The following is a 480728-nucleotide window of genomic DNA, read 5'->3' on the forward strand; positions in this document are numbered from 1 at the left end:
GGTTTCCTTTTCTCCAGGTGGTTTATGTCTGATGACTGCTTGTGTTTATTTTTCCCTAATTTTATATGTTGCCCACTCTCTAGTTCCATCATTATTCTGGTCTCAGCTCTTTTTTGGGGGGTGGGGTTGGTTTGGTTTGGGGGAGTGGGGTATCGGCTGTGTGAAATTTCTTCTGCAAAGTGAGGGAAGAGAGAAGATTCAGCTTTATGATCCTAGGGTTTTCTTACATTCTTTTACTGTCAGAAGCAGATGTTGATGGGGCGGGGGGGCGGGGGGGCGGGGGGGGGCGGGTAGAACCAAGGGCAATGTGAGGTTTAAGGAGTTTGCTTTCATGAGGCAGATTATAGCCTGACCTGAGTATGTAGATTCTAGGCTTTCAAACTTTTTATTTCTAAGAGAAAACCTTTAGTTTATCTTTAGCTCTTCACCACACCTTTGCTTTGTATCAAACTCTAGATAGAGCTAAATGATTTGGGGGGCTTTTTAAAGGGAAAGTTCACTGGAGAATTTAAATGAATCTTTTAATCTCTCTGTCTTTAAAACTATGTTAAGGCAATAATGGAAGAAAAAGGCAAAGATGGAAAAGCTGAGAGAATCTCTGGCTCTAAAACAGCTGATTATTGTAAAAATGTGAAAACCCAACATTTCTTTTTTAAGTTTATTTATTTGGAAAGAGTGCCTGCAGAGTGTAGGGAGGGGCGGGGGGGGGGGGGGTTTGGTAGAGAGAATCCCAAACAGGCTCCATCCACACTGTCAGCACAGAGCCCAATGTGGGGCTTGAACTCACAAACTGTGAGATGACCTGAGCCTTTTGAAACCAGGAGCTGGATGCCCAACCAAGTCACCCAGGTGTCCGTATCCACCCCCCCTTTTTAAACATTTATTGAATATAGTACTAAGAAAACACTAAAGTATTTCATAGCCATCCTGCCACAGTTTATTCTTCAATTGTTAAGATGAGCTTTTTTTATGTAGCAAAATGCTACTTAGTAGCATTGCCCTTTAAACAGCTTTAATTTGATAATGAACAGTTAGCTTAATGAAGATATTATCAGTAAAATGTTTCCAGTAATAATAGGTTTACAAAGTTGTACATTAGCAAAGCCTTAGGGCCTTAAGTCAGTAGGTTAGTAGTTTATTTGGGCAAGAGATGGGGTGTATAATTTAAATTTCTTTATCATATCAGGACACAGTGTAATTGTGTATGCTTTTTAGTGGACTAATAACCAAATTGGTGAACTCAATTATGTAGGCTTTGTGTTGTATTTAAAATGAATGGATGTGCCAGGAGCCTTATGACTAAAATAATACATATGTAACCATGCCCTTTATATTTTAATTATGCCTTTTGGAAAATATTAATCTAAATATATATGTCTCCCAAGTTTAAATTTCAGTTATATGCCCAGAAATTTTTTGCACAGTTTAACAGTTACTGTTAAAGGATTGTGAATTTCCTTAAAACTCTGGGATAAAAACTATCGAGGGTGTTCTTAGTTTGTATGAGGGTTGATAGGATTAGGAATACACAGGAAATGATCAGCCCTCCCGGGAGGGGAAAGCATTAACTTCCAAGCTGACTCTTGATCAGTATGTGTTGGCTAGGTAGGTAAAGGGATGGGAAGCATACCGGCAAATAGTGCAAGTGAAAAAGGCAAATTCAGCATAATAGTTTGGAATGGATGGAGCATAGATTTCAGTAGCGTGTGGCAAGAGAAAAGCTGAAGAATTTCATTTGTAGATAAATCGTAACCAATCATTGTATGCTAAGAAAATGAGTTTTCACTTGATTCTGCAGGGAATGAGAACCACGAGAAAGCAGAGGGTTATGGTTAGATTCGAAGTTGAGAACACAATTCTGGTGTCTATGTAAATAGTTTGGGATTGGGTTGTCCAGGTGAGCAGGATGTTTGGAATTAAGGGAACAGCCATTAAGATAGTGTGGTAGATTAGGACAAAGATGTCCACATCCTAATCGCCAGAACCTCTGAAAGTTACTTTATATAGCAAAAGGGATTTTGCAGCTGTAATTAACGACCTTGAAATGGGGTGATTATCCTGGATTATCCAGGTGAGCTCAATATAATCACAAAAATAATCATAAGAGGGAGACTAGAATCAGAGTCAGTAGATGTGATGATGGAAGAGTAAAGTGATGCATCCAAAAGCCAAGAAATGCCGGCAGCTTCCAGAAGTTGGAAGAGGCGCAAGGAAAAGATTCTCTCCTGGATCCCCCAGAAGGAACCAGCCCAGGCAACACTTCGTTTTGCCCCATAAAACTCAGATTTCTGACCTCCAGAACTATAAAAGAATAAATGTGTTCTAAACCACTAAATTAGTGGTAATTTGCTACAGCAGCAATAGGAAACTAATCAGATGGAGAGAAAGGGTCAGATATACATGCTTTTAAGGAAGTAGAATGAACAGGATCTGTGTTGTCTGGTTGGATGTGAGAATTCGGGGAAATTTTTAGGATGCCTATAAGACATGTTTGGTAAGTAACCTGACAAGTCATGAGTGACTTCAGATCAGAAGTAAGTTAAAGAATGAGAAGAGGGCTAGGTATAGAACCCTGAAAAAATGTCGAAGTTGGCACGCGTGTGTGTGTATAACCCCCATGTTTTGGCAAAAATGAGCAAAAATCAGTTTTATGTACTGTTACAAGAGTATAAAATGATAAAACCATTTTGGAGAGCAACTTGGCTATATTTAGAGAAAGTGACAAGCACACCTTGCAAAATCATGATTCCACTTCTGGATTATATGCCCTGGGGGAACTACTGGACTTTATTCATGGACACTACAAGAATGTTGCAGCTTTTTAATTTTTTTCCAAACAATGAGATGCTAAAAACAATGTCCCTCAATATAATGTCCAATCAACTATAGTATGTCTTAATGATGGTATACTGTACATCATTTAAAATGAATGAACAGGAACAGCTCTTATGTGTCAAAAAAGCAAGTTAGATTGGCATATAGAGTTTGATACCTTTTTTAATAGTCTTAAGATTACTATATATTACGGGTACATCTTTTAAAAGTTATAAAAATGTACTAATATGTTTGGAAATGATACAAGCTGCAAGATGGTGCATACCTTTTAAGTAACCATCTTTGGGGAATCAGCAGGGTGTGAGAACATTAGGGATGCATGTATAGGCCTTCACATGTATCTATAATGTCTTCAAAGTTCTGAAGCAGAAATAGGTGGTGAGATGGGTAAACAGGTATAATTCTTTACACTTAAATATGTTTTCAAGGGGCACCTGGGTGGCTCAGTCGGTTAAGCATCCGGCTTCATCTCAGGTCATAATCTCATGGTTTGTGAGTTCAAGCCCCACATTGGACTCTGCACTGACAGTGCAGAGCCTGCCTGAGATTCTCTCTCTCTCTCTCTCTCTCTCTCTCTCTCTCTCTCTCTCTCTGCCCTTCCCCTACTTGCAAGCTCACTCTCTCTCTCTCTCTCCCCCGCTTCTCTCAAAATCAACTTAAAAAAACTTTTCAAATAAAAACAATTTTTAAAAATATAAAAGAGAAAAAGTAGCAGAAGGGATGTTAAAGAAATTAAAAGAGAAAATGTAGAGTGTTCAAGATAAATGCCACATAAGTGAGATGACTGAAGATTCCATTGGATGTGAAAATTGGGCAGTTACTGGTAACAATTACCAAACTGATTGAATAGACTATGAATGGAAGCCTGGATAATACAGGGTTGAAAAGAGGTTGGAAAGTAGGTAGAGGGAAGCCAGTTGCCTATTTTAAATGTCCAGTGGTGGAGCTGGATCCAACTACATAATCTTAATCTAGCCCCTATCTCTCCATCTCTCCCTTCTTCCCTCTCTTTTTTCCCCTACCCTTTTCTCCCATGCCCAGTCTACTAGCTGTGTATTGGCTTCTCAAGCGAGCTTTCTCCATGTGACAGGAAAGATTGAACAGTAGCTGTTACAGATTTATAGGGCCCTTGCAGCAACTTCCAGATAGAGAACGAATTCTCCTCTCTAGTATCCACATAGCAAATCTTTTACGCAACAGGACAGATCACCCTCAAGAGTTCTGCACTTTTATGGTCTCTTAGCTTATGATTTCCAGAAATCGAGAGACATGATACTAGCATCCATGTATCATTTAAGTATCTCTTATCTGTTACTGCTAAAATTAGATTTTCTTGATTTATGATGAGTTTTAATTTTTTCCATGTTTATTAGCCATTTATTATTATTTGTTACTTATTTTTCCATTAGGTTGTCATTTTTTGTTTACTGGCATGACTCTTTTTCATGTTCTGGATATTTCATTGTTAAATATATTGGAAATAGATTCTTACCAGTATTTTTTAAGATTTTTAACTTCTGCATTGTCTCTTGTACTTTTAATTGGTTTTGAGGCCCTACCTATCAACCGTTTCCTATATGACTTGCTTAAAAAAGCCTTCCTTATCTTGAAGTTATTAAATTTTTTTTTCTATTTTCTTCTAATACTTAATAATTTTGCTTTTTAAATTTTAGCTTTAACTTTTTAAATGTTTGTTTATTTTGAGGGAGAGAGGGAGAGAATGAGCAGTTAATGGGCAGAGAGAGAATCCCAAGCAGGCTCCATGCTCCGCATGGATGGACCCTGATGTGGGGCTCAATCTCACAACCTTGAGACTGTGACCTGAACCAAAATCAAGAGTCAGATGCTTAACTGACTGAGCCACCCAGACGCCCCTTAAATTTTAGCTTTAAATACATTCAGTTTATTTTGGTGCATTATGAAAGTGTTTAACCTGTTTTCTCTGAATAGCCTTTGGTTCAAAAACCATTTGCTGAATACATGATCTTTTTTTCCCTTATTTGAGATGCCACCTTTATCATAAAACAAATTACCAGTTATGAGTAAGTCTGTTTCTTCAGTATTTATCAAATTTCTTTTATCTCATTCCTGCATTAATAACACCCCATTTTAACTCGTATAGCCTTTCAGTATATTTTGCTGTCAAAGGGCAAACTGCTCCCATGGTTGATTTTGTTAAAATCTCTGGCTATTCTTGTGATTTTTTTCTTTAACATGAATTTTAGAGTCATCTAACAAATTTTGTTTTAAAATTCTGTTGGGGTTTCTATGGATATTATATTGCACTTACAGGAAATTTTGGGGAAAGTAACTTTTTGGTGTCGAGGCTTATAGCTTTATAGCATGCTTTGATCTCTTCAAGAACATCCTCCTTTTAAATTTTTTACTTTTAATTTTTCTTGACTTCCCTTGAGCCTTTTATCTTCTATTTAGCATTAGCTTCTCAAGTTACAATTTAGAAAATTGGAATAGGATTTTGATAAAAGTTGCACGGATTTTTAGAGATTAATTTTTGGAGTATTGATATTTTTTTTTCCATTTAGGTCTTCTTTATTTTTTGTTTGTTTATTTTAAACGTTTATTTTTGAGAGAGAGTGGGAGAGGGGCAGAGAGAGAGGGAGACAGGATCTGAAGTGGGCTCTGTGCTGAGAGCAGAGAGCCCGATGCAGGGCTCGAGCTCATGAACCTTAGAACATGACCTGAGCCGAAGTTGGACGCTTAACTGACAGAACCACCCAGGTGCCCCTACTTAGGTCTTCTTTTAGAACATTCAGTTAGTTTTTATAGTGTATATTAAGCTTGTGCATTTCTTATTAGGTTCATGCCTACTTATCTTTTGCTGTAACTGTGAATGGATTTTCTTTCAATTCACTATTGCTCTAGAACAGGAAAGTTATTTATTTTTACATGTTGACCTTAATTTTAAACTCTATGAGAGGATGGGCTTATTTCAAACACTGTATCCCTAGCACCTACACAGTGCCTAACATGTTATATTAATTCAATATGTTTGAGTGAATCAATTAATGAGTGAATGATGGTACTTCAGTCAATTCTGTTGGACTTCTAGGTAGACAATATTTCTAATTTTTCAGCTATTATAGTAATAAGACTTTTAGTAAACATTGTTCTGCATGTTCATATTTTGAAGTATTCTTTCTCATACATAGACAGCAATATTAGATAAAATTACAAAGCGATGGCCTTATGCAGAAATAAGAAATGTTTCTCTGTACTTAAAAATGTTTGGATATTGGAAATTTTTAAATATATACAAAAGTGGAAGAGTATAAACAACCTGCCTATTCTCATCACCCAACTTCTGTTATGATCTTAGCCAGTACACGTCAATATCTCTGGTGAGCATAGATGCAAAAATCCTCAATGAAACATTAGCAAACAGAACATAACACATTAAAAAATCATTCACTATGATCAAGTGGGGTTTATTCCTGGGTTACAAGGGTGGTTCAGTATTTGCAAATCAATAAATGTGATACATCACATCAATAAGAGAAAGGATAAGAACCATATGATCATCTCAATAGATGTAGAAAAGCATTTGACAAAGTACAATATCCATTCATGATAAAAACACTCAAAGTAGGTTTAGACGGAACATACCTCAATGAAATAAAGGCCATTATTGAAAAACCCTTAAGAAAGTAGGGATAGAAGGAACATACTTCAACATCATAAAGGCCATATATGAAAGACCCACAGCTTACATCATCCTCAATGGGGAAAACTCAGAGCCTTTCCCCTAAGGTCGGGAAGAAGACAAGGATGTCCGCTCTCGCCACTTTTATTCAACATCATATTGGAAATCCTAGCCTTAGCAATCAGACAACAGAAAGAAAGAAAAGGCATCCAAATCGGTAAGGAAGAAGTAAGACTCTATTTGCAGATGGCGTGATATGTGTAGAAAACCCGAAAGACTCCCCCAAAAGACTGCTAGACCTGATAAACGAATTCAATAAAGTTGCAGGATACAAAATCAATCTACAGACATCTGTTGTATTTCTATACACCCATAATAAAGCAGCAGAAAGAGAAATTAAGAAAATTCCATTTTCAATTGCACCAAAAATAATAAGGTACCTAGGAATAAACCTAACCAAAGAGGTGAAAGACCTGTACTCTGAAAACTATAAAACATTGATGAAAGAAAATTGAAGAGGACAAAACACATGGGAAGAAATTCCATGCTCATGGACTGGAAGAACAAATATTGTTAAAATGTCTATACTCTGCAAAACAATCTACACATTTAATGCAATCCCTATCAAAATGCCAACAGCATTTTCCACAGAACTAGATCAAACAATCCTCAAATTTGTGTGGAACCACAAAAGGCCTTGAATAGCCAAAGCAATCTTGGAAAAGAAAAGCAAAGGTGGGGGCATCACAATTCCGGACTTCAAGTTATATTACAAATCTATATTAATCGAAACAGTATGGCTGGCACTAAAATAGACCCATAGGTCAATGAAACAGAATAGAAAATTTAGAAATAAACCCTCAAATGGTCAATTAGTCTTAGACAAAGCATGGAAGAATATCCAATGGAGAAAGACAGTCTTTTCAACAAATGATGTTGAGAAAATTGGACACCAACATGCAAAAGAAAGAAACTGGACTGCTTTCTTACACCATCCACAAAAATGAGCTCAATATGGATTAAAGACCTAAACGTGAGACCTGAAACCATAAAAATCCCAGAAGAGAACATGGGTAGTAACTTCTTTGACCTCAGCCATAGCAACTTTTCCCAGATATGTCTCCTGAGGCAAGAGAAACAAAAGCAAAAATAAACTACTGGGACTACATCAAAAGAAAAAGCTGCTGAACAGCGAAGGAAACAATGAACAAAACTAAAAGGTGACCTACTGAATGGGAGAAGATATTTACAAATTACATGCCTGATAAAGGGTTAGTATCCAAAATATAAAGAACTAATAAAACCCAAAGCCCAAATAATCCAATTAAAAATGAGCAGTAGACATGAACAGACATTTCTCCAAAGAAGACATCCAGATGGCCAAGAGACACATGAAAAGATGTTCATCATCACTTACCATCAGGGAAATGCAAATCAAAAGTACAATGAAAAAAACAAAACAAAACACAAACCCCCACCCCCTACAATGAGATATCACCTCATACCTGTCAGAATGGCTAAAATCAACAATTCAAGAAACAACAAGTGTTGGTGACGATGTGGAGAAAAATGAACTGTGTTGCACTGTTGGTGGGAATGCAAACTGGTGCAATCACTGTGGGAAACAATATGGAGGTTCCTCAGAAAGTTAAAAATAGAACAACCCTGAGGCACCTGGGTGGCTCTTCCCGTTAAGTGTCTGACTTCGGCTCAGGTCATGATTTTGCAGTTTGTGAGTTCGAGCCCCACATTGGGCTCTCCACTGTCAGTGCTGAGCCCACTTCCAGTCCTCTGTCTTCCTCTCTCTCTGACACTCCCATGCTAATTCTGTCTCTCAAAAATTAAAAAACAAATTTTTTTTTAAGTTTAAAAAAATAAATAAAAATAAAATAGAACTACCCTATGAGCCAACAATCATACTACTGGGTATTTACCCAAAGGATACAAAAACACTAATTCAAAGGGATACATGAACTCCTATGTTTATAGAAGCATTATTTACAATAGCCAAGATATAGAAGCAGCCCAAAAGGTCCATCTATCGATGCATGGATAAGAAATTTGTGGTGTATATAAACAGTGGAATATTATTCAGCCATAAAAAATGAAATCTTGCTATTTGCAATGACATGGATGGAGCTAGAGAGTATAATAATAAGCTTAATAAGTAAAGACAAAGACTATGATTTCACTCATATGTGGAATTTAAGAAACAAATGAGCAAAGGAGGGGAAAAGAGAGAGAGACCAATTGAGAAACAGACTCTTAATTGTAGAGAACGAACTGATGTTTACAAGAGGGGAGGGGGTTAAGGCAAAGGGTTAAGTGGGTTATGGGGATTAAGCAGTGCACTAGCCATGATGAGCACTGGTGATGAAAATAAAAACTTAAAAAAGAATCTCTTATCTATAGGCTACACTTGCATCTATTTATTTTCTTGGTAATTTATTTATGGTCTGTGAACTTAAATTTTTTTTTTTGATGTTTATTTATTTTTGAGAGAGAGAGAGACTCCGAGAATGGGTAGGGGAGGGGCAGAAAGCGAGGGAGACACAGAATCTAAAGCAGGCTCCAGACTTTGAGTTTTCAGCACAGAGCCGGACTCAGGGCTTGAACCCACGAACTGCGAGATCATGACCTGAGCTGAAGTTGGACGCTTAACCGACCTAGCCACCCAGGTGCCCCTAGTCTGTGAACTTTAAATGTAACAAAAACATAAAGCAGTGAGCATAGAGCCAAAACTTTTGTCTTGTGGGACTTACGGGCGAAGAACAGACATAATAGGCAATGAGTTTGGATCCAGCAGGATAATGGGAACTAAAATTGTTTTGCATGAAGGAGGAATGAAGGACAAGTCTCATTGCTTTCGAGTGAACACTGTAGTCAGTCTCCCAGATATGAACAATTGTTTTAAAAAAAAAAAAAGCTGCTGCCACATGAGGAGAAGTCTTCATTGAAGCCGTGAGCACGAAGAATTGGAAAGAAATGCTGGCAAGGATGTGGAGAAAAGGGAGCCCTCATGCACTGTTGGTGGGAACGTAAACTGGTACAACCACTGAGGAAAACAGAATAACAGAAATATATGACCCAATAATTCAACTACTGGGTATTTACTCCCCCCCCCCAAAAAAATCTCAAACACACTAATGCAAAAGATATAGGCACCCCTGTGTTCATTGCTGCATTATTTACAATAGCCAAGGTATGGAAGTAACCCAAGTGCCCATCAATACATGAATGGATAAAGAAGATGTGGTATATATGAATATGTCTATATTCGTGAATGAGATGTTACACAGCCATATTGCCATATGAAACAATAAGGATGGACCTAAATCATTATGCCAAGTGAAATAAGTCGGACAGAGAAAGACAAACATCATACGATTTCATTTATATGTGGAATCAAAAAAAAAGTCATGGAAATAAAAGGTATAGCATAGGGAGGATAGTCAACAGTATTATAATAGTGTCGTATGGTGACAGATGGTAGAGACACTTGTGAGCATAGCATGATGTTTAAACTAGTTGAATCACTATATTGTACACCTGAAACTGTATATGTGCTGAAATGTAACATTATGTTTCAGCTATGCTCAAACAAAAAGAAAAATAATAAAAATGAAAACATAGCCGTGCATCTAGACAAATAACTACTTTAGAAGATATATCAGTAATTCAAGAAACTGAGGACATATAACAAGACAAAATGCTATGAAATTATAGTCTTGTAAACATTATATTAAAACTGTTCAATGGCAAAAAAAAAAAAATGTCACAGACTTGAGAAAAGGAATTGAATCAAGCCACTTAGGAAAGCTTAGTAACCTTGATGATTACACTGGCCATATCTTCAATATTATTATGGTGCAAGTACTTTGAATATACCTAGAATAATTTCCAGAAGAATCAGTGGAAGTAAATGGCAAAGAAACAACTTTTGGTTTGTTTTGAAAGAGAGAGAGAGAGAGCACAGTGCAAGCAGGGGAGGGGCAGAGGGAGAGGGGGAGAGAGAATCCTAAGCAGGCTCCACACTTGGCATTGAGCCTGACACAGGGCTCAATCCTATGACTGAAATCATGACCTCAAAAAATCAAGAGTCAAATGCTTAACCAAATGAGCCACCCAGCATGCCAAAGAAACAACTTTTGAGGAGAAAATAACAGTTCTCACTGAGCACTGAAGAAAACAATGAATCTTAACACATTCTGAACAGCTATGCAAGGATGAGATAAATTAGATATCTAGCCACTTTGTAGTGAAACTATAAAACATTAGGGATAAAGAGAAAATCTTAAAAGTTTACAGAGAGAAAACGGATTACCTGTTTTCTGAATAGGAAATATTCAGTGTAAAACAGGTAGGAATAGGAATACCTGAATAGGAATACCAGCCTGATAGCAGAATTCTTACCAACAACTATACCTGCCACAGGACGATGAAGTCTCAAAATGCCAATGAAAAATGATACTGAACCTAGAATTTTATACCCAAATAAGCTATCTTTGAGGAGTAAGGCAAAAAAAAAAAAAAAAAAAAAAAGATTAATTAATTAATTAAAATAAAATAAAAATGGGGCACCTGGGTGGCTCAGTTCGTTGGGCATCCGACTCCAGCAGCTCAGGTCATGATCTCACGGCTTGTGAGTTCGAGTCCCGTGTCGGGCTCTGTGCTGACAGCTCAGAGCCTGGAACCTGCTTTGGATTCTGTGTCCCTCTCTCACTCTGCCCCTCCCTCACTCATGCTCTGTCTCTCTGTCTCTCTGTCTCTCAAAAAGTAAAAAAAAATTAAATAAAAATAAATACATAAATGTTCAGACACTAAAGATCAAGGGAATTTATTTTCTATATACCTTCTCTGAAGAAAGTATTAAGGATGTACATCAGCAAGAGCAAGCCCAGAGGGGAGACATGAGATACAAGAAATAATGTTAAGCACAATGATAAAACATCAACCAAAGTTAACTTGATTATGCTTTTTATTTTTATTTTTAGTTTTAATTTTTTTAAATGTTTATTTATTTTAGAGAGAGAGAAACAGTGCAAGCGGGGGGAGGGGCAGAGAAAGAGGGAGACACAGAATCTGAAGCAGGCTCCAGGCTCTGAGCTGTCAGCACAGAGCCTGACGTGGGGCTCGAACTCACTAACCGTGAGATCATGACCTGAGAAGAAGTGGAACACTTAACTAACTGAACCACCCAGGCGCCCCTGATTATGCTTTTTAAATGTTTGCATTTAAATAAAACTAAAATTAAAATTCTAGATCAAAATAATAAGGATGGAGATTAATAGTTAAAGATAATTTGGATGCTCTGTTCAGGATAAATTTTTTTTTAAGTTTATTTGTTTATTTTGAGAGAGAGAAAGTGTGCACATGCAAGTGAGGGAGGGGCAGAGAGAAAGGAAGAGAGAATCCCAAGCAGGCTCTGCACTGTCAGTGTGGAGCTGGACGTGGGGCTCGATCCTAGGAACCACGTGATCGTGACCTGAGCTGAAATGAAGAGTTGAACGCTCAACCAACTCAGTCACCCACGCACCCCAAGAGAAAATTTTTATTGTTAGAACTTTCAAAATAGTTGCAAAAATAATAATACTATCTGTACCTCCCAAACCAGCAGAATAAAGAAGTATTCAATACTTTATTAATTCAACAATAGGAAGAAAAGACAAAGATTTATAAACAAAGCCTTCAATAAAAAGGAAGAAATAGGTCTTAATATGTCAGTAATCATATTAAATATAAATACATCTAATTTGTTAAGCAACCACACGGAGAAAGGGAGAAAGGTTGAAAAATAAAGTAATGAAAAAATATATTACAGTAAATACCTAATTTTAAAAGGGCTGGTATAATAATATTAGGACAAAAAGAAAGTGAAAAGAACATTAGAAATAAAGTATATATTATATGACAATACAAGGAATAGTCTAGTAAAAAAGTGGCATAATTTGTTGTAAGAGTCCATCAAAAAGACACATCAAGAATTCATATGCACTTAATTATAAATTTCAAAATGCTTAACTAAAAACAAAATAATAAACTAAAAACCATAACAACAAACTCAAATGGATTAAAGATCTAAATGTGAGACCCAAAACCATAAAACTCCTAAAAGAAAACATAGGCAGTCATCTCTTGGACATCACCCTTAATATATTTATGGCAAGGGAAACAAAAACAAAATTAAGCTATTTGGACTACACCAAAATAAAAAGCTTTTTCACAACAAAGAAAATCATTAACAAAACAAAAAGGCAATCTAGTAAATGGAAGAAGATATTTGCAAATGATATATCCGAAAAAGAGATTAATATCCTAAGTAGATCAAGAACTTATGAAACTCAATGCCCCCAAGCCAAACCACCCAATTAAAAAATGGGCAGAGGACCTGAATAGACAGTTTTTCAAAGACATACAGATGGCCAACTAATACATGAGAAGATACTTAACATCACTAATCATCAGAAATGTAAATCAAAACCACAATGAGATGTCACCTCACACCAGTCAGAATGGCTAGCATCAAAATGACAAGAAGTAAGAGTTGCGGGGGGTGGGGGGGGTGGCATATAGAGAAAAGGAAACCTTGTGCACTGTTGATGGGAATGCAGACTGGTGCAACCACTGTGGAAAACAGTACAGAAGTTCCTGAGAAAATGAAAAATAAAAATACCATATGAGCCAGTAATTCCACTGGTGGCTATTTACCCAAGGAAAATGAAAACATCAATTTAAAAAGATATACGCACCCCTATGTTTCTTGCTTCGTTATTCATAGTAGCTAAGAAATGGAAGCAACCCAAGCGCCCATCAATAGATGAATGGATAAGGAATATGTGACATCTATCATCTATCTATCGTCTATCTATCTATCTATACAATGACTATTATGCAACCGTAAAAAAGCATGAGATCTTACCATTTGCAACAACATGCGTGCATGTAGAGGGTATTAGGCTAAGCGAAATAAGGCAGACTGAGAAAGACAAATGCCATGTGACTTCAATCATATATGGAATCTAAATTTAAAAAATAGGAACTCTCAGGGGCATCTGGATGGCTCAGTCGGTTAAACGTCCAACTTAGCTCAGGTCGTGATCTCGTAGTTCTGGAGTTCGAGCCTCGCATCAGGCTCTGTACTGACAGTTGGAAGCCTGGAGCCTGCCTCGGATTCTGTGTCTCCCTCTCTCTCTGCCCCTCCCCTACTCATGCTCAGTCTCTCTCTCTCAAAAATAAATAAACATTAAAAAAAATGTTTTAATAGGAACTCTGATACATTTCTATGGGAGTATTAGCTGCTACAACTTTGGATAGCCATTTGACTTTCCAATAGGTAGTATAGGTCAAGGTGATCAAATGCAAAGACCAAGGTATATATAACAAATTCTCAAACATGTACTCAAAAAGATATACACAAGAATATTCTTGCAACTTTGAATGCAAAAGACAAAAACAAAACAAAACAAACTCCTAAATCATAAATGTCCAATAAGAATAAATTATAACATATTCTGACAATAGCATATCAATCAGCAGTTAAAATGAATCATCTAGAACTACATGTAGCTACAGAAAGATGTGTGCAGTATGGTACCGTGCTCATAAATATACAGAAGATAATATACATTTGTAGAGCTATATTATTTACAACATACATATGTAGCAAAAGTATAAAATCTTGCAGGAGATGAAAGGGTTCACAAGGACTCAAATTCTTCATCATGTATTTCTTGTACAAAGCAAGACTTGGTAAATGTTAATATTTCTTAAGGCAGTATTGGTAGGTAGCCACGTGTTATATTACTCTTTATACCTAACTGTATATTGGGAATATTTTATAATTTTCCTGCTGGTCCTTTATTTTAAGTGAACATTTTTATTTTTTTTTTAATTTTTTTTTTAACGTTTATTTATTTTTGAGACAGAGAGACAGAGCATGAACGGGGGAGGAGCAGAGAGAGAGGGAGACACAGAATCGGAAGCAGGCTCCAGGCACTGGGCCATCAGCCCAGAGCCCGACGCAGGGCTCGAACTCACAGACCACGAGATCGCGAGATCGTGACCTGAGCTGAAGTCGGACGCTCAACCGACTGAGCCACCCAGGCGCCCCTTAAGTGAACATTTTTAGAAGAGTTTTAAATTTACTGAAGATTGCAAGGATAGTACAGAGTTCGTAGGTCCTCCTAGGCTGGTTTCCACAATCGATAACATCTTACATTACTATGGTATATATGTTACCACTAAGGAACCAGCTTTGGTACATACTATTAATTAAACTCCACGGTTTAGTTAGATTTCATTAGTTTTTCTCTAGTGTCCTTGTTATGTTCCAGTATCCCATCCAAATGCTACATTATTTGTCATTGTCATGTCTTCTTATGCTCTTCGGGACTGTGACAGCTCCTCAGATTTTTTGTTGTGTTTTATTTTTGATAACGTTGACAGTGTTGAGGAATATTGGTCAGACACTCTATAGAATGTCATAGAATGTTGATTTGGGTTTTTCTCATTATTAGGCTAGAGTTAGGAGTCTTGGGGAAAAAGACCGCCAAAGTGAAATGTAATTTTTATCCCATCATATCAAGGGCTCATACTAACAACACGACTTATTATTGATAATGCTGATGTAGATAACCTGGCTGAGGTAGTGTTTGTCAAGTTTCTTCTTTCCACAGTCTATTTTTTTTTTAAATATTTATTTACTTATTTTTGATAGAGATGGAGAGCGCAAGCGGAGGAGGGGCACAGAGAGAGAGAGGGGGAGACACAGAATCCGAAGCAGGCTCCAGCCTCCAAGCTGTCAGCACAGAGCCCGACGCGGGGCTTGAACCCATGAACTGCGAGATCATGACCTGAGCTGAAGTCAGATGCTTAACCAAATGAGCCACCCAGATGCCCCCATACTCTACGCTTTGGAATCAAGTCACCAGCTATGGCCCACACTCAGGTGGGGAGGAATTAAGCTCTACCTTATAGAAGGGAGGAGTTAAATTATCTGGAATTAAATTAATACATTTCTACATAATTTTGTATAGGTTACTGTTTGCCTTTATATCATTTCCTACAGGGTATCTTCATCCAAATAGACTTGTTGTTGTTGTTGTTGTTTTTACCCCTTGTTAGACACACACTACATGATGGATAGCACTAGAAATAGAAAAATTTAAACAGGTTGGTCTCATCCATGACAGCATTCTAGTCCTTACTCTGGGTCTATGACTATGGTTACGACAGCTATGGCATAATGGGGATGAGTCATGCAAAGTAATTGACTATTAGAGTTTAAAAGGCTCAACTAGTTTATTCTATTGTATTCTCTGCCTGCCAGGATTTCACTTAAGATCAGAGTGAGGAAAGATGCCTTTCCTTTTGAAGCACACCTCAGCCTGCGCCAGTAACATGTCACAACACAGGAAGAGACCCTTCTTCCTGATACTTTTCTAAACCCTCCTTAGTTGAAAAGAGTTTACTGTACGTTTCTGCTGTTTTTCCAGTGGTTTCATACGGACTTGAGAACATAAAAATCTCCGGGGTGTCTGGGTGGCTCAGTCGGTTGAGTGTCTGACTTCGGCTCAGGTCCTGATCTCACAGCTCGTGAGTTTGAGCCCCACGTTGGGCTCTGTGCTGACAGCTCAGGGCCTGGAGCCTGCTTCGGATTCTGTGTCTCCCTCTCTCTCTGCCCCTAACCCACTCACATTCTGTCTCTGTCTCTCTCAAAAATAAATAAACATTAAAAAAAAAAGAACATAAAAATCTCCCAGTTGATCATGAGATGTTGGTTCATCTCCCAGAACTCGTTCCTTTGTGGAATATCTTCCAGTTTCTATAGGACTTTATTATATAGTTTCAATTATAGGTAGGTTTTATGTAACCTAAATTTTCCCAGTGTTCAGTTTAGGGGTACAAGTGAGAGCCTATTAACCTAAATGCAAAAAATGTATTGCTTCTTCCTCCAGGTGAGAGACTCCCTGACAGGATTCTTTTCCTGTTCTTTACCTGACTCAGGCACCTTTGGGTGTTCCCAACAGGTGGATCACAAGTCATTCCAGGTTGCTGCTTTCTGCCACCATCTTCAGGACTTGGTGGCTGTCCCTCTGTTCTGACCTTTTGTTTGCCAGCCTTACCACTGCCACTCTCTTCTGAGGGTATAATTATCCAAGAACCAGGAAAAGTCCTGGACTCCGAACTTCCCTGAAATGACCGCATGCTGTCACTCACCACATTTGCTAGTTTGTACCTGCTTACCATTTTTCATATGTTATTCCTGTAATTCACTTGAGCCCTGAGCTGGTGTGCTGATTTGTGTGAGATGTGACACACCCACTCTAGCCACTCTTCCTGAATGCCTGCTTGGGAAAGACCTAGCAGGTTCTCAGGATTCTCCTCAGATGTTCTCTGTTTATCAGGGTGTAATATGTTTCCCAGAATTCTGTTCCCTGACCCCTAGCTGACTTCCATCTGGGCCCCTTGACCAGGATAGGGTAATATAATAACCTAGCAGCAAGGAAGGCTGAGTATCTGGCAATTTCAGTCTCTGTGATGGTAGCTGGGCTCTCCGGACAAAGTAGAAAGGAGGGGAAATGAACTTTGGGTAGACAGCTCCCAGCCTCTGTTGCAGCCCACTCATTTGTGGCAAACTTTTATTCCATTTACACATAATTACGAATGTGTACGATTCAATCCAACAAGAGGCTATAACAATTGTAAATATCTATGCACCCAACATTGAAGCACCTAAATACATAGAGCAAATATTAATGGACGTAGAGAAATTGATGGTAATACAGTAATAGCAGGGGATATGAACACCCCACTTACGTCCATGGATATATCATCCAGGCAGAAAATCAGTCAGAAAACTGTGTTTTTGAATGACACATTAGACCAAAAATGTGTATAATTCGCTCACACAAAATTTCATTTCGTCCCTCAACGGGAGACAACCCCACCGCTACTTCTTCCAGCTCCAAGTCCAGACCTCTGGGACCACGCAATTTTCTCCTTCATATCTGGGGATGATGCCTCATGGACCAGCAACCTGGAGTTGTAAGTTAAGTGTTTCCAACACATGCCATAGACCAATGGTCTAGCAAACATGGTCCTCCCATCAGCAGTAGCAGTGTCATCGTGGGACTTGTTAAGGATGTAAATCGTTGGGCCATATCCCAAACCTATGGAATCATGACCCAGAGACTTGGGTTGGAAGTCACAATTTGTGTTTTATAAGCTTTCCATGTGGTTCTGATGTATGTTAAGGTTTGAGAACTACTGCGTAAGACAATGCCAGACAACGGATTGTAAGTACAATGATATTCCCATTCAGAAAGGGGAATATTTAGCAGACACTGTCCCTGAGTACATATCATACCTGTTTTTATTAGTTTTTGCTGTGTAACAAATGAACAAAACTTAGCAGCTTAAAATGGCAACCATTTTTTGTGCACATGCATTGGCCATCTGAGCTGGGATCTGTGATCAACTGGCAGTCTATGGCCTCACTCTTATACCTCGGCAGGGTGGGTTTTTTACCTAGCTAGAGCGGTGGGGGTAGTTGGGCCATGTCTCTCCTCATCTAGTAGTTTAGCTCCTGCTCATTCACAAGGCAATGGTCTCAAAAGCAGAAAGACAAATGCACAAGCACTTGCCAAGTCTCTGGGTCATGCTTATAATTGTCCCATTAGCCAAAGCAAGTCATATGATTAAACCCAATGAATAGGAGGGATTTACCTAAGGATAGCGAGTACAGTGAGGGGTAAAAGGGCGCCTGAGTGGCTCAGTCAGTTAAGCGGCTGACCGGCTCAGGTCATGATCTTGCAGTTCACCAGTTCGAGCCCTGCGTCAGGCTCTGTGCTGACAGCTCAGAGCCCGGAGCCTGCTCCAGATTCTGTGTTTCCGTCTCTCTCTGCCCCTCCCCTGCTCATGCTCTGTCTCTCTCTCTCTGTCAAAAATAAATTAAAGAAAAATTTTTTTTTAAAAAACAGGGGGTAGATTGCAAACAGTCTACCATGTTGCCTGACAGGACTAGTGAGGATGCCCAACCCTGGTAAATGGAGTGAATGTGTTAGCTAGTCTGGCAGCCTCTGGTTCTGATCTCTGGAAGTGTCTTAGTTATCCACTGTCCTTCATGGGCATACCTAATATGGGCATTGGGTATATGTCCTTAGGGGCAGAACTCTGGCAGCCATTTTTCTGTTAGCAGGAGATGGAAGTTTCGAGATTGCTTATAGTGTTGAATAATTAGTGGCAGCTAAAGCCAAGTTTGGAATATCTTTGGCAATACGTATGGTACAAAAACTTAGTGGGGTTCTGGACTGTTTAATCTAGTCAATTCCATGTGCTAATAAAGCAGGTAAATATCTAAACCTGCCCTGTCCAACCGGGTAGCCACTAGCCATAGAACACTTGAAATGTAGCTAGTCTGGATTGAGATATGCTGTTTCTTTTTACTTTTTAATGTAGTAAAATTTAACATTATACATGTGGCTCACATTGTGTGTCTATTGGACAGCACTGATCGTTCCATAAACCTGATAATTTCAGCCCCATAGCTCTTGTCTCTATACTCAGCAAATATCCTCTTCTCCTTTACTTTAAAGGACCTTGAGACAATTTGAAATTAATGACCTCAGAAGGAGGAATATCACCTTTAAAAAAATTTATTTTAGTTTATTTATTTAAACATTTATTTATTTTTGAGAGAGGAAAAGCTTGAGCAGGGGAGGGGCAGTGAGAGAGGGGGACAGAGGATCCGAAGCAGGCTCTGTGACAGCAGATGTGGGGCTCGAACTCATGAACTGTGAGATCATGACCTGAGCCAAATCATCAGCTGACTGCCCCAGGACCCGTTATATTGAGAGCTGAGAGAGATACGAGAGAGAGGATCAAGAGGAGATTCAGCAGAGCCTACGTGGGATGACCCAACCTCAGATCAGACTGAGCCAAATCAAGTGATGCCACTGGCCCCTGCAGCCCCAGGAATCCCATCTTTAATGTAATCTTTCCTGCTAAGCTTATTGTACTCATTACTAAATTTACCTCCATCTGACAAAGACTGTTTAATGAAAGGTCTTGAGGTTCTTCAGACATCAGCAGCCACAATCTTTTCAATTTTGTCACCTGTTAAATCTCCCATGTTCTTTCTTCTGTTTATCCTAGCCTTAACTTGAGAGATCTTGGCTTCCCCAAGCCAGCAAAGCTCCACCCTGTCATCCATGTCAATTTCGGTTGCAGCCAGAAAATCTTCTTAGCAAAGACAAACTTACCCACCTGTCCTCCACTGGGACGTCTTCAGACGATTTTTCTTTTGTATGAATTTACTGAAAGCCACACCAACTTACTCCCCAAATCTTGAATTTTCCAGTTATTTCCGCTGCAAAACAGCCCCAATCTACATGTGGTGGCATAATAGTTTACTGGATGTTTTGCAACCGCACTCAATCATTTCACATTTTGCTCACTTGTAATACTCCATTTTTTGTTTTATTTTTATTTTTATTTTATTTTATTTTGGAAAGAGACAGAGTGAGTGTGAGTGGGGCGGTGGGGGAGCAAGGGAGAAAGAGAAACGTAAGCAGACTCCACACCCAGCATGGAGCCTGATGAGGGGCTTGATCTCACCACCCTGTGATCACAATCTGCACAGAAACCAAGAGTCAGATGCTTAACCTACTGAACCACCCAGGCATCCCATAATACTCCATTTTTAGGTAGTAAATTGAGCATCACATGGGAAGCTTTTGGCTGTAAACAGCAGACTATGAAACTAAAACAGGCTTAAACCTATTTTCTCATGTAAGGAGAAGCCTAATATAGGCCGTTCCAGAATTCGTTATTTTAGCAGACCAATTCTGTCAAGTTCTAGGTGATGTCTCTGTGCTCCTCTTAGCTTTCCTCTTATGGTTGCAGGATGACTGCTGGCACCCTATAGTGGACAACACCCAAAGACAGGAATGAAGTGAAGGGGCATTTTCTCCTTGTGCATGTATCTGTCTCATCAAGAAGGGAGATCATCCACAGATGTTCCCCCTCCACTAGTTCCCCCAGGGGATCACACACACGCCAAGGAGGGCAGAAAAGTGTGTGTGTAGCATATTCAGCCTCAATAGGGTTGGTGTGGTCTAGTGACAAGGAAAGAGGGGGGTAAGGGCTATTGGGAGGGTAAACAAGAACACCTGCTAAGATCTTTCTTGTGGTGGTCTATTGTATAACAAACCACCCCGAGCTTAGAGGCGTAATAGGATAACCATTTTATTATGTTCGCAGGAAATTTGGACAGGGCGTGACAGGCATGAGCTGTCTTTGCTCCACATTGTTTGGGACCTCAGCTGGGAAGACTCAAATGTCTAGGGGCTGGAGTCATCTGCAGGCTTCTTCATGTTGGGCTAGGACGATGATAAGGCTGGGCTGAGCTGGGGAGGTTGGGCAGAGCACCTCATGTGGTTTTCCATGTGGACAGCTGCCTGCATGGCTACTGAGTTCTCAGAGCACCCTGGGAGGGAGGATCTTCAGAGGGGTTCTCTGGAGAGGGAGAATTCTAAGAGAACCAGGGGAAGCTGCATGGCCTTCTAGAACCTAACTTCAGAATTTACATAGTATCACTTGTGCCATATTCTATTGGTCAAAGCTGTCAGAAGCCCTTTCAGATTCAGGGGAGAGAACCTGGACCTCACTTTTTGATGGGAGGAATCTTAACCAATTTGTAGACCTAAAAAAATTCTCAACAGTCCTACCTAAACCAGAGGACACACATATATATTCCTAAGATTCTCCTTACATTGTTGCAGTTAAAAGGAAATTTTCGTCTACTCCTCAATCAACCATGGTGTCACATTTCTTTTTTCAAGCTGAAATTCTTTTCTCAACTAAAAAATAATTTTCCTTTCAGCCCATAAATGGTACAATACTGTCTAGAAACTCCTACTGAATAGATGTTGTGGCCTTTCCTCTCAAAAGACCAATGCTGGATCAGTACAAAAGTTCAAATTGTGAAGGGGAACTTTGGCATAAAAAATATATGTGTAATACTATGATAGAACATGAATGAATGACTATTTAATCTGCTCCAGTATTTCCTGGTAAAAATACACAAATGTTTGGATCCTCCTTACACTGAATTAAATATTAATATTTTTGGAATATCTATTAAGTCAAACATTGAAGAGTATAAAAAGATAAGATTAAGTTCCCCAATTACAAGTAGTTAGAATTTCTAGGTAGAAGGAAGGAGATTCTCCATCCATTGCCTTAAATGCTAGAACTGAAATAGAAACAGAGAGCTCCCGGGAAGTGGGACTGGGAAGTCCCAGTAAAAGAAAAGGCCGGTGATACAATTAAAAAAAAAAAAAAAAAAAAAAATCATTTATCGGTAAAAAAAAAAAAAAAAAAAAGCGGCCTGAGTTCTGGTCCTCAAAAATGGGTAGATGTCAATCAGGGGGAAATGGAGGAGAGGACAAGACAAAGGCATACACTACTAAGAGAAGTGGAAAAGGTGAGGCTTGGGTCCTCTGAAAACTTGCTTATGAGCTCGTAAAAGGTAAACGCTATGCGCGTCCACGCTGACATCAACACCTCGAGCTCCTTTCGCCTAGGAGAGCTCCGGGTGGCGGGCTTGGACTCGTCGTTCTAGGAGATTCCCAGTAGAGGGCGCCGTAAGCCCGCGAGTCCTCAGCGAAGCCTGGCTGCGGAGGCGGTGCGTCCTCGGCCCGGGGGCGGGGCCACCGCGCTCACGTGACTTTTGCTCATGGCGGCGGCGGCGGCGGCGGCGGCGGCAGCGGCGGAGCTCGGCGGCCGGAGCCGGATCCTGTAGCCCGGGTGTGGGCCCGCGTCAGTCCGTCCCTCCTTCGGCCCCCTCTCTTGTCTTCCGGAGTGTGGCTGGCGGAGCCCGGATGGCGGAGCGAGGCCTGGAGCCCGCGCCGGCCGCGGTGGCGGCGCTGCCGCCCGAAGTGCGGGCGCAACTGGCGGAGCTGGAGCTGGAGCTCTCGGAGGGTAGGAGCCGGGCGGGAGGAGCGAGCGCCCGGGCGCCGTTGCGGATCGCGGCGACAGGGAGAGCAGGTCCCCGCCGCGCGCCCTGCTGGCCGTGCGGGCGAGATGGGAGGAGGGTGCCGGAAATCTGGCCCGTGCTCCGAAGGGTCGTCTTCCCTGCTCTCGCACCCCATGAAGTGGGTTTCCTGAGGCGTTCATTGTGTTCTCTGGGTAGGGGTTAAGCAGGGGCTTCGGGGAGAAGTCCTCCCCGGGCCCGGGCTGTTTCTGCACTCCCTGCCCCTCAAAACCCGAGACAAAGCTGCGCCCTCCCGCTTCTGCCCGGGCGTCTGGGCACGGTGGGGGTGGGGGTGAGGCTGAGGCTTGGGTGGCTGACAGCTTTCGCCTGTCCTCTACCCTTTTCGAGGGGAGGGCCCCATGCCTGTTTCAGCTCCCCTCCCCCTTCCAGAAAAAAAGAAAGATACATGGGAAATCCGCAGCATTTCTTCTTCCTCCTTCTTTAACAATGCGAGATGCCTCCCCAGTGACAGGAGTGAGCTAGGAGCAGGGTGGGCCACTGAGGGTCCTAGGGAGATTGGAAGCAGTGGCATTAACCCAGAGAGAGACCCACTGTGCTGTTTTCACACCACCTTTGTCATAAGGTTTTTTTTTTTTCCTGGTGCCTGTATTCGGGGTGAATTTTCCGCATCTGATCACCTTTTGGAGTCTTCGAAGAGAGAAGGAGGGTGACTACCGGTTACATGCAAATCCTGGCCGGCACCCTCTCTGTTCTGACAATGGGTCGGTGCAAGGAGGGTTGGATTTATTTTGAGAATTAAAAGAATGGAGTAAATCGAGCCACTGTTATTAGAGAAGTCCCTTGGACAACAATGAGAGAAACGTTGCTCTGTTGCGGGCATGTGATCAGGCTTCTTGTGCAGTTGTGATCAGTTCTCCATAAAGTTCCTGTTTTTATCAGGGGCTGACTCTGAGACAAAAGCAGCATTTTCTACAAGCTTGATGTCAGTACTGTGGTGGTGTTCTCAGAGTTGCATATTCTTACTGAGTTCCTTGCCAAAGGCCCTCTTTGCTGGCGTTTTTCAAGTGGATTAAATACTGTGGATTTGGAAGAGAAGAATGTGACACGTTCCCAGGAGAGTTCGGACTTTTTGTTTACTTATCAAGACATTCTCTCCCCCAGCCCCCTCCCCCCCCAATCCTTTACAATGAAAACCCAGAAGTGGATTTTGAACGTTGCAAATCCTGTTGGGCATACAAGGAAATAATTAATTTTTAATAACCCTGTTACGTTTTCCCAATATATAGGGAGGTGCTGTTTTCATTTGCACTTAATTGCCAACATATTATTTTTCAATTAATCAGATAGGAAGGTGTTTTTTGCCCCTCCCCAGAATCAGTGGTGGTGGATGAGTTGGTTTCTGTGACGTATTTAGAGCCTTACCATCGGTTCTGCCTCTCAAGATAACCTCATTCTTCTCCTATACTAAAATATTGTCATTAAATCTGTAATGATTTCCATTCAAATCTGACTTTTAAAACAGTTAACTTCATAGTAACAGATCAGCTATATTTGATTAGCCAGAAAAGGGAGCGCTTTGGCTGGTTGTTTGTGTCAGAATGAGATTAAAAATAGGAGTTGATTGCTTTTACACAGAGGGAAATCCTGGAAGCTCCTTATTCTTGGTATATCGGCTTCCAGCTGATTATTGTTTACTTCTCTGAATGTTTCTAGAAATGATTCCGAGGAACTGTTTCTAGGACTAACACTGATTAGCTCACCTTTCTCTGGTTTAGAAAGGTGTCAGACTCCTATAAACTGAATGTCAGGACAAGTTCCTGGTTTACTTTCTGATGCGGGATTGCTTTGGTTGACATATACTTAGTTTGAGTTAGTTTCGTGTAGATTTGTACTACGTTGTCCTATATCTCTTTTAGCAATGGACAACTGGGAAAAATACAGTTGAAAAATCTTGGGCCTACAGTATCAGCATCTTGGCCATCTGTCTTTTTCTCTTGCTTAAAAATACAGTACAGAGGACGCTTGACTAGAGAAATAGGTAGACATTTTTAGGGCTTCAAGTGAAGTGAAAACAACCCACTATCCCCCAGATCTATAGCACGGGATGTATTTGTGATGTCTGTAGTATATTTTGAATGAATCCTGCCTGTTTGTTTATTGTACATTTTCTCTACAGCTGCTGCTCTGACAAAAGTTTTTTTTTTTTTTTTCTTTTTTCCTTTCGAAAAAAATGTGCTTTTAACTGTGTGTTTGTCATGTGTTGCTGGTTTGGGGGAACTTATTCCGTGATTTTATTCTTTTTTTTAAACGTTCGGGCCATAGTTGGTCCTAATTATAGTGATAGCCTGAGCTGTATACTGTGAAAGAAATTTCTTTGTGCTTGTCTGTATTTTCGGCTGCAGGCTTTGGTCATAGCTCCGCCAACTCTGGGCCGAAATGCAGGTTTGTGCCTCTGTGGGCTGTTTGCCGCAGAGCGCGTTGCAGAGCCCAGGGCTGTGTCTGGTGCTTCAGGCAGGTCACCGTGGACTTAGCGGAGAAAGCTCCTCGAGAATCACTTAAAGTTGAAGTTACAAATAATCATGAGCTTCTCTGGAGATGAATTGAATAGGTAGGAGGTTTCTACAGGTATTCCCATGCTGGGTATTTTCTTCATGATCCACATATATTCTTGTTCCTGCCATATCTATTACGTGTTTGACAATGAACTCTGTTGTCTGAACTTTATTCACATGTTTTACTCGAGTGTATGCATCTAAAGTAACACTAATGACGGGATTTATTTGTTGAAACCTGTCATACAAAACACACTGTATAATGATCCTGTGCATTATGTCATCTGGGCTTTGCTGCAACTTGGTGATTAGGTAGAATAGATAGATGTTATTACCACCTCTCGTACCTTTTCTTTTCCTTCCTTCTTTCTTTTCTGTTTTCACAGAAGGGAAAACTTCGAAAGGTTAAGAGGTTAAGTGTTTTGGCTAAAGCTGCTCACGTAATAAGCGCCATTATCCTAAGCTGCCATGTAATTATGGCATCTGTTACCATCGGATTTAAATATCTTTACTGTTAGGGCACACGCTGTTACCTCTCATTTTTACTCTAAGGAAATGCTATGTAACAGTTGTGTGCCACAGTTGTAAGTAGTCCCCTTGATTCTCTTTCTGAAATCTCTTCCTAGTCTGTCATTCACTTATTTGCTTCAGCAGACATTTATTTTGTGCCTACCATGTGCTACGGATACAGAGGTGAGCAGGGCTCTGTGTCAGCTTTTAAAGAGCCCTGAATCTGGTAGGGATGTCACTTAAATACCAACCAAACAGTATATGAGACCACGATAGAGTTTTGTACAGAGGCTGCCTTCTAAGAAAAGAGGAAGCTATCTGCTTTGTCGTTGTGAAAAAGAAACAGCAGAGAACTATAAATATAAGATGGGATTGTGTGTCGAGACGGGTGTGATCTTGCCCGTGCAGTTCAGTCGTAAGTATGAAGGGAAGAGGGACATAAATCCCATACTTGTGTGGCTTGTCAGAAGGAGCTGAAGTCTTTCAGTGTCCAAAGATGACAGTTGGGAAAGTATTCAAGACAAAATAACACAGGAAGGACTCCTGCCTTTTGTGACTTGAACACTTCTCTGAGCACAAACACAACAAATTCAGTCACATCCTCCCTTCTCCTATTCCATCACTTATCTCTGGAGTCCTTAAAGCATGGTATAGGGCCCACCTTGAAGGTGGAGGGATAAGAGAGGGCCCCTTGCTAGGAGTTGAAGGGAATCCTCTTTAGGAGTGGGGAAGCAGTGGGGGAGTGGAAGAGGGAAAGGGGACGATGCTGGCTAGAGATCATATTTCACAAGTGGGCAAGTAAAATTAAGGGACCAGGAAACTGGGGAGTCCCTCCTGCTTTATCTACAATTGGGAAAGTGGTCCACTTTCCCCAAAATACGTAGCACAGTTGTGAATTCATAGGATGTCCGTTTATCAGAAAATTACATCTAAGCAGTTGTCCTACCTAATGCTCAGAGTATTAAGGAAAACAGGGGTGTGGATTTTTAAATAACACAAACTGGGCATTAGCTAAGTGGTTTCCCCAAAACTTGCATGTGTATGTTTTTGGTGGGCTACATTCGTCTTACGCTGGAACTCATCTTTAGGAATTGCAGTCAGAGCCTGTGGCACATTCCTTTGAAAATCCTCACGGTGACACATTTTCTTTGAGGGTGGAGCTTCATTTTATAGGTTACTTGGAATTAAGTAGAGAAAAACTGGTGATGTTCTTTTGGAGTCCATTTTGGATCTTTTTTTTTTTTTTAAACGTTTATTTCAGAGAGAGAGAGAGCGCGCGCGCGCACGCAAATGGGGGAGGAGCAGAGAGAGAGGGAGACACAAAATCTGAAGCAGGCTCCAGGCTCAGAGCTGTCAGCAAAGAGCCTGACATGGGGCTCGAACCCACGAACCACGAGATCATGACCTGAGCCAAAGTCACGTGCTTAGCTGACTGAGACACCCAGGCGGCCCTATTCTTTTGGAGTCCAAACTAGGTGTGATCGAAAAAATCAGAGTGATTGTAAACTGACTTGAGTTGTGACTGTCAAAAACGTAGAATGATGTAAACTGGTTTTGAGGGCAGTTCCAGAAGACAAGTGACAAATTGGTTGGTAGAATGAGTCACCTAGTATAAAGGAGAGTGCTTGTTTGGACACCCTCGTTCTGATGTATTTTTTGAAAAATTATTCTTGTTTGACAGCCCCATAGCATCGGGCTGGAGTTTTGAATGAGAGAAATCGTCAACCCTTCACTTTCAGCCCAACCCCTGGTGGCTTAGCACCTGTGTAAGGATTAGCACCTCAGGGGTGAAAGTTCGGATGATCAGCTAGAACGGGCCCTCACACTATATTTGTATCATAATTAGTACACTTCTCCATGGTCCTCTCTCAGGAATGCTCTTTGAAGAGCTCCTTCCTGCTTGCTTGCCCAATATATTTTCTAATATATTTCGATTGTTTTTCATTTTACCCCACTGTAAGCTCCTCCAGAGGTAATTCATATCTTAAACTTCTTTAAACAGCTTCCCAACTATTTCTTTCTTGTACTGTTTCTTGTAAATTTTGGCTCACTTCAATTTGATTTGAAGTGAGACAAAGTCCCTGTCTTGGGGGTTTGACTTTGGTCTGAGGCAGGGTTGCGTAATCATTTGAGAAGCACAGATTTTGGCATCTGTTGGGCCTGGGTCCAATTCCTGGCCTTCACTTACTAGCTCTGTGACCTTGGACAGACTTTGTCCCCTCCCTCATTTTAGTGTTTCCAGTTCTTAAAGGAATGACAATCTCATTGGAGTTGTAAGGTTTAAAATGAGCTGACTATAGTGTGTGGCATTCAGTGGTCACTTGGTATGTGTAATCTTTATTGTTTCTGATAGTGAATGGATGCATAGTGAGTGGCTGTTTTTAATATCTTGTGTTACTTAGCAGAATATGGTTCTGTAGGAAGTGATGACTGGAATCAATTTGTACACGTATTTTTTTAAAGTAAGACCTCACTCCACCATCAGTTGCTCCTGTCGGCACCCTCTACCCTTAGTTCAACACATGTTGGGTCACTGCAGACAGTTGACTGGGGCAAAAAAGAGTAGCTGGTTTGTTTCATACAGACATCTGGCGTGTGTACATTTCCAAGCCTGTAGGTTCTGGCAAATGGCTTTGAAATTTAAGCGTGGTTGCTGAGACTCAAGCATCTAACAGCTATGAAAAGGCACATGTGGGTCTCAGAGCCCGCAAATAGTTTTTGTCTCTTCTTTTTCTTAGTCCTCCGTTTGTCTTTAGTGAACAAAATCTTTCAGTTCCTCCTTCAAAAGTTTTCTTGGTCCAATTTTTTTTTGAGTTGTGCTTATCACCAACCTTGTCTGGTCATCTCTATCTTTAGAGTCTGATTTTTGTCTCCCTTCAGCTCTAGATTGATCCTTTGTTTTTTAAAGATACTGCTTTTATCTAAAGTCATTGCTAAATCCAAGGCTTTTGCCTCTCATTTCTTTAAATTCTAAGTTTCCTAAAAGCAAGGATGGTCTCCTATATCCCCTATTCCTAGAGTCTCATGTAGTGCTATTGTATACATCAAGTAGCGCCCTCTCTTTTCGTGATTGATCATAGCCTAGAGGCGTAAGTGAGAGTTTTTCATGTTTTTGTGTTTTTTAAAAAAATGTTTAATGTTTCTTTATTTTTGAGACACACACACACACACACACACACACACAGTGGGGGAGGGGAAGAGAGAGAGGCGGGAGACACAGAATCTGAAAGCAGGCTCCAGGCTCTGAGCTGTCAGCACAGAGCTCAACGCAGGGCTTGAACTCATGAGCTGCAAGATCATGACCTGAGCCAAAAGTCAGATGCTTAACCAACTGAGCCATACAGGCACCCCATATATTTGTGTTTATAATGAGCAGTTTGCTTTCCCGTGTGGATGCTTGTCCATGAACAAGATCACTTCTGAAGGCCATTTCTTTGGAATTCCATTGCCAATCTCTTTGGATTCATGAGTTGGCTTCAGTGGACCTGGAAATGCTGAAATCATGTGTAGAATTTTGAACATGAGTCCTTATGCGTATCTTTTTGGGGAGCAGAGTTTATAGTTTTCATCAGTATCTTAAAGAGGGCTATGAAGCGGAGCTAAGAACTGTTCTTATTGGGGCATCTGGGTGGCCCAGTCAGTTAAGCATCTGACTCTTGATTTCAGCTCAGGTCATGATCTTGTGGTTCATGAGGTTGAGCCCAGGGCAGGCTCCAGAGCATGCTTGGGATTCTCTCTCCCTCTCTCTCTGCCCCTCCCCACTCTCAAAATGAATAAATAAACTTAAAAAAAAAAAAAAAAAGAACCATTCTTATTAGCTTGTGAGGAAAGCCAGACTCCCTCCACTTTCCTCCTCAATACTCAAAGCCTTATCTATATCAGTTCCCACCCTTATCCCCTTTCCTTCTTTTCTCAGAGGAAGAGGAAGAAATATCCCCTTTCCTGTTCTACGGTGTATCCCTCTGACTGTATTCTCAGTCCCATCGCTTCTCTGTGATCTTGGCATCTTACTCCATTGATTGATCTGTTCATTCATAGTCTTCATTCATAGTCTTTTTTGTCTTTGTCTCTCTCTCATCTTCAGCCTCTCACTTAACACTTGGTTCTCAGTTCCTTCCCTTCAGCCTATAAATATGCTGAAATTTCTCCCAGTTTAAAAAAAGCAGCTTCCCACAGTCGTGTATTGGAACTGTTTACTCTTATGTGCATGCATTCTCTCCCTCTCATAGCTCCTAGAAGGTGTGGCTTACATTTCCTCTCCTTTCTTTGTTTCCTTTGCTCGTTCCTTCATCCATTGCTTCTGCTTATCAAGCCTCTGAAACAACAGTCTCCAAGGGCACCGATGACTTCTAATTTCAGACTGAAAAGTACCCACTGGACACACTATCTTTCCCTGCAGCATTCAATATGGTGAACAGTTATTTTTATAAAACTCTCTCCTTCCTTACCTTTTACGGCATCATTTCCTTCCGGCTCCCTAACTGTTCCTTCTTATGCTGTCTCTTGAGCTTCTGTTTCTCTTATCCGTCTGATATGGGTGTTCCTGCTATCAGTCATTAGCCTTCATCGCACTTCACATAAACTTGCTGAGTAATCTCATCCATGCCCAGGCCTTCAGCTCTCTTGGCTGTGAGATGGCTCTCTGGTCTGTATCTCTAGGCCTGACTTCAAGCACTCTGCTCCAACATCCCACTGGTTCCCCCAGACAGCTGTAACTTAGTGAGTCCACAACTGTTCTCCTTATTTCAGCCTACTTCACAAAACCCTGCTTCAGAATGTCCGTTTACTTGGGTCAAAAATTTGAGGGTCATCCTTAACTTCTAATGGATCACTAAATCCTGTCAGTTCTTGTTCCTCCCCTCCATTGACCTCGTTTTGGTCTTGGTTCGGTCTCTTATCACCTCTTGCTGAGACTGTTATAGTAGTCTCGTAAGTCATCCACCTGCCTCCAGACCCTTCTCCCTCCAGTCTGTCTTTCTCTATTCTGTGATGGAATGATCATTCTGAAACACCGATCTAATCATGTCCTTGTCCCTGTTTAAGATTTTTCATTGGTTTGGCCCATGACCCACCCACGGGATAAAATCCAAGCATCCTTTGTGTACCAAGATCTGCTTGCCTTTGTAGCCTCATTTCCTGTGCCTTTCGTGATTTTCTCCCCTCTCTAGCCATGCATGCCTAGCTACTTGAGCTACCCTGAATGCACTGGGTTTTTTCATTTCCATGCCTTTGTACACGTTCACTTTCTCTGAGAAATGCCCACTCTGGCATGTTCTTCCCCCTTTTATGCCTGGTTTACTTCTTTTCCACTCAATTTCTTATAAGAAGCCAGCTTTTCTTAAGCTCTCTTAAGAAGTTAAGATCTCTGTGTAAGTAGCCATCAATTATCGAGTGCTTATTATGTAACAGGCCCTGTGCTTAGCTCTTTATATACCCTAGCTGGCCGGTAAGTAGCTGCTGAATAAATAGCTCTTCTTACCATAATGAGAGAACCGAGCTAGCTTTTAAAAAGCACCTGAAATGGAGAGGAATACAGTGTGTACCAGACCTGGTCCCATAACCTGATCTTTCCCTTTCTCACTACCAGTGACAGTATCATTCTGAAACAAATGGCAAAGAGATCAGAACAGTGGATTTAACGGGGCATCTGGGTGGCTCAGTCGATTGAGTGTCCGACTTCGGCTAGGTCATGATCTCACAGTTTGTGAGTTCGAGCTCCATGTTGGGCTCTGTGCTGACAGCTCAGAGCCTGGAGCCTGCATTGGATTCTGTCTCCCTCTCTCTCTGCCCCTCCCCTGCTCATGCTCAGTCTCTCTCACTCTCAAAAATAAATAAACATTTTAAAAAACCAAACAGGGGCGCCTGGGTGGCTCAGTCGGTTAAGCGGCCGGCTTCGGCTCAGGTCATGAACTCACGGTCCGTGGGTTCGAGCCCCGCGTCGGGCTCTGTGCTGACAGCTCAGAGCCTGGAGCCTGTTTCAGGTTCTGTGTCCCCCTCTCTCTGACCCTCCCCCGTTCATGCTCTATCTCTCTCTGTCTCAAAAATAAACGTTAAAAAAAATTTTTTTTTAAAAACCAAACAGTGGACTTAATGGTCATTTAGAATTGGGTTAGGTCTTGTGTTTGCCATTTATTGTGTGATCTCAGGCAGGTCTTAGAAATGTGCTTCTAATCTAAAACTGCTGAAGATAGGTGTGTGATTTCCGTTTTGTAGAGACTTGTTAAAGAACGTGAAGCCTGGGAGTACAGTGTGCTGGGATGGGAACCCAAGTCTGCTTGGCTCCAAACTCCATGGGTTTCCACACTGCCATCTGCCTCTGTCTCCCTGAATCATGTTTCAAATCATTTCAGCAAAATTCTTTTCCATCCTAACTATTGGGCTCTAGTTTTCTTAGGATGCAGCTTCTGTCTGTGGAGTTTTGGAGGTGGGGCTGCCTGGAGGGGAAAGAATGGGAATGTTCTGTCCTATTTTCTTTTTCTTTTTCTTTTTTTTTAATGTTTATTTATTTATTTTGAGAGAGAGAAAGAGAGAGAATCCCAAGCAGGCTCCATGCTGCCAGCACAGAGCCTGACACGGGGCTCGATCTCATGAACCGTGAGATCATGACCTGAGCCGAAATCAAGGGTCAGACGCTCAACCGACTGAGCCATCCAGGTGCCCCTGTTCTGTCCTATTTTCAGAGAAGAGATGTGAAATTAATTTTTCTTCCTTGAATTGAGATGATGATGATGAGAAGCTGAAAGGGGGAAATGCAAGAGGAAAATATTTTGGATGCTACACAGGACAGTCCTAAATGAAGATCCACGGGTCTGTTGTCTTTGAAAGGTCCTTGGTTTGCACTGATCTTGAGTTTCTAGACTGTAGAGAGGATTGTGGTTTACATTCTTGTTCAGAAAGTGTTTTTAGTGTTTTGTTTTTTTCTTAGGGTATTTAATGTTCAAATTTAAAGTCAACGTAGAAGTTAATGCAGGTACTTCTGTGACATGTACTTTATTTATTTATTTATTTATTTATTTATTTATTTATTTTGAGAGAGAGCATGTGCATGCGCAGTGGAGGGGCAGAGAGAGAGGGAGAGAGAATCTTAGGCAGGCCCCATGCCCAGTGCAGAGTGCAACTCGGGGCTTGATCCCGTGACCTTGAGATCATGACCTGAGCCGAAATCGAGAGTTGGACGCTTAATGGACTGAGCCACCCAGGCGCCCCTGTAAATGACATGTACTTCAATTGATTATTTTCTTGGAATTATTTCTTGTTTTGTGAAGGAATAGTGCTCTAATATCTCTTTATTTTTAGAGCATTATTGCTTTCATGGATGAATTAAAGCTTCTTAGGGTTTTTCTTTCTTCTCTCTGTCTCCTTTTTTTTCTGAAGAACCTTGGATCCTGTTGTTTCAAGTTACTCATAGCCTGGAACTTGTGGGTTTTAACTCAGGTCAGGCATGCTTGCATTACAGTGCTGACCAGTTTTGTCACTGAATCTCCTTTTAAAAAATCAACCCCGCAGGAAATACTAGGTAGAAACTTGTGGTAGTTTTTTGTTTAGTAAATCTGTGACTGAGGCAAACAGGCTGTCTTACACTTTTTTTAATTGAGGTAAGGTTTCACATACAACATTATATTAGTTTCAGGTGTACAACATAACACTTGGATATTTGTGTATATTGTAAAATGATCATAATAACTATAATAATTTTCATCACCATATGTAGTTACAAAATTTTTTTTCTGTCTGAAAATTTTAAAGAGTTGCCATTCTTTATTGGATTTTTCTCTGGTCTGGAGAAACTTTCATTTTTAAATTAAACATGTAGAAAAAGCATTGGTATGAATTTTTCTCCCATAGTTCTTTGCTTGTTTTTTTTTCAAGGACCAAGGGAAGTACTGGAAGATGAACTTCCTGTTCAAAAAACCACCTTCCTCATTTGTTGGTTCTCTAAGCTCTGATTGCTAACATTACCCCTGTATTATAGCTATTTTTCAGATGATCTCAAACATAGAAGTTATTTGCATACATATTCTCACCTCCCTTTGTAAGCTGTTTGAGGACAGCATGTGACATCCTTCAGCGTAAGTGCTTTTCAATACTTATTCAACCAGTGAATGAGTCTAGACCCTGTCATCAGCCTCCCTGTCTATTCTTATTTTTTACTAGTCTCCACCAGACTCTTCTAGTATAGTCAGACTGGTTTCCTCACCCTTTTTCCTGACAGGCTCATTCTTTTCTTTCTGCCTTTGCAGTGACTCCTTTCTTTGTCAGGACCGCCTTCTTTCCTATTAAAATTTCCCCATATTCTAAGGTCTGGCTAATGTTCCCTTGGTCATGAAGCCAGCTGACTGCTTTAGTTCATATTAATCTCTTCTATTTTTAGACCATCGTATGCGGTAACAGAGTTTAACACCTAACTGACCACTATTATTTGTTTCAATTATTTTGCCCCCTCATTTGGACTTTTGTGAGTGTAATGGCAAGGTCTTCTACCTTTTGGAACTCATATAAAGTGCTCAGCATATCAATATATCAGTAAAGGTGTGCTGAACACATTTATTTATAAGACCTATTGAAAGGATGAGAGATGCAAGGAAGGCAAATTGCCTTCTTTCAGGGAGCTTTCAATCTAGTAACTTCCCAACAAATAGCTGTTTGGGCTTAAACAATATTAATATGTTAATTTAAGTAATTGTTTTTTAAGCACGTAGAAGCATTTTTGTTTTCTGCTTGAATGATGACATAGCATTTAAAAGGGTCCCATTTGAAATGATTCTGGGAAGATGGCAGCTTTAGCACATCTCTACTGCCCTCTTTTTATAAACCCAGTTTAAATTTGAGAGCTTAGAACAAGAACGCCAAGAGTTAGAGTGGGAACTTACGAAGGCAGAGGACTCAGAGACTAGATCCAGGAAACCTAAGATGCATACAATAAAATTTTAGAAGGAGAAATAAGTAATAGAAGAAAAATGCCCTGAGCTGAGAAAAGATTGCAAATTGAAAAAGACTGCAGATTTGAATGAGTGTGCTGTGTTCCAGGCAAGACTGATGAGGAATGGCATAAACCTAGGCATCTCCTGATAGAATTCCTGAATTCACTGATAAAGAAAAAGACATCCTATGAGCTCCTAGATAGAAAGATGAAGTTAAAACAGCAACAACAAGAAAACAGACTGTTCTCATTTGCAATACTGCAACTTTGATGATGGTGTGAGAAACATCCACAAACTATTGAGAAAAGAGGTCTCTACTCCAAGAATCCTGTATGCAGAATAGATATGTACCCTTTGGGGAAAAGAAAGCTCTGTGAGCGTGCAAAGATTCAGAGATTGTATTACCCACAGGCTCCAATCTAAGCAGTGTACCCTAATGAAACAGGTAATGTGAAACAGAGACCCCAAGATTGGAGGAAGAAAGGGAACAGTGATGGATAATGGACTTTGACATAAGGGTATATATGTTATATTTATATAATCACATTCATAGCAAGTGACAAAGAATGTGTAATATAAATGCTAAGTAAGAATTTTTGAAACAGAAGAGACCTATTACAGCAGAAAACCTGGTTGTCTGAATGAAATAGACTAGGGGTGCCTGGATGGCTCCGTCAGTTAAGCATCTGAGGTCATGGTCTCATGGTCGTGGGATGGAGCCCTGCATCGAGCTCTGTGCTGAGTGTGGAGCCTGCTTGGGATTCTCTCTCACCCTCTCTCTCTGCTCCTTTCCTGCTCATGCTACATGTCCACGCTGCATGCAGTGCTCTCTCTGTCTTTCAAAATAAATAAATAAACATTAAAAAAAATAGTCTAAATGATTTCAGCAAAACTCAGACGTTGTGGATCAGGGTAGTATGGGGATGGGTGGGGTGTAATAGCATTCTTTGCTATCATTGGGATGTTGGCAGGGGTAAGTATGGGAATGAACTGCCTTGGTGAGGAGAAAAAGGCTTTGTAATAGTATTAAAATTTTTTTCAAATACTTCAGGGTAAATATCACAAAAAAAGGCACAGGATCCATGTGAAGAAAATTATAAACTCTCAAGGATGTGAAAGCAAGATCTGAAAAAATGTAAATATATAACATATTCCCAGATGGGAGGACTAAATATATATAAAATTAACAGCAATTCATTACAGCTTCAGTGGAGAGTTCTTTGGGTAGTGGGGAATTAGATAATGATCTCAGTGTGCATATAGTAGAATAAATGTTTTGGAATAGCCAAGCAAATTTAGAAACAAAATAGTGAGGTGGTCCTTGCTTTACCATGTATTAAAGCAGAGTCTAAAATCACTATGCTCTAAGCAGGATGGTATTAGCATTTGAATAAAGACGAATGAACAGAATAAAGTGCCCAAGTCCTTGTATATGTAGGAAAAATAATTCTAAAAACATGAAAGTTTCATAAGCTTAGACCACTTGTCTTCTCAAATTCTCAGATTAGCAAAGATCTTAAAATAAGCTGGCTGGGACTCCATAGGACATCAGAAATACTGAACTTCTTTAAAAAAATGATTTTTAAATGTTTATTTATCTTAGAGAGAGAGGCATGAGCAGGAGAGAGGCAGAGAGAGAGGGAGGCACAGAACTCAAGGCAGGCTCCAGGCTCCATGGTGTCAGCACAGAGCCTGACATGGGGCTCAAACTCAGGAACTGTGAGATCATAACCTGAGCCGAAGTCAGATTCTCTACTGACTGAGCCACCCAGGAGCCCCAGAAATACTGAACTTCCTGATGTTCTATTTATGCTGCCAAGAGGAGCACACTGGAACCAGAAACAAAAGACCTTTCCTCTTGCAGTGTCTGTAGACCAGCTACAGACTAGCTTAACATTCAGGCATCAGGCAAAAGAAAATTATTTAAAGGGTCCATCTTAATTTTCTCAGAACAGGCAATGAAGGGTAGATTGGGAGCTGAGAAGCAATAAATTGAAAGCTGACATACCCTTGATTCTTCTTTTTCTTTCAGTCCAACTCTCCATATGTAGTTCCTCTGTAGTTTTTTTCATTTTTTATTTTTTTCATTTTTCATTTTTGAGAGAGAGGGAGAGACAGAGTGTGAGTGGGGAGGGGCAGATAGAGAGTGAGACACAGAATCCAAAGCAGGCTCCAGGCTCTGAGCTGTCAGCACAGAGTCTGACATGGGGCTGGAACCCACGAACTGTAAGACCATGACCTGAGCTGAAGTTGGACACTTGATTGACTGAGCCACCCAGGCGCCTTAGTTTTTTTGGTACCACCTTGAAAAGTATCCTTAGTCTGTTTCTCTCTAACACTGTTCACTGCTAATCATTGCCTGGCCTGTTCATCTCTGGCTTGGCTAGCTCCTTCCTAGTATCCTTGCTGTCTTCTCTGTCTCTGATTTCCACATAGCAGCTACAGAGAGCTTTTTGTTTATTTAGTTTTTTTTTTAAGTTTATTTATTTATTTTGAGAGACACAAAGAGAGAGAGTGCGCATACAAGTTGGGGAGGGGCAGAGAAGAGAGGGAGACAGAGAATCCCAAGAGGCTCCGTGCTGTCAGCACAGAGCCCCATGCGGGGCTCCATCCCACGAACCGTGAGATCATGACCCAAGCCGAAATCGAGTTGGCTGCTCAAGCGACCTCGCCACCCAGGCGCCCCTACAGTGAGCTTTTTAAACCACAGATTTGATCATGTTGCTTTTCTGCCATAAGACCCTTCAATGGCTTCTTTTTGCATTAAAATAAAATTCAGACTCCATTCTATGGTCTCTAAGGCCTACACAGTCCCAAGCCCTCATCTGTTGATCTCATCCACTGTGCTTCAGCCACATTGGCTGACTTCTCTCCTTTTCTCTTCCTTCTCTCTGTTCTGGTTTTTACTCTTTCCTCCCTCCCCCTGTTCTCTTTCCCTTTCCCTTTTATTTATTTAGCTGCTATTTATTGTGGCCTACTATGTGCCACACAAGTACAGGCAACAGAGCAGTGGTTACAATAACAAAAATCCCTGCCCTTAGGGGGCTTACATTCTGTAGGAATAGACAAAAATTAGTAAGTAATCTATTTTGCTTGTCAGATGGTAAAAATTTCAAAGGAGATCAACCATGAAGAGGGATACAGAATACGGGGGCTGAGTCCGTGGGTACAATTTAAAATAGGGTGGTCAGGGATCCTAAGATGGCATTTGAGCAAAAACCCAAGGGCAGTGAGTCTCTTTTCCTCTTCCTTGAACTCACCATGCTTGTCCCCACTTCAAAGCCTTGTTTTTTGCTTTGCTTCTGCTTGGAACGCTCCTCTCCAAGATCTGTGCTTGGCCAACAACTCTGCCTCCTTTCTGTCTCAGCTCAAAAGTTACCTTCTCAGAGATGCCTTCCCTGACTGCCAGGTTCAAATAAGTAACTCCTCCCATTTCTCTCCATCACATCTCTCTTGTTACTTTCGTTTTCTGTTTTAAATTTTCTGATTAATGCATACCGTCATTTGAAATGATCTTGTTCCTGTATTTATTTATTATCTGATGCTCCCCTAGTAAAATGTTAGTTCTGTAGGGGACCTTGCTGTCTTGTTTCCCTGCTGGATGTCCACGGTCTAGAATAGAAGACTCTCAGTAGACACTTGTTCAGTGAACAGATGGATTTTGCAGGCAGAAGATTCCAATGGGATTCCTTAGATGGTGTAGCTTTACAGAGTAAAGAAGTGTGGGCTCTGGCCCCAAGGCCTCTGGCAGGAAAGAAAGGAAGCCCCTGTGGGAACTGGTCAGGACTGGAACTCAGGGGCTCATGGTGTTCCTGGCATTTTCTGGTTAGTTTCTGAAGTGAATTTGTTTTTCCTTTGTTTCCTCACCTGTTTGTGCCCTCTGATTTTCCATATGACTTTTATAGCGGATGATGTGTCACAACTTTCCATTTCATCAGCCTACCTGGCTACTTTGCGCATTCAGTTCAGCTGGTGTTTATTACAGAAGATCCAGTCCCACACCTGGTACAGTGCTTCACGACCGCTGGAGCCACACCACTGAGCACCTCGCTCCCTGCATGCAGGGGACGCACACCCCTTCTGTTTCACTGTATTTTGCCTATGCAAAGTTGATTCTCTTTTTGTTTTACTTTAACCAAATGTATTACCCACATGATCTGATCTGAGGTGTAAGCTAATTGGGTGGGTTTTTCTGTAGACCAGATATTGTCAGCAACCTTCATTTTGGTTTAACTGGTTGGTCCTGGTTGAGAAAAGCTAAAATTTCACATGCCTGTTTTTCGTACATCTTTTCTTGGCCACATTATATCTTTTGCAAAATGTTGGAAAACCAGGGGAGTGAAATATTTAGCCGTGTGGTAAATATTAGGTTTGTTGGACTACATCAGGCCTTTGGTCAGTTTAACCTAGCATGTGCCAGTTAGACTCAGGACACTCATGAGCCACCCATAGTATGTCCAGCTGTACACACATAACACTTTTATCCTAGGTCCTACCAGTTTTTTCTCAGGTGCCTATTTGAATGTCTGTGTCCAAGATATTGTTCAAACACTAACGTAAGTTGGCACATTGCATAAATACAGTAAAATCTCACAATATTCCATTTATTTATTATTCTGTCATGAGCTTCTAGTTTATCTTTGCGGTTGAGAAATAGAGCTTGTGAAACATCTTAATAATTAAGATTATCTTATTTCAGTAAAGACTGAAAGAAACGTGATTAAAATGATTACCGTGTTGAAAAAACATGACTAAGGTGATTGTTGTTAATTAGCAGAAGATCACCATTGTCAGAAGAAGTAAATTCTTCAGAATCCTGAATTTGATTTGATCACCTTCTAGGTTTTCCTTATAATTGTTCAAAGAAAGAGTTATTCATTAGTGGTGGGGCTTCTTTCTTTTTCATTTTCTTGTACTTGGTTTCAGTTGTCTCAGTTTTCTTACCTGTAAAACGTGGATAATAATAGTGTTTACTTTATAGGATTTATGTGGGAACAAAATCAGTTAATACATAAAAAATATTTACCTGTTACTAGAACAGTGCCTGGCACCTGGTTAGCACTGTCTTTTATGCCACTATGCTGCGGTTAACTTTATATATTCCAAAACTGCTATCCTTGCAGAAGTGGTGATCAGTGAAGACTATCGGAATCGGGTGTATGAACCCAAATTTGGTTTCTAGCTTTATCTAAAACAGGATGATACTTAAAGCCATGAGAATAGATGAGTTCACTCAGGAAAGAGTGTGTGTCATGAACAGAGAGGAGTATTTCAGACAGACCCCTAAGAAATGCTGACATGGGGAGAGGAAATGAAAACCTGTAAAGTCAAGTAGGAGGAAGTGGCTGGGGGTTTAGCAAGAAAGCTGGAGAAGGAAAATCAGGAGAGTTTGAGGTCAGAAAGACAAAAGAGGAAATGGTTAAATGTTGCAAACACAAGAATGATAAGGATATGATGGATTTGTTGGATTTAGCCACCAGGTGGTTTATGAATTTGGTGAGAGTGATTTTAATGCAGTGATGTGGGAATCTGAAGCCCAATTATAATGGGCTAATCAATGAATGAGAGGAAATAGAAGAATTTCAAAAACAAAACAACTTTCAGTAAATTTGACTGTTATCAGGAGGATGGGACATGACAGTTTTTTGGTAGTTATTTGTAGAGATAAGATGTTGTGAACAGCATCTTTATTGCCTCATAAACCACCTAAAGAATGCACGTATAAGCACTGAAGGTGCTTATGCAAGGGGCATTAGTGTACCTGGAGCATTTTGGGAAGGAGCGCCTGTAGTAGTATTGCACGGCCTCAGAGTTGACAGTTGAATAGGAGTTCGGTGGGCACACAGACAAGGGAGAAGGATACTTTAGGTTTGGAGAAAAGCATGGATTTGTGCATCATTGTAGCATGTTTGAGGAATTCTGATGATTTAGTAACTGCTAGAGCATAAAGGTAAGCTCAGTAGTCCAGTGGGCCTGGACAGGTGAGCAGGGTTGAGAGCATGGCAGGGGTGGGCCTTAGAGTCTTAAATTTTATCGTGTGGGTCCTTGCTTCTCAGCGGAGTTTGTGTGGATGTGCCAGGAGGTATGCAAAGCTATAGGATACGCACGATACGTCTTCTTGGAGTAGACATTTAATTGGATTTGGGGGAAATTATGGTTGTATTAAAACATGAATATATTATACAGAATCAAAAATTAAAGACAAAATATAATTTTATATTTAAAAATTTTTAAATAACATATTTTCCTGGCTGGCTTCTTCAGGCTGTACCTTGTGCCTCTTCTAGCCCTCCATTCCCCATCACTTTTCTTCAGGTGAAAGAGTTGATCCATCCATATAGGTGATGTGCAATCATTGCAGAATTGTAAGTAGGAGTGGTTGACCTCTGTATTTGGTAAAGATTGCCCCAGAGGAGGGTGATTTCAGCCTTCCGGGTCATACAACCAAGGGGCACCACTCCCATTGAATATAATGAAGAATAGCCCTGAATAGATAAGAACAGAGCAGGAGGACAAGACAGGACAGGGGAACTTCTTTTTTTCTTTTTTTTTTTTTAATATATGAAATTTATCGTCAAATTGGTTTCCATACAACACCCAGTGCTCATCCCAAAAGATGCCCTCTTAGGACAGGGGAACTTCTAATGAGGCCACTGAAATGAGCTAGTGGTCTCTGCAGTAGGATTAGGGAAGAGGGAACAAAAAGAGGTATTTGAGGAAGCAGAATTGATGCAACTAGTGTAGAAGAGGAGGGCCTATGATATGATAGCAGAACCGGGGCTGACTCCAAGTTTTCTGGCTTAGCATCTTGAGAGGATGATGGCACAATTTCCTAGTACAGGGAATAGAGGAAGAACAGTTTTGCCTACAGGAAGAGATAAATTCAGTGTTATGGAGAGGTCTTTGGGCCATGCAGGTGGAGAAGCAGGTGGTTGGCGGTGTGTGTGTAACTCTTTAGAAAAGCCTGTCCTGAAGATACACATTCAGTATTCCTGAGTGGTCATCACTGACCATGGAAGCCATGGGCATGACCGAGGTGGTCCAAGGGGAGCACACTGAATGAGAAGAGATTAAATGTAGAGCTCTGGAAGTACCACCGTTTAAAGAAGAAGCTGAAGAAAAGGAATCTGAGAAAGAGTGGCCAGGGAGGTATGCATGACCAAAGTGGGAGAAGAACAGAGTAACAGGGAATTGCAAGAAGTGCCTGTTGCTGCTGAGAATTTAACCAAGAGCGACTGAGAAATGCCCTTGAAATTTACAAGTGGAGGAAGTCATTGGTGATGACTTTTCCCTGAGCTGTTTTAATTGTGTTGTGGCAGGGGACTGCACACCTGTTGGGAGTAGTGCAATAAGGAATCCAAGGTGGAAGAGGAAGTGGAAGTAGAGGCAGGCAGTGTATACTGCTCTTTCAAGCTGGGCTGCGTGAGGTGAAGGAGAGAAAGAATAGTAACTACAATGCTTATACGTTTATCTCTCTGCATACGAGAAAGCAAAGTTGCGTGAGGAGAGGAATTTCCTTTTATTCACCCCTTTAGCTTGAGGTAGAAAAGAGCTCCTGGCACCCAGTTGGCGCTCAATAAATATGTGGTGGCTGTATTAATGAATTATGTTAAGAAGGGAGAGACTTGAGCATGCTCCTTTGTGGGGGCAAGGGTAGAGGTTTTGGAGAGGAGAGGTTGAAGGTGTAGAGTAGAAAGGACATGATGGAACGTGGTCTCCGTGAGTCAGGAAAGTGAGATCCCAAGTACTGCTGGAGTGGTTATCCAGGATACAGGAGTGTCTCCTGAAGTCACAGAAGGAAAGGAAGAAAGGACGGGAACAGGGGCGGATATTTATAGGTGGTGGAGGAGGAAGTTGGGGGAGTTCTCTCCTGATGGTGTTATGAGTATTCTCTGAGTTAAAAATAAGAATGAGTATCATGTATATATCCTTGGAAAACGCTTTGTGAGGTCATACAAAAAAGCCACTCCCACTCAAGCAGCTATGCTTATGTGGAAAGTCCTGGATACATAATTGTAGGCACACACGAGGTTGTGGTCAGTGACATAAAGGGTAGGTGAGGTAAGGCTGCGCCAGGGAGCATGAGTAAGAGTAGGTGAGACAAGAGGTCTCCAGTCTCCGACATAAATGTAGGGAGTGGCTGAGAGCTGAGAGAAGGGAATATACATACCAGTGAGAACCCCAGTTTGTTGAGACCCACAAACAGCACGAGATTGTCCTTGGACTCCCTAAGGAAGTCAAAGGAAAGGCAGTGCATGAGGCTCACTTTTCCCACTTTGAGATACAGTGAAGAGAAACTTGAGCCTTGAGTCAGGTAGAGTAACTCTTTGTTAACAAGTCCTCTGGTTCTAACCAGGCTGGTTTTCCAGTGATTTATTTCTGATTCATTTCACAGGAAACTGCTTTCCCAACTTTTGACAACCTGTTATCTAAAATGATTGGTCTGTTTAGAAGCAGAGGTAGTAGAAAGAGGATGTGACAGTATCTCGGTGAGTCATAAGGAACAAGACATGACCATATTTGTTCACCTCATCAGGTTTTATCTAGAATTAAAGAATATTAAAGTGTCCGTTTTGTTTCAATTAACAGTTTAGTAATAAATTCTCACTTGTTGAGAAGTCTCTCTTTTTGATCTCATCAAGTTCAAGACTACATATTTCTCAGGAATTTCTGACAGGGAAAATACAGCAGTCAGGATGGGTCTTCTAGATTTCTGTTGAATTTAAATAACCCAAACAAGCTGATTTTTTTTTTCTTTTGCTATTAACCTTATGAGCCATTATTACAAATTGACCTCTGACAGTGAAGCTGTACAAGGCAGGCTAGAGTTGGCCTTGAGTCTGGCTGCTTCTGTTTTTGCATTTCTCACATGTTAAAACATGTTCCCTGTAAAGTGAACACAGGATCTTTCAGAAGGGGATCAGATTCTAAGAGTAAAAGGTGTTTTGCTTAGAGCAAGTTGCAAATTGTAATCACTTACTTAACTGCCCTATCAGGGAAAACAAGTTCATAATGTGAAGAGCACCTGTCACTTTTTGGAGGTGGAGAGAAGTAGCTTTTTTTCTTTTCTTTGACATAAGGTGAAATCAGAGGCTGACTAAGCTGTGCTAATTATGACTTGGTATCACAGTTAGCTCAATACTTAGAATTCATTTTTTTGAAGCCATCCAAGATTTGATGGGTGGTGGGGGAAAACCCTCTGTGTCCCCACCTCACTCCCCCACGTTCTAAGCTTTTTAGCCATTAGTTGAAGTTAGAACTCCAGGTAGGCCTTTATTTGGAGGAAGAAAATTAACTTTATTGGCATTCTTGATGAGAACTAAGGGAAGGAGAGTTATCTAGTCAGTTTGGCATCAACAAGCTGAGAACCCATTTCTCATTTTCATGGACAACTAAGTTGTAGCCAGATCCCTATTTTCCTGAGTTTAGTGTGTGTGTGTGTGTGTGTGTCTCAGAGACAACACTCAAGAATTCTGAAAGAGACCAGACGTCTGGACCCTTTTACCAGATTCTCATTTCTGTTGGCTTTTCTGGGAATCAACTGGGAAAGCATTCTGAGGTGAGAGACACATCAGAGGCAGTGAGTGAGGTAACTTGGAAAAGATCACTGAGTTCAGGTCCCATTTCTGCTATTTACAAGCTGTGACCTCTCTTAGCCTCTGGGAGATGAAGTGGCTAGATGAGAGAACCTAGGTCTTTGCAGCTTTTCATTCCTGTGATGACCTGTATGTTTATGAAAATATATGAAAAGGAAATCCTATTTTAAATTCATCAGGATAGTTATTATTTAAAGAAACCCGTATATAGTGGGAATCATCACTGCCTAATATGTAGTCAGTCAAAACTTATGTTGAGTTTTCTCAAAGTAAGGCACACACTTAACTATTCAGGATGTGTGCTGTTGTTGTTTTGGTCTGTTGAGGATTAAGGGACAGGACGTTAGTTCTGAGTCTTATAATTTACAGTTGTTGAATTCCCCCTTTAATGCATCTCCTCTCCCCTTTGCCCTCCCCTCTGCCCTCCCCTCCTCTCCAACCTCAGCATCCTGTGCATTTTTCATCTGTACTGCTTATCAGATTACTTTATAGTTGTTTGCTTACATTTCTCTCTGTCCTTCCCAGAGGCTGGAAACCACGTCCTATTCATCTTTACTTTTATAAAACATTGAGGAGAAGAAAGATGGTGAGATGTCAGGAAATAGGCAGCAGTAGAGTCAAAGATGGCCCAGGGAAGCCCGGGTGGCTCCGTCGGTTGAGCTCCTGACTGTTGATTTTGGTTCAGGTTGTGATCTCAGGGTTGTGGGATCAAGCCCTGTGTTCGGCTCTGCACTGAGCATGGAGTCTGCTTGGGATATTCTCTCTCTCTCTGTCTCTCTCTGTCTCTCTCTGTGTCTCTCTGTCCCTCCCTCTCTCTGCCCCTCTCCCTAGCTGGTGCTCGCTCGCTCTCTCAAAAAAAAAAAAAAAAAAAAAAAAGCCCAGATTTTGGTTTGGGTGACCAGGGGAATGATGGTGTTACATATAGAGACAGCTGAGGTGCCGGTTTGGAAAGAAGGTGGTGTAATCTTGGACAAGATTGAATCTGTGGTACTGTCAGAACATTCAGGCAGACTACTCAGTAGGCAGTTAGCAGTGATGACTTATGTCCTGGGGCAGTTGAAGGATTTGGGCATCATCTACAGGAGGCTCATCAGGGTGAATCAGATCTTTGAAAGGGAAAGTAAAAAATGAAGGGAATGGGGAATGCTGCCCATATTTAGGAAACTCCAGGATAAAGAAGAGTCCTCCAGAGTGCCAGGAATGGTGACAGAAGTAGGAGATGGACTGGGGTGTGCGGTACCATGCTTTTATGGAGGTAAAGACTTAACAGTGTTAAAGCTGTAGAGAGGTTAGGAGAATTAGATGAGGGAACGCAGATGGTTGGATTAGTCAGTTCTGGTCCTGTGGCTGAATCAGAGGCTAGATTAAAAAGTGATGAGGACATAGAAACTATGAGTGTAGGCTTCTCATTTTGAAATTGGGAAAAAGGGTTGAAAGAACAAGGGCAGATTCAAAGGAAGACTTATCTTACTTTGTTATTATTTTTTAATAATAGAGGTTACTGAGGAATCTTTATAGGCCTGGGGAGGCTAAGAAAGGAGGCTAAGAAAAGATTGAGTTGGCTAGGGGGGTTTGGACACAGACTAGATCCCTGAGGGTGGAAGGTGAGCTTGAGATCAGCAGGATTGTGGGGTTGCCGTCCTGCTGCAGTGGTGGGAGGGGCACCTCTCCCAAGACTGTAGGAGGGTTTGGTTGTAAAAACTGATTGGGGCTGGGAAATTGGTGTGGGATTAATGGGAAAAGATTCTTCAGAAAGACGGAAGCATGGAGTTTTGAGAAATGTGAAAAGAATTAGAGCTGTGGGAAAGTTTGAGAACAATTAATGAAACAATGAAAGCAGAGCCAGAACCCGTGAGGCCAGAGCCAGAACCCGTGGTCAGCATGGATTTGGAGTGGACACGGTTGCGTGATGTTTGTGTGGAACTATGATATCAGGATGTCATACAAGTCATTAGTGTGAGTGTCAGTGGCCCCCTGGTCCAGAGAAAAGCAGAAGGCAGGTTGTAAAGATGGGAACGTGCTCTGAGGAGGGGTGGGCTTCAACACCGTGCCATCGTCCTTGACTTCACAGTTCAGACTGTCCCATGTTGTTGATCACTGAGCATTCCTGTGTTACTGTTTTTGCATGTATGTGTTTGAAGCAGGAAAAAAGATTATCTTATTTAAGGGTTATTGAGGGGAAAAAAGGTATGAGAATACTTGTAAGAATGCTGTGCTCCCCCCCCCCCCTTTTAATTTAAAAAAGGATGGCATGGGAATTGTTAAAACTCTGTGAAATGGAAAAATAGTTTCCTCCCTCCCCCAGTCCTGCTTCCCAAATGAAATCACTTTTTATCAGTTCTGGTGGGTAACAGTATAATTTTCAATAATATGTTAAGTCAACTTACAATGAGAAATTTATCCATTCCTGTATTCTTTTCCTCCTGAATTTTTTCAGTTATACTATTGTTCTTACATTGTCAAGGTAAATAATGTTTATATTGTTTTGTGTAACAAGAAGTAGTCTTTGTGCTATGTATACACATTAAGCCTAAGGGTTTATACCCCACAAATACCACTTTTGCAATATTATTATTAAATAAATATTACTTTAGAACCTAGAAGTGCTGTTGGGCATGTGGAGAAGGAAATAGGATGCTTTATCATCAAACCCCTGCCTCAAAGAGAATGGTGCAAACAACAAGATCTACTGAATCCTCTTTTAATTTCTTTTTAGCTTTCTATGCTCTGTCTAGGTCTTACTCAGCCTATTGTTTCTCATACTTTAAGTTGTCATTTTCCTTATTTTTAAAAGAATTTTGGAATAGTTATTTTTAGTACGGGGTGCATGAGTGTTAAACTTTAAGTCCTTGCCTAATGTCGTTACCTCCCGTTGATTGTCATTTCTCTGAATGTAACCTATTTTTATATCATGGAGGCTTTTCGGATTTGCCTTTTGTCCTTGGAGCTGTGAAATTCATTAGGATGTGTCTAGGTGCGTGTCTTCTTCATCCTGTTTGGCACTTGGTAGACTTCTTTCAATCTGTTTTTATTGGCTGTCTTTCTACAGCTCAGAGGGACTTTGTTTTATTACTTCTTTCCTTCCATGTGTCTTGTTTTTAAAGTATTTTGTGTTTTCTCTTTCTTTTTTAAATTTCCTCTCTTTTAACAGCGGTTTATTCTTTTTTTTTTTTTTTTTTTGCACATGATAGCCTCTTGAATCTTTGTAGGTTAAAAAAAATTTTTTTTAATGTTTATTTATTTTTGAGAGAGACAGAGTGCAAACAGGGGAGGGGCAAAGAGAGAGGGAGATACAGGATCCAAAGCAGGCTCCAGGCCCTTAGCTGTCATCACAGAGCCTGGTGTGGGCTAGAAACCATGAACCACAAGATCATGACCTGAGCCGAAGTTGGACACTCAACCGACTGAGCCACCCAGGTGCCCCACTCTGTGTAGAACTTTTTAAAAGTTCTCTTCTTTTTTTAAAAAAATTTTTTTTTAATCTTTATTTATTTTTGAGAGAGAGACAGAGTGTGAGGAGGGGAGGGGCAGAGAGAGAGGGAGACACAGAATTCAAAGCAGGCTCCAGGCCCTGAGCTGTCAGCACAGAACATGACGTGGGGCTCCAACCCGCGAACCGTGAGATCATGACCTGAGCTGAAGTCGGACACTCAACCGACTGAGCCCCTTTAAAAGTTCTCTCCTAATTCCAGAAATATTTCATATTTCTTTTGGGGGCACGTTCTCCCAGTGGTCCATCTTGGCCCATTTTTTCCATTTCGTAGGGAAACATTTCCTCAAATGTCATCATTGTTCATGATTAATGTGAATGGCTAGGTTGATTAATTAGTATAGGTAGTTGGCATGGTTTTCTTCTGGAGTTAAATTGGTCTTATTATTTGAATTTTTCTTGTGGAATATCACATACAAAAGAGTATATATTATGTGAAACACTGTTTAAGTAAGAGTAGTAAATTATCCATGATCTAGTTTAGCAACTAAAATCTTAATAGACCCTTGAGGGCCCTGTGGACTGATTATTCTCCCTCGCCCTCAAATGTAACCATCATTCTGAATTTGGTTACTCGTTACCTAATTTTCCTTTATAGTTTGTATATATCCCAACAAAATATTTAGTTTTGTAAGTTTCTGAACTCTTCTAGTGGAATCATGCTTTTTTTTTTTTTGCTTAGCATTGTTTATGAGATTGATTCCTGCTGATGCAAGTTATTGTACTTCTTTTTGTTTTCCTGCTGCTCTAGCATTCCATTGCATGAATTCATCTCAACTTGTTAGTCTATTCACCACTTGGCAGATATTTTAGTTGTTTCCACTATTTTGCTATTGCAAACATCATTGCTATGAATATGCTTATATATGTCTTCTATATTTAAACATATGTGTATATGACTCTAGAATGAAATAGAACACAATCTTTGGATAGGAAATTGTGAGGGATTAAAAATTCTTTAATAAACTTCTTTGTATTTTCCGTAGTTCCTTAAATGCCCTTGGTTTTATGTTCTGGAATTAAAAAAAAAAAATTAACATCTACACTCTTTTCCTTTGGAAAATACAGAAAAGGGTATGGCTTAATAAGAGAAATTTGCATTAGTAAATGTGGAAAGAATCAGTGCAACTTTCATGTGTTAAGTATGATTTTTGCAAGCTTACTGATTTTGTAGAATCTTTGGCAGTGCTTTTGTATCAAATAAGTCTATTTGTAACTACCTCCAGGCTTGAATTATAAGTGTTTCTGTCAAGTTTGTAACTTTTAAAACTTGTTTTCTGTTATTTTCTTATTCATCTGCTGTCAGTCACTCAAATTGCCTTTGCCAGCATTATTCCCAGTAAAGGAGATCCATCAAAAACTTTTGCTATCTTAGCCATCAAAAAGAATGAAATCTTGCCATTTGCAAAGACATGAATGGAACTAGAATGTATTATGTTTAGCCAAATAAGTCAATTGGAGAAAGACAAATACCATATGATTTCACTCATATGTGAAATCATAGGAGTTTCATGTTTCATCAAAACAGATGAACATATGGGAAGGCAGGGGAGAGAAGAGGGAAACAAGAGACTCTTAAGGATAGATACTCTTAAGGATAGAGAACACACTGAGGGTTGATGGAAGGAGGTGGGTGGGGATGGGGGATGGGCTAGATGGGCTATGGGTACTAAGGAGGGCACTTGTGATGAGCACTGGGTGTTGTGTGTAAGTGATGAATCACTGAATTCTACTCCTGAAACCAATATTACACCGTATGTTAACTAACTAAAGTGTAATAAAAAAAAAAAACAAAAAAACCTTTTGCTATCTAAGCAAATAGAATAATTTTAAAAGTGTTGAAAAGATTTAAGAGTTTTATTATAGGTCAATTGGCTTATGGATTATAAAGTTTTGGGGTTTTGTTTTTAGAGCCTCAGTTTCTTCAGACTAAGGCATACCTATGCTTTTGATAATAAGCTTTGATACTCTGCCTCAATTACATAGGCTTGCGTGGGGTAACAATTTTTCTATACCTCACTGACTCGGCTGAAGGTGATTGAGCAAATAGAGGCATTCAAAGCAACTGATCACAGAGCTCAGGAAGTTTTGATTGATCGATAATAGATCTAATAAACTTGGCCTCAGACATAGAGGAAATCCATTTTAAATGCCTCTAAACTTTGTGGAACCATTTTGTGTGGGCCTTCATTTAAAGACGCACCCCCTCGGATAAGCAGTCATGGGCCTCTGGAGTTCTCTCTCTAAGGCAGGCATCCTTGAAATATTACGGGAGTTGGTTGGAACTTTTCTGGTGATCACCATTGTAAGTAGATTTGGATAATGGAACTGGTTTGAATACAAGAAAGCGCAAGCAGTTTTCCTCAGTTGGGTTTATGAATGAATGTATACCTTGGATTTTGGAGGGATTCCATAAGTTTCTTGCACCATCTCTTTGCAGCAACATGTACTGAACAGACTCAGGAAAAATTTGGCTATGATGCCAGTCTCGGTTCAGGAAAGTCAAGTTTCAGAGTTGGGGTGGATGAAGAAAGTTTCTTGATAATAGCTCAGACTTAGTGTATGGCTCAAGAGATCAGAAAGTAAAAATTGGAGTTGATGCAACAACCCAGTTAATGTCCATATTGACTAAAATGTGAATACTTAATTTTTGTAGTCTCTTTTTTATATGTCACCAAACAAAATACTTGTGATCTTTCTGTGCCCTACTGTGGAAAAGCCTTATTAGAAGGTGTATTGTGGTCCTGGCTGACTTAAAAATATTTGTGAATGTATTGTAGAGCAATGTTAGTTTTTCCCATACAGTATGTGATGTTCTTTTTTTTTTCAATTTTTTTGATCTTTATTTATTTATTTATTTTTCTTTGAGAGAGAGCGAGTGTGCAAGCAGGACACAACAGAGAGAGAGGGGGACACAGGATCTGAAGCAGGCTCCAGGCTCTGAGCTGTCAGCACAGAGCCCAATGCGGGGCTCGAACTCACGATCCACAAGTTCATGACCTGAGCCGAAGTCAGACGCTTAACCGACTGAGCCACCCAGGGGCCCCGATGTTATTTTTTGATTAGCCCCATCCCAAACAAAATTTAGAGAGTCTGGTGGAGAAAATGACTCAAAATGTTGTATTCAGCGTTTTTGTTACTACTTTTAAGACATGTTAGTAAGTGAAAGGGATCCACAGGACTTGGTTTGAATGATACTCAAAACCTCTGAGAGTGCTTAATGTGTTAGTAATAGTTGTAATTCTGGTTTGAAATTTGCATCACAGCAGTATGAGAACTGAACTGCTGTACTTAACAGTTGGAAGGGGAATTGTTTTTAATCCATGGTCACAAACAACTTCTGTTTAGAGAACAGAGGGAAGCAGACTAGGAGAAATACAAATGGAAAGTGTTACTCTTCTGTTGTGGTTTACTGTAATATTTCATATTCCCTTAGGTTTTGGACTAGATTTCTGCCAGAATTCCATAAACTTGAGGGGTATGTGTGGTTGTAGGCTATCTGACCTTTCTAGGTTGGAACTTTCTGGAATCTAATGTCTTCTACTTTCTAACTTGTTTGGTGAGAAAGTACACACACATGTGCGTGCATGCACACATACAAATAAGGCAAGCAAGAAAATCTCATAAGTAGAATGGTGAAAGGCTGCAGCTGTCTTAGAATTCATAAATGTGTTCTAAAACTTAAGTTTTTTTCATCGCTGTAGATGTATGTTGCAGTATAGTTTTTCCTCTCTTCGTTTTCCCTTATGAAAGGAAAAGATTTGATATTTCTGAGTTACCACTTTCCTAAAATCTACTCATTTTGCTCAGATCTGTGCTATGTATAGGGTGTTGTATTCCTGCCCACGTCTGATGTGGAAGAAGAGACACAGACAGGAGAGTGGGTGACTGACTCAGAAAGATGTAAATGATCTTATTATACTTGAGCTGCGACCACACCTAGAAACCTTGACAATAACAAGGCCTGTGTTTGATATACCTCACTTGTTAAATCCTGTCTGGATTTTAGCGTGTCACATGTGTGTTGTTCATCAGCAAAGTTAAACAGGTGCTAGAATAATTACAAAGCTTTAATCAGACTGATGATTACACTGTTTCCCACTTTGACCATACAAAGAAAATGAAACATAACCAAAACAAATTTCTAGTTGTTTCTTGTATTGTTGGTTCTAGTTCAGTGGTTTCAGTGCCCTAGGTCCTCCACCAAGATAGATTTTCATAGGCACATTCATTAAGGTTAAAGTAATTGCAGTATTTGTGGCAAGTTGTTAATGTTTTTAAAATAGCTTTCACCTCATTATAAAAACAACTCATGTTGTTAAAAAAAAATAAAAAGGAAACTGAAGAAGAAAGTGAGTATTTCCTTATACCTAACACCCAAGTATAAATACTAACGCTACTTAAGTAAACTTTTTTCTGTCACTTTTCTATCTAGATCTTTTTAAAAACGGAGGTAATACAAACACTGTACATTAATTATTATAGTGGAATTTTTAAAAATAAAAATAAGAAAATTGAGGTAATACAGTAAATTCAGTTATATCAACTTAAAAAAATTTTTTTTAATGTTTATTTATTTTTGAAGGAAAGAGAGACAGAGTGTGAACAGGGGAGGGGCCGAGAGAGTGGGAAACACAGAATCCGAAATGGGCTCCAGGCTCTCAGCTGTCAGCACAGAGCCTGACGTGGGGCTCAAACTCAGGAGCTGTGAGATCATGACCTGAGCTGAAGTCAGATGCTGAACCAACTGAGGCACCCAGGTGCCCTAAAGTAAATTTTTTAATAGACGTGTAACTTACATGTAAAACAGTCCAAATAATAAGCATATAGCTTAGGAAATTTGTAGTGACTTTTTACAAAATGAACACACCCCTGAAACTACCACCTAGATCAAGAAAGAGAGCATTTTTTAAAAGTTTATTTATTTATTTTGAGAGAGAGAGAGAGCGCATCAGCAGGGGACAAGCAGAGAGAGAGAATCCAAAGCAGGCTCCATTCTGTCAGCATGTGCTGTCAGTGCAGAGACCAATGTGGGGCTAGAACCCATGAACCGTGAGATTATGACCTGAGCCAAGATCAAGAGTCAATGCTTGGGTGCCTGGGTGGCTCAGTCGGTTGAGCATCCAACTTGAGCTCAGGTCATGATCTCATGGTTTGTGAGTTCAAGCCCCACATCAGGCTCTGTGCTGACAGCTTGGAGCCTAGAGCCTGCTTTGGATTCTGTGTCTCCCTCTCTCTCTGCCCCTCCATGCTTGTGTTCTGTCTGTCTGTCTGTCTCTCAAAAGTAAGTAAACATTAAAAAAAAAAAAGTTGATACTTAACCCACTGAGCCACCTAGGTGCCCCAAGAAAGAGAGCATTAATTACCAGCATCCAGGAAGTCATGCCCCTTCCCAGTTATTAGATTCCCGAAGTTAATCACTACTGTGACTTCTGTCATCACTGATTCGTTTTGCCAATTCACAGTTTGCCAATTGAATTTGATTGGTTTTTGAATTTCACATAAATAGACTCCTACGTATGTTCTATGTCTGACTTCTATTCAACATTGTATCAGTGAATTTCATCCATGTTGTTACTTATTAGAAGTTAATTCTTTTTCATTTTGTACAATATTTAATTATATGACTGTACCACAACTTATTATTCATTCTGTTGTTCATGGGCATTTAATTTGTTTCCAGTTTGGGCCCTTATGAATTTTTTATATATATGTCATTTATATGTATATGTGGATATATGTCCAGTAGAGGAATTGCTTGACTGTAGGAATGTGTATGTAACGTTTTAACAGATTTTTTATCATACAGTTTTCCAAAGTGTTTATACCAACTTGCATTCCCATCAACAATATCAGAGTTCAGTTTGCTCCTATAGTCATCGACACTTAGTATTGTTATTTCTTACTTTTAGCCATCTAGTAAATATGTAGTAGTAGAATTTCCTAGTGATTTTAATTTGCATTTCCTTGATGTCTAATGATATTGAACACCTCTTCATATGCTCATTTACCTTTTGGATGTCCTTTTTTGTAAAGTCGTTTGTTGAAGTGTTTTGGCAATTTTTAAATTGTGTTTGCCTATTTCTTATTGTTTTGTAGGCATTCTTTATCTGTCCTGAATATGAGTTCTTTGGTTGTATGCATTGCAAATATATTTTTTCTGTGGCTTGACTTTTTACTTTCTTACTGGTATCTCTTTCTCACATAGTGCCCTTTAAGAAATTGACAATGTTATTTTGGTAAAAACGTACACACTTACATATCCAGGGCACTCCCTTGGAGGGTAGTGCATAAAAGGAGAATAAAATCAGAAGTTGAGGTGTAGTTAGCTCTGCCCAGCATCATGGCGATGGTTAGCGTCTCCGGAGGTGCTCGCTGTCTTACAAGTAAATATGGGCCCCTGGCTGCAAGAGGAACCAGTGGAGCACATGGATGGATCAGTAAAAAATTTTCTGTAACCCTGATAGACTACTAAAAGCTCAATCCCTGATAATACTGCCTTAGTAGAGTAATTGTGTTTTAAGATTTTATTTTTAAAAAATATGTGGAGCTCAAACTCACAACCCCTGAGGTCAAGAGTTGCCAACTGAGCCAGCCAGGTGCTCCGGTAATTTTATATGAAGTATTGCACAGATAACTTAATGCTTAAGTTGCACACAGTAGTTTAGGATCTCAATACATTTTAATCTGCCCATTTGAAAAATAGGGATTATATAAACAAGTAAAAGTTGGCTTTATTTTTCTACCGAGTTAGAATAAAATGAGAGCTGCAAGCCAAAAGTTAAAAATGTAGGTACCAAAGGCAAAAAAAATAGAAAGGTAGTATGATTTAGTGGCTAGGAACTCAGGTTCTGTGTTAAATTGGAATTCTAGCTCTTGAACTTACTGATTTGGCAACTTAGGTATGTTATTTAGCCTCCTTAATTAAGCTTTGATTTCCTTATCTTTGGAATGGGGATAATAGGGAACGTGTCTCATGAGGGTTTTGTGAGGATTAAATGTGGTAATTAATGGTAAGTATCTGGCCCATAGTGAGATCTCAGTAAATATTTACTATTATTAGGAAGTAAAGGTTAAAAATAAAGATTAAAAACATTTATTCATTTGTAAGGATAAACTGAATTTACACATGCTTTCAGGAAACAGGGTTTTTAAGGAAATGAGAATAAAATAGATATTGGTGATTTCAGAGAGTTAAAATTTTATATATTCAAAAATTGTTTTATCCCACATTTCTTCTTTTGGGTTCAAAGTCATATCTGGGTTTCAAGTTGCCTCTCCTGTTGTCTGAGTTTTTGTTCTTTGTAGGCTCTTCCCATCAGCATTTGGCCGTGGACACCAGGAGTTCATCCTATACAGCCCAACCATGTGCACTTAAAAAAAAAAAATTACTTGCACAGTGTTTTAAAAGAACTTTCTTTGCTAAGAAATTTATCTCCCTCAAGAACACTGCCATAATTTTTTGTGGCAAATCATCCTTTGATTCCTTTGGAGAACAGTGTGGGGATCCCAGAATTAATTATCTTCTTTAAGGGTAGAGAAGTAACACATAGGCACTGCCTCCTGGTTAAGAATTCATCTCTATCCTTGCCATGATTTGAGGTTCCAAAAAGAAAATAAGATGTATTTTTAATATCTCGTAAGAAGGGAACTGAGGACTAGTTAAGTTTTTAAATACTTCTTCTTCCATAGATCTTTAAATGAACGAAAGGAAGAAACTTCGTGAGTATCATTCTCTTCTCTACTGTTATAGATTGTCTAGTGCTTTTTTTTTTAAAGCACTTTTTATTATGGAATATCTCACACATTAACAAGCGTGGAGAGATTAGTATGACGAATCCCTGTGTACCCATCACCCAGCTTAACAATTATGAGCTTATGACCAGTCTTATTTCATACATTCCTGCCATCTTCTCCCCCACCCCCTTACTATTTTAAAGCAAATTGCAGGTATATCATTTCATCTGTAAATGCTTCAGTATGTAGCTCTAAAAAATAAAAACAAAAAAATCTTGGAAATAAAAACAAAAGAATCTTTAAAATACAAACAAAAACCTTAATACCATTATCACCTAAAAAACACCTTCATTTCCTCAAATACTGGGGCATGTGTTCAGAATTCCTCCAATTGGCTCATTGATTTCTCTCTTTAAATTTTTTTTTTTTTTTTTTTTTAATTTTAGAGAGTGTGAGTGGGGAAGAGGGACGGAGGGGGAGGAGAGAGAGAGAGAGAGAGTGAGAGAATATTCCAAGCAGGCTCCACGTTCAGCACAGAGCCCAAAGGCAGGGCTTGATCCCATGACCCTGGGATCATGACTTGAGGTGAAATCAAGAGTCAGCCGCTTAACCCACTGGCCACCCAGGCACCCCTTTTCTCTCTTTTTTTTTAATGGTTTGTTTGAATTGGGAGATTACTATTTTGGCTGTTGGGCCTGACTTCTGTTCCCTGGGCGTACTGTTTGGACATTGTATTTCATGTGTGGATAGTTTATAGCCTTGGGATTTGGGGGAGGGTGAGGTAGGGGACTAGTAGGGAACATAAGAACCTTTAATGAGCATAGGCCGGTTTGTGGTTCTGATGATTTGAACAGGAGGAAGTGCGCATTGGCCTATTCCTTCAATTTCACAGCACGACTCTCCTATGCTCACTGTTGCCACTCTCCTACTTTCCATACTCCCTACGTTCTGCCTCCTGCCTCCTTCACTTCCCTGGATGCGTTTAATCTGTATCTCAAGTATTTTATGTTCTTCTGTTTTAAACCTTTGTTCTTACCCCTCCTTGGTTCCTTGCCTCATTATCTTTTTTTTTTTTTCTTCCTTATCTGCATGTAAACCTTTGGAGGACAGGCACTTCTTGTTTCTACCTAAGAATTCTGGTACCTAGCACAACTTAGATTGAATTAGTGCTCAGTAAACATTGTGGAATTACAAGCTAGGGTTTTTTTTATTTTTATTTTTTTAACATTTATTTATTATTGCGAGACAGAGACAGACCGTGAGCAGGGGAGGGCAGAGAGAGAGGGAGATTCAGAATCCTAAGCAGGCTCCAGGCTCTGAGCTGTCAGCACAGAGCCAGATGTGGGGCTCAAACTCACAAACTGCAAGATCATGACCTGAGGCAATGTCGGATGCTTAACAGATGGAGCCACCCAGGTGCCCCTAAACCAGGTTTTTAAAATTAATATTGTTATACTTGATTACAAGATTTCAGATCCATTATAACACATCCCTTTGTATTGAAGTAAGTCATGATGACTGAAAATCTATGTTAGGCATTGCCCTTGGCCCTTTACATGAATTTTCTCTAATCCTTGTGATCTAATAAGATGGAATCCCCCTTTTCTATTGGTGGAAACAGAAGCTCAAGAGGGTAAATAGTCTTCTTAAGGCCGTACTTGTCTATGCTTCTCTGGCTCTTAAGCCAGCGATCTTTCCATTACACCACAGCCCCTAAAGGGTTGGTATTGTCTGTGGGGGAGAGACTGATAGGAAACCTAGCGTACTGTCTTTGCCTCCTGAGATAGTATTCAAGAAGAGTGGGCAGAACCAAATCAAAACACAGTTATCAAGAAGGCTGTATAAAAACAGTTTCCATGAAAGGACTAGGGAGATAGGAAATAGACCAGGAAATAAATTGGGAGGGGCAAAGCAGGAAAAGCTATGTAGACATCAGACTGGAAGGACTGGGGCAGATAGGAGGCTGGAGAGGCAAAGATAGAGAACAGAAAAGAGTCAAGGTACAGACGTGTGAGGTTTGAATCAAATCTCACAGACATGGAGTTCTTCTAACAACAAGTCCCCTCATAGCACAGTTTAATGTTTCTTGCTTGGCTGGGGGTGGGTCCTCAAAGTGAAGCACTAAACTGAACAGAGCATGAGAGCCAGGAATGCCTAATTAATATTCTTAGCTGCTTGCATGGTGCCTGACACATAGTAGATACTTCATATAGGTTTTTGAGTCAGTGATGATCTTATTTCTAATCTTTAGCGTTGCTGACGTGGAAGAGATGCTGAGAACACTATAATTTTGTAAAAGTACATTTATGTTCAACTAACAGTGTTCAAAAAGGAAGAAAGAAGTGGCTTGAGATTTGGGCCTGACATTTGGGAGAAATACTGAGAGATGTGTTCAGAAAAGGAATTCCTTTCATATTTGGACTTTGAAAAGAAAAAAAAAAGGGGCAAGATAGCTGAGGTTAATAACTTGGTACTTGGTCACCGATGTAATTAAAGTCAGTAAATGCCTTTTGAACACCTATTAATGTGCCAAGACAGTATGCCAGATACTGTGCTCAGCTGGCAATATTGCATAAATTTGTAGCACCCTCTTTGGGAACTCACAGTCTAGACTAGAGGGAGACAGCAAACAAAAACAAAAAACCAGCGGCAGTGCTTATCATTGGTGCCTTTGTGAGAGTTTCCCAAAGGAGTCAAGGGAACACAGGGAAGAAATTCTGTAATAGAGTTAGCTTCAGCTGAGATAGAAAACCCAAATTAACAGTGGTTTAAGTGAGATAGAAGTCTGTTCCCTCTTCTCTAAATGTTTGGTTGTGTGGATTAGGGCTGGTGTGCTATTTCATGACGTTAGAGTATCCGTGTTGTCGCTCCGCCGTGTGTGTGGTCCCAGACTCATGGTCTGAGGTCGCAGCTTCTTCCCTCAGGTTGCAGGATGGTCAAAGCAGTGAAGAAGACGAGGCGTACAGCTACCTTTTAAGGAAGGTCCGTGGGAACTTGTGCTTACATTACATTGGTTAGAACTTAGATATATGACTCCATACCTACCCATGTGCTTAGTTAAAATGGGGTGGAGTCTCTAACTTAGGATAAGGGGAGGATGAATTTTGCAGATCAACTAAGTCTTCCGCCACTAGTATCAGATTTTACCTTTCATAGAAGGTGATGCTGAAACCAAGAACCTGAAGGTGATCAGGGCTAGCCAGAAGGACAAGAGAAGGAGGGCCAAGGAGGCACAGAGACCGAAGAGAGGCTGGCAGTTCATAGAACTGCAGGTCTTAGATTTGGCTTCAGCATTGGGGAAGTAGAAGGGAATGGCCTCAGATGAATCTAAAGAACTATTTTAATGAATTCGTATTTCATTCTGTAGTCAGTGAGAGCCCCTGAAAAATTTTAAGCCGAGGAGTGACTTGATAAATTTTGAAAGACAAAGTTTTGTGCGTGGTAAGTCTAATTCAGCTCAAAGGCCACTGAGAGAATTGTAGTGTTCTGGGGGAGAAATGATGAGGTGAATTTCAAAGTGATCATAACAAACTACTTTTAGTTCCCCAAGCCTGCTAAATGTTTTTTGTTTTGTTTTGGTCCCTCACTTTTTATTTTTATTTATTTATTTATTTATTTATTTATTTATTTATTTATTTTTGTTTCTCAATTTTTAAAAATCAAACTCACATACCATAAAATGCACTCTTTTATAGTGTACAAATCACAGGTGCCTGGCTGGCTCAGTTAGCAGGGCATGTGACCGTTGATCTTGGGGTTATGAATTCAAGCCCCATCTAGGGTGTAGAGATTACTTAAAATAATAAAAATCTTTTTTAAAAAGTGTACAAATCAGTGGTCTTTAATAGATTACAAAGTCATGCAACCATCACCACTTTCGAATTCCAGAACATTTTTATCACTCTAAAAAGAAACCCTAACCTATTAGCGGTCATTCCCCATTTCATCCCATCATCCAGCCCCTGGAAACTACTAATTATATTCTGTCTGTGAATTTGTGTATTCTGGATGTTTCATATAAATGAAATCATACAATATGTGGCCTTTTGCGTCTGACTTCTTTCACTTAATATAATATTTTTTTCAGTATTTATCTTCATTGTAGCATGTATGATACTTCATTCCTTTTTTGGCTGAATAATACTCCATTATATGGATATAACATATTCTGTTTATCCATTCATCCGTTGATGAATGTTTGGGTTGTTTCTCCTTTTTGGCTGTTATGAACAGTGCTGCTGTGAACATTCACCTACAACTTTATGTATAAACATATATTTTCAGTTCTCTTGGGAATATACCTAGGAGTGAAATTGCTAGATCATATAGTAACTCTAAGTAGCTGTACCATTTTATCTATCTGTCTATCTATCTATCTATCTATAAATATTCAAAAAAAAATAAAGCTATTTGGCTTTAGTGAACATCACTTTCTAAACAGTGAATTTCACTCTTTTTTTAGGGGGGAGGAGGGTATCCTTTTTATAAAAGTGACAAACTTACATGTTTAACTTTATTGATTCAACTGGTAGTTAAAGTTTGGCTGAAAAGAATGAAAGATTTCTGAGAGGTAATAGTTTTCCTTGTGTAATTGAATGATGACTGTACAGAACTAGCCAAGAGTAATTTAAAAATACTTAGTGTCAGTATTAATTGGTACCATCTTTTTTAGATCATTTGGCAGTAACAGCAGGGTTAATTTTGTGTAACCTGGGATACCACAGTTGCACATCTAGGAATCTCTCACAATAACAGTAGCATGAACAGTAAAAATATATGCAGTGAGATGTTAATCGAAGCATTATTTGTAAGAGGAAAAGTGGGACATATCCTAAGCTCTTGTCAGCAGAACAACAGTGACATTATCTTTACTGTTCATCCATTTTTAAAAATGAGCTAGAAGGGCACGTGGGTGGCTCAATTAGTTAAGTGTCCAACTTGAGCTCAGGTCATGATCTCACTGAGTTCGATCTTCCTGAATTTGATCTTCCTGAGTTTGATCTTCCTGAGTTCGAGCCCCACATCAGGGTCTCTGCTGTCAGTGCAGAGCCCACTTGGAGTTCTCTGTCTCCCTCTCTCTGCCCCTCCCCTGCTTGTGCTCTCTCAAAAATAAATAAACGTTAAAAAATAAAGTAAAAAATGAGTTAGAGCTGTATACGTGTTGAGCTAAAAAATGTTTATGAAATACTGTTAAGTGAAACTAATCAGGCTGTGACACTGTGTATAGCATGATTTCATTTTTGTTTAAAACGAGTATGTATATATTAAATTTTATATAAGCATAGGAGAAAACACATGAATTTTAGTCGTGGTTTCCTCTGGAATTGGGTTTAGAGAGGCAGAGTAAGGAACTTTCATTTACTGGATGTACTTTGAAAAAAAGTGAGAATTATAGGTGACTTTTACAGTTTTTGTGTGTGCTTTTCTCTCATTTTTCAAATAAAACCATCTTAAGAAAAAACAATAACAGAAGGTATAGATCCAAGTAAGCTACTTGAATTTTTTTTAAGTTTATTTATTTTTGAGAGAGCAAGCGCACTTGTGCATTTGCACGCGTGCTAGAGCAAGGGAAGGGCGGAGAGAGAGAATCCCAGGCAGGCTCCACGCTGTCATGGCAAAGTCCAGCATGGGGCTCGCTCGGCCTCACGAACCGAACCGTGAGATCCTGACCTGAGCTGAAATCAAGAATTGGATGCTCAACTGACTGAGCCGCCCAGGTGCCTCTACGTTAATTTTTAATTTAACAAAGATGTCCTTTAAAATTGTGTGTGCATACCCATGTATATATTTACATATACATACACATGCACAAACACACTTACAGATTGAGTATAGTTGGATATTCAATTAAACACAAATGCTTCGTATTGGCATTTATTTAAAGTGCAAAACACAAAGAAGTATTTTTTGCATATCACAGTATACAGTAATAGTTAAGTTCTTCAAGAAGTGACAGGATTTGTTCTGGAAATGTACAGAGAGATTTCTACCTTTGCAGTGGTATGCGTTAGAGTTTCTTCAGTGCAGGTTACAGCTTGTTCATGTCTTTGAGTTAAAGTTTAAATTTTATGGTAATTAGCCAACTGCATGACCTTTGAAACTGAACAAAGAAAATACTCCAGAGCAGTGAAACTCTCATTACAACTGCTCCAGGTTTGGACAATGAATTGGAATTCCCTTACAGTGGCCAAGTCAGGGATAAGAGTCGGGGCTGTTAGCTGTTAAAACACATGTGTGGTTAGTTGTTATGATTTCTAAATATTATATTTCAGAGGACATTGGTAGCCTATTTAAATTTGTCTTATAATGATCTTCTTGACACATGGAAGTGTGTAGTTTATGTCTGTGAGTTCCTAATTTTATTTTATCTGAATGATTTTTAAAGAATTTAATGGGGCGCCTGGGTGGCTCAGTCAGTTAAGCTGCCAACTCTTGATCTTGATAGAGGTCATGATCTCATGGTCAGTCGTGAGATCAAGCCCTGCATGGGGCTCCAGTCCCAACATGGAGTCTGCTTAAAATTCTCTCTTCCTCTCCTTCTGTTCCTATCCCACTCTCTAGCGTGCTAGCGTGTGCTCTCTTTCTCTTAAAAAAAAAAAAAAAAAAGAAAGAAAAAAGAAAACTTAATGACTTGTTCTTTTTCAGGTATAGAAATTTAAACTCTTTACATAATGAAGGAAAAGTCCTGCTCCAAATTTAAGAATCAATGTATCCGGTTTTACCAGGTTTGGAAATTTTCTTGAACTTCCCTTCAGTGTCATTGGCAATTTAGATTCTGTGGACTATTCAGTTTGCAAGTTAGCTAGGCTTCTGTTTTCCCTCTTCAGTCCCCTGCCTGCAGAATAGTGGCCATTTTCTTTGCGCTAGTGAAGGAAAATAAGATGCCTGGAAACTATGAATTTTAGTTTTTTAGGCCTGATTAGTTTTGTATGTTAATGGATAACATTAAGTTCTTAAAATTTCTATGAGAACTCATGGATTTTAAATTTAGAGTTAATAACAACAAACTCATGGGATCAGCTTACTTTTTGAGACTTGAAACTTCTTGCAGATTTGGACAAGTTTCTTCTTTTTTTTTTGTTTTGTTTTGTTTTCATTCTTTTTCATGAGACCATGGCGTTCGCAACTGAATTGAGAAATTGAACTACTCAGAATCTTGACTATGAATGTTTAATGAGAGACACCCAGTTTAAAAGAACAATTAGCCTCTAAGATATTATTTATAACCATTGGTATATTAATAGCTCTATAAAAGTTTCCCATATTCCCGAGTTCCTGAGGGGAATGGGTAAGCTACCAGGCTTTTCCATCCATCATGATTCATTTTTACCTTATTGAAAAATTATCTTGAACAGAAGGAAATGAATAGGCCTGGTAGAACCAGATTTTAAACAGTGCTGTTTCAGCTGGAAGGGAGTGATTTGTCAATCAGTGCTTGTGGTAGCTGTTAATCTGCAGGCAGCATATTGGCCAGCTTCTGTGCAGTTAGTAATGTAGGCCAGCAACAAGTGCTGCCTACAGCCGTCTCAAAGCAAGTGACAAATTGTTATTTTTCTAGGGATTACGTTTAGCTACAAATTTAAGTTTTATCAATGGTGTTTTTAAGACATGAAGCATTTTGAGGACTAGACTGTCATTTACTTCTTTTGAAGTCTGTAGTCAAAAGCAGTTTACATAGTGTGTATATTTGATTATCTGCTTTATGCCAAGCGCTGTGCTAAGTGCTTTACATATATTCTGCAAAAACCCTGCAAAGTAGGTAATGTTATTTTCATTTACACATGAGGATTAAACACTGACCTTTTATCAAATTTCTTTTGAGGTCAACTTTTGCATTTTCCTTTCCTTTACCTCTTTTTTGTTTTTTTTTTAAATAACATCTGCATTGAGATATAATTCACATGCCATAAAATTCACACTTTTAAACTAAGTGTACAATTTAGTGATATTTACTATATTTTCAGAGTTATGGAACGATCACCACTAATTTTAGAATATTTTCATCGTCCCATAAAGAAACCCCAAACCCATTAAAAATCACTCCCCATTTCCCTCTCCCACAACTGTAGGCAGCCACTAAATTACTTTCTGTCTCTGTGGATTTGCTTATTCTCGATTTTTCATATAAATGAAATCATATAATAATATGTGGTCTTTTGTGACTTTCTTTTACTGACTTTTACTTTAGCCTTTTTCTTTTAAAGTGTCAGTCACATGTTAAATCAGTCAGAGTAGTTGACTCAGTTGACTCAAAAGAATTTCCTACGTGACCGATGCCATAGTGCATTTTAAGAGCAAAAGCCATTTAAATTTGAGTCATGGTTGATGGAAGTCAACCAAAACTGTATGGCATATTTCTCTAATTTCTTAAACAGAGCATAATTCAACTCTTTATTAATAACATTGTGTTCGTTATTTTGAGTGTTTAGGGCCCTGTGTGCTATGTTGTCCTTGGGCATTAGAGGTACACAAGACTGTTCATCTCTGTACTGACTGGCCTCTGATTGCTGTGCTTTAGCAGTTTCTGATACTTCTGACATCAATTAATTTACTTTGAATTTGAATAAAATTTTTTCTTAATTTTCCCCACATTGTGCAATGCGTACACAGTATAGAAAAAGTAAAAAGATCGTAGGTAAGCAGAAGCAATATGAAAAATTACACATGTACCACAGAGATAACCATTTTTAATTTTTTGGTAATATTCCTAAAGAGAATGTGTGTGTGTGTGTGTGTGTGTGTGTGTGTGTGTGTGTGTGTTCCTAAAAAAATAAATAAATGAACACAGGGGTGCTTGGGTGGCTCAGTTGGTTAAGTGTCCGACTCTTGATTTCAGCTCAGGTTATGATCTCGCAGTTTGTGAGTTTGAGCCCGCGTCGGGCTCTGTGCTGACAGTGCAGAGCCTGCTTTGGATCCTCTCTCTCTCTCTCTCTCTCTCTCTGAAAATAAATGAATATTTAAAAAAAAAATAAATGAACACATGTCAAAGAATTTTTATAGCCTATTCAAAAGAGAATCCAAACAGCAGATACGTGTATAGGCAGTCAGGAATGCTGAAATGAACCTAGTAGTAGATGTAAAGCTGGTGTTCTTTTAAGGGTGGGGGAGAGCCAGGTAAGTAGTAGTGATAACATTTCCTCTGGACAAAATTCATTTGCATCATTATGAATTTTCATTTAAAAAAAGCTCAGGCAGTGATGGTGATAGGCCCAGACTTCTGCAGAATCAGATAATCCTGAAAGAGTGTGTCTATATTCTATTAAAAGGACATCAGTAATTTTTCTTACAAAATAACTTTTAATAATTGCGTGCTATTTCATAGTATGTTTGTAACATTGCATATTTAACCTTTTCCTCATTCTTGGACATTTAGGCTATTTCTCTTTTTTACCTTTATTCATTTATTTATTTTTAAATTTTTATTTATTTTTGAGAGAAAGAGAGCCAGAGAGCTGGAGTGCGAGTAGGGGAGGGGCAGAGAGAGAGGGAGACAGAGAATCCAAAGCAGGCTCCAGGCCCTGAGCTGTCAAGCCCAGAGCCCAGTTCAGGGCTTGAACCCACAAATTGCGAGATCATGACCTAAGCCAACGTCGGACGCTTAACTGACTGAGCCACCCAGGTGCCCCTGTTTTTCAACTTTATAATAAACAAAGCGTGTTGCAGTTTTAAGCGCTGTATCTTTTCTTAATTGTTTCTTTGGAATTGATTTCCCGTGTCCTGCCTGTCTTCTTTAGCCCTACAGCTACACTGGAATAAGCCGTGTGTTTTTACATCTCTGTTCTTTTACGTAATATACTCCTTTTGCCATTGTCATTTTTTACGTCAAAATTTAAGTGGCTCCTTTTCTTATCTTTCACTCCTCAGGCTGGCTTCTAGGTGCCTTTCAGATGCCACATGTTAGTTCCTTTTCTCAGTTCTCTGGAAGCACTTCCCACACTTTTTTTCTGTTACCTTTCTGCTTCTTCCATTAGACTTTGAGCTCTGGACTGTGAGCTCATTGTGGGCAGCAGTGGCATCTTCTCTGTCTCCAGCATTGAAACATTGCCTGGCATGTGATAGACCTCTTCCTGTTTTTATACAGGTGTTTTTTCTATCCTCACTTTGGGAATTAAAATCTGCCTTCTCAATTCTTGTACAGCCCTTACGTCTATACTACTTGGGACCCTATACTACTTGGTATTGTAGTTCACTGCTGAGTAAATCTTCTTCATAGACTGTCATTTCATAAGGCAGGGCTGCAAATCTCATTCTTTGTAACCCCCAGAGAACATAGGGCAGTGCCTTGTGAGCAGCCATAAATGTTTGCATTGAATTGATTCATATGCCCCAGAGGGCCTGCGTTATTCATTATGCCTCTCTTCCCACTCATCTGCCTCTTGTTTGCTTGTTTCTTCACCTACGCTTTTTCCTTCTTACAATTTTGTGTGTACGTCTGGTAGAAAACACATAGCATAACATTTACTGTCTTAACCGTTAAAAAAATTTTTTTTAAGTTTATTCGTTTTTCAGAGACCGAGAGAGACAGAGTGGGGGGTGGGAAGGGCAGAGAGAGAGGGAGACGCAGAATCTGAAGCAGGCTCCAGGCTCTGAGCTGTCAGCACAGAGCCCGACGCAGGGCCCGAACTCACAGACTGTGAGATCATGACCTGAGCTGAAGTTGGACGCTCAACCGACTGAGCCACCCAGGCGCCCTGTGTCTTAACCATTTTTAAGTGAACAGTTCAGTGGTGGTCAGTATATTCACATTGTTGTGAAGCATATCCCTAGAACTTTTTTATCTTGGCAAATCTGAAACTCTGTGCCCATCTAGCAGTTGCCCTTTTCTCCCTCCCCCTGGTAGGGAGTTACCAGCTCCTCGTAACCACTATTCTACTTTCTGTCTCTATGAATGTGACTCCTACAGATAGGTCATGTAAGTGCAATCCTATAGTATTTGTCTTTTTGTAATTAATTGGCTTATTTCACTTAGTATAATGTCCTCAAAGTTCACCCATGTTGTAGCATGTGACAGGATTTCTTTTCCTTCTAAGGCTGAATAATATTCCATTTATGCATATACCAAATCTTATTTATCCATCCATGCCTTAGTAGATACTTAGGTTGTTTCTACCTTTTGGTTATTGTGAATAATGCTGCTGTGAACATGGTGTGCGAACATTTCTTCCAGACTCTGCTTTCAGTTCTTTAAAATATGTACCCAGAAGTGGGATTGCTGTATTAGACTCCACATCCTTGCCAGCACTTGTTATTTTCTGTTTGTTTGTTTGTTTGATAGTAGCCATTCTAATGCGTGTGAGGTGATATCTCATTGTTTTTTATTTGCATTTCCCTGATGACTGGTGATGTTGAGTATCTTTTCATATGCTTGCTGGCTATGTATATATCATTTTTAGAGAAATGTCTATTCAAGTCCTCTGTCCATTTTTTGATTTATAGATTTTTTTGTGTGTGAATTGTAGGGGTTGTTTATATATTCTGGATATTAACTCCTTATCAGATACATGGTTTGTAAATATTTTTCAAATATCATCTTTATTGATATAATTAACATCAAATTATAGGATATTTAAAGTGTACATCATGGTGATTTGATATATGTATACATTGTGACACGATTCACCTTATCTAGTTAATTAACACATCACGTCACATATTTTTATTCACATATGTGGGAACATTTAAGTTCCATACTCTTAGCTAATTTCAAGTCGACGATGCAGTGTTATCAACTGTAGTCACCATATGGTACATTAGATACTCAGACCTTATTCATCTTAGAGCTGAAAGTTTGTACCTTTTCACTAACCTTTCCTTGTTTCCCCCACCCATCAGCCCTGGCAACCACTGTCTTACTCTCTGTTTCTAGAAGTTGTTTTGTCTCTAAGTCTGTAAGACTTGTTTTGTTTTGTAAGTGATGTTTTTCAGTATTTGTCTTTCTCTGTCTGGCTTACTTCATTAAACATAATGCCCTCGAGGTCTATCCATGTTGTCTCAAATGGAGATTTGTAAATATTTTCTCCTATTCTGTAGGTTGCCTTTTTACTCTTGTGTCCTTTGATGCACAGTTTTTAAGTTTAATGTAGTTCCCTTTATCTATTTTTGCTTTTGTTTCTTGTGCTTTTGGTGTCAGAGGCAAGAAATTATTGCCCATTCTGATGTCATAAAACTTTTCCCACGTTTTCTTCTAAGAGTTTTATAGTTTCAGATCTTATGTTTAGGACTTTAATCTATTTTAAATTAAATTTTGCATGTGGTTTAAGATAAGGGTCCAACTTAGTTTTTTCTCATGCAGATATCCAGTTTTTCTGGCACCATTTGTTGAAGATTCTGTCCTTTCTCCATTGAGTGGTCTTGACTCCCTCTCACCAGAGCTGTTTTGCAAATTGTCATTTTATTTGTGTGATCACTTGATTAAATCTCTTTCTCCCACTGTACTGCAGTATCATGAAGGCAAAGATTTAACTGTTTTGCTGACCACTGACCGCCTAGCACAGTGCCTGGCACTTACTATAAATACTCAGTACTCATTGATTGAATACATGTTCTAAGCAGTCCCGAAGGGACAATCTGTGACTTGCAGATCAGTTTGAGAATCATTGCCAGGGTGTGGTAATGTAGGACTAAATTATATACCTAATGGCGTTATTTGTTTCCTATAAATGAGAATGTTATTCTGACAGCCAATACTAAGTACTTTTAAGATTTTCCTTAAAAGAGGACTTTGGCCATTTTTGTTTTCCTTTATTCTTAATTTTTTTTACTGAAATTTTGTATTCAAGTTTTACACGCACATATTTTTTTTAAGTTTATTTGTTTTGAGAGAGCACACGTGCACTAGCACCAGTGGGGTAGGGGCAGAGAGAGGGAGAGATCTCGAGAATATCAAGCAGGCTCTGCTCTGGCAGTGCAGAGCCTCATGCAGGACTCGAACTCACACACTGTGAGATCATGACCTGAGCCTAAGTCAAGAGTCAGACACTTAATGGACTAAGCTGTCTAGGCACCCCCACATGCACATATTTTATTTATTTGTTTGTTTGTTTGTTTATTTATTTTTAATGTTTATTTTTTGAGAGAGACAGAGCATGAGAGGAGGACAGGCAGAGAGAGAGGGAGACACAGAATCCAAAGCAGGCTCCAGGCTCTGAGCTGTCAGCACAGAGCCTAATGTGGGCTTGAACCCAGGAGCTGTGAGATCATGACCTGAGTGGAAGTTGGACGCTTAACCAACTGAGCCACCCAGGAGCCCCACAAAGAGTTAAATAATTTTACAAGATTTCACCACCCTTTCCACCCAATTTCTTTCTGCAGAGAGAACCTCTTTTAATGAATTGTTTTAGGTTTTACCTTTATGTCTTTAAATAACGTGCATACATTACTTCTTGATTTTTATTTTGTATTGGCTTCCCATCTTTGCCATCCACCTATACTTTCCATACCACTTTTCTCTCCATATAGTCATGGCATAATTTTGATTAAATGTTAGACCAATATTCATTGTTTACACTATTATGATAATGTAGATGCTATTCACAGCTAAATTATGTAGTATACCATGTTTATTTCTTTCCTGCTTAAATTTTGGGGGTTTTTTTGGAGTTGTTAGGTTTTTAATTTACTAATTTTCTGTATATTTATCATTGGTATGTCTTCATACTGCCTCAGTTGCATGAGTCTCCCTCTGTGTGGTCATTCACATTAAGTGTTCTGTCAGTCTTGCTTTCTTGAACAAAGTCCATCCTCGAGTCTTCTGACCCACTTGGGTTCATTTAATTTTTTAAAATATATTTTTAAGTAAACTCTACGCTCATCATGGGGCTCGAACTCACAACCCTGAGATGAAGAGTCACATGCTCTACTGACTGAGCCAGCCAGGTGCCCCAGACCCTCTCTGGTTTAGATGGTTTGATCTCTGGGTCTGTGGCACAACAGTAGATTGCTTTTGTGTCATCAGTTGCATTTTCTGTTTTCTGGGTCCTGTATCTTTACCTTTTTGGGTTTACTCCCTCACTTTGGCTGAGTGCATGTCTGAAAGACATCTCTACATGTCTCTTATTTTTTTCAGTATAGAGTTTTACCCTCAGCTGTGCCTGGTATTAACCCATTCTAGAGATGCTCTATTTTACTCTCTCTCTCTCTCTTTTTCTATTTTACTCTCTTTAGAGAATAAATCTGTAGTCTCTAGTAGGGTGAGGAAAGGGCATTCTCTTGACTACATGGAGGAAGGGAGAAAGGATCTGGGAGTCTAACTTTTCTTAAACAGACATTCAACAAATCTTCCTGTTTGTAACTGACTTTCCCCCCATTTCCAGGGAGGAACTGATCCATTCCCGAACCTTTTGGATTTTCATAGTGTAAATCACCCAGCTCCCCCATTGCCACCTAGATTCAGCTTTCTTGGGTCTGCCAAGTCATCCACCCGCTTTCCAAATATCAGAATTTTGTTGCTGCTGTCTTTTAGTAATTTTTTGTCTTTGTGGGTTAATACTTATTCCCCCCCCCCCCCTTCCTGCTCTTTAATGAGGAAAGAGAAAGCAGAAGCTGTGTGTACATTCTACCGTCTCTGACTGGAAGCTCCTGGAACTACCCTTCAGCTCTTCTCTTCCTCGTGAGCTCGTCTTCTACTCTACTTTTATCTACTTTGCTTCTGACTTCTAACTTTTACCTCATCTTATTCCAACCCCAGTCATCTGTAAAACTTATTTTTTTTTCCAGCTCATTGGACCTTTTACGTCTTGTTTCCTTTTACCCCACACTTCTGTGGTATCTCATGTTCTTTATTTCTGGGTTCCTCTACTAAGCAGAGTAATAAGGCTTCTCTGCCTTTGCTTCTTGTCAGTTTCCCTGCTTTCCAATATATCCACTGATCAAAGGGTAGGTTCTAGCCTGTTTCATTAGTTACTCAAGAAACTATTCTGAACAACAGCAAAAACCACACACACATCTTTAGAAATTAAATCTTTGTTGACTTAACACATGTCCTAACTTTGCTTCTCTTTCATTCTTGCTATCCTTTATGCTGTGTAATGTCTCTTTGACTTCTCATCTTTTACAAATTACTCATCTACGAATATGTCTTCTTCCCTACTGGGAAGACAGGTATTGCCTTTTTAAGTAGACTAAACATTGTGAGCGAGAGAGGAAACATTATGTCAGGAGGACTGAGTTTATTGCCGTAGATGACATTAGATATTTTGAGACTTTCTGAATGGCTAAATCTTGATCTTTTGCCTATAAAATGGGGGTGCTGATTTCTTCCTACTTTATAGGACTCTGAGAAGGAAATGAGATAGATTGAGCAGAGTGACATGTAAGTTGTGTGCCCTGCCCCGTCTTGCTTTCTGCAGATGGTCCAGGCTGAGGTTTCGGAGCTGATTTCCTGTGTGTGGTGTGTGGCCACCAGTGGGACTGCGTAGATCCCCAGGGGACATGGCCGTGGCTTGGGTGATCTCTCTCCTTTTGGGTGGAAGCCATCCTTGCTCTGTCTCCGTAGTCTGGCAGATCGGAAGTGTCGGCTGTAGCATTTTTATAGGGACACTGGTGTTCTCAGAACAGTGGCAAGGCCCTCCCAGGCAGAAGCATCTGCAAGGAGTGCGTGATGGTGGCTGACACCTGCTGAACTATGGGTAATGGCCTGCTCTGGAGGAATATTCTCCCTGAGGGATCTGCTGGAGCTCATGGTGGGTAAGAGACAGCAAAAATCTTGTTACCATTAATGTGACCGCTTTTGTGCGCACAGGCTGCTTAGCCCTGGAGGAATTTAGGTTATATAAGCTTTGTGATTCTTTGTATGTGGATTCTAGCATTCTTGTTTTTTTCTCGTAAGGGTGAGCTTGCCCCTCTGCCATGTAATTGGTACTACTGATTTGTTTAGCTAACCATTTCTTCAAGAACGAGGAAAGCCGAATATATAAATGGTAGTGGTGTAGCTAGTAAAAGGTTAACATCAACACAATCCAGTGTAAATTGTCACAAATTTGAAGGCTTATGGAGTTCTATTCTATAAATGAACTCAGTCTCGCTCAAAGACTTTTTAGATATTGCATTGTTTTGATCAGTGTCCTTAGGGGTAATACAAATAATACAAAGAAGTGAATAGTTCTGGATGGAGCAGTGCTGACTGAAGACATCAAGGTGATTTAAGTTTCTGTGCTCCTGCCGAGGGTAATGATTGAGAATCATACACTACTAGAATTAAAAAGAACCTTAGGAATTCTCTGTTCTAACATTTTTTATAGATATGGAAATTGAGTTCCTGAGAGGTGAAGTGTTTTGCTTGAGGTCGTGCTTAGTAGCAGCACTGTATTTCTGAATGTGTTTTCTGTCTTCTGTCTCTTTCTCTCTCTCTTACACAAATAAAAGTAAACATTAAAAGAAAGAAAGAAAAAAGGAAAGAAAGAAAAATGAAGAAAGAAAAGAAAAGGAAAAGAAAAGAGAAGAAAAGAAAAAAGAAAAGAAAAAATCTCTGAATGTGTTTTCTGCCAGTGAGGAGTATCTCAAGAACAGTTTAGGAACTTGCAGTCAGAGGCCCGACAGCCTTTGTTCTTTCCTATCCCTCACTAAATGACAGTAAAGAAAAAAAACAGTAAGCGTTAACTCACAAGGACAAAACAAAACCCTAGAAAAGGCGACAGCAACAAAATTTTGGAAACTGGAGAACAGGTGGATGGTAACTGACTCAGCAGACCCAAGAAAGCTGAACCTAAGTGGCAGTGAGGGAACAGAACGATTTACACAGTATGAAAATCCAACAGGCTTAGGAATGGGCTGGACCAGTTCCCCCTGGAAGTGGGGGGAAAGTAGGTTACACGTAGGAAGATTTGTTGAAAGTCTGTTTAAGAAAAGTTAGACTCCCAGACCCTTTCTCCCTTCCTCCATGTAGCCAAGAGAATGCCCTTTCCTCACCCTATCAGAGACTACAGATCTCTTTCTTTCTTTCTCTTTCTTCCTTCCTTCTTTTCTTTTCTTTTCTTTTCTTTTCTTTTCTTTTCTTTTCTTTTCTTTTCTTTCTCTCCTTCCCTTTCTTCCTTCCTTCCTTTTTTCTTTCCTTTCCTTCTAGAGAGGGTGCAAGTGAGCAAGGACAGAGAGAGAGAGTCCCACGACGGTCAGGGTGCGGAGAGAAGCAGGGCTCACCTGAAGCAGGGCTCGTGTTCACTAGAATTGGGGCTTGAGCTCACCCAACGTGAGGCTCGAGCTCACCTGAGGTGGGGCTCGAACTCATGAACTATGAGATCATGACCTGAGCCAAAGTCAGATGCTCAGCCGACTGAGCCACCCAGGTGCCCCAGATTTATTTTCTAAAAGGAGTAAAATAGAGCCTCTCTAGAATGGATAACACCAGGCACAGCTGAGGGCAAGGAGAGCATACTGTCAAGGCAGATCGAACTTCTGTGTGATTTTATCCATACTCAGTATCATATACTCAGGTTGATTTAGTTCCAAACACAGAACATGGGTGATTAGGTGATCGCCTCCTCTCCCCCCACGTTCCCACCTTCCCACCTTCCCACAGGACAGACTTCTTATTAACTGTTCTTTCACTGAAGGAATCATTTAGGTTTTTGGATAACATTTCATTTTTCCTTTTCTTTCCTCTCCTTAATCTTAACATAGAAGAGGAAGGTGGTGTAATGCAGTTTACAAGGTTGATGGTAAATGTTTTCTTGGATGTTATTTCAGCTTTATTCCAACAATTGTACTAATCGATAATGGTGCTTTAAAATAATTGTTAGATTTACTGGTCCCTAGATCTTTATCACTTACAGAGTATCTTAGATGTTTTGTCCATGGGTGTGGGGATGCAGTACAAAGAAATCTAAAATGTATTCTTTGGCCTTGTAGAAAGGAAAAGGTATAGCACACCAAGTTAACTGTCATTCTTTGTGTACAAGCACAAAGACCGGGTGAAGAGTAAAAAAGAAAAACCTTGTTCTCTACCCTCAGAGAGTTTGCAGTCTGAAATGGTCTTTCTCAGATTAAGTTCTAATGACTATTAATTTTAGTTGGGTATTACATCTCTAAAAGATTCAGTGGTTTAGTTTCTTCTTTTTGAGATTCACATTAAACAGTAGCACATTAAATGCTTAGGCAGTTGTCTCGCAAATAAACTGTTTTAACATTTTTATGGCTCAGTATTTCCAAACTATTCCATAGGATAAAAAACAGAAACTAGCAACCTGTGTAAGAGCACCTTCCTCTAACTCCCATGTGAATTAGATTGACAGTAAATTATATTTAAAACATCAGCCTTTCCTGCCCTATTTACTCAACATAGATTGTTTAAGAAAAGTTAGACCCCCCACATCCTTTTCTTTTCTCTTCTCAGCCAAGGTGATTAATAATGGTGAATATTTGAGATTTTATTTTTGTTGTTATCCTTCATTTACTATGCTTAGGAGCCATCATTTTATTTTTTCTTTTTTAAATATTTATTTATTTTGAGAGAGAAAGGGAGAGAAAGCATGAGCAGGGGAGGGGCAGAGGGAGAAGGAGAGAGAGAGAAAGCCAATCAGCCTCTGTGCTGCCAGCGCAGAGACTGATGCGGGACTCGAACCGCAAAACCATGAGATCATGACCTGAGAGCAAGAGTCGGATGCTCTACTGGCTGAGCCGCCCAGGTGCCCTTCAGAGCCATTATTTTAAATCAGAGACGTTTCAGGTTTTTAATGAAAGCTGACAAAGTTGTTTTTATGTTTCTGCAGTTTGTCATAGTATTTCTAGACATGTTAAAAGGCGGAAGACTTCTGTGGACATTTTCTAGTGCTTTTATACAAAGACCTTTATTTATTATTGCTGTCTCAGGTTGTAACTTTGACGTAGTTAAATTGTTTTTTTGTTAAGGAGAGCTACAAATTCTTTCTAAAGATAGTGTCTGTGGAACTCCTCAGAGTAGAGTGAATTAAATTAGTGCAGCTGTAAAACATTGCCTCTAAGATGATGGAATACCTTGATTTATGGAAATTACATTCCCAAGAAGTTGTCTATAAAGTAATTTTTATATGTAAAAATTTGTTTTATCACATGAATAGGGAAATTAATTGACTTAACATAATATTCTTCGATCTCTTTTGTCTGTTTTTCTTTGAGTTCTTAATCTAGTAGTAAGGGAACATGTTTTTTTAATCTCTGTATTGCTAGGACCATCAAGCGCTACTTGATTGAATTAAAGAGAATAAATAATATAGTATCATAATTCAAATATTTGGAATCACTTTCCCAAGTGATACGTGAATTGTTTCAGTTATCTCACTGACCTTGACTGCCAGGAACAAGCTTTCAAATAAAGGGTGGGTGGAGGAGGGGAAAGTGTTACAAGCTGTTCTTCCAGATTTCAAAGCAAGTCTTAAATAATGGTTATACCTCATTACAGAATACAAAAGATTATGGGGCATCATGAGGGAGTGTTTATGGTGATAAGGTTAGGAAGGAAGTTATCATTTAGGTCTCTTCTGCACACAGGGTTGGAGCAAGTGCTTAAAAGCACAGAGCAGGGCTTCCCCATCCCTGATTTTCAGCAATGCTATTTATATATTTGAAAGTTATGAAGGGGGCGCCTGGGTGGCTCAGTCAGTTAAGCATCCGACTTCAGCTCAGGTCATGATCTCACAGTTCGTGAGGGCTGGTTCGTGAGTTCCAGCCCCGTGTGCGTCTCTGTGTTGACAGCTCGGAGCCTCTAGCCTGCTTTGGATTCTGTGTCTCCCTCTCTCTCTGCCCTTCCCCTGCTCGCAGTCTGTATCTCTCAGAAATAAATGAACGTTAAAAAAAAGAGAGAGAAAGTTATGAAGTTAATTTTCTTTTAAAACATCCTCAGATTTTTTTTATGGTCAGATTAATTTGTCACTTAAATATGATTCATTAGTACAACTTTATGGTTATTGTGGGGTGGGGAGAACTAACTGATTATAAATCAATATTGAAATGTAAGCGAAATACTTAGTCATGTTGGTGCCAAGGGAATAATTTTAATTCTTATGGACCACCAGATCCATTTTAACTACCTTGTAAGATCAGCATTTCAGTTGACTTAGTTGCCACAAAGAATGTTTGTCAAACAATTTAAGATTAAAAACCACAGCTCGATTTACTTGTGGAACCAGCAGAAGACCAGTGCATCAATTTTCATTCAGTTCATTTGTTTGGGAGCTGCTGGTTGTTTGGTTTCAACACATGCTTATGTTTTGTTGAGATGTAATTTCTCCCACTTCTTTTCCACTTCTTTTATTTTTTTAAAAGCTGTTTTGTGTACCTTATTAACTTCTTTGATTCTGAACTCTTGAAATATTGACATGACATGGGGTGAGTTTATTTTTCACTCCTTAGGTGACACAGATTGAATTAATCATCTATCGCAATTCATGGTCCACCATCAGCAAGTCTGTGCGAGTCCTCTCCCCTCACTTTTAAAATTAATTAATTAGGGGGGCCTGGGTGGCTCAGTCGGCTAAGCATCCGACTTCAGCTCAGGTCGTGAACTCGCGGTTTGTGGGTTTGAGCCCCGTGTCGGGCTCTGTGCTGACGGCTTGGAGCCTGGAACCTGCTTCGGATTCTATGTCTCCCCTACTCTCCCTCCCCCTCCCCCACTCACACTCTGTGTCTCTCTCTCTCTCAAAACTAAACATTAAAACTTTTTAAAAATTAATTTCTCTTTTACCTCCGCTTTCTACTTTTGTTCCCCGTTTCCCATAGTTAACCGTTCCAATGGGGTTGGTTTATATACTCTATATATGTATTTTTGTAAATATGTAGTAGGTTTTTTAATTTTTATTTTATTACTAATTAATTAATTAAATTTGTTTTTTTGGTGTGTGTTGTTAAATCTACCTAAATGGTACTGTGCTATATAGGCTTTGTTCTGGTTCTTATCCCCATCCACTTCCCCTGCCCCCACTGTTTAAGGCCTATTTAAGGACTGTCTTTATTTCTGTGTATATATGTAGTTCTTTGTTTTTAACTGCCATTTACTCTTTTGTGAAATGATTTGTTCTCTCAGTGTTGGACACTCGGGTTACCACAGATAGTGGGATACACAGCCTTGCACTCATTCTCTTACGGTTCTGTGGGAGAATTTCTGTGGACATATGCACAAGAGTAGATTGCAGCTCTTTGTTAGATGAAGTGCTGCCAGATTTGGGCTGTTCCTCAGTGTGTGCAAAAGGATCCTGTTTCTCTTACCTTCCTGCCAGCACTTAGCTTTAGCCATCTTAATAATTTTTGCCTATCTGATAGAGCTAAAATGGTATCTTAATGTTTTAATTTGCATTTTCCAATTACTAACAAATTGCAGGATCTCTTTGTATACCACGAGGGCCATTTACAATGCCTCTTCAGTGAATTACCTGTTCATATCTTTTGCCTGTTTCTTTAATTAGGGTTCCTGTCTTTTCCTGGTTGATTTACAGAAGTCTTTTGTCTAGTTTAGAACATTAGCCTGGTATTTGTCTTTTCCTGGTCTGTCATACATTAATTTTTCCAGTGGTGTTTCTTGTTGAATGGAAGCTAAGTGTGATGTAATAGGTCTATAATATTTTACATTATGGCTTTCTAGGTCTTATTAAATATAATGATATTCTGCATTTTTAATTACGTGTTTTATAATTCAGTGTTTCACATTGGGTCTTTAATTTATGAGTCCATTGTTCTATATGGCTTAGAATAGTAACCCAGTTTTGTTTTTCTCCACATAGTGAGACTCTTTACCGAACCTCATGAACTAATTTGTGGTACCGCTGTTCTTATATTTTATATATCATGTTTCTATATTTCCAAGGCTACGCATTTTAGTTTGTTTTATTATTGGGTGCATTTACTTATTCTCACATCAGTACCACCTGTTTTTATTACTCTGCTTTGGGCTGTCTTAAAAAGTCATAGCGTACATAAATTGAAAAGATGTATTCTTCCTCAAATTAATCTTATAGAGTCAGTGTTGTCTCAGTTAGATTCCATGTTTTTTTTTTTAACTTGAGAGATTTGGCAAACATTTTATAATTTGAATGGAAAAATAAAGGTGTTTTTCAAAATTGATTTACCTCTTTCAGATCCTTTTAATGCTTAGTAATTTAAGTTCACAGCTTTTCTTGTGCCATCTTTGGCATTTTATATTTTCCAGAAATTTATTCATTTCATCTCTTTTTTTAAGAATATAATTTTTATTTTAGAATAAGTTTAGATTTATAGAAAAATTGTGAAAATGGTACAGAAAGTTCCACCTGCTGTTGACAAATTCTTTTGGCCTTCCCTCATATTTGTTTCATCTTCACTCCTGAAGAATATCTTCAGTGAATTTAGAATTCTGGATTGACAGTACTTTCAGCACTTTCAAAATCCAGTTCCAATGTCTTCTGGCTTCCATAGTTTCCGATGAGAAATCTGCATTCATTTTAACTATTGTTCCCCTATGTGTAATGAGACATTTTTTCCTGGCTACTTTTGAGATTTTAAAAATAATTGTTGGTTTTTAGCATTTTGATTACAACGTGTCTGGCTGTGGTTTTCTTAAGTTTATCCTGTTTGTAGTTCTCTTCAATCTATAAATTTGTATCTTTCAAGTTTGAGGAGTTTATAGCCATTATTGTTTCAACTACTTTTTCTTCTTCATCCAGTTTTTTTCTTCTCTCCTTCTGTGGTTTTAATGACATGGATATTAGGCCTTTTCATAGTGTTTCATAGGTCTTCTGAGGCTGTTAAATTTTTTCTTTTTTTTCCTCTTTTTCAGATTGAATCATTCTGTTGATCTGTTTTTTATCTTCACTGGATTTCTCTTCTGTTGTCTCAGTTCTGCTATTCAGCCTATTCTGTGACCTTTTTATTTGACATAGTTTACTTTTCTATTGTAAAATTTCCATGTGGTTCTTTTAAAAACACTATAGGGGCACCTGGGTGGCTCAGTCAGTTAAGTGTCCGACTCTTGGTTTCAGTTCACATAATGATCTCATGATTTCTTGGGTTTGAGCCCTTTGGATTCTTTCTCTCCCTCTCTCTCTGCCCCTTCCCCACTTGTGCTGTCTTTGTCTTTCTCAAAATAAATAAAGGAACTTAAAAAAAATAAAAACACTATATATTTTGAAATAATTATGGACTTACAGGAAGTTACAAAGAAATGTACAGAAAAGTCCCAGGCACTTTTCCCTCAACTTGTCCTTATGTTAGAATCTTGTATAACTATAGTATGTTATCAATACCAAGAAATTGACATTGGTACAATCCACAGAGCTTATTCAGATTTTTCCACTTACACTTTCACATGTGTGTGTGTGCATTCACACACACACGCGTGCCTGTGCAAGCATATGTGTGTGTGGTTTTGTATAATTTTATCACAGGTGTAGTGTCATGTAACTACCACCACAGTCAAACTACAGAATAATATCATGATCTATTTGTTCTTTTTTATAGTTTCTATTTCTCTGGACACCATCTACCTTTCTAGAGTGCTTACTTCATGGAGCATATTATAATAACTGCTTTCCGTTTTTTAATACTTTGAGTATCTGTTTAATTTTAGTTTTAGTATCTATTGATTGTTTTTTCTCCCAATAATTGGTTATATTTTCTTGGTTATTTGTATGTTGAGTGATTTTGGATTGTGTCCTGGACATATTGAATATTATGTTATGAGACTTTGGGTCCTGCTAAAAACCCTCTGAGAATGTTGAGATTTTTTTTGTTTTAACAGGTAGTCAGCTTGATTAGTTTCAGATCTCAGGAGGTTTGGTTTTACCTTCTGTGGGTGGTAAAACCACCCAGTGTCATTTCAGTTCTTTGCATTTGCTGTGCTGTTTGGAACTACTCTGCCTGTGTACCAGTTAGACTTGGGCAGTGCCTTATGTTGTAATTCAGGCTCAGAGCCTTTGCTTTCCTTCTTTGATTTGTTTCACACTTACAAACTTGGGACTTAGCCTGAGACTTGGATCTGTTCATATATAGAATTGGGATCCTCTTTCAAGTTTTCTCTTGCTTGATATATCTCCCACATTCTTACACTCCCAGGGGTCTCTGTATGTATGTAATTTTGTGACTGGACCTGACCTCATGCAGGGCCAGGAGAAGGAAAAAGGAGAGAGAGAAAAAAAAAAAAAAAGGGGAAACTTATTTTGTACTCTGGCTTGCTTTGACTGTTTTTTCCAGCCCTCTGGGCAGAATAAGGAAGTTTCTCTCAGTTTCAGGAAGTTTCTTCCACATATTTTTAATGTGTGGATCTGCAGTGACATTTTGTGGATTGGGCCACCTGGACCAAGCCATTCTTGGGTCAAATCTGAGCTATGAAGGAGTTAAAAAAAGAAGGGGGGGGGGCAGGAAACTCACCAGTACTATATAATTCAAGTTTTGACTTCCTTCACTTATTTGTCTGCTATTTCTTTACTTTTCACAGTCCTCAGGTGAGTTTCTGTTTATATTTATTTCAGATCTTTTAGTTGTACTCAGTGAGAGCCATAGGCTGTAGTGGGCTTATTCCAACTTGGCATCTTTGGTAGAGTATAATTTGTTAATTTTAGTGCCGAGGAGCATTAAATAACAGAACAACTAGTTAAGGACTTGGATTTGTGGAAGCAGAGAAATTAGCCAGTCCTCAATAGAAATTTTCCATGTAATTGCCTCTTGGTCTGGGTAGATACTGAGCTGTTAGCATCCATGAATGTGTTAAACCTTGTGGGGGTCTTTGAGTAGGGAGCTTTGGATGCGGTTAGTACCTGATCCACCTTTCTGCAGATTAAACATATTAGGTTGAATCATATGAAATTGGTAATGTTTGACTTAGAAAAATGGCAGTTTTACATGAATCAATCTACAGTTAACTCTGTTGTGAAATTTGAAGAAAGTAAAATCTCAAGTTTAAATACTATCCGTATTAAAATAAGATCATGCTTGCTGCTTTCACAGGCATATTTAAAATCTCAGATGTATAATAAAGTCAAGAATGGACATTCTTGTTGTTGGACAGGCAATGTAGGAAACTGTTCAGGGGAGTCTTCCAGAGACCCAGAATAATGAAGGCTTTTCCATTGTTCATACATGACTTTCAGGTGTCCTACAGGAAACTGGGAAAGGGAGATGGTGACATAATGAGAAAGAATGACACAAGCATACCAAATTTTTTTGTTAAGAGATATTTTATTTCATTTTTATTTTATTTTAAATAGGCTCCATACCCATTGTGGGGCTTGAACTCCCAACCTTGAGATCAAGAGTTGCTTGAGCAACTGAGCCAGTCAGCTGAGCCAGCCAGGCACCCCAAGCATAGCCACTGTCGTAATCTCATCCCAGAGTGGTCGTATTGAGTTGGTGAGAATGAATCTAGGTACGAAAGAGGCAGAAAATGTAGTCTGCATTTGTCACCCGCTTTCCAGCATCAGTTGTGAAGGAAAACATGAATCTCTGCGGGGCAGCTAGCCATCTTTGCCATACCACCTCTGGATCACGTGGAAGGTATCTTTTTTACCGTGTGTATTAGTGTGCCAGGCTGCCATAACAAATACTACAGCCTGGGTGGCTTAAACAACAGAAATTTATTTTCCCACGGTTCTGGAGGCTAGAAGTCCAAAGTCAAAGTGTCAGCAAGTGTGGTTTCTTCTAAGGTCTCTCTCCTTGGCTTCTTGCATAGTGTGCCTTCTCATTGCATCTTTACACGGTCTTTTCTCTGTGTAGGGGTATTCCTGGTGTCTCTTGTGTGTCCATACTTTCTCTTCTAATAAGAAAACGAGTTTGATTGGCTTAGGGCCCACCCTAAGAGCCTCATTTTCATTTACATACCTCTTTGAAGGCCCTGTATTTCAAATACAGGCACATTCTGTGAGGTTTTAAGGGTTAGGGCTTCAATATGTGAATTTTGTGGGAGGACACAATTCAGCCCATAACACACATGGTATGCTATAAATGTATGTGTTTTCACTAAAAGTAGTCATACTTCATTAACAAAAGGAATAAAAGAATGTTAGATCTGTAATTATACTTTCACTGGATCTTTAATAAATCTTGAATTATATAGATAAATGAAGATTGCCAGTGTCTCATAAGGCATTTTCCCTTATTTATTAGTCAAGGGGAAAAGTCTAGTGATGTAGACAGTTTGGTTTTCAGTGAATGTGATCATGTGTTTTTCTGTCTCCCAGAGTCTGCTAAATGTTGAGTCCTTATTGTAGTTTTATCTAAGGAGTATGTTAACTACTGTGATAGTAAGGAGAGTTACTAAACATGTCACCTAGAGGAAATTCTGCATCATGGGCTATTCCCTTCTCCCCACACTCTATAATGTAGAAGTATATCTTTAGTGTATATTGGACTTTTGGAGGAGAATTTTGTTTCATTGTGACTTGTTAAATGGCATTCTGTTACTAAAAACTAAGGCCGTGTTATCTGGTTGGTAACATCCTATTAACCTACCAGACATTTGAAGGTGGAATAGAATGTGCATATGTATTCCACCATCTGAACAGTTGGACCCCTTCTCTTGGCCTGCTGTTCTGTCACACCAATTTCTAGTGGGTAGAAGGTGAGACTTTTAAGGGAAGAACGAAGCTCTTAAACCCTTTATACATGGTAATTAAAGATTGCTTAGCCTCACTGTTGACTGTCAGACTTTCTTTTTTTTTTTTGAGTTCTCAGTACATACTATCTTTCACCAAATAGTGGCTTGAGATTCATCTTTTTTATACAACTATACTCCACCTTTACGTGAACTATTATTTTTAAAAGTTACATAAATATCAGATAAATACTGATCTTTTAAAAGATTTTGTTTTGCCATGTTTTTGTATTTATTATGAAACTAATACGTTTAAAAATTATCTAACATCCAAGGAGTAACAGTTGAGCTTCTCTGTTGATACCTGCTGCTAGTTTTTAAATTTAGAAATCTTTTGCAATTTGTTATACAAAGTGTTCATTTCTTTCTTTCTTTCTTTCTTTTTTTTTTTTTTTTAAACGTTTATTTATTTTTGAGGCAGAGAGAGACAGAGCATGAACGGGGGGAGGGTCAGAGAGAGGGAGACACAGAATCCGAAACAGGCCCCAGGCTCCGAGCTGTCAGCACAGAGCCTGATGTGGGGCTTGCACTCACGGACCGCGAGATCATGACCTGAGCCGAAGTCGGCCGCTCAACCGACTGAGCCACCCAGGCCCCCCCAAAGTGTTCATTTCTATGAATGAAGTTATCTGACTCCTTTGTGAGAAATTCAGTAGTTTGACTGGATTTTTGCTGTCATGATTCCTTTACGGCTCCTGAAAATGAACTCTACAACATTTTCTAAGTCCTGACTGAAAATGAGAATGTTCTCTAATTTTCCTTTAGATGTGATTTAACATCTTCAGATCTTGGAAACAGATCTAGGAAATTTGTCTTTACATTCTGTAGTATATAGTATATACTCATTCTGTCTCTCTGTGTGTATGTATGTATATTTGAACACCCAGAGTGTTCTAGATGTATTAATTAATTAATTAATTATTAATTACCTTCTCAGTGCAGACACTGTGGTGCACAAGGCTGTTGCTGGCATTCTAAGGTGTAAAGATATAGGCAGACAATGTGTGGATATATGATGCATAAACAAATACTTTCTTGAGCAGTTTTAAATTTGTAAAACAATATTCTCAGAAGTTTTGGCTTCATTCCCTCAACAAAACTTTTACTGACTGCTTACTGTTTAGCAGACACCGGGGATAGCAAAATGACTATGACCCAGTTCCTGTCCACAAAGTGCTCCTCGTCTAATCAGGAACTGATTTCTAATAAAAAGGAAATTAAAATTATATGCTAAGGTAAGTGATAATGGAGATATGAAAAGAAAATGCCACGGCGACGTAGGGGAGGAGTTGGTAAAGGATAGGATTGCCAGGAAAAGCCCCACACAGAGAATGCATTATTGTTGGCCACCTCTTGAAGAATGACTTGGCTGTAGGTAGATGGGAGTCAAATTCTCTGTGACCCTTGGCTTTTTAATGATTAATAAGATTTTAACACACATCTAGGACTGGGAGTTTATTTAAAAGATGCATCTGGGGGCGCCTGGGTGGCGCAGTCGGTTAAGCGTCCGACTTCAGTCAGGTCACGATCTCGCGGTCCGTGGGTTCGAGCCCCACGTCGGGCTCTGGGCTGATGGCTCGGAGCCTGGAGCCTGTTTCCGATTCTGTGTCTCCCTCTCTCTCTGCCCCTCCCCCATTCATGCTCTGTCTCTCTCTGTCCCAAAAATAAATAAAAAACGTTGAAAAAAAATTAAAAAAAAAAAAGATGCATCTGTCTTTCCAGTTTAACCTTTAGTGTAACTAGTCCTTTAGGAAAAGACATTTATGGGTGCAGCTGTATGACAGCGCTTCAGATGTTTGTTCTTTTGAGTCCCTTACAACAGAGCTCGTTATATTGCTTTGCTTAGGTTGCCCTTTCCTTTTTAACACAACATATTTCTCATTTGTCTTCGTCCAGTCTGTACCAGCAAAGCAAAACTTAAAACACACACACGCACACACACACACACACACACACACACACACACACAAACTTGGATCTATTATTCTACCTTCTCATCCTTATTTATCTTCCTTTTCTCTTCAAAGCAAGGATGTCCATCACATGCTGATATACAAATATTATTCCCAGAATAAGAACATAGTTACCTCAAACTTTGCTGAGTAGTATATGACTCCTTTAAAAAAACACACAAAGGAGATTTTGGGGTTTTTTTCTTCATTTATGTATTTATATATTTCTTCATTTATGTATGACGGAGTTAAGATATGTTTTCTAGAAGAATATTTTTGCCGTTAAGTAGAACTGAAAGCATTTGCTAAGGAGGGAGTTAAGGGTTGCTAAATTTGTGGCCAGCTGGATTGGTGGTGTGCTGAGAATGCTTTTGCAGCAGTTTGATTCGGCAAACATTTACTGAACACTGTGGTCAGAGCCCTACTCCTAGACCCTGTGATGGATAGGAAAATGAACAAAACACAGGCTCTGTTTTGAAGGACCTTCCAATTCACTACCCTGTTTCTGAATCTCCTCTTTTCCATTATCCAGCTTTGCCATTTCCCAGATAGTGAAAAGCAGAGCTCTAATCTATCAATTCTGTAAGCTGAAAAGTCTGTAAAATTAGTTTGCTTAAAATGTTGGTGGCTTTTTCTCCTTCATGCTGCCAGTATTAAATAAAACAACAGGAAACATTTTGTGCCTCCTTCTGTAAATTAACATTTATAGAAGTGGCTGCTTTTCATAAAGCATCTTGATCCAGTCCCTCTCGTGCTGTGACTCTTCATTGATAGTATTAAATCAGATCTGAGCAGCTCTAGGAGACAGTTGAGAGTTTGAGAATATGCCCAGTGTCAGCAGCTTGGCTAGAGTGTGCTGTTGAAACAAAGAACACTCTTGGCACCCCAAAACTGATTAGACATGAGCCATTCTGCATGTGAACTCTAATAAATAAAGCCACATAGGGTGTTCCCTGCTTTCATTTGGGCAGAACTAAACATTTAAGTATCTTTTTAGGTTTCCCCCCTAAATCTAACCCTCACTGTTAGCACATAATCCAGAAAATTTCACAGAATTTTTTGTGAATTTGTAAATTTCACAAAAAATCTTCAAATACAGCTATTTATCCAGAAGCCAGAATTCTGGCTTTATCGGCCACAACACCCAGTTCCATTCTGCTTGAACGTTTACTATGTAAAGCTCTGTGCTGGGGTGCTTCGGGGTGTAAAGAGACAAGTAAGATTGAATACCTTTCAAGTAACTTACTGATTTAGTAGAACACTCTCCTCTAGTCAGTCCACCTGCCATCCTGCTGTAAGTCCATTTCTTCCTGGCCTTCCCTGCTCTGCAGCTACCTACCGTGTGGTGTTGACTCAGACTCATTCCATATGGTGATTATAGCACAATCTGTGTAACCTTTTCCTTAATGTACAGTAGGTGTTGGAAACAGTAGAGATGTGTCTTGAGCTCTGGACAGCATCTACATTGATTGGCGGAAAAACCCGTTGTCGCTCTCATCACTTGAGGTACTATTTCAGGGCAATTTTGTTTTTCTAATGGAGCCCCATGATTTTCATGGTTCAGACGAACAGGACCCAGGTGGGAGGCAGTCTTTAAAAATGGTTAGTCTGATTTTGATTACATTTCCTTGTTCTTCAGAATGTGTATTTTCCCTTCTTCAGACCAAAAACTGCACGGTGCACTGAATGACAGTGTGGGCGGTATTTTGCGTGAAGTCACTAAATTCACTTATTCAAATGATTTGTCTTCTCAAGTATTTTTAAAGTGACCAGAGATAAATATTTATGAATTATATGTAAGTACTTTGAAGGGCATTTTGGAGATGTGTTTTTCTTAGCATGAGAGCTAAATTGGCTTGCTAACTGAATTCCAAAATTAGGCAGTCCTACTCCCTGGTCACAGTGGTGATTAATTGAAGGCATGTGTGGTATACAGCCCTCCACCCACCCCATCTCCCACAAGTGGCTTACTGATGTGAGGAAGAAGGGCACAACTGGACTGTTTCTTTTCCCCAGATTTACCAGCCAGATCAATGGCTTCCCTCCCCAGGGTAGAATCATCTAAGTGGCAAAGAAATGCCAGAGCTGTTACAGCTGAGGGGCTTGCATTCATGGAAGACTTCGGATGTGAGGAATAAATGTCCCCTCTAGCACTTGGTTCCTTCTCCCATGTGTGGTTTACACAAAGAATCTCCTGGTACTAGGGTAGGAAATGGGAGCCTAAGTAGGCCGGAGAGTAAACCTTTGTTTTGGGAAACAGACCCTGAAAGCAGTTGGCCTCTTGGACGTTATAGCAAATGTTTGTTTACCAGAATCATGAGAATTGTGTGTCCATAGGCACTTCTTGATGCCTTTCTGAAACATCTGTGATTTAGCATTCTTTCCTGGGCAGTAAGGTCCACAACTTGGTTTTGCGTTGTCCTTTAGCATTTTAAAATACACCTGCCTCCCTGTCTCTTCTCTGTTAATTTTCTTCACAGACCCTTTTAATCACTGCCCCCCCCCCCCCGCCCCAGTGTTTCCCACAATTATAGACAATTTTCTTTTCACTTTGCCATCAGCCACTTACATGGTTTTAACTGTTTTGTATCTTGATGATTTCCAAATCTCTCTGCTGCCCAGATCTAACTCCATACCCTGCTCTGAACTCCATATTAGTCTATCTGACACTTTGTTTCACAGTTTCATCTAAGAATAAACTTATCTCTTCCACCCACTCTCTAAACAGCAGCTCGGAAACTCTTGCCCTTTTTTGTGTGTTCACGGTTTTTGTGAGCGGCACCTCAGCCTGTCCGCTAGGTTAGGCTAGAAACCTGCATGTCACCTCCAGCTCTTCCTCCCTCTTTATTGCTTATCTCTCAGGTCAGGGGTCAGCAAACTGTGGCTGCTGGGTCAAATCCAGGCAGAGACTTGTGAGCCACGTATGTTTTTAAGCAGTTATTTTAAACAATCAAAGAGCCCCTATGTGACCTGCAAAGCCTAAGTGTTTACAGAAAAAGTTTGGCCAACCCTGTCCTATCATTTCTCCCTCCAAAACATCACTTTTAATTGTTTCCTTCTCTCTATCCCCACTGTCCCCCTCAATCTTGCCTGTGCTGTTTTTCACTTGGACTAACTTGGTAGCCTGCTCACTTGTCTCTTCCTCCCGTACTGTTGTCAGATTTCTTTATACAAAGCTAATCATGTCCCCTCTTGTTTAAAACCCTGCATTGTATTTTGCCCTTTTCTCCCCTCTTTTCTGCCTGGCACAGCCTCTTCACCCTTTAGAATTCTGCTCAGTTGTCACCGTTTCCATTAAGGCCACCTGTCTCCTATGCAGTTATGCCCCATTCAGCCTTGTTTGTACCTCTGCAGATTGCATTCTGAGAACTCATTTGCCATTCAATCATCCGTACTCCACTATGCACACCTTGCAGGAAGGTTCTGTGTCCTATTCAATTTTATATTCTCTTTTCCTAGCAGTGCCTGTCCTGTTGTAGGAACTGTAATGAATTAATACTTATGATGAGTGCTTTGAAGAATAATTTTTATTCCTAAGATACGAAAAATATTAGTAGTCTAAAGGTATCATTAATCAGTTTGACTTTAGTAGGCAGGATTAATAGCTTCTAGGTATGGGGACACCTGGGTGGCTCAGTTGGTTGAGCATCTGACTCTTGATTTCAGCTCAGGTCATGATCCCAGGGATTGTGGGATTGAGTCCCTTGTTGGACTCTGCTCTGAGTGTGGAGCCTGCTTGGGATTCTTCCTTCCTTCCTCCCTCCCTCCCCCCCTTTCTCTCTCTCTCTCTCTCACTCTCACTCTCTTTCTCTCTTTCTCCTTTTGCCCCCTCTGTAACTAGCACCCTCTCTCTCTCTCCAAAAAAAAATTATATATATGTATATAGTCTATACATGTATATATGTATATTCTAGATTTTTGGTACAATCATGCTACATGCTATTGATTTCTCTGTTTCTTAACTTTGAATACTAAATTTAAATTTTTTGAGATTATTATAGATTCACATGTGATTATGAAGAAATAATACAGGAAGATCCCAGCTATCTTTTATTTAGTTTTTCTAATAGTAACGTATTTCAGAACCATAATACAATATCACAGCTGGGATATTCACATTGATAGACATGATATACAACATTTCTATCACCACAAGGATTCTTCCTATTGTCCTTTTATAGCCACACCTGCTTCTCCACCCAGATTAGCTTCACCCTCCCCTACAGCAACCACTTACCTATTTTACATTTCTGTAGTTTTGTCATTTCAAGAATATATAAGTTGAATTAGAGTATGTGAACTTTTAAGATTGGATTTTTTGTTCATTCAGCATAATTCTCTAGAGATTCATCTAGGTTGTTCTGAGTATCAGTAGTTCTTTTTGTTGCTGAATTTTCATAACTTAAAAGATGAAGCAGTCTCCTATTTGTATATCACTTCAGTTTCTTTAAAAACTACTTAAAATTTTTACCTCTTGTTCTTTTTGTGCAAGAATGTTTTTCAAACTTCGTGCTCTTAAATTATTTAGGCTCAAAGAGCTTTTATGTGTATTGTATCTATCATTATCATATTAGAAATTGAAACAAATATTTTTTAAATATTTAATTTATTTAAAACATCAATAATAAGGGACACTTGGGTGCCTCAGTCAGTTAAACCATGATCTCGTGGTTTGTTTGAGCCCCGAGTCAGGCTCTGTGCTGACAGTGCAAAGCCTGCTTAGGATTCTCTCTCCTCTGCCCCTCCCCGGCGTGTGCGCCCCCCCTCCCCCACCTCTCTCTCTCTCTCAAAATAAATAAACTTAAAAATACCCAATAATACATCTATTTTATGTTATCACAAGTAATATATTTTTATGAGAAATTATATTTCCCAAAACAAAAAAATTTTAATGAGAAGAAAAGCACTGTTTTACATTCTTGTGACCCTAATGTCTAGATTCCCATTTCTGCTTCTTCATTTAGTCTATTATGATAAATTGTTTTGTGGAAGTACATGAAGAAAATTTGGCCTCAGTTGGAAAATTCAGGAATATTTTAATAGACTTCTTATATAACTGTGGATGTTCTTCTTTGATACTATACCCAAACTCAAGTGGTAGTTTATTTACTTTTTAAAGTTTATTCATTTATTTTTGAGAGAGAGTAAGCAAGCAGGGGAGGGGTAGTGATAGAGGGAGATAGAGAGAATCCCAGGTGGGTTCCACACTGTGTGGAGCCCCATGCAGTGCTCGAACCCATGAACCACGAGATTATGACCTGAGCCGAAATCACGAGTTGGATGCTCAACTGAGCCACCCCGGCACCCGTCAAGTGGTAGCATATTAAAGGTTAGTTTTAATACGGAATATGAAACCATGTAGATTAATATTTCATAGTAATGTTATGCTAAAATCCTTCTACCTGTCTTGTACTTTGAATGGAACTCTTTAAAAAATCATGTATGATTTTTTTTTTTAACATCATGCATCGGTCATTTGGAAAATATTGAATCACTGAGTTGTGTACATCTTCTAAATTATTACACATTTCAGTATACAAATACCAAAATTTATATTTGTTAATATCGCTTCCAATGTCATAAGGAAAAAATGCTAAGTATTGAGAAGCTGTCAAGGTCAAGTTTTCCAAAATTTTGAGTTTTGCTTGAAATCACTAAAATTTATCATTGTCATCAGTGCTGCCAGTAACGGGCTCACTTCCTTCATTTTAAAGAAAATATCTGCCAGATATTCAAATCTGAATACCTACAGTTTGTCCATCATTTATTCCTTCAAATAGAAATGGTGTTAAATAAAAAGGCAACCGGTTCAGCTCATAACTCATTTATGCAAGTGCTTTTCCTTGAGACAACACAGAATATTAAAAAGATGTGGCCTTAGGCGTCAAGATGTAATGAAATCAATAACTTCCACTGTGAGTACGTAGCCTAGGTTGCTACCATCTTGATTTATGCTAAGGTTCCAGCAGTTTTACTCACATTACTGTTACACCATCAGTGCAAATAATTTAAGAGTGTGAAGTTTGAAATCCATTGTTATGGATAAAGAATGAGAGGTAAAATTCCAAATAGCCTTTTCCACAATAAAAAAGGCAAATAATGTCCTCTATCATTATTCAAATATTTTTTCTTTGTGGACCTCCGTAAGTTCTCGTGGGACCTCCAGAAACCCATAGACATGTTGGGGAATTGCTGATTTACAGTAAAGTACTTTCTTACTCGACTTCGTTCTTTCTCCTTTCTCTAATTATTATTATTTCTCCTCGTCCTCCTTTTTCTCTTCTCTTCTCTTCTCTTCTCTTCTCTTCTCTTCTCTTCTCTTCTCTTGTCTTTTCTTTTCTTTCTGCTATACCTTGTAGGTCACTAATCTGGGTTGAATATCATTACTGGTCAAATCTCTACTCCCAGCCGGCAGCCTCTGACAGGTACTAGGCAAATGCTGGGAATGACCTTGGGAACCTAGGAGAAGACCACTTCACAGCCTCCCTCACCTTGGCCTTGAGGGACAAAAGCAACAGGGAAGGGCCACAAACCTGCTAGCCTTGTTGGCTTGCTGTGTGTGCATTCAGGAATTGGTCACATCACATGGACCTGAGTCCACAGGGAGATATTAACTATGAGTCAATGCTTTCCTTCTGAAGGAGTTTTTCAGGCTCTAGGGCAGGAGAGATTCTCAGGCTCCTCCATTGGTCTCTCAGACCCACACACTCTAGCCCCACACCTTTTGAGTCATACCATAGTCTTCTCGTTCTAATTATCTCCAGGAAAGGGCCTCCAATTTCTTGGCTGTAATAAACCTTAGGAGTTAAGAAGTTTTCCTTTTGAGTACTCTAGATGCTCCCTTTTGTAATTTAAGTCCATTTCCTTTAGTTTTGTTTTTAACGAAAATAAATTGCTATGAACAGTGCTCCTCTTGCTATTGCTTTACATTTTGAAGACAGTTTTATTTTTTGTACCTTCGCCCCCAATCTACTTGAACCTTTCTTCTCCTTCCAACCAAGTTTTAGTCCAGTAGTTCTGGACTGGGGTGATTTTGTCCCCCATGGGACATTTGGCCATGCCTAGAGACATTTTTGGTTGTCACAACTTGGGGGGATGTGATCAGCATCTAGTGGAGAAAAAATCAGGGCTTGCCTTAATTTCAACAAAATCACTCATTATGCTGTTACATTGAAATTTTCATAGGATTTATGTTTAGATGATAGAAGCATCCTACAATGTGTAGCATCGCCTCTATTAACATAGAAGTGTCTAGTCCAAAGTGTTGATACTGGTCGTAAAAGATTCAGCTTTGTAATTTGTTACCTCTTTATTAATGTGTTTTGCTGAGTGAACAGTTTGGTTTTACTTTATATGTGATCTAGAATTGTGGTTATATTTTGGAGAAAATACTTTGATTATGTTCAGAATAATTAAGGATTTTAGAGGTAAGTTACTCTTTTGACTGTGACTTACTTTTTTACCTTAGGTCATAACGCATCATCAGTTTCTAAACCTGAGTGAGTAAACTGCCTGATGACTTTTAAAAATACAGATTTTGGGGCCTCAGCTGAGTCTTAGGGAAAGGCCTCTAGAAATTCCTCTAATTAGCCAGATTTGGGAATCACTGAAATAGATATGTATTTATAAGCTAAAAAACTTCTAAGACTGCCACTGCAAAGAAAATGTTCTTTGTGGCTCTCAGTGATAATGCACACCCTCCTGGGCAACCAGTTCTATCAGTAAAACCAGTCAGGTAACCCTCAGATTGGCAAGGCTGAACTAGAGCAGTGGTGTCCAATAGGATTTTGGTTCTTTCCAGCCTTATGGTATCCAGTTCATCTTATTTGCCACAAGTTTGGTTTTAGAAGAGGGTGGGGTGAAAGGAGATGTGGGAGGGATGGAGGAGAATGCCAGTAGAATAAAAGAAATATGCTTTACCTGCTGATTTCTCTTCCATAACCTCCATTTGCTACCCACATTCACTACAGTGATAATTGTCCATAAAAGCTATTTCTGGTATAAATAACCCCGACCAAAGCAGTGGGGACTGCCCAGTGGAGAAGCACGGGACTATTCACTCCATTCCTGCTGTTAAGCATGCTCTGGACCCAGTCCTTACTTTACTTGTGGTTGGCTAAAAGGGAAATCAGTGAAGATAAGGTTGTCTGTTACAGTGAGTCTGTGCACTGTGGAGATTAGAACATTGTTGAGGCAGAAAAGAAAAGACAATGACCGTTATTTTACTTTTTTCTTTTCTTATGACTAAAATGCCATCTTAAAAAAAATTTTTTTTAATGTTTATTTATTTTTGAGAAAAAGAGAGACAGAATGTGAGTAGGGGAGGGACAGAGACACAGATTTCAAAGCAGGCTCCAGGCTCTGAGCTATCACCACAAAGCCTGAAACGGGGCCTGAATCCATGAGCTGTGAGATCATGGCCTGAGCCAGTTAGACGCTTAACCAACTGAGCCACCCGGGTGCCCCTAAAATGCCACCTTTAATAGTGATCAAGGCAGAGCCTAGTGTGAGAGCCTGCAGCTGAGTTTTCGAGTCAGGTCATGGTTACCCTCCTCATCTCAGGCTGCATTGGCCCCGGGCAGGCTTCATACACTAAGGTACGTGGCACAGTGGGGTCGGCTTGATCCCCAAAAAAGACAAACGAAAAGGGTAGGAACTTTGGAAATGAAGCACATTTTGTTTGCAAGGCTCATTAGCTTCTTTTCCTGATTAGTTGTTAAGGAAGCAAACTAGAAATTTATGAAACTGTGGAATATTTATATTCGAAGCATAATTACATTATTATTGTTTTTACCTTTTTTTAATGGAGATTTTCTAACATATACCAGAGTAAGTAGACTAGTGTAAGGAATCTCTGTGTACCCATCACCCAATATCAATAATTACCAACACATGACTAATTTCATAATACTCTTCACTCACTTTCACTATCTCCTCCATGCCACCCTTTATTGTAAAGCATATCTTAGGCATCAGTCTATAATGTCATCCAGAAATATATAATATATTCAGTCTGTGGTCACATTTCCTTGATCATATAATTTTTTTTTTCTATTTGGTTTGTTGTCTGGTTTCTTTTTAAAGGTGCTGATAATCAGATGACTGAATCAAATTCTGGGAACGTGTAGAGAGCCCATGTTATTCTATTGTGTGTATGTGTGTGGAGGGAGGAACATTTACTTGTAGTAGATCAGTGATTTCCAAAGATGATACCACAAATCTAATTCTTGATATAAATTTACATAATAAAGTTGGTGGAAGGAAATATTTACTGTGTGCAGAAAGTGTTGCTAGAGTTCCACGTAGCCATAAGCCCAAGCCTCCCAACAGGCCCATCACTGCCAAAAAGCCCAGCTGATTATTTGTGTTCTCAGAACTGTTTTGTACCTTTTCCTCAGACCTCACAGACTTCTGTTCTCTCGGCTGATGGCTTTGTTTCATGCTTCTCTGAGAAAATAGATCTGTCCAGAGGGATACCCTCACCTTCCCTCCACCACATCTATAAGTTTTGGGGTAGCAGGGGCTACTCTACTCTCATGTCCCTCTGGTTGGTTATAGTGGAGCACATATTCACTTCATCTGGCCCCCAGCCACTGCTTCAGTCCCTTTGTGCTGAGCATCCCATCTCCTTCACAAGGACCATGCCACTTCTGTGACCACCCCCCCCGCCAAATCTCTTCTCCTTCAGGCTCTCTTTTTCTGCTGGAGCATTCCTGTTCATATACAGATGTGCTCTGGTGCACTCCATCTTTAAAAAAAATCGTCCCTTATGAAGTCAACTTCTCTATAGTCAGTGACACATTTTTCTCCCTTTCACAGCAGAATTTTCTTTTCTCTTCTCTTCTCTTCTCTTCTCTTCTCTTCTCTTCTCTTCTCTTCTCTTCTCTTCTCTTCTCTTTCTTTTCTTATCTTCCATTCAATCTTTTAGACCACTCAACTCTGGCTTCCCTTCCTCACGACTTCATTGAAATCATTCTTGCTTGGAGCACCAAGGTTCTCTGTGATGGAATCTCGTCATTTTCATTCTGTCTCACAGACCAGCCCTTCTTGTTCTCTTTTACTGCCTCCCCTTCCTTTGCCTGACCTCCAGATGCTGACATGCCTCCAAGCTCAGTTTTGGGGCTCGCTTCTCTTTATTTGCACACCCTCCCTGGGTGATTTCACCCATTCCCATGGCTTGGAATTTCATCTTTATGCTGATGACTCCTAAATATGTATCTGTAGCACAGAGCTGTCCTCTAAGTTCTACCTGGAGATCAGTAACCAACGATTCAGACTTTATGGGCGCACAAGAGAGTTCTGCCCCCCCCCCCCCCAGTTCTTTTTAATTTTAGTAAGTGGACCCTTATACACACACCCAGTTGCTCAACTCAGAATCTTGGGAATCATTTTTTTTTTTAAGTTTATTTCTTTATCTTAGAGAGAGAGAGAGAGAAAGCGCGAGCGAGCACGAGCAGGGGAGGGGCAGAGAGAGGGGGAGAAAAAGGATCCCGAACAGTGTGGAGCCTGACGCAGAGCCCAGTCCCACAAACTGTGACATCATGACCTGAGCCGAAATCAAGAGTAAGACGCTTAACCACCCAGGCGCCCCCTGGGAATCATTTTAAATCCTTCCCTGTCCCCATTCAGCTGTTAGCATGGCTTATCAATTCTTCCTGAATACCTGTCTCAAATATTTTCACTTCTCTCTGTCTGCACTTCCACAGCTAAATCACTATCATTTCTCAGCTGATAACTACTTGAGTTTCCTAATTGGTCTTTATGTTTCCATTTTTGTCTCCTATACACGATTCTGCTTGCAGCAGGTACAGTGCTCTATTAAAAACGTTTAACCATATCATGTAACTCCTTGCCTAGTGCTAAATGATGGCATTTCGTGTAGAATACATTACTGATTCCCATTTTATTCTATTATTATAGCAGTCAAGGTCCTGCCACCTGCTTCCAGCCTTATCTACTGCTTTTCTTTCTTCCTCATTATGCAGTGGCTACACTTGTGCCCTTTCACACCAGGATCTTCCACGCCCCAGGGCCTGGTCACTTGCTGTTCCTCCACATGGACTGGCTCTTGTCTTTATTATTCTTCGGGATGCAGGTTAAATTAAAAAAAAATTTTTTTAATGTTTATTTATTTTTGAGAGAGAGAGACAGAGCACCAGTGGGGTAGTGGCAGAGAGAGAGAGGGAGACACAGAATCTGAAACAGGCTTCAGGCTCTGAGCTGTCAGCACAGAGCTCGAGTGGGGCTTGAACTCTGGAAGGGCGAGATCATGACCCAGGCCAAAGTCAGACTCTCAACCAACTGAACCACCCAGGTGCCCCAGGATATAGTTTAAATGTTACCTCTTCTGAGAGCCCTTTTCTGATCACTCTTCCCAAAGTGTCCACTTAACCCCACCTCAGTCTGTTCTTTGTCATATCATCTGTTTTTTTTCCAGCAAATATTTAGTAAGTGCCTACTCTGTCTCTGACACTGTTCTAGGCACTGGGGAGATAGTGAACAAGGTAGACGCACTCAGGAAGCTCACATACAGCAGGGAAACAGAACGACTGCAAATATATCCTATTCTGACTGTGATCTCTGCCGTGTAGATAAAAGAAGCAGAGGGATGCTATTCTAGACAGTGGCCAGAGGAGGAGACATTTCAACAGCGATTTCAATGAAGTGAGAGAATTCTGTGAAGGCTTGGGGGAAGAGTGTTCTAGACAGAAGAAACAGCAAGTGAGTCGTAGAGGAAGAGCGAGTGGGGTGCCTTAGACTGGCTGGTAGGTATGAGGCCAGAGTGGAGTGAATGAGAAAGAGCAGAGGGAGCAAAGCCAGATCTCGGGACCTCATGGCCATGATAAGGAATTTGGTTTTTATTCTGACTGTGAGAACGTTTGAACAAAGTAGAGGCGTAATCCGATTCACATTTTAAAAAACTCACTCTTTGTGGTGTGTGGAAAATAGGGCAGACGCCAAGAGAAGACACAGAGAGACTAAACGGAAGTTGACTGCGATAATCTAGACCCACAAAAACGGTGCCTTTGTAATTACCTTGGGGATGTACTTCTTTTCCTGAAATGCATCTGGAAATATAAGCTTTATAAGGTCAGGGATCTTATCTGTCTGTTCAGTGCAGTTCCTGACACCCAGCACAGTGCCCAGCCTTCAGTCAACATTTATGAGTAAATGAATGAATGACCTTTAAGTTCTCATAATGGTGGCATTCTGTGAACCTGTGCGTTCTAGATGTGGCCCACTTACTTGTGTCTGCGGGGGCTTCTGTCTTTTCATGTGTTTAGTGAGGAGCTCCGACTCAGGAAGTGATCTCTGTCAAGGCTCTGCCGATCTCACTGTGGATGATCATGTACCCTGTTCCCCGTTTCACCAAAATGGAAAAAAAAAAAAAATTGCAAAGGAGTTGAGCATGCACATAAAAACAAGATTTGCATTTAAAAAATTATTTCAGCTATGGTCTTGAGTAAAATGGCTTGGAGAAAGCAAGAGAGTTCATTACTTGGAAGAGACAGGGGAACTGGGGCAAGTCCGGGCAGGAGCTGACAGTGGCCTGGACACGGAGATAAGGGAGAACGTCAGAGAGGTAGTGGGACTTTCCCAAACTTGCACAGAGCTGAGGCGGGAGCCCAGACTTCACATTCCATTATGGCACTTCTACTTTGCCACTTCTCTCGAGGCATTTTTAGTATCTTAAAGAAGCCAGCTTCTTAGGAAAGTTGTGATGTATGACACCAGTGAGTTTGGTTAAAAGAAAGGCTAGTGGGAAAAAATGTCACTACAAATATCTAGATCAAAATTTGCCTGCGCGAAAATGTGATTTGCTTGTATATGTGTCTTTAGACAGATTCTCGGGAAAGCACTAGACTGGAAAACAGGAGAATGATATTTTCACTGTATGTATATCTTTTTTGTATCTTTGAATTTTGAACCATGGGTGAAATAAGTAGAAAGGTGCCTGGGTGGCTCAGTCGGTTAAGCGACCGACTTCAGCTCAGGTCATGATCTCGTGGTTTGTGAGTTCAAGCCCCATGTCCGGCTCTGTGCTGATAGCTCAGAGCCTGAAACCTGTTTCAGATTCTGTGTCTCTCTCTCTCTCTCTCTCTGCCCTTCCCCCACTCACGCTCTGTCTCTCCTTCCTTCAAAAATAAATAAACACATAAAAATAAGTAGAACACATGAATTAAAACTTACACTGGCCTGCTCTTAGGTGTCTCTCTCAGGTGCAGCCACTTTGTTTTTACACCTGTGCACCTTAGGCAGATGACTTTCTGCACTCCAGCTGGAAGCATATATGAAGCTTCTAGATAAAATTGGAGCTCGATACAAAGTCAGGAGCCCCTTGTCTCTTCTCTTACCCTTTCCCTTGTCGTTTTATTCATTTTTTTTTTAGGGTATACAACTGTGATGATTTGATACGAGTATTCCCTTGTCCTCTTGGATTCTGTGTATATCTGTTATTGACTCTGCCCAGCCTTTAGACCCCCTTCACATTGCCTTTCACTTGCTATCTGGACCTTATTCAAGTATTTATGTGATGACTGATTAATGCGGTTACTTCTCTGCCACTCCCTCTTTTGGATACCTGCCCTGTTAGAGGCTGTGGAGGTGTCTGATGGAGAGAGAAGATGTTTCATGAGGCAGTTTGTTAAATTTTGCCTGAAATAAAACTAACATCATCATTATAATTCATAGAGATGCATAGAAATGACTTACAGCAGACTGTGATAGCCTAGGAATTTGCCAGGACTGTCTTACTATTTTTGTCCTTGTCTCACTATTTTTTCGTTTTTTTTTTTTCTTCCTCCCCTTAGTGTCTCCTGTGCTTTGAGATCTTACATTTTAACCTTTCACAATTCATTCTGAAAATCTGCATTATACATTGTATGTCACCCATGCTTTTCTCATCTCCTCTTCCTGGTTCTTTTCAGTTTTCCATTTACTTGTCAGATATGCAGGTGATCTGCCTCCATTTTTGTGTTGGGGCCTCAGAGAATAAAAAGACAAGCAGTGTTATACTTTAAACTCTATCCTAGTTGTGTTTGAAAACTCTATGTAGGAAAGAAATTTTAAAGAAAATTGTCTCTTGAAATCTTTTGCCGTTATATAGGGTTGGTTTTTTTTTAATCCTTTAAAAAAATGTTTATTTATTTTTGAGAGAGACAGCATGAGCAGAGGAGGGGCAGAGAGAGAGAGGGAGACACCCAGAATCTGGAGCAAGCTTCAGGCTGTCAGCTGTCAGAACAGAGCCTGACGCGGGGCTCGAACTCGTGAACTACGAGATCATGCCCTGAGCTGAAGTCGGATGCTTTAAGGGACTGAGCCATCCAGGTGCCCCTTGTTTGCTTTTATAAAAATGTAATCTATAGGCTTGGATGTGTTTTGGTAGCTGTAGAATACCTACAGATGTGAGGAAAGTTACACTTAAATGTTCAGATACTGCTCACCAAGAAAACCTGCCTTGAAGTAATGTATTGGTGAAACAGCTGTGGAGATTCTTTTGTTAGTACTGCTGCTGCACCGTATTTACACAAGATTCAGAGCTTCTCAGCACCTTTTTTAAATGCATGTACAGTAGTTATTTCCTTCATAGTCATTTCACTGACGATCAGAAGGACTTTTTTAGGGAATGCTATCTGAACAACATATCTTTCTATCCCCCAGGTTGTTTCCCTTTACTGGGTGAACAGGCACCCATGACAAGACCATGTTAACTCTAATTCTATCTTAACCCAGCTGCTGGGTTCTATGTTTATAGCCCCTACTGTCTGATCAAGTTTTGTGCCCGTTTTTATAGAACGTTACAAGTTTGGAGAGTGGCAGTGGGGTCTAGTGAGGTAAAAGCATGAGGGAAAAATCTCTTAATGTTCAGAGCTTATATTTCCTCACCTTTACTTTTATTATTATTATTGGGTTTTTTGTTTGTTTGTTTGTTTGTTTTTAATGAAGAGAGTAAGTGGGGGAGAGCAGCAGAGGGGGACAGAGAGAAAATCACACCAAGGCTAACGCGGTTAAGTTATTTTGCATTGTTAAAATAAACCAGATAATCTTATCTAAAAACCAGTCAGGGAAAATAAAAACAGCAAAACATTTAAATTTATAGAAGACCAAGACAGACAAGCAAAACATACTTTATCATACAGCAAACTATAAATATCTTTAAATATGTTACATCTGAACTAGGCTACACTTTTAAAATACATTATTAAAATATTTCTGGTGACCTTATCCTATTTGACAGTTAATGTTGAATTCCAGATTGATAATTTGATCATTAAGCCAGTTCACACTTAGCATAAAGGGTTATACTGATTAGGTATATAACTCTTAATCTATGTCACATGATGAGATAAGACATACCAAGCTACACATTAATATATATTGATTTTACTTCATAAAATTTTTTAAAACTCTGCTGAAGTTCTAAATTTGGCCTAAACATTCTTCTAGAGACCTCATCTATTAAAAATTATCCCTAAAAACTAACTCACACAAAATCCCCTGAAGTAAAACCTATCCTTATAGGTGTGGGTATCAGATCAAAGACAAAAGAGCAAAAGAAGTCATGGTTCAGAGTCAAATTCAGAATGACATTTGGTTCTGGGCTCAAATTACTGAGACAGTAGAGAAGGGTTGGTTGGGCTCTAATATCTCATACCTGACATGAAACAAAGAGGTGTGTTCCCAACAAGAACTACTGATTTTCCGATAATGCCCACACATCATCTCCATTTGTGGCCTTAGGTGATTCATTAATCTCTAATGGGCTCTTTGTCATATGCAAAATGAGTGGAATCATTAGTAAGGTTGGGACATACCTTTAATGAGCTGCTGCTGTGTGTTTAACACACAGTCAACATGTTTTATATCTCTAGAAGACTTCAGCTCTGGTCTTACACCAGGACATTAGTCTAGAGCTACACATAAATTCTACTTAGTTTTAATTTCAACAAGTGTGGGTTTTAATTTCAACAAGTGTAGAAAACAATGAGAAAGGTTAGAGGTGAAGTGCCAAATTCAAGTTTAGCTCAGACTGAAATTTAGTTGCCTACCAAAGAAAAAGAAGTAAAATAACCCTACCAGATGGATAAACAAAAAGAAAAAAATCAATATAATAAGAACTTAGAATTTCAGGCTCAACAACTGGGTATTAGATTTATGACCCAGCTTCTTGGCCTTCAAAGTACATGGAGAAGTGAGACAAATTCTTTAATTCCTACTCTTTGAAAAGATGGTATACCTAACTTGTAGAAGATTCCCATGTGGTCCATAAAAAGGCTAAAATTTTATAACATCAAAATTTGATCAATGTATATTTTTATAATAAAGTCTAAAATCCTGTTTTTTTTAAAAAAAAAATGCTTTCACTGGAAATGATGATCATAGTAATGACCCTCCAGGAGCTGGTGCTGTAACAATTACAATGATTTACTCCTTGGCCCACAACTATGAACCCTCAATCATTCTTCAGTGGGGGCCACAAGTGGCAACTTTGAAGAGAGAAGAAAACCACACTGTAAATGTTACTGAGAAGACAGAAAAGAGAAAGCAGCTTAAGGATCCTGGAAGATAATTAGCTCCAATCAGCATATATTTCCACTGTAATATTCAAGTTTCTCCTTTTGACCTCTTCGAAGTTTTTTTTTTTATTACAATTTTTTTTAAGTTTATTCTTTTTTTTTCTTTTTCTTTTCTTTTCTTTTTTTTTTTTTGAGAGAGAGAGAGAGAGAGAGAGAGAGAGAGAGAGACAGAGCACAAACAGGGGAGGAGCAGAGAGAGAGGGAGACACAGAATCTGAAGCAGACCCCAGGCTCTGAGCAGTCAGCACACAGCCCAACGCAGGGCTCAAACCCATGAATCGTGAGATCATGACCTGACGGGAAGTCCGATGCTTAACTGACTGAGCCAAGCAGGCGCCCCTAATTCTTCTTGATGATCCTAAATCACTCAATTGTTAAAAGTTCAGTAACACAAAGAATCCTCTTACTGATTGACAAGAGCCTACGGTATCTGGCCCGTTTATGCAAATCTACTGACCCCATATCCCCTCTCTCTCCTCCTGACCCACCCGCCTCACACTCCTTGCAGTGGCTCAAATGCACTAAGTTTCAGGAGCCTTGAGCCAATCATCTCCTATGCCTGAGACACACCTTCTCTAGACTTGCTCATAAACTGGCTCCTCTCATCGGTTTCAGCTCAAATGTCATCTCTTCAGTAAGGCTGTTCCTGACCACCGGAGAGAGAGCAGCACTCTCTTACCTATTTTGTTTTTCAAAACGGCAAATAACACACTGTGGCAATTACTTGCTAAGGAAAATCAGCCATCTTAAAGTAACCGGCAGGATTAATATCACAATTTTAAATTAATAAGACATTTAGCAATCACTTCATTTAATCAAGTGATTTTAAAGGTGACGAAATATGGGGGTGCCTGGGTGGCTCAGGCAGTTGAGCATCCGACTCTTGATTTTGGCTCAGGGCATGATCCCAGGTCATGGTATTGAGCCCCATGGTATTGAGCTTGGTATGTCTTATCTCATCATGTGACATAGATTAAGAGTTATATACCTAATCAGTATAACCCTTTATGCTAAGTGTGAACTGGCTTAATGATCAAATTATCAATCTGGAATTCAACATTAACTGTCAAATAGGATAAGGTCACCAGAAATATTTTAATAATGTATTTTAAAAGTGTAGCCTAGTTCAGATGTAACATATTTAAAGATATTTATAGTTTGCTGTATGATAAAGTATGTTTTGCTTGTCTGTCTTGGTCTTCTATAAATTTAAATGTTTTGCTGTTTTTATTTTCCCTGACTGGTTTTTAGATAAGATTATCTGGTTTATTTTAACAATGCAAAATAACTTAACCGCGTTAGCCTTGCTGCGTCTTGAATGACAAGTCTTAAAAGTCCTGTCTTAGGATCTGTGATCCACCTTTTAGATTTTAGCTGTAATATAATTCTCTTGGTTTGCTTTGACATTTTCTTCTCTGAATAACACGGTATGTCGAAAACATTGTTTTCATAGTACCATTAGGTTAAATTGGCCATATAAATTATCCTGGAACTCAGGTTCAAGGTCTAAAAGGAATAATACTTTGGCAGCTGTTGCCTGTAATGAGAGCAAAACTATGTCGACTCCGATAATGCGTGTTAGCAAGCTAGTGGTGCAGATAGCTGGTAAGTTTCCTGTCCCTTTGTGTATTGGTGAATATATTTAGACCCGGAGAGTAGACCAGTAAGGTTTTATTAACAGAAAGCTCTAGGTACACAAAGATTATACTTAATGTAGTCATTTAGGAGGTACTGCATCCGTGTTGCTCAAGTATGGGTTTCTCTTACTTGTGACAGTTGAATGTATTAACCAAAAGGATGCGCATTGATTGACATTATAAGTCATTTACTCACAGGAGAAAAATCTCCAGCTGAACGAAAGTAAAAATGTATGAGAAATGAGTTAAATGAGTTGTCTCGCACTTGGCCTCCTGGAAATATATTGAAGGGCACCTACCTTCTCCTCTTGTACGTTTAGCTGTCCCTCTTCTACCCTCAAAGAGTAGGATTTCTTTGTGCCTTTATAATCTCCTAACTCTATTTCAGCTTCTGGAACATAGCTTCTTTCCTGTTCTGTTTTATGTATTTACAATGTTCAGTAAAACTGAATAATTTTATAGCACTTTTCACACAGAATATTCCAGCCTGAGAGCTCCATGGGTTTAAGACTTGGGTTCACATAAGAAGGATTCCATCTTATTTATCCGTCCTTTATATAACTTTGCATTTAAAAGAGGCCTGTGGCAGAAACAGAATTGTTTTAGAAATATAAAATAATCATAAGTAAAAGTGAAAAATTACAAGAGGGTCTTACGGATAAAAGTTTTGACTGTATGAGTAGGATTGTGTCTAAAAGTTTTGCCTCCTGGTAAAATACGTTAACAAAAGCAATGTATGTGGATAGCTGGAGGATGGTCATTACTATGCATAGCTGGTCTGGGGCTATTGAATCTTAGAGCTTTTCTTGCTCATCGAGTTCTAATGACTGTGGAAGTGCCAGGCCAGCCTGTACTTCCCATTTGACACGTATCCAAGACCAGTTGACCTGGTTTGGATAATCTTAAAAAAGACAGCTTTCAGTTGGAATTAAAATAGACTGAGGATTCAGTAACTGAGGAGGTCGATAACCAAAAGGTATGTAGTTAAATCTGATTTGCGTGTTTTTAAAAATAGCTATCACTTGCTCAGTTTTATTTCTTTGAAGCTTGGTTATTTTTACTTTTTATGACAGAATAGGTAATATTTATCTGAGATGTAGTCAGATATGTGTATAAGATCAGTAAAAATTTCCACTAATTCCTTTTAAAAATTATCTATGTTAGTTTTTTGTTATATAGGTGGTTTCAAGCTCAAGTGTTTCTCTGGCCTTTTGTGAATCCTGCTAGCACAGACATGCAGAGATACACTCTTTATACAGGAGGGGCTCCACTCTGCAAACTCTCCTGCACTTTTGTTACTTGGTGTATCTTAGAGAACTTTCCATTTCAGCATATACAGATTTACTTCATTCTTTTAAGGGCTGCATAGTGCAAATTGGAATTGGGAAATCCATCATTTATTTGACCACAAAACTTAAATCACTTAAAAAATTATTATTATTGTTTTAAAGTTTATTTATTTTGAGAGAGAGAGCACAAGCAGGAAAGGAACAGAGGGAGAGGGAGAGAGCGAGAGCGAGAGAGAGAGAGAGAGAGAGAGAGAGAATCCCAAGCAGGCTCCACACTGTCAGCGCAGAGCCCAATGCAGGGCTCGATCCCACGACTCTGAGATCATGACCTGAGCCTAAATCAAGTCAGATGCTTAACCGACTGAGCCACTCAGGTGTCCCCAAAATTATTTTAATTTAAACACAGTTGTTTAAAAAGCCTCTTATTATACTCAATATTCCTTGTCAGCATTATGATGTTTCATATAAGTGATATTCTTAATTTGTCCATTGTGCTAATAATTAGGAGCTTTGATAATATTTTACCGCTTCTCTTGTATAATTCTCTTTTCAGTCTTTGTGAATATAAAGTATATGTTGTATTAAAGTGAATGCTCACATTTAAGGAAGAAGGTTGCAAACTCAACAGTAAAGTTCTTTTGATGGTTTTGCTTACTGACTTGGTTGTTTTCAGCCCTTTGGAGTTTTCTTTATCCCACTGGCACGAAGTGAGCACTCTTGCAGAATGTGGTCACACTTAATTCCGTCAGGTTAGGTCCAAAGCAGCCATGTGACTGACTGATGTAAGATTCAGAAATAACTTCAGTAATTTCTAATTATGAGTTTGACTTCTTTTCTTTTCTTTAATACCATCACGTCATCCACACCTACCTATTTCTTCATTAATGAGCAGAGGACTTTTTCTTTTTTTCTTTAAAGTAAGGGCAAACTAAGAATCCCAATTTATAAAAACTGGGTAATCTACCTAATTTAGGTAACGGTAATGACAGTGTCTTGGGAACAGTAGATCCAACCTGCATCACATGACATATTCTTCTTGTACATAATTTTGTTATGTAGTTTTAGCCCTGGACTTACACCCTTAAGGAGAATCTTAACAAGAGTCCTTTTGTTGGCCTGCCTCGGGTCCCTCACACACACTACCCTCCTCCTTTATCCATCCTCCAACCTCCCCTCCTTAGAGACTTTTGGAACATATTATTTTTCCTGGCTTTTTAACTGCTTCTCACGTGGCTCTAAAATGTATCCTTATACAGCTCCAGATTCTTCATGAATGCCACTGCTGCATCTCTCTGGTCATCTGTAAATGGGTAATTTTATAAGACAGTCTTTTCTTTTTCTCCTTTGTCTAGCAAGAATATAAAGGACCATACCTCCTTTTTCTTTTTTACTCATTCCTTCAAAAGCAGCTTTGATGGTGATGATCCTCCTTCACTAACATCTTTCAAAAGTTTTTAGACTTACTACTTTGCTTTGGTCCTCACCTTTGCTTTGGTGAGGTAGATATGTTGGCTATTCATATCCCTACTTTTCAGGTGAGGGCACTAACAGATGGCTGGAAATGACTTGCTTAAAGTCACAGAGCTAGTTAGGAATGGAACCAGATCACCAACCAGATCATTTTATATCATTTACATTATCTACCTTGTATATTCAAAAAGATCTTTTCCTAAACAAAGATAGTTTGTTTTTGCTACAGGAATTCTTAGTAAATGTCTTTTTTGCTAGATACGTAATATTCCAAAATAAACTTTAAACTGTTCCCAGTTGTTGAACTTTGGATTTTTTGTGGTTTGTCACTATCAAAAGAGCATCGAGTGGACAAATTTTTGTCTTTCTTTTGGATAGATTCCTAGAAGACCTATTGGGTCAAAACATACAAACATTTTAGACTCTTGGACATTGCACAATTGTTTTTGCCTGAGGGGATGTTCTGATTTTATTATTTCTTCATATAACCAGGTATCCATATAACATAACATAGAAAGCTTGACAGGGTGTAATTATAGCCTTTGCTGAGGGAGATTAGAGTCACTGGTTGTTATTTATTAGTTTAAGTGTTATCATCAACACCATTTCTATAAAAATTACCTGTTTTCTGTGATGGCAGTAGGAGATTTTGAGATTATGATCTTTTGTATTGTTTTGCTCTTTTCCTGGTCCTGTAATTTATGACAGCAGTTCTGTAAGGACATCCGTATTTACATTCACATTCAACTGCTTCCATTTCCTGCAGCTCAACTGAACAGGAAAAAAAATTGAAATATTGGGAAACTTTGTTTTTAATTAGTACACCACCTCAGATGGCTGTGAGATGGTGTCAGTTTATGGAACCAGAAAGAGCTATTTTCTTGGTGGTTAGTAGTTGACATTTATTCACTCCAGGTGGGAGACAAGTAAATTCCAGAAGCATATTTGTTTGAATTAAATACATTTCCACCCCTCTGCCTTGTACATATGACCAGGACAATTAATTTAGACATCTTTCGATGTTTCAAGTGATTTCCAAAACCGCCCTGTGGCCTCTACTAGCTAGCATTTGATGAAGCCAAAATATTTCTTAGAATTTACTGTTTTGATTACTAGCAGTATTAATACCAGAAGAAGTTGGTTGCTGTTCTCCACAGAAAAGCCACTGTTACAGTGTGTATAAATGTGGGTGTAAATAACACTTTACAAAAGAGGAAACAAATCTCCCTGTTAGCAGTTCTAAACTGGATGTGCTTCCTGCGTGGGGAAAGAAACATAATGATGATATCTCCTTGGTAGCCACATGGGGCAGGCCTGACGAGAAGCAGGGAGGCTGGGCCCTGGGAGCCTGGCCTAGCATTAGCTGTCCACGGGCTCACTCCACCACCCCCTCCCCGTTGGGTAGCTCAGGAGAACATTCACTTATCTGTTCAGAGAACCATTTTTTTTAACAAAAAGTTTTTTACGTTTATTTATTTTTGAGAGAGACAGAGTGTGAGTGGGGGAGGGGCAGAGAGAGAGGGGGACACACAGATTTCGAAGCAAGCTCCAGGCTCTGAGCTGACAGCACAGAGCCCGACGTGGGGCTCGGATTCATGAACCATGAGATCATGACCTGAGCTGAAGTTGGGCGCTCAACCAGCGGAGCCACCCAGGCGCCCCCAGATAACCATTTTAATTGATTAGATTTTAAATTGGAGGCTTGCTTTTAAAAATGTTTCCATAAAATCCAGGCACTCCTATTTATCTTCTTTAACTGCCTCAGACAATTATTTTCCGAAGATGAGCAAGTGTTTGGGAGAAGGCTGATATTTGCTTCTAGTATTAAAGTTTAAAACATGTTTCTATTTCTCAATTCATTGATTTGTGTAGCTGATTCATCTTCCTGGAAGGTGTCTACTGGAAAGCTCTTCCCAAGATGTCTGTGTGGCTAACTCTTTCAGCTTTTGCTCAGATCTCACATTTTCAAATGAGTTCTGTTTGCCCTATTGCATACTACAGCCTGCCTCCTCCGTCTGAATCCTCTGTATATGCTGCGCTCCTTTCTCTTAAAAAAAAATTTTTTTTTAATGTTTATTTATTTTTGAGAGAGAGAGAGAGACACACACAGAGTGTGAGCTGGGGAAGGAGCAGAGAGAGGGAGACACAGAATCTGAAGCAGGCTTCAGGCTCCAAGCTGTCAGCACAGAGTCTGACACGGGGCTCGAACTCATAAGCCTCAAGATCATGACCTGAGCTGAAGTTGGACGCCCAACCAACTGAGCCACCCAGGCACCCCACTGTGCTCCTTTTTCTAATCTCTCCTTTTTCCATAGCACTTTCCACTAACACTCAATGTCATTTGTCTACCTCTTATCTTTATGGGTTATTGTCTGTCTCTTCCTCACATGGAAGCGCCACGAGGGAATCTTTGTCTGCCCCGGCACTCCCCAGGTGCCTAGACCAGTGCCTGACTCCTAGCATGCCATCAACACTGGCTGAGTGAGAGATTAACACATGTGTATGTGCATACTTATGTATGGTTATGTGGACAGTACAACGTGTCGGGCAGGCTCATCAGAGAGAACCTTTTCATTAAAAGGATGTTTGCTTTTTTATTTTTTATGTAAAATATTCTATGATTTTATATACTTAGTTTTTACCTCTTAGCCAGTTCAATGAACACTTGCTTCTGTAGGCTGTTTTTGTTGGCCTTCTTAATGGATCTGTGCATTCTTACTACATCTTGCTCTGTATTTAACCTGTTGTTTTTATACTGGCACTTAAATCTTACCCTGTCTCGTGCCACTCGATAAAGAACACAAATCTGTTTGCATATAATTTTGATGCTAGGCACCGGCTTCACCGTGTTCTCTGCTCAGTCCTATCCTGGTTTGCCACAGTTATTGCTTCGATTATATAATTGAACATTCTGATCCTGAGATCAGAGAGCAAAAATTTTCTCAGTCTTGTTATTAGTCACAAGGGACTGGATCACAGAGGAGCTCTTGGAGTTCTGGAAATCCCCCTTGTCAGCCTTGAGCAGGTTCATATATTTCCAACTTGAAGCTTTTATATTAATTTACTGAAGTAGTTCCCGCTTTTCCCCCCTCTTAGGAATCTATGAGTTGGAAGAAAAGAGGCAGGACTAGAGCAGGACTTTGCAGACTCACATGGTAGTACCAAAGTTTATATAATTTAATACATACATATCTCAGCAGTATAATTGGTATGTAGTTAAAATCCAGTATTTAATTCAATATTTAAAATGACTTTTTTTCAAGCAAATAAACAAGTGATATAGATATAAAGGGGAAAAGACAAAGTCATGCCTTTTTTATAAATTAGCAAATCATGTAGTATCCAGAAGATATGTCCAGGTTGGAAAAGAGGCCCAGGCAGAATGCAGGAATTGGGAAGAGAGAATATCACAGCGCAGGAAATGGATGCGTAGCTTTGTCTCTGTCTGACGACTGCCTAGTCTAATAAGAAGCAAGTACAGTAGTTGGGAACTGAGTCTTTTTCAAAAGGCTCACATCGGTCAGTGACATTGAGCCTGGAAAGGAGAAGGAAGAGTTATAACTGGGTACGCCATTTTAACCATGAGGAAGGTAATTGGCGTTATTTCAGAGTTTAAAGCTAGTTGGTCCCCTTGGGTGATTAAAGCCTGGCCCCATTTTTCTGCCGGGATAGGACCCAGTGGAGGCCTTTTCTCAGGAACTGCTCAAGGATAAATCCCCAATGATGGTAAAGCCATGGACTGGTTCCAGTCCTTGGCTTGCTGAATTAGAACACTGGGGGAAATGTTGACCTTGGCACTGACCAGAGAACCGAATTCCTTTCTGTGCATTGTTTTGCATCTCATGCAAGCTCCTGATGGGTTGTACTCTCCTAGATAATGATAGTACAGTGAACACTCTGCTAAATACAGAATAAGCTTTTGAAAGAAAGAATTAGCTACGGATGAATTAGGCAATAATGATAATACAGATAGATTTACTCCATGAATCCTTCAAATGGCAAATTCTCTAATGCTTCTAAATATGATTGATTATATACATTTTTTTTTTTGAGAAACAAATGTATTAAACATAGCAAGGAAATCTGTTGGCAGTAAGCAAACATATATCCAACCTCAGCCCATTTTCTTACATGCTCATAACTTCAAGTGATAGTATACTATGAACTCAAAATGGCACAGCAAAAGTCCATTTTTTATGGCTGGGCTTAAAAAAAGTTATCTTTTACTGATTTATAACTTGGTTACATTGTTGACAGATGAAGTGGTCTGTATGATACCAGTTCTTTGAAAATTTTGTAACTTGCTTTATGTTCTCATGTGTGGTCAGTCTCAAAGTATTCAATTTGTTTGAAAAGAGTATATATCAGTATTCCACAAGAGAATTAAGCTGTACAGAAAATTGGGCGGCTCTTCTCAGTTCTCCCAAGTAAGATACAAAGCTGATACAGTTTTAGATGAAAACTAGATAAGGCATCCATGAAATGTAATGAATAGAAATAAATAACATGGCAGACTGCTAAAAGTTCCTATACGTGACTTAGAAATTTAAATACACATGCCCACAATGTATTTTCCAGATGACTAGTATATTTTGAATAGCTGTGATTTGGCTTATTAAATTTTAGATGCAGTGTAATTTGTTGTTGTTGTCGTTGTTGTTGTTGTTGTTTGTATCCAGCCTTTATTTTTGTTTGTTTGTTAAAGATTTTATTTTTTAAGTAATATCTGTGCCCAACATGGGGCTTGAACCTACAACCCTGAGATCCAGAGTTGCATGTTCCACCAACTGAGCCAGCCAGGCTCCCCTATTTAATTTTTAATTGTATAGTTGACATGCAATGTTACATTAGTTTTAGGTATACAACATAGAGATTCGACAGCTCTATACATTATGCTGCGTTCACAAGTATAGCTACTGTCTGTCACCATACAGTGCTATTATTATACAATTGACTGTATTTCCTATGCTCTACCTTTCATCCTGTGACTTATTTGTTCGATAACTGAAAGCCTGTATACCTCCCATGGCCTTTCACCCATTTTGCCCATCCTTCCCTCCCCTCTGGCAACCTCACTTTGTTCTCTATACTCCTGGGTCTGTTTCTGCTTGTGTGTTTGTTCATTTGTTTTGTTTTTTTGGATCCCACATATAAGTTAAATCATATGGCATTTGTCTTTCTCTGACTTCATTCTCTGACTTCTCTTACTTCATTGTATTTTTTAATTTTTTAATTTTTTTTTTTACACAGAGAGGGTGCAAGTGCAAGGGGCAGAGAGAGGGGGAGAGAGAGAGAGAAGCAGGGCTCACCCGATACTGGGCTTGAACTCACAAACAGTGAGATCAAGACCTGAGCCGAAGGCACATGCTTAACTGGATGCTTAACCGACTGAGCCACCCAGGTAACCCTGACTTAATTCACTTAGCATAATCTCCTCTAGGTGCATCTATGTTGTTGCAAAGGGCAAGGTCTCATTCTTTTTTATGGCTGAGTAATACTCTATTGTGTATATACACCGTATCTTCTTTATCCATTCATTTATCAGTGGATACTTAGATGGCGTCTGTGTCTTGACTATTGTAAATAATGCTGCAGTAAACATAGGGGTGCATATATCTTTTTGAATTAGCATATTCTAAGTGTTTTGGTTTTTTTAGAGCTTTATCGAGATATAGCTCCCTTACCCATTTAAGTATCAATTCAGTATTTTTTAGTAAGTTCACAGTGTTGTGCAGCCACCATTATTACAATCTAATTTTAGAACATATTCATCACCCCACCCCCCCCAAAAAAAACCCCATACCCATTAGCAGTCACTTCCCATTCTCCACCTCTTCTGGACATTTCACATAAATTGAATCATGCAAAATGTGGTCTTCTGTGAATGGCTTTGTTGACTTCGAATATTGCTTTCAAGGTTTATCCATGGTATAGCAGCAGGTAGCAGTGCTTCCTTTCTGTTTATGGTTAAAAGTGTTAACATTGTATGGATATATCACATGTTGTTTATCCACTCATCAGCTGATGAACGTTGGGCTTTTTTTCTATTTTGGGTTATAAATGATGCTGCTATAAACATGCATGTACAGATTTTTGTGTGAATGCATGTTTTTCTTCAGAGAAGTGTGTAGCCAGTCTACAACATAAATATCCCCCCTTGCAAAAAGGTATTCAACCCACACTAGAACCCTTTCATTTGTAATTCATTTTGAGACTTTGATGGTTGATGGTAAGAGCAGAGTGGGTGGAGAGGGAAACTAACAATTATTGTCTACTCTGGATTAAACATTCTGCTAGGAGCTTTGCTTACATTATCTCACTTAATCTTGTTAACAGTCCTGTGAGATAGTGTGGCTTTCCTCATTTTACAGATGGAAAAAACAGGGACCCACAACCGTAAGTAACTTGTTCAAAGAGACAAAGCTGGTAAGTGATGAGCCAGGCTTAGAATCTAGATCTGACTTCTAGAGGATCACACAGATATAGAAGATCCAGACATTTTTAAATGTAAAAAAATAATAAAATTTAAAGATAATATCACTACTTCTTTTCATCAAATCAGTTCTTTCCAGTGATCTCTCCTTTTTGTTTTTTGTTTTAAAGTAAACTCTGTGCCCATCGTGGGGCTTGAACTCACAACCCTGAGATCAAGAGTCGCATGCTCTGCTGACCTACCCAGTGAGGGTGCCCCCCAATGATCTATCTTTCTTCCTTTCCTTTACCTGACAGCATTTCTTTTCAACTACTGAAAAGAAGGCTGTTCTCTACAACTATCAGCTATATATTCAGTAGTTTTAAAATTTTTTGACCGAGGTGAAGGTCTTTGTTCAAACACAATCTTATACTAAAGCATGATTTAGGGTAATCGGTAAAAGCAGAGTTTCTCTGGTTGAAGCTTGGAGAATTTCCTGGAATAGCTCTGGTACAGCAAGCTTTTAGTTTGAAAACAGAGGAAAGGCATCATTCCTCATACAGCTTGCTTATTTCCAGGCTGTAGTTCTTCAACAATTGGCAAATTAGTAATTGGAATTGTGTTCACACAGACTTTTTTCTATTTTTAACTGATAGTTTATTTAGATAACATTTTGATGGGGAACTCTTAGCGTATCAAGTGGTTGCTGTTTTAACTTCAAGAATAAAAATAAACACAATACAATGCAGAAATGCCATTTTAATTGTGTTAAAGCCTTTCATGGAAATAATATCAGAAGAATTAACACTGGCACAATGTATGGCTGAACCCAGTTCAAGACTCTTAGTGTATGTACTTAGATAATTTTACATTAGTTTAAGGGTTGTTTTGCAGTATTCTGATTTCAAGTAAGTAAACCAGATTTACTTTGTAAGAATTCAGCTTAGATCAAAAATCTCATGATGTAAGATGGTGTGAAAAAAGATTTATCAAGGGGATTAACGTTGAAAAGTTTGTGAGAGTATATTTCATCTATATAAGTTAACTTTTAAAAGTTTTAGTAACCCTGGTTTATAGTTCTGGTGAGGACATCAAGTAGCAGCAGTTACTTGCTGCCACTGAGTGGAAATCAGCTCATTTATTAGGTATTTGTTGGATTATGGGTTTGACTGTATGTAACAGAGGTCCCGAATAACAGGTATTAAGCAAGATAGAAATTGATTTCTCTGGCATGTAATAGTCTGCACTAGCATGGCAGGCAACTCTGTTTCATGAAGTCTTGGGCTTCAGGCTCTTTCTGTCTTGTTCTTCACCATCCTTGGATTTGTCTGTCAGCGCATGGTCTGAGAGATGGCTGATTGCCAAAACCCCAGTTCGGCCATCAGGAAGAGAGAAAAGGGGAGGATGTATTCTAACACATTTTTTCTGTCTGTACCACATTGGCCAGAACTTAGTTATTTGACCACACCTAGCTGTGAGAGGACTGGGAAATGTGGTCTTTATCCAGTAGTTGTTTTGCCCAGCTAAAAATTCTATTGTGAAAGACAAAAGAAGAGATGATGGGGGCACTTGTCTTTCCTTAAATCCCTTGGCACACAGATTGCTTATGCTTGGCTTTTTTTCCTTTTATACTTGGCTTTTTATACTGATGTTTCCTCATCTTTCATGTTCTGTGAAAACATCCTAATTACATTCTGAAAAAATCGTATTACAAAAACTCATTTCAAATGGGAAAGGGAATAAGGAAATATTATTTCAAATTCATAATGACAGTATTTGTAATGCAAGAATTTTAATAAAGTGTTTAAAAAGTCTGAGTATATAGCTATACTATAATTGAACAAATCCAGCATTTGATTATTTCTAGCACTTACTGTGGAATAATGGTTTTTCTTATGACTACCCCCACTGTCATTATGAGAAGTGTTTATCCTGCTTAATATTCACATTTGATATATTGACAGCATTCAGGGCTTACTCGTTTGTAATACTATATTCAGACGTGAGGTGGTGTCTTGCTGTTTGAGGGGCAAGTGTAGCCAAAGAATGCTATACTTGGTTTTTTGTTGTCATTGGGGGTATGTGGCAGTCGTGGTGTTTTTTTCCCTTTAATTCCTAATTTTGATTGTGATTAGTACATTGAGTGAAGTACAGGAAATATCTGTTCAAACTCTGAAGTATTATTCCTCTCATTGTTGTCTTTGCTATTTTAGGAAGGAATTTGTTATTGTTTTTTTCTTTTCTTTTTTTTTTTTTTTGCTTCAAGTGAAACTACAGGAAAGAGGTGGATTTTTTGGTAATGATATTGGAGGTTTAAATATCTCTAGGGGAACAATACACACACACACACACACACACACACCATACTTTATCAGCCAAATCGAAAGTTACATCTCCTAAACATTGGTGGATAGGTGTTTATGAAATTACGAGTCATTTATAAAAATCTCTAAGCAGTTCATCATATTTCATTCTTTCACTCTACTTTTTTCCCCTGCTAAGAACATCAGCTCTTGGACTACCGAAATGCCTTGACAGCTTTCTTTTGCATATTATGTGGCTGCAAGTTCATTTTTGTTCTTTTTGCTTGTTTTCCTACCCTTGCTCAGGGAGCCTCTCTATTCCTGAGGATTATTAACATTGAGCATTTATTCTTTTCCTGAGACTGCATTGAGGGGTGTGGGTTGTTTTTGTTTAATCTTTAAAAATAGTGACCACCAGTTAGTTATTTTAAATTTTGCCATGGTAAAAGAGGAACTGGTGGCAACATCTGGCAACATCTGTCTTTTATGAATGTTTGATCCAGGGTGGACCCTGCTGGATTTAGGAACTCCCTTTTCTCCACTACTGCTTCTGATGGTTTTCTGCTTTTCCTCTCCCTCTGCCTCCCTCTGCCTCTTCCGTTAGTAATCCATCCCTTTGATCTCCCTTCCAAGAGACCTGACCCCCCCCCACCTCCACAACTTCCACCAGGTCCCCCAAAGCTGCTCCCCACAGCAATAATAATCCCTTCGCTGACTGTCTCTGCTCCTCCCCTGGACCTTTATGAGGCCTAGGAAATTTTCAGTTTTTAGTGTTTCTTCTAAAACATAAAATGATCTTCAGTCTTCTCTGTTCTTTATCACCTTTTCATGATTTTTGTCTTTAATAGTTTTTTTTGTTTTGTTTTGTTTTTAATAGGTTCAAAGTGAGAAGAGAAAAGCAGGTGTGGGAAGCAGGAAAGGAGAACTGGCCTGGCAGGGAACCTTTGTATACCCTCCAGACCTCCCTTGCCCAATTGCTTTCAGCTTTCTCCATTTGGAATCCTGTCATTTCTTCCTGAGGGTGATGTGATCAGCCAACCCAAGATGGATCCTGACTGTATTTCCCCTAGAAGCTTTAAAAAGTTACAGAAGTTAGGTTGATAGTACTGCACATCATTTATTCACCAAGCATTTATTGCTGGTTGATTGGTTATCGATGAATAAATACTTGCTAGCCTGGATCCCATCATCCTTCCTTCCTTCCTTCCATCCTCCTTTCCTAGTAAACCCCAGCTCTAAATTATTCAAAGCAGCAGCAGCCTTCCCGCAGTGAAATTTTTCCCGCTAGGGAAAATCACAAAACTGGAAATTAGTGCCGCTAGAAGTTCTGTTCTTGTCTCCCTGGACCCTCAGCGGTGCCTGGCACACTCTCCATTTCTTTCATTAATTCCCTCTGCCATTAGAGTAGCAGGTGTCCTTGAGTGCTTATTACTCTGTGCCAGGAACCAAGAACTTTGCTTATGTTATCTTTTTAATCCTTATAACATCGAGTTAGGTTCTATTATCTTTGTTTTACAGTTGACGTAATTGAAGCTTAGAGAGGTTAACTAGCTTTTTCAGACACGGCTGGCTAACAACTAACTGGCAGAGCCCAGACTGTAGTCTGTATCAGCTTCAGAGCATGTTGCCTCCCTTTCGTCTGGTGGCAACTCGGTGTCTTTACTCTCCTCCAGCTCTCCATCCCTCTCAGCAAAGTACCTTAGAGAGGCAGCTTTCAGTGGTGGTTTCCGAGCTTACACACTGGAGCCAGACTGTCAGGTTTGAAGCTAGATCTCCCAGTGTGTGTCCTCGTGCAGGGCACTTAATCTGCCTGTGCCTCGCTCTGTTACCTGAAAACTGGGACAAATCTGGGACTAATAATAATACTACCGCATGGGATTGTTTTGAAGATGAAATGAGTCAATACTCACGTTAATGCTTTAGATGAATGGTACCTGGCATGAGATAAATATTAAATGAATTCAGAGGGGGAAATGGATGAAAACTTTTACTGTGATTCCTCCCCAGAAAGAAATTTATAGATCATCAGACCAGAGCCCTGTTGCCTTCTGCCCTGTTCCCTGTACTCACTCCCCCAACAGCTGTACTTACTTATTCACCCTTATTTCCTTTCTTAGAGGAAGAGATACTAAAGTCTGACCATACTTCCAGTCTTTAATGCATCTTTTTTAAAAAATTTATTTATTTGAGAGAGAGAGAAAGGGAGAGAGAGTGCATGCGGGGGAGGGGCAGAGAGAAAGGGAAAGAATCCCAAGCAGGCTCAGGGCTGTCGGTGTGGAGCCGCACACAGGGCTCGAACTCACGAACCGTGAGGAGACCATGACCTGAGCTGAAATCAAGAGTCGGACATTTAACCAACTGAGCCTCCTAGGCACCCCCAGTCTTTCATACATCTTGACAAACACAGAAACTGATGATATTTGTTCAATACAACAGGATAAGAAGTCTGTTTGCCTATTTGAGGTGACTGCCCCAGGTTTCCAGCTCCCGTAAGCTCTGCCTGGCTGGCCCAGGGGCTGAGGATAAACATCTCCACGCCCATAAAGCGCTCACAGATGGAGGACACATACCACATTCCCAGCATAGGTTCAGAAGCCCTGGAGCTAACCCATGAGGGAACCCAGGCCCCAGCTCTGGATCTTATTCCTTCTAATCTTTTCAGGAATTTTAGTCTTTATCAGATACCTTGTTCCTTTGCTCTATTTGATCACCTTCCTCCCCTGCTTAAAAGCCTTTGATGGCTTTCTCTCTCATTTGTAGTAAAATCCCAAATTCTTGGAATGGTATTGAGGGCCCTGTAGGATCTGGGCTCCCGCGGTCTCCAGAACCTCGTATCACCCCACTTGCTGCCCTGCCCTGGCTTTCAGCTGTGCTCCTGCCCAGACCCACCCCATTCATCGTCGGCGGGGGGGGGGGGGGGGGGGGGGGGCGGGGGAGGGGTGGATATGCTTAGCATACCAGTGCAGGTCCACAGCCCTCCCGCCCCCAGCTCCTGTTTCATTTTCAAAATATTTAGACATAACTGGTTTTTTTAGGTCTCAGCTTAAATGTCACTTCCCCAGCTGCCCAGGCTAGGTTGGGTCTGGGATTGGAACCTGCCTGCAGTAGCATTGAGCAGTGTGCCTGCCACAGTCTCTTAATCAGGGGTCTCTCAGCCCCCCTGGACAACTTCTTTGTAGCCCTTATCCCACTTGTCACTAATTATATGATTGGTTTTGGATGTCTGTCTGTGCTCGAAGAGACTATGAACTTCATTACCATGGCTAAATTTGGGGACCATGTCTGTTCTCTTCTGTCTCCTACCCCTGAAGTAGTGCTTTGCAGGTAGGAAGCCCTTAGTATTTGTTGGTCGAGTCAAAGACTCACTCTCCTTGACTTTGTAGCCTCTCGTAGACTTCCCCATATCTCATTCACTTTATAACAAAACATGCTGAAAGAAAAAAATCTGTTACTCTCACTTCACCTTTTATCCATTCTTAAGTACTATGCAATATTCTGTCTTCTTTCACTGTTCTGTTAAAGCTATTCTTGTCTGGACCACTGTTGATCTAGCTGTCAAATGCAGCAGGTATTTTTCTATCCTTATTTTACATCTGTGACAGTTCATTATTTTCTCCTTCTCTCTTTCCGTCTCCCTCCTCTCTCTCTCCATTCCCTCCTGGTCTCCCTGCTGTGCCCCAGTATCATCTCGTTTTCCTCTGCTCATTCTTCAAATGTTAGTTTTCTCCCAGATTCCTTTTCTGGCTGCCTTCTCCTCTCACACTGCATTCCTTCTGATGATATCATTCACACTCAGGCCCTCACTTACCACCTCCTACGCTGATGCTGAAAATCTATATATCTATCCTGGAGCTCATCTATCATATGGCTACTGGATATCTTTCTTCGGTTTTGACTTGCCACACATGCCAGGCAAGTGGCATTCATCACACATTAGCAGCCTTAGATTTAATGCTCACTGGATCCTCCTTCCTACACATGAGGAAAGCGAGGCCCAGAGAAGTATAGTGGCTTGCCCAGGACCCAAAGAGCTGGTTTGGAGCAAGTAGGGAAGAGAACATATCTCCTGACGCCTGGAATCTGAGATCCTAAATCTATGCCAAACGCACACAGATAATCTGTTTTCTGCCTCACTGGGAAAGCCCTTTCCGCTGACCCCACACGAGCTGCTTATTTTGTGATCTGCGTACTAGCAGCGGTTCCGTACTTCTGTTTTTCCCTGTGTATCTTTGGTTTCCAGTATGAATCGGCTACCAACAAAATTCTTCATCTTTTTTTTAAATTTTCGCTTTATTTCTGCATTTGCAAGATGACATACTTAGGTTTTGAGCGGGTGTTATTTTTTTCTATACCATTGATAAGGAATGCTTGGCGCATGACCTATTTACTTCAGTTTCAGTGATTGGTGTCCATGTTATTGCTTATGCCGTTTTTAAAAATGATGCTGGTGGAGACCGGTAGAAAGGCAGAGCAACTGAATATACCTAGCTGTTCTCAAAAGAAACAGTTATCTGGTTTTTCTGAGGAAAAAATAAAGATAAAAGGAAGGTAAAGAAATGATAAAGAAAATCACTCCCCCTCACTTTTTCTAGGATTTTTTTCCTAGGCATTTGCAGTTTTAGCCCTAAGTCATCACAGCACCCATAGTTAGATGCTTATAGTCCTGTTTTGTGCACAGTGGCACTATTTTATTTACACAAATTTACATATATTCGTTTAAACTAATCTCTACTCATTTCTGGTTTAGATATTTGTACTTCCTCTTTGATGTCAGCTTTCCTTCTTTCAGACTGTTAGCACCCAAAGTAACTAATTTTGTTGGCTCTTATTGCTAAAGATCTAGTACCCTGATGTGTCTTTAGAGGGACTCTTAATTCACTCTCTCCTCCGTTGTTGTTGTTGTTGTTGTTGTTGTTGTTGTTGTTGTTGCTGTTGTTGTTGTTAAAGAGAACCTACTAAACCAGAATTTTCTAGATAACCCTTTTAAGGATAAAGCTATTGTTGGGACTTAAGGGTGGGGCTAGGGCTGGAGTGGTGTCAGCTAAAACTAGTTGAATGTGTGCTTATGTGCCAGGGACTTTTGCGTTTATTCTCATTTAAGACTCATCATAAGCACTAAAGCTAGGAGTTATTCCAGTTTTACCTATTATGAAACTGAGGCTGACTTGTTCAGTAACTTGTCATGGAGCCAGGAAATCGGAAGACTCAGGGTCCAAACCCAGACCCGCCTCATGCTAGAACCCACGCTTTTTCTACCTACTGAACCATCTCAGGGATTCCTCCTGCTCTGTTTAGACATTCAGGGCATTTGTATAGCAAATTTCTTATTTGCAGACATAGTTTTTCTAATGGACAAATGAACATACCTTTTGCATTAGATGGATTAATTGAGGCAGCTGCCTGCTGATGTAGTCAGGCTTAGAGTTCAGTTTCTCAGTGTGTTTCAAGTGCTTTACTCTGTTGCTTTTTATTTGTTTGAACTTGCTTGATGCCGTAGGTGAAATACCATCTGTAAGAAGTCATGTATATTTGACCTAGAAAACAGAACTGTGCAGCCAAAACAATTCTATGATTTGCGTTTTGGAAGAAAGCAATCTGGGCTTATTCTCAAGTTCTTGACATGGAAAATGTCTAGTTATTGTCCTAAATGAGGTGAGAGGACGTCTACTGAGAATGGAAATTTGAATGTCCTGAAGTTAATTTCCTTGAAAATCTTTTGTAAGATTAGCAAGTTTGAGTTAAAAGAAGATAAAACTATAGCTTTTGTAGGCTGCCAATGGAAGACTTTTAGAACCACTGATTTTTTTTTTCCAAAAGAAAAAATAGATTAAAATAAAAATTCTCATCTTCTTTCAACAGATTGAAGTATTTTAACAGATTTCTTTCTGGCTAAACTGGGTATATTGTAGCTTTCACCCTTCTCTCAACATAAGATTAATTCTACATATGTGTAGAAAGAAACTACAAGGAGTTTTTAAAAAATAATTCAAGGTTTTTAATTCTCTAGAATCCTGTTGGCCACTTTCAATTCAGATATAGCAAGAAAACTGGGGAAAGACAAAGGCCAAAAAACCCCATGGCTGGTTTAAGGGGTGAGGCCATTGTTCTGTGTGGCCATGAACCTCTCCCACTCCTCCTGCCGCTGAAGTGGTTAGGACTCTGTGTACATAAAAACAGTGCTTTTGGGGGGAAAAATGTATGTTTGTTGTGAGCCTTTATATATTACCTCTGGAAGTGGGGGGGGGGATATTTGGAGGATGGGTGACAGGTATATGTAATTCACTGAATAGAATTGTTTTAAGGCGAACATGATAAAAATTAATAAAAATTGTTCTTTGTCTTGTAGCCAGCGTCTCCTGGATAGCATCCAAACCCTCTGCCTTTTAAAATTTTGCTAAGATCTGCCTCCATCACATTCTCAGCTATATTTCTGGCTCTTTTCTATGTGTCTACTTCCATTCCTTATGTATAAATGGCTATAGCCCCGTCCTAGTCCCCATCTCCAGCCATAGCCAATATGTACCACCTTCCTGGCCTTAAGATTTACAGTAGAGGATAGAATAGGTTATTAGCTACAGCTGTAGATTAGAAGGTGATGACTGTCGAAGTTTTTCTTCTTAGTTTTTCATTTCTTTCCCTCCTAATTACTCCTAAACAACAAAAAAAGGCCACATTTTCTGTTAGCTGAATACTTAGTAATGATGTATAATGACTTTTTGCTGATTGTTTTTTAACTGCAGTTGGACAGGGTTTCCACAGTTGGCTGTCTCATTTACAAGATAATTAAAAGACACAATTCATGCAGGGTTCTGCTTGGGGGGTGGGAGATGGGGGATGGGGGTGGATTTTTAATGCTTTCTGGTAAGTCATCTATATTTTGGAGTGAGTCAGAAAAATTGTTTATCTCATGTTATTCATTTTATGAACAATAGATTAGTTTTATACTTTTATTGCATCTGATTTGGGGGCCACCTACGAGTAAACAATGGACAAAGAACAATAAGAAAAGGCCAGAGACCCAGATGCTTGTCTAGCTCTGTATCTTTAAGCCAGACATTTACCTTTTCACCTCTGTTTCTTGTTCTGTAGTAAAGATGTCTTTTCTGTTTATTGAAGAGGAGTTTTAGGCAACTCAGACGAATTGCTGTCAGAATATTATGAAAAGTTAGAATGCTGGTTGTATTATATAGTGGCATTTAGTTAAGAAAGAAGTAAATTGATGCCCCTTGAGATAAATGTCAGCCCATTTCAACCAGGTGTCTGAAGAGTCCCTGTGGAGGCCCGGACGGTGGAATCCCCCGAGGCAGCAGGGCCCCGAGGAGCCACTGTAGGGCCAATGTCTGTTCCTCAGAGATTGCGTTCACAGCTTTTCTGTCCTTCTGTTGTTCCAGGTATGGTACTGTCTTCCGCAGCTGTGGGTTTGAGAACAGTCCTGACAGTCCTCCTTCAGGACCCAGCCTAAGAGACTGTGAAGTCTTCCCAGTCTTTCCGAGGCTAAAGTTGGAGCTTCTCTCTGAAAAATGATGATAGGGTAGTATTTAAGAGGAGGGGCCCTGGAGGCAGGACTGCCTGGGTTCAGATCCTGAGTACAGCGCCTACTGGGTATGACTGTGACAAGTAGCTGAAACTTTTTGTGGCTCGGTAACCTCGCCTATTACGTGGGACTGATAAAAATAACACTTTATAAGGGATGTTGAGAGGCTCTCGGGACAGAGAGCCTACATAGTAGGCCCTCGATGAGTATTGTTGTTATTTACTTATTCTTAGAGTGTTATTATTGTTCCTTATCACCACTCTTTTCTGTTTCCATAGAATCTTTTACGTGATCTTAAGCGTAGCGCTTGCCACTTTTATTGTAATTATTTGTTTAAATTGGGAACTTTTTTTTAAAGTTCATATATTTTTGAGAGACAGAGAGCAACAGAAAGAGAGGGAGAGAGAGAGAATCCCAAGCAGGCTCCACGCTGTCAGTGCAGAGCCAGACATGGGGCTCAGTCTCACAAACTGTGATCATGGCCTGAGGCGAACAAACTCAAGAATCGGAGGCTCAACTGCCAGAGCCACCCAGGCGTCCCATTAGACCGGAACTTCTTAAAGACATAGATACTCTTTCTTTCCTCTTTGTTTGACACTCTGGATATCATCCATTCGGTGCTCAAAAAAGTTTTTGTGACCTCCCAAAGTCCCCCAAGCCACTGCCACCTCTGACTGAATCGGTATGAGTTTAAGGCAGGGCTGTGGTGGCACCTACCTTTTTATTTCCGTTGGAGCAGAAAGAGTTTATGGCTGAAACTGTAACCCTTGCCCTCTGTCCATCAAGATTCTACATACATACCATTTGGTGACCCTCCAGAAGTTCCCAAACCCCGTGTTTGTTTTGCTCAGGGTGCGTACAATGTCATCTCTGAAAATTACCGAGCATTGTTCTGCTTCTCTCTGGCAGGTTAAATCGTGCAGGAACCATCAAACAGGGCCATATCCATACAGAGCAGTCAGCCGCAGGGCAAACCACTAGGTGGCTGCATCATTAGGAGTTTATGTCATATTTCTGATATTAGAATGAAAGGCCACACCCCACCCAGAATGTTACCTGCTCTGTTAAAGCTTTCCTTTCCCTACCCGGGCAGAGATCATGATGCTTCCTCTGGGTTCCATACTGTGTCTGGTGTGCATCTCTCCCACAGCACTCAATTATGGACTCGTAGCACTGTTGCTTGCCTTCCTCTTCTCTCTTTGCAACATAGCTGCTGGCCCCGATCCCCACCTGGCCAGTAGTAGCTTCAGTAGGCTTTCGGTAAAAGTTTGTTATATAGCCCAGACCCCATACCAGGTAGTCTGAATCACCATAAAAACTGCAAGACAGAGATTACTGTTAACCATTTTACACACATGGACACCGAGATTTATCAAGGGGTCAAGTAAAACCCATCTAGAGCCAAAAAGCCAGGACATGGTAAGGCCGTGCTCCAGATGTAGTTCTGTCTGACACAAACTCTGAAGTGCTAACCACGGCACCAAACCACCTCACCGGTGCAAATATACATTCAAACGGCTTGACCCGTTTGTAGGACTCCTCCTCTCATTGCTGACCTTGTGTGGCTAGTGGCTCTCACACACCTCTTGCCAGCCCCCTCCTCACTCTGCTTAAAGATGATTCCTGGGCTGCCTGTGCCAAGCTGCTTTCGTTGATCCCAGCTAGGTGAGGAGGGAAATTGGGAATGTATTTCCCTTAGTTTCTGCCTCACATATGTATCTTTCCATTTGTCTGGTGTCAGCTATTCAATATCGTAGCCGTGACCGTGCCAGAGCAACTGGGAAGTCCTGAGTCATGTGGGTCCCTGCATCTTCTTACAGGCTGCATGCCTCCACGCCTGCCGGGGGGCTGTGAATCCCTGCGAGTGGCTGCTCTTCTGTGTGCCTATGTGGGTGGAGAAATAACATTACCCTGGTGGCAAGGGAAAGCTAATCCTCTCTTTATTTGCTTAGCTCTCAAAAAACTTGAACGACAGGTTTAACTTAGATCGGTGCCGTTTTAATGCAAATTTTATACAGGTATAGTTACGGCACTCCTTTTTGTTTTATATGCCAGATGGCAGAAAATCTGTCCTGAGTAAGAATGCCTGTGGTGTGACTGAGTGTCTTCGAGCTCCCGAGGTTCCTGCTCTCCCCTGAGGTTCTGTTACCACCAAGACAACATTCTTCCTCTCTTCTCCTGTCCCCTCCTCACATTAAGTCAGCAGAACCGCCCAGCACGCTCTAGACGTGATTCTTCAGTGCAGTGATTTCCAGACCTGCTTGATTTTTTAAAGACTCATCGGAAGGCACTGGTTAGAATTGCAAGTATCTGTGTCTTAATCGAGACTTAGTGAGTCAGAATCTTCATGGGAGGAGCCCAGGAATTTGTATTTTTACAAGTCCTTCAGGTGATTCTCAAAAACTGGGTGTTTGGAAAATGTTGCTTTGGCGCAGCAAACACTGGTTAACTACTGGTGGTGAGAATGGCAGGCTGAAGGTGGGCAATGACAGAAATGTAGACTAACAGACTCAGTTATGTGTGCTAACTGAATTCCTTCAGTCGGGTCTTGCCCTCCTCTGGCTAAGGGATCCATCAGTATCTGGTGGAGTTCCTTCAGTTTTTCGTGCCCAGTGATTTTATGTACTTTTTTTTTTTTAGTGCCCAGTGATTTTATGTATTCGTCTCTTCAGGCAGGCCGAGTGCTGCTTTTCTGGTCACCTTTGAAGTCTAGCTGCCAAGTTTCAAAAAACTTGGTTCACTAGATTTCTCTCCCTGGGCCTTTCAGCTCCTGCTAACGTAAAGACTGCTGTTTCTCCCATTTCCAGTTTTCCACCCAAGTACACACGTCTCTTTGATTTGTTATTCTCTCACTGCCTCCACCTTACTAATTCATTCAGTCATTCATTCAGCAAGTGTCTGTTGTGCCAGGCTGTGGGCGGGCTACAGAGATGAACACGACACAATCCCTGCCCTCAAGTGCACAGTCTAGTAGGAACACAGATGTGTAAACAATTAAAATGCCAGCGATGTGCTAAGTGCTATCAGTGAAGTGTGTGCAGAGTTGAAGGGGCACCAGGAAGAAGTGACTTAGAAGTTGCAGCAGGTGTCACAGAGGAGGTGGCTTTTGAGCAGGGTCTTGTGGTCATAGAAAAGGGGGAGGGCATTTTAAAGGCTCATCACCACAGTCCTCACATTCTCATTGCAGTTCATCTTCTGGGTCTCCTTAATGTCTTTGCTCATTTCTGGATCTAATGGAGCTGGTTGTCATGACTGAATTAGACTCCCATTGATTGACTTTTTTCAAAACTCAAGATGGTTAGTCGTTGATGAATGTCCAAGATCCCAAGTCTACTAGTCCTTCCCACAATCAGTTACTGAGAGTGAATGATTGAGACTCTAAACCCTGAAGAAAGCTTATAAAGGCCTTTTACTTTATCAGATGTGTTCTGAGCCAGCAGAAGTGGTCTTTGTGCCCTTCAGGGAGTGGGATGTGTATGTACAGTGGAGGTAGGGAAGCTTGTGAGGGGGAAATGGGGCAGGAGAATGCTCCATTGTTTCTTTTGCAATAAAAGATTGATTTCCTCTTTTTCCTTGGTAGGCTCCCACATCTCTGTTAGTTGTGTGTATTGTTGGAGATTACCTAAACCCTTCGCTTTGCTAATTGACAAGGTTTGGTTTTTATTTCCAAAAAATGCACTATGGGTTTCCCTTATTTCCCTAGAAGACCATAGATGAAGGGCCATTGTGATTAAACTTGTATAGTCTAATAAGTATTTGTGATTGTACTTTTGAATATTTATTGTTTCTTGAAATAGTGGATGTTCATTATAGAAAAGTAAGAAAATACAGATAAGCAAAAAGGACAAGAAGCTAAAATCAGTCATAACTTTGCAAGCCGTGGCTAACCACTGTTAATATTTTGGTGCATAAAACTCCAGACTTTCTTTATGTATACATTTGTATGTGTAAAATTATTATTATTCAAAAAATTGAATATACTGTGTTAACTGTTTACTATCTTGCTTTTTCCCTGTTATATATATATATGTATATATATATATATATATACACACACACATATATATATATATATGCATATATGTATGCATATATATATATATATACTGTGACCATCTTATTGTGTTTACAAATACGTATTTATAGAACCATTCGTTCTTAATGGAAAAAATAGTTTTGAGATTATGCAAATCATTCGGTCTTGTTTTTTTTAAATCAAACTTTGTTAAAGTATGTAAAACCAGTGAAACCCCTCATATTCCCATTCCCCAAAGGGTAAACATTTATTTAATGTATGTATAGCCTTCCAGACTATTTTCTATATATATGCAAACATACCTATTGCTATTTTTTACAAAATTAGATCCTATTATACTCCCTGTTCTGCAGTGAGTTTTTATCCTTTCTGTATTTTAGATATCTTCCTGTGCCAGTGCATTTGGAATACCGGCCTAATGTTATGTAGACCAGGGTTTCTTATCCTTAACACTGTTGACATTTTGGACTGGCTAATTCTTCATTGAGGGACTGTCCTGTGCGTTGCAGGACACTTGGCAGCATCCCTGGCCTCTATCCCTTAAATGCCAGTAGCATCCCTTCCCTCTGGTTGTGACAAAAATACCTCTAGACATTGTCAGTTCTCCCCTGGGGAGTAAAATCATTCCCAGTTGAAAGCCACTGGTATAGATGGTCTATGATGTAAACATCCAGATTCATTCCAGTGTTTTCATTATAAAGAATGAGTCAGGTAATATTCTTATTTGATTTTGTCACCTGTGTGCATATTGTCATTGTATAAATTCTAAAAAGGCAGGTGCTGAATCAAAATTTTAATAGAAATTGCCACATTACTCCGAAAAGATGGTAATAGTTTATTTTTCAGCTATATCCTGATCGTTCCAAAACTGTCTCCTCTTTCCTGAGTTCTAGATCCACATATCTAGTTGCTGGTTGGACATGTCCTTTTGTGTGCTTCATGGGCCTCTCCTAAGCTCAACTCTGGTTTTCTTTAGCCCGCCAAACTTGCATTTCTTGCTGTATTTCTCTGTCATGGAATAGCACTACCATCTGCCAGAAACCTTCTCACCCATATCCATCCAGTCCAGTCTTTCTCCCTAATATCTCTCTTAATTTATTCACTTCTTTTCATCCCTTATACCACTGTCTTTAAGCTACTTCTAACTTGCCCAGGTCACTGTAGGTGGTAGCATAAGGGTAACAGGTAGTCTCTCTGGCTTCTGCCCTTGATCTCACTCTCCTCAGGAAGAGTGAACTAACTTGCTGCACCGTGCAGCCTGTGCCACTCCCCTGCTTACGCCCCTCAGTGAGCCCTGCTACCTCCCCACCATCGACTCCATCAGTCCTGTGCTGAGGTGAAAGGCAGATGACATTCACCACTCGTGGTTTCGAATCTGTGTCCATCAATGTTGTAAATGTTAATGTGCAACTTACTTTGTATGCTAAATTTTCACTTTAAACTTTTTTTTTAATTAAAATATTCTTTTTAAAATTATTATTTTTTTTTTTTTTAAGAGAGAGTGCACAGGTTCATGGGTGGGGGAGAGGGAGAGAGAGAATCCCAAGCAGGTTCCACACAGAGCCCAGCGCAGGTCTCACGACCAACCGTGAGATCATGACCTGAGCCAAAATCAAAAGTCAGACGCTTAACCGACTGAGCCACACAGGCGCCCCTGAAAGTTCTTTTTTAGAAAACAATGCTCTACCGTGTCACCTCACAACATATATTTATTCCCCCAGCTTTGAATTACTCATTCTCCCTTGATTAACTTTTGTTCTCCTGTGTTTCCTGTTCCTTTTAACCCTGCTCTCTACCCATTCATCTGCTACTCTTTCTTTAATACCTAGCATATTTCTTGGCACTTGAACCACACATTTTTTCCTCTATTAATCAGTTTATCCTTACTGCATTTGTTGCATGTGTAATTTTTGTGTGCTTCAAGTATACTTTTTAATTCAACCTTGTGAAAAGGACATAACATGTACATAAATAATACAAACCAGTGAATCAAGGGGAGGGGATATGAGAATTCCAGCCCTGGTTCAAGCATGGCTACTAAGATGCAGAGAGGCCTTTCAGGTATCCCACCCCAGTGTCTGAACCTTGACTCCTCCCCTGAACTAGACTCTTGATTTTGTGTGGTTCCATAGAGTACCTCCCATGCCAGTGGCATTCATGTGGTCAGACTGAAACTTGGGAGAGATCATTTGTCTGCCAGCCTTGCAGCATTCCATTTTGGTCTATCTTAAATACCAAGGAAACGAGGGGTGCCTAGGAACTCGGGAATCTCTGACATGGTATGCAGCATATTGCTATGCTGGCTTGGTGTGGAGACAAGCCCTACAATTTTCCACAAGGAGTCGGCTCCAAGACTGTGGGAAATCACACATAGCAAAATCCTTGGCAAAGAACTATCCATTTTTTTTTCCTACTCTCTATGTGGTAATTCTATAACACTCTGTAATTAATTTTATTTTTACAGTGAACAACCGCAGAGTAAGAATAATGCATAACCTATTTCTGTTTCTTGCTATTTTAGGGGACATCACACAGAAGGGATACGAAAAGAAAAGGTCAAAACTCCTGTCTCCCTACATCCCACAGCCACAAGGTAGGCAATGAGAAGTGGTTTAAATCTCTTCAGTATTTTTACACCAAAGAATGCTATTTTACAGGAGATCTGTCTTTTGTTGGTTCCTGTTTTTTCCCTCCCTTCCTTACCAGGGGAGAGAAAAAAAAAAAACGGAAGGAAAGAAAGGAGGAAATGAATCTTAATTGAGCATCTGCTGTGTGCGAGGCACTTTTAAAATACCTAAGTCATCAAATCACTTACACAGAGCTTGGGTGATAGTGTGTATGTGCACAGCTGACATGATTCAATGGTAGAAAATTCCAGGTCATGGAAAAGCTGCATCTTATTTATGCCGGAGCACAAACTGTGGTGGAGAGGAGCAAGGGCAGCAAAGATAAGAAGGATGAACAAACAGATTGAGTACTGCAGGGCAACTCAAGGATTAGTACCTGAGGATTTGGGGGTAAGAACCCTAATAAACTTGTCTATGAATTCACTTATTCCTTCTGCAAAGACACTGGTGGGTTCTTTCTATGTCAAACAGTCCTGAGTCATTGTGTGCTTAATTCCAAAGGGCTTGCTGTAACCTTTGCCTGTAGGCAAGGCTGTCTGTCTCTAAGTCATCATATTTTTTTTCAAGTTACTCAGATTTGAGGATTTCCTTTGATATCCTGTTTCTACTTTAATCACTTTTACTATGAGGAATTTTTTCTTTATTTCTAATTCCTCTCCTGTAGTCAAAGTCCTATTTCCTCAAGCCTGTTCTTTGTGGAGCTAATTGCTTTTATTTCTGGGTTGTAAATACCTTGTGGACTTTGTATTCCCCATAGTTCTAATAGTAAGCCTTGCACAGGGTATATGGTCTGTAAGTACTGAATGACTAATAGAATAAGAAAATGAATAATGGTGATGTTCCAATATATTTCACTCTTGTTTTATTTCCTGTATTATTCTTGGAAATTTCCCCCTGCAAAAACTAGTAGGTCAGTGCAGTGACAGCAATATCTTAATGAACAGAGAGATGTCAAAAGGAATTGAGAGAGAAGAGGTAGAAGTGGGTCCAGTGACAACTAATGAAAAGCCAGCTTTTGCTGAGCAGGGCATGACAGAGGCTGCTTAAATGTGGGTCTGGCCCATGCCCCTGTAGGGCCAGAGATTTACGTTAGTCACTTTGTGAAAAAGCAGTCGGATCCTGAGAAGGTAAGTCAATAAGAAATAGGATCAATATAAAAGAGGACTATGATCTGTCTGTTATCTGTAGTCAGGCTACATAGAAACCAGATTATGTTCAAAAACCAGTTTATCGGTTTATTATGAGAAACCACTGAGACATACTCAAGCCTGTGTGGTCAGCACATTCTTGCACCTTGGGTAGGCCTACATGGGGAACCAGATCACAAATAGAAGGTGGTTCAGTGAGTACGAATCAGACATTTAATTGCGGTAGGCCAAGAGAATGGAACATAGCCGTTTCACAGTAGGAAGGGTCTTGCAGATGATCTCGTGCGGAAAATAGAAGCCATTTGATGATAGCTCCTTCGGCTTCCTGCTCTCAGACTTCAACCTTGCCACATCTGTGCCCATCATGTTTACCTCCTTCCTTCTGGTTAGAAAGGTAATCTCTTCCTCTTATCTAAGGCCAGGACTTCCGCCTGTGCCTTGGATCCCCTCCCTCTTCCTTTCTCAGAGACCTTATATTATCATCCCCTGACACCAAGGACAAGGCAGTGGGAGTGGGCTGCCCCTGGTATGGGCAATAAGGTGTGCAGTATCTGTAAAAACTTAGAAAGCAGTAGTAAAGCCAACAAAAAGTTGGTCTACTTTTTATTATCACCCTGTCCAGCAGTTCTAAAGTCTGTAAGTATAAGATGCTCCTGCTGCCTCGCCCCCTTGGTGTGCCCTAGTCATGGCCTCCAGTTCCCGGCTCGCTTGTAAACTCGCTCTCTCCCTCTCAACCAGATTCTTCCCTCAGCAGTCCATCATGCTTGCTAGTGTTCTGCTAAAAAAAAAAAAATCCTCCCTTGTCAGCCTCTTCCATTTACTCCCTCTCTGCTTCCCCTTTGTGATCAAACTGCTCCGAGCTGTCTGTACTTACTGTCTCGATTTTCTCAACTCTTCAGTTCTCAGCCTTTTCCAGTCCCTGCTAGAACTAGTTTAAGTGACATCACAGAGGAAGTTACCACTCTACCTCTCGAAACACTCCTTTTGAAGCTTCTCTTCATTTTCTTACTCTCCTCTTGCTGGTGCTCCTAGTCATCCTTGACGGCTCGTCCTCCTCTGTTAAAGGTTGGGATTTTCAAGGGAAGGGCCCAAGCCTTCTTGATGTCTCACTCGATGTCAGTGGCTCATAGACTGCAGCCTGCATCACGGTCGCTGGAGGGCTTGTCAATACACAGATTGGAGGACCCCACTCTCAGGGTTTCTGATTCAGTAAGTCCAGGATTCGGGCCGTGAATTTGCGTTTCTGTTGAATTCCCAGGTGGTGTTGAGGTTGCTGGTCCGGATACCACACTTTGAGAACCAGCGCTCTATCTCCCTCAAGTATTTCAGCCATACCTGTGGCTTTAATTACCATTTAAATACCAGTAACTCCAAAATATGTATCTTAAACTCATATCTCTCCTAAGCTTCTGACCCATAGATCCAACTACATACTTAACGTCTCCATTTATATAGCTTAAAGGAACCTCCATTTCAACATATTCGTCAAATCGATGACGTACACACACCATCCCTACCACCACAACCAACCCTTTCATACGTGTACACACACACACACACACACACACACACAGCAAAAAATAAAAACAAGAATCCAACCACAGTGACATCCAACCTGCTCTTACGCTTCTCTTCTTGTTTTCTTCTTCTGAGTAAATCCGACTCACATCTGAAAACCCAACAAGTTAGACACTTAGAAATCCTCCTCAGCATCTCCTTAATTCCTCATCTCTTGTCTGTCACCAAGTTCTATCAGTTTTCTGTTTCTTCATTTTTGGCAAGTTTAATTTTTTTCTAGGAAATCATCTATTTTGTTTATATTTTCAAATTTACTAAGTTGTCCACAATGTTCTCTTTATTTTTAAAGCCTCTGTTTGTTTACGTTATTTACTTGGATCTCTTTTTTCTTTTGATGAGTCTTCCCAGGGGTGCCCAGGTGGCTCAGTCAGTTAAGCGTCTGACTTGGGTTCAGGTCACAATCTTGCGGTTCTTGAGTTTGAGCCCTGTGTCGGGCTCTGTGCTGACAGCTCAGAGCCTAGAGCCTGCTTCAGACTCTGTGTCTCCCTCTCTCTCTGCCCTTCTCCTGTTCATGCTCTGTCTCTGTCTCTGTCTCTCTCTCTCTCAAAAATAAATAAACGTTAAAAAATATTTTTAAAAAAAGTTTGTCTTTGCAAAGAATAAGCTTTTGGTTTTGTTGAAACTTTTTAAGTATGTCTTTATTTTCTGGTTTATTATTTTTGGCTTCCTCTTTTTTTTTTTTTTTCCGGTGCTAAAAGGTGGTTTTATTAAAGCATGGGGACAGAACCCGTGGGCAGAAAGAGCTGTCTATTATTTTAGGCTTCCATATGTATTTCCTTCCTTGTACTTTTCGTTTACTCTTTTGTACTCTTTCTGCATTTCCTGAGTTGGATGCATTAGATTTTTCTGCCTTGTTTCCTAAGTTAAGTGTTTCGTAATTTCACTGTGGTCACAAAACATGCTTATACAAAATCAAATCTTCGTTATTTGTTACGACCTGGCTAGTATTTAGTAAATCTCTGTAACTCTTCCATTTGTGTTTTATTTGTTAAATGGATGGTTCTGGCCCATTAATTCAAAGAATTAATTGCATTTTTCAGATCTTTTCTATTCTTAGTAACTTTCTGACAGTTTGATCTATCATTTCTAATAGAACTGTATTGAAACATCTGTACCATGACTGTGTGTTTGTCAGTTTTCCTTGTAGTTCTGTCAAGTTTTGCTTTATATGTTTTAAAGCGACAGTACTAAGAACAAGACAACTTTTATTCAACATATTACTGGATGTCCCAGCCACAGCAATTAGGCAACATAAAGAAATAAAAGGAATCCAGATTGGTAAGGAAGAAATAAAACTCTCACTACCTACAGATGGCAGGAGACTCTCTGTAGAAACCCTGAAGACTCCACCAAAAAATTACTAGGACTGATAAATGAGTTCAGTAAACTCACAAGATACAAGATCAATGTGTAGAAATCTGTTGCATTTCTATACGCTAATAATGAAGCGACAGAAAGTGAAATTAAGAAAACAGTCCCATTTACAATTGTACCAAAACCAATAAAATATCTAGGAGTAAACTTAACCAAAGAGATAAAAGACCTGTACTCTGAAAACTGTAAAACACCGAGGAAAGAAATGCAGGATGACACAAAGAAATGAAAAGATGGAATCATGCTCATGGGTTGGAAGAATTAATATATTTTTTTATTTTTATATATTTTTTAATTTGTTTTATTTATTTTGAGAGAGGGAAAGAGAATTCAAGCGGGGGAGGGGCAGAGAGAGAGGGGGAGAGAGGGAATCCTGAGCAGGCTCCGTGCCATCAGTGCAGAGCCCAGCGCAGGGCTCAAAACCACAAAACCATGAGATCAGGACCTGAGCTGAAATCAAGAGTCAGACGCTCAACTCACTGAGCCACCCAGGTGCCCCAGAATTAATATTTTTTAAATATTTTCTAAATGGCTTAAAAAGCAATCCCTATCAAAAATGCCAACAGCAGTTTTCACACAACTAGAACAAACAGTCCTAAAATTTGTATGGAACCATAAAAAACTTCGACTAGCCAAAGCAACCTTGAGAAAGAAAAAACTGTGGAGGTATCACAATTCAGATTTCATGTTATATTACAAAGCAGTAGTAATTAAAACAGTTTGGTACTGGCATAAAAATAGATACATAGATCAGTGGAATAGAGCAAAAAAACCAGAAATAAACCCACAATTATATGGGAATTAATCTTCAATGAATGAGAACTGAATATACAATGGGAAAAGGTAGTCTCTTCAACAAATGGTGTTGAGAAAACTGGACAGCAACATGCAAAAGAATGAAATTGGACCGCCTTATACAAAAATAAACTCAGTATGGATTAAAGGCCTAAATTTGAGACCTGAAACCATAAAAATCATTGAAGAGAGCACAGGCAGTAATCTCTCTGACGTCAGCGATAGCAACATTTTTCTAGATATGTCTCCTGCAGCAAGGGAAATAAAAGCAAAAATAAACTATTAAGACTACATCAAAATAAAAAGTTTCTTCATGGTGAAGGAAATAATCAACAAAACTAAAAGGCAATGTACTGAATGGGAGAAGATACTTGAAAATGACATATCCGATAAAGGGTTAGTCTTCGAAATGTATAAAGAACTGATACAAGTCAATACCCAAAAACCAAATAATCCAATTAAAAATGGGGAGAAGAGGGGTGCTTGGGTGGCTCAGTTGGTTAAGTGTCTGACTTTGGCTCAGGTCATTATCTTGCGGTTCATGAGTTCGAGCCCTGCATCAGGCTCAGAGCCTGGAGCTGCTTCGGATTCTATGTCTCCCTCTCTCTGTCTGCCCCTCCCCCACTCAGACTCTGTCTCTCTCTCTCAAAAATAAATAATAAAACTTTTGTAAAAATTTTTAAAGAAATGGGCAGAAGACACGAACAGACATTTTTCCAAAGAAGACATCCACACTTGATCTTAGCCAAAAGGCGGAAAAGCGATCCAAAGAAGACATCCAGATGGCCAACACATGAAAAATGCTCAATATCACTGATGATTAGGGAAGTGCAAATCAAAACTACAATGAGATATCACCTCACACTTGCTAGAATGGCTAAAATCAAAACCACAAGAAACAACAAGCGTTGACGAGGATGTATACATAAAGGAACCCTCTTGCACTGTTGGTGGGAATGCAGATTGGTGCAGCCATTGTGGAAAACAGGATGGAAAATAAAAAATAGAACTACCCTATGATCTAGCAACAACACTCCTGGGTATTTACCCTGAAAATACAAAAACACTAATTCAAAGGGATATATGCACCCCTATGTTTATAGCAGCGTTTTTTACAATAGCCAAATTATGGAAGCAGTCCAAGTGTCCATTGGTAGATGTACAGATAAGGAAAATGTGATACACACATGCATGCGCACGCGCGTGCGCACACACACACACACACACACACACACACACACACACAGGAATATTATTCAGTCATAAAAAAGAATGAAATCTTGCCATTTGCAACAACATGGATGGAGCTAGAGAGTATAATGCTAAGTGAAATAAGTCAGTCAGAGAAAGACAAATACCGTATGATTTCACTCGTATGTAGAATTTAAGAGACAAATGAGCAAAGAAAAAAAGACACAGAAACCAAGACACAGACTCTTACCTATAGGGACAAACTGATGGTTTCCAAAGGGGAGGTAGGTGGAGGAATTGGGGAAATAAGGGATGTGAATTAAACAGTACACTCATCATGATGAAAAAAATAAAAAGATTAAAATATAAATAAGTTTATAAAGTAAAAAAAAAGCTATGTTACTAGGTACACATGAAGTAAGAATTACTATGTCTTCTTTGTGAATTGTTCCTTTTATTATGAGTAACTGTCATTGTCCCTGTAGTGTTTTTTATCCTAAGGTTTTTTAAACAGTCTAAGCTGTCTAGAGTTATTAGACATCTTAAGTCTCCTCCCAGACAACACAAGTACTTTAAAAATGCTTCACTACCAACTACGGTTACTCTTGATCTTATGTTTTAGTACCACCTTGTTTACAGACCTCCTCAATTATCAGTTACTGTCTTATGTAGCTAACAGTACTTTATTCTTTGCCTGCTGTTTCTTCTTACATCTCACTCCTTCCTCTCATTTTAATCTCCTTCTTCCTACAGTCCGTCTGGTAGTAGTTACATACTTTAGGGAGGGTTTCTTAGTGGGGAGTTCTCTGCATTTGTGCTTATCACTTGGCCCACCTGTGATCTTGGATCTATTCATATCTGTCCCAAAATGGGATTGTATGTAGGACTGGATAATCTATATCATACAGGTTCTGTAGCAAAAGAAGAGATTACCCCTTGGAGTATTTACCGCAGATATCTTTGTAGATTTTGCAGAAAGCTTTAGTTTGATTTCTTTTAACAGCATTGAAATGCATGTTTTAAACTTACTAAATTATATTAATGTCTCATATAGAATTAAATGAAATAAAATTTATTTTAATATTTTCTCTAAGAATTTCCTAAATCTCCTTTTGGAAGGATAACATCTTCTGAACTCTTTCTGTTACCTTGTGAGATCTCATTAATTTAATGGCAAGAAGCTTCATTGTGAAGGTAGCTACTTGAGTGTAGTGTATAAAAGTGGTATTCTTCACTAATCTCTTTTGTTAATCTAAAAATTTAGCGAATGATTTTCTGTGTGGAATTTATTTGGAGTTGAAATTATCTTGGATTCCCTTATTTATGTATATTTTAGATTTCTTTATTCAAATGTTAAATAAATCTTTGAAATAAGATTAAAAAAATTTGACAACATAGCAGGAGAATGGAAAAATGTGCAAGAGAACACAAAGTTGAGGAAAATACTTACAAATTAAATAGAGGAGGGGCGGGGGCGCCTGGGTGGCTCAGTCGGTTGAGCATCTGACTTCGGCTCAGATCATGATCTCACAGTCTGAGTTCAAGCCCCGCGTCGGGCTCTGTGCTGACAGCTCGGAGCCTGGAGCCTGCTTTGGATTCTGTGTCTCTTCCTCTCTCTGCCCCTCCCATGCTCATGCTCTGTCTCTCCCTCTCTCTCTCTTGAAAATAAATTTTTAAAAAAACGTTAAAAAATATAAACAAACAAATAAATAAATAAATAGTGGAGGGGCACCTGGGTGGCTCAGTCAGTTGAGTGTCTGACTTCAGCTCATGTCATTGTCTTGCGGTCCATGAGTTTGAGCCCCACATTGGGCTTGCTGCCATCAGCCTGTTAGTGCAGAGCCTGCTTGGAATCCTCTGTCTCCCTCTCTCTGCCTCTCCCCCACTTGCATTCTCTCAAAAATAAATAATTGTTTTAAAAAGAAAAGAAAAGAAATTAAATAGTGGAAATTTGAGTAAGGACAATATGGGTTAATAATAAGCATGGTATAGTTCAGTGGTATCATAGGGGTTAGGTTCTAAAGTCACTATATGACAAAAATCTGATGTGTCACATTACTTAAATCTCCCAACATTGGAACCGATTGTGGTTTCTGTAGTTAAGCAAAAACCAGATTTTTATCTGATAAATGAAGAGCCATGTTATCTGAAAAATAGGTATCTTGATAAAGGTTCAGATCGTACTCAGAGACTCAAGAATCTCTCACATTGAAAGTCATGGGAGAAATGAAGCTTTGGCAGGTTCACATCTACTCATTCTGAGCCATAGCCTCTCTGCAATGAATGGCCCATAGATAGCACATCTTTTAGTATGGAAACTACTGGGCCTGGATATAGAGCTTCTCCCACACCTCAGTTAGCAGATGTCCAGGGAGAAAGGGCTAGAAATTAACTCTTTTGGCATGGTCCAAAGAATTGACATTTGAAACCACAGGTGCTCTAACTCCTCTGTAAATTAGTCACTCTTGGCCACTCTTAGAATTGTAGGAAAATGGAAGATTTTATGTAGGGAGAAGCAATTTCCCTGGAATGATCCTGGGTCTCTTCTTTAAGTCAAAATACTTTGGATATAAGTAACTGATACTTCAGCTAGCTTTCATAGAAAAGCGTTTAATGATACAGAGACAGAACCTTAGGACAGCACGTATTTACTAAGCGCATCTAGGGTTCCAAGTACTATGGAGACACCAGGAGACAGCATCAGACAAGGCTGATGAGTTTGCTTGGGACCTTCCCTGTCCTGGCTTACTCCCTCCCTCTACTCGGTTTGTTCAACTAGGATTTCCACAGAGAAGCCTCCTGGACCAGCCCTATCAAAAACAGTTCCCACTTCCTTTATCTGAGCTGCTTTTTTAAAAAGTTCTCTCTGACTGTCCCATTGACTATGGTTTATTCATGTGTCTTACTCTCCTGCTAGACTCTTAAAGTCTTTAAAATCAGGAAAATTCTTTTTTCATTATTACTTTTATTCTTCATGTCCTCAGTTTCTAGTATTAGGGCCTGACATATAGTATATGTTCTAGAAATGTTTGTGGAACTGAACAGAAGAGGCATTCAGAATTTCCAGTATCTCTTTTAGTAAACATCTGTGAAGATGAAAGTTGTCAAGGAATGAAAGAAATGGTTTACTGTACTGATGAGAGTGATGATCCTGTCAGCTTGTCTCCGCCCTCAGTAAATCTTTTATTTTAATTTAGACCTGCTCCAGCTCCAGGAGACTGTGCAGAGTATTTTGATTTTCATGTGAGATTTGGCATTTTGCTTTAATTAATTTTTATTTTTAAATGAAATTAATGAATCTATTTTAAATAGTCAAATAGGACTACAAGGTTTCTAACAACAAAATGGGCAGTGTCTTCTTCCCTAGATTCTTTCAACTCGTTTAACTCTTTCTTCTGATATTTACCTCTGTGTTTCTAAGTAACATTTTTATCACTATTTCTTGACTTTTTTTTTCAATTTGAGGCATTATTTATTTCCTACTATAAAAGATCAGAATCTTCCTCTCTTACATATTAGTCTCTCAACTACATAGACACCACACACTCCCTTTCCCCCTTTACCCCTTCCTTCACATCTCCCATCTCAAACTCATTCTGAGCAGTATGCGTAATATATTACTGTTGTTGTTAAACTGGCATTCAGTGCTTACATTTTTTTTTAAGGAGTTCAGTTTTTTACTGAACAGGTTACAGAAGAGGTTTAGTCAAAAAGACCAAAACTGATGTCATCATCAGACTCCTTTGATTCTTCTTTCTTTGCTTCCGCTTTCTACTCCTCAGCTGGTACGGGGAGCGGGACCTCCTGCTGGTGCAGGTCCACCAGCCCCTACGTTGCAGATGAGGCTCTCCATGTTGACATTGGCCAGGGCCTTTGCAAACAAACCCAGCCCGAAAGGTTCGGCATTTACGCCGGCTGCTTTAATGAAGGCATTGATCTTCTTTGTGACAGTCACCTCATCATCGTGTAGGATGAGGGCCAAGCAGATGCAGGCAGGGTCCAAGACGGAGGCAATGGCGTGGGTGAGTGCTGAGTGGATAGTCGCCCGATGAAGTGAGGGCCTCACCCCAGCCTGGCCTTAGCTTCCTCGGAAGACCAAGCACCTTAGCAGCAGCTGAGGAAATTCAGTGCTCAGATTATTATCATCCCATAAATATTCACAGCTAAGCCATTTGCTTTACTAGGATTATGGGCTCTTTTTTTTTTTTTTTCTTTTTCTTAGAATTATCCATTGGTTTTATTATTACTTTTGCAGAAACAGCTCTTGGTGCTGTCTCTCTTCCTGCATGGATCTGAACTGTTATCTTGTTCTGCTGCAGGTCTTCATCATCGTTCTGGTGGCGTTTTGGGAAGGAGTAGGGATAGATAGAAGTGTTCAGTCTGCCATCTTTAATCAGAGTTCTTTTTTTATTTCTATTTTTTTTTTTTATTCTAGAGAGAGCGTACGCAAGCAGGGGAGAGGGGCAGAGGGAGGGAGAGAATCCTAAGCAGGCTCCACGCTCCGTGGAGCCTGATACGGGGCTCTATCCCATGACCCTGGGATCATGACTGGAGCCAAAATCAGGAGTCAGACGCCGGACATCCGACCAACTGAGTCCCCCATATGCCCCTCAGGATTCTTTATCCTAACATTTTTTTGTATAAGCATTATTCAAAATTTGTACAAAGGTAATTTCTATCAAACTAAAAGATCTCTCAAAGACCTTAGTACTTCGTTTTCAGTGTTCACCAGCAAGCTGATCATACGGTCTCCAAAACAGTCTGATTCACGTGTTCAAACTGGGAGGCCTCCCTCCTTCGGGTGGGTCTGCCCTCTCCACTCTTTAAAATTGCCCTTGAAGCTCAGTAGTGGCATCTTCTTTGGGGCCCGCGTTTCTTGCTTTAGGGCATCACTACAGCTTCTATTTTTGATGCCATTGATGTAAACAGTCCATTCTGTCTTCCTGTATTTCAGATTGTTTGCGACCTTTGTGTATGTGTTTTCCTTCTTCATCCTTAGCATTTGTCCCACTGTCTTTCACTTCATTTAATTGTGTTTGTCTCTTGGCTTTAGAATAGAATCTCACCTTTTCCATGTCCCCTCCTGGTCTAGGTTTGCACATCATTTTTTCCCCGGTCCCTCACCTACTGCCCTTTTGGGGATAAGACCTATCAGTTTATGAATTCGGTTATGTGTTGACTTTCTCTAGCTTGTCCTGGTAAGACGTGACCCAGAGGTTTTTCCCAAACTTGGATTTCTTTTGTGATCACTGCTTATTTTGCTAGAGGATATTTGCTTACCAGTTCTCCTGTCTGTATACCTTACTGCGTTTGCCCACGGCTCCACGCCGCTCGCATCACCGATCGCCTTCTCTGTTCAGCCCTGCCTTTGAGATTGTGTATATGAGCGAGTTAAAATGAAGCCAAAGAAAACCTGGTATTGTGCTGTTGCTCTGAAGCCTCTGATAACTCCTCTTGAGGATAGTCTGTGACCCTATTTTTCTCTCTTTAAGTTTCTTAATGACCTTGCATAAGCATGAAAATTGTGAAAGGCACTTTTTTTTTTTTTTTTTTGCATAACACTTGTATAGCTTAGAGATACACAAATAAGCAGGCTTCTCAGATTAACATTTAACCACGTGCTTTAAAAAAATTGGTATCTTTCCATTTTTGTCGGTTTTTCCCAGCCACTCGCTATCACTGGTGGAGGTGAAGAGACATATAAGATCTTAATTATTTATTTCAGCCAAAATTTGGGGTACCTACACTATGAAACCCAGAGCCAATTAACTGCAGGAGATACAAAATGAATTAAGACCAGACTGTGACCTCGAGTTATTTATGCTGTAGTAGGAGAGATAAGACAGGTATACAAATGACGCTTATAAAATATACAGTAAAATTAGCATTGTAAGGGAGTTCTAAACAACGTACTATGAAAATTCAAAAGGACGTGAACTTAAAACCACCTATTGAGGGGCGCCTGGCTGGCTTGGTCGGCTTGGTCGGTTAAGCGTCCGACTTCGGCTCAGGTCATGATCTCACGGTCCGTGAGTTCGAGCTCCACGTTGGGCTCTGTGCTGACCGCTCAGAGCCTGGAGCCTGTTTCAGATTCTGTGTCTCCCTCTCTCTCTGCCCCTCCGCTGTTCATGCTCTGTCTCTCTCTGTCTCAAAAATAAATAAACGTTAAAAAAAAAATTAAAAAAAAACCCACCTATTGAAATCAGGAAGGGCATTTTGGAATGCTACAGAACATTTCCAACTATATAAATATTAAGTAGGCAGCATGCCTCTTTGTGTATGTGGGTGTGGAGGGGCACGGGTGGGATCTATCTTACCTGTGCCATTTTGATTTAAAAGTTCCTTCCCGAATGAGGGTCACATCCTAATGGAAAGAACTTGGAATTTTTTATTCCAGTCCCAGTGCTGCTCTTTCATTTGCTAGGTTTGACAGTATTAGAGTCTGGAGTGGACACACATTGCAGTCATATCTGTTCCCCGTCCCTTATCGGAAGGAAGTCCACTGTCTTCGTCTGGGGGCTTCTCTGAATTGTTCAAGGACCCCGCGGGAGGTGGCTAGCACAGGAGAGGTAGTCAGGACTGCTTCCACCCTCCAAAGGGAAGAGCCCATACATAGTCTGCTGCTGCTTTTCAGCGCCTCATGGGGTTCTTTTAAACACTGGTCCTCACCTTGTGACCAGTGATACTGACCCACTGCTAAGCATGCTTCGGTGGAGGAGCTTGTCTCTGCTCAGCTCAGCCAAGAACCCCCAGCTGACCTCTCAGGACAGAGCTCTTGGTATTGTGCTCTTTCAGCTCCGTGCTCAACCGTTCTCTTTGTGCCAGGTGGCCCAGGAAGCTCTGGGGCAGAATCTTTTCAGACACCTGCCACTTCACAGACCCAGAACCCCTAACCCCCCTTTCTCCAAGAATCCACCCCTAGGAATCAGGCAGGTGACCCCTATTCCAGACTCCAGATGCAAACACTCATTCTTTCCTCCCTTTCCCCATGCAGTGAGGTTTATCACTCATCCTTGTAAGGCAGGCTGAGGGTACTTTTGCTCTAAAGGGAAGATTTCCCAAGTGATTCAAGGTGATTATTGGCATTCTCTCAGTATAGAAAAATGAATTTAATCTGTGATGGGTGTTCTGCTTCCTTAATGGTGTCTATCAGATAATGTTATTGTGAAGCTAAAATGAGATGGTGTTATGAAAGTTTAAAGAGCTGTAGAAACGTTATTATCATTGTTATGCTATCATCTCCCGTTTAAATCCCTTCAAAGAGTGACCTGACCCAGCTTTTCTTCCAGCCTCGTTTTGTATTGCTCCATCTCTTTCACTGTGCCTACCAGTCTTTCTTACTCTTGTCAAGGTTTTTCTCCCTTACTGGACTTCTGCAAATACCATGCTTTTGTAGAAAGTGTCTTTTTCTTCTCTCTGCGTACCGAAAGCCTACATCACTGTCTCCTCTTAACAGACCTTCCCTGAAACTGTAATACAGACTAAATTGCCCATGCTTTGGGGTTAGAAAGCCCAAAGGTTTTTTTCTTTCTCAGTACATAACACAGTGTAAAAGATATACGTGAATTGGTGATCACTTATTTAATTTCTTCTCTGAACACCAGCACCAAGAGTGAACATGCTCTGTTTACTCTAAAAAGTAGCATTATTATGTTATTTGGTTCTCAGAGCACATCGTGCTCTACTATGTTACTCTTACAGGTGAGAATATCTGTTAAATCATAGGCAGAGTTGAAAGATAAGAAGCTGAGATTGGCTTTCTTCCATCTTTCTGAATGGAAATTTTGCATGCCTTCTTTTTCAAGTTATCACTGTTAGTGACTCTGTTCAAACAATGGCGTCATGGAAGACTTTCTTTGCCAAAGAACAATAAATTATGTGTTGATCATTGAGAAGGAAGGCTTTGTGTTGTAGAAGAAATTAAAATCTGTGGTTTTTCTGAAATTTATTAAATCTAAATCATCACTGTTTAAACATAATGGCGACCCCTAGTGGATATGCTGTACAACTGACCAAAATATCAGGAACCCTCAAACTGATAGTCATTGTGTAGTAATTAGAGAGTAATCTTTTTCTTTGAATGTCAAGTATGTTTCATACTTGAATTTAGGAATTTTGACAAAGACTTGATTTGTGAGGTCCACAGCTCTTGTTCCCTCACTTATCTGTATTTACTGTTTTTTTAAATTACTTTGATTTATACCTAACTCTGTTAACAAAAGAATGAAATGGTAAAGAACTACAGAGTGCCTCATTCAAGCTACTTCTGGGATTTTATGTCCTATTTGATCCTTATAAGTGTATGTAAGTAGTTTTTACATACACACTTGTAATCACATTATGGGCATAGTATTTTGTGTTCTTTTATCACTCGACATGATTTCATTTAGACTATCTCACATGTCTGCAGTCAGCATATTTTTAATTTTTTTGTGATGTGTAATATCTTATTATGTTGATACATGTAATGCATTCTATCTTTGCTTTTAGTTTCTTACTGTGATAGTGAAACTGTGCACATCTTATTCAAAATCTAGAAATCTCTATTTTCAGGCCCCAGGTAATTCCTGAGATCTGTTGGAGTGTGAAACCCTGGCCAGGGAATGATTCACCTTTAAGCAGCATCTTGCCTGCCCCACTGACATTGGACATGTTGTCAAATAATGCCCTGCTGTGCTCCCATGTTCCCTGACCGCCACCCCCCCCCTCACTTCGAGGAGACCTGAGGTACATTGTTCCGTATCCCTTCCATGACAAATTGTTGCCCTGGCAAGTAAGCTAAGGTGGGAATAGACTTCCAAAATTATTTTAATCCAGCCAGGACATAGTGTCCTCCCTCTCCCAAATATGTATTGACTTGTCAGTTACTTTTGGGAAAGGAGACATGATTTTCCAGTTAAAAGATTGGAAAATCCTGCTGGTAGAGTCATAATTTATCTAAAAAGCTGAAAACTGAATATTAATTTTAACTTATTTTGGTCAGAATCTATTCAATGGGGTCTGATCTTTGAATTAAGAAGATCCCATATGATTTTAATTTTCTTCTTTATACTTAACTATTTTTTTGATGTTCTATAATGAACATATATTATTTTTGTATTCTGAAAAAGGTGAGTTTTCTAAATTATAGCATCCCAGTAAACCCTATAGAAAAATATATAAAACATTCAGAATCTCATCCCCTAGAGATCATTGCTGTTAACATTTTACTGTATTTGCTTCCAGTTTTTTCAATGCACATGTAAAATATATTTATAAATATTATATTTTAAAAAACAAGTTCCATTCCATGGGAATACAACTTTATAAAATTCATACAGATTGGAGGGTATTATTTACAATCAAAAGGATTATCTACAGGGGCGCCTGCCTGGCTCAGTCAGAAGAGCATGCTACTCTTAATCTCAGGGTGGTGAGTTTGAGCCCCACATTGGATGTAGAGATTACCTAAGGAAAAAAAAAAAGGACTATTTACAGTTTCATTATTAAGCTCCCCTGTTATACTTAAAGAAATTCAATTCCTAAGAATTCATTTTATTTGGGGGCGCCTGGGTGGCTCAGTCGGTTGAGCATCCGACTTCGGCTTAGGTCACGATCTCATGGTCCGTGAGTTCGAGCCTCGCTTCGAGCTCTGGGCTGATGGCTCGGAGCCTGGAGCCTGCTTCCGATTCTGTGTCTCCCTCTCTCTCTGCCCCTCCCCCGTTCATGCTCTGTCTCTCTCTGTCTCAAAAATAAATAAAAAACGTTAAAAAAATTAAAAAAAAAAAAGAATTCATTTTATTTGTTTTTTTCTTTTCTTTCTTTCTTTTTTTTAATAACTTCTCTTGAACTTGAAGCCAGGTATATTGCACATTTGAGCCAAGGTTCTGTCAGAAATCCATGTTTTTGCGGCATTGCGCTTTGTGGGCACTTGAGGAATGCTCACTGAATAAACTTGCCAGGCATTTACTGAAACTGCATATTGACCTTCTGGTTCCGTTTCTGACAAGCTACAACAAAATGATTGTCTTGCTTTTAGACCCAAAAAGGACCTGGTCTGCTTGGATGACTAAATTCCTGAAAGAACTGAGATAAACAGTGCAGAGCATCATAGTAATGTTGCTTGGTGAATAGAGTGTTGTGAGGCCTGTTTTGTGTGGGGTTTTTTGGTTTTGTTTTGTTTTATTTTTTTTTGCTTGTTTTGTTTTTTGTACCAGCTCAGTAGATCGCTTGCTAAATGTCATCTGACTGTCAGTTTCATCAGATGTCTGTATTTTTGTTACATTTCCTTGTGATTTGATCTCTGATAACGCCTAGATAATCCTGAGTAGAAATGTTCATTCTCTTTAATTTTTCCTCAAATGTATCAACTCCTTGTTCCCCTATCACTGGTCTGTCATTTTTTTTTGAAACAATTTTTATTTTTAACCTATCTTATCTTCTTTCTCCTAATTAATTACATTGAAAAATACAAAGTAAAAGCAGGGGAGGATGATAAAAAAATACATAAACCTTTGGTCCATCCTTTGTGAAATGAGAATCCATGCTCATTCTTTTCATCTTTTGGATCATTCATTAGCTGTCTAATTCAGAAGCCCTGTGTTTCAGAGCAGGGTGGTTTGGTCAGTCCTAGAAGATCTATTTATTTAATTTAAAAAATAATCCATGATGGATAATTCAAATATATATTTACTGTGACACCTTACCCCCCAAAGTAATACAAAGCTAGTGTTATAAACTTAGTACTCTATAAGTCAAACCAATTTCTCTGTGCATACTTACAGGCAAAGTAGCTCATGGGTACTAATCTGATTTCCTTTCTCTATAGATCGTGTGACAATGCAAATAAGAATAGCCCTTTTATCTTTTTTGTTCTCTGTTTAAAGTTAATTGGACTATGTTTTAAATTATTTCTCTGATGAATGGCTGAAAACTTAATTTGGAGGGACTTTTTGCAGAATCATGTACGTGAAAGCAAGTGATTTTTTTTTTAATTTGAATCCGAGTTAGTTAACATATAGTATAATAATGATTTCAGGAGTAGAATTTAGTGATTCATCACTTACATATAACACCCAGTGCTCATCCGGCAAGTGCCCTCATTAATGCCCATCATCCATTTAACCCATCCCCCCACCCAAAACCCTGCCAGCAACCCTCAGTTTGTTCTCTGTATTTAAGCATCTCTTATGGTTGGCAAGTGACTTTTTTTTTTAAAGAACTATTATCTAGCTGCTGACTATACCTCCTGAAGCATTTAGATGTTCCTAAACTACATTATTAATTCTGATTGCTTTCCTCCTAACAGTCTTGGGAGAATTTTCATAACCTTTTCTTTTCTTTCCCTTTCCTCCCTCCCTCCCTCCCTCCCTCCCTCCCTTCCTTCCTTCCTTCCTTCCTTCCTTCCTTCCTTCCTTCCTTCCTTCCCCATAATCTTTTCTGATTGAGAACCAGTGGAGTTAGACAGATCTGGGTTTGAATTCTGCCTCTTGCTATTCCCTGCCTCTGTGTGGCTGCATAAAACAATCCATGTCTCTGATTCCTTTTCTATAATAAGTTGAAAGTGTTACTGCTGACTTTGTAGGATTGTTGTGAGGAGTAAATAACATATGAAAACTTCTGTATGCACAGTGCCTAGCAAAAACAAACCTTTAAATGTTAGCTTTTATTATAGACTGGGAGTTGGTAAGCTTTTTCTATAAAGGGCCAGATAGTAGATATTTTACACTTTGAGGACGACCATCAGTCTCTATCTAATTACTCCGTGTACCTTTACAGTGTGAAAGCATCTACAAGGCAGTATGTAAACAGATGGGCATGGCTATGTTCTGATAAAACTGCTTATAAACAGACATGGGCTATAGTTTGTTGATTCTTTATATACTAAGAGATGAAGCAAGGTGTGAAAATACTAAGAACTCAGTATAGCTCTTCTGTGAAATGGATTATCAAAAGAATTTAGGTTGATTTAAAACTTCAGTTTACAATCCCAGGCATTACATTTCAAAAAAATTTTTTAACATTTATACATTTTTGAGATACAGAGAGAGACAAAGTGCAAGCAGGGGTGAGGCAGAGAGAGGGAGACACAGAATCTGAAGCAGGCTTCAGGCTCTGAGCTGTCAGCACAGAGCCCGACGCGGGGCTCGAACTCATGAACCCCACGAGATCATGACCTAAGTCAGATGCTTAACTGACTGAGCCACCCAGGTGCCCCCAGACATTATATTTCAAAATATCAGTGTTAAAATAGGTTCTGCTCTGTTAATATATTTTATATTAAAAATTTCAGCTGCCAGGAACAAAAATAAACATTTCTAGATCCATAAAAGCACTTTAGTGGAGAGCATTCTAAAATACATTCTTCTTGCCTTCTTAAAAACAGTATATGAGGTGCACCTGGGTGGCTCAGTTGGTTAAGCGTCCAACTCTTGGTTTCAGCTTGTGGTTTGTGGGACTGAACTTAAAGTGTTTCTCTTCTGATTATTTTACCTGTTTATTTCCCACTTCCCCATATTCTTGATAAGACAGTGAATGTTGATAGGACAGAGAATGGGGTTAGGCCAGGTACTAGAAAGGGGCAAGTTCAGTGGTGATTCTAGTTGAAAGAGGTTGACTCAAAAAGCTATGTTTGCATAATAAGCACTATAGTTTTGCTTAAATGACATGTTTATTTGGAGTAACTTATAGTGAAGAGGCTAAAGGTCCCCAAGCTATTCTTTGTACCATTATGCAGGATTAGGGGGTCATATACACCCCTCCATCCCCCCCACACCCTCAATTCTTAAACTCTTTGGGGGTGCCTGGGTGGCTCAGTCAGTTAACTGTCCAGTTTTGGCTCAGGTCATGATTTCACTGTTCACAAGTTCGAGCCCCACATCAGGCTCTGTGCTGACATCTCAGAGCCTGGAGCCTGCTTTGGATTCTGTGTCTCCTTTTCTCTCTGCCCCTCCCCTGCTCAAGCTCTCTCTCAGAAAATAATAAACATTAAAAAAAAATTCTTCTGGAGTGGCCTTTCACTTTCTCTCCTATTTTGCTATTTCTCTCCTATCATCTGTTGACGATTATGACTCTAAGATTATATTTTTTTAGCCTGGATGTCTTTTTAGGTATGTACAGTGAAGCTCTCTAATGGGGTAATAGTACCTGCCTCAGAGTGTTGTGAGAATGCCATAAAGTGCTCAGAAAACTTTAGCTACTATTGTTACCAGATAACCATATTCCAAATTTCCTTTTTTAGAAACTGAGTCAGCAGTACAGAAAGAACATAGAAACCAGACACCTGCTCCGTCCGCAGCTCAAACTTCTGCTCCTTCTAAGTACCACCGAACTCGATCTGGGGGAGCCAGGGATGAACGATACCGATCAGGTGAGAAAGAACTGAAATTTACCAGCAGAATAGTTTTTAGTGACTGTAGTATGAACTCTGTATCCTGAAAGCTTTTAATGTTTGTTTGTTTGTTTCCCTTGAAGGGCCAAGCAAGTCTATATTAATTCATTCATCAGTCATTATCTATTATGTGCCAGGTGTGATAGATACTGAATATTTGTTGGGGCTATAGCCCCAAATATGGCGTTTCTGCACTCAAGGTCAGAAGGGGAGCCAGACAAGTACAAAGGCAACATGAGTACATAAATAAGAAAGTAGAGGGCTAGGGTCACGTGAGGTGGTACTGAGAGAGCTCAGTGGACTCTGTTGGAAGTGGCCTCTGTGTTTGCCGGAGCTATGGATCAGTCTTTTTCCTAATGGAACTGGAACAGAAACTCACAGTGAAATTTCAAATTAGTAAACTCTTAAACTTTATTTCTTCTGACCCAAAAGGTACCCATGAGATGGGAAAAGGCAACATGCTGTGGCCGGCAGTGGGAACATGCCCCTGCAATATCATGGCCAGGACCGATGAGCAGAGAAACAAATCATAAGACACTCAGGAGGACCAGTGGCATGGCAAGCCTGTCCCATGCCCACCTACTGTCCACTGTGCTAAGACAATCTCTGCAACACATTTACTGTCTTCAGAAGTAACAGAATTGGGGTGCCTGGGTGGCTTAGTCAGTTCAGCATCCAACTTCAGCTCAGGTCATGATTCACGGCTCACGAGTTCGAGTACCACATTGGGCTCTGCACTCACAGCCTGGAGTCTGCTTCAGATTCTGTGTCTCCCTCTCTCTCTCTGCCTTTTCCCTGCTCATGCTCTGTCTCTCTCTCAAAAATAAATAGACACTTAAAAAAAATTTTTTTTAAAGAAGTAGTGGAATTAAGTCACCAAACTAATTGCAGTGTTCTTTTACTTTCTTCAGATTTTTGACTCCTGTACCAGCTAACCTTTTAACCTTTTCTTGAATTAGAAAACAGGGTGAGGGGCACCTGGGTGGCTCAGTCAGTTAAGTGTCCACCTCTTGATTTCGGCTCACGTCATGATCCCAGGGTTGGTCGTGGATCAAGCCCCTCATTGTCTTCAGTGTGGAGCCTGCCTGGGATCCTCTGTCTCTCTCCTTCTGCCCCTGTCCCCCGCTCATGAGCATGCATGCTCTCTCTCAAAAATAAATAAATTAAGAAATAAAAAAAAAAGCAGGGTGTATATCATATCCTTTCAGAAACTGATTTAGAGAAAATAAGGAAAAGGACATGGTTGCCGACCTGTGTCAGACATTTTGGGAGCTGATTTTATTAGATAGCTATTTTTGTACACTGAAAGGAAGGAATGAGAAGTGTTACATTAAAAAAAAATAAATAAAAGTAGAGGTTAGGGGCCCCTGGGTGGCTCAGTCGGTTGAGCATCCGACTCTTGATATCAGCTCAGGTCATGATCCCAGGGTTGTGGGATCAAGCCCCACGTTAGGCTACTCACTGAGCTTGGAGGCTGCTTGGAATTCTCTCCCTTCCTCTGCCCCTCTCCCCTGCTCAAGAGCACCCTCTCTCCCTCTCTCTTAAGAAAAAAAAGAGGTTACATGCCATCCCAGAATTTTCCCTTATACCTAACCTGGTCTTGATCGATCAGAGGAGGCTTTCTCAGAGAGTGAGACATCTAAACTGTGTCACGGCAGACAGACTGAGGGAAATAGCATCAGATAGTAGACCTGAAAGGAGTTCATTATGGAACGTAGAATGCAAGAACCCGGAAGTAGGTGGGAGATGAGGCTAGAAAGATGACCAGGGATGAGATCTTAAGGAATCTTGAATACCATTAGAGGGTTTCAGCGGAGCGGTTACATTTGTATTTGTTCTAGTAGTTTGCTCCATCTACAGACCAAGTGCTCTACCATTACTGTATCCCAGTGCCTGGCACAGGGCCAAACATACGTAAGAGCTAAATAGATATTTTGGAGAAAAGAAAGAATAAAAGTAGTTGTTCGTTAAAGAGTGGATTAGAGGGAGGTACAACGGGATTTAGAAAAACATCTCAGGAGCTCCTCTTTGTTGCCAGGACCCAAGCCTGATTTCCTGGGCACTTTTGACTCTGGGGCCCCGGTTCAGCAGCAGTGGGTTCTGACCAGTCCAGAAGGGTTTCGGCCTCTAAACTCTCATCTCTGGACTTCTGAGAGTTTTGTGGGGGTTCCCCCCCTTGTTTGTTTGTTTTTACAGCATATAATAAAAGAATGAGTAAGGAACCAGAAAGATGATTCTCTACATCCTGTATTCAGGCTGATCACATACAGAGAAAGGCTATAGTGACCTTTACTGTAACATTTTGACCTCAATCAACTAAAACCTAACTGTGATCTCTAGCCCCTTGCTCTCTTGTACCAATTCTTTCAGATTTACCCCAAATGTGGGAAAGCGTAGTCTGTGAACCAAATGTCGGTTAGCCGACTGTGTCTCTTAGTTTGGTGCAGAGATCTTGAAGAGGGTTTAAGAGTAAGTTTGGGATATTTGTCTCACAGGGACTTTTTTTTTTAAGGTAGTAGCAAGAAGACCAGAGAAGAGGTAAAATAGGGAAGAAAAGGCCATTTAAAACCCTGAAGATATTGAAAGATATGAGAGTACCAGAGTACTATCATGAGGGGAACATGAAAGTGGAGGCATGCAAGCATGGATTTTGGGTAAAAAACACATTTTTCAGTACATTAGGAATTAACTAAATTGCAAAGGAAAACTCAGCAAATTGCGGCTTTTTTTTTTTTTTTTAATGTTTATTTATTTTTGAGACAGGGAGAGACAGAGCATGGACGGGGGAGGGTCAGAGAGAGAGGGAGACACAGAATCTGAAACAGGCTCCAGGCTCTGAGCTGTCAGCACAGAGCCCGACGCGGGGCTTGAACCCACAGACCACGAGATCATGACCTGAGCTGAAGTCGGATGCTTAACCGACTGAGCCACCCAGGCGCCCCAGCAAATTGCGGCTTCTAATGAATAAGAAGGAATCAACAGCAGCAGCAGAAGTAGAGCAAATAAGTTGTAGAAATTGTTGGGAGTCGAACTTCACCTCTTTGTCACTCCATCTTTAGGAATGGTTACGTTTACATGTCACATGCAAAAGCGGCATAAGAATGGAGGGTGTGTTTAGTAAAATGACAAGCATCACAGTAAACTGAGAGGTACACCAAAAGGATTTAATGGTGTTATTAAGTGTAACTAGAAAATCCTTTCTTATTTGGTGGAGGCTTATTAATACCTATGACATTTCAACTAATGTTAATCAAATCTAAGTAGACTTAGTATTTCATGTTGCAGACATGGTATAAAGAGCTTATATTTATTCACAGTCAGATATGATCCGATTCCATTCTTTGTGCTTAGCCAAGAGGTTCTGACATTTCCAATACATTTGCTAGTACCTTTTTTTCCTGCACATCAAGGCATGATACAATTTCTACATGTGTGTTACGGTCACAAGTGTAGAAAATACACAGTTGATGCCTGAGATGGAAAGTGATAGTATGATAAGTAATTCTGACAACTCCTTTAAAGCTCGGTTTTTGAGTAATTAGCTACCTCAAACAAAACAACAACAAAAAAGGACTTTAGAGTATTTGTATCGCCTTTTCAGCTCAAACGTTAGTGCTGGAAAATGATACCCAGTTTTCACATGTGCTTCTGGCAGCGATATCCAAAGTCAGCTGTGTCTGGGGACTGAACTTCGGAAGTGACTTCTAATCAAAGATCAAGATGAATTGTATGGTGGTAAATGAGTCAAATCCAGTTAAAAGAGTTGCCTGTTCTTATCGATAAGAGGCTTTGCTAATGTAGTAACTGTGGACTTCTTGTTTTGACACCAATATATGGGCCAGGGCTTACCATGTTAGAAAAATAGATGGGTGGTTTGATTTGTTTTGTGTTCTGCTGACAGAAACGTTACGGCAGAGAAGAACATGCTTTGTAGTTATTAATTATCCAAATGTCATGGGCCTTGTAAAGCTTGATTGTTGTGAAGAATTCCCTAGTTTTAGCAAAATACTTTTGGAAGTGTAGTATTTAAAAAAAAATTTTTTTTAATGTTTTTTTTTATTTTGAGAGAGGAAGAAGAGACAAAGCACAAGTGGGGAAGGGGCAAAGAGAGAGGGAGACACAGAATGGGATACATGCTCCAGGCTCTGTGCTGACAGCAGAGACCCCAACGTGGGGACCGAACTCATGAACTGCGAGATCCTGTCCTGAACCGAAGTCGAATGCTTAACTGACTGAGCCGCCCAGGTGCCCTGGAAATGTAGTATTTTTAATTAATAAGTCTGAGCATTTGATTTGCTCTTGTAGAGGAAGTGCTTTTTCTCAGTATAAGCAGTTAAGCATTTGTTTTCCGGGACAGCTAAGAACCATGATTTCATCTAATATAAGAAGAACACTTTTCACATTTTAACATGTCTGAAATCAGGATATGTTTTATATAAGATGGCATCATAGATTCAATAAGATATGGCAATCTTGATTCAACTAAGTAAACCTCAGGGACACTAAAGCAGAATAATATAAGTGCAGTATAAAATTATTTCGGAGCCATTAATAAGTTGGTACTGTGGTCTTAAAGGTTTTTAAGGTCTTAAAGGTACTGTGGTCTTAAAGGTCTTAAAGCACAACAGTTTGGCAATATCTTTAAAACTTTGAATATTAATACCTTTTTTCCTGGAGATTCCACCTCTAGGAATTTATTTTACACAAACACCTACAAATCTGCACAAAGACGTATACGCAGACATTTGTTGTAATAGCGTTCATAATAATAACAGTGGTTAAATAAGTTACAGCATGTCCACACAAAGGAATTCTATGAAAGTGGATTTTTTTTTCAACGTTTATTTATTTTTGAGACAGAGAGAGACAGAGCATGAACAGGGGAGGGGCAGAGACAGAGGGAGACACAGAATCTGAAACAGGCTGCAGGCTCTGAGCGGTCAGCACAGAGCCCGATGCGGGGCTCGAACTCACGGACCGTGAGATCATGACCTGAGCCGAAGTCCCGAAGTCGGATGCTTAACCGACCAAGCCACCCAGGCGCCCCTGAAAGTGGATTTTAAAATCCTGTGAAAAAGAAGTAGATTTTTTTGTGCAGATATGGAGAGATGTACAAAATATATTTTTAATAAATGCAAGATAGTATGTAATGCATGACCTGATTTTTAGAAATATGAATAACAACATTACATATATTAAGAACACAGATACAGAAACCTGGAAGAATAGGTAGCAAACTGTTGAGGTGGGATTAGTTTTGAGACGCAGTGGATCTCAGAAAAAATTTCACTCCAGCATTACATGTGCTTACATCTTTTTCCAATATGTATACTAATTTTTTCTAATATGTATACCAAGGGTTTTTTTATTGTGGTAAAATGCAAAATACATATAATGTAAAATGTATTCATATTATTTTTTTTTAAAAAAAGTAGCAGTTTTTTTCCTTTTATTGAGGTAGTATTATATTAGGTCAGGTATACAACACAGTGATTTGATACCGTGAAATGATCACCACAGCGAGTCTAGTCAGCATCCACCACTATGCGTAGCTATACAGAATTTTTTGTTGTGGTGGTGAGGACTTTTAAGATTCATTCTCTTAGCAACTTTTCAAATGTACAATATATTATCTACAGTTACCATGCTGTACATATATTCCCATGACTTAATTATTTTATAAATGGAGGTTTGGGAAAGATAGTTTTAAAAATGATAGCCCTGGATAAATGATTTAAAGCAATAAATCAGTTATTGTTCTTAATGATTTTTACTCTAAGTATGGATTCTTCTGACTTAGTAATGGGAGCTAAATGCAACAGTAACTTGTTACCCTATGTTACCCTAATTGAGAACTTTCTTTCTCTGTCTAAATCTGATCTCTGGGGTGCCTGGGTGGCTCAGTCACGCTTCTGACTTCAGCTCAGGTCATGATCTCATGGTCTGTGAGTTCGAGCCCCTCATTGGGCTCTCTGCTGTCAGCACAGAGCCCGCTTCAGATCCTCGGTCTCTCTCTCTCTCTCTCTCTCTCTCTGTCTCTCTCTGTCTCTCTCTCTGCCCCTTCCCCACTTGCTCTCCCTCAGAAATAAACAAACATTAAAAAAATTTTATATCTGATTTCTGACATGGTGGCATTTGCTAAGGGGGCTGCCACTGGTATACCAAGACTATTTTATTTCCATATTAATACTCTTCCTTGTGCCAAGGAAAGTAAATTGAGTTTAGTTCAGTTCATCAACAATTTATTGTAGACCTGTGAGTTGAGCACAGTTTAGATTCTAGAGAAGCACAGGCAGAAACCCAAGAATCTTTTCTTAAACACAGGCATCCTTTATAAAAGGTAGAGGCAGAAAAAAAGAGGGGATGACAGGGGAAGGAGCCTGGGAACTGGCACTGTTAAGGGCAGGCTTCATGGAGGTGTTGAAGTCTGGACCAGTTTGAAGGGTGAATAGCTGTTTGCTATATAGATATTCCAGGTTAAAGAAACGTAGTCTTGGGCGCCTAGGTGGCTCAGTCGGTTAAGCATCCGACTTTGGCTCAGGTCATGATCTCGTAGTTTGTGAGTTCGAGCCCCGCGTCAGGCTCTGTGCTGCCAGCTTGGAGCCTGGAGCCTGCTTCGGATTCTGTGTCTCCCTCTGTCTCTGCCCCTCTCCCACTCATGCTCTGTCTGTGTCTCAAAAATAAATAAACATTAAAAAAAAAATTTAAAAAAAAGAAACGTAATCTGTACAAGGGAATGTGAAATGCACATGAAATTTTATTTAAATTTAAATTAAATTAAAATTGCATTTTCCCTCTCCACTAGGCACACAGTATAGTGCCAAAATTAATGTGATACCCTAATGTTCCAGAATTTAATAGTTGCTGTCTCTGTCATAATTAAAAATGTTAAAGTGGTTGCTGCCTAAGAAATTGGTGAAAACGGCATGACTACTTGATGGCTTGCAGGTAACTCTTTGAACTGTGCTTCTCTACTTAATGATTGAACCTGTCTAAGCATCTCCCTTTCAGTCTGTCCATATCTGCTAGTCTGTTCAGTCTGTCCATTATCTGCTAGTCTGTCTGGCCATCTGGTCATCCATCCATCCATCTATCTAAATAGGTAAGGGCACTTAGTGTTTGTTCTGCCCCTGATACGTAAAGCCCATCTATGCTACTTTTGCATCATGTCGTAACCACTTCATAAAAACGAGCCAAGAATAGGAATAGCTACTTTAAAACTGTAAAATAACACTTTTCAATTACCTCTTGGGAAAAGATGAAAAACATAATTCAGTGTTGTCCATAGATGTAGGGAAATGGACACTCTCATACCCTCTCATACCTTGTTGATGGAAGTGTTACAAATGAGATTGAATTTTTTTAATATGGCTTTTTTATTTTTTAGAGAGAGTGTGCGAGTGAGAGAGGGACAGAGGGAAAGAGAGAGAATCTTAAGCAAACCTTATGCTCAGCGTGAAGTCCAACATGGGGCTCCATCCCACAACCCTGAGATCATGACCTGAGCAGAAATGAAGAGTCGGACGTTCAACAAATTGAATTACCCAGGCGCCCCTTTTTGAATATGTTAATTGACCTTTTATTCTTCTTCTATAACCTACCTGTCCAGTGCCTCAACTTATTTTTTAAAATTGAGCTGTTCTTTTTTTTTTTTTAATTTATCTACAAGAGTTTTTTTTTTTTTTTTTTTTAATTCTAAGGATGCTAACATTTAAATTGCACTAGAGGTGTTAATATGAGTAGACAAGGCAAATCAACTAGAGGTGTAAGAATTAGAAAAGAAAAAGTAAAACTGTATTTGTACTTGATACGATGTTTATTTAGAAAATCCAAGAGAGTGGGGGTGTCTGGGTGGCTCAGTCAGTTAAGCTTCCGACTTTGGCTCAGGTTATGATCTTGCGGTTTGTGAGTTTGAGCCCCATGTCGGGCTCTGTGCTGACAGCTTGGAGCCTGGAGCCTGCTTCAGATTCTGCGTCTCCCTCTCTCTCTGCCCCTGCCCCGCTTGCTCTGTCTCTGTCTCTCTCTCAAAAATAAATAAACATTAAAAAAAAAAAAGAAAACCCAGGAAAGTCAATAACAAAATTAATCTAATACAATAATTCAGTCAGGTAGCCAGATATAAAACTAGTTCAGAAATCAGTAGCCTTCATATATGCAAGCAATAACCAATTAAAAGATATAGTAGAGCAAACCTCATTTACAAAAGCAATAGAAAAGATAAGACATATTTAGGAAAAACTTAAGAAATGTAGAAAGCCTTTACAAAGGAAACTTTAAGACTCTGAAGGACACAACGTAGACATGATAAATGGAAAAGCATTCCTTGTTCTTTGATAATTCAACATCACAAAGATGGCAGGACTCCCTAAATTAGTTTATAAATTCAATCCAGTCCCAACAACATTATTAAATTTATTTATGGAGCCAGAAAACATGTTTTTGAAGTTCATTTGGAAAAATAAACATGTAAGAATAGGTAGGAAAACACTGAGAAAGAAAACCTATGAAGAGTGACTATACCTACTAGATATTAAAACATATTCACTCTAAAGACTCTATAATTAAAACAGTGTGGTATGGCAGACAAAGTGGCAGGCAGACCATTGGAATAGAATAACATTGGAATAGAATAACAAGTGCAGAGGGGCACCGGGGTGGCTCAGTAGGTTAAGCGTCTGACTATGGCTCAAGTCATGATCTCATGATTTGTGAGTTTGAGCCCTGCATTGGGTTCTTTGCTGTTAGCACAGAGCCCATTTTGGATCCTCTGTCTCCGCCCTCCCCCCCCCCCCCTTTCTCTTTCTCTCTCTCTCTGTCTCTCAAAATAAATAAACTTTAGAGTAACAAGTATAGAAATAGAACAAAGTACATCTGGGATTTAGTGTATAATAAAGATAGCATTGCAAATCATTGGGACAGAAATGTACTTTTTAATAGATGGTGCTAGGACACAGGGAAAAATATAAAGTAAATCCATATCTCATACCATATGCCAGGAAAAACTTCAAATGGATCAGAGATCTAGATTTAAAAAAAAAAAAAAAAAAAAAAAGGTAAGTACTAAAAGAAAACACAAGTGAATTTTTCAGTAACGTGGGCTTAGAGAAAGTTTTACGGGAAAACAGCTGGAACTCAAAATCCAGATGTGATGAAAGACTACATACAAAATGTTTTTACTGCAGTAAAAAACACATATATATACCCTCTTAAAATTTTTTTTTAATGTTTATTTATTTGGAGAGAGAGAGAGAGAGCGAGCAAGAACAAGGAAGCGAGCAGGGGAGAGGTAGAGAGAGAGAATCCCAAGCAGGCTCCACACTGTCAGCACAAAGCCTGACTCAGGGCACCATCTCACAAACCATGAGATCATGACCTTAGCCAAAATCAAGAGTTGGATACTTAACCAACTGAGCCACCCAGGTGCCCCGCCTTCAAAATTTTTAAGTGTACATTTCCATATTAACTATATGCATATTGGTACACAACAGCTCTTTAGAACTCTTTGATCTTGCATGACTGAAACAGTGACAACTCACAACTCTCTGTTTCCCTCTCCCCCTAGTCTTACTATATCTAAGAATTTGAGTACTTTAGATATCTCTTGTAAGCAGATTTTGGTTTTTTGTGATTGTTTTAGTTCACTTAACCTAATGTCCTCAAGGTTCATCCATGTTGTAGCATGTGAGAAGATATCCTTCTTTTTTAAGGTTGAATAATAGTCCATTGTATATATCTAACACATTTTCTTTATACATTCATCCATTCATGGGCATTAAGGTTCCTTCCATGTCATGGCTGTTGTACATAATGCTGCATTGAACATTTGTGTGCAAATATCTCTTTGAGACCCTGCTTTCAGTTCTTTTGGATATATACCCAGAAGTGGGATTGCTAGATCATATGATAGTTTTATTTTCAGTTTTTTGAGAAACCTTCCATACTGTTTTCCATAACAGCTGCACCATTTCACAGTCCCACCAACAGTGTGCAAGGATCCTAATTTCTCCATGTCCTCACCAACACTTTCCTTTCTTTTTCTTCCCCCCCCCTTTTGATTTGTTTTCTTTCCAGTAACTATCCTTTTTTTTTTTTAAGTCTATTTATTTATTTTTGAAAGCGAGAAAAAGCATGAGCGGGCAAGGGGCAGAGAGAGAGGGAGAGAGAGAACCCCAAGCAGGCTCTTTGCTGTTAGCACAAAACCTGACATGGAGCTTGAGATCATGACCTGAGCCGAAATCAAGAGTCGGACACCTAACTGACTGAGCCACCCAGGCCCCCTTTCAGTGGCTATCCTGATTGGTATGAAGAGATATGCCATTGTGGCTTTGACTTGCATTTCCCTGATGATTAGTGATGTTGAGCATCTTTTCATATGATTGTTGTCCATTTGTTTATCTTGTTTGGAGAAATGTCTGTTCGAGTCCCTTGGCCATTTTAAAATTGGGTTACTTGTTGTTATTGAGTTGTAAGTATTGTTTAAATATTCTGGACATTAGTGCCTTATCCAATACATGGTTTGCAAATATTTTCTCCCATTCCATAGGTTGCCTTTTCACTCTGTTGTTTCCTTTGTTGTGCAGAAGCTTTTTAGTTTGATGGAGTCCCACCTATTTTTGCTTTTCTTGCTTGTGCTTATAGTGTCATATCCAAGAAATGATAAACCCGCTCCAGAGTTATGAAGCTTTCCTTTTATGTTTTCTTCTAAGAGTTCTACAGTTTCATGTCTTATGTTTAAGTTTTTGATTTATTTTTAGTTAATTTTTTTTTACATTTATTTATTTTTGAGAGAGAGGGAGAGACAGAGCGTGAGCAGGGGAGGGGCAGAGAGAGAGGGAGACACAAAATCAGAAGCAGGCTCCAGGCCCTGAGCTGTCAGCACAGAGCCCGACGCGGGGCTCAAACTCAAACCACGAGATCATGACCTGAGCTGAAGTCGGATGCTCAGCCGACTGAGCCACCCAGGCACCCCTTTAGTTAGTTTATATGGTATATGATGTAAGATAAATTGTCCAACTTCATTCTTTTATATGCAGATATTTCAGTTTCCTGGCAACATTTGTTGAAGAGACTGTCATTCCTAACTGAACAGTCTTGGCACCCTTGTCAAAGACCATTTAACCATATACACAAGGGTTAATTTCTGAGCTATTTTATTGCATTGGTCTATATGTCTCTCTTTATGCCAACATTATACTATCTTGGTTACTCTGGCTTTCAGGAAGTATATATATTTTGAAATGAGGAAATATGAGGCTTCCAGCTTTATTCTTCTTTCTTAAAATTGTTTTGGCTATTCTGAGTTCTTTGAGATTCCGTATACATTTTAGGATTTTTTTTCTATTTCTTCAAAAGTACCAGTGGATTGTTACAGGTATAGCATTAAATCTGTAGATCACTTATATTTTAACAATATTAAATCTTCCAGTCCATGAACATGGAATGTTTTTCCATTTGTTTCTTCTTTAATTTCCTGCAGCGGTTTTCATGGTATACAAGTCTTTTGCCTGCTTGGTTGTGTTGATTTTAAAATTTTTATTATTTTTTATGCTACTATAAATGAGATTATTTCCTTCCTTTCCTTCTCAGATAGTTAATTGTTTGTGTTGAGAAACACAACTGGTTTTTGTATCCTGATTTTCTATCCTGCAGTTGTTGAATTTGCCGATTAGTTCTAACAGTTTGTGTACATGAATAAAATCTTTAGGATTTCCTATGTATAAGATCATGTCATCTGCAAACATAAATAATTTTACTTCTTCCTCTCCCTTTGTATACCTTTTATTTCTTTTTCTTGCCTAATTACTCTGACCAGGACATCCAGTACTATGCTGAAAGAAGTGGTGAGAGCAGGCATCTTTACCTTGTTCCTGATCTTAGAAGGAAAAGCTTTCAGCGCTCGCCGTTGACTATGTTGCTGGCTGTGGGCTTTTCGTTTATGAATATTATTATTTTGAGAGAATGTCCTTCTGTTCCTAGTTCGTTGAGTGTTTTTATCAAGTGTGTTGAGTTTTGTCAAATGCTTTTTCTGCATCTATGATGGTCATATAATTTTTGTCCTTCATTGTGTTAATGTAGAGTCTTACATTTGTTGATTTTCATATGTTGAACATCCTTGCAACACAGGGATAAATCCCACTTGGTTATGGTACATAGTCCTAAATATAAATATGAATATGAATGTTTTTATTTATTTATTTTGAGAGAGACAGAGACGGCGCGAGTTGGGGAGGGGCAGAGAGAAAGGGAGAGAGAGAGAGAATCCCAAGCAGACGCCACACTGTCAGCACAGAGCCCAGCGTTGGGCTCGAACTCATGAAACCGTGAGAACATGACCTGAGCCAAACCCAAGAGTTGGACGCTTAACTGGCTGAGCCACCCAGGTGCCCCGGTACATAGTCCTTTTCATGTACTGTTGAATTCAGGTTGATAGTATTTTGTTCCATATTTTTGCATCTGTATTCATCAGGGATATTGGTGTAGGGGTTCTTTTCTTTTTTTTAATTGAAGCATAGTTGACATACAGTGTTACATTAGTTTCAGATGTACAGCATGGTGATTGAACAAATCTGTACATTATGCTATACTTACTGCAACTGCAGCTGTCATCTGTCACCATACATCGCTATGACAATACCATTGACTATATTCCCAGCACTGTACTTTTTACCTTTGTGACTTATTCCATAACTAGAAGCCTGTATCTCCCACTCCCCCTTACCGACTTTAAAAAACTTTTTTAACTTTATTTATTTTGAGAGAGAGAGGGAGGGAGGGAGAGGCAGGGAGAGGGAGACACAAATAGGCTCTGTGCTGACAGAGCCCAGAGCAGCCCTTGAACCTACAAACCCTGAGATCATGACCTGAGCTGAAATCAAGAGCCAGATGCTTAACTGACTGAGCCACCCAGGCACTCCTTTCCTTTACTCATTTTTCTTATCTCCCTACTCCCCTCCCCTCTGCCACCATCAGTTTGTTCTCTGTGTTTATGGGTCTGTTTCTGCCTTTTAAAAAAATCTGCATTTAAATTTTTTATTTATTTTAAAAATTTCAGTGTGATTATCATTCAGTGTTACATTAGTTTCAGGTGTACAAAATAGTGGTTTAATAATTTTATACATTACTCAATGGTCATTATGATGTGTCATCACCGTACATTTTTTCAATATTATTGACTTCCCCATGCTCTACTTTTCATCTCTGTGACTTCTTTATTTTAAAATTGGAGGTTTGTACCTCTTAATGCTCTTTATCTATTTTGCCCATCCCCCACCTGCCTCACCTCTAGCAACCACCAGTTTCTTAACTGCATTTAAGAGTCTCTTTGAGTTTTGTTTGTTCCTTTTTTTAGATTCCACACATAAGTGAAATCATATGGGGTCTGTCTTTCTCTGACTTATTTTACTTAGCATGATACCCTCTAGGTTCATCCATGTTGTCACAAATGGCAAGGTCCTATTATTTTTAATGGCCGAGTAATATTCTACTGTATATATATTCCGTATCTTTATCCATTCTGTCGATGGACACTTGAGCTGCTTCTATATCTTGGCTATTATACACAACATTGCAGGAAGCGTGAGGATGCATATGTCTTTTTGAATTAGTGTTTTTGTTTTCTTTGAGTAAATACCCAATAGTGGAATTACTGGACTTCTTGGTGTTTCTATTTTTAATTTTTTTACCTTGTTTTCCACAGTGGCTACACCGATTTACATTCCCACTGACAGTGTACCAGGGTTCCTTTTTCTCTACATCCTCACAAAACTTGGTACTGTCTTTTTCATCCTAGCCATTCTGATAGGTGTAAGGTGAGATCTCGAAGTGGTTTTGATTTTCATTTCCCTGTGGTTAGTGATGCTGCGTGTCTTTTTATGTCTGTTGGCCATTTGTATGCTTTCTTTGTAAAAATGTCTATTCAAGTTCTCTGCTCACTTTTTAACTGAATTATTTGTTTTTTGGTGTTGTGTAAGTCCTTTATATATTTTGGATGTTAACCCCCTTATTGGATATATCATTTGCAAATATCTTCTCCCATTCAGTGGGTTGCTTAGTTTTAGGGGGTTGTTGTTTTGTTTTATTTTGGATTTGTTTTGTTTTGTCTTGTTTTTTGCAGTATCTTTGTTTGGCTTTGGTTTTAGGGTAATGCTGGCCTCATAAAAATGAATTTGTATTTCTTCTTTTAAATGAGAAGTATTTCTTCTTTAGTTTTTTGAATGAATTTGAGAAAGGTTGCTGTTCTTTAAATGTTTTATAGATATCTACGGTGAAACCTGGGCTTTTCTTTGTTGGGAGGTTTTTATTACTGATTCAGTCTTCTTAATAGTAATTGGTCTGTTCTGATTTTCTTTCTTCATGATTCAATCTTAGTAGGTTGTATGTTTCTAGGAATTTATCCATTTTTTTAGGTTATCCAATTTGTGGTATAGTAGTGGTATAGTAGTATATAGTGGTATAGTAGTCTCATGGTAGTCTTATAATCTTTGTTATTTCTGTGGTATCAGTTGTAATATTTCCTCTTTCATTTTTTATTTTAGTTATTTTACTCTGTATTTTTCTTTTTTAATTTTTTAAAAATCTTTATTTCTGAGAGAGAGAGAGAGAGCATGAGCAGGGGAGGGCAGAGAGAGAGGGAGACACAGAATCCAAAGCAGGCTCCAGGCTCTGAGCTGTCAGCACAGAGCCCGACGCAGGGCTCGAACCTGTGAACTGGGAGATCATGACCTGAGCCCAAGTCAGACGCCCAGCCGACTGAGCCACCCAGGTGCCCCTGTATTTTTCTTTTTCTTTTTCTTTTTTTTTTAATTTTTTTTTTTAACATTTATTTATTTTTGAGACAGAGAGAGACAGAGCATGAATGGGGGAGGGTCAAAGAGAGGGAGACACAGAATCTGAAACAGGCTCCAGGCTCTGAGCTGTCAGCACAGAGCCCGACGCAGGGCTTGAACTCACGGACCACGAGATCATGACCTGAGCCAAAGTCGGCCGCTTAACCGACTGAGCCACCCAGGCACCCCAGCCCCTGTATTTTTCTTAATCTAGTTAAAGATTTGTCAGTTTTGTTCATCTTTTCAAAAAACCAACTTTTATTTTTGTTGATTGTTTTCTGTTTTTCAAATTTATTTTTTTAATTTCTGTTATAATCCTTGTTATTTCCTCTTTTTACTAACTTTGGTTTTAGTTTGTTCTTTTTTAAGTTCCTTCAGTATAACATTAGGTTATCGATTTGAGATATTCCATAAAAAATTTTTAAAAACCTTCTGTGTGGCAATAAACTACCACAGTGTCAAAAGACAAATGACAGATTGAAAGAAACTATTTCTGACATTCAGAGATAAAGGGCTAGGGGAAAAATTAAAAATTTAGGCTAAAAATTAGGGGAAAATAAATGCAGAAACCCAGTGGAAAAATGATCAAGTGACATGAATATTTACTTTTACTTACCAACAAATATTAAATGGTCCTTAAATCCAATGTTTAATCTCATTAATGATAAAAGAAGTACAGGGGTGCTTGGGTGGCTCAGCCAGTTGAGCGTCCAACTCTTCATTTCAGCTCAGGTCATGATCCCAGGGTCATGGAACTGAGCCCCACATCAGGCTCCATGCTGAGTGTGTGGAGCCTGCTTGGGAATCTCTCTCTTTCTTTCTCTCTTTCCCTCTCTCCCCCACTTCCCTTTGCCCCCTCCCCTACTTGCACGTTCTCTCTCTCTCCAAAAATATAGTAAATCTTAAAATAAAAAAATAATAATAATAAAATAAAGGAAGTCCAAATTGAAAGTATACTGAGACACCATTTCTCAGCTACCAAACTGGTAATAGTCAAAAAACCAAGATAATACATTCTGCTGGTGAGGCCATGAGGAAACAGACACATAGGCACATTGCTGATAGTAATACAGTATGATACAACTCTTTGGAGAGGAACTTGGCAAGATGCAGCAGAGTTTAAAATGTATTCACTTTTTGACTTAGGAGTCTCACTTGTTGGAATTGGCCCTGAAGATATACTCTCATCAGTATAAAAGTCTACTTGCACAAGACCCTTTGTTGTATTATTGTTTGTAATTGTAAAATATTGGAAACACTTAAATGCCCACACTTAGAATAGTTGAGTAAACTAACTTATATAATGGAGTGCTATGCAGCTTTAAAAAAAAAATGAAGAGGGGCACCTGGGTGGCTTAGTTGGTTGAGCGTCTGATACCCCAATAACACTGAGCACTCCTTCTTTTAAGGTCTTGGTTTCTAAATACCATTCTCCACTAAGTGAGGTCAGGGTTCCTTAGAGAAATGTTTAATTCTAGTGCTAGAGAAGGGAACATACCTGGAACATCTTATACCAGAGAACAAAAACTGCTCAAAATGATGGGAATATGTCAAAAGGACATAAGAGCCAGTTTGATTTGGCCTCATTGGTCAAATCTGGGGTATTAGGACCATCAAAATAAGTAATGGTAATAACAATAGCCATAGAATAAAATGAGAGTCAATAGGTCTGTATTGATATAAATAAATTGGGAGAGAAAGGGATGCTTTTTCTTATACTAGAAAAAGTAACTAATAAATACAGAAGGAATGATAGAGTTATTAAATCAATGTTTTGTAGCCATTATGGTAATAATTGATTCAGCCAAGAATCATCAATGAATGCTAAAACCAGTAGGTAAAAGTTCAATGAAGTATGTAATATTTATATCATCTGAAAAACATTCACCCATAATTTATTTGTTAATTACACTAAGGGAAGAATAATAACCTTACAATGAATTACTTTAGTAGACATCATCTTAACCAAGTAATCAGTTACTATCACCAGTAATAGGGCAGACACTTCCTGACATCATGTTTCAAGAAGACATATTACTTCTGTGGTATTCCTACCAAAATGTATAACCTGAATCTAATTATGAGGAATATCAACAAACTAAAATTAAGGGACATTCTACAATATAATTAGTCTGTACAATAATGTCAAGACAATGAGAGACAAAGGTTAAGAAATGTTCCAGATTATAGGATAATAGAGAATTGTGACAACTAAACGTAATGTATGATTCTGTGTCAGGTCCCAGATCAGGAACAAAGGAGGAAAAACTATAAAGTGCATTACTGGGGAATAGTAGGCTAAGTTGGAATATGGGTTGTGGGTGACATAATAATTTGTATCAATATTTAATTTATTGATTTTGGTAAATGTATGATAGCTATATAAGAGTAAAATCATTGGGTGTCTCGGCTCAGTTGGTTAAGTGTCCGATTCTTAATTTCGGCCCAGGTCACAGTCTCGTGGTGGTGAGATGGATCCCCATGTTGGGCTCCGAGCTGGGTGTGGAGCCTACTTGAGATTCTCTCTCTCCCTCTCCCTCTGCCCTTCCCCTGCTTGCACTAGCTGCTCCCCCTGCTCAAAAAAAAAAAAAAAAAAAAAAAAAATTTAAAATCCTTGTTCTTAGGAAATACACCTCAGCAATTGGAATTAATCCTACAAAAATAGGATTAGACGTATGTACTAAAGTGAAAATACTGAATTCTTTTGCTGTGAATCGTTGCTATGAAGAGTAGCAAAACTTTGGAAACACGTTGCTTAAATAAATCATGGCACAGACATACAGTGGAATTCTATGCAACCTTTAAAATTATGTTATAGGTCTGTATTTACACAGAAAGATGTTTCTGGTTATATTAGTGAAGGTTTTTGTTGTTGTTGTTGTTGCATGAAACAGGCCAGCTCAGGCTACCTTAAATAGCTAGAGTAGGTCATAGAAGCAAAGCAACAGTTGAGAAATCCCTAGAAAAGGAGAGACAGCTTCCAGTGTTTCAACCCTGAAGTTTAAGGACATTCCTTTTCTCTAGGGAATTATCATTAAAGTGACTCAGTTCTAGAACCTGCATTTTCTTGACTTATTTCAAATTCTTCCACACAGACCCCCATAAAAGGATCTGATAGGTCCAGCTGTTATAAGAGGTACATTTACATAGCACAGACAGGCCTCCTAGGATAGTTTGTCCCTCAACTGGGCCCATCCCTGAGAAGAGGAAATTCTTGTGAACTAGGAAGCTACTTCAGTTATCTACCTTCATAGGATTTTGTAAGAGTTTTAAAAAATCTCAAAGGAGAACACCAAAGACTATGAATAGTATGATCCTTTTTTTGCAGAAATGTAGAGCACATTTTATGGCGGGAGTGGACAATCAAGTGTTCTGTTGGGAAATGTTAATTTTGAGACCCCTATTAGACTTTTTTTTTTTTAATCTTTATTTATTTTTGAGGGAGAGAGGAGAGTGTGAGCGGAGCAGGGGCAGAGAGAGAGGGAGACAGAGGATCCAAACTGGGATCTGCTCCAACAGCTGAGAGCCCAGTGCAGGGCTCGAACTCATGAACCGTGAGATCATAACCTGAGCTGAAGTTGGACACTTAACCGACTGACGCATCCCAGTGCTCTAAGGTTCCTTCCTCTTGGACTTCAAGGGGAGAACTGAATTCTCTTGTGGCCACAGTGGCAAACAAGTACCATCAGCTCTTATATTTTTCTAGATCAGATTCAGCCCTTCTGATCCTGGGGTAGAGAACTGAGTGGTCTCAACCACTTTCAGGCAGTTAGTTAAACAAATCCTAAGCTGCTTTTCCTGAAGAACAGTGAGTGTCTTTTAGCTACCTGCACAGCACTCATTCCATTCAGAGGTAGGGTCCCTGCCTGGCACAGGGGCATGTTAGACCCCTTCCCCTTTCCCCACCCCTGCCTATCTCCACTAGCCCCTTGTTTGCTCTTAAAGCAGTCACATAATCATTCTGGGCTTCATTTTCCTTCTCTGTAAAATTATCCTTGACTTCTTTCTTTTTTTGTCTCTTTTTTTTTCATTTTTATTTTAATTGTTACAACACAAACTGTAACTAAAAATCACCTAAACATCCCTTTTCAACAGTTGAGGCAGTAATAGTTCAGCCCATAGAAGTAAACACTTTAAGAACCAAGAGCTGGGGCGCCTGGGTGGCTCAGCCGGTTAAGTGTCCGACTTCTGCTCAGGTCATGATCTCGCGGTCCGTGAGTTCAAGCCCCGCGTCGGGCTCTGTGCTGACAGCTCAGAGCCTGGAGCCTGTTTCAGATTCTGTGTCTCCCTCTCTCTGACCCTCCCCCGTTCATGCTCTGTCTCTCTCTGTCTCAAAAATAAATAAACGTTAAAAAAAAAAAAAAAAAAAGAACCAAGAGCTAATAAATGCAAATGTTTAATCTTTCAGATATCCATACAGAAGCAGTTCAAGCCGCACTGGCAAAGCATAAAGAACAGAAAATGGCTTTGCCTATGCCAACCAAAAGGCGGTCCACATTCGTCCAGTCTCCTGCAGATGCCTGCACACCTCCTGGTAGGTTTGTCAGAACCTTCCTCTCTGACAGTTACTCCTGTGATGTTCCTGACATAAGTTCTGCTTTGTCTTTTCTGAGGTAGGAGCCTGCACTTTTCCTCGTCATCCAAGGTGTCTAAGAATACACATTGAAGACACAAGTTTTGATTGTCACATTATAAATGCATACAGAAAGAAGCCTTAACAATAATGCTATTTAAAAAAAAAAAAAAAGTTTTCCTTCCGAATTTTCAGCATTTCTTTAATACAACCCCCAAACTCAAGTAGTCATAAATAAACACAGGCCAAAGCTTAGGGTCTTAGAAAATCCTTCTGTGGTTTAATAGCTATTTTCGTTGACCTCTAAAATATGACCATGGTCATAATTTCTTTAACAAATTTATACGTCTCAATCAGATGCTTTGCCTCTACAGAATAAGTGCATTTGGGATAAAATTTTGTGTGTCATTAAAGACGGAGTGAGAGCAGTCACGCAAAGGTTTAAGGGATCTGAAAAAATACATATAAGTGTGTTTGTGTGTGTGTTAATATATTTTGTATACATTTATATATTTTTTAAGAACCCACTTGTTATAATGTGTTCACAAGATCAGAGAGAACTAAGTGTCTTCATCCCTTTCTCATTCCCCAGACTTGGACTCTCTACCCGAAGAGTTATATAATTTGCTATTTGAGGAGCAACCGGAACAACTTTAAGTTGTCTTGTTTATTCAGAATCTTTCCCAAAGTTTCGAAAAGCCTTAAAATTTTTTAGATGAAATCCCAGACAAGATCTCCCTGTAGGCCGCTGAGACTAAACATAATAAATCTGTCCCGGAGCCTCAATATAGTGTCTGGGTGTCTCCTGTCCTGTTACTAGTAATGAAATCTTTGGGGGAAAATTTTTCCCTGTAGTTTGGGTCTAGAGGACTTACCATATCTTTGGGGAGAAGGTTACATCATTATGATTGACTTTGATTCACAGCTGTCAAGTTGAGCTATTTACACTGATCCTAGTCCCTGGTCTGGGTTCATATTAATAGTTTTCTGCTAGGTTTTGGCTAACTTCTCAGAGCATTTGGGTGTGCTGTGGGCTCATTAACTGTGTGTGCTTCTTTTCCTTACATCTGTGGTGTCAATATGTTTGAGAGAGAAATAGTTCTGTGGCTTCAAGTGTTTCTCAAAACGTAACACAGGATACCTCTAGCAGACCTTCACAGTGAAAGACATTTTGTGTCTGTAATGGTGCGTACTTCCAGCCTATTCATTCAAAATCTTGGCTGGTTTCCCTTCCACAGTAGTATAGCACCAGTTGGGTCCTGATAGACAAAGGGGCCTCTCAGACCCGGAGCAGTTCCTCGTGGGCAGATGCTGCCGCAGCGCGGCTGAGGGCTCAGTTGTAATAAATGGCAAAGGGTAGGGAGCACGTGACTCGTACTTCTTAGAAACAGGCCTCTCCATAGCTGTAATAAAGAAATACAGCTCTACAGTAAATAGTCTGCTCTCATGGCCTTGGGTTAAATGTGAGAGTGCAGCAAAGGATCTTGAGAATGCTCAGAAGGAATGGAAACCTTTTTTATCCCCTTACAAAAGTCACTGCCCGAGGGGACATTACCAACTCCAGCAACAAAATCGTGGCTATTCACTACTGAATGAGACCATAGTCCTTGGGAGTTCACTACAGGCCTGTTTCTGAACACTAATGTTGTACTGCAGCCTTACAGAGGTGGCATAATGTTCCTGATCACCTTATGTGTCTTCATAATTTCATGATTATGAAGGTACGATCCTCTCTCCTAAGACCTTTATTCATCAGATCAGAGTAACGAAAAGGTCTCCTATCTGTTTATCTCCAGAGCTAGGGATCTCTGAATAGTATATGAGAAACCTTAATGTACTACTAGGGACGTGCATGTTGTCATATAGAAGAGGAATTCTCTCTCATCATGAAGAAACATTGAGAGCACCCTACAGAGTGATTTCTCACATGGCCCCCACACGGAGCTAGATCCTGATGCTCTCATTCTGCAGCTGCGCACATGCCTGTGTCTAGCATGAGGAAATGTGCAAGAGCTGTATCATAAGGCATCCATCAGCACTTTTCATTTTAGGGAATGGAATTTGCTGTTCCCCAGTCAGGGGATTCAGATTCCATTCTCTCCAAGCTCCTGAGAACCACTGGTTAGATCCTTGGCTGTGTCCTCTTCCTAATGCAGTTTAATCCTGTGTCACTGTCTCCCTTTATCTTGCACTGAGAGCCCCTGAAACACTGAAGTCTAGAAGAATGCTGAGGCTGCCCTGAGGGTTGGGGAGGAGGAGGAGGACCTTAATTATTGCTGGTTATAGGCTGTTTTAAAAAAATCAGTTCTGGGCAGCTATACAAATGACCTTGCCATGGCACTCTTTCTAGAAAAGTTGTACTAACCTTGCAGGGAAAAATTAACCTCAGATTTTATGGTAATTTAGTCATGTTGCCCTTTGTGCACTGTCTGAGCAGTCAGGATGCACGTCACAAAGCAAGTTTGCAGTCAGGGCCGTCACTGTGCACGTGCTGTCCCGTGTGAACCCAGTTCCTGGGATACCTGCGAAAGCGCACTAGCCAGTGAGGCTCTTTGGGGCGCACCCAACACATAACTGTTGGCATTACTAAAGTGATGAAATTTTAGAGCTATTTTTGGAAGGATTTAATAAAAAGGATTTAAGAAGTAAAATATGTCATAAATCTTGGCTTTATTCATAGTATTACATAGGATGGAAAATATGGTATAAATAGTGGCCATGGGAAATAATTGGCTTTTGTTCACATATCATTTGGAAATAATAAAGTGTCACGCAACCTAAAATTTGTTTATTGATATGTACACTGGTTTTTCTCTTATGGATTGGAAAATTTAAATTCTCGGAGTTGGTAGCAAATTACGGTTCTTTAGTGCCTGTGGCCTTTTCAGTCTCTTAGACTGCTTGAATTACTGCCATCCAGTTCCCTTTATGTGCTGAAATCATTTACTAATGTCATGAGGCCATTACCTCAGCTCTTTCTTTGTAGGGATTCTTTGTGTAATTCTGTTTCTCATTCATACCGATAAACAAAATGCGAAAATTGCAGCATATATTGTTTTCCCCTCTAAATTTTTTCTGCATCCTTGTGGACTTACCCTGTGCTTCATTCGGAGGGTACTCGGATGACCAAATAGACCACATGATGACCCCAGAGCACAGTAAGCTATTTCAGCTGGCTTGGGTAGAATGAATTTATGTGCCTGTCCCACACAGGGCCCTGCTTGGCAGTGACCGCAGTAGTAATTCCTAGGCTCAGATAAGGAGGAATTTACAACTCAAAAAGTATAACAATATCCCAGGTCTGTTCATGGGCATCACTGTCGTCTATAGAAATGCAGGGATATTATTGCAAGCAAATTAAATAGCTGTTGCCTTCTGAGAGCTTATAGCCCAAAACATGTTTTAGTCAGTTAATTTAAATTAAAAAAGAATACCTATCTGAATTGCCAACTTGGGGAATTTTCCCCACACATTCTAATTTCATTCAGGAGTGCAAAATAAACAGAGTTGGCAAATTAGACCCCTATAAATGTGCTCTAATTAATAGACTTGGATCATGTCAATAGCATACTTTCATTATTGGTGTGGGTTATGAGCAGTGGTCTGCAGTTACTTGGGAGACCAGTAAATATTCAATATTCTTTAAGCCAAAGCACAGTAAAAACCCACTTTGATAGACTGAATTTATTTCAACAGCTAATGGTAAAATTTACAGCTTGCCAGTAAAACTGATTTCATAGTTACCGTTTATTGAGTAGCCTTGTGTACTAGTTAAAGAGCTAAGTGCTTAGCACGTATTTTTCTTTTCTTTTTTTTCCATTGCCCTCTGTCCCATTTTACAAATGAGAAAACAGGTTTAGAGAAGCTCAATAACTTGCATAAGCTTTGTTAGCTGTGTAGTCAGTTAGATAATCTGAAAATTCTCTCCTAGAACAGAGACAAGAAAACTTCCCATTAGAAATTCTAGATAGACTAGAACCAGTTTCCTTTTAAATACATACAGGAGAGAGAGAGAGAGAGAGAGAGAGAGAGAGAACAGTCACTGAACATCAGAATGCTGAGATGGTGCTCGCTTTATCTGTCCTGGGGAGCAGGGAGGCAGGAAAGAAGGGGCTTAAATAAATTCTAATTACCATAAGGATAGAAAAGACAAAACCTTGGACCTATGTAAGCTGGCTCAGTTGGTAGAGCGTGTGACTCTTGATCTTGGGGTTGTGAGCTTGAGCCCTACGTTGGGCCTAGAGCTTACTTAAAAAAAATAATAATAATAATAAGTTGGTTGTTGGAATTGAGATCCCTGGAGGGACTTACAGCTTCAGCAGACAAATGAACTAGAAAAAATTAACATGCCAGCAAAAGAAAATGTTGTTAAGAAAGCTTGAGTTGTGCCTGGCCTTGGGATAACAGAAGCTGGGACCTTCCCTAAGAATTTGGGGTCAAGTGGGTTCTAGGTTTGAATTTCACTATACTGCCTGGTAAGAACTAACATTAAAAAAATGGTCTTTGGACTGATGATAACCTTGAGACACAAATAGTTTCTGGAAGGATACAACGTCAACCCAGGGCTTTAGGATTCCAGAGATAAAGATCCACTGAATTTTGTGAGTAAACAGTCCAAAAATAGAAAACACTCACCATGAGAGAGAATAGAAAAAGAACAACAACAGCAAACAGCAGAATTAAGACCCTTAAGAACTGATTTGCCCAAGAGCTCTCAGTCGCAGAGCTAAGGTCGGAATTCAGACGAGTCTGACTTTAAAAGCCCATTCTCTAAACCACTTGGTATATCGCCTCTCCTTCTACCATAGTGTCAAGTAAATATTTTGCGGTAAATCTGGAGCTCTAGCAGTTGCCGCATGTTTGATCGGACTTTTCAAATAGGCAATAAGTTTTTAAAAATCTCTTTTTTTTACCTAAACACAGTTGACCCATGGGCAATACAATTTGAACTGCGTGGGTCTGCTTATATGTGGAATTTTTACAATGTAGTATTGTAAACATATTTTCTCTTCTTTATGATTTTCTTAATATTTTCTTTTCTCTAGATTACTTTATTGTAAGAATACAGATATAATAGGGGCACCCGGGTGGCTCAGTCAGTTAAGCATCTGACTTCAGCTCAGGTCATGATCTCACAGCTCATGAGTTCAAGCCCTGCGTCTGACTCTGTGCTAACAGCTTGGAGCCTGGATCCTGCTTTGGATTCTATGTCTCCCTCTGTCTCTGCCCCTCCCCCACTCATGCTCTGTCTCTCAAAAATAAATACACATTAAAAAAATAGAATACAGATATTTGTAAAATACAAAATATGTGTTTGTTGTTTATATTATCAGTAAGTTAAGTTTGGGGGGAGTCAAAAGTTATACACGGGCTTTCAGCCATGCATGGGGCCAGTACCTCTAACCCCTGTGGTGTTCAGGAATCAACGGTAGTTTTTAAAAAACTTTTATTTATTTACTAGGAGAGAGAGAGAGCTTGTGCGTGCACCCATATTTGTGTCTGAGCTGGGGAGGGGCAGAGAGAGAAAGAGGGAGAGAATCCCAAGCAGGCTTCATACTGTAAGCATAGAGCCCCACCAACAGTGCAATCATAACCTGAGCTGAAATCAAGAGTTGGATGCTTAACCAACTGAGCCTGCTCAGGCACCCCAAGGGTCAACAGTATTTGTAATATTAATTCATTTTGTGAACTGTTTTTTCATAGACATGGAAAAATACCTAGAAAAACAGTGTTTGGAGAGATCCCTTATAGGTAGAGTGACCCTAGAGTAATTATTAACAGTGAGTACCCCTTCTCTCAGAGGGATTCCAGTTTGGACATTAATGGTCAGGCAAGTCATGAACCTGCCAGTCAGGTTTTACATAGTTATTTTTGATCCCAGCCAAGCTTCTGTGCACCCAGACACATTACTGTGGGATGCCAAAATATCTCTTAGATAGTTCTGAAAGTCTCCCTAACCCTTGTCTGGTGAATCAGACACCCTGGTTGGGTATAGCGCTATATCAAGCTACCCAGAATTTGCAGCCCAAGGTTGGTTCAAGATTGGCCTGCTTCCAGAACTAACCTTCTAATCTTCTCTTCCATATATGCTTTTACTCCTAGGTTGCTTCCTCTTGGATCTCTAAAGATTTTTCTTTTCTTATCTGCATAGAAACTCCACTTGCCTTTCTTGAAGGTTCTGGAAGTCCTTAATTCCTCTGACCCAACAATGCAAGAGAACATGATATTTTCCTGCCTGATGTCTTTCCACTCTACTTACCCAAAATACACAAAAATTCTTTTCCATGATCTCTAGAATATCATGCACTAACCGTCCTAGTGGTTGTTTCCTTTATTTGTTCTTTGAAGCTCCTATTTCTTGGCCTGGCTTATGTGGTATATTTTGTAGTAGTTATTAGGATAAGATCTTTCTTTTGGTGAGTCTTGACTTAGCTACTGTTCTAAGCTGATGTCTGGGCCTAATTTTGGTATCAGCTGTCAGAGCCCAATGGCAGTCACTGTCTTTCCAAGAACTTGTCCAGTTTGCACAGTACCCCTCAGATTGTGTAGACTGACTGAGATGTTACCATCCTCTCACCAAGCCACCATTTTCACCCCCGTGAATCTTTTTCAATGAGTTCTTTTGACAGCTTTATTAAATTACAATTGACATACAATAAACATACTTAAAATGTGTAGTTTGCTAAGTTTTCATAGCAAAACCGTGAAGCCATTACCACAATTAAGAAAATGAGCGGTATCCATCATGCCTCCCCAAATTTCCTCATAATCCCTTTGTAATCCTACTTCTCTCCATCTCCGTGATCTGTTTTCTGTCATTAGACATTAGTTTGGATTTTCTACAGTTTTGTATAAATAGAATCATACTTTGTTGTACTTTTTTTTGAGGGAAGAGGTCTGTCATATTTCACTCCACATAATTATTTTGAGATTCAACCATGTTGTTTTGTATAGCAGAGGCTCATTCCTTTTTATTGCTGAGTAGTATTCTGTCCTATAGATGTACCTTTTGTTTCTCCTTTCAGTTCTTGATGGACATTTAGGTAGTTTCCAGTTTTTTCCTATTAAAATAAAGCTGCTATGAACATTCACAAACAAGTCCTTGTATAGATAAATGCTTTCATTTCTCTTGGGTAGATATGTAGGAGTGGAATGAATAGATTATTCCACTAGTAGGTGGAATTGGTAGGTGTTTAAACTTTTAAAATAAACATTTTTAGATACAAAAGCTGTATTTTCTGCCAAAAAGAGGGATGTCACTTGCACACATGGCTAATGACAAAAAGTGCTACAGTGCTCAAAGACAGCAAATTTGGGACCTTTCTCCCCTTAAAGTCAACAAACTAATTGTTATATATGTTTTGTAATTGGTTAGAAATGGATTTTATAGGCTTCTGCCTATCAGTATAAAATGGTGCTGTGTTAAAACCATACTAAGAACTGAAGAGCAAAGCGTGTTTTCAAAATTATTTTCTGTTTTAGAGGACCTATTGTATTCATCTTATACAAGAGTTTAAGCAAGGGACCTTAGTTATGATGGATAAGAGTTGTAAGTTCATGTTCAACTGGAGCAGAATCAGTGAGAAAATATTTCTATTATCATTAATTTAATCTTGCCAAAATTTCTACTAATCCACAGCAATTTCTTGGGTGACAGTTACTTAACAAAACAAACCAAAAAAGCTACCAAATAAACATACAAATATTTAAGGGAGCTTGGTTTTTTTTGTTTTGTTTTGTTTTTTAAGATACCGTCTTGGAGCAGTGCTTACGTTTTGCGCATTAAGATACATGATCTGCTGAAAGCTTTGCACAGCCAGTTTTGTGCCTGTGAGCTAACCTAGAATGGATGATTCAAGGAAGAGAAGGGGAACCAATACTTATTGGCCAACTGCTATGCACTGCCACTGCTGGGGGTGTATTCTGGACAATGTCTCATTTTATGGTCTCCTGTGCATTTAGCACAAAGACCCGTAAGAGCCCAGTGCTGTCTACTTGTCCAGCCTCATCTTCCATCAGAATTGGAAGTAACTGCTGTTGCGTCCTGTGCTGCAGCCAGTCCCGTTTCTTTCAGGTCCTCGGATGTGCCTTGTTTTCTGTGCCCTCCCCACTTCCTCACATGCTGTTCCCTCTGCCTGGCTCTTTGCTCCCCCTACCTCCATACGCTTTAGAGCCGATAGCTACTTACCCTTCTGGCCTAGGTTTAGGTCTCACTTCCTTGGGTGTCTGCACTGTAAGACACTAAGTCCTATTGGAGTAGGGACATGTCTTCCTTGTTCACCATTCTATTCCTACCAACTAGTGTAGTGCTTAGTAGTATTTGTCAAATGGATAAACAAGCAAACCTTCTCAGGCGGATAATGTTATTCCCCAAGTCACATAGCTTATGAGGGGTGGACCCCAGAGTTCAAATGGAAGACAGACACCAAGCCATGTTTTCTCCACTACACTGAGCCGCCCACAGTTGTAGTCACTAAACACGGAGGAGGACTGGCAGGCAAACGAGGTCATTGAATTGAAACAATGCACCTAGTGACCTAATTGATCCAGTATAGAAACACAATGAAGCCAATTTGCCGTAAACCTAATCATGAAAATACTGGTTTTGCTATCTTTTGAAAATTGGGTTATTCTGATTTTAGACTTAATGCAGTTTAAAATAAATGATGCAATAAAGACAGCCTGCAAATCCAGTGGAGTTTGTTAGGGTCCTGAGATGTATTACCCTGAGAATAGTTTGTTCTTAGGGTCAGATACACCTGTTCCACACTGCCCATCCATTGATCTTTTCTTCATCATGTTTACAAAGACAGAAATCTCTGCCTCCCAAGGTATAGTTGAAATGTTGGAATATTTTTTGAGAATTATGCAAACCTCATTCCTTAAATAAAAGGTTACAGATGGTGTTACTTTTCTTTCTCTGTATTTTCCTTAAGTCACTCTCCTTTTGTATTCTAGATCTCTTTCTCCTTTAAAGAACCTCATCAGTTTATCCCTTTGGGGTCTGGTCACTGTTTCCCTCTCCAGCCTCATATTTTGCCCCTTACTCCTCAGAGTCTTTGCTCCATTTACATAGGAATACTTGAATTCCTCCCCTGGGATTGGTGCCCCTCTTGTGAAACCCTTTCTTACCCCGTTTCTCAGCATCTCTTGAAGTCTTGTGAGATAGTCTGTAGGATTGTGTCTCCTGTACTGGACTGTAAGCCGTTTGAGGGCACTCTCTCCCAAGAACTTATACATCTCAGAATCCCCAGAACCTGGCATAGTTCCCAGCACATACTGTAGTTATGTAGTACATTGTGAAAATAATCAGTCGTGGGCCTCATACTTCCTTCAATATGAGATGATAAGTTGGAAGTGGTTCGGAGCAGGAAGCAAGAATGTGGTCATTATTTTAACTCTTACTTCCTTGCTTGCTCTGGACATGCAGAATCTGACTTCTAGATTAATTTAGTCTTTTGTGGTTCAAATTTCCATTGTCGAGCAGCATTCTAGCCCTGTTAGTTAGTTATCTCTTTGGCTCATTGAACCGAAGTCGAACGCAGACTTACAGTTTCACCTGAGTTAGAGTGCTCAGCAGGACTAACCACAGAATGTTTTATTTTTTAAAAAATTAAATGATATCCAATCTACAGGCCATTAATTATAACCACCAAAATCACGTAGAAGGGTTTGTCTCAGATCAGACCAAATGCCCCCTTAACTTCTATGCCTCTGAAGCTGAGAGCCTTGAAATAAATTCCTGACTTCTGCTTCCATTGGCTGTCCTATATTTGGTTGAACTTTTCCTTTTTTATTTTCTCAACATGCTTTTCTAATTTAGGCCTTATTTCCCTGAAGTCAGAGCTTCAGGGAAATTTGTATCAGTAAGTTTCTCACAGTTCTTGGAGAGTTAAGGAAAGCAATACAGATCGGGGCCGTCCCCTGTCACGTTTGGGAGGCTTACCTGTGCTGAGTGACCACTTGCCGCTAAAACCGTGAATGCCTCCAGACCGAGCACTGTTTCTAATTCCATCTCTAGTTCCCCCAGCACCCAGCCCACTGTTTGACACTGAAGCTGTTATTAACAAAAGTAAGTTTTTATATCACCCTATTAGGATCATTGCCTGTTGAGTAGACACTAATTAGTAAGTACTTGTCAAAATCAGTATAGCAGCCTATCACACGGTTCTCTAATTAAGAGGTCGAGGGAGCCATATAAGCACTTGAGTATTACTTGAATATAAATAGATAAGCCAGAAAAATTCAGATCCTGATTCAGTTCAGAACAGAAAAGCATGAAGTTTAAATGTTCCAAAAGGGATTTTTTAAGAACTTAAAATTACCTATAGATTTAGGCTGTTTTGTGTTTTCAGGCTTTGGTCTGTAGACCTTTCTTTGAGATTCTTGAGAACCTTTACACACTAATCTGCCTTGAGAATGTGAATATTTTGCTGGTATCAAAATTGAATGTGTTGATCAATGAGTAAGAACTGAAAGGTCTCTGTTCTAGGCAGGATCGAGAACTTCTTTTTTTCTAATTCCACACAGACACGTCTTCGGCCTCTGAGGATGAGGGCTCTCTGAGACGCCAAGCTGCGCTCTCTGCTGCCTTGCAACAGAGCTTACAGAATGCTGAGTCCTGGATCAACCGTTCAATTCAGGGATCGTCCACTTCTTCATCCGCATCTTCTACGCTGTCCCATGGAGAGGTCAAAGGAACCAGTGGGTCTCTAGCTGATGTTTTTGCCAGTACCCGAATAGGTAGGAGCTGGATCTACCCAAGCAGCCCAAGTCATGTTCCATTTGGCTCCCAGCATCCAGGAAATAGTTTCTGATTTGTATTAGTTTTTTCAGAGTGGCCTAAGAAATAAAATTAGAAAGAACATAGCAGTTAATGGGGCAAAGAAGGAAACACCAGCAGTACTTTTGGAGTGATAGGTATCATCTGCATTATTGGTGCATAGTATTGCCCACCTGAAGCCATAGCTATTTCCATAAGCAATACTCAAGCCGCAAGATATAACACCAGTCTTAGTGTGGGTTTATCCCTGTTGGAGAATATTCCACATATTAAAAGGTGTTAAAATATGTAACATCTTAGATTTTCCTAGGATTGTTACCTGTGTTTTCTCAAACAGAAAAACATGAAACCTGAGCAAATTCTGCACTAATATCAGTGAAGCTCCTTGTCTTTAGCATAAAGACTGGATTTATGGTCCTTGCTGCTGTGTTATTGCTACAACTGGAGTGTGCAGGCTGACCGTGTTGGTACCCTGTGAGCTGCTGCCTGCTACCAGTGCTCCTGTATGGAGGGTAGCTTTCGCTTGGCTCTGCTTTATGTCTGTGTGTGTGTGTGTGTGTGTGTGTGTGTGTGTGCGCGCGCGCGCGCGCGCGCATGCACGCACACTTTAAGGGTTTGTGACATCTGCAGGTAAAGATATAGCTCAGATCTCTGCTTTTGCTAAATTGGTTGGTACATACTGTGCTGAGTAATGTATTTGAACATCATGTGTCTGTGGTGTCTTAATTTTCATATCAGTGGTCTTTCTATATCAGTATATATATATAGACACTATATATATGTGTGTGTGTGTATATATATATACACACACACACATATATATATATACACATATATAGATCTTTAATCTATTAATTGATTTCTGAAAAGAAAAATTTAGAAAATTTGCAATTCAAGCCTGTAATTAGTAAAGAACATAGCTACCTTGAGGGTATTATTGCCCACATTAAAAAGCCAAGTGCCAACAGCCAGTGGCTTGTCTTGCAGCTTGGCTCTGCCCTGTAATTCACTGAACCTCTTAAAGCAGCTACAGAGGAGCATACTCCCCATCTTTTCTGTTCGGGAGGGTACACAACAGAGCCATGGTCGGGTCGGGTTTTATTTCCACATTTGTCTAAAAGAAAGCAACTTCTCTTATTAAAAATACTGTCCTAATACCCAGTTAACTCTGTCTAGGTTTTTGTTAACTAGATGATTTCATCTGACCTTATATTTTTCTATTGCTTCACTACTCTATGAAAAGTTTTTTGTTAAGGTATTCACAAAAACCATTTTATCTAACTAACATTATTGCCTTTTGGATGTTTGCTCTAACAGAAGCAATTCATGTTCCTAATAGAAAAATTTGAAGATACAGATAAAATATCTATCTATCTATCTATCTATCTATCTATCTATCTATCTATCTGTAAACCCACTTCCCACAGATAACACTCTAATGTGTATCTTCCTAGACTTTATTTGCATATGAACATGTAGGGTTTGGGTCTTGCTTTTTAAAAAATGAAATTGTACTAAACATAGTGTTCATAACCTGCTTTTCTTAGCAGTGTATCACAAATTAGTAAATCTTTTATGTCATTAATACAGAATTATACTATTATTTTTATGGTTTCAAAGTATGCTGTTATATGGCTATGTCCTGGTTTATTTAGCCATTCCCCTGGTTTGGACATTTGGGTAGTATCCAATTTTTGGCCATTATAAAAACTGCTGGAATGAACATCCTTGAACACAGAATTTGGTGCATTTGTCTGATTATTTCCTTAAGACATATCCCTATAAGTGGAATTGCTGGGGTCAAATAAAGATGAATATTTTTAATGCTTTATTACTACATTATTCTACAGAAAGGTATGCTGTAGTCTACTTGTGCTAGTATATATAAAACTTTAAAAACCATTGAACTAGGCGGGAAAAACAACAATTGAACTTAGTAACATCAGACTTTGGGGGCATAGAGACCTTACTCCCAAATTGATTTTAGAAATTGTTTATCTTATGCTTTTTGCCTTTTTTATGGTTTTGAGTAGCTTGTTATTGTTGTAACTCATATATTTTACTTCCTCTAATTTTCCTTTTCTTCCCCAGATGTTTTTCTAAGTTTTCTTATGTAACACATCCCTATTGAATGGCTCTCTTCCAACTTAGGTCATTTTAGTTTCTTGATATTAAGAATCCCTACCTGAAGCAGAACAAAAGAACATTACACAATCATGCTTAGAGCAAGGGAAGAACCTTGTCTGTCAAGTAGATCAGTTTCCTGTGGGTTATTTTATAAAAATTGGAAGTAGGCCTTATCTGGTTTTCTTCATTTGGGAACTTGAGGGATCTGACCCACTCCCAAGACACTCTTCCCCATTTCCAGTGGAAGAGGAGACATTATGGACAAACCAACATAAACATGAAGAGATGCTCGAGGCTAGAATATCAGTAGCACTATGACCACAGTCACTTTGCTTTCATTTTGAAGTCACTCACAGTTTTTATTATGATTATTAACGCTGAATTTCTACCAGACTTTCTGTGGAGAAAAGAACATTTTGGAGGAACATTGGATATGTGATTGGCTCTTAATAAGGCTGTTCTAGTTCTTGAAAATAATAATTTTGAAAAAAGGAAAAAATAATTTTGATATGCCCTGGCATACACTCTTACTCTCTCATTATATCTTACGAGTAGAATTTGATTTCAAAGTTATTTTACAAGAATTGATAGCCCATTTTTGTAGTTTTTTCCTTGTTAAGAAACAACCGCAAAAAGATGTAAAGATTCTTGTTTTTATTGCCAATGTCATATAATTCTGAATTTTGTTTTCTCCTCCCTCAGAGAATCTCTCTGCTCCCCCTGATGTCACTACAACTACCTCTTCTTCATCATCATCTTCCTCAATGCGCCCAGCAAATATTGATCTGCCCCCTTCGGGGATAGTCAAAGGCATGCACAAAGGATCCAACAGGTCCAGCCTTATGGATACAGCTGATGGTAGGGAGTTCTTTTAGGGACCTATATAGGGAATATTAGTTAAATTGGAAAAATGCACATCCTGAACAGCAGCACCTGAGCGGTAGAGCAGCTGCAGAACTCCACTGCAGCTGGCCGTCCAGCACAGGTCCTCTGGAGGGCCCTCTTTTCAACAGCCTGCACTGTGGGAGCACTGTTACTTGTTCAGACAGTCTGCATGGTCAGAGGATAGCTCTGAACAAGAAACAGTATGGAAAAAAGGAGGGCTAGATGAAATCTGGAAGCAGGGTGTTAATGATAGTGCCGTATTCGTTACGTGTTGCCATAAAACTTGTCGTGTACATATTTGTATTTCTTTGGCCCAGTTGAAATAGAATAAGACTCTGGGCAAAGGCCAAACATCATTAGAAATAAAAATTCCATAAAGAGTTGAGAAGCTGGGATAGCCCTAACATCAGTGGATTTTCACTTACTGTTTTCCCCCCCTTACAGGTGTTCCTGTCAGTAGCAGAGTATCCACAAAAATCCAGCAGCTTCTCAACACTCTCAAACGACCCAAAAGGCCTCCCTTAAAGGAATTTTTTGTGGATGACTCTGAAGAAATTGTGGAAGGTAGTAGTAATAATACCAAAAACATACATTCCTTCAACAGATATATCTTAAACAATTACTACATGGTATTTAAGGTATGGTAGGATTTAAGGATGAACAAGGCAGCATTTTTGTGGAAGAATTCATAGTTCTCTGCTCTTCTTTCCCTAGGTATTTACATGTTGCATTATCCTAGAATACACATGTCAAATTTGACCTCAAACATTTACCTGGTCCTTTTTGATATAATCTTTTTGTTAAATCAACCAGCCAACACACATGTCTGCTTTATACAGGACAGTGTGGTAGATGGTGAAAAGTTCAAAGACTTATGAAAATATAGCCATTCCTTCATACTGTTTGCACCTAGAATATTCTGGTACTAAAATGCACGCACCTGAAAATAGTTTAGCCAATAAGTATGTATCCACTAATACAGCATTTGGGAGAAGGGCAGAAAGTGGAAGTGACAGTAGTCAGTGATTTATTTAGTAATTTGACAAATATTTATGGCTGAAATCATATGATGTTTAGGATTTAATAGGAAGAATTGGGAGTCAAATGAGAAGGAGCATAGATGAAATGAAGGTGGCTGGCATTTGATGATTCTTGAAGTTGAATGGCAATAGGTTTTGTCCAAAGAACTGAGCCTGGTAGCTTTTGTAGTTCATTTTTATATCCTGAGACTAATGGTAGGCTTTGATCACTTTGGACATGTTAATGATGCTTGCACTAGGCACATTAATAGACTAGATCTGGTCTTAGTCCACTTTATTCAGCTGGAAGCAACAAGCAGCCTGGCATATGAGGTTAAGATGACTTTCTGTTCTGTAGGAGTCACCAAACTCTTTGAACTATGGACATCTTCCTACATACACTGACATTCAAGGTGCTAACACCAATAATAGCCTCTTCAGTATTTCTGGAACTGTGTATTGACCAGGCAAATGAAGGTCAGGGTTTAATAAGAATCACACTTGAACAGTTTTCATTGACAGAATAGCACTAGCAGCTTTCCACTGATTATAAATAGACAGCAATTGCTTATTCAAATCATGATTATCTTTGGAAAAGGAAAATATCCATACGTCTTTGGAAGTCTGAAAGAGTGTCCGCCAGGGTCTGCGTTGAGGCCTGGTGGATGGCAATAATGTACACTCTCTTATGACCGGAAGACTATGCCTGCCATATATACAGTCTGTCCATAAAACCAAACTATTTAGAATCACCCATGTTTATCTTTTTACTTAATCTTGGTGGTTTAGAGTCTGGGGATATATGAACTAGAAGGGCAGTTGAAACATAATTTACCTAGGGCAGTAAATTGGGAAGTGAAACTATTTCATTAGTTCTATGTCAGTAGAAAAAAAGTCAAGACATTTTCAGTAAGTTTCCCAAATCTGTTGTTAAGTTGAGCTATAAAATAAATTTCATACTTCATTTGCTCTTCTAATACGTGGTGCTTATTCTATTCTTCTCCATTCTATGCCTCTTCTGTCATCTCCCACTCACCTGGCTAATTCCTACCCTTCCTTTAAGATTCAGCTCCCATGGAGGACTCCATCCTCCAGCCTGGGTGATGTGGTCTTCTTCTGCCCTCCCTGTAAAGTCTCTGTCATGCACTGCTCTTGTTTAGTCGCCTTAGCTCTGGGTATGTGCACGGGTCCCTCTCGCACTTCAGATACCTAATGAGGGACTCTGCTGCTTGCACCTAGCACTGATTAGAAACAGTAAATGTTAGGGGCGCCTGGGTGGCTCGGTTGGTTGAGTGTCTGACTTCAGCTCAGGTCATGATCTCACTGTTCGTGGGTTTGAGCCCTGCATCGGGTTCTGTGCTGGCAGTTCAGAGCCTGGAGCCTGCTTCAGATTCCGTGTCTTCTTCTTTTCTATCTGTCCTCCCTGGCTCGTGTGCTCTCTCTCAAAAATAAATAAAATTTTAAAAATTAAGAGAAACAATAAATGTTTGTTCCAAGAATGATGAACACTCAGTGTTTATTACATCTGTGCATATAATTGGCACTCAATAAATACTTGACTTTGTTCCATGTATCAGTTATCTTTTCTGCTATGAAAGTAGAATTTTTTTGCTTTTTATTATTGAAATAATATTAATTTGTTGTAGAAAAAGTAAGAGGACTTTTGTTTTATTCATATGAAAAAATATGAAATATTATTCACATCCAGTCTGTGGAATGACCATGTTAATAGTCTAGCACATTTGTTCCCCCAATCCAGTTTTATTTATTTATTTATAGTCCATTTATTTTTGAGAGAGAGAGTGCAAGTGAGCAGGGGGAAGAGAGAGAGAGACAGAGAAAGAGAGAGAGAGAGAGACAGAGAGAGAATCCCATGCAGGCTCCACACTGTCAGCACAGAGCCCAGAATGGGGATCAAGCTCACGAACCATGAGATCAAGACTTGAGCTGAAGTCAAATGCTTAACCAACTGAGTCACCCGGGTGCCTCTAATCCAGTTCAATTTAATTAACATTGATTAAGAAGTACCATTATGTATTAGGTACTATAGGCAATAAAAGGACTAAATCCATGCCTTCCTTCAAGAAGTTGTCAGTCTCAGAGAGAAAAACTTACACAGTAAAAGAAGCCCTTAAAGTCCCTTGGTGCTTTAATAAGGGTTGACAACCACATGGGTGGGAGCTAAGGAAGGAATGACTGGGGACGGCTTCCCAGAAAATGTGCCATTTGAGCCGCATCCTGAGAAGGATGAGTCCAGGTATACCAGGAGCAAAGGGATTGACCAGATGAGATATGGAAGGCATGGAGACATGGAACATTGTCATTTGTGCTCATTATCTGTTTGAGTTTAATACTGACCTTGTGGTAGAAGTGTTACTATCCCCATTTTACAGATAAGGAAATTATGTTTTATTAGTAAAATGTAAATGTGAATTTGGGTTTCCGACTCACAGTTTAATGCTTTTTCATTAAATGTAACCCGGTGAAGTGGAACCTGGCTCTCTAACTTGAGACACAAACTGTAAGGATTTTAAAACAAGTTGAGTAAAAATTACAAAATTACTAAAAAGAAATGTATGCTTTGTGCTTTTCTGTATGTTCAGTGATTTTCTTTGTTAGGGTCAGGATTTGTTTATTACATAAACTGTATTACATATTGATTTCACAATTATGTGGAAGATGAATTAAGGCCTACTTGGTGGATTACTATTTCTAACGATGTCCTTTCTTTTCTCAGCGTGAGTTTAAACCAAATAAAGATGAAGAAAAAAGGGAAATATATTTGCGATTAGAGACCTGAGTTGTGTTAGTTGGTATCTGTATGTATTTCAGATAATATTTTTATACCCATTGGGGTTTTTTGGTACAGTACCTCAGCCAGACCCCAACCAGCCCAAGCCTGAGGGTCGGCAGATGACCCCTGTGAAGGGGGAGCCATTAGGAGTCATCTGTAACTGGCCTCCTGCTCTCGAGTCGGCCCTACAGCGCTGGGGCACCACTCAAGCAAAATGCCCATGTCTGACCGCACTGGACGTGACGGGGAAACCAGTTTACACTCTTACGTATGGTGAGTTTGCAAGATTCGCAGCTCCTTCCTTTTCTCCTAATAGTTCTTCAGATTATCACAGGTAGTGATAGATCTTGATATTTAGCAGTTGCTGGTCATTGTGTTTCAAGAGATCTTGTAAGTTATTTTAACAGGATCCTAAGTTCTAAGTAGAGCTACTGTCAGATATTTTCATTTGCTAAATGATATTTGCAAAGCAGCTAATATTTAAAAGAACAGAAAGAAGAAAGAGGCTTTGTGGATCCACGGCTGAGTTAAACATTAGAAGACAATTTGGAAAAGACATTTGGGCTGGAAATATGTTAAAAATATGACAGTTTTATCTAAAAATTGAAAATTAGATATTTTATTTATTTATTTATTTGTTTATTTATTTTAAGAGAGGGAGGGAGAGAGAGCACATGCAAGCATAAGCCGGGGAGGGGCAGAGAGAGACGGAGAGAGAGAGAGAATCCCAAGCAGGCTCAACACACAAAGCACGAGATCATGACCTGAGCCAAAATCAAGAGTGGGACGCTTAACTGACTGAATCAACCAGGTGCCCCATCCTTTTTGTTTGTTTGTTTGTTCTTTTAGAGAAAGAGAGAGAGAAGTTGAGTCAGGGAGAAGGGCAGAGGGAGAGAGAGAGAGAGAGAGAATCTTAAGCAGGCTCCACAATCAGCATAGAGCCCAACTTGGGCTTGATCCCACGACTCTGGGATCATGACCTGAGCCAAAAATCAACAAAAGCTGGACTCTTAGCTGACTAAGCCACCGTAGGAACCCTTTATTTTTCTTTTTTAAATAACTTTTAAAAGTGGGGGGTGCCTGGGTGGCTCAGTCAGTTCAGCGTCCAACTTCGGCTCAGGCCATGATCTCACAGCTTGTGAATTCAAGCCCCACGTTGGGCTCTGTGCTGACAGCTCAGAGCCTGGAGCCTGCTTCTCCTTCTGTGTCTCCCTCTCTCTCTGCCCCTCACCCACTCGCATTCTGTCTCTGTCGCTCTCAAAAATAAATAAACATTAAAAAAAAATTTTTTTAATAACTTTTAAAAGTAACTTGAATTCACTTTAAATAACTTTATTTTTCAGTTTTTAACTAACAAAACAAATGGATTCAACTAGAGTGTATTATGCTAAGCGAAATAAGTCAGAGAAAGACAAATAATTGTGTGATTTAACTCATGTAGAATTTAAGAAACAAAACAGATGAACATAGGGGAAAGGGAAGCAAAAATAAGATAAAAAAAAAAAAAAAGGAGACAAACCGTAAGAGACTCTTAAATACAGACTGAGGGTTGCTGGCCTGGTGTTAGGTGGGGGATGGGCTAAATGGGTGATGGGCATTAAGGAGGGCACTTGTTGGGATGAGCACTTGGGTGTGTTATATGTAAGTGATGAATCATTAAATTCTATTCCTGGAAAAAAATAAAAAAGAAGAATGGATTCGACCTGGGCTCTGAGAGTTTGTACTAGTTTATTCATACATACTCCTTTTTCCCTTCAGAAGTGAAGCACATTGTCCATAGACCTAGATACAGAATAATTTTAGGGAAAAACAGTTTTTATTTAAACAATTGGACAGGTTGACATGAGTTTAAATTTTAGCTGCCCCTCTGAATGAGTTATATGTAAAACTAACCTATCTACTCAAAATGGCATGACTTGTCCTTCACTTTCTACATAATCTATGATAAGAATTTCTAAGGGTGTTTGGAGAGAGGGAGCAGGAAGAGAGGAGGAATAGGCTTTTTTCCCTCCCAAAAATTATTTTTAGCATTCATTTCAGAAGCTGTATATTAAACCTTAAAGCAGTTAGCTGGCCAAATCTTTACATGTTTATTTAACATCTGTGAATGTATCTACATGTTTCATCTAGTTAATTTCCATCTTGTCTGTTTTCACTGAAATACATTGGTATGGAATGCTTAATCATTTGAGTCATACTTTTGCTTTGCGGTTAACCTCAAATATCTAATACCATATATGTAAGTGATTCTTCAGAAAAAGCTCAGAACAGAAGTAGTCTTCTGATTTTCATCCCTGTGATAAAAATTGTTGCCCTCCTTTAAATGTGACCAGCCTAAGGGTGCCTGTGTGGCTCAGTAGGTTAAGTGTGACTTCAGCTCAGGTCATGATCTCGTGGTCTGTGAATTCAAGCCCCATGTCAGGCTCTGTGCTGACAGCTCGGAGCCTGCTTCAGATTCTGTGTCTCCCTCTCTGTGTTTCTCTCAAAAATAAATAAATGTTAAAAAAAAATTTTTTTTAATTAAAAAGATAAATGTTGGATCAGCCCACATCACATTACTTCTAAAGACACTCGGATTACTTCACAAGAGAATTTGAAATATTATCTAAACCAGAATGAGCATCTGGTGATGTTTTCTTTTGTTTGGAAACAGGGCTGGCTTTTGTAAACTCCAGTGAATATAAAGCATTTTTTTGTGGGGGAAGGACTTTGTCTTCGGGGGTGATGTTTGTCTAATGAGTCATTTGGAAGTGGCCATTGTCTTATTAAACCTGCTGATGAACTGAATGCCTCCTCGCTGAGGTAGGCCTGTTTTTTTCTATATGATTCTTTTCTTTTTCCAGGAAAGTTGTGGAGCAGAAGTTTAAAGTTGGCCTACACACTGCTTAATAAACTGGGGACCAAAAATGAACCTGTATTAAAACCTGGAGACAGGGTAATTGGTTTTTTGGTTTTAGGGAGGTGATGTTTTATTGTTTTCTAATACGCACATTCTGAATTTTTAACGTACAACAGCACAGTTTATATAACTTTTATTCTTAGAAAATGAAAATGGTTTGGTTCCAACCAAAGTTAGCTGAATACCAGGTGATAATTTTTGTATTCGTAGATGAAGGAAATTCACATGTCCCTTTCTGTAGCTGCTAAATCAGTTAACTCTTATGCTAATAAAGAGGAGCCCCTTTCTGGAAATAAATAGTTCAATAATCAGACAACAAAAATAGCAATAAAGTTTAGTCTGACTTTTTTTATTAAAAATTGCCCCATAAAATTTTTCAAAAAATTTTCTGTGGTTTTATGTAGAAAGGGAGGGAGACCCATATTCTAAGAAGAAACAAAATGATATCATTTAATTTCTTCTTTAATTGGAGGTGACATGAAACAAAAAAATATTTTTACTTTTTGAAGATTTTTTTCCTATCAATGACTTTCTGTATATGATTACTTCTTACCGTCAAACATGACTTTTTATTTGGTGTTTGTAGAACAAAGCACCAACTCACACCAGGGCTGTTTTGAGTAGACGCATGATCCAGAACTTCCTGAACTAGCCTTTTAAAAATACCTTTGCATTGTGGCAGAGGGCACCTAAAGGGTGACTCTACTTATAACTGTGATACATGCGGGTGTCCTGGTCCTCACTGAACCCTAGGAAGGTAATTTTGTGTCCTCTACTTGTGTACAGGAAAGAAATGGGTTGTCTTAAATCTTTTCTGGAATTCGTATTTTTCAGAACTCTAGGAAGGATTAACAACTTCAGAATTGAACTTAACTTGGGAGTGAGTTAAGAGAATTTGAAAGTTAAAGAAGGGGAAACAGCAGTCTAGTGAGACAATTAAGTTTCACATGTCAATCTGTGAACATCTAAGCCAAGTAACAAGCTTCACAATGATCATGACTTCTGGGGTTTTGCATTCCTTAAGTAAATTGGGAAGGGTCAGTTATCCCTGTCAGACATTACAGGTGAGATCACAATTTTGAATGCATTACACAAGCTTCACTGTTTATCTTTTGTAGAAGAATTAACTTTTTATCCATAGTGGTTTGTGCCGGTGTTACTTACACCTATTACCAATGCCTTCATGCTAGAGTGCTTGCGTTGTTAGTTAAGTGAGTAGGGATTAAAGTTAAGTGAGCAGTGAACTCATTAAAGAATAAGAAACCTTGAGCTGGCCCTACAGTGGCAATCAAGTCAGTCAACACTTGTGAGTTCTCTGAGAGTTGTAAGGCTTATTCTCTAGTATGCTGGCCTATCTAGAGAGATCCATTACATTTATTTTATTTAGTCCTGCACTAAAGTAAATTGCCTTAGGTTTCACAAGTAATTAACTTACTACTTAAGGTGAGTTGTTAATTGCTCAATCACCAGTAGAATTCAGTGCAGATTTTTTCTTATCATGATGATGAATTGCATTACAGTTTCTAAAATGTGTCTAGTGTAATCCTGGGTATGCTAGAGATCTTTTTAGATTTGTGCATCTTTCTCAATAACTTAATTTCCTTTAGGCTACTAAATAGTTTGTGTTCATGATATGTGCAATATATGTATACACACACACACACACACATATATACATATATATATTTATCTTAGAGAATGATATTGAAGGTATTTGTTTTTATTCCTGTTATTGAATATCATTATGCATTTTAGGTAGCCCTGGTTTACCCCAACAATGATCCAGTCATGTTTATGGTGGCTTTTTATGGATGTCTCCTGGCAGAAGTGATTCCAGTGCCTATAGAGGTACCTCTTACCAGAAAGGTAACATTGCTGAATTTAAGAGGAATGTAGCCTGATGTGACATGGTGGGCATCGGGTTCTTGGATCAATTGATTCCATCATGACATTAGAAATAGCCTAACCGTTTTCTTAAGTACTCAGCTTCACTTTCTAAAAACATGAGAGTTGTAGAAAAATAATTATTATTATTTATAAGTTTCATGAAAATAATACATTTTCAACTAAGATAGACTTTATATAGTATATATATCACTTAAGAATCATGGGGGTATACCTGACTTTTCAGTAATTACTGTTTACAAAGAAGACCCCTATTGCTTCAGAGACTATAGATAATCCACATTTACAAGGTGGGAACTTTGTATAGAGGGTTTTCCTTTAACTGTATCATACAGCCCAGGGTTTTCCTTAGGTTGAAGGATGACACAGTGATGATGGCATGTTACTACTCTGGGAGATAAGATTTTACTTTAATGTCACATCAGCCCATGCAGCATATGTAACAAGTTTTCAAGTTTAACCAAATGATTTCTCTGTGAGCTGTTTGACCCTAAATTTCTCATATAGTTTATTATTGAGAGATCATGATAAAGAGAAATATGGTAGATACTGTGGATTTACAAATACATATATATATATATTTTTTTTTTTTTTCTGAAAGGAATGAAAAACAAATTGATAACATCCCTGAAACTTTGGTTGATGGGATATAGTATCTTTAGATCAGTCAGGAAATCGTAAGGTTGTTCTTAAATTATTGAGTTGGCTGTGTTTGTGTGGTTTCATAATGATACTTTTAAGGTGGTATTTTAATGGAAATACTTTATATCTTTTGTTGTTTTCTCTGCTCTTGCCATAAGTCTTAAATCTTTTTTTTTAATGTTCAGTTTTTGAGAGAGAGAGAGAGAGAGAGAGAGCACACAACTAGGGGAGGGGCAGAGAGAGAGGGAGACACAGAATCCGAAGCAGGTTCCAGGCTCTGAACTGTCAGCACAGAGCCTGATGCTGGGCTCAAACTCACGAACTGTGAGATCATGACTTGAGCTGAAGTTGGACACTTAACTGACTGAGCCACCCAGGCACCCCAGCCATAAGGCTTAAATATTACCTCCTTTAAAATATAATAATAAAGAGTATATGGATTTGGGTATAACCATCCATTCACTTTCATTGTAAATGTAGACCTTTGGTGTCCATTTACATTATTTTATTCTGACCTGGGTTGCTTTGCTTTTGAATTTGGGGATGTGGCTAGGTCAACACAGCTTAACCATGTTCACATCTATTTCACTGGCCTGAAATTAACTTTAAAAAAATTTTTTTTTTAACGTTTGTTTTTGAGAGAGAGACAGAGACAGAGACAATGCGAGCCAGGGAGGGGCAGAGAGAGAGGGAGACACAGAATCTGAAGCAGGCTCCAGGCTCTGAGCTGTCAGCACAGAGCCTGATGCAGGGTTCGAACCCATGAACTGTGAGATCATGACCTGAGCTGAAGTCGGACGCTTAACCCACTGAGCCACCCAGGCGCCCCTGAAATTAATTTAAAAGAGAAGCATTGCTAACTTTTGAGTAAAATGGTCACATTGACTGGTAGAATTCATCCTCAGCGATGTCAGATTAATGAAATACTTGATTTGTACTCAGGAAATCATTGTACTGTAGAAATTATTTGGAAGAACATACTGTCATTGGATGTTGACAACTGCCAGGTAGCAGTGGGGTTCCATGAATGTTATCACACAAGTGCCAGAGCATTGCTACGTGCTAGGTTTGGGGCATGGGTGTGCTCATGCTCACTCCCCTGTCGTGCTCATTACCTTCTCTCCACAGGATGCCGGAGGTCAGCAGATTGGCTTCTTGCTAGGAAGCTGTGGTATCGCCTTAGCTCTGACCAGTGAAGTTTGTCTAAAGGGGCTGCCAAAAACCCAGAATGGAGAAATTGTACAGTTTAAAGGTTAGTAATATTTATACTTTGAATTATCAGTTAACAGTTAAAGCTTAGTGGTTTGATCAGTGTCTTAATTTAATAATAGCTAACTACTTAACATATATTTTCTTATTTAATTTTCACATTCTTATGAAGTAGGTACCATTATTATCCCCGTTTTACAGGTGAGGAAACTGAGACACAGAGAGGTTAAGTAACTTGCCCAAAGTCACAGCTAATAAATGGCAGAGCAGCGATTTGAACCCAAATCTGTCTGATTCCACAGCCCACACCCTTAACCTTTATGCTGATGGTTGGAAAAAGCTACCACTCTGTTCACTAAAGCTAAATGCTACATGTAGAGAGAGAGGATAGACCACTAACCTCAGTGGACTTCCATTGCCAAATGGACCTCCCAATTGTTGAGGTAATGTCAAGGCCGGAAATTAGCATGTGGAACGATTGTACTTTTGAAAGAAGGTATAATTGTCTGGTGATCTATCACTGAAAACTAATAAATATAGTATGTTACTGATTATAAGATGACCTTGATTTGGTCTCTTGATATTTAAAACGACCAGTTCAATGTGAACTCCTTCCCTTATGGCTTAGGCAATTCAATTTTCATTTTGGGTTTGATTTAGGTTGGCCCCGGCTCAAATGGGTCGTAACAGATTCCAAGTACCTTTCAAAGCCACCTAAAGACTGGCAGCCCCACATCTCACCTGCCGGTACAGAACCAGCATACATTGAGGTAAGTCCTGAGACTAATACATTGTGGCTTCCTGTGGCTTCAGTTGCTATCTTATAAAAGTCAAAACTAACCTTTTGCAGCTTTAATGTGAGAAAAGCCTCCTGGTTTGTTAGAGTTCCATCTTTTGGCTTATAAAATGCTTGTGGTGGGCCTTCTGTTCTAATTATTTTTAACATAAATACACATTCAAGAGAAAGCAAAAAAAAAAAGTGATCCTTCTCATATAAGAAAGTTACACAAGACTTAGAGATGTGCAAAGGTTTAAGAAATGTATACTGACAGAGATGTTTCTCTGCTGCTTTTGGTGAGGTAGGGGAGTGGAAAGCAAAAGAATGGAGACCTGAGGAAGGAAAACACCTGTACTTGAAAAGAACAAATTTAACAGATGAAAAAGAGCAAGAAAAAACAAGTGGCTAGAGGGTTTGGTATTGAAGGTCAGTGTAGCATCTGGAGTGGTTGCTAGCATTCAGTTTGAGGGATTAAGTCCTTCTGCATACGAGGCACCAGGCTAAGAGCCGCTTCCAATGCATTATCTCAGTCAGCCCTCACACGAACCCTGTGAGGTCAGGGCTGACATTAAACCTGCTTTATGGGGGAATAATATTCCATTGTGTGTGTGTGTGTGTGTGTGTGTGTGTGTGTGTGTGTGTGTATACACACACACTACATCTTTATCCGTGTATCAGTTGATGGACATTTGGGCTCTCTCCATAGTTTGGCTGTTGTTGACAATGCTGCTATAAACCTTACTCAGCCATGAAAAAGAATGAAATCTTGCCATTTACAATGACGTGGATGGAGCTAGAATGTATTATGCTAAGCAAAATAAGCCAGTCAGAGAAAGACAAATACCATATGATTTCACTCATATGCGGAATTTAAGAAACAAAACAGATGAACATATGGGAAGGGGGGGAAGAGAAGAGAGGGAAACAAACCACAAGAGACTCTTAGAGAACAAACAGTGTTGACAGAAGGAGGTGGGGAGGGGATGGACTAGATGGGTGATGGGTATTAAAAACAGCACTTGTTGTGATATGAGCACTGGGCGTTGTATGTACGTGATGAATCACTGAATTCTACTCCTGAAACCAATATTGCACTGTATATTAACTAACTAAAAAAGAAAACCTGCTTTTGAGATAAGGAGGCTAAGACTTAAATGAACTCAAGTAACCAACCAAAGGCCACATGACTCAAAAATGACAGAGCTAGGACTTATACTCACATTTGTTTCCCTCTAAAAGCTGTGCCCTTGATGACTCCACATCCTGCTTGAGACATCTTAGTAAGTGCTTACCACGTGTTTGCTAAGTTTTAAATGATAAACCAATCAATAGATTTAAAAAGTTTGAGGGAAAAAAATCCACTCAGCCTTGAGCCCCGTGGTGATAACTGGCTATAAAAGGGAAGAGAGTGGGCAGTAGCTTTGAGGCGTGATGTGTTAATGTTGGAGGCGAGGAGGATTGCTTTGAAAGATGGAAGAGATTGGAGTATGTTTAGATGACAGACAAGTAAACGGGCGATTAAAATACCAAATGTAGCCATCATCCCTCAGTCCACATCATGTCTCATTGAGGACATAGTTCATCACTCCATCCTCCTTAACCCTGCTCACTGGCTTCCCTGACTGCTCCCTCAGTTCTCCTGCCTCACTGACCACTCCTTTTCAGACTTCTTTATCGGTTTGTCCTAAAAAATGAAGGGTGCTTCATTGTGTGGCCCCTGCTTAACTCTCTGGCTTCACATAGAACGACTCCCCTCCACATCTAGACTTTGGCTATTCTGAATTAACTTGCAGTTTTCACTTAGGACCCTCTTATGACCCACAGGACATTGCTAGTGAGTTTAAAGTATGCTATGAGTCATAGAGAGCTATTAAAGGGTTGTCAGAAGAGTTTGATAAGAATAAATATGTTATTTAAAGACGTATCTGGTTTGATTAGATTAAGAGGGTAAACAGAGAGTCCACGTTTTACAGTTATCCAGGTACGCCCAAGCTCATGGTGATAGGGATAGAGAAGAGTGGGTGGAATTGAGAGATAGGAAGGAAGGAAGGAAGGAAAAGAGACAGGATTGAGGGACAGACTCTGGAGAGGGAGGAGGCAAGAAAGACTCTCAGGTTTCTGACTTGAGCAACGGGTAGATGGTGGCATCCTTTACCAAGATAGAAAATACAGCAAGAAGAGTTCATGGGCATGGGGTGGGAATGAAGAATACAGTGGTGGATACATGGGGTTTTATAGGACTATGGGTCATTCAAGGGGAACAATTGACTCTACGAGTCTAAATGTCTGAAAGGAGGGCTGGGTCAGAGGTTGAGAACTGGAAGCCATCAGGCGCATGTGGTATCCCGATGGAAGAAAGTAAAAAGAGAAAGAAGAACAGAACTTTCAGGAAATGCCAACATTTAAGGGATGGGCAGAAGAATGGAAGGGGGAGAGAGATGGAGAGATTATGAATAGGAGAGAGGAATATCACAAAAGCTGAGGAAGAAGACAGTGTCAAGGAAGGAGGTGTTACATGTTACAGAAATGTCGGATAAAATAAAGTATGTCTTGTGTCCTTTTGATTTAACAATCAAAAGTTGCTGATCTTGGTAAAAAGTGACTTGGATGGAACATTGAGGAAAAAGCAAAATGAGAGTTGATTGATTTATAGGAGTGAGTAGGCCATCTCTAGGTGTTCCCCTCCCAACCTGGGAGCTTCTGACAGACAGGAACCACACCTTACCCACCTAGAACTCTGCGGTGCCCTGCTTGCCATGTTTTTGATACAGTGCTTCCATTAATGCAGCTCAAGTCACTTGTTTGTTTAGCTTCTTTAACAGCCACTTGACACTGATGACTAATTAAACTTGTAAGAATTTTTCACACATCCTTTCTTGAGTTTTGTCACTTGTCAATGCTATCTTTGCGTGATTAGAGTTTGGGGCCCTACTGTGTAGTCTTAAATATTCATATGAAACATATTAAATGTAGCCCATTACGATGGCTTATCTGGGTTTCATTTTGGAATTCTAGTTTGTCATTTGAAATAACCCATTTTATTGTGTTTCTTATGCTTTTGTTTTTTGTGATTTTTTTTTCCTAGTATAAAACAAGCAAAGAAGGGAGTGTGATGGGAGTTACAGTATCCCGCCTTGCGATGTTGTCTCACTGCCAAGCTCTGTCCCAGGCCTGCAATTATTCTGAAGGTCAGACTTCATCTCGTGACTGCCCTCATTGTGAGCTTCAGATATATGTGACTGTGAGCAGAGTGCTCAGATTGGATTCCAGTTAATGACCAAACCCAGAGTGAAGTGCTTTAGGACACATTCTTGGCTTGCTTTTGCTTTTCTTTTTCACAAATATGCTGTAATTTAAAGGAACTAAAATGCTGGGCAAACCAAATATGTAGAGCATGATTTCTAGAGTGCAGAAATAGGAAACAAATTAAAGCCATGTGTTTATTAGCTGCAGAATGTTACATATCTCCATCTCCCTGTGTTTATAGAGCTGACACCAGTTGTACATTTGGAGTTAAAGAAATCCAGCTACCAAAAAGCACAAATTAAAACACAAAAATGTATTCTGTATTGTGAAAGTTTAGATGTGTTGATATAGTATAGTGACTCTTTGCCTTAGAATGTTCTTTGCAATATTAAATTTTTTAGTACTTTATTTTCCTTTAATAAAATGAAGCAAGTTACACATGTTCATTATAGAACAGCATTCTTGTCTGGTAAAATGCATATATATAATGGAAGCAATCAAAAGCCAAAAAAATGGGGATTGATTAAATTATAATATGCTCAAGTAGTGGGTTATACCCTGAGGCATTAAGACTCCTGTTCTTGAATATTAAAGATCTAAGGAAATTATTTCAATATATCATTAAGTGGAAACAAATTAGATACAGTGCAGTATGCCCGTTTTGTTATGGTAGATATCTGTCTAGATATAAGGATGCTTAGAAGTATGTGTAGATCTATATAAATACATATAGATATACACCAACTTTTTTTACTTTCTCTAGAAAGTATAATTTTTTACATGTGTTTCTGAAACATGCAGAGTTTCTAAAATAAGCATGTGTTCCTTGTATAATTAGGAAAAAAATATTACCTCTTGGAAGACAGTGCCTATGTCACAATAAGTTTCAGACTCCTTATCTCTTCTGTGACCTTGTTCCCTGTGATCGGTCCCCTAGCCAGTTTGAGGGGACCCTCAAGTAATCAGAAGCTTTTAGTGATTTCTTCAGAAGTATAAAATCAGTTGTTTAATAGAGACAAATGAAACACATCTGCTGCTTAATACTGAAGATGATTTCCTTTTTCCTATTTTTTCAATCTTAGGGGAGACAGTGGTAAATGTTTTAGACTTTAAGAAGGATGCCGGGCTATGGCATGGCATGTTTGCGGTAAGCTCCTCAGAATTATGGCCTTTAGTGTAAATTGTGCTTATAATTCAGGTCGGTATGTAAGCTGTGTAACCAGAGCATCTCCCAGTGGTTATTTGAAATGTAATTCCCCCCAAAAATCAATAATATTTTCCAGAAGAATTTTGTAATACAGATGGTAACTTTTTTAAAGGAGAATGTAATTCTGTTTTTTCTTCAGTGTGTGGTTGGACATACTCTTCACATAACTGTGTAGGAGAACTTAGGATCAAAAATTTTTTAAACATCTGCTATGACGGCTCAAAACTATTATAGTACCACTTTTCTACAAATGACTATATATGTATGATTAAAGTACATTTGAGATTTACTTCTTCTCTTTTCTGAAGAAAGGATTTACATGAATGTATTTAGATCCTGGTAACTGTGCTTAATGACGTCTAACTTTTCCATTGGGCAAAATATATTGAATGACTCCAAGCAACAATTAAAGAGTAAAGTAACAAGGTAGATCAGCTCCTTTCCACAATAGAGGAACAGGTAACATGCTGTGGGAGTTAGAGAAAGGTGAGTCCCTCCCACCTCCAACATCAGGCCATTTTTATAGAAGAGTGACAATTGAGTTGGACTTTGAAAAATGGGCAAGATTTAGCCATATGGAGATATCTTGTGGGTGGAGGTAAAGAGGGGACATTTCAATGGGAAAAACTACCGTATATAGCATGCTGATTTGGAGGGAAAAGAGACAAAGGGTCCAAAAGTTGAAGAGGACCTTCAAGAGATTGTCTCTTCCAACTTCCTTGCGTATTGCAGGAATCTGAGAAAGAGTAGCAAATGAAGCCTAGGGGAAGAGGAGGAGGATCCCTTTTCACCCAGGACACACTTCAAAGTAGTAAGAGCCTGTTCCTTCAGTGTACATAATTTCTAGCTCATTTCTGAAGCCCTTTTGATTGGTTAAAACACCCTTTTGAGGGGTTAGAGAGAATTTTCTACCTGTGATACAAAGAGCAAGATGGGGACGTGTAGAAGAACTAGTATTAACACCGTTTTGTCCTTGAAAATCCAAAAATTTGTCACCATAGCTAGAAACGTGGGGGAAGGAGGTAAAAGAGGTTTACAGTGGTGTCTTGTATTTTGGGGGGCCACTTAGGTGATGATCAGAATGGCCAATCTAAATACCAAGACTTAATTACTCTGTGGGCTGGATCTCTTTGGGAACCGGGGTCCTGTGTATATTCGGTTTGGAGGGCAGGAGAGACACCAAATTCCATGACTCGCTCAGCTCACTCAGCTTTATCTACCCAAACACTTAAGAAGTCTGAGCAGATCCTCCTGTAAGAATCAGGGAAACGCTGATTTCTTGCTTTGTAATAGCCAGCTCTTTGTGGGATGTAGTGAGCATGTGCATGATGAAAGTGCTTAGCGGGTTGGAGGGCAGTTTGGCAGTATCTGGTGAATTTTAAAAGCACATATCCTATGACCTAGCAGTACTACTTTCTGTATCTACTGTAGACAGACACTTGCACACGTGTGCAGGGAAGTGAGTATAAATATGTTCCTTGAGAAACACTGTTTGTAATAGCAAAACGTTGTCAATGATAGAGAAATGCCTAAATAAATTGTGCTATAGTCATACTGTGGAATAGTATGCAGCAGCTCAAGAAGTATTATGTAGATCTCTTATACTCGTGTGCACAGATTTAGCTCTAAAACATTTTAAGTGAAAAAAAAGCAGGCTGCCAATCTATGTATGATATGATGCTTTTTAATGTTAAAAATACTTTTATCTTCCTTTGGGGACAAATATATATGAGTTATACAGCAAAAGGGCCCGGAGGATACATGCCAGTTTCATAACCGGTAATCTCTGAGGAGGAGAGGAACGAACCAGGTTTAAGGGTAGATAGCAAATAAGACTTCAGCCTTAGAGTTAATATTTCAGATTTTTTTCAAAGAGCATATGGTACTTCTGTACCTAAAACCATTAATGATAGTTCAGTTTTAAAATGCTGAGTATGTGTTGGGTATTGATTACTTTTTGTCTTTCTTTGCTTTTTCAGAATGTAATGAACAAGATGCATACAATTAGTGTACCCTACTCTGTTATGAAGACTTGCCCGCTCTCTTGGGTCCAGAGAGTACATGCCCACAAAGGTAGTTGCACACAACATCTGAGCTTTAATTATGTGACTGTTTGAACTGAGATTTCAGGCATTTTCAAATTGCTCTTCTGGAGACATAATTCTGTGCCTTGGTGGCTTGACGGGTTTTAGAGTTCAATCACTATCAAATTAGGTATGTTGTCTGTTTCATCTCACTTGATGTCCTTTCTTATGAGCCGAGGTGAATTTGCTTGAATCTGAACCCTGAATTAGATTCATTGGGTGCTTCAGTGTTCCGAGTTTCCTTGGCCGAGCTATGTGGCCTGCCTGCAGGTCACAGTAAGCAAAACAATTGTGTGTCCGTGTCAGTTGCTACTGCTTCAGAGCACCTGGCACAATTTCTTTGAAGCCTTTTTTATTTTCTCTAAGTGAAAATCATGATCCCTAAAATAAATAAAAATGTTTTTATTATAGTGTATTAAATGCACACCAATTTTAGCATGTATGTGTGTGTTAACTTTATCCGTTTTGAATTTATAGCCAAAGTAGCTTTAGTAAAATGTCGAGACTTGCATTGGGCTATGATGGCACATCGGGACCAAAGAGATGTCAGCTTGAGTTCCCTCCGGATGTTAATTGTAACTGATGGAGCTAATCCCTGTGAGTATTTCTAGAGTGTGGGTGTGGGAATAGCCTTTCCTTTGGTAGGTTGAGGTTTTTCCCCCTTTCCGTAAGCACTTTTTTACATCTGTATTGAAATGTAATTCACATACCATAAAACTCGTCCATTTAAAGTGTGTGGTTCAGAGGCTCCTGGGTGGCGCGGTCTTTTAAGCATCCAACTTCAGCTCAGGTCACGATCTCAGTTTGTGAGTTCCAGCCCCATATCGGGCTCTGTGCTGTAAGCACAGAGCCTGCTTGGGATCCTCTGTCTCCCTGTCTGCCCCTCCCCCACTCGTGCTCTCACTTGCTCGCTCTCTGTCAAAAAAACATTTAGTAAATGAAGAAATGTATAAAGAAATAAGTGTGCTGTTCAGTGGTTTCAGGATATGCACAGTTATACAACTGTCACCATGAACTAAGTTTAGAACATCATTACCTCCCCCCATTAAAACAAAACAAAACAAAACAAAACAAAAACATAACCATTGATAGTCACTCCTTATTTCTCCCTCTCTGTTCCCTAGCCCTAGGCAACTGTTCATCTACTTTCTTTGTCTACAAACTTACCTACCCTGGACATTTCATATACTGTATGTGGCCTTTTGTGATTGGCTTCTTTCATTTAGTATGTTTTCAGGATTCCTCAATGTAGCATGTGTTCATACTTCATTCCTTTTCGTTACCATATAATACTCCATTGAATAGATATACCACATTTTATAAGCTTTCAGAAACACCCCTTCTTGCTCACTCATTTGTATCCTTTTTCTATCATGTGACTATAAGGAGTGATAAGAAGTTGACTTGATGTAACCCAAGTGTCTGGACTTTATATAAATTCCCCCTATGGACAAATCAAAGGGCTTGGGGAAAGCTTTTGGAAATCTTACCATGTTACCTGCTTTTCCCTCCAAGCACAAACACCTGAGCCTCCACACAGTAGAATCAGGTAAAGTGTTAGAAACTGTGCTCTCAGGGCGCCTGAGTGGCTCAGCCAGTTAAGCATCTGACTCTTAATTTCGGCTCAGGGCATGATCCCGAGGTTATGGGATTGAGCCCTGCATCAGGCTCTGCACCGAGCATGGAGCCTGCTTAAGATGATTCTCTCTCCCCCTCCGCCCCTTTCCCCTGTTCATTCTCTCTCTCTCTCTCTCTCTCTCTATCTCTGTCTTTCTCAAATTAAAAAAAAAAAAAAAAGAAACTGTGCTCTTTGCTGTAAGTGCATTTCTGTCAGTAGTCACAATGGTATAAACACAGATGTGGGGTTGACCTTAGAAACAAATCTGAGATTATCGCATAGAAGAGAATGGCTGCAGTACATCTCTGCTACTGATTGCACAGTTTGGTAGGAGCAGCCCTATTCCAATTTGTGACTTTAAATAGTGTCAGTGACCTTTTATGGGCTGACTGAGCATTTATTTGTCCTTGAAATAAATGTATCCACCATCTCACAGGCACAATAAAATATGTGTATGGAATTAAGGAGGTACAGTGAGAGTTCTCATGAAAAGCAAATGTGTTGGCTCTCCACTCTTTACCAATTTTCTACAGTAATGAAAATCACAATTTTAGCTTTCACGTTGATTTGTTCCAACTCCTTAGGGTCTGTGTCATCCTGTGATGCCTTCCTGAGTCTATTCCAAAGCCATGGACTGAAACCTGAGGCCATCTGTCCATGTGCTACTTCTGCTGAAGCCATGACTGTCGCAATCCGCAGGTATTGTGCAGAATGTCAGTGTTCTTGATGTATGTTACAACTTTAATCAGATGTGTGCTATTTACTGGGCGATGACAAGAGGTGCTAACTAATTTTCTGCTTCATCAGCCTAAGAGTGAAAATGACTTTGTAAAGCAGTTGGAAGCATCTCATTTATTTTTCCCACTCTTGCCGTAAGGGTAACTGGTAAACTGAAAATATACTTTAATTCTTCTCTCATAGTTGTGAACGAGTTCTTTTTCTGCATTGTTTTGCTCTTCAGACTCCTTAGTTAGCATCTTAGATGAGAAATAGGCTGTCCTTGTGGCGCCTGGGTGGTTCAGTCAGTTCAGTTAAGCATGTGACTCTTGATCTCGGCTCAGATCATGATCTCACGGTTCATGAGTTCAAGCCCCACGTCGGGCTCTGTACTGACAGCATGGTGTCTGCTTGGGATTCTGTCTCTACCATTCTATCTGCTTCTCCCTTCTTCCCTCTCTCTTTTTCTGTCTCTCTCTCTCTCTCTCTCAAAATATATAAATTATCTAAAAAAAAAAAAAAAAAAAAAACAACCCACAAAATAGGTTGTCCTTGGTTACAGCTGAAGTGTGGAAAGTATACACAAGCCAATATATTCTTAATAATAGATTGAAATTTACTTTTTCCACCTGAATGAATGTGGACCATGCTTTATACATGTGAATTTGATTAATTTAACATGTTTTTGGCGGAGAAAATGAGTATTTTGTGTGTGTGTTGTAGTCAGAGGAAATTTGCTTTTATATGTACATACTTTTACGTTGATATCATTTAATTTGCAAATTTGACGAGTTTATTTTGTTTTCAGGCCTGGAGTTCCAGGGGCCCCTTTGCCAGGAAGAGCTATTCTCTCAATGAATGGATTGAGCTATGGAGTAATACGGGTCAATACTGAAGATAAAAATTCAGCACTGACGGTCCAGGATGTGGGCCATGTAATGCCTGGTGGTGAGTCCTTAGGAGCACCATTTGGTTTTTCAAAAAGATTTGTCATTAGAGATAGTAGAACCTGATAAAAATGAGATCCACAACCAGGAATAAAAAATTTAGTTCTTAGCCTCTTAACTTCTCAAAGCCTCTCTAACAGTTCAGCGATTCTAATTATACTTCCTTTCCATCAGTATTGTATGATTTCATTATGAATGATTCCATTACAGTTGTTCATATGGAAAGCTTAAGTACTGAGTTGCACTAAAGTTGTCTGGTTTTCACCGTAATTGCCAAGACATTGGGACTGGCAGAAAGTTAGAGCTCAGTGCTCCCGTGAGTGTTTGAGTTTGATTTGCCCAAGGGTAAATTAATTTCACCTGTTTCTTTGGACACTGTAGTCATTTTTAACATGTTACTGTCTTGGAAAGCGGTGGTCTGCATCTGTCGTAGTTTTATTTGCTGAATTTTAAAAATAACTTGTTTATCATCGGGACTAAAAGATGGGAGTTCAGATATACCTATGTAGTATCAGGTCTATTTTTGACATTCTTGTTTGGCATTCTTACTTAATTCCGTTCAGTAAATGCAAAACTTTCCTGGGCTCAGAAGGATGAGGCTGTTATTTTACAAAGGTTTTCCAGAATCTCTGTCTCTTAACTGTATTTTCTGCACCCTAGGGATGATGTGCATTGTGAGACCCGATGGACCTCCCCAACTCTGCAAAACAGATGAAATTGGAGAGATCTGTGTCAGCTCTAGAACAGGAGGCATGATGTACTTTGGGCTTGCTGGTGTGACAAAAAATACATTTGAGGTACATGATATTAAATTTGGGGGGGAACTTATCTAGTGAGGTCAGGGTGTCACTAGGTCAAATGACCTGGCCGATGGGAAACAGCACAATATAGCAGCTGAGAAAATGTATTCCGGAGCTAGGCTGCCTCAGTTCAAATCCTAAGTCCGCCACTTACTCGCTGACCTTGGAGGAGTTGCTTAACCTCTCTGTGCCTTAATTTCCTTATCTTTAAAATGTGAGGAACCATAGTACATACCTCATAGCATTGTTGTGAGGACTAAATGAGTTAATGTTTGTTTGTTTGTTTTTAACATTCATTTATTATTGAGACACAGAGAGAGACAGAGCATGAGCATGGGAGGGGCAGAGAAAGGGGAGACACAGAATCGGAAGCAGGCTCCAGGCTCCAAACTGTCAGCACAGAGCCCAACATGGGGCTTGAACTCGGAAACCGCGAGATCATGACCCGAGCCGAAGTCGGATGCTTAACCGACTGAGCCACCCAGGCACCCCAACGAGTTAATGTTTGTAAAGTGCTTAGAACACCCCTGGTGCACAAGAATTACTGTTTATCTGTTACATAAATGAAGAGTAAAAGGCCTCATAAAAGTTCACTCTGGTGAATATGCCATACTTTGAGTTTCATAAGCCCCAAAATTTAATTTTAAGAGTACAGTGACAGCAGATCCATCTCTCCAGAGTAGACTCAAGTTAGCTGAGCCTATGAGGACTGATGCCAACCAGAACACCAAGTTACTGATGAAAAACTGTCCTGTCACAGGGGCAGGTTGCACCCATTATTCAGTCTTTCATTCAACACATGTTTACTGAGCACCTTCTGTGTGTCCCAGCAGTATTCTAGATGCTTGGTACCTCAGGAAAACAAACAGAGCTCCTCAAATAACTCATGTTCTAGTGAAACCAGCACATTGTTTTCCTGCGGACAGTTCTGAGTGTAAAGACTAACAGTAATGAAAGTTTGCCTAGTGAGGCTGGAAATCAGAACAGGCATAAGGAATTATCTATATTTCCTAATTGGGATTAACCTGCCACAGGGTAGCTTTTAGGGAACAGAAAAGTCCATCTTATGGGCCATGATATTATGACCAACTGCCAATTTTCAGTTCTTTGAGCTTCCTTTTTCTATACTTGACTCTCAGTCTCAGTATGGGAGGGCATATCTATCTACCATACCATTATTGGTACATACCATTACATAATTATGTTGTAATAGACCTGACAGGAGAGTATTACCTATATGAATAGTGTGGTAACTGGAAAAGGTGAAGAGCTCCTGGGCTGTCCATCATCTGTTTACACAGCCTAGAATCGTGTAAATTATTAAATGTCTGTCTGTTGTGACCATCCTTGCATCATCAGTAACACTATTACATTCTTGACCTTCCTTCAGAAGTTGCGATCCACTCACCTCAATAAGAGTGGGCATTGATAAACTCTTAAAGCACGCGTTTACCGCCAGTAACTTTGCTCTCACAAGTGACTAATTACTTGCGCTGTCTATACATTTCACTAATTTAAATGTCACCCTAAAAGAAAAAAAAAAAATCTCACCCTACTCTTCTTCTTTTTAAATGCTTGGACTACATATGTTTCCAATATCTGAATTTTTCATCATTCCATTTTCCTTACTATAAACAAGATCCTCAAGCAGTGTTTGAAGACACCGATAGTATTTTATTACATTGCCTTTCCGATAAGAGCAACTGCCTAGCCAAAATTCTCAGATTTTAATATCAAACTGCCAGGTCCATAGTGATGAAGGGATTCTGAAATCTGCAGTATAAATTTAACGATAGGGAAGTAGAATAAAAATCCTAACCAAAAAAGGAGAAAACAATTGCCTTTTGTTTGGGTTTGTTTTGGGTTTTTTTTTTTTGTTTTTTTTTGTTTTGTTTTGCAAATTGAAGTTTCTAGTGTTTTCTTACTGGATTTTCTATTTAAATCTTGAGAGAGTTTTCCAGTGCGGTTAACCTTTCACTGGGACAGAAGACCTAGTAATGACTACAAAACGAAGCAAAGTGTATCTTTAAAAATAAGCTGCTGGTGAGAAAAACTTCAAAGAGCTCATGCCTTTTGTACAAATACACCGAGATCTGTACAGCAATATTCAGTAAAGCACATTTATAACAGTAAAATTAGATGGCCTTCCTCACCGGAAAGACGGCTTACATTCTAATAGTACTAATTCTTGTAGTTTCCTGAGTACCGATTCTGAGCCAAACACTGTGCTTATGCCTGCAAATCTGTTTACGTTCCCTGAATCTTTACCCTAAACCTGTGAGAGGCATTGGGAGCTCTGTTTTAATGGCCAAAGACACTGAGGCTTCGAGAAGTCCAGGAACTTACTAGTCAGTGGCAGAGCCAGAAGTTGAACTTTCATCGGACTCCAAGGGCTGTTCTGTCTTGTCCCCCATGCGATGATATGTTGCAGGACTGTTGAACAAAGGAGCTAGAGCAACTGTCACCAACTTTCAGAGATATCCCAAATACATATGTTATGTGAAAAATATATAGTATGTGAAAAAGCAGGTTGTGAAACAGTATATGTAATAGGATTCTTTTTTTTTTTAATAAATTCTTACTACATTAATACATGCGTGTAAAAAAAGTCTGAGAGATATACAGCAGATTGTAAATGTTTCTTTCTTAAAGGGGTGGGGATACTGAAGTCATTATTTATATAATTTTAATTTTTCAATAAGCATATATTACTATTATAATTTTTCTAAGACATTTTAAAAATTAAATACAGGACGCCTGGGTGGCTTATTTGGTTACACATCCAACTTTGGCTCAGGTCATGACTCGTGGATCATGGGTTTCAGCCCCGTGTGGGGCTCTGTGCTGACAGCTCAGAGCCTGGAGTCTGTTTCGGACTCTGTGTCTCCCTCTCTCTCTCTATCCCTCCCCCACTCATTCTCTGTCTCTCTCTCAAAAAATAAACATTCAAAACAATTTTTTTATAAAATAAAAATCAAATACATATTTTAAGAAAAAGCTAAGATTTTCACTGCTTTCTATCTTTTAGGTAATTCCAGTCAATTCTGCAGGCTCTCCTGTTGGGGACGTCCCCTTCATCCGGTCAGGATTACTGGGGTTTGTAGGGCCGGTAAGTGATGCATTCATGTTTGTTTTGGTGTATCTGATCCAGGTATTTAGACTTTACAAGGTTTTCGTCACAAAACAGAACAAATTCAGATTAGTTCAGAAGTGTTAAAGAGTGTTACAGAGTGGTTTCTGTAAGAATGTCATAAACTCACCTAATGTTTATTGCTTTCATTACCCACATTCACTTGGCTCCTTTAAGCTGAGATATTTTTTATTTTCAAAAATTCTTTTCATTTAGTCTTGCTGCATTTCTTTGATTTGATTTGTATGTTTCACTGAGTTAGAAGAGCGCTAAAAAAAAGTTACCTTCAATAGCAAAGGGAATGACACCTGAGAGGCTCATTTGGTTAAGCATCTGACTTTGGCTCAGGTCATGATCTCACGGTTCATGAACTTGAGCCCCATATTGGGCTCTCCTCTCTCAGCGCAGAGCCCACTTCAAATCCTCTGTCTCCCTCTCCCTTTGCCCCTCCCCAGCACGCTCTCTCTCTTAAAAATAAATAAATATTTAAAAAAAATTTTTTAAATAGCAAAGGGAAGTCATAATAGTGTGCAAAGCATTTTCATACAAATTATCGGCACTATACCATGTATAATAATAAATTTTTCAAATATTAACGGTTTGTTTTCCAGCAAATGGTATTCACAGGCACTGGGTTCACGGAGACCATTAAGATACAAAGTCTGTTCTCAGAGAGTTAACAGTTTTGTGAGCCCACAAAGAAGGCAGAGAGCCAGATTATGAAGGGTTTTGCATGATGTTGTGGGAAGTTTGGGTTGTGTTTTGTAAGTAACAGACATTTTTGGTCATAGTTAAACCCATATGTCTCCATCTACCTCTCTTTTACCTCCCTACTCTTTCATCTCCTCTTACCAGCTCAAGTTACATAAGAAAAGACCTCATTTTACTTCTTCCCCACCATTTATGGGGGCAGGGGGTGTGAGGGCATGCCACTAAGACGATTGCTATCCTAGAAAGAGAAGTCTGTACCTACTGTCTTAACTAATCCTGTCAGCACCAAAAAATTCTCTGAAACCTAGCTCCTTTTAAAGCTTACCTCTCCACGACTGAAGTCCAAGATGGAGCTGCAGGATCCCATCTGCATTCCAGAAAACGGGACAGGGGAAAGAGTGTATCCCACCATCTCTTAAGGAAGATTTCCTGAAGCTACTGAGCAACATGTCATATCTTTTTTTTTTTTCTTTTTTTTTACATCCAAATTAGTTAGCATATAGTGCAACAATGATTTCAGGAGTAGATTCCTTAGTGCCCCTTACCCATTTAGCCCATCCCCCCTCCCACAACCCCTCCAGTAACCCTTAGTTTGTTCTTCATATTTATGAGTCTCTTATGTTTTGTCCCCCTCCCTGTTTTTATATTATTTTTCTTTCCCTTCCCTTGTGTTCATCTGTTTTAGTCCTATCTTTAGTCCTATCTTAAAGTCCTCATATGAGTGAAGTCATATGATATGTGTCTTTCTCTAATTTCACTTAGCATAATACCCTCTAGTTCCATCCACGTAGTTGCAAATGGCAAGATTTCATTCTTTTTGATTGCCAAGTAATACTCCATTGTATATATATACCACATTTCCTTTATCCATTCATCCATCAATGGACATTTGGGCTCTTTCCATACTTTGGCTATTGTTGATAGTGCTGCTATAAACAAGGGGGTGCATGTGTTCCTTCGAAACAGCACACCTGTACCCCTTGGATAAATGCCTAGTAGTGCAATTGCTGGGTCATAGGGTAGTTCTCTTTTTAATTTTTTGAGAAACCTCCATACTGTTATCCAGAATGGCTGCACTGGCTTGCCTTCCCACCAACAATGCAAAAGACATCCTCTTTGTCCGCATCCTCGCCAACATCTGTTGTTGCCTGAGTTGTTAATGTTAGCCATTCTGACAGGTGCAACACCTTTTATCTGAACCGGTCTGAACTAGTCCCGTGGCCACACTTAACTGCAAGGGGGCGCTGAAATGCAATCTTTATTTTGGTCACCCATGCCCAGCTAAAAATTCTACTGCAGTGAAAGAAATGGAGAAATGGACAGAGCAGTGTCTGTCTCATTCTCTTATGTCCACCATAGCACTTTTCAGACTGTGTTGGAAATGGCTGGTTCTTTCCTGTCTTCACAGATTAGCCTGTGGTTTCTTGAGTCTAGAAGTTCTATCTTACTTACATAACCCAGTCAGCATATGGCACTACATTGCGCTCAATAAATCACTAAGTGACATTCACGTAGAGATGACTACTAGATAATTGAATATGTATAAATTGTCCAGTAAATTTAGGACTTGTGTAATGAATGGAAAAGTCAATTTATTGCAAATGGGTCTAGGAGAATTTTTGAGAAGTATTATTTGTACAGTGATGTCTTTAGGGCATTGACAGCAACATTTCCTGCAGGTATGTTATCTTCTTGGAGAGACTCCTATAGTGTTTCTCAGACCTTTCTTTATTAGCCTGTTTCTAATCTTGCCAGATGGAAACAGCATTACCCTTATAAATCTCGAACAGGTGTTCTCACATTCAGCTGTTTTCATCTCTTCCTAATTCCAGTATTAAATAAGTTAACAATTTTTTTCTTTGCATCCATCTCGTGAATAGGTACAAATGAACTAATACGACATAATCATGGCTGAGAAAATAAAATATGCTTGTGTGGAATCCTAGTTGCCTTCTTTCTTTTTTTTTTTTTTTTAATGTTTATTTGTTTTTGAGACGGAGAGAGACAGAGCATGAATGGGGGAGGGTCAGAGAGAGAGGGAGACACAGAATCCGAAGCAGGCTCCAGGCTCTGAGCTGTCAGCACAGAACCCGACACGGGGCTCAAACTCACGGACCGTGAGATCATGACCTGAGCCGAAGTCGGACGCTTAACTGACTGAGCCACCCAGGCGCCCCAATCCTAGTTGCTTTTTTATAAAATTCCTCCCTAAGAATAAATATAAACAAATTCTTTTCTTATATACTGTAATTTTTGTAAAATGCTATAGATTCCTCCTCTGATCTCTGAGATATGAAACACTTTCTTAGAATCCATAAAATACAGTGTTGTTTTCTTACATTTTTGATGAACTATATTTCAAAGCAGAAAGTAAAATACCTGTTTTGCTATTTAAATAATGGAAATCAAGGTAAATTTTTATTACCTTTCAGGGCAGTTTGGTGTTCGTGGTTGGAAAAATGGATGGGTTACTGATGGTTAGTGGTCGAAGACATAATGCTGATGACATTGTTGCTACTGGATTGGCTGTTGAATCAATAAAGACTGTTTATAGAGGAAGGTGAGTAGTACAAAATTCAGATGTTAGCACTTGCAGTGGAATCTAAATGTATCTTTACAGGGTAATTTGAGTTGTATTCTGTAGAGTAAGTGATTGGGGGTTTTTTTGGTTAAGCATAGCAGGAATTGGGCTTTAAATATTTATCTCAACATGGCTGGGTTTGGCTGAAATTGAGAGGAATAAGATATAACCATATCCTGTATTTCAGTTTTTAATTATTACTATTTGTTGAATACTGAGGAGAATTCTAAAACGTTGAACTTCTTACATTCCATCAATATAGAAGTAGTGCCATTCAGACCATCATCTAAGATAGATGCTACTTTGTAGGAATTTTACATCTGAGAACTGTTTCTCTTATAACTCATCTCTAAATTGTTATAACATTTTAACACAGAGATTGACATAGTACCTAAGTGCTAATTTCAAATTCCATGGATAAAGTCAACTACAAACCCTCTTTTCTTTGCTTATTAATACAAGGAAAGATATTTGGTACATACTTGAGTAGTTGATGTCTATCCAGTAGTTTATTTACAATCATGGATATGTATCCTTAAAGCATTCCTGGTATCCCTTTAGTTTTTTAAGAAGTAGGAAAAACTAATGAAACCAGTAGATAACCAGTTCCTAAAACGTGTAGTGTTTATAATAACGTGGCTTCCTCTGAGATGTAAACTCCGTGGGGCACTCGACCTTCTGTCTTTGGTCACCGTTATATCCCCGGCACTCAGCACAGCGCCTGGCACACGGTAGGTATTCAATGAATATGTGTGGAAGGAAGGAAGGAAGGAAGGAAGGAAGGAAGGAAGGAAGGCAGGCAGGCAGGCAGGGAGGGAGGGAGATGGTCCCGCGTGCTGGCACATTCAGCTCTCGGGTGACTTCCCGTTCTTTCATGCATCCTTTCAACAGATATTTATTGGGTGCCAACCGTGTGCCACTATCATGCATGCTCAGAGTGTGGCATGTGGCAGTGAACAAAACAGGCTAGGTTTCTGCCCTTGTGAAGCTCACGTTCTCACTGCAGGAAACCGAGAGTAACTACAAAGTCAGGGACAGAGAGAACATGTGAGATGGTGATAAGGGCCATGTAGAAAGAACACCCTGGGGGTGGGAGTGCGCTCGCTGGTTTCTCTAGGGTGGTCTGGGAATGCCTCGCTAGTAAGGGGACGTTCGAGCGGAGACCTCACTCAGAACATCCCCCTCCCCTCAGCCTGCCAGGTCCCCCTGCCTGCCCTGGCCTGGCTCTGACCTCTCCCCACCACTCTCTGCTTACCACTCTGCTCCAGGCACACTGGCCTTCTTGCTGTTCCTCAAACCTGCCAAGCTCGTTCCTACCTCAGAACCTTTTCGCTTTCCGTTCCTTCTGCCCGGAAACCTCTTCCTCCAGATCTTCGCATGGCTCGCGTCCTCACTTCACTCAGGTCTCTGCTCCAGTGTCCGCTCCTCAGGGAGGCGCTCCCCAACCACCCTGCCTTCAGGAGCGCAGCCGCCCCGCATACCGCTCTGCCCCTCGCCCTGCCTTGCCTTTCTTCCTGGTGTAATACGACATGATGTTATTTTTATATTTATTTGTTCTGTCTCTGACATGCAAGCTCCATGAAGACAGGGACTTTGTCTTGCTTACCACTGCATCCCAACGTTCGTGCCGGTGGTGCTTACTAGTACATGTTTTTTGAGTCCTCATTTTGATGGTAATGACTGTGGCATTTTCTTTTCGAAACCACTCGTTTCTGGGTAGTGTGGTGGGGACAACTCCTCTTTGTAACTCCAACTGAGCAAAGCAAATAGGACTGGTTGTGAAGGGAGTGCTGATGTGTTTGATCTGTCTCTCTTAGAATTGCTGTGTTTTCTGTGTCTGTATTTTATGATGAGCGCATCGTGGTGGTTGCGGAACAAAGACCCGACGCCTCAGAGGAAGACAGTTTCCAGTGGATGAGCCGTGTGCTGCAGGTGAGCGCGCCTGGGGTTATTTGTCGGAGCAGGTTGGCTTTGTTGTCAGAGGTGGTGGCAGCCACTGATGAAGCCTCCTCTTTGTTGGGCCAGTCATGCCACTGTATTTCTTCTTGCCAGTAACTGCTCAGATATTCTGGGTACTGTTAGCAAAGTAATATAATCGGTACCATTTCTCCCTCCGGACTACATAGGATTTTCCTGCTCAGGTTGCCAAGAACAATTGAATTGACCTGCCTCAGCAAATTCTCTCACTTTTTTTGTTCCTGAGTGTTCACTGCCCGTGAAAGTTTAAACTGACCGCATGTGCAGTACATCTTTGACAGAAATCAATCCACTTGTCAACAACATGTGTGTAACCTGGTGCCTAGTGTGCAGGGATCCCAGCAAACGTAAGATGTCATTTTTGCTCTGAAGGAGCTTGCCTGTGGAGTTAGAGAGCTGGAGAAGGAGAAGATCTGGGCTCCATGTAAGGGATATGTCACTAGTAGTTGGGGGCGGCGGGGGGAGAGTGGGTAGGAGGCGTAGAATGATGAAAAGAGCCTAGTCCTCAGTTTGAAATTACAGCCTTTGAATCCCAGCACCTCTCCGTACCAGATATGCACCTTTAGGCAAGTTACTTAACCTCACTGAGTTTATTTCTCAACCCATAAAGTGGGGCTAAAACGATCTTACGGAGCTGTGGGAAGTATTAAATGAGATCATTATTTGAAGTATACTGTGTGCATTCAGTAAATAACAATAGTGATTATTATTAACATCAAAAGTAATCGTAAGCGGAATCTCCAATAAGGAGTTTAGAGAGACCCACTATTTTCAGTAACTTTCCCTTTCATTCCACAGTTATTGTTTGCTGCATCAGCCATGGTCAAAGGCCCGTGAAGGCTGGAACCCCCTCTCCTGATAGTCATGCTAGCACATCAACATAGTATAGGCCCAGCAAATATTTGTTGGATAAATGTATGATCCAAAGAAAACATGGACTGTCCTTCACAAAGAAAATTCTATGTTATTTTAAGTGTTCCCAACATCTATAAACTTGTCTACTTGGGGCGTTTAGATGTATTCACTGCCAGTTAGTAGTCATGTTGTAGAAATAATGCAAGCCTGAGATGAGTGATAGGGCTAGATAACTTTTAAGATTTCTTTTTATTCTCGAGGTCTGTGGTTCTGAATTATCAGCTGGCAGAGCGTAGGCTGTTTGTAGTGACAAGACAAGAAAGAAAATCTACTGAGGATGGGATGGACAGAAAAGACTATGAAGAGTAGGGGTGGCCTGATCTCTGAAAGATGGCTGAGAATCAGACTTGCATAGAGAGTGTTTTTCATATCATTCATGTTTTCAAATAAACAAAATGTTTATTTCATTCAGAATAAATTGTGAGGCATAATGGTAGAATGTTGTGATGAATTAGATGTTTTTTCCCTATGATAGGAAATTGCCCAAGGTATTTCTTACTTTTCCCTGGAAAGCAAGTATAGGAATTATATGCAGGAATTATTGCAAAATTACATGCTAAGTTACTAATCCAAATTCTTGTAAAAGTCATTCAGGGTCTCATTTGGTCATGGAATAAAAGGGCATTATTTCCCTAGTCTCCATAGCTTCTCAGCCTAGAGCATTTGGAGCTATACAAGAAAGGTAAGGACGCCGTATGTTCTGGTAGATGAGAGAGCCCAGAGGTTAACTCCAGATCTATGTATAATATGAACTAAATACTTAACTCAGCACCTTTTAAAGAAAGTAGTCAATAGATAACTTGCCAGATGGTGTATTTTCAGTGAGGAATCTAGGCTATATGTAATAACATTTGCTAACTCTCTGTATATTCTTAAACCCAGAGACGTAGGAACCCTGCCAGACTTTCTGTTTCCCAGTTGTCTCTGTTGATTAGTAGGATACTCTGAGGAATATGATATTCATGTTTATTCCTTTCTCCTATTAAGTTGTTTTAATAAAAGGCCTTGTCTGTCTTTTATGACTGTTGGTCCATTCTTCTGAGGCTGTATCTTATTTTCAGAAAGACTTATGAGTGATACAGTAGAGTTCTCTTGGCTGGTATGTTTGGAACCGGTATTAATAGTTGGTCAGTTTCATTATTGTTTTTTTGAGAGGAAGAGCGTGTACAAGCATGCACATGCGAGGGGGAGGGGCAGAGGGAGAGGGAGAATCTTAAGCAGGCTCCACGCCCAGTGCGTTTTAAAAGGTGGTTGAAGCAGAGAATCATAAAAATGAGAAATTCTTCAAGTATTAAATTTTAACCCAAAACATACATATCCTCCTTCATTTGATAGAGAGTAGCATGAATATGCATACACCAGTTTGCATTCCAGTCAACCTTCTTCCATAAACCACATCACATTGCATGGTTTTGGTTTCTGTTTTCATTTGTTAGACTAGAATGCAAGTATGTGCAAAGGGGCTAGAATACATAATCTTTTAGAATTAACTTGTGTCTATCAACAGTAGTTTTTTAGGAGCTTACCTTCAGTGAGTCTTTCCAAAGCGTAATTCTCTCTGTCCTTTTATGCTCAGTTTTATCAATTGATAGAATAGTTAAATTATGTGAACACAGGAACAAGCACAAACATAAAAGGTGTAGAAGCAAGCCAGCTGATGCTCAGCGAGGGCACAGGTGCATGGCTGGGAGCAGAAGTGCACTGAGGAGGCCAGTGGCCTCTGGGGTTCAGTGTGTAGTAGCCTCACCCCATTGTTTTGCAGATGGGATTCTGGGTAACTTTGTGAACCATTTAAGCAGGGGCCCACTTCCAGTGCTTCTCATGTCCATAATAAAAATACTCTGCCTCTGGGGCGCCTGGGTGGCTCAGTCGGTTAAGCAAGCATCTGACTTCAGCTCAGGTCATGATCTCACAGTCCGTGAGTTCGAGCCCCGCGTCGGGCTCTGTGCTGACAGCTCAGAGCCTGGAGCCTGTTTCAGATTCTGTGTCTCCCTCTCTTTCTGCCCCCTCCCCCGCTCATACTCTGTCTCTGTCTCTCTCGAAAATAAATAAAAACATTTAAAAAAAAATTTAAAAAAAATACTCTGCCTCTATTGAACTGAGCTATGTTGTATATTAAAAGAATCAAATCGGGTGCCCGGCTGGCTTAGTCAGAGGGGTGCGCAACTCTTGATCTCAGTGCTGTGAGTTCAAGCCCCATGTTAAGCGCAGAGAGTACTTAAAAATAAACTCTTAAATAACGTAACATAACGTAACGTAACGTAACGTAACATAACCAACACAAATTTCTAGGTGTTGGACATTATCCAAGAGAGAACATACTGAGGCTTACAAATCAGTATCCACTTCTGTCCATTTAGATCGTACCTTACCCCTCTTCTGTTGATTGCTGCCGTTGCTGAAAGAATTCGGTAACTTCAAGTGTATGAGATCTTAATAATCTAGCAGATTCTAGACCTAGAATGGATTCTAGACCCAGAATGGATAGAAAAGGAAAAATCCTAGAGTAGAATAATGGATTATTTTAGGAGGATGTCAAATGTAGTAAAATTAATCTCACTGAATATTTTTCTTTGTATCTTTCTAGGCAATCGATAGCATTCATCAAGTGGGGGTTTATTGTCTCGCTCTGGTGCCTGCCAATACATTGCCAAAAACTCCACTGGGAGGGATCCATATATCTCAGACGAAACAGCTCTTTCTGGAGGGATCTCTACATCCTTGCAATATCCTCATGTGCCCACATACATGTGTGACCAATTTGCCAAAACCCCGGCAAAAGCAACCAGGTAATATGCTAGCTTTGAAAACATCATATTAAAATTAGAACTTCAAGAAGCTGACTTTTTTCAGCGTGATTCTTTCTCTAGATTTGGACTTTACAAAGACTAGTAACACAAGAATAGCATTAGATGACCAAAAGCAGGGAGGATTGAGAACCTGCAGAATAGCCTTCTCTGACTTTATTCCTGGCTTCCTCTTCTGAGTAATTCTCAGTAGCGTGCCTCCATGTCCCCTGGATGTATAAAGGATGGGGTCAAGATGATCAAAACAAGGGACTGGAATAAAACAAGTTCTATAAGAGAAGGTTCTGATAATAATAAGAATAGCTAGTATTTATTGAGTGTTCAGCAAAAGCCAAATACAGATTAAGCATTGGACATACGTGATCCTGAAGTGTTAGCCCCGAGCTGTGGAAAATAAAGTTCAGAAAAGTTAAGAATTGTGCTCAAAGACATGTAGCTAGTTAATGGCAGAGCTGAGACTCACACCAGTTGTGACTCTAAAATCCACACTCTGAATCACTGTTATACTGCCTTTCCATTGGGAATCACTTGCCTAGAGTCATCCCATATTCCTTTTAAGCTTTAGGGGTCTGATTTAGGCCTATAATACCTGTAAGGAGCAAGATAACTTAATTTTGAAATTTTGTGGATTGTAAGCACAAGATAAATAATGCATTTTGCATTTGCCATATTCCTGTGAATTCAAGATGCAAGTAAGTATGTGTGAATTGCCATATGGAAAATAATCCATTTCACCTTTTTGCCTACTTTCTGAGGTTAAAGGGCTGAGTAGGAGGCTAAAGGAAGGAGTAATTGATTGGTGGTCAGTCATGTTGAAATATCTGTTCACCCAACATGAAATCATTAGGTTTTAATGCTATTTTATTTTAATGGAGAAGTTAATAAAAGGATCCTAGTTTCCTGAATGCCTGAAAACAATCAAGAGGCAAAAAATCTGGCCTTTACAGAACCCGCCACCACCACCCACTCACCCACTTGCACGTGCGTGCACACATAGACAAACAGAGTGTACATCAGCAGCATGTTGGGCTCCAGATATGTTGGGGAGAGAGAAGGTAGTGGGGAGTTTAGGAAGGGAAGGGTAAGTGTGGCAATTATATTTCTGTAGGACAGCTTTTGCTGAAAGGTAAACATGATGTACAATAATAAAATACAAGGTAAGCCACTTACTTTCTAGAACATTTTTATTCTAGACGTGATTCTACCATTATTAAAATGTTAACGTACTCTGCTCTACAATGGTTACTTCAGTCGTCCGGTGGCTGAAGATGATGTCCCAGTTGTTTATCTAGATATGATTGTCAGCTCATCAGCTAGCCTTATCTTAGTAACAGTAGGTATGGAGCTAAAGTATATATGGGTATTTACCAGTTTCTGCTTGTGGAAATAAGTTTCTGAACGTAACTCATCAAGAAATGTATAAAAAGTGCCTCTATGTTGCCTTCCCAAGCGTCTGGCAGATGCATAGAACACACAGCTCCTCACATCCTGGTTTACTGAAGTCCTACGTTCATTTGTCATAGGAGTAAAAGCCCATTTTTTTAAGTAGTTTTTAATGTGTTAAGTACCTTTTTTTAATTGAAATACAATTTAACATACAGTGTTATTATATTAGTTTGAAGTGTACAATATGATTCATCAGTTCTGTACATTACTCAGTGTTCGTAACAGTAAGTGTACTCTTAATTGTCAAATCCTGGTTTTTTTTTTTTAATTTGTTTAGTGTTTTATTTTTGAGAGAGAGAAAGACCGAGCATGAGCAGGGGAGGGGCAGAGAGAGACAGAGACACAGACACACACACAATCTGAAACAGGCTCCAGCCTCTGAGCTGTCAACACACAGCCCAGCCTGGTGCTCGAACTCACAAACTACGAAATCATGACCTGAGCTGAAGTCAGACATTTAACCAACTGAGCCACCCAGGTGCCCCTGTCAAATCCCATTTTAAAGAGCATTCAATCTAGGATTCTTTTAACAAAAACTTTATGTCATAGTAGATGTTTAAAAGTTGCCACCTAGAGGCACAGTAGGTGCTTAAAACATTGCTTTTGCTAGCCACATTTCAATCAACTTTATTAAATGATAAAACCTACATAAAAAATTTATTCTTAAGCCCCCAGAGGCATGGTATCTGCCTGTGTGATGAAAGCATTAGGTTTGGATGGAACAGAACTGTTCCATGTGTCTCCTCATCATGGGACCAGTAGCTACTGGGCCATATTTTTCTCAAGGCAGATGGCAAAAGCAAGATGGCAAGCCAAACCACACAAGCATATTTAAAGCTTCTGTTTGTGTCATGTCTCCTAACATGTCATTGTCCAAAACAAGTCAGACCATGTCCAGAGTCAGTGGAGCAGAGAGGTGTGCTCCTCTTATGTAATCACAGAAACAACAGGAAGGAAAGGAAGGATTATAAGAAAATAAAACAGTCTGCCACAGCCATCCCAGCATATCACCTCAGGGCCCGGTTGGGCCCCCTGACCTCCCGCCGTCATTCTTGCATTCCAGCTAAGTGGGGGGAACAAAGGCAAGGAAAATTTAGACATATTTTCTAGAAATTGTACATCTTATTTCCTCATATATTTTGTCTCCCACAAAAGAATGTAGTCTTGATTCCAGGCATTTACTTATCCAGCTTAAAGCTGGGGGGTCTGTTACTAAGGAAGAAGAGGAGAATAGATGTTGGGATTGATGACTAACAGCTTTGCCACAGGAAATACAATTTTGTGGAAAAAATCAGAAGGTGCATTTACAGGTATAGCAAGGTGTCAGCAGTTAGCCTTCTAGATGTTATTGCTGTTGGTTATTTTTCACTCTCTGTGATCCTTAGACTTAAGAAATGCACAAGAAGGACCTCAAGAAATTGCTGCTGAATTATTTTTTTGTTTTATATTACCCTGAAAAATTCACTTTTAAAAAGGTACACCTTGGGGTGCCTGGGTGGCTCAGTCGGTTAAGGTCCGACTTCAGCTCAGGTCATGATCTACAGTTCGTGAGTTTGAGCCCCACGTCTAACTCTGCTGACAGCTCAGAGCCTGGAGCCTGCTTCAGATTCTGTGTCTCCCTCTTGGCCCCTCCCCAGCTTGCACGCGCGCGCTCTCTCTCTCTCTCTCTCTCTCAAAAATAAATAAACATTAAAAAAAATTTTTTTAAAGGCACACCTTTATAACTTTTATAGTCTAATTTCAGGTTTGGGTAGCTAACACAGTCAGATACACTGTGAGTCCTTGTCTATATAAAAGGCTGTCTCCAATATGATCTATCTCTAACTAGTTACACTTCTTCTTAGGAAGGAGTTCTACTGAAAATTGCGGTAGACACTTTGTAGACAAAAATTGTTCAGCAGAGTGTTGGAGTACTTTATGCTTCTTGAGTTTTTTAATTTGATTTGAAAAAATTTTTTAACTTTTTGAAATAATTTCCCACTTAAAGTTGCCAAACAGTGCAGAAAATTCCCTAACATCCTTTATCCAAACTTCCCCAAGTATTTATTTAAAGTGTTTAAGTTTAGTGATTTTGTTTCAGCTGTTCCAATACATTTAGGATCAACAGAGCTGGGTAATAAAAAATATTTAATATGAATTCATATGTAGCATTAGCATTACTCAAAACTTAGCTGGCAGTAAGTTTTATTATCTTTTAGCCGTCTGCCTAGTTTAATACGATACAGTCTTCAAGTGACCATCAAAAAAGGCATACAGCATCCTAGCACTTTTTTCTTGAAGAGAGGGAGAGTTCTGCCTTTTTATTTGGAAGTGTCAAACCTATGGACAAGTTGAAAGAATACCACAGTGAACACCTATATACTCCCCCTTAGTGTCATCAATTGTTAACATTGCTTTACTGAACTCCTTGAAAATAAATTGCAGACATCACGACACTACACCCCTAAAAAGTTCAGTAATGTCATCTCCAAAGGAAAAAAAAAAAATTCTCCTAAAGTTTTCCTAATCAACCACAATGCCATTATCCTATTAAGATATTTAACCTTAATATAATGCTATCATCTAATAATACACAGTCTGTATCCAGAATTCTTCACTTGTTTATTATAGCAGATTTTTTAAAATTGAGTATCCAGTCAAGGTCATGCATTGCATCAGGCTGCCCTTTAACTTAGAAGTTCCTAGCCTTAGTTTCTCTTAAAGACATAGTTTTCGAAGAATCCAGGCCAGTTATCTTACAGAATGTCCCACAATCTGGATGTCCTTACTCACTCTTAATAAAGCACTTCTGAGATTCCTGAAGAACCCACTTATAGGGTCATACTGTGATTGGAGCTGATGAAATTATTTGTCAGTAGGAACCAGTGGAACCAACTGTCACCTGAGAGTAAATTCCCTTATACCCAAGATACAGGAGCCCACCTGCAACCTTGCAAATCCCAGTCTCTTCTCTGCTTCTGTTTTTTTCTAGCACTTCCTACTACCTGACGTTATTTATCTGTGTATGTATTTGTTGGTTGCCTTTCCCCACTAGAATACAAGCTGTTTGTCTTGTTTGCTGCTGTGTTCCCAGTGCCTAGAAGAATGCTCAGTCTATATTGTTGAGTGAATATTTGAAGTAGTTTGGGTCAGTCTGGAAATACTTCGGGAAGAATTTGTTTGAGTTACCATCTCCAGAGAGTTGATCTTTGCCTTTTCTTACAGGTGTAGGCCCTGCTTCTGTGATGGTTGGGAATCTGGTTGCTGGAAAACGCATAGCACAAGCTGCAGGAAGGGATCTTGGGCAAATTGAAGAGAATGACTTAGTGAGGAAGGTAAGTGTTCAGATGTGTTGATTTTTATAAACAAATGAAGGACAGGTGGTAGATGGAAGCTGCATTATCCAACTTTCACAGAATTACTGACCCTGATTCTTGTTTCTGTTTTACAACTTCAGCACCAATTTCTGGCCGAGATTTTACAGTGGCGAGCCCAGGCAACCCCTGACCATGTACTCTTCATGCTGTTAAATGCCAAGGTATTAAAAATTCAATTGCATATCTAATCAGATGAACATTGTGGTAGGATCTTAGGCACTCGTGATCTCTTTCATCAGAAAATTTCTATTGTCAACTCTCAGGGAGGAGTTACTGCTTCTTCCTTGTTTTGACATATGAGGATAAATTGTGCAATCACTTCAAGGTTGAAATGAGACCTCCTGCAGTGTTATTTAATGCTGGCTCTCCTTGTGTTACAGTCAAGTCGCCTTTATTCAGTTCCAACAGGAACAGTTGGACCAGCAATGCAGCTCCATGGATCTACAGATTATAGGATGCATTATGTCATGCCTTCTTTTACCCAGTTTGACTCTTAATTTTTTGACTTCCCCCAGGAAGAAAATGACTTTAGAGAAACATTTTCCAAAACAAGGTTATGTTTACTACATACTTAAACGATTTATTGCTAACAGATATAAAACAAATTGACGAGTATTCAAAAGTACATTTAACTCCTACTTTATAACAGATGGTTCATCAGAATATTATATTTTTTAAGTTACGCATTCTGTGGGAAGATGCTGATATTTGTTTTATGGCTGAATCTGAGGCTGAAATTACTGTGACCATGGCATATAACATTATGTGCCACCATAGGGGGAAGACTGGAGGGCCTATTGAAATCCCCTGGGGACTTATCTAAAGGGTCCCCTTCTGCCCAGACCCCCCTAGATTCTGATATATTTTATACAGTTTGTACAGAGATTATGTAGTGATAGGACTTAATGAGGGGGAATATGCTGTGCATCTTAATGAAAAGTCATTAAAAATCGTCAGAGCCATTGCTCTCTGGTAGAAAACTTTGGGATTTGCTTGCTCTGCCTCTGTGTGAAGTGGGTTTCCCTCCAATCACATGGATTCATTAGGGTCCTCATTTCAGTAAGAAGATGTCAATCCTGCCTACTTCCCCACTCCACTCCCAAGCTGGGCTACAGTTGAAGCTATAGCCCCATGAAATCTGTACCCCAGGTATTTGTTAGAAAGCATAAGTTCAAATTTGCTTCTTGGTTAGAGAAATGATATATATTTAGTCCATTTATTCGCATATTCTAATATTTTACCTTGGATTAGCCCAAACCGTCAGAAAGCTTAATAACCGTATCACATTGTTCCCTCATGCCCAGAAAACCGTTTTTATCGAAGGTTTAGTTTGCTGCTGTACCATGGACCGAAAAGAAGAATATTGTAAGATCTAAGAAATGGCCTTAAGAATTTAACCCTGACTTTTGCCAAAGGGATATCCATTTTAGGGTTAAAACCTTAATGTCCAACAATAGGCAACTGACTAAATAAAATATAGCATATAAAATTATGGCATGAAATACTATGCAGCCACAGAAGAATATTTGATTATGCAGAAAATATTCATGATGTATAAGTAGCAAAAATAGTTTATAAAAAACTTCAGTAAAATAATCAAGTACCTACTGAAGGTCCTGTTCTGGGTGCTATATATTTCATAGGTCATTTTGAGGTTGAGGACACTGAGGCCCAGAGACATAAAATAAACTTCCCTGAGGTCACAGTGCTGGTAAGTAGTAGGACTAGGAAATGAGCTCTTCATTTGAACCCAGCTGGCTTCTGAGCCCACATTCTTAATTAACCAATGCACCCTATAGCTTCTGGCAGACAGTATAATATGGTAAGTTTTTTTGTTAATGTTGCATGTGAATTTACATATAATACCTAACTCATTTTTTAAAAGCCAGGAAAATATACACCAAAATGTTAGTAGTGGTTACATCTGACCTATATTTTACTTGTCTATATTTTCCAGATGGTCTATATTGAACATGTGCTATTTTATATTAATGAAGTTTTTTAAAAAATTTGCTTTAGTTTATTTATTTTTGAGAGAGAGAGAGCACAAGCAAGGGAAGGGCAGAGAGAAAGAGGGAGACACAGAATCCAAAGCAGGCTCCAGGCTCCGAGCTGTCAGCACAGAGCCCAACGCGAGGCTCAAACTCACAAGCTGTGAGATCATGACCTGAGCCGAAGTCGAACACCCAACCACTGAGCCACCCAGGCACCCCTTGTATTACTGAAATTTAAAGGTTATTTTTAAAAGAAATAGCTCAGGAAAACTTGTTTTTCTTGTGAGACTTTTTGAGATATAAAGTTACAATAATTAAGATAGGGTGGTATTAGCACGATAGGCAGAGAATAATTTGGTTTTATGTAGTGAAGTTGAAGATAGGCATACCCAGTGACCCCGCAATTCCATTTCTAGGTCTGCACCCTGCCAAAACTCATATTTATGCCTGAGGAGACATGTATGAGAATGATATTATCCAGCAGCAGCAGAATGAATGAATAAATTGTTATATGTTTATACAGTGGAATACCACACAGCAACAAAAATGAGTGAACTACACCATTCCCTAGGGCATAGATGACTCTTAAGATAATCTTGAGAGAGAAACAAAACACAAAAGTGTATACAGCACAATTACATTTATATAAAATCAAATACTTCATGGGTAGTGACACTATAAAGAGGAGGAAATCAGTGATTAAGATGAAAATGTCAAACGTAGTGGTTGTATATGGAAGGAAAGAAGGACTAGACCAAGGAGATCCCTGGGGGTGCTTTTGCACTGCTGGCAGTGGTCTTTTTCATGCCATTCTGGTCCTCACACAGAGGCTTGCTTTGTAATTTTCCACTAAGCTACACATTCATATTTCACGCGCTTTCGTATCCGTGTGTTTTATTTTACACACAAAAGGGGTTCCCAAAGCCCAGCTCAGTGAAACTTGAATTGACACCAAGGAATTGATGAAGACCTGCAGGAGGAATTATTCTCAGGATCAGGAATAGTTGGCCATCTTCTGATCTGCTCCTCTTTATTATTAGCTAGTGGACTCTGATTCACTGTTCCTGTCTTGTTTACATCTTTGCTGTTAGAAAACTCAGAGCCAAATTTGTGTCATGCACAACAAATGCACACGGCCACGTGGCCAGCAGTTACTGTCCTGACCCCGCTCCCGCCCTCATTCTGCTTTTATTTCCTTTATTTTCCCTCTACTCTTATTTCCTCCTTTAAATAAAAAATTCCTATGTATTTTTGAAGCTACCTTAAACAAAAAATGACTATAAATACGTATGTTTGAATTAGGTTAATGCTGATATTCCCTAAATACCTTCAAGCATTGAAAAAGAAAAACTACCACACGTTCTTTCGTTCAATACCAAGGGAATTTTCGCTGGTATGGATAACTTGCTACAGACAACCGACCAAGGCACAAGCCTTTCCGATATAATGTTGAGTTGGCTGTGCTTGTCGCCGTTTTGTTTCCTGAGTTTTGACCCACTTATACTTTCTTCTGTTTAAAGGGAACTACAGTGTGCACAGCCAGTTGCCTTCAGCTTCACAAGCGAGCAGAGAGGATTGCGTCAGTTCTTGGTGATAAGGGGCATCTCAATGCAGGAGACAATGTGGTGTTGCTCTATCCACCTGGTAGGTGTTGGGTTGATAAACTAGACCCGAGGTCCATTACCAGACTACAAAATAGAAGAATTGAGGAAGTCAGGGACACCATCTGTGCCCATGTAGGCTGTGCACTTCCCAGCTCCGGGAGTCCCAGGCACCTAGGCCAGCGTAAGAACCAAGCCTCACCCCCTGGAGCTGTGCAGTGCCGTGGGTCTGCTGGGCTGTGTCTGCTGCATTTGCTCTTGTATTTCCACTGTCTAGCCTAGTTCCTGGCGCTATGGTAAATATCAAATGAATTAGTGAAGACTTTCTGACTTTTGGAAACCCTCGAAAGAGGTGCTCTGTTTCTAGGAGTGTTCAGGAATGGAACCATTTCACCCAGTTCCTGAATATTGTGTGTGAACTCTTTTGACTTTGCGTTCTTTATATCCCGATTGATGTTCAGTATTCCTCAGTTATTGCTGCTTTCATATTCCACGCTCTAATTTAGTGTAATAATGTTCTTACTGTGAGAGGTACTCGAAATTATTTGGTAACAGTCTGGTGTAAATATTCAGAACGTTGGGTGAAATATTTGAGTTGTTTTTTTTTCTTCTTCTGTCACCTACCCCTCTCATACATCTGGCCTTGTCTGGTCTTCTGTCCCCCTCAGTTCATTTTGTTCTGTGATTCTTACTCCGCTATTTTATTTACACTGACGCGAAGCTTTCTTAAAAGGTCATCTAGTGAAAGAATCCCTCCTCTGGTGTTCCTGTGAGATTGTCTTCCATCTACCAGTGAATGACATGGTGGTGGACCAGAGCACTTCCAGAGGAGGCCACTCTGCATGTGCTGGTAGTTCAGTCTTCAAATCGAGTCACATTTTGCCTCCCTCAGAGTTGCACTCCCTGTAACTACTCACTCAAAGTAACTACTCACTTAGTAGTTACTTCTCCTAAGTAATATCAAATAGAATGACCTCAAAATATCTTCCTCAGGTGTCTTTCAAGAGTTTTCTTTACTTCTGACTACCTTTCTTCTTAATTATTCTTAGCTTCTCGGTATGTTTGAAATTGTTTTATATGCTTCCTTCTCTACATTCAGTTCCTCCTTGATTTAAAAGATTTCTTCTGCTGTTATCACGTGAAATCACGATCCAAAGAAGCTATCTGGCACATGATTTAATAAACTGGTTTTGGAAGATCTGCCTTAAATTTAGTTTCTCAGCGATGGTGGGCAGCTAAGTGTCTCTGTCTTGCAGGCATCGAGCTAATAGCTGCGTTCTATGGTTGCCTGTACGCGGGGTGCATACCTGTGACTGTCCGGCCTCCTCACGCTCAGAACCTTACTGCCACGTTGCCCACTGTCCGCATGATTGTTGATGTAAGTACCAAGTGTATTGTGCCTTGTCCTCATCTCATAAAATCAAGAGTCAGTTAAGGATCGTTGCTAATTTTCTAGTGTTGTTAAGTGGGAAGTCAAATCTGTCTCCCGAAAATCCCTTCCTTTTCATTTATCTGACCAAAACGACTAGCATTATTTCAGTGAAAGAATGTGGAAAGTGATCATTGGTGCGGTACAGAATTGTGTTGTTATGAACGTTAAGGAGGAAGCCATTGTTACTAATTCTCCATAAAACTTGGTTTTTTTCCTCCCTTCTTAAAAAATGTTCCCATTTCTTTCTGCACAAGGTGATTTTATATGCCATAAATTTATATGGATCATTTTTATTTTGGTTAGTTTTATAAATTCACTTGGTATAGTATTAAAAGGTACCCAGATCTTGCCCTGGAGATGACAAGTTTCTAGAGGCTATGAGAATTGAAGGAAGTAACATAAATCTGTATTGCATCATATCACAATTTGCATTTCAGCAACGAGACAGAATTCTAATTTGTGTAACATTTGTTTCTCTAAGAACTGCTGCTCTGTCGGCAACTGAAACCTGCAGTATAAAGGCCATGTTCACCATAGATGATTTTATTACAAAATTCACTTCAGCAAAATGCCCTCTTTGCATTCTGCAAAGTAGGCCAGAGCAGCAGGGAGGGCAGTTTCCTTCTGTTGACAGTTTAGGGGGAAGTTGGTCGCTTTGCATTTCCGTGTGTAGGTGTTGAAGGAGAGCTTCGTTTTTGTGACATCTCCGTGTCCCTCAAATTCAGGATATGTTCTAGGTCGGGTAAATTTTACCATTCACCAGACTGCAGCAAACACGAACTCCTACAGAGATGATCTTCTGACTCCTCTCGTTCCCTGAGCCATACAAAATCCACATTTTTACTTTATCATAGTGTTCATGAAATCAATACATGTTTGGACCCATGCTGAGATTATAACAATGAAATATTTGAGAATCACTGTTGTACACAATAACTTTTGTTGTGAACAAGTCCATCCTTCTGAGACAATTCAGCGTTACACATTTCTAGGAAGACAAATGTAAGGGAAACACCCATCCATTGTACTATTGTGTGTTCTTTGAAAAACAAATACTGTCCTGTCCAGTATGGTGTGCTTTTTAGTCCAGTGTGAGTTGCTTTTAGCAGCAGCCAGAATCTATGGTGCCACATGGGGGCTAAGCCTCCTGGGTGCTTATTTCTGTCATTTGTTTTCTAGGTCAGCAAAGCAGCCTGCATTCTCACCACGCAGACCTTAATGAGGTTATTGAGGTCCCGAGAGGCAGCAGCAGCTGTGGACGTGAAAACGTGGCCAACCATCATTGACACAGGTGAAAGGGAGATTTCCTCAGAACTGTCAAAGGAGCAAGAACACTCACTCCCTGAAATTTCCCAGATCCTCGTGCCAAAGATGTTTACACAACTCTTAGGTTGCAACACGTTCCACCTGCTAAGACAGAGGCAAAACTTCATGTCCGGTTCACTTGCATTCCCAAAGGACTGGATGCTACAACAACCAGACTCAAAGATGCAGATCACAATATGCTAAGAGCTCTTGAGACAGAAAGTGTCTCGCTCTTACTCTTGACATCCTTAAACGGTGGTTAGGTTTTTATGCAGACTATAACTCTGTACACATGTAAGGCCATTTAAAGTCTTGAGACGATCTGATCCTTGCCTTCCAGGTGTGACACAGTTAAAACAGCATTGGACTAGGAGTCAGAAGGCCTGGTTCTAGTTCAAGCCTCAGTACTTATTTTCTGTATAACCTTGTCTGAGATTACCCTTTCCTAAAATGCCACCTACCCTTACCTGACTCACATATTTGTTGAGAATATCCAGTGCAACATAACATGAAAGTGCTTTAAAAACCATGAAGCGCATGAATTTTAGATGGCATTCGTGCTAAAAAAGCGGGTGGGGATAAGACATGGCGATATCTGGAGAATGATGGTAGAGGGAAGAGGAGAATGTGCTCTGGAGTCGAGTGGGTGATATTTAAATCCTGATACTCTGTTACTCTCTGCGTATCCCCACTAACTTGGGCAAAACTGTCTGTCAAGTGGGAGTCGTGATAACCACTTCATGGAGTTGTAGATATTAAATGACATAACTTACGTAAAGCACCTTGCACATAATCATAATAACATCTTTTATTGAGCCCTGGATGTGTCAGTCATCTAACATACATTACCTTGTTTTATCCTTACACCAACCCTATTAGATAGGTGTGAGTTTCATTTATTGTACAGATAGGAAAACTGAAGTATAGGGAGGTTAAAGAGCGGAACTAAAACTCAAACCCCGTCTATTTGGCTCCCTTCCCAGCCTCTTACCCAGAAGTCTCCTCTCTACCTGTTTTTGGTACGTACCACATGGTATCCATCTCAGGAACATTTATGTGGGTTTAAATGCAGGAATGGCATGTATTTGTGGTTATTGTGTGCCAGATGCTGACCTAGAGTTTTTTGCATTTGTTACTTAAGGACATAAGCACAGTTGTATACAATATATAACACAAATGGCCTGTGCTGATGTTCATGATGCAGAAAGATCTCCTATGGTTATTGGACTCAGTCACATTTTAGGAAGACTTGAGCTGTGGGCTGTTACAGACAACAGGAAGGTTTCTTTAGGAACATGAGTGACCTTACCCTATACAAAAGTGGGCTGAAGGTGATAGATAAAGTCTTTGGTTTGACTAGAGATGGGTGTCCAACGATACAGAGATTTAAAAGTCAGAGTCAATTGTTTCTTGATCCAGAAAGCCACAGGAACCATTAAAGAGGTATGGTTGGGGCCAGAGACATCCTTGACATCCTTGGTTTTGACACGCTGTACAAAGCAAATTTGCGAGGAAGGGAGAGGTATATAAATAAATGAGCAAAGGAAGATAATTCCCTAATTCTAGGTTACCCTTAAAAATCTACCATGTTAACTTGGGGGAAAAAAACACGACTTTTAAAGCAGTCCATGATTCATGTAGCATGTACTAATCTGTAAATAATGAACTTTAAATTGGAAACAGCATGATTAACAACTAAGGCTTTGAAAGCTTTTTGAGTTGTTTTAGAAGTACTTTATGTGAATTTACTTCCTAACAGTTGCTATGAGGGTAGGTATCATTCCCATTTTAGAGATAAGGAAACAGACACAAAGAGGTTAAATAACTCCAAGGTCATGTTGGTGGTAAATGGCAGAGCTGGGATTTGAACACCAGTGACCTGCTTTCTTGGTTCGTGTATTCTACCGCCGTGTTACATTACTCCTCACTTGCCTTCTAGTAAATACATTTACCTGATGTAGATTTGCTTGTTTATATTACCTACTGGTGTCCTCAACCTCAACCCACTTCTAGGAGTGACATACATGAACTGTTCAGTTAAATACGAGAAGCCAAAGCCTTAGCAGATCCCAGAAGCTGTATTTGTCCGTAGCAGAGCTGTAGAAAGCCAGTTGAAGAGCAATGATACTCACTTTCCAGTGGGTCTGATTGACATCAGTTTTTTTTCTTTTCATTGCAGATGACTTACCCAGGAAAAGGTTACCTCAGCTGTATAAACCACCCACTCCTGAGATGTTGGCATATCTTGATTTTAGTGTGTCCACAACCGGCATGCTTACAGGAGTGAAGGTAAAGTAGTCTGAATATGTACTCACTCACTCTCTGGATGCTGGTAAAATGCCAGGGCTGCAAAAATAGAGATGACCACTGCCACAAGGACTTCAGATGTGGAGGCCAGCTGGTTGTACCAGAGACCAGTAGGCGGAGGATCAAAGGTCCCTGCTATATTTAAATAAAAGCATTGGCTCTTCCGGAATAAGTTTTCCTGAGGAATTTATGTTACGAAGTGTTCTAAACCTGGCCTAGAAGCTAATAGATAATAAGAGTCACAGTTAAAGCCAGTATGAAGCCATAGGTTCGTATTTCATAGAACTCGGTATTGACTAAGGAACAAGAATATGTTAGACTTAGATAGGCTTTTTGAAACAATGAAAAATGTACATACACCATTTGGAGGGGTTTGGGGGAAATTAAAATTTTTCAAAACCGTCATTAGAGACTTTTTCTGCCTGTGGGATGCCAGTTCCATCCTGTTCCGTGTTCCCTACTTTCCAGATGTCCCACTCTGCAGTCAATGCTCTTTGTAGAGCCGTCAAGCTCCAGTGTGAGTTGTATTCTTCTCGGCAGATCGCCATCTGCCTTGACCCTTACTGTGGACTTGGCTTTGCACTCTGGTGTCTCTGCAGGTAGGAATGGAAGAGCAAAGAAGGACTGAGTGGGGATGTCTTTGGGGCTATAACCATCTCATCCTTCCTTCTGCTCCCTTAATTTGGTAATGTTTCAATAAAATGCTGATGTTTCCAGAATGTGTACACCTAAATAGGATCTCCAAAGTTCATTTAGTTTTGTTTATCCTCCCTTTCTTTCTTGTCTGTTAGTTTTATGCCTCATACTTTTGTATGTCAGTGATCTTATTACTTGCTCTCTGCTCCATCCTGTAATCCTCATTTTAGAAGCAGAGCCAAGTGGAAGGGTGATACTTGGGTGAAATATGTCATGCTTTGACAGCCAGAATGCGCCCCCTAGGTTTGGCAGGAAGGAATATAATGAGATTGGATGACAGCGTGTGGCTGTAAAGTGGCATGCCTGTCCTGGCCAGATTGTGTCTTATGGAATAGCAGATCCCCACTCCTCCCAGGGAACCGTACCTCAGCCCTGCATTTTCATCTCCCCGGTGGACATCTCCATGAATGCTTCACAGACACCTGCAGCTTGGCATTCTTGTGTGTCCTCATCTTTGTTAGGATGGGACCATTCACCTTAGGGGCACCTAGATAATGCCCACTAGGAACGTGGGCATTGTCTTCAACTGTCTCACATCCAATTAAGTGTCCTGTCCTTTGTGGCTCAGTTGTTCTTAAACCTATTTGTACATAAGAATCACATAGGGGTCTTTAAAAAGGCAAGTTAATGGGCCTTCTCCAGACTTACTAACTTAGATCTCCAGAGGTAGCAACCACAATTTCCTGTATTTTATAAATACAGGATTCTTGGGCTCCTCGGGATTCGGATCTATACACAGGTTTAAGAAGTTGAGGATTCATGGCAGTAGAATATACATATAATATGTGACTCTGTCATTCCTTTCTTTTTATCCTGGCTGCACTGTCGGGATTCAAGCCCTCATCATCTCTCACTTGTTGTAACTGTCTCTATCATCAGTGTCTGTGTCTCCAGTCTCTCTCCATGGTGCTAATTTTGCCCCAGCTTAAAGCTGCAGCGACTGCCTGCTGGGTAAAGTCTCAACTCCTTCATACAATAATTATACTTTTTTACAGTTTGGCCCCAACCCTTCTGGCCAGACTTCGCACCACTCCCTCATGCATCCTATGCTATAGGATTTCATACCAGGATGCTATTTCTGATGGCTTTAAACACACCATATACATACATCTGTGCTTCTTTTCCTTTGCATATGCTGTTCCTCTGCCTGGAATGCTCTCACCATCACCCCCATTTCCTCCAGCCACTGTCAGATTCTTGGTCATTCTTCAGGCCCCAGCTCAAGTGATGCCTACTCAGCGAAACATCCCCTGCCCCAGCTTTCCTGATTTGAATGACTTGCTCTTTGTTTTATGATCTTCACATCTCAGTTACTGTCCATGCCACAGTCTGCTTTATTTTAGTTATTGTGTCTTGTGAGGTGGACAGGAACAAGGTTGACTCTTCAACCTTTATGTCTAACATGACCCTACAGTGCCCTTCCTGCTCAGTAAATATTTGTTGAGTGGATGGTGTTGTAAAACATCAAGATATCTAGGATGAATTGATAATGTCAGCTGCTGCCTTTTTTCATTGCAGTGTCTATTCAGGTCACCAGTCCATCTTAATTCCTCCTATGGAGTTAGAAAACAACCTTTTCCTCTGGCTCTCCACTGTCAACCAATACAAAATAAGGGACACTTTCTGCTCCTATTCAGTAATGGAGCTCTGCACCAAAGGGCTTGGAAACCAAGTGGAGGTGCTAAAGGTAAGAAGCAACTCCAAGTAGCCAGTCCAGGGAGGTTTTATAGAAATGGGCCAGTCATGATGATACCTAAGTAGGGGTTCACAGGCATATCTGCCTGTTCTTTGCTAGCCAGTCAGTATTTTGTAAACCTCAGGAAGTTTATTTCTTCCCTTTTCTAATGTAATGCATTCTTTCAAAGTGGAATCTTACTCTTCCTTTATGGAGAAGAAGGTGAAACGAGTCGGGAAGCTGAATGAAAATGACTTCATGTAAAGGTGAAAGACAACTGGGACCTCCAATAGGACTTTTTCCAAAAGAATTTGCAACCTCAGAATATTAGAGATTGGAGACTGCCCCAAAGATAAGGGTCAACTCGTTTATGTTTGTATCCAGGGATGATACATCTGACCGGCATAGGAGAGAATTCAAAAACACTGACTTTTATTTAATAAAGAATTATGACCCTAAGAAGGAAAAAAAAAGAGATAAGATTTGGGGCGCCTGGGTGGCTCCGGCGGTTAAGCATCCGACTTCGGCTCAAGTCATGATTTCATGGTTCATGAGTTCGAGCCCTGCATCGGGCTCTATGCTGACAGCCTGGAGCCTGCTTCGGATTCTGTGTCTCCTCTCTCTCTGTCCCTCCCCCATTCACACTCTGTCTCTCAAAAATAAACATTAAAAAAGAGAGGTAAGATTTGATCTCCAGTGTGCTAGATTTCTTTTTCTCTCAGTACCACCTCTCCATTTTGAAATAGACATCTAAAGCACAGAAATGGGGAGGTATAAAAATGAGTTGCTGAAGAACCTAAGATTCTTAGATAAAAGCAGAAAGAATTAGAGAATGAACAGATTTACCAGTGGGTAGGGATTTTAGTGGAATGCCTTGGCGTTTCTAAAAATTTTTGTCTTTTCTCTGGGTGTCTTGAGGTGAGAAGACACAGTTCCTTGAGTTTTCCTGACCAAAGAGATAGAGCAATGGCCCTACCTATTCAGTTCTTTTCCTGATCCTACTAACTTGAGCTCCTGTGCCATTGGCATCTTACAGACCAGAGGAATCAACCTCTCCTGCATCCGAACGTGTGTGGTTGTGGCCGAGGAGCGGCCCCGCATTGCCCTCCAGCAGTCCTTCTCCAAGCTCTTCAAAGACATTGGTCTGTCCCCTCGGGCTGTCAGCACCACTTTTGGATCAAGAGTCAATGTAGCGATATGTTTACAGGTGACTTTCATGAAATCTTCCTTGATAACAAATTGAGGAGAAGTGTGTGGTGCCCCACAGCAGAGGCTTCAAAGCCAGACAGCCTGGCGTGAGCCCAGTTACACTTACTTGCTCTGGGACTGCAAGTTTATCGTTTGGATTTCACTCTGCCTCATTTGCTCACCTGTAGGATGAAGATAATAGTATTGTTCTTCACGGGGATCATTCTGTAGAATCAATGAGTTACTAGGTGCACACGCTTGGAGCCATGCCCAGCAATTGAGCACCAATATAAATGTTTACTCTAGTAGTTTAATGGTACATGATGATGAATCAAGAAGATTTTTGAGTCTTACTTGAGTTTTATTAATATCTTACCTTCTGTTTTTCTGTCTCCTCCTTTTTTTTTTTTTTTTTAAACAAAGGAAGCACAAATAAACCTGTATTCTTTTCTCCAGCCAGATGGCAACTTTGCCATGTTACTCTTGGTGGGTAAATAACAGAAAAGAACTAAGTCTGATTTTATGTAGCTTGGAGGCTAATGTGGTAAATATAGGCATGGACAAGAGTGAGAGTAAAGGAAGATGGCATACTGGGGTGGGTGCTTTCAGGGCTTCTGTGACCACAGGCAAGTGACTTTCAAGTAGCCTGATCATGATGGAGCCCCATCACTGTCCACTTGGGCCAGTGTTGGTTTTGAGAATCCCATGGATGCTGGCCTGTGTCATCTCTGCCTGGAGTCCAGGGATGAGGATCCTCCTCAGCCTGCTAACCTTTCAGGGCTGTTCTAGCCCTTGTGACCGGGCCCCTGGCCTACTCTCTCAGGGGAGGGAGGGAGAGAAACACGAGGCCATGAGCCTCTTTCAGGTTTTGACTGCAAACCTACCTCATCTGGTTGAAGAGAGGGTGAGCTTTCAAAATAGAGTTTGGATTTTTCATGTAAATGGCTAAATTATCTGTTTCTTGGTTTGAGGATGTGAAAGATGGAAATCAATTCATTCAAATTTTAAGTGAACAATACATTGGTTTATTTTTCTTTAGGGAACCTCAGGGCCTGATCCAACTACTGTATATGTAGATCTGAAATCATTGAGACATGACAGGTACGGTATATTTATTATGTTCACTCCCTATTTGAGCGCTTTTTTTTTTTTTTTAAGTTCATTTACTTACCTATTTTGAGAGAGACAGAGACAGCTCAAGTGGGAGAGGGGGAAAGAGAGGAGGGGAGCAAGAGGGAGAGAGAGAGAGAGAGAGGGGAGAGAGAGAGAGAGAGAGAGAGAGAGGAGAGAGAGAATCCCAAGCGGGCTCCACACTGTCAGCGCAGAACCCGACGCGGGCCTCAAACTCACTGTGAGATCATGACCTGAGCTGAAACCAAGAGTCAGACACCCAACTGACCGAGCCACCCAGGCGCCCGTCTATTGGAGCTCCTAGGCATCAAAAATTCTGAGCCTCAAGAAAGCCAGCACTTCTCCCGCATTCCTTTTGTTTGTATCTTCCAGGGAGGGTTGGGAAGAGGGAAGGAATTAGTTTTTATTAATACCTGATTAAGATTTATATTTGTAAGGAGAAAGTTTTATCACGGTTGCTGCACTGTTCGTTAATATTTAAATGTAACGCTTCATTCCTGTCTGTGTAAAAATGTTTTGTAATATTTGATATGAACCAAAATGGATAGACTCTTTCCTCTGGGAGTTTAAAAATAAAAGGTGGAACAGACAAGATAAATGAGGCAGAGTGGAGTTTTTGAAACAACACTTTATCCAAACCCCGGGAATAAAAGCCTTCTTCCTCATCAGCTTATAGGCTTTTAGCTCTCTCCCACGGAGTCCTAAAGGGCTCTGGGACGTTTTTCCCAGGTCCCACTGACTTTGGCTGTGTTCACTGATGTCCCCGTGACCCTGACCCAGCGTGCACAGGTAGATCATCTCTCTAGTGCAGTGCTCCTCAGCCTGGAGAGGTTTTGCCCTCCAGAGGACATTTGACAATGTAGACGGTTTGGGTTGTCACAACAAGGGAGTTGCTACTGACATCTAGTGGGTAGAGGCCTGGGATGTTGCTAACCATCCTGTAATGCACAAGATAGATAGCCCCTCACAAAAAATTATAGTCGAACATTCTCTGACCCAAAATGTTAATACCGAGTTTGAGAAACTGTTCTAGCATAAGGAGAGACAAAATAGAGGTCTCAGGAGGGCAGTGTATAGAATATATAGCTGTAGTAGACGTGGGGCAGCCATTTTTTTAAAGATAGATATATATATGCACACACATATCTATAAATTAAATATTGTTCTTCTACAGGGTTCGTCTTGTGGAAAGGGGTGCCCCTCAGAGTTTACTCCTCTCAGAGTCTGGAAAGGTAATTTGTTCTGTTAACCACTGGAAGGTGGTCTCCCCGGGAAGTGGTTCATTTTAAAGAACACTGAAGCTATATAATAGATTAGTACCTGGGGAAAAACTTAATTGAAATCTGGAGATGATTCAATAATTTTAACTCCACTAAGACTTTGAAATTCGTATGGGTACATAGATACGAAGAATTCTAGGTTCGAACTTCTTAATTTCCACAGATTTTTTTGTTTCTTAATTTACATCCAAGTTAGTTAGCATACAGTGCAACAATGATTTCAGGAGTAGGTTCTTTAATGCCCCTTACCCATTTAGCCCATCCCCCCTCCCACACCCCTCCAGCAACCCTCTGTTCTCCATATTTAAGAGTCTCCTATGTTTTGTCCCCCTCCCTGTTTTTATATTATTTTTGCTTCCCTTCCCTTGTGTTCATCCACGGATTTTTTTTAATCCAACTGACGTGTTATTCTTACTTGACAAATTAGTAAAATTCACTGTTCATTATATTCAAGGTGGAGAGATGAACAAGAGGCAACTCTATTTTTGTCAATGTTACGAGGAGAAAAATAGGGGGGAGTAGTGAGGTGTGGTTGAAGATCAGGGAAGACATAGATGTATTTAAAATTGAGAGAGAAATCAAAATGACGAAGAGATTACAGACATATAGAGTGAGTGTCTATGGGGATAAGATTTCTTAGATTAGAATGATGCTTTAAAATGTTCAAGGAGGGACACAGTTATTGTCTTAGTCCATTTGGGCCACTGTCACAGAATACCATAGACTGGGTGGCATATAAATAACAGAAACTTCTCACAGTTCTGGGGACTGGGAAGTCCAGGATCAAGGCACCATCAGATTCTGGTGAGGGACTTTTGGTTGATAGGTGGCCGTCTTGTTGCTGTATTATCACACATGATGGAAGGCTGCAGCTCCTAATACCATCACATTGAGGATCTGGGTAGATTACATGCAACCCAACATAGGAATTTTGAAGGGACACAGCATTAAGTCTGGAGCAGTTCTGAACAATTTACTGAGGGTGATCAGACACCAGCCTAAGCTATCAAGTTTCTCACCCTTTTGAAGACATGGCGATGATGCCTCAGAATTCCTTCTAGTAATTCTGAAAGGCAGAGGGGGAAATTATAAAGAAAGAAAGGAATCCTGCATAACCTATCAAGCAGCGGATCAAGCCCACGAGGTGCTCGCTCCAGTTTCTCTCTTCCATTTAACCTCTTTGGAGTGGAGTTGGGTTGATCTTACCATCTTGTCAGATCTCCATCTGCCTCAGCTAGTGGTTGGGAGCCTCAGAAGCTTTCGCACAGTGCCTGGCCCAGACCCGCGTAAACGATCTGTTCTCTTCCTTCCTTGAGGTCTTAGGTGTACGAGTCCAGATAATCACTGTAGCACTTCTCAACTAACCTCATACTCTAGAAACCCACGATGAAAAAGGAGGTTTAAGGGACAGAATATGGGTAACCAGAGAAGCTGTGAGCCATTCTCACAGCCAACACCTGTTCTTCCTTTTCTCTCCTGAGGGAGATCCCAAGCATGTGATGTCTCTCATGATCCCAGGATCAGGATCGATTCTCCTGCTACACTGCCACCGTCCTCTCTTATTCTTCAAGTTCCTCTAACTGGCTTTCACTGTAGATCAGAGCCAAGCCTCTTGGACAGTCCCTCCCTGCTGCCCTTTCTGCTTTAAGGGGTTTTACTGCAGTCACACCAGTGAACAGAATAGATCATGAGAAGGAGCAGTCACATGAGTACAGATCCTTAGTCTTATGGTTCTGGCCGCAATTTCTCAACCCTTTGAAGAGAAGGTAGATTGGTTGGTTCCCTGGTTTATTTTTGAGGATGAATCTTATTGTATCTCTAGTCTCCACTGAGGACAGTCCAGGGAGCATCACATCAATTAGCCCCTGTCTTTGTGCACTCCCTCACCTCACTAGAAGAGGGGTGGGGGGGTGACTGCATTTCCTAGGGATCACTAGATTTGATTTGGTCTTTGTGTTTTCCCTTTGATTCTCAGATTTTACCTGGAGTGAAAGTGGTTATTGTTAATCCTGAGACCAAAGGGCCTGTAGGAGACTCTCACCTTGGAGAGGTATGTGTCATTTTTATCTTTACTCTGAAAAGTCGGCAGTAAAGACTTTAGGGTTCATATTTGAGAAGTCAGTGAAACTGTGGATTTAGCTTTTCCTCCACTGTGAATTTTCGTCTTTTAAAGAGTTTCCATCTTTCTCCGTAAGGCTTGAGACTAAAAAGAGGGAGGTTGAGACCAGGATGCAGAGAAGATTTAGGCACCCAGATTAGAACTACTCCCAGATTTCTCCACTGACATTCCCTTAGCTGAAAAGGAAAATGGCCACTATTTGCCAAATCGAACAAATCCTATCTGTTCTCACCTATTAAGTAGTAGAACTGAAAGGAGCCACAAATACTAAATTTTTTTAATTCATGGAAATTTTTTTAAGTTTATTTATTTTGAGAGAGAGTGAGGGAGCATGAGCGGAGGAGGGGCAGAGAGAGGGAGGGAGGGAGGGAGAGAATCCCCAGCAGACTCCATGCTATTTGTGCAGAGCTCCATCTCACAAACCGTGAGATCATAACCTGAGCCAAAACCAAAGTCAGATGCTTCACCAACTGAGCCACCTAGGTGCCCCTAAAATTCATTAAAATTTTATATTCTATTCTAAAATGTATCTTTGTATTAGTATAAAGACTCTTTTTTGTAAAGATTTTGTAAAAGACTGAATTTCTCTTCCCTCAAATATCTGAGGGGCACTGATGTTGCATCCCGTAGTTTACTGGGAGGAGTATCGGAGGTGCAGGAGCCAGATGGCCTGGGCTTGCCGGTTACCAGCTTCTAACTACTGAGCAAGCTACTTAATCTCTCTGAGCCTCCGTTCTCTCATCCATAAATAATAATTGCACCTATCTCACTTACCTAATGAAATTGTGTGACAGTTAAATACATGAATACCTAGATCTGTTATGCACATGGAACAGTGCCTGTCACATAACGGGTTCTCAGGAAATACTAGTGTTACCATTTTTAGCTCTTGCTATATTTACATTGTAAATTCAAATACCCTGTAGTGTTTTCCTGAGGGTGTTATACCTGAGTTTCAGAAGCACAGAAACGATCCCCACTGCGTTTGTGGAGCTCTGGACGTGGTTGAGAAACGAGCCAGCCAGGGAGGCAGTGTAGCATCGTGGTTAAGAGCACGGCCTGTGCAGCTGTAGCTGCAGCCTGTGTACAGGCTTGGGTGGGCGTCTCGTAGTTTCTGCATCCTCTGCGAGTTCCTTAACTCATTTTTTCATCTGTAAAATAGGAATAATAATAGTGTGTAACTGTATTGTCACGTGTGTCATGATTGATGGGGATGAGGCATATAAAGTACTTACCTCTCTGTTTAGCACAGTGGAAACACTTGGTAAGTGTCAGCTGCCTTTCTTGTTGTGGTGTTATTGTTGTTAACATAAAAGTGAGAATTGAAAAAAAAAAAACAACTGTCCCAAGAGAATTGAATTGCTACAGTTCTATGTTCCTGGTGACATGTGACCTATGCCTTTTTCTTGTTGTAGATTTGGGTGAACAGTCCCCACACAGCCAGTGGCTATTACACCATCTATGATAGTGAGACTCTTCAAGCCGATCATTTCAACACTCGCCTCAGTTTTGGGGATGCTGCGCAGACACTCTGGGCTCGGACAGGATACCTTGGTTTTGTCCGCCGGACCGAGCTCACAGCAGCCACTGGAGGTAGCTTCCTCAGCAACGCTTTGCCCTTCTGCCTGCTTTGTGTTTCAGCCAGTGTCTCCGGCTGGCCTTCCTCAGCCTGCCTTTCCGTTGTGGAGTGTGTGTGTTTCATTATTCCCTTCTGCCATTCTTAAACCCATACATGAATTTATATTCATTTGAAGAGTCCCTGGGATGCAGGCACCAGGGTACCACGTCAGCATCTCTGAACTGTGGGGTAGCATGGCCGACGGCCGTGGAGATGTGCCTGATGACGACACAGTGCCCCTGGCAGACCGTGCACCCTCGGCCCCTATGGAGCCGATCCTACCCCTGCACAAGCTCCTGGGACAGGTGTTTCATCTTGTAGCTCTTTTACTCCCACATCCCATTTTGGGAGCAGACGAATCGAGCCTGATCCCTGATGTGGAGGAGCCGTCTTGCTGAAGCGCTCTGTCCCTTCGGCACCTCACGTTAGATACCAGACTGCTTGGCAAGGCTCTGGTGTAGGCAGCCCCCCATTACCCTCTCCTTAGTTGATTGTCTTGGCGTCCCTGCTGCCTGCCTTCAGCTCTTCTTCCTGATGCCATTAATGGCCATGTTGAAATGCCCAGCGCTAACTGTGTCGTGCATTTCAAGAACTGATACAAATAACTCACTGGACTTTACAGGCCTGAATTAGAGCCAAGTCCTTTCTCCTAAGCTCCTTGTGCCTGGTCCATAGAGACCAGCAGCCACAGTTTCTTCCGAGTTTCGTGGACAAGAGGAAGTTATCCTTCCCAGGTCCCTTGGCTTTGAAGCCTACCTCTGTCTGCCATTTGCTTTGTGACCTTGAGCAGTCAAAGTCTTTATGAGCTCTTCTCATATGATGGGAACCCTGCTGGACCTCCTCATCCTTCTCTCCCCAACAGCTTCTAGCACTTTGTTTTCCTCAATTTTTCAGAAATGTTACCTTTTCCTGAAAATATTATATTCAGTAGACTTAGCAAAATCATCTCTTGCTTCAAAATGCAATTTCTATATAGACATAAACCATGTAGCCTTACGTATATACAGTGTGTGCATAAAATTTTTAAAAAAAAGGATTTCTTCCAAGTTCCAGCTGGATTACAAGCCTATTAATAACCAGGACTAGTCTCTCCATATTCTGTGATCCTGCTCCTTCTACCTGGACTCCTTGAAGATGTCTGGGGATCACAACACGTGCTCATTTCTTCACCCACTCAAATCTTCTCCACCCCCCACCCCACCGCTCTCCCAGCTGTCATTGGCTAATTCCTATTTATCCGTAAAAGCTCAGCCTGGTTTCAGCTTTTCTTTCTCGGAAGCCTCGAGCTGAGCTCCGGTGGGGGTGTCCTCTGCTCACCTCAAACCTTACGCCCGCACCGGGCCCACCGCATCACAATGGAGTACTTGTTGTGTGTCTGTTTCCCCACTAGACAGTAAGTGTCTTCAGGGCAGGAATTGTGTTTTGTCATCTTTGCTTCCCAGCACTGGCACAATTCCTGGGACGTAGAGGTGGTAGCAGCAGCAGCAGCAGCAATAATAGTAATAATGGCTAATTTTTTTTTAGCACTTACAATGTGCCAGCCATCATGGGAACTCCCTTACATGGACTATCTCATTTAATACTCGCAGCAGCCATTTAGAGTTCTCCCTGTCTCACAGAGGGGGAAACAGGACCGGAGACTCCAGTAATTTGCTCAAAGTTAACCCAGCTGGTGAGCGGTGGAGTCAGGGGACACGGCGGGCCGTCTGACCTTGTGCCCTGAACTCCACCGTTGCATCGTACTCCTTATGTCTGATGAACCAAATTTCTCTTTTTCTTTCTGTCAGAGCGTCATGATGCATTATATGTGGTGGGAGCTCTGGATGAAACGCTGGAGCTGAGAGGATTACGATACCACCCGATCGATATTGAGACCTCAGTGTCCCGGATCCACAGGAGCATTGCCGAATGGTAAATTCCCCTGCACGGAATAGGTTCCCCACCTCAGCGGTAGCGTCCATTAAATTAATCTAAGTAGTCAGCCTTTTGTACCCAATAGCACCAACAGACGTAGAACTCCTAAAGGAGTAAGAAAATAAATGGACCGATTCTTTCCTGTCTTGGTGTGCCATCTGCTGTGGCAGAGGAGGCCGTGGAGACACTGAGACAGGCTCCATAGAACCATCGTGGGGTTGAGTCCTTTCTACGGATGGACTCTTACCTTTGGAAGCGATCGAACTGGTCATCTGCCTCTAGAAAGTGGGTGTGATAAGGTGGAGAGAACCATGACTGGAAGTTCAAAAGACCCAGCTTGAAGGCCCAGCTCTCCCACCAGGCAGCTTTTCTCATGTAAAATACTTTCTCTGCTGTTGCCTAATTATGGTGAAGATCAAATGAGAATGTGCCTCACAAATTGTCAAATGATAAGCAGATGAAAAGCATCATTATTATTTCATCCAACTTCCTTCTCAGTGTAGGAATTTCCCCCACATTCTCCCTGATAAAGGATCATCCCGCCTCATACTGACTAGAAATTCCTTAAAATTAAAACTCTTTAGTTTTTACCTGGCTTTCATTCTGGATTCTTGATAATACAGAATCTTTACAGTTTCTTTTTCAGGTTTTTTAGTTTTTTCTTAGTGTTTATTTTTGAGAGAGAGAGAGGCAGAGCATGAGAGCATGAGCGGGAGAGGGGCAGAGAGAGAGAGAGAGAGAGAGGGAGACACAGAATCCCAAGCAGGCTCCAAGCTCTGAGCTGTCAGCACAGAGCCTGATGTGGGGCTCAAACCCACACAGCGAGATCATAACGTGAGCCAAAGTCAGACACTTAACAGACAGCCACCCAGGCGCCCTTTTCCACATTTTTAATGTAGTGTGTCCTTCCTTGGTTGTTTTTTGTTTTTTGTTTTTTACCTATGCTAAATTGCCACAGTTCTTTTCATGGTTGCTCATACTTTCTAGATGTTTCTTTGTCAGTATTTTCATTCACTTTGCTCAGAGTCTGTCCCCAGACCTGAACAATGCCCGTGAGTTATAAGAAGAATACAGAGAAGTGAGGTGCCATGATTAACCTCTAATTTTAGACCTTTGACTTTTAATGAAACCAAAGGCTGTGTACCTTTTTTTAATGATGGAATCTGTTTTTTAAAGCCATTTAACACTGCATATCACAAGCCTAACCCAGGAGTCCCACTCAATGTAAGGCAACTTTCTACCTTATGGCACTTTTATGGCATGATGGAAGAGACACCTGTATGGGGCACTTTAAGCTCAGATAAGGACAGGTCCACTCCCTTCCTGTTGGCCCTAAGAATATTATCTTAGTCAAAACTCTTCTGTTGTAAATAACAGAAACTCTGCAAAAAGAAAACAAAAAGACAAAAACTTAAGCAAAAGAGAGTTAATGGAAAGAATACCTAGCTACCTCAGAGGTTCCTCAAAGTCTCTCTGGTTCTCAAGAAAGGTAGAAACAAAGGAAGGGAAGGCCATCAGGAATCACTGTCCTCTCACTTTCTAGAGCCATGTGGGCATCCACTTCATTCTTTCTCTCCCCCCTGAAGAGCCGTTCCCTATGCTTCTTTGGACACCTGGCTACCGCAGACCTTTCACATGTGGCCAGTTCACGTGACCAGCTGACCAACTTCCAATCTCATTTCCAAACCCCCAAGAGATTGTGGATGGCTCAGCTGATCTACTGTGATCACAGGGGCAAGGCCATATATTACAGACATGGCTGCCAGCCTTCTGGTTGGATCCAAGAGAGAAGGCAATCCTCAGGGAAACGGGGACAGGTTTTGGGCAGGTACTAAAAAAGATGACTGGTAAATGGACTGACAGGTTAACTGAATGTCGTTGGAATTTCAGTGCCGTGTTCACGTGGACCAACTTGCTCGTGGTGGTCGTAGAACTGTGTGGCTCTGAACAGGAAGCCCTAGATCTGGTTCCTTTAGTGACAAATGTGGTCCTGGAAGAGCATTACCTCATCGTTGGCGTCGTGGTTGTGGTGGACCCAGGTGTTATCCCCATCAACTCCAGAGGAGAGAAGCAGAGGATGCACCTCCGGGACAGCTTCCTGGCTGACCAGTTAGACCCCATCTACGTGGCTTATAACATGTAACCCGCCTTGTGGGGCTTGCAGGGGGCCGTCCTGAAAAACCACAAGGACCAAAGACCAGCGACTAGGAGCAAGCTTTCAAATGATGTGAAATAAGCTGAGATGGTTACATTATACCCTTCATCTCATCCTGTGGGATTCCGCAGTCACAGGACACACAGGCAAGGGCAGTTGTGTGGTAGCAAATGAAAAAAATGTTAACAGCCCATTAGTCATGAGCTTTGACATAGCGTGAGCAGCACGTTACTAAAGCAATTACATGCATGTTGCATTTTTTTCATCTGTTGTAAATACTTGTATTTTTATCTAATGCTGTTTTAGAATTTTGTAAGGGAGTTTAATGAATTCACACGAAGGGGGTAGTCGGAGTTCCACAGCTCCCCGCTCTGTACTGTATTCTGATGTTTTACCGTAGCTGGACGTTCTGCGGGTTTTGTTAACACGGATACTCAGCTTACTTTCCGCTGACCCATAAGCAAATCAGATATAACCCACTGAATATGAGAGTTACCCTATATATATACTTCTTGACAGGAAAACATATTGACCAGTGTTTTAAACATGTAAATAAGAAGACACACACAATTCAGCTAAAAAACTGACACGTTGGCTTGTATAGTCCTAACAACTAAAGTAGAAACATTTCTCCTTGGAGAGCATCTCAATGTTCTCTTAATGCAGTGTAATTGAATAGGTAACTAAAAAGTGCAAATCGATCACAGGTTTTGCTGCACATTGTACTATGTCTCTGTTGGCTGATGTGTTTTATAAACTAAAGCTGCCTCTGTTTGTTTTCAAAGCTTGCATTCCCAGAATCGGCTTAAGCTTTTAAGAACTCAACCTGTTCCTACAAGCTGAAAATCTCAGTTTAAAAATCAAAATGTTAATGAAAAGGCTAAGCTTCATTAGATCCCACCCGATGCTAAGGAACCACAATAACTCACTGTGGCCCCCAGTGTTGAAACTGTGTTTCAAATTTCGAGTGACGATGTAAGAATTTAGGATTTCCTCTTTTTCCAGGCCCATTGTCAACTGCGTCTACAGTTTATACATATAGCTTCTCTTTTCTGAAAACTGAAAAGCATCCTCTGTTCTTCCAGTTCATGAGGGCAGGGATTTTAGGAACAAGAATGACAGGCTGGGAAGGCACTGGGATCGACAGTCACGTGAAACCGCAAAGGCGACATAACTCCGTATCTCAAAACTGACTGGTTCGGGTTGCCAAGATGGCTAGGCTTACGCTGAAATAGGGGAAGTCTGATGTGTGCAAGAAACTCTTTTGAAATAACTGTGGTGCCCAGGCCAAGTGGACTGAGCATGGGACTGAATTTGGCCTCTGGCTCGGTTTCCTTTCTTTGGTCTGATACTTCATGTATTTGAATATAGTTGAATTTTATTATTTTTTTCTTACAGAAATATTTTTAAGAATTTAAAAAAAAAAAAAAAGAAGCTCCAAGTGAACAGAGTTAACTTGTTAAATCAGAATGGTTCTCTTTGACCCACTCTGGTCTAGTGTGTAAATATTTATTTAGACTATTTTAATAATACATATTATTTACCCCACTGTAACATCATGTAAACTAAATATGTTTTTAAACAATTTTTAAGACTTGTAATTACCCTGAAAATAAGGTTTATAATGCAAAGCCCAGACCCTTCACCATGGTGGCACTCCCAGGGGCTGCCCTCAGTCTCGTGGCTCAAAGCCACTTTCTTGCCTCCCTTTTACACAAGCCTCTTTTCCTCCCAGTTCTTTCTCCACTGAGGGCAGACCCCAAGGCATGTTCCAGCTCCAGATCTCTTTTTTGACATTTTGGATGAAATTAGTTTACACATGACAGAAGAGGTTCTAAGATGTACAAAAAAAAAAGCACTTACGCTGGGACAAGAAAGCCCAGTGACTAGCTACGGTTTGGTTTGCGGAAAAAAACAGCTCGCTTATTTGGAAAGTAATTTTCACCTAAAGTAGTTTCAGTAACTCACTAAACAAAGCAGGGGATTTCTGAAGATTAAAGAGTTCTATTTCCATAATCCACAAGTTCTAAGAGAAAAATAGGCAGAGTATTATCCTTTGGGTTGCTGTGAAAATTGTCACTATACAACTGTGGGTGTCTGCTAGAATTATAATGGGAGCCACATCTGTCATTTTAAATGTTCTAGTAATCACGTTTTAAAAAGTAAAAGAAACCAGCGAAATTGATTTTAATATATTTTTTTAACTCGGTATATCAAAAATAGTATAATCTCCATCTGGAATCAGTACGAAAAGTGAGATATTTTATTTTCTTTGTTTCCTATTAAGTCTTTGAAATCCAGTGTGTATTAAGCACATTTCAATTCGGACTACCCATACTTCCAGTTTTTGGTAGCCACATGCGGCCAGTGGCTACGATATTGGACAGAAGTGATCTGTACTCATTCTTTCAAATAAGATACTCCATTCCTCTCAGAGTATGGTCAACTCCCAGTTACTTAGGATCTGATTATCTGGATTTGTAGTTCCTCAGACCTCTGCTTTATCTCTAGTTTTTGCTCTCTGCCTTGTGGCTGCTTTATTGATCTTTTGCCTATCCCTCAAAGCCAGAATATGCTAGTGGAAGAAAGAAAGCTGAGCTGTGTCTTTGGGAACTTCATTAGTAACTGTGGTGAAGTGTCCTCTGGAAGGGGAAGAGAGTCCAGTCATTAGCCTAGAGGTGTTTGTGGGGTCATCTGCAGATTTAATGCCTGGTCTGTTACAGACTTGAATAAGAAAACTCCCTCTTGAAGACGCAATGCTTGTGCTCTTTCCACGTTAAGTAGAACCTTTGTGGTAGAAGGTCTTAGGACAGACCCAAAAGGCCATTATTGATAGAAACAGCCTAGCCAAAACTCTGGAACACATTCTGTCTGGGTGTTTACGCCTGTGAAAGAGAAAACTAGATTAATAGCAAGGCCCCATTCCAGTTGAGAGAAATCCATTCATCTTAAAGCCTTTGAACCTCTTTCTGCCTTCTCAGCAGAAGTAATTGAGGTAGATCAGGAAGGGGCTGCCTCAGGAAAATTCCTAAGCCCAAGGGATTCTTAGAGCTGCACAAATGTCATCTCCTGCATCAGTGAGACCCTGGGAATGACCGGCATGCCAGCGGGCATCAGTGTGAATCCACAGCCTTTATTTACTTCCTGCCTCACAAAGGGCCCCGGTCCAGACCGCCACAACCACCAAGTCCTTTCCTCCTGAAGTTGTGCTGCCTCGGGCTGTTTAGGGACCATTGCCTGTCTGTTGGTAATCCCAGTGTTTCTCCTGTCTTTAGTCCCTGAGCAGTGCTTGCTTAATGCTTTTGTTGAATCAACAAAGGGCCTGAGGCCTTAGGTTTTTTGTTAAGGTCTCTGCCCCAGGCATGGTGCTCAATATCTTGGCCAAATAAATGACTTTCCTTGAATACGCAGCAATCTTTTAGACTAAAGCAATGAGGAGTTATCACCTCACCCTCAAACTCCAACATGACCTATGCCTTAGTGTTGTTGTTTTCGTTGTCTGCTCTGATGTAAAAGCAAGAGTATTTGGAGCAAGAAGCTGCACTACTCCAGATACACAATAGGCCTTTTCTTTATCATTCATAATAACATTTCCGGTTTAGGTATATGTAGATGGGCCATGTTATTTGTCCACAGGAAGAGAGTGTAAAGATATGAGAATAATTTTTTAGTCCTAAATGATGTTTTGTTTACTTTCTGTCAAGGTATTTACCAGTGTCAAATTCAAACTATAGTACTGTGTAATTATGTATAAAGTTTTTTTATTTATTTGAAATTAGACTAGATATACATTTTTAAATTTAACATCTGGCTGGACAGTGTTCTATTAACTCATTGAATGTGTTTCCTTTGTCTTGTGTTAATAAATATTGATGCCTGATTGTGTTTAATGCTTCACACATTGGGAGGATGGATAAATTGGAGTTGATACATCTTAAATTTAACTTCAGGTAGCAAAACCTACAGAGAGCTGGAGTGGTCTAAGGAAAATGAACACAGAGATCCAAAGTCACTGCAAATCACTGCTGTTATCGGAAGACAGATCAAGGAACAAAAGAGAGTCATTTTGAAAACTAAGAAGCCTTTTTCAGGAAAAATTAAAGTTTAGTTTTCCTCCTACCTATGTGGCATTTGGTTAGTTTTAAACTATGGATCATAAATTGTATTTTTTTTTTCCTCATGTGTGACTGGGCTGGATTTCAGCCTTTACTAAAGCAGTAAGTCATTTGCTCTTCATTTCTTGGTTTCAAGAAACTTGATAGGAGCCCATCAAATTGTGCATGTTCTCCAACACTAAAACTGGTCCTTGAACGATTATCCAAGCTGTTTAGGCAGCTGGGAACATTCTTTCACCTAACATACATTTATTGAATGCCTACCCATTAGGCCCAACGCACTGCAATAAGAACCGAAGTTAGAGAAAATTAAGTCCCTGCTTTGGAGGGGATACAGGAAAACAGTACAATATATTAAGGGTTATGAGTAGAGGTGGACAGTGGGAACAGGTAGGACAGGCACCCAACCCAATGATGAGGGAGAATAATGAGGAATATACATGCTGACGGAGGTAACCCCTGAACTGAGTTTTGAAGGATGAGACAGCCAGATAAAGACAACAAAGCAGAAAGGCAGAGTTGCATTCTCTGGGAGCTACAATTCGTTATTAGGATGGAGGGTTTGAAGGGGGAAAAGTTACAGATCGTTATCCATGGGGGCTTGATCCAAGGCTAGATCACCAAGGGCCTTGGGTATCATGCTAAGAACTTTTGGACTTTTATCCAGGGAGTTAAAGAGCGCCAGTGAGGGATTGATAGCAAGGGGATAACATGCTCAGATTTGCAACCTAGAAAATTATGCTGGTGGGTGGTCACGTAGAAAATGGATTCATGTGGGGCGCCTGGGTGTCTCGGTTAAGAGGCCGACTTCGGCTCAGGTCATGATCTTGCAGTCCGTGAGTTAAGCCCCGCGTCGGGCTCTGTGCTGACAGCTCAGGGCCTGGAGCCTGTTTCAGATTCTATGTCTCCCTCTCTCTGACCCTCCCCCGTTCATGCTCTGTCTCTCTCTGTCTCAAAAATAAAATAAACGTTAAAAAAAAATTAAAAAAAGAAGAAAATGGATTCATGTGCGTAGGGAAAGCCAGGTAAGACCCAAGGCGGGGAGACCAGTCAGGAGGCCTTTGCGGGAACTGCGGTGATCGAGCCAGAGGACTTCAACGAAGGCGGTGACGGGACGGAGACGAGAGGCAACACATGCAAACTTGGGAGAAGGTAAGATTTCAACTGCTGGGCATTTCAGGTAAGGAAGGAGGAATCCAAAACAACTCCTGGGTTTCCGACTTGGGGAGTCAGGTAGATGTGGGGCCATTTACCAAGGTAGGGAACAAAAGGGAAGGAATAGATGTCTGGAAAAAGACGGTGTTCCATTTTGGTCATATTCGTTTGAGGGTGCTGTGGCACATGCAAGCGGAGAGGTCCAACAGGCAGCTGAACGTGAGGTCTCTGCCTCAGGAGAGCTGTGACCATGAACTAGATACTTGGAGGACATCCGTTTAAAAGTGGTAGTTGAAGCCGGGGAAGTGGATGATATTGCCAAGAAAGATCATGTGGAGGGAGAAAAGGGTCGGTAATGGAGCTATGGGAAACAACAACTACGAAGACGGGCGGAGGAAGAAGGGAGAGCCAATCTCTGGAGAGACAGCAAAACCAAGAAAGAACATGGGCAAAGAAGTCGTAGGGAAGAGTTTTAAAGAGGGAGTGGTCAGCAATGTCAAAAGCTACAACGAAGCTGAGTAAAACGTGAATTGACTAGCATGTGCTCTATCTGGCAACAGAGCAGTCACCGGTGACCTTGGTCTTCACAGTTTCACTTGCCTCCGTGGGGGGCAGAAGCCAGAAAACTGGTTCAGGAGAGGAGGGAAGTGTGACTGAATGAAGGCTACTCTTCCCAGAAGTTTCTGCCCACAAGAAGGAAAGAGGGAACAGTAGTTCAAAGAGGTGTGTAGGAATCACGGGAGGCTGTTTTAAAAAAAGATGGAGGAGAGGCCCCTGGGTGGCTTAGTCGATTGAGCGTCCGACTTCAGCTCAGGTCACGATCTCCTGGTCCGTGAGTTCGAGCCCCACATCAGGCTCTGGGCTGATGGCTCACAGCCTGGAGCCTGCTTCCGATTCTGTGTCTCCCTCTCTCTCTGCCCCTCCCCCGTTCATGCTCGGTCTCAAAAATAAATAAATGTTTAAAAAAAAAATTTTTTTTTTAAAGATGGAGGAAATAAAATATTCCTGCATCAGGGGAAAAGAGTCAGTAGAAAGGAAAAAGTTCCAAACACTGCAATGAGGGATAAGACAAAGCAAGGCCATTGAGGAAGCAGGAGGGGCAGGGATTCAGAGTATGAGTAGAAGGATTAGCCTTTGAGGGGAGGAAGCATTTCCCACCCCCCTACAAGGGTAGAGGCAAGATTCTGATAGTAGGAAGTAGGAAGTCTAATGACCTCATTCACTTCTCTGAATCTCCGTTCTCAACCTATGAAGGTGAACACTCCTTTCTGAGATCATTTCTATGAATAAGTATGACACAGCTGACAACACAATATGGAATCTGCAAATAATGGGAATTCCTAAGAAGCAGATCTAAGGGAAATTTATATTAACTCCATTTATTAAGAAACAAACACTAAGTTGTATTCAACTAAACAAAGGAAAAGACCCTCTAAGATAGAAGGAAATAAGGAGGAAAACAAATTAATAAATAGAAAACAAGGGAAATAGGGTTCAAGAATTTGATTTCTTAAAAATAGCCTAATAAAATGTCAATATTTGCACACACACAACTAGTAGGAAACAAAAAATATAACTTCAACTCTGGTGTTTTTTTTTAATCTTAAGGGATTATTCTAATTTTGCCGTAAACTTGAATTTTAAATGAAATGGATCATTTTCGGGGGACTCAGAGACAGTGCTTGAAATGGTGGAGTGCGCCGACATATCCCATGGTTCCACCGCTGGGTTTGATCACCACGTTACCATTTTTTCACCCGAGGGCCGGCTCTACCAAGTAGAATATGCTTTTAAGGCTATTAACTAGGGTGGCCTTACATCAGTAGCTGTCAGAGGGAAAGACCGGGCAGTAATTGCCACACAGAAGAAAGTACCTGACAAATTATTGGATTCTAGCACAGTGACTCCCTTCTTCAAGATCACTGAAAACATTGGCTGTGTGATGACAGGAATGACAGCGGACAGCAGATCCCAGGTACAGAGGGCACGCTATGAGGCAGCTAGTTAGAAGTACAAGAATGGCTATGAGATGCCTGTGGACACGCTGTGCCAAAGAATTGCTGATATTTCTCAGGTCTACACACAGAATGCTGAAATGAGGCCTCTTGGTTGTTGTATGATTTTAATTGGTATAGATGAAGAACAAGACCCTCAGGTGTACAAGTGTGATCCTGCGGGTTACTACTGTGGGTTAAAAAAAACTTTTTTTCAACGTTTATTTATTTTTGGGACAGAAAGAGACAGAGCATGAACGGGGGAGGGGCAGAGAGAGGGAGACACAGAATCGGAAGCAGGCTCCAGGCTCCGAGCCATCAGCCCAGAGCCGGACGCGGGGCTCGAACTCACGGACCGCGAGATCGTGACCTGGCTGAAGTCGGACGCTTAACCGACTGCGCCACCCAGGCGCCCCTACTGTGGGTTTAAAGCCACTGCAGCAGGAGTTAAACAAACTGAATCAACCAGCTTCCTTGAAAAAAAAGTCAACAAGAAATTTGGACATTTGAACAGACAGTGGAAACTACAATTACACGCCTGTCTACTGGTCTATCAATTGATTGCAAACCTTCAGAAATAGAAGTTGGAGTGGTGACAGATGAAAATCCTAAATTCAGGATTCTTACAGAAGCAGAGATTGATACCTTGTTGCTCTAGCAGAGAGAGACTAAACATTGTATGTAGTTAGTTTACCAAATCCATGACGCCGCTTGCCTGTGTGTTTGGTAACAACAGACCAACATTATGGAGGCCCCTGGATTGAAAAAGGAACCTCTCCCACTCCTCCCGCCACTGAAGTGGTTAGGACTCTGTATGAATAAAAAAAAAAAAAAAAATAGTGCTTTTGGAAAAAAAAAAAAAAAGAAATGGATATTTTTCTATAAACTGTAGAAAATTCATTCAAGAATAAGAGAATCTGAATTTTAACAAATTCACAAGGCAGAGAATCCCTGTTTCACATAGAAAAAGCCATCCCAACTCCTCTTGATACCAAAACCAGACTAAGGCAGTTTTCAAATAAATCAGTCTCACCCATGAAAAGATGAAAATTATAAATAAAATCTGTTTCGGTCGCTGTGTAATACACCACTCCAATTTAGTGGCCTAAAACAGTCATACCTATATACTCTATGCATCAGGAACTGGGCAAAGTATAGCAGGAATGACATCTCAACTCCAAAATGTCTGGGCTTGGCTGCAAAAGCTCCAATGTTTGGAGGTGATTGGAACAGCTGGGGCTGGAATCATCCAAGCATCTTTACTCACATCTGAAGCCCAGGCTCTGATAACGAAGACTAGGCTCAGCTGGACTGTTGCCCAAAGCACTTACTTCAGTGTAGCCTCTCCTCCTAGCTTGGGATTCTCAGAGCAAGCAGCTGGATTCTCAAAGGAGACATCAGGGGCAAGAGCAGGTTAGGCTGTAAACTTCTCATACACTCTTGGAGGTCATACACCACTTTGGCTGCATTCCACTGCCCAGCCCAGATTCAAGGGAGAGGACTCTACGTCTTGAGAGGCAAAGTCACACTGCAAAAAAAGCACGTGGGTTAGGAGAGACTTCGGTGGACGCATGTGAAGACAATTGCATTGGAAAAACAATATTCCACCCCAGCAAGCGAAACCCAGTAGTGGGTAAGAAATAACAGATGGGTTTTAAAGAGGGTCAGAACAGGGATAGTTCAATATTAGAAAAATCCTATTTATAGAAGAAATCTTAGCAACAGCTTAAAGGTGAAAACTCTATGACCATCTCTCTCAATAGATTGAGGGAAAACACGATAAACGTCAATGTTGACAAATGAAAAAAAAATCCAACAAGCAAGGAATAGGAGACTTCTTGAAGTGATAGAACATCTATCAGAAACCTATAGTTAAAAAGAATACTTACCGATGGCACTTCAGAAGCACTACTATGAAAGGCAAAATTGTGATGAGGATGCTCACTTTCCACTCAGCCGTTGCACTTGAGATTATGGCTACCGTAATTAGGGAGAAAGAAATGAGCTATATGAATGGGATATAAAGGAAAAAAAAACATTTGGAGATGATACGCTAGTCTATGTAGAAAATATAAGAGGATCTACGCATTTATAAACAGGAGTTTTTTGGTTTTGGTTTTTTTTTGAGAGAGAGAGAGAGAGAGCATGGACGGGGGAGGGGCAGAGAGAGAGGGAGACACAGAATCGGAAGCAGGCTCCAGGCTCTAAGCCATCAGCCCAGAGCCCGACTCGGGGCTCGAACTCACAGACCACGAGATCATGACCTGAGCTGAAGTCGGATGCTTAACCAACTGAGCCACCCAGGCGCCCCTAAACAAAGAGTTTATAAGATTGCTGAATACACAGTAAACATAAAAATCAATAGCATGAGTCTCCATAATAGTGGAATAATTTAGTCAGAGTAATCCTCCCATAGATGGAATTTTTGAAATTTGAAAAAAACATATACATATATGTATATATATTTTTAAACCTATTTGAAGGCACTGGGAAATGACCACAAGGAGACAGAAATGGGAGAGTAACTACTTCTGAAAGATGAAATGCAATAGGTGACATTTGTGTGTTTGTGATTTTTCTGTCTGAGGACATTGCCATAATTCCAAGGAACTTGACTGATAGCCACTGCCTACTGGCTTAAGGTGTAAAAGGATAGAGTTCCATGTTGTCAGGGAAGTCAGAGTAGTTAGGTGGGAAATCTGTGAAGGGAGAGAGCCCCAGAAGGTAGGAGTCCTCAAATCTGCATATAAGATGTGTCAAAATCTTTGGCTGATGACTAAACTAAATTATATAGAGAAAAATCCAGAGTTCCGGGTGGGGGGAGGGGGTGCGGGGGGAGGAAAACAAAAAAGCAGCTAGAAATGGAAAGAGGCAGGAATTTCGACCGTTGTCCATGACAGAGGAAAAAGATTGGAAATTAAGTCCTCTCAAATTAACTGCCTTCTGAAATAAAAATCACTCTGTAAAGCAATATAATTCATTGCAGTAATAAAACTACTAGAAAGGTGAATAAACAGAAAAGGATGCCCTATACTTAAGAAAATCAGTCAATAGATACCAATCGTAATTAGCAGTCAAAAGGCTTAAATCAGCTATTACATATATATTGAGACTTAAAGGGAAACGTAGGGTCACCTGGCAGGCTCAGTGGGTAGCTAGCGCGTGCAACTCTTGACCTCGGGGTTGCAAGTTTGAGCCCCAGGCTGGGTGTAGAGATTACTTAAAAATAAAATCTTGAGAAAAAAAAAAAAGGAAAATGTATACACAATGAATGGGTAAGGAATTCCTACATAAGGAATCTAGCAGAGAAACAGAAACTAAAAAAAAAAACAAAAAGAAAAGAAAAAAAAGACATACAGACTAGATAGGAAGAATTAAAGCTATCTCTAGTCACAAATGAAATGACTTGTGCATTAAAAAATCCTACACACGTACAAATTGTAAAATGAGTTCAGCAAGGTTGCAGAATCTGAGATCAATAAAAAAATACCTATTTAATTTCCATTTACTAGTAATGAACAGTCTAAAAAAGAAATTTAAAAATCAATTCTAGGGGCTCAGTCAGTTAAGTGTTGGCATCTTGGTTTTGGCCCAGGACATGACCTCCCAGTTTTGTCAGTTCAAGCCCCGCATCAGGCTCTGTGCTGACGGCTCAGAGCCTGGAGCCTGCTTCCGATTCTGTGTCTCCCTCTCTCTCTGCCCCTCCCCTGCTCACACTGTCTCTGCCTCTCTCAAGCTAAATAAACTTTAAATACATACATACCAATTCTATTTGGGGCACCCAGTTGGTTCAGTTGGTTAAGCATCGGACTCTTGGTTTTGTCTCAGGTCATGATCTAGCCGTTTTGTGAGTTCAAGCCGCCTGTCGGACTCTGTGCTAACAGCTCAGGGCCTGGAGCCTGCTTGGGATTCTCCGTCTTTCCCCCTGTCTCTGTCCCTCCCCTGCTCACACTGTCTCTTTCTCAAACTAAATAAATAAGCCATAAATAAATAAATAAATAGATAGATAGATAGATAGATAGATACAAATCAATTCTATTTGGGGTGCCCAGGTGGCTCAGTTGGTTAAACATTGGATTCTTGATTTTGGCTTGTGTCATGATCTTACGGTAAGTGAGTTTGAGCCCCACGTTGGGCTCTGTGCTAACAGTGTGGAGCCTGCTTGGGATTCTCTGTCTCTCCCTCTCTCTGTGTCCCTCCCCCACTCGTGCTGTGTCTCAAAGTAAGTAAATCAACTGTAAAAAATTAAAAAACTTTAAAACCAATTCTCTTTGGTCTATTCTGTAACATCAAAAGGAATAAAATACATAACTTAATGAAAGTACCAACTTGCATACTGAAAACTACAAAATCATTGAAAGAAACTAGAGAAGATCTAAAATGGAAAGTCATCCCCATGTTCATGGATTGGAAATTTTTAAATTGTTAGGATGGCAATTCTCCGCAGATTGATCTAGAGATTCAACACAATCTCTATCCAAACCCCAGATGCCTATTTTGCAGAAGGGGATACGCTGATCCTAAAATTCATATGGAAGTGCAAGGGATTCCGAAAAGTCAAAACAATTTTGAAAAAGAGCAAAGTTGGAGTACTCACACTTCCATATCTCAAAACCTACTACGAAGCTAGGGTACCGGCCAAAGGATAGACCTATTAGTCAATGGAATCGAACCATAAGTCCAGAAACGGAGAAGCCTCTGGACCTAACCCAGCCAAATAATAAATCAATAATGGTATTAATGTTGCATCTCAGGGGGGAGTGAGGAGATGAGTGCCACCTGTAAGTGTGTCAGGATTCAGAGGTAATGGTCCCTGGTCTGGTGTATACCAGTCTGGTTCTACAGATTCCTGGAGGATGGCAGTTTACCAGGGCAAGCTTAACCAAACAGTAGCCTCAGCTGTAGCCGTTGTACCCAGTCTCATACCTTTGCTAGATCAGATTAAATACGGTCTCAGTTACACAGTACGTAGCCATTGACTGACAAATATGTCCTTTTCTATTCCAGTCCAGTCTCCTCACTAGGAAAAAAATTGTGACTATGCGTGAAGATGGATGCTAACTATTGTGACTTATTGTGGTGATTGTTTTGCAATACATACATACCAAATCATGATGTTGTACATCTGAAACTAATATAATTTTATATGGCAATTATATCTCGGTGTTTTAAAAGTTAAAAAAAACTTTTTAACGTTTGTTCATTATTGAAAGATAAGACAGAGACAGAGCATGAGCAGGGGAGGGGCAGAGAGGGAGACACAGAATGGGAAGCAGGCTCCAGGCTCCGAGCTGTCAACACAGAGCCCAACACGGGGCTCGAACTCACAAACCGTGAGATCATGAGCTGAGCTGAAGTCGGACGCCCAACCGACTGAGCCACCCAGGCGCCCCTTGGTGTTTTAAAAGTTTTTAGAAAGGGGAATCAGAAGGAGTTCACATTCATGTAGAAGGGATAAGAATATACATGTATAGTTTTATCCCAGGGTTATGTTACATGACATTACTCTGAAACAGATGGAACAAGATGTAATTAGTACACTGAAGGTCTTGGTAAACTGCAGGAGATCCCGAGGATGGGAAATTAAACTATGAAGAGTCAGAGGTCTAGCAATCAGGGGCACGCTGACATATCTCCTGACATAGAAACAAATTACTGAGGCACCTGGCTGGCTCAGTCAATAGAGCACGCACTTCTTGATCTCAGGGGCATGAGTTCAAGTCCCATGTTGGGCATAGCTTACTTAAAACAACAACAACAGCAGCAGCAGCAGCAGCAGCAGCAGCAGCAGCAAATGAATGGATCTTACGTGCCCTTTCTCAAAGAAGGAAACACGGTCCTGGCTAGGCCTCTTCAGGTGGTGGAGACATGCATGCCATCCCTGGTAATACTGCTGTGCACAATATATCAGGTGACAGCTTTAAGTATATAGCTTTGGAGCTGATGATACGGCAGACCAATGGTGGTGAAGGGGACAGTCGTGGAAAAAGAAATGGTGCGTAGTTGATGGCGAGATCCAGTGGAAACTCTGGAGCAAGAACATGCCAGTTGTAGCGGAGTGTGCTACTGGGCCATGATAAGAGACGGAAAACTTGCCCAGGGGACACCAGGTGACCACGCGTCTGGAACTGTCCATCACTGACTGGATTCTGTCAGACACAGCAAGTCATAAAGTCAGATGGGCCCAGCACCAATCCATCATAAGAAGGAAATGTCACACGTGACATCAAGCCTAAGCAGGATCAGAGGACACAAGCCATCTGCAGGAGCAGGCGCCCCAGAAACCCACGTTTCACACTACAGTTGCACCTACCTATGGCTGTAATGGAGCCTGGAGGGAAGAGTACAAATTTGATCTATGGGTGGGTGATGGCAATTCTGTTGCAAGGGAAATGTTTCTAATGGGCAGATTTTAAAATGATCACCCATTCTGTGTACTATGTAAGAATATAAATGGACTCATGGGCAGTGGCAAATGGCCTGGCCAGTCGGTCAGTGTCTCGAAAGGAAAAAGACTGGAAGACTGGATTCAATAAGGTCTGGGGTAGAGGTCTCTGCATCACATGTCAACACCCACTAAAAAGCATCCACCGTGGGCAAGACACTGAACGTCCAAATAAACACATGACCTGGCCGGTTGATGTCAGCCAGCCACTGAGCATGTCAGAATCGGCACAATGGGCATATGTATGGAGTAGTCACAGTGGCAGAGGTGGAGACTATATTGGGGCCCAGTGGTATGGACTCCCACTTACCAAAGCCTATTTAGCTACTGCTGTCTCTGAATCTTCAACTAAACATTGACACGAACCAATACCGAAATAATAGGACACTATTTCTTCAGGAGTTGATAACACTAGGCTTCTTCCATCCTAGAAGGGCCAGGGATTTGTTCTCAAGTGAACACATTTTTCTGAGGGGGGATTAAGATATGACTCATAGCACCACTCGGTGTCACTACCAAGGGGCTTACAAAGGCTTATGACGCAGGCTGCTGTGACCGACATAAAGAAGGTTCCTCCAATAAGCTGAACTTCAGTTCCAAGCTGACTTGCTGCAACTGGTTAGTAATAATCTTGAAGGTGAATAGTTTGCTTATACAATCCAACTACACAACAATAACCAATTCTTAGCCGTTATAAGCTTTTACTAGTGGCACCAGCTAGGAGGCCATCACAATACATAATGCAAGACGTAATGACAGCGTGGACTAAGGTGATGGTGTGCAGAGAAGGGGACGAAGTCACAAGGAAATTATTTCTCTTGCACCCAGGTGTATTAGATAGGACTCTAGAAAGAACAGCAACCAAAGTAAACTAGCTTAAATAGAAAAGTGCTATTCATTTCAAGGACAAAGGACGGCTTGTGGAACCTAAGGGCTGTGGCAGGCAGCTGTATCTCAGGCAAGTTCTAGAACTGGGGCCTAGAAAGCCACTGGTTCGCTCTCTTAGCTCTGCATTGTTCACAGATGGAAGAGGCTCATTACAGAGCTCCCAAGCGTTAGGTCCATTTACCTAGAGAAAGATGAATTTTTGGCCAAAGACAAATTCCACAGGGGAGACTCTGATGGCCAGCTTGGGCCAGGTGCCCATTATTGGTAAGATAGATTTGACTGTGAGAAGTTTCCATAAAAAGTAAGAGGGATAGTTGTCCACCACTCTCAGGGCTCATAGACTAGTTCTAGATGTTCAGTTCAAGCATAGTTAACATGAAGCAGCAAACAGTTTCAGGGCTGATTTATCTGAAATACTATGGTTGTAGGAACTACAAACCCCTGCAGGGGGTTAGGTTTTCCTGTGTGTTTAGCCTTGAGTATTGAAAAAGGACAAAACACAAAAGAAGACAAAAACAAGCCCATTGCTTAGACCATAAAGCCTACATCTACTAGCTTTTGTAATTTCTGCCTTTTGAGAGGTGGATTGTTCCAAACACTGTTTCATGGCTCTCAAGTCCTCTACTCCAGCTCCATCCTTTTGCTAACCAATGAAGCTTCTCAAGGTATGTGTCCCCTTAATGGTTTTTAACTAAATTCCCATAGTTACACTGCAGCATTTTCCATATTAATATCCAACATTTATTTAGTGTTTCCTGTGTGCCCGGAGTGGCTCTAATTTTACATGTATTAAACTCACTTAATCCACAAAACTTTACGGGACAGGTAGTATTACTAAACCTGTCTCCTTATAATATAATGTCTTTCCCTCTTAATAGAAAACAGTGCACCAGAAGAGCCGAAGAGGTGCCACCACTGGCTCGACCAGTTTATGTAAAAATTTTTAACATTTTATGGGGTGCCTGGGTGGCTCAGTCAGTTGAGCGAGCAACTTCAGCTCAGGTCACAATCTCATGGTCTGTGAGTTTGAGCCCCGCATCAGGCTCTGTGCTGACAGCTCGGGGCCTAGAGCCTGCTTTGGATTCTGCATCTCCCTCTCTGCCCCTCCCCTGCTCATGCCCTGTCTCTCTGTCTCAAAAATAAATAAAAACACTAAAAAAAAAAAAAAAAAAAAAAAAAAAAAAAATTAAACTGCCACCCAACGTTCAAAAAATTTTTTAACATTTTCCTTGTTGAGAGAGAGAGAGACAGAGTGTAAGCCGGGGAGGGGCAGAGAGAGGAGACACAGAATGTGAAGCAGGCTCCAGGCTCTGAGCTGTCAACACAGAGCCTGATGTGGGGCTCGAACTCACAAACTGTGAGATCATGAACCTGAGCTGAAGTGGGACGCTTAACTGACTGAGGCACCCAGGTGCCCCGGACCAGTTTATTGCCTTTGGCTCTTGAGTGTTAGGTTATTTTATTTCACTTTACTTCCTGACTTCTAAAGTCAAAGACCTGTCCATCTGGTTTATAAATTCTTACTACTCAGTACCGTGTGTGGCGTAACCAAGCCTTCTTTTTTTCTTCATCTGCAGTTATTTCTCAAGGTTCAGAGCAGTGGTGGGTACAGCAGGTGGCACTTCCATGAGAAACAAGTGTGGTGGAAATACTTGTGAGCGGCACGTTGCACAACATAGTATCTAAGCTTAAGATGCTTTACAAGTGGAAGAGGAGCTGAAGTGGATCAGTCCATCCACGCACAGTTTGAAGGTTTGTGTACAATTTAGTTTGTTTTTATGGTAACATTTTTTTCAGTCCATCCACCCCCTTTTGCCAATCAGCATTTGTTAGGCGTTCTGAGTTCAAAGGAAGAAACAGCCAACACAAAAAGAACAGTAAACTTACAGCCAGCTTTCTAGACTTGAATATTCTGGATTCAAGAATGACGGGCGCTGGGTTTTGTTAATCAGGAAAGGCTGATGTCTGAGAACCTCTTCATGGTTCCTTACTTTTACAGGACACTTTGCTTTTCTATGGTAGATGACCTTTTGATTCTTTGAACAATTCTGGAACAAGGCTTGAATATTATATTTTCCCCAATTTTGATAACAGGAAGATAAGCTTAGAGAGATTTGGGTAATTTGCCTAATCAAAAATCTAAAATAAGGGCAGACACCTGTTTTTAAGTTATAATGGGTAGTCAACAATGTTTGCTGAATGAAAGGCATTAGCGAAACGTTAGCGAACTCTTTGAAGTGTCTGGCAGAGTAACGCTCAAGTTTTAAATCACATTATCTAGTCTTGAAGGTCAAAACCAGGACGGGCTCTATCCACTAAATCAGTTTCCTACGTCGTGGAGATCTCAAACTAGTAAAACTCCAGAACATCCGGGGACTTTTGTCAAGCACACACTAAAAGATGTATCATTTGTTGTCTGTTATCACAATAAAGCCATAAAGTAGTATTTTGCAAGGAAACGGATAAAGAGACAAATCAGAACAATGCATAATCCCTTCTCCAGAAAGGTAGAGACACATTTGAGAATGTTTTTAAGTTTTTGTAATGCATTACAACGACGGCGTAACATTTTACAACGCTCCCTTCTAACAGCTGGGGCAAATCCGTTTCAGGTGCCACGCGAAGTGGCACTCAAAACACCCTGCCGGCATCGTGGGTGCGTGTGTGTACGTGTGCAACCAGTCTTTGGAGAAAATCCTTTCGTATGGGATAAAGGATGCAGCTCAACGCAATTGGGGTTAAAAAGAGTCCCGGGAGGGGCGCCTGGGTGGCTCAGTCCGTTAAGCGTCCGACTTCAGCTCAGGTCACGATCTCGCGGTTCGCGAGTTCGAGCCCCGCGTGGGGCTCTGGGCTGATGGCTCAGAGCCTGGAGCCTGCTTCCGATTCTGTGTCTCTCTGCCCCTCCCCCGTTCATGCTCTGTCTCAAAAATAGACGTTTAAAAAAAAAAAAAAACCAAAGAAAAAGAGGCCGGGTAAACTACGAGAAGATGAGGAGGGCAAACTTCCACGCGTCAAGTCACTTCTCTGTACAAGACCCGGACAGGTGAGGTGTGGATCAAGGCCAAGGACGACCGTTCGGGACCCGATCACCCAACCCAGACCAAGCAGCAGCTGAGCTCAGAACGACGCTTCGAATCGATGAGAGCGGCCCCGCACCGAGCGGCCTTCCGACACCAGCAAGCTGTCGCGGGTCTCCGAAAACAGAGGTGAGGGAGGAGTGAGGGCAGACTTCCTGAAGCGAAAAACGACTCCGGGAAACCTTTGGCAACTATCGCCGGAGTAGCACCTTCCGGAAGTGCGCCAGGCTTTCAGAAGAAACCCGGCACAAGATGGCGGCGCGTCACGTGAGCAACGCGGTGACGTAGGACGGCGGCCCGCACGGAGGGACCGCCTTAACTTCACCCCCCACGCTCAATTACTCAGTTTTGCCCCCCTCTCCTACCCCGCCCCCGGCCTGGTGTAGATCATGCCGCCAGTGGCGGCCCTGACTGCCGAGGAAACGGTAGCCTAGGACAGTTGGCTGTTAAGTGACACAGATTCTCCCCGCTCCGCCTAATCCCTGGGAGAGGCACATACCCCGGCGCGTGAGGGCGTGGAGAAGTGGGTAGAGAATTTCGGATCCACCTGGGAGGGGGGAGTGGAAGTTCCCGCCCCGGACAGCGGCGAGGCGGCAGCCACAGGTAAGCAGGGGGCGGGGGTGCGACGCGTTCCCGTGTCCCTGGGCAGCGGCAGGGCGCGGGGACTAGGCGTCGGAGGGGACGCCGCGTCGGATCTCGCGCCGGGTGGGGGTCGCGCGCGGCGGCCGCGGTGGGGGAGGGGCGCGGAGGGCGCGCGGCGGAAGGGGGAGGGGCTGCCCGCTGTCCCCGCGCCGAGCGCGCTTCCGGTTCTCGTGCTCGCCAAGCTGTTTCCCCTTCAGTCGTCAGTCTCCCTTTCGCCCCCACCCCTCAACCAAAATAAAACCGGAGACCTCCCGCCGGGGGTGGCTTTCGCTTCTGAAGCGGCCCCTCTGCGGCCCTAGGCGAGCGCCCTCCGTCGCAGGTCTAGGAATGGGGCGCGGAGGGCAGCGTGGCCTTGGCCTCCGAGCGTTTTCCACCCAGCTGCCCGGACCGGTTTAGGTCCGCCAGGGATCCCCCAGAGCGCTCCGGGCGCCCTCGGCGTGCCAGGCCCAGCCGCTGGCGGTGGAGGGTTCCAGAAACCGCCCTTGCCTTCGGGGAGCTTGCAGTTGAGTGGGGTACAGTAATGACACAGACGGACGAAACGGTAGCGGAAAGGTGGAGCTGATGAGCGAGAAGGAGGGTGTGGGGTGATAGAAACTCCTCTTTTTATCTTTAGGCAGGATCAAAGCGAGGAAACGGTCCTTTTGATTTTCTCCTTTATCGCAAAAAACAAAGCATGAGATCTCGGCATCAGCTACACGGTGGAGCGTGCAGCGTAATCTGCTGTAAAGTTACATTGTCCGTGTTAAATGATGGTTATTTGGTTAGCTTTTGAGGAGCAGTGGGCTAGTACCGGTTCCCTCAGCTATCAGAGCATTCCTGTGAAACCTGTCCTTCAGGGAGAAGTGGCCTAAAGCGAAGAAGCAATTACCATGAATGTATGAGGAAATTTTTTTCAGTGGTTCCAGACCCGGAAAAGAATCTCTTAGGCTTTTCTGCTCCCTTAGGACACGTCTTACTAACAAAGTAAATCGAGGTAAAGTCTGGATGCTCACAGACAAGAGTTCAAAGCCACGGACATGAGATGCTGGGTGTAGTTCTGGGGGAAGGCTGCGAAACACACACTGAATGGTGTTTTCGCTTTTCTTCTTTTTCCCTGAAAGTGAAAATCCTCTTTCTTCGGATTTCTTTTGGTTAGCGAAATCAGATATTAGTGTGGGTTTTTTGTAAAAGTGAAGTGATGGAACACACATTTTCAGTAAGCAGGGGGATAGCTGTAATACTCCTTGAGAATACCCTTCTGAGGCTTTTTCAGCATAGTTTTGGCAAGCATCTTTGTCAGACTGACCTGGGCTGTGATAAGAGTCCGTATGTTAGGTTTAGGTTGCAAAATGCATTTTGTCTTGAGAATTTCATTACCGGCAGAAATAAGCAGGTTCATTAAAATGCTCCTTTTCCGATGGAGTTTATAATGTGCAGTTACCTCGGTGTCCCAGCTGGAATCAGTACTGTTGTCCTAACGCTGAATGTGTTTGTTCTATGATTTGTAGTTAATCCTTTGAGGTTCTGTTTGGTCTGCGATGTATACAGATGTATACATCTGCACAGTACTGTTATGTCACCAGTAGGTGGTAGTCCCCTCTCAACATGCTTTTTCTTCCCATATCATCCTACTTAATTATAATGAATTTTTAACTCTAAAGTAGGATGTTTTCTTGTGTCTGAATTGTCCTGAGTCTAAAGCTGAGTTGAAGTAATTGTCTGAATATGTATTTTTTTTAATGTTTATTCATTTTTGAGAGAGAGAGAGTGAGCAAGCAGGGGAGGAGCAGAGACAGGGAGGGAGACACAGGATCCCAAGCTGGCTCCATGCTGTCAGTGCAGAGCCGAAATCAGGAGTCCGATGCTTAGCCTACTGAGCCACCCAGGCATCCCTAAATATATTTCTTTAACCATTATTTTCATCTATAGCTAGATAAACCCCAACTAAAGACATTGATTTATTCACCTTTAATAAACATGCAAGGTGTTAGTGCTGTGTTGGGACAGGATATGGTCCTTAGCTCCCTAGAGCTTGCATTCTGGTGCTGTTCAGAAAACAGGCCGTCACAGTACTGGGATAAGTGCCATGAGCAGAGGGGGTAACATGTTCTGTGGGGAGGTAGCCAGAGCTTCTAGACTTGTCTGAGGGAGTAATGAAAGTTTGCTTGGAAGAATAAATAACTCAAAGGAGTAGGCCACATGAAGAGAAGAAAAGGAGTGTCTTCTGGCAGAGGGAATGGCATGTGTGAAAGCCTGAAGGTGAGAGAAAGCAAGGCAGACACATTTGAAGATCCGAAAGAAATGCAGTATGACTAATAGGAACAGTTTTGAGGGGAGATCATGAATTCACTTGTGGAGATGTCGAGCAAGAGCCTTTTTGCCCTCAAGCTTATCATAGTTCAATATTCTCTATAGGTGAGGAAGCTAAGACCCTCTTCATTCATCAAATGAGATTACTAACTGTATTTGTTGATGTTTATTGTTTACTGCATACATGAGGGTCTCTGCTGGGTAGAGCACGCATTCACAGGATACAGGCCCTGTCCTTAGGCACCTTAAGACTGGGGGAATCAGACATGCCAATAAACAGAATTCCCAGTGTTAAGTAACCTCGTTAGAAATAACCGCAGGGCACAGTGAAGTAGGAAGAAAGGACCTGGAGCAGTTGGGAACATAATGTTTGAGATGAAACTTGAAAAGAGTAGGTGTTTGCCAGATGGACAGATTGACAATGTGAGAGGAAGAGGGGCAGTGTGGAATAAAAACACAAAACAAAAAAAACCCCATGGGTTTTGGATTAAATAGTTACGGTTTCAGGTCTTGTATTCACATCTTACCATGAGATCCATAGTAAATGATAGTTTCCTTGAGCCTCAATTTACTTATCTCTCAAATAGGGCATTCAGGAAATGATACTTTAAAAAGCTGTTAGTTTAGTGCCTAGTGTATAATATTCCTTTCTTTGCAAATTTTCTTAAAAGTACCCTGCTTTTTACTTACATTTTTTTTTAAACATTTATTATTGAGAGAGAGAGACAGAGCATGAGCATGGGAGGGCCAGAGAGAAGGGGAAACGCGGAATCCAAAGCAGGCTCCGGCCTCTGAGCTGTCAGCACAGAGCCCGACGCGGGCTCGAACTCACAAACTGCGAGATCATGACCTGAGCCGAAGTCGGGCGCTTAACCGACTGAGCCACCCAGGCGCCCCTCTTACGTTCTTTATATGTCAATAAGATCACAGCCTGCTGCCTTTTCAGTTCCCCAAATTCATTCCCATTGATGGCACTTTTGAAACTGTGTTTCACTGCCCCCCTGTGATTCTGCCCTACTTACCTTGTCTAATGTTAAGCGTCCATCTGCTGCTGGGGGCTACTTTCATGGAAAATGCCTTTGTACACATACAGTTTATTCTGTGTTGAAGAACCAGTTTTTAACGGATGGTTAATCTTTAATTTTAGGAATAATAGTTCAAAAGTGAGTAAAGATTATACTCTTAACATTAAACATATATAGTATGTATTGTTTACAATGAGAGGAACTATAAAGCTGTTTTCATTTTGGAAAAAAAGATTAGTTGATTCCTCTTTATTTTTTTTTATTACAAATAAAGGTTTTTGTTTTTTTTTTTTAATGTTTATTTTTGAAGGAGAGAGAGACAGAGCATGAGTAGGGGAGGAGCACAGAGAGAGGGGAGACACAGAATCCGAAGCAGGCTCCAGGCTCTGGGCTGTCAGTGCAAAGCCCGATGCCGGGCTCGAATTCACAAGCTGTGAGATCATGCATGACCTGAGCCGAAGTCAGACACCCAAGCGACTGAGCCACCGAGGCGCCCCTCCTCTTTATTTTTTTATTTTTATTTTTTTTAACATTTATTATTGAGAGAGAGAGAGACAGAGCATGAGCAGGGGAGGGGTAGAGACTGGGGGAGACACAGAATCCGAAGCAGCCTCCAGGCTCCGAGCTGTCAGCGAGAGCCCGATGCGGGGCTCGAACTCACAAGCCGTGAGATCATGACCTGAGCCGAGGTCGGTTGCTTAACCGACTGAGCCACCCAGGCCCCCCAATTTTTTTAAAGTTTATTTTGAGAGAGACAGAGACCTTGTGAGTGGGGGGAGGGGCAGAGAGTGAGGGTGAGAGAATCTCAAACAGGCTCCTCACTGCCAGCGCCCAGCCCACCTGGGGCTTGAACTCAGGAGACCATGAGATCATGACCAGAGCCAAAACCAAGAGTTGGATGCTCAACTGACTGAGCCACCCAGGTGCCCTTAGTTGATTACTCTTTAAAAAATTATAGAAAGTAGGCTATCTTATTTTCCATAGGAAATGTGGTTGTAATAATTGTCCAAAATCTTATTTGCTGACTGTAGTGGTTTTTACTAGGAAATGTGTGTTTTGTTGGTTGTGTTAGTTTCCATTAGAGATAAGGTTTCTTAATGATACTGTTATGGAGGAAAAATCAGTGAGTCACAGTGAAACAGAAAAGTATCATTTCCAGTAATTTAAGGTTTTTAAACATCTTTTATAGTTTCTTTCAGTGCTTTAGCACTATACATTTTTTTTCTGCATTCTAACTTACGTCTTCTGAAATGGAGTGTTAAAAAAGGCATTTTAGGGCTGCCTGGCTGGCTCAGTCAGTAGAGCATACCACTTTTGATCTTGGGATGTAAATTTGAGCCACATGTTGGGTGTAGAGATGACTTAAAAATAAAATGCTTAAAAAAATAGAGGCAGTATGTAGAAAATAGATCATTCCATTTTTGATGCTGTCTGTATATTTAGTCCACGGAGATACGCTTGTATCAGTGGAGATTAAAAACCACTATGCTCGGGGCGCCTGGGTGGCACAGTCGGTTGAGCGTCCGACTTCAGCCAGGTCACGATCTCGCAGTCCGTGAGTTCGAGCCCCGCGTCAGGCTCTGGGCTGATGGCTCAGAGCCTGGAGCCTGTTTCCGATTCTGTGTCTCCCTCTCTCTCTGCCCCTCCCCTGTTCATGCTCTGTCTCTCTCTGTCCCAAAAAATTAAAAAAAATAAATAAAAAAAAAATTTAAAAAAAAAATTGAAAAAAAAATTGAAAAAAAAAAAAAAACACTATGCTCTTCCTAAAGAAGGGACTGTATGTGACCTTAAAAGCAGTTGAAGAAACAACATAGGAAGGAATAGATGAATTTGCCAAAATTAAAAGTTTTAAGGTAATCGTAGTTAAATCACATTGGAAAAATATTTACATCCACGTGATAGAATGAAATTTATATTAAGAAATATAGGCTAAAAAGAAAAACTAAAATCTGGTAGATGGATGGACAGATAATGTGAACAGATATCTCACACAACTAATAGAGAATTAAAAGAAATGTAAAACAATATATTGTTTTTCACCTATCTGCTTTTTCATGTGGTTCTGATAGAGTGTAATTCCTTCAGAAAACTTTAAACATTCAAACTCTTTGATCAGGCAATTCTCTTTTTTGGAATGTATCCTATAGAAATAATTTTAATTGTGGAAAAGCTTTATGTACCAAAGATATCAATCACAATATTGTCTTGTTTGGTAAAAAATTATGAATCATATCTATTCACTGGATGGAATATTGTGTAGCCTTTAATATGTTTCAGTTTTCTTTTCAATTTTTATTAGTATTTTTATTTTTTAGAGAAAGGGGCACAGAGTGCAAACAAGGGAGGGGCTGAGAGAGAGGCAGACACAAAATCTGAAGCAGGCTCCAGGCTCTCAGCTGTCAGCACAGAGCCCGATGCAGGGCTTGAACCCACGAATGGTGAGATCATGACCTGAGCCAAAGTCAGGTGCCCAACTGACTGAACCACCCAGGCGCCCCTAAATATGTTTCAGTTTAAAATCTAGAAAATACTAGTGATAAGTGGGAACAAGATACAAAATTATACGTAGGGGAAGTTTACAACTTTTGTTTTCATTTACTTAGAGACAGCACAGTGGGGAAGTGGCAGAGAGAGAGAGGGTGAGAGAAAATCCCAAGTGGACTCCGCGCTGTCAGCACAGGGCCGGACGCGGCACTCAAACTCCTGAACCTGAGCTGAAACCGAGAGTTGGATGCTTAACCAACTGAGCCACCCAGGTGCCCCAGCAGTCTTTTTCTAAGTGGTTCTCTTCCCATTTGACATATCCCATCTCTCATAACCCATTCATTCTCATTCTTACCAAGCCTGCATATCCTGTAGTTGATTATCTAGATCTTTAGAACCTACTTATGTATGGTGTTATTTACTTAGTTCAGCTTTTACTCAGTGAATTCTCTGTAAAGAAGTATATGTGCAATGAGAAAACTGTTCCCTAGACTGGAGAAGGATGCTTGTGTCCATGGATAGGAAGACTATCATACTTCTTTTTTTTTTTTTTTAACTTTAAAAAAGGTTTATTTAATTTTTGAGAGAGAGACAGAGTGTGAGCAGGCAGAGAGAGGAAAACATAGGATCCAAAGCAGGCTCCAGGCTCTGAGCTGCCAGCACAGAGCCTGATTTCAGGGCTCAAACCCATGAACCATGAGATCATGACTTGAGCCGAAGTCAGACACTTGACTGAGTCACCCAGGCACCCCAGAAGACCATCATACTTCTTGAGTGGGATAACATTTGAAAATGTAGTCACAATGATTTACATGTATATGTGCCATTTATTAAATTTTAACATGTTCATGTGGGTCAAAGTTTTAAAAATGAAAGAGTATGCAGGGTAAAGTCTTTACTATCACTGTTCCATAGCTACCAATTCTTTTCTATGGAGACATCCATGTTGCCAGTTTTTATACAACTATGCAGTATGTTATACATATTCTATAGCACTTTTTATTTGCCATTTCTTGAGATCTTATAGTTAGATTTCTACACAGAACAGAGCGTCAGAACATATTGAGTCTGGATAAATTGAGCTCAGCCCACAGCATAGAGAAGCTTCGTCTGTTCCTCTGAAAAAGTACATGTTTAGAAAAGAAATGTCTTAGGATTTCTTGAAAATGAAGTTAGGAAGCATCTTTTAACTGACTTTTTTCCTCTTATAGTTGATTATGGAAGATTCCCACAAGAGTAACACTTCAGAGACAGCACCGCAACCGGGTTCTGCAGTTCAGGGAGCTCATATTTCTCATATTGCTCAACAGGTAAGGCCTTTCCCAACCAAAATACTGAGCTAATTAGGAATATTTCATAAAAAGAACCAAGCAGAAAGAACTGTAAAACGTTGAAATGTATGGAAGGAAGGTAGATTGGATTTAAAAATCCTGTCAAGATCACTCAGTTTTATTTTCTTTCATGTGAAGTATATTTAGTGTTGTTTTAATATGTATATACGTCTCAAAACTTGAAGAAGTAGATTTCATTTTACGTGGGGGATGATTGTTTAGATTTTTTTCAGACTGATTTTGTTGCTATGTGAGAAAAATGAAAAATTAACTGGCTCTTTGAGCTAACTTGAATTAAGAGGCAAACCATCTTTAATTCAATAGATTTATTATGGATAGATAGGAAATATTTCTGATTAGCTGGAAAACAGGCGTGTATACGTAAGAGAACTTCAGTTGATAGGCATGCATATTATAGAATTGACATTTTACAAATTTCAAATTGTCTGATCCATGCATCTGATCCATTTCAAGGAAACAACTATTTGTTGTCAGCGATAAGATTTGAATTTTCAAGCAAAAATTAGAATTTTGGAAAACTTGTATTCACAGTTGTGAGCTTGACAGTTTTCCAGTAGTTATAGACTTTTTAGTTGCAAACTTGTGTACAAAATCATGCATGAGCATAAGATTTGGTCAAAGTAGTTTTCCAGTAGTTATAGACTTTTTAGTTGCAAACTTGTGTACAAAATCATGCATGAGTATAAGATTTGGTCAAAGTACAAGGTAGACTAATGGATTTTAATGTTAACAGAATATGCAGTGCAACGTTCAGAGTGTACATTGCAAACAACCTGTTTAGTTTTAATGTGGTATCGAAGAATATCCACAATTATCTGAAAAGACTATTAAAACAGACTTCCTTTTTCCAACTACATGTATGTGTGAGGCCAGACTTTGTTCATATATCTCATCCAAAACAACATATGGAAACATATTTAAGGTAGAAGCAGCTAAGAGAGTTCAGCCATTTTCTATTAACTCAAACATTAAGGTAATTTGCAGAAATATAAAACAATACCATTCTCTCACTAATTTAGGGGGGTGGAGTTTAGTTATAGAAATGAAAACATTATATTAACGTGTAATAGATTTATATTATTTTAAAATAAACTGGTAAATATTTTTAAATTTTTTGATTTTTTTTTTTTGCTGTTGTTTACTTATTTCGAGAGACAGCAAGGGAGGGACAGAGAGAGGGGGAGAGAGAGTCCCAAGCAGACTCTGTGCTGTCAGCATGGAGCCCAACGTGGGCTCGATCTCATGAACCGTGAGATCATGACCTGAGCCAAAATCAAGAGTTGAATGCTTAACCGACTGAGTCTTGTAGGTGTCCCTTGTTTTAATTTAAGTGTAAGTGTTAGTAGATTAAAAGCCCATAAAATAAGAATTTTGTGGGGTCCTCAGTTTTTAAGAGTGTTAAAGGGTCTTTAGACCAAAACCTTTGAGAGCCAGGGCCCTAAAGGGTTATTAATCCTTCCAGCTTGATGTATCCTTCTACATTATTTGGCTGTATCTGTGTGGAATAATTATATCTACTCCAGAAGGTGCTGGAAAAACAGTTATGGAGTCTTTCAGTTATCTTTCTGTTAATAGTGCCCTCCACAGAGATGTTTAAATTCACTTGGCTTATGTGTGTATTTCAGTTATTTTGGTGAGATGTGAATGTTTTTCAAGTTTCCTTAGAAGCATATTTATAGTGTTGTAGAATAAGTACATTTCCAAGTGATTAAGTAATTTTGTAGTGATTTTGAAAAATAACGTGACTGACTTTATGTTCAAATTCTTGTGGTTTGACTACTTGATTAGACTCTAAATATTGTAAGGAAACAGTATCTAATACAGTAGTATCGCAGTGAACAGAAGTCTCTGCTCTTATGGAAATTACATTCTAATTTTGAGGAGACAGGCAATAAAACAGATACCAGTTCATAGTATGTATTGTGGAGACTGATAAAACAGGGTAGGAGGGATAGGGAGCTGGTGGGGACAAGTGGACTTGCTTTTTTATATAAAGTGGTCAGAGAAGAGTAGTAGAAATAACTCTTCAATTACATGGACTAATAGTTGTAAAATGCTGAGACTGATATGTACTTGGCACGGTTAAGGAACATCACGGAGGCTGGTGTTGTGGCAGATGAACGAGGGGAGAATGACACAAGATGAGGCAGAGAGGTTTGGAGTGGGAAGGGGAGTGTCAGATAAGGTAGGCCTTGTATGCCACTGGAAGTCTTTTGGCTTTTAATCTGGGTAGGATGAGGACCCTTTGGAGTGCTTTGAGTAAAAACGTTATCTAACTGATATTTTAGTAGGACCATTTTGGCTGCTCGGTCGAGTGGAAGCGGGAAAACCGCTTAGGAGGCTGTTGCAGTAATGCGCATGAGAGGTGATAGTGACTTGAACCAAAGTGGTAGCAGTGGTGGTAGTGAGATAAAGTTAGATTGTGGATATAATTTGCTTGTGAAACCAACACTTTTTACTTTTGGATTACGTGTGGATTTTGGAGAAAAAAAAAAAAAGAAATTGAGATAGACCCTGTAGTTTTGGGCTTGAATAACTGGAGGAATGGAGTTGCCACTTAATTAAGATGGACAACACTAGAGCATGTTTTTTCTTTTGGAGGTAATATTGGCAATCAGGAATTTGGCTTTTAGGCGTGTTAAATTGGTGATACTATCTATATTAGTTTTCTGTGCTGCAAAACAAATTACAGCAAGTTCAATGGCTCACAAGAACACAGCATTTATTTTTTTTTTAATTTTTTAACGTTTATTTGTTTTTGAGACAGAGAGAGACAGAGCATGAATGGGGGAGGGTCAGAGAGAGGGAGACACAGAATCCGAAACAGGCTCCAGGCTGTGAGCTGTCAGCACAGAGCCTGACACGGGGCTCGAACTCACGGACCGTGAGATCATGACCTGAGCCCAAGTCAGCTGCTTAACCGACTGAGCCACCCAGGCGCCCCGAACACAGCATTTATTATCTCACAGTTTCTGTGAGGTCAGAAACTTCTTAGCTACATACTCTGGTATTGGCTGGGGCTGGGTTCTTACCTGTGGGTTAGACTGGAGAGGAATCACTTCCAAGTTCACTCGGGTTGTTGGCAGAATTCATTTTGTTGCAGCTGTAGGACTGAGAGCTTCAGTTTTTTGTTGGCTGGAAGCCACGCTCAGATCTTAGAGGTCATCTGCAATTTGCTGCCAGGTGGCCCTCCCCATGCGGTTCACAGCATGGCAGCCTGCTTCCCTTACCTGTGTCAGAAGGGTGAGAATGAGTCGGCTAGCAAGACAGAGTCTTTTATGATACCATATAATATAATCAATGGAACGATATCCCATTCCTTTGCCGTAAAATGTAACGTAATCTCGGGAATGATACCCCATTGCCTTATTCTGTTGATTAGAAGCAAGTTGCAGGTCCCTCCCACACTCAAGGGGAAAGGATTATTCAAAGGCATGAATACTAAGAGGTAGGGATCATGGGGGTTACCTTAGAGTTTGTGTAGATTTGTCCAGTAGGCAGTTGGATATATATGGTCCAGAGTCTAGGGAAGAAGTCCAGACTAGAAATGTAAATTTAGGAGTTGTGGGTATATAGATTGTATTTAAATTCACGAAATGATTTCTGGCTTCCACTTAGGGTACAGAAAGCTGAAAAGAGTATTGCTCCCATCTTAAAATAAGAATGAGCTGTAATGTACAAAGTCATAATCTCTCTTGATCCATCAGAGGTGGGGTGTAGGCCTGGCTAATCTGTAACGGAGCACAGGAAGAAGACAGGGCTGTCATACAAGGGGAAAGGAGAATTCAGCTAAGTTTTTAATGAATTGCTAAAGCCTAAATGTGGGCTGCATGAGAGTATAGAATCTTTGAGAGCTGCAGACACATGGTAGATAACCCCCAGCTGTTGGTGTTTCTCCAAGGTCCTCCCAACGGTTTCTCTTGAGAAAAATTGGGGAAAGCAAGGGAGGCCACAGAAAGGCTCATTAGGTGGTACGGGCCTGCCTGGACCCTTTTCTCCCTGTGGAAAACAGCTTTAAGCCACTGGGGGAAGGGGATAAACTCCATTTTCCATTGTGGCTAGGAGGAATGAAAGGAAAAAAAAAACAAAAAAACCCATAAACCTTGAGAGAAGGGGAGGAAACCATTCTGGGTTTAAGACCTTTAGTTTTCCTACTACTGGGAGAAAGCCCAACCCCTGAGACCCAGAGATACAGGGCTTGCCTGAGACCGAGCCAGGATAATGGAGAACTTCCCTGTTCCCTGCTAGCAAGTAAAAGCAACAGCAGTTCCTGGAGCCTGTTTCCGATTCTGTGTCTCCCTCTCTCTCTGCCCCTCCCCCGTTCGTGCTCTGTCTCTCTCTGTCGCAAAAATAAATAAACGTTGAAAAAAAAAAATTTAAAAAGCAACAGCAGTTGCCCAGGGGAGGGGCAAGACTGTGGAGAGAGTCTCTGGGGAAGGTGCCCAGAGAAAACCTAAAGCTGAGGGTGGAGCAAGAACATTGAGAAAACACTCTGGACAAACCAGCTCCCACCCTAAGCAGAAGGTGGCACTAGAGGAATTTGAAGCAGATAGTACACTTAAGGTAATCCTAACAACAAAACCCAAGCCCAGCCCAATTCCTGAATAGATGACTCAACCCTTCCCCTCAGTCCCCCAACTAACAGGTTGGAGAAGAAGAGCCATACCCATTTTTTAAATGTTTGTTTATTTTTGAGGGAGCGAGGGAGCGAGTGAGCAAGGGAGGGGGGCAGAGAGAGAGGGAGACAGAGGGTCTGCACTGAGAGCACAGAGCCCAGTGTGGGGCTCCATCTCAAGAACTGTGAGATCACAACCTGAGCCGAAGTTGGTTGTTTAACCGACAGAGCCACCTGGGTGCACTTAGCCATACCCATTTTTATACTGTTTCCTCAGTCTGTGTTGTTTTATACATGATGTCCATCATTCAGGCAAAAATTATGAAACATGCAAAAAATAAGAAAAAATAATCCACCGTTCAAGAATAAAAATAATCAATAGACTGAGGATGACATAGTTACCAGAACTGTTGACAGTGAATTTAAAAATACCAATGAATAGGGGCGCCTGGGTGGCTCAGTTGGTTAAAGCATCTGGCTCTTGATTTCAGCTCAGGTCATGATCTCTCAGCTCATGGGATTGAGCCCTGAATCGGGGCTGCTTGGGATTCTCTCTCTCCCTCTCTCTACCACTCCCCTGCTCGCTCATGCACGTGTACCTGCTCTCTCAAAAAAAAAAAAAAAAAAAAAAGACTTAAAAAAAAAAAAATACCAGTGAATAACATAGTAAAGGCTCTAGTGGAAAAGGTGGACAACATGTATAATGGTAAATTTCAGCATAGGAATGAAAAGTATATGAAGGTCAAATGAAAATGCTAAAATTAAATTTTGATATAGATGAAGTATATTTTAGGACTACTTGTTAGCAGATTTAACATAGCCAAGGAAAGAATCAGTGGACTTAAAGATAGATCAGCAGAAATTAAACACATTGAAAACAAATAGGGGGAAAACAGGCCAGAGCATCCAAGAGCTGTGGGACAATATCTTTGTAACATAAGTGTAATTTAAAGTCATGAGACTAGATGAGATTACTGGGGGTCTTGTATACTCATAGATGAGGTCAGTGGATTTGACTGGGGTAGGTTGGTCAGTGAGGTTAAGAGGAAAATCAATAGAAATTAGAATCTTGGAAATTAAGAATAAGGCGATGGTCTAATGTAAAATTCTGCTAGCATGTCGAATAAGGAATAAAAAGCAACCCTTACACAGTCTTCATTATTCAAGGATTCTGTATTTGCAGATTTGCCTACTTGATAAAATTTATTTGTAACCCTGGAATCAATCCAGGACTTCTCTGGTCATTAGTATACATGCCCAGAGTGGTGAAAAAATGGAGTCATTTAATGCACACCATTCCAGCTGACATTGAACAAGACGCCAGTGCTTTGTCTTATTTTAGCTCTCATACTATAAACAGTTCTTTTTGTAGTCTAGTTAGTGCCATATTTTTTGCATTTTTTTGCTTTTTGTTGGTGATTGTGCTGTTTGAAATGGCCTCCCGGAGTTGTACTGGGTGTTGTCTAAGTGCAAGGAGGCTGTGATGTACCTTATGGAGAAAATATATGTGTTAAATAAGTTTCATTCAAGCATGAGTTGTAGTTTTGCTGTTCTTGGGTTCAGTGTTAATGGATTAACATTATATATACTAAAAAGGTATCTTTAAACAGGAACACTGGTTATATGTTGACCAGTTGATGCAAATAAGGTGCCCAGGAGCTTGCAGGAACCTACCTCCATATTCCCTCTGGAGCAGTGGTTCAGTATTTGCCAATTCTGTGCACATGCAACTTTATAGAATGTAACTACCACAAATAGTAAGAATTGACTGTATTTAGCAACATGAAATTTATTGACAACCTTAAGAACTATTTCAGTGGGGGGGGGGGGTAAAAATCTAATTAGATCCAAGAGAACATGGAAAAAGAGAAGAAGAAAAGAATTGGACATTCATTGACAACAAAATGAATAGACAACTCCTTTGAGGAGTTTTGTTGCAAAGAGGGCTAAGAAATAAAGTTGCTGGAGAGGTTTGTAGGTCATGGGAGCTTTGCTTTTATTACTTTTTGAGATGGGAGGAATACCAACAGTCTGTTGGTACACTGATGTGAATGATACAATAGAAGGGAAAAATTTGAAGATACAGGAAAGAGAAGTCAATTTTGGGATGAAGTCCTTAAGGAGAGGGAACGAGATTTAGTCTACAGGTGGAAAAATTTATTTTATACGAGCACAGGTACTATGAATGACGATTCATAGTAAGAAAGAAAGTAAATAGAGTAGGTGGGTAGATTGGGGATGAGATACTCTGAAAGTTTTCTTTTGATAACTTCTTTGTTTTTCAGTGAAATAAAATGCTTTGAGAAGATAGGAAACAAGGAGAACATGTGAAGTAGTCTGTCTGTTGGGACAGTGAGAAATGTAAATGGACTACGGATGTGTAGCAGAATTGCTGGAGATCATTAACAGTACACTTGAAGTTTTTTTTTTTTTTAATGTTTATTTTTGAGAGAGAGAGAGAGACAGAGCACGAGTAGGGGAGGGGCAGAGAGAGAGGGAGACACAGAATCTGAAGCAGGCTCCAGGCTCTGAGCTGTCAGCACAGAGCCTGATGAAGGGCTTGAACCCACAAACTGTGAGATCGTGACCTGAGCTGAAGTCAGACGCCTAACCAGACAAGGCACTCCGTCAGTCCACTTGAAATTTGATCATGAATTTAAAGTGAGACTGTTAAATTCAGTTGTGTATTTTTTCTCCAGTCCAGTTCAGGTATGGTTTGCATTCAGGTTACACGCGTAGAGTAGGGGAGTTAACAGGGTTGATATTTAGTTAAGGACTACAGTGAAGAAGGAAAAGACAAGGGCATTGATGGTGTGCGTGATACAGTGATTATAATGCTGGGCCATGAAATTTAAGCTGTATAAGGAAGGAAGTAGGTACTTGATAGGGTGAAGAGCAGGGGAAAAAATAGTAGTAGGCTCATGGATTATAGGTTCGTGTGGAGTCCCAAGAATTGTTGAGCGTCCAAATAGTAGAGGTAATGAATTGGAAGTAGGTGATATCTCAGATAGATACTTGAGTTTGAGAACAGGATATTCCTGCACATGGAAGAATTGTCCTGCCCAAAATGCCTGTTTAGAAACCTTGTAGGGTATGACCACAGGAGCAGGTAGCTGAAGAGGGTGGAAGACAGGGTTTTGGAGAAGAATAAAAGAGGTCTGGGTGTGGAAGGTTACTGGATGTTACATATTGAGAATACCACAGATTATATCAGGAATAGTATTAGAATAGGTTGGTCTGCAGGCTAACGTCTTAAAGAAATGAGGGGACGTGACTGCCATAAAGACGGTCTGTTGCTATGAGCCTTGAAGTTGGACGCTTTTAGGGGAGGACTTTGAAGGGACAGTGGTCTGGAAGTACTGATGAAAAGCAAAGGGAACACACACCCTATCTGTAGGCTTATGGTATGAGTGAAGGAGAGAGCTATAGGAGAGGTAGTGTTCTTCAGAAGAGAGCTGAGGTTCAATTTTGGCAGGAAAGTGAAGGGGAGGGACTTAGTAATTGGTGAATTTCATTTAATTACAAAGTATATGTAGATTGAGAGGCAGTCTTGCCTGATAACAAGAATGATGGAAGCGTTCAGAAGACCTGGTCTGAACTCTGGTTTTGTTACTAAGTTACTTATTTAGATTTGATGTTCATCATCTGGAAATTAAGAGTGTCAGACTTGGTGATCTCTAAGGTCTTTTCCAGCTCATAAATATCAGTAATTCTCATGATGTAGAGAAATTTGTATATTTTAACTGGGTGTGAATGGGGAAAACAATGATGATAGTGACAGCTAACATTTATTGAGTGTCCACTGTGTGCCAGGGGCATTTCTAAGCATTTTACATGTTTTAATATCTTTAAACCTCATGTTAACCTACTGTCTTTTATAACCTCTACACAGCTAGTAAGGCTAGAGACATGATTTCATTTCTAGCAGTTTGACTTCTGTCACAGTTTGGGTTTCCTGCGAAGCAGACCCTGAGATGGAGATTAGCATGTAGGAGGTTTATTAGGGAGTCTTCCTGGGATTACAACCTGTGGAAAGTAAAGGAAGAGAAAGAAGCAGGATTGGGCGGGAGGAGAAGTGGGACTGGGATTCAATCTCCGGGAAGGCCTCAACTGACCCCCTAGAGAGAGCTTTGAAGCTGAGATAGCTCTTCAGAATTAGGGGAAGGGAGCAGCCAGGCCTTTATATCCCAGCATGCACCAGTCATTGAATCTTGACCGACCTGAGAAGGGGTGTGTGTGACCTCAGGCAAGGTGACTCATCAGCCAAGCCAGTTCCTAAGAGGGCCGACAACCGAACACTGTCTGCTAGCAGCTGTACTCCAGCAGCTGGGGAATAAGTCTTTTACTAATGAAAAGGTATCTGTGAGTTGCATCATAATATCCACTAAAACTCCAGAGTCTGTTGTCTCCAGGCATAGGATGAGGATGAATGAGGATATGGAAGAAATTACAAATAGGCTTGGCTACAAAATACCTTTTTTTTTTTTTTTTTTAATTTTTTTTTTCAACGTTTATTTATTTTTGGGACAGAGAGAGACAGAGCATGAACGGGGGAGGGGCAGAGAGAGAGGGAGACACAGAATCGGAAACAGGCTCGAACTCGACGAACTCGAACTCGACGCGGGGCTCGAACTCACGGACCGTGAGATTGTGACCTGGCTGAAGTCGGACGCTTAACCGACTGCAAAATACCTTTTTAAAACAGCTTGATCTTCATGCCATTCATATATTTTTTAAATTCAATTTTTTAAATTATCTCTACACTGCAGTGAGGGGTTTGAACTTAACAACCCTGAGACCAAGAGTCAGTCACATGCTCTATTGACTGAGCCATACAGGCGCCCCCATACCATTCATATTTTTTGACATGAAAACTTAACTCAAGGTTCATCCAGGGATAAGCTAAGAATGTGTGTGTGTGTATGTGCATCGGTGCCTTTGATAATTCTTTCTTACCTTGGAGATACTCTATCTAACATCTTGGACATTCTTTGTTAAAGAAAGATTCTCCTTTCTTTTTGGTAAATAAAGATTCTCCAATAGGGTAACTTAGAAACCTAGGTGAGTTTTATTTGGATTTTTCCAGCTTGGATGGTATGGGAGAGTAGAAGAATGATTTTTCTTTTTCATTCATTTAACAGGGTCTTTCACAAAGCCAAAAGTTTTACATTTTGACCAGGTCCATTTTATCAAGTTTTCCTTTTATGGTTTGTGCTTTTGATGTCTAAGCATTCTTTCTAGTCCCAAATTCAAAGATTTTTTGTTTCTTCTAAAAGTTTTTAGTTTTATTTATGTTTTACATTTAAACCCATGATCCATTTTAAGTTAATTTTTGTGTAGATTTGAGAGGGTTGTTTTTGCTTTTGCTTACAGATGTACAATTACAGCACCAGTGCATTACTTTTGTACCTCTGTCAGAAATTATTTGGGCATATTTGTCTGTTTCTGGTTCTCTGTTGTGTTCCATTGATCTATGTGCTCTCCCCCTGTCAGTACCATGCTGTCTTAATTACTCTGTATAGAAAGCCTTAACATCAAGAAGAAAGATTACTTCCATTTTATTCTTCTTTTTCAAAATTGTTTTAGGGCCTTTCCCTTTCTGTATAAATTTTACAATAACCTTGTCTATGTCAGTTGGGGAGAATTGATATCTGGTTGAATCTTCCAATCCTTGAATATAGTAAATCTCTCCAATTATTTAATTTCCTTTGCTTTTTTCCATAGTATTTTGTCTTTTTCAGTGTACAGATCCTGTACATGTTTGTTAGATTTATACCTAAGTGTTTAGGTTTTTTTTAGAACAATTGTAAATAATATTGCGTATTTTCATTGGAGCTATCATAAATTCCATTGTGTTCATTTTTACTTGTTTCTTGTTAGGATATAGAAATGCAACTGACTTTGGTTTATTGATCTTTATACCTTGTAACATTAGTTTTAGGAGTGATGATTTTTATTCTTGTTATGTTTTTAATATTCCTTGTGATACTCTATGTACACAGTCGTCTGCAAATAGAGATGGTTTTATTTCTTTTTTTTCCAGTTATTCCAGTTTATTCCAATTATTATACATTTTACTTCTTTTTTTCTTGCCTTATTTAGAACTCCCAGAACTATGTTGAATAGAGTAGTGAGAATGGACATCCTTTCTTTGTACCCAGTGTTAGAGGAAAAGCATTCATTCTTTCATCAAGTCTGATATTAGCTGTAGGTTTTTTATAAATGCTTTTTGTGAGTTTGAGGAAGTTACCTCTATTCCTAGTTTTTGAGAGTTTTTTTTTTTCCCCATGAAATGAGATTAAATTTCATGAAATGAGATTTTTCTGCTTCGATTGGAATGCAGTCATGATTTTTTTCTCCTTTTGCCTGTTGATGTGGTGGATTACATTGATTTTTGTTTTATATTTTTTAATTTTTTTTTTAATTTTTTTTTAACGTTTATTTATTTTTGAGACAGAGACAGAGCATGAACGGGGGAGGGTCAGAGAGAGGGAGACACAGAATCTGAAACAGGCTCCAGGCTCTGAGCTGTCAGCACAGAGCCCAATGCGGGGCTCGAACTCACAGACCGCGAGATCATGACCTGAGCCGAAGTTGGCCGCTTAACCAACTGAGCCACCCAGGCGCCCCACATTGATTGATTTTTAAATGTCGAACCAGCCTTGCATACCTGAAGTAAATAGCACTTGGGCCATGATGCTTTGTTTTTTTGTTTTTGTTTTTGTAGTTTATTTACTTAGGAGAGAGAGAGAATGAACAGGGGAGGGGCAGAGAGAGAGGACAGTATCTGAAGCAGGCTCTGTGCTGACAGCAGAGAGCCTGATGCAGGGCTGGAATTCATGAACTGATCATGACCTGAGCCAAAGTCAGACTCTTAACTGACTGAGCACCCCGGAGCATGGTGTTATGTTCTTTTTATATATTGCTAGATTCAATTTGCTAACACTTTGTTGAGGTTTTTGCATCTAAATTCATGAGATACTGGTCTGTGGTTTTCTTTTTTTGTAATGTCTTGGGCCTCATAAAACAAGTTGGGAAATAATTCCATCCTCTTTTCTGGAAGAGATTATATAAAATTGGCATTCCTTCCTGAAATGTTTGATAAAACTCTCCAGTGAAACCGGGGCCTGGAATTTCTTTTCTTTCTTTCTTTTTTTTTAACAGGACTATTCAGACTGTTTTTTTCATGGCTAAATTTTGGTAGTTTGTGGTTTTCAAAAAATTGATAATTTCTTCTGAGTTGTCAAATTTATGAATGTACACACTAAAAGAATTAACCAAGTGGATTTGGGAAGATACAGTGCAGGTATAAATATGAAGCAATAGCTGATGAATAAAACCTCAAAGCCATTTTAAAACAGCATTGTTATCTTGAAAGGACTGTTTGGAACCAAATATGTTACAGTTTGTTATGGTTGCAAACTCAGAGACCTTGAATTTGGGTAAGAATCTAGAGTCAGTTATTAGTTCAGGTGAAAGAAAGACTTCTGTGGATTCTGAATCTTCTAATTCTTTAGAAGAAGTGAAAAATTAGTTTGTCCTGGGATCACAGTGAGGCTGTTTCTGAAGGGCCATAATCAAAAGAAGTTGTTGCCCTCCTTCACAAGGTTTTGGGAAATGCAGACAAGGGTATTCATTGTCTTTCCACAAAAGAGAAGAAGCAACAGTGAGAAAAAGGTATACAGGCCTCGTGCAGACGTCTTGGGAAAGCTGACTTGTCATCCAATGTTGTCTGCTTCAATTCCGGGAAAATCTTTATTTTTCAGGTCACCAGATGGCTTGCAGGTCCAGTCACGGTTTGGTGCTTTCTTTAGAGGTGTCACATGAATCCAGGAGTCTGTTTCTTAGAGTTTGGCGGCACAAGGGTAGTTAGTAGTAACTGGTAAGGCCATTTCTAACAAAGTTGAGAGTGTGTCTGGAAGTGTCTTTTTCAGTAGACGAAATTTCCAGGTTGCAAGGTGTGATGCTTAAGGTCACCAGGAGTGCATGGTGAAAAAATTGCTCTACCAAAGCATGGTTATTTTTAATAGAAGCAATTAGGATTTACAGTATTGGAGTATATCTCCTTTTATCAACCATGGGTCAGAGGAGGTGGGGGCCAAATGTATCAGCATCCTGTGACTATCTCAGAGTGAGTATCTATGAGTCAAAGAGGACGGATCTGAAATTTGAAAGACTAACATCAGTACCTTTGGCCAGGGTATTTGGAGAGTCTACAAATTTTGAGTCTTAATAGCGCCACTTACATATTTGACTAACCTTGGTATGCACAATGGAAGTGTTGTAAAACTGGCCAAACAGCACAGACTTGTTGAAGCACCTGACTGGAAAAATGGGTTTCCCAATCACTATGAAGTTTGAGAAGAGGTCTCCAGGTAGGGAAAATCTTTTCTATCAGAATTTTAGACACAGAAAAAGCATTGGTCTGTCTACAAGGAAAAGCTTCAGTCTGCTAAAACGTATGCAGACCATAACTGGATCATGAGATTTATCCATGAGACGGGGAAGCTACATGAAATCCACTTGTGTGAATGAGTTTTTCTCAATTAGACTTTGGACAGGCGGGACAGATGAGGGTAGGCACTTTTTGTAGTCTTATTAGTATTTCTCCACCAGTACTGGTTTGTGAATGATAACATTGTGCCAGCAGACCAATAGCTTAATGCATATACAGTAGTAGGAATTTAGAATTTTTGGTAGGACCAGATTGTTAATTTGGTCCAAACCAGCATCTTTTTATCAAAACAACAATTACTAGATTTCTAATACTGTTTTTCCTTCCCTGGGACTAATTGTTGGGTATCTCTTGTTAGTTTTCCCAAATGATACTTTGGGAGAACATCCCTTTGGACCATGACAAAAGTTTGGCTTTGGTTTCCTTGAGAGCAGTGTTTTTCATGGCAATATCAGCAAGGTGGTTTACTTTGGCACCCAGAGAGTTGAGTCTGGAATGTCCAGGAACCTTAATAATAGCCAGAGCAGCTGGCAAAAGTATGGCATCTGGTAAATTGTGGACATAGGAACCATTTTTAGTTGTATCCCCATTGGAGGTAAGGAAGCTTCACCATGTCCATAACATTCCAAAGTCATGAGCTACCCCAAAGGCATATGGACTATGGGTATAAATGTTTGCAGTTTTACCTTTGGCTAAGGTACAGCCTTGCGTAAGGGTGTAAAATTCAGCCTATGGAGTAACCAGAGGTAAAGGTGCTGCCTCTGAGTCTCAAAAGGAGTTGCAATAGCATATCTGGCATGATATTTACCATTTCCACCCTTTAAATAAGAACCATGAGTAAACCATTAAAAATCTGCAGTGGTTAGAGGAGTTTCCTGTAAATTGTCACAGGGAGTTGAAAGGTGATCTGTCAGCGTTAAGCAGTCATGAGGGGTTTCTTCAGGGAAGGAAGGGAGAAGACTAGCAGGGTTAAGGTTATTGCAGCCAGAAAGAGTTCTATGAGGAGCCATTGGCAGCAGGATGTCACAGGAGGTGAGATGACTGAGAAGTGCTGAGAGTGAGGAGAGAATTCAGGAGGGCCTCTACTTTGTGGGGCACAAGGATGGTTAAAGGGTATCCCAGGGTTATTTCTTCAGTGACTTTAACTAAAAGGGAAGTGGTAGGAATGGCTTGGCTCTGAGGCAACGAGGACATCTTCCACCACAGGGTCCAGTTATGGGTTATAATACCCTATGGGTTGATGATGGCCCCCATGTTTTTGGATGACTACTCAAAGGACAGTTCCTTCTTTCATGCCAAGAGGAGAAAGGAAAGTTGATAATTAGGATGTCTGAGGGCAGGGGGCTTTATTAGGCTTTTCTTTAAAGTCTCGGAAGCTATGTTCTTCTGATCTTTCTGAATAATAGCATCAGGCTTGTAATTTTTTAGTAAAGCATGTAGAGGTTGAACCATACAAAAGAAGTTTGGAATCCAGTTTCAACAGTAGCCAGACAGTCCAAGAAAACCTTGTAATTGGTGTGTAGTTTTAGGTATTGGAAAGTTCAGGATGCCATGGAGCCTCCTTGGATCCAAATGTAGTTCTTGTTCTAAGATCAGGTGCCCTATATACTAAACCTGAATTTAGGCAAACTGTATTTTAAAAAAAAAAACTTTTTTTTGAGACTTTATGTCCCTTTATGGCCAGGTGTTTTAAAAGTGGATGCTGTCTCCTGTGAAGTGGTTGGAGAAGAGCGGCAGAGAAGCTAATCATCTACATGTTGTAACAAAGTAGAGCCTGCAGAAAGCTTCATATCATCCGAATCAGCTTTTAAGGATTGTGAAAAGTCAAAGGACTGTCTTTATAACCCTGGGGGCATTGCTGTCCCAGTGTATTCCTGTTCTTCCCAAGTGAAAGCAAAAAAACAAAACAAACAAAACAAACTTCCTTATCAACTGGAATACTAAAAAATCATCACCTAGATCAATTACAGTGAACAATTTACTTTTGGTGGGAATGGATGTCAGTAGCATATGGGAGTTAGGAACAACAAGGCACCAAGGGACGATGATGATGATTATTTCGCACAGGTCCTGGACAAACCTCTATCCTTAGCCATTGGGTTTTCTCACAGGAAAAATAGAGGTATTACAGGCACTAGTGCAGAGGGTGTTGATGTCCTGAGCTTTGTATTCTGTTACGAGCCTGATGCCTCGAAGGGTGTCTTTATTTATAGGGTATTGATTCATTCTGGGGAGAGGTTTTGAGGAATCTGAATATTTACAGGAGGTGCACTGTGGTTGCTGCCAATATCAGTTGAAGATTCTGCTCACGAAAAGGAAAGCAGTGGGAACAAATGACTAGTGTCCCTAGACTCAATATAGTGCCATCAGAGACAGAACAAATAAAAGGTGTCAAGGGTCATTTAATTCCCCTGGTTAGCTATCTTGATTGCTGCTGTCAAATTCTAGAATTATTTCCCTCCTCTGGGAGAAAGAAATTTTGGCATAATATTTTTTAAGAAATCTCAGCCTGATAAATAGGGGTGGAGGAACAAAAGGAGAAAAAAAGATGGGTATCTCTCAAAGGGCCTAAACAAAAGGGAATAGGTTCAAAGACAGGAACCTGTTGAGGTTCATTAGCGACTCCACTATTTGAACTGTTGTTGTACTCTGAGACAGAGCTGCTTTATAGCAATGGAGTTGAACACCAAGAGTATAGCTCCCATGTCTGTAAGGACAGAGAATTCTTCAATCTGGAGAATGGTTTCTCTAACTCAATTAAGTCGGAGGATCGGTAGTTTCTTGGAGCTCTGTCATTGGGAATTAGGAGGGCATTGGAAAAGCTGGCTGGAGGGCTGAAGCTCCTGAAGCACTTAACACTTTTTTCCATTGTGCTGGCCCTTTGCAATAATAGCAGAAACTGGTGGGTTTTGGTTAGGGTCCTTCATTTGCCAGAGTTGAAACTTGAGGACTTTAGCAGTCTTTATTTTAAGGTGACTCATCTGGGGTATGAGCAAGCTGGTTTGCTAAATTAACTAAATCTGGAGTGGATATATTTTCCCATCGTGGAAGATCTGGTTCAGCCCATTAATAAACATAGTTAAATGCTATCTAGGTAGATTCAACATTTAAAGGAAGGTCAAAAAAATGTGTCTAATGTTTGTTTATTATTTTTGAGAGACAGAGCATGAGCAGGGGAGGGGCAGAGAGAGAGAAGGATCCAAAGCAGACTCCAGGCTCTGAGCTGTCAGCACAGAGCCCAATGCAGGGCTTGAATTCAACTGCGAGATCACGACCTGAGCCGAAGTCGGATGCTTAACTGACTGCGCCACCCAGGCACCTCAGGAAAGTAAAAAAAAAAATTCAAAGACAATTTGGAGTTGATTGCAATGCTGATAAATAGGTTCATCAGGCTTTTATGTACAAGCCTGAATTTTGTTCCAATCAGCAGGCTTAGGAAAAGCTACTATAGTTGCTCAGTGGAAACTTCTAGCATGTGTTCTAGCGTCTTGCCAGAGTTAGGAGTTTCTTTCTCTAAATCCCCTTCCGGATATTGCCATCAGGCTGGCTTCATCCAGTGTTTGGCCTGGCCCTCACCAACAAGCATGTGGATTAATTGATATAAATCTGAGAAACTGTGAATTTGAATATCTTTGTTAAATTCTTTAGCAAAACTATAGGGGTAGTCCTTTGTCTCTTTAGGAATCTCTTTAACTGTGACTCACAATTCAGCCTTAGTCTAGGGAACCTAAGAAATTTAGGGTTTACTTGGATCCTCAAAAGATAACTTTAACAGGGACAGGTTCTGATAGGCTTCGAGGAAGAGGGACTAGAGGGAGATTCAAGGGGAAAAGGAAGTTTGGTGAAAGGATTAGCATGAAGGAGTAGGGGTCATGGGGAGGAGGTCAGGATGGTGCTGGAGGTGGGGCCTGAGCTTTAGCTACTGCAGTTCTGAGGCACAAACAAGGGAGGGGGAAAAGAGGCCTCAGAGGCCTTTTTGTCTTTAATGGTTTGTCTCAGTTAGAAATTCTGATTTGTAGAGAGGCAGTTTTAGATTCCTGATAACAGTTGGAAGCTTCAACATATAAATCAAAACATCCCCTTCAGTTTCAACAATTTTATTTGTTTATCTATTAACATTTTAAAATTTTATTTTGAGAGAGAGAGAGAGAGAGTATGAGTGGAGCAGGGGCAGGGAGCAAGGGAGAGAGGGGAGAATCCCAAGCAGGCTCTGCATGAGCTCAGAGCCTGACACGGGACTCCAACTCAGGAAACCGCAAGATCATGATCTGAGCTGAAATCAAGAGTTGGACACAACCCACTGAGCCACCGAGGTGCCCCTCAGTTTTCACAATTTTAGAGCCATAGCTGTTCAATTCAGATTTGAGAAAAGTAAGTTTGGAAAGATTGAAAGTTCCCCATAATGGCCATTTGAGGTTCTAAGTTACTTGTAAATTGGTATGTTTACTAGAAATGTACATGAGGAAGGATTATAGTATTTAAATATAAAATCAGGGGAACCTGCCTGGCTTATCTGGAAGGGTGTGCAACTCTTGATCTCAGGGATGTAAGTTCTAGCCCCATATTGGGTGTAGAGATTACTTAAGTAAATAAAACTTAAAAAAAATTTTTTTAAGTACAATAAGCATAAAATTGGGCCGGGGTCCCAGTAGGGATGCTCTCAAAGCATTTTGATGACTAGGATCCCACTTTTTAGTTTTTGGTTTTTTTTTTTTTTTCGTTTTCTAGAGCAAAACCCAAAAATTCCTAAACAGCACACTTTCATCAGGAACAGCCTGATACCAGAAGAAATCAGACCAAAGGCCAGCACATTCCAGTATAAACAGCCCAGTTCAAAGGAAAGGGACTGAGGGTTAGCATACTTCAGTAGGAACAGTCTGGTGCTAAAAAGGAGTCAGACTGTGAAAGCCTAACAAGTATTCTCAGAAAAGACAGATCCTTAAAGTAGGTCCTTGATAAAGCCCAGAGAGCCCAAACGTAGAGAGCAGAGTTGGAATGTAGGGGGAAACTTCAAACTCCAGAGTGGGCAGGAAAGTAGTGAGCTCAGTTAGTTCTCTGGCACCTGTTTGCTTACAAACGTCAGAGATACTAGGGGTCTTCCCTTGACTTCACTTCTCTTCACCAAATGAGGTTAAAAATTAACCTTAAAAATTAAATCAAGGGGCGCCTGGGTGGCTCAGTCGGTTGGGCGGCCGACTTCGGCTCAGGTCATGATCTCGCAGTCCGTGAGTTCGAGCCCCGCGTCGGGCTCTGTGCTGACAGCTCAGAGCCTGGAGCCTGTTTCGGATTCTGTGTCTCCCTCCCTCTGATCCTCCCCGATTCATGCTCTGTCTCTCTCTGTCTCAAAAATAAATAAACATTAAAAAAAAAAAGAAAAAAGAAAAAAAATTAAATCAATATTTTACCTGCAAAAGTGGGTTTATTTGGGAATAACAGAGAATTGCAATTTGGGGCATGCAAGCTATGGCAAAACTATAGACACATCCCACAAACACACAGGAGAGGAACGTTGTTTCATGGAGAGGGAAGGAGGTTGGGAGGGGGTTGTTTCGAAAGAACAACTTTCGAAAGAAAGTTCATTGGAGAAAAGCATGAGTTCAGGGTGATGATAGTTTCTCATTAGCTGAGATGCAAAGATAGTTTCTTGTAGGAGATGATGCAGTGTACATCTTTCGGTGTCCCAGCCTGTGATTGACATCGAGTGAGTACAGCTCCCCTTTTGGCCACCCAACCCCAGTTTAGTGAGGTTTCCTTTAATTTTCACAGGTCTATAATGATGTCCCCCTATTTCCTTACTTGTGTTGGTAATTTGTGTTTCTCTTTTTTTATCTTTGTCAGTCTTCCCAGGGGTTTATAGATTTTATTGACTATCCTTCCCATCCTCTGCCTAAAGAACTAGCTTTTTGTTTTATTGATTTTGCTTTATTTTCCTGTTTTCAATTTGATTTCTGCTCCTATATTATTCCCTTCCTTCTGCTCCCTTTGAGTTTATCTTTTTCTAGTTTCTTTTTTTTGTTTTCTAGTTTCTTGAGTGAGGAACTTACATTCTTTTTTTTTTTTTAATTTGTTTTGTTGTTATTTTTTAATAATCTCTATACCCAGCATGGGGCTCGAACTCCTGACTGTGAGATCAAGAGTCTCACATTCTTCTGACTAAGCCAGTCAGGTGCCCTGGAACTTAATTATTGATTTGAGATCTTTTCTCTTTGTTAATGAAAATATTTAATACTATCTGTTTCCCTCTAGGCATTGTTGTAGATGCTTCCCACAATTGTAGTATGTTGTATTTTAATTTTATTCACTTCTGTGTATATTTTAAATTTCTTTTCAGGCTTCCTCTTTGACCAGTTGCTTAGTTAGGAGTGTGTTGTTTAGTTTCCATGTGTTTAATGATGTTTCTGTTTTATTTCTGTTACTGATTCCTAGTTTGATTCCGTATGGTCAGAAAACATACCCTGTGTGATTATAATTCTTCTAAATTTGTTAAAGTTTTTTTTTATTATCTAGGATGTGGTATCTTGGTGAATATTCCACAGGTGCTTGAAAAAAAATTTTCATTTTGAAAACAGATTAAGAATTACAGAGAGCTCAGATGTTCTAATCATCTGTTTTGTAGACAGTGTGAAATGAGTATTTTACTGAATGGAATGATTCTTCGCTTGGGAAACTGTGAGAAAATATATTTATAAGGAATATCTAATTCGGTGGGATGTGAGAATAGATACAATTTGTAAATATACTGTAATAAAAATTTTTCCCGTATTAGACATTTTAAGATAATTTAGATACATCAGTGTAGGGTTATAATATTCTGGAGTCGGCCTATAAAAATGTTAGATAACAGCCCCAAATTCCATGCAGTAATATGTCTGAACTAATAGAGCAGATGGGTTCATAATTTAAGTTAAGCAGTATATGTGGAGGAATTTAACACAAGAGGTCTCATCTTCATGTACGATAGATGAATAGTCCCCCAAATACAGAGTGAGTGTTCTAATCTACAACTGAAGAGTGGTAGTAGCAAAACAGTACGGCAATGTGTTCAGATTGAGTTGGTGAGTTTACTGAAAATGTCTGGATGTTGGAAACCCAAGAGGTCTTGATTATGTATGAGATTATATATGAGATTTTCCAGAGGAAACAGGATTACACACAGTAGCGTTCTATTGATAAAAGAGGCTTTGTGGTAATAGGACTAAGGACAATGTGCTTCAGAAGGAAGTTTAGTACATTGTATCACCTGCAACCATTCAGAGGCACAGTGAGTAGGAAGTTTTTGGCCTAAGGTAAGACTCCCAACTTTTCTGAGTTTATTAAAAAATAATGAGTTTGGATCTCAAATTTTTCATATTTAGTGCATTTTTCTAAATAATGATATAATTTTGAGTATTTAAAAAAGTTTTTTTAATGTTTACTTATTTTTGAAGAGAGAGAAAGAGCATGAGCTTGGGAGGGACAGAGACAGAGAGAGGCAGAATCCGAAGCAGCTCCAGGCTCTGAGCTGCCAGAGCCCGACATGGCACTTGAACCCACGAGCCGTGAGATCATGACCTGAGCTGACGTCTGACATTTAACCGACTGAGCCACCCAGGTGCCCCATAATTTTGAGTATTTTACTTGAGAAGCAATTTTGTGATTCTTTAATGTCTCTTTCCATGAAGTAGTAGAAGTGTAGGATTTTGGTCCCCAAATTAATGAACCAAGAGCTAATCTGCAATACAACTTTGCTCTCATAGAATCAATGGTAAATTTTTTTAAACGCTTAGTGTGTACTTAAAAAGAAGGTGCATCCTGTGGTTGTTGGATGCAGAGGTCTATAGATTACGTCACGGTTGTTGATTACATTGTTTAAATCTTTTATATCTTTATCACTCTGCTTGTTCTATGACTGAAAAATGTGTTAATCCTCCAATATAATTATGGACTGATTTCTTCCAGTGGTCCTTCAATTTTCTTGTGATTGTGTGTTATAAGGAGTTGTTATATGATTGTGGGTTTTTCAGTTATTTTATATTCCAGGAGAATTGTCTCTTTTATCTGTCTCTTTATTTCTAGAAATGCTTTTTATCTTAAAGTCTAATTTCATAGTATTTGGCTTTAATTTGGTAGTTTCTTGAATGGCATCTTTTTTTCCTGTGCTTTCACTTTCCAATTTTCTCTGTCCTTATATTTTATTTATGTTTTTTAAGTTTAATTTTGAGAGAGAGCGTGAGCACACAAGGGGGGGAGGGGCAGAGAGAGAGGGAGACACAGAATCCAAAGCAGGCTCCAGGCTTTGAGCTATCAGCACACAAACCCAATGGAGGGCTCAAACCCATGAACTGTGAGATCATGACCTGAGCAGAAGTTGGACACTTAACTGACTGAGCCACCCAGGTGCCCCTGTGTCTTTATATTTTAAATGTATCTCTTGCTAACGTAACGGTATATAGCTAGATTTAAAAAAATTTTTTTCAGTGGTTTTTTTTTTGTTTTTTGTTTTTTGTTTTTTTTTGAGAGAGTGCTTGAGTGGGGAAGGGGCAGAGAGAGAGAGGGAGACACAGAAATTGAAGCAGGCTTCAGGCTCTGAGCTGTCAGCACAGAGCCTAATATGGGGCTTGAACTCCCGAAACGTGAGATCATGACCTGAGCTGAAGTCAAACGCTTAATGGATTGAGCCACCCAGGCGCCCAGATTTTTTTTTTTTTTAATCTAGTCTCCTGGATTCCCCCCTCCTTCTCCTCCCCACCCCCCGGTTTTAGATACTGTGAATTGTGCTTCATGAACGTTTTTAAACATTTTTTTTAAATGTGTATTTATTTTTGAGAGCAAGAGAGACAGAGCATCAGAGGGGGAGGGACAGAGCGAGAAGGAGACACAGAATCCAAAGCAGGGTCCAGGCTCTGAGCTGTCAACACAGAACCCGACATAGGACTTGAACTCACGAACCACGAGATCATGACCTGAGCTGAAGTCGGACGCTTAACCAACTGAGCCAGCCAGGCTCCCCTTAATGAATGTTCTTGTACATGTCTATGCTACACATAATTGCTTCATCACAGGGCATGTGAACGTTTAGTTATAGAAGATGTCGCCAATGGTTTTACAATCTTGTGGCAGTTTATAACACCATCAGAAGTGTATGAGAACTGTTGATCCACTTAAGTGCCCAAATTGGAATCATGAGTTTCTTGTTTCTTTAAGTCGAAACCTTCTGGTGGATGAGATGTAGCAGTATCTCATTGTGGGTTTGGTTTGGTTTGGTGTTTTGTTTTTTGTTTTTGAGATATAATTGATATACAACATTATATTAGTTTTAGGTATACAACATAATGATTCAGCAAAATGATCGTCACAATAAATCTACTTAACATTCATCACCATAATAGTTACAATTTTTTTCTCATGATGAGGACTTTTAAGATTTGTGCTCTTAGCAACTTTCAAATATGCAAAATGGTATTATTAAGTGTAGTCATTATGCTGTACGTTACATCCTTTTGACTTATTTATTATTAAAAAAATTTTTTTTTAATGTTTATTTATTATTGAGAGACAGACACAGAGCGTGAGCAGGGGAGGGGTAGAGAGAGGGGGAGACACAGAATCTGAAGCAGGCTCCAGGCTCTGAGCTGTCAGCACAGAGCCCAACACGGGGCTCCAACCACAAACTGTGAGATCATGACCTGAGCCAAAGTTGGTTGCCTAACCAACCGAGCCACCCAGGCGCCCCTGACTTATTTAACTGGAAGTTTGTACCTTTTGACTACGTTCACCATTTCACTTACTCCCACCCCCCAACTCTGGCACTTACAAATTTGTTCTCTGTGTGAGTTCAGGTTTTTGTTTGTTTGCTTTAGATTTCACATATACCTGAGATCATAGGTTATTTGTCTTTCTCTGACTTAATTTTACTTAGTATAATGCCCTGAAGGTCTATCCATGTTGTTGCAGATGGCAAGGTTGCATTCTTTTTTTATGGCTGAATAGTTATGCCATTGTAGTCTCTTAGATTTTTTTTTTTTAATTCAAGTTAGTTAACATACAGTATAATACTGGTTTTAGGAGTAAAACCCAGTGATTCATCACTTACGTATAACTCATCCCAATAAGTGCCCTCCTTAATTAATGCTCATCATCCGTTTAGCCCATTCCCCCCATGCGCCTCCCCTCCAGCAACCCTCAGTTTGTTTTCTGTATTTAAGAGTGTCTTATGGTTTGCCTCCCTCTATTTATATTATTTTTCCTTCCCTTCCTCTGTGTTCATCTGTTTTGTTTCTTAAATTCCACATGAGTGAAATCCTATATTTGTCTTTCTCTGACTTATTTTACTTAGCGTAATACATTCTAATTCCATTCATGTTGTTGGAAATGGCTAGATTTCATTCTCTTTGGTTGCTGAGTAATATTCTATTATATGTATACACCACAGCTTCTATATTATTTTAATTTTTATTTAATTTTATTTTTTAATTTATTTATTGTTTAATTTACATCCAAGTTAGTCAGCATATGGTGCAACAATGATTTAAGAAGTAGATTCCTTAATGCCCTTACCCATTTAGACTATCCCCCCTCCCACAACCCCTCCAGAAACCCTGTTTGTTCTCTATTATTTAAGAGTCTTTTATGTTTTGACCCCCGCCCTGTTTTTATATTATTTTTGTTTCCCTTCTCGTATGTTCATTTGTTTTGTATCTTAAATTCCTCATATGAATGAAGTCATATGATATTTGTCTTTCTCTAATTTTGCTTAGCATAATACTCTCCAGTTCCATCCATGTAGTTGCAGATGGCAAGATTTCATTCTTTTTGATTGCCGAGTAATACTCCAGTGTGTGTGTGTGTGTGTGTGTGTGTGTGTGTGTGTGTGTGTATACATGTATATGTATATATATGTGTGTGTGTGTATATATATACATATACATATACACACACATATACCACATCTTCTTTATCCATTCATCCATTGATGGACATTTGGGCTCTTTCCATACTTTGCTATTGTCGATAGCACTGTTACAAACATTGGGGTGCATGTGCCCCTTCGAATCAGCATTTTTGTATCCTTTGGATAAATACCTAGTAGTGCAATTGCTGGGTCATAGGGTAGTTCTTTTTTTAATTTTTTGAGGGCCCTCCATAATGTTTTCCAAAGTGGCTGCACCAGTTTGCATTCCCACCAGCAGTGCAAAAGGGATCTCCTTTCTCTGCATCTTCACCAACATCTGTTGTTTCCTGAGTTTTTAATTTTAGCCATTTTGACTGGTGTGAGGTGGTCTCATTGTGGTTTTGTTTTATATTTTTCTGATGGTGAGTGATGTTGCACCTCCTTTCATGTGTCTTTTAGCCATCTGGATGTCTTCTTTGGAAAAGTGTCTGTTCATGTCTTCTGCCCATTTCTTCACTGGATTATTTGTTTTTTGGGTGTTAGTCTTCTAGACTTTTAACAGAGAACTTTTGGTCCATGTACATTTAACACGATTACTGATAACATGTAGGTTTAGACCTGCTATCTTACCTTATGCTTTTGATCCACATGTTCCATGTTTCTTTTTCTTCCCCTTCTTGTCTTTTGAATCATTTCTTCTCATTTTGTTTGCTCATTCTTGTATCAGTTTGGACTGCACATAAACTTATTACTTTTTTATTTTATTTTTTTAGTGATTATCCTAATTACAGCACACCTACTTAGTAAAGTTTAAAGTTAATACCTTTTCTCTTTCTTAGATGATCCAGTAACTTTAGAACATTTATTTTCATTTATCCTCTTTCTAACTTATTACCATTATTAGGAGTTAATTTTATTTTTTTGTCTTTTAATTCCATAAAACATCATAATTATTTCATGCAAAGTATGTTTTTTCCCACATACTTATCACTTTCTTTGCTGTTCATTCCACCATACATGTCTTAAGATTTCATTCGAGAATTCCTTTTTTTTTTTTTTAATAAACCTTAAGTATATGCTTTAGAAAACCTCAGCACCATAGATGTTTGGGGCTGGGTAGTTCTTTGTTGTGGGAGACTGTGCATTGTGTGATTGTTAGCAGCATTTCTAGCCTCTGCCCACTAGATGTCAGCAGCACTCCACATTTTGACAACCCAAAAAGTCCCCAGATGTTACCAAATGTTCGTAGGGGTCAGAATTATTCCTTATTGAGAACTGCTTTAGAATTTCTTTTGATATAAGTCTGCTGGTGTGGTGACTTCTTTGTTAAAAATACCTATTTCATCATTCTTAAAAAAATTTTTTTTAATGTTTATTTTTGAGAGAGAGAGAGAGAGAGAGAGAGAGAGAGAGAGAGAGAAGGCATATGAGAGGGAGACAGAATCTGAAGCAGGCTCCAGGCTCCGAGCTGTCAGCACAGAGCCCAACACGGGGCTCAAACTCAAGAACTGCAAGATCGTGACCTGAGCCAAAGTCGGACGCTTAACTGACTGAGCCACCCCAGCACCCCGATTGCTATTTTAAATATAATCTGTCTTTTTTTTTTCCCTTTGGTGGCTTTTATAGTCTTCTCTTTATCTTCAGGTGTTCTGCAGCTTCCACTGTGCTGTGTTTATGTATAGAACTCTTTTTGTTTATTCCACATGGGAGTTACTAAGCTTCTTGAATCTATGGATTGGTGTCTGTCATTAGTTATATAACATTTTCAGCTGTTATCTCTTCACCTTGTGCCTTTGAACATCTCTTTGTCCTTCTCACTCTATCTTCCATGTCTCTTAACTTTTTATGTGTTTTGCATCTGTCTCTGTTGCAGTTCATATAATTTCTTCTTTTCTGTCATCCAGTTCATTAATTCTCCTTTTAACTCTAATGTGGTATATGTGATTCATTTTCCAATATACTGTAGTTTTCTCTTTTCTGAAGATATTTTCAAGTTTATTTTGAAACAGTCTGCTTCTTTAAACATAGTTAGCATAATTATTTTATAAGATGTGCCTGATTATGTCAGTATCCAAAATCACTTGGGTCCGATTCTATTCTCCCTTGTTTTTGCTTTTTGTTCATGCTACTTTGTATGATTAGTTATTTTTTATTCTTTAGTACCTGTTGAACTTGAAAAAATTGTTTATGAGAATTATTTGTGGCCAAGGATGAGAGTCAATTTCTCAGAGAGAATTTACTGTTACCAGGTACCTGGGGAACCATTTTTAGCATTTGAAGCTCTTTTTTCCCCCCTTTATTTTATTTTAATTTATAGAGAGTGTATGAGTAGGAGAGAACAGAGGGGGAGAGAGATAATCTTAAGCAGTCTCCACACACAGCGTGTGAGGCTCAATCCCACAACCCTGGAATCATGGCATGAGTCCAATTCAAGATGCTCAACCAGCTGAGCCATCCAGGTGCCTCGAGGCTCTTTTTTCCCCTAAGTAATGTTATTATAGGCCATAAGTCTGCTGGAGAGCTAGTTACATCTTCAGCCCTTCCCTTCCCCATATCCATGCAACTTTCCTCCTTTTACCTTACCTTGAGGGTGTGGCCCTTTGGAAGTCCCAGGTTAATAGGGGGTGTCCTATCTTTACATAGAAAAAACCCTGGCCTTTCGTACCCCCTTCTCCTTTGAGAGCAGTCAGTTCATCTCTGCCTTGAATAAGCAATTCTGTTTATTCTTTATTTGTTCTTGTCCTAAAACTTTGCCCTGGTGATTTAGAATCTAGAGTCTTCAGAACATAAGTGAAGCAGAGGACAGAGAAATGTCAAGAAATATGAAAGGTCTGACATTTTACACTGTGTGCAAGCTGATAAGCTAGGTTGCCTCAGTTTCATGGATGCTGGCAGAAGACATGAGAATTCTGGTTCAGAAAAAAGGGCTTTTATAACTCGTGGCTTAGCAAATAGCATGAGTCTCATGTTTGCTCAGTTCCCCTTGCCCTCCAAGTTGCATGGAATACTGTAGAGTTTGCATCATTGCTCAGGGGAGACTTCAGGCTTAAGAAATCCCAGACTTTTGAAGCACCTGGGTGGCTCAGTCAGTTTAGCAGCCAGCTCTTCATTTCGGTTCAGGTCATGATCTCATGGTCGTGAGATCAAGCCCTGTGTTGGGCTCTGTGCTGTGTGTGGAGCCTGCTTAAGATATATTCATTCTCTCTTTCCCTCTCCCTCTCCCTCTCCCTCTCCCTCTCCCCCTGTCTCCCTCCCTCCCTCCCTCCCTCCCTGTCTCTCTCTCTCAAATAAAAAGGAAACCCCAAACTTTTAAAGAAAGCTGCTAGCACACCTGTCCAAACTTTGCCCTAGAGGAGACATTACTTTTATTATTCTGGACAGCAAACAGATCTGTCCAGATTTGTCTTTCTCTTGTCCAGATACTAACTTATCTTTCAAAGATGTTCACCATACAAACATCCTTGAAAAGAGTCCAGAACAGAAGTTGCCTCTGCTTGGAAGACATACAGAAATACAAGAGACCCATAGAGAATTAGGTTATATCCTTCAACCAGAAGGATATAAGAATATATCCTTTTTGTCCTGCTTTCTCCTTGTTTCTGTCTTCCCAGCATTTTTTTCCTAGATGACAGAAAACTAGATGATTTTATTCTTTTACTTTTGTCACATATATCTTTCCACCCAACCCCATTCTCATACTTTTTTTTTTTTTTTTGGTGTGAAATTTACTTTTTAGCCAGGCTTTTGAGAACAAATAAATGCCATATGTTGAGGCATATGTGTACTGAAACAGTATGTTTAAAACTTTTTAATTGGTTTCTTTGTGATTGGCTCTGAAGGCAGTGACTGTCTATTGTCTTTTTTATTTTGAAGGTGTAGCACAGTGCCTGGCAGAGAGGTGACACTTACTGGGTCTTGTTATCTATTTAATCTAAACTCTTAGTCCTGATATTCAAAACAGTGTTGCCTGGGTTTGCTTACCTGACCACCCCCACCCCTATTCTCTAGTGTAGTGTTTCGCAAAATACAGTATACATTCCACCACTGGTGGGACTCCACATCTCTTTAAGTGGTGCATAGATGAACATTTTTATTATGTTATTTTTTTTTAATTTATTTATTTTGAGAGAGAGAACACATGAGCAGGGGAACACATGTGCAGAACCTGATGTGGAGCTCAAACTCAAAAATTGTGAGATCATGTCCTGAGCTGAAATCAAGGGTCAGACGCTTAACTGAGTCACCCAGGCACCCACATTTTTGTTTTAATGTGTTGAATTCAAAGATACCAGGTTGCTTATTTGAAAGTTAGGGCATTGGATGGAACAAGATGGATTGTCAGCAATGAGAATGACCTATTCAAACTTAGAACAGAAAACATTTCTCTCTGGCCATGTTGACATGAAGAAGATGGGAAGGTTAGCATCATCTCCTGTGTTCCACCCCTTACATTGCTTGGCTGGAAATAAAAATATTGGTCAAATGCCCTGAAGTGAGGAAATGTAGAATTCGAGTTAGAAAAGTCAAAGATACATCCAGAAGAAAGCACAGTAATAACTTCACTAAGTTATAGTGTCCAAAATCAGAAAATATTTCATTAATTTGCAAAACTTAATTTGTTCAGCATCACATGTGCCAGTTGGGTTAAGACCCTAGCTTGAGAATACAGTGTGGAGCAAAAAGAGGCAAGTTCCTCATCTTCAGAGCACTTGCTGTCTGGTGAAGGAGACAACACACGGACCAGATACTCACCCAGATAAAACTAACACTGAGAAGCGCAAAAGATCATGCATAAAGACATAGGATAATATGAGAGTCTATATGATAGGGGATTTGACTTTGTGGGGAATAGGACAGCTTTTCTAAGGAAATGATGCTAGAGTTGAAATCTGAAGGATGAGTAGGTGTTAACTTACAGGAATGAAGGGAAGACCTTTCTAGGCATGTGAGGGAATGTCTATGCCAAGGCCTTGGGAGGGAGCAGAAGTAAAAGCAACTGTCAGGCTCCACTGTGGGCAGAACTAGGAGAACATGTTTAAGATGAAGCAGGAGAGGGAGGAAGGAGACAGTCTGTGCAGGGCTTTGTAGACCATGATGAGTTTTTTAGTAGGTGTTTAAGAATTGTTTTGTGTGGTTTTTATTTTATTTTATTTTATTTTTTATTTTTATTTATTTTTTTCCACTGGAGAACTATTGGGATCCCATGTTTTGTGTGGTTTTTAAATTAAAAATACAATATACATTTCTTTAAAGTTTATTTTGAGAGAAACAGAGACAGCACGAGCAGGGGAGGGGCAGAGAGAGAGAGGGGGAGAGAGAATGAGAATGAATGAATGAATGAATGAATGAATGAATGAATCCCAAGCAGGCTCCATGCTGTCAGCACAGAGCCTGACCTGGGGCTTGAGCTCATAAACTGTGAGATCGTGACCTGAGCCGAAACCAAGAGCCAGTCGGTTGAACATCCAACTTCAGCTCAGGTCACAATCATGTGGTTCGTGAGTTCAAGCCCCACATTGGGCTTGCTGCTGTCAGCACAGAGCCTGCTTCAGATCCTCTGTTCCCCTCTCTCTGCCCCTCCCCTGCTTGCACTCTTTGTCAAAAATAAACATTAAAAAATGCAATATTTAGTAACAACATTGTTTTGATTATATTTATTTTTATATTTCCCATAGAGTTATGGCAAATGGTACTAGTTTTTACTTATAGTAAAAAAAGTTTTGTTTTTTTTTTTTTAAGTGCATTTGAGTCTACAAAGGAAATACTTTAAAGAAAACTATTAAGTAGGTAGGTATATAGGAGATACATGGATTTGGCATTCTGAAAGCATGTAGTTGAATGTGAATTCTTATCCAGTCACTTCTGTTTACCATGTGTAAATCCTAACTTTCCAAAGATCATTTGAATCTTTTGAGACTTAGGAAGAGTGACATTTTGGAGCAAGTACAGCATACACTTAATTACAGAAAAAAATTTAAAACCACAAAGTTATGGTTAAATTATCTTTACATTAAATAACAAACTTAGATGTAATTATCTGGTTCATTTTATTTTTCATTTGTATTTTGAATTAATGGCTCCAGTCCATTAAGAACTGAGCAGATACCCTGGACTTAAGGATATGCCACCGTTGATGCTGTAGTAATTAACAAATCATAATCTCAAATGTCAAAACAGTCTTGTTTCTTCTTTTTCCTTGAAATGAAAAAGCAAAACAAATATACTTGATATGTTGGAAGCAAACTGAGAACATAGAGTGAGAGGTTGTAAACTCTTTGCTTGGCATCAGGAGGCACAGGGTGTCTTGGAAAAGAGCACTGGGCTCTGCAGCTAAATAGGACCAACCACTGTTGTGGTCACTATTGTGCTGGGTACTTTTCAAAAAACTTACTATGGACAATTTAAAACATATTCAGAATAAGAGATTTATGTATATATGTATGTATAAAGACAGAACACAAGCAGGGGAGGGGCATAGAGAAAGGGAGTCAGAGTCTGAAGCAGGCTCCAGGCTCTGAGCTGTCAGCACAGCCTCTGTGCTGACAACAGCGAGCCCAGTGTGGGGCTGTACTCACGAACTATGAGATCATGACTTGAGCTGAGTCGGAGACTTAACCTACTGAACTACCCAGGTGCCCCCAGAATAAGACGTTATTAGGTTGAACTCTCATGGCTCTTATGACCCACTTTGAGCATTTATTAACTCAGGGCTTCTTGTCCTCCCCCTACCTACCCCACCAACCAAATGGATTATATTGAAACATATCCTAAATATCATCATTTTAGCCTTCAGTAGTTCAATACATTTCTCTGAATTATGAGGACTCCTTTAAAAAAACCAAAACCACAATACTATCATCACACCTAAAGGAATTATTACTTAATATTGCCAAATATCCATTCAGTGTTTAAGATTCTCCTGATTGTTATTTATTACCTGATTGTTATTTATTGTATGTGCACACACATACTTAAAAAAATTTAAGGGTGCCTAGGTAGCTTAGTTGGTTGAGTGTCCCAACTCTTTATTTCTGCTCAGGTCATGATCCCAGGGTCATAGGATTGAGCCCTGCATCTGGGATTCTCCCCCCTCTCTCTCTTTCTGGTCTCTTTCTCTCTCTCTCTCTGCTCCCCTCCCCCCCCCCCCACCCCTCTCACCCACTCGTGCACTCTCTTGCTTTCTCCCCCCAAATTTTTTTTTAATTGAAGTAAAATTAACATACAATGTCATATTAGTTTCAGATGTACAACATATTGATTCAGTAGTTCTTTTTTTTTTTTAATTTTTATTTTAGAGAAAACAAAAGAGTACACCAGACAGGGAGAGGGGCAGAGGGAGAGAGAGCAAGAATCCCAAGCAGGCTGCATGCTCATCAAGGAGGCTGACACAAGGCTCGATCCCACAGGTGCTCCTGATTCAGTAGTACTATACATCACTCACTGCTTATCGTGATGTGTAGTCACCATTTGTCACCAAACAATGTTACTACAATATTAATGACTATATTACCTATGCTTACTTTACATCCCCTTGACTTATTTATTTTATAACTGAAAGTTTTTACCTCTTAATCCCCTTTATCTATTTCAATCCATCCTCCTCCAACCTCCCCTCTGGCAACCATCAGTTCTCTGTATTTTAGAGTCTGTTTTTTCTATTCTACATAAAGGTGAAATCATACAATCTCTGTCTTTTTCTGTTTGACTTACTACATTTAGCATAATATCCTCTGGGTCCATCCATGCTGTCACACATGTCAAGATCTCATTCTTTTTTATGGCTGAGTACCATTCCATTGTGTGTATATATCACATCTTCTCTTTCCATTTTATCTGTCTGTGGACACTTGGGTTGCTTCCATACCTTCACTATTGTAAATAATGCTGCAAAAACATAGAGGTACATATATCTTTTTGAATTAGTGTCTTTGTTTTCTTTGGGTAAATACCCAGTAGTGGAATTACTGGATCATACAGTATTTTACTTTTCATTTTTTAAGGAACTTCCATACTGTTTCCCATAGTTCCTGTACCAATTTATGTTCCCGCCAGCAGTGCATGACGTTCGTTTTTCTTCACATCCTCACCAACACTTGTGATTTCTTGTCTTCTTGATTCTACATCTGACAGGCATAAAATGATACCTCATTGTGGTTTTGATTTGCATTTCTCTGATTATTAGTGATATTGATAATTTTTTAATGTGTCTGTTGGACACCTGTATATCTTTGAAAAAAAATGTTTATTCAGATGTACAGTTTTTTTACTCCGGTTATTTGTGGTTTTGGTTTTGAATTGTAGAACTTCTTTATTTATTTTGGATATTAATCCCTTATCAGGGATCATTTTCAAATATCTTCTCCATTTCAGTGGGTTGCCTTTTCAACCCACTAATCAATTAGTGTTAATGATTTCCTTTGCTGTGCAAAAGTTTTTAATTTTGGTATGTTTCCAATAGTTTATTTTTGCTTTTGTTTCCCTTACCTGAGGAGACATATCTAGAAAAATGTTGCTAAAGCCAATGTTATTGCCGGAGTTTTATAGTTAGTTTCAGGTCACATTTAGGTATTTAATTCATTGTGAGTTTATTTTTATGTGTGGTAAAAGAAAGTGGTCCAGTTTCAATTTGTTGCACGTAGCTATACAGTTTTCTCAGCACTATTTGTTGAAGAGGCTATCTTTTCTCCGTTACATAGTCTTCCTTTGTAGTAGGTTAATTGACCATATAAGTGTGGGTTTATTTTTGGACTCTTTGTTCTGTTGATATATGATTACGATAGCTTTGTAATATATTTTGAAATCTGGGTTCCTTCAGCTTTGTTATTCTTTCTCAGGATCTCTTTGGGTGTTTGGAGTCTTTTGTGGTTCCATACAGATTTTAGGATTGTTTATTCTAGTTCTGTGAAAAATGCTGTGGCTCTTTTGATAGGGATTGCATTGAATTTATAAATTGCTTTGGGTAGTATGAACATTTTAACAATATTCTTCCAGTCAATAAACATGTCATATTTTTCCATTTGTTTGTGTCATTTCAATTTATTTTTATCAGTGTTTTATCGTTTTCAGAGTACAAGTTTTTCACCTCCTTGGTTAAGTTTATCCCTAGGTGGTGGTGGTGGTGGTTTTAATGGTGGTTGCCAAGGGCTTGCCAAAGAGTTAGGAGGAGGGGTATAGGAAATTATTGTTTAATGGGTACAAAGTTGTTGTTTTTTATTTTAGAGAGAGAGTAGGGGAGAGGAGCAGAGAGAGAGAGAAAGAATCTCAAGCAGGCTCCACATTCAGCAAGGAGCCTGATGTGGAGCTCGATCCCATGACCCTGGTATCATGACCTGAGCTGAAATCAAGAGTCAGATGCTCAACTGACTTAGCCACCCTAGGAGCCCCATTGTTGTTGTTGTAAAGATTTTTTTTGTTTTCAAGTAATCTCTACATTCATCATGGGGCTCGCACCCACAACCCTGAGATCAAGTGTCACATGCTGTACTGACTGAGCCAGCCAGATGCCCCAATATTTTATTATTTTTGATAGAATTGTAAATGGAATTGTTTTCTTTTTCTGCTATTTCATCATTATTGTATAGAAATGCAGCAGATTTCTGTATATTAATTTTCCATCCTACAGCTTTACTGAATTTTATCAGTTCTAATAGCTTTTTGGTGGAGTCTTTAGGGTTTTCTATATGTAGTATCATGTCATCTGCAAATAGTGCTGTTTTTACTTCTTCTTTATCAATTTGAATGCCTTTTATTAATTTTTCTTGTCTGATTGCTGTGGGTAGGACTCCCAGTACTATATTGAATAAAAGTTGTGAGAGTGGACATCTTTGTCTTGTTCCCAGTCTTTAGAGGAAAAGCTCTGTTTTTCAATATTGAATATGATGTTAGCTGTAGGTTTGTCATACATGGCCTTTATTATGTTGAGGTATGTTCTCTCTAAATCTTTGTCAAGAGTTTTTAGCATGAATGGTTATTGTATTTTGTCAAATACTCTTTGGCATCTGTTGAGATGATAATATGGCTTTTATCCTTTCTCTTATTATGTGATGTATCATGCTGATTGATTTGCAAATCGTGAACACCCTTGCATCCCTGGAATAAATCCTGCTTGATTTTGGTAAATGATTGCTTTTAATGTATCGTTGAATTCAGTTTGCCAATGTTTTGTTTTGTTGAGGGCTTTTGCATCTATGTTCATCAGAGATATTGGCTTGTAGTTTTCTTTTTTTTGTAGAGTTTGTCTGGTTTTGGTATCAGGATAATGCTGGCCTCATAGAGTGAATTTGGAAGCTTCTTTTCCTCTTCTATTTTTTTGGAATAGTTTGAGGAGAATAGTTGTTAACTCTTTAAATGTTGGGTAGAATTCACCAGTGAAGCCAGTTGGTCCTTGACTTTTGTTTGTTGGGAGTTTTTTTTTATTACTGACTCAGTATCATTAGTAATCAGTCTGTTCAAATTTTCTATTTGTTACTCTTTATTTTGGAAGATTATATGTTTCTAGGAATTTATCCACTTTCTAGGTTGTCTGATTTGTTGGCACATACATTTTCATAATATTCTCTTATAATCCTTATAATCTCTTCTAATAATTCTCTTATAATCTCTGTGGTGTCCGTTATTTCTCTTCATCTCTGATTTTGAGTCCTGTATTTTTTTCTCCTGATGAATCTGGCTAAAGGTTTATCAATTTTGTTTTATCTTTTCAAAGAATCAGTTCCTGGTTTCATTGATCTTTTCTATTTTTTTTTCAAGTTTCTATTTCATTTATTGCTGATATAATCTTTGTATTTCCTTCCTTCTTCTAGCTTTGGGCTCTGTTCTTTTTCTAGTTTTCTGGTGTAAGTTTAGGTTGTTTATTTGAGATTTTTTTGTTTTTCTTGAGGTAGGCCTGTTTTGCTATGTACTTCCCTCTTAAAACTACTTCTGTTGCATCTCAGAGAATTTGGACTGTTGTGTTTTCATTTTCCTTTGTCTCTGTATTTTTTTTTCTTCTTTGATTTCTTGGTCGACCTATTGTTTGGTAGCATGTTATTTAGCCTTCACATAATTTGTGTTCATTTTGTGTTTTTTTCTTGTAATTGGTTTCTAGCTTCATACAGTTGTGTTTGAAAAGATGCTTGATATGATTTCAGTCTTCTCGAATTTATTGAGTTTCATTTTGTCCTAAAATGTGATGTGTCCTGGAGAATGTTGCATGTGCACTAAAAAAAATGTGTATTCTGCTTGTTTTGGATGGAATGTTGTGTATATATCTGTTGGGTCCATCTGGTCTATTGTGTCATTCAAAGCCAGTGTCCCTGTTGATTTTCTGTTCTGTCTGGATGATCTATCCATTGATTTAAGTGGCGTGTTGAAGTCCCTTACTAATTATATTACTGTCCTTTTTCTCTGTTTATGTCTGTTAATTGCTTTATGTATTTAGTTGCTTTTATGTTGAGTGTATAGATATTTACAGTTGTTATATCCTCTTGTTGGTTTTTTTCCCCTTTATCATTATGTAGTGTCCTTTGTCTTTTGCTACAGTCTTTGTTCTAAAGTCTATTTTGTGTGATATAAGTATTGCTATCCTGGCCTTTTTCTTTTCACTTCCTTTTGCATGGTACATGTTTTTCTAGCCCTTCACTTTCAGTCTACATGTGTCTTTTGGTCTGAAATGAGTGTCTTGTAGGCACCAAATAGGTGGGTCTTTTTTTTTCTTCCTATTTTGAATTTTTTTTAATGTTTATTTTTGAGAGACAGCGTGAGTGGGGGATGGGCAGAGAGAGGGAGACACAGATTCCAAAGCAGGCTCTAGGCTCCAAGCTGTCAGCACAGAGCCCAACATGGGGCTTGAACTCACGAACTGTGAAATCATGACCTGAGCCAAAGTCGATGCTTAACTGGATACTTAACCGACTGAGCCACCCAGGTGCCCCAGGTGGGTCTTTTTTAAAATCCATTCAGTCACACTGTGTCTTTGGTTTGGGGCATTAAGTTCATTTACATTAAAGTAATTATTGATGGGTATGTATTTATTGGTATTTTGTTACTTGTTTTCCAGTTGTTTTTGTAGTCCTTCTCTTTTACTTTCTTCTCTTGATCTCTTCCCTTGTGGTTAGATGGCTTTCTTTAGTGTTAGGCTGGGATTCCTTTCTCTTTATTCTGATGAAATAAAATAACTCTTTTGTGAAGTCCAGTGAGTGTCTTTATGATTATTACTTCAAATTCTTTATCAGGCATATTGTTTATTCCTGTTTCTTTTAGCTCTTTTGCTCTGATTTTGTCCTTTGGGACATATTCCTTTGTCTCCTCATTTGTCTAACTCTCAGTGTTTATTATTTGTATGTATTAGAGAGGTCTGCTCTGTCTCCTGGTCTTAAAAGTAGTGGCCTTGTGTAGAAGAGATCCTGTGGTGCCCTGTAGTAAAATGTTCCCTTGTCTCTAGAGCCAGGTGCTCCAAGGGTGTCTCCTATGTATGTGGGCCGTGTGCACCCTTTTGTTGTGGCTGAGTCCTGTTTGCCTTCAACCCAGTTGATTGCAGTGACCCATCTTTCCTGTTGTGGGCTCGCGGGGCAGGGTTTGGTCCCTGCAGCGTTGAGGGGTCTGATGCCTCCACAGGCAGGAGGTGTGCATGGCCAGCAGCCCTGCTAGCTGGCTGCGGTTAGTCTCTCTGCCACAGCTGCGGGCCCACCAAAGGGCTTTCTCTGTGCTCAGCCACTTGAGGGGTTTTGGTTGGTGGGTGGGTCAACATTCAGGGTAGATGTCTCCCATCAGTCTGTCACAGTTGGGGGCACACTGATGGGCAGGATTTTTCTCCCTCTGTGGCCAGCTAAAAGGCTTGCAGCCCAAACGGCGTGCACACTTGCATGTGTAGCCGTCTTCCCCTCTCTCCTGCAGGAGTCACTTTGGAGTAGCATCAGTCTCTGCTGGGGCTGCTTGCCAGGTGTGGTGGGGTGGGAGCTACTTCTGAGGGACGCCCCCTGAGGCATGTGGGTGGATGGGGCCTATTTGCTGGAGAACACAGGGGTGGGGCACATGGTGCTAGTAAAGTTAGCACTGGTTCCTGCAAGTGTCCAGCTCACGTCATTCGCCTTCACTGTTGTTCTTGGAGAAATCTCTGGAAGAGCCTTGCCCCTTTAGTAAGTAAGTCTGTCTCCTTCACGTGTACCCCAGGCATTTTTCAAACGGCTGCTTCTATGCTGTGTCTCAGGCAGAGTTATTTATTATGCTGGCTCTTTACAGTTTCCTATCTCCCTCCAGCTCTCCCAGAGTTACGCCCAGATTTTTAAAGTACCTCAAGTTAAGTCACACTGATTTTTAAAGCTCCCAAAGTTAAGCCCCACTGGTTTTCAAAGCCAGATGTTAGAGAGGCTTCTCTTCCCATCGTGGTCCCCAGCACATGGGGTACCTGGTCTGGGGTGTGATCCTCTTGCTTCTCAGTGCTTGTGGGGTCTCTCCCATTTGTGATTAGTCTCCCCAGTGGGGTTGGTTCTCAACCCCCTCTCTGCTCCTCTTACCCTTTTCAAGGTGGCCTCCTCTCTATGATTTAACTGCGGAAGGTCTATTCTGCCAGTCTTTAGGCCGTGTTCAGTTAGTTGCGCAGATGGAGCTGTTATCTTCATGTGTCTGTGGAGTGACATGAGCTCAGGAGCCTTCCACTCTGCCATCTTTCTCACAATCCGCACATATATATTTGTCAACAGTTTATTGAGCCAGGATCCAAATAAGAGACAATATATGTAGGCTCTTTCTCTTCACTGTTTCCCTCCACCCTTTGTTTTTACCTTATTACTCATTTAATCTTCATTATAACTGTGAAAAAGATATTAGTTCCATTTTCAAAGGAGGAAGCTAAGGTCCTGAAAGGTAAAGTAATTTGCAGAGTTAGTGAGTGCCTTTAGCTGAAAATCAGCCCAAGGCTATCTGTCTCTAAAGCCTGTGTGCCTTTCAGAGTTAAAAGACTTTAACGTTTATTTATTCTTGAGACAGAGAGAGACAGAGCATGAATGGGGGAGGGTCAGAGAGAGGGAGACACAGAATCTGAAACAGGCTCCAGGCTTTAAGCTGTCAGCACAGAGCCAGATGCGGGGCTTGAACTCACAGACCACAAAATCGTGACCTGAGCCGGAGTCAGACACTTACTGACTGAGCCATCCAGGCGCCCCATCTGTGTTTCAACCTCATGTTAAAATTGGGGGACCAGCTCCTTCTTTTTCTCTTTTCAGAGTGATCTCAGGATTTAGATTATGAAGTTTGAGAGAGGGAGTAGGAAAACACTGGGCTTTGGGACCCTGAATAATGAGTATTTTGTGAGGTTAGAACTGTGATAACAAGGGTGAGGGATTACTAATACCTGAAACAAAATCTGGTGCCTTTTTTCCACCTGCCAGACCCACAATCTGCACAAAATCACAAGGATTGCCAGAAACCCTGAATGAATGATTGCTTTTATCTTGTAGAAATGTAAATTAATTGCACCACAAGCTTTCCCCATTAGTTGAATGGTTGGCTTCAGTTGGCATCTGCAACATAAGACGACCTTCATTTATTTTCTCTGAGTGTAATGGCAACTCTAGAGCTGGACTCTTAAGATTTGTGAATCCTATTTTAACTCTTTAATTTTTGTGTCCCCCTAATGGGGTGCTGTCAAAGAGAAAGAGCCAGACGTATGTTAAAGGTAGCAAGACATGCTTCATTCAGATGAAGGCAGTAGAGAAGAGAGAGTGCCGCAAAAATTGAGCTCAAATCTGCTGAAACAAAAGGTACTTTTTAAATGCCAGGGTGTGCTAAAGGACAAGTACTGAAGATGTTAGGATGGGAGGTTGGTCGGTGGGTGTGATTACGACGTCTGTGTTTGCTAATTGATGCTTATCAAAGTTACCCTCCTACTCTCCCACAGAGACTGGGAGACAAGGGCTCTAATCTTGCTGATGATTACATTTCAAAGGGATGGCTCCCAGGTCTTGAGAGGAGACATTTCTGGGTTATGGAAGATTTATATCTCAAGAATCAGAGAAAGGATTTACAACTCTAAGTTTCCTAAAGTAAGCACTGTAAGCAAAGTGCGGTCAGGGGCCTTAGGTTTTAACTGGAACAAACAGTACATTTTTTGGCAGCATTGAGCTTTCTCGGGCAGGCATTTTAAGGGGGCTGGAGTCATCCTAGGGATATGGCCGTAAGCTGATAAAAGCAGTTCTAGAATTTGGTTTATGTCTTTTAGTGTGTGATGAGAGAGGTTGATGGAAATCGTTTGTGTGGCAGTTTGCAGTTCTCAGTACCCGGAAAAAATTTTATATACAAAATTTCACAACCTGCGCATTTTGGGGGATGATGAGGCTGGAATTTAATCCCATCTTGGGAAGGGGAAAAGAACCTTCAATGAAAGGGAATAAGGCATTGTTTTGGGGCTTTATGCAAACAAAAAAAGAAGGGAGCAGTCAGGAAGTTGATTTATAAGACCTGAGAAGCAGCCTTGGATTTTGTTATTTAACTCTAAGATGGATGGTATGGACCAGAGTAGTCCACAGGAAGGTTGAGAGGTCATTGTTAACTGAAAATATTAGAAAGCTTCTTGGAAGAGAGAGAACCTGAGCTGAGCCTTGAAGGTTGATGGGTGGGCCTTTCTTGGCTTAGCATTTTATTGTGGTATTTCCATGACATCCCATCGGATTTCCATAGAAATAAATTATAATCTCATAATTGAATTATTTATTTTTAAATATTTGATTTTTCTTTTTTTTTTTTTTTTATTTTTCTTTAAAAACACCACACAAAGTTGATATTTCTCTGACTTTTTGACTCTTGATCTCTGGATTGGTTTTCAGCCAGATCTTTTCAGAATAACGTTACAATTTTTTAAAATGTTTCTTTATTACTTACAGAGAGAGAGACACACACACACACAGACACAAAGCACAAGCGGGGGGAGGGACAGAGAGAAGAGAGGGAGACACAGAATCTGAAGCAGAATCTAGGCTCTGAGCTCTCAGCACAAAGCCCAGTGCAGGGCTCGAGCTCCTGGACTATGAGATCATGACCTGAGCTGAAGTTAGATGCTTAACCGACTGAGCCACCCAGAGCCAAAGTTGGATGCTTAACTGACTGAGCCAGCCTGGCACCCATCTAAATTTTTTTTTTAATGTTTATTTATTTTTGAGAGACAGATCACAAGCAAGGGAGCAAGGGGCAGAGAAAGAGGGAGACACAGAATCTGAAGTAGGTTCCAGGCTCTGAACTGTCAGCACAGAGCCCGACCCAGGGCTTGAACTCACAAACCGTGGAATAGTGACCTGAGCCGAAGTTGGATGCTTAACCAGTGGAGTCACCCAGTCGCCCCAGAATAACATGTTCTAAGCAGCCTCCACATTTTTGCACAATCAGTTCTCTGCCCCAGATACCTCCCAACCCCCCCCACCCCCCATATACAACTTCAGTGAATTGTTTATCCTTCAAGACCCAGATGAAGTAGCACCCTTTCTTTGCTCCAACGGTATTTTCTGCTTTTCCTCTTCTATTACAGTTCTTATTGTGTTTGTTATAGTTTGTAACGTCAACCCCCTAGTACAGTCTCTGGCCCATAGAAGATACTTAATGTTACTAGATGTGGTTAAATATAATAAGCTCTGAACTATGTTTTCCAGTGTTAAGAACTCAGTTATCTTATATGCATAGGTATAATATGTTAATTGAATTTTTATTTGTTCTTAGATGGCATTAAGAGGATCTGCGCCAGTGACAATTATACCTCTTCCTGGAGAGCAAGTACAGGTTCAGGGGGTCATCCAGACAGCTCAGTCTTCTGTAATTCACCCACCACACGTGCAAACGGTACAGAAATTCAAAGACTTAGTGGTTGAGAGAAGGGACTTTTATACACTAAGTCTTTGGACACAATTGAAGTTGCTATAGTTACAATATTATAAACCAAGATAGTAAAGTTGTCTTAGAAATTAGGCTATAGAACAAATGAGGCAAATAGAAAAGTTTGTGAATTTCTAATTTCATGTATGGACTACCCAGTGAAAAAGGAAAGCAATTTGGGGGGAATTTATTGCTTGGAAATGAAGGACTTTAAGAGACAGAATCTTTTTGTCCCAGTGGTATCTTTCATGAGAAAGAGAATTCTGAAGCAAGGGTGATGGTGTTAGTGTCAAAAAAGTAAAAAAAAAAAAAAAAAAAAAAAAAAAAAGTACCTACTTTATGCTTTGTGGAAGTCAAATAAGAGCGTTCTCATAGTAGAGGCAAGTTCTTATTTATATCTGTGTACCTTCATATTACCAGCTGACAGGAGCAGGAAGGAAAAGATGATCCTGGGTTCTTTTTCCTTCTACTCTTTCTCCCCATTTTATCTTCTGGCTCTTGTGAGTCTCCGAATGCCTCTGGTCATCCCTCATTTCTTCCTCCTGACTATTTAGTATCTGGTGGTGCTGTCAGCTCTAGAGCTGCATGTTTATGTGATTTTTCTATTTGAAAGGTGACAACTGCATGGATTTGTGAGTTTTTACTCTTAGTTGCTAGTCATTAAATAGAAATACTTGATCTTAATTATATAAGTAAACTCTTAGTTCCAGAAATTATTTCTTGAGTTCATTGGGACACTTTGGAGTAAATTTAGGGACAGTGAAAATAGTTAAGGGTTTAGGTTAGAAATGGAAATCCATGATGCTTGAGGAAATATGGAAGGGACATATCTCTTAATTACTTTGGGTTGTGATCATTCTTTTCTGCCAAAAGATACAGATTTTAATATAAAATGTAAATAGCTGTACATTAGAACTTGTTTTTGAGGGAGATTATAGAATGTAAAACAGATTTATAGAAATTTAAGATCTACATCTGATTGGGGAAGGCTTTCTGTAGATAGTAATGTAAAGCACTGATTTGTTAGGTCCTTTCTAGAAACCTGATTGGGTTATTTTATTTTTTAAAATAAAGATGAAGTATTTCCTTGTCTCTCTAACCCTCCCCCACTCAGGCTCTGTCTGATTCTCAAAAGTAAATAATAAACATTAAAATAAAGATGAAGTAAAAAACCTATCCATAGTGCAACTTTGGACAAATATTGGGAAATTTAATACATTCTAAAAATCGAAAATAACTTGTTTTCTTAATTATACTGTAGGGGCACCTGGGTGGTTCAGTTGGTTAATCCGACTTTGGCTCAGTTTATGGTTCACCGTGCGTAGGTTCTAGCCTTGCGTCGGGCTCTGTGCTGACAGCTCAGAGCCTGGAGCCTGCTTCGGATGCTGTGTCTCCCTCTCTCTCTCTCCCCCCCTCCCCCACTCACGCCCTGTCTCTGTATCTCAAAAATGAATGACATAAAAAAAAAAAGATACTGTTATAGTTTAAAACTTGCATGTGGTTTTTATCGTGTTGACATAATTTTATAGGACTTATTATTAACAGTTACCATTTAATATGTCCTTGCTATATGCTATGCACTCAGTGCTTTACAGGTATTTGTGAAGTGAGATGAAGCCTAATTAGTACAGTTTTCTAAGTTGCATGTGCTTATACCTGCCCTTGCCAGTGAACTCCGTCTTGCTATACATAATGGTCTGTTCTCAGTCCTTGTTTTATTTCATCTGTTAGCAGTACTTAACATGGTTGATCATTCTCTTTGATACACTGCTTTTGCTAGCTGTCTAGGACACGTCACTTACCTGGTATTTTTCCTGCCTCAGTGGTGGCTTATTCTTGGTCTTATTTGCTGGTTCGTCCCCTTCTTCCCAACCTGTTAATGTTAGAATGTTCCTGGGTTTTCTTCTTGGTCATCTTCTCTGTGTATTGAGCCCATCCAGTCTTAGGGCTTTATGGACTACCTAGAGAGCTGTGACTCCCAAGTTTATATGTCTAGCCCAAGACCTCATGCCTGACTTAAAGGCTTGTATATTTAGCAGTCTCTGCAATGTTATTATCTAATAATTTGATAATAGTTGGATATCTAGTAGCACTTCAAAATGAGCATGTCTGGAGTCCAAATCAGATTAATGATTTAAAAAACTGAGCATCAGTTTTTTATCAGTATAGAAATAGGGTGGAAATCAGAGACTGGCCTTTATAACTCTAGTTAAATAGTATTGCTTTATTTAGGGATAGACTTTCTTCTTTGTTCTGAGCATGCTGTATTGTACATTCCTTTAATTAGTTTGGGCTCTTGAAATAAATTTTGTTTTTTCATTTGCTCCTTTATTTTAGACCGTAGATTTAATGACAAATGAATTTGGTTGGCAGGAAGACAGATCGTATTTTCTGAAAGTAAGATTAAATTGTTTTCCACCATAAAACCAGTTCTGTTTTTCAGGTGTCATCTTTATCAGAAAGTGAGGAGTCTCAGGACTCATCAGACAGTATAGGCTCTTCACAGAAAGCCCACGGGATCCTAGCACGGCGCCCATCTTATAGGTGAGTACTCGGCATTTTGGATCCTGTGTGTGTTCTATAACCAATAAGTTGGAATGGTGCTGTGCAAAGCAAACTATATAAAGAGGGAGCATGTGTCCGTATAGGATGGGAAATGTTAAGAGAGAGAGATTTGAGCCAGACTATGAAGGGCCTAAATTGCTGTGCTGAAGAGGAATTTAATCTTACCTTCTGGCAAAGCACTAGATTTCCATGTTTACTTTTAGATAGTTAACTTTAAAAGCAACATGACTATAGATTTTAGGAATTGAACTGCTTTGTGTTCCCTTTCTTAGCTTCCTAACTCTGGGCCTTCGTCTTGTCCCTTTGCTGAAACACATTTTTCTGCATTCTGCATAATTCCTGCACATATTTTAAGCCTTATTTTCTCCTAGAAGTCTTCTGATTACCTTTATTCCAACTCCCAAGACCAAGTTATGTCTTTCTTCTGTGGCATTCTTTTTACTGACCCTTGTTACAGTATTTATCTCATCCTGTTGGGATTCCAATTAATAATACATGGGCCAGGGGTACCTAGTTAGCTCAGTCAAAAGAAAATGCAACTCTTGATCTTAGGGTTGTGAGTTTAAGCCCCATGTTGCCTGTAGAGATAACTAAAAAAATAATAATAATACATAGACTGTGCTGGTTTTTTTTTAATTTTTCTTTTTACATTTATTTATTTTTGAGAGACAGAAACAGAGCACAAGTGGGAGAGGGGCAGAGAGAGAAGGAGACACAGAATCCGAAGCAGGCTTCAGGCTCTGAGCTGTCAGCACAGAGCCTGACACGGGGCTCGAACTCACAAACTGCAAGATCATGACCTAAGCTGAAGTCAGATGCTCAACTGACTGAGCCACCCAGACACCCCTAGGTTGTGGTGTTTTTTAAAAATTTTTTAATGCTTATTATTTTTGAGAGAGAGCATGAGCAGGGGAGGGGAAGAGAGAGAGAGAGACACACAGAATCTGAAGCCGGCTTCAGGCTCTGCACCGTCAACATAGAGCCCAGTGCAGGGCTTGAACTCACAAACCGCAAGATCATGATGTGGGCTGAAGTCGCACACCTAACTGAGCCACCCAGGCGCCCATGGGCTGTGCTCTTAAATAAGTTCTTGCACTGTAAAGCAATCATACAAGAGTAGATGCTCAATAATTACTTGTTGAACAAAACTAGAAGGTAGGAGGAAAGGGAGACAGAAAAGGATAAAGGAAAGGAAAGAGTGCAAGCAGGGAAGAGAAGAGAGAGAATCCCAAGCAGGCTTCATGCTGTCAGCGCAGAGCCCAACACAGACCTTTAACCCACAAACTGTGAGATCATGACCTGAGATCATGACCTGAGCTGAAATCAGAAGTCAGATGCTCAGCCAAGTGAGTCACCCAGGTGCCCCTAGATTAATTATTAAATAAATTAATAACTTGTAGATTAACTTATTAAATAAATAACTGGAAAACACCAAAGATAACAGTAAGATCTTAAAATCTTCTAACGAAAAAAGGTAAATTACCTTGAAAAGAATGACCATTAGGCTAATAGGTTTTTGAAGGTAATATTAGAAGACAATGGACTATAAAATCTTTAACAAGAGAAAGTAACTATTGCTCTGGAATTTTATACCCGATGGAACAATCACTCCAAAATAATGGTGAAATAAAATTCATTTCAAACTGATTTAAGAATTTACTAAAGGTTACACCTCAGGAAGAAGAAAAATGAGTCCAAATGGAAGGAATGTGAATATAAGAAAGAGTGGTGAACTAAGACATTCATTGATTTTTTTACTTTTTTAGAACCTTTGATTTTTAGAACAGTAATGATTAATTTGTGTAGTTTAAAAACAAAATGCAAAGAATTATAGCAGACAGAAATATGTGAGATAAGGAATGGCTTATTAGATCCCTGTATTGATTACTTATATTGTTATTGATTAGATGACCTTAGATTATTGGAGGCAGTCACCAAAAGAATGCAAATGAAAGTTTAATTTCCAGGGTGCCTGGGTGGCTCAGTTAAGCATCCGACTTCTGCTCAGGTCATAATCTCCCGGTTCGTGAGAGCCTGGAGCCTGCTTCGGATTTTGTGTCTCCCTCTCTCTCTGCCCCTCCCTCACTCGCACTCTCTCAAAAATGAATAAATGTTAAAAAAAAAATTTTTTTTTTTAAAGTTTAAGTTCCGAACAAAGGGGCTCTACCAGCACAAAAGTTCCTGGATAAAGTACTTGTTAATGTATTGTGCATTTACAGGAAATAATATAAATATCATATTCCCCCACTAATCATAAAAACCATATATATACTGTTAAACAAAATTTAAGTGAGTAAATTTGAAGGTCTAATTGACTATTAAAGGGCACCATCCCCTCTGGGAAGTTGTACAAAATGGAAGATTTGTATATAGGAAAGAAGGAGGGACAAAAAAGTTATTGGTAAAAGAATTTTTCCAGGCAAGGTTATCTTTCTCTTAGGCCTAAGTGCCAGGAGGTCTTATCATTGCAGATTCTCATCTTCCTTTGGTAGGATGGAGAAAGCCCATGTGACAAATTACCTCATTGGTGCTGATCTGAAACTTTCTGACTAGTTAAGACTACATTTTTGGGGGAAGGTTGAAACTGCAATTAGATTAAGTACTAACCCCCCCAGTTTGGGGACTCAACCTAAGTGATGCCATTTAGGGCTGTGGTTTTCTCTTTAACAGTTCCTTCCTTTTAATCAGACATTCAGCTTAGAGATGTGATCAAATTTTAAGGCATTAGTGCCACTCTCAGTTACCATTCAAAAGTTCTCGCAGTTTTTGTTGTTCCTTTTGTGTGATCTCAGACGTGTATGTACACGTGCTTAATGTCTGTGATATTCACAGGTCACAGCTTCAGGTTCATATTCTCTTCGTGTTTCAGTCTTAGATCATTTGTTTGGTGGTTAGTGGCTATGAACATGCATTTAAAGCTTTTGAGAGAATACAACGCACACAGATTATTATGATTCCTATAAGAATAAATCTCAATATTTGAAGTGCACTCTAGAGCCTTGGTCTCCAAGGCCTACGCCAGTCAAAATCAAGTAAGTCAAAGAAAGAACCTCGTGGAAGGAGTCAGCTTTTTAAAGCCAAATGTCTTGTTCTGTGATCTTTTGTAATTTTAACTTTTCAAAAGTGTTAATTAATCCTGGTACAACAGTAGGTGGTGTTGGCCACAGCACAGACAACTCCTCAGCTAACAGATGAATCAAGACAGTCTGTCTGTTATCAAGGACCACTTTGGCTAGAGGATCTAAGGATCCTAGCAGATAATGCAGTAAAAGTATGATCCATCGTCTTGGATAGAAACAGTCTACCTTGTTGTAAGCTACTTCTCTCTCTTGTCAATTTGATTTAGAGATCTCCAGCGTCTGTACAAGACCAGATGGAGCCTTCTTTAGCTGTGTGGCGTTTACCCAGGGCTTAATACCTTTTAGTTTTGCAGCAGTGTCAGTAGTCAGGAGCACTTGGTAAGGTACTTTCTAACAGGACTTGAGAGCTGGGTGTTTGTTTCTGGGTTTTTTTTATGACCTTTCCAAAATACCAGTCACCAGGCTCCAGACTGTGACCAACAGGATCCTTTGATACCGTCTGGGAAAGCTTCTTTAACCTGTTGATGATAGGCTTTAGAATAAGACATTAAAGACTTCTAGTAACTGGTTATACTAGCATGAGACAGACAACAAGGAATCAGCAGAAAGTTGTACACCGGTAGACAGTGAGTGGTCTGCCTGTGACTGTCTCCTATGGAATGTATCGCAAATAGTGAGCAGAGCCAGTGGCAGCACTTTAGGCCAGCACCTTGCCGAATTCAGCAAGCTTAGAGATGTTGAGAACTTCATTAGTTCTCTCCACCTTGCCTGATGATTAAGGGTGATGGGGCAGTGATAATTCCGAGATATTTGTAAGGCCTTTATCAAGGCTTGAATGATTTGCCCAGTGAAGTGCGTGCCTCAGTGGAAAGTACAGCCCAAATATGGGAAACACGTTTTCTAAGGGTTTTGTTTGTTTGTTTTCCCCTGCTGCAATACTAATGCCCTCACACTGGCAAACTTCAGTCTATCCAGAAAACATACATACACTAACAAGAAAATATTAATAGCCCATACGAGGTGGCAAATGAATGAAGTCCAGCTGCTTTGAGGCCTCTGGGAACAAAAAGTATTTCCAGGATTATGGATTTGACAGGTTAGACATTGATGGTAAGTTCTTTTTGCAATCTTCTAGAAGTCTCCACACCAATGTTTATTTATAATTGGAGTCCTCTTATACCATGGTGGGTGAAGAAATGTTAAAACCAAAAAATGAGATTTGCCAGAAAGTGAGAAAGAACCTAGAGGCTCGTCTTGGAGCAGGCTTTTGCCATGTTGTAAGGACATCGTGACAGCAGAAGTCTGGCATTTAGGGGCCATTTTTGCAGAAGCAAAATCAACTTACCCACACATGGCCACAGTCTTAAAAATACAATATAAAGAAGGCTTAGAATTACTTATGTAAACTACATGGGAAGCATTGTCAAATATCAAATAAGCGTAACAAATCCTTTGGGATATTCCAAATCAAAAAGACTTTAGAACTTAATTTTGGGTGTGGCTGGCTCCATAGGTAGAGCATGTGACTCGATCCCAGGGTCATAATTTTGAGCCCCGTGTTGGATATAGAGATTCCTTAAAAATAAAACCTTAAAAAAATATAACTAAATTTTGGGGCACTCATCAAAAATATCAAATATAGGTTCTAAGGCACTTGACTAAACAGGATCACAGATCATTCTGAAACTTAAAGGAGTTTTCACAATATTACCAAAATCAGACCAAAGTCCAAGAGAACTTTGGTTTTTCCCTCTATTAAAACAACAAATTCTAATTTTACACCAGCTTACTTTTGATTTTAAAACTCATTTTTAGGGGCGCCCAGGTGGCTCAGTTGGTTAAGTGTCCCGACTTTAGCTCAGGTCATGATCTCATCTGTGAGTTTGAGCCCTGCATCGGGCTCTGTGCTGACAGCTCAGAGCCTGGAGGCTGCTCCAGATTCTGTGTCTCTATCTCAAAAATAAATAAAAACATTAAAAATTTTTTTAAACTCATTTTTTAAAATTATTTTAATCTTAACCAGTTGGATCACACATGATATAGTTGCTTTTCAGAGATTCCTCTACCACAAACCTACTACAGCTGTTTTTTCTACATTCTGATTTGTCCTATGTTTTTCATCTTTGGACAACCATCCTCATTTTAGAACAAAAAAAATAAATATTTCTCATGCCCTTTTTTAACACATCTTTCCTGGCACATGGAGATGTTTTATTCTTACTAGCTTTAATTACATATAGCAATTAGACTTCTTAACCCTTAGAAACCTTAATTTCTACTGCAAATTAAAGCGTTCTTAAAATTTGCAAATCAAAATTTCCAAAAACATGTCCTTTAAAATTGTCCAATATAGCATTAACATATCTAAATATCTTTTGGATTCTCCGTGATAAATGTTATTAATGTTGCAGTATTTTATCTTATTTGGAAATGATTTTGGTATTTGATGAGTTTAGTGTTAGTTAAATCATTTAATCTATCTCAGTAAAACTAAGGTTTTAGATTCTGCCACCCCCAAATTGGAGAAAACGGTTTAAGTAGACATAATATCACTGAAAAGTTCATTGATAAACTTTTATCTTGCATACATATATTTGTCTCTAATAATTATGTGTAGATTATGTACAGATACTTCATTCAACACTTAACAAAGTCAGCCATTATCCTAAGCTATTATTTTTTTGTTGACAGAGTAAGAGATAACATGAACTTATGTAGAATAAAAGTTTTCTATTTAATGTCGGTAACTCTAAAGCCATGTCTGTTTTTCAACGTTTTTTTTTTTTTTTTTTTTGGGGGGGGGGGGGGGACAGAGAGAGACAGAGCATGAACGGGGGAGGAGCAGAGAGAGAGGGAGACACAGAATCGGAAACAGGCTCCAGGCTCTGAGCCATCAGCCCAGAGCTTGACGCGGGGCTCGAACTCACGGACCGCGAGATCGTGACCTGGCTGAAGTCGGACGCTTAACCGACTGCGCCACCCAGGCGCCCCCATGTCTGTTTTAATTAAACCATCAATCTTAAACTAGATTTCATGTCAAATATTTTTTCAGATATATGAATTTGAAAAAAATTTTGTTAGTTTCTTTCTGAGAGTTTCAGAATGCCCAGTCCTTACAAATGCTTGCCTTTAAACCAACTAAATGGAGCTCTTTTACAAATTAATTTAAGCAATACCAAATAACTACAACACCTCTGTATAGACACATGTGAACATACAGACTGTAGAGACCTTGTAGCTTCGGTTTTAAAATTATTACCATGAAATGGGTGCAAAAAATAACTAGTTATAAAAGTTGGATCTGAGTTTGGGTTCTTTTTTGTTTTTTGGTAGATGGAATAAGTTAAGGTTATCTGTTTGAATGGCTAAAGCTTTTTCGAATATTTGTGGAGAAGACACTTCAGATTTGGATTTGACCTTGGCAAGGCAAATTCTTTTTTTTAAGTTTCTATTTATTTTTTTAAGTACTCTCTATACCACATGAGGCTCCACTCACGACCATGAGATCAAGAATAACATGCTCTTCGGACTGAGCCAGCCAGGCGCCCCTTGGCAAGTCAGGTTCTAAACTGCCTTCCCCCCTTTTGTTTTTTCCTTGATAAAAATTACCTCCATTGAATTTGCATTTTATTTTATTTTTTCTAAATTTATTTTGAGAGAGAGAGAATCCCAAGCAGGCTCCGCACCAGCAGCACTGAGCCCAGTGCAGGGGCTCAGACCCACAAATCATGAGATCATGACCTGAGCCAAAACCAAGAGTTGGATACCCAACCAACTGAGCCACTCAGGCACCCCTAAATTTGCATTTTAAAGAGATGGACTAGATAAGAGTTCCTAGAGAAGACCAGATAGAACATTGAACATTTATACTTTTTTTTTTTTTTTTAGTAATCTCTATACCCCACATAGGGCTTGAACTCACAACACCAAGATCAAAACTTGCATGCTTTACCGACTGAGCCAGTCAGGTGCCCTGAACATTTTACATTTCTTTTTTGTTTATTTATTTTGAGAGAGAATCTCAAGCAGGCTCTGTGCTGTCAGGGCAGAATCCTACGCGGGGTTTGATCTGAAACATGAGGCCATGATTGGAGCCGAAATCAAGAGCCACCCAGGCACCCCAATTATAAGCCTTTTGAGATAAATAGGGGAGGTTTGGACATTGGTGATCTTTGAATTGTTCTTAGAACCATACCTCTTGTCCTATAAATACTAGATTCTTAAAACAAGGACAGCTCTTTTTAATTCCTCAAAGAATTGGGTTGTTGACAAAAGGATACCAAAGTACTGACACCCATCCCCCTAGGAGAATGTTTTCTTTCTCTCTGGGTACATTTAACTTAGGGGAGAAGGCTTTTAAGAAAAACTATCAGGTTTATGGGGCGCCTGGGTGGCTCAGTCGGTTGAGCGGTTGAGTGTCCAACTTCGGCTCAGGTCATGACCTCACAGCCCCGCGTTGGGCTCCGTGCTGACAGCTCAGAGCCTGGAGCCTGCTTTGGATTCTGTGTCTCCCTCTCACTCTGCCCCTCCCCCACTCATGCTCTGTCTGTCAAAAATAAATAAACATTAAAAAAAATCTTTTTTTTTTAAAGAAAAACTATCAGGCTCTCAATATCAGCATCCAGTTTGGTCAAATTTCTGATTATAGAGTTATTAAGTCCTTTCAAATATCTTGTTAGGTTTCAGCAGGACAAACAGTAAATATTTCTGGCAACCTTATGGACCCAAGATGCCTCCTCAAAGAGGGAGTGAAAGGTATTAAGAATATCTAGAATATCTAGAGGTGGGGTGCCTAGGTGCCTCAGTTGGTAAGCATCTGACTCAGCTCAGGTCTTGATCTCAGGGTTGTGGATTCAGGCCTGCGTTGGGCTCCTCACTGGGCATGAAGCCTACTTTAAAAACAGAAGAAGAAGATCTGGAGTTACTCCCAAACACAGCCAAAGAAAGAAGAGACGGCCTCCTGTCCCAGGCAGGCAGAAAGCCAAGCCATGTTCTTAGGAGGTAACAAGAAGCAAAAAGAAAATAGTTATTTCCAGGAGAGAAAGGATCATTATCCACTGGGTTTGGATTTGGAAAGGAAGAGACAACATGAATTTTCATTTCCCTTCTCTCAACTCGGCCCAGGAGATCATCTATTTATAAAAACTCTTGAGGGTCCTCCCTAGTTTAAGAAATTCTTTAACTACAGCCCTCAGTTCATCCTTAGAGTAAGGAATGAGAGATACCTGAAGAGGATCACCAGTAGCCCCAAGTGGTCTTCTTTCAAAAGGTCATTGTCTTTTCAGAGTGGAAAGGCAGTTCAGACAGAAGCTCACTAGGATGAGTACTCAAAGGACAGAAGAGAGTGGCACGAATTACATCAGTCTTCTGTGTAGTCTTGTTTTAGATAATTTTTCTGTTTTTCATTAGCTGTTTGCCATGAGTCTTTTAATGAAACTATTTTGGGATTTTGAAATCTTTTGGAGGCCTCTTCTTGCCAATTAAAACAGGTAATCAGCCCTTGCTTTCAAGTGTACTTCTTAAATGAATGATCTTGTCTAATTCAGCATTCCTCATAACAGCCATCATAATTCCATGTTGTTTTGGTAAAAAAAAAAAAAAAATTTTGCTAGGTATCTAACTTCTGGGACTATAGTTCTTAAACATAAAATAAGCAGGTTTGCCAGAAGGTGGCACACTAACTCTAGATCTAAAGGATCTCTTGTTTTAACTAGGCCTTTGGGTTTCTCAGAGCCAAACTAATCCCTAAGAGGGACTTGCTTTGGGGTTGGAATTTATGGGTTGTTTTACAGTGTGCTTCACTGCACGGAAGTTTTCTGGAGATCAGTGGGTGACCTAGTGTCAATCTAACCTGTTCATTGACTAGCTTCTACTATGTTGAAAGTCTTTGAGTTAGGTGGTAAGTGCTGTAACAGCTCTTAAGTGATTTGACCTGGACCCACCAATTTTTATGGCTTTTTGGTTTCTGAAATCCCCACTAGCAATTACCTTTATTTACATAAAACAAGACAAACATGTGCCCCTCAGCACACCACCAGTAACTAAAACATGTCACTGCAGAGTGGTTAAGAGAAGTCTTTGTGCACTACCAGCAATTCCCAGTGTGAGCTAAACCAGCAGACTCTCATTCAGGGAGACTGTGGACTGGAAATTAATAAGACTAAACCAGCATACTCCAGTAAATGGGGACTGGAGACTGGAACTAGGAAAGGATTCCAAGGTGGAAGTGTGGTCTGAACCAAGGGCTAAGGGCTGGTGCTTCCTTAGAACCTCCTATTAGTCTAGCCTGATCCATTAATACTTTATTGGAAAGTCAGATCTGCAGCTTGAATGCAAAAAGAGCAGAGCTAAAACTGAGAGGGACTTACCAATGGCCCTTGGAAACAGGGAGAAAGATGGTGAACTCTGAAGGGTTTGCAGGGCTCGTGCCTGTGTTTTTCATTGTCCCCAGATACTGCCAGAAGTTCGTTTCTGATCCTGAAGCCACCATATCTGTTAAACAGAATTCAGCCACGTAAATTTGAAGGTCTAAGTGGCTTTATTAAATAATTCCTAAATTGGGCAGATCCTATCTAGCAAGTAGAGGGGAGCCAAGGAGCTATACAGAACGGAAGTTTTTGTTTTTTTAATGTTTATTGATTTTTGAGAGAGACAGAGACAGAATGCGAGTGGATTAGGGGCAGAGAGAGGGAGACACAGAATCCGAAGCAGGCTCCAGGCTCCGAGCTGTCAGCACAGAGCCCGACGCGGGGCTCGAACTCACAAGCTGTGAGATCATGACCCGAGCTGAAGTCAGACACTCAACCAACTGAGCCACTCAGGCACCCCCAAAACAGAAGGTTTTTAAAGGAAGGAGGGTGGGGCAAGAAAGTTTTAGCAAAAGAACAGTATTGTTCCAGCAGGGTATCTTTCTCTTAGTGGGAAGAGCAGTGGTTCTTTTGATGCAGATGACCTTGTCCTCCTCTGGGAGAAGGAGAGGGCCTGTGTGGCCCTCACTGGTACTGATCTGAAAAGCTCTGACTAGTAAAGACTACATTTCTGGAAGAGGTTTATAGATTAGGTATTAAGCTCTGGGTTGGGGATTTGGCCTAAGTGATGCCATTTTGGGCCTGTGGTTTTCTTTTTAACAATACAAATACATGAGCTGAAACCAGAGTGAGAAGCAGAAGCAAGCCTGAAAACCAAAGTGCACACGTTGCTTTAGGTCTACTGCAGGAAAGGACTCTGAACCTGAGAGTTTTGTATTAAGCTGGGATTCCTGCAGGAGGCTAGAACATCTGAAAGGAAGCTTCCCCCCAAAGTAAGCTTTCTGCATTATACCAAATTAGGATCAACCAGATATGAATTCAGAGTGAAAAATCATCAAACATACAAGGAAATAAACCATGATAAGTGAGAATCCATACAAACAATATATAATCAACTCAGAAATGCAGGAAAAGTATTTGATAAAATTCAGCACCCATTTATAAATTTTTAGCAAATAAATAATAAAAACGGGCTTCCCTAGCACATATAGACCTAAGGAATTGAATGAACTACACATACGACATGCAGTGGCTCAAGTCCCAGACTGAACAGTAATTACCTGGTGCACATATGGACCAGATCTGAATAACACTGCAAAAGCTTTGAAAACTGAAATGACATTGGAACCACAGTCCACTGAATGCTGGTCAAAATCAATGGCCTGGACACAACTAGGTTGATAGCCTGCTAAAACAAGAATATCAAAATTTCTCCATAGGATTTAAACAAGATCCCAGAGTCTGGTATCATAATATTGAAAATGTCCCATGTCCCAAATTACTTGGCATACAAAGAACCCAGAAGAATCTTAACTTGGCATGGGAAGATTGTCAGCAGATGCCATCTCCTAGATGACACAGATGTTGGAGTTATGGGACAAAAACTTAAAGGAGCTATTAAAATGTCCTAACAAGTGTGAATTCTCTTGAAATGAATAGAAAGTTAAGAACTCCTAGCAAAAAGTAGAAGCTATAAAGAGAACTAAATAGAAATTTTAGAGCTGAGAAATACAGTAACAGAAATAAAACCTCATTGGATGGGTTGAATAGGAAAATAAAGATGAGGTAGCTTCAAAGATAGTTCATTGGAGATTATCCAGTCTGAACTAAAGATTAGAAAAATACACTAATTTCCAGAGACTTGTGAGACAATACCAAAAGTTTTAATATTTGTGTCATTCGAGTCATAGGAGAGGAAGAAGTATGTTGCAGAAAAAAATATTTAAAGAAATAATAGCTGGAATGTTTCCAAATTTGGTGAAACCCACAGATTCAAAAAGCTCAGCAAACACTAAGCCATAGATAAACACAAACCCCTCCCCAGACAAGTCATAATCAAACTGATGAAGACTAAAGACAAAAATCTTGTGCACAGAGAAAAATGACATTACTTTAAAGGGAACAGTGTAAATCACTATAGATTTCTGATCAAAAACGAGGCTAGAAGGAAATGAAATACATTCTTTTAAAAATTTTTAAGTTGGTTTATTTTGAGAGAGAGAGCACATGTCTGCATGCACAATTAGGGGAAGAACAGAGAGAGAGGGAGAGAGGGAATCCCAAGCAGGCTCTGCACTGAAGCACAGAATTTTAAAGTGCTGAAAGAAAAGAATTGTCAATCCAGAATTTTTTATCTAGTGAAAATATCCCTCAGAAATGGGAGGTGAAATAAATATTTTCAGATGAAGGAAAACTAAGAGCAGTCATTGACAGCATACCTGCTCTAAAGTAACTGCTAAGAGGGGCGCCTGCGTGGCTCAGTCGGTAAAGTGTCTGACTTTGGCTCAGGTCATGATCTCACGGCTTGTGAGTTCGAGCCCCACGTTGGGCTCTGGGCTGACAGCTCAGAGCCTGGAGCCTGCTTCAGATTCTGTGTCCCTCTCTCACTCTGCACCTCCCCTGCTTGTGCTCGCTCGCTCTCCCTCGTGCTCTCTCTCAAGAATAAAAAAAAAGAAAGTAACTGCTAAGAAAGCTCTTAAGATAGAAATCTGGAAGGTTAAGAATGAAGAAACAGCAACAGCAAGATCTGGGCAAGTATAATGAACTATTCTCCAGTTGAATTCTTTAAAATATGTTTGGTTGACAAGAAAATATGGCATTGTCTGATGGGGCTTTTAATGTATGTAGATGTAATGCAGATGTAATGCGTAAGACAACTATAACATAAGGGGGGAAATAAAGAGACTCATTCTGGAGGTAAGGTTTCTAAGGTTCACTTGACATGGTAAAACAGTGATTCTAAGTAGATGAGGTCTATTAGAACTCCTTAGAGCAATTACTAAATTATATGAAGAGATTTTGTCAAACATGATGAATTAAAGTGGAGTTCTGAAAACTCTTCAAATCCAAAAGAATACAGAAGACTTTTTATTTATTTATTTTTTTAAGTAAGCTCTATTCTCAGTATGGGGCTTGAACTCATGACTCTGAGGATCAAGAGTTGCGTGCTCTGGGGCACCTGGGTGGCTCAGTTGGTTAAGTATCTGACTTCAGCTCAGGTCATGATCTCACAGTTCATGGATTCAAGCCCGCATCAGGCTTTGTGCTGACAGCTCAGAGCCTGGAGCCTGGAGCCTGCTTCAGATTCTGTGTCTCCCTTTCTCTCTGCCCTCCCCTGCTTGCATTCTGTCTCTGTCTCTCAATAAATAAACGTTTAAAAAAATTTTTTTTGCATGCTCTATCTACCAATTGAGCCAGCAAGGCACCCCCAGAAGACTTTAAAAAAAATTTTTTTTTAAACATTTATTCATTTTTGAGAGATGGAGAGAGAGCACGAGTAGGGGAGGGGCAGAGAAAGAGGAAGACACAGAATCAGAAGCAGGCTCCAGGCTCTGAGCTGTCAGCACAGAGCCCGACATGGGGCTCAGAACTCATGAACCATGAGATCATGACCTGAGCCGAAGTCAGACGCCTAACCGATTGAGCCACCCAGGCGCCCCCAGAAGACTTTTTTAAAAACAGAAAGCAGGGATCCTGGGATGGCTCAGTTGGTTAAGCATCTGACTATGGCTCAGGTCATGATCTCACGATTCGTGAGTTTGAGCCTTGCATCAGGCTGTCTGCTGTCAGCGCAGTGTGTGCTTCAGATTCTTGGTTGCCCCCCTCTCTTCCCCTCTCCTGCTCACTTCTTTCTCTCTCTCAAAAATGAATTTAAAAAAACATAAAAAAAAAACAGCAAATAATTGGTAGGTCAAATGATAGCAATAATTAATATTTAGAAGACATGGCTTCAATTCATTAATTGAGATTATAAAACTATAAGCCAGTATTACTCATGAATATAAACACAGCAAAATAAGAGCTTTAGCAAACTAAATCCAATGACACATAAAAGGTATTACGCATGATGAAAAAGTAGGATTCATACCAGGAACGCAAAATTGGCTTAACATCTGAAAATCAGTCAACGTAATACATCATATTTATAGAATAAGAACAAAAAAATGTATGATCATCTCAACAGACACAAGAAAAAGCATTTAACAAGTCCATTTGATAACATGCTCATCAAACAAATAGAAGGGAGCTTTTCAGGGGCGCCTGGGTGTTTGACTCTTGATTTCAGCTCAGGTCACGATCTCACAGTTAGTGGGATTGAGCCCCGCATCAGGTTCCGTGCTGAGCATAGAGCCTGCTTGGGATTTTCTCTTTTCCTCTCTGACCCTCACTTGCTCATGCGCACATGCACTCTCTCAAATAAATAAAGAGGGGGGTGCTCTTCAGCCTAATAAAGTACATCTATAAAAGCCCATAGCTAAGCATATTTAGTGATGTAAGAGTGAATGTTCTCTCCCTAAGATCATGAACACAACAAGGCTGTGGATGTCTGCTCTCACGACTTCTACCTAACATTGTATTCAGGCATTTAGGCAAGAAAATGAAATAAAAGGCATTCAGATTGGAAAGGAAACAATTTGTAGACGACATGATCTCATATACAGAAAATCTTAAAGTACCCACTAAAATAAAGTAACGAGTTCAGCAAGGTAGCAGGAAACCTTACCATCTATTGATTCTTTGGCACATAGGTGTCTTAATTTCTGTACTTTAAAAAAATTTTTTTTAATGTTTACTTTTGAGAGAGTTGGGGAGGGACAGAGAGAGAGAGACAGAATCCAAAGCAGGCTCCAGTCTCTGAGCTGTCAGCACAGAGCCCAACGCAGGGCTCGAACCCACGAGCCATGAGGTCATGACCTGAGTCGAAGTTGGATGCTTAACTGACTGAGCCACCCAGGTGCCCCTTCTGTACTTTTCTTTATACTCCAAATGTTCCATAACTTAAAAGTGAAAAAGAACTGGGCGCAGCATTCCGCAGTCTCATGCTAGGCTGGCTGCATAAGACCACACAGACATCTTGTTAAAGGGATTCTGGAGCTCTGTCCTGACCTACTCACTCAGCTGTTCGGGGTATCAGATGGGAATGTGGATTCAGTAAACCAAACCTCTCCAGGCAATTCTGATACAAGCAGGTTTAGGAACCAGTGTGACTATTCTCCAAATGCCGAACATGGAGTCCTATAGGACTGCCCCTCCCTTATTCTCGATGGGGAACATCTGTTGATACAGTCTACAATTTTTTTAGCTTTTGGTGGGAAGATTGTCCAGAGTAAGGAGACGGTCTTTTTCAGTGTGGAAAACATTTTTCAGTGTGTTATAGAAGAAGAGCTGAAGGAACTGGTTATCTGGCCTCAAATAAAGAACTGTAGCAATTGTCAAATGTTACAAAGTAGGGCATGGATATAGAATTTTGGTTAAGCTTAAATTTCTTCAGCTTCACTGGGTGGAACCAGCTTTTGGTCTAAATAAGTAAGGGCTTAATAATTGAATGGTTTGCTATTTTGAAGTTGTAGATGACTTATTCCCGGAAATAGAGGCTGTTAGGAATGCTAGGGCATTCCTGCATAGGCTGGAAGGTTGGCATAAATAACATAAAAGATCCTTTTCAATGATAAGGGTTTTTTCCCCCTTTATGACTATTTTTTGTTTTTTGGTTTTTTTTTTTTACAATGAACATAGAAATATTAAGATTTCTTTTTTTCTTTTTCTTCTAGAAAGAAATAATGCTTAATTGTCCCTCTGCCCCCAGTTGTGTTTTGGAAGTTCTTTCTTTTCAGCAAAGGAATCTTTTTCTATCTCCATATTCCTGTCATAAGTGCCATTTTACCAAGTCTGAGGGATACCTGTGGGATTATATTTACTTCCTGTTAAACAATTTTATTGAGGCGCCTGGCTGGCTCAGTCGGTGGAGCATGCAACTCTTGATCTTGGCGTTGTGAGTTCGAGCCTCACTTTGGGCGTAGAGATTACCTAAAAATATTAAAACCATAAATAAACAGTTTTACTTATCACTAGTATTGTGTGCTTTTTATAGTAGAATTCTTATTTCTTATTGGTTTCTTAAAACTGTGGGCTTCTCACTATAGAGTTGAAGGGTGGAAAGATAAATTTGGTCTTTTTATTTGTTTTTAATGTTTATTTATTTTTAATTTTTTTTAAATGTTTATTCATTTTTTTGAGAGACAGACTGAGAGTACAAGCAGGGGAGGGGCAGAGAGAGAAGGAGACACAGAGTCCGAAGCAGATCTCAGGCTCTGAGCTGTCAGCATAGAGCCTGATGCGGGGCTTGAACTCATGAACTGTGAGATCATGACCTAAGCCGAAGTCGGCTGCTTAACCAACTGAGCCATCCAGGCGCCCCAGTGTTTGTTTATTTTTGAGAAAGAAAGCGAGCATGAGTGGGTGTGGGGCAGAGATAGGACACAGAATCCAAAGCAAGCTCCAGGCTCTGAGCTGTCAGTGCAAGGCCGACACGGGGCTCAAATTCATGAACCTTGAGATCATGACCTGAGCCAAAGTTGGACACTCAACCAACTGAGCCACCCAGGTGCCCCAGATTGGGTCTTTTTAAATAAAGGTCACTATTTAGAAAATGAATACTGTTCTTGTTAATTAATAAAATACCTTACAACGGAATCATCTGTCTTGTAGGGGCAAGAGACATTTCATACCTCTGTAAGGGCCTTGTACCTGTGTATTTGTTCATTGTCTCTTTTCCAGGAGCCGTAAACTTTAAAGCATAACTCACCTGCAGTAAATCATTACAGTAGTCTGTGCTGAACTGAGTGGCTCCTTGACAAAACAGTTAAAATGTCTAGTAGATTATTGTACTTCTAACCTGAGATTGAAAAGGTTTGGCGGTTTGTTTTTATAAAGCTGTCCTCATTACCAGCATTAATTGAGTTTTATTTTTCACAGAAAAATTTTGAAAGATCTATCCTCTGAAGATACACGGGGCAGAAAAGGAGACGGAGAAAACCCTGGAGTTTCTGCTGTCACTTCTATGTCTGTTCCAACTCCCATCTATCAAACTAGCAGTGGACAGTACAGTACGTATAGGAATACGTTTTTCCATGATGGATACACAAACGCTAAAGAAGTGGTGTATAGAAAGACTGTCATGCTTTAATAGTGAGGATAATTAGTTGAAGGTTAGCATTTTGAGCCCAAAATAATGCAGAATACCTTTTCAGCATTATCTCATTTACTCCTTACAGCAACTTTGTGAAGTAGGCAGTTATCAATTCATGAGGAAACTGAGCCTTAGAGAGGTTAGACAATGTCCCTAAAGTTACCACACAGCTTGTAAGTGATGCTTACTTTGGAGTTTTGACAGATGCATGGAGTTGTCTAAACACCACAGTCAAGATATAATTTCATCACCCCATGGAATTCTTTGTGCTGTCCATTTGTAGAGGATTTTTCCTCCCATTCCTAACTCCTGTTCAAGTCTAATTGACTCTTGCCACAAAATCTGTGTCCCGTCCCCTCACGTCTCACACCTCCAATCACCACCATTACCCTGGCTTATACTCCTATCTGAATTACTGCAGTGCACGTCCACTTGGTCATTTTGCTTCCATTCTTGCTCTCGTCTTCCATACTGCAGCCAAAGCAGTTTATTTAAAATGTCCATTAGATCACACCACTTTTGCTCCAGTGACTCTCCATCACCCCTAGAATAAGTCCTATAAGGCTAAGTTCCATTCAAGATCTGGCCTCACTTACCAAACTCCAATCTCATCTGCCACTGGCTAGCATTCTAGCAACACTGACTTTCTTGGAATTTCTCCAACATGAAACTTGTTTCTGCCTCAGGATATTTGGGCTTGTCACCCCACTGCCTGGCACATTCTTCTCCCAGAGTCTCATGTGGATGGCTTTTACATCCTTACTTCTGCTCAGGTGTCACTTCTCAAAGAGACCACTCTTCATTAAAATGTGCTCTCTTTAGTTAGCTTTCTTACATTTTTCATAGCATTTATATGTAATTATTAAAAAGTACATATTTAATTATAGATTATACATAATTATAGATCAGTTTATTTATGATCTGTTCTCAAAGATAAGTTCCCTGAGAGAAACAACTTTGTCTTGTTCACAGCTGTATTCTTGGCCCGGGAGGCCCTGGCGCATAGTAAGCTTTCAGTGAAATTTGTCATGAATAAGTTATTTAAAGAATATGTAAAAAACACCTCAATGAGGACACATAAGAAACTGAGAACAGTGGTTGCAAGGAAGGAGACCTGGGAACAAAGATCAGAGGCAGTTGAGAAGTTCACTTTCATTTTAAACAAAACTGATTTTTCTTTCCATACGCATCCATTACTGTTTTCAAAAATCTTTTGCTTTCTTTGTTTTAAATTTTTTTAATGTTTTTATTTATTTTTGAGAGAGAGAGACAGAGCACAAGCAGGGGAGGGGCAGAAAGAGAGGGAGACACAGAATCTGAGGCAGACTCCAGGCTCCAAGCTGTCGGCACAGAGCCCGATGTGGGGCTTGAACCCACGAACCATGAGGTCATGACCTGAGCTGAAGTTGGACACTTAACTGACACCCCAAAATAAATACAATTCAAACTGGTGTTTAAGACAGCATGATCCAATAGAACTTCCTTGCTGAAAATGTTTTATATTTGCATTGTCTAGTATAGTAGCCACTAAGCCATGTGTGACTGTTGAGCACTTGAAATGTGGCTCGTGAGACTGAGGAACTGAATTTCTTATCTTGCTTTCAGTTAATTAATAGTCCTATGTGACGAATGGCTACCGTATCAGTGTAGATTTAGAGTAGATTCAACCAGATAAATATACATGTTAAAAATAGGAAGATAGGTTATAAAAATGAAAACAATTCTGTATTATTACATATGTTTAACATCAAAAGATGTATCTCTCGGGGTGCTTGGGTGGCTCAGTCAGTAAGCGTCTGACTTCAGCTCAGGTCATAATCTTGCAGTACGTGAGTTTGAGCTCCGCATTGGGCTCTGTGCTGACAGCTCAGAGCCTGGAGCCTGCTTGGGATTCTGCCTCCCTCTCTCACTCTGCCCCTCCTCTGCTCATGTTCTGTCTCTGTCTCTCTCAAGAATAAATAAACATTAAAAAAAAAAAAAAAAAGGATTGTACTTATTTCAATTATAATATATGAAATATCTCCCTAAGTTTCTATGTAGTTTTCATAATTCCTAATTTTAATTGTTTTAGAATAAGCCATATTAATATGTCATAATTTTTAACGTGCTGATATGCTACTTTTCTTAAAGAATTTTTTAGGGGTGCCTGAGTGCTCACACTCTGTCTGTCTCTCAAAAATAAATAATAAACGTTTAAAAAAATGTATACATATGTGTGTATGGATACACATTTTGATGTGTGTTAATGTATCAGTCTATATGAACATAGGAAATGATTAGGAAGAGGATGTACATCAAAAATGGTTACCCCAGAATAAGGGTGTGGGGTGGCCAGTAGAATAAATTGGGATAGAGAATAGGACTTTTTATTTTACTTATATATTTACATTTATATATATGTATATATATAATGTGTGTTGGAGAGAAGGCGATTGAAAACAATTGCTAATATAAGTTTAAAACAAATGTCTGCATCTAAAAAATCTTAAACTGTCATTACTTCTAAAGTCATATAAATTAAAGTATGTAGAATATTTGTTGTGTGGTAGTGGATGAGAGATAATTATATACTCCTGAAAAAAAATATTTTCAATTAAAACATACATTCAGATAAGTGTGTTTTGGCTTCCTGGTACCCAGAGTATAAAAGGAGAAAAAAAGTTGCATAATTATAATCTGATAAGAGGGCACAGAGATGAGGCATTAGAGTCTGAAGGGGATTTATTACGTGGGATTGCATAATGGTAAAATGTTTTCCATTTGATCATATCTTATGGGTGTTTCATGTAAGGTTTGAGAGGAAAGCATTAACATAAGTATAATTCATTGAGGGGGCGCCTGGGTGGCCCAGTTGGTTAAGCATCTGGCTCAGGTCATGATCTCACAGTTTGTGAGATCGAGCCCCGCGTTGGGCTTCTGCTCTTCTGCTCTGCGCTGACAGCGTGGAGCCTGCATGGGATTCTCTCTCTCCCTCTGCCCCTCCCCTGCTCACTCACTGTCAAAATAAACAAACATTAAAATACACACACACACACACACACACACACACACACACACACACACACACATATATAACTCATTGAAAAATGCTGTGGGGCACATAGTAATGTGACCTCTTTCTCATGACAACCTTATTGGTGATTTTCACTAGGAAGTAACTTGAATAGATTACATTTTTAAAATATCACTTAAGTAAATAACATTTAGTACAATTTAATAGTGGTTACCCCTAGACAGCAGAGCTCAGAAACAAAGTATGAAGATATATATATTTTCATTATGTAACCTTTTATCCTCTTAAAAATTTTCCCATAGGCATAGGCCCGTTTAATCTATTCAAAAATATTTTTAAGCTTATCATCTTTTTAATGCTTCTTTTGAATAAAAATACACAGTGTGTTAATGTTTCCTTCTACTGATTTTTCCTTTAAAAGTTAGCCATTGGTACCCTCTCCTAATGTTCCAGAACTGCTGTGACAGCATTAGCAATTAGCATGCAGTGCTCCATTGAGCCCATAATGTGTTTTGACTAATCTACAGTTTGAGACTAAATTTAAGATTAGTGCACCTGAACTATAAAATGTTATAAAGAAATGCCATTTTATTTCTTTTACATATAGTTCACCCAAAGTAGTTAACAGTTACCAAGTGGAACTGCATTCAGACCTGTTTTAATAAGTAGTGGCTGGGTTTTTTTTCACCAATCCTTTGCAATTAGTGTATTGTACAGCCTTACAATAGCTATGTTCTCTCTTTGGTTAAAGTTGCCATTGCCCCAAATGGAGCCTTACAACTGGCCAGCCCAGGCACAGATGGAGTACAGGGACTTCAAACATTAACCATGACAAATTCAGGCAGTACTCAGCAAGGGACAACAATTCTCCAATATGCACAGACCTCTGATGGACAGCAAATACTTGTGCCCAGCAACCAGGTGGTTGTACAAAGTAAGTATGTTTAAGTGTCTGTGGAAAACATCCCAAGGTACTTTCAAAGACACTTAGGAATTAACTCACTCTTCTGACCACACAGCTGCATCAGGAGATATGCAGACGTATCAGATCCGTACCACACCTTCAGCTACTTCGCTGCCACAGACTGTGGTGATGACATCTCCTGTGACTCTTACATCTCAGACATCTAAGACAGATGACCCCCAACTGAAGAGAGAAATAAGGTTGATGAAAAACAGGTAGGTGGTAAAATTGTGCTGCCAGAATGGGTAACGTTTCTGTAAATCTCAAAACGTAACCAGGTGTTAACTGGAATTGTGAATTAAAAATGAGAGCGTTTGGGGTGCCTGGCTAGCTCAGTTGGTGGAGCACAACTTTATCTTGGGCTTGTGAGTTTGAGCCCCACACTGGCCGTAGATAGAGCTTACTTTAAAAAAAGAGAGCTTTATTTTACTGAGTGTTATGTTGTATCTAGTTCATTTCCAAAGGATCCCATTGCTCAATCTCTTTACTTAATATATGACCTAGAGTTCTTTCATTTTTATTTTGTCTTTTGAATAGTACTATTAAGCAGAGCTTTTCAAACAATATATTTTGTTCTTGCTGGGCTGACAAAAGTTAAATGAAAATAATAATTTGCTGCTTGCCATTGACAGTGAGAAGAGGAAAGAATTCCTAAAAAACTGATGGACACAGAAATGCTAAAAATGAATTTTACCCATGAATATATATCAGTGATTTAACCTCCAGAAACATTTACTTTCATTTTAAATGTATTTTAAACATAGTTGTATCAGCTATATGTACATCAGCCATGAAAACCACCAGTTCTTTGAGAAAAAGAATATAATGGGTACCCTTCTGTAGTGAGTTTAAGGGGAAAAAAAAGAGAGAAAGGACACTAATAAAAACTATATTAGGAATCAAAAAGGGTAGATACCCACATATAAAACAAATATTTAAAAAATTACAGGATTCTGTTTTTAACTCCTCTAAGTTAGAAAATTAGAATAAAAGGATGATTTTCTAGAGCAATAAAAATGATCATACAAGGACCAGAAGGATGCATTTAATTACTTCAAGATAAAATGTTTCTTTACTAAAAACTAAGGGCGAGCATCATTGTAATGAACTTAGTAACATGGCAGGGATTGTCCGTTGTCTTGGAGCTTCCAACAAATGCAATAAGACAAGGATCTGAAGTAAGTTATGTAAATACTAGAAAAGAAGAGCCGTGTTTTTTTGTTGATGATATGGTTGTGTACCTAGGATACCCAAAAGATTTGTTAAGAATTACGTGAATGAGGCTTCTCTTTCTGATAATATGACCTCGCTATGTAATATTATTAAAAGCTTGATGAAATATAAAAACCACCCTTTTAAATGATTGGATGAGCCTCCAGGGAAGTAAGAGATATCTATTGAGGTTAGGAATCAATCAGAAGCACAAGACCATGAAGTTCATAAGCACTGAAGCAACCCCTGTATAATCTGTAAATAAATGCATATCTTTGTGATTGGTATAGCTTTGGTATGCAGAGGGGACTAGGGGCAAAACCTGGGGTCTGGGGGAACTGGATCAGAGATTGTTATTCTTCATGAAGTCAAGACCCAAGCATGGTTGACCCTTGAACAATGGAGGCGTTGGGGCGCTGACCCCCACCCCCATGCCATTGAAAATCTATAATTTTTGACTCCCCAAAAACTGAGTTGACTAGAATCCTTACTGATAACATAAACAGCCAATTAACACATATTTTTTATGTTATATGTAGTTATATATACTGTATTCTTACAACAAAGTAAGCTAGAGAAAAAATACTAAGAAAATCATAAGGAAGAGAAAATACATTTATGGTACCATATTAAAAAAAAATCTGCATATAAGTAGACTCACACAGTTCAGACCCGTGTTGTTCAAGAGTCAGCTGAAATTTAAAAATGGTCTGGGTCCATAGTTCCCCAACTTTTTTGGAAGAAAGCAGTCTTAACACAGCCTTTAACAAATTCCCATACATTGAGTTCTAACAAATACAAGTTGAAAAATCACAGACTGTCCAAGGAATTAGGCCTCCATCATCATATGTGCCAAGCCTTTATGTTACTTTCACAAAAATCTTTGAGGTGTATATATTATTTCCAGTTTTTCTGAGATGAGGAAACTGAGGCTTAGGTTAATTTCTTTGCCCAAGGTTAAACTACTCAGTAAGCGGTAGAGGTAGGATTTAAACACACGGGTCCAGGTTTCAGAGTCCAAAGACTTAGATATTCGATAATACTGCACTACCTTTCAGGAGCAAGAGTCATCAGAAAGAGCACACAACAGAACAACTTTTGTAAAGCCTTCAGTTATCTGTCTACTAGATTTAAAGAAAAAAAAGGGTGTCCTTGAAAATCATCAAAGATCAAGAGACTATAAAAATGATAAAAATTGGAAAAGAAAAAATAAAATCGCTCTCCGTAGCAAATATTCATCTGCTTAGAATATCCAGGAGATCATGTACAAAGTATTAGAAAGCTTGAAAAATAACCAGCATTGTACTGGAAACCTTTAACCATTTAGTAGTAAAACAAGAACAGAGGGTATTATGAGGATTTAAATGAAAGGAAATCCTTACCTACTATTTTTTATATAATTGCCTATTTTTTAAAATGGACTTACAGAAAAATTATTAGAAGTAATGAATTTATAACATTGCTAAATATAACACCAGTATTCAAAAATCGTATTTCTTTACATCAGTAATGGTTTGGTAAATAATTATTTAAAAGACACCATTTATGTTATCAACAAAATATCAGAGAAGAAATCTAACAACAAAAGATCTCCAGGACAGTTATGAAAAATATTGTACAATGTCTTTGAAAGACCTTAAGGAAGATCTAAATAAAATGGAGAAATAAATACTATGTCCATAGATACGGAAACTCAGTATTATAAAGATGACTATTTTTCCCCCAATTGATCCATAGATTCAATGCAGTTCCAATCAAAACCTAAACAGGTTGTTTGAAGAACTTGACAAGTTGATACTAAAATTTATAGAAGAGTAAAGGGCCAAGAACAGCCAAAATATTCCAGACAAGAATAAGGTGAGGAGGTGTCAAGTTTTATTTAAAGCTGTGGTAATTGAAATAATGTGATAGTGGCATTGAGGGAAAAAAAAAAAAAATTGACCAATGAAATAGCTCAGAAACTGATCCATGGACACAGGACAGATTATTGGGGGAAGGAGGGACTCTTCAATAAATGGTATTAGGATAATTATTGATAAATGAAAAAATACTGGATTTCTTCCTCACACCATACACAAAATCATTGCAGAGAGATTAAAGACACAGATGTGAAAGATGAAATTTTGAAACTTTTAAGTGAAAATACATAATCTTATGGTTTCAGGATTAGGAAAAGATAACTTAAAACAATGCACACCCCTCCCACAAACATTAACACAAAAGATTAATGAATCTTCATTAAAATTAATAATTTCTGTTCATCTATAGAGTGAAAATACAAGCTCCAACCCTACAGAAGATACTTGAAACATATCTAACAACAACAAAAAGATTTGTTAGAAAAAACCAAAAATATCTTCTAAGTTATTAAGTACAACCTAATGGAAGAAAAATTGGCAAAATATATGAATAGGCATTTCTCAGAAAACACAAGTGGTTAATAATCGTATGAAAGATTATTCACCCTTATCAATCAGTAATCAAAGAAATGCAAATTAATACCACACATTTAGTTACCATTTATCCCCACTGAATTGGCAAAAATCTTCAAAGTCTAACCAGGAAGTGGCAAGGATTTGAAACAGTGAAACTCAGAGACTGCCTATGGCAGTGAAAGTTGGTACAGTCACTTTGGATTAATTGGCCTTATCTTGTACAATTGACCTGGATATGCTCTATGAGCTGTTTCACTCTGTGTATGTGACTGAGACTTTTGCAGGAAGTATGCATAAAAATGTTCACAACAACAAAAATCAGGAAACAACCTGAATAGTAACAGAATGGACACATAAATTTTGGTTGTCTTTATTCAATCTGATAGTGTTCATGTGTATTGATTGATCACTGTAACATGAATAAGTATTAGGAAAATAAAGTTAAGTGAAAACAAGTTGTAACAGAATACATAAAGTGTCATATTTTAAAATAAGTTTTAGGGGTGCCTGGGTGGCTCAGTCGGTTAAGCGGCCGACTTCGGCTCGGGTCATGATCTCACAGCCCATGAGTTCGAGCCCCGCGTCGGGTTCTGTGCTGACAGCTCAGAGCCTGGAGCCTGTTTCAGATTCTGTGTCTCCCTCTCTCTGACCCTCCCCCGTTCATGCTCTGTCTCTGTCTCAAAAATAAATAAATGTTAAAATAACTTTTAGAATATAAGCAAACTAAATTATATACAATTTAGAGATGTATAAATATTACTGAAACCATGAAAATAAGTAAAAGATTGAAGCTAGTAATTGCTTCCGGGCAAGAGGCAGGGGTACGGAATCAGGAAATAGCACAGAAATTTCTTCAACAGTATAGATCATATGTTCTCTTATTAAATCAGGTGTTGGGTTTACATGTGTTCATTTTATTTATTATTATGCTTCATAACATTACACCACATACAGTCTTTTGTGTGTATAGTATATCATAATAAATTTTTTTAATTACAGTGATTTATAAGGAAATTTAGTAAGTTTTTCTACTATGAATTACCATCTTGAAAATAATAATGGGAAGTAATATTCGCATTAGTGGCAAAAAATCATAAAACCCTTAGTAAACTCAATAGGAAGATCACATTTAAGTTTATTTATTTTGAGAGAAAACTAGAAAATGAGCAGGGGAGAGGCAGAGAGAGAGGGAGACAGAGAATCCCAAGCAGGCTCCACGCTGTCAGCACAGAGCCCAATGTGGGGCTCAAACTCACAAACCATGAGATCATGACGTGAGCCAAAACCAAGAGTCAGATGCTTAACCAGTTGAGTCACCCAGGTGCCCCTAAAATACACATAAATTTAATGTGATTCAAACTAGAACCTCTTTAGATCTCCATGGAATTGGACAACATAAGATGAGAGTTTACATGAAAGAAAAAAGTATTCTAGAATGGTCAAGAACAGGAACAGGAAGAGGTTACTTGTTCCATTAGGCATTAAAACATACTCTCTAAAACCACTGTAATCAAAACTTGGTATCAGCACAGGAGCAGACAATAACATTAGCAAACAAGATAGAGCCCAGAAATAGCTTTTTATGCTAGTTAAGTACAGTACTTCTAAAGGGTGGCATATTTAATAAATGTTAACTGACACCGCATCTGAAAGAAAATTAGACTCCTCTATTTTATATCACATATGAAAGTAATTCCAAATGGATTAAAGACTTAATTGTGAAAAATTAAGCAAGAAAATTATCTTTAAAATTAAGAGAGAAATATACAGTGCATGAAATTTTAACCTAAGCCAAGAAAAAGACTAAAAAAGAAGCATTTATGGTATAAGATATAAAAATATGAGAAGTCAAATGATAGATTAGAAAATAATATATAAAAACAGGAGCGCTTGGGTGGCTTGGTTGGTTTAAGCATCTGACTCTTCAGCTCAGCTCAGGTCATGATCTCATGGTTTGTGGGTTTGAGCCCCGTGTCAGGCTCCATGCTGACAGCTCAGAGCCTGCTTGGGGTTCTCTCTCTCCCTGCCCCTCCCCTGCTCGCACTCTCTCTCTCTCTTCCTCTCTCAAAATAAATAAACTTTTAAAAAGGAAATAATATAAAAACAGATAAAGGATTAATATGTATAATGCACACAGAGTTCTTAGGTTGTCTTTATAATTTCTCATCGTAAAACAGGACAAGGTATGAATGGAAAAAGGGTATGAATAGGCAGTTTACATAAGAGATCCAAAAGACCGGGGCACCTGGGTGGCTCAGTTGGTTAAGCGTCCGACTTCGGCTCAGGTCATGATCTCACGGTCCGTGAGTTCAAGCCCCGTGTCGAGCTCTGTGCTGATAGCTTAGAGCCTGGAGCCTGCTTTGGATTCTGTGTCTCCCTCTCTCTCTGACCCTCCCCCGTTCATGTTCTGTCTCTGTCGCAAAAATAAACGTACATTAAAAAAATTAAAAAAAAAAAAAAAGATCCAAAAGACCAATAGGCTTTTGAAAAGATGTTCAATCTCACTAGTAGTTAGGGATGAAAATGAATTAACAATAAAGTATACATGACAAGGATCTATACCTACTTGGAAACATCATTAAAATAAAACAGTGTAAAAACAAGTTGCAGATAATACCTACAGTACATAATATAAAAAATACTCAAAATAATACCTCTCTACATATGGGATACATGTATGTGACTTCACAGAAATAATCTAAGAGGACATTTACAAAACTGAGTATCAAGCACTGTTTGTAATTAAAACTTAAATAAAAATTGAAGAAACAGTGTCAAAAGCCATAGGACCCATGAATTTCACTCCTTGGTTTTGGGACATATGCTCACAAAGAAACTGGTGTTAAGAACATGCATAGCAGCTAAAATGAGAAACAACCCCAAGGAATAGATCAATACACTGTGGTGATGGTCACACAATGGGATACGCTCAGCAACAGTAAGGAACAAACCACCTCGAAGCAACATCGATGAGCCTCAAAAATATACTGAGTGAAAGGAGACCAGACACAAGGGCGCATACTGTATGATTCTGTTATTTGAGGTTCTAGAATAGGAACATCTTCATCTGTGGTGGTAAAAATCTGAACATTAGTTGTTTGGGGAGAGGACTGACCAGGAATGGGCACGAGGCAACTTTCTGGGACAACAAAGAAGTTCTATGTCTTGATAAGTGTGGGGGTTATATAGGTGTGTGCATTTGCCAAAACAGATTGAATTCTGCACTTAAGATCTATGTATTTTGGTTCTGTAGAGATGTAGAGAGGTGACCAGGGAGGATTACTGAGGTGCATTTACCATTTAAAGAATGTGAACTTTTTTTCTAACATTGGTTTTTAATGCCTATATTTAGAGAAGCTGCTCGAGAATGTCGCAGAAAGAAGAAAGAATATGTGAAATGCCTGGAAAATCGAGTTGCAGTCTTGGAAAATCAAAATAAAACTCTAATAGAAGAGTTAAAAACTTTGAAGGATCTTTATTCTCATAAAAGTGTTTGATTAAGAAAGAAAATATTTTTGCAGACTTGCCTAAAAATTAGATGGATTTCTTTTCTTTTTAGTGGAGTTTTATAAATTAAAAGGTCAAAAATGAAGCTTTTTATTTAGGCTTTTGCAACTCAAAGATAATCTTATGCAAGAGATCTGGTGACAGAAGATAAAGTGGAAAATGACCTCAAGGAAGTCACTAGCACAGGTGGAAGCCCTGGAAAAATGAAACCCACTCAAGAAGAGGGAAGTGAGCTCTCACACCAATTTGAATTTCCTAAATGACAATAACCCAAAAATGCCAGAGAAGATGAAATTTGGTAAATTAGTTTTAAAATCAGTTTACCCTGTAGGTTTGCATTTCTTACTGTTTCCTAAAATTTACCTTTTTCACTTTGTGTGCGCGCGCGAGTGTTTTATTTCTGCCAATAAATTTTAAATTACAAATAGAAAAGCTAATACATAACTAAATATATAAATTATGTGTTCTAATTACGTATACTTGTTCTATCGTCAGATCGTTGAAATGGGTTTTTTAAAGTTTGTTTCTTGGACTTGAGAGGGGTTTTGAGACTTGGGTTTAACTGTTTTTGAGGCTTTGTCCTCAAAGGCATTTAAGGTACATGAATGGAGTATGGTGATTTTGTAACATTTTTTATCAGGATGGAAAGAGAACTTCTGTTTAAAAGTTTGATACTTTTAAATAGTTTGTTTTTTGGTTACTCTGGGAATGGAGATTTTCTACAAATATATAATAAATTGTTTTTTGATTCTATATTCTGTATGCAGTTGAATATACATTACCTATTCTGTTGTGCTTTAATAGAATGGAATGTTTACAGGCCCTTGAGATATTAGAGTATTTTTTAAAAATCTTCTGAAGATACATACCAAAGTTTTCCAAGAGGATTTTATAATCAATTTAATGTAAGGTTTATCAGATTCTAAAATCCTGTGGTTATTAAGGCAATTTTATGTTAGAGACTATTTTGTAATGTAGTGAATGGTACATTTCTAAGAAAAGTGACTGCCGATATATTTTTATAGCTAATCTTTATAAATTCTAAAGTTGAGTTTTTAATTATTTTAAATGTTTATATAGTTTAGTAAAAAAAAAAATATTTTGCATCTCAAAAGTATCATTTTTATATTATGAGAAGTAAAGTTTCCAGATTGGCTAATATTTGAATTTCAAGTTTTGTATGCAGTTTATCCAAAGCTCAAGAATGCCATCCGTACCCCAGTGTTTAACCTCTGTATTCCAGTTTGTATACACTCTGAAATTGTACTGCAGAACTATTGTGCGCTTCTTACACAATATGTATCATATTGTTGTCTGTGAAATTAAAGGATATTTGATAAAATTAAGTTTGCTGAATGTAAAATATATTGTTATGTGAACAGCAAGCTTCCTGATGGCCATTCTGTTAATTATACTAACTACAGGACCTTTCTAGTTTTAAAATAGAGGATAAATTTAAAATTCTGGTCTACACAGCTTGTTTTTAAAAAAAATTTTTTTTAACGTTTATTAATTTTTGAGAGAGCATGAGTGGGGAAGGGGCAGAGAGACACAGAATCTGAAACAGGCTCCAGGCTCTGAGCTGTCAGCACAGAGCCTGACGCGGGGCTCAAACTCACGAACTGCAAGATCCTGACCTGAGCCGGAGTCAGATGCTCAACCGACTGAGCCACCTGGGTGCCCCTACACAGCCTGTTTTAAGGGCGGATATCTTTAGGTGTTTGATTCAGTCAGAACCAATTATAATAAAGTAAAAGTAGCTGATTTTTTTGTTCTGCAATTGTTTATGGTTAAGGAACCTGTAATGTGGAAATCTCAACACAGTTGACAAGTTTGTGTAATCTTAATGAAAAACTCCATTAACAGTATTTTTTAAATGAGACTCTGTTGATTTGGCAGTTTATGAAAAGAAAAAAAAGTTTGATCACCAGTAGGATTACTTATATCACTTATTATTTGATATGAAGCCAAGAGTCTCAGGCCCATTAGGCCCGAAGAACATGAGGAGGTATGGGGTCAGTGTGTTATACCACGAGTATTTTAAAAGGTTACATTATATATAGGGTATTTTACAAGATTTTAAGAGAGTATTTGTTAATGTTTGGCTGCCATAGAGATCCTTTAGCTTTTAATGCCTTAACAGGTGGACATCCACAAACATTTATAAACTTAACACTGCCTGCAGACTTCTGGTGTAGGGCCTTGCTTTCAACTAAATCAAGTTAGGCTAGCAATATGTAACAGGCATGAGCAAGCTACTGCTGAATCCATAAATGCATACCAGATTATCTTTCAAGAGGTTGGTTTTTTAACTTTTTTTTTAATGGTTTATTTTTTATTTTCAAGAGAGAGAGAGCAAGCAGGGGAGGGGCAGAGAAAGACACAATCTGAAGCAGGCTCCAGGCTCTGAGCTGTCAGCACAGGTCCTGATGTGGGGCTCAGACTCCCAAACCGCGAGATCATGACCTGAGCTGAAGTTGGGTACTTAACCAACTGAGCCACCCGGGCGCCCCAATGTTTATTTATTCTTGAGAGAGAGAGAGAGAGATACAGAGCACAAGTGGGGCAGGGGCAGAGAGAGAGGGAGCCAGAATCCGAAGCAGGTTCCAGGCCCTGAGCTGTCAGCACAGAGCCCAACATGGGACGTGAACCCATGAACTGAGATCACAATCTGTGCTGAAGTGGAACGCTTAACCCATCGAGCCACCCAGGTGACCCTCAAGAGGTTTTTCTAACTTGAATCCAAGAAGGGGCTTATGAAATCTTAAAAGTGATTATAGTCCAAACCTGAAATTACACTCCAAAAGTTCAATAGGCCAGTGAAATTATTTCATTGGCTTAGTTTTCTGTTTTACATATATTATCAGTTTATTATGGAAATAATTATTGTCCAACAGTCTTGAGTATATAAATTAAGATACCCCTTTAATTTTACTGTACTATGAATGGCACCTGTTGGAGCTTTGCAAATCTTAACTACAGTTGACCCTTAAGCAATGCAGGGGTCAGGGGCATAGACTTCTGTTGCAGTCAAAAATCAATGTACAACTTTTGATTCCCTAAGAACTAATACACACCTACTGTTGACCAGAAGCAGCCTTACCACTAACAGTCAGCATATACTTTGTATGTTCCATGTGTCATATATTGCATTCTTAGAATAAAGCTCAAGAAAATACTAAAATCACAAGAGAAAATACATTTCCAGTACTGTTACTGAAAAAAATCCATGTATATGTGGACCCATGCATTTGACACCTGTGTTGGTCAAGGATCAACCGTGTTTTGGTTCATTTAGCAATTATTACATTGAAGTTACTGTTTAAATCTGTTTTTCTCCAGTTAAAAAACATGGACATAGAAGTAAGAATAAATGTTTATGGCTTGTAACTACATAGTTTTAATGGCAGTTCAAATTCCCAGAAAAGATGCTGTAAAAATGATATAAAGTGAGTGAAATTTGACCAAGGGCTTGATTTAAAGGAAAAGTCACAGGTTATAGTGAAACAATGTCAAAGTATATGAAACTCTAATTACATTTGTTATACAAAGTAGGTTTTTATTTTTTTTTACATTTATTTATTTTTGAGAGACTGAGACAGAGTGCAAATGGGGGAGGGGCAGAGAGAGAAAGAGAAGCCGAAGCAGGCTCCAGGCCCTGAGAAAGCTGTCAGCACAGAGCCCGATGCAGGGCTCAAACTCACAAACCGTGAGATCATGACTTGGGCCGAAGTTGGATGCTTAACAGACAGCCACCCAGGCGCCCCAGGTTTTTATTTTTAATAACTACTGCTGGTTTTTACTATAAAACAAAGGAACGCTTACCTCAAGGTTATGGAATTCAGAAGCCTATCCTAGGCAGAGTTTGGCAAGAATTTTTTTATTGTTTATTTATTTTGAGAGTGAGCGTGCATGCACATGAGCAGGGGAGGGGCAGAGGAGACGGGGAATCCCAAGCAGGCTCTATGCCAGCTCACAGCCCAAAGCGAGACTCCAACCCACAAACTTTGAGATCGTGACCTAAGCCAAGATCAAGAGTCGGTCATTTAACCAACCGACTGCACCACCCAGCCACCCCTGGCAAGAGTCTTGAGGGATAGTCATTTAGAGGAGGCCTAGGCCATTTAACTTTTTTTTTTTTCCAAGTTTATTTGAGAGAGTACCCGCACATGAGTTGGGGAGGGGCAGAGAGAGGGAGAGTGAGAATCCCAAGCAGGCTCCGCACTGTCAGCTAGGATGGGACCCGTGAACTGTGAGATCATGACCTGAGCCAATACCAAGAGTCCGACGCTTAATCCACTGAGCCACCCAGGTGTCCCTAACATTTTTTTTAAAAGACCCATTCTGATAACTCTGTCCCCTTGTGTCAGTGTAAGTTTCTTTGTAGCAAACAGGTGTTAGAGATCAAGTCTTTATCATTTCATGATTGGAATCCTTTTCCTTAAAACTGACAGATATAGTTTGCTGCCTTCCATAAGTATATATAACAGTTTTTAACTGGTAACTTATGTAAATATGTATAAGCTTAAATTGTTACAAATTCAGAGTTTCCTATATACATAATATACACAGTAGTACCATTTCTTTAATATCTACTGAGTGCAGCAAGCTTAGTAAATGTACCCAGAAGCTGTATTAAAGTAAAGCCATTCATTCATTCATTCATTCGTTCAGATATTTATTAAAGGCCTCTTATACGTCAAGCTTTACTAGGGAAAGTGATGAATGAGGCAGTGTTACAACTCTTGTGGAATGTAGATATCTGTGTCATCCTGTGAGCTTGTTAACTTGCCTAAGATTATAGAAGTATTAATAATTAGGGATCTGAGACTTAAACCTAATAATATCTGACCATTCAATCGAAAATAGTAGTCTTGGGGCACCTGGGTGGCTCAGTTTGAGCGTCTAACTTCGGCTCAGATCATGATCTCATAGCTCAGGAGTTCGAGCCCCGCATCGGGCTCTGTGCTGACAGCTCAGAGCCTGGAGGCTGCTTCAGATTCTGTGTCTCCCTCTCTCTCTGCCCCTCCCCCACTCACGCTCTGTCTCTCTCTCTCTCTCTCTCAAAAATAAACATTAAAAAAAAGAAGGGCTCCTGGGTGGCTCAGTCGGTTAAGTGTCCGACTTCACTCAGGTCATGCTCTCACAGTTTGTGAGTTTGAGCCCCTCGTCGGGCTCTGTGCTGACACCTCAGAGCCTGGAGGCTGCTTTAGATTCTGTGTCTCCCTCTCTTCTCTACCCTTCCTCTGCTCATGTTCTTTGTCTCTGAAAAATACACATTAAAAACTTTCTTTAAAGAAGAAAAAAAATAGTCTTGGGGTGCTTGGCTGGCTCAGTAGAAGGAGCATGCAGCTCTTGATCTCAAAGTTGTGAGTTCAAGCTTCATGTTGGGTGTGTAGAGTTTACTTAAAAATTTTTAAAAATAAAAGGGCACTAATCTCATTTACCAAAAAGCCCAGTAGTCTCTACTTGTACAACAAATCTAGGATTCATACCTAGGTGTGGCTCAACTCCAAAGTTTGTGGTCTTAACCACCAGAATGGACCTTCTTTCCTATCTGTGTTGTTGAAGAAATGTAAAAAGCTTTGTTCCATTGTATCTTTACAAAGATTTTTAAAGTTCTACTTAAATGTGTCCACTAGATGGCAACCTCCATTTTAAAATCACAGTTTTACAAACTTAAAACTATATAAACAACTACACAAGTTTAACACAAAATCCTTATACACCTACCATTCATAATAATAAATGTTAATGTTTTAGTTATCTTTACTTCAGATCATTTTCTGAAGCCTAATCCAATTTCCCCCCTTGAGTCCATGTTTTTTATTTTTTAAGATTTTATTTTTTAAAGTAATCCCTAAACCCAACATAGGGCTCAAACTTACAACCCTGAGATTAGGAGTCATAGATTCTACTGACTGAGCCAGCCAGGCGGCCCTAGTTCACGTTTTTATGTTTATTACATGAATCCATAAATAACACGTTAGAAGATAATGTCTCTTTTAGAAGTTCATAAGTGATACCTTACTGATGTACCATTCTCTAAATGAAAGGTCAAGAACACCAAAGAAAATTTGGGATTTTATCTATGGTAATTTAATATGTTGTTTTGGGGGGAAAAAGCAGCATCAAAGATTTTTTTCCACTGGCAACAGATATTTAATATCACATCTGGGAAAAAAATGTTTGCCCCTGCCCCCCAATTTTTTTTAATTAAGGAAACATTGTGCAAGTAACACTTGGGTTAAGTTTACAAAATGCTAAACAAAAATGGATGTAGACAGAATTTCAAAAAGGAAAAAGGCCACATTCCTTTTTTGCCCACTACTCTTTACCATCATAAGTAATCAAATGCAATTTTTATGAATTAACTGTACAAAACATTGTGCTTGATGAAGATACCAAAAAAAAAAAAGAAAAAAGAAACACGGTCTTTCACAAGCTCAAACTACTTGGGGAAATGACAAAAGAGCCCTCTGGTTTTCTCTATGTCACTGTACATAATAGTACAACATCTAGGGACGCGTGGGTGACAGTTGACCGTCCAACTTCAGGTCATGATCTCACAGTTAGTGGGTTCAAGCCCCGCATTGGGCTGTCTGCCATCATCACAGTCTCTGTCTCCCTCTCTCTGTGCTTTCTCGCAAAAATAATAAACACTAAAAAAAAATCTAGAATTCTATACTTACTGGAAAACACTCGTCAATCCAAAAGAAAACAGTAAAGGAGGGAAAAGAAACAGGCAGGACAAATTGCCCAAAGTAAAACGGTAGAAATCTTTATGCATCAGTAATCACGATAAATGTAAATGCACTGGGTGTTTTAGTTAAATACTAAAGATTGCCATGTTGAATTAGAAAACAAAATCCAGCTATATGTTATTTACAAAATAACAGCTGTGCTGACAGCTCAGAGCCTGGAGCCTGCTTCGGATTCTGTGTCTTCCTCTCCCTCTGCCCTTACCCCACTTGGGTGCAGTCTCGTTCAAAAATAAACAAACATTAAAAAAATTACAATAGGGGCACCTGGATGGCTCAGTTGGTTAAGTGTCCAACTTCAGCTCAGGTCATGATCTCATGGCTCATGAATTCAAGTCCCGCATCAGGCTCTGTGCTGACAGCTCAGAGCCTGGAGCCTGTTTTGGATTCTGTGTCTCCTTTTCTCTCTGCCACTCCCTAACCCCCCCCCCCCCATAAACAATAAAAAAATTTTTAATTAAAATAAAAAATAAAAACAGGATACAGAAGGTTGAAAGGAAAAATATGGAAAAAGTTATACCAGTCAAATACTAGCCAAAGGAAAGTACTGATATAGCTACATTTATATTGGACAAAATAGACTTTAAAGAAAAAAATATTACTTGGGACAAAGACGGTCACTATGAAATGATAAAAGATTCAATTCACCTGGAAGATAAAATACATCTGAACTTGTAGGCACATACTAATACAGGATCAGGATGTTAAAATGTAGAAAGATAATGAGAAAGAAAAATACACAATCTTAGTAAGTTTTTAACATCCCTCTCATAAGTGATACAAAAAAAAAAAAAAAAAAACCCAAACATGAAAACAATCAGTAAAGACATTGATTTGAACAATTAAAAAGCTTGACCTAATATACTGAATTTCATCAATCATAAGCCACCATTGGTAGTAAGACACCCTATTATCTCAAGTACCCATAAGGAAGAAAAACCACCGCCAGTGAAAGTATGAGATGCCTTCGAGAGCCAGATCATTCTGATTTCAGAGATGTTTAAACGTGAAAAGTGTGCATCTTCTAATCGAAATTTGGTGTAGAATACAAAGCTAAAAGTAGTTCTTTTCAAACACATAAGAGTGTTTATAAAAAGAGAACCATATATTAGGCACTAAAATAAGTCCAAAAGTTTTTCAAAGGATTCGTTTCAAACGACTATGTTCCATTGATCTATGTGTCTATCCTTTCACCAAAACCACGCTGCCTTGGTTACCATAGCTTTATCGTCAGTCTTGAAATCCGTACGAATTCTTCGAGTTTTAGTTTTTGTTTTTCCTTTTTTCCCCATTAAAATTGCTTTGGCTATTCTGGTCCCTTTGCCTTTCTATATAAATTCTAGAATCAACTTGCCTATATCTATAAAAAAAAAAATCCTGCTGGGTTTTGATTGGGTTGTATTTAACCTATATATAGATCAATTGGGGAAGAACTGACACCTTAACAATACTGAGGCTTCTAGTGCATAAGCGCCATATATCGCCATTTATTTAAACCTGTTTCAATTTTCTTCCTTAGATTTTCTTTCTCTTTTTCTTTCTTCTTTCCCTTCCCTTTTGTTTTTGTTCTTCTGGCATAGAGACTCTGCATGTATTTTGTGAGATTTATACCTAAGTACGACCTCTTTTTCTTTTTTTCTTATAGCAATTTAAAATGTTTAAACTTCAGTTTCCAATTGTTCCTGGCTAGGATATAGGAAGAGGCCTTGTGTCCCCTTACCTTGCTACATTCACTTATTCTAGGAGGGTTTTTTTGTTTGTTTGTTTGTGTGTGTGTGTGTGTTTGTTTTGTAGATTGCTGGGGCCCTGGGGACAGAAGGAGTGGGCTCAATGTAGATAATGTCATCTGTGCATAGAGATAGTTTTATATCTTTAAAACCGATATGCCTTTAACTTATCTTGCTTTATTTTACTGCCTAGGATTTCTAGTACAGTGTTAAATAGGATTGGTAAGAGTGGACCTCTTTCATTCTTAATTTCTCCCAGTCTTAAGGGGGAAACCACTCGGTCTTTTAACATGAAGTATAATATTAGCTGTAGGAGTTTTGTTTTGTTTTGTTTATAGAAACCACTTCTCATGTTAGGAGAGTTTCCTTCTGTTCCTAATCCAGGAGATTTTTTTTCTATCAAGGACAGATGTTGAATTTCATCAAATGCTTTTTCTACATCCATTGATATCATCATGTGGCTTTTTCTTTAATTTATGTTTTATGTTTATTTTTGAGAGAGCACAAGCAGGGAAGGGGCAGAGAGAGAGGGAGACACAGAATCCGAAGCAGGCTCCAGGCTCCGAGCTGTCAGCACAGAGCCTGATGTGGGGCTCGAACTCACAGACCGCGAGATCGTGACCTGAGCCGAAGTTGGACAGTCAACCGACTGAGCCACCCTGGTGCCCCTCATCATGTGGCTTTTTAAAAAATGTTTATTTATTTTGAGAGAGAGCACGAGTGAGCAAGGAGGGGCAGAGAGAGAGAGAGAGGGAGAGAATCCCAAGCAGGCTCGGCACTATCAGTGTGGAGTCCCACGTGGGGCTCAAACTCACGAACTGTGAGATCGTGACCTGAGCACAAATCAAGAGTCAGTTGCTTATCCGACTGAACCACCCAGGCACCCCATGTGGCTTTTCTTTATTAGTTTGTTTAGATGATAGATTTTATTAATTGATTTCCTAATATTGAACTAGTCTTGCATTCTCCGGAGAACTATCACTTGGTCATGATGTATAATCATTTTATTAATTCTGGACTTGATCTACTAATGTTTTATTGAAGATTTTCATTCATGAGGGATATTGGTCTGCAGTATTATGTTCTTAAAATGTCTTGGTCTGTTTTGGGGTATCAGGGTAATGCTGGATTTATTTAATGGGTTGCTATTAAAGAATTCTTATTTTAAGTGTGATATTGGTGTTGCAATTATGTTTTAAAATTCCTTGTATTTTTGAATAAAAAATGTTTATATATAAAAGTGCATAATTATTGGAATTTACTTCAAGATAATTTTGGTGGTGGGGGAAAGTAGATAGGGATATAAAGGTAGCAAGATTGGCCATGAAATTATAATTGTCGGGTTTATTCTATTTTTGTATATATACATGTATGATTTTTCCATACAAAAAGTTTAAAAAAGTCAATAAGGGGTGCTAGACGTACTGGTTATTCACATAGGAAAATGGAAATCGGATGCATACCTCACACCATACACAAAAATCAATTCCAAGTGGATGGAAAACTTAAATACTGGAGACAAAAACTATGAAACCTTTAGAAGACGATGTAAGGAATACCTTTAAAACCTCAACTTAGGGAAGGATTTCTTAAGTCATATAAAGTACATCCTAAGCAAGTCACAAAAAAAGGACAAAACACAGACATTGTTGGATTCAGTTATAAGTAAGCAGATGAAAAAAATAAAAATTAGAATCTGTGAAATCAAAAACAGGAAATCAGTGGAGAAAATCAATGAAACCAAAGCTGGTTCTCTTAAAAGATCAATAAAATTGAGAAGACTCTAAACAGGTTAAGAAAAAAAGAAACACAAATTATTATTAAAATGGGAAGAGGGGACATCATTATTGAACTCATCGACGTTAAAAGAAGAAAGGAATATTCTGAACAACTCTGTGCCAACAAACTTGATAACCTGGATGAAGTGGACCAATTCCTTAAGGCACAATCTGACAAAACGCATGCAAGGAAAAACAGTAAATCTGAATTAGGCCTCTATTTATTATGGAAATTGAATCAATAATGAATAACCTTCCAAAATAGAAAGGACTGGGACACCTGAGTGGCTCAGTCGGTTGAGCATCTGTCTTTGGCTCAGGTCATGATCTTGCAGTTCATGGATTTGGCCCCGCATCAGGCTCCATGCTGGCAGTGCAGAGCCTGCTTGGGATTTTCTCCCTCTCCCTCTCTCTCTGCCCCTCCCCTACTTGCACTGCCTCTCTCAAAATAAATAAATAAACTTAAAAAAATAGGGTCGCCTGGGTAGCTCAGTCAGTTAAGTGACCAACTTCAGCTCAGGTCATGATCCCACTGTTCTTGAGTTTGAAGGCCTGTGTCGGCCTCTGTGCTGACAGCTTGGAGCCTGGAGCCTGCTTCAGAGTCTGACCCCCCCCCCCCCCGCCCCGACCCCTTCCCCACTCGCGCTCTCTTTGTCTCAAAACTAAACATTAAAAAAATTTTTTTAATAAATTAAAAAAAATAGAGAACAGTATACCTGAATGGGTTCACTGGTGAATTCTACCAAACACTTAAGGAATTATAGTAACTAAATTAAACCAATTCTCCACAATCTCTCTGAGAAGGTATAAACAGAAGAAATAATTCCTAACTCATTTCATGAGTTACCCTAAACCCAAAACCAGACAAAGATATTCTTTTTTTTTAATTTTTTAATGTTTATTTGTTTTAGAGAGAGAAACAAAGCACAAGGTGGGGCAGGGCAGAGAGAGAGGGAGACACAGAATCTGGAGCAGGCTCCAGGCTCCAAGCTGTCAGCACAGAGCCCGATGCAGGGCTCAAACCCACAAATTGTGAGATCATGACCTGAGCTGAAGTCGGACGCTTAACTGACTGAGCCATCCAGGTGCCTCCCAGACAAAGATATTCTAAGAAAACAGAACAATGCTTCTCATGCACAAATGCAAAAATTCTCAAAATATTAGCAAGTCAAATCCAACAATGTATAAAAAGAACTGTAGTAGACCGTGACCAGGTAGTATTTATCCTAGGGATGCAAGGCTGGTTCAACATTTTAAAATCAATCCATCACAGGTCACCTGCCTGGCTCAGTGGGTTGAGGGTCTGACTCCTGATTTCAGCTCAGGTCATGATTTCATCATTCATGGGATCAAATCCCACATCAGTATTTGTTGTCAGCAAATCTGCTGTCAGCACAGAACCTGCTTGGGTTTCTCTCTCCCTCTCTCTGCCCCTTCCCTGCTCACACACATACTTTCTCTCTCTCTCAAAAAAAAAAATAAATAAATAAATAAATAAAAATTTAAATAAGATAAAACTAAGCCATCACAAGAGGCTGAAGAAGAAAAATATAACAATAGATGCAGAAAAAGCATATGACAAAATTCAACACTCCTGATTTAAAAAAAAACAAAACAAAACCTAGTAAACAAGAGGGGGAACTTCCTCAACATGATAAACATCTACTAAAAAACCTACAACTATCCTCATACTTACTACGGAGAAACTCCCAAAGCTTTCCCACTATAGTCAGGAACAAGGCAAAACGTCCCCTCTCACCACTGCTTTTCAACATTGTACTGTTAAGTCCTAGCTAGTGAAATATGAAAAGGAAATGAAAGGTATACAGGTTAGGATGGAAGAAATAAAACTGTATTTGCAGAGGACATGATTATCTATGCAGAAAATCCAAAAGATTCAATAAAGAAACTCCTAGAATAAATAAGTGAATACAGCAGAATTGCAGGATACGAGGTTAATATACAAAAGTCAATTGCTCTCTTACATACCGGCAATGAACAACTGGAATTTGAAATACAATACTATTTACATTAACCGGCCCCCAAAATGAAGTACTTAGGTATAAGTCTAACAAAAATATGTATAAGAGCTATATGAGGAAAACTACAAAACTCTGATAAAAGAAATCAAAGAACTAAGTAATATGCCATGTTAATGGACAGAAAGATAATATTGTCAGGATTCCCACCTTGGTCTATAGATTCAGTGCAAACTCAGTCAAAATTCCAGCATTTTGTGGATATCAACAAACTGATTCTAAAGGTTATACAGAGAGTAAAAAGACCCAGAATAGACTACACAATATTGGAGGAGAAGAAGAACGTTGGAGGACTAATGGTACCTGACTTCAAGACAATACTATAAAGCTACAGGAATCAAGACAGGGTGTATTGGCAAAACGAACACACAAATACTTCATTGGAAGAGAATGTCTTCATTGGAAGACATTCATTGGAATGTCTAAGGTCATTTAGACACAGACCTTACATCCTTCACAAAAATTAACTCAAAATGGATCACAGACATAAATGTAAAACACAGAAGTATATAAAAGTCTTAGAACATAGGAGAATATAACATAGATGACCTTGGATTTGGTGATGACTTTAGGTGAACACCAAAGGCATTATATATGAAAGAAAGAATCGATAAACTTGACTTCATTAAAATTTAAAATTTCTGCTCTGTGCAAGACAACTTGACGACAATGAAAAGACAAGCCACAGAGGCAGAGAAAGTACAGTTGGTCCTTGAACAACATGGGTTTGAACTGAGTGAATGCACTTATATGTTGATTTCTTTCAATAAATACATTGGAATATTTTTTGGAGATTGGCGACAATTTGAAAAAAAGGTGCAGATGAACCACTTGGCCTAGAAATATCAACAAATCTAAGAAAGAGTGATGTCATAAATGCCTTCTAGGGATACTGGATTCCAAAATAGATAAACCCATTGTGTCATATTCCCAGTACAATAAATGAATTACAATTATAGATAGCCACATGAGTGAAGGTCAAGAACCTAATACAAATAAAATAAAGCTAGCTGCAAAAGAAAACTCAATGTATGATGCAACTTATGTAAAGTTCAAAAACATGCAAAACTAGACAACATACTGTGGAGAGCACAGCTGTCCAATGGAGCTCTGCAATGGTGTAAATACTCTAGAACTTTGCTGTCCAGTATGGTAACCACTAGACATAGGTGGCTATTAAGCGCTTAAAATATGGTCAACATGACTGATCAACTGGATGTTTATTTAATTAAATGTAAATTTAAATTATCATCTGTAGCTAATGGCTACCATCCTGTACCCCCAGGTTTATAAAGAGAACCAATGGAATAACAAGTACAAAATTCAGGACATTTCCTTCTAAAGGAAAGAGAAAGGCAAAGAATCAGGGAGGGATATGCAGCGGATTCAAAAGTAACAATAACGTTCTTTTTCTTAAGTGGGTATCCTTGTATCCTTGTACAGTATTCTTTAAACTGTACATAAATTCTACTATAAATGTTCTTCTTTAGGGGCCCCTGGGTGGCTCAGTCAGTTAAGCGTCCGACTTCGGCTCAGGTCATGATCTCACGGTTCATGGGTTCGAGCCCTGCATCGGGAGTGCGGAGCCTGCTTCGGATCCTCTGTCTCCCTCTCTCTCTGCCCTCCCCATCTCTTGTGTGCAATCTCTCTCTCAAAAATAAACATTTAATAAATAAATAAATAAATATTCTTTTATATGGACTAAATATTCAGTAAAACAAAAATAGTGAATGAGGTGGTAGGTATGTGGATATTTACACTGTTGTTATTATTTAAAGTCTGCATCGTAAAAAATTTCTATTAAAAAGATTTCTGGGCTTCACATGCGCCCCAAGTGGAGCCCTCGGGCACAACTAGGAAGAATAAAACTTGGCCCAACTCCAGACCTAGTCAGCCCTGACATCTGCCTTCCCCCACACAGCCAACCAACCAACACCAAGCCCTAGACACAGCCCCAGCACTAATGCTCTCATCCTCCTTCAAAGGTAGGAGAAACAAGATGTATTATCTGTTGCTGCGTAACAAATTATTCCAAACACTCAGTGCCTTAAAACAATAAAAAATCATCTCACAGTTTCTGTGGGGCATGAATCTTGAGTGTGGCTTGCTAATCCTCTGCTGTAAGGTCTCTGATGAGGTTGCAGTTGTGGTGTTAGCCAGAACTGTGCTCTCATCTGAAGGTTTGACCAGGGGGAGATCTGTGCACCAGCCCCCTCGTGTGGTGTGGTAGGATTTGGTTCTTCCTGGGCCATCAAATCAAGGACTTCAGTTCCTCACTGGCTACTGCTAGGAGCCACTCCACAGAGCAACTCACAACATGGCGGCCAGTGTCCCTCAGAGCAAGATAGGTAGAGAGAACGTCAAGAACAAGTCACGGGGCGCCTGGGTGGCTCAGTCGGTTGAGCGACCAACTTCATGGTCTCACGGTTTGTGAGTTCAGGCCCCGCATTGGACTCTGCGCTAACAGCTCGGAGCATGGAGCCTGCTTGGGATTCTGTGTTTCCCTCTCTCTCTGCCCCTCCCCTGCTCACGCTCTGTCTCTCTCTGTCTCAGAAATAAACATTTAAAAAAAAATTTTTCTTTTTTAAAGTACATTTATTTTTGAGACAGAGACAGAGCATGAATGGGGGAGGGGCAGAGAGAGAGGGAGACACAGAATCTGAAACAGGCTCCAGGCTCTGAGCCGTCAGCACAGAGCCCGACGCGGGGCTCGAACTCACGGACCGCGAGATCATGACCTGAACCGAAGTTGGTGGCTTAACCGACTGAGCCACCCAGGCGCCCCCAAATTTTTTTTTTTTAAAGAGCAAGTCACAATCTTTCTATAACCTAATCTTGGAAAGGATGGCCCATTACCTCTGCCACTTTCTATATGCTAGAAACATGTCACTAAATCCAGCTAACCCTATAGGCAGTGTGGGGGGGGGGGGGGGCAATGATTAAACAAGGGTGTGACTACCAGGAGAAGGAGGATTGGAGGTCATTTTGGCGGCTGCCTACCTCTGCGGATGGGCGTGATCCCACAAAGAAAGGAAGTGATGGTTACAGAAGAGTGAAGATCTAGAAAATGCAGAGGAAATCCAGGTGCAGGACCTTTGCAGTTACTGGCCCATTGCATTTTTCATTGCCCTTTCATGACTTGGCTACATGCACCTGTTTTTGATCAGAATCTGTAAAAGAATGTGTTGCATCCCTGTTAACTCTCACACCAAGACCTGTCATTTGACTTGCTTTCAAAGCCAGTCTGATCACATTCCCCCCATACAGAGAAATATACCCTAACTGTGTTTCTCCCCTTTCAAGTATCACCTTCCACTAAGATATTCGGGGAATAGGAAGTTTGTCTCTCGTCTGCCCCTGGATCAGTTCATGCTGCAACTTGTTTCACTCCAATATGCACCCTCCCCATTTCAGCGTGCCCCTGATCTGTTCCCTTTCCCATGTGTCACCACCTGTAAGCCCCCACTAATAGCCTCCTTTGATTTTTAAAAAAAGTTTTTTTAATGTTTATTTATTTTTGAAAAGAGAGAGACAGAGCATGAGCAGGGGAGGAGAGAGAAAGGGGGAGACACAGAATCCCAAGCAGGCTCCAGGCTCTGAGCTGTCAGCACAGAGCCCAACACGGGGCTCGAACTCACAGTCCGTGAGATCATGACCTGAGCTGAAGTCAGATGCTTAACCGACTGAGCCACCCAGGCACCCCTTGCCTCCTTTGATTTAATGCTGCCAACCATGACGACCTCAGAAAGATAATATGAGCAAGGTGGCTGTCCTTTTACTGACCCATACTTTAATTCCTCACCAGGTGACCGATCTCCTAGACTAACCACAGCCCACATTGTTCCCTTGTTACTGACAGTGTGGGATTAAGAGAAGCAGCCTTCAGCACAGCTCAAGATAGCAACAATAAAACAATTTAAAACCAAACATTGGATCATTACTGTTTTAAAAACCCTGGGTCAACCCACCACAGTGAAACTCTCCTAGATCTCTTTTGGGCTCAGGCCCGGCCTTCTGCCATATTATTGGGCTGCCTGCTTCTTTCCTCCCTCTTCCCCAGCTTCCTTTGCACACTGAAAATTTTCTCGTAAGTTCTGCCGAGCAATCAATGCCTTTACTCTTAAGTAGGAAGCAGGCTCCAGGCTGACTATTGCATATCCAAAAGCTGTATTAAATGACTCTGCTAAAGGGAAGAGGGCCACACATGTTGATTCTGGACTTTAAAACAAAATCAAATCAAATACAAAACCAGGAAGAAACCTTTAACTTAATTTTTGTCTTACATATCCTGATCAAAAATTTTAAGGCATGGCTTCTCTCTTTTGTCTCTGTAAGATAATAGAAAACAGTAAAAACAATAATAAAATTACACACACACACCCACACACACCCATTACATTATCATTATTGTGATGGTAAATTTGATGTATCAACTTGACTAGACTAAGGGATGCCCAGATAGCTGGTAAAACAGTATTTCTGGGTGTGTCCATGAGAGTGTTTCTGGAAGAGATCAGCATTAAGTCAGTAGACCTAGTAAAGATCTGCCCTCACCAATGTAGGCGGGTGTCATTCATCCAATCCACTGAGGGCCCAAATAGAACAAAGAGGTGGAGGAAGGGTAAATTCCCCCTTTCACCTTGACTTGGGACATCCATCTCTCCTGGCCTCCCACACCAGAGCTCCTGGTTCTCAGCCCTTTGGGTTTGGACTGACTGATACCACTGGTCTTCCAAGTTCTCTAGCTTGCAGATGGCTTATCATGGGATTTCTCAGTCTCCTTAATTGCGTGTGAGCCAATTTCCATAATAAATATATTATCTCTACATATCCTGTTGGTTCTGTTTCTCTGGGGAAATATGCATGGATATATGTCCATGCCTTTGTTTATGCTGTACCATTAGCCCAGCTGGTCTTCACTACATCTCCTTCCTCTTCTTCATCTTCCCCCTCAATCTAGGCCCAGCTCACAACCCCCTCCTTCAGGGACCTTCCCAGACTGCCACAGCCCACATCAATCCCTTGCGTCTGAATTTGCATTAGGTTTGGGTGTCATAGTTTATTTCTTTGTTCCCCAGGTGATTTTCTCTGCTAGCCAAGTTACAAAGTTCCCTGGGTCAGAGGGACCGGTCTTAACACTCCTCCTGCGATGTGATATTTATTTCAGGACAGGTGCATAATGTGAGGTTAATGGATCAGTTAACTGGTGCCACTTATCTTGTCCTCTCCCCACAGTGTTTGGAATGTCAAAGGTCATCTCAGGGGTTCTGATAGGGGCCAGGAATAACGCATCTCTCAGGCTTGGGACTGAAGTGAGTGAGAGAGAGAAAGAGAGCGAGCGAGTGAGCAGTTACCATCAGGCAGTTTTTGCCAACTTTGCAGGTCCTGCAATTTGATTTTATCAGCTCACCCTGAGGTGACCACTTGAAAGCAAACTACTACAAAACACGTATCACAGAAATTGGGTTCCCCAGTGGCTATATTACCTCGGATCCCCACCTTGCGTTTGCTTTGTTCTCTGCTTTCCCTCTCCCCTTCCCAGCTTCCGTGCCTCAGTTTAGCTGCCCTGACTTCTGGAAGCCTTCCAGGCCCTACAAGTCTGAGCTAGCAGTGCCCAGGGGCCCTGCACGTCCCCTCCCACAACAGTGGTGTACATACAACTGTACTGTATGAGCGCAGTGGATCTGTCCAATGAATGAAGGCTCGGATCCAGCGAGGTGCACTCCTCAGGTGCGTCCGCCCCGTGAGTGGAAGCCAACGGGCACAACCCCATCCGGGCCACTCCGCCAGCCTCGCTGGCCTCCTGCCCCTGGCCACCCCGGTGTGCTGGGGCCCACCGCTCTGCATGCCCGCACACCCAGACTCCTAGACTGCGGCCAGCCAATGCACACCCACGTCTCTTAGGCCGTGGCCTATCGGCGCACTGCCCCCCATCTCCTAGGCCACGGCCCGCCTGTGCACCGCCTCCCCCCCCAAGGCCGCGGAGCACCTGTGCCCCCCACCCCTGTCTCCTAGGCTGCGGACCACCGGCGCACCATCCGTCCCCGTCTCCTAGCCCGCGAACCGCCTGCGCACCCCCGTCTCCCAGCCCGCGGCCCACAGCCGACAGACAGGAAATGCCTGCCGCCATCTTGTGCGCCGGGAGTTTCAAAATGGGGCTGCGACTCCTGAGTGCTGCCCTGCTGTTTGTGGGCAGCGCTCTCCCGTACGCAGCGCACTACTCACTCTCTGAAAGGACTGGACGCGGCCCCTGGCAGGAGCAGGTGGCTGCCCCGGGGTGGCCTGAGGCCCCGCGAGCAAGGCGGAGGGCACCCCAGGCCCGGGAGGAGGGAGCCGCAGACGAAGAGGGCAGTATCTGTTCATTCCTCTCTTTGGACGGTGTCCTGTGCGTCTTCCCCACTTCTGTAGTGTTTGGATTTGGGTCCCTCCCTTTCTGTCGTTCCAACTGTCTTTAAAACGTACAGACCTAAGCAGTCCATTCGTGACAGGGTAGTAGTCGTTGTAACAAAAACGCCATAGGCTTGTGTGGTGCATCTATGTATGTTCAAAACACTGAGGTTTGTCTTTCCCATTTTAATGATGAAGGATTTAGTGGATTCAGGGTTGAAAAGGCCCGTAGGTGACCTTTTCATACTACACTTGAGAAAAATTAACCTAACAAGTTAAATGCAAGTATTGTAACTTGTAGCCCACGATTCATCAGTCCCAGGCTCTCTAATTGCCATTCTGCACAGGAAACAATGTGACACCTGGTCAAAGAAACCTATCTCATTTAGAGGAATAGAGTTTAAAATTAATGAATTGTGTTGATCTAACGCCCATTTGCAAGTGATCAGTTAAGCCGGTTTGTCTTAACGCTCCTTTACTTTTTTTTTTTTTTCCCCAGAAGATGGGCATGCCTTAGGTATCCAGTTTGCTATCCATCTTTTAAATAGGAATTTAAAAGATTTGTGTGTTAAGATTAGGAGGTAGTACGTATTATTAGATGTTCAGTCCAAATAATATATGACTTTTATTTTTAGATTGTGGAACAGCACCACTTGCAGATGCATTGAAAGGGTCTCGGATTATAGGGGGCACAGAAGCTCAAATTGGTGCATGGCCATGGCTAGTTAGCCTGCAGATCCAATCAGGCAAAATTCTTGCTCACATATGTGGGGGAAGCTTAGTGAAAAGTAAGTGGGTCCTCACAGCTGCCCACTGCACTAAGGACACTAGGTATGTATTCAAAACACAATTCCTATTTTTTTTCTCTGAGGGAGTATTTTATTTTATTTATTTATTTTAAATGTTTTTATTTATTTTTTTGAGACAGAGAGAGACAGAGCATGAGCAGGGGAGGGGCAGAGAGAGAGGGAGACACAGAATCTGAAACAGGCTCCAGGCTCTGAGCTGTCAGCCCAGAGCCCAACGCGGGGCTCGAACTCACAGAGTGTGAGATCATGACCTGAGCTGAAGGCGGACGCTCAGCCGACTGAGCCACCCAGGCGCCCCTCTGAAGGAGTATTTTAAAGTAGTAGAGGACCATTTTATTTCAGTCATGTTCAGTTAAGCTGTGTGTTTACAAATAGCCATAATGCTTTACATGTAGCACACTATTTATTGACGTGAATCCTATAAATCAGAAGTCAACACACTTTCTGCAAAGATAGCAAAAGTTTTAAGGACTCTGTCACAACTACTCAACTCTGTCGCTGTAGAACCAAAGTAGCCATAGACAGTACAACTGAATAAGTGTGCTGTGATCCAATAAATTACTTATGAACACTAAAATTTGACAAAATACTATTGGGGGAGAGTCCCAACCATCTAAAAGTATAAAAAACATTCTTTGTTCGTGGGCTCTACAAAAATAGGAGACAGGTAGATTTGGACTATGGGTTGGAGCAATGGGTTTGGAGCAATATCGGACATTGCTTTAAATACTGACAATTTTCTTTTAGCTTTTACAATTATATTGCAACCATGTGTTTGTCTTTCTCATGATTGGATCATGAGTTTTTTAAGAACAAGAGCTACATGTTTTATTTTGTATTCCTTGGACTAATATAGGACTTGGCCTACTTTATAGAAGACCTAATAAATGTTTATTGATTCTATGGGTGATGTTAGTCTTAGAGAAATAGGATTTACCACAGTTAGAATAGAACTTCATGACCCTCATAACCATTTTATACGAAGCTCTAAGAAAAATATTTTGGGAAATGATGGTACCTGTCATATAACATCCCTTTAGCTATTTGGTTTTTTTAAAAGTTTTTTTTTCATGTTTATTTTATTTTTGAGAGAGACAGACTGTGATTGGAGGAGGGACAGAGAGAGGAGACACAGAATCTGAAGCAGGTTCCAGGCTCTGAGAGCTGTCAGCACAGAGCCCAGTGTGGGGGCTTGAACTCACGAGCAGTGAGATCGTGACCTGAGCCAAAGTTGGCGCTTAACTGACTGAGCCACCCAGGTGCCCCTTTAGTTTTTCACTTATAACAGAACAGATCTCTTGGAGAAGAATGAAAAGTCTTTAAAAGGGACTAACAAGGGGCGCCTGGGTGGCTTCATTGGTTAAGCGTCCGACTTCAGCTCAGGTCATGATCTCATGGTCCGTGAGTTCGAGCCCCGCATCAGGCTCTGTGCTGACAGCTCAGAGCCTGGAGCCTGTTTCAAATTCTGTGTCTCCCTCTCTCTCTGCCCCTCCCCTGTTCATGCTCTGTCTCTCTCTGTCTCAAAAATAAATAAATGTTAAAAAAAAATTAAAAAAGAAAAAAAGGGACTAACAAGTTCAAAATTCAGTTGAGGGCAACTGGCCTGATGGGGTACATAAGGTTTTAGTCTGTGTACTACATTTTTTGTAAGTAAGCTCTATGCCCAATGTGGGGCTTGAACTCATGACCCTGAGACCAACTGAGCCAGCCAAGCGCCCCAGTATACTAAATTTTTGAAACATGCATTTCAGTTCCATAAATTGGCTTTTTGAGGAACAGAGGTAGAAAAATAGTAAGATACTAAGGTATAAACCAAACGTGGAGATCTAGAAAAAAAGTTTCAGAGTTAGGAATCAATTCTGTTCTTTCAAGGGTGAGTGCTTTACAATTGTTTTCTAACATGCTATCTTTAAAAACTGCTTTTCCGCAGCATTCAGACCTCAAATCAAGGGAGGAAAACCCTGGTTGATATGGTTTGAAGATTCTTGGAAAAGCTTTTCTTGCCTACCAAGTCCTGACATCGTTCTTTTTACTGGTCTAGTCCCTTGACACAGTAGGAAGAAAAATGAGTTTAGATTGAGGAGACCTGTATCCTAGTTTTCCACTGACACTCTGGTGCTGAAGCTTTAAGGAAGTTTCCAAAACCTACCAGATGTATGACCTTGGTCAAATAATATAGCTTTGTTACATTGTCATCGAATCTTAGACTTCAAAGAGGCATTTTCAAGGTCTGGTTCAATCCTGTGTCCTGTATTTGAATCCTTCTTACAATATCGAAGTAAGAGGCTGTCGAGTCTGAAATAATGATCGCTTCAATGTGCTGAGCCAGGCACGTTTTCGTACTTAATTTTACTAACATTTGCAACCATTCTTTGCTGTAGGGAGACCCTGAGACTTAAGCATTAAGTACCTTGCTCATGGCTAGAGAGCCACAAAATCAGGGATCAAATCCAGGTTTGTCAGAATGAAAACTCACACATGTAACCGTAACTACAGCATACGGCTCTCTACTTGAAACATTTCTTACGATGATGCACTGGTACTTTAGGAGGAATCTCACTTCTTTTCTGGACAGCTCTAATTCTTAGCTTTTCTTATGTTAAAGTAAGTGCCTTGATTTTTTTATCTGCTTTCTGACGCCAGATATATTGAATTCAGTTCTTCGAGGATAATGTTCATATTCCACTTAACGTTTCTCAAGGCTAAATCTCATTGATGTTTTTTTTTACTTCCGCACTCGACATTTACTGGATATATGTTATCTGCTAGGGGCTGGGCTGGGTGCTGAGGAAGTAGACATTACTGGGGCATAGTCTCTACTTTTCAGAAGCACCCCCTCTGTCAGAGGACTAACTTTGCCACCTTTTATTCCGGTTCCTCCTCACTTATCTTGCACCGTCAACGATCCCTTATTCCTTCTTATAACGACCATTTATCAAAGACTTGCTCTGAGATTAAGTACTAAGGATGTTAAATATAATTCTGTGTTAAAAAAAAAAAAAAAAAAGCCCTCCCAGTAACCCTCTGAGGTAGATAGCTATTATTCTCTCTGTTTTACGCCTGAAGAATCCGGAGAGCAGGGCGATTTGGTAACTTGCCCAAGATCACACTGCTGTTAAATAGCAGCCCCCTGATTTCAAGCCAGTTCTCAAATCTGTGCTGTTTCATTATACCTCAATGTTGCTTTAGTATTTTTCAACCTCTCTCTGGTTTCTTCCCTGGAATCGTTACACGTGTTTAGATCACTCCGCCATTATTTAAAAACCCAAGCAACCTACCGATTAACCCTACCTGTTTCTGTTCTTCCCTTCACTGTTAAACACTCTGAGAGACCCCCCTTTGCTTCTTCTGCATTGACTCATAAGATCCCAATTGCAGTCTGATATCTGGGGCCAAATCACACTGTTAAAGATCCCCCTCCGTGCCAAATCCAATGACTTCTTGTTAGTCCCCATCTTATTTGATCTTTTTTTTTTTTAAGTTTCTTTATTTATTTTTGAGAGAGAGAGAGTGTGTGTGTGCAAGCGGGGGAGAGGCATAGAGAGGGAGGGAATCCCAAGCAGGCTCTGCACTGTCAGCACAGAGCCTGACGCAGGGCTCAAATTCACGAACCGTGAGATCATGACCTGAGCCGAAACCATGAGTTGGATGCTTAACTGACTGAGCCCCGCAGGGGTGCCTCCTATTTGATCTTTATAGCATGTGGCGAAGTTGACCGCTGCTCTCCTCCAAACGATCTGTTTCCTTGATTTCTTTTTTTCTTTCTTTTTTTTTTTCTTGATTTCTAAGTCACCGTCTCTTTTTTCTTTTCTCCTTTTCCTTGATGAGTCTGTCATTGTCTAAATGGCAATATTTCTAGAGTTCCCCTTGTTATCCTTTTGCCTTATCCTCTGTACTCTTCGCTGGAGATGTCCGTCTACTTCTGTTTCAGTAGTCACCATGTCCTGGAAACACCCAAGTCTCTCCAGGGGAGTCATATTTCCGGTTCTCTACTACACATTTATACTGGAGTTGCCGTCTCAACAAGTCCGAAAATGAATTTTAAAAAAATCTTTCCTCTACAACCCTGTTCCTTCTCGATTCTTTCACATAACACCATCACTAATGGCTCCATTACCTAGAATTAGCTCTCTCTGCACAGTAGCTCTTAAATTTGTTTCTCGTCTCCCAGTACCCCACACTGATTAGAAATCGATTCAGAACATCAGTCTCCATGTGCCTAGCTCATCGCTTACACAACTTACACTTACACTACTACTATGGTAACTATCCTAATGCATGTGAAGTGTATCTCACGGTGGCTTTTGTGTTTTGTCTTTGTTTCTGTTTTTGTCTTTGTATTTTTCTCAGAGAGAGCGTGCAAGAGTGGGAGTGGGGGGCAGGGGTAACGGGGGGGGGGGGGGCAGAGGGAGAGAGAATCCCAAGCAGGCTCCATACCCCACGTGGAGCCCAATTTGGGGCTCAATCTCACACCCTGAGATCATGACCTGAGCTGAAATGAAGAGTCATTTCAGCATTTGGTGCTTAACCGACTGAGCCACCCAGGTGCCCCTCACTGTGATTTGGATTTACATTTCCCTAATAACTAGTGATGTTGAGCACCTTTCAATGTGCTTATTGGCCATGTGTATATCTTCCCTGAAGAAACATGTATTCAATCCTTTGCCCATTTTTAATTAGTATTTTTGCTGAGCTGTAGGAATGTTTTTTTATATTCTTGATATCAGTCCCTTATCAAATACAGGATTTGCAAATATTTTCTCTCATTCTGTGGTTTGTCTTTTCACTCTCTTCATAATGATCTTTGATGCACAAAAGTTTTTAATCTTAAAGACGTTCTATTTATTTATTTATTTATTTATTTATTTATTTATTTATTGTTACCTGTGTTTTTGGTGTCATATCCAAGAAATCATTGCCAAATCCAATACCGTGAAAGTTTCCTCCTGTGTCTTCTTCTAGGAGTTTTTTTGTTTTACTTTTATAGTTAGGCCTTCATCTGTTTTGGTTTAATTTTTGCATGTGGTGTAAGGTAAGTGTCCAGTTCATTCTTTTGCATGTACATACACAACTTTGCCAGCAAAATTTGTTGAAAAGGGCTGTCCTGTCCCAGTGAATTGTCTTGACACTTCTGTTGAAAATCAGTTGAGCCCATACGCAAGGGTGTATTTCTGGGCTTTCGATTCTTTTCAGCTGGTATGTGTGTGTGCCTGCCAGTATGATACTGTTTTGACTATTGTAGCTTTGCAGTAGGTTTCAAGTCTGGAAATGGGAGTCCTCCAACTAGAGTCTTCTTTTTCAAGATTATTTTGGCTACTTGGGGTCCCTTGACATTCTGTGTGAATTTAGGATGGGCTTTTCTATTTCTTCAAAAACAAATCATTGGGATTTTTATACAGATTGCATTGAATCTATAGATTGCTTTGGGTAATTACTGTCATCTTAACAATATTAAGTTTTCCAGTCCATGACCACAGAATCTCTTTCCACTTATTCATGTCTTCTTTAATTTCAGCAATGTATACATTTCAGTATACAGCCTGGGTCGTGTGTGTGTTTTTTTGTTTTGTTTTGTTTTGTTTTTACTATTATTTGAGAATGAAAGAAAGCAGGGGGAAGAAAAGAAAGAGAGGAGGAGGAAGAGAGAGAAAGAGAAAGAGAATGAATCTCAAGCAGACTCCACGCTCAGCACAGAGCCTTATGTGGGGCTTGATCCCATGCTGGGATCATGACCTGAGACAAAATCAAGAGTTGGATACTCAACCAACTGAACCACCTAGGTGCCCCTACAGCCTGTTTTGTAATCTTATGGTCTGAATATAAACTGAAGTAAGGAAAATAAGTTGAGTAAGTTTGGAAAAGAAAAGAAAAGACCATTATTTCAAAGTAGCTCAAAGCAGTGATTTCTTTTTACACAAAATAGAACTAGGGCTTTACAATTTTTTGGTAAACTTTCTAGAGGTTACCTAACCCACTTTTAGGATAGCTAAATATCTTCTATTTCCTTGGGAGAAATTCTAGGAAGTAGAATTGCAGAGTAAAATACAATGCAAATTTTATAGGCTATTGATACATGCTGGCAAAGTACCCATCTGTTTATACTTCCCACATGAATAAGAGTTGCTTTGTTTTGGTGACTTTTGTTTATCCTGAGCATTACACACACACACACACACACACACACACACACACACACACTCATAAACTTGGCCAGCTTGAAGGATGAAAAGGAATTTCAGCATTTGTAAACAACAGCCTATAAAGTAAAAGGTCCTCCTTCCCAGTCCAATTCCAGATGAACAACTATTAAATTCTTAAGGTTTTAATTGTTGATTTTGACCTACAGAAAACATTTTGGTTTTTTACTTGTTCTTTGTTTTTGTTTTGTTAAGATTGTCAAGATCCATAAGTGCATCCTGTTTTATATATTTAGAATGTTGTGCTTGATCAAGTCCTTTTTCCTATGTATGCTATGTATTCCTATTCCTATTTCCTATGTATGCTATGTATTTCCTATCAATGCTATGTATTCACCTACATTTTCTTCCTAGTTTTTTATAATTCTCATGCTAATTTCATATCCAAAGGTTTCGTTCTAAAATTTCAAAAATTTACAAAAGTAGAAGGAATAGTTTAGTGAATTCCATGTGCCTAGCATCCAGCTTCAAGTTATCAACTCTTACCTGATCTTATTTCATTTTTATCCCCACCAACTCCTCCCCCCTTCAGTTATTTGGAAGCAAATCTCAGACAGATCACTTTATGTATCTCTAAAACGAAGATGTTATTTAAAAGATTTCTGCATTAAAAAAGATTTTTGCATTTAAATATTTAATCCATTTGGGGTTTATTTTACTGTTTAATGTTTTTCAGAGATTTAATTTTATCTCACTTTTCAAACTAGTTAGTTTAGCTAGATGTCCCCATGCCATCTATCAAGTAAATCATTCTTTTGTCCACTGGTAAGAAGTGATACCTTCATCATATATTAAAGTCTCATGTACTTAAATCTGTCTTAGGACCTCTGTCCCATTGATCTTTTTCTCTCCTTTCCTATGGCATGATATTTTGGCTCTTATTTGATGTGACTTCACATACATGAAAGTAAGATTCAATTTTTCTGATTACCCTGAGAAAAACAAAAACTAGTGGGAGATGAAGAATACTTACTTAATAAACATACTTATAACAACATTTATTCTCTTTCAGAGATCCTTTAATGTGGAGAGTTGTGATTGGAACTAATAACATACATGGAGGTCCTCCATACTCCAAGAAGATAAAAGTTAAAGCAATCATTATCCATCCAGATTTCAATTTGGAAACTTACGTAAATGATATTGCGCTTTTTCATTTAAAAAAAGCAGTGAGGTATAATGACTATATTCAGCCTATTTGTCTACCTTTTGATGTTTTCCAAATGCTGGACCAAAACACGAAGTGTTTTATAAGTGGCTGGGGAAGAACAAAAGAAGAAGGTAATTATAGTCTGAGTTTTATGTGTATTTTTTTTTCCTGATTATTAGAGAGGATGAACCCTTCTATACGTGTATCTCTTTATATCATGAGCTTGAGCAGTTAGTCTTTATAAACCATTGAAAAGGAAATGTTCTTTTTTTTCTTGTTTTTTTTTTCTTTTTTGTGGGAAAGATGAAATTGTCTTCCAAAGCAGAAAAAGAGACTTTCTCTGGTTATACCTGCCAAGACCCTTGAACCTCTAGACATTCTCAGAGAGGATGAGAGAGAGGTTTTAAGTGTTTCTGTTGTTCCAGCTCTGTAACAGAATGGCTTATCTTTTTATTAAATTTTTTTTATGTTTGTTTATTTTTGAAAGACAGCACAAGAAGGGGTAGGGCGGAGAGAGAAGGGGACACAGAATCTGAAGCAGGCTCCAGGCTCTGAGCTGTCAGCACAGAGCCCCACGCGGGTCTCGAACTCACACACCGCGAGATCATGACCTGAGCTGAAGTCGGACGCTCAACCGACGGAGCCCCCCAGGCGCCCCCAGAATGGCTTATCGTAATAAGCTTCTGGCTATAAGGGATCAAATTTAGGGTCCTTTTTACTTAATGTCCTATTTAGTATCAAGCAGGTTGATTGCCATACATTTTCTTTAGTGAACAAACAGGCACTAATTATTGATTGATTGAACTACTGGGAAGAACAAATAAATGTAGAAACTAGTCTCTGCCTTTGGTGTTAACAATAGCTACTATTTGAGAGCATTTACCGTGTTTTAGGCCCTTTTTCTAAATATATTATTTTCTTTTATCGTCAAAATATTCCTATTAGGAAGTTAATGTTATTATTCCCATGTAACAGACCAGGAATTGTGGATCTTAGAGGTTGAAAAGGTAGGACACAAATTCAGATCCTCCTCATTGTAAAGCCTGAATATATAAGTACTACATGAAGTACAAATTGCCCTCAAAGGGATCAAAATCTAGTTAGCAATACATGATCTCAAGCGTTGAGTCTCTTTTCTATTCCCCACAGAAACTAGCCATTTAAATATGTGTAGATTAGGGGTGCCTGGGTGGTTCAGTCGGTTAAGCGTCCGACTTCAGCTCAGGTCATGATCTCATAGTTGGTGGGTTCAAGTCCCGTATCGGGCTCTGTGCTGACAGCTCAGGGCCTGGAGCCTGCTTCCGATTCTGTGTCTCCCTCTCTCTCTGCTCCTCCCTGCTTGCACTCTATCTCTCTCAAAAATAAATAAAGATGAAAAAAATTTTTTAAGAAGTAAATAATTAGGTATAGATTAGATAGAATACCAGATAAATGTATGAAAGATCTGTGAATTATTTTTTTTTCCTCTGAGAATACTGTTTAAACAAGATAAAGAGGTATGGGCTTTATCCAAGATAAAGAGGACCAAAGACCTAAGTCTAAATCTCAGCCCTGCAGTGTACCAGCTGCATGACCATGGGCAAGTTACTGACTCTTGAACAACAATTAGAGCAATGATATAGCAGCAGCTTCCATTTATTCAGGTCTAGGTACTTAATAAAATGCTAAGCACCTTAATGCATTTCTCACTTAATGCCCCCAGTAACACCATGAAAAATACTATGACATGAATGAACTGAAGTTTGAAGATGCTAAGTAAGTTGCCCCAAAACAGCTAAGTGAGGAGTAAAAATTCAATCCCAGGTTGGCCAGCTTCAAAACTCATGTGTTTCCACTATATTATATCATCTGTCACAATGTCATATGTATTCATGATCTGTGAGATGAGAGCAATTATACCTGTGAGAGGGGCACACGGGTGGCTCAATTGGTTAAGCGTCCTACTTCGGCTCAGGTCATGATCTGGCAGTTCATGAGTTTGAGCCCTGCTGTATGGGCTCTGTGCTGATAGCTCAGAGCCTCGAGCCTGTTTTAGATTCTGTGTCTCCCTCTCTCTCTGCCTCTCCCCCGCTCATGCTCTCTCTCTCTCTCAAAAATAAACATTCAAAAAAAATTGAAAAAAAAAGAAGTGTTAAGATACTGATTAACATTAGATTGAAGCATGAATGGTCAAATTTCAATAATAGAAATAGAAGATACAATGTGTAAACTAGTAGCAAGAAACAAATGGAATAAGAAAATGAAGACAAAATCTTAATAAATCAAGAAAGAAATAAGAAGCATAGGAAAAGTGAAAAAAGTAGAAAATATAAAATAAGACAGTAGAAAAAAGCCCAAATATATCCATAATCACGATAAATGTTAATGGAGCAAACCACTAGTTAAAAGACAGATAATCAGATTAGGGAGTAGGAAATCCAGTTTACCTAAAGGGATAAGTAAAACAATAGTAAAGAAATATATCAAGTAAATCCAAATTAAAAGAAAGCTAGTATCACTATGCAAATTGCAGACAAAATAGACTTTAAGACAAAAGAATTATTAGGGATAAAGGAGATCACTTTATTTAGAAAAGGTTTAACTCACCAAGACGATAGAGCAATTCTAGACTTCTGAACCTAATAGGACCCAGATAATATTAAGGAGAATTATAGAATTGTAGAATTGTATAGAAAAGTAGAATTGTACAACAAACATTATAACTCCTCTGTGATGGTAGGGAATTTTAATACAACACTATTTTTATTATTAACATATCAAACAGATGAAAACCTAGTAAGTAAAGATTTGGAATATTTGAACAACATAATTAGTAAGTTTGATTTAATAGCCAAATCACTCCCCTCAAAAAATTAGAGAATTTTATCTTTTCGAGTTATAGGTAGAATCTTTATAAAAATTGACCACCTTCCGTGGGTTCAAGCCCTGCATCAGGCTCTGTGCTGACAGCTCAGAGCCTAGAGCCTTCTTTGGATTCTGTGTCTCCCTCTCTCTCTGCCCTTCCCTGCTCGCACTCTGTCTCCCTCTCTCTCAAAAATAAACATTAAAAAAATAATAACAAACTGACCAATTACTAGCCCATGAAACAAATCTCGAAGTTCAAAGGGTAAGTACTGTACAAACTATGAACTGTGATTATGAAACAATAAAACGATAAAAGGGATGGGAATTTGGGCTGTGATGGCATGGGGAGGGTGGCAAATCTTCTCCCCCCTCCCCAGATATAAACTGGACAAAATTGCCAAAAGCAACCATTTCAGGGCCTTGAAAATCAACCAAAGTACACAACACATTGAGGAGTATTTGTTCATCATAAACGGCTATAAACTGGGTAAAAGAGGAATTTGCAGCTTTCTTGTTTGTGGTTGGTCCAAAGTCCCCTCTCAGATCAGTCAGTGCAATAGTTTTACTAGGGTCATGAAGAACAGAATCTTGTTACCAGAGGAGGTGAACCCTATCTGGAACAGCAGATGAAAATCCTGGCTAACAGCATTCTCAATAAAAAGTAGAAGACTCAGCAAGAGACAAATGGGGAAAACCCACAGCCTCTGCTAGTCCTGGATATGGCCAGCAGTAGAACAGTCAGAAATTTGACAGAAAAATCCTGAAAATGTGAGAGCTATAGAATAGCTCACTAAGCTTTCCAAATATCCTTGGCTGGTTGGGAAACCATACATGTGTCAGGAAAATCCGAGAGAACTCACAATAAAGAGAAAGTCAAAGTAGATTTGAAAACTGACTGGACTTTGAATACAGTCCCCAACCCAAACACAGATTTATTCATCAGCAGCCCAAATCATTGACTGACCCCTAAACTATACAGATACACATGCAAGCCCTATGAAGCTAGGCTAAAGGTAAAAATCAGAATTAAAACACTGAGCAGAAACATCAACAGTCACGACAGACGAGTCTACAATTTAAGTCTGGGCAAGTTACTTTAAGGATGACAACATTCTTTTTTTTCTTTTTTTTTTTTTTTTTTTTTAATTTTAGAGCATGTGAGCAAGGGAAGGGCAGAGGGGGAGACAGAGAGAGAATCTTAAGCAAGCTCCACACTCAGTGCAGAGCCTGATGTAGGGCTCAATCCCACCATCCTGGGATCATGATCTGAGCTGAAATCATGAGTTGGATACTCAACTGACTGAACCACCCAGGTGCCCCTGACAACAACATTCTTGAGGAAGGAATCAAAATCCAGGGTTGTTACAATATACTATCTAAAATGACAAATTTTCTTTCTTTTTTTAAAAAAAATGTATTTATTTTTGAGAGAGAGAGAGAGAGAATGAGACCATGAAAGCAGGGGAGGGGCAGAGAGAGAGGGAGACAAAATCCAAAGCAGGCTCCAGGCTCTGAGCCCAATGCAGGATTCAAACTCACGAACCATTAGATCATGACCTGAGCTGACGTTGGACTCTTAACCAACTGAGCCACCCAGGCGCCCCTAAAATGCCCAATTTTCAACAAAAATATAAGACATACAAAACAAACAAACAAAAAACCCAAAAGTGTCACCTATTCTCAGGTGGGGGGAAATTGTCAATAGAACCAGACTCTATATAGGCTCAGATGTTGAATTTAGCAGATAAAGATTTCAGAGAGGCTCTTTAAAAAATTATTCATTTACTTTAAGAGAAAGAATGCAAACCAGATTGGGGGAGGGGGGGTGGAGAGAGAGAGAGAATCCTAAGCAGGCTTGGTGCTATCAGCACAGAGTCTAACACAGGGCTCGATCTCACAAACCATAACATCATGACCTGAGCCAAAATCAAGAGTTGGATACTAAACCGATTGAGCTGCCCAGGCACCCCAAAGAAGCTCGTTAGGTGTGCATAAGTCAAAGGAATTAAAGGAAAATGTGATGACAATAATTTACCAAATAGGGAATATCTGTAGTGAAAGAGTCAATTTTCAAAAGAACTGAATAAAAAGTCTAGCGAAATGAAATGGCGTAAGAATCAGTGAACTGAAACTGAAACAGCAAAAGAAGTGACCTAATCTGAAGAACACAGAGGAAAAATATTGCAGAAAAATCAATACACACTCAGAGACATGTGGCACAACATCAAGTACACCAACATGTGTGCAATGGGATTTCTGGAAGGGGAAAAGAGAGAAGATGGGGAAGAAAAAATAATTCAAAGAAAATATGGCCCCAAGCTCCTGAAATTTCATGAAAAACATTTACAAAAGCTCAATGAATCCCCAGTTGAGATTAAAAAAAAAGAGATCCACACCTACATTCACTGTAGTCAACAGAAGAGGTGCAAGGTCTATACATTGAAAACTTCAAGGGGCACCTGGGTGGCTCAGTCAGTTAAGCGACCGACTCTTGATTTCGGCTCAGGTCATGATCTCATGGTTCGTGAGCTCAAGCCCCACATCGGGCTCTCTGCTGTCAGCACAGACCCCTACTTCGGAGCCTCTCTGTCCCCCTCTCTCCTTACCCCTCCCCTGCCTGTGCGTGCACATAGTGTTCTCTCGCGCTCTCAAAAATAAACATTACAAAAAAGTAAATATTAAAAAAAAACCCTGCAAAACATGACATAAAGAAGACCTAATAAATGAATGTCATACCGATTTGTATTAGAAGATTCATTATTGTTAATATTACAAGTATCTCTAGATTGACCTATATATTCAATGCAATCGCTATCCATATCCCAGCAAAGTTCTTCATACAAATTGACAAACTTAGATGAAAAGGCAAAGGACCTACAACAGCCAAAATTATTTTGAAAAACAACAAGGCTGAAGGAGTTACTCTGATTTCATATAAAACTATAGCCATCAAGACAGCAGGGCATGGGTTTGTTTTCTGTACTGAGAGCATAGAGATCAATAGAACACAATACAGTCCAAAAAAAAAAAAAAAAAGGCGGGGGGGATCCTAACTTACATCTGTGGCCAATTGATTTCTTCATACAAACTTTCTAGAAAAGGCAAACCCATAGTGGCAGTAATCCTATTAGTCATTTTTTTGAATGTGGGTTGGAGGTGGGAATTGACCGCACATGGGCATGGGAGGACTCTTTGGAGTGAAGAAAATAGTCTAAAACTGGGTTGTGGTGCCGGTATAAATTTACCAGAAATCATCGAACTGCAAGCCTACAGTGTGAGAATTTTGTTATGTAAGTTAAATATTCATGAAGCTTTTTAAAAAATGACAAAGATAATATTTTTTTTAAAAACTCACACATTTAGAAAATTCAAAATACACTACGAAATAACTCCTGTGTCATAACTTTAAATCCTTAGACCTGAACTGTAATGTGTATACTGCCCAGAGAAGCTTGAATGTTGCAATTTCAGTGCCACATAAAGGGAAATGTAAAGCTTTAAATACATACACCTTTAGGCTCAAAAATATCAAAGAGTAAATATTTGACCTATTAGAGAAAAAAGGCTAAACACCATGCATTAAATATCCAACTGGAAAAAGTTGAACAGAACATTACATGACCCATAGAAAGAAGAAGAAGAGAAACCGAGATAAGCACAGCAATTCATGAATAGAAAATAAAGTTAGAAAAAAGAGGACCAACAAAGCCAAAATCTAGTTCTTTGAAGAAGAAAAAAAAATAGCAAACCCCGGTGAGACTGATGAGAAAAGGAGAGAAGACACAAATACAAATAAGGTTATGAATTAAAAGATAAAATACTTTAAGCTATGTTAACTTCTCCATTTTAATACTTAGATAAAATGGATAAATTCCTAGAAAATTCAAAGTAACCCAAACTGACTAAGTAAGAATAGTCCTATAAAGAGTAAAGGAGGGGCGCCTGGGTGGCTCAGTCGGTTGACTTGGGCTCAGGTCTGATCTCACAGCTCTTGAGTTTGAGCCCTGCGTTGGGCTCTGTGCTGACAGCTCAGAGCCTAGAGCCTGCTTCGGATTCTGTGTTTCCATCTCTGTCTCTGTCCCTCCCCCGCTTGCACCCTGTCTCTCTCTCTCTCTCTCTTAAAAATAAATAAATGTTAAAAAAAAATTTTTTTTTAAACAATAGCAATCCAGACACAGAAGCGAACTTCCTGAACCTGGTTAAGGTTATCTACCTCCAGACTACAGCAAACATCATTATTATAAACGAACATTTCTCTTAGAATCAGGCACAATTTCCCCCACCATCACTACTTTTGTCAATATCATAGTAGAGGTTCTAGCAAGTGCAGTCACACTAGAAAAAGATGCAAAACACCTATGACTTAGGTAATAACAAAACACTCACTATTCACAGATGATGGGACTACCTACATTAATACAGTCTACAATACATTGGAATTAAGAGAGTCCAGTAAAGTGTCCAGATATAAAACCAAAATGCCAAAATCGATTTCATTTTTATACACTACCAATAGTTAGGAAATATAGGGGTACCTGAGTGGCTCAGTCAAGTTAACTTTCTGACTTTGGCTCAGGTCATGATCTTGCGGTTCGTGAGATCGAGCCCCGTGTTGGGCTCTGGGCTGACAGCTCCGAGCCTGGACCCTGCTTCAGATTCTGTGTCTCCCTCTGTCTCTCTGCCCCTTCCCTGCTGGGACTCTCTCTGTCTCTCAAAAATAAATAAACATGAAAATAAAAAAAAGAATCAGGAACAGAAACAAACCCCAGATCTTTTGATCTGCAGATATTTTAAAAAATTGTTAGGAAATGTAATTTTCAAAGTTAATAAATGTCACACCCACTAGGATGTCTATAATCCAAAGTTAGACGGGAACGAGTGTTGACAAGGATGCGAAGAAAGTGGAACCCTCGTGCATTGCTGGTGGGAATATAAAATGGCACAGGTGTTTTTGGAGCATAGTTTGGAGTATAGTATAAATTAAAATTTATAGTTCCCGTATAATTCCGAACCTCCACTCCTATGTCTATACCCAAGAGAAATGAAAACACTTGTCCACACAAACACCTGTACTCAAATGCTCACAGCAGCATTATTCATATTAGCACAAAAAAAAAATCAATCTAAATATCCATCAACTGATAAATGGATAAACAAAATGTGGTATATTCATACAATGGAATATTACCTAGCCGTTAAAAGGAATGAAGTGTTGGTACATGCTACATTATACCAAGTGAAATAAGCTTGACATAAAAGCTCACATACTGTATGATTCCATTTGTAGGATGAAATGTCCAGAATGGGCAAATCATAAAGGCAAAAAGTAACTTAAAGGAATTAAACTATAAACAATCAGATTATTCTTCCACGATCTCCCTAGGCACACATGCATATATGGATACAACTTTACATAATTGTTGAATCACTTTGGAAAGAAAACCTATTCAACACGAACATTTTATATTGACGTCAAAATGCCTGCTCTCCAAAATAATTTACTGGTATTTTTTTGTTAATAGGTAATGTTACAGATGTGTTACAGGAAGCGGAAGTACATTATATCTCTCGAAAGATCTGTGATTCTGAGCAGAGTTATGGGCAAATAATCCCTAACACCTCATTTTGTGCAGGTGATGAAGATGGAATTTTTGATACTTGCAGGGTAAGACCAAATAATTTTCCTCTGCAATATTTGCTAAAGCTAGAGGGAAACTTGAACAGGCCTTTGATCACTTTCTGTGAAAGTCTTGAATTATCAAATTTAAAGGTACTAAATTCTTTTTTCTCCTTTTAAACTACATTCCAACAATCCAAATCCTATTGCTTTCCTGATTCCTTGGTTTCGTGGTCAACTTCAGGCGGAATTTGTCTTGAATCTTCCTTTTCTTATTACCACCTTTAATATACATATGTGTAATTCACCCATTTAAAGTGTATAACTCAACGGGCTTTTAGTGTATTTACAGAGCATTGCAACCGTCATCTCAATCTAATTTTAGGACACTTTTGTCAACCCAAAAAGAAGCCTCTACCCATTACGAATCACTCCCCATTCTCCGCCCACCTGCCCTCAGGCCTAGGCAGCCAGTAATCCCTACAGATTTGCCTATTCTGGAAATTTCATACGAATGGAATCATTCAGTATGTTTTGTGATCGGCATCTTTCACTTAACGTAGTGTTTCCAAGGTTCATCCATACTATAGCATGTATTGATACTTTATTCATTTTATTGTCGAATAATATCCCACCATATGGATGTGCCGCATTTTATCCATTCGTTAGTCGATGGACACTTGAGCTGTTTCCATTTTTTTGGCTATTGTGAATAATGTCGCTGTACGCATTTGTGTATACGGTTTTTATGTGTGGGTATGTTTTTTATTTCTTCTGGAAATTCCACCTAGGACTGGAATTGTTGGGTCCATGTTTAACATTTTGAAGAACTGCCAAAGCCTATTCCAGATGGCTGCCCTATTTTATATTCCTACCAGCAATACGAAAGCTCCAATCTCTCCACATCCTGCCAGGACTTGTTATTGTTTGTCGTCTTTTTTTTTTTTTTTTTTTTAATTTTTTTTTTTCCTTAATGAGAGAGAGAGAGACACAGAATCCGAAGCAGGCTCCGGACTCTGAGCTGTCAGCACAGAGCCCGACGCGGGGCTCGAACGCCCGAACCACGAGATCATGACCTGAGCCCAAGTGGGACGCCCAGCTGACTGAGCCACCCAGGCACCCCTATTGTTTGTCCTCTTGACTGTAGCCACCCTCGTGGGTGTGAAGGGGTGTTTTTATTGTGGTTTTCATTTGCATTTTCCTAGTGACTAATGATGCTGAGCATCTTTTCATGTGCTTCTTCGCCAGCCATTTGTACATCTTCTTTGGAGGTGTGTCTATTCAAATAGTTTGCCCATTTTAAAACTGAGTTATTTATCTTTGTATTATTGAGTCATCAGCACTTTTTATAGATTTTAGATACAAGTCTCTCGCCAGATATATGGTTAGCAAATTTTTTCTCCCATTCTGTGGTCTCTCTCTTCATCTCCTTGATGTTACCATTTGTAGCACAGATTTTTATTTTTAGGAAGTCCAGTTTACTTGTTTTTTGGTTTTGTCTCTTGGGCTTTTTTAATCTTTCTTTATTCTACTTCTCAATCTATCAGCACTTCACTCCCAAGCAGAACCCCCATGCTCTACCCTTTTCCTACTCGTTCTGATTTCTGCAATCCAGCGTTTATCTTTCCAGTGTCCTTTTTCTTAAAACTTTTACTGAGTAAAACAGTAGAGAATCAAAATCTAATGGAATTGCATTCATAAGCAAAACATCCGCATTACTGGGGCACCTGATGACTCAGTCAGTTAAGCGTCCTGCCTCAGCTCTCAGGTCACGATCTTGCGGTTCGTGGGTTCGAGCCCCGCATCGGGCTCTGTGCTGACAGCTTGGAGCCTGGAGCCTGCTTCGGATTCTGTGTCTCCCTCTCTCTCTCTGGCCCTCTCCTGCTCCCGTTCTGTCTTTCTCTTCTTGAAAACAAATAAACAGTAAAAAAAATTTTTTTAAGCCTCACTATCAAAAAGTAATTACTCATTCAATGCCTACCTTATAGAGAGACACTGAAAACACCTTAGAAATACATTCCTGAATCTTTAGACCCTGAAACAGTTCTCTCAAGGTTCTAGTTGTTTTGAGTGATTAACAGTCCTTAGTAATAGTGTTTTGGTGCCCTGACAGTCTTGTATAAACTATGACAGACATTCGTTATTGTAACGCTACTGAGAGGCTTAGCCATTTATTCCTGTTACCCCTGCAGCAGCCAACGTTAACACTTGGACAGATGCCATCTCCTGCAAGATGACAGTTTGTACGTCTCTTCTAGTGAGCAAACCTTGGACACAACTTCAAGAATCCTTTATCCATTTAAAGTTACACTTTTCACATACAGCATTAAGCAATAAAAAGTATTCTAGCAGTATTTACAGTATTTTGCACACTACTCCCTAAATTATGTCTCTCCTGAGTAATTACACTAAAAACTCCAAACAATTGGATTTATAGTATCCTGGTGCAATAGCATGCAAATAGGAGGTTTATCTACCAGCTTTATGGTTCCTCTAAGTATCAGGCCAGACAGAATGCTTTCTGTCTGAGTTGGAATGCAAAACTGAAAATCTATGGATCTTTATAACTTGAAGATACGTTGAAAATGTATATTGGGGCGCCTGGGTGGCTCAGTTGGTTAAGCATCTGACTTCAGCTCAGGTCATGATCTCACGGTTCATGAGATCGAGCCCCACGTCGGGCTCTGCGCTGACAGCTCGGAGCCTGGAGCTGCTTGGATTCTGTGTCTCCCTCTCTCTCTGCCCCTCCCTCGCTCATGCTCGCTCTCAAAAATAAACATTAAAAAATTTATTTATTTATTTTTAATTTTTTTTAATGTTTATTCAATTTTGAGAGACGCAGAGACAGCGTGTGAATGGGGGAAAGGCAGAGAGAGAGGGAGACACAGAATCCGAAGCAGGTTCCAGGCCCTGAGCTGTCAGCACAGAGCCCGATGTGGGGCTCGAACCCACGAACCGTGAGATCATGACCTGAGCCGAAGCCGGACACTCAACCGACTGAGCTACCCAGGCGCCCCTAAAAAATTTTTTTAAAGACAATTTATATTTATATAAATGTCTGATTAATGGGATTAATTTATTAAAGCGTTCCTGTTGTTTAAAGACTACCAGAAGCAACTAACGCTATTTTGGGACTTTTTTAATAGGGTGATAGTGGTGGACCATTAATGTGCTACTTACCAGAACACAGACGATTTTTTGTAATGGGAATCACCAGTTACGGATATGGCTGTGGTCGGAAAAATTTCCCTGGTATCTATTGTGGGCCCTCCTTCTACCAACAGTGGCTGACGGATCACCTCTACCGGGCAAGCAGTAAAGGCATATTTAACATAAATGTTCTACTTGGACAGGTCCTCATAGCCTCAGGTTCTGTTGTCTTACTGGGAATCCCATAATGAAATTCTGAAGAATCTTTATCTTGCGTTGTGTCCCTTTCCATGTTCCACCTAATGAAACCCATTTATTCTTTTGGCAAGTAATTGCCCGCTTTGCACTTCTCATGTGAACGTTTTTTGGAACAAAAGGATTGTGACATATTAGATATGTTTTCATAAATTTGGCACTGACACGCCTCTTTGATGTATTTTGATTTTTTTTAACTTTATAATCATAATTTTGCATTTGGAATACTTCCCTAGAGTGTGCATAGAATATTCAGTTAAATATACGCTTTATGTATACAAATGCCAAATAATAAAGAGTTTATAATTAAAATGAAAGCTGTTCTTTCTTAAATTAATCAAAACCATTTCCTTTTAAGTTAGATTTTCTTGAAAATTTGATATGCAGCATATATATATATATGTATATATATATATATATATATTTGAACTTTTTAAACGTTTATTTACTTTTGAGAGACAGAGAAAGAGACCGAGCACAAGTGGGGGAGAGGCAGAGAGACTGGGATCCAGAATCCAAAGCAGGCTCCAGGCTCTGAGCTGTCAGCCCAGAGCCTGATGTGGGGCTCAAACTCACAAACCACGAGATCATGACCTGAGCCGAGGTCAGATGCTTAACCGACTGAGCCACCCAGGTGACCCTATAGTGTATATTTTTAATTACCATCCTATTTCTTGTTCTCACTTGGAGGAGAAAAAGTATTTTCCTATTTGTAAAATTCTAATGAAAATAATTTTTAAAATATTAATACTCCCCTTCTTATGCCCAAAAAGAACCATGGTGCAGACACCCCCAAAATGATTTACTTTTTATTTAAAAATTTATCATGTGACTTTAAAAAAAATTTTTTTTAACGTTTATTCATTTTTGAGACAGAGAGAGACAGAGCATGAATGGGGGAGGGGCAGAGAGAGAGGGAGACACAGAATCTGAAACGGGCTCCAGGCTCTGAGCTGTCAGCACAGGGCCCGACGCGGGGCTCGAACTCAATGACCGCGAGATTGTGACCTGAGCCGAAGTCGGATGCCCAACCGACTGAGCCACCCAGGCGCCCCTCATGTGACTTTCTTAAAGCCCTTTATCTACTTCTCTCTTCTTGTAAGTTTATTTATTTATTTTGAGAGGTGGGGGGAGAGAACGTGGGAGAGGGGCAGAGAGACAATCCCAAGCAGGCTCCACACCGTCAGCACACCGCCAGACATGGGTCTTGATCTCGCAAACCCTGAGATCATCACCTGAGCCAAAATCAAGAGTTGGACACTTAACCAACTGAGACACCCAGGTGCCACTTATCTACTTCTAAACCTATTTTCTTGGAGCCCATGCTCCAATTTTGTATTCCTTGGACTCTCTGCATTAACTGTGAGGAGAGGTGACTAAAATCCTTGCTCGATAAAAGAGGGAATCCAACCTGGAACAAACTTACATAAAATAAATTATTAAAGCAAAAGAACAAGTTGCCTCAGTATCTACGATTAATAAATTCACATCTCCTTTGAATTTGGGGAACCCATGTTGTAAAAGAGAACTAATTTTCTCATCCTTGTTTTTACATTCAATAAGCTAAAACCAAGTGTTTCGTTTTTGCTGTTGTTTTGCTTTGCTTTAACCTAATTTCAGGATTTAAACTGAAAGGAAGGATGAGTTTTCTTTTTATTAATTCACTTAGGGATCATTGTTGGTTTAAGACTCATGGGATAGAAGACTGTGATTTGTACAGGCTTGTAAGCAACACTGAGGGGATATTGACTGTTCTTTCTTAAAAGAGACCCTAGATTTCCATGAGCAAGGTCTTATGAGGAATTCGTTGGTAATGCTTGTATACCGATCAGCACAATGTATTAGGTTTTTCCTATTTATACTACCTGAGTACCATTCAGATTCACTTGATAGCCCTGAATGTTAATATTAAGTAACTCTTCCAAAATACATTCAACAGCACTGGGGGGCAGGTCTTGCGGTTCACTTCAAAAGTATGCCTTGGGGCGCCTGGGTGGCTCAGTCGGGTAAATAGCTGACTCCTGATTTCGGCTCAGGTCACGATCTCGTGGTTTGTGAGATTGGGCTCTGTGCTGACAGTGCAGAGCTTGCTTGGGATTCTCTCTCTCTGCCCCTCCCCCGTGTTCTCTCTCTGTCTCAAAATAAAGAAGTAAGCTTTAACAAAAAGTATGCCTTAATTACTCTTCAGGTATGTATTTCTAATCAGGCAGGAGCTACAACAAGCAATTTCTTATCTGTTACCCAACTGAGTTCACTTATTTCAGGCAACTGGAATTCAGGTATATGATGCTTCTCTCCACCAAAAGAGACTAGTAGAGTATACACTGCAATTTATTTTTATTTTTTTACTTGAGTATAGTTGACACACGTCACAAAATGGCAATAAATACATACATATCAATAATTATTTTATATATAAATGGACCTAAGGCTCCAATCAAAAGACATAGAGTGACTGAAAGGATAAAGACAACAAAACAAAACGAAACGAACAAAACAGAAAACCCCCATCTATATGGTGCCTACAAGAGACTAATTTCAGACCTAAAGACACATGCAGAATGAAAGTGAAGGGCTGGAAAACATATACCATGCAAATGGAAGGGGAGAAAAAGGCCAGGTAGTAATACTTGTAACAGACAAAATGGGCATTATTTTATTTCTTAAAAATTTATTTTAATGTTTATTTATTTTTTGAGAGAGAGAGACAGAGCGTGAGCAAGGGAGGGGCAGAGAGAGAGGGAGACACAGAATCCGAAGCAGGCTTCAAGCTCTGAGCTGTCAGCACAGAGCCCGACACGGGGCTCGAACTCACAAACTGTGAGATCGTGACCTGAGCCAAAGTCAGACGCATAAATGACCAAGACACCCAGGCGCCCCACAAAATAGGCTCTAAAACAAAGACTATAGGTGCAAAAACCCTCAACAAAATATCAACAAACTGAATTCAACAATACATAAAAAAGAATCATTTAGGGTTGCCTAGGTGGCTCAGTCAGTTGAGCATCCAACTTCGGCTCAGGTCATGATTGCACCGTTCGTGGGTTCAAGCCCAGTTACAGTAATCAGACAAGAAAAAGAAAAGGCATCCTAATTGGTAAGGAAGAAGTAAAACTGTCACTATTTGCAGATGACATGACATGTTACAAAGAAAAACCTAGACTCCACCAAAATCTACTAGAATAACTGAACTCACTAAAACTGCAAAATATAAAATTAATATGTAGAAATTTGTTGCACTGTTATACACTTAAAATGAAGCAGCAGAAAGGGAAATTAAGAAAACAATCCCACTGAAAATTGTACCCCAAGCAATAAAATACCTAGGAATAAACTTAACCAAGGAGGCCAAAGACCCGTGCTCTGAAAATTATAAAACGCTGATGAAAGAAATTGAAAACAGTACAAATAAATGGGAAGATACAACATGCTGTGGATTGGCATGAACTAATTAATTAATATGAGTAAAATGTCCATACTATCCAAAGCAATCTATAGATCCAAGGCAATCCCTATCAAAATGCACATAGCACATAGCTAGAACAAATAACCCTAAAATCTGCACAGAACCAAAAAACACCCTGAATCAACAAATCAATCTTGAGAAAAAAGAACAAAGATGAAGGTGTCATACTCCCAGACTTCAAACTATACTACAAAACTATAGTAGTCAAAATGGTATGGTAATAGAACAAAAACAGACACATAAACCAATAGAACAGAATAGAATGCCCAGAAATAAACCCACATGTATATGGTTATTAATCTAAAACAAAAGAGGCAAGAAAATACCATGGGGGAGGGGCACCTGGGTGGCTCAGTCAGTTAAGCATCCGACTTCAGCTAAGGTTGAGATCTCACGGGTCTTGGGTTCAAGCCCTGCATCAGGCTCTGTGCTGACAGGGCAGAGCGTGGAGCCTGCTTCAGATTCTGTGTGTGTGTGTCTCTCTCTCTGCCCCTCCCCTACTCATGCTCTATCTCTCTTTCTCTGTCTCAAAAATAAACATAAAAAGAAAAAAGAATATACCATGGGGGGAATAGACAGTCTCTTCAATAAATGGTGTTAGGAAAACGTATGAAAAAGAATGCATACATGCAAAAAGTGCAAAGAATGATATTGGAACATTTTCACACACCACACAGAAAGATAACCTCGGGGCGCCTGGGTGGCTCAGTCGATTGGGCGACTGGCTCTTGATTTCAGCTCAGGTCATGATCTCACAGTTCGTGAGATTCAGCCCTGTGCCAGGCTCTGTGCTGACAGTGTGGAGCGCTTGGGATTCTCTCTCTGCCCCTCTCCTGCTCTCTCTCTCTCTCTCAAGCTCTCTCTCTGTCAAATAAATAAACTTAAAAAAAACTAAAAAAAAAAAAGAAAAATAAACTCAAAGTGGATTAAAGACCTAAATGCGGGGTGCCTGGGTGGCTCAGTCGGTTAAGCGTCCGACTTCAGCTCAGGTCACGATCTTGCGGTCCGTGAGTTTGAGCCCCACGTCGGGCTCTGGGCTGATGGCTCAAAGCCTGGAGTCTGCTTCTGGTTCTGTGTCTCCCTCTCTCTCTGCCCCTCCCCTGTTCATGCTCTGTCTCTCTCTGTCTCAAAAATAAATAAACGTTAAAAAAAAAATTAAAAAAAAAAAAAGACCTAAATGCAAGACTTGAAATCAAAGATCCTAAAAGAAAACAGAGGCAGTAATCTCTTGGACATTGTTCTTAGCAATATATATTTTTTTGGATCTGTCTCCTCAGGCAAGGGCAACAAAACCAAAAATAAATAATTGGAACTACATCAAACGAAAAGGTTCCGCAGAGTAAAAGAAACCTTCAACAAAATAAAAAGGCAACCTACTGAATGGGAGAAGATATTTGTAAATCATATATCCAATAAGGGGTAAATATCCAAAACATATAAAGAACTCATACAATGCAACACCAAAAACAAAACAAAACAAAACAAAACAAAACAAACCTACAATCTGACTTAAAAATGGGCAGAGGACCTGTCCAGACATTTTTCCAAGGAAGACATACAATGGCCAACAGACACATGAAAAGATGCTCAACATCACTAATCACCAGGGAAATGCAAATCAAAACCACCAGGAGGTATCACTTCCTACCTGTCAGAATGGCTAATGTCAAACCCTCACGCACTATTGGTGGAAATGTAAAGTGATGCAACCCCTATGGAAAACACTGTGGAGGTGCCTCAAAAATTAAAAATACAAACACCATACAATCCAGCAGTTCCACTACTGGGTATTTACCCAAAGAAAATGAAAACACTAATTTGAACACGTAGAGACACCCCTATGTTCCCTACAGCATTATATACAACAGCCAAGATATGGAATCAGCCTAAGTGTCCATCAACAGATGAATGGCTAATGAAGTCATAGTATGGAATACTATGTAGCCATAAAAAAGAGTGAAAATCTTGCCATTTGCAACAACATGGAAGGACCCAGAGGGTATAATGCTAAGTGAAATAAGTCATACAGAAAAAGACAAATACTGTATGGTCTCACTTACATGTGGAATCCAGAAAACAAAACAGGGGCGCCTCGGTGGCTCAGTCGGTTAAGCATCCAACTTCGGCTCAGGTCATGATTTCATGCTTTCATGAGTTCAAGGCCTGCTTTGGGCTCTGTGCTCATGGAGCAGAGCCTGCTTGGGATTCTCTCTCCCTCCCTCCCTCTCTGCCCCTCCTTCACTCGTGCTGTCTCTGTCTCTCTCAAAAAAAAAAAAAATAGGGGCGCCTGGGTGGCTCAGTTGGTTAAGCATCTGACTTCAGCTCAGGTCATGCTCTCACAGTCGGTGAGTTTAAGCCCAAATCAGACTTTGTGCTGACAGCTCAGAGCCTGGAGCCTGCTTCAGATTCTGTGTCTCCCTCTCTCTCTGCCCCTCCCCTGCTCACACTGTCTCTCTCTCTTAAAAATAAACAAACATTAAAAAAAAATTTGTTAATGAAAAAATGTATAAATTGGACTTTATCAAAATAAAAGACACAGCTAAGACACTCTCTCAAAAATTAAAAAAAAAATAAAAAAACAAAAAACAAAACAAATGAACAAATAAAACAGAAAGAGATTCATAAACACAGAGAACAAACTGGTAGTTGCCAGAGGGGAGGGGCATCAGGGGATGGGCAAAATAGGTGAAGGGGATTAAGAAGTACAAATTGAACTGCAATAAAGTACGGATATGAAGTATACAGTGATATAAAGTATAGTGTAGGGAACAGAGTCAATAATATTATAATAATTTTGAATGGTGATGGACAGTAACTAACCACATTTATGGTGGTCAGCATTTTGTAATGCATATAAGTATTGAATGGCCATGTTGTACACCTGAAAGTAATAGAATATTATATTATGTATATCAAGTAGCCTTCAATTAAAAAAGCCCTCTAGCTAAATTCACCAAAAAAAAAAGACACAAAATATCAGTATCATTTCTATAGATCCTACAGATATTAAAAGGATTATAAGAGAACATTGTGGCCAACTCTATACCAATAAATTCAACAACTTGGACTTTATAGGTGGCAAATTTCTGAAAGACACTTTACCAAAACAGACACAGAAAGAACTAGAAAATCTGAACAGTCCCAAATTTCCTAAAGAAATTACATTTTCCATTAAAAATTTACAATATGTATATTTCTATAATTTTAAAATTTCTAAATTTTATATAAAGATGCAAACGACCTAAAGAGTCAAAGCAGGGGCGCCTGGGTGGCGCAGTCGGTTGGGCGTCTGACTTCAGCTCAGGTCACGATCTCGCGGTCCGGGAGTTCGAGCCCCGCGTCGGGCTCTGGGCTGATGGCTCAGAGCCTGGAGCCTGTTTCCGATTCTGTGTCTCCCTCTCTCTCTGCCCCTCCCCCGTTCATGCTCTGTCTCTCTCTGTCCCAGAAATAAATAAACGTTGAAAAAAAAAATTAAAAAAAAGAAAGAGTCAAAGCAATTTTGAGAAAGAAGGACAGAGTCAGAAAGCTTAAACTACTTGATTTCAAGATTTTCTATAAAGCTACAGTAATCCAAGCAGTGTGATCCCGGCATATGGATGGATAAGAGATAATAAAGCAGAATTCCCAGAAATAGACCCACGCGTATAGATGACCAATATATTTTTAACAAAGTTGGCAAAATAATTCAACTGAAGAAAAGATAGTTTTTCAACAAATTGTGCTGGAGTAACTAGATATCCATATGGAAAAAATATTAACATTCATGCTATCTAAACTTACAAGGTTCTGTCAATTATATTTTAATAAAACTGGAAAAAGTTAACCTTGTCCTTTACCTTAAATATCATACATTAAAAAAAAAAAACTTTAAGTGAATCATGGACCTAGATATAAAATCTAAAACCTCAAAAGATGTAGAAAGAACATATAAGAGAAACTCTTTACAACCACAGACTAGGTGAGGGTTTCTTAGGAAAAAAATCAGGGATCGTGAAAAAAAAAAATGTAGGGGCGCCTGGGCTTCAGTTTGTTAAGCATCCAACTCTTGATTTTGGCTCAGGTCATGATCTCACAGTTTGGGAGACTGAGCCCTGTGTGGGGCTCTGTGCTGACGGTGCAGAACCTGTTTGGGATTCTCTTTCTGCTACTCTTCCCATTCATGCATGCGCGCTCTCTCTCTCTCTCTCTCTCTCTCAAAATAAATAAATAAACATTAAAAAAAAAGAAAAAATGTGGTGCGCCTGGGTGGCTCCGTCAGTTAACTGTCCGACTTCGGCTCAGGTCATGATATTACGGTGTGTGAGTTCGAGCCCCGTGTTGGGCTCTGTGCTGAAAGCTCCGAGCCTGCAGCCTGCTTCAGATCCTGTGTCTCTCTCTGTCCCTCTGTCCCTCCCCTGCTCACGCTGTCTCTCTCTCTTAAAAATAAACAAACATTAAAAAATTTTTTTAAATGAAAAAATGTATATAAATTGGACTTTATCAAAATAAAAGGCACAGCTAAGACAAGATGGATGGACCCTGACGGCTTTATTCTCAGCAAAATAAGCCAGTCACAGACAAATACCATATGATTGCACTCATCTGTGTAACCAAAAAACAAAAAAACAAAATCACCCCACAAAAAAGAAAAAAAAAATAACAAACACACAGATACAGAGAACAGATTGGTGGTTGGCAGAGGCAGGGAGAGCAGGGGAGAGGGGGCAAGATGGTGACACCATTAAGAGAATAAAAAGACCGGTCACAAACTAGGAAAAAGTCACCCATTTGATAAATGACATACTGAGAATATACAAAGAATTCTCCATCTTCAATAAGAAAACAACCCAATTAAAAAAATTTTTTTAATGTTTTATTTATTTTTGAGACAGAGAGAGACAGAGCATGAACAGGGGAGGGGCAGAGAGAGAGGGAGACACAGAATCTGAAACAGGCTCCAGGCTCTGAGCTGTCAGCACAGAGCCCGACGCAGGGCTCAAACTCATGGACCGTAAGATCATGACATGAGCCGAGGTCGGATACTTAACCGACTGAGCCACCCAGGCGCCCCAGAAAATAACCCAATTTAAAAGTGAGTGAAAGATCTGAACAGAGACCTTACCAAATAAGACCACAAATGGCAAATAGGTCCATTAAAAGATGCTCAACATCATTAATCATCAGGGAAATGCTAATTATAAGTACAAGGGGAGACTACTACAGACCTTTTAAAATGGCTAAAATAAAAAAAGACAATTACACCAAGTATTGGTCAGGATGTGAAACAGCTAAATCTCTCGTACCCTTACAGTGGGAATATAAAATGGTATACCACTACGGAAAACAGTTTGGCAGTTTCTTAAAAAAAATATTTGCAAAAAAAAAAAAAAGTGAAATATTTGCCTACCATGTGACCCATATATCCTACTCCTAAAAATTTATCCAAGAGAAATGAAAGCTTTTGTCCATACAAAGACCTGTATGCTGATACTCACATTAGCTCAATCTGTAACAGTCAAAAACAACCCAAATGTCCATCAGTAGGTGAACAGATAAACAAACTGTTATACATCCATACAATCGAATACTACTAAGGGACAAAATCAATGGATTCATGCAACAATGTTGCTGACTTTCAAAATAATTATGCTGAGTAAAAGAAGTCAGACAAAAAAGCACATTATGCCTGATTCCAATTACACAAAATTCTAGGAAATGCATAACTCGTCTCTAGTGACAAAAAACTGATGAGTGGTTGCCTTGGGATGGGGAGGGCAGGAGGGAAGGATCACAAAGGGGCAAGAGGAAACTTTCGGGGGTGATGACTAAAGTGATGGGGTCACAGGTATGTACCTAGGTCAGAACTTAACAGACTGTACACTTTATATGGTTTATTGTATGTCAATTCCACCTCAAGAAAGCTAAATATGGAAGAGATATATTTATATAGAGGATCAAAATAATGAATCAACAGAACACTCCCTGTATCCATCACCCAATTTAAAAAAGTAAACGTTACCATAATTTTTGAAAATTTCTGTGTTCCCTGACCCACCCGAAAGCCAAGGCTTTCTTGTTAAAAACAGATGAATGCTTGAAACTACTTTCTGTATACTTTAGGGTTTTAGGTTCCCCAACACGAATATTCTGGGGACTATTTTTATCTAAATTAGCTGAGTGACGGAGCAGTCACGCACAATTTGAAGTTGAAACTTGCCCTTAAAAAAATGGGAAGCCCAGAACTGTGACTCAAAAATAATCCTGTTGAGTTATGAACGTCTGAGAGCCTCGATCCAGAATGCAAAAGGGGGGAAACTCTCGTTAACTGTGGTCAGGCAAGCGTGTCTTCTCATTTCCTCTTTTTAAAAACAGGGCTGGGGGAGGAGAGGGACCAAAGGGTGACAGGAGGCGGTCACTTGGCAGCAGCCTCCTAGTACGGTTTAGCCAGGCTCCACCCACGGGTTCTGTTTTCTTTGCAGATGTCATTGGAGGACCCGGATGGGGTGTGTACGAGAGCAGCGTGCATATAAAACTCCAGCAGGAAACCAGCGCTAGTTTCCAAACCCAGAGAAGGAGAAGCAGCAATAGATCTGGAAGAAGGGACTGTAATCAACTTTCCTTCTAAGGAGAAGCTGGGAAATTTCTCACTTCGCTTCATGAAAACGAAGCTGAATCTTTTGCCCAGCGCCTATTAAATAGGTGAAATGGGCCTCTCGCCCACGATTTGACTTGAGCTGTGTCTCTCTAGCCCGGCCAGTTCTTCTTTCCTCCGCAGCGGATTGGCTCTGGCTAGAAGCCTACCTCCTGCAATAAAGGAGTCTGGTTGCTGGGTCTCTAACGCGTTGATCTTTTTCTCTTGTTGGTGATGGCGCTTATCATCTTTACCCTCCGGCTGGCCATCGGCATCCTGCTATTTCCCATGTTCCTGCTGAACCTTCTGGGCTTGTGGAACCAGATATGCAAAAAATGGTTCCCTTACTTCTTGCGGAGGTTCACCGTGATGTACAACGAACAGATGGCGAGCAAGAAGCGCGAGCTCTTCAGCAACCTGCCCGAGTTTGCGGGCCCCTCCGGGAAGCTCTCTCTGCTGGAAGTGGGCTGCGGCACGGGGGCCAACTTCAAGTTCTACCCGGCTGGATGCAGGGTGACTTGTATCGACCCCAACCCCAACTTTGAGAAGTTCTTGATCAAGAGCGTCGCCGAGAACCGACACCTGCAGTTCGAGCGCTTCGTGGTGGCTGCGGGGGAGAACATGCAGCAGGTGGCCGATGGCTCCGTGGATGTGGTGGTCTGCACCCTGGTCCTGTGCTCCGTGCAGAACCAGGAGCAGATCCTCCAGGAGGTGTGCCGAGTGCTGAGGCCGGTGAGTGAGGCGGTGCAAGGGGGACTGTTTAGTGGCAACCACTATCCCCAAGGGTAGTTAGTTCTATCAATTTCAGGTGGATCGGACGTTCAACCATAAAAAGGGCAACTAGGAGAGAAGGCACTGTTGAATTTTGTAGAATCTTAGAGTTGGGAAGAAGCTATAAAGGGAAAGACTGATTCTGAATACACAAAAAGTGTAAAACTTCGACAGAGGGAAAAAAAATACTATAAACACAGTAAAGTACAAAAACATAGAAGTATTTGCCAGGGATGACAGACAAAAAAAGGTTAACTTCCTTCATATTAAAAGACATTACAAATCAAAAGATCAGTAGGATTTTTTTTTTTAAACAATAAGAAAAACACAAGAGAAAAATAGGTAAACAGCAGGAATGGAAATATAAATAAAAATAGCCAATTATATGCCGGGGGCCTGGGTGGCCCAGTTGGTTGAGCTTCACCTTGATTTCTGCTCAGGTCATGATCTGACAGTCGGTGAAATGGAGCCCTCAGAAGGGCTCCATGCTGACAGTGGGGAGCCTGCTTGGGATTCTCTCTCTCTCTCTCTCTCTCTCTCTCTCTCTCTGCCCCCTCCACCCCCCACTCTCTCTCAAAATAAATAAATAATTATTTTAAAATAGCCAATTATGTGATAAAAATGCTCAACCTTACACGCAATTAAAGAACAAAATAAAGCCAGATACCATTTTTACCTATTAATACTATCAGAGGCTTTTAAGGCCAATATGGTATTATGGTTTTGGGAGGCAGGACATCTTCCTTTACATTGGAGGAAGTGCCCTCTTTCGAGGGTAATTTGATAATATCAAAATTTATCAAAATATCAAAAGGTGCACAGAGTCTTTTCTCCACTAATTTATCCCATAGTTATACTGCACAAATATGCAAAAACGTGGCCATATGCAAAGATATTGGTTAGAGTATTTATAATAGCATAAATTGGAAATAACCTACATGTCCATCGACAGGAGGCCATTCAAGTAAACGGTCACAGAGTATAGAAGAATTCTGTGCAGTTGTTAAAAAGAACAAGGAAGGGTTACCTATGTTGATATGGAAAAAATCCCTAAGAGATCATGTTAAATGAAAAAAAGCAATCAAAGCATAGACAATTAGGTAGAGTATAAGTGCATGGGATATACATATATATGTATGTATGTGTATATATACATATACACACACATATACATACACATATATATGTGTGGGATATACATATATATGTATATGTATATATATGTATACACACATACACACACATATATGCATATGTATATATGTTAAAGTGTGGGATATACATATATACATATATGTGTATGTATATATATGTACACACACATATATGTACACATATATATGCATGTGTATATATGTTAAAGGAAATGACAGACAAAAAACTATTAACAATGGTTACCTCTTGGGAATGGGATTGGATGCAGGGGAAGAATCACTTTTTTTTTATTTTTTATTTTTTAAAATTTACATCCAAATTAGCATATAGTGCAACAATGATTTCAGGAGTAGATTCCTTAGTGCCCCTGACCCATTTAGCCTATCCCCCCTCCCACAACGCCTCCAGTTACCCTCAGTTTGTTCTCCATATTTATGAGTCTCTTATGTTTTGTCCCCCTCCCTGTTTTTATATTATTTTTGTTTCCCTTCCCTTATGTTCATCTGTTTTGTCTCATAAAGTCCTCATATGAGTGAAGTCATATGATTTTTGTCTTTCTCTGACTAATTTCACTTAGCATAATACCCTCCAGTTCCATCCACGTTGTTGCAAATGGCAAGATTTCATTCTTTTTGATTACTGAGTAATACTCCATTGTATAATTATACCACATCTTCTTTATCCATTCATCCATCGATGGACATTTGGGCTCTTTCCATACTTTGGCTATTGTTGATAGAGCTGCTATAAACATGGGGGTGCGTGTGTCCGTTCGAAACAGCACAAGTGTATCCTTTGGATAAATGCCTAGTAGTGCAATTGCTGGGTCATAGGGTAGTTCTGTTTTGAGTTTTTTGAGGAACCTCCATACTGTTTCCCAGAGTGGCTGCACCAGTTTGCATTCCCATACTTTTCATTTTATATCTTTTGGTATTGTTTGGAATTCTTTATACTTGCATGTAATTTTTACCTATTACCTTTATTATTTTTTAATAGTTTTATTCTAAACATAGTTGAACATAGATAAAGTATGGATGTCTCAACATTTGAATTCACTGCTCTAGTAGAACAGGATGCTCTGTAATCCCCAGTTTTATTTTCTAGTAGAGAATGTTCCTCAGGAAGAAAAGGACTTGAGATGGAGTTTACAGGCAATGATATAATTCTGTCTTTGGTTCAAGGATAGGCCAACATCAAAATAGTAAATGAAAAAGTTCTGCCTCTTAACCCAAATGCTGGGTTTTTGTGTCCTGAGACTGGGCACTAACTGGGCAATGTTAGCAAATGTTTTGCTTACAGTGTTATCCCTACAAAACAAGTAATTCTGACCCCCGTTTTAATAGCACTCTTAAGGAGATCACATTCTTTGTAGCCTTCTACTCTCTACTGAATATAACCAGGAGCTTTATTACATTGTCATTTAACCTTCACAACAGTCCTTTAAAGCAGATACTGTCTTCATGTTGTTTTGAGGAAACAGACTCAGAGAGGTTAAGAAATTTGCCCAAGGTTACACAGCTAGTAGGTCTCACTTCCTTTTATTTATTATTTATTATTTTTGTTTGTTTGTTTAGAGAGAGACAGAGAGAGAGAGAGACAGAGCGTGAGTGTGTTGGGGGGCAGATGGTTCTAAATCTAAATATCTAGCCCAGATCTTTCTTCTAACCCCAAATCTGCATATCCAGCTCTCTATTCAATAGTCACCTGAATGGGTGACAGGCATCTATCTCTAGCTTAAACCTGTGTGACCCTTGGGGTAACACTGGCCTCCGTGGGTCTCCTCCTTTCTCTCCTGCTCTAGTCTATGGATTTTTTTTTTTTTTACCCAATCAGGAAATTCCAAGTTTTCCATTCCTGAACTTATACTTACATTCCTGTCTTATACTTACCCACAGAAATGGGAAACTCCCACCTCTAAGCTCTCTGCTTGGGATAGGCAAGATTAGGGTAGATAGAAGAGGCTAAGAAGAGTGTGGCCGTCATCACAGGTTTTGGAGGGGATTTGGAGGTCCCTTTCCCCTTACTTCCCAAAGAGGTAGATAGGTAGGAGACTTCTGAAATCCCCGATAGTCTATACCCTCCACTGTGTCTATACTTCACCTACATTTATAGGACTGCCCTAGATGAAAGCAGCAGTTGCTAATTCCTACATGACAGTGACTTACGTATCACATCCACCGAATAAAATACCTAATGACACAAAGGTACCGTGACTTCAGTAATGCTTTTGATGCTTCAGCGTTTTATTATTAATTATTATTTATTATTATTTATTATAATGTATTATTTATATATTATTAGATATTATATATGCAGTATATATTATATATTATTATTATATATTAATATTATATATATTATTTATTATAATTTATAATTTATTATTATTTTTGAAAAAGACACATTTATTCAGTGTCATGATGAGACTATTACATTTAGCAATCAACAGCAGGGGTGCAAAAAAAAAAAAATCTACACTAAAACCCTTTGTTGGGAGGCTCCCGGGTGGCTCAGTTGGTTAAGTGTCGACTTCGGCTCAGGTCATGATCTCATGCCTTGTGGGTTCGAGCCCCGCATCAGGCTCTGTGCAGATAGCTCAGAGCCTGGAGCCTGCTTCAGCTGCTGTGTCTTCCTTTCTCTCCACCCCTCCCCTGCTTGCACTCTGTCTCCTTCCCTCTCTCAAAAATAAACAAGCACTTAAAAAAAAATTTTTTTAAAAAACCAAACCTTTGTTGGAATGCTTTATGCTTTCCGTAGAACAGAAACTAAAATACCTTGTTATACAATTAGTCACAAATACAGTCCTCGAGTTTTTTGCCCATACACATGAGTATTGTCTAAAATGTGTCTTCTTTGTAGCAGCTAGGCCCTGCCACCCCTGTGCTTGGCTGAGTTCACAAAACTGTTGGAACCTGTAGCTTCCCTGCCACTTCTCTGGCTCTTCATTCCTGCTAAGTTTTGTGTCCTGGTAGCAATTAAAACCTAAAACCGTCCAACTTCGGCTCAGGTCATGATCTCCCGGTTTGTGAGTTCGAGCCCCGCGTCGGGCTCTGTGCTGACAGCTCAGAGCCTGGAGCCTGTTTCAGATTCTGTCTCCCTCTCTCTGACCCTCCCCCGTTCATGCTCTGTCCCTCCCTGTCTCAAAAATAAATAAACGTTACAAAAAAAATTAAAAATAAAATAAAATAAAAATATTTTTTTAAACCTCTGCCACTGCCATAGCTGCTGCTGCTGCAACCACCATAGCCACGCTGGGTTTGTGGTTTGGCAGAGTACTGGCCTCCACCACCACAGGGGCCAGAGCTTCCGCCCCCCCAAATTGCCTCCTTTCCTGGGTCTAAAGTTTAAAGATTGGCCGTTGTAACTGTCAAAAGCATTACAGCTTCCGCCACCTCCAAAGTTGCTTCCATCATTACCAAATCCGTGACAGCCATCCCCACTGCCACTGTATCCATTGCCACCTCGACTGCCACCAAAGCCACCTTGCCCACTGCAGTTTCCTCCACGACCAAAGTTGTCATTCCCGCCAAAACCACCTCCGTGACCACCACCGAAGTTCCCAGAACCACGTCGACCTCTTTGGCTGGACGAAGCACTGGCCATCTCTTGCTGAGATACGGCTCTTCTGACTTCACAGTCGTGGCCGTTCACAGTCTGGTATTTTCGAATGACAATCTTGTCTACAGAGTCACGGTCATCAAACGTCACACAAGCAAAGCCTCTCTTTCTGCCACCTCTTCGGTCAGTCATGATTTCAATCACTTCAGTTTTCCCCTACTGTTCAAAATAATCTCTCAGGTGATGTTGTTCAGCGTCTTCTTTAATGCCACCGACCAAAATCTTTTTCACGGTTAAGTGCGCACCAGGTCCCTAAGAATCTTCTCTCTCTCTCTCTTTGGTTCCACAACTCTCCCATCCACCTTGTGTGGCCTTGCATTCACGGTTGCGTCCACCTCCTCCACAGTGGCATAGGTGACAAACCCAAAGCCTCTGGAGCACTTGGTGTTTGGATCTCTCATTACCATACAGCCCGTGAGCATTCCCCATCTGGCTCCTCAGATGCTCATCGGTTGTTTCAAAGCTCAAACCTCCAATGAAAAGCTTCTGTTCAGGCTCTTTAGTATATTCTGACTTAGACATGATGGCTGGGGGAGGGGAGACTTTCACGATGCTGACTTGGCGGTGTCCACGGGCTGATGCTTCAGTATTTTAATTCATCATATCATTTACATCCTTGTGACAATGGTACAAAAGTGTAAGACATGCTTATTCAGTCTCAGGCAATGCTGGGTGTGGATTCAGACTCTCCCACAGGTTTGCAAAACAGAACCCAAGAGCAATTCTCAGATGAAGTAAAAAAAAATTTTTTTGTATGTATGTATATAAAGTTTATTTATTTTGAGACAGGAGGGGAGGGACAGAGAGAGACAGAGACAGAGAATCCCAAGCAGGCACCATGATGTCAGCACGGAGCCCCATGCAGGGCTCGATCCCACTAACTGTGAGATCCTGATCTGAGCCAAAATCAAGAGTTGGGCTGAGCCACCCAGGCACCCCCAAATTTTTGTTTTTAAATAAAAGTAGAAGTTAAAGAAAATGTGCCATTAAAAGGCAAACAACAAACTGGGGGGAGACATTTGTAGTATATGTTGCCTTATTAAACTAAATGCCCCCACTAAGCAGTAAGAAAAACCCAACACCCTACTAGAAAACTGATGAAGGACATAACAGACAAATCGGAAGAGAAGAAATCCAAATCGCCAATAAGGTTTAGCGAAAGATGTTATCTATATTAAGGATATTAAAGATGTACACATTATTGAAAATGAAATACCATTTTACCCATCAGCTTGCCAAGGATCCAGAGGAAAAAAGGATTGAGAAGAGTTTATTGGAAATGGGCACTCATATGCATTGCTAGTATGAATGTAAACTTGCTATGACTCTTCTGTAGGGCAATTTGACCACCTGTACCAACAGTTTAAGGCGGCACAGACTTTGGACTCAGCAGCTCCACTTTTTAGCAAGTTATTTTTTTGGAAATAATTAGAGGTTGTCACAGAGATGTACGGACAAGGCTATTCACTGTGATAGTATTTATAATGATGAAAAACTGGAAATAACTTCAATGAGAATGGTCAAAGGAGACATGGTACCTTCAGTGGTGTGCAATGTTGTGTGAAAAGTTTTTAAATCATGTTTTAGAATAATATTCGAACACATAAACAAAGCAGGTTACAAAAGAGAATGTACATTCTAATCCTAGTTTTAGGGAAAAAATAAATATTCACATAATATGAATTTTTTAACGTTTATTTGACAGAGAGTGTGCATGCACAGGAGAGGGGGGAGAGAGAGAGAGAAAGAGAGAGAGAGAGAGGAAGAGAGAATCCCAAGCAGACTCCTTGCTGTCAGCACAGAGCCCAACGTGGGGCTCAATCCCACTAACCATGAGCTCCTGACCTGAGCCAAAACCAAGAGTCAGACGTAACTGACTGAGCCACCCAGGCACCCCTATATGATCAGAAAATATGTGTTAATTGCCTGAAATTGGCAGCGCTGTATAAAATTTGACAGAAGGTGAGACTATTGGCCAAAATGGTGCCTTAGCAGGTTTTAATTTATCCATGCCTTTTCATGAAGTTAGCCTCTGGGGCCACTGAAATCGAAGCTTCTTCAGTCATCTTATAAACCTGTTCTGACAAAACCAATATGCGGGGTTTGTTTGTTTGTTTGTTTGTTTCTCAGGGAGGGGCTTTCTATTTCCTGGAGCATGTAGCCGCTGAGAGCTCAACTTGGAATTACTTCTGGCAACAAGTCCTGGATCCTGCATGGTACCTGCTGTTTGATGGGTGCAACCTGACCAGAGAGAGCTGGAAGGCCCTGGAACGGGCGCGCTTCTCTAAACTTGAGCTGCAGCACCTCCAGGCGCCACTGCCCGTGGAGCTGGTGCGCCCTCACATCTGTGGATATGCTGTGAAATAGCAGGAGCAGGGGCGTAGAGCTGCGTGGCTCAGATGGCTTAAGGCTACAGTTTTATTTACACTCACAATACTAATTGGGAGAAAGGAAACCTTTTTTTTCTTTTTAAGTAAAGTTGAATTTCATCCCTAGAAGTTTATGTGATAACCCGTTTAGCCATTTTCTGTTGGCTCCCAGAGGACCAAAACCAAAGCAAACGCAAAACAGGACTCTCCCTTAAAAGGAAACACTGGACTTTCATAATTGAAGTTTACCATTATCCCCAAACTTAAGTCTGTAACTTCAAAATCCTCCCAGCTGTCTTTTTTGTCTTTTAATATCATAGATTTTTATAATTTTTTCATGTTTTATTTCTGAGAGACAAAGAGAGTGAGCACAAGTAGGGGAGGGCAGAGAGGAGGAGACAGGATCTGAGGCAGGCTCTGTGCTGAGAGCAGAGAAGCCAATGTGGGGCTTGAACTCACGAACCATGAGATCATGACCTGAGCGCAAGTCAGACGCTTAACCGGCTGAGCCACCCAGGCGCCCCACAACTGTCTTACTTACATGGTCACCTGACAGATTTTAATTGTACCCGCTTTTTGCGAGCTTGGCGCTGTAAGTCGTCAAATCACTCAAGAGAAGACTTTGAAAGGGGAGACGTGACAAGATCTTAATAACTCACAAATTGAATAAAGAAATCCTACCCAGGCGAAAATCCTAATCTGAACAGCCCAGATTTTTTCAGAAAGAAAGCTGAATGCATGTGTTTTTCTTAGGATCGCGGGGCTGGTTTTCAAAATTAATGGACCAGGATGCCACACCTAGTTCTGCCCAGCTTTACTGTGTTTTCTCCAGTATTCCACCCACATTTGTTTTCCTGCATTCCAGTCTTCAACTCTTAAGGTGAAGAGTGTGCTTGACCCATTAGTATGTCCATAAAAATAGTTGAGATACTTAAGGTTCTTGACTCCATTTTCCTGATTATGTGGCATATACTTTGCTGGATGTCTTAAATTGTAGGCAAGGAAAAGGGCCACTGTAATTAGGAAAACCTTGGGTAATTAGGTACACTTTGTAAGAACCCCTATAACCCAGGCAATCTGTGAATCTGTCAAGAAGTAGACACATATTTTGGAGATAATTCTGACTAAATGTCCCCTCTTGTCCCAAGATGATTTCTTTGTTCCTTGCCACTCTGGGAACCTCTGAAGTGTTAGGTTGGTCAGAGGGCTTAAGAATAGCGTTTTCAGCAATAGTCTGTATGTATTTTAATAAATTTAGTATATTTTCTGAGATGACTTCACAAAAGGACTATTTTAATTATCAAATCAATACATTCATATAGATTTTAGGAATGGAAATAAATGGCTTATGTCTTTGCTGGCTTGGCTTCATTTTTTTCTTTTTTTTTTTTAATGTCTGGAAGGGGAAAATTAAGCTATTTGAACATACAGATTTATGTTTCTAGAGCCAGGTAATTGCTTACAGAAAGCAGAGGGAGGATCAGAATGGATTTTGAAAAGTTCAAGTCCAAAGACCTCCACTTGTAACATTCATAAAGCAAAAAGGAAGGAAACATAACGATTCTCACTCTCTTGAACATGAAGACAGTTACTGCTATGGTGAGGTTCGGATAGTTACCTAAGGCCTTCTGAGCTCTAGAACAGGGATCTCCTCCCTCTGCAGCCGCTCCGAAGTAGGGACCTCCTTATCCACCCCACTTCACTATCGGTTAAGGTAGTCCAGTGCTTGAGAACTATGAAAAACCACAGGTTGACATGCTGAAATGTTATCAGCATGTTGAAAGGAATGCCATATAGCACAATGTACTAGGTACATTCTTATCAATTCCCTCTTGTCTAAGTGGTGTGGCAAAGTTGATCCTTTCTGTGGAGAAATAAATAAATAAAGTTTCTTACATTCCACGAGTTCCCGAGCAAGTCTTAGAAGCCCTAATTCCTGAAACTACAAGACCTGTCTTGACATCATGGCTGCCATAGCACCTCCCCACTGCTTTCCTCCACAGGCCAGAAGACACACGTTTGTGGTCATTCCGACAGCCTGTGGAAGTGACCTAAGCCCGTGCAAAATGGAAACCGGAAAAGGTAAAACGGGTCCAATGTCTTTTGGGTCCTGTGTTGGTTAGGATTCCTTTGATTGCAAGTGACGTGACTGTTCAACCAAAAAAAGGCATAAGCAGAAGAAAGACCTTCAGACTCAAATTAGTGAAAAGCACAGGGGCCGAAAGCCTCCCTCACGGCTTGAGCAGGGCTCAGCTGATGTGATCAGATGTCACATCTGCCCTTCCTGACTGCCCTACCAGGTGGTGAGTCTGTGGAAGTGGTGCCAATCTTCATGCTTCCCCAGGGCCAAGGCCAGTTGGAAAGATCAAAGATATTTTGCAAATGCTCCACCCAATTTCTGCACTGAGTCTCAGCCGGCTCTTGTTGACAATCTGGGGTCACAAGTCCATTCTCGAACCAGTCATAATGTTTAGACCAAATGGATTAGGCTGATTTGGCTCAAGTAAAGGTCACAGTGCTTCATCCCCGGGGCTGAGCACACCCAGACCCTTGTGAACGGAGACAAGGAGACTTGTATATCCTCCAGATGAAACAAGGCTAGGGGAAAGCGGGAAGGGAGGCTGAGAAGGCACGCCGCAAATGCTCGTTATGGGCACATCGCTGCATTTTGATCAGACCCTGTTTGCTTCCGGGCGGTAGATAACATAGTACCGTGCGGAGAACCCTGGCTTTTCACTAGGACAGTTGCATGCAACGAGGAAGATAAAAGACAAAATGACACTGGCTTTGGCATCCAAGTGACTTAGGTCAAGTCCTGGTTGTGTCATCTGTTGACTGTGAGACCTTGGGCAAGTTATTTCTCTATCTCACTATCACCTTCTTTATCATTATTATTATTATTTGTATTTTAGTCAGTTCATATACAGTCCCAATTGGTTTCAGGAGTAGAACCCAGTGATTCATCACTTACATATAACACCCAGTGCTCCTCACAAGTACCCTCCTTAATACCCATCAGGCACCTAGCCCATCCCCCACCCACCTCCCTCCATCAACCCTCAGTTTGTTCTCTATCTTTAAGATTCTCTTGTGTTTTGTTTCCCTTTCTAGTGCCACTTTCCTCATCTGTTAATGAGGATAATATCTACCTCAAGGGTTACTGAGAGGAATTAATGAAGTGAAGCATTTGGTACTTAACAAATGTTAAACTTCATTCGACAGTTACTGAGTGCCTACTGTGTACTCCACCCTTGGTGCTTGGCTTAGAGCCCTGAATAAGCTAGACTTGTTCTCTGCCCTCACAGAGCAGAGGCATAGGCAGTGATAAATGCTAGGAGGGAGAAGCACCAGGCACCAGGAAAGCGGAATCGGTGGCCCTGGGGTGGGGGAGGGAGGGGAGGATCAGAAGTTTCCTTGAGGAAGTGACATCCGAGCTGAATTCCAGAGGGTATTAGTATTTCAGCCTAACAGAACAGCTGGTACCACACACAAATAAAAGGAGGAAACACAATGTGTTCAAGGAACTGAAGGCAGGCAGGGCTGGGTACGAGAGACTGCAAGGAGGATTTGGGGATGGCTGCTACTTACACCAGGCCTCTTCCTAATCTTGTTAAGTCCCTGGACCCATGAGCCCCGTACTTCATTTTAATGGCAAACCAAACCAAATACCATTGAAATTTCTTATGTTTATATTATAAAACACTCTGTTCCTAAGTGTTTTCATATTCTAATTGCTTCTTCTGAATTCCTACATATTTCATACTTGGATAGCGAGTGAAGCAAATATTGCATAATAGCACCTTTTGTACTCTTAACCCTTAACATAAGCCTTCCCCTTTGGTATTGCTTTAGAAGACCTAGAACTTAACTGAAATCCAATTCCCATTAATCTGTTAATGCAATTGGGAGCGTAATGATCAAGGAGCCTAGTGCCAACAAAAGCTAAAAAGAAAACTGTCCAGTAAGTGTCACTTGAACTCTTTCAATACCTAAAACCAAAAGCATTCAGGCTACATTAAAGAAAAACCAAGGGTGCCAGGCTGGCTCAGCCGGAGGAGCATGTGACTCTTGATCTCAGGGTTGGGAGTTAGAGCCCCACGTTGAGTGCAGAGATTACTTAAAAATAAAATCCTTACAAAATAAGTAAAGAATAATCAGAAGTCCCTGATCCATGGAACTGCCAGAAGCAAGAACAGAGGACATGTTGATTGAGGATACAGGAAATGAACGTAGAGGGGCCAATATTCCCAATTTCTAGCTCATTTGGAAACAAACAAAAAAAGCAAACAAAACAACAACAAGCAAACAAACAAAAAATAAAACATAGCAATTTGCTAGCTAAGCAAGTTATTATTTTATTCCTAAAGGAAATTTGGGGAAACTGTAGAGAATTACACACAAACAAGGACAACTGCCATTCAGAATTTACCGTTCTAAAAGTAAAAACCTCTCACAGCCTTAATTCAGGCTGTGCCCTTCTCAATCTTTAAAACGGGTCTGACACTGATGTCAACCTTCTCCTTGGAATGATCCTTCTATTCCAAGACTCTAATAGCTAATAATAAAAACTTTCATTTATTACATGCCTTCTTTATGCCAGGCACCAAGTTTTTACACAATTATTTCATAGAATACTCATAACTCTATAAGGCAGATACATTACCTGCAATTGACAAACGAGAAAGGGCCCATGACAAATGGTCAATGTCACTTGCCCAAAGCCACTTACTGAGTGATCACACCAGTATGCCCATGAAACTTACCTGATTCCAAAGCCCAGCCCTCCCCACAATGTTGTGATGCTTCTTGAGGTCTCTTCAAACCCAAGTCTCTGTAATTCTGTCTCCTTTCTCTACCATTTCACTGTGAATGGTCCCTGAGACTCATTCAGTGTGTGTTTCATCCCTCGAGCCTTGCTTATACTCCTAGGTTGTGAGCTATCACCCGTGTGGAAGAGATTCTTAAACCTCACACTTTTGCCATTCCTTTGACATTGAGAATTTAACATGTCAAAAACAAAACTCACCGTGTCCTTCCCTAAACAAACGACATTTGCTAATTTCTTCAACTCCTAGGATTATTTCCCAAGGACCAGATAAAGAGACGCCCTTCTAGAAAGCATTTGCTGGCTGTTTCAAGAAGCTTCCTCTTTGAGAAATCCCTCGGCATTCACTAATACACTTGTGGGTATTAGTGCACAGGCCAGACACAGTGCTTACTACATAGCAGGTGCTCCCAGAGTAGTTACCGATTAATTCGTCATCAAATCCTCTTCTCCATACCTCTTAGATGGCCCCTTCTACCGCCTTTCCACAGCCCCCATCTTAGTTTGAGAACTAAGCCCTGGATGATTACATATACAGATTGAGTGTGGACAGCTCGAATCACAAACCATGTGTGCAGGAACTTGCTAGGTATTGCATGATTCAGGGACACAGCAGCAAAATAGCTCCAAGGTGAGGGGAAGATACGACATGTAGATAGAGAAGTAGAAAAACACTCCTTTTGCAACTGACTCAGCTTTCTTTGCCTTCCTTCACTCAATTCACCCCAATAACCTAGGATGGAAAAACGATAACTCAGCAAATAATTTTCCTGAGGCACAAAGAAGTGGTTTCCTAGGAAGGCACCAATGTCTGATCTAAGTCACAATCTCTCATGCCAGAAAATGCTTCAAACTGGTCTCCATGCCTTCAACACCCACCGCCTTCAAGCTCCTAATTTCCAAAACACTTTACTCTAGCCATTCCTGCAACTCAAATTATGAAGGCAGCTACTCAGCTTCCTGAGTTGAACTGAGGTCGCTCAACTTCACACTTGGGACTGTCAACAGACACCTCAACGCTTCTCCCTGCTGTGTAGGCCAGCGGGGAAAGGATGGGGTTCGGAGTGAGAACGTCTGAATCTTACTAACTGAATCTAATTGAATCTAATAGTACTAACACTGCGTCTTACTAATTCACTTGTTCACTTAAAAAGAGAACACTGCTTACATCTCCCAGGATTCTTGTGAGGATGCAGGACATAAATGCAAACAGTGCTTTGTAAACTTCAAACTGTTTGCCATGAGCGCTGGAGTTCTTCACATGGTCCCTTACTTGGGTCGGGGCCCGGCCTCCTTAAGCAATCGTGAGAGGAACAGAATAAAGTTAATTTGTCTATAGGAAAAGATATTTTACTTCTTTCTTAATTTTTTTTAATGTTTATTTATTCTTTGAGAGAGAGAGAGCATGAGCAGGAGAGGGGCAGAGAGAGAGGGAGACACGGAATCCCAAGCAGGCTCCAGGCTCTGAGCTGTCAGCACAGAGCCCGACGCGGGGCTCGAACTCATGGACCAGGAGATCATGACCTGAGCCGAAGTCGGTCACTCAACCGACTGAGCCACCCAGGCGCCCCAAGATATTTTACTTCTATAAATGCAGTCCTAGAATTCCATTCGGCTGGATTACTATACACCCTAATGTTTTTCTGGAGACTCAGTATACTGTTAAAGAAATTTCCTGTAAAAAATAACTTAACAAAGCCCTCATGTTTGCACCTAACAATAAAATGTTTGGCACCTACAGGAGATGCTGCAAAGAACTTCTACACAGAGCGCTAAAGATACAGATGTGATTTCCCAAATCCCTCTAATCTTGGCTCACATTTTACCTGTCAGGCTAAGTAGACAGTATTAGAACTGTAAAAACAGCAGCACTCAGTTCAAATTCTATCCACCTCTCAGGTTATGGGAACGGATTATTTGCTCTGGTCTCAGAGGAAGCATTTCTTTTAAATTTTATTGTCTGCCCCAGCTTAAGGACAAAAAAAGCTAAAAACTTTTTTAAAAGCCAAGAGTGTAATATTAAAATACATAATATTTATAATGTTTATTTGTTTTTGAGAGAAAGAGACAGAGCATGAGTGGGAGAGGGGCAGAGAGAAGGAGACACAGAATCTGAAACAGGCTCCAGGCTTTAAGCTGTCAGCACAGAGCCCGATGCGGGGCCTGAACTCATGAACTGTGACATCATGACCTGAGCCGACGTTGGACCCTTAACCGACTGAGCCACCCAGGTGACCCCATAATATTTACTTATAAATATAAATGTTGCCATATACCAAACTACTTACCAATGGATGCAACCTCATCTGCCCAAACGTTGAAAGTGAGAGAAAACACTGGAGAACATGGCCACAATCAATAAATCAATAACCTGTCGGCCCCCCTTTTTGCTACTGTGCTTTTATTTTCTTCCCTTCGTATTCTGGGAAGGAGGCCTTCTGGGATCCTGAGTAAATTTCATAAAAAATATTTGCCTTTTGCACACACAGCAAATACACATCTATACCTGGAGGACAGGTATGTCCGAAAGTGTAAGAATTAGGTAAAAATGGTGCCACCTGGGGGCGCCTGGGTGGCTCAGTTGGTTAAGCTTCTGACTTCAGCTCAGGTCATGATCTCGAAGTTCTTGAGTTCAAGCCCCGCAACAGGCTCTGTGCTGAGACCTCAGAGCCTGGAGCCTGCTTCAGATTCTGTCTCTCTCTCTCTCTCTCTCTCTCTCTCTCTCTCTCTCTCTGCCCCTCCCCTGTTCGTGCTTTGTCTCTTTCTGTCTCTCAAAAATAAATAAATGTAAAAAAAAAAATTTTTTTTTAAATCACTTCCTGCCTCAAACCTTTGGATGGCTTTTCATGGTTTTCAGATGAAACTTCAAAATCCTTAGGTTAAAATGCAAGGCTCTCGCGATCTGGCCCCACTGGCCCTGCAGCTTGATTCTCTACAAGCCATTCCCACCCCTGACTCTACACACTGTGCTGTCTGGACCTTCTGCCTCTGAGCCTTTCCACGCGCTGTGCCCTCTGCCCGGAATGCCCTACCCTCTCCTCTCTTCACCTCAAATCGACTAGTTCTCTACAATATCCCGTAAAAGTCACTTTCTCCAAAATGAACTTCCTTAATTCTCCAGTTGGGTCTTTAGGTCCTTCATCCAGGCTCCTACGAGCCCAGGCCTCCTCCTGCCACGTTCTCATGTGCTGCCATTGTTGCTTTACTCATCTGTCTGCCCCAGACTGACTCAAAGCTTCTTGGGGGACAGGGGGTTCCTCTTAACTCAGCTTTTACCTGCAGCACTCCATCTGTGTGAAACGTACAAACGATCCCACTCATTTGTCTCCTCTGCGGCCTTTAGGAGAGAGCCCAAAGCCCCAGTTAGACTTCTCAGGGCTGCTCAGAAACTGCTAATGTACCCTCAGCTGCCACAGGGTCCCGCCCGTCCTTGACCATGCTCATTTCCACATCGCCACGCCTCTCCTCTCAGCAGAGGACTTTTACTACTCCACAGAGGGAAACACAAACAGAGAGCCATTGAGCGGGTCTACAGATTTAAGAACCCCACCGGATGCCCTCTCCTGACCAGATCTGCAAGGCCAGCCCTGGGCCCTGGATTCATTTCTTCCCGGTCTTTTTTTCCTGCCAAGTCGCACTCTTTTTGCATCTTCACTCTTCCCCTTGTGTTCAAATATCCTAAAATCCATACCACCTTCCTCCAGTAAAAACAAACAAACAAAAACACCAAAAAAACTTAGCTTTGCTTTCCCCTGAAATCCCTATGCTCTTTTCCTCCCTTCAAATCTCTTAAAAATATCAAATCCATTTTTTTTTTTTTTTTTGCCTACTTCCCACTCACTCTTCAATCCATTCTCATTGGGTAGCCAGCCCTCCCTGAAACTGTTCTCCTCGAAGCCACCACGGATATCCTGCTTCCCAAATATAAAGGCTTTGTTCTTTGGTGTGTTTTTTTAATTGTTTTAAATGTTTATTTATTTTTGAGAGAGAGAGAGACAGAGCGTGAGTGGGGGAGGAGTAGAGAGAGAGGGAGTCACAGAATCCAAAGCAGGGTCCAGGCTCTGAGCTGTCAGCACAGAGCCCAATGCGGGACTCGAGCCCACGAACTGTGAGATTATGACCCGAGTGGAAGTCAGACGCTTAACCCACTGAGCCACCCACGCGCCCCAAGGCTTCCTTCTTTGTATGAACTGTGTACTATCTGATTTTGACCGCTCTTCTGGAGATCTTCCTCCTTTTTCTTGTGAGTCTTTTTGACCCTCTGGCTGCTCCATCTCGAGCTCCTTGGCTGCCTTTTACTTCCCCAGAATTCCATCCTTAGTCCTCTCCATCCCTACAGACTTCCCTTTGTGGGAATTCAACAGAACTGCCAAGTCCAGTTCCACATCACCTCCCTCTCCTGGCCTTTGGGGCAGACTGGCTGTGTGGGAGAATGCCAGGCCCGTGTCAGCCATATTAGTTTCCTATTGCTGCCATGACAAATTACCACAGATTTAGTGGTTTAAAACAATACAAACTTTTATCTTCCGGTTCTGGAGGACAAAAGCCCCAAATGGGTGTCACTTGGCTAAAACCAAGGTGTTGGCAGGGTTTCGTTTGTTTGTTTTCTGTAGGCCCCCCGGGGAGAAACTGTTCCCTTGCCTTCACCAGCTTCGAGAGGCCACGCTGGTTCAAATCTCTTTTTTTTTTTTTTAATTTTTTTTTCAACGTTTGTTTATTTTTTGGGGACAGAGAGAGACAGAGCATGAACGGGGAAGGGGCAGAGAGAGAGGGAGACACAGAACCGGAAACAGGCTCCAGGCTCTGAGCCATCAGCCCAGAGCCTGACGCGGGGCTCGAACTCACGGACCGCGAGATCGTGACCTGGCTGAAGTCGGACGCTTAACCAACTGCGCCACCCAGGCGCCCCTGTTCAAATCTCTTTCTGAAACGGACCTGACTTTCTTGTCTCCCAGTTTCACTTCTAAGGGCCCTTGTGATTACACAGGCCCTACCCAGATACTCCAGAATAACCACATCTCAAGGTCAGCAGGATAGCAAGCTTAATTCCACCTGCAACCTTACTTTCCCTTTGCCTTGTAACATCACACATCCAATAGGTTGCGGGTACTAGGACGGGGAGATCTCTGGGAGCAGGGTAGAGGAGGCATTATTCTGCCTACCACATCAGCTACACTGGACAAAGAAAGAAAAGGCAAATATATAAATGATAGTGGGGACTTTCACGAAGCTCCAGCTGGCCTAACACAGAGCCAAGGTGAGAACGGTGCAGAATGGCAAACGAGTTGCGGGAAGAACTGAACGAGGGATACAAAAGGACAACATGAAACTCTAGGTTTCAAAAAGGCAATTCGGCTGCACTTTACAGGACAGCTCGTGTTTGCCTCTGAAGTCTCCTCACGCTAAAATGATCATTTCTACTTCTGGAGGCTTCCCGTACCGATCCCTGAACTCAGAATCCTTTGACGAGTCTGGGGATATCTGCCAACCCTCCCCAAATTCCTCAGGAACTTTAAAATTATGGAAGCAAATAATTTTTACTATGCAAAAATGGCCCTAGACGTCATGTTCGATCTCGCTCACAGTCCACAAAATGTGAATTAAAACTACCGGGGGATACCACTTCTCACACATCAGGTCTGCGAAGACTCCAGACAATACATTCAGTTGGGCAAGCCATGGGGAAACAGACATACCTGCGTATCGCTGATGGGGATGCCAAAGCGTTCAACTCTTGTGGAATTTGGCAATACTTGACAAAACTATACCTGCATTTACCTTTTGGCCCGGCACTCCCACCCCTAGAATTGCATCCTGAAGATACGCTTCCAACCACAGGAAAGTACAGAAGCACAAGACAGTTCATTGTCGCATCGTTTGTAATGGTTCCAAGCTAGATGCTCATACATACGAATGTGCTTGAATAAACCAGGGCACTTTTTGCACAGCGGAGCACTTACTACATATCTGAATAGCAGCATGACAAAGAGCTGCTAGAGTCTACGGCCACACCACCCTGAATGCGCCGCCCAATCTCGTCTGATCTCGGAAGCTAAGCAGGGTCGGGCCTGGTTAGTACTTGGATGGGAGGCAAGGAGCTGCTAGGGTGATAAGGTGTGATTTCAAGGACATATTATTGAGTAAACAGAAGCTCTGTCAGCTAAAACTAGCTATAGTGTGGTACCTTCTCTGTAAAAAAGAAGGGTAAATAAGAGAATACCCACGTATATGTTTATTTTTGCAAAAAGAAACTGCAGAAGAATAAGCCAGACACTAGCGAGATTGGTTGTCTATAGCGTTGGGTGGGAAGAGAGCAGAAATAAAAGGGGGAAGAGCAGTGATGCAGTTTTAAATATACCCTTTGTATAGTTTTGATTTGGGGAACCATGTTAATGTCTTACATAAAATATGCAAAAGAATGTTTTTTACATAAGATGAAATGAAGAATGGGGGGGGGGCATCCCTAAAATCGAAAAATAAAAAACACCTAATGGTATTCTTTTGTGTGTGTGTGTGTAAAATTCTTTTCTGCTTTTTTTTTTTAAAGTTTTATTTATTTATTGAGAGAGAGAGAGAGAGCGAGCGAGAGAGAGAGCAAGCACAGGCAAGGTAGGAGCAGAGAGGAGACACAGAATCCCAAGCAGCCTCAGCACCATCAGTGTAGAGTCCAATGTGGGGCTTGAACTCACAAACCGTGAGATCATGACCTGAGCCTAGATCAAGAGTCAGACACTTAACCAACTACTCCACCCAGGTGCCCTAATTGTATTCTAAATGAAGACTAACCACATTGATGCAGGGGGAGAAAATTCAACCCAAGTAGCTTTTTTTTTTTTTTCCAAGTAACTTTTGTGTGTGTGTCATTAGATTTATCTATTTATTTTTTAATATGAAATGTATTGTCAAATTGGTTTCCATACAACACCCAGTGCTCCTCCCAACAGGTGCCCTCCTCTATGCCCATCACCCACCCTTCCCTTCCTCCCACTCCCCATCAACCCTTATTCTCAGTTTTTAAATTTTTTTTTAACGTTTATTTATTGAGATAGAGACAGAGCATGAACAAGGGAGGGTCAAAGAGAGGGAGACACAGAATCTGAAACAGGCTCCAGGCTCTGAGCTGTCAGCACAGAGCCCGACGCGGGGCTCAACTCACGGACCGCGAGATCGTGACCTGAGCCGAAGTCAGCCGCTTAAACGACTGAGCCACCCAGGCGCCCCTATTCTCATTTTGTAAGAGTCTCTTATGGTTTGGCTCTCTCCCTAACTTTTTTCTTTTCCTTCCCTTCCCCCGTCAAGTAACTTTTTTTTAAACAACTTTGTTAACATATAATTCACATATCCTAAAATTTACCTGAAATATACAATTAAGTGATTTTTATTATATTTAGCATTGTGCAACCATCATCACAATCTTTATTTTTAAATGTTTATTTTGAGAGAGAGAGAGAGAGAAAAAGCATAAGCAGAGGAGGGGTAGAGAGAGAGAGAGAGAGAGAGAGAGGAGAGAGAATCCCAAGGCAGGCTCCATGCTGTCAGCACAGAGCTTCACATGGGGCTTGATCTCATGAACCATGAGATCATGATCTGAGCTGAAATCAAGAGTCAGATACTTAACTGACTGAGCTACCGGTGCCCCCAACACAATCTATTTAAAAAATTTTTTTCATTACCCCCTGAAAAGCCTCTGTAACCATTAGTAGTCACTCCCTATTTTCCTTCCACTGTCTCACAGCCTCAGGCAACCACTAATCTATTTTATTTTTTAAAATTTATGGTTTTGGGGCGCCTGGGTGGCTCAGTCGGTTAAGCGGCCGACTTCGGCTCAGGTCATGATCTCGCGGTCCATGAGTTCGAGCCCCGCGTCGGGCTCTGTGCTGACAGCTCAGAGCCTGGAGCCTGTTTCAGATTCTGTGTCTCCCTCTCTCTCACCCTCCCCCGTTCATGCTCTGTCTCAAAAATAAATAAACGTTAAAAAAATAAATAAATAAAATAAAATAAAATTTATGGTTTTAATTTTATTATTTTTTTATTTTAGAGAGAGTGAGTGAGCATAAGCAGGGGAGAGGTGCAGAGGCAGGAGAGACGGGGTGGGGTGGGGGGGAGAGAATATTTTAAGCAGGCCCCACACTCAGCGTGGAGCCCAATGCAGGACTCAATTCCATGACCCTGGGATTATGACCTGAGCCGAAACCAAGAGTCGGATGCTCAACCAACTGAGCCACCCAGGCAGCTCTCTATTTTCTACCTCTATAGATTTGTTTATTCTGGATATTTCATAAAAATGGAATCACACAATATATGGTCTTTTATAACAGGCTTCTTTCACTTAGCATGTTTCAGTCTCATCTATGGTATAGCACATATCATTACTTCATTTGTTTTTATGGCCAAATAATTTTCCATTGTACAGCTATATCACATTTTCTTTCTTTTCTTTTTTTTGTTAAATATAATTTTATTGTCAAGTTAGCTAACATACAGTGTATACAGTGTGCTCTTGGCTTCAGGAGTAGATTCCCATGATTCATTGCTTCCATACAACACCCAGTGCTCATTCCAACAAGTGCCCTCCTCAATGCTGTCACTCATTTCCCCCTCTCTCCCACCCCTCCCCATCAACCCTCAAGTTTGTTCTCTGTATTTAAGAGTCTCTTATGGTTTGCCTCCCTCACATTTTATTTTTCCATCAAATGATGGATGTTTGGGTTGTTTCTATTTATTGGCTACTAAGAACAATGATGCTGTGGACATCTGCCCGCGAGTTTTTGTGTAGAAATGTGTTTTCATTCCAAATGATTTTTGAAGACAGTATTTTGACCATTTTCCCTCTGACAAAAAAGAACTATAAAAAAATATTTAATGGGCTTGTTTTTCACAGAGGTATGGGTTAGAAAATCTGAAATGAATTTTTGTGTACTCTAGAATTAAGCAAATAAGTAAATATCCTAAAGATAGCGGGAGCCAGGTCTCTCACAGAGAAAGGTATCACAAATAATGAAAAGGGAAGACTAGAATGAATCCTGTGGAGTTGGGTTGAATTTGGAGATCTTACTACAAACTCATGATTTTAGTATAGATAGATACATAGGAAGAGAAATAGACATAGATATAAATCCTAATTCTGCCTACTGAGAGAGGGCTTAGAAGGAATGACACTCCAGGAACAATGAGCACTTCTAATGCCTGGAACGTGGTTTCTAAATATCATTCTCTACTAAAATGAATCAGGGCTCCGTAAAGAAATGGCTGATTTCAGAGCTGGGGCAGAAAAAGTACAAGTTTAGCCTGGAACATCTTGTTATGCCAGGATAGAAAGAAGAATGTTTGAAGAATGATGGGGTCATGTCAATAGGAGTCAATAGAAGCCAGCCTGAAGGGGCTCCCATTAGACAAATCTGGGACAATTTGACCATCAAAATAAATAATGGTGGTGATGGATAAGCACTGAATAAAATAGAAATTGACGAGACCAAACTGATATAAATAAATAATAGGAAAGAAGGAAAAGCAATTCCTTATATTAGAGTGCCAACTGAAAAATGTAAAAAGAATGATGTATTTAGAAAATTATCATCTGGCAAACATAATATCAATTGATTCAGACAAGGATCATAAATGGATGCTGAAGTTAATGAGTAAAAGCCTGATACATAACAGTGTATTTGCATAATACTAAAGTATCTCCTCACAAAATACTCATTATGAATAAAGGGAAAAAAGAGGAACTTTACAGTGTAGAAACTGGCGGACCCCACCTTAATCCAAATGCTCAAAACTGTGGCGTGCCAGAGTCAACTCACCCCAACTCAGGGGCAGCACGTCTCTTCCCAACTTTGTGTTCAGTGATGACATAACAGTAGCTTGAAGTTGGCCATTTACAAGTGGAAAGTGACAAATATTACAAGTCAGGGCTTTTCTTCCTCTGGATAACCAGCTGTTAGACATTTATCAGCATAACAGTGGATCAAAGTTACTGCCACCAGACGAACTAAGTTATGTGCCTCCGGATACTGCACACCAACAACACAGCATCACTCTGCCAAAAACGTATAACCGCAACCTAATGATGAGAAAGTATCAGCAAAAAACTAAATTGGAAGACGTCCTACAAAATAAGTGGCCTGTGTTAGCAAAATATCGGGGTCATGCAAGACAAAAGAAGATTTTGATGGTTAATTTTACATGTCAGCTTGACTGGGCTAAGGGATGCCCAGATAGCTGGTAAAACCTTTTATCTGGGTGTGTTTGTGAGGGTGTTTCCAGAAGAGATTATTAGCATTTGAGTTGGCAGACCAATAAAGAGCACCCTCACCAATGCAGCGGAGTATTATCAAATCCACTGAGGGCCCGAACAGGACAAAAAGGCAGAGGAAGGGTGAATGTGTTCTCTGCCTGAGCAGGAACATCCATCTTCTGCCCTCAGACATCACTGCTCCCGGTTCTCAGGCCTTTGGGGTTGGATAAGGACTTACACCATTGCGAGGTTGCAGATGGCAGATCATGAGACTTCTCAGCTCCCACAACCACATGAGCCAATTCCTATAGTAAATTTCTTCATATAGAAGTATATATACATGAATATATGCATACGGAGATATGCAAGCTCATATATATACACACACACATACATGTATGTGTGTGCGTATATGTGTGTAAGTATATATGTGTGTATATATATCTCCTATTGGTTCTGTTTCTCTGGAGAATCTTGACAAATACAACGACTAAGAAAATGTTTCAGATTAGAGGGGGGGATAAAGCGACTTGACAACCAAAGGCAGTATGTAATCCTGATTGAATCTTAGCCTAGAAAAAAAATGTTTGTTATTAAGGTCATCACTGGGACCTTAACTGCTGAAATATGAATAAAATCTTTAGATTATAGTATTATAGCAAAACTAACGTCCTGATTTTGACCACGGTACTATGGTTACATAAAAGAATGCCCCAAATGCATACAGGAGTTTTTAGGGGTTGGGGCGCATCAGTATATGACTCCTCTCAGGTGGGTCTCAGGAAGAAAGGAAGGAAGGGAGAAATTTTCGTTGAGAAAAATGATAAAGCAAACGTGGCTAAACGTTAACAAAAGGCAAGCTGGGTGTCGGACATCCAATTTTTTGTACTATTCTGGGCACTTCTCTGTAAATTCGAAATTACTTAAAAGTTTAAAGCCATAAGGAAAAAACCGTGAACGCTACCTGGTGCTCTGCGCTCATCTTTGTGGATGCAGTCAGATGGAGACGGTGAGCCAGGACTTTTCCGAGGCCTCGAGCACCCGAAGACTGCGGGGTCACAACACAAGCAAAAGCAGCGTCCACCACCGACCCGCCCGGGGAGCCACAGAAGGCTCAGGCTCCCGGCACAGGCGCAGGAGAACAGCTCCCTCAGCACCTTCCTGCGCCTATCCGGGCTCTCACATTGGCCGGGGGCTTGGTGACGTCAAGTGCTTTACAGCCTGGTGCTCAAGCTGCTCGAGGCTCTGCGGGAGCCTCAGGTGTGAGGGCCTCGCCTCCAGGTGACCCCAGGTGCAGGCTCGTGGCATCTCAGCCAGGGATCTGGGCCGCAGTGGGCGCCCCTTTAGCAAGTGCATATTCTTTTTTCTTTTTAATGTTTGTTTAATTGATTAATTAATTTTTGAGAGACCGAGTGTGAGTGGGGGAAGAGTAGAGAGAGAGGGAGACAGAATCAGAATCGACTGCAGGCTCTGAACTGATGGGGGGGGGCCTGAACCCAGGAACCAGGAGATCATGACCCGAGCTGCAGTGGGAGGCTTAACCGACTGAGCCACCCAGGCGCCCCCAGAGTCGTTAAAGACAAGACTCTCAGCCTCAGATGGCTAACATCCACCCCCACCCAAGCCCAATGTTGTAACCACGGGCCCACTTTCCTCTTGATTTGGGGTCCTGGTATCAGGTAGTGGGGACTCACAGCCATGGAGAGAAGTTGGGAGCTCCCTGTGAAGGCAGAATTCAGTAAAAGCATCTTCTTCAAAATCCTTAATGTTTCCTTAGTGCTGTCTTCAAAACCCCCAATGTTTGTGGTCCAGGTGGTGTTAGTAAATTTCCAGCGGGGGAGGTGGAAACCTCGGCAATACCAGCTGGCCACGCCCCCCCTGGGGCGGGGGGCCAGCAGGTTGTTTCTGGGCTTTCTCATGATCAATTCGTAGGAAATTGCACATAAATGTGTCCCAGCCTTTCAAAGCCTGTTCTGATCCACAGCTTCCTGCTCAAGGAGCACTGGGACAGGCAGCAGGTGGTGGGGTACGCCAAAGGTATGGTGCTTCTGCCTCTTACCGGGTTCCATTTTCCGATGAAAACCGATTTATAGGATGAAGCCATGGTATTTGAATTTTGAGGTAAAAAGAGTGGGTGGTGCAGATAACAGACTGAGGTACTGCTAAGCCATGTTGATGACTGTGAGTTTCCTCATTCCTGTATAGACAAGGAGGATTATTTCCACTGTCTCAATCATTTTATAGTGCTCTGCACATCCTGAAGAATTGGAGTGATCATTCTGCCATCAGCTGTGAATCGGGAAGTAATTCTGCGTATGTGGCACTGCCATCATTCTTTAAAATGTTTTGTAAAAGCATTGTCTTCCTGTTTGTGGAAGAAGTTTTGAGATTCCCCATGTTCTCAAATGCTGAGCAGTGAAAGGAGACTGAATAACCCAGTTATGATCCGTGTCTTCATTCTGTATTCACGGAATCTGATTATCATCACTTCTCTTTTTCTTTTACCCCCCACCCCCAAACAAGATGAAAGGATTCCATAATGAAAAGGGTGAAGGAAACAGGACTGTTTATTTCAATGGAGCAAGCAGGCAGATCAAGCAAACTGAAAACACATAATCGACAATGTATTGGGAGAGGGTAAATGGATTTTTAATGATTCACAGCAACCACATTTATCCCCTACTGTTACTAGAGAGAAAAATGTCTTCAGATAACCAGTGGTCAGCAGATGGGGAGGAAAGCCCACTCTCACGACTGATTAGGAAATCTAGAGACTCCCCCTTTGTCCCCGTAGGTAAGTACAAGCCTTGACTGGACACTGGAGAACTGTCTGTAATAATAATAATGCCTTACCCAGTATCTTTGAGAATGGAGATGTTTTACATCATTGAACTTTTAAGATAACTGAAGCTAAGCCTCTCTAAGCAGAAGTTAAACTTTCAGAACAGTTTCTAGTAGATGGCAAATCCCCAGTAAATGTTATTTTTATTACGAAGCTTCAAATCTTACTTAACTCCTCTTCATTCGAGGTCTATCTCGAATTCCTAGTTCCCAGCCACTCTAACTGGAGTTGAATGAACTTTAACACTTCTATGATGACTAGATCATTAGCAGCACCAGTTTATTACATTGAAAGTCTAAGAGTGACTACGGAGATGTGTATGTCTCTTTCTGTGCTAACTCCAACCTTTAAACTCTTGTGTCTGATGTTTATAGATTTTTCTGTCTCTTCCATTAATGTTGAGTGCAATCAAAAACTTCTGCTTCTAGTATTCTGTGGCACCAGAAGCTAGCTACCCAAGTTTAAAAGAACTGTGAGTCAATTCAGAGTAAAGAAGCTCTGAATGAAAAAGCCTAGGCCTACCTACTTGTCTGTACACTTGAGAGCGTGAACTTTGTGATGTTCATGTTCAATGGCCCTTTTCGCTGGTTTCCTGAAGTGTTCCAGATGTTGAGGTTGATGGTTAAATAAACTCTAGATTAAAGAAGTGGTATTATAATTAGACCTGGAGGCTTAGCCTGTTTGTCTTTTCCCGACACAGACTTAATATGCCTACATTTAGAACAAATACTATATGTAAGTGGACTTAGACACACACACACACACACACACAATCTAAACACCAATATTATGTTTTAAAATCTAAGTTTTCTCTTTCTTCTTTTGGATGCTTTAGCTGATGCAAGCAATATTATTGTATACTGCAGCCATGCCTCTTGCCTGGTGTTCATTTGGTCTGGAAGCTATTAAAATAACTTATTTAAATGAGACTTACATTATGTAAGTTACACTGACATAGGTGATTAATTCCCTAAAACCTTCTGAATAGGTATATCATTGGGTTTCTATTACCACTGCAAATCTAGCAACCTCGTGTCATTATTCACATATTAAAAAGAATCAAAATTTTACTGTATACTAATATGCTGTTTATACATTTAATTTCATTTGGTTAAAACTTGATAATAGCACCTATAAGAAATGGAAGCAAATAATGTTATAGTGATTCATCTTCCTTAGCATTTTTAACTGGAAAAACAATTCAAGAACTTGTTGCCACTTGAACAGATCACTATCATGAATAGAGAGATTAATCACTGTGCCCACTGCAAATTAAATAATTTTTCCAGAGACATTTAGGGTGATTAAAGTAGTAAGATAAAAGTGTTTCCAGCTAAATTCAATTACATATAAACTACACAGAGACACTACATGGAAAACAGTAAAGGTTCTGACTTTAATCTCCAAAAGAAACAAAACCAATTTAACTAAGAACAGAGCCTTGATTTGATAAGGGAAGAGAATCAAGTTTTTGCTAGAAAAATAAATGACAAAGTCTGAATATATATTATTGAATAGTTTGTTTAGCTATTGTTATTTTAATAATAATATCTACTATATATTTCCTGCTGCAGGGAGTGAGCTGTGCCGAAAACTCACAGAACATTTTTATTTATCTTCAACAACTTCCATCATTAAATGTATCTATAAAGAGATATATTTACATTCCACCAATAAATATTTTTATTGTCTTCAACAACTTCCATCATTAAATATAAGTAGATATATTTCCATTCCATCAATAAATACAATCTATATTGCTTAACATTATTTTATGATCATTGTTAAGGTCTCTGCACACATTATACATATTGAAACTCCTTGCTATGCTTATAATTTTTTCCGTAGCTATGGCAGTTCTTCCTCTGTTTGGGACATTTGGGTTGTTCAGGTTTTCTTCATACATAGCGTAGCCATAAAGATCTTTGTGTCAACTTCTTGACGCTTCTTTTGCTTATTTCCTTGGAGTATGAATTTTTAGGGCAGGAAGTACATCTGATTTAACACCCCTTATTATATATTTCCAGAAATCTTTATAGAGTTGGCTGCACTCACAGAGCTTTCAGCATTGTACCTGTTTCTCAACATGCCTGCCACTATTCTATTATTACTTGTTTTTTGCTGTTTTTGTCATTTTAATTTTGATTTCATTTGCTAATCGGCCTACAAAATATACGTGTCAATGCAATTACTCTCTTACTTCCACTTATTAAATGGATTCTGAAGGAATAAATATATCCTCACCCACCTATAGAGGCATACATGTGCCAACATAACTAATCAAAATTTGCTCTCCTACATAAATATCAACTGAATTTCCATGTATTAACAACATACAGAAACTGAAATTAAAAACATAACCTCATTTCCAGTCACTCCAAAGGCAATGAAATGCTTAGATATATGCTTAACAAAACATACATGCAATCTGTATGCTGAAAATTATAAAATGTTAATGAAAGAATTAAAAAAGGACCTAAATAAATGTAAAGACCACAGGTAGTATTGTGTTCATGGATTGGAAGACTTTCCCCAAATTGATCTACCTGTTTGTGTAATTCCCATCAAAATCCCAGTAAGTTTTTTTGTAGATAAGACATGCTTACTCCAAAATTTACATGTAAAGGGGTGCCTGGGTGACTTAGTCAGTTGGGCTCTGATTCTTGATTTTGGCTCAGGTCATGATCTCTGGGTTTGTGAGTTTGAACCCCACGTCGTTGGGATTCTCTCTCAAAAATAAATACACTTAAAAAAAATTTTTTTTTAGGGACACCTGGGTGGCTCAGTAGGTTAAGCGTCCTACTTTGGCTCAGGTCATGAGCTCACGGTTCATGCGTTTGAGTCCCGTGTCAGGCTCTGTGCTGACAGCTCGGAGCCTGGAGCCTGCTTTGGGTTCTGTGTCTCCCTCTCTCTTTGCCCCTCCCCTGCTCACACTCTGTCTCTCTCTCTCTCAAAAATAAATAAACATTAAAAATTCGTTTTTAAAAATTGTTTTAAAAATAGTTTTAAAAAGTCAATAAAAAATAAAATTTACAAGTAAAGGCAGAAGTCCTAAAGTGGCTAAAACATTAAAAAACAAGGATAAAGTGGGAGAAATCGCTCTACCTGATATGGAGGCTTACTATATGGCTACAGTAATCAAGACAGTGTGGTGTTGATGGAGGGACAGATACACAGACCAACAACATAGGAGAGAAAACCCAAAAAATAGACCCATGTTTTCATTATGCAAAAGTTTTCTTTATTCTTATGTCAAAATGGCATTTTGCCCTTATCATTTTCTCTTAAGTCTATTTTACCCTCTTTTAGATGTTACAAATATGCTGTTCCTCTTTGTTTTTATTGGTGTTTTTGTTTTGTTTTTACATTTAATTCTAACTCCTGCAGAATTTTTTTTGGAGGGTCTGCTGTGAGATACAAATCCAAATTAGTTCTTTATACCAACAAATTGTACCGATGGAATTTATTAAATAATTACTCCTTTATCTGTTATTTGGTTATTTTGATTTGTCATGAATTCTCAGTGTTCTCACAGTGTTTTAAATCTGTTTCTAGAACATTTCCTATTCAGTTGATTGGTTTTCTGTCTTAGAGCCAATTACATAGGATCTTGGTTGTCACAGCAGCATATTCACCCCTTGACACTGGTAGGGAATACAAAAATATTTGCCCTTCTGGAGTCTCCTAGAGTCATAGTTCTTTTTGGAGTCACACACTTCCTGTGCAAATATTCATACCTTTCCATGTCTCATTACAATTCAAATATCTCATTTTTACAGAAGATCAAAAATGTTCTCATTTTACAAGATTTACTCCTTATTTGATAACAAGTAGACAGGAGTAAAGGCAAACATTCGAAAGCTATGGATGCTGGGATGTTTGTTGTTGGTTCACTCACTGGCTAAAGTGACTTGCCCCAAATAAAAGTCTCTCAGCATGCACAATCTGAAATCATGCCTCAGGAAAAAGAGAAATTACTACACTCTATGATTCAGGGTTTTCTGGGAAGAGTCAGAAACTGCAAATATTGAATCCATAAATGTTAAGGGTCTTTTTAAAAAATCTGTGGATCAAATCCAGCATGGTTCTTTTTAAAGTATTCTCTGGTATCTTCCCTGCTTATCTTCCAAGTACTGATCCTTTGGACAGTCTTATTCAGCTCTCTAAATGTTGGGGATTCTAGCCTACTATTTACATAACCTCTACTTTTTTCTTTCACAGGAATAGCAGGCTTTATGACTGTGGTGTCCTATGGTCTTTACACGTTAAAGTACAGAAGGGATCAGAAAATGTCCATTCATCTTATTCACATGAGAGTTGCTGCCCAAGGATGTGTTGTAGGAGCTGTGACTCTAGGTAGGTAACCTGCTTAATTTGTATCTTGTGCTGTCTTTGTGAGTATTTTTATTTATTTTATTCAATCATATTGGAAAATGAAAATTGGGTTAAGATGATATAATGGAGGAGGAATGGTAAGAAAGACCATGAACTTCACTTGGTTGAAGTTGCTTCCCCATAATAGGCTTAATTTCTTGGTATTTTAAGCACTGAAAGAAAAACAACCAGTAGACAAAAAGTACAAACGTCCAGTTATAAAATAAATAAGTGCTGGGGATGTCATGTACATAGTGGTGACTATAGTTCATAATATAGTTCATATAGTTTTGCATATTTGAAAGGTGCTGAGAGTAGAGAGTAGATCTTCAAAGTTCTCATCACAAGAAAAAAATTCTGTAAGTATTCATGGTTACAGACATTAACTAGGCTTACTGTGGTGATCATTACAACATATAGAAGTAACAAATCATTGTTGTACACCTGAAACTAATATAATGTTATAGGTCGATTATAACTCAGTTTAAAACAGAGGGGGCACCTGGGTAGCTCCGTCACTTGACAGTCTGACCCTTAATTTCGGCTCAGGTCATGATCTCACGTTTTGCGAGATCGAGCCCTACATTGGGCTCTGGACTGACGGCGTGGCACCTGCTTGGGGTTCTCTCTCTCCCTCTGCCCCTCCCCACTCTCACCCCCTCTCTCTCTCAAGATAAATAAATAAACATTTTAAAAAGGTAGAGAACTAGGTTTCGGGTTCTGTTATCTTGTATTATGAAAGGAGCAGTGAATAGTTTGTACCCTCTGTAACCCAACTAAAGCAGTGGTTCTAGATTCCAGCCTTTACTGCTCACCTAAGAGCAGCAGTCATAGTTCTTGGACTATTCGAACAGCAGATATAATTACTGATGTAGTTTAACTGGGAAGAATACATTTTTTGGAGCCCACAATCTCCACATCTGTTCTCCTTTTAGTCCGGTCTGAGCAACAGGCAATCCTTTTTTAATCAGTCTATAAATTAGGCTATACTTAACATAGTGAAATCCAAAGAACAGGTGTAAAATTATCTGGTTAATTCCAGTTATATCGACAGCTAAACCAGATAGTTCTAACAAGAAATCTACTTTGGGGATCTAAATTATCTTTTTTTTTTTTTTTTTTGGTCCACATTAATGAAAACAAGTTACAATGTTCTTAGTTCTCTTTCATGCTGTGCAGAGTAGAATCAGCCTAAGAGTAGGTCTAGGATTATGGAATGAGCAGTGTGGGGATTGTGTATAGGGAGTTATATGGTAATTATCTTACTACCATGAGCTGTGATACACAGGTGTTAACAAAATACAAGAAGCCTCACTACAAAGTTACAGTGCTCATTTTCATCATTTAGCAAACATTTATTGAGCTCTTGCTATGTGCAAAGCACTGCACTGGTCTAGAGATACAGAGATAAGACTCAGTCCCTACCCTCAAACAGTTTGGTCTCCTTAGGGAGAGACACCAACAACAGAAGACCATATAAACTCACAGATGCTATGACAGAGATAGCACAGGTTGTTGCTATGGAAGCACAAGCAGAAAGGAGGGGCATTTAACTAGGGCTGAGAGTCCAGGAGAGGCTTCCCTAAGGATTAAACCATATGAGGGGTGCCTGGGTGGCTCAGTCAGTTAAGCATCCAACTTCAGCTCAGGTCTTGATCTCGCAGTTCATGAATTTGAGCCCTGCGTCGGGCTCTGTGCTGACAGCTCAGAGCCTAAAGCCTGCCTCAGATTCTGTATCTTTCTCTCTCTCTGCCCCTCCCCCACTCACGCTCTGTCTCTCAAAAATAAATAAACATTAAAAAAAAATGAAAAGTAGATGTGGGGGTACGTGGGTGGCTCAGTCAGTTGAGCGCCCAACTTTGGCTTAGGTCATGATCTTGCAGTTTGTGAGTTCAAGCCCCACATGGGGCTGTCAGCACAGAGCAGGATTTGGATCCTCTGTCCCCCTCTCTCTGCTCCTCCCCCGCTTGCACTCTCCCAATCAATCAATCAATATTTTTTTTTTTAAGTAGATGTAAAGTGAGAGAAGCAAGAAAAATCTGGAAGCTACAAGGATGAGCTGAACACATAGGATAGACTGGAACCCTTGTGGGTTTCTCACCATCTCTAAGCCTCTGAATTCGATGATGGGAGTGACAGAGGGAAAAATGATGCCCTTCATCTTGGAGATAAACATGAACCGAGCCAAGGAGTCAGAAAAGGTGAAGGAGGAAATTAAGCAGATCCACAGTAGATGCATTCCTAGTTGTTGCCCCATGCCAACAAAGTGGACCAGCATATAAACAAACATGTGCTGCCTTCCAAGAAAAAAATGAATTTAGCTGCTGCTTCACTTCTGTCCTCTATATCTTATGCAAAGTGTTTCTTCTGCAATAACTCAGGGAATAAACGGAAAGGAATTCTGGAAATGTAGTTATTAGTTTAGGGTTAAGTTGACACAACACAAACTTACCACTAGGCCTTGTCAACCTGGTATCCATGTACATCTCTTTTAATACACTTAACTTTCAAATAAAGACAATGGCAAAACCAACCATCCATTGTATAACCAAAAACATGCTAATTCTGTCCCAAAAGAGGATACAAAAATCCTTTTACCCATCTTTGGGTGGTGTTGATTTGTCTTTGAATAGAGTCACATTCCTGTTTGATATCCTGTAACCTAAATCCTGAAATATAAGATTAAGTATTATTAACACTTTTTACATTAGATGGCAGATAAATGGAAGTAGCAAATAGAAAAAAAATTAATGTATATACAAATGTATTCATATCAAAATAAGGAAGAAATATTCCCATCAGACTTTGTTTCTACAACTGGTCGGATGGTCATGGCTGGTATTATAACTATGTTCTTCCACTAGTCATTTCTTACTCACTTTGCCTTCAGCAAGCACCTTGGCTATTCCAGGTTATTTGACTAGAATGGTGACCCACACCTTCATTCCTAAATGGTCTGGGTCCTTAGCCAGTCTGCTTGTATTGGGTATAGTTTTCCATGGTCTTTAATCACAGGACATGGGAGTACTAAAAAATGCCCAGAAGATACATGCATTCCACACATACCTCCTTACCTTACCATTATATAGTAGTACCGTAATCTCCCCTTGATAGATCAGATCAATGTAATGGATTAACGTGCTGTCCTGTGCAATGGAGCGATGATCAAAGTCCTTGCAGACCAGATTATGGTATAGTCTGGAGAATTCAGGCAGCCCTGAGACTGAATAGTGAAAGTATACTCTTGGCCCAACTGGGTGAAAGCAAAATGCTTTGGGTAGTTTTTATTAAAAGCTCTAGAGAATAAAGCAATCAGCCAGATTCATAGCTGCGAATCAAACAGCAAAGATGCTTGTATTGATAGGCTCTAGCAGTGAAACCACACCTGGACAACAGCTGCAATTAGAGTGATCATCTGATTAAGTTTATAGAAATCCATTATCATTCTCCAAGAGCCATCTGTCTTCTAGCCAAAGAGGCAAACTGAATTGGTATGTGGTAGGAGTCCCCACCCTAGCATCTTTAAAGTCCTTGATGATGGCACTAATCTCTACAGTCCATCTAGGAATGCAGTACTGCTTTGGTTTACTCTTTTGGTAGATACAGGCAAGTAGAACGGCTTACAGTTGGCTTTCCCCACCATAATAGCCCTTACACCCCAGGTCAGGGAACTGATGTGAGGATTCTGACAGTTGCTGAGTATGTCCCTTCCAGTTACACATTCCAGAACTGGGGAAATGACAATCCAAATGACATATGGATTTAGGGGCCCACCAGGCCAACTGCAAAATGGACCCACAGCAAAACTCCACTGACCACCTGACCTTCATAAACTCCTAGCTTGACTGGTAGACCGCCCTAATTCTCCAGGCATTAGTATCAATTCAGAGCCAGTGTTTCATAATCTCACAAATGTGATCATTTGCCATTCCTTATGCATAGGCATCTTGGTGAAGGGCCACAGATCTGTTCATAGTATTTACTTTTTGGTCGTGTTAACAGCATCTTTTCTTAAGGAGATCTGACTTCTCCTTTATTCAAGGGACTCTGGGTCTGTGAAGTGACTCAAATCTGGGAATTGGTTGGGGGCCCATGGCTGTCTACTGTGATGATTCAAGTTAAACTTTTATTCACCAAACCTAGAGCTTTTCTACTTAAATGTTGCCCACCACTTTCAACTCTAGGGACACCATAATCAATTAGACAATGCCAAAGGTCTTTGTGGCTTAGCCTATTCTGATTACTGTTTAGTCTTTGCTGCCCATTACAGTAATCACACTTTCCTCGTCTTTGTCAATTAAATGGTGCTCCTTGACCCCTGCTTCTCAGGATCCCACCATCTCCACTGAATTCAGGAAGCTTAGCAGTTTCCGCCGTCATTTCTGGTTACAGAAGATAGTTGCCACGGAACTCTCCAAGGATGCCAGGACTCCCTTCACAAATGTGTTTTTCCCAGCCTTGGTGAAGGGAGTAGATATATTTAGGGGGTGAATGAGCAGGATAAATCTACCTTAACATTCCAATCTCCCTAAGCCTTTGGATACCTTCCCAAATGTCAGGGTTTCTTAGTCTTGGCACTACTGACATTTTGGACTAACTGCTCTTTGTTGTGGAGGGCTGTCTTGTGCATTACAGGATGTTTAGCAGCATCCCTGGCCCCTACCCTCTAGATGCCAATAGCACCTACCCACCCCCAGAGTGACAACCAAAAACAGCTCCAGAAATTGCCAGATTTCCCTGGGGAATAAAATTGCCCCAGTAAAGAAGAATCACTGCCAGTACAGAATCACTGCTGTACCTTAGAATTATACCAAGAAAGCTCTGGCATTGCAGCTTCATTTAGTGGAGATTACCTTTCAGTCCAAGTTTCAGTCGTTCTCTGAAAGGAGTGGAAAGGGGTCTCCGTCAGATACAGGGATTTAAGGACTCCCTTTCACTGAAATCTGCCCACGTATCCCCATCCTAATTTTCAGGGTCCCAGTCTTTCCAAAGCAATGCCCTAACTTTGACAAAAGAGACTCTGTGAGGGTGGGAATTTTATGATTGTAGTGATTAGCCACTCACAGGATTAGTCCCTGTGTTGTGTTTTTCAAAAATATCAGCCTCACAGCTACAGGAGTTGAGTTTCTTTCTGGGAAGTCATAAAGCTTTCAGGTCCCCTCATCGGACTTTAAACGAGGAGTTAAAAGACCTGAGCCCATCATTTTGTTTTCCCGAGTTCTCCAGCACACTTAGAAGAAACCAACCTAATTATACTTCTCTTTTCCACTAAATGTTCTATGACAGTAAATACTTGATCACCCAAAGCCTTGTTTTCTACAGGCACCTGATTAAGGGTATCTTATCTATAGGCGACAATCTTTAAAAAATGCTTTGCTAGCATGCCATGGACTGCTAGCATTGTCTTTACTACTGGAAAAAATGACCATTAATATCTTTAAATCTCATCACACCAGAGAACCAATTCGAGATGACCCAGAACCTATTCAGAGCACCTGCACTCATGGTAATGTTCCTCTGGAAGCTTCTGATACCAAAATCTGTATCAGTCAGGGTTCAACCAGAGAAGTAAAACTACGAGTGGTGATCTATACAAAGGGAGTTATTATAGAAACATGACCCTAACCAACTTTGGGAGCTGGTTAAACAGTCCATGTGAGGCTGTTGCTTATGTTTCTAATACTGGAGCCTAAATTTAGCCAGGCAGCAGTTGGGAAGGAAAAATAAACTGGAATCTGCAAGGAAGAGCTGGAACCCACAGAGAAATAGAAACCTGAGTCAGTCTCTAACTGACTCCAACTTCGATCATGGTGTGACCTGTAGGAGAAGCTGGCGCCGTCTATCATGGAGCTAATCCACTGGCCTTGTAGCCAAAGAAGCTAAAGGAGGAGCTCCAGAAGGAGCTGAACGATCTGTGGGTCTGACAGCTGCCCAGCAACGGCAAGGTGAGCCAGCAGATAAACAACACGCACAAGCTGTAACAGCGCCTAGTAACCCTGCACCGAGCCTTCCAAGTGTGAAAAGAATACAGAAGCTATACTGCTTCAATTTTACCTTCAAATCTCAAGCAAAATGTCTCTTGTGAGCCAAGCTAACTCAGAAAAAATGCAGGGATGGGAATTACAGTTTAGCTAACCTGATAGAAAACAAATCCCCAATAGATCTACATGGCTGCGAGCTGAGAAGTCAACGAGATGAAGTGAGCCAGTGAAAGATTTAAACAGGGGAGTAACGTAGTCAGAATGGCAGCTCAGAAAGATGCCTGCCTTATCGAAGCTCAAAAACAGGCAATATGAAACTGTCTGTTTAAACAGATGGTCACACTATAAAGACAAGGAAAAAACCTGTTACCATAAAAGTCAGAACGGTGGTTATCTATGGAAAAGAGAGCGAGATACAGCCAGGCTTCTAGGATGCTTGCTATATTCTATTTCTTGACTCACAATTACAGGTATTCAGTCTACAACTGTTTGTTAATCTAGTCGTTTAACTTGTGTCTACTGTTTTCCATGCATATTATATTTCACCATGAAAAAAAAATGTGAAAAGGAAAAAGAAAATGATTAGAGATGATTGGCAAAGGAGGGGAGAAAATAAAGACGGAGAGGCCAATGAGATGATGAACTGGGTCTGAATTAAAGCAGTAATGGTGAAAACGGGAGGAGATGGAGTCTACGAACATTGAGGACTCAGCAACTAAGTGCGTGGGAAAAGGAAGGAAGGAGGAGTCCAGGATGATTCCTAGGTTTCTGGTTTGGGCAATGCAATATAAGATGGGCCTTGCACTAATGTAAAAAATGAAGCAGAACAGGGTTGGTAGGAGAGTAAGTCCAGTAAGTACTGGACAAAATAATAGCTAATAGTTAATGAGTGTTTATGATGTGGAACCCACTCTAATTGCTTTATGTATCACTACCTCACTTAACCTTTTTTTGTAGGTAAACTTTATCTTATTATCATTTTCATTCCAGTATAACATACAGTGTTATGTTAGTTTCAGGTGTACAATATAGTGATTTAATCCTAATAATTAATACCTCTTTACACCACCTGGTGTACTGTAATACAATTCAATACTGACGCCAACCACTGCAGCTCACCTCAGATGCCACAGGTTTAAGGACATGGTTCCCGAAGGGACCGCTGTTACTTCAGACACCAGCCATTGGGGGTTCCCAGGCCACCTGCCCTTCTGACCAACTAGCGACAAATTCAGGGGTTCCCAAGACTCCTTCAGGTTTGATATTTCACTAGAACAACTTGTGAACTCAGGAAAGCTCTATACTTACAATTACAGTTTTATTACAAAGTATACAGATCAGAAGCAGCCCAATCGAAACACATAGGGTATAGGTCTGGGAGGGTCCCAAACTCAAAGCTTCTGTACCCTCTCCCTGTGGAATGCCACCCTTCCAGCACATCAGTGTGTTTACCAACCAAGAGACTCTACGGAGCTTCAGTACCCAGAGTTTTTATTGTGGCTTCGTTACATAGGCACCATTGATTGAATCACTGGCCCTATGACACAACTCAGTCTCCAGTCCTGTTCCCCTCCTGGAGGTCTAGTCACATAGTTGGTCTTCCTGGCATGACTAGCCATATCCTGAAGTTATCTAGGAGCCCACCGTGGACCACACCATTAACGTAAACTCCGGTATGATCCAAGAGGCTCATGAATAACAAAGATACTCCCATACCTGGTAAATTCCAAGCATTTTAGAAGCTCTATGCCAGGAACTGTGGACGAAGACCAAAGTCTTTATTAAACAATACCCTATGAGGTAGGTACTGTTATAATCCCATTTACAGATAAGGAAATTGAGGCTTAGAGAGGAAAACTTTCTTGCTCACAATCACGGGGGCTCTCTACTCCAGGGCCTGAACTCTTAATTCTATATTATACTGACTGAGGTACCTGTGGCAGATGTCTCTAAATTAGAGTACTCATACCCTAGGAGATGTAGAAGGAGATCCGTGGGTATGTCGGAAGAATATATTTCTATCTTAAAAACAAAAAGCTTTGGGGCGCCTGGGTGGCTCAGTGGATTGAGCGTCCGACTTCGGCTCAGGTCATGATCTCACACCTCGTGAGTTCGAGCCCCGTGTCAGGCTCTGTGCTGAGAGCTTGGAGCCTGCAGCCTGCTTCAGATTCTGTGCCTCCCTCTCTCTCTGCCCCAACCCACTTGCATTCTGTCTCTCTCTCAAAAATAAACATCAAAAAAATAAAATAAAAATTTAAAAAATTAAAAAACCAAAAAGCTTTACTAATAGACACACTGACCAATAGTACATTTATATAAGTTTATAAATAAATGACCATTTTGAGGAGCAAGCTCAAATTACTGATTTGTGCACAATTTAAAAGTCTGGCAGCCACCTACCCATGTATGTGGAAATGCCACGTATAGTATAATGACTATAAGTCTCATGTTCAGAAGAGAGATCTAATAACTTGCTTACCAGTGAAGCAACAGGTATGAGTGAGGCGAGAAAAGAGTTGAGATTGGAACTCCAGGGAACACCAACATTTAAAAGGTAGGCATGAGGTAAGAATTATCTGTGTCTAATAAGCATAGGGAAATGAGTTCTAGAAGTCTCTCTGCATTGGAGAATGTTATTTCCCTAGATACGACAATGATTCACGTAAGCATATTTTTGCCTTGGATCTTATGCATCTATGATAGTTACACTCCTGTTTCGTTAGAAAATTGTGCAGACAGCTGCCTCACGTGGCTACCATGTTGAGATGAGAACAACTAACTTACTGACCCCTTATTCTCTGTGCGCTCTTTGAAGATATTAACAAGAGGTGTAAGAAAGCAGAAGAAAATGGAGGATTTAGATTAGACAATCTACTAGATATCTGAAGCCTTGATAATTGATACGGGCGGGAATGGGAGCTGAGCGGACTCCTTAACTTTCTTTGGGTATGAACATTTGCTGACATCCCCACAATTCAACGAAAGCACTCTATTCCACACGCTATTTCCCCTGACTCCTTACCCTTTTCTGCATGGCCCTAGGACCTCATCCTGGTGAAAGACCCACATCTATGTCATCTGCCTAAACTCACAGCTAATTCACCCACTAGACTGTAATCCCCTAGAAGCAGTTTTGCTTCTCTTGAGATGCTGAGCACAAGCAGACACTGAATAGAGGTTTGCTAAGTTGAGGTGTCTATTATTTCTATTTTATTATCTAGCCAAATCTCCCCACTCTCTCTTTTTCACCAATATTTTAAAATTCAAATTTTAGGATGACATAGTAACATTATAAATTCAGATTTAGATTTGTACTGATCTTAATGGGCTCTAACTTTTTTGGGCTTCTTTTTCTGGAGCCACTTATACAATCTAAGCCAAAAGTTAGTGAGATGGAAGGCATTTGTTTGTTTTTAAATTAAGGGATAACGGGGCCCCTGGCTGGCTTAGTCGGTAGAGCATATGACTCTTGATCTTGGTGTTGTGAGTTCAAGCCCATCATTGGGTGTAGAGGTCACTTAAAAAAAAAGGCACCTAAACTGAGGGACAGTTTTGGAAAAATACAGGCAGAATACAATAAATTCAGTGTTTGTTTCCCATAGATACCGTATTGATGTCTATCTTTTTGTTTCTAGGTGTTCTCTATTCTATGTATAAGGATTACATTAGACCTCGATTCTTCAATGTGTCCAAAAAATGAAGCTACATACAAGACAAGAAGGCTTCTGAAAACTATTTATTCTGAAGAATAAATTTTCAGTATGTAGTAAATTATACTGCAAAAGTATGAGACAGGATTCGCATAGCCTTGTATAGCAAGTCTCAATTGTTTATGTTGATTTCCAAATCAAGAGTCATAGTCAACTCAAAAAGATCCTTGTTGTTTTTCAGAACCTAGGACATGATTTTCTGACTTCTAGAATTTTTATTTTCTAGTTAGTGGCAAAAAATAATCTATATTACATCAAACCAATCTGAAAATTAGGAGTTAGTTATATAATGGCTACAGAAAAATTATCTATATCTGTATTGAATGTGATGGTCTAGCCTGGGTGGCTCAGTCAGTTAAGTGTCCAACTTCAGCTCACGTCATGATCTCGCAGTTTGTGGGTTCAAGCCCCACGTCGGGCTCTGGGCTGACAGCTCAGAGCCTGGAGCCTGTTTCGGATTGTGTGTGTGTGTGTGTGTGTCTCTCTGTTGCTGTCCCTCCTCTGCTCACTCTCTCTCTCTCAAAATAAATAAATAAACCTTAAAAAAAATGATGCTCCATTCATTGTTTAATTCTCTCCAAATAGGGCAAGGTAATTAAAGCTTTCATAAGTTCCTTTTGAGAATGGGAAACAATTACATCAGAGGAGAATGGCCATGTTGTTATTTAAATTTGGTTTACCATTGTGTGCTTTGCTCTTATCTCAAAACTTGACTATTTTGCCACAAACATAAATGTTTAACATTTAAAAATATCTATGTATTCATTTTTATACTTGAAAGCATTTCTAGGAGTACAAAGGTGAATTGCTAAAAAAAAAAAATCCCTTTTCCCCAGATGACAATGGTAGGGGTGAAAGGAATTAGTCCAGTGCTATTGCTAATCTGGTATGACACTCGAAAACACAGAAATCAAAACAGACATTAAATGTTAATTACACCTGTGACCTGAAACTCCTCTACAACTGCCCTAAGGTTCTAAAAAATTAACTATACTGTTGAAGTCATTACATCTGTGACTCAGATCTACCTTCTAAGACTCCAAGCCTGGGGAGAAAGGAAAAAAAAAAAAAAGCAAAACCAGAAACAAACAAATGAAAAAAGCATTCACTGAAAAAAAATCAAGAATGCATTATAAAATTATCTGTGGTGGTTACTTCCTTTTTGATGTTTCCTACAGTGGAGAGTTCATCTGAAAGGAAGGTGAAGTCTAGTATTTGGGAAAGAAACAATGTCGGAATATCTGAAATTAAGTCTGCAGTCCAGGCATTAACCCCCACTGTTCTGTGTATTAATTGGCACAGGCAATTATTTTTAAAATTGTCATTTGTACCTGTCATGGGGCTCTCCTTGTTCCACCAACAAGTATACATATTTTGGGCAACACTGTCCTCTGGGGAAAATAGGCAAGGCAAGAATCCAACGACTTTATTCCACTAAATAGTCCTGCAGCTGGATCTAATATGTTGCATGGAGGTCAGGGAGATTGAGAACAGCAGGCATAGAAATGTCACCCTTCGTGTTGATTCCACAATGGAGAAGTACTTCTATTCAGGGTCCTGGAAAGATTCCATTCTCTCAATGTATACTCTGCATTAAAAATAGACTTCAGTGTTTAATTAGAAATGGGCTTTTTTCAAAACACCCAACAGGTTCCAGAATTTTGTAATTTTACTGAGAGCTGAATATATTTATTGCTTGAAACAGAAATGCAAAGTATTTATTCACCAAGAATAGCTATGCATGAGAACTCACAAACTGTATTTAAATTAACGTGTAAAATCATCTGCGTAGAAAAGAAGCAGGATGCTCATTTATCCACTTTAGCTTGGGTTAAGAAGAGGGGTCACTGTAGGGACCCTACATATAGGTGAAATACAGTACCCGAATGAAGACAACACTTCTGGGGCAAAACTTTGGAGGCTTGATATCATAATGTTTAAAGTTGAGAAGGCTTTTTTCATTAACTACTGAAACCCCTGATGCCTCACTTGCTAAACTATTTCATTTGCCTCAATATGCTCTGCCTTTTTTTTTTAATTAAAAAATTTTTTTTCAACATTTATATATTTTTGAGAGACGGAGCACAAGCAGGGGAGGGGCAGAGAGAGAGGGAGACACAGAATCCCAAGCAGGCTTCAGGCTCTGAGCTGTCAGTACAGAGCCCAACATGGGGCTTGAACCCATGAACTGTGAGATCATGACCTGAACCAAAACTGACTGACTGCCTTTTATATGAGGTGGACATGTGGTTATGTAGCAGCAGCTGCCCAGTAACTATTATTTTGTTGTATTTTTTTGACATTCTGGATATTCATTGTCAGAGCATCCTCTTATAAATTGACTCCATAATGTTAAACCTGAGGAACTGAGTGAGTGTATGCTTCTAGGTTTATCTTACGATTGAATATGTTAATAGCTATAAAAGCATATAATATAAAATCCAGATTTGTAAATATAAATTAGAGAATGATTAAAAGTTCTAACTTAGAAAAAAAGTTTACCCAAGACTCATTCTTTAGAAATCAGTCTCCTCTACTGATCTTGGTGTGACTCAGTTTATCAACTTTTCAGATTACAGGAGTTGTATGACTTGATGGATAAATTTATAAACATTTTTTTCAATTTATTTTTATTTTAAGTAGCTTCCACACCAACATGGGGCTTGAACTCACGACCTGAGATCAAGAGTTGCATGTTCTACCGACTGAGTGGGCCAGGCGCCCCAAACTTAAAAGCTTTTGTAAACTCCAGTCTGTTCCTTTAATGTACAGCCATAGGATGGAGATGAGAGCTAGACTCCCCCAAGTACTTAGTCTCTGTTTAACCAAGCACTTCATCTTTTTATGAGTGGCAAAACAGAATTTTGTAACCTTTTTCTTCTTTCTCCTAACACTCTCTGGTAATGAAACTAACTACCTGAGAAATTGAATTTCCAAGAGAGGCAGGAAAATCCACATTGGTTCATCTAGAGTTGCTATCTGTGTATAAAGAATATAAAATACTGTGGGGCAGCTGACTGGCTCAGTCAAACAGCATGTGACTCTTGATCTTGGGGTCATGAGTTCAAGTCCATGTTGGGTGTAGAGATTACTTAAATAAATAAAATGTCTTTAAAAAAATCTAAAATACTGAAACTCATTTTTAAAATCTCTCTTTCAGGGCACCTGGGTGGCTCAGTCAGTTAAGCATCCACTCTTGGTTTTGGCTCAGGTCATGATCTCAAGGGTCATGAGATCAAGCCCCACAGCAGTCTACGCAATGGGCATGGAGCCTGCTTAAGATTCCCTCTCTCTCTCTCTCTCTCTCTCTCTCTCTCTCTCTCCCTCTCTCCCCCCCCCCCGCCCCTCCCCTGTATGTGCGTGTGTGCTCATGCTCTCCCTTTCAAAAAAGAAATCTCATTTTCAAATGAAAGCTAATAACTGATGTTAATTCAGTTTCATTTTTAAGATCAGAAGGACTCTAACCTACAAATGCTACTCTTACCAGAAGTTTCAAGGGCCTCTGAAATAGAAATGAGAGAATTTTTAAAAAGTATTACCTTAGACAACTCCCTGCCACTTAGAGGACCAAGTCTTTATAAGTGAAGATAAACGATGTCTGGAATTTTAAAAAGTCTTACTGAAAAAATACTAACTTTTATTTTTTTATTTTTTTCATTTTTATTTGTTTTTAAATTTTTTAATGTTTTTGTTTATTTTTGAGACAGAGAGAGACAGAGCATGAGCAGGGGAGAAGCAGAGAGAGAGGGAGACACAGGCTCCAGGCTCCAAGCTGTCAGCACAGAGCCCGACGTGGGACATGAACTCACAGACTGTGAGATCATGACCTGAGCCAAAGTCAGACGCCCAACCGACTGAGCCACCCAGGTGCCCAATACTAACTTTTAAAATAAGACAGAGAGGTCAGATATTTCACTTTTAAGCTGAAAGAGGAAAATGATGCTCAAAGTCATACAAAAGCTGCAGGGTTTGCAAACTCAATGTCTTTGGGGCTAGAAGGAAACGAATCGAAGAAGTGTGTGCCACCCTGAGTATAGTCCATTAAAATGGACTAGCCACCATCCAGTTCCAGCCAACTGCAATTCCATGCAGGAATGTAAGCCCAGTGTGGCAAATCTTCTTTTCAATCAGATAATTATGCAACATTTTTCCAATTTTTAAATATTAATTTTTATTATAAAAATCTTAAGGAAAAAAGTCCTGGTTAAGAAGAGGGGTCAAAAAAAGTCTATCACCCACATGTAGGCAGGCAGTTTATGACATGAGAACTAGTCGTCCACGTCCTGGTCTAGTTCTGCTCTCGTATTACTTGATATAAATATCTTAAATAAAATGCTTAGCATTCAAGGAAATTCAACACTAGAAATATTAACCATTCCTGGAAATAGACTTTGGACCTAGAAATGGTGTCTGTGGAGTTTTAGTGGGGAAAAATGGGAAGAAAAGACATGGTAGAACTCTACAAACGTTAGAAAGAAAACAAGTAACCTCCATCATTTTCTGTTTGGGACTTACAAAGTTAAATGTTAGAAGGTTCTTCTTTTTATCCCTAAAGCTTGAATGCTAGAATGGGCTGAGTTACGATGTCACATGGAAAACTGATCATTGGTTAGAGTATGGTTTCTGAATCTTCTGATGAGGTACTAAGCTCTTTGGGAAATACCACCATACCTCTGACAAGATTTCAAGAAAAGCAACAAAGAATAATAATTGCAAAGCACACAATATAACCAGGATAAATCTGCTGAAAAGAAGAACTGTTTCCTTTAGAAATGATGTGCTCCTAGTCAGTAGTCGCTAAGGGTCTGGTTAAAACTGAAATCGAATTTAACTAGCTATAGTCAAGTGTCACTTTAAAAGGCAAGTCAATTTGACCAGATCATTCTGAAAAAGAGCATTACTCCCTTTCCTCTGTCACTTGTGACCCAGAGAAAACAAATATCTGATTTATCTATAGCTTTTAAAAAAATAAGAAAGACCTATCAATTTCACATAACCTTAAAACTCTACCCAAACTGACATGTTCAGGTTTACATAAATATATACACATATATATTTTTTAAATTCCAGAGGTCAAGACACAAGCCCATAGGGGTGTGTGGCCACCGTGGGCCAATCATGTCACTCTGGCTACTGTAGGACCATCGTGAGGTGGGTGGGTCTCTGTCCTACACTTAGAGCTGGCAGCTTTTAACACCCTTCCCATGAGGAAATCTTTGACTTTTGTTCAAAACATCTGAACAAAACTCACCTCTGAACTAACAGAGATATGTTAACAGGACACCTGGCACAAAAGGACTAAGACAAAGTGGTTCGTAAACAGTCTCTCAGGCTGTCAGTCATCTAGACACAAGTGAGTCAGCATCCACGGTGTTCAGAAGGTAGAGTTCAGGCTGAGCTGTCAGTCCCAGATGGTACTAAGGACAAAAAAATGAAAAAGGGTTAGACTGATGTGCAAGTATTTGTTATTCTTTTTCTATGTCTATTTCTGAGAGACAGAGGGAGTGCACACGTGAGCGGGGGAAGGGGGGAGGCAGAGATGGGGACAGAGGATCTGAAGTGAGCTCCAGGCTGACAGCAGAGAGCCGGAGAGCTGGAGAGCCAGATGCGGGGCTCAAACTCACAAACTGATCATGACCTGAATGGAAGTCAGGCGCTTAGCCAACTGAGCCACCCAGGCAGCCCTGATTTACGAGTATTTAAATACTGAAACTGGCACACGAGCACCTATAATCAGCACATCGGTATATGCCTTTTTTCAGTACTGCTATATTGATTTTTATTTCCGAAGAGAAATGACTTACAGAAACGGTTTACATAAAATACTAGCTTGGAGCTGAATGAAATAGTTAAGAACTGAGATAATGCCAAGCGCCCTCATGAAATCTGCACTTTGACTATTCTTGTGACACACTTGTTCCAGAGGGGTGCTTGCTGGCGACAAGGACGAGAGCAAACAAACACTCTGAGCACTTTTGTATTCTAGTACTGTGTTTTAGAAATCAAATAAGCTCTAAATAATTAAAATAAATATTAGAATCAAATACTAATTCTAACTCTCGAGCTCACTCTAACTCCTAAGCCCAATATCCAGGCCCCATGATCTTCTGGCACCTGAGCCAATTCTTTCCCTAAAAAAAAAGAAAATAGCATACCATCTCTGCATACCATCGTGAGATAATCACTGAATCTCACTTTAGCCCTACTGTTATTAGTTAGGGCTTTAGGAATGTTATCACCCCTTGGCATCAACAACCTGTGAGTTAAGGCAGAATGTAGACTATGAATCCACAGGAGGAAAATATTCCTATTATAGCACAGTGGAAAAGGCACCAGAGTCGAGTTCAAGCTCCAACTCTGCCGCTACCTGTGACCTTGAGCAAGTTCATGTATCCTTTCTGGAGCCTTATCCTACTTATTTGTAAAATGGGAATAAATGCTACATTTGAAAATGCCAAGTACGCTGATATGCTGTGTTAGTCTTCAACAAATATGATTTTTTAATGTTTATTTTTTAATGTTTGTTCATTTATAGAGGCAGAGAGAGAGAATCCCAAGCAGGTTCGCATTCTCAGTATAGAACCGGTTGCAGGGCTCGAGCCCACGAACTGTGAGATCATGACCTGAGCTGAGATCAAGAGTCGGATGCTTAACTGATTGAACCACCCAGGCACCTCGACAAATGGAATTTTTTAACACATTACAAATTGCCCTGTATACCTCACAAGCTTCTGATGACCCCGTGGACACCAAATGAACCCCCAAATAATTCTAGGCATAGTGAGCTAGGAAATTACTAACAGTGGCCTTAGGGCAGAGAAACAGCTCTTCAGACAAGCCTCCTTATTCATTTCAGGGTCTTCCATTTCAGGTTTTAGTAACCAAGAGCAACTGTCAGATACACTATAAATTCATTGCTGCCTTTTCACAAGAGACCTGAGCTGGTGGGCTTCCTCATTACGTAATAAGCAAGAGTTGCCTTATTAGTCCTGTGATCCCCAGACTCTTAGAGGACTTGTTAGGGTTCCTTCACTGGAGGAGTCTGTCATATTGTTGGGAGACACTGAGAAGTGGCGCGGAACGGCACAGGAATAGGCTAACTGCTGTCACAGGGGCAGAGAGGTAATGCAAATGAGTAAGCTTCATAGTTCTTAGCTACTCCTGGGGTAGGATCAGAGAGGGCCCTGTCCAGCTTCTGTGCCCACCAAAAAGCATTCAAAGTTGTTCCAAATTTAACACAGGCCAAGCAAAATTAGTCTGTCCGTTGGCTAGAGTACGAATCTCTCACTAATCAGAGTATCAAGCGAGATGCTCTGACGTGTTCCTGTAATGCCAGACACCAAAGCTTGGCATCTTAACCTGGCATGAAGAGTGTACTACGTATTACACAGGACGGTTCAGTAATGGCAACGTGGACTCTGGAGTTTAGTATTCAAGTTGACATGCCAGCTGCTCATTTACCCGTGATGTGATTCGAGGAAGTTAACTTTACTTTTTGGCCTTCCAGTTGCCTCCTCGATGTAGAGGCCGATCCTCTTGTTGTAACAACTGAATGAGGTCCTAGGAGTGCTCAGACCAGGACGAGCACATGGGGGTCAGTGTCAGCCGTTTTTAACCTTCATAAGCTAAGGTGCCAAGGGAAGCTGACACATTTAGATTCATTGGCCCTACCTATCGAATAAAGGAGTAGAAAGCATTCCAGAGGGCAGAGCTAAAAGAAATGTCTCAAATCAGGATCTTCAAACTACTGCATCCTATTCTAGTTTGGAAAGTAAACCCAAGAGAAGAAGGGAGAGCTAAACGAGGAAGGACAACATGGAGAACAGAATTCCCAGATTACTTCTATGGTGTTACAGTATTCAGCTCCTATAAGACAGGCAGAAAAGCTTATGACAGAGAAAGGGAAAATGAAGTTCAAGTGACAATCTTGGAATAAATCAAGTGTTCACTTAGATTTTCCTGTCATTTGTACGGTGACAGGGCTAGTAGTTTATTAGGCCTGAGCTTCGTCTTTGTTTTCATTAAATGGCGCCAATGTTTCCGTTTATATCCGTTCCACCAAAATGCTTTCAATTTTTAAGCTAAACAATTTTGGTTTCCCTTTTCAAACACTTATACTTTTTATGGGCAGCATACATGGAATATAAAAGCCTATTCCAATGGTGAAACAAGACTACGGACAGAAAAATGTTCAGCTTAGAGCAAAGAAAGGCTGAATAACAATTTTTTTTCGAGTTTAAATAAAGCAATGATGTGACCTTTAGCAACAGCAAGACAAACAGTATGTGACTAAATGGGCAGATTGATATTCGTGTTTGCTGTCTGCAGTTCATCAAGTCTTCTGGGGACTAAAGCTATTTATACCTCCATCCCTTCACAAGAGAAAATCACTAATACTGTGGGCTTAATATGTCAATCCAGGTGGCGGCTGATGTTTCAGTATTTCAGAAGTTAAATATTTTCAAGGTGAAAAAAAATACCCAGGAAACCAAACAGGAAAAAGAAAAAATTTTTAATTACAAACCAAGTTTACATACTGTTAAGTGGTCACTAACAGCTCAGTTGTCACCACTTGGAATACGACTAGCAGGACCTCACAGGAGCCAAACTACAGCTCGTCCCCATCCCTATGAATTCCCAAGATGCTGTACCAGCACAATTATTTCATGTCACATTTCTGGAGAACAAGGACGGATTTACATAAGGTACAATTGTATATCCTTAACATTCCACACACACACACTGCACATGCTGGCACCGGAAGACTTCATAAGCATTGTTTATTGCACCCAGAGTACTGGCTAAAGGACACTCTCCAAGAGGATCAAATGGAATATGGTTTGGGAGTGCTTTTAACACTGTAAAACACTCCACACGTAGTATTATAAAATGCCACTTAAGTGGGAAGAAATTTTCCATCATCGTAAGTCATAAATAAAACTTTAAAAAAGAAAATAAGCAGCTTTACTTGAACTTCTAAATACATTTTGTGAATCTGAGACTGACTGGGCCCACCAGACTCAGGGCAAAGGGAAGTGTCACTGTACTGTCTTTACAAAGAATTTTTCTTGTCAATTTTGCCTTCACCTAGCACAGCCAGATGAGAGATAAAGATGTCAGTCTCCAACATCTTCACAGAGTGCTCTTATGACCAGGCATGACGATAGGGAGAGGGGAAGATGTGAGGAGGAACAGTTGGGGAAATTTGTCTTTCATGATCCTGTCAGATATTACTTGAGGGACTAAGAGAAGGTATAGTCAGTGAAACAGTAGTTTATCCTTAATGCCTTATGAAAAACAATCCATCCAGTCTGTGCTTTTGACTGTGTGCAAAATATGAGCAATAATGCTTTCAGGGGCTGAGATGAATACATAATATCAATCAACCAGGACTCCAGAAGGAAAGCTCCAAAAAACGAGAAGTCCTTCAATGCCATTCCCGTTACTGTTCTCACCAAGTCAATGGCTATAAAAGACTTGATTATTTATCTCCACCAGACAAATGTGATTTGATTTGATATAATCACACAATCTCAGGCTCCACATGTAAAAGTATCAGAAGTGGCTGAAGAGCAGCAGCTTCATGCCGAAGGGACCCATTTCCTCTGACTCCAAAGCTCCACCATCTGGTCTCAAAATTTTTCCCTCTGAGGGAATGGCTGAAGAGAGGTAGCCCAGCGCAACCTTGCTGAGAGAACTCTGCAACCACAGTGATACCTACTGACTTGCTGAGGGAGAGAGAAAGAGCTTTGCAACAGTTAGGTCCACAGCTCCTGAGATTGCCTTGCAAGTGGTCTTGGGCATGCTTCGGAAAAACGTGACAGTTCTGGTAGGAGATGGCTTTTAGGAATAAAACAGATGGCTCTTCTTTTCCTTTCAGTCTTTTCTCCTCATTCCAAAATCTCATGAGAACGTCAGTTCATAAATGCTACCATCTTTTTCTATAGCCAACTTCCTGGATGAGGAAGGTGAAGGTTTTACAACTGTATGCACTCAAAGAGGAAGTATCAACGGGAAAGCTCGGTACTAAGATAAAACTTATGAAAATCAGGACTCCCAAGAAATTCCTGATAAGCTTTCCATCTCTGAGGAAAATCTGCTCAGTGATGTTCCAAGGTGATTAATAACCACCACCTGCATGTCAGCTTTGCTATTTGTTCATTTATCACCTTCTAAATTTATGCTTTCTCATCCCTCTTAACTTTCACCAAAAATTTAAAGTGGAAAGAAGTTAAAAGAACCCTGAACCTGAAAGAGGTAGAGATGTCTCACAATTTTATATTTAATATAGATGACACCACCTTAGGTGAGGTTTTTTTTTTTTAATAATTAAAGTAACTGAAAGGATATGGATAAGAAAAGTATTTCTCAGCCTCTTAAAATCCAGAATCTTTTGATAAACAAAACCTGCATACCCATTCTATAATTTGTATTATGAAAAATTTATTACATTTTCCAATTTTTTTTTTTTTTTTTAAACACACAGCCTAGTTAAGAATCATGCCTACAGGATTCTCTCTCAAAAGGATAAAACAAACTGGCCCTTAGGCAGCTACTTAAAATTTTAGTGTTGGAATGATAGCAGCAAATGTCAGCTTTTCACAGATCCTATCTAATCCAGTTCCCAGGTTAGGAGGTCAGGAAGAAAAAAAATTCCATCTTTCAAACATATATTGAAACAAAGTCTTTCCCAACAAACAGTTGAGTCTTAAATGAAGTCTGTGCAACAGCACATACTTTTGTCTATGTTCACACAGTAAACCATAGAAACACACTGGCTCTGATGGCTACCTGTGGAGGACAGACAGACTGATCCAGTGTTTACTTAGTATAGCCACCGGTGGCTTCTTCGGTCAGCAGGACTTTAGAGATGCTTACCGTGTGCCCACAGTCCAGGAAGGACATGCCCAGTGCAATCAAACATTGCCAACCCTGAAAGATAAAGTATGGCCATCATTCACCAGCCTCTCTGAAGAGCCCTCTTACCCACCATGACTGCTCACGCCTCACTGCTCAGACACAAACCTTCTCTCTTCCTTGCGCATCCAGCTTTGCTCATCTCCTACCACCAAGGTTGCACAAAGTCATTCTCCCAACCCCACAGCCCCTTCAAAACATCCTGGAGTTTGCCTTCCTCGGCAACGTTTTTTTGCATACTATTTTCAATACTGAGCTCCCTGCTCCTACCGCTTTTCGTTTGTCGTTTGTTTCTTTCATCCGACTGGGAGTTCCCTGAAGACCCCATTCCTCATGATGAAGGTGGAGGCGGAGGGAATGACGGACAGACTAATACAAATGGAATAGTATCCTGAACTGCTCTACGATGTCCATGTTTTGGGGGCTTCATAGCAGTAACCCACCCTGGAATCAGCCCTCAGCCTTAAAATGGGTCTTCAACAATCTCGACAGTCTCAGGGTGACTGAGGACAACTCGGACCCTCCATACACAATTTGCAGGAAGGAAAGATTCCTTTAACTTCTACGGTGAATTTTTAAAATATTTCCTGTCAAAGACACGTTCAATTACTTGGATTTCCTTAGAGTAAATCCCTAGAACATAGGCTCAGCATAATCCTAGTGTGCCCCAGGTTTACTGGGGAGAAAAAAAAGAAAAGCTGTATCAGTCCAGGACATAATTTTTCAATAGTCACTAAAGCAATTTTCTCAATCTAGTACCTAACCTGTGGCAAACACTGGCATGGGCATTAGTTAAATGTTCAAAAGATCGGGTTTCCAGCCTCTGTCCTTAACCATTCTCTGCAGCAGATATGGTATAAATTCTGCTGCCCCTAAATTCCTCCAAACATGAATTTTTCAGAGAAACCTGTATGGAACAGGGAGGTGGATTTGTTGTTTTTATTGCTAGAACTATTTCCATTACTATAAGTAATGTGACAGAACATTTGGGAAATAGAGAAAAGAATGTATCTATGATGGTACCATCTTTTTTTTAATGTTTATTTATTTTTGAGGTGGGGGGAGATGTAAGTGGGGGATGAGCAGAGAGAGAGAGGGACACAGAATCTGAAGCAGGCTCCAGGCTCTATGCTGACAGTAAACAGCCCGACTCAGGGTGACCTCATGAACCATGAGATCATGACCTGAGCCGAAATTGGACGCTTAACAGACTGAGCCACCCAGGCACCCCCATGATGGTACCATCCGAACATACCTAACATCATGTTCACATAATCTACCCTAGACTTTTGAGAAGGAACTTGATTATCTCGGAACACATTACCCCGCATTCATTTTCTATGTAGTTACGATTTCATAACCATCATTTTTAAATCACTCTAGAGTAATTCAATGAGCGAGTATCACTGTTATTTCTTTATGAGACAGTTATTAAATGGCAGAGCTGAGCAGGGCCGTGAGCTCACGTGTATCCCGCCCCAAAGCTCTGACATCTCACCAACCCCATCTCGTACTGCCCTCTACTTTCTATACTGCTCTTCTTTTAATTCCTCAAACACAGTACACTCTCTTATTAGGAATTACTAAGAATGGAAACCAGCAGAAGTGACAGGACAGCTCTTAGGAGTCTAAATTTTATGGTTAAAAATATTGTTTAACCACAGCTGACGTTATTAACAATTTCATGTAAACTGTTCCAGTAACCTGGAGATAAGAAGGCTATGTGCTCTTTTGAGTCCTTTCATTTTGGTATCAGTAAGCCCCGTCTCTACCAACTCTGATACATATACCCCTACTCCCTCCTGAATGGACTTACCAAGTATAACACAAAGCTCAGATAAGCCACACTGACCACAGCAGCTACCACATACAATGCCACATGCCCCAGTTCCTGGACATAAACCATGACAAAGTACATGTTGATGGAACAGACGATAAGGACCAAGATCCCGCCTGCAATCCTCCAGCCTCTGTAAAAGAATCAGCAATCATTGGTGGAATAGTCCAACCTATCTGTAAGCAGAAAAGGACACTCGGTCTTGTGGGGCAGACAGGACAGGAGTTAAGAGGCATTTCAAAATGAACTGAAAATTGTCTTATTATGTCCCAATTAAATGAGCCAAATAGACACCAGTAGGGAGAAAGAGGTGGGGGAAATACTATCAAATAATCCCTGATATTTAAGTCCCTAAAAATGCAACAAGCCCTAAAAATGCAACAAGCCCGGAGTTCCTAGAGATGCAACAGACAATTTCAAATGTCCCACACTCTTTAAAGATGCATATAAAAGGTATTAGTTTACGCCTTTCTCATTAAGATCATTTAACATGAAATTAAGGCAGCTTCAGTGGCTGCAGCTGAAGAATAAAACCCTAAGAGCTGATCTTTCTCTCCCCAAAAATGAAAAATTGCTTGCCTTCTTTTACTACATTCAGAGTCTCCATTTTCTAAGCCAAAGATTGAGGGGCACCTCTAGGAATCACCTCTCAAAGCATGTGGTTCCCTATATGACTCATCTTCTGACTGGCCTGTTGGATGCAGATACCATTTCCCCACATATTTTGGGGGAACTGAGAGAAGTACACTCACATTCCATTGGCAAAGTCACTCATTACTGGCCGCAAGCTCGTAAATGTGAGGATGGGTATGAGAGCAAAGGGAAGCTGGAAAAGAAAGAAAAAGATCAGACAAGACTACTGGAGATACTCATATTACCCAGCCCTGTTAGCAAAAGGGAAACACACACCCTGCTTCATCTGCCCCATGAGAAATTATTCCTGTCGTCCCAACATGCTCATGCATTACGTTGAAATCTATAGAGGCATCATTAACTTAGCATCGATCATCATCCTTTGAGTCCTTAAAAACATTTGTTATCTTCCTTGTCTTCTTAACCTCCATAGGACCTAACGATGTCCTATGTTATTTATTATTTAATGTTTGCTTGGATTAAGAAACAATAATTCTATACTCTGTACGTAATTATAGCAGATAATTCCCATTCAACAAGCTTTTAAAACCAAACCATGTCCAAAAGATTTAGAAAAATGTTTTAAAATTCATTTGAGAGAGAAAGACAGAGAGAGAGAGAGAGAGAGAGAGAGAGAGAGAGGGAATAAACGGGGGAGGGGCAGAGAGAAGAAGAGACAGAATCTCAAGCAAGATCTGCACTGTCAGTGCAGAGCCGGATGCAGGGCTCAAACTCATGAACCGTGAGATCGTGACCTGAGCTGAGGTCAAGAGTCTGACGCTTCACTGACTGTACCACCCAGGCACCCTAAAAGCTTTCATTTATGCATTTATTTATTTTTGTTTGTTTGTTTATTTATTTTTGAGAGCAAATGGGGGAGGCGCAGAGGGAGAGGGAGACAGAGAACCCCAATCAGGCTCTGCGCTATCAGCATAGAGCTTGACTAGGGGCTCAAATCCACGAACAGTGATATCATGACCTGAGTTGAAGTCAAGAGTTGGATGCTTAACCAAATGAACCACCCAGGCATCCCTAAAAGGTTTTTAGATACCAGGGCCAAGACTCTGCCTCTTTTTTCCTCTCAATTTTCCCCAGCACCCAGCCCTATACACTCAGTACCTAGGGACAGCAATATATAATGCTGCCTGATTAAATGGAATGGGAGTTTCCTCAGCTCCTTCCTTACCTGTAAGCTCTGCAGAACATTCAGGAAGTCATTCATCCCTGTTAGATGCTCTACATCCTGGAAGATGGCAACAAGCAGAGTGGGGATGATGGCAATAGAGCGGGTCAGAATCACTCGGGCAAAGCGTGACCACTTTAGGTTCAGGAATCCCTGGAAGAAAACACAGCAGGATGAATGTCTAGAATAGGAAACAGAGAGAGGTCTGGGAAGCCCTTAGAAACATGGGAGTAAGAAGAAGTAACAAAAGGACAATGTTTTCTTCCCCTTATGTATACCAGTCACAACAGCACATACCTCCATGACGAACTGGCCAGAATAGGTTCCTGTCATGGTAGAGCTCTGCCCTGCAGCCAGGATCCCCACTGCCCAGATGTAGAGTGCAGCAGGCCCAAAGTAACATCCCAGTACAACACCCTGGGAGAAGCAGGGAAGAAAGATGTTTGTGTCAATGATCTGCTTAGACAACACCCAAAACAGAATTCCTCTGCAGCATTTTTCCCTCTTCCTTCCTATGTACCAATCTACACCGAGTGCTGCACTGGGAACTACCCCAGAAGCTAGCCTCAGGACCTGTCCTCACTTCAGAGGCCCTCAACCTAAATTTTCCTGGATATTCCTTCATTCCTCTACCTCTTCTCCAAGTTCTTAAAGGCTTCGTCTTCAACATAGATTTTAAATATGTGGAAAAAAAAAAGTCTATACCACATTTCTCAAATTATATTACTTAACACCCTATTCTGGAAGATAGCAACAGGAGTGAAGAAAAAGGTCAAATAAATTTGGGAAGTGCTACATAAGCTATGTGTTCTACTCTTGGAGGTTCGTAATGTAACCAACATAAAAGGGACTGAGAGGTCCCAATAAAGAATACTTTATCAGAAACACTTTCTTCAGTCTCCCCCAATAAATATCCTATAAAAAGGGGTACCTGGGTGGTTCAGTCGGTTGGGCATCCAACTTTAGCTTCATGATCTCGCGGTTTGTGAGTTTGAGCCCCGTGTCAGGCTTGCCACTATCAGTGCAGAGCCTCTGTCCCCACCCCTCCTCTCTGCCCCTCCCCTGCTCACTCGCACGCACTCTCTCTCTCTAAATAAAAAACTTTAAAAAGAAACTTTAAAAAATCCTATAAAACAATAAACTACCAGCATAACTCTGGGAATGGCTGATACTATTCATCTTTATCTTTCAGCTTATCCTCTATTCCCTCCCATGTAATCCAAAAATGCTTGTCTGGCATCTAGACCTCTGAAATAAATGGCACTCCAGAGAAGATATGTTCAGTTCTGAAGTGAACCCACAGAAAAGACCAGATACTATTCCAAGAATATTGATTCAGGAGCAATGATCACAGATCTGAATAGGTTTACCCCTTTGTAGATGTCCACAGCCAGTGTCGAGTTATCGTCAGGAAAGAGGCTGGTGTGGGGACTGCTCGCATTTCTACAGACTGCAACCTGGAATGCAAGCAGTTTAGGAGCAACTTTTATTTTTGAGGCAAGGACCAGATCAGAAGAACTCTCCAGCAAATCAGAAACTACACGTCATACTCAAGTCATCTATGAGACCTAGGGTGGAGGTAAGACACCGGATACACGTTGTAAAGGGAGGAGAGACTGGCACCAATGTCACGTGTGGTCTTCTTCCATAATCTTTCTACACCCCCCTGCCATCAAAAATATTTACCGAGTGAAGAGTGTGCATGGTAATACGTGAATGCTGGCTCACTTTAAGCAATGACAGGAGGAGAGGGCCCCTAAGAAACAGGAGAGGACTCCTGAGTCAAAGCAGAGCCAGAAGTCTGAGTTCCTATAGACAGGCAATCAGGAATCAAGACGACAGAGAATTCAAAATGCAAAAGAGTGAGGAAAAAAAAAATGCCAAAGAGTGTATCTTAGGCGGTTTCTGTTTTCTGTTTGTTGACTCCTCCCCACTTGTCCTCATCACCAAATGGCAGGACTGGCAAGCAGGCTGGCAGTTGATAAACAGGAAACAAAAGGGGATGACAAAGAGCCAAACAGACACGAAGCCACTAACAGCAACATGAGGCAATCTTTAATCTGAGGCAAGCTCTCTTCTGTGCCAAAAGATGGGAAAAATGGGTCTAGGCTTAGTCTGCCCCCAGACTCCAGACCCTAACTAGTGCAGTGATTAGGGGGCAGCCCTGAGGTTGGAGATCTGTTTCCCCTGAGCTTCAAGTCACTGTCATTCTGCCTATCCCACTCCTTCACTTATCCTCACATTCACTACCATTCACGACCCTGGCTTACTCACCACCTGGTCGTTGGTTTTTTCAAAAAATGCTTCGGCAAAGACGGAGACGACAAAGACGTTGATGATGAAGGAAACAAAGAGAGCAATGCAGGATTCAATGAAAAAGTACTTATTAGCTTCTCGTACCTCCTGCTTATTGGCTCGGTTTACCTGTCTGGACTAGAGAGAGGACAGCAGTAGTCGTTAATTAGTTAGAACAAGTCTCCTCGTAATATTGCATGAGTTTGGAGTCAGAGGAAAGATGCAGAGGGCAAAACAACTGACCATATGAAATGTGAGAAAACGCACTTTAACATCCTAGTTCATGAAGTGAGTAAGAACTTCGTGACACTTTGACAACGTTGGGCATGCCCCAAACAGGAAATGATGACAATGACCTCTCAGTTATTGTGGCCAGAAGAACCACCGACGTACAAAAACAACCTGATTTTCAGTCCTAATAACCTTAATTATAAAGGTCTCTGAAATCTCCCAGCGAACTACTGTAGAAGACTGACTGAGAAAAGCTTTGTTGGGTACTTTACTTCTGATCTCCTCACGGTCACTCAGACTTTTGAGATTCAAACACAAGAGACTTGGTGTACTTTTGGACCTTTTAGGTAGAACTTTAGTCCCAGTTTTTCCGTGGGGTCGCTTATGTCTGGTCACCTTTGTGATAAAAACAGTCTGAGTGTGTGGAGTTTATAAACACCCAACTGTGGAAAAATACTTCTCTCCTTTAGGGCTCTAACAGTTTTAAACTATGCGTGTGTCCCTTGCAACTGAAGGAACCATCAACTACCTGGGGGGCATGGAGATAAGGGCCATGCTCACCTTGACTAAGGCAGAATGCAGGTACATATTGTGTGGCATGATGACAGCTCCCACGATGCCCACAGCCTGCTCGATCTGTGGGGTGTGACAGCCTGGACAGGATGGCAGGAACATGCCCTTGAGTACCTGGCTCTGGCTGGGTTTCACTGTAACATACTATATGCCAACATAACAACTATTAGGATATGAGACCGGGGGAGTTACACAGTACTAGGAAACACTCAGCATCCATTGTTCCTTACAATACTTTCTTCAACAACTACCTGGAATAATGAGGAACACAGAACCATTAGGAAACCAAGAAGCATAAGAGGGGCTTGCTGCCAGAGGTCTGAGAATTCAGGACTGGGGTACCCAGACACTTTACATCACATTTTAAATATACAAAGATGTGTAGAGAATGTAATTAATATTCTAAAGAAACAGTCAGCAGCTGCTAAGGGCCTCAGTGATAGCAGCTTCACAACCACTCCTGGGAGACAGACCCAAGAATACAGTCAATTCTTGATTACCCACACTCATGCCTCTATTCACCTATGTTTATCTAAAAATCATTTATGTTTGCCACTAACATATGCTGAGACTCATTCATGAATACTTCCCATACATACTTTTTCCTGGTTCCGCATTTCTCTTGGAAGCCTTAGACTAACCTATTGCATAATCTATTCACAGATTAGATACACTTTTCCAAGTTTAGTGAGGCCATTAAGCAAAAATCAGTTCATAACAATTGAACATAGGGGCGCCCAGGTGGCTCAGTTGGGTAAACATCCAACTCTTGATTTCGGCTTAGGCGATGATCTTAAGGTTCATGAGATCGAGCCCCAAGTGGGGCTCTGGGCTGACAGGGTGGGTGGAGCCTGCTTGGGATTCTCTCTCTCCCTCTCTTTCTGCCCCTCCCCTGCTCACGTGTACACGCATGCTTTCTCTCTCTCTCTCAAAATAAATAAATATTTAAAAAAACAATTGGACACAGAAAGGTACTATTACTGCATAAAACGGTACTGATACCTAGGAGCAGCTGGGTTGGGGCACAAAGCAGGAAACGTCAGCTATATCCCTTAGAGTTCATTAACTGTCGCAATACAGAGAAAGTTCAAGCTGCAGTTGGTATAAGCCAATATAAGTAAAACCCCTCCAAGTTCACAGCCAGGAATAACCCTGCTTCCTCCCTAGCCCTCTCCCAGGATGCTCTATTGTTGGGATGGCCAACTTGGAACCAGAGAGTCTAGTCAAGGAAGTCCTAAAAAATCTAGTCACTTTTGAACTAGGAACGCCAGCAGGCCTTCCTGGAGACTAGCCTTTGCTACAGATCCTATTCCTTCAAAACCAGCCTAGATTGAATTGGCTTTTTGTTAATGCATGGGATACAACTAAACCATCATAGCATTATATGATTGTAAATAAAAGGCAAAAAAAATCTTTCCTTTGTTGTAAAAGCTAACGAACAGCCTATAATACTTGCCTCATATCCAAATGTGAGGGCCATAATAGTGATGAGAAAGCCAAAAAATGCTTCTAGCTTCCGTAAGCCTAAAAGGGAAAATGCAGCAGTGAGCTCACAGAAGGCAGACTTCTCCATCAGCTACATGATGGAAAGTAGATTCTTTGACCCCTCCATTCCCACTCTCCTTACCGTACTTGTCCAAAAAGAGAAATACAAAGGTATCTGCAATGGTGATGAGAACTCCACCCCATAGAGGAACCCTAGGTCAAAGGTAAGAAATGGAGATTAAAAGAAAGAAAGAAAACATTGAGAAACACTTTCTCTCCAACAGGTCTCCAGATATACAATACTTGGAGAAGCAAGGACTTGGGGGAGAGGCGACAGTGGTGGGAGGTCAGGCCTTGGGTAGTTTAGGATCACAGCACCAAATTAATTAATTATATTCATTCCAACACTGATGGTCTACTAAGTCAGACATTTCGGATCCACAGCTGAAAAGTATAGGTCTTACCCCTCTAGGAGCTCACTGTCTAGTGGGATAAGCTGACATACAGATAAATAATTGTAACACACAATGTCACATACTATACAATAGTGGGATGTATAACCCAACATGAGAACATGGGACATATAGAGCCTACAGGCTGCTGGGAGAGAAGGTGGCTCCAGAAAGGCTCCACGGAAAAAATAATACTCAAGTTGAATCTTGAAAACTGAAAATGAGTTGGGTGGTTTTTACATTTGTTTTGAAATTTAGCAAAATATTACTCTCTGGAGGAAAACCCCCTCACCTTCCTACAGACAGGAGATTGATGGCAATGGCTGAGCCAATAACTTCTTGCATATCTGAGCCAATGATAGCCAACTCCACCATCAGCCATAGGATAATTCGTGGGACCTAAATACCAAACAGCAGAAAGACATGGTTCTAATTAATCATTTCTAAGAACTTTCCTTAGAGTTTGGAATTCACATCTGGCACTGACCCATCCACAGTCCTTTATAAGCTTCCAGTCTAGGGATGGACTATTGCACTGTGGCCCCCCGCTGGAGAAAGCAAGGGTGTTTCTACGTGGTAGAACCTATGAGCCGAGGTCAGGGCAAGGGCTGATCCTAATTTTTTCTCTTTCCCTTCCACTCAAGAGAGGAACAGAATTTCCATTCATTAATTTCCACTTAATTTCCCGCCTAAAAACAAACTTAAAAGTTTTAGGGGAAGATGAGGATGCTCATATGGTCAAAATATTGTTCAGGAGAGAACAGAAAATGACCACAAGAGAAAATGTCTTGACCGTGGCTAAAGAGACAAAACAAAAATGAAAAGGCTGGGGTCATCCTTAATGTAATAATAATACACAAGCAAGTGAAAAAGGACAGACATGTAAAGGGACTTAGGGTGAACTGATTGGAACTGAGTGGCATATAAGAGGAAACTAATCTGGTCAAATAATCCAGCTAAAAGACAAATTTAGTTAATACTGGCTAGTAGAGGTCAAGAAAAAAAAAAAAAACATCTTCAGGTATTGACTATACAAAAAAATTGTCACAAAAAACAACTGTTAAGATACATGAAGAAAAAGAAGCTACAAGAAATTATAAATTACCATGGCTTTTTTGAGAAGCATATATGGGGAAATAAAGCAGATACAGATAGTTTCTCACAGCCATGAAAGGAGATTAAACATTTAGGACAAACCAGAGGCAGATCAGTATCTTATCTAAAGATGAACCTAGGTTAAAACTATCTTCCAGACACAGAGTCCATTCCTGCCTTAGATAGCAGTGAGAAAGGGCCAAAATGTCCAGAAAAAAAGCTGCAGAAGACAGTATAACCTCCAGGGTCATGGTAAATTGAAAAATAATTATTAACAAATCCAAAGATCCTGCCACATATAGTAAAGTAAAATGAAAAACCTTATTTTTCAAATTGATGACAAAGTCAATCAAAAAGAAAATATGTATGATAGTAATAAAGATGTATGACTCAAAGTGCTTAGAGCACTCCCACCCCTCCATGGGCTGGGCACTGCAAGATGCCAGAAGGCAGAACGAATGGCAGGTATTTATACAAACTGAGTTTTTCGAAGGAAGCTTTCTGGCAAAAAGCGATTCTCAAGTTAAATTCTGAAGGAGTAGAGAAATATGGGTTGGCAGCAAGAGGAACTAAATAATATTCCTTGGGACTCATCCTCAGGGCCCCTGACCGCCAAGCCCTCAGGCCAGCACGTATCACCAGACACACAGGTTCCTATGAGATGAGTAACAAACAGCACACTACATTGCTCACCCTGGGATACTGACGGTGACACACTTCAGCAAGATGCAACCCCGTGACCACTCCCAGTCTAGCTGCAAGGCGCTGGAGTAGGAGCCCCACCATAGTGGCCAACAGAAGAACCCAGAGCAACTAGAAAAGAACAAAATCCCATCATAACACTCATTAGACAACTGGGGTGTTTTTGTTTGGCTGTTTAGCAACATGAATGAGAAATACAACATTCAGGAAAGAGCCCAGATCCAGAATCAAATGACCTGAGTTCTGTATCAGGTTCTGTACATAACCTGCTAGGTCACCTCATACCTTTCTGAGTCTTAGTTTCTCCCACCTACAGTTTCTCCTTTGTTCAAGGAAACTATGTGGAGTAGATAAAACAAAACAAAAATTTAAAACCAAATATGTGTCCAAAATAAATTAAGGGGCACCTGGGTGGCTTGGTCAGTTAAGCATCCGACTCTGGCACAGTACATGATCTCAAAGTTCGTGAGTTTCAGCCCCACATGGGGCTCGTTGCAGACAGCTCAGAGCTTGGAGCCTGCTTTGGATTCTGTGTCTCCCTCTCTCTCTGCCCTCCTCCGCTGGCGCTCTCTCTCTCTCTCTCTCTCTCAAAAATAAATAAACATTAAAAAAAATTTTTTTAATAAATTAAAAAAAAAAAACAGAAGGGTGACTCAATCAGTTGAGCATCCAACTTCAGCTCAGGTCATGATCTCACAGTTCTTAAGCCCCACATTGAGCTCACTGCTGTTCAGTGAGGAGTATGCTTCAGATCCTTTGTCCCTCTCTCTCTGCCCCTCACCCACTCACATTTTCTCAAAAATAAATAAACATTAAAAAAAAAAAAAAAAGCAGATGGTGGAAAGTACTTTTCACCTAAGCATTACTGCCAATGAAGTATTTGCATGTAACTCCCAAGGCTGACATCCGACAGGCATTGTAGGGGGAAAGGATGTGAGGGTGTACTGTGTGTTTAAAAGGGACAGGGGTAAGACCAGATATTCACCTTAAATCCAGCCACCGCTCCAGACTGCAAATCAGACTCGATGTTTCCTGGATCCAAGTAGGCAATACTCATAAGAAAGCCCGGTCCCGTGAAAGCCCAGAGTTTACGAAAGCTAAAACAAGAATACTATACGAGAGAGGAAGACATCAAACGAATTACCACCTCCAAATTACTGATCTAATTCATCTGTTATTTTGTTACATATAAAACAACAATATGAGCTTCATAAGATCGAAAGACTTAGGATGTTGCGTGCGTCCAAGTTCAACTTCCATGTTACCCACTTCTTATCAATAAGCTACCTCTTCTCTGTCCAAATAGGAGCCCTTTCTTTACCTGTTCTTTCCATCAATCAGCCTCTCAGTCTAAAACCTATCAGTACCCCTATGCCCAATCACTACCCAAATGGGACACTGTAAAAAAAAAGAACATGCAATTCATACTTCTAGATCAAAAAATATTCACTAGGTCAATGTGGCAACTGTTTTTCAAGGCCCTCATTTTCCCAAACAGTTTCTACTTATTCTGATTACAAAAGCTGTCTTCAGAGACTGCTTGCCAAAATTAGATGTGAGGCCATTAATCTTGAGTTATCCAGCAGACTTTTCACTCCTAAGTTTTCTCTAAATAATGTTTTCCTCCAAAGATTTGTCACTAACCTCCTCTTCAGGAATGGCAATCTTCTCATCAAAGTAGGTGGTGAAGGGCTCCTGTGAGTGCCCAGGGGACTGGGAAAGAGATGAGTTACTATAGGCAGGGTTGAGGGTACCAAGACTGGCAGGGTCCCCATGGTCTCCAGAAGCATCATCTAAATTAACAAATTTGAGAAGAAATGAAAATGAGCAAAATACACTGACAACTCATCCTTAGTAACTTTTAAATTAAATCTTTTAATACCTAAATGCACAAGACCAAGCTGACTCTACTCAATTTATTTCTAATATTTTATTTATATTTTTAATAAACTAATTCCTTTCTTAAAAGTTTATTTATTTTGAGAAAGAGAGCACCAGTGGGGGAGGGGCAGAGAAAGAGAGTGAGAGAGAGAACCTCAAGCAGGCTCCATGCTGGCAGCACAGAGCCCAATGCAGGGCTCAAACTCACGAACTGTGAGATCATGACCTGAGTCAAAGTCAAGAGTCAAATGCTTAACTACTGAGCCACCCAGGCGCCCAAAATAAATGAATTCTTTAATAGGCGATATATTCACAGGGATGGAAATTCAGGAAATAAAAAAAGCTTATGGTAACAAAGCTCCCTCTCACCCCTCTTCCCCAGTCACTCAGCTCTAGATCAGTTTTAACACTCATCTTGCAATGGTTCTCCTACTTTCACACTTCTATATTCCCAGGTAGCAATTTTTAGAACCACTTCATTTTCTTCTAAAAACACAGATGTCTAGGGCTCAAAATATAACATTCCCAGGCTGGTAAAACCTAAAATCTTAACTTTTAGAAGAAAGGAACTAAGTCTGTCTAGTTCTGTCTCCAACCCATCATTTGGTAGGACTTACTCAAAGAATCATCCTTGGACATTATACCTCTGTCAGGCTTCTCAATAAATGTGGAAGTTGAAAAATCCTGCCACAGTTCAAGCTAAAATCTGAACCTGCAGGAAAGCCACCAAGCAGGAACCCTTTGCCTCCTGACTACGGTCTGCAGTGAAGAGCTTTGGGTCACGGGGTGTGGGCACCCTTGTGATAGGAGGTCTCATCTTAGACTGGTAATCACTGTTTCCCTGAGTCCTGCATTTCACAGTTAATCTTAAGTGCTGGGAAGGGGAGGCTCTGGAAGAAAAGGGCTAATCTGCCAGAAGGACACAAAGCCTAGTTTGGTAGCCATCAAATGGCTATTTTGAACCACAGAGCTCTCTAATGTTAGGGTTTCCAAGAAATCCTTGCAACCTCCAATTAGAACAACAAAAGCTTTCTTTCTATAAGGAGCTGACCCACTGAGGTGAAGTGGCCCTGAATTAATGAAGATATTTAAAGAAAAGGAATGAAAATTCTAAAGGGGACATTTAGAATTCGGAAGGATTAGAGCACTCAAGGAGCTCTAATGGAATACACAGTTTAAGGTGCTTGCTCGGTATTTTATTGCTCCTCACATTAAGTATCTGCAGTGCTGTGAAAAGCCAAAGCATTCTAAAGAATTTTATGCCAGGTCTGTGGTTAATACTGCCCTTGCAAGCATTACTGCTATAGAAACCAAACTTGTAGCTAATCTTGGCTCATCTCAGAATTGGAAATAAGACAGGAGACAGATCTCTCTAGTTATAAATCCATTTTCATTTACAGCCTAAATTAGCAGATGGTGACTGGATCGGACCTGATTGGAGCAGGTCTCTGTGATGATACTGTTGGCTAAGGAAGCGGAGTTAAGGACAGTTTTTGTTACCACAGATGACAAGAAGGAAAATATGGTCAATTTCTGTTACTGATTTAAACCTAATTCCAGGGTGCCTGGGTGGCTCAATTGGTTAAGCGTCTGACTTCAGCTCACGTCATGATCTCATGGTTCGTGGGTTCGAGTCCCTCATCGGGCTCTGTGCTAACAGCTCAGAGCCTGGAGCCTGCTTCAGATTGTGTGTCTCCCTCTCTTTCTGCCCCTCTCCCATTCATGCTTTGTTTCTCTCTCTCTCTTTCAAAAATAAGCATTAAAAAAATTAAAATAAAAAAAATAAACTTAGTTCCAAATAAAAATCAGACAATAACACAAAGCTGTAAATTACCATCTGGCATCTTCTGTTCAGGACCCAATACCATGGTGGATGACTGAGTGTCCAAGTTCTTAGAATAGGATTCTGAAATGGAGAAAAGGAAGAGAGGAATCAGCAAGAACAAACTAAAAGTTTAGAACCAGCATTTTGTTACTCTGTACAACTGATCCCGTATTATATGAAAAGAATTAATCCTTCTACTGAATTAGATAACCTAGAAAATAATTAGTTTTCAGAGTATGATTGAGATATTTAATAAAAATATAAAAGTCTTGCTAATAAGACTTCTAAGACAAACTGAAGCAAAAGGTGTTTCAGGGAAGTAGGCAAATACTTTTTAATAAGCATCCACAGAGAGGCTGCTAGGCGATTCCCCAGTTTCTGCCCTTTGCTTCCAGATTAACTCAAATATTTAAAACCAGATTGGTCCCCCTGCCTTTTACAAGTTTTTTATTTTAATTTTTTTTAATGTTTATTTATTTTTGAGACAGAAAGAGACAGAGAATGAACACGGCAGGGTCAGAGAGAGAGGGAGACACAGAATCTGAAGCAGGTTCCAGGCTCGGAGCTGTCAGCACAGAGCCCGACGCGGGGCTCGAACTCATGAACGATGAGATCATGACCTGAGCTGAAGTCGGACGTTTAACCAACTGAGCCACCCAGGCGCCCCAAAGGACAAAGATCTGTAACCCTTTTTGATCTAGGAAATAATTTAAGCTCATGCTTCAATTTTCTGAGAAGGGGGGAGAAAAGGAGGGCCATTATTCCCCAGGCTCATATTTCCCTGAGGAGAGAGAGACTTCTCCTACGACATTTCTCATTCCCTAACCCTTCAACAACTGGGAGCAGAAACTAATCACCATGGCCTTCCCTTCTTGGGCTCTCAGGGAAAGATGAGGTACCAGGAGGAGTAGGCACAGTCTGCAGGATGCCAGAACTTCTCTCTGGCCTGCAAGGCCCAGGTGGGGGTCGGGGGACAGCGGGATGAGTGGTTGTCCCAGAGGTCCAGCATCCTGTTGGGTTAAGTTTAACTGGGGAGAGGGGAAGATGGTAGTAAGCTCATCTAGCCACAGATCTATGGAGTATTCTCCAGTCAACCCCACCAATCAGGATGATTTTTTAACATTTTGATCTGCTTATTAAGGAATTTATTTCTCAGTTGATTTCAAATTTAGGAGAAAGACAAGGCAATATTTATTGTTTTTTAAAAAAAATTTTTAATGTTTATTTCTGAGACAGAGAGAGAGCATGAGCAGGGGCGGGGCAGAGAGAGAGAGAGAGAGAGAGAGAGAGAGAGAGAGAATACAGAATCCGAAGCAGGCTCCAGGCTCCGAGCGGTCAGCACAGAGACCGACACGGGGCTCGAACTCACAAACTGCGAGATCACGACCTGAGCCAAAGTCGCCCTAAGGCAATATTTATTGTTAACCCTAACCCCCACTTAAATCCCAATAAAAACTATCCTCCTAAAAAGTTATAAAGCCTCTCCTTAGATATGTTTTACTGTATAAAGTCTTCATCTCTCTTGTCCCTTGTTCCTATCTGAACATTCCTCTACTTTCTTTTTTACATAATCTATCCACCAACATATTCTGTACCTATTTTAAAGAATTACAGAATTCAGACCTGAAGGGTTTTAGGTTTCATCTATCTTCTCGATGTAAAACATACTACCACGTACTAATTTGGAAAACATAATCTTTTACCTCTATAATCACCAATATCAAGTATTTTGTTGCAATGGACAACTAGCCATGTCCCTCCTATCAGGTTTTAAGATACCAGATGTCGAAAAACCAGCCAACAGTTGCCAGTAATACTGATGATATTCAAACCCTCTTTAGCACCTCATCTAAATGAGATTTACATAGCTGACCACTCAGAGTAGCAGTAGCCACTTGGATTCCAATCACAGCACAGCCCTTTGGCCCCATTCAGAGCCTTTTTATTTTACATAGAATTCTAAGAAGCTAGGTTATCAGGTTATCCTAACCCATCATAAATTAGGCACTGCAAATCAGCTTTGGGACTATGGCTCTTACGGGAAAAGGTTTTGGGCCACTTGGTGTGAGGTAAAGAGCCCTTCTTTATACTTTGATCAACTCTGAGAACATTATTATTACTTAAAATTATGTTATTAATATTTTATTATGTATTATGTTATTATCAAGAATAACTCAACTTTCTTCCAATGTGGCCCCACTCACCAAGAACTGACTAAATTAGATTACTTTTATAGTGATGACTGAGAGCCTCTTTAAGGCACAGAATTGTTTAATGCATCTGGTGAAATTTTCTCCCCCAAATAAGCTTTTAAATTAAATTCTGAGAACAAACAATTCAGATAGTACTGTTTTTCCCCAAGCCTACAGTCTACAAAGGTGATAAATAATTTTAGACAGAAATATTTCATGATAAAATTTTTTACAATTGTTATTTGTATTCTAAGGGACTATTCCTATACTAACTACATACAGAGCCAATAAGATACAAGAAGTCTGACCTTCTCTCTGAAATCTCAGGAATGTATTATTTTAAGAAAGGAAAAGAGATTATAGATTCCATTTTTCTCATCAAAACTTGCAGTTAACAAACTATAAGTTCCACTGTTTCCAGTGTCTACAGAACATAACGAGGGCAGGGAATAGAGAAGGTCAGTTATGCTTGGTATTTAAATCTCCATGAAAATTTAGGACTCATATGGAAGCACTGAGTTAATATTAAGACAGTTTTCCTCCCTAGGACTATGCCACCAGATCTTTAACTACATTAACAAAAAGATCAAGTTGAAATATAAGCAACCAGAATCAATCCAGCAATACTTGGTAATTATGATTAATATACCTTTGATAATATTCTAGCTCACCCTCAACCATAAAGCGTCACCTTCTTCCAAAGCCAGTAAGTTTCCTCCTGTCAAACAGCAACAACAGAAAAAATGGCACTCCTGGATACATGTACTATAAACTGTTTTATCCCATTCCTTATCAAAAGTTGTAAGAATGAGGTGCCTGGATGGCTCAGTCGGTTGAGGGTCCAACTCTTGATTTCGGCTCAGGTCATAATCCTGGGGTCGTGAGATAAAGCCCCATGTCAGGCTCCTCACTGAGCATGGAGCCTGCTTGGGATTCTCTCTCTCCCTCTACCCCTCTCCAACTTGTGTGTACCCACCCTCTCTCTCTTTCAAGACAAAAAAAGCTGTAAGAATGTTTACAAGTGGGGTGCCCGGCTGGCTCAGTCGGTAGAACAATAGAGCCATGTGACTCTTGATCTCGGGGTCATGAGTTCAAGCACCACATTGGGGTCATGAGTTCAAGCCCCACATGAGATCAAGCCCCACAGAGATTACTTTCAAGCAAATGTTTTACAAGATAAAAAGGCTAATAAAATTACATTTTCTGTCTCAAATGTTAAAAGCACCCTTTGACCCAGCAATTCTGTTTCTAAGAATGTATCCTAAAGAAACAGTCATACAAGGAAGTATGTGCAAGGAAATTTCCTGTAACGCTGTTTGTAGTATCAATAGACTAAAAACAACCTTGATATCAGTCAAAGACTGGTTAAATAGACTATGTACATTCACAGGATAGAATGCCATGCAGCTATTATAATAGAGCATATCTAACTATACTGATAGGAGACAATCTCCAAGATATATTTTCAAGTAAAAAATCCAATTTATAGACAGTATGGAATCATTTATATGGCAAGAAGAAAAAAAGAGGAGGGGGGCGCCTGGGTGGCGCAGTCGGTTAAGCGTCCGACTTCAGCCAGGTCACGATCTCGCGGTCCGGGAGTTCGAGCCCCGCGTCGGGCTCTGGGCTGATGGCTCAGAGCCTGGAGCCTGTTTCCGAGTCTGTGTCTCCCTCTCTCTCTGCCCCTCCCCCGTTCATGCTCTGTCTCTCTCTGTCCCAAAAATAAATAAACGTTGAAAAAAAATAATAATAAAAAAATAAAAAGAAAAAAAGAGGAGGGATGATAATATACATACGTACATGTATGGACTATCTCTCAAGGACATACCAAAAACTAATAATGCTGTCCCCAAGATGAAGGAGTAGGGAAGTACAAACAAGGTCAGGTGAAAGGAAGACCTCTCACTGAATATACACCATATACCATTTTGCACTTAAAAAAAAAATCATTTTGTCATGTACTTGTACCATTTATTTATTTTTTAATGCAAAAGTCCTATGGATTCACTCAGCTTCCAAACAAATACTTTCAGAATGTGTGGATGAACTCTGTCTGACAAAACTTCTGTAATGGATAATCAGAGATCTGCAGCTGTCCAGCTGGCAGGCATATAATATACTATCTTAAGCTTAACTTATTACTACTTTGTCTTAGTGCCCAAACAGCCATGCTCTGAAATGATGAATTGGGAATTTCACTTGAATGCAAAAATTAGAAGCTGCCTTGTCAGGAGTTTCCTGACTCCTTAATTTGGGTATCCCCCCAAACACATACTAGCCATAATCAATTCTGAACATCTAATTAACATTATCTCATGTGTTCTCTTAGCATTCACAAGAACTCTGGAAGAACAGTTAATTTTTTAAAGAACAATTTAGATAGCCCAAATCTGTTTTTAAATTGCCCCCAAGAAAGTTGAAATACTGAATGTTAAAAAACATGTAAGTTAAGGGGCGCCTGGGTGGCTCAGCTGGTTAAATATCTGACTCTTGGTTTCAGCTCAGGTCATGATCTCATGGTTCCTGAGATGGAACCGGCCATAAGTTGGGCTCCACACTGACAGTGCGGAGCCTGCTTGGGATTCTCTCTCTTTCTCCCTCTCTCTCTGACCCTCCCCTGCTGGTGCACAAACTCCCTCTCTCAAAATAAATAAATAAATCTGGGCACCTGGGTGCCTCAGTCAGTTAAGCATCTGACTTCAGCTCAGGTCATGATTTCACGGTTTGTGAGTTTGAGCTCTACGCTGACAGCTCAGAGCCTGGAGCCTGCTTCGGATTCTGTGTCTCCCTCTCTCTCTGGACCTCGCCTGCTCCCACTCCTCACTTGCTCTCTCTCTCTCAAAAATAAACAAACATAAATAAATACATACATACAAACTATTTCACCGATTTCAGAGTAGTGTTCAATATTGCAAAAGTCTCCCTAAAATTAATTGTAAAGTTTAGAGAGTAATGTTTTTGAACATTCTTCTAATTCATCCCTTTTTACCTCCCCTCCCCTCCCCTATATAAATAAAATCGAAGACAGCATTAAGAAGGCAACAAACTCTCATAGAGGGAACCAAAAGCGTTTATATGGAAGCAACTGGCTAAATAAATGTGAACAGGAATGTTTAAAGTTGACTGGCAAAATTCACAAGGTAGTCAGGAATCGCTTTTGCAAAGCATGGAAGGACTGAACATCCCCACCCTGATTTATTTTTTATTTTTTTATTTTTATTTTTTTAATTTTTTAAAAATGTTTATTTCGGAGAGAGAGAGACAGAGCATGAGAAGGGGAGGGGCAGAGAGAGAGGGAGACACAGAATCTGAAGCAGGCTCCAGGCTCTGAGCTGTCAGCACAGAGCGTGACGTGGGGCTCGAACCCACAAACCGAGATCATGACCTGAGCTGAAGTCGATGCTCAACTGACTGAGCAACCTAGGCGCTCCTCCCACCCTGATTTAGACCACAGGTGCTGCCCCAAGACCCCCACCAAAGCCTATGTAAGGAGTAACATAACATAGCATAACATAGCACCTAGAGGGTATTATGCTAAGTGAAATATGTCAAAGAGGGAAAGACAAATACCATATGATTTCACTTATATGTGGAATCTAAAAAGCAAAACAAACAAATGAACAATCTCTTAAATACAGAGACCAAACGGATGGTTACCTGAGTGGAGGTGTGAGGGAAGATGGGCAAAATAGGTAACGGGGATTAAGAGGTACAAACTTCCAGATGGCTGGGTGAGTCAGTCCATTAAGCATCTGACTTCATCTCAGGTCATGATCTCATGGTTTCTGAGTTCAAGTCCTGCACTGGTGAGCTTGAGCCCTGCTTAGGGTGAGCCCCAATTCTCTCCCTCCCTCTCTCTCTGCCCCTCGCTCACTTGCGCCCTCTCTCTCTCTCTCTCTCTCTCTCAAAAAAAAAAAGAAGTACAAACTTCCAATTTTAAAATAAATAAGTCATGGAAATGAAAAGGAAAGCATAGGGAATATAGTCAACAATACTGTAATAACATTTCACGGTGGCAAATGGGAACTCCATGTACCATGGGAAGTGTCCCATAATGTACAGAACTGTCAAATCACTATGTTGTACACCTGACTCTAATGTAACATTATATGTCAACTATGATAATTAATTTTTTTTAACGTTTATTCATTTTTGAGACAGAGAGAGACAGAGCATGAATGGGGGAAGGTCAGAGAGAGAGGGAGACACAGAATCCGAAACAGGCTCCAGGCTCCGAGCTGTCAGCACAGAGCCTGACGCAGGGCTCGAACTCACGGACCGCGAGATCATGACCTGAGCCGAAGTTGGACACCCAACCAACTGAGCCACCCAGGCGCCCTGATAATTAATTTTTAAAAAGCCTTGTGAATTTCTAAATTATTCTTGAGGATACAAAGTTTAGAATTTTTTAAATTTAGATGTAAGTGCCTCCTATTTTTCTGTTATGAAAATGAATTTGATAGAAAATGATAAAATGAAGAAAAGACAGGTTGAGACTGATTACACCTACTTCTGTGAAGGAAAAGTGAAAAGTCCCTGTGGTGTTAGTTTAAGAAAAGGCCTGAAAACTCTAATCCTCACTACCTAAGTAGAGAATGTCTTCATATTACAATGTCTTCAGCCAAAGCCACAGAAACACACCCAGTTCACAAAGTACAAACAGTACTCCTATTGTACAATGTGCTTAATACGCATCAGGGCTTCTGTATGTGTGTGTCTCTTTCTCACTCTGGCACGATGGCCATTAAGATACCAGTGTGGACTGTTTTTCATTTTACTGACTTTGTATACTGTAGTAATAATCTCAAAATTGGGATAATCTTGCTTAGTCTCCCAGAGAACCACAATTTCAACTCAGCATCAAGTTTGCTGTTTCTCACGTGAGCTGGACTTCTGAGAATCTGTTTTACAGTTGAAAGAAAAACATGACATTGAGAACACTGAATGATAAAAAAAAAAAGAAGAAAAAAAATGTTAAGCAGCAAGGAGAGAGGGAGTAAGAAATGGGGAGAAAGATAATGAAACTGGCTGCCTGGGTGTCAAAGATGATAACAGCTGGGAGAAATGTGGCCAGGCTGTCCAGAAGTACTGATCTTTCAAAAAATATATCACTCATCAACCAGAGACTTCAGAATTAGAAGGACCTGATACCTACTAGACAGAACACTTTCTCTGCTCATTGCTGAGGGTTAACCAGCTTTCAAACCTCTATGCTCACAAGTCAGGGTCCCTGAAGTCTTACCTCTAGAGACTGTAGCTGGGTCTCTGTTCCTCCCAATTCTCACACAGAGAGCTTCCTCTGATTTCTTCCTAACCAGAAGTAAACAGCAGTGCATTTCCCTTTGGGGGAACCAACCTGGCCTCCCAGCCTGACGCATCTATCTTGCAACTCTACGCTCTGTGAACAATTTCAAACACCCCTTTATATTGAAATAAGAAGGTCAGTATTAAATAAGCCTATACCCACTCATGCCTCAGAAAAAATGTTTTGCCCTCACACTTGCATGAGTCATTTTCCTCTGGCAAATGTAAAGAATGATTATTACTAGACTACATTCAATTCATTCATTCCAATGACACATTCTGGCCCCTCGGACGTAGCCTGGCCTTAACAATTTGAGTACATATTTTCCTCAACACGTCTTTTCTTAAAGTAAAGAAAAATTATATGTACAGACAAATAACACTTACTACAAGATTCTCCAGCTGCACACCTGCCTCCTTCTGCTCTTTGGAACTTGTTTAAAATTTTAATAATTAACTTGCAGCCTTCTCCTTTCATTACCTAGGGGTTTTAGCAGTCACTTGATTACTAGCGATTAATGGGACCAAAACAAAAATAACCCAAACAAGATCACCTACCAGCAATAAGCATAAAGACAAGACTAAGAACCCCAACTTCCCAATTCAAGGTTTTACTGGAAACTTTGGTCTTCACATTAAAAAATATAAGTGACTTCAGCCTTAAAATTAAAAGTGGAAGAGGAACTAGATGATAAGTATATTTTCTATCATTCCTGGCCAACTATTTTATATTCCATTCCCATTTTATTATAGTTTATAATACAAACAATGTTGTATGTTATCCATGATGTCCCTGATGATGTCTGAAGGGTCTTTCTTTGTGTCTCCAGGGGTCTAGCTTTTCCAAAGCCTTATATTCTGCACATTCAAATGCTCCCTGCCTTCTTTTCCAAAATATTTTATTCAGACCACAGAGACTCAGATGGTAAGGATGACAACAACATTAGAGCAAAAGGCTTCCTTTTCTGCCTTAAACACTCAACTCTTTGAAGATGCCACTCCCTTTCCTCCTTACTCAAGCACAAGTAAAGAGGTTTCGAGAAGACACCGTCCTCTACCCTCACCAAACCCACATCCAACTTTCAACCCTACAGAAGTACTAAATTGTCTCATTCCAAAGCTAAATAACTGAACGTATACCATCCATACTTCAGTCAAATCGGGACAGCATACTCTTTTTCACAAATTCGGAGTTTCTCATTTTGTGATTATGCTATGTGTGTAAACAGCAGCTTTCATGGAAGGGGAGAATTGGAAGACAAAACAGTCTTCCATTAGTGCTTTCCAGATAACACCGTGAGAACTTAGGAGAGACTTTTAGGGGCACCTGGGTGGCCCTAAAATCAAGTGTCTGACTCTCGATTTCAGCTCAGGTCACGATCTCACAGTTCGTGAATTTGGGCCCTGCATCGGGCTCTGGAGTAGAGCCTGCTTGGGATTCTGTCTCCCTCTCTCTCTCTCTCTCTGTCCCTCTCCCCTCTCAAACAAATAAACATTAAAAAGAAATTTTAAAAAAAGAGACTTTTAAGCTCATGGAAAGGGTATAAATCTGTCAGCAGACTATATTTATGTGCATGGGGAGGAGACAAGGAACAAAGACACCTTTCACTCCACAGCACCCACCCAAAAGATGCTACTTTATGGATACTGTTCTCTAACCTCTAACCTTGACGTCACTGAGTCAAAACTGAAGTAAAACTGCTTAGTAGTTGCTCTGTAGAGTAATCCAAGGAACCACTGCGGATTTCCTAACAGTAAAGTAAGATTAGATTCATACCAAGCTTCCCCATTCATTAACAAGAAGTGTTGCCAGGCTGCCCAGAAATTCCCCTCCGAAGTCCCACAGCCATCCCGGAAACATGAGAAACCAAGTATACTGCAATCATGGCCTTTTTGGTAGTGGATCCAAAATAAACCGTGCCTGGGCCAAGACTGTCAATGAAGTATTTTCCAATGAAAAACTAAACAGCCCAAAAAGTTCTGAGGCTTCGTTTACTCAACACAGCTATCACAGCCATACCTAGTAGAGTGATAGTTTCCAACCTTATTTAATGATACAGTAAACACCCAGTAGGAAGCCTCTAATCACCCGGAATTATACTATACCTTCAGGTCAACGTTAACACCAGGGATGGAAAACAAAGGGCCTAAGGATTCATTCACAATAGGCTCACACGATTCTGAGCAAAGGGTAAGTTATAAGATCAGAATTCTTTAGACGCGACTCTTTAGCGGAAAGAAGGCACGTGTAAGTAATAAAAATTCCTAGGCGCCAAGAACTAAGCACTTCATCTGTATCAACTTATTTTATACTCACTAACAACCCTGTAAGATTTATATTATCAATTCTCATTTTAAGTTCCTGGAGACAAATGAACCAGGAGGCTAAGCAACTTGCTCAAAGGTTTACACAGCCAAGAAGTGGTGCAAACTGGTGGGCCTTCCATTCACAGGAGTCACGGTCAACAGTGTCCCCCCGGTTTCACCGATATTCACTAAAATAATGGCCAGCCAAAGTTTCTGGAAGCCCATTTGCCCTTGCTTCTCCTTCCACAGAATTTCTGCTTTTGCCTTCCACTTTAAAAATATGCCGCGTTCCCTTAACTTCGCAGCACTCTTCTGAAAGCAACAGACAATATGAAAATATGCTCATTTTACACACAGGAAAACTCAAGCCCAGGTTCCTCAACTTCTTCCCTAATGATGCTCTTTGAAATCGTCTGGTACATGAGTCGGGGAATTGGGGCGCGGGGGAGGGGGGGAGTGGAAAGGAATCCAAAGACGGAATATCGCAGCTTTAAAAGCAGGGATACAAGAAACCGAACAGTCGGAGAGCATCCACCCCACTTCCATACCGTGTGCCCCCTATAAAAGTACCTGGAGCCAGGAAGCGGCACAAAGAGCCCTAAAACCAATCTACACGCGAGTACTCAGCGGCCTGCCCAGGCCCTTCACTCGAAGGCGCTCCATGGATGTCGGCTGCACTAAAGTGATCTTTATTGTTGAAGAGGAGCGGCGGGAGGCCCAGGGAACGGGCGCGGCCCCAGGGCTCCGCAGATAAGAAGGCGGCTGCGGGGACCTTGCCCTGTGCCCGTCGCCTCCTCCGCGGCGTGAAGCGGGTCAGCGCACCCTGGATCACGGGTTCCGGCGCGGCGGCAGGTCCAGCCGGGGGTTCGGCCATTTCGCCTAGGCCGCGGCGGGGAAGGGACGAGGCCCCCACAACCTCAGGCGTTCGCTCCCTGCCCCCACCCCCCGCCCCCCTCTCTGTCTTCCTTCGAATAAGGCGGCTCTGTCTGGCCCCCCCGCGCCTCAGACCCTCCCTGCCCGCACCGCCCCTCGCCGTCCCGCATGGCGCCCCGCGTGCCCCATACTGGCCCCGGCGCCTGCTCCCTGGCCCACCCCCGCGCCCTCCCGGCCGGCCTGGGGAAACTGGTGCGGCCGCGTGACCCCTGACCTCGCCCGCCGGTGGCCTTACCGGTTCCGCAGCCACCAGACAGGATGCCCTCGCGCTGGCCGCTCCATATCCCGGGAGCTAGCGCCAAGCCGGCCAACCCCCTACACGCCCCGCGATTGGCCGATAGGACCGCAGTTGCACATTCCTATTGGCTGGACTCCTCTTATTCCCGGTAGCTGCCGGCGCGCGTGGCCAGCTGAGGGCGTCCCGAGGGTCCGCCCACCCCAGGGTCAGGCTGGAGGCGGGGCCACGACGGCCTGGGCTGGAGCTGTTTCTCGCCCAGCCATTGCGAGCGCATTGCGAGCGTATGGTTGTCGGGGCTCCGGCGGTCCTGCGCCCAGTCCCGGGTCAGATCAATTTCCTACCTCAGTTAGCCGCTGCCTCACATTAGATACTGGCAGTCAAGCCCCTTTTTTTTCTGGAGACTTTGTTCAGCGAGGTACAGCTCCACTCCATAAAGTTTAGCCAACCTGGCAGGACCATATGCTCTCGTCCCCAGAGCCACACCATAGTATCTGCTGCTTCACCGAAAGCAACCCACACCCGGGAGGAATCGCGAGACATCAGCTAGTACAGCCAGTTCCACCGCATCAGATGCCCCACTCCCAAGCCTCTGTGATGAATTGTTTTCCTCCATCCTACCCGGCTGGTTCGCTTCTTCCCCCAAGCTTTATCTCTGCCTACCTAAAAGCGATCCCGCCCCAGCCCCAACCTCACAACGCCAGCCTTTCCCTGAAGATGATAGCCAGACTAGTGGTGCTTTAGAGGGAAGAAAAATTGTCTGACGAGCCACCCTCATTTTCTACAATGCCCTTTAGAGCTTCCAGTAACATTCTTAGACACCCCCCTACAGCTTACGTTGAAGATAACCAGGCTTATCTAACCAAATTGTAGGCTTAGGAAAAGAAGCATAAACCCCTCCAACTTCTTTCTCCACGTAAAAAAACTGCTAGGAGAAAATTTTATTAGATTGTAAAAAGAGTCCAAGAGAGGAGGAAGGAGAATGAACTGCAAAAAGAAAACTCCAAATCAAGTACAAAGTAAAAATCTCAGGGACAAAAAAACTGGGCTGAGTATCCTCAGTTACTCTGGTACAGGCTGGTTTCCATACAGAACTTCCCCTAGAGAGAAAAAGAAAATGCACAAATTAGTTCTGAGAATCTCTCTCCAACACCTCTGGGTAGTTTTCAGAAAGGTTTGATGAAGTCCTTCCAGACCAGAACCTTTCCTGTGGGAACTTCTGCTGCAACTAGAAAGTAAAATGGCTGGAGCCATTCATGTCCCCCTAACGGGTCTGCTCAGCTAAGCAACCTCTTTGGGCTTCCGCATGGTTGCTGGCTACTTACTGAGCTCACAGTGTGGAGCTTCATCCTTCTTAGGTTGCTTCTTCATTGTGCAGGCTGGATTTGACTTTTCCGAGTGTCGGCTCCTGCCTGTATATATGCAGACAAGTGCGCCTCCCTGGTTAGATAAGGGCACTTGGGCTGCTCTGAGCAACACCACGTTGGTAAAGACACTGCCGGGAATTTCAAGAGGCAAACCACACCCTTCAAAGCATAATCAAATTTCATCTTTGACCTGCCATGAAAAGGGAAGCATCGTATATCTGCCACTCCCGGATATTAATGAACAATTAATTGAGTTTGAAAACGTGTATTCTAAGATTTCGTCTTTGATCCACCGGGCAGGAGCTGGAGGCCAATCTGTGAGTGGCAGTGGATGAAAGGGGTGGAGTCAAAGGAATTGCTTTCCTTCAGGATGCCACTCCCCTTGGTGTGAAGCTAGTTAGGGCACTTGTACCACGGCAGCATGTGCACAAGGACTCTGCTCCCATAAGGTGTTAGCTGAAACCAATTAACCCCAAGCCTGACAGTCCACTAGTATTTTCCATAGGTACGTGCAGCACTGATGCAATTATGAGGAGTCTCACGGTGTGGGTAAAAGCACCGCCCAGTCTGTCCCTTGGGATCTGAGGGACCCGCTGGCTCAGGCGGTCCACTGGTCAATCAGTGATCCACAGGCTGACAACAAAGACATGCAAACCCAGGACTGGGGCATCTGCTGGAAAAGAAAAAGAAAAAACAAAAACGAAAACCTGAGACTGTAAAAAAATCCAGAGCAAGCCCAGAATTTCTCAATCTGGGAGAAGGAGAATTGAAAGAATGAGGAAATCATGCCTCTGGCAAATAGTTTAGTAGGCCAGCTGGAGGCAGAGGTGGAAAGGAGACATGGGGGCGGGGCAAGTAAGAAGAGTGAAGTGGGATACTGGGAGGAAGAAGTTCCTGCCTTCAGAAACTTTTCTCATAGTTTTAAAGAAAATCTGCTTAATACCACAAAAACATATGCAAATAAGTGCGACAGAAAGAAATGTCTTAGAATGGAAAAGAAAGAAAAGAGTAATGGATTCATATTGGTCAAAGTAGGCTTCTAGCAGGTGGCTCTGCTTCCTATTCAGAACAACTGTAGGGTCAGAAGATCTACAAATCTCTTTCCCGGATCCCAGATGAAGATCTCTTTGTTCCAGGGCACGCACAAATACTAAAAGTCGTATCATTACAATGTGCCCTGCTCCTTGTCCTTGTGCTACCTCAGACAAGTTCCCCAATGCAGAGCTGCCTTAGATTGAGTGGGGCACCAATTTGTCCCCCTTCCCAGGAAAATATGTACACACGAAATCATCCCTGAACTAAAATGTTGGAGGAAGAAGCCCTATTTTGGTTTAGGAGTTCCAAAAACAGGAATGGATTTTACAGTGAGACTCTACCATAGCTCCTGTTTCGTTTACTCAACAGTTCCCCTGGTATATACACTCCACTCATGCCTTCCAGGTCCGCGATTCTCACTGACATTAATTGCATTCTTATTATGTATCCGTATCAGACACCACATATAACATGTCACAAACATGAGCTAGGCTTTGAACACAGATCTGTTCTTGAAGAACCAGCGCTCAACTACATACCATTCTGCCTCTGTTGTGTACACCTAAAACAATTCCCTTTCATTCAACTCCAGCTCAAAAAAACGATCTCTTGTAAATTCCCTGAATATCCCACATTACCACAGTAGCCAACTCGTTTCTGGGTAGATGTTAATATGTGTTTGTGTCGCGCGTGCCCTTTATCGAAATAGGAGACTTTTCCTTCCATGCTTTACCTTTGACCCACCCTCCAAGTATTCTTTTTCATGCTTTTGTTTTCCCTGAAACAGCTGCTAGGAATTAACTCCTCCCACCCCTCCCCTTCCTTACCTGGAAAACTCGTTAGTATCATTTAAGCTTCCCTTAAAATATCCCCCTCCGTGATGCATTCCCTGCCTCCTCCAGGCTCCATTAGCCCTCTATTCTGTCTTTGACCCAAGCAATTTTTTTTGCTCTACTCTAGCACTGGCTCATTCTGTATATACCTATTAAGAATCTACTGTGTGCCAGGCATAGATGGGGTGATACAGATATAAACACAAATAAGATAAGCACAGCCTCTTACAGGGTTATTGTTTTGGTGCATCCCTTCTCCCACTAACTTGTTAGCTTCTCAATACGGGTGATTATCTTATCTTTGTACACCTGCTAACAAAGGCCAGCTATATGGGAGGTGTTTCATAAACGGATTAGCCCACTTTTTAATATGTTATGGCTGACATACTGCCTGACAAGGCAATACAGAATAATAATTAGGATATGTTTATATTAATGTATCTATTTCCAAAGTTGAGTCTTACTACCCTAAAAACATTCCTCCCTCGAATCTGCTAGCCTTGTAAAGCTATTGCTGTGATAAATGTTGGAATGCACAGGCAGGATACCCCTTGAGAATAAAGGACTTATGACCCCAGCTGTTGAAGTGGGCACACTGCTGGCAGATGGCCCTCAGCTGTCACGTCATGCCTCTTTCTTAGGCAGCCCACACGGAATGACTGATGTATGTAGGAGCGTAAAGATTCATCCCTCTCACCCCAACCAGGAACAGCTCTGAAAGTCAGCTGAGCCTTCGTCCTGCCTCACAGCCCGACTTCTCCTTCTGTGCAGATTTGCTTCCCTTACCTTCGTGGGTAAGGGAAGGTACCCTTACCTTACCTTACCTTTATTAGGAAGTTCCTAATAAACCTAGTGCTTCCTAATAAACCTAGTGCTTCCAACACAGAGTTGGCTTCCCTTCTTACTTCTTCTTGTTGTAAAACCCAAAATCAAGGTCTCTGAAAAAGTGACCAGCACTTACTCTGCTTCCTGAACACTCCTTTATTTTTCCACCCTTTGTGATCTACCCCGGTAATTACTTTCTTGTTAGCTAAATAACATCATCATTGGCCATCTATGGTCAGAACCCACAGACTCTTGAGCTCTTACCACATTTGAAATGTCATACCACTCCTCTTCCTTCCAACTCTGTTTCTTTGGATTCCATCATACTGTGCTCTCTGGGCAGTTCTATTTGGATCGCGCTTCCTCTACTTTCTTCAACTGCTACTTTTCTTCTTCTTCCTACTCCTTAAATGTTGGCATTCCTTAGGTTCAACGCTTGGTCCTCTAATTCTACACAATCCCTACAACTTCAGTGTAACAATACCGGGACCCACCCAGCATTAGAGACACTATGGGACAGCTTGGAATAACGGAAAGAGCAACCTCTTAAGAGTAACACGGACCTGGATTTGAGGTCTAGCCAGCTGGGAAACTATGGGTACGCTCTTAAATCTTTGTGTTGATAGGGTATGATAAGTGGGTATGATACTAACCTCTGAAGGATATTCTATCGTTTGTTCCCCAAATGCACCAATGTTCTTTCTTGCCTCCCCACCTTTTCACATGCTGTGCTCCTGCTGGAACATTCTTGCTCTACACATCTTTCAGCTGGGCCTATTCCTACTCACCACTGAGGTCTCACTTTAAATGCTTCTTCCTCCAAAAGCCTTCCACGAGCCCAAGTGTCTGAGTAAGGCATGTTTTCTATGTAGTCCTATGATATACTATACTGTATTCTTCCCTTTCCCATAACACTGAATTGCTTTTGTGGTTTGTATTTCTCCTTGAGAGCCAGACCTTTATCATGTTCACCGGTGTGTCCTTGGGGAGGAGTCCCAGGCTGTGATAGCATCCCTTCACAGCCATGCCACCATTTCACCTTCTTGACAATGATTCCCAAAGGCCATTACTCTCTGTACCCTCTTTCCCTGAGCTACACCTGCCTCTTGGACTTTCTCCTCGCATGTCCAGCTAGAAAGTCAGCATTACTATATCCCCAACTATCCTCCTTTCTCTTCCAACCAGGTTGTTCTTACAATTTCCTTATATTCCCAGTTTCTAGGACTTGAAAACTGAAGGTTATCATGGATTTCTCATCTTCCCTTACATAAAATAATGGTAATTATGTAGCCTACCTGCGCAAGGTCAGTTGTCCCCTTCTATTTCAACTGCTACCTTCCTGCTTAGGCCCCCATAGCTCTGACCTCCACATCCTCAATTTCCTCCTGATCAATCTATTTCTCTTCCCCACTTAGAAACTTCCTATAGCCTACAGAGTAAAGAAGGAAAGAGGAGATCACATCAACTGAGTGCCATTTCATGCCACGTGGAGGATATTTTACACACATTACCACATTAAATACAGAATAGACTTTTCATCTGGCATTCAAGATCCCCCACACCATGGTTCCAGCCCTCCTTCCACCTCATCTTCCACCTCTCCACCACGCAAACCTTTCCTTTCAGTTGAATTTCCTATTTTCTTTCCCCTACACACCCTGGGTTTGCCTGACCCTGTGCTTTTGGCTCCTTTTGTTACCTCCATTCACAGTTCTAGTCTCCATTTTTTTAATCCTTTTTATCAAAATTTGTTTTTAAATTTGCTTATTTGGGGGAGGGAGAGCACGAGAAGGGGAGGGGCAGAGAGAGGGAGAGGGAAAGAAAGAATCCAAGGAGGCTCCAAGCTGCCAACACAGAGCCTGATGTAGGGCTCGATCCCACAAACCGTGAGATCGTGACCTGAGTCAACATCAAGAGTTGAACATTCAACCAACTGAGTCACCCACGTGTCCCTCTAGTATCCATTTTTCAAGGCTCAACTCAAATACCACCTGCTCCCTTAAAGCCTTTCCTGATTCTCACGGGATATGACTTCTGCTGCTCCAGAATCTTTGTGAGGGCTTTTTTTTTTTTTTTTTTGGCTCAAATTTTTCCTTTTATTAATTATTTGAGCTTATTCTCTAATTTTTGCCAGTAGAGTATGAGCTTCATAAAGATAGCTGTACATACATTATTTTTTTATTGTTCACTGCACCTAGTAATATACTTAGCACATCCTTTAGCACTCAATAAACATTTGTGATCTTGAACTTTAGCTTGGATTTGACTTTACATATATATGACCTGTAAAAGTGTTTTTTCAAACTGAGTCTCAATCCATCTTACTGAATGATGAGGTCAATTTAGTGGGTCACAATCCGAATTTTTAAAAAATGAAATAGGTTGGGGCACCTAGGTGGCTCAGTCGGTTGAGTGTCTGACTTTGGCTCAGGTCATGATCTTACGGTTTGTGAGTTCAAGCCCCGCGTCAGGCTCTGTGCTGACAGCTCAGAGCCTGGAGCCTGCTTCGGAGTCTGTGTCTCCCTCTCTGTCTGTCCCCCCCGCCCCCCACCTCAAGAATAAGTAAACATTAAAAAAAATTTTTTTAATGAAATAGGAAATATCAAAGAATGTTATAAGTACTAAGGTAGGTATTGCTTTGTAAAACTTTAATGATGTGTGTGTGGCTTCTTACCATAGCAGTCAAAAAAAGGTGGAAAAGCACCACTTTAATACATATGCATTATTTCAGTCAGCTGATTACAAGCTCCTTGATGACAGAAAGCAGATCTGACCAACTCTAACCTTACGATCAGTGAGAGCCAACCCCCTACTCCTGAACCTCACTCATTCCAGAAAGCTGCCCTAGGAATTAAAAGAGGGACTCAAGGCAAACAGCAAGGTCCTATTAAGTGAGCTTCTCCTCTGTTAAGAGAGACAAAAAATAAATAAATTCATGAAGAAATTCTACAAATACTTAAGAAAGCAGATGGAAAACTATAGACCAGGCCTTGGATTTAGCACCAGAAGACCCACATTAGAGTTCTCGCTCTGCTGTTCACTGTGTGATGCTGAATGAATTGCTTGATTTCTTGAGCTTCAGTTTTAACCAATTCAAAGAACAACATAGGGGCGCCTGGGTGGCGCAGTCGGTTAAGCGTCCGACTTCAGCCAGGTCACGATCTCGCGTTCCGAGAGTTCGAGCCTGGAGCCTGTTTCCGATTCTGTGTCTTCCTCTCTCTCTGCCCCTCCCCCGTTCATGCTCTGTCTCTCTCTGTCCCAAAAATAAATAAACGTTGAAAAAAAAATAATTAAAAAAAATAAAAGAACAACATATACCCCGCCTCACATAACTGTATTAAAATTAAATTTTATATACACACGAAATTATTTTGTAAACTATAAAAATGTTCAAAAGTTTTAGATAAAAACCTGCATGTGTCATTCAGTAAAAAAGGGAAAACTGATGGGGCACAAATTATACAGCTAAATGGGCACGAGGTGTGATTTTCATTTTGTTTTTTGATGGTCAGTGACACCCAGAAACCCATTCAGACTGGTGTGCTCAAAGGGAACTGAATCATTCACATAAGTGGGAAATCCAATGGCACATCTAGCTTGAAGCAGGGCTGGATGAGGACTCAGATAATATTGCCAAGCTACTGTCCACCTGTCTTTATCTCTCTCTCTCTCTCTCTCTCTCTCTCTCTTTCTCCTCTGTATCCATCCTAGAATGATTTTATTCTCAAGCAAGTTCTCCTTGCATGGGGGAACAATGGCCACCATCTGCTCTGGGCCAATGTCATCCTCACAGCTTGGAGTATCTCTTTCCCTATTGTTCCGGCAAAAGTGTTGGGGAGGGCTCTGTCTGATAACCTAGCTTGGGTCATGAACCAAGTCCCAAGCTGAAAACAGTGCCCAGGGGTGCCTGGGACACAAGCTGACCATTAGAGCTAGGGGGTGTGGTCAGCCCTACTGGAGTCATCTGAACTGAAAAAGAGATTGGTAGGGAGTCTTCTCCAGGAGTCAGAGATTCAGAATGACCAAGTTTCTAAAGCTGAATAGGATTAGTTTAGAAAGACTTCATGCTTCCTTCTGTTTAGCTTCACCATAGAACAGCAGAGGAATGTTTGTTCCATTTCATTTCATTTATTTAATAAACATAGCACCGAGGATCTACTATGTGCAAGTGCTGTTCAAGGCACTGGAATATTGTAATGATCAAGATATACAAATGTCCTGCTCTCAGAGAACTTACATTCTGTGGGGGAGACCAATAATAAACAAGTCAATAAATATAAGTGAGAAAGTAATAAATTCTATTAAAAAATAAATTTGAGGGGCGCCTGGGTGGCTCAGTCGGTTAAGCGTCTGACTTCGGCTCAGGTCATGATCTCACGGTCCGTGAGTTCAAGCCCCGCGTCGGGCTCTGTGCTGACAGCTCAGAGCCTGGAGCCTGCTTCGGATTCTGTGTCTCCCTCTCTCTCTGACCCTCTCCCGTTCATGCCCTGTCTCTCTCTGTCTCAAAAATGAATAAACATTAAAAAATAAATTTGAAAGGTAAGGTAAGGAGCAGCAAGAGCCAGAGGTGAGAGGTAAGGATTATTTGACAAAGGATGGTTAGAGAAGACATCACTGGGTGACTTTGAAGCAGAAATCTGACCAGAGTGAGAAAGCAAACCACATGATTAGCACCTGGGAAAGAACTTCCAGGCAGAGGGACCAGCAAGTGCAAAGATCCTGAGACAGAGCCAATAACTTCCCCCGGAGCAATACATGTACACTTATTAACATATATTTGCATGTGTATGTGATCATGTTAATTATTTTTCTACATTAAATCAATGACTTTTAGGACAGTGATACTAAACTGCAAAATCCTGGGGCGCCTGGGTGGTTCAGTCGGTTAAGCGTCCGACTTCGGCTCAGGTCATGATCTCGCGGTTTGTGGGTTCGGGCCCCGCATAGGGCTCTGTGCTGACAGCTTGAAGCCTGAAGCCTGCTTCGGATTCTTGTCTTCCCCCTCTCTGCTCCTCCCCTGCTCATGCTCTGTGTCTCTCTGTCTCTCAATAATAAATAAACGTTAAAAAAAATTTAACTGCAAAATCCATAAAGTCTTTCTACTATTGATTCTTCTAAGTAAGATATTTATGAATCTTGTTGAGTGTGCACAGGTGCCTAGACTTGAGCAGGGACTTCCTTTGCCCAATAGAAACTGAACCCAGCAGAAGCTCACTAAATGGTGCTGGTGGGATAACGAGCCATGCAGCACAGTGAATACCAAGACTGATGGGACAGAGATCCTGGGTGACCCAACTAAAGCTGGGTGGGAAGAATTTCCTTCTAGGGATTTTCTTACCTCTGTCCTTTTGCTCTAATTGCCGTGGACGTGCCAGGCGGCACAAAGTGGCTCCTGAGGGTGGTTCCTGCTGCTGCTGGGTAAAGGTCCCTTATCCAAAGCCAAGGACTAACACAAAGGAAAAATTCCTCTGATCTCAATCCTTAGCAAGGGTTATGTCACCTGAAAGAGAAAAGCTTGGGGTGGGGTACGTGTGTGTGAAGGGTGGAAGGGAGTGAGTGAAGTCAGAAAGCAAGAGATCCGCCCTCCCTAATTGATTGGTGACAGTTTCCCTGACCTTGGAACCCCTATAACCCATCCCTACTTGGCACTGTTTTTCATCCAGTGATGCCCTTATCCTTAAATTGCACTACTTCTGGCATGTTTGATGTTCTTTACTACCCCCAGTAGCTAGATTGGCCTACTTTTAATTGTCAGATGGATAGGTCCTTTGCTTATCTGTTTATATTCATTTTCATAGAGTATGAATTCTTAGACAATGTTCAGGAAAAGCATATTCTAAATGTAGCTCAGTGTCTACCTTAATTGCTCATTACAAACAGGCACTCATAAAGGCTTTTTGATGATGATTATGACTGCAGTGATTACACTGGAAATCAAAGGCTACCTGTTATAATTTTGGACTGCTGCTCCTCTGGAATGCTAACCTCCTCTTTTACAAGTCTTCTCTCACAAACTGGTTTCCACTGGACTCCACTTGAACCCTTCCCATTTGATGGCCAAGAGACCTATGTTTTAATCTCAGATCCACCAAAAACTTCTGTGTGTCTCTTACATGCCTTAGTTTCACAGTTTTCTAGTGCAAGATGGAAGAAGCTCACAGGACTTGCAAGTAGAAACAAGAGGTAAAATTAAAAAGTAGATACGGTAGATGCGGAAGGGCTTCAAGAGTAGGACGTGAGGAGCCTGTCAGAAGCTTCTCCTTCAGGGCCAGCCCTCTGAGACACTCTTCTTTCTCCCTGTAGACACACTTCTTCTTCCAGGATCCTCAGGTTCCTGGTCTGAAGGAGGAACCATCCTTGCACATCATCTTTCGCGGAGTTTCCTCCTGATGACCCTCTTGACCTCATTTTTGCTGCTTGCTTCTTCCTTACAGGCCTTCAAACTGATACTTTTCTAAGCCTGGAGGTCATTTATATCCTCATTCTGTTCTTGCTAAGAGAAAGACTTGGAGGAGGGGGTAAGACACCTAGAGTGCCAGAAAACAATGACTGGAATGAGAAATGTGCTGGAGTCAAACGGTGAGCCCCGCAAGCTTCAGAAGACAGAAAAAGAACAGGCAAAAATAAACTCCAGGTGAATTAAAGACCTGAAATGGTAAAACAAAATGAAATAAAACCTTCAAAATCATCTGAAAAAATATAAATATCTTTATGATCCTAAGATAGAATTTAAAAAGCCAAATTATGAAAAAGCAGAAGTTATAATAGCCAGTTTTGATAAAGCTGACTGTAACAAATCTGTAACAAATACTAAAAACTCATATACAAATATATATATGTATATATATATATACATGAGTTCATATATATATGTGTGTGTGTGTGTATATATATATATATATATATACACACATATATATATATACATCGTGAGTTCAAGCCCCACATTGGGTATGGCACCTACAAAAAAAATTATATATATATATATGTGATATATATATGTGATATATATATCATATATATCACATATATATATAATATATATATCACATATATATATAATTTTTTTTGTAGGTGCCATACCCAATGTGGGGCTTGAACTCATGATCCTGAGATGAAGAGTGACATGCTCCACCAACTGAGCCAGCTGGCAGCCCCTCTAAAAGTATTTTAAACAAGGTCAAAATACAAGTAACGGATGGGGAGATAGGGAGAAGGTATCTGCAATGTACATGCATATCAGAAAAAGATTGGTATTTAGCATCTGTAAAGGCTTCCTATAAACCAATAACAATAAAAAAGAAGATAAACAACCCAGTGGGAAGATAGACATAAGGTATGAATACCCAATTACCAGAAGACATTCAAACAATGGTACATATAAAAATCTATTCTACCTCTCCAGTATCCAGGAAAATGCAAAGTAAACTGACAAAGAGTTTCATCGCACATCTACTGGATTAGCAATAATCTAAAAGTCTGACCATTTTAAGTGTTGGTGAGAAACTAGGACTTATATATCCTGTAAAACTGATACAACCACTTTGGAGAGCAACAGGGCAATATTTACTCAAGTTGAAAATGCATATATCCTCCGATCCAGAAAGTCTACTGCCTTGGAACAGTGTTTTTCAGTCCATTAGTGGGTCATGAAATCGTTTTAGTTAGTCGTGTCCAGCATTTTACAAAAATGGAATAGAATAGTAAATAGAGTGCAGATAGCCTAAGTATTATTTCACTAAACTTTTATTTTGTATATTAAATGAGTCTTGATATAAAATGCATTTTTTAAAATTGTTCATTTATTTTTGAGAGAGCATGTGCGCACTGTCAGCACAGAGCCTGATGCAGGCTTGAACTCATGAGCTCTGAGATCATGACGTGAGCCGAAGTTCGATTCTTAACGGACTAAGTCACCCAGGTGCCCCATAAATTGTATTCTTACTATGAGTTATGGTTAAAAAAAAAACCACTCTGAAAACACTGCTTATGAGGAACTCTCATACATAAGAACAAGGAAGCCTGTTCAAGGATGTTCCCCTACAAGGCAGTGTTTGTAATAATGAAACATTGCAAACAACATAAATGTTTATCAGTAACAAACAGAATAACAAATTGGAGTGCATTCATGAGATGGAACACCACACAGCAGCTAAAATTAATGAACTTGGTCTACATGGATGAATTCTGAAAGCAAATTTGAGGGAAATAAAAATAAATGCCACATGAAACCAATTACAGTTGACCTTTGAACAACACAGGGGTTGGGGTATTGATCCCTCACGCAGTCAAAAATCCATGTATATCGGGGCGCCTGGGTGGCTCAGTCAGTTGAGCATCCGACTTCAGCTCAGGTCATGGTCTCGCGGTCTGTGAGTTCGAGCCCCTCATCGGGCTCTGGGCTGACAGCTCAGAGCCTGGAGCTTGCTTCGGATTCCGTGTCTCCCTCGCTCTCTGCCCCTCCCCCACTCATGCTCTGTCTCTCTCTCTCTCTCTGTCAAAAATAAACATTAAAAAAAATTTTAAAAATCCATGTATAACTTTTGAGTCCTCCCAAACTTAACTATTGACCAGAAGCCTTACCAATAACATAGTCAATTAATACATATTTTGTATGTTCTATGTATTATATCCTGTATTCTTACAATAAAGTGTGCTAGAGAGAAGAAAATGTCATTTGGAAAATCACAAAGAAGAGAAAATACATTTATAGTCCCGTACTGTATTTATTGAAAAAAATCTGCATATAAGTGGGAGTGGACCCACATTGTGTCCCAGTTCACATTATAAATTAATTTACAAATATAGAATTGTGTTAGAAACAATATTTATAAAAGTCCATATGATTTTTCACATAGAAAAATATCCATAGAAACGGTTTTTTGTACACACAGTCTGGGGGGGGGGGTAGGTAGTCTGTTTGGTTGTCTTTCTTCATAATATTTAAAAAGTAATAGTGACGTTATTTATACCTCAATAAACTGAAAATAACTTTCTGTATTGTATATTTCAAAATAAAATTTTAAAGTAATGCTGTGAGTCTCAAAAAAGAATACACAGGGAAAAGTTAAAGTTTTTTTTTACAATGTACTTGTGTTCCTTTCTCTAAAAAAAATTAAATCCCCAAAACAGCACTACTCCTATGAAAGACCCAACAACATGGTACAAAGGCAACTCAGGACATGATCTTGACCTTAATGGAATGCTGTTCCACTAAAATCAACAATTATCCATATTTTAATTAGCACTTTTTGAGTAAGTTCAAACAGGGGCTGTGCTGTGCAAACCCATGTTGTTCAAGGGTCAACTGTATATGAATATTGATTTATTAAGTAGGCTTCATGTCCAGCATGGAGCCCAACACAGGATTTGAACTCATGACCCTGAGATCAAGACCTGAGCTGAGATCAAGAGTCAGATGCTTAGGGGTGCCTGGGTGGCTCAGCTGGTTAAGCATCCTACTTCGGCTCAAGTCATGATCTCACAGTTTGTGGGTTTGAGCCCCGCGTTGGGCTCTGTATGACAGCACAGAGACTGGAGTCTGCTACAGATTCTGTGTCTCCCTCTCTTTCTGCCCCTCCCCTGCTTGTGCTCTGCCTCTCTCTGTCTCTCTCGAAACTAAATAAACATTTAAAGAATCAGATGCTTAACCAGCTCAGCCACCCAGGTGACCCTGTATATGAATTTTTAAAACATTAAAAAAACTCATATAGTATATATTCATATGCATATATATTCAAATATATATATGTAATCCATATTGAATATACATATGCTCATATATAATTCATGTAATTTATATTCAATATATAATTATATATATTATAATATATATATTCTAAGTGTTAAAAGTGGACTGATACAAAGGGGATGCCCAGGAAGGGAGGGAAATGGGACTTGGGAAAAAGTAGGTATGATATTATTTACTCATTTTAGGTGGTGGATATGTAAGTATACGTTATAGTATTCCTTGTTCTCTTCCTTTTAAAATATTTTTTTTTTTTTTTTAGTAATCCCCACCCAAGATGGGGCTCGAACCCAAGACCCAGAGATCAAGAGGCACATGCTCTTTGACAGACAGCCAGGCTTCCCAACCTTTTTAACACATAAGAAAAAAATGCAATTAAGAAGTTTTCATCTTGTTCAGATTCTGAAAGAATATCATAAAATTGTATTAAGCACTGGTTATTAAAACTCTTTCATTCTGGGATATTTTTTTTTAGTGCCTTGGGATGAATAACCTGCCAAAGGCAGCCTGTCAAACTTAATTAGTATCTAAGATTGGCAAATCACTGCAGTGAGTATTTCCACTAGCAAAGGAGATTTCTCTTTTCCTGAAATTCCAATCTTTCCTATCTTTGGACATGCTGTTCCTTCTTTTCACAAAGCCCTTCCTTCCGGTGCTTGTCTGCCAGGCAATCTCCAATTTATCTTCCGTGATCTAGTTCCAGTGTGACTTCTCTTCATCTGGATGCTCTGTCCCCCACCACCAGATTTTATCAATGATTACTCCTTCCTTTAATTCTCACTGTGCCCTGAACATATTTCTCTGTTACAGCACCTATCACATGATAGCACAGTAACTTTCAAACGCCAATCTTCACTGCTAAACTTTTGAACTTCTTGAGGGAAAGGCCCACCTCTTATTTGCCCTTATTTTCCTAGAACCTAGCAGAATGGCTACAGAGTGGCCCCTCAAATGTTTGTAAGATGAACGCCAAATTCTGATGACAAACTACATGATATATGGGTTTGGGGAGCTCAAATCTGATTCCCATTTATTGCACCACAAATCTGGACTGCTTTAAGGTGGCCCTTATTTCAGGGCATTCTATTGGTTCCTCACTATCTCTTGTCCAGGTCCTTATAATAACTCTTTTGTACCCTTAACCTTCAGTCTCTTCCCACTCTGATCCATCCTGGATGCCACCCCAGACTAATTTTTATAAAACATCATCTTTTCTTGTCATTCCTTTGGGCAAAATGCAGCAGGACTCATTAATCCTTTCATATCAAATCCAAATCTCTAGTCTTCAGTCATGAGGCCTTCAGAAACCCAGCCTCACTTTAGTACTCCAAACATATCTCCCAATCATTTTATTACATGAACTATCCTAGGGCTGGAATTACCTGTCTCATCTCTGATTTATTCCGAGCAACAAGAAAAATGGCTGGCCTGGGGGAGAGGCTTAATAATTGTGAGATCATTGAATAAATGAACTAATCCTAATATATAACCATTTGTTTCAGCTCAGCTAGTTTCTTCTGGTTTTGTATATACACCAAATTCCTATCAGCCCATCTTTGTGTCTGCTAGTACCTAATAAACAACACTTAATAAAATGTATTGCAAAATAAGGCAGTGCCTTATTTTCCCAAAGGGAAGAACTAAAAAAATAGTTTTTGGTCAACCTCATATACATGAAATAGTCAACTGTCTACTTTAAGTAGTACTAATTTAGTGAACATACACTATCTAATATTATTTAGCAACACATTTAAAATCACATATGAAATAGAGATAATGCTTTTTCCCTCGAACTTTATAATACAATTTCATTCAAATTATCAGTGCTTTCATCTTCAAGCCAATTTTATCATCAGCTGGCCCAATTTACAGATCACACCATCCTCACATAGATCCAAATTATTTGAGAACAGTTGGTTTTTTTAAATTCATGCTATGCTTATATATTCCTGATATCCACAATATAACCTTTCTGCTTGTTAATTTTTTTTTAACATTCATTTATTTTTGAGAGACAGAGTGAGAGCTGGGGAGGGGCAGAGAGAGAGAGAGAGAGAGAGAGAGAGATGAATCTGAAGCAGGCTCCAGGCTCTGAGCTGTCAGCACAGAGCCCGACACAGGGCTCAAACCCACAACTGCGAGATCATGACCTAAGCTGAAGTCGGATGCTCAACCGACTGAGCCACCCAGGTGCCCCTCTGCTGCTTTTTAAAAGGCTTACTCCGGGGCGCCTGGGTGGCTCAGTCTGTTAAGCGTCCGACTTCAGCTCAGGTCATGATCTTGCAATCTGTGGGTTCGAGCCCCGCGTTGGGCTCTGTGCTGACAGCTCAGAGCCTGGAGCCTGTTTCAGATTCTATGTCTACCTCTTCCTCTGACCCTCCCCTGTTCATGCTCGCTCGCTCTCTCTCTCTCTGTCTCAAAAATAAATAAATGTTAAAAAAAATTTAAAAAAATAAAAGGCTTACTCCAACAAGATCTAACACTTGAAACTGTGAGGTCCTAAAGCCAGAATAATTCCTTAAATCCGTGTTAACGTTTTTCGCCTCCCTTTTAAGTAATTCCATACGGTGATCTCTGTAAACTTGGAGAACCAGCATCGACTAAGGTCATCTCAGGCTGCATCTTCCCCAAACAGTATATTGATTCAAAACGAAATATATAAAACAGGCACCGCGGGCTATAAGAGACTTTGTAAGAACACAAGATATAAGGCAACTTCTTTCCTGCAAAATTATTTTCAGAATAAAATAAAAAAATAAAAAATAAATAAAACACTACCTTACATTCAGGTATATAAAAGACTTATTCATGTAACAAATATTTAATGAGCATGTCTTGTGTCCCAGGGACTGTGCGAGGGACTATAAATACAGTGAGCTTAGAATTCCATGGAATTCATGAAATGCATAATGCCACAGCTGATTAATTATGACCATTTTAAGTACTATTAAGGACAAGTATACCTAGCTACAAGACAGATGACCGACAGAGGAACCTAAATCTGTGGGATTAAAAAATAGTTTTCTCCAACAGTGCTGTTTATGTACAGTGCAGCAGTAATTCACGTGCCCAGTCTGGGTTCAAATCCTGACTCAAATCTTGAGCAGGTTACTTAGCCTCCCTTTCCTCATTTATAAAGTGGAGCTGGGGCGCCTGCATGGCTGAGTTGGTTGAGCATCCGACTTCGGCTCAGGTCAAGATCTCACAATTCCGTGGGTTCGAGCCCGCCGTCGGGCTCTGTGCCGACAGCTCAGAGTCTGGAGCCTGCTTCCAGAGCCTGGTCCCTCTTGTGCTCTGCCCCTCCCCCACTCACTCTGTCACTCTCTCTCTCTCTCTCTCTCTCTCTCTCAAGAATATATAAACACGAAAAAGAAAATAATAAATAAATAATAAAGTGGGGCTAACAACAGTATCTACCTCATGAAGTTATACTGAGGATTAAATGACATAATACACAGAAAGCATCAAGAACAATGCTGGCACATAATAGTTGCTTAATAAACGCTAGCTATTATTACCATTTCAGCTGGAACTTGAATGACAAACTGGGGGGCAGGGAAGACACTCCAAGCAAAGAGCAACATGCAAAAGCCCAGAGCATAAGGTTGCTTGGCCTAAAGGAGAACTGAAAGGCCAACGTTTCTTAGCATAGAAAGCTAAGGGGCTGAAAAGATACGATGCGGTATGAGAGGAGGCTGGGAAGACAGGATGAAGTCAATAATGCAAAGCCTTGTAGGCCGGGTTAAGGAGTCTGAACTTTATCCTAAGAGTCAGAGGAAACTTGAAAGGTTTTATAAAGGGGAGTGACAAGCTTAGATTTGCAATTTTCAAAGCTTTCTCTGGCTGTGGAATAGAAAACTAGTTGGAAGGAGGCCAAAATAGATGAAAGGGAAACCAGTAAGGAAGCGGATCCAGTCTTCTAGATCAAAGGCGGGTGGTGGCACAGGAGAGAGGAAACTGGATGACTGAAGAAATAGTTAGAAGGCTGAACCAGCAAGACTTATGTGTGTATGTTGCGGTGAGGGGGGCATGGAGGGAGAGGCACTAAATAATAAACATGTATTTGAGGAAGGAAGGAAGGAAGGAAGGAAGGAAGGAAGGAAGGAAGGAAGGAAGGAAGGGGGGAGGGAAAGAATTCCTGTGTT

The 480728-nt window shown here is 40.2% G+C and overlaps 6 protein-coding genes, 2 long non-coding RNA genes and 2 pseudogenes across 33 annotated transcripts; 7 read left to right on the plus strand and 3 right to left on the minus strand.

Moving 5' to 3' along the window:
* Nucleotides 1-22218: 22218 nt before the first annotated feature.
* DIP2B (disco interacting protein 2 homolog B) lies at nt 22219-245388 on the plus strand. Of its 6 annotated transcripts, none has more exons than XM_027036124.2 (38): nt 22219-22480; nt 127552-127623; nt 146963-147091; nt 166346-166471; nt 177041-177253; nt 180123-180278; nt 180750-180872; nt 184194-184391; nt 186962-187053; nt 188773-188883; nt 190693-190816; nt 191434-191543; nt 194637-194739; nt 195880-195944; nt 197984-198077; nt 198566-198685; nt 200291-200405; nt 201232-201371; nt 202031-202167; nt 205199-205279; nt 208444-208571; nt 210410-210524; nt 214072-214273; nt 218942-219051; nt 219174-219254; nt 222608-222731; nt 223945-224066; nt 225300-225411; nt 227605-227714; nt 228201-228331; nt 229947-230115; nt 231140-231310; nt 232331-232392; nt 233597-233654; nt 235678-235752; nt 237237-237414; nt 239227-239350; nt 241244-245388. In XM_027036124.2, exons 1-38 carry the CDS (start codon nt 22381-22383, stop codon nt 241494-241496), a joined length of 4734 nt encoding a protein of 1577 aa, XP_026891925.1. In that variant the 5' UTR covers nt 22219-22380; the 3' UTR covers nt 241497-245388. The 6 variants fall into 6 exon arrangements, with proteins under 6 accessions (XP_026891925.1, XP_026891926.1, XP_053082198.1 ...); XM_027036125.2 differs by having other exon boundaries at nt 22222-22480; nt 180750-180869; XM_053226223.1 differs by lacking the exon at nt 22219-22480 and adding an exon at nt 35166-45327.
* On the minus strand, nt 137446-142395 carry LOC106969243 (60S acidic ribosomal protein P1-like; annotated as a pseudogene).
* Nucleotides 244253-259927, minus strand: LOC113593057 (uncharacterized). 2 transcript variants are annotated; one of them, XR_003413111.2, is made up of 5 exons: nt 259682-259927; nt 250662-250749; nt 250104-250300; nt 249418-249582; nt 244256-244393 (listed from the first exon to the last, which is right to left on the minus strand). It is a non-coding gene; the product is annotated as an uncharacterized LOC113593057 (long non-coding RNA). The 2 variants fall into 2 exon arrangements; XR_008300248.1 differs by lacking the exon at nt 249418-249582 and having other exon boundaries at nt 244253-244393; nt 259682-259922.
* On the plus strand, nt 247749-249640 carry LOC106969252 (proteasome subunit alpha type-6-like; annotated as a pseudogene).
* Nucleotides 259489-338776, plus strand: ATF1 (activating transcription factor 1). Of its 11 annotated transcripts, none has more exons than XM_027036128.2 (8): nt 259489-259785; nt 266834-266932; nt 307598-307717; nt 310194-310294; nt 326679-326809; nt 330657-330839; nt 330925-331084; nt 337869-338776. In XM_027036128.2, exons 2-8 carry the CDS (start codon nt 266840-266842, stop codon nt 338011-338013), a joined length of 933 nt encoding a protein of 310 aa, XP_026891929.1. In that variant the 5' UTR covers nt 259489-259785; nt 266834-266839; the 3' UTR covers nt 338014-338776. The 11 variants fall into 11 exon arrangements, 10 of the variants coding, with proteins under 10 accessions (XP_026891929.1, XP_026891932.1, XP_026891930.1 ...); XM_027036129.2 differs by lacking the exon at nt 259489-259785 and adding an exon at nt 259970-260326; XM_053226228.1 differs by lacking the exon at nt 259489-259785 and adding an exon at nt 260338-260797.
* On the plus strand, nt 276282-279136 carry LOC128316399 (uncharacterized). Its single transcript, XR_008300249.1, has 2 exons — nt 276282-277966; nt 278213-279136. It is a non-coding gene; the product is annotated as an uncharacterized LOC128316399 (long non-coding RNA).
* A 17302-nt stretch (nt 338777-356078) lies between the features above and the next one.
* TMPRSS12 (transmembrane serine protease 12) lies at nt 356079-376834 on the plus strand. Its single transcript, XM_053199625.1, has 5 exons — nt 356079-356777; nt 357341-357546; nt 364734-365002; nt 373238-373380; nt 376479-376834. The coding sequence occupies exons 1-5, from the start codon at nt 356445-356447 to the stop codon at nt 376728-376730; spliced, it is 1203 nt and encodes a 400-aa protein (XP_053055600.1). The 5' UTR covers nt 356079-356444; the 3' UTR covers nt 376731-376834.
* A 9848-nt stretch (nt 376835-386682) lies between these two features.
* Nucleotides 386683-396082, plus strand: TMT1A (thiol methyltransferase 1A). Its single transcript, XM_027036134.2, has 2 exons — nt 386683-387545; nt 394488-396082. Exons 1-2 carry the CDS (start codon nt 387048-387050, stop codon nt 394722-394724), a joined length of 735 nt encoding a protein of 244 aa, XP_026891935.1. The 5' UTR covers nt 386683-387047; the 3' UTR covers nt 394725-396082.
* Nucleotides 396083-412307: 16225 nt separating this feature from the next.
* Nucleotides 412308-427190, plus strand: HIGD1C (HIG1 hypoxia inducible domain family member 1C). Its single transcript, XM_015065725.3, has 3 exons — nt 412308-412582; nt 416852-416986; nt 426621-427190. Exons 1-3 carry the CDS (start codon nt 412411-412413, stop codon nt 426683-426685), a joined length of 372 nt encoding a protein of 123 aa, XP_014921211.1. The 5' UTR covers nt 412308-412410; the 3' UTR covers nt 426686-427190.
* A 3650-nt stretch (nt 427191-430840) lies between these two features.
* Nucleotides 430841-473552, minus strand: SLC11A2 (solute carrier family 11 member 2). Of its 10 annotated transcripts, XM_027036141.2 has the most exons (19): nt 472174-473552; nt 468131-468264; nt 464101-464815; nt 451814-451885; nt 449743-449891; nt 449084-449209; nt 448090-448209; nt 446594-446700; nt 445992-446062; nt 445821-445888; nt 444353-444508; nt 443540-443698; nt 442636-442722; nt 441563-441682; nt 441269-441418; nt 440202-440275; nt 439429-439582; nt 437574-437627; nt 430841-432112 (listed from the first exon to the last, which is right to left on the minus strand). In XM_027036141.2, exons 3-19 carry the CDS (start codon nt 464144-464146, stop codon nt 432035-432037), a joined length of 1791 nt encoding a protein of 596 aa, XP_026891942.1. In that variant the 5' UTR covers nt 464147-464815; nt 468131-468264; nt 472174-473552; the 3' UTR covers nt 430841-432034. The 10 variants fall into 10 exon arrangements, with proteins under 10 accessions (XP_026891942.1, XP_026891943.1, XP_026891944.1 ...); XM_027036142.2 differs by lacking the exons at nt 464101-464815; nt 468131-468264; nt 472174-473552 and adding an exon at nt 462776-462986; XM_027036143.2 differs by lacking the exons at nt 464101-464815; nt 468131-468264; nt 472174-473552 and adding an exon at nt 462178-462316.
* Nucleotides 473553-480728: the final 7176 nt, after the last annotated feature.

The sequence above is a fragment of the Acinonyx jubatus genome, chromosome B4 (assembly GCF_027475565.1).
Source record: "Acinonyx jubatus isolate Ajub_Pintada_27869175 chromosome B4, VMU_Ajub_asm_v1.0, whole genome shotgun sequence".
NCBI classification, from domain to species: domain Eukaryota; kingdom Metazoa; phylum Chordata; class Mammalia; order Carnivora; family Felidae; genus Acinonyx; species Acinonyx jubatus.

Bases quoted from the DNA above. Each gene is read 5' to 3' on its own strand.
- DIP2B (XM_053226223.1), top strand. From the start codon at position 45,216: ATGCTGCCCATATTTAGGAAACTCCAGGATAAAGAAGAGTCCTCCAGA. The intron at 127,624-146,962 runs GTAGGCAATGAG...TTCCTTTTTTAG, and splicing joins CTACATCCCACAGCCACAAG to AAACTGAGTCAGCAGTACAG. The intron at 188,884-190,692 runs GTAACATTGCTG...TTCTCTCCACAG, and splicing joins AGGTACCTCTTACCAGAAAG to GATGCCGGAGGTCAGCAGAT.
- ATF1 (XM_053226227.1), top strand. From the start codon at position 265,553: ATGCAGGGCTTGAACCCACGAATG. The intron at 265,577-266,833 runs GTGAGATCATGA...TTCCTCTTATAG, and splicing joins AGGGCTTGAACCCACGAATG to TTGATTATGGAAGATTCCCA. The intron at 331,085-337,868 runs GTAGGTGGTAAA...GCCTATATTTAG, and splicing joins ATAAGGTTGATGAAAAACAG to AGAAGCTGCTCGAGAATGTC.
- TMPRSS12 (XM_053199625.1), top strand. From the start codon at position 356,445: ATGCCTGCCGCCATCTTGTGCGCCGGGAGTTTCAAAATGGGGCTGCGA. The intron at 356,778-357,340 runs CTTTAAAACGTA...AATATATGACTT, and splicing joins CTTTCTGTCGTTCCAACTGT to TTATTTTTAGATTGTGGAAC. The intron at 357,547-364,733 runs GTATGTATTCAA...ATTCTCTTTCAG, and splicing joins CACTGCACTAAGGACACTAG to AGATCCTTTAATGTGGAGAG.
- TMT1A (XM_027036134.2), top strand. From the start codon at position 387,048: ATGGCGCTTATCATCTTTACCCTCCGGCTGGCCATCGGCATCCTGCTA. The intron at 387,546-394,487 runs GTGAGTGAGGCG...TTTGTTTCTCAG, and splicing joins TGTGCCGAGTGCTGAGGCCG to GGAGGGGCTTTCTATTTCCT.
- HIGD1C (XM_015065725.3), top strand. From the start codon at position 412,411: ATGTATTGGGAGAGGGTAAATGGATTTTTAATGATTCACAGCAACCAC. The intron at 412,583-416,851 runs GTAAGTACAAGC...TTTCTTTCACAG, and splicing joins CTCCCCCTTTGTCCCCGTAG to GAATAGCAGGCTTTATGACT. The intron at 416,987-426,620 runs GTAGGTAACCTG...TTTTGTTTCTAG, and splicing joins TGTAGGAGCTGTGACTCTAG to GTGTTCTCTATTCTATGTAT.
- SLC11A2 (XM_027036141.2), bottom strand. From the start codon at position 464,146: ATGAAGAAGCAACCTAAGAAGGATGAAGCTCCACACTGTGAGCTCA. The intron at 446,063-446,593 runs GTGAGGGGGTTT...CCTTTGACCTAG, and splicing joins AATCTCCTGTCTGTAGGAAG to GGTTCCTCTATGGGGTGGAG. The intron at 441,683-442,635 runs GTAAACCTATTC...TGCTTCTCCCAG, and splicing joins CTGTGGACATCTACAAAGGG to GGTGTTGTACTGGGATGTTA.